Source organism: Psittacula echo, assembly GCF_963264785.1.
Source record: "Psittacula echo genome assembly, chromosome: 3".
Taxonomy (NCBI): domain Eukaryota; kingdom Metazoa; phylum Chordata; class Aves; order Psittaciformes; family Psittacidae; genus Psittacula; species Psittacula echo.
The window spans coordinates 59,777,373-60,354,088 of record NC_137736.1 but is presented as its reverse complement, the minus strand read 5'-3'; the positions used below and the strand labels follow the sequence as shown (position 1 = coordinate 60,354,088).

General features: G+C 41.4%; 5 protein-coding genes across 8 annotated transcripts; 3 read left to right on the top strand and 2 right to left on the bottom strand.

Moving 5' to 3' along the window:
• Positions 1-57,987: 57,987 nt before the first annotated feature.
• Positions 57,988-64,881, bottom strand: PDCL3 (phosducin like 3). The gene is made up of 6 exons (XM_080612913.1): positions 64,780-64,881; positions 63,207-63,336; positions 62,459-62,549; positions 61,658-61,801; positions 60,645-60,853; positions 57,988-58,377 (listed from the first exon to the last, which is right to left on the bottom strand). The coding sequence occupies exons 1-6, from the start codon at positions 64,783-64,785 to the stop codon at positions 58,235-58,237; spliced, it is 723 nt and encodes a 240-aa protein (XP_080469039.1). The 5' UTR covers positions 64,786-64,881; the 3' UTR covers positions 57,988-58,234.
• A 359-nt stretch (positions 64,882-65,240) lies between these two features.
• Positions 65,241-93,834, bottom strand: NMS (neuromedin S; the record flags this gene model as incomplete). Its single annotated transcript, XM_080613530.1, has 10 exons — positions 65,241-65,296; positions 66,209-66,290; positions 77,973-78,067; positions 87,608-87,638; positions 88,588-88,629; positions 89,074-89,109; positions 91,952-92,011; positions 93,115-93,165; positions 93,575-93,630; positions 93,762-93,834. The coding sequence occupies 10 exons, from the start codon at positions 93,832-93,834 to the stop codon at positions 65,241-65,243; spliced, it is 582 nt and encodes a 193-aa protein (XP_080469656.1).
• A 17,432-nt stretch (positions 93,835-111,266) lies between these two features.
• CHST10 (carbohydrate sulfotransferase 10) lies at positions 111,267-129,582 on the top strand. Of its 4 annotated transcripts, XM_080614183.1 has the most exons (9): positions 111,267-111,359; positions 113,474-113,563; positions 116,479-116,613; positions 119,390-119,487; positions 122,212-122,446; positions 125,118-125,223; positions 126,944-127,204; positions 127,754-127,913; positions 128,503-129,582. In XM_080614183.1, exons 3-8 carry the CDS (start codon positions 116,502-116,504, stop codon positions 127,884-127,886), a joined length of 945 nt encoding a protein of 314 aa, XP_080470309.1. In that variant the 5' UTR covers positions 111,267-111,359; positions 113,474-113,563; positions 116,479-116,501; the 3' UTR covers positions 127,887-127,913; positions 128,503-129,582. The 4 variants fall into 4 exon arrangements, with proteins under 4 accessions (XP_080470309.1, XP_080470308.1, XP_080470306.1 ...); XM_080614182.1 differs by having other exon boundaries at positions 127,754-129,582; XM_080614180.1 differs by lacking the exon at positions 128,503-129,582 and having other exon boundaries at positions 126,944-127,887.
• Positions 129,583-152,043: 22,461 nt separating this feature from the next.
• LONRF2 (LON peptidase N-terminal domain and ring finger 2) lies at positions 152,044-186,939 on the top strand (the record flags this gene model as incomplete). Its single annotated transcript, XM_080613883.1, has 12 exons — positions 152,044-152,824; positions 167,588-167,706; positions 170,796-170,918; positions 171,936-172,097; positions 172,582-172,807; positions 174,770-174,866; positions 175,269-175,383; positions 176,658-176,779; positions 177,631-177,789; positions 180,953-181,115; positions 183,043-183,192; positions 183,545-186,939. 12 exons carry the CDS (start codon positions 152,044-152,046, stop codon positions 183,701-183,703), a joined length of 2,376 nt encoding a protein of 791 aa, XP_080470009.1. The 3' UTR covers positions 183,704-186,939.
• A 62,573-nt stretch (positions 186,940-249,512) lies between these two features.
• On the top strand, positions 249,513-569,667 carry AFF3 (ALF transcription elongation factor 3; the record flags this gene model as incomplete). The annotated part of the gene is made up of 21 exons (XM_080612415.1): positions 249,513-249,565; positions 298,191-298,311; positions 303,137-303,940; positions 397,934-397,978; positions 439,484-439,570; positions 445,173-445,209; positions 451,393-451,444; positions 481,393-481,444; positions 495,901-495,941; positions 525,070-525,235; positions 534,181-535,242; positions 537,388-537,512; positions 540,812-541,013; positions 543,519-543,646; positions 556,230-556,293; positions 559,279-559,415; positions 561,159-561,230; positions 563,614-563,707; positions 567,803-567,852; positions 567,983-568,197; positions 569,546-569,667. 21 exons carry the CDS (start codon positions 249,513-249,515, stop codon positions 569,665-569,667), a joined length of 3,729 nt encoding a protein of 1,242 aa, XP_080468541.1.
• Positions 569,668-576,716: the final 7,049 nt, after the last annotated feature.

Here is a 576,716-nt window from a genome sequence, read left to right as displayed (position 1 = left end):
CAAGTGATGGAAATGCCTACAAAAGGAAAAAAAACCCTCCCACCCCTTAATGGGAGATGGAAACAAGAATGCCAAGCTCTCCATACCCAGCTTGCTTGGTCACTGCTGAGTTTGGGTGGCATTTTGAATGTACCAGGAAGGTTGGCTTACACCTGAGACTGTAACTATGCCCACACATCCTTGGGGAGCTTTGAAATAGCAGAGATAATGTCAGCCCGGTTACCATATGCTTTCAGTCTGCCTGGGCAATGATTGTATAATAATCCCTAACAGAAAACTGAAGACGAGATTTCAAGTGGCTGCCAGAAAACAGTTTTTCACTTGGAGTGGCAACTCTGAATAAGGAAGCATCTGGCACATTTGATCAGACAAAGAAAATTAGGTCACTCAGAAAAATATTTGATGCTCTTCCTGAGGAGCATAATACCAAAAAAGCATCTATCGAGAACGACAGCATTCTCCTCTTTGGCACTTTTTCTCATATTGTAATGTTTTGTATTGTTCTGAGTAACTGAACTATATTTAGTGTCTGTTAAATAGTATAATATAGATTATATAACCAATCATTTTCCTCCTGCCAGTAACAGCAGTTTAAGACCAAAGAGGGTTTTGTTGGTCATGGGTTTTAAAAAAGATTCAAGGACAAGCGCTTGAATGCAATTGACTGCTGGATGTTTTCTTCGAGGCCTTTTTAAAAAAATCACACAGAATGAAGTGTAAATGATCTTTTGTTTTATATTTTTCTTCTCTTGGTTTTAAACACATTCCATTTTTATCATTCCTGGACAGTCAGTGGAGTGAGTCTTCGCCAAAAAGGTCTCAAAGACAGAGGAGTACACTGCTAAAAGCCCCTTATCAGGGGAAAGGGGGAAGAGGGATTGCAGGGGAGTCACAGCAGGAGCTGAGCCTTCCAGGAAAGACAGAGTAAGGATCCAACCCTGCAAGGTGCAGAGTAACATTTCTGCTGACCATTCTTTCCTGGAAGGCATGCACCCTCCCTGTCCCAGGGAAATACCTTCTTCAAGGTGTCAAAATAGTTGGGAGAATAAGTACAAGCCAACACCAATATCAAGTGTTTGAAGTGCTCTGATTACTTCAGTGACAGGAAAACCCAGAAGCTGACATGTCCAGGTGATCACATTCATAACATAAAGGTGCGCAGTGAGAGAGGGGCTTGGCCATTGCTCAGTCCTGAGCCCTGGGTTATGTTTTGCACCAGCTGGCAGTTCAGCAGAGCAGCCCAATCATTTCAGGCAGCTGGCTAGAAGTAAGCTGGTGCTGAATCTAAAACTATTAATCAGCACCTGGGTGGCATGGCTTGTCATTGGTATGGGCTGGTTTCTGCTCCAGGAGACTGTGGAAAAACAGGAGTCCCAATGACAAGCCCTTGCTAGCTGGAGAGTCATCCTCATGTGTGGCTTACACTTTAATTGCTCATGGAAAAAACACGCATCCCTAGCAATCTTCCTCCATTTAGTTAATTTCCAAGAGCCTCTCCTCAAAGTAAGATTTAAAAGGAAAAGTATTGTTAATTAATCTTGATTTTTCCAGCTTCCAAAAACCAAGAATGGAAGTGATGACCAGAGTTTTCATACCCTACAAACTCCAATCTGATTTAATGAGTAAAGACTTTGTTGTTCCTACATTAATTCTTCCAGCTGGTAAATGAATCAGTTGGTAGTATTTTTATTTGACTGTAAAGAGGTCAGGTAACCAAAAAGAAGTTCCAGGCTACCGTCTTGGTCTAATTTATTATAGTGCAGTACTATGACTTGTTTAGTCACATCAAATCTTTGATTCTTTAAATACTATATAAAGAACAGAAGTGTTTACATGGTCTACATAAGAAGTGGTCTTGATTTTCAGAACATTTTAAAGACTGATGTGAATGTGGCCTCACTCCCTAGCATATTTAGTGTTACAAATTTTATCAGCAGATGAAAGAAACTTTAAGAAGGTAAAAAGCTTATCCAAGGCCAAATGGTACATTGATTCACAAGTGGAATTAGGCTTCAGGAGCTTTCTGGCACTTAAACACAATCTTAGTTCATTGGTCCTGCCCCTTTCCAGATTCTGTCATTCAGTTTTTAATTTAAAAAGGGCTTAACTGCCCTCGTAAATCATGAACACAAAAGTTTTGAGAGATTTATTTATTTCGACAGCCTCAGAACGGAGTTTTAGCCTGAAAAGGTGCTTCTGAGAGTATACAGATAAAATGCATCTGATGTAAGAGGTATCTGAACAAACGGGATGGTCACAGCTTGCCTGCATCCATCTCTTCCCCACCAGCCTGGAGAAGTTGCTTCACTATGTGCTGCTTTTTTGCCTCCTTAAGGCTAAGCACCCTGAATTTCCAATTCAGATGAATTATTTCACTTTCTCCTTCTGATTGTAAAGTTGTAAAGTGGGTAAACACCTACTTGCTTTGGTCTGTTCTGGGATCAGGTCTAGCCCACACCTAAGAGGATGAGTATTTCAGTGTACTGATATTTGGTACAAATTCTGTAGACAAAACCACATTTTTACCACTGGGGGTTGTAGATAGAGTAGGAGCTTTACTGATACTTGTATTTTGCTCATATTTATATCTTATCACAAGGATGTCCCTAACCAGGAATTTATACCAATGGCCATTACTGTTGCAAGCTTTGGACAGAATCCTCTTATTTTGCTGAACTTCCAGAGAATACATCACCAAAAGAAAATGCATTTTATTCCTTATTCAGTGTTTTCTTGGGAAAAAAAAAAAAAAGCCAAACAAAACCCACACTTCTGTTGCACAGAAATATTTTACTTCTTTCCTCTTTTGACCAGAAATCCACAAAAAATGTAAGTTCAGGGAGCAGATGTCAGCTAATCCCAAAGTCTGTGCTAAGAACACGATAGCAACTCACAGAGAGTTCAACAGAATCTAAATGTCTTGCTGGTTTTGGTGTAAGATTATGCTCTGAACAGTTAAGCCCCTGCATTTTAACTTGGGAGCTCAAAAGGGATAAATAACATTTCTGGAGCCAGGCAGCCAACAAACAGAATTTCTTAGCACAATGCAGTCTTGCTACGGGGGTTTTCTTGGGCATGTGTTTCCCATCAGGCTTTACTACATTGCTGTGTACATAGAGATTATCTTCAAGCAAAGGTGGTAATACTCAGCCAATGATACCCTGCAACTTATTCAAGTTGTAAGATGGATGAGGAAGGGTTAGTTGAGACAGTTGATTCATAGCTGATACTTATTAAGTAAGTTTAAGAATGTGACATCACTATTTGTGTAAGTATTCTTACTGTGGTAGGGTGTGTATGTGGCAGGAGGGGAGAGGAGCTGTCATCACGTAGATAAACCAGAGAACTCTAAATCATTAATAATGAATAATTCACTGTGCAGAGAAAAATAACAGTGTCAGGCAATGGAATAGTGCTAGATCAGTTGCATCATTTTCTTGTGTCTCCCATGAAATCTTTTTAACTTTGATTATACCCTGTCTTAACTATGAGATTTGCTTTCTGTAGGGATACTGAGCTCCAGGAGGATAGAAGGATGTGCCCAAATCCATTAGCTGGGTCAAATCTGATTATCACAGATAATTTGTGCATTTAATTTATGGGAAAGTGAAATGTGTCTCAAGGTAGGTGAATCCAGTTTGGTTTGTCAAAGGCAGACTAAAATAGCTTCTAAACAGAAAGAAAAAGGCCTTTTGCTAGTCCAAATCCCTGAAATGGAAGGGCAATATTAAAACCTTCATTCCAAACCAATTTCAACAGTAAAATTAAACAAAGCTGTTACAAACAGTAACCCCTCTCAATTTCCAGTGTTCAAAACCTGGAGTTTCCCTCTTGTCTGAAATGCTGAAAAGCCCACATAGAATCATAGAAATATAGATTAGTTAGGGTTCGAAAGGACCTTAAGACCATCTAGATGCCTCAGAACTCAAGGGAAAACTGGAATACGCTAATTTTTCATTCAGGACAATTACACAGGATGTTGTCTTACAAATTTAACTGTCTACTTTACTGATTTACGTAACTGTAAGTTAGGACAAGATTAAAACATTGACAATGAGTCATTTTGACACATAATCTGCAAATTACAAGTAATCTACAAATTACAAATAATCAAAGCATTTAATGTGTTCTATTTTGAAATGAAGGTCAAAACAGTAGTACTGAAATTGAAATTCCTGTAGCATTGGGTGAAAAAATCAATTATCTACCATCCCTAAACAGGTTTGATGAACTAATACAACCCTAGAGAAAAATATTTGGTTTGTTAAATCAGCATTTCCAGTTGGAAAACAGTTGTACTGTACTTTATAAGGTGTTTATATTGCTTGAATTTGGAGGTGAGATGACTGTTCATCAATTACTTCTTTACATTCTCTCTACATCGTATTAAAAGCAATCCAGCCAGATGTGAAAATGCTATAGAAACTTTCAGTGAAGGAAATCGACTAAATCAGTGTTTTGGTCAGAGAAGAAAACTCATTTCTTTATATAATCAGTTTCTTTAAGTGGCTTTTGTAGAGTAGATGTTTGTCGCCTTCTTCTCTTTGCTCGGGTAAATAATAAATTGAAAACCCCTCATAAAAATGTACACAGCTGTAATGACTGGAAATTTCATAACATTTGAGCACTCAGCATCATCAAATAGCTTTACAGAAAAATATCCTGTCCTCTTGGATAAGCAAAATCCAACACACATTCATAAATGTTCCTAAATTTAATATTCTGTGTATATATCAACTTCCTGAAAAATTATGTGGATCTGGCATTTTAGATGCAGAGTTTGTTTATGCACAAAGTGTATACATTTAAGTATTTGGACCCAGGTGCTTGGTGAGAGCAGGCTCAATCAATATATCTATGTGTTTGCCTCTGCTTCATTTTTCCACTGTAAGGTATTTGTTCCCTAGCATACAGATGTGCTGAAAGCATTCAAAAGGCAAGTGCAGCAATTCATAATAGAGGTTTTTGAGAAGAAATGAAAAAGGAAAATGAAAAACAGAAAATCGAAAAAGGGAGCAAGGGAAACGGAAGAAGGAAAAAGAAAAAAAGAAAATGAGGGCTTAAACCATGACAGCAAGGGAAATAAACATTACATATTTTTCCATATGCTATGTATGGAACTGCTGAAAAAACAAAGACATTGAGGGAAAAACTCCTTATGGGTTTTTGTTGTTGTTGTTGCTGTTACAAAGAAGACTAACACTAGAAATGTATTTAATCTCTTTTACCATGAAGTCCAACGATGTTCAGATGCTCTACTTCAGCTTGAGTCCAATTTTAATACCTGAGGCTAATTTCTGCCTCCTGACTTCTTTCTTTGTTCACAAACAAGTGGAAAGGCAGCTGGGCATGCTGTCATGCCAGGAGTCTCAGAAGGTATCAGCTCTTTCATTAATTACTTCTCTGTTCTCCCTCTGCTTTATGTTAAAAACAGCCTAGCTGAGTATGTAGAAGTTGCATAGGCTTCAGTGAACTGTCAGGTTACATCACATAAACAGAGGAGATCATGTTCAAACAATTGTAAAACTATTTTCTTGCCCGAAAGAGCACACCATGATGCCATTTAGCTGGAACCTGAAGCTATGGGTATCCTGCTGCGGTATCATGTGCAGCAAGTGCATGTGATTGTTCTCCTGAGGCATTTGTTACATGCATCTTGTTAACCCTAGTTCAAGTCAAAATAACTGCCTTCACTGCTGCTTGACCTATTTTAGCATAATTTAGCCCTGAATGCAGTGCATTTCAGTTGCAGTAGGTTATTCTGCTGCATTAATACCACAGGAACTTAAAATGGAACCGTGAGAGTTTGAAAATATCATTCTTATTAACTCAACAGTTTGGTTTCAGTAATTTTTGCTTCTTTCAGAACTAACCTAATACTTAAGCGTACATAAAACAACAAGTGATAATCAATCCCAGACTTAAAAAATTCTTTCCCTCGTAACAAACCAGGCTTTCACCAGGCTTTGGAAAAAGAAGTATATTTAAGAGTTCTCTAAGCCTTGTCAATAGCTGCATCTATAGCCCTTGTGAAATCGCTAAAAGTGCAATGACGATTTACTGCCATTTCTGCAACAGCTGGAATAGGGTTAGATTTGTTTAAGACTTGAGCACAAATGGCAAGATCCAGGCCACTTCCTTACCACCTGTGTTGTGAATGCCATTCAGGCACTTGTTCAGAAAGCTCAAAAATCCCAGTAGGCATCTCCTCTGTTGCTGTAGACTGGGTAGCACCTGGTACCAAAAGGTGATGGCACCCAGGTCCACGGCACACGCAGAGAGATCAGCATGAAGAACCGCAGCAGCAAGGGACACTGTCTGCATAAACATCCAGGGAAAGTCCCAGGTAACAAATTTTCCCCAGAACAAAGGTTTAAATCCACCAATTCTGGCTACATGGGCTTTCCACCAGGCTAAAGAGGAAACAGAGCAAACACAGTAGGAAAACTCTGTGCTGCATGAAGCTTGTGTATTGGCTGCTACATAAAAAGGGGGCAGAAAGATGGTCCCAGACTCATGCCCAAGACTGTTTCTGATTTTCCTTAGTAACAGCTGCATAACAAAAGCACGAAAGAAAGAGCAAGAACCTCCTAGCTGAGAGCCTATTGCACCTCCCTGCTCCTAGAAGACATACAATGAGGGAGAGTGGTTGTGCCTGCGAAGCCCAGTCCCTGTATGCCTGTTCAGCTCATCCCACCACCTCCTCAGGCTGGAAAAAGCATAAAGGCTTCTGATGAGCGCAAGTCACCATTGCACTGCTCAGAGAGAGGCACACGACAGCACTAATGCTTGGCAGTGCCTTTAAGGCAAAAGGGAACTGCATGATCTTGATCCTGCAAGACCCAAGGGGCTGGTTATTGGTCAAGAATCAGGCCCCCAAGCTATATAGAAGGGAATCTTCAGATCATCACTGGTGTCTCAGCAACTTGGTCCTCAGTAGAAAAGATTTCTGGAGTGCTCTTCTGCCCTGTTTACCCTCTCCGATGACAGAATCAAGTGCCTTGTTACCAAACTGAGCAGCCTGGGTACTTCTTCCGTGGCAGGCAACTGTTGCTGAGACATCACATAATCTCAGTCAGGCAGTAAAAATACAGCATCTGCATCATACACTAAAATCTGATTCTGGAAAGTTCTATTTAACTAGTAAAACTTCCGTAAACCTCGTCCCTGTTAGTGCATCGATCAGAATGGCCTTTGGGGGTTTTTCATGGATCACTGTTGTTTAAGTTTAGACACATGCTTGTAGACCTTGCTGGAATGGGGTCAGTGAATATAGCTCTTAGTCCTTGCTTCAGGAGTTGTACAGTAAGCTATCATGAGCTGAATATCATGGCCTCTGCTGACACTTCACGTGATGAGGCAAGATCCATTTCAGAAATTGTAAGGGTGATATATTCAGTGGCAGGGAGAGACAGGAGACAGAGTTAGCCAATACTGGGACTATTCTTTCCTTCCCTCAGGCTTGAATTAGCATGACATAATTCAAGGCTCAGGATTGCAGCCTTTTTGCAAGGGCTGTAAATTCCAGATTTTCACCTACAGTCTCCTGTGTGAGCTGTTTGACTGACAGAAATGCCTACAACACAGATTTCCAGGTGTAACCAAGGACTCACGGTCCAAATGCGCATCCTCAGAAGCGATAGTCCATTCCAGCCTGGGTTTGGAAGAGGGAGAAGGAGCCAGAGCGGTGCTCAGCAAACTGCGCAGCAGAAGGGCTCTGCAGCAACTTTATATGAAGTCGAACTTGACTTCACTTGTCAGCCTGCTCTGTGTGACTCACCGAAGGTGCTGAACAGACTAACGAGTGGGAGGAGGAAATGGGGGGAGAGGAAGAAAGGGAGACAGGCAGCTGAATGAAACTCAGAACACTGGTTTATGACAGAGACAAAAAAGGAGGCTGTTTTTTAGAAAGTTACACTAGTCCTTTTCCAGCTCTGATGTGAGTGGCATACAATCCATGAACTCTCAGATTTAAGAGGGGAAAAAAAGAATGAATCAGAACTTTGGGCTAAAACGACCTAATAAGCCTTTTAACCTGATGGTTATGATGGAGCTCCAGGGGTTTAATTTATTCAACTGTCACTTACTGTACATCGCAAGCACAACAGAGGACATGTTGAATTACAACCTTTATTTAGGGTTTGTTGCCATGATTTCATTTTGTACCAGCCTTCTGGGAGATATTTTTCATTTCCAGGCAGTTACCACTGCTAAAAGGAAAAGGGAAAACTTTTTTTTTTTTTTTTTTTATTATCTCCTAGGTTATTAAAAAGCAGGAATTTGAGTTTGCTGGGCTAGGTGTTGGGATGTCTTCCACCCTGTGATGGGAAGGAGATACCACAGCAGTGGTTTTTGTTACAGCATCAGAACTGAGGAACAGAAGCAACATCTCTCCTGTGAAGATACTGCGAAAGAGCAAGTAATCCTTAACACCAAACCAAATTTTTTACTGGCACTGAAGAGAGGATATTTCCCTCAGGGAATCGTGATTAGCACCAAGACACATGATGCCTTTAAAGGCCAAAAGTCATGGTTATTATTTTTCCTGGAGAGGCTCCCCATATCCTGACCATATCCTTCCCCCACCCCATCCTACTTTTAGTCTCTCCATGTCTCCTGGGAGCTGCTTCTCATCAGAGCCTCTGAATTTGCCAGACTCTGCAATGGTGTTGTGATGTACACAGTGAAAGATTTTGTTGAGATAATTATCTTCACTTGAGGACTAGGTTGCAATTTATATCCTGGTGTCCATAAATGAAAGACCACAGAGTCTGTGGTTTGGACACAAATATCCCTGTCCACCTGATGCCCCCAGATGAACCTGGGGAGTTTGGGGGCGGATATGCTGCTATAAGGCTCCTCCAGTGAGACTCCCGCGAGGCAGTCAGTAAGTATTGTAAAGTGGCTTTTCCATCCAAAGAAGGGCTGACGTGAAGGTACATCAAAGAAAATAATGAATGCCTCCTGCTCTGACCTACATATTTTGTTCTGAGAGACTCAACTACATCTGCTAGAACACTTGGAACAACTGTTATCCTTTAGAAATGAAAAATCATTTCTTTGGGGAATAACATGAGGTGGGGTGGGGAGAACCCTGTAGTGGCGTGCCGGGGCACAGAACATTTAAACTCTGCCGCATTGATTGTAGTTTATGATTGAATGCAGTCATTACTGAGTCTATATTTTTCTGTTTCAATGAAACCATCAGGCAGTGAGTCATGCTGTGCATGTAACCCGGAGGAAAGTGCAAAGAGGCTGCTGAGGAGCAGCAGTACAAAAATACCATTGGCATCTTTTCCCTAGGAGAGCAGGGCTCTGGACAATTTCCACGGTCTATTGCTGTTTTTCTATTACATGCATTCTCCGCTAAAATGTGTAATAGAATCGAGGACACAGTTGTGAGTAAAGAGTCTTCTCGCACATGCTGTTCCATAATTAAAGAACAGCTATAATAGAAATCCTTCTCTTTTTTTCCCTGTTTTTTTCTTTTTTTTTTTTTTCTTTTTTTGCATTAATGAGCTGTAATTCTTATAGGCATTAAAAGGGCCTGTGCTTTTCTTCTAATTTAGAGATTAAGAAATCTCACAGCAGATCAAGAGGAAGGCTGTAGTTTGAACTCTTCAGTGGAAGAAGATGCACTGTCATTAGCAACAAAACAATTTTAATTAGCCCATTCCTGGCTCTGCGATGATACATGCTGAATGGATAGAAGTTTTAAGAATAGGAGATGTTATCCTCTTGGTTTACTAAAGGGGCTTCAATTTCATAAAAATAAAAACCCTTCAAAATATTTTAATTTGTAGAGTTTAATTATGTGGGATTTATATTAGCTTTTTGTTGTTTGGGGGTTTTTTTCCACTGTATATACTAAGATCCAGTTTGGGAATTCCCTCCTTCTCCCTTAAATTTGGCTTCTTTCAGCCCCATTTGTGGATGGAGCTTATTTTTATTAAGCTAAAGAGAAGAAAGTCATCCTAATTAGCAATGCCTCATTGCATTAGAAATCAAGGTCTGCGGCTACCAACCTGTGGAGACACAGTGGGAAGACATGATTGCAGTTTGATTCAGCTGTACCAGGCACTGAGTAAAGGTTACGCACTCACAGACAGGCCACCGTCTTGGAGCACAAGCGAAGAACGCTGTCCTCACTGTACTGAGCAGGGTCGATCAGTGTGAGAGCAATGACAGCAGAGCCTTTCTTTTGCGGCTTCAAATCTCAGCTCTGTTGTATTAAAAAACACAGGATTTTTAAGGGTGTTTCTCACAAACCTCATCTCTGGGACATGACACATGCCAAAACCACCCCAGCAGCTAGCTGCATGCTGTAGCACAGTGGCTTGCCTTCTGCCTCAGCAGAGCCTGGAAGGATTTTAAAGAGAAAGGCTAATTGCAACACAGGGTAGCTGCATGACGGGGCTGGCCAACATATAAGTCTCAATTTCTCATCTCACTGCTTGCCAACTTATATCCAACCTAGTTAATGGAAAGCAGCTGTAGAGCTACTGTAATGGTGCCCAGAGATATTGTTTCTGTCTGGGTCTCTCACTCCATAACTTCCCAGTTGAGGGGATGTGCTAGAATCAGGCTGGGAAAAGGAAGATGAGGTTTGTTCGTGGTTTCATGGCCACAGTGGTTAACCCTCACACTTCCCTCCCACATTGCACTTCCAAATTACGCCCTTTATGGGAGAAGAGGGGGCTTGTTTTTTTACATCGGGTCATGTCATAGAGTGATTCACGCTGCAAAAGTACCACTGGGAGCACCTGTCTGCTGAGGTGTCTAGCAGGTAGGACCCTGAGAGCCAGCATGCCTGTTGTGTAGCCTGCTGTGGTGGCTCTGGTCCAGTCCTAGAGGCACTCTCAGGAGGAACAGATAGCGCTTGATGCCCTCAGGAGCCTGCACAGGTTGACACAGCCTCTTTAAGCATTTAATATCTTTTGAGCTATGATATGGTTTTCTGCCTCTTTTGGGAGACTAATTTTGTGCCTTTTTATTTTCTTTATTCTGGGGGACACTTTAGTCATCTGTTTTTCAAGTCCCTTTTGGTATCCTGGCACATATTTGTATGTACTCTGAGATGAACTGGTCAATTGGAGACTAAATGGACGCTGTAAGTCTAGCAGGGGTAGCGCTGCTGGTAATCTGCACGATTTACTTTGATGGGGGTCTTTTCCTTGTTATTGAGAAGGACACACTCAGATGCCCTCAGCAGAGGCTAAGTTTGGGTTTTCACCCTCTTCTTTAGCAGAGCAGTGCAAGGTGACATTTTGGCACATGGAGTGGGGTTAACCCAGACAATGTGACTTGGAAATAGAAGTAAACATGAAAAAACATTTGAAATTAAAAATCACTAAATGAGAAGCAGCTCAGCAGAAGGATTTCCTTCAAAAGAAGGATCTCCTTAATATCTGTGAATAAACACAGTCAGTCACCGCTAGCTGAGCAAAAGACCTTGACCCAGCAGCTATGCAGAAAAAGGGGACGGCATTTTGACAGCAACATCTTTCTAGGCTGTTGAATTCTGTGTTGCATGGAAACAGCATAAAACAGAAATATAAGGGCAGGACTTGGAGAAGTTGCTAAAAAAAATGAACTAAGAAATTGATCTTCTTGCTTTATGCTGGGGCATTTTACAGCTGTCACATGTGCTGTGGACCCCAGGGGTGACCCGGGCAGCCTCCCACTGCCATCAGCTTCCTCCCTGTCCAGGCTGGCAGTTAGAAACCTTGTTCTTCTGCAAGTAAACAGAGCAGATTTGAGCGAGTTGTCATTGTGATGGCGAGAACCCCAGAATATCAACAGAAAAGTAATTTTTTTCTCTCTGTGGAAGAGATTTTAAAGAGATTTTTGAAACTTACTGGGAGAATTCTTCCACCTTGAAGAAACGAATGAATGGTAATGGTAGTCTGCATGCTTACATGGACAGCTGTTATCTATCTTATTAGTCAGTGTTTGGATCTCAAAATCAAAATCTGAAATTCATCAATGTTTGCAACACCCTACAATGGCTTCACAAGAAATTAATACTTCAGACTGTAAGCATTCTGAAGCAGCTTTGGTATCTGCATTAAATTCCTGTTCAGAATTAGTTCTTTGAGAGCAGATTTCACAAACCTCTTTCCTTTGTTAAATGGCAATGTATCGTATCAAAACACAGGCATTTGGATCTAATTCACAGTAACAAGATTTTTCTTCATAAAAAAAACAGAGCACAGCCTTGGCCCACTCTGTGTTTCCTGCAGATGGGTTAGATGTTAGGGAGTAATTTCTAGCATCTTCTCTTTGCTTTCTTATTCTGTGTACCCTTTCCTGGCAAAGGCAATATAATGTGGTAGTCTTAAAGCCTTTCCAAAATACAGGCAAATGTTCTTATTTTTTCTTTTTCCTGAAGTTACATACTAAATTATAATGAGGGGCGATCAGAAATAATTCATAATCTCCAGACAACATTGTTATTTTTAATGCAAGGAAAAATATGTTCCTTCTATGTTACTTCCACACAGCCCTCCCAACTTGATGAGTAACTCTGATATTACACTAAAGCCGAACGCTCAGGAAAACTGAGCTGATTGGGAAAATATTCTGGAAAGTATACGCATGTGCCCCAGTATGATCATTTTGCTATTAGAATAGCATAATACACCCAAAGCTGAGATTTTCCACCTATACACCATCCATATGAGTCTGGATTTGTGTGCGTGAACGTATGTAGCCTTTTGGTCCCCTTTCAATGCTGAATTTGCTGATGAGTAGATAGATAATGACTACACCTACCTCCAGGTGCTTTAATACATATGCTACAGAGATATTTCAGTAAAGGAACATACCTGCAGAGGGCAATTTTCAAACACCTAACACAAACTGTGAGTTTTTGCAAGTTTACTCAGTGTTCTCAGCTATGAGAAGAGTGGCTGAAAACTGAACTAGCTACATGAGCAGATCACCAGTGAGGCTGAGAGAATGGCCTTCTAGAGATACTTTCCTGGGCCAAAAAAAGGCAACTGGGTCTTGCACCGTTGTGCACCAGCACATCAGTGATCATGCTAGTGATGGACTGAGCTCTTCCTTCCCACTCTTCCCAGATAGAAGTCAATGGCCTCTGTTGTATCTCTTCTCTGTCAGAGCAGCCCAGCATCAGATAGTGCTGCCCTGCAGCTGGCCACCACCTCCAGCCCCACCACCTCCAGCTCCTCTTATGTGCTCGTGGGGTATCAATTCTCTGAGTAGAAGCATTTTTTTTCCTTATAGCAGTGATGTGACATTTTCTGCAAGACATTTTTTGCATTTGAATGTTCCTCAGTGTTCTTCTAAAATGCATATTCATTTTCTTACCTCTTGAAAGAAAGGCTTGGCCCCTCTTCTTTATCACCTAGAAAGATTAAATTAGCTTCTCTGCTGATAGTAGGCAAGATATATTTCACATTCCAGAAGCAATCTGACTACAAGACCTGAACTGAGCAAGAGTAATTCAATTGACTTCACTGAAGCTGCACAAATTTACACCAACTATACATTAACCTTTTCTTGTGAAATATGTCAAGGAGTGACCTTGCAGTACCCAACTGACTGAATCGATCTTGGGCAACATCTCATCTTCAAAATGATGAAGAAATTGAGGAGCTCTTTTTTTTAATCTTTTTTTAATTTTTTTTTTTTTTTAAATTGGCTGAAACTGCATTTTCATTCCAGATGTCACGGAATAAGGATGAGGGCAGAATTAGACCAATGTCTTACATAATCCACATACTAACCAGAATTTATCCGTGATGGTCCTAAGATACAGGTGAATAAAACACAGTATTTTTCACAGTATCTTTCTTTCCTCTCCTTTCCTGTTCCCTTCTGTTCAGAATAATTCTCTTCAATGTTTGTTTGTTTCCACACAAAAAACTACTCTGTATACTTTATTGATATGAAATACCACAGAAGATAAAAGATTCATGTGTCTGCATAAAGACTATGAGGCTGTAAGAGAGATCTTTGCAATCTTTTCTTAAACTAACCATGTTTTCTTAATCTGTACAACTTTTGGCAGGAGAGCCAGTGTGACCACAGGGAGATCATCACACCAGAAGACCAGGATCCTGTTCTAGCCAGGCAAGGGAAAGCAAAAGTGAGCACAGGCAGTTTTCTAGATGGGGCACTGAATTTCCCCCAGTGAACTAGGGCTCAGGCCAAGCAACCCTGGCTATGTCATGCTGCCTGCAGTTTCTTTACCATCACTGTATAAATGCATATGTATAAGCTCTCTCAAATTGGATGTTGTTGCACTATCCAGGACTGCAGTGGCAAAGACCACAGCGAGAATGAAGCTTCCTGGACTTCCTATGCCAATGTCAAAAGGCCACTGTCAGGAGCATTCAGGAGAAGAGGGGAGAAGAATATATCTGGGTTTCTATATGCATGATGTATATACTGAAACCCTCCCAACAATTCAGCAAAACCTTACCTGATTTACTGTCCCTTCTCTGATGAAAAGTTGAACCAACATCCCATCTGTCCCTTTTACCTGGCAAATGCAATCAGAGCTCTTTACTTAAAGTAAATAACTGAATACATTTGCCTTAAGTTACCCTAGCTTTTTTTTAATCAGGGAAAGAAAGCACTTACAGCAATTAAAGCAAATATCAGCGTATAAAAATCAGCTTATAAATTAGTTTCTCTGCACTGTCAATTATTTCAAAAACATTTTTGACTGCTTAAATTAATTCCAATTTGAATTCAAGATGCACATTGCCACAGGGTGAAATTCAGGATACCATTTTTTTTCCTCACTGCTACCGAGTTTTACAGTCATATCTTTCTCTTTATTTTTTTCTACTTGTCTTGAGTCATCACTAATGAAAGTTCTAAATATAGGTATGACTAACAATGCAAACTTTAGAAACAGTATGTAAACTACCACAAGAAAAACAGATCAGAGAGTTATGCTCACCAGAAATTCAAACGACTGTTGCCAACCACTACATACAAGTAATGATTACTGCATTTTTCTCATTAGAAAGACAGCTGTCATGTAGCTTACGGTTTGGACAGAAAGAAATAAGTTAGCATATTGCTTAAGAGCTGTCTGCTATATCCTTACTGCATTTTGCCAGAAATATGCTAGAACATAAAATCCTTCATTCTGCAGAATAATAAATGTCATGTTTCCATTTCTCAGTGTCTTGTCAGATTGTTTAAGGTAATCAGGATAGAATAAGACAAGCACAATGAGCTCAGGACCTCAGACTTCAGAGCAGTGGTTTTGACATTGTCGAAGACAAGTGAGAAACTGAGCAAAGACTAAATGCCTGGTACTGTTACTGAACCCATCACAAGGGTATGGTTTGTATCTTTTAGCTGCAACTTGTGACAAGTAGCTACCAATAAAACCTGAGAACTGCACCTTCAAACAGCAACACCTAAAGTCTGTGGCAGACATATGGTCAGGACCAAAAGCAATTAGCTTGCATGCCCAAGTAGAGGCATCTAAATCAGACTGGCAACCAAGCACTCCTTTAAATGTTTTTTGCTGGAGGACCCAGTTCAACCACGAGTTATTTCTTAGTGAAATAATAATGCTGCTTTTACCTGTGGATGGGTAATGCAAAAGGAAACTCGCCACTGAGCCCCTTTTCCCCCAGGTATTCTTTGCTGCTGTTTTCCCCATGGTTAGTTTCATCTTCCCCAGTATCTGACAGTACAAATCATCTGAGTATCTGTTTTCAACCACTGATACATTTAAACAATGGTACATTTAAACATGTGTGAGTTATCTATGGTGAAGGACACTCCTGCACAGTCGCAAAACACAGTTTAACAGAAATAATCAGGGCTGATTATTTCTAGCATGCAGGGTAATAAAGTATTCTGTGTTATTAGATGCAACGCATTATCTCCAAATTGTGTCAAGAAGTAAAAACTAATGTGAAAATAACTTGACCCATGTCAAACAAGTGCTGATGCCAGATACAGTGAATTCAGTGATCCTGAATTTAAGACTTCTACCATCTTGTGTGTACTTCCACTGAAGTTTTCTGTTCCATCCTATCTTATTCTCACCGTATTCAGCACCCTAATATCTGAACCTATAACACTAGCTTTGAACAAATCTGTCAGATTGAGATGAGATACTCAGTGGGATTTTCAAAGGAGCTTATGTGTTTTTTTACCTTGGCGTTTCTAAAACTGCCACATTGATGAGAATGATTCCCCAAGTTTTGCTATACCATATGGTCCATGTGCTGTTAGGAGGCCATCTACTATGTTTCCTTGTTAGTCATTCAACTACATATTGTGTCCATCTGCAACTCTTATATGTAGTTTCACTGTAATTGCCCTTTTCAGAGTAGTGCATTTCATTCTGCTTTGTGCTGGCTTGTGGTAATGTTCTTTCCAAGACGTGGTTCACAATATACTTTTTAGTAGGTGCAGCTGTACCATGCTGAATGGCCCAGTGGATGCATACACAGAACGCACCTGTGATGTAAAGGAACAAGAGGACTGGTGTTCTGCCTAGGGATGAAAAGAGCACATTACTTTCCTTGCTCTTCTACCCTTGAACTCAACTTCAGCAAAGTATTTCAGCTATTCCAGAGACGCACAAGCTGGGCTTGTGCTACTCGTTCGTTACTGTCACTCCACCACACTTTGGAAGGTCTTGCTCAGCTCAGTGCCTCCTAAGAGGTTTAACAAAGTCTTCCTCAGCCACTACCTCACAGCATCTTCAAGACCCCTGCAAGCAGCAGCACGAGCATCATTCATGAGATGCTGGAGCTGTGAATGTGCTATTGTCATGGAGCCAGACAACTATAAAGCATGCACCATAGGCTCCGACCTGGGCAGAAGCAGCCAGTGTGAAGGTCGGACACTGCACTCTGGTGTTAGCAGAGTGAGCAGGAGGCATCTTTCCATCTGCCAGCGCCCTACAAATCCTCCAGCACAGTACTGTCTTTCAGGATAATTCGAGGCTGACACAATTTGTATTCCCTTAAAGACCTCCTTGCACATATTGCTCATTTAACCTTTAAAAAAGCTGGAAGAAAGTATGCCAATGGATTCTGCCTGATAAATATCTAAATTAAGTAAATTTCATGAAAAAATGTTGTATGTCATCTAATCTGTGGATGCTGTGACTATTATGGTTGGAGCTTTGAACCAGTTTCAGAATGCGTGAGGATCTCCTTACACAATTTGTACCAAATACATTTTTCCTTCTTCTTCTCAAGAGAAGGGTCGGGTTAGACTTCTGTTTTATTGCTCAACAACAATATTGAACTGAAATCTTGGAGAACTTTCTTGCATCTTGTTACTGCCAGGTGATGCTGGCTGGAAAACTGGTTTCTTTCTAAAGCCATTAAGTGGTTTTTGCCAGATAAACGATGGGGGAGGAAAGACAGAAATGTGCTAAGTTTCATCTGGGGAATCCTACTTCAGTGCACAGGAAATGAAAAGATCAATGCTTTTTTCTTTTCTTTTTTTTTTTTTTTTTTTTTTTCCCCAGCTTCTATTTTGGCCACATTACGCTGTTTGGGTGAAAACACCATCAGCCCCTTAGTTACTTTAGTGCACACCAGTGATAGCTACTCAGTCAGGAGCATAGTTTGATGAATTTAGCAAAATCTTGTTGGCTGACCTTTCCATGCTGGAGACATGATTTCATTTCTGTTGTCTGAAAATGAGCACCAACAAGACAAGTTATTTCCATGTCCCAGCTGGAATATTACAGTGCTAATGTGTTTCCAAATATTTCTTTATCTGTACAATGCTATTAATTTCAGGTCTATCTAAGAACAATAGCATTTCTTTGCTTTCTGCTTTCTTCATGTATCAGCAAAAAGCTTATTTTGCTCTGTTTTTTCCAGTCACTCTGCATGCTGCTAATGTCAAACAACAGAAAAAGTGCTTCTTGGAACAGTGAAGTAGGAAAGCTTCCATAGATGTATTTGCAGACCACTGCTAAGGCATATGCAGAAACTGGTTCAAGAACCAGTTCGCTAGTAGTATCTACAACGTGTAGGCTCCTGGAAAGACAAACTGAGTGCAGTACTGGTGATCCTAGTATGGTTGTTATTTTACTCACTGATATTGCTGCTGAGTTAGTTCTTCTGGTTTAATCATTCCTCTGATGTCATTAATCCTCAAATTTAAAAGCCCACTCCTACTATAAAGGGGTTTGCGATTTCTTTGGTTTTGTTTTGATGAAGGCAAAAGGGATGATTCAACAGATCACTCATGTAGAGAGTGACCAGGCAAAGCCACACCAACAGAGCTGATGTGGTGCACCTCAGGGGTGACCAGCACCTGGAAGATTAAAGGAGTAACAAGCAGCTACAAAAGGGCAGCACAGCTAACACACACCACCAACGGGAACAGTTTATCAGACTATACGTTTAAACTCACTGTCCTCTATAGAGGTATCAAAACCAACCACCACCGGACTGTTTCTCTAAAGCCTAGATTGATTTAAGGCAGGCTTCTCTGGTAAGACTTCAAGAGGTGGTAAGTGCCTAGGTGCTTTTGCTAGTATTCCTCTGCAATTGCACCCTTCAGCAAAGTGATTTATGAATCCCAAAGAAGTCCAGGAAGGATGTAAAAAATGTTCAGATAATTCAAAATATTCAAATCACTGGCCACCAGGTCACAGGTTAACTTCTATCAGAGTTTGAAAAATACTTTCATCTCATTTAATAATTCTCCTTTTGAAGACTTTTGAAACCTTCCTCTTATGCCACAGAACAGATTTGGTTTTAAGGAACACTTACAGTTTTATTGCTTATTGTTCAGATAGTCTGAGGCAGGGTACCAGTCCTGCTCCCAGTGAAGCCAGTGACACATGTATGACTGAACCAATGGAACAGATTCTTATAAGGTGACATACTACAGCTAATATGCAAATAGTTGTATAAAAACTTATGGTTTGGGCCAATGTCCTGTTAGTGACAAGGAGAGGGAACAAGGACAATGTTTGCCTTTCTAAGTCAAGCTCTCACGTCTCCATGGGTATGCTTATTTCAGAAACAATTCCTTTCTGCTTTTTTTCTGGTACCTGCTGTGCAGAGGTGAGCAATCTTTTTTTCATTTTCAGTTAAGGATTACTATAGCAGGTACAATATAGAAAACCAAAGGCATGGTAGATTGATTTCTATTTGGAAACGTATTTTTCACCTTTGCCCACAGTTTACTCTTGAGACCTTATTTCTTTACTTTTTCATAACATCCCTCAACTAAAAATAGCTTTACCTAGAAAAAAAATCTCAGCTGATTTCATGATCTCATGAGGCCGTGTTTTTCTCTCTTCCTCATACTAACATTGCCTTTCTTACCATTTCCCACAGTTCAGGCTTTTCCTGGGAATATTATGACCCTGCACATGGCCCTTTTGTCCACAGCTGTGCCCTTACCCAGACCCTTTGCCTCAGGAAGGCATTTCCAGGCAGGAGCTCCTGCTGGAGCTGGGACCTGGTTCTTCGTGGTCTTCAATACACAACCAAGAACAGGCTTTAGCGACAAGACCAAGCGGGGCTTTCTCAGATCTTGGGTCATCAGCACTGGGATCCCACCACACACCATCCTCCTCTGTCAGCGCAGCCCTGGTTGGTGCAGCATGAGAGCAAGAGTGGAGGGAAGGAGGCATCAGCCTGGAAGGACATCAGTCAGGGAGCAAAATCCCATGTTTGCTGGCATGTCCATGTGCTTCCCAGTTAGGCATGCAGGAAATCCCAATGCTGTGAGTACAACACATTTCCTTCTTCCAAATCTGATTCCATAGAGCAGTCCCATAGAAACTGAAGGGCCAATTTACAAGAATAAGCTCTAGCCATGTTAGTAACAGCTTTTAACACTGAGCTGTAATGAGGTCAACTCAAATTTGAATGTCTGTCACCCAAACTCTGACGGTCTGAATTTCCATAGAGACTGTCTTGCGTTCAGCAGAGCAGAACATTCAAGTGAATTAGACTAAAAATCACCATTCTTTAACATTAATTTGCACACATTTTCTTACAAAGCCTTCTCCCTCTTTGAATAAAAAGAAAAGAGATGACTGTTTTCCCCCTCAACATTCACACAAAGTCACCAAGCGAATTCCTTTGCACGCACATCTGTTGACAGAAATGGCAGGTGATCTGCACATCCTCATGCCTGCAAGATGCCTATCGTATTGCTCCCTTATAACCTGTGTGCTTTTCCGCTGAGCTGGACACCCAGCATTGTCACTCCTAAAATATTTGTGAGTGCTACAGGATTTTCTAGGGGAAAATTTCTTGGGGCAAGATTTAGTCAAATTTAATCCAAGTCACTTGGTGCAGCTCCATTTGTTAAGAATAGCTCCTGTGCTGAGAAGAGTGCGTTGCTATGTTTTGCCTCACAATGTTGCAGGACACAATAACAACAACATTAAACTCAATACCCTTAAGGGGCAGTTGTAGTCAAGGGTCACATTTTCCTTCATTCCAATTAACCTACTTGTCATATTGGATGGTAGATGCACTCCGCAAACTGCCCTCAAGTGCTTCTCATGCTCTTTTAGTAATAGAAAGTGGGGAGAAATAAAACAGTTCATGCTTTGCTGTTTGACTTGTCCTTGATATTTTATCTTATTGGGAAACCCACAAGAAATGAATACTGTTATAAAGATTTTAAAGGTCTGAAAGCATGAACAGGTTTCTGACTTGTGTTAGTATGCCTGAAACAGTGGTGCTTGGTGACAATGGTCCTGGGGAGAACAGAGACCGGGAACCTTTTCCCTCCAGATTTGTTCAACCTACCTGCTCCCATGCCAAATAAAAGGTCATGGTGGGTTGACCCTGGCTGGATGCCAGGATCCTACCAAAGCTGCTCTATCACTCCCCTTCTCAACTGGATAAGGGTGAGAAAATAAACCAAAAAGCTTCTGGGTTGAGATAAGGACAGGGAGAGATCATTCACCAACCACCATCACAGGCAAAACAGATCTGACTTGGGAAAAAAAGGATTTAATTTATTACCAACCCAATCAGAGTAGGATGATCAGAAATAAACCCAAGTCTTAAAAACTCCTTCCCTCCACCACTCTCTTCTTCCCAGACCTAACTCCAGCAGCACAGGACAGATGAGGAATGGGGGTTGTGGTCAGTTCATTACATGTAGTCACTGATGCTCCTTCCTCAGGGGAGGACTCCTCACACTCTTCCCTTGCTCCAGCATGGGGTTCTTTCCACAGCATTGCAGCAGGAACAGCAGCCTTATGTGAGCTCTTCATATACCCTGCTGTTTTCATTTCTCTCCTGTACATTTTTGTGTGGAGTTTTGCACTTTTAATATTTTTGTGCTACAGTTTTATTGTTAACTTTCTCTGCTTGAGTTAACTGAAACCTATAAAGCACCTGAAATGCCTCAGAGTCTTCCACTGCCAATAGTGAGAGAAGCTTTCTGCACCTCCTTATTTTTCTTGGAACATTTCGCTTGCAGATACAGAATAAAATGCATCTTTGCTTGGGTTTTTCCCCGTTTAAGCTCAGGTGAAGCTTTTTACTACTCCAGTAATCCATAAAAAGCAAAAAAATACCTAACCGAAACAGAACAAAACAAAACTTGAGACTGTGAGATGTTGGGATATCTCTCTGAAAGCGATCTCTCTGCTGCAGCCAGGAGATGCACTGATATTTCCAGACAGATGAGACCTGTGGTTTTTCACAGTCGTGAAACACGCTGTTCTCCTTGATGGCTCTGCAAGAAGTGGGATCTCTGCAAGCTTGGACAGCAGCAGCCTGCCATGCTTTTTCTTTTTCTTTCGCCCAAACTGCAGTTGAACTCTCCTCCTTGCTCCCTGCCAACATTCCTTTTCGCTGCGTCCCTGACTATCATCTGTTCTTCTATGCTGTGTGTATTCTTGATCTTAAATGCCAAAATCCAACACATAGGATTTTGTCTTGACTGTAGCCCAAGCCTGAAATAGCCCTTTACAGGAGCAAATTAGCAGCTAATAAGCAAAAGGATAAGAGGTTCCCCCCATCTTCACCTACAGATAGCTGATGGGACCTGTTAAACAGTGCAGAGATCTAGGCAGCCATGAGCACAGGAGCTTGCTGGGACGCACATCTACACATATATCCTTCCTACATGGTTTGAAGGTGACTTGGCATCATACTGGGGCAGCAGCAGCAGTCTGCTCTCCACAGCCATCTTCCATTCTTTGGCTGGGTGTGGGCAGAATGAATGCCCTTGCACCTTCTTCCCCCTCCTGATGGAGCAGGGTGGAGGGCTGCTGCCACATGAAGCTATCCTCTAATGAACTGCCAGCTGGCTGAAAAGGTTGCACATCATTTCCTTGGGGGAAAAAAGGGTGTTTAGCACTCCTGAAAGGTCACCAGGGAAAGCAGGAAGTCCTGCTTTGTCACCAATACATTTTCCTTCTCGGGCTTCATCTCGGGCACTGAGGCTCAGCTTCCCTTGAATATGAGAGCTGTGGAAAGGTACCTCGGTGTCGTGGTTTAAGCCCAAGTCGGCGACTCAGCCACACAGCCCGTTCGCTCACTCCCCGCCTTCCTCCCTCAGCTCCCGGAGGAATGGGGAGGAGAATTGAAAGAATACAACTCCCACGGGTTGAGATAAGAACAGTCCAGTAACTAAGGTATAACACAAACCACTACTGCTAGCACCAATAATAATAATGATAAGGGAAATAACAAGGAAGAGAATACAATCTCTCACCACCCACCGACTGATACCCAGCCCAACCGAGCAGTGATCTAACCCTTCTGGGTAACTGCCCCCAGTTCTATATCCTGGGCATGACATGCTGTGGTATGGAATACCTCTTTGGCTAGTTTGGGTCAGGTGTCCTGTGCCTGCTTCCTCCTGGCTTCCCTTCCTCCCTGGCAGAGCATGAGACTCAGAAAGTCCTTGGTCAGAGTAAATATGACTTAGCAACAACTAAAAACATCGGTTTTAATGTTAAAAACATTGGATTAGTGCTGTTCCCAGGCTGAGAGTCAAAAACACAGCACTGCACCAGCTACTAAGAAGGAGAAAAATGACTGCTACTGCTGAACCCAGGACACCTGGTTTAGCAAAGCACTTGTGCACATAAAGACATACACATGCTGGATTTTAAAAATGCTGCATTAAAGTGTGGTCTACTATCCATGCAGCTGACAGGGCTCCTTAGCTGGTTAACCTCCAAAAATGGCCACAGAAGAAAGGTCTGAGCTGGAAGTACTTTAACCTCCAAGAACTGGAATTTCAAAAGACTGAATTATTGTATAATAATAGAAACCATCTCCCTCTTAGGCAGAAATCTGGGAGCAATCAATATGGATCTGCCTTGCCAGTTGTTTCCACAGAGCACAGTGGTCTTGCTGTCTGCTTGTAAGCTGGATGAGGGAAAGGACCAGACAGAAGCTCATGTGAAGGGGAGATCCCACCAGTCAGACCTCAGCCCCAGCCCACCGCCACAGGGAAAATCCTCACAGCTGGGGGCCCAGCCGTGGATGTGTAGTCTCCTCATCAGGCTTGTGTCTTGAACCTATAGAGTTTATCTTGATATTCAGCTCTGCTTCCAAAGGAAATGTTAAGTTGCCTGAGTTTGTATGAGCACAGAATCCCAATATCTCTTCATTACAGGAATGTAATTGAGAAGGCAAAGTGACACCTATACAGATAATTTATTTCTATCATCACTTCCACAATTTTTTCTCCCCAGCAAAACTGTCTTGAGCATCTAGTTATTCTCTGACGGATAGAGTAATAATAGGAGTATTTTAGTTTTTTTAGCTTCTGTGCTATTCAAGATCAGAAGAGCTCACATCATAAAACATCATTAAAGTGTGAATTCAAGGTTGGGGAAGATGACGCCTTTACAAGACTAATGCAATTAATTCTGCTCGTTAACTACAGCCTCAGAATAAGTACGTAGAGTCTGATCTCACTTCTGCTGTGGAGAGTTAGGTCTGAAAAATTGTTCTTTTCCAGTGGATTTCCCAGCTATAAGGGAGTGTGGAAAACCTTGATATTACGTACCAATGAACACAAAGTTATTGAAGGAGGAACACTATATACTCTATATCTTTGGTGTGCAGTAACTTCTTGTAAAAGTAAGAAACCTAAACAATATAAATATCTTATATAAATAATATAAAATATGAAATATAAAAATATATTTAAATAAATATATAAATAATATAAAATAATATGTAAAATAATAAAATATTAAATAAATTCATTAATTGAAATGTATTACATTGAAAGGGAGGGTTGTCTTCTTTTGGGTTTTTTTGTTGGTGGTGGTTTGCTTTGCTTGGTTTTGGTTCTCACTTTTGATTGTTTGTTTGGGTTTTTTTGTTTGTTTTATTGTGTTTTGTTTTAATATAATCTTTCTCTCTTTGCCATCCATCTCAGCACTCGAATTCTGGAAAGCTGAAATTCTTTACAGTTTAACAGACCTAATTCCAACCTCAGTCCTTCTTGCTTTCTTTTCACAGAGGTATTCAGATATTCACAGAGTGGGACATTTTTAATATAAGGGAACTTTGATGCAAAAAACCAATTTATTTTTTCCAGCAGCTTTCAGTATTCCCTTTGCTATAGCCGAAGGTATAGCAGTAGTATCCTTGTAATCAGCCTCTTCTATTTGGTCCCGCAAGAAAGACTATGCTTGTGTTTGCCTGCGATCATTAAAAGAGAGTGTTTCTGTGAGAAAAAAAGAGAAGAGAAAACAAATAAACATCTGTCCTACAGATATACAGCCCTATTAGCCAGGCCCTGGGGTATTTCCCCTACTCCCTTCCCCTTTGTGCATGTTCACATGGCATTTATTTTCTCTCCAGTGATTACCCTCATTGTGTTTCCACACTCTGGCATGCATCTCCTTAGGACAAGGACTTCATCCTATGTGCTGAAAAGCATAATGTCACCACCATAAACTAGCCATTCTGCAAGCAGCCAAAGTGATGAAGCCTGCTTTCCTATGGACAGGAGGGAAAGGGTGAGAAGGGAAGAGAGGGAAGAGCAAGTCAAGAAGCTCTTAGGTCTGCCTAGCAATGGGGATGGGAGAGAAGGGTAGCTTTGGAAAACTGAACTCACAGAAAGATTTCAGGACTAACTTAGACTAGTAGCTAAAGCTAATGATCACCAGAAATTTGGTTTAGTGCAGTATATTTGGTATTCTCCCTTGCTTGCATCAAAAACATTGCCCTTGGTTTAATTTTTTTCCTTGTGTGAATGCATCTCTTTAATGCTTGTTTCATAGATTTTTGTTTGCATCTTATGGCCTTAAAGTCTATTAGAAATACAGCCTTAAGGCAAACTTTCTCACAGTAGTGCCTTACTTTGTTGTATGCTGCGGTACACGTAGTTGGCTCTGACAGCATTAGTTCTGCACTGGTACACTGTCAAACTGGCTGCAAGAAGTATTGTGAAAAAAAAAAACCAAACATCTGCTAGGGGAAAAAGTAATCCTTGTTTGGGTATTTATGTGACTATTTCAGCTCACTGCCCCCACTTCTTCCTTCCTTCTGAGCAGTACACGTTGCTCAGACTGCACGGATAACTTAAACAACTTCAACAGTGTCAAATTTATCTCCAATTTGGCTTTTACCCAATGTTTTGGAGCCTAAATGGGTCAGTCATAGAAGGGTACCAAACTGGGGCATGGGGAGTGCACCTCCGAAGGTAGGTCGGACGCTCCTTTTCTGTGGCATGAGAAAGACCATGCGATCTGTAGACTTCTTTCAAGCTTGAAAATGAATGCAGAGGCTTTACTTGCTGGGAAAAACAACATAAGAGGTGATATCCTGCTTATGCTTTATGGCTCTGAGGTGTTTGGGGCTGGCTTATAGGTTCGTCAAAGGTAAGGATAGCTGGCAGAACACTATCACCTCCAGAGAAGGAGATAGACCACTCAAAACACTCATGTTTTCCTGACACACCAGAGGATTTTCATTGCCTTTAGTCCCTCTTTTCCATTTAACAAGCAGTGAAGAGATATGATGTAACCATCATCATCCCAGAGTGGCTTACAAGCAACAAGCAGCTGTACATATAAACAAGTCCTTACATCTTGGCTGTGGGGCAGGGTAGGTGTGTGCAATGTAATATTCTTGCTACCTTTTCTCTTTTCTCCCTGGAAGGTGAATATTTATGCAGCAGGACTAGCAGGGAATACTTTGCATTTCTCATATATTCTTCTCTCTGGTCGCTGTAATGTTGCTCATTATTTCTTCTCACTTGACTGGAATTCTCCAGTTGGCAGAAATGTAATGAGAAATTCACTCTTGTGAGGACATTAGGTAAGAAAAAAAATATTGCTTTCAAAAGGATCTCATACATGAGATCCTGAAACCATGTTTGAGTAGCTTTTAATGTTTTGCCACATTGTTTATCCTTAGTGAAGTGTGAAACTGAAGCACATCAGTGCTGCCTAGGATTTAGTATGAGGCAGCTAAGACAATTTGTTAGTATTTGCTTCTTCTCGTACAGAACTTGTGTTTGTATATGGAAAACTACAGTGAACTTTTCACAATAGTGTAATTATTTAACTGTACTGACACCATGTTTGTCTTTTGAAAGAAGGAAATGCATTTCAAACTTATATAAAGACTGCCACCCTTGTCCCTGCTTTTACTATAATGCATTGCTTGTGTTGTGACACTGGCAAAATCCTCAGGTCTCTAAAGTCAATAGAAAATATAAGAAAAATAATTTACCTCTCTGTATTCCTCTCTCTTTAGAGTTACAAGTGTTTGCCTTAACAAAATGCTATTTAACATGCGTATCTGATGTATTTTTAGAAACACAACCAACAGCATTAGCTTAAGACTGCTCTTCCAATTTCTTGGTTTATTTTCTTGACTAAACTCAGGTATGAGGTTGGTATTGTAGCTAGAACTACGACTGAACACAGAAATATTTAGCCAATCTCTATTATGTTCCTGTAAGAGTAAAATAAAGAAAATCTGAAATAAATAAATAATGTTTGAATTTAATGGTAATTTTCTGCTTGCAGAAATGTATAGTTCTACCACAGTCTGGTTTCAGTTTTCAGTCCACTGGTTTACTTGGATCAAATACTGATGGGAAGCTTCAGGCCAACGATTCCATACTCACAAGGATCAGATTTTGGCTCCAATAACATCAGTGGGAATGTTGTCATTTAGCCTCACAGAATACAGGTTTCATGTAGCTTTACAAAACAGCATCTAGGCAATAACTGTGCTGTCTTTCCACCTGGTCTCTTGCTTCCTTTCCACCTTCCTCTCTATCAGCTGGTCTAAAAATCGTGAACCTGCCTCAGAAACCCTTTCTCACCAAGTTCCTTCAGTATCCCCTCTCAGCAAGAGGTTTCCACCTGGATAAATTACAGAAACATGCTTGGCTATGACCAGGAGACTAACCCACAAGTTCTTGCATTGACTCCAGAAACTAATTTCCAACAAATTGTCCGGAAGACAGCCTGCAGCTGTGGCTGTACATGAAATCAAAGTTTAAATGATGTTTGTAAAAGTGTTTGTGGCTCCTCATGCACCTCTTGGTCATGACAGGACTCATGTGCAGTCCAGCTTGTTTGCTGGGATATGTGCCTGCAGCAGCATTCATCTTCTGAGAACATCCTTGAAGGCACTGCAGCTATGGTGTTGGCTTCTAGAGCAGCTGCAACTGGAGTTTGCACTGAGAGATGTTTACACCAGCTACCTGTGGGTATTGAACTCAGCTGCTTGAGCCAGATGCTCTTTAGGCTCCTTGCATATCCAGAGACAGAGCTGTGCCTATGGTAAAAAGTAGTGTGGACCCACAGATATGGGTCTGTAGAGCAAAATAGTGTTGAGGCCCACATTTGAGCAGCATGGTCTAGTGGAAGGTGTCCCTGCCCATGGCAGCGGAGTTGGAACCGGATGATTTTTAAGGTCCCTTCCAACTCAAACTATCCTATGATTCTACGATTATATATGTTTTATCTCAGACTAGGCCTGATCAGTCCTGTGTGCTGAGCACACACACTCTGGCGGCTGTAGCACTTTGGGTACCCCCCTAGAATGCCTACCCCAGCTTGCTCTTACCTGGAAGAAAGTCACGAGCTGCTCTGCCATGAAAGTGTTGTAAGTGGGGACAATCAGGACAGTCCCTCCTAAAGTGCACTCCTGATCTGAACTGAAATACCAGAGACTGTGCCAAAAAAATGACTCACAGCATCTGTTCTGAGCTGCTCTCTGAAAGTCCACTTGCTAAAGAGGGATGTAAGGGAAACTATGCCTAAATGTCACTGGCCCAAGCTGGCATGAGCTGTCCTTCCTCTCTTCCCTTCCTTCCCTGCCCTGCCATTCCCCAAGTTACTTAGATCATTCTTCAGCTTTTTTGTAAACGAAGAAACAGTTTTAGTTACTGGTTTGAAAGCCTTCTCCTGTCATCCACAGTCTATATTTTGTGGTGCATATATCTGGCATCCAGCTTTTCCAAGTCACAGTGATATACTGTAATTAGGATGTACAGCCAAAGTTTGGGAATTAGGTTAAATAAAACTCACTTTTAGCTCTTGATTTTTCTGGCTAAGTTACGATGGGAAATCAAAATTTCCATTTCCTGATTTAGAAAAAAAAAAGACGATCAAGTAAGAGCTCAGAAGAAGAGTTTCTGAATTCTTTCTTTTTTTTCCTGTGGAAAATCAGAGGAGGAGTTGAGTATTTGGGGCACAAATACGGATTCGTTGTGTACTGTCCTCATTTTCCCATGCAAAGTGTGATTGGGAAGGAAAGCTCTGGTGGGCTCACATGCTAATTTTTCTCATTGCCTCTTTAACTTGCACAGATTTTTCAAATATTGACTAGGCTTTGAACTTGACCTACTTAAAAGACTGGATACGGTTTTCACTTAAACAAACACCCCTTCAGATCATGTCAGTATTATAAAGGGTCCTTGCAGCTACTGTGAATGTTGAGAATATCAGTATCTTAACACTCCTTTATACTACTAGACATATTGTGAGGGAAGTCAGCTGTTTTTCTCTGCTTCACATGGCTTTCAAGGCTTTCAGTTTTCTTCAGGAACCATTTATATCAACTGGTATGGAGTTGAATTTATTATCAAGTCTGGACCTGCCTGTATGCAGAATCCTCCAGATCAGGCCTTGCCTTGAGCCCTGCCTGAGGTGAGAAGCTCTTTCTGAAGGCGGGGTTGGAGGCTGAGGAGGCCACAATTCCCCTCCGTGTCCTCTCCTCATCTGCCAACATCAAACTCCCAACTCGTCTTTCTTCTGCAGCTCATGTCTCTTCTCAGCTGCCTGACGTTCAGCCTGCTTTATTTACTCCTCGTTGTTCAGGGAGGCATTTTGGGCTTTTCATTATATCATCTCCCCAGGTTTCTGATTATGCTCCATGGGCAAAGAAACAAAATACAATTCAAAGTTGGCCTGGTATGAAAACTCACAGGCATCTGCTGACAGAAAGAAAGAAAAATGAGGCAATGTTGTGGCTTGCATGGATTTTTTAAATGGAGACTTACATGCATTTTTTTATATACAAAATCTTTTTCCTTCTACACAGTTTCACAAGGAATACTTTTGCTGCCAAAAGTATCTCAGCTCACCTGAGAAGATGAAAATAAATTACCTTCGCAATCTAACCAAGTTTCTGTCTCCCTGGCAAAATCAAAGCATCTCAGTCTAAAAAGACAAGGAGAATAACAATAGTATAATAATAATAATAAAAGCAGTTTCTTTTGTCTAACCAAGACTTTCTGCAATGAAATGAAACATTATCTAGTGTGCTGGAGGACGAAGGGGACAGGAAGGGTGAAAGAGGGTAGAGCTTTATCCTCCACAAGTGGGAGTGGATGGCCTGTGGGCTGGAGTGTTGTGAAGGGAAGGAAACCCAGGGACCCAACAAGGGCTGGAGAAGCAGGACCTATTTGTCGGTTCCACTGCTGAGGAAAGTGGCAGGTGGGTGTCACTCAGCTCTGGCTCTCAGCTGGAGGGTGATGAAGGGCAAAGGAGGGTTGCACTGGAGCAGATAGGCAAATTTAGGTGGGAGCTGGGTCATGCTGATGAGTGACTGGAAGTAAAGGCAGAGCAGCTCTGCAAATGGGGATGGAGCTTTGTACCCCTGTTCTCTGTGGCTCCCAGCTCCTTCTCCCACCCAGCTCCTTCTCCCACCTGCTCAGCCCCAGTTCTTGTTCCCTCCAGCCCAATACACACCCAAAGGGATGCAGGGTCTCAGGGGTGCCCTGCTTGCCACCATGGCACATCAGCCAGCAGCAGCAGCAGGTTGCAGTGCTGCTCTGTCAGCGGGTGCTGCGGGTGCTTGCAGGGATACTTGTGTGCTGCATGGCCCTCCAGGGTGCCTGACAGCACCACCACCGTGCTGTCACAGCACGACCACCAGCCCCATGCCGCGACAGACACTTTGTGCGAAGAGCCTTCACCCATCAGCCCAGCGTTGCTTAATTCTTAAACTTATGTGTACTTTAACCAGATTCTTTTATTCAGCTGATGAAAAATATTCTGTTTGATGTTTTCACAGACAGCATCTTAAGGCGTTACTTCAATTTCTTCTCTAGCGCTGCCCTTTCCGAAGTCATTATTACTCATTAGGTATATTGTGCAGAAAGCAAAGTAGGTCATGGATGAAAAGCCCCATCTTAGTGAGAGGCACCAGTATTGCACAAAGCTATTTTCAACTTTCATGAGATAAAAAATGTTTTCTGTAGGATGAAAGCTGTCACTGCCAACTTACAAATGAATGCCAAGCATGTAAAAACTTTCATTTCGGATTCCCAGGCTTTCATATGTTAAACGCATTGTTTTAGAAATCCATCTCAAAGATAATTCCTTCTGCGTAACCCACACCTGCTGGCTCCCTAACAGGATACATGCTGAGTTAGGGGACAGGCACTCAGGTGGTTTAAATCACTGTTGGCTCGGTCAGGACTGGGCCATTTTCACTTCATGAGGATCCATCCTCAAGAGTCCCCAGATAGGGAGCAATAGAGGGGATGGTCCCAGGGTGGGTACCTGGGGGCTGGATGACAACTAGCTCCCTCACAGCCCCTGCCTATCTGTGCATGGAGCTGAAAGAGTGGATTGGCATCTGCAGTCCAGGATGACCTCTAAAGCCAAGATGACAACTCCAATAGCAGCACCTCAGCACAAGTAATTTTTCTGTCACTTATTTTGCATCATGACCCATTAGCTAAAAAGAAGCATTGATTTTTGCTTGATTGCTCCTCCAACTTTTATTTTCATGTTATTTGGAGATGTTAAATTAATACTTGGACTTTCTGGAGTGATTCTTAATCTCTTTATATCTGTGGGCAACCCTCTTCTGTCTCTCAGTTTAACAAAACACTCAGCAATGCTTCTTTTCATTCTATTTCCACAAGGACTTAAACACAGGACTTGAGTAAAAATTAGGCTGCACTCGTATATCCCTTCATCAACAGAATAAGACTGAAGAACTTTCAACTGCTAGAGAGGTAATTAATAAAATTATGCTTTCGAGTTATTACTGCATAAAATAAGTTGACATATATGGCAACAGTACTGCTGCTAAATTTGTTTTGTTGGTGTAATCAACTTGCTGTACTGATTAGAGGGGAGTTTATTAATCTTTTAGTTAAAAATCTGGATACTGCAGTAGCAAATTACTCTTATTTTTCTCTGGAAAACAATGGTTGTTTCAAACTAATATGTAAAATATGACAACATAGGGAAAGGTCTAAGTTTATTGCTATATTTAGAATAATCTAAATTGCATTTAAAGTAACAAGCGGTATACGTTTGCAGCCAGAGGTTTAAAGAAAGCAATCTTACAGCTAAAGGAAGTTATTCAGTAAACAGTTGGAACTAGGATTTGCTACAGAGACTAACCATTTTTTCAATCTGTGGTAAGTATAAACAAACATTTTCTGCTTTTCACTTTTTTCCAAGTAGCTCTGGTCAAGGACCAGATCATTTAAATTGAGTGCCAAATACTCACTTAAAACCCAAAAAACCCTAGTAAGTAAAAATAGTTTGAGAGAATGAAAACTACCAGTTCTAACATAATCAAAAGGCAGGCGACCATCATTAATTTAATTAGTCAAACAGAAATGTTACCTCCTCTGTTTAATAAATCTGTTTAGTTTCTTAAAGGGCTATGGCATGTTCACTTTGTCCCATATGTACAGCATATCTAAGTTAGGATTACTGAGATAATTCAAATAATAGAAAAATGTTGATTTCATGTATTTTAATTAATTCAAATATTCATTCAAATTTTAACTAAGAAGGAAACATCACCTAATAAATAAGAGATGCTTTGTCTGGAATTTCAAAATGAAGTAACTTAAAAATTAAGGATAAATGCTTGTAAACCAGAACTCCTTAGATCAATTCATGTGGATTTTGTTTACATTTAAGTCCTGCAAAAATAAATCTAAAGTCACTTCAATTATTGAGCACAGGCCTTTGTATGGGGAAATATTCTAGAAGTACACATTTAAAACAAGTGGCAAACAAGGACTAGCCATTATCTGTTAATGACTGAAATCATAATTAGAAGCAACTGCCTAAATCAGTTTGATTTAAATCAGCATCTGCAACCTGTAGCTATCCACTACTTTATCATACACCTCTTTCAAGACACACAAACCCAATTACCCACTATGCAATCTGATGGTAAGGATCATGCATGGGAACCAGGAGGCTCAGCATCTGTTCCTCCTCTTGCTGTAGACCCACTGTCAGTGCCAGGTGAATTATTTCACTTTTCAGTGAATCACAAAGCTGTCCTGATCAGGACAAGACATTTGGTTCCATGACCTTAGAAGACAGTCAGAATCACCTCGGTACAGAGTAGAGATGTGCTACACTGCTTTAATGCACGCAGTTATCTACTGTTGCTGCACACACCATGTGGTTGATTGTCTTACTTGTCATTTCAGAAAAGTTTGAGCTAAACCAGTCAGAACAGTATCTGGGATGTGTCTGTCTGTGCATTTTTTTTTATGATGCCACGTATGCATTCAGGTTTTCCAAGTGGCCCAGAAAAGGTATAATGCCAGCCAAAGGAAAAGTCAAACAAGAGCAAGGAAATTACCACATGGAAGAGAACTAAGAAATCTTAGCCCCGAATTTCTCTGCTTGCTTACATGTATTTTTTTTAAAGCCCTACTCACCAAAGGACTGTTTTGTTTGTCAGCTATTCCCTAGAGCTAATGTATCATGAGGGATTTCCAAGATGCAGCAGATTTCTTAACCACTGGCTCTGGATTTCCTTAAAGGGGCTTTTCGGGGAGGGGGGGAATCCAAAACTCTGATGAAAAAGAAAAAAAAAAAAAAGAGAGAGGTGGAAAATCTTGGTGCCAAACTAAAACAGTGGAAAACAAGAAACTCTGATTAATATAAGAATGGCAAAGTACCCTACCCAAGGGATGCAAAGGGGTCTATGCCACAAGAGGTACCTGCAGGGGTACCAGAATCTCAGCACGGCATCCTCCCCTGCCCTGTACCCAAGGGAACAGACTCATTTTCTGCTCCCAGCACATGTCCCTCATGGTGTACAAGAGGAAAGCTGCATTGCAGCTAAAGGTGCAATACTGCAAGTGGAAATTCCCAACATCATACCTATCACATCTTCTCAGAAAATGAAATGTAAAAAATACTTTGGCCTTTTAGGAGGACATAGAAAGATAACAAACATTTTAAGGGCTAAGTAAGTGACTTGGTCAGTAATAGAAATAAGGCCATATAGACTTCTGAGAATTATTTTCAGTTTACTTAGACACACAGAATTGTAATATATGTTGTTCTTCGAGTGTGAAAACCCCACCATTTATGTAATGTGATTTATGAGGTTCACACAATATGAGGGGATGAAGGCATTTCAGTCTCTGAGATGTCCTCAGATCTGTTCTTGGCTTGCAGTGCTTGAACTGCAATGCCTATTTAGAGGCAATGATGTGCACAGAGTGTGTCAAATGGACAAATGTGCTAAACCTCTTCTTTTTCAGCTGGTCGGGGTTTATTTCCCGTCAGGTTTGCATTAATGACCCAGTGACCTACTTTTCTGATCCACCTGGCAGAACTCTGCATCCCTGAAACCCAAGGCTCTGTCTGCTTCACAGATTTGTTTTGGTTAGGTTTTGTGACAGAAACCATTAGGAGAGTGACACTGCAGATAAAAATGAAACGTGCTCTACTGTTTGGTATCACAAGTGTATTTTTATTTAACTGTGTAAGTGTTATCCATCACAATAGAATTGTCTGCTTCTTTTTTTTTAATGGCTCTGTGTTTTATAAGGTTTTCTTCTCCCTCCCTCATATTACAATGAAAAATGTGCTGTGTAAATTTACCCAGTGATTTCTAACCAGCACTGTTTCTTTGCGTTCTGCAGACCAAGAGAAAAGGGAAGGAGCAGACATAATGGAACAGTGAGGAAAAAGCATCTCCTGCCTGTCTTAAATAATCTACTTTACAGAGAAGCTTAAATTGCTAGAAATAAAAAAAGCTCCTTGGCAGCTCAACAACTGCATATAAAACAAATCATATTTTTCAGTGAATCGTAAATGTCACCAGCTCAGATAACATTTATGCTTTCATAGAAATAGGAACTTAATTTTCCCCAGTTATATTATTAACTCACTTTGGTGAATCAGATCACCTACATTAAAACAGAAGCAGCCGGTGACTCAGAACAATGATGCGTTTAAAGATCAAGTGCAGCGATTGCAAGTACCAAGCTGCACGCAGATGGAACTGCTTCTTTGAACCACCAGATAAAGATTGATCTGTTAAAATCCTGCTAAAAATGGGCACCAAATGCTTGTTGTCAGAAGTGACTGACAGCCTGTGTCCCAAGCCGAAATGAGGTTGGGTTTGCCTATTTATTCAGTGGGTGCACAGCGTGACAGCACAGGAGGGAAGGAGAGCTGTGATGGGCTGTGATGTGATGAGCTGGTTGCCATTGCTTTACTGTCCTTTTAGAAATTCTCCTAGTTAGAAAGAAATAAATAAACCCCACTGTTATTGCAGTGTATTATTTAACGTTTCAACCTTTCTGGTTTGCTCCCTCTGGCTTGGTGCTTGTCTGGCCTCTCATCACCCAAGTACACAAACTCGTCATGACCATTTAGAAAGTCATCCTTGTACTATATAAAACCCAGTACCTTTATCCCAGTTTTTCATGTGAGGAGTTAAGATACAAGTAAAAGGAATGAGCAGCCCAAGGCTGCACAGAAAAATGCAGATTCAGCCCTGCACCATAACCATGACCCTCCTGTCCCTTCATCCCCACAAATGTAGGTAGAAACAGTCTTGCTGTGGTGTTGTGAAGCAAAATCAGATTGGCCATATTCAGCCTGGCAACAAGTATGACCCCTCCAGCTCTTTGTGTCTTGGGGTATAATTGAATTAAGCACAACACTCATGCAGCTCCAACGACGTCCAGAGCTCTACCAGGACTTGCTTGCTTTCTCCTATAGACACATCCTTAGGAGGAATATAGCTTGTGGGGCAAAGACTGGCCTTACAAAACACGATGAGCTCATTTCCCATATCATGAGCTCAAGTAGTCACTCAAAACACTGGAAAAATGTGGATATCTACCTCAGTCCTGGCAAGTAAGGGGCTGACAGTTGCATGTAAGATAGGTATTACTTGATTATAATTAAATTTCTGCTTGAATCATCCCCACTTCAGAGTAAAGAGATGCTGCTGGTGACACTGCCAATCCTTTCCATGCAAATATATATTTAATTTAAAGCAAAGGAGCCCAGAGACTGACACAAATACTTTGAAAATATGAGCTGCAAGTCTAACTCACACAAAAATATATGTGTGAATGATGATAGCATATCCTGCATGCCAGCAGAAGACTGGCTGATGGTAGTATTTCAGAATGATACCTAAATGAAAGGTTCTCTGTTAGTTTAGGGGTTGTGGCACCTAATTTGCATTTTCATGAATTAGTGGATTTCACCACGTGACAGAAACATTTTGAGACATTAATGAAAACAATGGAAAACATATGTCATTGTCAGATTCCAATCTGGAAAAAAAGTGATTATATTTTCTCACCATGTATATTCCAATCATTCCAGCTACATGTATATTCCATTCCATCCTAGCATCCCTTACTCTTGAAAGTAAGATGAATCACAGGGTAGACTGTACATCTATTTGGTTGCATTGATTTTTATAACATGATAAACAGTCTTTTTGCCAGTATGTTTTGCTCAAAAGGTGTTTATATTGCATTTATTAGACTTCAGAGCTGTCGAGTTTGGAGTTATCTTTTAAGGCAAGTCTGTAGGGGTTTATTTTTGTTTCTGATTTTAAAGGCTGCCTTGACATGTGGCTGATTTAAGTCTTTTTTTACCATGGTAATTTTGAGTAAAACAATATTCCAGGTATCCCTGGCTTCAATCATGGCTCTTCCAGAAACCCCAGAGTGACCACAATTGACCTCAGAAACATGGAGACACAAATGATGGCCTGATTTATTCATTTAACAGTATAGCACTAGACTCTGTGATCCAAGAAGCAGCCATTGAGATGTGGAATCGTTGAGTGCCTGTGAGCTGGCCCAGTTTGAGTGTTTATCTCTATTGAAGTGTCCTATGGCTTAAAAAAATTGCAGCCTAATACAAATTTCAGGTGTCTGAGACTCTTTTCAGCAATTTCTATTTGTTCCATCCATCTCAGTCCTTATTACTTGCCTTCATGATCTTTGGGTCAGCAATAGCTTCTTTTTCAGACTAAGCGTGTCTTGAGCTAAACCCTCAAATACACACTGGCATACACAGGTTCATAGATGTTCCTTCATAAAAAATTAAAATGTACTTGAAAAGTAGCAAATTCAAAGGTTGCATTTGGTTTAATGTTCTTTGAACCACAGAAAATGACATTTGCAAACAAGTGAATGTTTACTTCCCAAACGGGAGCTCCATCCTGCAGTCCTCTGAGGGCCTCAGTCCCCTCCTTTCACAGCCCTCAAACGGAAATGGAGGCACTCGACACATTGCAGCCTGGCTTGGCATTTTGCAGGCACAAGCACCTGGGCCTCTTTCTTTCTTCTTTGCCTTTTCTTTTGAATCTTCAGCCAAAGAGCTATCTATAATTTTTGTCACTTTCATTTCCAGTATGTCACCATGGATTATGAAAGGTAAGCCACCGTCTGCCCATTTAATGGAGTGCATCACTGTGGGTAATCGCCCTGGAATGTAAATCAGTTTACTGTTACCTGGGTACTGCTGGTACACATACAAAATGGAGAAGAGGTGGCTCTGGCAGGCCATAGGTTTGATATATGGTGGTGATTATCTATCAGACTGCCCTTATTTTAATAGCTGCGCTCAGACCAACACAGCAGTGTGACGCATTCATCTGTATGCATGAGAACAGGCCTGCCTGTATTTACAACATCATGCAGAAACATTCTCACAAGCAGGCTTTAAATGGAAGTTGCCTATCACATTCCTTTCTCTTCCCCAGAAGCATATCATGGTCTTTCTGGGATGTGGTGCAGCACACTGGCTGTAGGGGAGAAAAAGTCATTGTTTTGGCTGGGAGGAAGGTCAGCCTGGGTCATACACCTCCTTTCATAGCATAGGGTCCAGCTCCAATGGTCTGAAGGAGCTCATGGCAAAGAGCCTCAGGAGGCACAGCATAGTCCTGCTCATCCCTGCACATCACCTCCAACTTGGAAGAAAACCTTGCAGAAAGGAGCAAGATTCAAACTGAGCCCCAGCAGCAGCTATGGGGACAGGCTGGGGGCTGAAGAAAGCATGGGAAGGTGGCCCGGAGCAAAGGTGCTACAAGCTATGGGTACAGCAAACCTATGCTATCTCATGGGGCAACTGCTGTACAGTTGTGCTAAACCAAGCTCTTCAGAGAACCTGCTGACAAATTTCCACACAGTGCAGGAACTGCTGGCAATTAAATCCCTCCGTGCTCAGGACTGGTCACCCTTCTCTTTAGGAAGCAATGTGAGATCAGCACCGCATTTGGTGCGGCTTATCTGTCTGGCAATGCCGCCTCTGCTGTAGCTTTAAGTTAATTGTCACTGAAGGATCCAACATCCTTTAAATAAGCTTTTCTCTTACAGGCAGACTTTCTTCCATAGTCTGAGGAAAGCTCTGCCCTTGAATTGGAGGCATTTTTCTGGTAGTGTTCAATGGAAAAGTACTCGATGGATTACAGTAATGATGCAGGTTTGCCTTGCTTTTGTCCCCACGAAATATTTCAGCGGAATGTAGAGATACAGGATGTACTTTTCACAGTAAATGCTTGTGAAAAAGCAGACACAAGCATGTGCATATATACATAGACACAGCCAGCCACAGAGACACTGGCACCAAAAGATACTGAACTTTTTAATGAATATGTCAAAAATTAAACTTTTTGTATTAAAAAAAGCTGATAGCGTTTTAATGGTGGCACTCAGCACACTTAACACTGCTAACCATGTAGAGAAGTGTTTGCTACTGGAAACAAGAGCATTTCCAAGCAACAGATGCACAGCATGTTGTTTGTTTTAGCACAGAACCATACAAGACTTACAGGAAAGACCAGCACTGCCTGATGTGACTGACTCGTGTCTGGGTGACCAGTGATAACCATGAGACTGACCCTTAGTCACACTGAGCAAAGCCCCTGACGACAATGACCAAAACTCTTTCTTATTCCTGCAAGGCGCCAGTTCTTCAGGAGGTTGTTTATTCATCATGCTCAAGATGTAAAACTGTCATTTCATATCTGTTGCTTCCTAGATATGGTCCTCAGAGCCTGCCTGGGGGAAGGAAGTAAGGAAGTCCCAGGAAGGAGTGGAAGGAGGGGAACAGAACAAGGCTATATAGGTAACTAGTTTTTCTTTGTTGTTTTGGGGAGAATTCAAAAACTATCTCTTAAAGAAACCTGATTTGTCCTGGTTTCTCAGAGCAGTGTCCTGAATTGCTGATTTAATGGGCCTTTGCCAGGTTGAGAGGTGGTCTAAATAGTGCCTAACCAGGCCTCCAGTTATTTGCCATATGAAGTCCTTTGTTCCTAATGCATTATTGTTTTTAATTATGAGCCTTTATCTCATGCTACTGAGCAATGACTGATTAGTGGCATCTTTTCTTCAGGTGGGAAAATATTGTTCTCTTCACTTCCTCCCCCAAGTTTTCAAATTTCTCTTTTCTCTGCCAACAAAATCAGTCTTCAATAGTTCTGATTTTACTGCCAACATGAAAGAATTCAGAGACACTTTTCTGAATTATACTTGACAATTCATTCAAGTAGCCTCTTGAGCCCACAGAGGTATCTTTCACATTACCTGTTCGCACAGACACGCCCCCTACAATTGTACCTAAAGTTTGTGCATATTCGTTTCAGGCTCTTTTCCTTGAAATGCATAAAGTTAAAAGAAGAAACGTTCTTGACAGCTTATTGTGTAAATCCTTCTGACACAGTTTCCACATTTCTGTAGGAGATGAGAACTGATCAGCACAAAGTAGGTCAAGAACTCCTAAGAGACACAGTGACTGCCTTTGATTTTTCTACCTTGAAGTTCAAAGAGCATGAGTAAGTTCATTGAAAGAGGAAGAAATGAGTTATTTAAAGAAATAAGGATCTCGCTTTACATGTAGTGCCAGGAGAACTTGAGAAAGGGGAGGTCATGAATCAGGTGGTGTGTGCATGCACGTGCGTGTGCTGTATGTACTTTCCAAATATTGCTTTGAGAAACACTGTAATTAATTGACAATGAAGTCTTCCTAGCATTGCAAGCTGTTTTTTTAATAAGTTCAATGAGAAGGTTGTTACTATATACTATATCCGTATGCTATACCTCATATCAACCTGAATAGAGCAACTATTTCTTCAATTTATTTAGCCTAAAGACCACATGGACTAAAATTTAGAAAAGACAGCAGTTACCCATTCTCCTTCAGCTCGTGTGAACCGAAGGTAAGTAGAATTTCATCATGCATATTTATGTACATTTATATAGGAGCTGTACCCCACGAGCCACTTGGATTTAGGGCCAGGCATTGGTACCTAATCCTCTTTTGTTCACAGCACAGACATTGCCTACATGATTACAGTGTAAAGCAATAGGCACGTTAAAGAGAGTGATGATACATGATGGTGAGGAGTTAGAGGACTGGGACTTGCACTTAGGTTAGCTGTGAGAAGACTACACCCATCAAGAAGAATTGACATTTTTCACTGTCCTGTTCAAAAGACAGTGTTTAACGCTGTTCTGTTAATAAGAGATTAACTGGGGGACTCTCAGAGGCTTCGGTCTCAGCTGCCATGTAAACATTGCCCAATGCAAGTGTGCCAAGCTGAGTAATGAGGAAAGAGCTGCACTACCTCAAGGCTCTCCTGGCCACATTGTGCTGTCTCTGACCCTGGTTAGCTGGCATTTGGAAGAGACAAATCAGAGGAAAGTTAATGTGACAGATGGAGACAAATGCCAAGAAATGATGGAGATCTTATCTCAGAAACATTAGTGTGGTCAATTTGAAAGCTGTTACTTGGATAGATTCCTTTTATGAGCACTGAAAAATGTTCTGATTAAAGCTGTGTAGGTGGCTAAATTCTGTTCTGTATGGATGTATCACTATTAGAGATATTCCCTTTGTTTCGTATCAGTGAGAGACAGCAAGTAATTGCCTGCTGAATTAGAAATAACACAAATAAAAAATAAGAGTTAATAATTCCAATTTACCTTGGATTAACGTATTTTTGTTAAACACTGCACATTACTGCCATATGAAAAGTAGATTTCTCATCCTCCACACCACTGGCAAGATGTGTTGTAACATTACAATGTGCTCTTTCTCATTCATGTTTTCTCTGTCCAACTCTGAAAATAGTCATAAGACACCAGGAGGACATGCCTCTGGGGCTGTTCATGAATGAACTCCAGCTGTGCTTCACAGGAAATGAGAGCAGTCCACTATTCTCTTATTTCTCTCCTCCCATCCTGACGCTACGAGACTAGGTGGCCCAAGCAAGCCTCCTGCTCCAGAGGACTAACCTTGCATTTGGCCAGAAAGGGGTGGCCTTTGCAGTGGTTAGGTGATGGAGAAGTTGGATACAGGAGGAACAGGAACATTAGGGAATGGTCTCTCTCTCTTTTGGCTCAGAGTGGTGATGCCTGTTTCTCAGTGAGTCTTGGCTCTACCTCAGGGAATCCCTCTTGTCCTCCTGCTTTGTGCTGTGTCAATAAACCAGGCAGGTGTATTTGCTGTGTGGTAGCCATGGAGGAAACACATACACTTTGCTCTACAGACTTCTCAAGGACTATGGGGAAAGGTTTCTCTGAGGCATAGGACTGCTTTGCCTTTGTAAAACATCACCTATGGGCTATACCAGTACCTGTCGCAGTGCCCAGCTCTCTCTGAGCCCAGCACAGAGCATCTGGGCTTTCCTCGGTGACCTGAGAGCGCAACCTGTCCCATGGCACCAGCAGCCCTAGAGTTAACAGGCAGCATCTGTAAAACTTTAACACAAAAACTTGTTTACAAACACAAAAGCGCTGAACATGATGAGGATATTTTAAGAGGGACCTGAGCCATACAATTGTTGAATAGAGATAGGAATTAGGAGCAATGTTGCAGTAGCTGTGACTGTAAAAGAAGTAAGTAATGATTTATAGTGAGGTGATATTTCTTCCTAGACTGGCTAATGTAGTTGAAAGAAAAGCCCAGATGAGCCCCTGGGAGCAGAAGCCCTTCTTGTGGTTGCCAGGTTCTGTTTCAGACCTTGCTCGCAGCCCAGCAGCTAATCTACTCTTTCCTAACAGGATCGGCTGATGTAAGGAAAGACACTGCTTCTGCTAACAACCCTCATCTGGCTAAAGTGGAGAAATCAGATTTGCAGCTCTGGGATAGGCTGTTTGTGAATAGCTCTGATTTTTTTCTTCTGCTGTGCAGTGACCTCAGCCAACATGAAGTACATAGCTCTTGCTTGCTAACCTGTGAGTCTAATTGGTATTCTGTAAAAGTCCTCACAATGCCTTTTAGTTAAAGCAAATGTCAGAAAACACAAAGTCCTCTTTTCTTTGTGAAAATTCCTCCAAAGGGAATAAGGGAATTGCATGAACCCTGACTGCACAAACGATTCCTCTCAGCACAGGCTACACATCCAGGCACTTAATTTGGGTTTCTGAAAGCAGGGCTATGCAATACAAGCTTCAAGATGTTTACTTTCTTATGTCTTTTTTTGGCCAAGAAGAATGACTTAATTCCCAGGGTGGTCCAAGCTTTGTTTTGTGTTCCTGCAGGCCAGATGCCCATTTGGAAACTCCCCTCGAGAGCCATGTGGACACAGCACCTCTCCGAGTGGAGGGTTTGGCTGTGCACAAGCATGGTAGGAGGCACAAGGAACCACTGGACTTCACCCAGGGTGCTAACAGCTGCTCCTCACTGCCTGCCATCCCACCACGCAGTCACAGCAGAAGTAGAGCTAAGCCAGATGGAATCAGCCCACAGGCTGGATTTGGCCTCCAGTTGGAACTGTCTGACTTCATAGTTTGGAGCTAATTAAGCTAATGATTGATTATTAGGTGGCTTTTTTTTCTCTCTGATACCGTTTACCATTTTTAATCTGTGAAAAGCATTGCTGTTTTTACTCTGACGGCTGCTGGGAATCTCACCTAACTTTGGGCTCCTGTAAGTCAGGTGTTGAAGGCTGAAGTGGTCACCTGAAACCCCTTGTGTAGATGATGTAGGGAAATAGACATCTCCAGAGAGTGAGTAGTCTGATCTGCCTTTGCCATCTCTTCTGTTTTTCCTTCCGACTACAACGGGAGTAAAACTCTGGCTGGCTCAAGCTTGGATATTTTTACATTTAGATACATTAACTTAAAGCCTATGAACCCCCCACTCAGTAAGGCAGATTACCGAATTAACTAGAAACTATGACCAGCACTTTTCTCCAAAAACTATGCCCTAAGAAAGCTGATAAATCAGTAGGATAGTCACTCGAAAAGTCCTCCTGCCCTATGCGTGCAAAAATAAAGATGACAGTCTCTGGAGTATGGTGATTTTCTGGCCTGTTTCTGGGGCAGCCTAATTTCCTGTGCTCAAGAGCCTTCATTTTATAAGAAAGGGTACCACGTCTCCACCAGATTTTCCTTCTCCATCCTCTTTAAGTAATGAAAGCAGCACCCTTGGTGAGTGTGGGAATCCCTGTGGCCTGCATCCCCCAGGGTTGTCCATCAACTGCCAAGCAGCAATGCAGTGCACTCCAGCATTGGAGCTGCTCCTCCCAGCCTCCCAGTGCAAGTATGCCTCCAAAACCCAGCCATGCCTTGAAGCTGAACCCTTCACCTGGCAGCTTCTCTCCAGCTATTTCAATAGAAAAATTGGAGAGAAGCCCTGCTCACCTCGGTGCTTTTACTTCTTCCTCCTTGTCAAGAAAGCTTTCAGATGGTGGACAGGTATTGAATTTCTGTGTGCTTGAGCCACATGCAGTGCAAAGCAAGGTTAATAGATTTTTACAACCAGAGGGAGTATCCTGATCACCTCATCTGACCTCTGGCATCACACAAGCCAGAGACAGGAGGTGTAATTACACCACGTTTCTTGTTTCCAGCAGAAATGAGAGCACACAGCCTATACCTAATTGTCCTGCCAATCAGATTATCCCGTGAGTCCCAAAATTTTTGACCCTCAGTAATTTTCCTGAGGTGAGTTTATAATCACAGGGTGTCTGACCATGCAGCTTGCTACTTGTGCGGAAGAAGACTGATGTCTTCGGCTTCAGAAGAGGAAGAGAAGTAATCCGTGTGTAGCTACCTGCAAGGTGATTTTTTCATTTCCTTTTCTTTTCTTAACGTGCAAGGCAAAAAGCAAAAGGCAGGTGTAGCTGTCTCCATCCCTTACAGCTCTTTACAGCTGTTTACAGCTGAGCTATGCTTTCTCCGTATGAGTGAGACTGAAGGGCAGTGTTTCAGCTCCAGCCTAGCTGCAAGGCAATTAATAGAGGTTGTTTGCCCTCTGGCCTCTTGACTGATGATGTGTCTCCAAATGCATTTCCACACAGTTCCAGGCCACAAATACCCTCTAAGACAAACTCACAGACCTACTTTTAAAAATATGAGGAGGCAGCTCCCAGTCAGACTTCCTGACGATTTTTTTTCTGTCAGATATGTTACTAAAATGGCATTCTGGTGTAAGGAAACTTGGACCAGAGAGTATTTAGACACTATTGAAACTATTCCTTGGAGCTGGTCTCATGTAAGCTTCAGCATTAACGAGGGATCATCTCTATTTGCACCCGTTAGCCAGAAGCACGATCAGCAAGCAATTAAATTCTAACAAGCGCAAGGCTTGCAAGAGGACTCCCTGCACTCAGGCAAAGGTTGTTCAGGCTTAAACCCAACCAAACAGGGAGTGTAACTCTCCTTTTCCCCACCCAGCCACCTCCCCTGCCCCTAGTATGTATGGATTTTTTCCAGTTAATACTGTGGCATGTCTTTACCAATTGCTGTTTCATCAAGTCCTATGGAATGTGTAAATTCTCCCTCTGCCGGAGCGTAATCCTATTTGGCAAAGCATTACAAGGGTTGTACCAAGGGTGATTGAGAGGTCGCAGCAGAGAGGCAGGGAAGGAAGCTTGCCAGTATGTTTTTAACTGCACTGGCTAACTTGGCAATCTTCTTATCATCTCTTTCCATTTCCATCCTCTTACATACCCAGCTCAGCGCTCAGCCACCATTTAGAGCAGGTGTAATTCTCCTTCCTGGATTGCCTCAGTAATACTCCCTGAACCACCTTTGGCAGCGCCAGGCCCCCTGAAGAAGACAAGAGGGAAATCTGCCTTCCTCACTTGAATGATCTGGAGAGATGAGCTTTCCAGAGAGCAATACTGCTCCAAGTGCTCCTGGGTAAGTCAGTGGCTCCCTGCTGCCAGGTGCAGCCCAGTACTGAAATGCTGAAACATCTCCCCTTTACATTTTGTAACTTTTGTGTCACCTTCTAATGTTTTAAAATTGATATGCCAGATCTGACGAGGCTTAAAAGCATGATTTGAAAAGTTTATAAGGTGTAAAAAAGCATTGATAAAAACTTCATTCTTCTTCTAACTTGCCTCTTTACCAGTAGCTGAATTTCCAGGTGAATTACTTTCCTCTAAAATGCCATAACAGTCCCTTAAACTCCAAGGTCATCTGCTCCTTTCCTTTGCCCAAGAGGAAGAGTTGCTTAATTTGGTTTTGAAGACTCACAGTGGGGTCTATAATGTGTCTCTTCAGACAATCTTGTCCAGTGCTTCATTTTTCTTCCTGTTAGAAAGCTTTTTCATAATGCCTAACTAAAGTAATCTTTGCTGCAATTTGAACACATTATTTCTTTTGCTTTCTACCAGGGAGATGATGTTTTCCCTCATCTCTCAGCAGCAGTCTTTTGCATATTTGAGGAATATTATCATCCTCCCTTCGCCCAGCCTTAATCTTCTTTCTTTTAAGCAAAGTAGCCCCAATGCAGTCATTCTTCCTGGTAGGTCATGATTTCCAGCCCTCTGATCCTTCCTGCAGCTCACTTCCGGATTCATTCCAGTTGGTCTGCATCTGTCCAGGAATGTGGCACCCAGTGCTACACAAAGTACTCCAGCTGAGACATTATCTCTGCTGAGTGAAGCAGGGAAGATGGTGTATGAGTTTTCTGTGCTACATTTAGTAATTTCCAAAAGTAAAAGAGAATCTGCTTTTCTACAAAGAGCAATAACTGTCCCTTTGATCCTGATCTAAATAGGGGTTTTTACAAAAACAAAACAAAACAAAACAAAACAGGAAAGAGGAAAAAATAATGGAATCCAAAACTTATTTTGAACATGTCTAAGAAAAGAATACATTCTCATTCCTTGTGTCTAGTGCATAATGCACTAGATACTCCTGCATGAGCAGATGTTTGCTGAAACATACTGGCAGAAAAAGTTCAGGAAGTGAAAATAAGAAGGTTTCCCTGCTAGTGGGGAAAGAGGTCTTGCATTTTCCCAGTGATCTTGGGTAGAGAGCAATCTTTAGTCTCAGTTTTTGTGGCTCCCAAAATCACCACTGTTTTGGGGAACCCTGTGGTACAGCACACAGTAGCAAACTAAGCAGCACATCTAAGGTATTACTTACTTTTTGCGTTTTGTTTTTTTTAAAGGCTAGCTTAGGATCTAGCTTTTCTTCTTCTATGCTTGTATGTTTCTAATGATCCACACCAACAATGAGTCAACATACCCAAAGCTTAAGCAATGGTATTCAAATACAGCTGAGGTTTTACTGGAGACTCTTGGGATAGCAGCATAGAAAGGCGTTTCAGCTGGGGTGTAGTAAGGATGAAGTCCACCCCATATACCCAGTACTTGAGGGTCTTCACATAAAGCCTACATAACATTGGCCTCCCTGCCCATGGAGGCAACGCTGTAATGGTGCTGCCGTTGCTCTTGCGGTCACTCAGCCTCATGCATACAGGCAGAGCTGCTGAGCTTCCAGGTGGGCGAGCAGCCCCAGTCGACACCCCACCACACGCTTCCCTGCAGCATGGAGTGCGGGCACCCACAGCCAGGAGCAGCTTTTCTGCTGGCAGACTCCCGACATGGTCAGCCGGGAGCCCCGTGAGTCCCTATGTGGTGTGTGAATGTCACCCTTTAGCAGAGATTATTAGTAGGCTTTGTCTGACTGACAAGCACTTGGCGCTTCGCCTCGAATCTTCGAAGGCAGGCAGGCGAGGGGGCAAAGAGCACTAATAGAATTCTTCAATGTCATTTTAATAGGATCACTGGTATGTGATAGCTATTTTTTTGCCCCTCTTTATCTTTCTCTGTCCTCTGCTGGGCTCTGTGTTAATGCCCTCTGGTGATACTGAATTCTTTCCAAGTTTCTGAATTAAACAAAAATAATTAAATAAATAAATCCCACCAGCATTAATTATTGTTCCAGGAGGATATCTTCCCTTAAGGACGCAAGGTTTCTCTGAAGCCATCTGTCTGGATTTTCTTCCCTTGGGACACACAGAACAGTTAGCAACTCAGTATTTCCAAAAGGAAACTTGCAGCTCGTGTAGATAATATGAATGACCCAGTTGCCCTGGGAAGGGAAGCACCGTCTCGTGTGCAGTGTGTTCCATATGCTATCCATCCACCTTCCTCAGTTAATGAGGCTCAGACTTCTTCATGCTGGTCAAGATAAATATAAAGCTCCCTAGCCCTGAAATCACCGTAGTGAGGTTGCCATGGTAAAAAAGAAGAAAAAATGTTCAGTCCATCACAGACTGGGCTAAAACCTGATACAAAAAGAGACACTGGCATTGCATCAAGACACAGAAACATGCATGTGACATTCTCAGAATTGCCATCATCCAGATAAAGTTTGGATTTTTAAAAACATCCTGTTCTGTTAATTTTTCTAACAAGATACATTTGAGTTCCGTCTTATGGGAAGATATTCTGAGAACAGGCCTGTAACGCTGAAGGTTGCTAACCCAAGTATTGATGCTGAGCCATGACAGAAACAGAAATCCTTATCCACACCATTTGTATTAATGTTTTGTGACCTGGTCTGCAAAAAAAAAGGATATCTCATGCAAAATCTAGATCCCAATTCCACATTCCAGTTCCACTGTTGATAACCAGGCAGCTTAATTACCTCCCAGAGTGATTACGAGGCTGGGTTATTTAAGGTTTGAAAAGCCCTATGGAGGTTCTAACAGAATGTCAGTCACATACAGGAATAGAGATGTAAGGGGTGCTCTGCCCTTGGGCACAGGCAGTAAGCTCATATGGGCACTGCATTTACCTGAACACAGGATCCAGAAACCTCACAGAACAGCATTCAGCTTTGAAAACCACAGCATTAGATCCCAAGACTTGAGAGACCACAAATTCTCCTTGAGAAGCATCCACCCTGCCACTCTCATTATGAATGAGCATATTGGATGCTGTGTGCTCCAGTAGTTCTAAGCAGGTCCTCTTTGTCTGTATCTCAGTGTGTCCATCCAGAGTCCAGCTCCGATTTGTAAACTGTCCAGATTTATGTTGTTTTCCTCATCATCGTACCTAATGGTGAGATTGAGGAGGGTTTGGCCATAAGTTAATGGGAATCAACCAGGATAGTTTTGTAAACAAAGTATCAAAGCAATACTGTCCCATGCCAATGTGTCTTCAGGAAGAACAGAGGAAGGTGAACCTATGAAGATGAGCTGGATCACCACCTGTAACAGAGTTGGGACATGAGCCCTGAAGAAATACCAATTAGGGCTAAAATCCCTCCTAGCCTGCTCAATGAGTGATAATGAAAATCTCCTCAACCGATTATGCTCCACTGTTCATTCAGGTGGGGGATGTTTGACTCCTGGTTACACAGCAACACACAGGATTGTGCCTAGATGTGCCCTCGCCAAGCCTAGAAATTAGGTTTTGCTAGTGGAGATTTCAAGTCCTGTTTGTCTCCTAAGAGCCCTCTCCAGAGCACTCCCTCTCAAGAGAGCAGAGCTGCAGTGGGGAGAAGTGGTGGCGGCAGCTTGCAGCAACATCCTCGCATGTGGCTCAGCTACAGGGAGAATGACCGAGTGTTGCTGCTCTGCAGTAGTGGCTACTGAGGGGCCAGATGTCTGCAGGGGTCAGGAAGAGGCTCTCATGCCTCTTCCCAGGCTGTCTGTCTGCTGGCATGGCAGCAACCCACCCAGACTGGCACTTGCAATGCCAAGCCAGGGATTTTCCTGAGGCTGATCAGAAAACTGAAGGTCTGTGAAGGGACTCTCGCAGATTTGCATGATCAATTTGGATTAATGTTTTACCAATATTCTTTCAAACCAATACAGTCCAATACAAACTTTTTTGGGTTTTAAGTTTCTGGGTCTTTTTTAACACCACTGACATGTATTAGTGTTCAACTCCTTCACTCAATAGAGTTTTCTCAGTCTGCTCCTGATCCAGGGTGCCCTTTATTCTTTAAATCAGTCTCAATACTTAACCCATGAAGCCCACCCAGTAAAAGCCATCTATTTATGTAGGCATTTCTCCAAAAGAGAAGTAGACCAACCTAGAGAAATGCATGGACATGATCTTACACCAGACAGCGACAACTACAAAGAATTGGCACACTTCAGTCCTGTGAAGACTTTCACATCTTACTGGGATAGGACTGCTGTGCTACAAGACAGGCTGAGCCCATTCCTCAGCCTTTACTGGGTTTGGATCCGAATCCTCCCTGGAGACTGATTTGGATGTGATGTTTTTGTTGACAAGATACCTGGAGCCATGGTGGTGGATGAATCAGAAGAGCGTATGGCCAGCTATTGTGACCAACATGGTGACAGATTTATTCTTCATTAAAAAAAGTCTTGCAGAGTTAATGCTGTAGACACTATGTTTATGTGCAATTATAGAGTTGGGTCAGAACGCATGAAAAACAAGCTGCTACCTGTGCATTAGCTAAAGCTGTTAGAAACACGTGGGACAGGTTTACACATGCCTGCAGTGAGACATACTTGAGCATATAGCTGCCATGCTTATCTCACTCTATGTATTCATAGAGTCTTCAACCTGGCACTCAGCAGAATGAGCATCTCAAGTGCTGCCATGGATATTTCGCTGAAACCAGCGTTACACCTAAAAGTAGACAGACTGTAGCAAGCAAGGAAGGAAAGGTCCTTTTTGTGGAGAACATTGCCATCTTGTGCACAATTGTGTTTATTTTCTGCTTGGCATGCTTGTGAGAGGTGATACTGCAGAACTTTCTCATCCTTCCCATCTCTCCTGAAAACTCCAGGAAGCATGAAGCAGTGCTCAAGCCCTTTAATGGAGGAGTCTCCCTAAATAGCATCAGTTTGTTCCAGTCCTTAATCAATGATAACAAGATCTGAACTAGCAAAATTTTCCTTTTATCTTGCAAAATGCTTCATTAAGAACATTTAATGAAAAAAAGCCAGCTGAATCACAATGAAATTAGTAACATAGCGGAAAAACAGGGCTAAAAAAGTTTTACAGAAGTCTGTGATTCTTTAACAAATGGAAGAGCAGCATTCACTCACAAACTATCTGCAAATGCTGGCAGCCGTGCAGGCACACAGTAAGTGTGGCAACAGCAGAGAACTCCTGTACAGAAGTATAGGACTCCTATGCATATGTATAGACAAAACAGCTACCCTAGTGTAGCAATCGCCCTCAGAGAGTTTCATAGCTCACTGCAGTTATAAATTACAGAAACCTTGAAACACCTATATATGGTCATTAAACACAAATATGAACTTTCTTGGTGAGAAATATAAGGCTTAGTGAAGCTATGTTGTTTATGTAGGGAAAAGTTGGCACAGCCATAAAGACAGCATTTCCATGCCTCATCTGCAAGGACATCTCCCTAAAACGCAGAACAACATATACCACAGCAGTCTAGGAGTTTTCCTGCTGGAGTATGTGGAAAATCTGGCACCCCATCCCCCATGAAATCTAGGCCAATACCACAGGATTTCCACACTGTACTGCCTCCTTCCATACTTTTTTATCACCTGCAGGTGGGCAGCTGTGCTCCAGGTAAGTGCTTGTCTCACTGCCAGCAAACTCCAAGGTGACTCCAAAAAGTGGCTTCAAGCACTCCCTGGATTCTGGTGAACCTGAGTGTAGGTAGCCCCACCAGCCACTTGTCCTCAGCCAGGATCCCATCTGCACAGATCACCACATCATCACCAGGGCACGATGTGCTGTGGTTTGTACGTGTTCCCTGTTTGATGGAGTAATGGAGTAAAATCCACGAGCATTGACGGAGTGTGTGACTTGCTCCAAGGGGTCCTTTACACCAGAGGGGGAAAATTCATTGGCCTTTTGAGGAAGCCTTGATGGAAAAGGGAGAATAGTTGAGTCTACAGAAAACTCTCACTTTCCCTCTGCCTGCTTTCCAAGCCAGGTAATGTCTGTATCCAGCTGGGTGCCCAGACCACCAGGGCACTATCTGCATTTCAAAACAAGGTGTACAGAGCACAAGGCAGGGGATATAACAGGACCCAGTTTCTTGCATGACTTTCTAAGGAAATCCATGCAAACTTGGAATGACAGTTAGAGCAAATATCCCTGAATCTTTATCATAATACAGATTTTTCTTCCTCACCTCTACTCTTCTTCTCTGATGATGGGCAGACCTATCATTTAAGCCTGTTCATTAAGGCATAAAAGTTAATTTAAGCCTTATCATTAAGGGGCTCCTGTCTGAGCCCTTTTTTGCCTGCCTGCGCCTGTTGCCCTTCATCTCTTCTGCTGTCTCAAAGGCTCTCCCCCTCTCCCTCTTCTCAGGAGGGAAGGAAGACAAGAAACTTCCTCAAGCACTTCCAGGATCAGCACTTTGATCTGGACTTAGTTCACCCCATAGGGATCTGATTGACATGCAATTCCCCACCCCTATTAAGTTTGCTAAGTAGATGTAATCAGAGAGAAGGCACCTCAGTTAAAGAAGTTTGGGGACATTACCAGACATGAAAGCCTACTCTGCATTTTGCATATTGTTCTTATTTCACACAGTATCACAGTATGCTAGAGATTGGAAGGGACCTCAAAAGATCATCCAGTCCAATCCCCCTGCCGGAGCAGGAACACCTAGATGAGGTTACACAGAAATGTGTCCAGGCAGGTTTTGAATGTCTCCAGAGAAGGAGACTCCACAACCCCCCTGGGCAGCCGGTTCCAGTGTTCCGTCACCCTCACTGAGAAGAAGTTTCTTCTCAAGTTTAAGTGGAACTTCTTGTGTTCCAGTTTGTACCCATTACCCCTTGTCCTATCATTGTTTGCCACTGAGAAGAGCCTGGCTCCGTCCTCATGACACTCCCCCTTTATATATTTATATACACTAATAAGGTCACCCCGCAGTCTCTTCTTCTCCCAACTATAGAGACCCAGCTCCCTCAGCCTTTCCTCATAAGGGAGATGCTCCACTCCCTTAATCATCTCAGTTGCCCTGCGCTAGACTCTCTCCAGCAGGTCCCTGTCCTTCTTGAACTGAGGGGCCCAGAACTGGACACAATATTCCAGATGTGTTCTCACCAGGGCAGAGTAGAGGGGAAGGAGGACCCCTCTCGACCTACTGACCACCCCCCTTCTAATACACCCCAGGATGCCATTGGCCTTCTTGGCCACAAGGGCACAGTGTTGGCTCATGGTCATCCTGCTGTCCACTAGGACCCCCAGGTCCCTCTCCCCTACACTGCTCTCTAACAGGTCGTTCCCCAACCTATACTGGAACCTGGGGTTGTTCCTGCCCAGATGCAGGACTCTACACTTCCCCTTGTTGAATTTCATCAAGTTACTCCCTGCCCAGCTCTCCAGCCTGTCCAGGTCCCGCTGGATGGCAGCACAGCCTTCTGGCGTGTCAGCCACTCCTCCCAGCTTAGTGTCATCAGCAAACTTGCTGACAGTACACTCAATTCCCTCATCTAAATCATTGATGAATATATTAAATAATACTGGTCCCAGTACTGACCCTTGAGGCACTCCACTAGATACAGGCCTCCAACTAGACTCCGCTTCATAGACTAGAACTCTCTGGCTTCTCTCCTTCAGCCAGTTCACAATCCACCTCACCACCCGACCATCCAGTCCACACTTCCTCAGTTTAGTTATGAGGGTGCTGTGGGAGACTGTGTCAAATGCTTTGCTGAAGTCAAGGTAGACCACATCCACCGCTCTGCCATCATCCATCCACTGTGTTATTTCCTCATAAAAGGCTATGAGGTTGGTCAAGCATGACTTCCCCTTGGTAAAGCCATGTTGACTGCCCCTCATAACTCTCTTATCCTTGACATGCCTTAAGATGGCATCAAGGATAAGGTGTTCCATCACTTTCCCAGGGATGGAGGTGAGGCTGACCGGTATATAGTTACCCGGGTCCTCCTTCTTGCCCTTTTTGAAGACTGGAGTGACATTTGCTTTCCCCCAGTCCTCACTAAACTTTCCACCCTTTTACCACCAGCGCTTTTCTTGAAGAAAATGGGGCTTTGAGCAACCTGGTCTAGCGGAAGGTGTCCCTGCCCATGGTAGGGGGTTGGAACTAGGTAATCTTTAAAGTCCCTTCCAACCCAAACCATTCTGTGATTCTATGAAAACAGTCAATGTCTTGGTACTATGGCAGAGATCAGCCTTTGCAACTGTCTATTGCTGGTCTTCTCCTGCCTTGAAGATGGCCCTCACAATTGCTTCTCTTATCACCTGAGGCCAGGCACAACTAAACCACAGAAAGTGATAGTCAACTTGAAGGTTCAGGACATCCCTACTTTCATCTTTACATAACAGAAATAATCTGCATATGGGTAGATAATTAATAAAGCTTCCCAACACCCCCAGACAGTCTGTACCATTGCACAGAAGGATAAAACAGCACTCAGGCAAGAAGAAAAGTTCAATAGCTAGCCTTGCTGTCCTCCTTGTAAATGAAAGTATTCCTGTGGATATTTATGTGAGTGGATCAGGATAACACATGCCATAGCAGGCATCAGTCTCACTCTTGCGGTGGGCAAAAGCTCCCTGGAAAACCAAGACTTCCTCTCTCTAGTAAATACTGTAACTTTTGCCTGCACAGGAAGCATCTTTGGGTTTAAGTTATTCAATATACTGGAAGAAATATGACTTATTCTAGTAGATATATTGAACCAGATATATCACAAATATACATAATTACATTAATCTCATTAATTGTCCATTAATAACTGTTACGTGGAGTGCTCTGCCTTAGATCATATAATTCCTTGCTTATTTAACACCTGAAGTGTTAAATAGAAACAGCCTCAAAATTACTTGATATTTTTCCTGCTGTTTTTTATCAGACCTCAATTCCTTCAGTCATCTCTGTAAATTAAAATTAATAAGGCAAAGTCCTGAAAAATTCAGCATGGTGCTAAGTGATGGACGTTTTAACACGTTACATGAAAACGAGTCAACTCATTCATCAGTCTCCCACACAAGCCTACAGAAAGTCTCTTGCTTGCATTTTTTATTGGTTCTGCCGTCTTCAGAAGGGAACGAAGCCTCTTCCTGCATCATAACAGCCCTCTGCTAATAGATGGACCTAGAGAAGTTCAATATTTTTTATAATTCTGTGAAGAGCTAAATGCATCAATAAAATACTTTATGCCTCCTGCAAGCCTTTGATGACTGAATTAGCTAAATGAGATAGAAATGAGGACTGATTTATAATGGGCTGTAGCAAGAAACGAGTTCAGCCACCTTCCAAACAACTGACAGGCAATAGATTAGTTTTAGTAGTGTACCGATTTAAAAGAAACGAAGGGAAAGCATTCCCCTTTGATCTCAGTAAGAGCAGTTTCTTTAGACATGATTCGATCCAAACAAATATTCCTCAAGAGGTTCAGATAATGGTGCTTTTCTTACCCCCTTTACAAAACAAGAGGCAGTTCAAACTAAGTTACTGAACTTTCTATTAGAAGTCTCATTTTCTCTTGCTACACAGCCTATGAAGTAGGCAACTTCCCAAGACTTCCAGAGAATAACGAAAAATTTTTGTGAAGTTAAGATTACAATACAGGAATAAAAAGTACACCTTAACTTCAATGGGAATTGTTGTAGATCAGAGCTATCCTCTCTTCATGAACTCTATAAAGGTGTTAGTGTCCAGATGTCATGCTGATTTACAGCTTAATATCATGTGCTTATTCTATATTCCATTCGAGCACAGCTTTCTCATAATGAATCATCTCAACTAAGTTAAACTACTCCCAGCAGAGAAGCCAACCAAATAACCCACCTAGAGTGTGTTTGGGAAAGGAAGTGATGGGCCAGACCAGAAGAGGATGGAGGTGAGGCTGAGCTGAGCCTTGGGAAAGGAAGACCTGACCAAAACAGGTATGGCACAGCACGCGTATTCAAAGGACACTCCATTTCACCTTCTGTGATCACAGTCCTGCAGATACTTACACCTACATGCAGTCCCTGACCATGGTTGGATTAAGTACCTGGAGAATGCGCAGCTTACCTAGCCCCTTACGCGGCCTTGTCCTGCTTGCACAAGACCCGTCTCTCCCTCAGCATGCAAAGTGGATGTAAAAAGTTCAGCAGGGTTTCGTGGGTGCAGATTGTGAATGCAAACAGGTCCAGGTGAAGGAAAATCTGAGTGGTGACTTACCTGGATCAGGGCAGCCTGCTGTGAACCTAATATGGCTTCACACATAACCTGAGTAAGCAGTAGACTTCAGACCTGTACCATGAAGAAAAACCTTTTTATTATTAGTGGTTCACTTACATTTCACACAAAAAAACCTCCAGAATGACTGACTGCTAATGGCAAATCACCTGCTCCTGGCTATGGTTCAGGATTACTTCTCACACATACACATAACACCTGCTGGCACAGCTGCAGGGTGGGATGAGTCACAGATGCTTTCACAGTGTTACGCAGGACAGTAACTCATACAAGCCTCAGCACCATTTACAGGACCTCTGCCTCTGACTCCTCCCATGATAGCTGACTGAAAAACCCTTCTCATACCACTGAGAAGTGAGCACTGATCTGAGATTAGCTGTTGACCAGCTGCAAAAATATTAATAGTGCATTTAGCAACAGTGCCCCAATTCTTGGCAAATGAGAATTCACACTCTTCAATTATTTTCTCCTATTACATTGCCTCATTCTACTATGTATATTAATTGGCTATTTTGGTATGCTATTTAGCAGCTGGCTTCCTTTTAAGCTAAGGATCATTCCCCTTAACTGCATGCTTCCATAGCTTCTGCTCTGCCAAAAGGTTAAACTGATCTCATTATCCATTTCCTGCAGAGACCTAATTTCTACAAAAGGCCTTGAGCAAGGCAGTATGATTGGCAGGAAAGAACAGACTGCAAGAAGCTGTTTTCACATTTAGCCAAATACTGGTAAGAACAGACACCATTTGAAATGATGCTCCACATGGGTCCCAGCAGATGGGCAGAACATTTATCCTCTTCTGGTTTATGATTATTCTTGCATCAGCCCCTTTCAGCATGGCACCCCCCAACATGTCAACACATTAAGTAGCTAAGGACAGAAGATGGTACAAGTCAAACCATGAGGGTGGTGAGACACTGGAGCAGGTTACCCAGAGAGGTTGTGGCTGTCCCATCCCTAGCAGTGTTCAAGGCCAAGTTGGATGGGGCTTTGAGCAACCTGGGCTAGTGGAGGGTTTCCCTGCGCATGGCAGAGGATTTGAACTGGATGGTCTTTAAGGTCCCAGTCAAGCACTGGGACAACTTGAGGAGTCTTCATCCCTAGATGTTTCCAAGATCAGATCTCACACCAACCCCATGCAACTGCAGTGCTCATCATGCTTTGAGCTCCTCTCCTGCTGTGGTCCATGAATCATCGGTGGTCTAGAAGACAGTGAAAAGGCAGCTGCAAAGTCACTGCTACTCTGCCTCCATAGAGGTGCTGAAGTGGGAGATAGGGAGTAGTAGAAGAAAAAAAAAAAAAAAAAACAAAAACCAACCAACCAAACAAAAAACGTATCCAAAACATTGCCTACTTTTAAAATCAGATTTCAAATTGAAGTTGTCACAGTACGGTACAAGATGGATTGCAGATCCCACTTCCCCTCCCTAGGAGGTTTGATAAATTTTATATTAAAACCAAGTTGAATACGGCAGCTGCGCCTGCATTAGCAATACAGACAGCTCAACTGCACCAGATCTGGAGGGAAAGGCTGAGGGTGTGACATTCACTCTACACACATTTCACAGGGCCTTATTTCAGGTTAGCTTTAGCCTAGCTTTTGGGACTGACTTTACTTGGGGGTCTTCTAGATAGTTTCCTCCAAAAGGAACCCAGCCCACATGCTCAGAGGTCACCAAAGCACTGTTAAATGAGGACAGCCAAAAGAGAAACAAAATAAACAAATGCATGCTTCTATGGGGAGAAAGAGTTGTCATTTTCCTAGACTGTAAGAAGTTATAAGCACAGAAAAGCATCAGGTCTGACAGCATTTTGGGTAGTCCAGTGTCATGAGAAGCGTCATGCTATGTACAATACTATTCAAGATTTATCAGCTTGTATTCTGCTGCATTTGGCTTACTTGTACAATGTTAATATTTTGGGAAAAAAAAAAAAAAGGAGACTTAAGTCACTCAAAACACCTTCCAGATCTCAAAGAGGAAGCTCTCCATCAGGATTTTACAACTTCACCTGAAACTGAAGGTACACAGTTATTTGACCAATTTGACTGGGAAGACAGCGCAGGAAACATGTTTTAAAGTTGCTATGAACCAATACAACACTATCAAAAAATTGCTTATTCTTACATTCGATACCATCCACCTACAGATTCCATTAGCAACATAACTCAATGTCCTTAGGGCAGCCTTGTTAGCAAAAGCTCTTGGAGCTTGTTAGCCCAAGCGTAGACAAATTGAGAGTGTAGGTGGACATTAAATCCAACTCAAAAATAAGCAAGCAGCTCTGAGTGTCAGCAGATCTATAATTAAGGTGGTATTTCAGTTCATTCTCTTCTAAGGCTTCAATTATTATTACCTAGAAGATGGAAGGCTTTAATATAGAAAGACATCAGGTGTTCAAACATAATTTTCTCTCCCATTTGGCAATGGCACTACTGTAGCAACGCATGGACTTCTGATTTGTGGAAGAAGTCAGCAGTTTCACTCTTGAGCCATCTTGAATTTCTTTTCCCCAATAAGCAGATAAGATGGTGAAGGAAACTCAACCGCTATTAAAGGCAAAATACCGCTGCTAAATGAAAGCGTGTTCTGAACTCAGCAGGTCTTGGGAGATGCTGGCCATCACCAAGGCCTCTCTCAAGATGTCTGGAGTTCCAGCTCATGGCGTTGTGCTGGCCCTCCTGACAGCACACCTCTGCAAAGGACCACATGCAACCTTCAGTGACACCCACATCCTGCATCACCTTCCCTAGCTTTCCACACAGTCCAGGCTGTCAGACATATACACATGACAAACCAATACAAGGCCCAACTAAGTGCTATAACCAATTGTTTAAGGCCAGCTTATATTTCCTTTTTTTTTTTTAAGAAATCAGCAATGTACTAAGAAAATAATAACAAGAGACCTGTTTCGACTTAAGTCTGTATTTTAAAACTTTTGAGTCAGATTTACTTAGGCTTCTTAATACAAAATGTCTTTCACAATCTTAAGTGAATCTGCAGTAAGTTGGCCTTTTTAAAAAAAAAACCAAGATGAAAACTTTTTTAGTTTCTAGAAGTTTCTAGATAGGTGTTTGTCTTGAAATACTACTCTTCTGGGGCTTAGTGAGATCTTGATGAGTGTCTCCAGTGCTCTAGGTGGGAACACTGGCTTCAAGAGTACTGTATCAATCTTGATGCTGCCGCAGAAGTTAGTCATCCTCTGAGTCACTCTTGCTCCTGGCTGGGACACGCGCCCTGATTGAGGACATAAGCTGGTCCTGGATCTGCTTCCTGGGGTTCTCCTCAAGGTCAGTCTTGATGGCACCCGACTCTGAAATTTTCCACTCCAATTCTGCATAGAGGAGAACAAGAGAGCCATGAATGCAGGGAGCAAACTGGAAAAAGTCCACCCTTGCTTCCCTAGCTTTCTCTTACCACCATGAAAAGTAGGGCCCTATTCTATTCCTTCCCCTCCTCTTCCACACCCAGGCCCCAAGCCCCTGTCCTGCACCCACTCCAGCTGAGCCCTCCCTTCAGACAGTCACTACTGCTGGCACAGGTTTCAGCCCAGGGCACAGGGGTACTGCTCTGCAGCCCACCAGCAGCAATCCCAGTGCCTCCCTGCTACTTCTACAGCCAGGAGTGCAAAAGAGGTGATTGATACCAAGCAGCAGCTTTAGAGGCAACTCTCGTAGTGAAAGCAAATTCAGCTTTCTTCTAACCACATAAGGGCAGAAGACAGGTTTGCACATCTATCACCAGTGGAGGAGTACTGCTCATATATTACAGCTGTCTCCATCATATACAGAGTTCATCCCAATCAAAAGAGCCTGGAAATAGACCTGTGGAGGGGCAAACAAATGGTAGCAATTCCACTGACACATCAGAATTACAGGTATTTTTCAGGGATGTATTCTGTAAACGCAATTCACCCCTTTCCCACTACACCATGCCCTGCTTATTAGTTTCTTAGCAAGACAGAAAGAGAGACTCCACCATCAATAGCAGGCCTATTACTATGTAGGCCCAAATTGGATGGCTTCCCAGAAGCAGCAGAAAGTCAATACAACACACTCAGTTGAAAGCTCTCTCCTACTCCTGCTGCAAACCTATCATTAAATCTAATTTCCTTCAGAAACTACAGAGTAATGAATACAACCTCACGCTTTCTTTTACCTCTGGTGGAAGTCACCTGGGCTTCGGGGACAAGGAATGAAGAAAATTATTAATAAAAGAATGTGCAGAGTTCCAGTGCCCAGCTACCTGCGATGACCAAATTAAGCTGGCTCAGACATCCCCCAAAATCAACTATTTATGTACTAAAAATGGGAGAAGTAACTATAGGTTCTGCTACCACTGCTCACTTCAGTACATAATCAAGCAACCACTGTAGTCAGTTAGCTGTTCTCAAATCAGTGATCTCAGTGGTGAGCTTTTCCCCTTCTGACAGTGCCAGGCAGAGGAATATTTTCTACAGCACATGCTCAGAGTATCCCATAAACTTCAGAAGTTTAGTAAAAAAACAAAAAAAAAACAAAAAAAACCCCTCTTTGCATCCTATCCCAGTACAGACAGTGATATAATCCAGCAGGGACCCTGAAATGCTTCCTAACTGTTGCTCAATTTAGATAAAGATGTCCTTAAAGTCTGACCTTAAAAAAACCTTTAAGGCATCTGGACCAATATGCCTACTCAGAAAGCTGATGAGTATCCTTTCAACTGAAGTAAAAATCCAACAGGTTACGGAGTTGCACGTACTTTCCAAGAAGAATCTTTTTCACTGCTGACCTCTGCCTTCAAGCACTGCTGTAGGACACCATCCCCAACCAACCACCTCCAAACAGCAGCTTTTGCTGAAGAGCCACAGTGCTTCAAGACCTGCATTGCTGCCCTCAGCACCTCCTGAAGCACGTCATGCTGACAAGGCTGCACAGCCCAGCCTGCCTCCAGGCTACTGACATGGGCAAGGAGAAACGGGTCTATGGAAAACCACAACCTCCAGGAAAGGTAACAGCCTCTCCTCATGGAGCCCTGTGCCCCTGAACTACTGAGCCAGGAGCTTAACATGTTGCTATCTCCAGGAGATGGCAAGAGGAAAGGGAAGCAGCCCAATTTCAGGCTAGCAGCCCCATTCAGATAAAGGGACAGGCTCTCTCTAAAGGTTCACGAGGAGCAGAGCCTGCATGTCAGGAAAGTACAACAGATAAATACATGCTCTCAGGTTGAAACAAGGAGCACTACAACGCAGTAGGCAAGCACCAGTTATCAAGTGCACAGATTATTCAGCAACTGGAGGCAAGGGCAGTTATCCAGGTACAAGAGCCCCAAAGAATATGTGTGGGCACTATTTACTCTTTAATATATTCAGGAAAATCTGTTTCACCCAACATAGGATGTGAATACTTCCATACACATAAGATTAGTATTTGTATGTTGGCTTACTCAGCCACTCATTGCTTTTACAAGAAACCTTAATTGCACATTGTTGAGCCAGAAGGGTGCAGAAAAAAATCTAATAGAATTTTTAGTACCTCCCTTCTCCTCCTAAACCTCATTTCTCCCATTCCCAGCAAAGTAGTTTTGCTTTTCCTTTGGAAGATGGGAAATGCAGCCACTCACCATCCCTTGTCAGGTTCATGCCACCAAATACCAAAGGCCCAATGAACTGAGCTTTGATATCTCCCTCCAAGTAGACAAATATCGTAGGCAGGTTCTTATCAGGGTAGTTGGGAATGCAGGTGGTAGAGATAGCTTTGATGAATTTCACATCTCTGAACTTTCTTGCAAGCCCGCTCATATGTTGATTTATTAAGGCACAGAGTGGAATTCTGTGAACAGCAACACACATGTATGGAAAAAAGACAGTAATCAGCTCCAGAAGAAAGGTCAGAAATACCAGCTCAGTAAGCATCATTCATACAAAGACAAGTTACCAGGAGTAACTTCTGAATACCTTAGTTGTCCAGTATTCCAGTGTTCAAAGAAAATCAGAATCACTGGAGGTTTTGGTGGGTTTTTTGTTTTAAGATATTAGCAATGCAACCTTTCCCTCCACCATACAGATAAACTGATTTAAGAAGATATGATATTTAGAAATTGCATGAGCAAGGGCAAAATCAAAATAATATTTCCTGGAATAAAGTATGCAGATGACAATGAACACATGTTGGGCAATTAGAGATAATGAACAAAACCAAATACTTCTAACCCTTTCCAGAAAATTCTGGCAACTTTTAGGCAAGTTTCTCCATCATGCTAGCAGGACTGGAAACCTGGTTTACTCCATTTTTGTGCCTCTAGAAACCAGGCTAAGACACACAGCGATCCTTCTAAAGCACAGCCCTTCACACCTTAGCTGGAATAATTTCCAAAACCTGGATATTTCACTGCAGGAGCTATGTCTGTGGTAGTTGTACGGTACAAATCGTGCTGTGCTATACAGATGTACAAAAAAACCCCATTCTTCATGGTAACACCATTTTAGGGCTAAGTTTGGCAGTCTTGAGTCAACAGTAATGAAACTACTAATTCAATTTTTTATTTCTTGGAACTCCAGAATCAGTTCCTTAATCTCCACAGTACCACACATTTATTGACAGTGAGAGGTTTAAAGTTTAAAAACAAATTCTTACCCTTGCTTATAGAGGTGCAGGACTACCCATATATCTTTTCCAGCCTTTGTAACTTCTTGAATGTAATCTTTTCCCGAAATCTCCAAAACTTCCCCAAATTTGTTCTTCATTTGTGCTGCTCTCATTTCTGCTAGCCTTTGCTGCCTGAACAGCAATGAACAGGAAAGGGATCTTGAGAATAGATGTGTTTTTGACAGAACAACACTTACAGCAGCTGCTTGAAACCTATACTTCAGAGACACATTACAAACTTCTTCAAACCCCAGAGCAACAAAAGCAAGTTTACACAGACAACAGGTGCTCTTGTATTTGCATCACAGTCTTAAACTGCCAACATGCAGAACGAACAATTATGTTTCATTAAGTATCTTTTCCCATCATTTCTGCCCTCAGCAGACACTATACTAGCAAACTAAATAGCAAAAACCAGAGAGATGGTAGAGGTAAAGAGATAATGGAAAGCCAACACTGTAATTATGCAAATCTGCAGCACCTTAATCTCATTCATGCAAAAATTGAGAAGTCTTGGAGGCAATTTTCAAAGCTCTCAGAACCCCCAGCCATGCACTCAGCAGGTGCACATTATCTCTGCAAAAGTAGGTTGCAGATAAAGGACACTGAATTTAAATGCACTTATCCTGTTAAAGACATTTAGAAGCTCTACAAGACACCAGAAACACAACTCACTTTTTCCATCATCAGGCCTAACAACATCCTTCCCCTCTTCAGAAGTATTTAACAGCATATAAAAGAAAAAAACTCCAATTTTCACTAAAGACAAATTCTGCATGCTGCTCTGACCTGTACATTTCAATAGCTTTCTCATCTTCCTCATTAAATTCATCTTCATTCTCTTCCAGCTCTTCCAGAGTCATGTCCTCATAAGTCTTCACTAGAACGGAAGAAACATCAAATCAGCAAAAAACACATTCCAGGATTAAAAGCTCATCAGCTTTTATCAGTCCAACAGAATTTATTTACTTTAAGGACAGATCAACTATGAGAAATACAGCTTCTCTGAGGTATTAGTATTACAGGACTTTTAGAAAATACTATGCAATTTAAACATATAAGTGCAAAGGACTCTCATTTGAAGGCTGCCTGGACTAGCACATAAGTACCTGTGCTAACATTCAAGTTTGATGGCTGCAGCAAAGGCATACTTAACACACACAACAACACAGCAGGGATGCCTGAACAACGGGGGAAGGAGGAAGCATACAACAGGTAATGTCACAAGATACTTCCACTTGAACATTCACATGGCAGACTCTCTTCTTATTTCAGTTTTCAAACATCTACCTCTATAAAAATATGAAGCTGACATCAGGAACAAAGTTTTCTTGTGCTGAAAGAATCCATGTGTTCAGGAATGTATTTGTTTGACACTCTTAACAGATGACCACCCTATATGAGAAGAAGTTTTGGTATTCCTTACAGACTTGGAAAAGGACACATCATTTTACAGGCACATGAACATTACTGACGGCCATTTCTTGTACAAGCTTCCACCAGAAGCCGTTCCGAAACTTGTCCTCCTGCTGCTCACCAAGAGACTTCTGAAGGATGGCAAGCTGCTCCTCTTCCTCTGCACGCTCCCGTTCCTCCAAGTTTTCCTTTGGAGGAAGTATACCTTTCTTGCGCAGGATGTCATTCCACTCTGTGTCTTTATCTGGGTCCTAGAACAGAACAAGAAATAGACTATATGCATTCAAGGTGAACTTTACCACTTCCAGAACTTAACACAGGCAAGTTTTTCAAGAGACACAGCACAACACTAAACTGGTAACTGGACGGATGTCACCAGAAAGTCACAGTGTGCATTCTCCTGATGCTGAGGCTTCTTTGCAGCCCAGACCAACCCTGAATCACAGAATGCTTTTTAAATATAGGGGAGGGTGCAAATGCAGAAGAGTGACTTTATTGGATTTGATCCCACTCCCTGCACATACAAGAAGTCTCAGTGGGATATAAGAGTTTGAAGCATTGTAACCATTGTTGTAGCTCTCACAAGGTGAAAGAGAAGCAGAGAAAATAAGCTGGGCAACAGGGAAGCCGGCTGTCCACAGTGCTCACAAACAGAGCCTCAACGGAATGACAGGCCACCAAGTCAGCAGCAATTGCAACGGAAGTGCTGGTGGGAAGACACACAGGTGCCAGCCTTGCAGATGTAATTCTGGATATATAGCAATACTTCTTAGGAGATTCAAGGCTGTGTGACTACACAAGTGCTTAGAGGAAAACAAGCGCAGACTCTGCCAAACAAGCCCATTGCCAGGAAATCAAATCTAAATCTATGCCTAGACTGTTCCTGAAAGTTAAAGAGAGACTTCACTGTGGCATAGTTGTAATAATCCTCCAAATTAAGGCCAACAGGCACCCGTGTATTGTTGAAAAATCCAGTAGATGTTTTTTTCCAAGTTAGTTAGAAGCTTTATTTCTCCAATACATGAAAATTCACTGCTATGCAGTCACAGGGTGATTTCAGTTCCTTATAGTCTTGAACTAAGTTCACTTTAAAAACTGAATACACCACCTATTGCTTTGCTACGGCTTGTATCAACAGAACTCACACTAGGTCTGTTAAAGAGATTGCATCTTTTCTCTAGACCAAAACACAGTATTTCTGGAAGACTGGGAGAAAAAAAAATAAAGTAAAACATGAAAAAGTAGCACAGCAAATAGCACATGAGATTACTTTTCTTTTTTTGTCTCCGATTGTGGTCATTTCCCCTTGACACCGCAGCTACCATCGTTTATCAGCATACTAAAGCTGACCCTAAAACGCCCATCCACGTACCTACTACAGTAATAAAATAAATACGGTACTCGAAAAGACACACCAAACGACCACAAAACCAAGCCATGGAGCTGCATAACAAGGCCCCACAGGGCGGACACCTACACCCCCAGAGAGGGAGCCGAACCCGGGCTCCCCCCCACCCCGCCTGCCCCTGGGTGCTCCGCCGGTGCGGGCGGCCCATGGCTCCCGGCGAGCCCGAGGCCGCCCCAGCCCGCCCCAGCGGCCGTGACGAAGCACTGTGCCCGGCCCCAGCTCCTCGCCCGGGCGGGCTTCCTCTGCAGCACACGGACCGGGTGCTCTGAGTCCCCCGGCTGCTCACCTGCATCCTGCCGGCAGGGCCGGGGCCCGGTCAGCGGCAGCAACACCAGAGCTCGGCAGAGATGGGCCGGTCCCGGCGTGCGCGGCGCGGCCGGAGGAGGCGGTGCTCCCCATCGGGGCGGGCGCAGCTCCACAGTCTCTTCCCGCAACGCCTAATAAGGCAGGTCCCGGCTCCCGCGGACCCGGCATGGGCTGGGGGGAGCTGCTTCGGGGCGGAACGCCCTGCTTGAGCGGAGCAGTGGCACTCCGGCTACATGAATTCAGTGGATTCAGCTCTTGCTGTGGGTCTGTTTCTTTCCTCTTCTTCTCCCTTCCCACCGGCATTTCCCGTAGCCGCCAGTACCGAGATTTAGAAACGACGGGCCCCACCGCTACGTATCGGCACGGGTCCTGTCCCTGCTTCTGACGGGGATCCCCCTTCACGTTTCGTGAAGGGAGCCCCGGCGTGCACAGAAGCGTAATTTAGAACCGCTCTTTCTCGCCTGTCCTGGGCTCTCGCTGCTGCCCATCCTTCTCTCCTGCAGGCAGAAGGGTGTGAGTGCCCCATGAAGCAGCCAGGGCTGGCGGGTCCCGGTCCTCCGGCAGCTATGGTGGGCACTCACTGGTCTCTCGACCTTCAGGCAGCCGTCCATCCCTGCGTGCTTCCTGGACGGCGATGCTGGAGAGGTTTTCTGCATAGCTAGTTAGATATATTGGTTGGTATATTGTGTACCTGCAAGTGGTAGCTATAGTTACTGTATCTTGGGCCTGGGATGAAGTGACCTTCTTGAAACAATAAGGAACTCATGGACACAACCAGGTCCTGGGCATGTTTGAAAGATCAAAGGAGAACAGTTGGGATTGGTAATACTAAAGGTTATTTGACAGCTTGGCAAAGTGACTGTTCCATTACCTAACTTGGCAATGAAACTAACTTTAAAGGTGTCTTGAAGTGAACTGCCTTCATTATAATACTAAAAATCACACCCACAGATCAAAAAGACCTCTCCTCTGAGCATGCGGAGGGATTAGAAGGAATGACTAATCCTCTCTAAATATTATACATAGCAAATGTTACTTGTACATTCCAACCAACTATTGTAACTGGGAGTGTACTACCTTGTAACTGTTGTGTATAAATGTAACGAGAAGGCTGGTATTGGTGTGCTTCGTTTGTGGAACAGGCCACCCAGCACCCAGACCTGAATCGAAACAGTCTCTCTCCTGAGCATGTGGAATTGGCTTACTGCATGCCAAGCATGAATCTGCAGACACTGAGGAGTGGGTTAAGTGTGGTGACCCAAGTACATTTGGGATCAAGAGCCACTCCCTAAAAAGGGCACCTCTGTCTTCCCGAAGAATTGAGCAGACCTTGTGCTTTCCTCTCAGAGGAGAAACCTGCTTCCACCTCTTCCTCCTTTTATGCTCTAGCCAATGGACAGCACACTCACCCAGGAAGGCGTAGCCCAGCTCCGAGTCACCAGAAAAAGACCCCAACACAACCTGCCAGTAGGCCTTAAGACTCTGTTTGTTCTGGGCATGAGGAAAAATTGCTGTCTCCACCAAAGGCCTGAAGTGGAAATCCAGAAGCCCCATTATAACATCATGGACATCCCATTAACACCCATGTATCCTGAAGCACGCTAGGGCACATACCCTGGGCTAAGTCTGGCTTACTGAAAGGAAGGCACAGCCACCTTTTCTGCTTCTGAATTAAAATAAAAGAGTAGCTGCACTTTGAGAGGACACCAGTCCTTAGGGTGAGTATTTGGATGCGTGCACTCCTCTCCCAGGGCCCTAAGGTAGAGAAGCTTAGGACTCACCCAGCTTGGACTAGATGCTGATCCTTGTGGGAAAAGTGGCTGAGAACTTTAAATCAGAAAGGGCTATGGAGCCTTCCAGCAAGGCAGCCTGTGAGCTAAGGGCTTTGGCATCACAATTTTGGAGTCTTCTGCAGGTCCTCCAAAGTCTTTTGGCACTGACCTGCAGTTGTACCCAGCATGCAGAAATGAAGGCTTAGCTGTCGGTGCCAGTTTTGTGGTATGAATTATGAATGTTTTGTCAAAGCCTGGGCTTCCAGAGGGACCTGCTGGTTTAACAGTCATCTTCTGCGGCTGAAATACCACATGGCTTCTGGTTGGAACCTATTTTGAGCACTCGAAAGCAAACAGAAAAAGCAAGAGCAGAAAGCGTGCATTTATTTTCTATAAGGTGCTCAAAACCATTCATTTGCATTGACATTTTTGCCCATGTGAACTGAGAGGAACTAGCCAAGGACCCTTAGCACCGGAACCCTGCTGTTCCCACAAGAAACCCTGAGTCCCACCTAGGGCAGAGAGCTACCAGAAGAGGGTGCAGAAGCCCAGATCTTATGAGCAGCCGCATCACGTCACGTTGATGGGGCTCAGACGCAGCGTGAAGACTAGCTCTTTGTGCCCAGGACACACGTAAAGTAATACACACCTTCCCCTCTCCCACCCAAATAAAGATAAATTGTATTTGCAAAGCACATTTCCCCTATGTACTTTTATGTTTTAAATCAAGCTTCAGCAGGAAAGAGAGGACTGTTTTTACACATGGTGTACAGACATAAATACTTCAGCCAGAGTTGGTGAGAGCTGCTAATTGTCACAGTAAGACTGAAATATAGCTGTGTCTCAGCCCTTGGAAACAGCCTGACTTCCTCATCCCCCCAGAGAACTTGCATCGGGGTATCTTTAACACGTTCTTCCTTTCCCCTCAAATCAGGGATTAGGAGGAAGATAAATCACATGTGGTAACACCTCATTAATTGTCCAGGTGAACCACTGATGAGGAGAAAAAGCTGCTAATAAAGAGGTTCTGCTCCGGGTGTAGAGGGAATGATGTTAGGTGGTTTGCTTACCTTTGAGTGCAGGCTATAGCAAAGCATAGGCCAAAATAACAACTTTTTGAAGGTCGTGGGCTGTGTGAAAGGTTTGGATTTATTGTGGACTTTATGTTGTTTTGTAAGTTAACTGTACTAGTAGCACAGCATGTCTGTTGTGTGAGTAAGCAGAACACGAGAAGTATCATCTGATAATAAGGATAAGGAGTTATGGCTTGATTTGCTTCGCTTCTTTTATGGGCTGGGACTTTTTAGTTTTTCCCTTCCAAATTTTATTCTGATTTTTCTTAAATGTTTAAATCTCTTTTTAAAAGCCACACAAAAATTCCCAGATGTTAATTTAGTGATGGATGTTCTTGCATACTGCAAACAGCTGTGCTGGAAGCTAACTGTGCTGTTTACTTGTAGATTAAAAATGTTATTTGAGTATTTTTGCCAGACAAATTTTAAGAGTGCTCTGACTGGACTGAATTTCCTGAATCTTGAGTAAATAGATGGTAATTTTTATTCTTCACGTTGTGCTGTCTGAATCAATTTTAACTTTCCCTAGTGCAGAGCACCTCCAGTACTCTCATTACAGCCTGGGAATATCACTTGGGGGATTAATTTAGAACTTAGTATGAAAACTTCTTGGAGTATTTTGGGTGGAAGATGCTGTGGGCTGCAGGAACTCTCCAAAATGTATGCTGTAAAAAGGTTATAGTAGTTAAACTCCTAGCTCTGCTATTAATGAACTGTGCTGTGTGGCTGTCTTTTCTGAAGAAAAGAACAAGCTTTCTTCCTGATGTGGAAAAAGCAGAAACTGTAACTCACCTTGCTATTGTCTCCTCTTGCTATCAGTTAGCTGTAGCCCAAGTACCTGGCTAACTTGAAGACCTCCAACCCCTTGTGTCCTCACCTGTCAGCATGTCTGGATGTGGAAAGAAGCATGTAGTGGCTGGCAAATCTGGTGATGCATTGAAGAAATCCAAATTAGCCAGAGCTGGTCTGCAGTTCCCCATGGTCTCATCTACAGGCTCCTTAAAAGAGGGAACTATGCTGACAGGATTGGTACCTCACAGCTCTTATCCTGTGTGACCGTTGCTCAAGGTGAGGTTATGCCAAATAGTCCTTCCCAGCTCCTCCCTAAGAAAACTTCCAGAGATCCTATTCCTTCTCAGGAGAAAGGTGGTAGCCAGTGAAACTTGCTTTTCCTGGGCTGGCCTGTTCACTTATGGATGATGTGACTCAGTAGCACTAATCTGTATGTGTCTTTGCTTCTTTGTCAAGTGTTTTTTTTTTTTCCTTATAATTTTAATATACTTCTAAAGTTTGCAATAAAGTTTCTAGAATGCAACACTGTTGTCCTTTCTTTTCTCAGCTCCCTTTCCAGGGATGGTGGAACACAGAAAATATCAAAGAAGTCTGGCATACCACCCAAATAAGTTTTTCTAATATCAAGTACGTGTTTACTTTTTGAAAACATAATAGGTAACTGCTGTGATCTGGCAGAAAAGTCAAGACCCACGCTGCTGTTCATGTGAACATTTTTACATCACAGATTATTTAAAATCCAGTGCAATATTTGTGATGTTGGTAGAGGTGATTGTTTTGCTTCTGTCTATCAGTGCAGAAAAGCAAAAGTCTCCACATCCAAATGAGGCCCCTGGCCTCTGCTAAGTCATTAACAGTCTTCCCCCAGGAAAGTGCCCAGGGTTTCTCTGTTCACAGTGGGTGCTGGAGCTTGCTGTTGAAATGGAAACCAGGGATCTGCTGCAGCTGCATTAGTATCTCTCTGCCCCTGGGGCAGTGTCTCACAGATTTCATAGCATCTCGCACAGAGAAGAGCTGGCTAGGACCAGCTTCCTAAACTATAGCTGGAGCATGAACTTTTTTACTTGAAAGATATCTGCCTGTGCACTAATGGTAAAAGACTCAATCAAGGTAATAATTCTGTGCTATTTTAAGCATGGTGCTTACAGCACCCTTTGCTAATCTGGAGAACTGTGTGTCAATCATCATGCTGCTCCTGTGAGCCTGCTTTGCACCACACCAAACAGACTCTGCAAGGCACGGCCAGTGCTCAATCAGCTTCTAGAAGTGCCTTCACCTGCCATTTTCTGTGTGATGAAAGACAGAGTGAGCTGTGTGGTTCTGCCTGTACTTACACCCAAAGGAAAGAGTTTGTGGTGAAGCACTGGTCCAAGACAAAACTCAATTTTCAAAGTACTTTTTTTTATCACTACTGATCAAGAACAATCTCCTTTGCTTTCTCCTAGTTCAACCCACTATTAAATTAACCAGATAGTGCAGTGATCTGAAAACTCACCCTCCTAGTTTCAAAGTAACAAAGGGTAGACGTTTCCTAACCCAGCTGCTCAGCAAAACTTCTGTTGGGCCAGGGCTCAACTTCTCAACACTCATATATTAAATAAAAAATACTGTTCAGAGTGATTCTGGAGAAAAGAATGACTGCGTGGCCGATGGGGACAAGTCCTAGAAGAGAAAGAGCCCAGTGTCAGAGGCCCTGAACTTTCCCAAGCTCTGCAGCATGGTCACAGAGCAGCTTGACCACTGCTGGCAGCAGAAAGAGCAGTAGTACAGGTTGCTGGGTTTAATTCTTGATGACTGCAGCAAGGTGAGGTGTGCCCCCTTTCAGCTGTAATAAATTAGCAGCCAATCAGAAATACTGCAGTTCTCTGCAGTATCCTAATACTAATACAGCAAATATTAGGCTTATTTCCAGAGGAGATCAGCTTACAAGTTGCTGAGCTCTACAAGGAGTAGTGGTAATTTTTAATGCTCTCAAAGACAATAGTGAGTTGCTCTTGTGTTTGGTCCTTGATTGTTCTTCATTTTGAAGGGCTGAATCATTGCTCACCCAGGTGGCTTTAAGCAATGCAAGAATTGGTAAAGATACGGCTTGCACTGTTGAGTTTAAAGGCGGGGCAGTGCTTGTCAGAAAGTGTGGTTTGGGGTAGTAGTGGTGGTGTTGTTGAGGAAGAAGGTAAGCTAAGGGTCTATTCATGTGAGTTTTTAAGAAATTATAGCATGTTTTCTTTGTGTTAGGCAGCCATTGTTTGTCTCCAGGAGTTTTAGGGAGTTCTGTGTTTGGTGTAAGGCTGCTTAAAGAGCTTATTTATTTAGTCTTGTAGGATATTTTTAGAAGTTTTTGAGGCCTGTAAACATCTCCTGAAAGAGCTCTTTATGGTATTTTTAAGCACTTCAATTTGATATCTGATTTAGCTCCTCTCCTCTGGGTAGAGCTTCTCAGTACTTAAAAACAACTAATGTTTAAAACTCAAGACAATTCTGTATACAGATTTGGTTTTAAGTTTGTTGACCAGTTGCTTTGTGTTATGCATTGAAGAGTTATTGGTACTATTCATTACCAGAGACTTTGTGATGGGGTTTGTTAGGACGGATCCAGTACCATACAAGAAGATTGCACTTGTGTGTTTACAGTAGCCTGATGTGCAGTGTGCTGAGCAGAGCAATTTTGGTGTCTGATGTAAACCAAAGCTTCTCTTCTTCCCGTAAGTCTTGTTCCTGATTGTGGCCTGTTATCTTGCAGCTGTTGGTCCTTTCACCTCTGCAAGGCAAGATCCATTTGAAGTGGTTTCCAGTAGATGAAATTCTTCTCTGTTGTTCTTACTTCAGAGAGAGATACAAGTTTCTATGTCTGGCTCTCACAAGCCCATCATTGCAGAAACTGCTTAGGTTCTCATGAGGAGCAAGTTCAATAAAGCTTTCCTGAAGGGTTTCTGAATGCTTGCAAGTGTCTTGAAGCTTAGTTTTCTTAACCTTTCTCCTTAAGAGCAGCTCTTCCTTGTTACTGAATCAAAAGACTTTGCTCCTAAGTTCTTACTGTCTTGAAAAGTTCTGGAAATCTAGCAGATGGATGACCTGTTGATCTGACTGAGCTTGTAAGTGCCTCTTGGCTGGGAGCTTGCCATACTCTTCCCAAGCAGCACCCTGACCTGTTTGCTCCTTCAGACAAAGTATGAACAGCTAGCAAACTTTCTGAGATGGAAAACTGACTTGTAAAAGAATTAGGCAGTGAGTGAAATGAAGAGGAAGAAAGGACTACAGTTTTTGTGTCTGTTCAGTTTGGGGTTTTCTTAATTCTTTCTCTTTTTATCCTAGATTGATATCTGAATGGAGAAGAAAACCACAAAGTCCCATCCTGGGCCAAAGAAATCCAAATCAGCCAAAGCTAATCTGCAGTTCCCTGTGGGTCGCATCTACAGGCTCCTTAAAAGAGGGAACTATGCTGACAGGATTGGTATCGGCGCTGCTGTCTACCTGGCTGCAGTGCTGGAGTACCTGAGTGCTGAGATCCTGGAGCTGGCGGGGAAAGCTGCGTGGGAAAGCAAGAAAACCAGGATCCTGCCCAGACACATCCAGCTGGCTGTGAGAAACGATAATGAGCTGAACAGGCTCTTATGTTGTGTGACCATTGCTCAAGGAGGGGTGATACCTAGTATTCATCCTGAACTTATTTTCAAGATGACTGCTCTGGTTAAACCATCCCACCAACATGCCTAGTCACAGGAGTTCTAAGTGCCACCAGGCTCCTGACCTTGGGGTTAACCCTGCCTTTCCCCACAGCTCAGTTTTTCATGCTGGTTGGCCTTTTTGGTCAAAATTTCTGTGGGTGTCTACCTGTGTGTATGCCTGAAAAGCCACTAAAAGCAGGGTGGCTGGCTAGCTTTCCCTAGTTACATCCTTCAAATGAAAAAAGTCTATGTACATGAATAAATAGGTGTGGAAAGTATTTGTGTCCAACTTATTCCCTTCTATAGAATATTTGTTGCACCAAACAGAAGATTTATTTTTTTTTTTTGGCAGTGCAGTTTCTTAAGGAAACCTGCTTTATAGTCTTTAAAGCTTGTGTCTCTGTGTATGGCTGAAATCTCTTTATTCGATATATGCAGAAGTCTGCTTCATCTGATCACTTTAAACCTCCTCATGGGCACAGGTAACTAACTATTTTAAGTAGATGCACTGGAGAGACGACCTTATAATGGTGGTAAAGCTGATGAATTATCTTCTTTAAGATTTGGATATGTATGTAAGGCTGTGCTGTGGCTTTGGAGTGCCGCTGCACACTCTTTGGTCCAAAGATGGTGTTGGAATTGTCCTTTCAGTTTCTGGATTGATGTTGTACAATCCAAGGAGTCTTCTACACATAGTATATGAACCTTGTCAGTGCTTGAGCCTTAAAGAAACTAGAATCTACAGTCTTCTCTAGTTTCTTCTAGAAACTCTTCTTCCAAATATGTTTTCCACCTCTCTGATACTGAGAATCTCCTTAGCTGCTTTGAGGCTTGTTCCATTAGGATTCAGATCAAGGAAACGTGTTAAAATGCAACGCATAAAGTGGCCTTTTCCAGGACCTTCCTAAACCCTTCTGCCTATGCCATTTGAAAGGCTACTTAAGCACTGTTAGATTTGCACTCTGGATTGCAACATTATGGTGGACACACATGAGTATTAGTGTCTGCTGTGCTGTGGAAGACTTTAAAAGCTTCACCAGCATGATGCCATTCAAATTTAAAAGTTCAATACTTCTTGTATTCATTAGAATAATTGCATTATTAGGTGTTTGGATTATTCCATTTGTAACACAGAACAGGAAGCCCCTTGTGTCCACCATCTTCACATATATAAATCCAGCCAGGTAAAAAGGCTGTTTAAAGAACTGCTGAAGACTGACATTAGAAGCCCAAAGTTTTGGGAGCTTCTGTTTCGTATAATAATCTATATTGTGCTGCTGCTTTCTCTAGTGTAAGTCAAATATTCTGCTGTTTTTTCTGGTCTGAGAATTGAGACTTTTTGGAGAATGGGCTGCAGGGTGCTCATCTCTTTGTATAGGCAGGCTAGGGAATTTAAATGAAGAGGAAGAAGCCAGGAATGAGGTATTGTGGGACTGCAAGCAGAAGACTATGTATGTGAAACCTCTAGCAGGTGTGTAAGCTGCAAATATCTACTAGAGGCTAGACTAGAAGAAAACCAAGGGAGAACAGTGTTGGTGTCAGGTCAGTCTCAGTATAACTGGCTGTTATGAGCACTAGAGATAAGTGGCTTGTAGTGTGGACAGTAGAAAAATCTTGGTTTGAGGGCAGCCATTGCTACCTGTGTAAATGTGGCAACCTTTGGCTAGAGATCTAGAGGGCGAAATGCTGCTGCTGACCTGTACCACAAACCAAACTCTCAGTCTTGAAAGCAACGGTGGCTCCTTAGGGGGCTGCTGAATGTTTTCCTACAGCAGTTTCAATCAACATTGACCTTATGAGCTGTGGTTGAATCAAAACAGCCCCCTGTTCTCCTGTCAGGCTGACGGTTGTATCTCATGCTGTGTTGGCTCAGAGGCTTGCTCCTTGCCTGTTCGAACCAGCTGCCCACAGCATGGGTGCCTCTGCAGTAGCAGGGGCTTGCTCTTGCTGTGCTGTACCACTCAGGCTGCCCACAGCATCAATGTGAGCCAGGCTGCTGTGCTCGTATGAAAAGCTTTCATTTTCTTTTCTCTTTCTTTTGATTGTTAAAGTAAAACACCACCCTTCACGGTGGCGTTGGCACAACTTGAATATTTCCATGCTGGCAGGAGGAAGTGATCGAGGGTGGGATAATGGCTGGAGCTGCTGAAGAAGAGGCTGTTTTCAATGCTTCTGTGATATGGGCTGCAACTATGAACCCCCATGGATATTTAAAAGGTCTCTGTCTGGAATTAATGTGTATAACACCAAGTACATGAATTGAGACATGACCTATGGAGCATGAGGTTTCAGCAAACACTTGTGCTTATAAAAATCCTACCCCCCCACACACACAGAAAAAGGGGAAATTAATCTTTCTCCAAGTATCAGCAATTATGGAGAGGAGGCAAAGCTTGATGCTGGCATGTGTAAGAGCATACAACTATCTCAAAGAGCTGTGTGGCCTGTGCTGGGACAAACTAGCTAAGAGATGCTGCTGCCACCCAGGGTATAGGACTCTGCCTGAGACCTGATCAGAGGGAGAGCAGCCATTGGAGTGATGCTGGTTGGTCTCTGTGTCCTTGTTGCCGAAAAAACAGTTCAATACTTCTTTTATTCAACTCATCGAGCTTTAGTGGAAAGTTTATGTAGACTTAAGTGCGACTACAGGGTGCATCCTGCTACTCCAGAAGCAGCAAGTTTGGGAAGATGTGGTCTTTCACAGCTGAGTGCCCAGAAGATTCTCTGGGGCCTGCAGCTCACATTTGCCAAAATGCAAGGTGGGGAAGGCATCCCCTTCAGCAGTAGTTCATCCTCAATTACTTGGCAAAACTCAACAGATGAGAACCAACTAGAAGAACACTGGAACAAGGAGAGAACACTGGCTGGTCCAGGGAGAGCCACAGAGAAAGAGCATCCCTGGAGCATTCAAGAGTCCCAGCAGCTACTGTACAGCTCTGCTCTGTCTTTAGTAGAGCTGATCTACACACATATTGGTTCCATACAGAAATATGCCTTGCTGTGGCTCTCCAGTTCTCTACAGCTCTTCTGTTGTACTTCTAAATGTCGAACAACCAGAGCATTCATTCCTGCTTTTTTAGTTGTGAATTCTCAAGGCAATTGAAAATATAATGCCCAACATTAAGATATTAATTTTAGGAACTCATTAATTCTATTTCTCTCATGCAGCTGTGAAGCCTATTTTGTCTGTCTTTTGAAGATACGTTATGAATGCTTCAATGGGGAACTTTTAATCTTTGATTAAAAAAAGCCAGTCTCAGTTTAAATACACAATAAAACATACATTCAGTCTTCTAGCATATTCTCAGCCCTGTACACTGCTCTACCCCAAATAAATACCTGATAATATGTGAAACATATGGTTTGTGAAGGCTGTCCTAGCAGCTGGGTCAGATTCTGCTCCTGTTTTCACCGCTGTTACCAGCTTTACATCTCTCTGTCTCTCTTCCTCAGCTCTCCTTTGTGTCACAACTTACATACTTCCATGACTTCAGAGGACACATTGTTTGTTAACTAGCTAAAGTTATTGACTATTTTGAGGCTGATGGGTGTTTTAACTACTGGGAAATTATTGTTTTGTTTATGCAAGCAGCTGATTAGACTCCCAAACAAGGGGTTATGTGAAGGGAGTGCATGGAAGAGAATGGCACAACCATTTCCAGCTTTGCGATGAAAGTGAATTCTTTCCAGCTTGCTCCAACTATCCCAGTGCTGTGCATAGCATCTGTGAGAATATTTTTGCCAGCAGTGTCATGGTGGGGTTTCTTAATCATTCTAGCCTCCGACAAAAGAATTCATTTACACTCAACTGGCAACCATTTCAACATTAATTATGTCTGCAGCAACCTGGCAGCTGGGGACAGGAGTCAGTCATATACTTAGAAATGTGTAACCAACGAACCACCAAAATGTGCAAGCTGACCCTGGGTTATCTCTGTGCTCTGATCTCCCTTGAAAGCAGGGAATGGGGAACGTGGTCACTAGGCTGAGGTAGCTTTTAAATGCATTTGCCAAAGCGGCAGACTCAGAAAAAGCATTCACTGCCTCAACTTGCTAGTTGCTTCCTTTGTCAGAGTGCAAGCTCTCTACCTGCCAAGCCAAGGAAGGCACACACATGTTCTTAGGCATTGCCTGAGTGTCTGGGTGCCTCTTTTCTTCCTAAGCACCATAATTCATGCATCTTTCTACTCATGCCTCAGGTTCAGGAGGCTTTCATGGTTTCCTCAGGCTTGGTTTGGCTGCTATACTTTCATTTGAACTTACTCCTCCCAGGAGCTGCATTATGCCAGCACCTTGCTTTGTACTATGTCTTGAATCTAGGGTTCTGAACTCCCACCAATGGGAGTTCATTGACTCATGGCAAATGAAGGCACCATACAGAGCCAGCACAGCAGCAGAAAGAGGGAACCTGACTCTTACTCAGTGGTTAGGTGAATCAGCAGTGATACTGTTTCTTTTTTCCTTATTTTTTAATGTCTAGTCCAGATGTGATCTCAACCCATGAGTGCATTTCTAGGCATCATGCCATGCAGACTAAAAGGTAGAGTCAACAGGCTTACCTTGCAGAATGCAAAAGAAGTGCATTTAGTAACCTGAAAATAGCTGTCCTTCATCTAGGTCAGAGGAAAAACTTGAGTCTTTCTCCTTGTAGAATGCGTTGAATCCAGGGCACTAGTTAAGCTGGAGTTAATGGCAAAACAGTGAGGGGCCGTGTCGAGCTGTCACAGCACTTGGCCGACTTTCTCTTCTGAAACTCTGATAGCTCTGAGTTTCAAACATGCCCAGAAGACAGTGAAATTTTCTGCTTGAACTAAGAAACAGATTACTTTTTTGAGCTTCTCTATTCATTCAAACATCATGGAGTTGCTTGATGAGGCTTAAATCATACTCAGCTAGCTGAATTCACCAAGGAAGGAGCTTGCTGCAGTAAGGGAACTCAAACATGGCATATGCATCTGTTTAGGAAACATTAAGCATCTGTTACTTAGCCTGGCCCCTCTCCCCTCCCAAGTTTTAACTTCCTTATTTATTTCAGATTTACTTTTATTGATCTCCCCTGTTTGAGTCATTATAACACATCAGAAAATGTACCTGGGACCCAGCTTTTCCAGGGTACCTTATACATGTATGCTGCTCACTGCGACACCATTCAGTAGTAGACCTGGGAAGCCTGCCACAATGTGCTTCCTATTTCCCAGTCTGAGAGCTTCTTTCTGCATGTCATCACACAGGCCCGATTGTCACTGTGACTTAGGTTTTAAATGTGTTGGCATTGGTGGAGATACACTGGTGTGGAACTGTTTTGAGATGTGGACCATGGCCAACTTTTGGCTGAGAACTTCCCTTGTGCCCTCCTGATGGGCGTAAGGGGCATGTCTTCCATGACAAGACAATGGCAGCAATAATAAATCCTGGTAAAATAATATCAACTGAGTGCTTCACCGTCACTTAATAGTGCAAATTGAAGCATTCTTCTGAGAAATTCAAAGATGTGCACACTGGGACTCCTCACATCTTGTTTCTCTTTCAAGATCACTCTGTCTTCAGATAGGCCTAGTCTTCCTTCCTCTGAAATCATGGCAAAAGATCCAGAAACTGGTGAATCCATGTCTTCTAACACAGATTATAAATTCAGTACTAGTCTATGGTACAAATGAGAATGCAAGTTATTAAGATCTTAAGAAGGGATCTTCTTCCCCTTCAACCCCTTGTAACCCATCTCTTTTCCTCCATGGATCCATACATTTGTTTAAATAGTCATTTTTGTAATTTTTAAAAAAGTAAAATGACTTCCACATCCAGGAGGTTTTAACTTACTTTCACTACATTAAGAATCTACAGTACCTCTAAAAAAAACCCCTTTTCTGGTACCTGCTTCAAAGCAGGTTTCTCCTCAGAGCGTATTCCAAAGGAGGAAGGGCTGAAGAAGTTGCTGTTGGGAGAAATGGTGCTGAAGTGGTGAGGAGCTATGAAATGGGAGAAGGGAGATGAAAATGCTGTAAAAATAGCAAGAGCGGGATAGACAGGGAAAGAAAGAACAGTATAAATATCTGCAGGAAGTGAACGTAAAATTTATTGTGTGAAATGGCATTTCATGATAGAATAAAGCAAAAGAAAAAAAAAAAAGAAAATTCCCTTCATGGCAGGAATTACTGGGTGATGTTCTTTTGTTTATGCTATAAAGGTTGTCAAGCAAGACAAATGTCAGGATACTTTCTGGCCGTTCTGGCTCTGCATTTATACCTTCTGTCCCATTACGTACTCAACAGGACCACTGATATTTTCCAGACATACTCTTCCTTCCACAGCACTTGCTAAAAGTGAGCACAGCTCATTAAGTTTTGTACCAGCCTTGGCAGGGGCAACCAACAGATCAAATGTCTGCTGCTGAAGAGGAAGCAAACACAGTGATGACACTTCACTGCTGCCTTACAACACATCAGCAGAGGAAAAGAAGCATGGGGACAGAACAGCAGGAAAAGTTTCTTTCATTCCAAGTGTTACCAGTCTAAACAGGATGAATGCAGGACTGGGGTTTAGCACTGCAAAATGTACACTGAAGACTACATAAACAGTTTTTGGAGTAGGGCTAGTTTCTCTGGTAAATAATGATGCATTAGTGTAAGAAGATAACAATTTTTATTTGAAGATAAATTGAATATAAGGATAAAAATCTCTTACTTGACTATAAGGTAAACTGTGACAAATATTACTGGTCTATTACAGTAATTAATATTATTTACTCTAGACACAGGGATTGGGAACAAAATCAGACAAATACCTAAATCATCAGCATTTGGCTTCCTTGGAAGGTTAAAGTTTTATCCAGGCTGATAAATAGACACTCTTGAGGATTTTGAAGCTATTTCTGAACAGAAATTAACTGGGTATCATAACAAATCTTTGAGGCTAAGTAACCATACCCTTGTTTCACAAACAGGGAAGCTGAGTCAGGTGGAAAGGTCCTATCTTGGTAGCATACATGCTTAACTTCATATCCTTGGGTAAGCCTCTGCTAAACAAAGTGCTTGGTAAGTATGGAAATCATGCCCTTAGGTGGTTCACTGAAATGTAGTGGTACTGTTACAGATCAAGAGAGCTAGAACTAGAGCTCAGACATTCAATTTCCCATTTTATACACTCCCTACTCAGCTGCCTTTCTCCCTTCTGGTTTTGGTCTTCTTCCTAAAAAAGCGACATTTATGGCAGCACATAATTTGCTTGCTTATCCATCTGTCCTCACCTGTTAACTTCTGAATCTGTTGAGCGTTTCTAGGCAAATAAGATGCAGAGCTGAAACCACAAGCTGATTTCTAACAGTTATATGGAAACAGGTAACCCTGTAAAAGAAAGAGCTCCAGTGTGTGTCCTGACTGAAATAAGGGTCACAGCATAATCTTATGCTAATGAAATGGTAGCAAAAACTAACTTTAATTAAATACAAAATGGCAGATCTTCGTCAAAGTACAAATCTAATATAAATAACTTTGCTAGTTCTGTTGATCACGTAGTTGCTAATTTACTTTGGTAAAACAAGAGGTTAATTGCACAGTAGTTTTGCACATAGCTAGTTCTCGTATATCCCATGATACAGATTTCAGTTTAGTCTAGCCATGTGTAACTGAGGCTGGCACTGACTGAATTGTAAAGCAAAGCAATGAAAAATTTCAGAACATAGCACCTCTGGCACCTCTCTTGTTACTGATGCTGCAAAACATATTTATCTTGATGTAGCGTTACTTTCCTAACTCAATTGTGGCATGGTACAATTGTCAAGGAGAATGGATGTTTTCAATAACACCTATTAGAAAATGTGTGTACATGGTGCTCCACAATTCAATGAAGCTGTGGGCAGATGGGAGCATGGAGATGTAATGTTGCCTGGAAAAGCTCTTCTTCTTCTACCTGTCTAGAAGACTGATGTTTCTGATCAATATCTCAGTTGTGCAGAGAGCTTGCATTTCACTCTGTACTGAGATTTGGGGTTATAAGCTTGCCACCTTTGCTTGCTTTGTAAGGTGAGGAAATATCCCAACTTACGGCCTGGGAGAGCCTTGTCCAGGTGAGTGCAAGGGATGCGTAAGGTCCGCTGAACTCATTTGTTACCTGTGCTAGGAGCGGGACAAGCACAGCACATCAGCGGCTCCTGCACGGCCAAATTTGATATTGGCGTTGCCCTCTGCTGACCAGTCCAAATATTGCAATGCTAAACATCCTTGTCCCCTTGGAAGTCAAGTGTGTGCTCCACTGCATGTCACAAAACAGTGACTTTGGGTTATTTTAGATGATACACAGTCTGTGGATCTATACAGACTATACACAGCTGTGCAAATGAAGGAAAATACGTGGTATAAGACTACCAAGTTATTATCAAAGGCTATTTTTGGTGTTTATTTATGTAGCAGAGTCTCTGGTGTAGTCCCCAGACAGGCCACGCTGCCCAGCAGGGTAGGTGGCTGCAGCATGTCCCTTCACTCCAGGGTCGTCAGAGGAGACATGAGCTTGTTCCTATGCTGATTGAGGCTCCTGGATTTTGCTACCAGGTCACACTTTTTGCTAAGGGTCCCACAGGATTGCCAGTCCTTTTTGCTCTGAGGTCCATTCATGTGTGTTCTGCATTTTTGCCTTCTCCGTTGGAAGTTCTAGGCCATATTTAGGTCTTTTGCTGGTTGATGTTTAGATATCTATATTCCAGAAGCATATGTTTTTTGTGCACACATCTCCCCTTTGCAGTAATTCATTAGGTACTAGCTGAACTGCTCTGCAGAAACCCCAGGGCACAGAAGCTTTGTGTAAAGGTATTAAAAACTTTCTCCTTTGAAGTCTGCCATATGTTCTCCTTCAGACTTTCTCTACTGATCTTGCAGCAGATTTAAGGCTAATAGATAGATGGTGTTTGCTGTACAAGGTTCTTTGCCCCAGAGAAATGTCAAAAATATAGATGGTGAATCATAACCAGCTATAAGATCAGTCACATTTTTGTTTCTGCACTGTGGGAAAAGTAGATCCAGAGATGACTGGAGAAGGAGACTTGGCAGCTACTCCTAGTTGTTCAGTGAAGAAACCTATCAGGGTGATAGATGTATAGATTAAGGCAGTTTACAAAGTCCAGTCCAGTCAAACATATGCTTTTACCCTGCTTAATAATGTAGAGGGGTGGCAATTGTCTGGAACAGATAAGTGAAACAAATCTTCAAAGTGATCTCCAAGTAAGAATCCGCCTTGGCTGCCTGTAGAGACCCTCTGATCACTGCTCAACTCTAAGATCCCAGCAAAGAAATAAACATTTTGTTGCTGTGTTTAGAATAACAAGCAAGTCTGTCTTGAGGCTGGACTTCATTTGGCAGCCTCACGTGCACTAGGAAAATGCTAGAACAGGATGCTGGCAGCTTTTGGCCAGCCTGTCGAGCACTTACGTATCTTCTGCTCAACCGGCTATGTTAAGCAAATGGTTTTAAATCTCCAGCAGATAGATCTGCAATTTCTGCAGCTACTTCCTGAGAATTGTGAAAACCAGCAGTCAGCTAATGTGGGTTAGTTCCTAAATGGTATTTCATGTCATGCATTCATGACAGTTATTTCAGTGGCTGTCGATCAGCCCTTATTGCCAGTCATGTGAATTCTCTCACTGAATTTTCACAGGACTCCAGTTTGTGTGCAGTGTGAGTTTGCAGGTCGCAAATGGGCTTTTCCATTTTTTTTTTTCCCATAATCCACATGCTTCCTTTTCCATCCTGAGATGTTTTCTGTCATGTTACACAAACATTCCAGAAGTAAGGACAGTGTCCTTCCCAGGTCTGCCCTGCAGCTCCGGGAGTCTGGGTCCACTTGTCACAGCTGTTAGTGTGACAAGTGTTATCATGAGATAAAAGTATGCAAAGTATGTAAGTGCTGGGCTCTCTAAGATTATATCTTCACTTCTCCAGAAGCAGCCAGAGCAACTTCAAGCTGAAGTATGCTAGATATTCAATAAAACAACGGTGCTACTATTTCATTAAATGAAACGTAACTAGGAATAAACATTGCATCATGGTGTAACACTGAAGACAGAAAATGCTGCCGGCAGTTATTTTAGAGCTGGGACTTTTGTAACTTAGATTCCAAGTGAGGTGTTGGTACCCCTCGTGAATTTTTATGACCAAGAAAAGGTAACTCTGCCTATCAGTCAGTGCTTCTGATAGTCAGATTTAATGTGAATCTTTCCTCATTCTAAGCTTACCTCTCCTGGCAGTATCCACCCGTGGCCACGGTGGATACTGCCAGGAGAGGTGAGCTTAAAATGAAACATTTACTCATTCCCCTTTTCAAACTTTCCTTCTTGCTAACCAGCCCTACTTCATTTCAGGCACCAGCTTTCCTGAATGAAACCTCCACCTTTCCTCTCTGCTGGGCTTTCTCCTGTTGGTCCCCCTCTTTCTTCTCAAGTGCTACTCTCTACATAAAGTCTTCTGTACCATCAGCAGTGCAACACCTCCCATGTCATAGTCTCTACAGCTTCTCATTCATTCCACATCGTAATTTTGCATTCTCCCCAACACTGTGATATTTGTCTGTCTACAGCTAAACATCTCCTTTGCTGCAAAGCTTCAAGTCATTATTCTTCAGTATGTGTAATACCTGCCTGACATCCTCCATGAGCCGTACATATTTTTTCCACATGTATCTTTGCCAAGACCATCCTGAATGCTGACTCTGTCCTCCAGTGCTTGCCATCCCTCCCAGCTTGCTGTTGTCTGGGTATGTCTGTAAGTATGCTGTTCCCTGTGGCAGCTGAGCAGGGAATGAGTCTGTCTGAGGCGCTAGAGAAGGTCTGCTGGTTTTGGCTGGGATAAAGTTGATTTTCTCCATAGTGGATTTGTTTGGATTTGTGGATTTGTTTGGATGTCCACAGTTTGGATTTGTGCTGGAAATGGTGCTGGTGACACAGGGATGTTTCCATTATTGTTGAGCAGTGTCAAGGCCTTTTCTGCTCCTCACACCACCCCACCAGCAAGTAGGCTGGGGGTGCACAAGGAGCTGGGAGGGGACATAGCCAGGACAGCTGACCCCAACTGACTCAAGGGATATCCCACACCATATGGCATCATGCTCAGCATATACAGCTGGGGGAAGAAGGAAGGAAGATGTTCAGGGTGATGGCGTTTTTCTCCCCAAATAACCCTTATGCATGATGTAGCCCTGCTGTCCTGGAGATGGCTAAACACCTGCCTGCCCATGGGAAGTAGTGAATGAATTCCTTGCTCTGCTTGGCTTGTGCTCATGGCTTTTGCTATACCTATTAAACTGTCTCTATCTCAACCCACAAGTTTATTGAGGGGCAGTGAGTGAGCAGCTGTGTGGGGCTTAGTTGCTGGATGGAGTTAAACTATGTCAGAAGGTTTTCCTCTCATGCTTCCTGCTCTGGCTCTTCAGTGAGCAGTAGGTTGTAAGGCCAGGCAGCACTCGCTCCCCCACCAGCAAATACATTTCCAGGTCTCTTGCTGTGTGCTCTGCAGGGAAATGCCTTGCTAAGCCTGGCTTGAGCAGACCAGGCTTTTAACGCAGGAGATCCTGGGCAAGACTGAAGTGATTTTCGAGGAAAGCTAGATGGCACGAAGGTGTGTGCTCCTGGATATGCCTGTTTTCCCAAGAGCTGGCAGAGCTGTCTCTAATCACACGCTCTAAGCTGTGGCAACTGGTCTCAGGAGTCAATTAAGTGTTAGAAAAAATGTTCTCCTTTGCAGCTTAAATGTATTGCCTCTCAGTGTAATTGACTCTCTCTTCTTGCTCCTTTTTATTACAAGAGGATGGATAAGCATTGGATTTACTCTCCTAAGCACACTCATTGGTTGCATACCTTGTCATGTCACTTTTTATTTGCCTCTTCTCTTGCTGACAATGGAAACAGCTTTTACTTCCTTTTCTTGCAGATATTTTTTCTGTGCTTCGAATTGTTGTCTCCCCCTTGACCGTGCTCCTTGATTTCTGCTTTGGTTTTTGCAGTGGGATGTTCAGGATGAGTTTTGAGCCAGGGATGCCATTTACATTTCAATACTCTTAACCACTCCTATTCCACAGGTGACATTTGTCTTGCTCCAGGGAGCAAGGGTTTCTACTGAGCAGTGAACAAGAGCTCTCCTGTACCTTTTACAGAGGAGCCACAGTTACTACAGAAATACAGCTGAGGAACCTAAGCTGGGTCCTTACCTGCAAATTACCACCTTATTTTTATTTAACCTGCTTTTTATTTAACCAGTTTCAAGGACCAAATAGATGTTATTCATGAAACCTGTCATGGGTGGAGGAAGCCACTACTGATCAAGAGAGCACAGCATGATTTACCCATGGCACAGTATTGCTATGGGTTAACCATGGCCAAATAACAGCTCAGCCCCACACAGCCGTTCACTCATTCCCCCTCCCAACCAAGATGGGGGCGGAGAAGGAAGGGTAAACATGAGAAAACTCATTGGTTGAGATAAAGACAGTTTAATAGGTAAAGCGAAGCAGAAGAAGGAATTCATTGCTTTCCCTCAGCATGCAAATGTTCATCTCCAGCAAAGCAGGCCTCTGTCATGTTTAATGGTGACTTGGAAAACAAAAGCAGTGACTCCAAATGTTCCACTCTCTCCTGCTTTCACCAGCTTTATATGCTGAGCATGACATCATATGGTATGGACTATGACCCCTTGGGTCAGTTGGGGTCATCTGTCCCAGCTATGCCTCTTCCCAGCTCCTTGTACCCCATCAGTCTGCTCACTTGTGAGGTGGTGTAGGAAACAGAGAAGGACTTGACTCTGTGGGAGCACTACTCAGCAATAGCTAAAACATCCCTCTGTTATCAACAGTGTTTTGGTCACAGACCCATACAAGCTACTGTGAAGAAAATTAACTTCATCCTAGCCAAAATCAGTACAAATATTTATGCAGAGCTGAGTAAAACTTGATACTGCTCAGCTTAGCCTTTGAGGTGGAACAGGCCAGAAGTGCCAGGTTTCTCAGGATTTATTTTTAAAGACAGAGGTATTCTTATGCCTTCCTGCAGTTTGCATGCAGCTGTACCAGTGTAACTGAGATGGGATCATGCCGTGTACTAGGACTGAGGAATCAAGGAGAGAAAAGGAAAATAACAAAGGGCTTGAAGAAGCCAACACTGTGGGACTCCACGTTGAGGAATTCCAGCCTGGTGTGTATCTCCAGACCCTGGCTTTTACTATGCTTTTTTCTTAATAAGGAAGTAGCTGCTTTAAGTTATCTGGCCATATATGTCTTCACCTACCAGAACAGATCACCCCACCGCACATTGTGCAAGCACAATTGGCTGGACCACAGGTTTAAATGCATGATTTCAGTAAAAAGGGCAGATGTTCAGAATATCTCTCATAAGTGACTCATTTGTGCTTTATGATAGCCAGTAAGGCAAGGCTGAAAAACACACAGCATCTGACCAAATAGTGCCTATGTGTAACAGCAATACTTGCTTCCCTTCTTTCAAAGTACTTTGGATTCAGCAGTTATCACACTCAAGCCCTTAGTTACGAAAACCAAGAATCAAGTCATCAAAATATCGATGATGATTCTAACATCTCATCATGCTGTTTGGGATGCATATTGTGAAATGCCAAGGAAGTATATTATTTAGTCAAAAGGGCAAGCTGGTAATTCATGACCCCATTAGAGAAGATGCTACAAAATGTACTGTTGGATTGGAAAATGGCCAATATTCTGATGATTGATTTCCTTTGAATACAGTTGGAACCATGCAATGCTACACTATAGCCCAATGAGGTCTAGTACCCACTTCAATAAAAAAAGGACAACAATAATTAATGGTTGCAAATTTATTACATGGAACAGCAAAATCCAGGCAACTGAGTCACACAATAGACAATGAGAAATCTCTTTATGTAAATCAAGTCTTCGCACTGGTAAGTTGACCAATGAACTTCATATTCCATGGTATTCTGAAACACATGAACACATTTTATGTTGAGATGTTGGTCTGAATATGACTTAGGATTCAGTTCTGTATGCCTAGTCCTTCTCAAAGTTAGACATGAAATATCTTTAAGTTCTAGCAGAAGTTTGATGGATGAAAGTCTGAAAGTTCAGATAAGTGCCTAATCTGTTACTTGTACTCAAACATGAAACCTCCCTCTTCATACAGTTCTCTCTCCACCCTGTCCTAACTTCAATGTCCTTCTTTTAGAGTGTGGAGGCATAGTGTGCATCTTGCAGCCAGACTGGCCCAGGGGGCTGAGCTGTGGATAAAATTTACTGCTGTATGCAAGGCCAGGGCATGGTTAAAAAGTGGTAGCTTCTACACCAGCATTTCAGTGATATGCGGTTGATAGTCCAGCAATTCTGCTAACACCAGAGTACTCTGAATAAGGTACTTTCATGCAAGTTTAATCTAATTGGTTTTGAACTGTTTTGCCCCAAAACTCATGCTGCCAGTTACTCTAAACAGATCTGGGCAGCACTACCTCCCTCTGAAGGTTTCATAGCTATGAAATATCTGCTGCACACATGTGGACTTAACCACACAAGAATAGCTGCCCTGGCTCAAAGCAGAGATCCATCTAGCTCCTTATCTTCCTTTCATCCATGAGAAGCAATGGACACCCAGGGCACTGCCCAAGACAAGAGCAAACAAGTAGCAATGCTGATCTACAACACTACCAAGCCTTCGTTGGTTCCTTTCTTTCTGGAATGGTTTAATCCTGAATATCCAGCAAAGTTTCTCTTTCCTTGGGTTTCCTTTGCAGGGTTTTTTTTTTTTGTTTTTTTTTTTTTTTTTTTCTTTTTCTGTTCTTCTGTTCTGTTCCCCCAGAAAACCCCAACCCTTTCAATCAACCGCTGGAAGTAACTCTTACATTGCAAACAGAAAACAGTGATCGTTATTGCAAGATAAAAGGTTGGAAGATGAGAGACTGAAGGAGGGGACACGTGCATTGACTGTCTTGTCCATTTCCCATGAATACCTTTAATAGACACATTCAAAGATGGATATGCAAACGCTAGGTGATATTAGTTCTCGTCATCTTCCTTCCTTACATCCCCACTCCTACTCTTTCTAGTTAGTTTACCCCAAGGCAGGTCTTAATTCTAATGTGAGGATAACTCTTATCTGCAAGCAGAGATCTGTATTAATGGGATCTTGTGTAAGATTAGGCGACTGATAGCCTCTTGGAACAGAGTCTAGTTTTTGTGTTCCAAGTACAATTTATACCCTCTGGTTTTAAGCTTTATAACTGCTGTACCATTTCCATATTTTCACAGAGGAGGAAAGCTCCTCCTTACTGAACCTTAAAGAGAGAATAAAACAGTACTTGTCAAGAGCGTATACTGGAAGTCTCTGAGCATGAAAAAACAAGCATTTCTGCCCAAAAACCTCCTGGTGACAATATGAAACATTTGTGTGGGGGTCTAGGTTTGTAATAAGTTGCAGTAACTCCTTCTGTCATGAAGATCATTATTAATAAAAACCCAGAACAAGTTCTCGTCACTTTAGGATGCCTACTTACCACTGCTTTCGACAGTTCTTCCATTCCGAGGCTGAAAAATATAAAAATTATATGGTTGTGCAGAAGTATGAGATGCCAGATTTATAAGCACACCAAAATACATCTCGCGCCATGCAGACAGAGTACATAAGAAGGCTGCAGTAAGATTGCCTTTAAAGGGACAAGAGGTCAAATACCAGGGGATCTTTGCAGGGTGGGTTTTGCCTTTGAATTTGAGAAATATTCCTTCAGCCTCTGGCCAAATGGTTAAACATTCTGGATTTAACTACTCTCATTAAGGGTCTTGGTCCCAATTCACTGGGATACTATATGCAGGTGCCCAAGCAAGAGCATATAAATACCACCACTGAAAGCACCTGGCCAGACACACTTGAAGTAAGCCAAAATGTAAATTGCAGCTGAACTGGTACTCTGGTTACCTGCTATGACCTACTTGATAACTTTTTAGTTACTAAAAACTGATTTGGTGTTAATCAGTGTGTCAAACATGAACAAAAAATTAGACCATACCATAGTTCAGCAAGACAATGGGTGAAAAAAAACCACATGAAAGATATGATGATGTCCATAATATTGCTTTGGCTTTTCACCCTACTACAGTGTGCCGTCTCTTTCTGGCAAGACCTTTCAGACCAAGTGGACATTCAGCTCACACACATTTTATCTAACAAATTTAGGATCAGTGCACCTTGGAGATACAGGTCACATGCTACTTCTATCTTTGGATAATTTGGCTCAAGATTAAACATTTGCAGAGTCACGTCTTCAAATAAAAAAGTGCTTAATCCATTACTACCCCGGATCTCATTATCTTGTCATCTTTTAATGGAACCAGAGATTTATAAGCAAACAGCTCCCTAAGCTTTCAAACAAAGAATATTTGGCCTCTACTCAAAAGTGAAGAAAGAATTTGTGAAGGGAAACAGCTGTTCATCTACACTGTCTGTGATTCAGAATCTTTAAGTAAGAGTTTCAGATACCCTGAAAAGGAAAAAAGGCCGTCCCAGAGTCGCATGACTATCCTGCAAAATAAAACACAAACAATAACAAGGTACTTTAAACACAGTTCCATAGACCTGTTGACAAGTTTCAGTGTCATTCCATCAGAATATCAATAATTCAGGGGCTTTTTCGGCAGTATGTAAACAACAAGATGTTGTTAGTCCCTGATGTCCATTCATCTGGAATGCTGATTAAAAATTAATACCCAAAGGGCACTGTCAAGAACTACCCATTCTGCCTAGTGTATATATACTATATTACCATAATTAAAGGTTCAAGGGCTTTAGAAAATGTATAAAAGAAAGCTTTACACATATTGGATTGCTTTGCAGGGAAAAAGGTCAGCACAGCTCACTTCCCAACCATTGGAAAAAAAACATCAAGCTGACTTTAGAAAAAGCAGCACAAGAAACAGGCCATACTTTCCTGTGCACTGCTGCTCACTTGTCTTCACATTTACCTACCTTCTTTGCAAACTTTGCAGCAGCGATCTGTGATTCCTGCAAGTGGACAGTGAAAGTTAATCAAGATGCTGTAATTTCTTTGGTTGGTTACAGCAAATCCTCCATCAATGATGAGGTTGCTGCACTCCATGTGAAAAAGAGATAGTCTTACACTTATCACAGACAGATGTAAGAACAGTAACAGATACTTTGAAAGGTTGATTTTGAACCTTGCCTTCTCCAATGTTACCCTGTTCATTACAATCATTCAACATGCTTCCCTTGTTGTAGAACCAAGAACAGCCGTGCTCTGGCAGGTGAAGCAAAGCTCAACCTGGAGTAAATTCCACTCTTCTGGCTTGAACTCTACGCATAGCTCTTATCTTGTTAAAATGCGGTTGCTCTTCACTTTTCAGACTGCCCTTGTTTTTAACACAGGTATGATTGCTGGTTTTAAGCCTTCCCCTGCACCCTTTATTCTTCAGGAAACTGCTCATTTTTATTACTCAGTCTTACACCAAGGAATAGCATCTTTCCTCATGACTTAATGCGAGCATTCTGTGTCTAACCAAACCCTGAACTAGCAGTCTGGTAACTCAGCCACGTCGAGGAACCTTTGTGCCAATGGCACTGCTGCCGGCCTGCCTGCTCTCAGCTAGGATAGCTCTGTGTGCTGCAGTCCAGTTATATCAGTGAATTAGATTGAACAGTGAACAGATTTAGTTACCTGGAGCAGGCACATATAATGAGCAAGGACGTGAAAACAGGGGATGAGAACACAGGAAAAGCATATAGATGAAACTGGAGAGGAGAAATTATAAAAGACAAAATACACAAGCAACAATGAAAGAATCATGATTCAGAGTATAAGACAAGGATTTCTGTGATTCAAGCCTCAAGACAATAATTTATAGAGCAACTGACATCAATTTATAGGGCTATAAAATACAATGAAAGAAAAAAGTGCTCAATCAAGGTGCTTTAAAGGATGCAGAGGAGGAGACTAAAGCAAAGAGATAGTGTGAAATGCTAGTTTTGTTACAAGATTATTATTATATACCACGCAAAGATAGAGACTGACTCATGACTTAGGCTGCAGTTTCAAATATCCCAGCTAATTTAAACAGGTGAGAGTTTATATGGTAAAAACTCAGCTTCAAAACAGTGTGCCAGCTTGACTTTACGATGGAAACTTGAAACTCTTACAGAGATGATTGTGCTGCAGCCACATTTAGATAGCTCTTTTTTATTCTTTTGAAAGTGCCATCTGCAAGATTTACCCAAAGATTAGACATTGAAGTTAAATAGTCTATTAGTTCTCCCAAAAGATTTTAAATTCTCCAGATGGAATTCAAGTCCCATTAACACCCAAATTGCCATTGACTTTCCCTTTCTAGTTCTAAGGACTCATTTCTTCTCTTGAAACACCATCTATTTTCTCTACATAATCTATAACTTAATGAACCAAATTTGTTTTAAAAGATCCATATAAATATAGGATCATGTAGAAAGTTTAAGTCCAGCTGAAATCAGTAGGATTTCATAACTGTTTCTTTGGGTGCGCTACATATAGACACATGTCTACAGTGTCTTCTCAAGATTCCTTGTGGACTGAGAGAGAAAGTACAACTTCATGTAATAAGAGATTTAACCAGTTGGGTAAAACTTGCTATTTGACATAGTCCTTTTTCCATATTTCACACATACATTTGCTTTGCCACTTAATCATACCCCTAGAAATCATATTGCAGATATGGAGCTGATATTAGTCATATCTCTCAACAGAATACTGTACCAGTTTCAGCTCCCAGTCTTGAGGACACAGAGTGTGAATTTTTTGCCAAGTTAATAACTAAAATAGTAACCAGGAATAGGGCTCCATTTAAAGTTACCAGATGATTCTGAATGTCCCCTTACTAGCCAAGCTGCAGAAGCATAGGAAGCAATACTGAACTCAAAAAAATTTAGTAGACATTTAAGACTGAAATGCTGGATTTTTTTATACAATCAACTTCAGTATTGTAGAGTTTTATGGCTGCTTTAGGAAATCACACTGGCAAGAAGAGATATTGAAATACATGTCAAAATACTTTATTGTAGTCTTGAAGGCTCTGCTTGTGATTTGAAACAACAGAGGACTCAAACTCCACAAGTAAATTGGCCCTTTTAACATACCCAGGAGCTGAGTGAATTTTATGGGAAAGGCTCTTAATAAACTGGTGGTGATAAAAAAGTTATATAAAGCAGAACTGACATTGAGCTAGTTCCTAATATGTATGCACCAATGAGAAAGAGCTACACTCAGTAACTCCTCAACTTAATGTTTTGGATGAGAGTCAGAAGCACAAAAAAAACCCCCAAGCTCAAACAGAGTATTAGGGTCAATAAAGCAAGTCATATGCTTCCATGTTCTAGCAGGGGCATACTACACCTCATATTCCTCCTGGTCTAATGGAAGGTGTCCCTACCCATGGCAGTGGGGTTGGAATTAGGTGATCTTTAAGGTCCCTTCGAACCCAAACCATTCTATGATTCTATGTTTAGCATGATATTAAATATGCTGTTGATCCAATGTTATGCATATTTTTAACATATTTAACCCTGTATTAGTCAAAAGTGACAGGTTAAAATACTGACCCCAGGTGTAAGTGGATGTTTTGGTTCTTGAGCTCTGAAAAACAGCAATTTCATGCACAGTTTAGTAGAGCTGAGAATTACACGCGAGCTACTAACAAGAAGAAATGATCTTTTCTATACTATCTTACAGCTCCTAAACCATGACACTATTAGATTATACATTATTGTTTGGAGAGAAACGTCCAAAAGTCGGGTTTGGAGGGGTTGCTTTCTAAGGTTAAGAAGGGGGTGCTTTGAAATAAAAGAAACAAATTTACCTTACCTCATTTGTTTGCATGCTATTGAATATGGAATAACAGAGATCCAAAACAGTGCTGGAGATCTGCAAAACCAAACAGTATACAATACACTTATGGAGAAGATGTGGTGTAGTCCAATAAAGAACAGGCTTGATCCTGATCCCAACATGATTTAGATCAAACACAGTTCCACTAAAACCACTCTGAGCAGGGAAAGACTTATGATGCTACTATGAGCTGGAAATCTAGCATTTCGTATGAGAAGAATACACACAACCTATTAATGTTGTGAACAGTCTTGTGCTATAAAAACCTAAATGAGCCTCTTACACTTAAAATACATCTTTCTATGTTGTAAAAAAAGGTTTGGGTTCGGCATATTTAATCTACACACATTTTCTTTCACAACCATTTCAGACAATCAGTACTATAATCTTTAATCAATCATATACTGAAAAGTACTGTCCCATACTCACTGCCACAGGACAAGGATTGCCAATGCATGCAATACTATTAGACAGAAAACAACTACGGCTCCAAAGAAAGAAAATGTAAGATACCTGAATAACTGGTTCTGGGAACTATTTTCCACAAGCTCTGGTTTACAAAACTGAAAGACTTCAGGAATAAAAAATCAGCACAGAACGTTCAAAGTTTCCAGATCATTCCTGATCTTGCAGACTTTTCTCTTCCCTTTGAAAATGACCCTTGGGTTGGGCATCAAATGTAGCAGGAATGATCTTTCAAAGCTACTGAGGGTGTTTTTAAACCATTTGCAAGCTGTGGGCCAGAGACACCACAGCAGAAATGAGCTGTGAAAATTTCCTCTCCCTCCCCTGCCCTCAGAGCACCCTGGAAAAAACCCATCCACCCAGTACCACCAAGATGGGACCAGGCAGGACCCTGCCCATAACTCCTGCAGCACTGACTAGCACTACTTCTTGCTCCAGTGCTAGCTACTACTGTGATGGGAAGAAAAGCATTTTTTCCTTTGCCTAGGTCTGAGCTAGCTCTGTGGGGAGGAGAGCACACACACCAGCAAAGTCACTCTGCTTTCCAGAACCGCTGGCTCTCTGAAGGAGGCTCTTTCACCTGCAGACATCGATGCTAAGGGTTACACAGCGCAATTAGTATGTCCGGAAGGGAGAGTCCCAGCAGATCAAACACATTACCAAAGCCAATTTACCTGGGGTTGACTGGACAGTTCCATCCACTGACTGAAACACAATGCCAGCTGCTTTAAAAAAAGTAAAGACATTAACACTAGGTGTATCATACCTTGGGACATGCTTTTTAGCTCAGGGAGCCAGGACTGGGTGGTTATTAGCCTCCCCAGTTTTCGCTGACACAGGTATCCTATTCTGCACTCAGCTGCACATCCCACTGTGCCCGCACCTGTCTCAGCTCCTTCTGCAGGTAGCAAAGGTTTTCAGCCTCCCTACTCCCTTCATCAGCCACCCACCCTCCCCTCCTTCCCCAAGGGATTTCAGGATGCATTTCCAGCCCGTTGTTAATTCCCTACCTCATTTCCCTGCCGTGCGCTAGTCCCATTTCCCACCTCCCGCGGCCAGCCCGGGCTGGACGGTCTCTGTCCTACCCGTCCACCGCGCATCGCTTTCGGGCGAGAAAGGCAAAGATGGACCTACCTGGCTTTTGGGCAGGTCCGCGCCGTCCCAGGAGCGCGAAAAAGGCTGGGGGAACCCTGCAGGGACACGGCACGGGGGGGACACGGCTGAGCGGGGACGCCGCGGAGCCCAGCCCCGACGGCGCCCCTCGGGGTGAGGTTCGGGTGAAGTCTCTTATGTGTTCTCTCGGTGCCGGGGCGGGACGTACCTGAGCCCCGCGGGAGGGCGCAGAGGCAGCAAGCGGCGAGCAGCCAGGGCAGGGCGTACGGCGGAGAAGGCATGGCTGGGCAGCGGCAACCGAGCAGATGGACGGACCGACCCTTTATGGGTCCGCGTCGAGCCCGGGCCGCCGCAGAGCCAATGGGCGCCGGGGCGGCCCCGCGCACCGCTCCCGCCGCCGCGCCCCCGGACCGATGTGAGCGGGAAACCCTCGTCCGCGGGAGGTTGTAGGAGTCCGGCATCAATCACTCCGTCCTTTTGTAACCCCCCCCGTAAAAGCTGGTTTCCTAGAAGAGGTGACAGAAAGGAGGGAGGGAAAGAAGGGGCTGCGCGAGGAGAAGCGATGGAGCTGCTGAGATTTTCACTTCAAATGGAACATTAAGTTTTGTGGTAGGGCTTACTGAATGTTTGGATAATGTTTCTTCTTGTGGCAGCTTGGGAAATAAAGTTTGCCTTCTAATCTGATGGGATGTGAACTTTCATATCGAACAAGTCTCAGGGCATCTTCTTACATTTACCTTCATGTGAAATAAGGAAAGCCAAACACCTCTTGTTTCATTTCAAAGTGGGTATGGCAGTAAACAAATTTAATGGCTTTAAACTGAAAAAGGGTAGATTTTTCATAAAATAAAGAAATTCTTCATTATGAATGTGGTGAGGCCCTGGCACAAGGTTGCCCAGAGAAGCTGTGGCTGCCCCATCCCTGGCAGTGTTCAAGACCAGGTTGGACGGGGCTTTGAGCAACCTGGTCTAGTGGAAAGTGTCCCTGTGCATGGCAGTGGGTTGCAATTAGATGATCTTTAAGGTCCCTTCCAACCCAAGCAATTATGTGATTCTATGACATACAGCTGCTCATAACAGAAAGGTGATTCTCTATTCTCCCTATTTAATCATCTGGTTTTACTTTGGAAAATGTTTCCTAGTTTCCTCTGAGAGCAATGCTTTCTAATCAAAACTGAGACTGAGAAAGGCAAAGTCCTGTCAACCTCTTTTTTATAGCCTTTGGGCCTACTAAAGCAAATACATACCCAGTTGTCCAATGTCTCACATTCACAGTAGAGCTGTTTGAGAGGAAATGACTCTATGTGTGACGTAAGACACAAAAAGCTGCAGAAGGTATTATTGGCGCAGCAGCCCACCTTATCTCATAATGTCCCCCACTGGCTGCGCTGTGCATTAAAAGGATTGTGGCAGGACTGTTCCTGGTGGGAATACCTCAGCATCTCAGAGCAGTTGGAGAGGAGATGCCCCTGCTTTCTTGCAGAGAAGGAAAGGGGAGCCAGGCTTCGTGTGACCTCTTCAGTTCCACAGCTGTATGTCCCAAGTACGCAAAGAGGCACAGGAGCAGCTGAATGACCCCAGCACCATTAGTTCACATTTTGCTTCTTCCCCTGGGAGTGGCAGACGTCTTTGTCTCATCACAGCCCCTTGGTGCAATAATCTGAGTGAGGAGCTGTCAAGAGGTCAGGCATAGCTAGAGCAGGCACTCAGCTCTCAGCTTCTCATTCGTCTTGACTGGAAATGGGAATTTCAAGACAGGATAATGTTCAAAGATAATTCCCTCTGACTGTTTTTCACCCTATGTGTGAGCTAAAGCAAAATACAGTGAATTTTGTGACTATGGTTTCTCATAGCAAGTCCTCCCAACCTTTCAGTAATGCAGAGATACAGGGTTCCAGGAGGCCTGTACCTCTTTTCACAGTGGCCCTGCTTTCTGTCCAAGCCCATGCAATCCCAGAGTAAAAGGACTCTGTGCATTTGTTAAATGTTCTGAGAAAAGGAGGACGTCATTATATTTTTGATGGCAGCAAGAAGCAGGTTCCTGTTTGGTGTAGTTTCATTGAAGCCAACATGGTTGCAGAAATGTGAAAGCAGAGCCCCAGTACTGTGAGCTGTGCCTGTCAGAGGCAGGCAGTAAAATGCTAGAAAGTAAAGATACTCTAAAGGATTGCACATTTTCATATTAATTATCTTCCTTCTGTCTTTTGACACTTCACTTTAACCAAACTGAAAATTATTGCTCCCCAACAGTGTTTCTGTGTTCATGTTCATTGCAGATTTTACACCCAAACAACTCCCATGCCTCAGAAACACAGGATCTTAGAGAGCCACTCCAGATTCACTGTTTGTTACTATCTTTTTGAACACTAGCATGTTAGATACTAATACGTTTAAATCCTAAGTATTTGCTACAATTTTTAGTAGAATACTACTAAATGGTTACCAATTTGTTAGTAATATTCACTGCAACTGGCTTTCCCTACCTGGTAAGAAAGGCATAGTCTTCTGCTTTCTTTCTCAGGCTACTCAATACCTGCCTAAATTCCCACTTCTGTCCCACATAGCCTGTTAAATCATAGCCCTTTTCTAAGTATTTAAATATATCTGAGTTTAGAAGTGAAATTTTTTTGCAATAGCATAAGGAAAAGAGTGTGTGGTAATGTTGGGTAGGTAAAATCTACCTCTCCCTGGCATAAAATACTGGATGCTACCATCCTCCTTTTCACGCACAATAAAGGACCTTCTGCTTTACTTCACCCTTTTCCAGTGAGCACCCTAAATGCACTCTGTGCTTTCCCTCAGCACATTTTGCCTACGTGTTGGTCCTGCGAAGCCTGTGGCATTACTTGTTTGCTTCAAGTAAGGCTTACACTTAAAGACAAGATGAAAACTAACTCATACAAGTTCCACTAAAAGAATCAGTACAGCTTAATACCAAACTGAAAATAGTATTTTATCAGTGACTGTGCAGCATGAGGGAAGAATGGGAAAACTGTTTAAACTTTCTAATAGATGAGTGTGCCATATTAGGAACACATTCGCCTTCCTTCAATCAGAACTTTCTTAGCTCGTGTATGTTTCATTTCATAGGTGTTGGGTAAGGTGCAGCTCAATGGATATATCAGCACCAAGCCACGTTAATGAGCCATACTTTTATTGAACAAATTCAATTCCTGCTTCAAGATCCTGGGCTTCCTACATGCAGAAAGAGAAATAGGTTAAGTGTCCACAGTGATTCATAGAGTTAAAAATGAGGCTTCAGCTGGGGGTCAATGAGAAACAAGAGGATTTTTTATGGTGAGTCAAGAGGCTTGGCATATATTTAGCAACAGCAATATTGTGGCACACATAATTTTAGAACAAAACATGCTGTGATAGATAAATGAAGAATAAGAAGAAAATTTGGCTTCAACAGGCATAAAGGTGAAGGGCTGGCTCCCTTTTTGTAAATTATCTCTGCACAAAACCAGATCTTACCACAGACAGAGAGGACAGAGTCATCATCATGCAGTGCCTAAGTGCATCCCAACCAGCTGCTTCTGCTTGCATGTGCTTGGCAGTGCTTGGTATAAAGCCTTATCCTGTTCTGAGAGCTTTCTATACCTAACTCACAACCTGTTAGGAAAGATGAGAAAAGCTGTAGAAATTGGAGGGTATTTATCAAGCAAACCTGCCATAAAGCCTGCAGACATTTCCCAGTACTCGTCTTCTATTAAATATGATAGTGCTTATTTATGCTGAATACAAGGCTGTTTAATGTGGTTTTAGTAACATTCTTTTACCTTTCTTGCAGACAAGTGGTCCAAACAGAGAGAGATTGTCTCATTTTTGTTTTTACATGGGCAAGGCTCCACTCAGCACTCAGGGCTGTGAGCCCAAACTTTGCTTTACCAGCACACATCACACTTTTGTAAAATTGACATGGCATATAGTGTTGATTTGGTTGTCAGAACGTCAAAGAAGGACAGATAGTTACTTTCATGATTTTGTTTGTAGTTAGATTGCTACATTTTACAGCTATAAAGCCCTAGTCTTAAAGATGAGTAGGTCAGCAAGCAAATATTTCAAAGGGATCAGTACCCCCATAGGGTAGGAGTTCAAAGACAAGAAGCTAACCAAAAGCATCAAAACAGAGGATAGGTGCTAATGGGGAAGTTAGGGAACTAGATCAGGGATGTGAACATTTGCACTTTTTTGAATAGTTTCTTGGCTGATTTCTTGGATAAACATGATTTTATGTCTGCTATGTTCAGCCAGAGAAGTAGAAATTTCTCTGAAATGAAGCAATTTGCACTTACCAGGTTGTGCTGTATGGAAACAGTGCTGTGGCTATGGGCTATATTGGGCTGAAAAATCATTATAATTAATGCTCTTGAGGCATTTGAAGAGATCTTCATTCTGGAACTCTTGCTCAGCTTAATTTCATTTTGTGCTTCCCCAGCCAGACAGGGAAGCAGTATGTTCTTCTGCTTAGGCAACCGGTGGGATAACCCCATCAATGTCTGAGGCTGAGCTTTCATCGAAGATCTGTCCAGAATGATTTGTTCCTGGCTTCTTAGCTTGTGCTCTACCAGAAGTTTCCTGTTGGTCTCCCAGTCAAATAGTGGAGTGGCTGATACGTACTTCGCATCACCAGCTGATCAGATCTGATTTTAACAGCTGAATTATAATGCCAATACTCATTCATCCATGCCTCCTAAATTGGAATGATTTAATTTGTAGCTTTAATTTTATCTGAGTATAGTTATATGTAAATCAGAATTGTGTGTTTATAGAGGGATTACCACGGCCTATGGTAATGGATACCTTTCATTGATTACTAAAGGATATAGGCTAACATGAATATCATATGTCTCAGATTTCTGGCAAATACCAAATCCTAACTCTCCATTAGAATATGTGAAAAGATTACTTAAAATAAATGTCTCACCAAGAGCCAGCTACAGAGAGAACCAATCCCAGACCATTTTTACTACTCATCCAAGTTTCTTCAAACATCACTCACTCTAAACGCACCAGCCAGGGAGAAGACTATGTTAATCCATTTCAGTATCATAAGACCCACCAACCCTGTGTTGGTGATATTACTCATTATCTGCCTGACTTTAAAACCATACACAAAACCCAACCTATCTAGGAAGCTGAGTGTGTAAATAACTGGGAGCTCAAGCCTCTGGACGCTCCAAGTTATGCATCTGTCATGGAGTGAGAAGCAAGGAGTTTAACCCAAAGCTTCACTTCCCTTAGCCATATTTGGCAGCACTTGCTCCTGTCAGAGGCCTGAGCTAAGTGCCATTTAAAATGAGCAAGTACTCAAACATTGCCACTTATAATTATTGCTGAAGATATCTGTATTTTCCCTGTTAAGTATATTTGACTCATTTATACAAAAGCAATTAATTTTCTCTGTTTCAGGTCAAATGTATTTACACAGAATTTTACTGTCACTGAAAATGAACGAATTGCTTCCCTGACATGTTAAACTTCATTTTTATGAACTCTTGTATGTCTACTGACTTCTGACAGCTGTGAGACTTGAGCTAACTTTTATTCTGCCCTTTGGCTAAAGTGGTTATGCCTGGACACTCATCGGCCTGAATATTTTCTCACCTCATTAGATTATATCACTCCACAAAAGCTTTACTGTAGCAAAAAAGCAAAAGCTTTTCAGCTTTTAAAGCATTATACTGGCTTGAAAATATTGGAACTATAGGTTTCAGGGAAATGGCCACCCCTGAGTAGTAATCAGACCAGACTGGCAAACAACAATAAACTAGGAGCTGTTCATACTAAGTCTGTTTATACTATCTAGATTAGGATCCAAAACTGCCTGTCTGTAGTGATGCCTCCCCCATAGCCTCTACTGAGAAGTGCATTTTACCCTCAGTAGCTGTTCCTGTCTACAACTGAGTCCCAGAGCCCTTCGTGCAGCGCATACATGTCCCTTCCCTAAGGCAAATTGCAAAAGATCTGCCTGGTCTGCTTGTGAGCAGCTGGCCAGAAGAGCAACTGGCAAAAAAAAAAAAGCAGGCTTTCCTTTGGAGAGGACTCTCCATTTCACAGCAGAATGTCTTTTTCAAAGCTTTTAATCTCCTCCTCCAATAAATTTGAATGTAAGATTTGTTTTGCTTTGTTTTGAATTGTTCTTTCCCAAAGGTCTGTTTGCAGAAGCAGAGTGGCTTTTGTTATAGGCATAGAATTAAGGACTCATCTTACAGAATTTGGCTGTATTATCACTCTATTTACACATTATCTTCTCGAGTTTAGCTGTTCCATGGAGGCCAAACTCTAAACTGAGAGAGGTCTCCCTGCTCAGGGAAGGACTCCATGGAATGAGCCCTTCTGCTCATTTAGTCTCTGCTCTGGGGATTGCATATTGCTGAGCCCCTGCTGAGCCCAACAGGGACCAACATGTCCAGTCAAAGATCCAGACCCAGTGTTAGACATAAATGTCTAGGAAAAAAGTTCCCTTAATATAATACAGTGGCCAGACAACACAAGTGAGGGAGAATGATAGTGTGGCAGCAGGAATATAGTCATTTTGAAGCTCCTAGTCCCCCATCTACATTTACCTTCTCTTCTTCTATTTCCTGCCAGCAAAACACTGTGTGTGTGATTGCTTTTGTGGACCACCCTTGGCAAAATGGCTTGGTAAGACAGGAAATTCAGCGTGAACAGCATGCATGATGGAGCACCAGAAACTGAGTGGATATGCCTAAACTGGTGTTGCTGAGGAGGAAGATGACCATCAGTGGGGTTTAACAGCAACCAGGGAATTAGAGTCTTCTGAAACAAAGAAGGAGTGAGCTTGAAAAGAAGCACAAAAGATGCACTAACAGAGTGTAGTGCCCTGGTGATGGGAACAGAGTAGGGTTTGCAGTGCTTGGGTGGCTCTACCATACCACAGCACAGTGGCTCTACCCTGCCCAGCGCCGAGGGTGCAGCATCCATGTGGCCTGGGGGACACGGCAGGCACCCAGCAAGGGTGACCCAGTGGGTGCCGTGCAGATGCACAGCCAGAGCAAACACATCTGTCACTGCATGGGCAGGATTTGAACTTTGGGGAATTAGTTACAGAAAGGTGTTCAAAAACTTACAGGAGTTCAGCAAGAGTTTTTGAGTGTCTAGTCTTGTGGTTTATTTGTTGATATTGGTCTTGAACATATTATTACCATTATCACTATCATGGTCACTACCATTATTGTTATCAATATCAATTTCTGATTAATCATGTGCTATTAATAAATCAAGAAACCTCTTCAAACTTGATTTGGTTTAAGCTAGAGCAGTTTTTCCCTATGATAGTTATGCATCTGGATGTCCCTCAATGTTAGCAACATTGTACATGAAATGCTATAAGGTGAGCTTTCTTTTCTGTTTTACGGTAACACTTCTTGAGAATGCATTTGTCTGTCTTAAATGGCAACTGCTGCACTTTTTGCTTGTTCTGAAGTCTCCAAAATAAAGAATTACTCTAAAGCCAAAAAAGAAGGGGAGAAATGTGAGAGAGAATAAGCATGACTCAAGGGAAATAATGACAAGGAACAGAGGAGAGCTAGGTCTCTTGGAGTGACTATCCAAAGAGAAAACTAACGATACTCAGCAGAGAAGCAAGGTATCCTTCATACTCTGTCAAACGCAGTACCTGCTTATCTCAGCCCTACTACCAGAAACAGAGGCTGGAGCCTCTCCAGCACTCTTGTCTGCATGTAAGTGGAGAAGACAGACTTTTCTCCACAGTAGAATCTGCTGTAAGATACCACTCTTAAAAACAAGCAGAGTACTTAGGGTTTTTACCTGGAAAAAACCTTAATTGCTAAAGAAGGAGGAAAACCCTGAAGTCAGAGAGAAAACAGGCAACCACCTTCTCCTAAGTACATATTACTGGGGCGAGGTTTTAGCAGAGATGACAGAGGGAGACTGCATCTCATCAATTGTTAACATAAAACAATATGGCGTAATAACTGCTGAATCCTGTTCGGTTTATCACTGTTAACCTCAGAGATTTGAGATGGCTGGAGTTATCTGACTCTCATGAAGTCATATGAAACTGGAGATTATGTTGTGCTTATTTAGTTGGATGAATAATCCTGAGACGGGGAATTAACTGCATGCAATTAAAATTTTCCTTTTTCTTTCTGTTGACAAAGGTATCATATTCCTGGCCAGCAATGCAGTGCATAAAGAAGACAGTGTTTCATGGAAGAGTGAGGAGGGATGTAAAATTAAAAACCAGTTCATCTATGGTGAAATGCAGTAAGATATATGAGTACAGCATTAAAAAATACAATAAAGACTACATTAAAGATTCACAGTGCATAGCTAAATTTCAAAAACAAATTATAAAGAGTATATTGGATATATTTCCAAAATACAAGATATCAAATGTATTTTTTTTAATGTCCTCTGTTCTACCTGAGAAACATATCTGTGTATACAATTTCTGCTGGTTTTACATTAAAAAGAAATGACACATTCACTTTACAGTAAGCTTGAAAGGTTCTAGTCATTTGCTGAGATTTTGGCACATAACAATGATGTTGCTACAGTCCATGATCTTCCCTGCAGCTCTGAAAGGCAGGCTGAAGTAAATTCAGTATCAAACTACCATTAACAAGCATTTTTTAAAGCAGCTCTATTTTCACCATGGAATCAATAACGTGCTTCTCTTACCCAGTTGTAAAATGCTAGTGAAGAAAAGGGACTTTTCCTGAGTGAAAAATGAGTTGGATAAGGTGAAACTTGCGTGCGGTGGCTTAAGGTTAACCTCATACTGACTACAGTGTGACAATAAAACACAGAAAGAAGCTATCAAGCAGAGCTCCCCACCTTCTGTTTGGGGAAAACACAGCCAAAATTAATTTTCCCTATTCTAACTCCACCAACAATACTGAGAGAACAGCAGAAATTGATATGACCCAATAACTTCTGTCATAGGAGTGCATTTAACAGCAGTGCTAGGCACACTCTAGCACCATGAGTTATCCAATAGAATGTGTCCTAGTGCGTTGTTGTTTTACTGTTCCTGGAGAACGAAATAATCTGCCCTCTTTGCATTGGCTGAATTGACGAGTCACTGCTGCTCAGTGACAGGATTTCCTTAATGAAATCCTTGAGTGTTCAAGGAAGCTGTGTGTAAATTAGGAAATAAGGATGTCTCAACAAAGCACATGTTAGCTGCTCTGGTGTTTTTTTCAAACTGGGGAAAGCCTACCAGTTAAATGGTGCCAAAAATAAAAGGACAGAATGTCTAGAGGGAATTGAAAGTGGGTGGATGGATGGCAGCCTCCTTCTTTTCTGGGGATCCAACCTAAATTAAAGACAGTGTTGCTGGGGAAACGTGCTTAAATTGTGTGATGCTTCCAAATGCAGGGCTGGGGTGTCCATGCTAAAAAAAGAATTAGTTGTGATTCTCTGAGATTCTTATGAGCAGGGCCTGATGATGAATAGAGGACCTAGTAGTGCCCTGGAACAAGAGCTGACAGCATAAGAAATGGAAAGGTTTGGCTCCAAATAGTCAAAAAAGATTGTATTCAGTAAGAATTTATGATGTTAGATTGCAAGAGGAAGAATGGTTAATACAGCTGATCTGGGATATCCACAATATTTACAAAGTGACTGAGAACAGAATTTTGTCAGTAGGATATGTGCTCCAAGATGGTATCCTGGACCACTAAAACATCCACTTTTTGTGATCCACTTGGTTCATGTTTGAAAACCACATCTTTCTTTGGCTTGGTCATCATTGAATTAATTTCATAATTTTGAGATCAGGTGTAGATTTTACAGTTTAGAGCAACATCAGCTGAAAAAAACATATCCTGACACTTTTTTGCACAAACACATTAAAAAACAATGACTTCTCTTTTTTTTTTGAAGTACAAAACTCACACCATCAATATTGCCATTTATCAAACACTGATTGTAATAGCAACAGTGATGTCTTCATTTAACTGTGCTTCATAACTGAGTATTTTATAATACTTGTGAGAGACTGTGAACAGACTTCTTCTCATTAACCTGCTTTCATTTAAGTTAAATAGCTAGCAAGAAGATGTAAAATCATTCTCCCTTTTTACACGAAGAAATTCCTGAGGATAAGCCATGATGCTTCTCATGGTTTGACCTATCATGGCTGGTTTGATGAACAGTTGATGGTTGCGCAGTTCCAAAACATCAACTGCTCTTAGAATGAGCTGAATAAATAGAGACGTTGGTTGATGACCATCATTTATACTTGAGGAGATATCAAAGCTTTATATCAAATGCCGAAAGCATCTTTCTTACACCCTTCAGCCTTTTCCTTTTAGTGAGGCTGAAAGCTGTGTCATAAAGATTTCTGTATTTACCCAACCCCTCATATTTGCAGGGCTCTCCTTGGTGGCGGTTGCCATAACTGATTAAAATACACTCATTTTAAAAATGGAACCTTTCAAATAGACAATCTTGATTTCCATCAGAAACAGTCAGACATAAATAGCTCCCAAATTAGTCTTGGTTGAGGACCGTGCATCTGCAGGATCATGCAACAAGGTAAGGCACAGAGGCTGCACCATTCAGGAGGACACAGGCCCTGGGGTGTGACTCCCCAGGGTCAGAACACAGACTGTCCTTGCACTGCCTTGGCTTGGAGGACATGCCAAGAGCTGAGAAGTCCCAGCTCCCACAGACTTGCCTGTAGATTGATGCCTGTTGTTTTAGGATAACCCTTCTAAACTTACATCCCCTAGAACTTTTGACATGAACATTTTTCTCCTGCCTTCACAAGAATGGTGCTGTTCCTAGCTAATTATTGGGCTACTGGGATATGGGAAACTAATGTTCAAATTCCTCCTGATATCATGTCCCAAGAGCCAGCCTCAACCAGCAAATTATAAATTATTTAAAGCACTCAGTGTCCCCATGAAAGCTGTTGCACGTAATATAAATAACACTGATCCTACATGCATTCATCAGCAAATTGGACCTGGGTTCTGTGCCTCCTTCCATCTCTCTTTTTTTTTCTCACACTGCCATGACCCAAGTTACTTCCTCAATCTTTCTTCAGGTGTTTCTGCTTGTCCCAGAACTGGTCAGTTTTCTAACAAGGTAATAATAAAGCAGGAGAAAACAGCTCTCCCAAACCTTGCTACAGCAACACTACTGGTACCTGATCAGTCAGGAACTGTGTCTTCTGCTTAGCATGCTGTCCATATGTGTTTCTTTAACATTTGAGAGTGTGATCTCAAACACTGGCAAGGTAAATTATTGGCTCAGAGTAGCACAGCTGCCTCTACCCAATATTCCCTTTTGAGAATCAACAACAAAAAGGACCTAAAAACCAGCCTCACTTCTTTATCTGTGCTCAGAGCCGCTCTGGTGGTCTGTGTCTGAGCACTGCCGATCTTGCAACTCCTGGCTTAGCACAGCAGGGCATGTACAGCTTACCCTTGCTGGAGCCTAAGTCACAGATGCAACAGTGAGCACTGTACCTGCAGTGTCCCAGCAGTTTTGTCACCTGGAAATAGCCTGGAACCAATCTGCCCCTTGGTGGATGCAGCAAGTGAATTTAAGTCTCAGCTGCTTGCTTGCCAGTTTGACTCTGTTAGCCATAGAGAGAAATGAAAGAAAATCCAGCTGTCTGATGCAGGCCATGGAGAAAGGAGAGGGTTAAAAGAAGGTTACAGGTTACTTTGAAAAAGAAGTAACTTGTTTTGAATACTAGTTGAGTCAGTCAATCATTTCAATTTCTCTACTTTGGAAAACATTCATAACTGGGACTTAAAACTCAACTGTTATTTCTGATTTTTGTTTAAAGAATTGACTTATCTTGCTATATTGACATGATAATTTGCTTGTTGGCTGCACTTATTTTATGACCTATATAATTAATTTTGAATTATTAGGTTCAATTTTAACTGACATTGATTTGATAATTAAATGTAGTTCTTAGCTACTCTAGCCCAGTCCTGGCAACAAGTTCAGCTTATTGATGTTAATGAACCCCACAAAGCTGTTTTTCCTTTCAAACTACCACCTCAGATTACGTGTCTGAGAATATAAGGTAGTCCAGATGGTTCAGCTAATGACCTACTTACTTAACTCAGCCTAAACTTTTTGTTTCCTACTCAGAAGGCAATCAAATTGTGTAATGATACACAAAAATTCAACAATTTCCAAGGCACTTATGGTACGATAAAACTTGTTTCTACCCTGAAATAAAAATTTAACTTAATATTCAAATGAAAACAAGACTCATTTCCTGTTTATGGGTCTGATCTTGCCCCTACTATAGCCAGTCTGATTTACCTGAAGATATCAGCTCTAAGCAACACCCCCCCCTACACCTCTTCACATACCTCAGTCTTTCCTATATACCAGCTATTTCAGACATGCACTTTATAGGTCACTCCTTGCTAAAGTTATTTTAAATAAAAATAATCCAGGAAATGTGTAATGCTTCATGCATTATATTTAGACCATGCTAGCAAATCCTGCATCTGTATGCAGCTGTACAGCCCTGCATTCCTCAGCCTGAATTTTTTGATTGCCATAGTGTCTCTTAATGACTCTAGAGGCCTCTAGGTATTCTATGTGGTCTTATCTTGTGTAAACCAGATCCACATTTAAACCAGCTTGCTCAAGTTCCAGAAAGAGACAGAATCTGTTGATGAAGATCACACCCTCTGACTGGTTGCAAAACAAGGTACATGAATACAAGAGATCTCCTCTGGTGATCAGTCATGCCTCAGAAACGCAGCCATGAAGCAGATTGGTGAGTTCAGTAATAATGGCACTGCACTAAAAAAAGCATGTGTTCCTGCTAGTTTAATTAAGATTTTTTTTCCCAAGCACTTGATGCTTAACAGGTGACTTGTCTTAAGGTCAGCTCTTACAGAGGCAAAGCATGACTAGGAGGGCTACCAAGACTAATTCTGGTAACTGGCATTGTATTAGAATCATAGAATCATAGAATAGTTAGGGTTGGAAAGGACCTTAAGATCATCTAGTTCTAACCCCCCTACCATGGGCAGCGACACCTCATACTAAACCAGGTCACCCAAGGCTCTGTCCAACCTGACCTTGAACACCGCCAGGGATGAAGCATTCACAACTTCCCTGGGCAACCCATTCCAGCACCTCAACACCCTCACAGTAAAGAATTTCTTCCTTATAGCCAATCTAAACTTCCTCTGTTTACGTTCTCACCTGTTACCCCTTGTCCTATCACTACAGTCCCTAATGAATTGTCCATCTCCAGCATCCCTATAGCCCCCCTTCAGATACTGGAAGGCTGCTATGCATTAAAACTGGAATAACAGCAGAGATAAAAAATAAACATAGAGTAAGTTTAACAATATGTGCAAGCCTATGCTACTACTGAATAGGATGAGCTTGGAAGGTCAATGAAAATGTGGGTGCCTTCAGTGTGATTAAGCTGGATGTGTTGACATGCAAACTGCAGACTGGATGATTACTTATCTTGTCCAAGACAGGGGCTCATTTAAACATTTGGTATGTTTAAATGCTACTTAGAATTAACTCATGCCAAGGGCAGACAAGACAGCCGGCCACTGACAGATAATTTCTGTACTCTTGTAGCTCAGGTGGCCAGTGACACAACTGGTCTTCCTGACCGGCCAAGCTGCAGATATTGATCTTTTGCAAGTAAGGTTCTTCAGGGAGAAACATCAAACCTGAAATAAAGATATACAAGAGTTTATTAGGACATAAATTTTTTTTAATGGCATAAACACTGAACATGCTATTAAGATTAAATTTTGCAGTTTAGGCCCATGTCCTCAGAGAAAAATGGGTGCATCACTTGCATTTGTTTCACCAGTGTATCTCTGAGGAAGCTGCAGTCACTCTAGAACACCCCAGAGAGAGGAAGATGACATTTTACCAGCACAACTGTCCTTTATATTGCTCTGGCAGTGTAAAACTTTAGTATTAAAAAGAACCCAGACTCCAATGTTGGTTCTGCTGCCTATTTAAAACCCTAAACGCCACTACATTTTAGCATTATTAGTAGCAAGAATCCTGTTGGCTTGAACTAGCAACTGTATAATCCAACTGTATAGTTGCCTATGCAACACATTCTTCAACTTCATCAGACACTTTCAGGCCCAATTATGGCCAACAAAGCTTGTTAACTGTGCTTAGTCCGGAAAATTGGTTTCTTTTATACTTTATTAATTATTATACATGTCAGTAATAACATACTTGAAAAGTTAAAATACTTGAGCTGAGGCTAATAATCTGACAGGAATCTGTTCCACAGCTGGAGGCCACTTATTAATATATCTGTGTGTGGCTGCAACTGCGGTCGTCACTCTCAACCCTGAAGAAAGAAGCAACTTTCTAGCTTGTGCAAGATGCAGACTGGTGACAGCCACAGATTTCCAATGTGCTTCGCCAGAAAGGTAACTATCACTACTGCTGTTTCTACTTCATAGGCAGAGGAAAGTACAAACAAACATAGAGTCAGGCAGAGCTGCAATCAGAAACTTGGGTTTCTGATTACAGGATTTTGGCCACTGGTTCCCAGTGAAATACACGGTTCTGCTCCTTCACTGCTGGCTAGCAGTCGTCAGCGTAGCACTGAACACACGGTTGTTAAGCATTTGCAGTAGCTTGTTCTGCTCCCTAGGCTAACCACGGAGTCTGTACCAAAGACAGCACCCTTGGGCTTCCCTGGTCATGCTCCAGCATAGTACACTTTGGAAATCAGGTCTGGAAAAGTATGGATCACACATCCTCCTCTTAACGGGGAAGAGGGAGTGTTGCCTCTTGATCATTCATTGAGACATCTAACCTAGCACAGAGTTCTACTACCTGTGACTCAGGATTGGAAACATGCAAGTTACATGTGTGTGTGTCAGTGAGTCTCAGACTCAGGCTCCATATAGTGATGCAGACTATAAAATGAGAGTCTTGGAAGTAGTGAGGTATTTAAGTTAAGGTAGCCTGTTCTAATCTATATTTCTTCTCTGCTGTTCTAGAAGAGTCACTAGTTTAAACTTGCTTGTATCAGTGTTCGCTTGGACTCTAATAAATTTAAAATATAATTTTCAGCTGTGAAAGCATTTTAAACTCTACTTCCATTGGATTATTTTCATTAATTGGTAACCAGACACACAAACAGAAACTGCTACTCCAATTCTGTCTCTTCTGAATTTGTCCTGTCTTGAACTGTTGGCTCTGATCCTGTAGCAAGCGTCCCTCTGCTCCTCACAGACTTTATTAGGGTTCAAGTATTCTGTGGCAAAACAGATTCAAGGGACTGCACATTGTTTAGGTATTTACTTATTCACACAACTCCATAATTAGCAATTTTGTCTCATGTTCTTCACACAAGATCTCATAGGAAAAACAGAGTGCTGTGTAGCATGAACTGCAACAGTCCACTGCAGAGAGGGCCAATGCTGTGTAGCATTGACCACCTGGCTAAAGATTCAGGGATCATTCCCCAAAGCCTAAAAATCCACATTTTCTTCCATGTGTGGATTTCGGGACTCTTGATGCTCCCATCACTGAGCTCAAAATTACCTTGTTTGTGTGGGTCTTTCCAAGCACAGAACATACTTGGGAAGAAATGTAGAGATGGAAGGAGAGATGAAGGCTGGAAGGAAGGGCTGCTCATGCAGCATGCCTGTATGACTAGTTTGAGCTGATCAACATGTCTGCAGGGTGCTGCTTATTCTGATTCTTTGCCTGAAAGATGGCATTTCCCTGTGCCCCCCACTCAACTTACCAGCTCCCACTGGGAAAATCAAGTGACCACACACAAGAAGAGATACTACAGGACAGTTTTTGTGCTGGGCCAGGTAACAGGAGCACATCTTTCGGAGTCAAATGACATCCTTTGTGTTTGCATCACCTGGTTTCATAGTGGATGACACGTCTCCAGCGCTCTTGTATTCAATGAGCTTTAAAATGAGGTGGCTTTACTCTGGTAAAACACCTTCTCCAGGCACTGTCCAGAGGGCCCTGCTCCACCACTGGAGCTTTGCTCCTGCAGAGTTTAGTAAACACCACCTCAGCACTGTAACACACCCCTACAGCCAAGGAAATGTTTAAACAGCCGTTAAAAATAGACCCATCACCAGCACTAGTTTTGATGGGATTTGTGAGTACTGGAGTGCTGCAGATGTACAGAAATCCCATTTGCAGCCTTTTTTTTTTTTTTTTTTTTTTTTTTTTTTTTTTTTAAACATGAGCATTAGGGACCCATTAAAGATAATCTTAACAGTAAAAAAGCCCCAAACATACATCTATGTGCGTGAGTCCAGTGGGAATGCTGGCTGTGGGCCCCGCTGAGAATCATAGGTTGGAAAAGACCTTTCAGAGCATCAAGTCCAACCTTTAACGCAAGTCCATCACTAAACCATGCCACTAAGGGCCTCATCTACACGTTTTATTAACACTTCCAGGGACAGTTTTTTCACCACTTCCCTGGGCAGCCTGTTCCAGCGCCTGATCACCCTTTTGGTGAAGGAATTTTTCCTAATTTCTAAGCCTCCCCTGGCACATCCTGAGGCCATTACCACTTGTCCTATTGCTTGTTAACTGGAAGAAGAGACTGACCCCTACCTCACTACAACCTCCTTTCAGGTAGTTGTAGAGCGATAAGGTCCCCTCGAGCTTCCTTTTCTCCAGACTAAATACCCCCAGTTCCCTCAGCCGTTCCTCATACAACTTGTGTTCCAGCCCCTTCACCAGCTTCTTCGTTGTTCTTCTCTGGACCCACTCCAGCACCTCAATGTCTCTCTTGTAGCGAGGGGCCCAGAACTGAACACAGTATTCGAGATGCATCCTCACCAGTGTGAGTACAGGGGGATGATCACTGCCCTGGCCCTGCTGGCCACACTATTGCTGATACAGGCCAGGATGCTGTTGGTCATCTTGGCTGCCTGGGCACACACAGGCTCACGTTCAGTGGTGTCAATCAGCATTCCCAGGCCCTTTTCCACAGAGCAGCTTTCCAGCCACTCTTCCCCAAGCCTGTAGCATTGCACGGGGCTGTTGTGGCTCAAGCGCAGGACCTGGTACTTTGCCTTGCTGTTTACCGTTGGCCACAGCCCATCGACCTGTCCAGATCCCTCTGCAGAGGTCTCCTATCCTCCAGCAGATCAACACTCCCAGCAAACTTGGTGTTGCCAGCAGATTTATTGAAGGTGCACTCAGAACCCTCATCCAGATCATCAAATGAAAATATTAAACAACACTGGCCCTAATACCGAGAAACACTAGCCACCCTGTGGAAGCTGGGAGCCAAGGCGGCGGGGCGGCCGGGGCCTGGGTCTGCGGTGGAGGCTGAGGCCGACCAGAGGCAGCACCGCCCTTCTCGCCAGGGGTCCCGGCGGCTGAGATACCCCGCTCCCGCCGGGACGAGCAGCCAGCTCTCTATCCATCCCTCCCGCCTGCCTCCGAGCGGCCGGGTGCGCCGCTGCGCCTCCTTGGAGCGGAGCGGAACCGTCCCGGCTGCGGCCTCCACCTTTTTCACTTTCTCTGCAGCGGGGCTGGGGGCGCGACCGAGGCCGAAGCCAGTCCGCACCGGGAGGAAGTGGAGGCGGCAGCGGCGGCTGGGCCGGGGAGAGGCAGCCAGGGTTGAGCGGGGTTGGGGAGGAGCTGCCGCTGCCACCGCCCGCCCGCGGGCGGGGGGATGCAGCAGCAGCAGCGGCGGCGGCAGCAGCGGCGGCAGCGGCGGCAGCCGGGGCCGCTTGAGCGGGCCGGCCGCGCCGCCGAGTGAGGCGGGCCCCCAGCGGGAGCGGCGCCGCGCCGCTGGGGGCCGAGGCTGCGAGGGGCGGCACTGGAGGGACCGGTAAGCCGGGGAGAGGGCCCTGTGAGGGAGGCCCGCTAACGCGGGGCGGGGCCGGGCCGAGCCGAGCCGGGCCGGGCCGGGCCAGGCGGCAGGAACAGGCCTGCGCCCGGCGGCTCCGGGGAGAGGCTCCCCGGCGGATCGGGCAAAGAAGGCGGTGGTCGCCTGTTGTCTGTACCTGCCGGTGTGGGTGAGGGGGAGCCCACCCTTCCTCCTCCAGAACAGGAAAAGTTTACGCCTGTTCAGCCTAGGTACGCGCCGGAGCCCGGCTTGTGGGCTAGGGGTTGCGCTCTGTTTCTTCTCATCCCTTGCCGGTCAGACCACAGCCTTGTCCCGTCCTCTTGGCGGGGACCCCTCTGTTTTTACCCCCCGCCTTTGGGCAGCGCGTGAAGCCCCGATGCTGGGGAAGGAGGAGGCGCTGCCTTTGCCAGCTGCGAAAAGCATGGTGTGCTCTGTGGAGTTGGACCCGGTGTCTGTCGAACAGGACACGGGAGGCAGGGTCCCCTTCCCAGCCTAGGGGCCGTGGGGCTGGCACATACTGAGCCTGCCCGGGCTAGGGTGGTGGGTCCCGCGGCTGTGGCAGGCTCCGCTGCTCCCGTAGCTGGTTTTCTGCCCGGTGACAGGTGAATGGTGCGTGTTCGGGGAGGACTCCGCTCCCCAGCAGTAGCTCGAAGAGCCTAGGCGATAGGCCTGTTCATGCCTCCGGGGTGGCTGAGAGCCTTAGGAAAGAGCTAGCTTTCAGAAATGCGTGTTGTGATGTATGTTAACAACAGTCAGTAATGCCACACAACTTGCCTAAGGAGTGTGTGATAGATTTTAGTCCTTTTATTTTTTTTTTTTATAAGTGTAATAAATCGTGCAGATCTCTTAACCTTAAGGTGACACAAAGGAGGCCTTGATGAAAATGGATGAGGTAGACCAGATAACTGTTGTTTGGCCTTTGGTACCAGTTCCATTTCAAATTACATCATTAGTCATGTGCTGATGGGCAAGCAGTTGGTAGTTTGAGACTACCAGCGTGCTGCTGTCGTTCATGATGTGTGCAGGAACTGTCCTGCCCAGCAGCCTCTATCCAAGCAGCCTGAGCCGCAGAGCAGGAGGCTCTGTACTGAGTTTTAATGTTTTATGCACATCATTCACGTGAAGACAGCAGCCTTCTGTGAAGTACAGGTGTTTTTTTCCAGATAACAGGTTACTTAGAGGCCATGCTTTGTGTCCTGATCTTTGGTTTGTGTTTGTGTATGTGTTTGCAGTCCCATTTTACTTCTCATGCAAAAATGGCATCTGGCAGATCTAAGAGTTATGTGACTGTTTCTGGGGTAACTAGCCCTGGGAGAGAAAGAAAGAGGAATGGATGGAGAGAGAGGTTTGGAGGATCTTCTGCTCCTAAAAAACTGTAGAATTGCAATAAGAGGGAGAAGGAGTAACCTGAAAAATCCCTGCATAACATTTCATTGCGAGAAAACAGACTAAACCATCAACAGCTTTCTTGTTTTTTCTACTTGTAAAGAAAAAATGGTTTAGGCAAGAAGAAGTAAAAGGCACATTTGGAAACTGAAGGAAATAAATGGGTAAAAAAAAACCCCAGAAGCTAGTACATGTATTCATTAGAAAATAAGTAACAGGAGAGGCAACAGAAATGCAGTAAGATTGGAGATGTAACAGGAAGTGCAATTACCCTATGTAAAAACCTATGTGAAAACAATGAAAGTATTAAAGAAGAAGCTAGAGAAAGGGAAACAACATAGAATCGTAGAATCACAGAATAGTTAGGGTTGGAAAGGACCTTAAGATCATCTAGTTCCAACCCCCCTGCCATGGGCAGGGACACCTCACAATAAACATGTTATTTTAAAAATGTTACAGCATTTAAATAAACATAATGGTTAAGTTATTCCTGTATATAATTTAGACTGGTCCTACTTCTTGAGATAGGTTATAAGCTGCTGTTACAAGTGTAGTTTTGTTTAGGATGCTAGACGTGAGTAACAGTGCCAGCCAATGTAATTAGGTTACGACAGATCCTCTGACAAGACTCTCACATCGATGAGTATGGTTGAAGATTTGCTGTGTGCATAAAAAATAGTAGACAAAACTGCTTAATATTTTCCTCTCAGCTTCAATGTATTGAAGGTTAATAGTGATGGCTGTTACGGGTGGGACAGCGATTCTCTCCCCTTCTTGGTCTCAGAGTTCAAGTCTTTGAGGTGAGTAAATGCACTGCTCATAAGTGTCTTTGTCTGAAATATTGTTCTACCTCTGGAGCACAGGATCTAGCAACAGAGTCCTCTGTGTGCTAATTGTAATTCCCATGTCATTTAACAACTTCTTAGAAATCCAATACATAAATTACATAAGGGAATATAGATCAATAATCCTTTCTGAAGGGTGTACGTCCATCACCATTACAAAAGTGGGGAGACTAGCAGGGATGCTCCCACAGATGTTTGAGGCCATTTCTACCATTCTTTATGTGGAACAAATATACTGTGTTAGGCAGAAGGGTCTGGCCCAGATCACTGGATATATCTCGGAAAAGCCTGCAGCTGACGGTTAGAAAGAAGTTTTCCTCCTGCAGAATCTTCTCTGCAAGTTTTTGTCAGTCTACTGCCTTGAAGACAGGTTTGATTGTATTTTGAATGTTGAACAGTTCTCAGGGCTTTAGCAGAGCTACCTATAAAGTAAAAATGTCATTGCTGCATTTTGTGTCCTGTGAACTACTTAACTGGAAAGAGGTCAGTGTTCAGAATTCACACTGTATTACTTGCCCTTCCTGGATGACAGTTTTTGATGTTGAAGAATAACATGTCTTGGACATTGCATGCTCAGAGGCTAAGGAATTGCAGCAGAAAATGGGAGATGACAAACATCATCTTCATGGAGGTCACACCACCTGTAATTGTCCAAAATACAATTCATGTGTCTTTTTACCTAAATGCAGTGGGTTTAGAAGTACTTAAAAATGGAACCATAAAAGAAGGGGAAAAAAGGACCTCTCAGAAGCCAAGCTGAGAAATACTGCACTGAGAAAATAAAAATAACCTGAACACTGCCATCCTAGCTACAAATTATGAACTTTACATTTTATTTTTTTTTCCAGTTGGAGATAGTCTGTTCTTTTCCTTCTCTCACCCATTTTGCATAGATCCTTCGGGTCCCAAATCTGTTTTGAGCTGTCTGTCTGCTTTCACAGGCTTTCAGCATACCCTAAAGGTGTTTCACTTCTGTCAGCTACAGTGAAAACCCTTCCTGGAAACATTTGCATTGCTAGAAGGCGAAAGCTAGTTGGAAAATTGATCACCACCTGTAGCAGTACTATTGACGTTGCTGGTGGACATGCTGAAATAATGTCAAAACCAGGCTCAGTTCTGTTATTGAAGCTCTGTGGGAATGAAAAAGGTGGAATACTGGTAAATTACTGAGAAACTTCCTGCAAATTTTGCTTAGAAGTATTAACTAGTATGTTTTTATCATCTTAGCTGGGAATGAGGGCATCTGGTATTCCCTGGCAATTCACTCAAGTAGCTGTATGAAAAATGTGATCACAAACCATGTGGATGTAACTCCTATTGAAGTTGCATGTGGCTACTTTAGAGCTGAGTTTGATCCTATTGTTAGTTATGTGGGTGGTTTTGTTTTTTTGTTCTTCCCAAAGGCTACAAGCACAAATCTCACAGGATTGTTCAGAGGATCTCATCGTATGAGATTTTTGTGTTAGATCCTCTTTGGTTAAGCTTTCTGAAATTGTTTTATATGTATCCTCAAAAGGAAGCATTCACTTATATTTGAACTTTCCATTACCTGAGTTCATGCCCTCAGGTATCTTATCTCCAGCAGCAACTGAGATAATGGTGCTTTATTTTTGCAAGATAAATATTCAAGCCTGAGGAGTGTCAGTTTTTGGTAGGTAGGTAGTGATGTTTGCTCTTAGTTTTTATGTGGGTTTTTGTTTAGTGTTGTTTTTTTTTTAAGTTATGAAAGCTTCAGTTTTGCAGTGGAGCTTTCACAGATACTTGGTGTCAGCCCTGGTGCTTCCCTGGGTGCATTGCCCATCAAAAGTTGGAAATTCAGCAAAAGATGTAACTTAAAACTTTACATTTCTCTTAATAGCTGGGGACTTAAATATTTTTTACAGTTGGTTTTCTTATATTGCATCTCAACTTTTAACCGTAAAAAAAAATAGTTTGTTAGAATTACAGTTTCTAAAATCAAGCTAAGAAGTGGTTAGAGCACTCCAGCAAACTTACAAACTGTGAAGTAGGGCAGACACCATGTGTTTGTAATACTGTGCAGTATCCTTATCCTCACTCTGCTTGAATTCAGTCAGTACCTGTGGTTTCTTTGCACATTAAATCTGAGGTCTCAATCATTTGGATAACCCTTCCTGCACTCTTGGGAAAGTCCTGTCTTTAAGACTTATCTACAGGGGTACAGCTACAGGTAGTAGCTGTTGCAAGGAACCCCTTTTTACTATCTATGTGGACAGTGCTTAGCAAGATGTCAATAAAAGGATCTTTCAGAACCTGTGGTTGATACTTTGCTGGCTGTCAGGTTAAGCTTAGCTTTCTGGCTCAGTAGCTTCCAGCCTTTAATTCATGTGGGCAGTGTGGGGCAGGACTCTGCTACTTGTCATGAGCTGACTTGAGATAACCAAGGATACTGTTAATGTTACAGCTTGTCATTACAAGTTAATCTGCTGACTAGCTACCACAGAGAGGGGAGCATTTTTCATTCTCCCTTCCATTCCTGCAATAAGCCATCTCACAAAGTTTAATCACAAAGTAAACTACACTTTTAAAAAATCGGGGAGGTTCTGGTATGTCTCCCCAAGCAATCAGACAGTCAGTGAGTCCTATTGCCAGCACAAGGAGGAGACTGGGAATGTGTACGTAGGGGTGAAGGAGAAATGAAGCCTCCCTTTAATAGCGGCTGGCAGTTACACTGCCTCAGCCTTAACATGGGTTAAAAACCCAGCCAAAGGAGCAAAAAGTATGAAGTGAAATCTACTGCTATATTTTGTGACACACATGTGTATTAGAGTTTTGTCATTTTGGTTATGGAAAGTATTTTTCTAAACTGGAACAAAAATAATTAATGTGTCAATCTTTCCTTTTTCAAACAGGAAACAACTACTTTATATGGCTCATGTCTGACAACATGCACCACCAGTGGCTGCTGCTAGCTGCATGCTTTTGGGTGATATTTATGTTCATGGTTGCTAGCAAGTTTATCACATTGACTTTTAAAGACCCAGAGGGTAAGTTCAACTTTAATGTTTGATCTGAAATGGAAAATTGAATAGTGCTTGTCACAAATACTCCTTCTGTGCAAAGTAGTTCTGCTGTAGTACAGCTGTTTTGGTAGGATTGAGAACAGAACAACTAAATTTCTAGAAGTGACAGTGCTGATAGTTTCTGCTTTTCTTGGTAGAAGTCTGCAAAACTAACATCATGTCCTTTTTTTGGTGGTTGAGAACATGTTTGTCAGTACTGTTTTGTGAGGTCTGCTCTTTCAATACATTTGGTTTCAGTATCTTGATCTACTAGAAGTCACGTGCAGTACAACAGAGCACAATTACCCATATAAAGACAAAGGAGATTCAGAAAGAATTAAAAAGTTCATTTCACATGATAACTAGTTTCTGTCCTCTTGTGACTGCTTGTCCTGTGGCTGCAGTATTATGTAAAATTTGTGGAAAATTCTATTTCATTTGGCAGTGCACTTAGCCTGGCCACCTCTGCCCTGCTTCTTGCATTCAGTTTTATCCTCTGCTGTTTGACTGACAAACAGCTTATAGGCTTTTGCTTAGCTTAAGTAGCCCAGATGGTATTAAGCTGATGAGGAATTTAAGCCATTCGATGACACTACACAGCATGTTAACAGTTTTGTGTCTGCTGAGGAGCTACTGTTATAAAGCCATCCTACAGAGAGTTTAGGGTGAAGGTGATGATATCATGTCTAGTTGTAAGAGATCTATATTCTGCATCTTTCTAAGATGTGCAAAAAATGTGTAACTTCTGAAGCACTGACATCACTAGTGACATTGTTTCAGTGACTTGATAGTGGATAGATATATTAGGTGTACGTTTTTAAATAGCATACCTCTGTGTAAAGATTTATTCAGCAAGTCTTACAGATGAGAACTGTAGGGTAACTTAGCTTTCCTTGGTCCCAGTTGTTTTTGAGTCCTAGGACATCTGCAAATAAGCTGGTCTTATGTTAGGTAGTTAAATCTTCCAGTATTTCATTTGATGCCAACTCTTGTTTCCCAGCTGAAGTATCCTTTGAATGGGTTTTTTACATCAGAATTTGTCAGGAGGATTAAAAAGTAGTTAAAAAAAAAAAATTACTAGAGTACACCCTTTGCATTTACTGGCTTTTTATTACCTTGGCTTGCCAGCTTTTCTCTTTTGTCTATGCTGAAGCTTCCTTCCCCTTTGAATAGTTCTCTGAGCAGAAAATTGTGTAATTTCTTAAGCTTCAGTCTTGCAAAGACATGACTGTGGTTAAGTATATGTATGTGTTGGAGATACCAGTATTTGTACTGGGAGTCATGAAGGGAAGTAATTTGAATATACCAGCAGAAGCTTGGAGAAAGTCCAAATAGGATGGCCAGTCCTGGAGGAACTCTTCTAGACTTAATAAAATATGGCTTGTCAGAAATTGTCCTTACTTGGCTGTGTCTACTTAGCAGATAGAACAGAAGCAGCAGATGCTCAATGAATCAATGTTCTTTTGTTTAAGCCTTTTACTGGTGTCTTGGGTACATAAGCAATAGAAACTCCTTAATGAGAAGGAGCAAATTTCTGTTCATCTTTGGTAGCATCTGCAGGCATGCTTTTACATGGTGATAATGGTGGATACTTTAACTGGTCTTTTATTGAATCAGGTTACTTTGATTTTACAAAAGGATACTGTGAAGTAAGTCTGTGCACAATATTTACTGTATCTGATTGCTTAGTTGCTTATGTGGTTTCCAGCTTTAACTTGCTTTTCCATGCATGCACATTATTAAAATCCAGTGGAGGCAGAGTAGAGTACTCTCTTAAGAAAAGGACATAGGTAGTTTCCAGGTTTCTCGACTATAAAACACTAAGCCACTATGGATGCAAAGACAAAGACAAATTATTCATTGAAGAAACTGCATGAAGGGAAAAGTAGTCCAGTGTGGATGGAGATAAATTTTCAGGGAGAAGTCATGTTCTTTTTGCTTTGTGGTTAGGGAAGGCTGCTTCAAATTATTTTTGATCTTTCTGTACCAGGTAAAGCTATAGCTTTGTGGACTTTTCAGTTTTCCTATAGCATGCCAATTGCAAAAGGTGCAAAGGGTGCTGCAAGGATACACACTTTAACTTGGTCTCGAACTATTAGCTGTCATAAAATCATTAAAAAAGAGCAAGAGTATCAGCTGAGTTTTTTCTTTTGTTGCAGGAGTGTCTAAGGAATGCAGTCAGTCTAATAATAAAGGAAGAGAGGATCTTGTATTTATTGCTGGTTAGAGGTGTTTACGTAGAGCACCAAATAAATAAAAGATGGTCCTTAATGACACTTTTCTTCTGGTAATGTCTAAGAGTTTACAACAGAAGAAACCTATCTGCTAATATGAGGGGAGGGAGAAACCTGATAGATTTTTTTTTATTCACACATACTTTGGGAATTCTACTGAAAAACAAAAATGTCTTACTGTCAAACCCATATAGCTGTACTCAGTTGTCTACTAATCGTGATACTTGGATCTATGATTTCTATGTCTGTTTGCATAGTTTGTTTAAAAAAGACCAAAATAAAAGATAATGGACATGTTTCCTTGCTAAAACTCAACTGAAGTTCCATCCAAAATTCACACAGAGTACATCCTTTAAAATATTCATAGGTTGTCTCATGTCTTGTTTAGTACCTTCCAATTTGGAAACAAGTACAATGTTTTGTACACTTAATACAGAAAGTGATGTTCAGTTGTGTTAGCTGTAAAGTAGAAATTAGTTGCCTTTTCCCCACCTTCTTTAATGCTCTTGCGTCTCTTCCTACTTTAGGCTATGGTGCCAAGCAAGAGCCATTGATACTGACAGCTGTAACAAAAGTGGAGGAGGTACATGTGCCAGAAGAAGAACATTGGCCTGAAGAATTCCAGGTGCTTACAGTTGAGAATAAGGGTTACATGTATTAAAGAGTGGGAGAAAATAAGAGATTAAGTTCCTTTCTGTTGTTAAAGGGAATTTCTAGACAGGAATTATTTATTCAGACTGTTCTATTTAGATAGAGGCAACAGAATTCATTTTAGCTTCACAAAGATAGTTTGTTATGGTAACCTGCTGTCTTATTTAATCTGAATGATTCAACTTAATATGTTTCCATTTTTAGGAGAAAATCATTACAGTACTCCTTTATCAAGTCAGAACAGTCATTTTTGTTATCCTTTTTAATATAATGTCCGAGTTTTTGATTACCTGTATTCTGTATTGCCATAGCCATCAGGTTTGTGATTCTTGAGGGCAGACCTGTATCTTGTCTATTATCTGAGTTCGCTGCCCAATCCCTCTGATTCTTTTTATCAGTCTCCATTTCTTTTTAACGTTTTCTGCTCTGTGTGCTTCACATCTCTGCATTTTTCCAAAGTAGAGCATGAACACAATAGTATTCAATACCAGTTGATCCTTTAGATGCATAGTTCTGTGCTTTCAGCAGTAAAGCAGAACAAATGTGGTACTTGCTAAACTGCAAAGGAACTCTGAAATTCGCTTGTGCAAATGTTAATTTGAGACTAGTTGCACAGTAGGCTAAGGCCAATATTTTTCCACTGGTTACATAAGTCATCTTACGTTTAAAGTGGTTTTGTGATGCAGCATGAAAAGTAGGTTTCTGTATAAACACAACACTTTTTTGGTTTTGCTTGTACATAACCTGAAATACAAATTATACTCAAAATACTTGTGAGAGGCACTTTGTTTAGAGGAAGGCTAGCAGATCTGTGTAATGGGTATTAATATCTTCCTTTACTTGTATGGAAGAGGATAATAAGGTTTCGGGATCTATATCTATTCCCTCTTGACTTCCTGATAGCATGAAGCATGAAGCACTAATATTAATCCTGGTTGCATGCAAAAGAAATTGTTTCGACAGATAAACAATCTGTCAGACTGTTCAGATTTCGTTCTGACCAGGGGATATTGGAGAAGAGTAACATTTCTGTTACTCTTCTCCAATATCAAATTCAATCCAATTCAAAATTTCAAGCAGAATGAGGTTTTTTGGTTTTTTTTTTTTTTTTTTTTCCATATGGAGGACTGGGACAAAACATAAAATCATTCCTTTTTCATATTTAGCTTGGACACTGTACCTAAAATCATAGAACCATAGGATGGTTTGGGTTGGAAAAGACCTTAAAGATCATCTAGTTGCAACCCCCTGCCATAGGCAGCTACACCTTCCACTAGACCAGGTTGCTCAAAGCCCCATCCAGCTTGGCCTTGAACACTGCCAGGGTCGGGGTAGCCACAGCTTCTCTGGGCAACCTGTTCCAGTGCCTCACCACCCTCATAAGAAAAAATTTCTTCCTTATATCTAATCTAAACCTACCCTTTTTCGGTTTAAAACTGCTACCCGTTGTCCTTGTAAAAAGTCCGTCTCCAGATTTCTTGTAAGCCCTCTTTAGGTACTGCAAGGCTGCTAGAAGGTCTCCCTGGAGCCTTCTCTTCTTCAGACTGAATGAGCCCAACTCCCTCAGCCTTTCCTCATAGCAGAGGTGCTTGGGCTTTCTGACTGTTTTCATGGCCCTCGTCTGGACCCACTTTAACAAGTCCATGCCTTTCTTGTACTGAGGACCATAAAGTTGAACACAGTACTCCACGTGGGAGTCTCACAAGAGTGGATTAGAGGGGCAGAAGCATCTCCCTTGACCTGCTGTCCAGACTTCTTTTTTCTGCAGCCCTGGATACAATTGCCTTTCTGGGCTGCAGGGACGCATGGGCAGCACATACCCAATTTTTCATTCATCAGTATCTCCAAGTCCCTGTCTGCAGGGCTGCTCTCAATCAGTACTTTCTATAGTCAGTACTGTTGTTGCCAACCATGTAAGTCAGTTAGTGGAAGGGGGAAGATTTCTTGGTAGAAATGTAAAATTTTCCATTGCCTGTTAATCAGACAAGCTCCTTTTTCCTCTCTCCCCACTAATTGTGAGGCAGGGGTGGTTGTGGTTCATGTCAGTCTCAGAAGAATGAGACATATCAAACACTTCATCCATTTCTGGAGAGAGGAATTCTGCCTGCTTCTCTTATTTGCCATACTAAGCACTGATGCTTCTTGTGTGAATTTTTGTCCACTTGATTTTATTTCAGCTAGAATAAATGGAAACACTGAATGCCTGCAGGTGCTAGAAAACAACACAGAACTTTTATGCCAAATTCTTCTTTCCCAGCCAGATGGGTCAGCATCCCTAAGCCCCATCTCAGAGATTAAAGCTTAGTTCCTGATGAAATCCCTGTTCCAACCCCTTAGAAACTTTCTTGCTGGCTGTTGAAGCTTTGTGGGAATTCCACTATTTGATCAAGGCATATTTTGTCCACACAGATAAGACCCTGCTGCTCTGCAGCAGACTTAAATTGCATGGAAAAGCTCTTACTACTGTCTACTACTACATAATGACTTAGCAGTTGAACCAACATGCACAGCAGCAGCACAGGAAGGAAACTGCGTGCTACCCCTTAGTTAATATATAGCAATGTTTTAATTGTGAATCTGGGAGTCATTAAGATACACAGCTTGGGGGTTTTCATACTTTAGAATTTGATCTGAAAACTAAATTCTTGCACTTTTTTCTTTTTTTTTTTTTTCTCTTTCCCCTCTGCATTTCCTAAAGCCAACTGGAAAAACTTTTTCTGGAAATCTGATCCGCCAGCCCCTGGTTCATATGGAAAGACTTGAGCTTCTCAGGAATGTCTGCAGAGACACTGCATTGAGAGATCTCTCTCACACTGCAGTTTCCAAATTCGTCTTGGACCGAATATTTGTGTGTGACAAGCACAAGATCCTGTTTTGTCAGACGCCAAAAGTGGGCAACACTCAGTGGAAAAAAGTCTTGATCGTTTTAAATGGTACCTACTCTGCTGTGGGTGTGTGGATTTCTTTGAGGAGGAGGAGGAAAGAGCAGAATTAGTCCAAGCGGGACAACACAAAAATGGATTCTTTCTGCTTTTCTGTACACTGATACTTAATTTCAGCCTTTCATTCTTCACAGTTGCTGCTAATCCCTTCAAAACATCTCTTTTATAGAAAATACACCTGTTTTTTCTGTGAAAGTAAATATTGTTATTGCTTGGCTCAAAAGTGATTTGAGTCATGAAAGAGTACCCCTACTGGTGGGAGGTAGATTTGTTATCTTTGAAGAGGTGGCAGTATTTTATAGTATTTGAAACAAATAAACTACAAGGTATCACAATTGCATAAATAAAAATAATACAAAAATTCCAACTTGAGGCCAACTGACTTTTAACTAGGGGTGTTTGGCCACGAAGAAAGCCAGTTAGAACTTGGCAGCTGGTGTTGGTCTGTACTGCTGAAATCTTGTGTGTGTGCTATCATAGTGAGCCATCATAGGAGTTATAAAGATTCTGAGGTACTTAAGGCAATAGTTTGTTCAACAAAGGTATGTCATAAAAGACTGTAAAAGAAGGAGTAAAGGGACTAGTGTGTTTGAAAAACAATCTACAAGGTGAACACTGCCTGCCATCTTCTTCTCATAGCCAATAAAAATAACTCATTTCCTGCAGGTTTTCTACTGTACCCTTACCTGCACACATAAACTTAACGTGATCATATTTAACATAACACACCCTTGTCTGACATTAGACCACTGTGCCCGTCTGTTCGCCAAGGCTGTGAAGTTGCTACATATGTCAGGTCAGTTGAGGTCCTTCTGTGGTTTTGCAGGTGGCATGGCCTACCAAGATATGGGTGAAACCTGAACATTGTGGACCTAGCTTGCTTGTTAGAAGCACCTTGTGAACAGCCAGCTCTGCGCTTGTGTTTCTGTGTTTTCTTTACCTCGTGTGAACTAGTTTGCACATCCTGAAAGAAACAGTGACAAATTGGCAAAACAACTGTGTCCCTCAGCAAAATCTTTGTAGCAACAAGTATGTCTTTAAAAACCTTAATACTAGTTTCAATTTTGATGTATGGATGGGAGCTAAAAATCAAGCAAATATATGCACGCACATAGGCACACACATGGGACACATATGGGCATGTGTTTTAAATACCCATGAAAGCCACACACCAAGAAAGTACTAAATATGAAACTATACAAGTGCATTAGAAGTACTTGTTCCTATCAGAATTTAACAGAGATAACATGCAAAGAATAGCTGAGGACAGGCAGGGATGTACTGGCTGCACTGAGTGAGGATAACTCGTGTCTTACTAGCAGGAAATCTTTCACCTTGAGCTTCCTAGTTCTGGTATGTTGGATAATGATAGAAAATTGTTTTTGCATAAATATTGGTCTCTTCTGCCTTGAGCTGCCAGTGTACTAGTATCTGCTGATGAAGACTACCACTGCAGCTGACCTTTCTCTTCTTTGAATAGTTTCAGCAGGCAGGACAGATATGTGAGGGGGAATATTTTGCATCCAAATACCTAATTGGTATTTAGAGGTTCAGGATGGAAAAACATAGCTGTGGCACTATGGAGGCACTGTGGAGGAGCTAACTCTGCTATTGCTTGTACTGAATTTGTGCTCTGGATTCCAAGGATTCAGTTTCTGAGGCTGTCTAATCTGCCATCTGTTGTCTACAAGTAATTTTTTAAGAGTACAAAAAAATATAAACCCCTGAAATTAATAAAATGCAACCACCATCAGCCTCCTCCCCCCCGGCCCCGAAAAAAAAGACAGTTAGAAAACTGAGAAGCTGAGTGTTATGGATTATTCACTGCAGTTCTGGAAAAGAGAAAGCCTTAAAGGCTTTCACCCAAAGAGTTTGTTTTGAAGCATCCTGTTCTTGTTGCAGGTTGGCACTCTGGAATGATGCTATTGTGTGAAGGCTTATGCCTAAAGCCCAAGGGGTACACATCAGATATTTCTCAAGGTCATAAAAACTTCCAGGATCAGGATCTTAAAATAAGCACATCAGAATTTAGTGACATTATTTTTCTTGTCAGTTCATGTGCTTGCAGAAATAAACATCTGGGGACTTTCTATTGTTAATTTTAGTGCTTTTTAATCTGTGTCGTATTGTATGGTTGGAATTTTTGTTTCAGCACAGCATAGTTGTTAAATGAACTTTACGGATCCTGACAGTGAAGTGCTTCTGTGTTGAAGCAGTTCCAAAAGCAGCCCACAGCATTTACTTTTTGTTGGTGGTAGAAACAGCCAGAAAGCTGGTTCCTTCATTGGAGTTAATCCTCAAAGTCTTCCTCCATTTGTATGTGTGGGCAAAGGGAAAGAGAATGAATGGGGACAGTATGGTGGGGAGTTAAAGGCTTAGACATAGTTGCTAATGAAATCTGCATAATGTGCCTCTCTGAGAGTTTTGAGGCCATTTGGTCTTGGACCTTGATGTCACATACCCTAAGGAATTTTAACAGTTTTCAGCTTTGCAGTCAGAACCTCTCATCATTTAACAGTTTTAAACATAGTAACCATAAATGCTAAAAATACAGAAAAGAGAAAGATCAAACAAAAGCTGTCAGCCAAAGGCACACATGCTTGCTTGTACTCACTTTTTTCCCCTGAAGTATTCACTTGCTCACTTTCTCTGATTTGTCTAGGAGCATTTTCTTCCATAGAAGACATCCCAGAAAATATTGTACATGATCATGAGAAGAATGGCCTTCCACGCTTGTCCTCCTTCAGTGACTCTGAAATTAAAAAACGGTAAGAGGTAGCTTCCCAGGGGTGTGAGGGAATCAGTGTATAATAAGGAATCAAGAGTAGGGCTGAAGTCTACATCTGGAATTCTCAGTCTCAGTGTTTCTGCTCCACCATTTCTGTTACGGCCGCACAGATTTTGCTATGACAGCCTTCCTACTGGCTTTGAAGTAGAACACCAGCATAATTGCTGATACAGTTAAGTGAGCCAACCAGCTCCTTCTGGATATAGGGTTTATGCAGTTCAATGCATACCTAGATTTTGCATAGTTGACCTTCAGAAAGGAAGGTTTGTTTGGAAGGTCCACACTGATGCCCTGTGTAGTAAAGCTTACATGCGTACATGTAAGATTGTCATTGCAGGCAGATTTACTTATTGAGATGGAACTGGATAGGTTTAAAATGTTAGTGCTCCTTAGCCTGAGAGTATTGTCCATTTAGCTGAATCACATTATCTCCCTTTTTGGGTCCTTCTGGTTCTTCTCAAAGCAGAAAAAATACTCTGCAGTAAAACTTTCTAAATTACTTTGGATAGATTTTTGACTGTATCTGCTCTCATCTCTACTAGACCCTATGCCGTATATAATCCCTGCAAAGGGTGGCAGCATGGAGAGAATTGATATAAGATGACAGTGGGCACTTAAAAACTTGCACTTGCACAGTTATGGTGTGTACTGAGCCATTCTGAAGAGTCAGCCCCTTATACATGTGTCAGCTACCAGCAGAGCCTGATCCAAGGTTTGTGAACAGCCCTGCATAGAGAGTAGCTGTTCACCTGGGGGAACAGCCATAGCTTGGGAGTTTGAAGTTGAATGCCATTTTGGTTTGGGTTGTCGCAGTCAGCTCACCACAGTGTGCTGGAGATGCATAACATGGGTTTAGCTGGGAATTCTGACATTATCAGGGAATTTAGGTGTAGAGAGAGGGATAATGTGGATCTGTTGATCTAGTTTGCTGACCTCTAGCCCTGCCTGATGAGGAGTAAGTCAGGAGAACCTGAAACCTGATCCAAGTTCCTGTTGAGGCTAGAAAGAGTCCCTCTGCTTACATCAGTGAGGATCGGGCTCTAAATCTCCTTTCTCAGCTATTTACTGAAATAAACCTTGTTTTCAGTTTAGTCCTCCTGCAGATAATGTCTGATTACAGAATATTATATATTTCAGTATTAGAATAAAATGTGAAATTCTGTTAAAAACTGTGGTCTCATGAAAATGGTGTTCTCAGCCATTACTGAAAGCACACCAAAACATCATATAAAATGCCAGATTTTTATTTTTATTTACTTCAGCAGTGATTTGTCTAACTACCTGCCAGCAAAAAATGTAGCCCTCTATGCATTTAGCTGCACCAAGCTACTTCTTCCATGTCTTTGTGTATTTTGCTTCTTGAGCTTAATCACATGGAATTAAAAATATCTTTGACTTGGAGCTTTCAGCATCTTTCGTCTCCTGTTTATATGGATTGAGAGAAACTAAGCTTCTCCAGTTTGAATAAAATGTGAAAGCCAGAGCGATCTATTTCCACTTTGTACTGTATACAAAAACTATTAGTAAGAAGACAGAGATTGTATTTCTAGTCCTATTGATTCTAATATTGATAGACTGCAAGTGGTGTAAGATTCACATTGCTGTGTCTGTGCTCAGAGTTTATGTGCATTTTGTAAGTCTTTGTTAAATACACTTTAAACACTTCATTAGTTTCTTGTATTTTTCTTTCTTCTTTTTAGACTGAATTTATACTTCAAGTTTTTTATTGTTAGAGATCCATTTGAAAGACTTATTTCTGCATTCAAAGACAAGTTTGTGCACAACCCTCGGTTTGAACCTTGGTACCGGCATGAAATTGCTCCTGGCATCATTCGTAAATACAGAAAGAATCGCACAGAGACCAAAGGGCTGCAGTTTGAGGACTTCGTGCGCTATCTAGGAGATCCTAATCACCGATGGCTGGATGTTCAGTTTGGTGACCACATCATTCATTGGGTAACGTATGTGGAACTTTGTGCTCCCTGTGAAATCACATATAGCGTGATTGGACACCATGAAACCCTGGAGGACGATGCTCCATATATCTTGAAAGCAGCTGGCATAGACCATTTGGTATCATACCCCACAATTCCACCAGGCATAACAGTGTACAACAAAACAAAAGTAGAGCGGTATTTTTCGGGAATTAGCAAGAGAGACATAAGACGCCTCTACGCACGGTTTGAAGGTGATTTTAAACTCTTTGGTTATCAGGAGCCAGATTTCTTGCTTAACTGACGCCTGGGATAAGCTCTGAAGAAGTGTCTCATGGATTAATCTAAACCTACGTGAATACCAGCTGCAGCACTGACAGAGCTGAGAATCACCATTTGTTTTGTAGCTTTTTGATGTTGCTCCATTTTTCAGTGAAACGTTTGTCATATGAACAAGTAGGGGCTTACAGTTGTTGTTTACTGACCATGTTTTCAATACATGACATTGCAATGTTTTAGGAATTAAGTCTCTGTTATCTGAAATACAGAATTCTGTTTCTCCCCTCTTCCCTTCAGGAGGAAAGAGGGAGGACAAGTGGGCTATGATCTTCCCCTCCTTTTCCCAGACAGAATGCCTGTTTTAAAATGTTGTGAAGTATTTATAAGAAGATGGCAATTTCACTGTAGGTTAACTCTGACATGTGGGTGAACTTGATGATTCATACTCATGAGAAAGGTATGTTGTCTCCCATGAGTTTTGAAAATGAGAGGCCAGTACAGGACAAAAAAAATTGATTAAATGCTTGTCAAATAAATCATCTAGGTTCTGTCATGTGGCTGCTATAATAACAATAATGCTGATCTGATCCCATTGTTGTTTGTCACAAAATGAACCTAATTAGACAGAAGCTTTAGATGTGTTAAAAAAGGGGTTGGTTCCAGACCCCTTTGTATTTTTGTCAGGTGTTTACTGTACTTACTACTGATCTATTGAGCTTCATAATTTTACTTTAGATTTTATTTAAGATATTATTTAACTCCTGGCTGTGTAAGTTATCTGAGAACACAGATGCAAATGGAGCACAGAAGAATTATGAAACAGCTAGGGAAACCTTAAAGAAAAATAATTTCAAATAAAGTATTAATTGCATTTGTGGAAGCACATACATATAGAAATCACGAGATGCTCTCACACAATATAACTTATTTTGTCTTCTAACAGTAAAGATTACTAAAGAAGCCACAAAATCTGGATATCATATAAAAGATCTGCTAGAGTTACTTGGACTACTTTTTTCTTACATCCAACCTTGCTGTATGTTTAGTACCTCAGAGAACAGAAAATGTACTCCCCTTTGAAAATTCATCTCCCTGCTGGAAGGAGACAGGATGAATCCCTGATGTTTCCAGTGTTTCACTGCCATGGTGTCCCAGCTCAAAAATATCTAACATTTATGTTACCCATGGGGTGAGTTGGCTACTTGCCAGGAGTTTGAATGTCGCTTAAATCTGTGTACTTGTTTTATGCATTAAAAGAAAAAGGAAAATCAGAGCTGAATGGATGCAGCCATCATATTTGCCTGTGCTTGCATTGTGTCTTATAAAGAGCAGTCTCTTGTTTGAGTTCACCAGCAATAAAGATCAGTACGCTGCCACCTCATCCTGCAGGCCATGGGAGAGAGAGACCATGTATCTGAAATACAGGACTTGCTCTGTCACAGTGAGCATGTGAAGTGTGTTTTTTAAATCTTAGCCCCAAAAGATGAATTTTCAGGTCAGCATAATGTTGCTGGCTAGAAATGCTGATGGCCAGTGCTATGGAATCTACACTCAGATCCAGCCACACTATGGTTTTGATAGTTTCCTGTATCAACTCAAGGAAGCATCTTGCATTTGTGAAAAAGGACATGTGTGCCAAGCTGACGTGTGCTGCTACGCACAAAAAGGAAGCCCTGTTGTAGCTGGAAATGGTTTCAGAATGATCTGCACAGACTAATTTAAATAAGGGAGAATCATTGACTGGACATGGTTAAAAAGACAGTAATCCAGGGTGGCAAAGCTGGAAGGTGGAATTTTTTTCCTTTTTTTTAAAGAACAACAATTGCAGTGCCCTAAATTGTTAGTTCTTAACCAATGATAAAAAGATGTTAACTGCTTCAGGTTTTCCTGTGGTTTTCTTAACGTGGGAGCTTAGCAAAATGTACTGTTAAATGCATTTTGAAGCTAATGACCTGATTGATTACCTCTCTGCCAATTTAAAATGTAACAGTGAGTAATGTATAGTAAATTCAGGCCTTAAAGTTTAATTCTAATAAAGATAAAGCAGAACTGTTTTCCTCTGAAAACATAAGCTACTGATCACACAGAATGCCAATGTATGTTTTTATTTTTCTTGGTAAATTACTTCATGTATCGATTGCTTAAAAAATGCTGGTGGAAAATGCTACATAAATATTAAGTAATAGCATTTTATTCTCTAATAGCTTTCTCTGCATTGAGTTCTGTCAGGCATCTGACAGCAAATGTGAACAGTGCAATAGACTGGTATAGTCAGAGGTGTGTACTGCTCTCACAGCTCCGTGTTCCCTCACTTTTCAGGCTGGGACTGGAACTGGAACTCTCATTATAATTTCTTCAACTCGAATGCAAAATTTGTCCTTCCAGTGATACCCTCCTGAGCTATGTTTTCCTTCTAGAAGTGGGCTTCTTCCTCAGTGGCTTAAGTAATGATGGTGCAATTTTGCATGACTCTTGCAGAAACTTGGATACCATGAGAGCCCTTGGCAAGATATGGTAGGGTTCTCCTTATGTTGTTCCAGTGCAGGTAGGGTGGCCAGAGCATACTGTGCTGGAGAGGAGGCTCTTGCCCTGCTAGTTATGATAAATTAAGTGCTTGTGGTTTGTTTTAGTTTAATTGTACTATACAAGGCTTTTACAAATTTAGTCCCAGTGGCATGCATGAGCATCATTTGGCTGTTTGGATATCATTTGCATACCGCTTTCAAACTGCAGGTGATATTTATGTCATATTTTGGAAACTGCTGGCCCAGATTGTTATTTCTCTTTTCTTACTACTGTTACAGCTTCAGAAAGCAAAGTCACGCCCTTATTTTGTGCATCTCTGTCTCTTTATTGTCTCTCCTCAGCAGCTTTTGAATCCTTTGGCCTATTTTAACCACATTTTACAGAGGAACGTTGAGCTCTTAGGGGTGGTAAGTTGCTGTAATCTTCTTGAAAATAGGAGAAAAGATGTTCTTTGTACATCAGAGAATCCATGCTGTATGTTAGCTTTAGGGAAAGTCCAGACAGGAAACTGAGTTTTACTGTTTCTCCTCATCTTGGAGCTCCTTGTTTCTCACAGACTCCCTTCACTAGTGCTCCAAGTCTGGCCCCTGATCTCGGCAAGAAAGACAAAAATAATGAATTAAAATGTATCCATGGGTCTGTTCATGTTCCTTAGAAAATAAAGGACATTTTGGACAGCAGCTTGCAGGGTTTGGGGGGTTTTTTGAGGTATTGGCAGGATTTTTTTGTCTTCTGTGGGGTGAAAATGGGTCCAGAACTCACTTGCTTATGAACCAACTTTAAGGGCAATGCCTGTCCCCTTTTAACTTCAGCACACAGTGCATTATCACTGTTGTGCTTTCTGATGACATGCTATGAAGATGTTTTCCTGTAGTTAAAAATATGTGCGTGGTTTTTTTGTTTTGGGAACTGTTCCTTCAAAGAAGTAGCAATTCAGAATGTCCTGAAAATGCTGTTTTTAACAGGTAAGTATGTTGTTTTCCTATTCATGCTCAGACTGCCCTGTTTGTACAGAGGGTAACAGCCCCCTGCTGCTACCACTTGTCTCTGTCCTCCAATCAAGGAAGCCATCAGACAGCTCTGGCTTATGTGTCGCATTACTTTTTCTTTGAGGTGTTAATAACTTTGCTGGCTGGGAAAACCACCTTTGATCTTATCCGTGCTCCAGAAAGTTTGCTTCGAAAAGAGCGATTATATAAGGATAGCTTAAGCTTATTTTCTCAGATGAAAAAGGATGTCTTGTGCATCTGCTTGTATCTGATATCCCTTAATTGTCAAGAGAAGAAGGTGAATGATCTTTCTGCTTAATGGCCTTACCGTGATTTACACTAAGCCCCTGTCCTATTATTAAGGCAATGTGAAGGGACCTGGAAGGAGGGATGAATTCAGTGGATGCTTACTTCAACTGTGAGGCTGTAAAGGGAACTTGACACAGGAATTGGGTCCTGAAGATCTATCATGGTTAATGCTTGTTAACATGTCATCTGCAGAGGCTGGCGCAGTTTCTCTCAGGCCTGTGCTTGAGAGGATTTACACAAGGTAGAAAGAGGCTTGTGGGTGGTGGAAAATTCCCTTTCAGCCTAAGTTAGCTGTGCATGTTCCTGGGCCGCTGCTGTGGCTAAGGTTTTAGAAGGAAATGATCCTATTAGCAGCAAAGCCTGCAGTGCTGGGGCTGGTGAGCAGAGTGCCTCCCTCCTCGAGGAGGAGTGAGTTCAGCTGATGCTGATGTGTGCAGGCGACTTTCGTGCTGCCTTGTATCAATCTCTATTTTTGTGGTTATAATGCAATTGAGTGCAGCTGAGCTGTCATCTTGCTCTCCTCCGTGTGGCAATAGCCTGCGGTGCCTCATCTCATCGTCACCAGAGCAGGTTTGAAGGGCCTGGAGCCTGTTTTGCTATGCAGTAGATGTTTCCCTTAAGAAGCAAGCAGCATTAGGCCTGCAGCCATGCAGCTGGTGGCAACAGGTTGGTATAAGCACCAAAATGGTGCTGTTTGGGGCTAGGTACTGTAAAATCATAATTTTCCCTTTTAATCTAGGCAGGAGTGAAGGATTAAAAAGATGTGTGTTTGCTTTGAAAAGGAATCATGAAAAGGAGCTGTGCTCATAGAAATTCCAGACTGGTAACCCCAGGCAAGGCAAGCTCTGAGAGAGCAATGCTGGGAAAAAAGCCATGGGCAGTCCCTTTAAAGCCCTTGGGGATGCTGGACTCCATGTGGAAGGAAAGTTGCTGAAGCTTTATGGGAGATGTCAGAGGAGCAAGTATGCTCCCCCGTATGGTGTGTGTGTGCATGCCAGAACAACAGCTGCTGATGGGACAGGATGCTCATGGCAGGCTGAAAGCATGAAGCATCTGCTGTGGGTGTCTGTTTGAAACCATGGAAAGGGAAAAAAGGAAAGTGGAAAGGAAGTAATGAGAAAATAATCCTGAAGGTTACACACATGGAAATGTATTTCCCATCCTAACTGCCAGAAATACGTTGAACACCCTGGATGTACAAGTAATTCCTGAGCAGTTTGTGGGACAAAAGCAAATCTGCAAATAGGGTAAAAGTAGACCAGAGTGCATTTGTACATGCTCTGGAAAGCAATTTGGTTCTGAGAACCTAGCCAAGGCTCTCAATCGTGCCTAAATAAATGGATCTCATCTAGGAAAAATGTATAGCTATGCTGGAAATATACAAGGAGAAGAAAAAGCTCTTGTGGAATAAGGAGCTTCTTCAACAACCACATGTTACACACCTACTGTGATTCAAGAGGTAGGAATATTTTTTCTTGTAGATCTGTTTTTCCTCCTGTCTACACTCTCTGTTTTATTCACATTTTCTTTCGCACATCCTGAGCGATCTTTGGGTGATACACCATGGGATGATCCGTCATTCTTCTCCTATCAGGAGGGCGGAAGAGGCTGTGGGAAACACAAAATGTTCTCAATAAGCATGAGGAACACAAACAGAAAGTTGAGGGAGTTGTAATCAATCACAATAGACTTGTGGTGACTGTGAAACATAAAGATTGCATGAGCTACTCACTAGATTTTCCATGTGTTGGTCAGGAATTCACGTATGGAATTCTATTCTGTATTTGGCATCTTTGTTCTTACATTTTGAATGGCTTCCAGTAGGGCTTTACAGCAAGTAAAACTGGAAATCTGGCATAGCACAAAGTTTCATTTTGGATCCACCTATTTTGCTCTCATTCTACTTTAAGCATTTTGTAGAGTAAGACTCGACTCTGCACTTACTCAGTTTCCTAGTTTCTGACTGTTCTTTGCAATGCTGTACCGCTTGTACTTGTGAAAAGGCAGTGAGCAAGAGGACTCAGCAAACACTCTGGAGAAAACAGAGTCCAAAGTAAACCTTTACTTTTATGCCATTGTCTACTTCTTAAGCTTCTTTCATCTGCCAGTATTTGTTTTCCTTTGATTGTCTTTTCAGTCTAGCTCTTTGCTGTAAACCCCTGTTGGGATATATATTTATGATTAAAGTTACGGATTTAGAAACATGGGAGAGGAAAGGGATTAGGAACAGAGTTACAGCAAGAAAGAAAGAAAGAAGTAACACAAGGAAGGAACTTCCACACCCCCTTTCACAGTCCCACATGATTTGTTCCATTTTGCATAGTTGTCTTTAGCTGCTTTTAAGGACCTAGGTTCTTGGCCTTTAGGCTAAGGTCAAGAGTAGAATGTAGTGTGAGTGGGTTTCCCATTAGTGTCTCAGTTGCATGCATGCATGCACTTGCTGTCCTCTGGTGTAATCAGGATGGGTTTTTGTAGGCTTACCTTTGTCCTGTCGAGCATTACAGGACTGCATAACAAAGATGGAGCAGAGGTGTTATTTCCTTGTTTTCTAAGCAGTGGCAGTGTGTTGCTTTACTCCTCTTGGCTATAGACAGTATAAACATAACTTCATTTTTCTAGAAGCTGACCAGTGGTAAGTGTTAATCAGGTTTTAATCTCAGCACACTGTTTAAATGCATCTCCATGTGAGAGCAAGGTATTGCACTAAATTGTAATTGTTTTTTGTGGGTTTAGGGTTGACTTAATAGGTTATTGGAAATGCCTTTCTGATGGAAAACAACCTACTTGCATTGCTGCTATCTCCATGTAAGGGCCTGTTATATGATTGCTTGCCAGTCAGAGAAAAATCACTTCATTAGACAGTGATATACTTCTATTGTAATCCTCTTACTGATGGATTTGGAGCTGAAAATACAGCATGGTAGATTTGCTTTGTGCACTCCTCTCCTGTTCTGACGTAATACTGGCAGAGATTTCATACTTCTGTTATTTTGGGGTCTTTTTGCTGCAGCTTCTAGTTGGAACTCTTTCAGGTTTAAACATTTTGCATTGGAAAGTATGTAATGGGACTGCAGGTAGCCCAAGAGGACAATGTGAAGGTTTTCATGAAGATCTGTAAGCCAGCAGCGTGACACGGCTGTGAGAAAGCTACTGCCCAATTCTGCACGCATCTAGCAAAATACTTCCAATAGTGGACAATAAATATGACTACTGTGACTGTGGATAGGCCTTGCCTTGACTCCATTTCCAGTTCTTGTCAGCTGTGGCTGGGGGGATCTAGCGAAGATGCAGAGAGGGGCTGCTGGTGTTTGAGTGGAATGAAGAGCCCACCTCCCAGGCAGCGAGCAGAACTTGTTTAGCCTAAGAAGGGGGAGGTGTTATAATTGCTGTCTAAACTGGTACTGGGGGAAGTGAAGGAGTAGGAGAAGGAGAGAAGCCAGAAGACAAGGCAGTCACAAAGACGAACCAGTCTGAGCTGGCCAGGAGCCAGCTGAGACTGGAAACAGGGAGGAGGTTTCCTACCCTGAGGCTCTGCGTTGTCATTTCAGTGTATACAAAGGAAGCAAAATAATACTAGGCTGCTATGCCACTGTCTGTTGAAGCAGCAGAGGCCTTCACTTCATAGAATCATAGAATCGTTAAGGTTGGAAAAGACCTCTAGATCACTGAGTCCAACCATTAACCTAGCACTGCCAAATCTGCCACTAAACCGTGTCCTAAGTGCCACATCTACAGGTGTTTTAAATACCACCAGGACTGATGACTCCACCACTTCCCTGGGCAGCCTGGTCAAATGCCTGACAAGCGTTTCAGTGAAAAAATTCTTCCTTATAGCCAACCTAAACCTCCCCTGGCCTTTTCCTCTTGCTCTATTGCTGGTTACTTGGAAGAAGACACTGACTCCCACCTCACTCCATCCTCCTTTCAGGTAGTTGTAGAGAGCAATAAGGTCTCCCCTTAGCCTCCTTTTCTCCAGGCTAAACAACCCCAGTTCTCAGCTGATCCTTCAGGTCCGATCTATTCTCTCAGGCCAGTGGGCTGTGTCTGTCTGTAATGATGCGGAGGAGGGCTGGTGTGCGAGTGCTAGGTGATCCGACTGGAGGAGAAGGATCAGCAGAGGCAGGTGGAGCCAATTTCCACATACATCCTGCCAAGTCTTGTATGCCAAGAAATGTTGCCATCTCCTGCCTTCTGTTGTGGTTTAAGCACAGCCGGCAACTAAGTGCCACGCAGTCGTTCATGCACTCCCCACCTCCCCAGTGGGACGGAGAGAAGAATCAGAATAAACACGAAAACCCATGGCTTGGGATAAAGAACAGTTTAATAATTGAAATAAAAGTAAAATATGATACTAATAATACAATAATAATAAAAATAACAACAATAATAACAATAGGAAATATAGAGAAAGAGGAAGGAGTGAACAAGTGAGGCACCATACAATTGCTCACCACCCACTGACTGATACCCAACCTGACCCCAGCAGCGATTTGTCCCTTCCAGGTAACTCCCCCCAGTTTATGTACTGGGCATGATGTGCTGTGGTATGGAATACCCCTTTGGCTAGTTTGGGTCAGGTGTCCTGTCCCTGCTTCCTCCCAGCTTCTCGTGCCCCTCCTCACTAGCAGTGCATGAGACTGAAAAGTCCTCATTTAGAGTAAGCATTACTTAGCAACAACTAAACCATCACCCTGTTATCAACATTATTAACAGACTAAATCCAAAACACAGCACTGAAGCAGCTGCTAGGAGGAAAATTAACTCTATCCTAGCCAAACCCAGGATACCTCCTTACCTTACTTAGCTCATGTTAACTAAAGAAATGGTGGAAAAAATGTCAAATATTGTAAGGAGCCAGGTTTGTGGAGTTAACTTCCTGTTTTGTTGTTTAGAAAACTAACAGTGCTTCCCCTGCCTATGTTTGGGTTGGATGTCTGACACAAACAGAAGTGACTTGGTAGGAATCTAGACTTCTGCTCCAAATCCAGATACCCCATTTCTAGCTGACCATACTGACTCAACTGTCAGCATTGCATAGCGCACACAGATGTCTCTGTGGTGCCACTACTCAGGAGGACCTCTGCAAGGCATCATCACTCTGCCCATGCTGCTCAAACAGATATTGCTTCCTGCAAATGGGTCATGAAGCTTCAATCCACCTCTCCTTCTCCGTCCCTGAAGGGGAGAATAACAAGCACTTTCTGCAGAAGCAAGCTGCCATCGTCAGATGTGGATAAGCCATTGCTGGGGGATAACTTGTAATCAAAACTTCTCCTATGAGGCTGGGTGTACTGAAGATATTTGTAATATGTTTAGAGAAGGTGAAAAGTTCCTGGAGGAGACAGAGCAGGAATAAAATATCAATGGCTTTCTTATTAGCAGATACCTTTAAAAAGACAGTTGTGACCTCTGGGTTCAGTCATGCAGCGGGAACATAGCTTGTAGGCTGCCAGCGCTTACAGCTAACACAAGTAACACTGAATACTGCCAGGAGCTCTATTTGATGCATTATTTTCGTTTTGCTCTGACACGCAAATGATCAGAGGTGTATGTGTTTGCAATCAGTGCAGCAGCTTAATGTGCCAGACTGCAAGCGATAATTTCATTAGCCACCTGAAACTTTACCATGTACTTGAGGGCTTTCTTTGTAGTGTATCATTCTGAAACATATTGAGTCTGGTAGGCACTTCACTTGAGCTAAAGGCACAGAAAGATTTAGTGTAGTCTCTGCCCTACCTGAGAGTGCAGGCACGGCTGAGACACAGGGAACCTGGGTTTCATGGGATTACTTGAGTTTTCCTTTAACACCTGTGTTATTTGAGGTGCAAGTGTGACTGCATCCTAGAGCACCTCCTCTTCAACTTGGAGGAGCTTACAAGTGTTTAGGGCATTTGGCTGAGGTAGTTCCTTTAATGGGATGTAGAGCTGACAGTGACAGCTGCAATTAGGTTTCCAAAAATGCTTTCTTTATAAAACTTTGGCTTTGATTACTCCTAATTGTTTCTAATAGCTAAATGGTTATGCCACTTCTGAGAATACCATTTAAGAAAATTACTTAGTGTTGTGCCCTTGATGGAGAAGAAATCTTGGTGTGCTATGCTGATCTCTTGCAACGGGTAAAGGACTTTAAGCTCAGTGAGAAGGTGAAGTGTCTCTGCTATTTGAAATGTGCCTTTTGCTGTTTGTGTGATGAAACCACTGGGGAAATGACAAATCTTTGAAGAATTCAGGCCACACAAACTGGAAAAAGCCCCAGAGCTCAGTGGCTAAATTCTTCATAAAAAGTATGACCTGTCCCAGCCTGGAAATCATGATGAAGGCTCTTCCATCAATCACTGTTCCTCACTGCAACAGCCTGCTGTGGCCTCAGGTGCTAGATCTGAGTGTTGAGCCACTGGGGACTAGAGGGACAAGGATAATTTGGGAGGAATCTGGGATATAGGCAAGCATCAAGAGAGTGAATACTTCAGGGGAGCTTGGGATGGAAGAGATTAGGACTGAAATCCAACAGTGTGGGAGACAGAGCAGAAGAAAGGAGTTGACTGTGCAAGAAGACTTGCACTAAGAACCTGTGAAGGATGTCAGGGCTGACAGGACTTGCTTTGATTTTTGCCTTTTTGGTTTGGTTTTGGGGTCGGGTTTTTTTTGGGTTTTTTTTAGGGTTTGTTTTGTTTTGTTTTGTTTTGTTTTTTGCCTATGTCTAGAAATTGACAGTCAAAGAGTGCTGAATTTGGAACAGCTGGTACAAAAGGCTGGGAAATGCTGAAATTAGGGGCTTTCCCCTGCCCTTCTCACCCACACTTCTTAGCATAGGAGTTATTCTTGTTACACTGTCACATGCCATTTTTTTTTTCCCCCCACAGAACTCATATCTCATAAATTGTACTGGAGACATGGGGGCTCCTGACTTCAGCAGGGTCTTGAAGGAGAGTAAGGTGCCTGTGGTTCTGCTTCGTTAGCTCTTGCAGAAGATGGAAGATAGGTAGGTACTAAGAGAGGGGAGAACTGCATGAAGAAGAAAGATAATCTTACCATCCATCAGCAGTTGCCACAAGTTTTGCATGATGCTAATTACATCACCTAACCCTGACTTCTCACATGTGATGTCACTGGTTACAGGTTCCTCATTCTCTAACCGCAAGCTTTGGGGTATGACTTGCATGAGCCCTGTTTATTCACAGCTGCAACTGAAGTCAAGGCTGTAATCTGACTATACTATTAAATGAGGTTTTAAGTGCCTCAGCTGACACTCCAGAATGGGTAGGTATTTTTTCTTTAGGCTTTCTGTACTCCATATCCCCACTTATAAAGCAGGGTTAATCCTTCACCTCACAGGAGTTCTGGGAAAATAATTATTGGTTGGAAAACAATACAGGAATAAAAAAGATGGGGGTTTTCTCAGTCCTGCTCCTGGTAGTGTCATATAAACATGACCTGAAGGACAAAACGTAGCATGGAAAAGCTGCCCAGCCATGGAGGAGGAGAATCAGGCATATCACACAGAAGTGAGGGAATAAGTTAGGGAGCTGGGACTAGCAGGCACAGTTCCCTAGAGGCCACAGGGGCTGATATTAATGCTGGCTGTGAGGCTAGGAAATGAGGGACTGTCCAGTGCATGTCTTGAGACAAGCTTTATTGTGGGTCAGGAGTGGGCCTGTGAAACAAAGCTCAGGACTGGCCTCTCCTTTGATCCTCTGCTTCAAATGTGTTGCTCGTGGAGCACGAGAACCTGGTTCCTCAACTGAAAATGAGCACCTGATGTATCTTCCTGAAGGTAAATCCTCAGTGCCCTTGGCTTGCGTATCAGCTCCTGTTGGGCCCCATCATTTTCCAGTGGGGACTATAGGGGCAAGGATAGTCTGGGGGGAATCTGAGAAATAGGCATGGATAAGGAGACTGAACACTTCACGGAAATCTGGGAGGGAAGAGTAATAGTATGAATTAAGCCCTCTTTATAAATTCAAACCTATTTAGACCACTGTAACTTTATTGTTACTGAATATCTGACCATGACATTGCAGCCTCGACACTCAAGGTTTGTTTTTTCTACACCTGATTAACATTAAGCTGTCCGACACACTTGGCATGTCAGCAAGGCCCCTTGTGGGATTCCTCACACTCAGAACCCACTCTGAGTCACAAATGAAGCAACACTTGCTTAGCTGTACTCTTGACCTGCTTACTTTATTTTTCACCGGCACCTTCATACCCAGGCAATGTGATCTCCTGCTCACACGCTGTTTTCCAAGTAACATGTACTGGGTGTGACGTGCTGAGCAAGACACAAACAGCAATTTCACTTTGTCAGGAAGTTGCTCTGGTTTGGCAGCTCATGCTGTTGACACACTGGCAAGTTTTTAACCTGAGCACCACTGCTACAGACCCACTGGAGGACAGTACCTCTGGCACACCTGAACAGCACTGTGTGTGTGCTGTGCCTTTCAGAGGTACACGGTAAGTGTTCAACAGCTGCTACGCATTGCCTTGATTGAAGCTTGACACCCACATAGCAACTGGGGGGTTTGGTGTGTGGTAGGAATGCAATCCACTCTGTTAATAATCCTTTTACAGCTGCAGAAGCCGTAAGGTATTTGCGTGAAAGTAATGAAATGCGTATGGAGAAAATCCACAGAGAAACGGGTAATGGTTAGCTTCCGTCATTGTTGCTTATTTGGCCTATCATGGAGGCTTTTTATGGTTGTTTTATGGGTTGGGAGGGGGGCCAGGATCAGACTCTGGAAACAGAGTATTTTTTGTTAATTAAGAAAAATTATGTTTGAGTTCTAAATTAAAGCAGAATACCCTTAAGCTGCCCTGCTGTGAATGCTTTTATGCAGATCTTCTGGCAGCAAGTCAAGTGTTGTCACCACTCCTGTGCCTAGTATTTGTTATTTAGGCATGCACTCAGGAATTTCTGGTGAAGACAGGGCAATATTAATGCTGCTGTGCAAGCCTCGAGTGAAACTTCACCCAAACATGGGCAAACAACTCCAAGAGAGACTTTCCAACCAGAATGAGCTCAGTAAGGCGAGAAAAAAGTTGTGTTAGGGATCTGTGTCCTAGACTGATTTATAGGTTGTACAGAGACTCCGTAATCACCTCCTCTGACTTTCTACATCACACAGCCATTAAACAATACTCCTGAATGGACTCAATTTTGACCATGGGTACACACTTAGGAAAGGGGAGGTGGAAGGAATCTGACCTGTATTTACAAAGCTCATTAATGGAGAAGTCATCACAGCCCTTAATAAAATGTCTTAGTTTATATTACCTTCACAGGTAATTACCTTCCATTATCATCACAGTTAAATATTTATTATTTATTTCTTCCCTAAACTTTCTTAAGCTTCATCTGTTCAGACTTGGGATGTTTCAGTTCACTATAGCCAGGAGATAAAATGTAATGTCTGTTTTGGCATAAATGCTGGTGGAGGATCGTGCACCTTACAATAACAGTCATTAGAGGTAGGAAGAACTGGGACTGACTTGTACTAGTAGGGTTTCTGCCCTTCCTAATGTTCTCATATACGTCACTGCTTCTGTAACCCTCAATGGAATAAGGCTCTGCTCCTGGCATGCACTGCAAAAGCACTGTCAGCTTTTCAGATTCTTTGACTTGTATGTTAGTCCCATGGTATGTGTGTTCAAAAGGAATGGAAGGGGCTAAATGTAAATAAAATAAAACAAAATAAAATAAAATAAGATAGTTTTCTTTCTCAAACTCTGTTTCCAGAAATTTGCTATAAGAATCAAATTAGACTGTCTGAGCCTGGTATAGAAGAGAGAGGCATTAGGAGATCTTTTACTCCCGCATGGTGAAAATCTAAACCCCTGGCACAGTATCCAGAAGACACATAATTTTGCAGCTGTGTAGCAGCAGTGTGTCTTTCTATAGAACACCTGCATCTATTCATATTTAAGGGCATATTTTGACCTGACAAACCACAGATGCAAGAATTAGGTTTCCAGACACTCTGTTTTTCTTAGCAACCAATTTGAACTTCAGCCTGAAGTGAGCCAGCTGACTGCCCAGTGAGATATGGCACACCTTGGAACCCTGAATGTAGTTTTAAGTCATCAGTGACACCTGCCTGCATTACTCTACCTGGAGTGCTGGCACTGACTCCACGGCACATGAAATCTGCTGACCTTATTGAAGGATCAGGCTTGCTGCCCCACCTAGAAAAATAAGGAAGCTGAAAGACATCATCCAAATGACGTTTGTAGAGCATCTGAACCAAGCAGTCTGGAGAGAAGAGACTGCTAGAAGAGAGGACAGTGGTGTGGAGTCTGCTTACTAATTTAATAAAACCAGAATATAGATGTGTGTATGTCCTGTGTGTGCAGGGAGAATAAAGGTAGACTATGGAATAACATGTAATAAATGTGTAGATTACGTATTGTGCACAGGTTGCTTGAGAGTATGCTGGGAAAAGGCTTATTCATGTGGTTACATGTAAATTAATGGTCAGCTTTAGCAGTCAGCTGTGGCTATCCCTTAACAGGACTTTATAGGGACTACCATTTAAAATACATCTTACTATATGATGAGCTTCCCACAGCTCTTTAAAGTAAGTAACGTGTTTCTGTGACTGAGAAACGACAACATTTTTACTCATGCGCTTGCATGAGCAGAAGAATGAGCTTTCATTTATGAGCTTCACACACCTTTGAAAGCCGTATCTGGTTCTGCATGACCCTGCTAGCTCTTCAGAGTGCATTTTGCTGGAAAGCTTTAAGAGATCTCATTCTAAATATCTTGACAGAAGACATTCTTAATGTGGTTTTACTCATTCTAATTCCTGTTGCATTCATGAAAAAAAAAAACATTTTGAATGAAAATGGCTACAAACTCCCTCTGCATATTTTTGTACTCTTTCCATTTCCCAAAGGTTTGCTTGTATGCTAGCTAACACACAGCAACTGCAATTAATCACAGATGTGTTTTTCCCTTCTCGTCTTACTTCTTTCCAAATAATTAGATTTAATTGGGGAGATGGTGATTATTACACTGGCATTCACTTTCCAGCGCTCTTCTTTCACTCCTAGAGTGATTCACAAACTATCCATTCATCCATATGGATGCCAATACCTACATTTTGTTTGCACAGTCGTTTTGATAGACAGAGTAGCTTTCAGATTCTTCATTAAAGGGGCTGATCTAATCCTTTGAAGTTTTACTATTCGCTTCCTTAAAATGTGGATCAGTCTTAAAACAGATAGGCTCTTGGCTAATAACACCCAGTGAATCTGGGTGAAAATCCTGAATAAAGCAGCAGAAAGGATTATCTTTGATGCATCTAAGCCAACCTACACACAAAACACCTTATCTTCAGGTGCAAGCTCCCTAAAGTGATATTGGTTTTATTCAGTGGACGTAGGTTTAAAAAAATCAACCAACTCACCAAAAATAGACCCAAAACAAAGCAAGCATTTTTTATTTTCCTCCTCTTCTTCTAGTCTTCTCTTTCTAGTCCTGTAGTTGAATTCAGTATTTTTTGCTTAAAAATCCTCTCCACTCAGAATCTTGCTCATTTCTTCAATGCTAAAAGACATTCAAAAAGACATCTCAGCTGTTTGAAAGAGCCTTTTGTGTTTCATTCCCCATTGCACTCCTGCTGTGGAAGCTTAAAACCACTTGTCACCTTCAGCCTCTCCTTCTCCAGAGACTGCAGCCTCTCACCTCCTGCTTTCTCTCACCCTTTACCTTGTTCTTCCCCTCTGCTTCTCACCGGCCTGTACGGGAAATGTCACTTCTTGCAACTGTCACTCCACAGAGCTCTGCCCTTCCTGCCTGCCCCTTCACCTCCAAACACCATCCATGTGCTATCCAGAGCCACTGACTTTTATTTTCCTCTAATTCTGCTTTGGTCCACTCACAGTCTGTTTTTGTCCCCTACCCAACATGTTTTGCAGTTACATCCTGTCATCTGTGGAAGCTTTGCGACTGTCACCTCCCGATTCCCTTTCTTCCATGTCCTAATCCCTTCCATCCTGGGGCAGAAGGATGCTGTCTCTCAGAGCTTTCCTCTCTGGTGTGCCTCTGAGCAGTGTCAGCCCCAAACACAGCTTCAGCTATTATCTTCTTTCTTCTGTCAGCTAAAATAAGTCACTATGCATCCTCCTAACAGCCCTCGGTGAGTATACCTAGCCATGGCCAGAAGGCTAGCTCTTTTCTCACTTGATCACAACTATCCATATTGATATACTTCTTGTTACTCAGACCTGCAATCATGTTTTCTTTCTGTTGCCCTAACGTTCAGGTGTTGGGTAAATATTCCTATTCCCTCCTGCACTGTATTTTCCAGGCGAGATCTCGTGTCTCTTCACATTCCTGTATTTTTATTCCAGTCTCAGGTATGCTGTTCCCATATAACAAACAACCGCTCTTCATCTCTCGTCTCTTTTCTGGTGGTGCCCATTCACTAATCAATTGTTCAAACCTCCTTTCCTTCCTGATCATTACTTTCTTATGCCTCCTTCAGATCCTCTTACTGCCTCATCTCTTCTGTTTAAGTAGAAACCTCCCTCAGACTCCTCCATAGCTTTGTTCAGCCCTGCTTGCCAGGCATTTTGGCTTCTGAGGTAATGGTGAAGGACATTTCTCCAGTGGGGAATGTGGCCATAGTGCTGCCACCCTCCCTGATCCCTGGCACCAACAGAGGTCCTGCCTACGTCCTGGTGGCTGAGCATGGGGAGATGTGTGCAACTGTACCTCCTGGCTGGATGATACCATTCCAACGCTGTCATCCTTGCTGACTGTCATCCTTGCTGACTCCCACCATGTAATCTCACTCTTCATCTTAGGTTAACATCCTCCTTGGGCTGCAGGAGAGTCCCAGCACTTGGGTTGTCATTCCTGAGGCAGCAAACATCCAGTTTGCCTTTTTGGCTGAGCTGATCAGAGCCAGCTCCTTCTCCAAGTCCCCCAGTGACCATCCAGTGATCTTCCCTGAGTACATGTTTCCATGGAACGGCCCACTGAGTGGAAAAGCTGAAGGCTCTGACTCAGAAATAGCAATGCCCTGATTTGGACAGGCTGATGAAATTCATCCCCTCGGCCGCACCCCACTGACCTTTCCACTGAAGCAGCCTGCTCTGCTATGGCGACCCAAAATCAGCATTTAATCAAAATCTGAAAAACCATTGCACTCTTCTTCCAGTACTTGCCTCTGCCAGAAAAAAAAGACAAACACTCGTTGTTTAGGACGTAGGAGGTGGAAACTTGCCTTGTCCTGTCTGGTCTTGACTGGCAAAGGACAACAGATGTATTATTATTTTGCTATGTTCTCTGCAAATTTTGTCTTTCAACTTGCCTGTGTTTTGTGGGCTGCTAGAGGTTTAGGGCCAGGGATGTCATCGGGAGGTTTCTAATGCTTCAGCTGATGACAGCAATGAGGTTCCAGGTGCTGGGTGCACTGTGCGGGCCCATGCTGAACGCCTTACCAGGACCACTTGATAATTAAAACTGGATTTCTGTAGCATGGAATCCCAGAGTATTCCTTGAATGAAGACAACAATCAGTAATTTCCAGAGGGAACAAGACATTTTACTGCTTTCCACCTGTAGAAAACTGACTCGCTGTCAGCTCTTCACGATGTTTTTCCCATCTGACCCACATTTAATTTTGTAAGCATAACGTCTGGGAGTTTTGTGAAAATGTGTCATAGGCTGACTCAGTAAAGAAGCGATCAAAACAGGAGAAGAAAGTTTCTTACAGGCAAAACAATATCTCATGAATGCATCCTATTGATGTTACTTGCTTTTCTCTCATACTGGGTTGCAACCAACCAAGAATTTTAGAGTGGGGAAAGAAATTCGTACTGGAGGTCCAGCTTTGCCTTTGGTGAATCCCAGGCAGCACTCCCAACATGAAATCCCTCACACCATTATTAATGAGAGTAGTACCTGGGCCTCAGCACATGAACTGTGGGAAGCTGTGCCCACAGACGTGATGCTCGAGCATAGCACCAGGATGTCCTTCTCCTGGCTCCTAGGAAATGTGTTCCAGAGCACAGCCTCAGACAAGACTTGCTGTATTTCCAAGGCAGCCCATCTCCCTGAAAAATGTTTGTGCAGAAATTTTGACTGCAGTACCCCCTCCCGCTTGGTTGGCAAACAGATTCTGGGTATCCAGAGATGGATGGAGATCGGCCCCCAACAAGAGAACATCCCACTCCAGCCCTGTGCCTGATAAAGCCCTGATGGCGCCAGCAACAGAGAGAAACACAGGTTTTGCTACTTCTTCAGGCATGTGAACCAGCACAATGGAAAATATTTGTGATATTCTGAAAATCCAAGCTAATGCTTACCAAACAAGACTGAAAAATTCCCCGACTCTATGCTAGGAAATAGCAAAGCAACCAATGTGGAAAGAGGCCTCCTTTGAATGAGCTAACTGCGTCCACAGCTGCATGTGTCAGGAAGGCAGCCACTCCCCAGCCCACCAGGCACTACTGCTGGTGTCACCCTACTGGTCTGTGGCCCTCAGACTAGAAAATAGGTGCCGTCAGGAAAATTCACAAGTGGCCCGTGCCAACCGAGGAGAGAGGCTTGGTCACAACATAGAGAACTCCAAGAATAAATATTTACTCATGTGCATGAGGTGTCCCAGACAAACTGGGGCACCTGAATGTGGTTTCACACAGGGTTCTTATCCACTTCAAACATTCTGGTACATGATTTGACTAATCGCTAACACCCACGCTACTGATTACTAATCGTAGTAAAGCTTTGCAGAGCAACAGTATTCTTTCAGCACTCTTGCTGCTTGTCTATTGATCAAGGCATCCTGGAGCCAGTCTTGCTCGAGTTACTTGTCTTAGGCTAGACAACGCTGACAGGGTTTCAAAGACATGTTGGGGCAGGATGCTGGCAGTATCTTGGCTATGCTGTGGTATCCTTTATCCTTCATGGACAGCTACAAGCTTCTAAGAAGCAAAGTCCTTATTTTCCAGGACTGGGCTGTCCTTTAGTTTGCTTTACATAAGCATGAATAATACCAGTCTCCAGTAAAATTTCATTACCTCATTACATTCCAGTGTATATCGTATATATTAACCAAGCTAATACAATTCTGTACTATAAAGACTGATTGATATAATAGTTAGGGAAGGGGATTTTCTTAACAGGGCTTTTCTTGGAGCAAGGAGCCGCTTGCTCTGCACAGCAGCTATTGGAAAGGAATCCAGCAGTACACTTTAATTGGCTCCTTTTGCATCGTAGGATGTGTTAATGATTTGTTGGACAGTTATTAAGCTGTTTAATCTTCTAGTCAGCCCATGCAGGATGTAGCTAAGAATAATGTGTTTTGTACAAGATACATGTGTGTCACGCCGAAAAGACAAGATTCGACTCCCTGTTTGAGACCTTGCAAGGTGAGAACCTTCAGAAACATTCCCAGCTCCTGTGATTCACAGCAGCTGGGTTAATGTATTACAAGTCATCTGGGGGAAAAAATAATCTTCATTATGTTTAATATCAATAGATCTTAGCTAGCACCTTTCTCATCACTGGCACTGACCCTACAACTTGCAAAAATGATATTTCTGAAAAAGGGCTTTCTTAAAAAAAAAATTAAAAAAAGTTAATATTTCTGCTATTTCAGCTGGGGCACATTCATTAATGTGACAAAGACTTTAGTAGTAATAATCATACACTGACCTTTTCTTTGGAAAGCTGTAAAGCTTACAATAAATGGGGCAGTGATTAGGGAAGGAGAAAAGCAGTTCGAGTGCTGGCTGGAAGGACTACATACTGCACTCAGCCGTGGGTTTCCTTGCCAAAGTGCAAGGCATTTACAGCATGCCTTGGTAGATGGGTCGCTTAATTGTATAGCTCTCCTTTGCAGAGTGCTCAAGCTGATGCCCGAACTCAGGCTGAAGTCTCAGCCCCTCCACTCAGTTGCAGCTCAACCAAAGGAAGCTGTACTTCAAAAGGAAGTGAGTCCAGAGGAGGGCCATGAAGATGCTCAGAGGGGCTGAAGTAACTCTCCTGTGAAGACAGGCTGAGAGAGTTGGGGTGTTCAGCCTGGACAAGAGAAGGCTCTGGGAAGTCTTCCAGTACCTAAAGAGGGCCCAAAAAATCTGGAGAAGGACTTTTGACAAAGGCATGTAGTGACAGGACAAGGGGGAATGCTTTAAACTGAAAGAGGGTAGATTTAGATTAGATATTAGGATGAAGCTCTTCACTGTGAGGGTGGTGTGACACTGGCACAGGTTGCCCACAGGAGCTGTGGCTGCCCCATCCCTGGCAGCGTTCAAGGCCAGGTTGGACTAGGCTTTGAGCAACCTGGTCTAGGGGAAGGTGTCCCTGCCCATGGCAGACGGCTGGAATTAGATGATCTTTAAGGTCTCTTCCAACCCAAGCCATTCTGTGATTCTGCTTCTGAAATAATCTGTGTATCTGGAAAATCATATTCTGAAATTTCATCCACTAAATTGAGCACCTCAAGTTAGTGGCCACTCTGGATTTAATTCACCTATACCTCAGCTTCTCAGATGTTAAAGTTTCTACTATTATTTCTTTTGAATCATGCTCTTGTTGAAAATGTAAACGTGTATTTGTGAAGTATTACAATGCTGTACCCTGAATGTTATAGAAAAGTACACAGGGAAATTTCTAATTCTGCTACTGCAGCAAGGTATGACTAATACAAACCAAAAGGTGCAGGGGACTGCACAGTGACCAAGGAGAACATTACTGTTTGGGTGCCCATTAACTGAGTATCTTATTTCCTGTGGCATGCATCCTGTAGAGAAAATAGTATGTGATTAATTAAAATTGTATCAGGTTAACGCATGAAGGAGGCATTAAATAAGAATACACAGCCTTAATTATTCTGTATCCTAAATTTTGTGTCTTTGACTTTGCAGCCTCTGTAACATTTTAGTGTTGCACGTGTGTTCGCCTGTGCACTGATTATACCCTAATTACCTTGTTCTGAAGCAATAAAAGACAGATTTCCTCCACAAGGAGGAAAATCATCAAAACGAATGGGAGTTTAACACTTCAAACTACTTTGGAATAGAAAAGTGTTAGCAGAATTAAAAATGCCCTCCAAATATGTAAATGCTGTCATTGTAAAGTTGCTTCATCTCCTGCTTTTCCCTTCAAACTTCAAGTAAAATTCTGCCCTGGGGAAAACCCTGGGAAAGATGGGCCCAGAGAAGAAGTTGAAAATTAGGCTACAAACTTACAGGAAACCTCATGTCAACCCTGAAGTGGCTCACTTCTAACTCTTCCCTTGGAAAGTGGATGGACTTCTCCACGTTGCTTGAGTGAGTATGATGAAGCCACTCCTAAGCGGAAGCACGCTGTTAACAGGAAAATAATGCTACTAACTGGGATCACCTCTAACAACCTGCTACATAGCGCCTAATTTTGGGTGACAAGTTCTGTGGGCTTTTAAGATGATGAAGCCAGCAGAAGTTTCTCCATGGTTTACAAGGGGAGGCCCTTCATCTCCTGCAGTAGGCAACATTTCAATCCTAAGCTTCAATCCACTACCTACAGCTTTTCTTCTAATACAAATTATAAATCAACTATGGTGTTTCAGTGAGTTTTCAGATCCTTTATGAAAAATCCATTGTGCTTGTGGCTGTCACAATCAGTTGCTCTTAGTTTGTCCAACAAGAAGCCATAAGCCACATCATCACGTCACGGGGCACTGAACTTCTTGGCAGAAGCCTCCTATGTCACGTTTGTTGAGGCAGCCATACTACTGATAATTTAAGTGATAAGTATGAGCTTTTGAAGTATAGGTAATTAATAATTTTACTTTAGTTTCTTTCCCTTGTTTCTTAGGCTACCGTCTTTCCTGCAAAGTATTAACACTTCAGGGTGTCTCAAGTGGCAAGTCCACATTTTCACCATCCATCCAAATCCATGGCTTGGTGAATTCTTATCAATGTTGCAAAAGGGAGCTGTATCAGAGAGGCATTGTTGCTCAGACAGAGAAAGAGTAGATGCAAGCTCAGAGTAATGCCATGGCCAGACGTACAAATGAACCATGTTCTGGAGCAAGAAGACTTGCGAAAGAACATAGCCCCTGAAATAAGCATTAAGGAGAAGAGTGATGCAGGTGCTCAGATGCCAGTGGCAAGCAATTCTGTACACAGGAAGAAAGGAGAAGATGGCACACTGAGTCAGTTTGAACAGCAGTGAGGTAATTTTGTTCCCTTGCAAACAGATGTCTTGGAAAAAAATAAAGGCTGCATGCCAAGAGGCTATTGATCACGTTGCTAAATAAGGTATCACTCTCACTTTGCAGTAGGTTCTTCCAGAAACACCTGCTAAGCGTTGATGAGGAAAGGAATGCAGCCCTCCCAGCACGCTGGCACGGCATGGCACGACAAAAGTGCAGCAGCAAATGGAGGGTTTTAATACCACCACCTGAGCCAGTGCCCTCCGAGTGCCCATCAGAAGGGATGACTGGAGGCAAAGGGCAATTTTGGGCAAAGGGCAAAACGCAGCAATCCCAAGACACGTGTGGAAAAGTGGCATGGCAGGATGGACTCATCTACTCTTTCCTCCCACAGGAAAGCAGGGAGAGCTGCTGGGGAGTTCCAGCCAAAGAGCCGAGGGGAGTGGGATGGGAGCAATCAGCAGCAATGCTGCTGCTCTTTGCCAGAGTCCCAGGAACCACAGAGTAACGCTGGGGGGTGGCTCAAGCGGGTGAGTCTGCCTTTTCATCATCTGTCCAGATCCTGCGCTTGTCCTTCATATGGCAGAGCAGAACTGGCCACACTGCTTCTGTCCACTATGCTATGAATCGTGTCCCCAGGTGAGCTTGATAAAACAGCAGTGGGATTCAATCCCATCCTAATTCCAAGTGAAAATGTCAAGAGAGAGAACGATGAAAACGTGATGGGATGCTTTTCTGGATAGAAAACTTGAGTCAAGGAGGGTGGTGCAAGTGTTGGACCGGCGGACATCGCTCTAAGAGCCACTACTTAGAAACGTTACCAGTGCAAAATGGGTAAGTGCTAGAACACCACATTACTGTTTTGCAAAACAACTATACTTCTTGGGTGGGGCTTTGAGCAACCTGGTCTAGTAGAAGGTGTCCCTGCCTATGGCAGGGTGTTGAAACGAGATGAGATTTGAAGTCCCTTCCAACCCAAACCATTCTGTGATTCTATAATATCACGACATCATCTGCCTGCTTTGTTATTAATCTAGACATTCCTGGAGTTGGTCTTGCTACAGTTTCTTGTATATGATGCCAGACGGGGGGAAAAGGGGGTGTTCACCGAGGTGTCAGAGGGCTGAGGTGCTGATGTTACCTCAATAGTCCAGGGGTATCGCTTATCCTTCATGGATGGCTTTGGGGTTCTGAGAAACAAATGTCCTTGCACGAGCCCAGGCCCTCTGGTCATGCTTACTTCACCATCAATACCGATGATTACTTAGGCATGACTGTGCAGTATAGGATGTAAACTTTATGCACGTTAAGCGAGTTAAGACAATTTCATACTATTAAGAAAATTCATGCAATTTCATACCAAAAGACCAATTGGTACAATAGTCAAAGAATTAGTTTTTCCCAATGTGGGCTAAAAGGCCATTATTTGGGGACTTAAGGCCTAGCCGGAAAGTGGCAAAGACCAAAATACCCTCCGCTGTCCAGCTGCAATTCGAAAAGCAGCTGGAAATGAGTACCTCCTTGTCGGACTGGCAGACTCTCCACTCCTCTGAACGAACGGCTTGTTTACAGCTGTGTCTAAAATAAACCTTGCCTACTTCTTTTTTTTCACTCCTGTTATTCCTGCGGAGCGAGTTGGATTCCTCTGACTCACGCATGATTAACTAACTTCCAGCTGCATTATCTTTATTGCTGCTGCCGACGCACAAGCCAGCGCTCAGCACGACTTGCGGATCCCAAGCTGAGCTGGCAAGGCTGCCGCTTACAGAAAAGGGCTGGGTTTTTTTTTTTTCCTACGAGAGTTGTGGGGTTTGGGAAATTTTATTGCTATATTTATTTTTTTGCATTTTATTATTTTTCTATTTAAGAGGCAACACGTGCTCGCCTTCTCGGGGGCCGGGCAAACACAACCAAACAATAATCGACAATACGCCCCGACCCACCCCGTGCTACATGGAAGGGGAGTCCCGGTACCTGGAGGTGGTGGTGGGGAAAGCCGGCACCGGGGGTTGGGGAGCGGTAGTCTGGCAGCCCCGACGAGGAAGCGGCTAAGACCGGGCACCAGGAAACGGGAAGGAACAGGCTAAGCCCAGCAGGAGCCGCACAGCGGAACACATCCCCCCCACACTCCCGCCGGGAACCGCCGCCGGCGGTAGTGGGCCGGGCACACGTGCGGGCGGGACGGCGGGACGGCGGGGCGGCGGGCGGACACGTGCGCCGCTAGCACCTGGCGGCGGTAGCTGCCGCCGGGCGGGTCGGGAGCGACGGCGGGAGGCAGCTGCCTCTCGCTCCCTCCGCGGCACCGGCGCCACCGCCCCGGGGGAGGGCGATCAGAAGCGGCTTACACAACCGCCCGCCCCTTACATAAGCCGGGAGCCGGGCCCGAGGGGGCGGTGCGGGTCGACCCCCGCCCCTTTGGTCTCTTCCCCCCCCTTCCCCTCCCACCGCCAGCCTCGTCCCCCACTCCCGGGAGCCGCCCCCCTGCTGCAGCGATGTGACCCGCCCCCTCCTCCCTCCCTTCCGTCGCCGTCCCCTCCCAGGAAGGAGCCGGAGTCGGCAGCGCCGCGGGTCCGGCATGGAGTAGGGCGGCCCGGGGCCGGCGGCGCCGCGCGGGCATGGAGCTGGGCCCGGGGCCCTGCGCGCTGCCCCCCGCCGCCGGGACCGGGTCCGCTACCGGGGCCAGGTCCGTGGCGGCGGCGGGGGGACCGTGCGCCGAGATGCTGCAGGTGGCGGAGGAGGCCTTCCGCGGCGGCAACTTCGAGCTGGCGGCCGAGATCTACGGTTCGGAGCTGGCGGGGCTGCCGCAGCCCGAGCGGGGCCTGTGCCTCCGCCGCGCCGATGCTCTGGCGCGGGCCGGCCGCATGGCCGAGGCGCTGGACGCCTACGGCGCGGCGGCGAGGCTAGCGCGGCTGCGGCCCGAGGAGCTGCGGGAGCTGACCGAGAGCTTCGCCCTCAGCATTCGCGACAAGGAGCTGCGCCTCCCGCCATGGGGGAGCGGCGGCGGCGCCGGCGGCGGCGGGGCGGAGAGCGAAGGGCTGGGAGACCCGGCGTGCTGCCGCCCCCCGGAGCTGTTCGCCTGCCCGCTGTGCCGGCGGCTGCTGTGCGAGCCGGTGACCCTGCACTGCGGGCACACCCACTGCCGCCGCTGCGCCGAGCCCGGCGACTGCGGCCGCTGCCACCGCCCGCGCCGCCCCGGCGAGACGACCTCCGGCGCCTCGCCGCCATCCTCCGCCGGGGCCTCCTGCCCGCGGGTCAACGTGGTGCTGGGCAACCTGCTGCACAAGTGGTTCGGAGCCGAGAGCCGGGCGCGGCGGCTCCGCGCCGAGGGCGACGCGCTGCGGGAGCGCCAGGAGCTGCCGGCCGCCCTGGAGAAGTACAACCAGGCTCTGGAGATGGGTGAGCGCCGGCCGGGGGGAGGAGAAGGAGAGGAAGGGGGCGAGGTCCCCCTTCACCCGCAGCAGCCGGGCGGGGTGTGTGTTTGTGCGTGATTTGTAGTGAATGGTGGGAGAGGGCGCTGGGGGGAAGTTTAGAGAATGAACCTTCCCAGTGGGGCTTCCCCCCTCCTCCCCCCGGTGAATGGCTATTTTTGTTCTACTGTTATTTCTGTCCTTGCTCAGAAGGTGCCTGGCGTTGAGCTGCTTGCAGTCGATGACTCATTATGCAGTATTTCTAGAAAACCCGCTTTCCTATTTGCGGGAAAACACATCTTTTAGTAAAGGGTATGCAGGAACGGTTATGTTCACCACCACTGTGGGTTCGTGAAAGAAATTATAGTGTGGATCGCGATCGTTCACTTAAGTGCGGTTGCATCTTCGGCACAACGTTGCCTTTGAAAACGCTGAAGGAAATATCAATGAGTACAAAGGCTGAGAGAATTTCCTTTGTCTTACGCCGTGCAGACATAACTCGAGAGGTAAACCTGCATTTTGACTTGCAGAGATCGTTCGCCCGCCCTTTGAGGGTAGCCTCTTTATAGGCATGTAGTATTTCTGTGTGCAACGTATTCTCTGAAGAGCCTGGGTTTGAATAAAAATGGCACTGCCCGCCTTCCTCCTCTGCCAAACCGATGGCAGGCTTAGTTTATCAAAACTGGGTTGTTTTCAGCCTCTGCGCCGAGTAGTAGGTGGATCCTGCTCGCTCGGTTGTAGCCTTATAGTAATGGTTGTGTGTGTATGTGCGTGCTCCTGGCTTGTTTGCTCTGGAAGCGGTGGGGGTGGTACAACACCATGAATATCTGAAACGCCTAGAGCTGGGAAGAGCCAGGATCTCAGCAAATCCCCCGGGATCTGCCACTCCTCCAGCCTTGATCATGATAGATGTCTGGTTTAATTGAGGAGGAAGGGGGCAGAAAGCCTTGGTCGCTTTAGCAGAGGCGAAATCCTGTGGGTAAATCTTTTCAGAGGACAAATGTGGAGAAAACTGCCCCTCCTCTGTGGAAGGGCTCCTTCCCTGCTTGGAGTAAAATTGCTATCCTTGTTCCTCGTTTTTACAGCTAGGGAGAGATGGCTCTGATTTTTATTACTATTTTGCTGGCTGCTGTGGAAAAAAAACACGCAGTTACCCCAGTCCCTGATTCGCTTCCATTTTTTGCTGTGGTTGCATGATAGGCATCAGAGAGAGAATTTGGGATAGCAAACCTAATGCTGGCTGCAGAAACCATTACTTCTGCTATTTATTCCACTTTTCCAGCTAGATGTGGCAAGTTTTTAGTTAGCTGACTGTCCCTGTAAAACTATTATGTGGTTTAGCCAAAGTAATCTCTATTAAAGTAGGGCAGGATGGAGAGCCCAAGAAGGAAGGTGAAGCAGAGGGAGGGAGGGAGGCTTGATGTAGGTCAGTGGTGGATACAGCGGGTTTTCAGTTGTGAAGCCTCATAATGTTTTGGGTTCAAGGTCTCTGTCCTGGGGAAAGTAGCCTCTTGTCAATTAAGTAAGTGCTTGGCATGATTTTTAGAGAGCTCTATGTGCTTCTTGCTGTGCCTGCATGAGGTGAGAGGGAAGAGTGTATGTAGCGTGGTGCTTAGTGTTCTCGCACAGCCTGTCCTTCCCCTTCCTGTCCTTGGAGCACGTACCTCCAGCCCTGGCTGCTGTGCATCAGGGTCTTGAGATAACTCCTTCACCGTGTACTGATTTCTGTCTTTCCCAAGCACTTTCTGTGATTTCCCAAGTATGCTGGGAATCTCTTCATAAACCTCTCGCTCTGCCAGTGACTCTAAAATTGCTTAATAAGACATATATATATTTTTTTTAATTCTAATTAAAAATAATAGCAGATATCTCACTAGCTCTTGAAATCCTAAAACAACAGACCGAGATGTAACTTCCTGGTAGTGGATCCAAATTCCAGTTGCTGATGGGCAGCCCACCCCCCAGCTTTTCACCTTGTTTTCCTGTTTTGTGTGTGCTGATGCCATTTCTTACAGCTCGACCTGCTGTCTGAACTTCATGTTCTGAAATTCTTAACACGTGCTCATCAGGTACTGCCTTTTTGGCTTGCTGGAGTTGCCTTCTTGCTTCCCAGCCAAGTATTGCAGTAAATAAGGAGCCGGGGGGGGGGGGTAAGGAAGAAAAACATGTTTTCTAACCATTCAGTACTTCTTAAGTGTTAGCGTATGGACAACTTGAAATGCTTGTGAGCCACTGTAAGGTATTTAAGACTTCAGTGTGTTAGAAAATAAGTTCTTTTCTTAACCTCCACATGCTTATGTATTACTACTGATAGTCAAGGGCATGGGTATCCTTTGAGTTTCTTCTTAGAGACTGAATACACATGAATACATTGATTATACAATTGCTGTATAAAGTTAGGTAAAAAAATTCCAGGCTTCTTGGCAGGACACACGGTTCAGTGGAGTTTTTTTACTGGTATTTCTTGTGGAGTACTTTGCTGCTCCATCTGCCACAACTGGCTTTGTGTGATGTGTGTTCAGGTTTTCCAGTTACTTATCACTTCCTCATTCTGACTGAAACTTTGTCTTCTGATTTGCATTTACTTCTTGAGGTGCTTCAAGTACAAACTGTAAAAGGTTCCTGTCATGTAGTCAGTATACTTACTTTGAGCACAGTCTGGAATATCTGCTCCTAATTTCGGGTCTTAGAGGAGGTCTGCATGCCTTCAGGTTGTCAACTTTTTCCAGTTTTAACTAGTTAGTCCTGCAAAAGCTTACTCTTAACATGTATGTTCATCTTTTATCAGATCTGCGATACCACTGCTGCTCCTGTGTTAGCTCTCATAATGAGCCTGCTGTGAATTCAAGTGTGGTTGTGTGGGGTTTTTTCTGTTGTTCTTTTTAACAAAATCAATTTTACTATGTGGTCCTTCTAGTCCCTTTGAGATGTCCACAGCTTGGTGGTCTCTGCTGTTTTAAACAAAGTCACTGGCTGTTTTGCTGCTGTAGACATTGGAATAGATCCCTCGTTATTGCAAGGTATCTAATTACCACAGCTTCAAAGCAAGCACATGTCAGGCTGCTTGAAAGGAAGTGCTTGTTTCCAGCTGGATCGCTCTTTGTGCCAAGCTTTATGCTGCTCAGCCATCATAATATCAAGTGTTGTCCGAATCTTGCTCTCAGGGTTGTTTCCCTGAAACTTTGAGAGCTGGAGTGTGAGAGGTGGGCTTCTTCTTTGCCATCCCTTCTCTCCTAACTAGTCTACTGAGTATATGAGCTCTTAGGTCAATTAAACTGAATTATGTTATTATATATGCATGCAGGGTTGTTTTTTGTTTGGGTTTGGAGCTTTTTTATTTTTTAGGTTCTAGAGCTTTCTGCACCCCTTTTCCTCTCACCTGTTCTCTGATGGAGACGCTTTCTGGAGGGACTGTGCCAGGGAGGAGTACAGTTGCCTTTGTGTCTCCAGGCTTACAGACCCCTGAAGGCTGTGTGCCTAAAACTGAAGGAAGCTAGATTTCAGTGACAAATTAACGTGAGTGCGCTTTTGGGAGTATGTGGCTGTTCCTTCATCGGGAAGATGATGAATAGGGCTTTTTCCAAGTACCATGCATAACTTTGTACAGCCAAAGAGTGTATTGTGGCAGGGGTGGGAGCCCAACAACAATGTTCAGTCTTTGGGAACATTATTTATCAAAAAATATTGTCTTACGCTGTCCAAACAGGAGCACATTGTACACTTTGTGCTGGTGTGCTGGTTTTAAAGTTAATGCTGTACAGCTCTGAAGGAGACCCAGCTCTCCTGGGGGTGAGGGTGTGCTTGTGGGCAAACACACACAGTGTAGGAGGGCTTGGGTGGCAGCAGCTCATGCCTTCAGCCAACATTTTTTTGCGCCCTTTGTACCAAGCCTATTAGCATCCTGTGCCTTTCCTGTAAATAAGGCTGAAGATGCCTGCCCAGCGGTAAAAAAGCCCAGCCATGTGGTCCTCTTGCTGTTGCTGTTTTGTAATGTCGCTGGTTCCTAAGCTGTGTCGGCAGGTGTAGGTCTTGGATGGTCTCTCAAGCCTGCATATGGGGCTGCAGCCCTGCTGGGAAGGCCTATGTGCCTGCCAGGCCCTAATCCCTAAAGAGCTGCTTTGGATGGGGAGGGAGGGCCATGCCCTGGTTTCTGCAGTGCTATGAAGCAGGTGTTCACTTGCCTGGTGTGCAGTCATGTCTGGCTCCCAACAGAGTGGCACACATCGTATCTGGACACCAGCGTGCTAGAATGCCCCACTTCTGCATGAAGCGTGTTAGCTCTGGTGTGTAATTACCCACTGCTGCAAAGTCTGCCAAGTCTGAGAAGCATTGCTGTCTCTGGAGAACATTGGAAGCCACAGCAATCCCTTGGAGTGGTTGTGTTTACTTCTGGTGTGATGGGCTCTTTCTGAGCAGAAATAAGTTCTCCTAGGATGGGGGTAGCCAGTGCATGTAGCTGCGCAAATTGCCCAGCATTTTAATTTCTCTCCCCAAAGGATTCACAGTAAGCATGTAGGAGGTAATCCTCAGTTATATCAGAGTCTTAAAACCATAGTGGAGTTAAGGATAGATACATGTGCAAAGGGGGGCATTTATTGCAAAGTCCTCTACCTGTATCTCTGTTTCCAGTGGATAAAGAATGGTGCAGGAAAGGCCAAGGAGAGGAGACAAGTTTATGTGAAGCCTGATGTAGTGCCAGAGGTAGCATGCTGGAGGACAAGCAAGAGAGATACTCCATCTCTCATCTCCTTCGATGGAGAGCTGCACGCTGACCCCCTGCCCACGAGGTGGTGTTTGTGGTATTGCTAGAAACAAAATGTAGGTGCTTTCCTGAGATTTGATGGAAAGAGGGGGATGTGTCTCTTGGCCAGACCTTGAAGAAGGGTTTCTCCCCTCTCATCCCAGTGAATGTTCACCATAAATTGGCCTGATCCAAAAGAAAGCTTAATGTGGCCACTCAGCATTAATTTAGTGGTCAAGCGATTAACAGAAACTTACCTGATGTCTTCCAAATTCTCCTTTCAAAACAATTTAAGGAAGGTAGGGCAGGCCAGAAGGTTGTAGAATAGAGCCATAAAGAGAGCATCAAGCATGTGAGCATGAGGTCTCAGGCCAAAATAAACCTATTCTCAAGCAGACTGAGCCTCTTTGAACACTGTCATGCTGGTTCCTGCTCCCCAGCTTGCTCACTGGGCTGTTCTGGGTAGCGTGCTAGGAATTCACCTGGCCAGGGTCACCATACCCCCATCGCTTTCCTATGCCGAGCATTGAGTTTGCATGGTGGGGAGCTTGGTCCTGCCTCTCTGCTCCTGAGCATGTGGACACTGCTTTTGCTCAGGTAGCAAGTGGGATGTTGACCTCAGTATAGAGTGTCAGCAAACCATTGTGGCCTTCTTGTCCTGTCCTATCTCCTCTGTTAGGAGGAGATATAGACAGTTATTCATGTTGGTTTTCTTGGAAACAAATTCAATTACACAACTCTTGGTGTACTGGCTAGGTGGGTGAGTAGTTGATGTGCATCTTTGGCTTTTCCTTCCCTTCTACCTCCCCTCTATACTGGTAAGTCTAACAGGTTAAAAAAAACCCGCAACAACCCAAAACAAAGAAACCCCAACCAACTAGCAGTGTTGCACACAGAAAATAAGTGTGTCTTGCTGCATTCGTTGGTCTTCCATTTTATTAATTATGATGCTGTTTTCTAAGGACTTGGACTCCTTAGCAGTGTGCTTGGACTGAAGTTGTGTTTTTCAAAGAAAACCACTTGAGAGCATCTGCATGCACCTGTATATATGAATTATCATAGAACCACAGAATGGTTTGGGTTGGAAAGGGCCCTAAAGTTCATCCAGTTCCAATGCCCTGGCCATGGCCCGGGACACCTTCAACTAGACCAGGTTACTCAAGGCCCCATCCAACCTGGCCTTGAACACTGCCAGGGATGGGACAGCCACAGCTTCTCTGTGCAATGCTTTGTGTCTTCTTTTATACAGTATTTCAAGAAGATTGCTATTAGGAGATTAGGTCAGTTGTATTTTTCTGATGTGGTAATAAAGAGGTTGATAGAACCTTCCTTCCTCACAGGGTCTTGGGAACACTTTCCAGTTTTCGGTAGTAAAGAAGTAAGTCTTTGATGTTGTACCAGCCATAAGAGAAAAAGCCATGGTAGACAGATGTCGTAACTCCTAGAACAGTAAATGGTTCTGTCATTTTAAAAATTTATCTGAAGAATGTTTAATTTTGCAGCTCCTCAAGGAAAGTGTGACTTCCAAGTGAAGAATGAGAGGTGGTCTTTCTGAAATTACATGCTACAAAAAAAATAGATGTTTGCTGCTTAGAGGATTTGTGCTAAAAAAAGAAACTTTCCCATCCCTCTGTAAAAATCGCCTCTTGTAATCTGCTTAAAGGCTGTCTCCAAAACCTCTTTGTTCTGTTTTACATGAGCAGAAAAATGTGTAAAAGTAGAAGTCGGCGTTACTTGGAGACTGTTGCAATATTCTGAAGGTTATTTTTAAATTAAAAGTATTTTGCAGACTTGTGTCCATTCCCCCCGTTTTTTTTTTTTGTTTTGTTTTTTGGTTTTTTTTTTTTTTTTTTTTTTGGTGGGTTTTTTTTTTTTTTTTTTTTTTTTTTTTTACTGAGGTAGTGCTTGAAAAACAGTAGTAAATACTTCATATACAATACCACTGGAAAAGTGTCAAGTACTTTGGAGCAGGAGCTCATACTACTGATTTGCAAAGAGCTTACATTTGAAAGCTCACATCCTGTAGTTGGATCTGTGGAAGTTTTGCCTGCTTGCAGGGGATCTGCTGAAGGCAGAGGCTTTGCAGGGCTGCAAGGCTGGGGCCATGGTGACAGGGGGCTTACCCATCACAGGCATGCAGGGGAAGAGGCATCATGTTGTCCAGTAGGCAGTCTTTGAGTGTGGGGTTTTTTTTAAGTAGTTAGCATTGCTTATGTAACTTAGTTATGTACCACTTGAGATAGGGTGAGTATTTAAGCATTTACCCCCTGCTGTATGTAATGTGAATGTAATTTACTATAAATAATTGAACTACTTCAGCAATCCTAGAGAAAGAACTATACCTGCATAGCAGAAAGTCTGAAGAATTTCTGAGGTCTCTTCAAACAGCATGTTCTTTTTCTTTAGCTGTGAGAAAATATAACAGGATGTCTTGCCTTTGGAAGACATTTATAGAACCGACTTGTGCTTCCTAATCTTAGTAGGATACTGCACCACTCCTTTTCTCTTTTACAAATACATGAAGTGATCAGCACTATTTTGGGACAGAAGCAGTGAAGTAATAACTGAGAAACAAGAAGGTCCTTTTTGCAACTTGCAGAGTCAGAACTTTTGGGCTGAAATAAGCTTTACCTGGAAAAAGGGAAGGTTATAGAGACCTGAAGAGTAACTGGTAGAAAAAAGGAAACTAGGTTATCACTGGTAAAGTCATTGTGGTACAGTATCCAGCTGCAGGTTGATCTTATTAACTATGATCATAGCAGATCTGCGTAGCTGGTTCCACCTGGCTGAGAAGCACAGCAGCATGTCTTTGAGGTCTTACTGAATCACAGGTTCATGTGCACCTAGCACAGCTCCCTGTTTCTAGGGGGGGTCAGGGCCTTTCATTGGGTGCTTTGGAGATCAGAGAGGGGGTTGACCTCTTGAGGTATTTTGTTTTGTCTTGCTGGTTAGGTCTTGGTACTTCACTGTGTAGGCATTGTGCTTTGGGACAGTCTCTGTACCTGCGTTTGAGGGGATGCTTCGGTTCTGACTGAAGCTTTGGAGTGAAGCCTTAACTGAACCCCAGATTAAATGGTGGGAGAACTAGTAAGCACTGAAAAAGAGTCACACTTGTGTACTTAATGATTTTATTATACTAGAGCTGAGCAGCCACAGATGGACTTGAGATATGGCCCCTGAAGCAGTACACAGATGTCTAAAAGATAGGGTGGGAACTCAAAATATAGGGAGGGGGTGTTGATTTATTCATCTGGAAAAAGTAGAATGCATCTAGCAAAGCACTGCAAGATAGGATTTGGATGGGAGGGAGCAATGATCTAATACGTTACACTTAGCTCTAAACTGAGACATTCTTGAATTAAGGGTTTTGGCTGTACCGTGCCATTCATTACTTGATGGGCTTGTAAAGAAGATTATCGTTGGTTTTGTGGTTGTGGAAATACAAACTAAACCGTAGGTTAATGTAATCAGTCTGGCATGCTTCTGCCTTGCGAGGCTGTATGTACAACACACAAATGAGGGTGCAAAGTTAGCTGCACTTTCTTTGTAACAGCTCTTCTAGGTATCAGTGTAACTTCTCTTAGAGTGTTTCTTCTGAGTAATGATGGGAGTAGTGATTAACTGTGCTTAGTGGTGATGACAGTCCAGCTTTGAATAATGTATGAAACTTCACAGCTGAGGACTTCCTGAGCCTGAAATCAAAGTGCTTGGAATCTAAAGCATTTTGTCCAGCACACAGGAAAAAAAGTGTTCTTGAGTCTGGGATTTTGAACAGCAAAATACAGAGGCCTGGTGAAAAGTTAGTTAAGTCTTAAAATTGTATGTTCTTAAGAATAATCCAGCTAATCTGTCACCAGTGTGGGTTTTTTTTCAGTCGAAGTAATAGTACAAGGAAGTTTCTTCATGTCTCCCTGTGTTCCCCAGACCAGAGAGCCCCTAGGTAAGCATGCTGCAGGGGAAAGCAGTAAGTGGGTGGATGTCCTGTATCTTGCCTCCAAAGAGGAGATACCGTGTTTCATCACACTGGCTGTGGGCAGCATGAAGAAGGTCTTTGCACTTGCAAGCCAGCTTGCTGTCTGGTGGTGCCGGCTCCAAGCAGAGGATGGTGGTACCCTGCACTGCTGGTCCTCATCACTTCAGCCTATATCAAGAGCTCCTAAACTTGTACTCTGCTGTATCTGCCAGCTTTGGTCGCATGGTGAAAATAGGTGTTATATCTGCCTGCAGAGTGCTGTTTGCAAGTGTCTGTTTCGTAATAACAGTGGAAGGGTGCTTGACTGCAAGAGTGGGCCGAGGCATTTTTCCTGACATTCTCTGTGCACTAAAACCTTTTGCACACTTCCCCTGGGGTCGTTGGGTACTTAGTGTCATAGAATAGTTAGGGTTGGAAAGGACCTTAAGATCATAGAGTTCCAACCCCTCTGGCATGGGCAGGGACCCCTCACACTAAACCATGTCACTCAAGGCTCTGTCCAACCTGGCCTTGAACACCACCAGGAATGGAGCATACTTCACTTCCTGAAGGCTGCCAGTGATGTAAATGTAGGGAGTGAAAAGCCATGATATTCAGAAAATGCTACTTTTTCAGAAAAGTTAGTTATTAACCATAGAATCACAGAATGGTTTTGGTTGGAAGGGACCTCAAAGATCTCTAGTTCCACCTTCACTGGACACCTTGCACTAGACCTGGTTGCTCAAAACCCTGTCTAACCTGGCCTTGAACACTTCCAGGGATGGGGCATCCAACCTGTTCCAGTGCCTCACCACCCTCACAGTAAAGAATTTTTTCCTTGTATTTAACCTGAATCTTCCCTCTGTCAGTTTAAAGCCATTCCCCCTTGTCCTGTCACTGCATGTCCTTGTAAAAAGTCCCTCTCCCGATTTGTTCGGGTTCCAGGGATTGGGGCAGCCAGAAATCCAATTAAGGCAAACTGAAAAGTAAGGAAATGCGGTCTTGCTGATGGCAAGTATGCCATAATGTGCATTGATCCTTTTAAACAGTTCAGAAAGCGGGCCCTGGTTTTCAGGGTGGAATGAAGTTTTATTTGAATGTCCTGAATGTCTTTACCGCTTCTGCTGATTATTTCATCAAGTGGGCTCCTCTGTGCCACACCCCCCAACCAAACAGCTCCTGTGCATGGGCTTGTCATACTTGTGTGAAGGCTGGAGGAGAACACTAGCTTCCTATTCAGTTAATTACTGCATCTTGCTAATTTCCCACTGAAATGAAAATAAATGTTTATTTTTTAACCTTATGAAAAGGCTTTCAGTACTGAATTGTTCGTAACCTAATGTGTGATATAACAAAACAGGCCAAATTTCTTTCCTACTCTCTCAAGGGGCAGAAGTTTCTTTAAAATGTAAGGAAGATTTCCCCTGAAAACCTGTGTAGACTGACTCTTTCTAGCATGACACAATGGTGGTTTTTGTGATGATGCTGTTTCAGTACTGCTCATGCATCCAAGAAACATGCTTAAGATTGTTTTATTCAAATCTATTTCAATCTTTTCTGGGAAGAAACACCAGAAAAGGAGGATTAGGGAGTTCTGGCAACTTTAAGCTTGTTCTTTGTGTGCTAAGTTCCTGGAGTAAACCTCAGTGGTAGTTTATTACAGTAAAACTTTATCGTCATCTATGGTCATTTTGGCAAATTCTTTTAATTGATCTAAATGCCTTTCTGACACAAGGAGATTCTGGGGAGTCCTCTTCTCCTCTCAGCCTCACAAACTCAAGCAGCAGAGGTTTTTGGGTGTTTTTTATTAAAAACCAACAAAACCCCAACTTGAATGTTTGGGCATATCTGGAAAAGTAATTTTGGGTGTTAGCTTCTGCAGAAGTAACAGCACAATCTGACAAACATCTGCAGGGGAGTGCAAAGGTGGTGGTGTGAGCGGAAGGTTAAGGAGTTTGGAAAATCCTTGCTGGCAAGCACGCTCAAGGTAGGCAATACTTGGTGGTCCCAAGGAGGGTCCAGGAGGTAGAGAGCCACCAAGCCCCTTGGCTCTAGGCACTGTCTGTGCTGGGGTTTGATGCCCTGGGATTGTGGCTGGGAGGGAGGGAGCTGCGTGGGAGGACTCCCAGAACCAGCAGCTCTGAAGAAGCTTCTGTGTCCCGCCTGCCTGGAGCCACAGATCCTGGGAGCCTCAGCAGTGGATCTCTACTGCTGACAAGGGCATAAATTTCGCTGTGCAGCTGCAGGCTCCCAGAAGAGCTCGATTCCGGAAATGCCATTCAGGAAATACCACATGGTATTGTGGAAACAGTAAAATTTCTATGCTTTTCATTTTTAATTTGGCCTGAAATAATAAATCAGTTCATGAAATACCTTTTTTTTTTTTTTTTTTCTTTCTAACCTCCACAAGAAAGAATGGGTGCATTATTTTAAAACAAACTATCAGCTGTTGTGTGACTTTTTCCGCACATTACCTTGACAGTTCTTATAGTGTGCCAGCATATATAGCAGTGTTCTCTGTATGTCCTTGAGTCTTCCCCTTCCACCTTCTGTGATATCATTTTTTTTTTCACAGCACAAGAGGTAATGGCCACAAGCGGCACCAGGAGGGGTTTAAACTGGATATCAGGTACAATTTCTTCACCAAAAGGGTGATCAGGCTTTGGAACAGGCTGCCCAGGGCAGCGGTGGAATCACTGTACCTGAGAGTGTTCACAAACCGTGTAGTGAAGCCTTCAGTGACATGGTTTAGTGGTAGTCTTGGTAGTCCTGGGGTAACAGTTGGACTTGGTGATGTTAAAGGTATTTTCCAACCTAGTTGATTCTATGATATCATAGTGCTTATAGAAACCCTGTAGTTATTTGGGTTGTAGCTGGATATTAACTTTTTCTTCATACTTCTGTGCATACCGTAAATTAGAGTCATCCAGCTGATGCCACAGTTCACTGATAGAGAATATGAGGTGTCAGTCCACCTAGCCTTGCCCTGGGACCAGCCACAGACTATACTGGGATGGTCTCACAGGCAGCTGGAGGCTGGCAGGGATGAAGGGATGCATGAGCACAGAGCTGGTGAGCTTTCAGGCTGTGCTGCTGTGTCAGGGAGTGAGATGAGCTTGAATGGACACTGCTCCAGCTATGGCATCTTGTCTGGCTGCTTCATCTCACTACAGAAAACCTGTTATAGTATAGTCTCATAAACACTACTCTCTAGCAAAGCTGGTTTACGTTTTTCTGTTCTTAAATCTCTTTTCTCTCTGTTCACTAAATGTTTTTTTGACAGTTACTCATTAGATGGACCACACCTTATGCTTTCTGATTGAGACTCGCTGAGAAAGAAGTACAAGCCCTGAATATGTGCAGCTCTATCTAGTTTGCCTTGGGGTTGTTTTTTTTTCAGTAGCTTGTCCTTTTGCCTTTGGAAAAGAGCCTTTGAACTTTGCTTTGGGAGGATTTGCAGCCTCTGCTACACCATTGTTCACCGCTGTGGCTTTTTTTGGTTAAAGCTTTTGCAGTGGAGGCAAGATTCCCCCAGAAGAGCAGATGAAACTGTGCTCTCTGGTCTGCTGAATGTATGAACTGTGCTGAGCTGTGTATTGAAAAGTGCTAGGAAGCGTCAGCGTGGCTGAAATGGGCAGTAGAGAACAGAAGCAGGAAGCTAGCTTGCTTGCCCCCTAATCTTCTACTGTTTCCTTTTCCCCCTCGTGCCAAAAGATACTCCACCCAGCACTCTGCCTGGCTCCTGCAGCAAATACGATGGTGGAAATACAGAGTATGCATTAATATTTAACACAGAAGAGATTGCTTAAACGGTAGCTAAATTAAATAATATTTGAGCATCTTCTAAAAGTAAAAAAAAAAGCTTGCTTTTGAAGATGTTAGGTTGTTTTCAGTTTCATTTAACTTGCAGTCTTTTTAAGAGATCAGCTAGAAACGTGGATCACTGCAGAAGTCTACATGTGTAATAGTTAAAACAAGCCAACCGAACAAAAGAATGACAGAAACACCACAGTGTGAACTAGCTTTTGCAGAACTCCTTATTTTAGGTGCAGTCTCCAGCCATCACTGTTCGGGACCAGTGATGTGCCCAGTGGGGCAGCATTACCCCTGGTATGTCATTCTGCAATTAGTGTATCTGGCATCAGCCCATCCCAAAAGAGGCAGGAGTGCTTGCTGCTTCCTTCCTTCTCATCTCTTGTCCTGGCACTGGGTGTTTGCGTGGCAGTGCAGTGAGCCAGTTGAGGGGAAACTGATCCTCTTAAATCTTCTTATTTATTTGTTTTTATTGGATTAGCTTCCAGTCAATTGATTGCTTGCTCTGGTTCTCTGTGCAACCACGCGAGCCTGGTTTGCTGCACGAGCGCCGGCATCAACTCAGGGGAGGAGGCGGCAGGATGGAGATGTGATCTTAGGCCATCCCTCCTGGTAAGGGCTTGAACTTAATCCTTACTGGCACCTGCAGCAGTTATGTGCTTTGTCTGTGTGTCTATATACATGTGTGTGTATGCCCAGGCTTTGTATGGGCAATGTGCTCTTACTGGGGATGTGTTCAGGATGCTTGTGCTGAAGTGAGATGCAAACAGTGAAGGCAGAGCAGGCTGGAGAGAGCAGGGGAGGTATGGAGACAAGAGTCCTGCATAGGGACACGCAGGAGGTGACACCTGGAGGAAAAGTCTTGAGAGAGCTACCTTGGAGGTGAAGTTTAAGACCTGTAGAAATGAGGCGGTGCTGTCTCTCAGCACACCTTAGAGCCTTTCCAAAGCTTAATCCCAGTGACGACAGTTTTAACCAGCTCACATTTGGCTAAGGGTTACTGCACTTAGCTGTCACCACTGGACAGACAGCTTCTAGCCCTCTGGAGGCCTTTTCCAGCACACGGAAATCAAGAGTGAACAAGAGCAAATCACACCTGAATATCATCTCCTAAGATGAGATAACTTTAGCAACAAAGGCATAGCGTTGTTTGGGGCTTAGTGTGTTTCTACAAGGCTGCTGACAGCGTGCCACAGTGTCCTGGCCAAGCTGAGGAAGTAGGGATGGAGGCTGGACAACTGGCTTGACCACCAGGGGCATGGGGTGGTGGTTAATGGCTTGAGGGCTGCTGGGCGGATGGCTGCTAGTGGCATTGCTTAGGTGTTGGTAATGGTGTTGAACTATGTCAGCCATTCATTAGCAACCTTCGTGAGCGGGCAGAACATGTCAGCAAGTTTGTTCATGACGCCAGACGGGGAGGAAGAGGAGGTTTATGTGTGGAAGGGCAGGTGCTGACCAACAACCTGGAGGCATAGGTTGACCAATCTTGCCTACTTCAGCAAAGGCAGGTGTGTTTGGACAAAATAACGCTGTGCAACAGGATGGGCTGGGCTAGACAGCAGCCCTGTAGAAAATACTTGGGGGTCTAGGTCCTGATGGACAAGCTGAACACGGATCAGCCAAGGGTTTTTTTTTTTTAATTCTATGGAATTTTATGCAGGAAGAACATTTCCATCTTTAATGTGTTGTTGAGACCTTAGGGAGGGACTGGATAATAATGCTTGAGATGTTCATAATCTATGCAAACTGAATTGTACATGAATGTATGGGTACTGAGGCAATGTGTGTGATCATGTGTACCTGCCCTGAGGAGGGCAAAGGTACTCAAGGGGAATGTGCAGGCTGCATGCATTTTTCTTAATGAGTGGCTTACAGGAACATTTAATGGAAGTCCTGTGTTGGTGATTTCATTCAAGCAAAGCCGCACTGTGGGGAGAAACATTTCGGGCTTTTTTCTTTTTGCTTTCTGAAGTGTCCTGTAAGCAAGGTGAGGGAAAGAGCGGGTGGCATCCTGTGTGTGAGTATGAAATCTGTCCTGCTAGATGAAAAGTAGAGGTTACTGGCAGGCTGAGAGGAATACGTTTCAAAGAAGGAAGGAATTGCCTTTTTTTCCCATTACAGGAGAGGATAAATGCAACCATTGTAGAGTAATGCTTTTTAGGTTACTCTGGAAATTAGGTTACTGTATTTAACACCTCCTAACACTTCTTTTAATGGAGTTCCTTGCAACCATTTTTGTCTTCCAGCTCCTTGCAAGTGTTCACTAATAGCACAGCGAGCAGAACTCTGTACGTTGATGAAAAACTACCAGCAAGCTCTTCACGACGCAGATGTCCTCTGCCGAAACAAACCCCACTGGCCTGCGGTATGGTGCCTGCGTGTCATAAAAACCAAAATGAAAACTGCTTGTTCTTGAGGTTTTGTCTGTGGTGGGGACAGTGCTGCTGAGGGTGTTGTTGGAAGAATATTGTGGCATTATCAGGACTGGAAATGTCTACTGAAAGCTAAGTTCTTCCTAGGACAAGTCTGTGAGGTCCTTATCCTGTCTCCAGCTGGTGGGATTTCAGTGGTAATGTGGGTTTTTTTGTGCTGGTGCCCATTGATCTGTTAGGGCTAGGGCTGCAGCTTGGCAGAAGAATTGGGTCTGGCAGCCCAGTATGGCCCTGCGGGTCGCTGTGGGGTGATGTGCCCCAGGCAGTGGGTGGCTTTGACAGCTGCTGGCCAATGTGTCTTTCTGAGGAGCACTTCAGACTGTATGTCAGGATTATTTTTTTTCCCCATTTAATACTGAGGTCACCTCTGTAATTCCTGTGTGCATCATGGTGATTCATGAAGAGGGTTGGGAATTTTTTTCATAACGAAAGGAAGGAACACTGGTTTGTGAGCAGTCTGGAGCAAGCACCAGAAATGATGTTATGAGAGAGAAATGGAAGAAGCACGTGGTACTCATCCTAACTGCTGGTTGCCTGAGGCTAGACTGGGTGTCTGACAGCTTGCCCCACCTAGGATTACATCTCCAGTCAGTCCCTCACCCATCAGTATTAAAACTGCAGTACGGGTTTGACCAGCTAAAGCCTATGGGTGCTACCTGGAGAGGATAGCACAGGGAACTGGGGAAAGATTTTAGGCAGATTTTGGCTGCCTTGCAAAGCCTAAGGAGGGGTTGTAAGAACCCCTCAGCACGGGGGGCTGCAGCTACCTCCCTGCAGATGGGGTAAGCAGAGCAGTGCTGGCTGAAGCACCTAATTTCTGACAAGTCAGATACTTGTCTCTGAAGGCTTTCTGTCCAGAGTCATTTCTCATCAAGTCAGGAATCTATCTTGGGTGGCATTGGTTGGTTTTCTCTGCAGAGGGAAAAAGGTGAACTATGGACATTTAGATATTTTCTTGAAGTGTCTTCTCTTGTTTTTCCTTGAATCCATGGAAATGTGATGCCTGTTGGTTGTAGGTGAACAGAGATTTCATTAATCACATCGCTGAAGAATGCTAATTGTAAAGCAAATTTGTCATCATGACATAACCAGCAGTGTCACGGACGCATTTCACTTGCTGCGTGTGTGAGAAATTCCGTGTAAAGCGTGCTGATCCAGAATCCACATTCTCCAGGAATCCTGGGCGCCTGCTTTGTTTTGTATCCTGTGTCATCTCATCCAGTGGCAGAGATTATTAGTTCAAACATGTGCTGTGTAGCTAAAAAAAAAAAAAAAAAAGAAGACCATAAAATAAAACTCATCATGGGAGTAGCTGCTTAGACACCAGTTCCTTATCAATAACTTTTGGCTTACTAATAACTGTAATGGCTCGATGAGATACTGGTAAAGTTCTTGGGTCCACTGTAGTCATTACAGCAATAGACAAGTTAGTTTATTTTCGGTTGCTATGAAAACCAGGTCCTTGGAGTCTCTGAGGCACGGAGAAATTTCCAGATGTACTTTATGTGGCACATAGAAACAGATGCCCTCCTGCCTGGAGCTTACCCTCCAATCCACGTGAAAATAGGAAAGGGAAGGTGGCAGCAGTATTCTCTGAAGTGTAGGGGCCTCTAGTTCCTGGCCTGAACTTCTGCTGTTGGATCTTTAGGTATTTTTAGGTATCTTTAGGTCTCTGATTCTATGTTTTTGTCTGTAGATAGCCCAGCTCAGTTCTCCCTTTTCCTCGGATAAGGAAATTGCTCTTGTGGCCCCAGAAGATGAGGCCAGACAGTGTTTATAGCCTTCACAGTGCAGTGGAGTAATCTTGGCAGGCAAGTCGGGCATGTTAGGACTTGTCTTAAAAGGTTTTACAGAGGCTTTCCAAGCATCAAGATAAGAAGGTCAGGGTTGGGCCTCACAGTACTTTTTACTGCAGTCAGGAGAAGAAAATGTATCTCACCTTGAGAGGCTGGCGTGTACCGAGACGTCTTGTTTATGTTACCACATGACATACGTTAATTAAACTGTCCTACCCAGTGCTTGTTATTTGCTTTTGATACAAGCCTCCTTCTTTCTAACAGTAGAAAGGTAAAGATTTTACCAGACCTCATGTTGAAGGACTATACTGAAAGCATGAGGGAGGTACCTGCTCAGGAAGGCTGTGTGATACCGGATCTTTTGGAATTAGTATGAAGAATAGAGAAGTGTATCTGCTTATCTCTTAGACTAATGCACAGCCTAGAGATACACATGTGGATCAGAGGTGGACTTGCAGACCACATTTCAGTCTAACAAGCAAGAGGCAAATGTTTAAATGCACACTTAGTTTGTTTTAATTGTTAAGGTAGTAGTTTTCGTAGTTGCAGATTTTAACTGCAAATTTATATCCGTGGGGATAAAGTAGGACTTGCCTCCAAGCTGACTACCATACCTGTTGGCCATGTGCTACTCTAGGATGTGGGAGAGGTAGGATGAACTGAAAGGTTTTGGGTTAAGCATTGGTAAGTTGGCCTAAATTCATAATGTTGTTGGTCTTCTCTAGCCAAATAAAAGAGATGAAAAATCATCTCTGTCCTAGTGAGGAGAAGAGACAGTGCCTTGAAACATAAAATCTTTTGCCCCCTCAGCTCCCACCTCCAGCCTTGCCTCATGCCACTGCCTTTCCCATGCAGCTTCACTACTCAAGTTTGCCCTGGTATGTGAAACTGTTCCCTGGGGTATCCAGCCTGCTGGGATACGTAGTAGTCTCTGTCCCTGGGGAGACAAATACCCCTCTTCATTCTGCATCAGGTCCCCCCTAAGGAAAAGTTGTCTTAAGGAGTGGTGTCTTTGGCAGGGTGTGATGCAGCAGTGGGTTCCTGGGGCATCATCTTTCAGCAAAAGGAACTGACTCTCCTTCAGACACGTGTCAAAAGAGGTTGTTACCCAAAAAGCGTCTTATTCTTCAGGTGCAGAATAGCTGAACTTCCAAGTTTGTTTACTGGTGTCTTGCTGCCACTTCAGAAGCCATCTCTAGATCTGTATGTTTCCTTTGTGTGAACAGGGTCATTATGTGAAAGCAAAAGCTCTTTCTGGATTGGAAAGGACTGAGGAAGCATTGAAGGAGTTTCTCTATTGTGTTGCCTTAAATCCTGAATGGAGCTCAATGAAGAAAGAAGCCCAAAAGGTAAAAAATGTATTTACTGGCCACTTCTTGGTCATCATGCTGCTCTTACTCCTGCAGCCAAGTAGAATTCATGTTATTTTAAGTGATAGTAAACAGCCAAAGGATAATTTGATTTGGTAGGTTCTCCAGTGAACCTTAATTAACACTGCTGTGCAAGGCACCTTTCGGGTTTGGGTGGTGCCTCAACCAGGGGGAATGGATATTTGTGAATTCCACTGGAAATCTGTAGGTTTGTTGCTGCCATTTGTAGCTTACACTTGCAGTATGTCAACCAGATTTCAGCACATCTGGATTTCATAGGCTCGAGGCTGCTAATTTTAGTGCCCATCAGAAAACCACTTCTTAGTGTGAAGTGGCAGAGGGTTGAGAAGGAGGAACTGTGCTGCTCTGTCCTGGAAAAATCCTGCAGTCTCTGTAGCAGTTCGTCCCTTGTGGGAAGTTAAACACACTGAGTGCTAATCAGCCATCTTCTAGTTCTCTGTGACCATCTATACAGGCAACCTTTCATAAAAACAAATGGAGGTTTGGCAAGACACTTGGTGGGAACTGGTAAGAGGGGAAGCAGGCTCTTACACAGCTTTTAGTTAAGGGAGAAATCTGCTTGGGGATAGAGGAGATGGATGTAGGACATGAGGAAAGCTTAAACACATCTCTCAACTGGTTTTGATAGGAGAGAATGGTCTGAAGACTTGTGGAAGCAGGGATCTGAGGGTCAAGATGGAAACACGCAGAGGCAGGAGAAGGATGCAAAAATGAGCTGCCCTAGGTGCTCCTGAGGCAAAAGTCTTTGGAAAGGGAGGTGGGCACCAGAAGAGCACCTCGGGATGTGTCTGTGGTTATAGTAGGGACAGCCATTCAGGGTTCCTATGGGCATTGGGGAATGCAAGATGTCCTGGTTGTTGCAAGCTTCTTGGCTTGCAGAAGCTGTGAAGTTTGTGTATCTGTTTTCATGCAAACATAAATATCTGTGTCATAATTGTTACTATTTTTTCTTTTTTCCTCTCTCTAACTGACTAGATAATGTGTGAGATGTTTTTGCCAGCCTTTGAAAATGTGCATGATAGTCTAACAGCACCTTTCTCTAGTCGAACATCTTATACAAGATTGAAACCTGCATTTCTGAGTAGCATAAACACACAGTCAGCTGTGGAAGATAGCTCTGTTGCTGGGTCCTCAAAGGTAAAGTAAGATGTGTTCAACATAAAAATACCGATAGTAACACAAGGTTCTGTCTGATCTGTGTGACATTGTCTTTGTCTGCACTCACGTAGGCATGTACTTTCATGGTCAGCCTGTTTTCGCCATTGCTGTTGGATCTCTTGCTGGGATGTACTTCTTTGGAAGAATAAGAGAATTAAACTCTTGCTTCAGAAAACATGTGATGCCTTCATGTGGGGTCAATTATACTTGTGGGCATTTCTTTTCCACTCAGGATTTTAGTATGACAGGAGCATAATTTCTAGAGACAGGAGCTGTAGAGAGAGAAAAGTGGCCCTGTTTTATGCAACTAGAGATTGGCTGATGTTGATATGGACCTTTCTCCCTTGCTCATTGTAGGGACATTGACCTATTGGTGATGTATACAGCTAAAAAAAAACCGAACAAAAACAAAACCAAGGCAAAATTGTGTAATGCTGTATGTAACTGTTCTTAATTTTTTTAGGATACTGTGTTCAGGCTAACAAAAACCCCGTCCCAAGAATCTGATGTATTTAGAAGCACTGATTCTCCTGTTTCCCATCATGTTCTGGATCTCTATTTTGAAGACAACAAGAAGTCTTTGGGAGCTATTCTCTCCAGTTTACCTGGGGTTGGCTTAAAAAGAAAGCTGTCCAGTGATATGAGGGACTTACAAAGCTTGGATGTCCCCAGTAAGATTCCTAAAAAAGGTTTGTGTTGTGGCTTAGAAAAGGGATTTCTCTTGCACATACTGAAAAATGGTAAACTTTTCCTGCTCCCTTTTTGTTGGCGAAACATTCTCTACAGGGACTGGAAAAGTACTTTGTTGTCTAGTGTGTCTGTTTCTGCCATAACAGCCTATTTACCTTATTCCAGAGCAGTTTTAATTCATTAAATGAACACTGTATTTTATTTTCTCAGATGGTCCCTTTCCCGTCTGTAATCTGCTAACAGTTTAGTCTTTGTGTTGCTGGTGCCATTTCCATTTTCTGGGTCTCAGAGGTATAGCTGAACTTTATTGTCCTATATGAAGGAAAGATGCAGTGATGCAGTAAGCCTAGAAACTAATCTTTAGCTGGCATCAGAAACAGTCACATGCAACTTTACATGAAATTTTCCAAGCAAACAAAGGAGCCTTTTAAAGGGTAAAAGCCCCCAGGTTTTCTGTCACTTGATAGCTGTGCTTACAATTTGTATGCTTCTCAAGCTTCTAAGAAAGACCTCCAGAGTGGTTTTAGTACTCAGGATAAAAATGCTGAGGGCACTACACTGCACTGAGTAGTGAAGTAATTGGTTAAAATGGAGTTTGAAAATGCTGCTAATTGAAATAGTTTGAAAATGCTAGGTTTTTTTTCTCCTTAAAGGAAAAAATAAAACCAACCCACACCTTGATAAAACTGACTTCTGCCTGGCAATATGAAAAGTCTTCAAGTGCTTCTGTCTGTCTGCCACCTCTGCAAATGATCAATGTATGGCCAGTTTCTGATCATGTTGCTGTGAAGGGAAAAACCCTGTCTGTGAACTGCAGACTCAGTAAATAGATTGTGAAATCTGACCTGCTTGTATCTTCACAGCAAAGGCCAGAGATCGTGTTTTACCCATAACCATTAATTTCTGGTCTGTGCTAGATCCTTCTGCCATGTTGCTGTTTGCAGAATTAACACAGTTAGGTTCTCGCTATTACTAAATGCTAACATGTGAGATGTAGGTTAAAGATAGCGCTGTTTTTAGTTTGTAGGCCACACACCACCGGTACTCTCTCCCCTATCCCATCTGTGCTCGAGATAAACCAGATGCTGAGCATAAGTTATACTTTAACAAAACATCCTAGTGTTTTAGCTTAACATAAAAAGCTGAGCTTTTTTTAACGGTGAATAATTTGTTTAATGAAAAGGTTGTGGAGGCAGCATTCATGGCTCTGTTGGAACTCATTTCTGAGCAACAAAGATGTGGACTGTAAAAAAAGTTGCAGAATCTGCTTGTGTAAATGTTAACAGAAGCTCAAGCTGATAGCTCTTGAGCTTAAATGCTGCTGCTGCAAAGTTTGATGCAGGGATATATATACCTCCCCCAAAAACCTGGTGTTTTGCCTCCAGGTTTGCAGAGTACTGAGCTAGTGAAATCAGTATTAGCTAATGCAACTCAGTAGTCCTTAAACTTTAAACTGTCTGAAACTTAGGATTTGCACAGCAGCCTGGTCTAGAAGAATTTAAGCTTTTTTTTAGTACTTGTAAGAAAAATTACCCATGCTGAGAAATCCATAATAAACACTGATGAAATGGTTTGACTGTGTGTATACAAATTAAATTCTGGACTTAATGTACTTTGAAACATCTGGCCTGGCTGATGTGGGAGTGGTGATGGTGGTGGGAAAGCAATAGCAGAGTGTTTTAAAAAATAGACTTCAAAAAAAGCACCAACAAAAAAACTTTGGAGAAGCAAATCATGAGTATTCAGCCTACAGTGCTTTCTCTGGCCATAAACATCATTCTCTGCTCTCCAGAAGATTTCCTGCCAGAAACTCTGAAACTTGGATGGAAAATATGTTTGTTTTGAACAAAACTTCAAAAAAGAAAAGAGAGAAATTGGGTTCTTTATGGAAAACGAACTTAAACAGCATCTGAATTTGCAGTAATACTTAAATATTGACTATAATTGTCTTCTTTACTTAGATGCAGATGTTTTACCTGAAAACACCACCGTCACTTCAAATGAAGTACCAACAACTCTGGTGGATGCATCAGACTTTGAGTGTTCCCTCTGCATGAGGTAAAACTGCATTGACCTGGGATATTAAGCTTTGTAGCTTCTGAAAACAGTTTTCATGGTGTCAGAAGGGAAACTGGCCAGAGAATGTCTAAATCATTACTCTGTTCCTTTTTGCTGAACCTTTCAATCTGGTGAGTCTTTACACTGTAGTTTTGTCCGTTGTTTGTCACTTCTAAAAATGAAAACTGTTTTTATATATCCTTTTTATACTGTTTTATATATCCTTTATATCTAAGGATATATTTATATATCTAAGGATATAAAGGATATATCTATATACCTGTGCATTATACAAAAGCCGGAATGCAAGAGATAGCTAAGTCTAGTCACTTCTTTCTAGTTTGGGAATCTGCATTGTCTGTTGGGCAGCTTAGCTTTTCTGTTCCATGTTTTCATGTTCAGGTTGTTCTATGAACCTGTTACCACTCCCTGTGGACACACCTTTTGCCTCAAATGCCTTGAGCGTTGCCTTGACCATAATCCACATTGCCCACTCTGCAAAGAAAAGCTGTCAGAAGTAAGTATGTCCTTGCCCCAATTAACAAAGAATGCACAAAGCTGTGTTCTTCTTCAAGCATTTATGGGGGGGTTTTGTGTGCTCTACTTGCAAGCTGCATCAAAAGAAGTGTGTCCAGCAGGTGAAGGGGAGGTGATTCTCCCCCTCTGCTCTGGTGAGATCCCACCTGGAGTACTGCATTCAGCTCTGGGGTCTGCAGCACAGGAAAGACATGCACCTGTTGGAGCAGGTCCAGTGGAGGGACATGAAAATTATCAGAGAGCTGGTGCCCCTCTCTCCTATAAGGACAGGCTGAGAGAGTTGGTGGTGTTCAGCATGGAGAAGAGAAGGCTCTAGAGAGACCTTATTACAGGTTTTCAATACTTAAAGGGGCATAATAAGAAAGATGGGACAGACTTCTTAGCAGTGTTTGTGTGATAGCACACAGGATAATGGTTTTAAAATAAACAAAAGTAAATTTAGATACAGGGAAGAAACTTTTTTACAATCAGGGTGATTAAACACTGCAACATGTTGCCCAGGGAGGTGGTAAATGCACCATCCCTGGAAATATTCAAGATCAGGTTGGATGGGGCTTTGAGCAACCTGATCTAGTTGAAGGTGCTTCTGCTTATTGCAGTGGGTGTTGGACTAGATGACCTTTAAAGGTCCCTTCCAACCTGAACTATTCTGTTTCTGTGAAACCAGAACAACACAATAGTACCCACAGTATAAAGCTGTGCACAGACCTCATTTGCTTCAGAATATACTTTGTCATTCCTTGGAAGACAAGTGAGGTTTGCTGGTGCTTAAAAGAATAGACTTCTAGCATTGTGCCAGTCTTATGCCTGGGGAGTCCCAGCTGTAGCCTTGTTCATACCACATTTCCAGTTTGTATCTACCTGGGATGAACAAGGAATACTTACTCATTGGTTAGCACTTCTGTTCCAGCAGGAATAAGGTGTTTTGTACTTGGAGTACTTCTTAACAGTAGCCTGGCAGTTCTAGGTGAAAAGAATATATAGGTCTTCTGCAGAAGTGAGGAGGGAGTCTTTTGTTGCTGTTAATACAGCTTCTGCCAGAAAAAAGGGTACGGGGTTATAGTCAGATGGGCACTGGAGTGCAGTTATGATGAAACTTTGGGTGAAGTTTATCCTGAAGTGGAAGGCTTCAAAGGAGGAGGAATCAGTACAGTCCTGACTAATGTGCTGTTTTGCCTTAGGAAGGGGGTGGGTTGGAAGGAAAAGATGTTACCTGTCATCTTATCAGGCTTAAGAGTTGGTTATTCTTTGCAGTTTCTGGCAAGCAGAACTTACAAGAAGACCATCCTTACAGAAGAGCTGATCGTCCGTTACTTGCCAGAGGAATTATCTGAAAGGAAGAAAGTTTATGAGGAAGAAATGAAGGAATTGTCAAAGTAGGTGCTCTTTTTAGTACTGGCAGCTGTTAGAAAATTTATTTCTGAATCTAAATTACTGCTTCATTTGCTTATGAAAATGCACAGAATGAATGAATTTGTAAATGAACCTGCCAGATGTTTAATATTTTCAACATGTTTGTTGCAGATAAACTTGTAGCAATATGCTTGAATGGTAGAGAGGCACAACAGTATTCTTAAAATATAATTGCTTTTTTCTCTGAAACAGCATGAACGCTTATACAGTTATAATGAGGGTTTTCTGGCGGTAGAATTAAAATTATAAATGGGTTGTACTTCAGGTCAGGGGAAGTTCAAGGATCCAGTTTCGTCAGTGATTTGTGAATATTACACTACAACTCAACTAGAAAGGAAAAACATGCACGTAAGCTTGAAAAAAATTAACTTGGATTAGTGGGCTCCTGCAAAATTAAAGGGCTTTAACTGAGCTTGGGAATTTTCTTCCATCTTGTTTTGACCATGGTGAGTTCTTCGGTACTACATTACTGCTGTACTACAGTACTACATTTTGTTAACACCAAAATCTTGCCATGTGTATTTAAGCTAGATGTAGTGGTATGTACATATTTGAGAAATCTTCTGTAACATCCTGATTTTTCCTATATGAAAGTAGATTAGAGGGATTGTTTCCTTAATACATTAAACAGAAAGAGTCCTGAAACATGTTTGTCTTGTAAAAAAGACAAACCTTGACCAGATACAGGTTTATGAGGAATGAATCTAAGGAAACCACTGGAATCTCTGTTACATTTAAGGGTTTATGCTGAATAGGGCAGTACCCAGAAAATAGCTGAACTTTTTTTTTTCTTTTTGTAACAATTATCTTGCAGTTTGAATAAAGATGTTCCCATCTTCGTCTGTACCATGGCCTTCCCTACCATCCCTTGCCCACTCCATGTCTTTGAACCTCGTTACCGGCTAATGATAAGAAGATGCATGGAAACTGGTACCAAGCAATTTGGCATGTGCTTAGCTGATGAATTGAAAGGGTAAGGAGATGAGCGGAGGACATCCTATTGTTGCAGAGGCTGTTGTGATGCTCGTGGAGTACTACAGCACAGTATACTTGTCTCCCCAAACCTCTATGGTTCCTTCCAGTCCTAATACTAAGCTTGCTGGCTTTTTAGTTTTGTATCTTAAACATTCCTTTTGACACAAAGATGTATTTTATTTTTTTTATCGCTCCTCTGTTGGATAGCAGGAACACAACTCATCCTGCTGCTAAAGGCTCCAAAAATAGCACTTAATTGTCTGTGTGGTTGGAAAGCTTTTTATCTTGTTTATTCTAGTGAAAGCTGACTGTCTGGATAAAGTGGCATCTCTGTCTACTCAGTTTTAAAAAACCAAAAATAATATATTATATAAAAAAACACCCCAACCCCCCCAAAAAAAACCCCACCCACACAAAAAGAAACCCTCTCCAATAAAACCAAACCACAAAACCAAACAAACCCAAAACCAAGCAAACAAAAAAGCCCCTACCAGCCAAACCTGCCATAGCTTTTCTGAATGAGACAAAGTATACCCTTGGCTGAGAAGTCTGTTTTGCTGCTGAATGTTGAATTTTGATGTTTGTCTTTACTGCTGTGTTGCAATGTCTAAGCAGTGAGTGGGTTATACTGTCTTTCTATATGATCTTACCTTTAATTAATTTTTGTCAATTCTGACACTGCCGTGTTTCTAGCTCCCCATGCAGAGACTGATTAGATGACCATTAGGGATGCCTTCCAACCTAGACTGTTCTGTGATTCTGTGAAAACCCTCAGGTTTTTAAGTCCCAGAATCATAGGATCAGAATGATCGGTTTGGGTTGATCCTAGATGATTGGTTGATCCTAGAATGGTTTGGGTTGGAAGGGGCCTTAAAAATCAGGGGTTTTGTGTCAAGGGGGTAAGGAGATGCTCATGGGGACAAAAAGAGGTAGTCTTAAGAGAGATGCAGTAGATCTTCTGATGTCAGCAACTATGTTGGCATGATGCAGACTGTAGAATGGATGATGAGCATGGGAGTTTTTAAGACCACGTTAGACAGGCATCCTCAGGAGCTGCCTTTTTGTGGTTGATCACCGCTGGAATTGAGAGAAGGGCTGTCATAATGGGGATTGACAGGTGGCAGTAAGAATACAGGAGGTGCTACAGCTTTCAGTCAGCTCTGGCTGTGCTTCATGCCTGGTGGTGTGCTGTCAGTGCTGCACTCAGTGGAGTTCAGGCTCCAACAGCAGTGATGCTCCATAGTCCCTTCCAGGACTGTTAACCAGTTTTCTGGAAGCAATTGATTGTAAGAGTAACAACAAAATGACCCTAGGACATCAGTAATAACTCCCTTTACATCTGTGAAAGCTTGTGGAAGAGCCAGACTTCCTTAGATTCAGGTCCAAAACAGAGGGCCAAGGGGTTGCAATACCAAAACCACAAGAATTTGGTTTATTAAATAGTGTCGTAAAGGGTATTTTAAAATGCAGCCACTACAGTTAGGTTTTTATATTTTGTCTGGTTTGAGTTACCAAAATAATTGAACTTTTTAAGCATGGTAGCTTAAATACTGAAGCATAGGAAGCCTTCATCTGGAGACACCTGACAGGCGACTGTAGTTTCTTACACAAGTAAAGATGGTTATTTTGTTTATTCAAAATTGTGAAATCAACTGGGAATACAAAAAGTGGGGAAACTTGTTTTGCCTCATCTCCCAAGACATGGGTACATACTTCCCTTGAAAAACACAGTGACAAGACATGGTCAATTCGTTACCTTCCTCTGTTTTATTTCTCCATTTTAACTTAAAACTGGGAGAAGAAAATTAGCTTTTAATGTGTCAGTTCATTTTATGCGCATCTCCAGGTGCTTTCTTGTCTCTTTGATTAAAGTAACTTTCTATCCCAAAATTAACTTCTCAAAGAAAGATAAAAAGAAAAAAAAAAAAAAGCCACTTTTAGTTCTAGATTAATTTCTAAATTTGGTATGAATGTCACTAAAATCATTAATATAAAACAATTGTCATGTAGCTTTTTAAATAGTATTTAGTCTAATATTGCTATAATAAATTAGCTTTTTGTAATCCCACTGGTAGAGCACCAGGGCTTAGCTGTGTGCAGTTGTACTCTTCTTGCTCTTCCTCAGTTTGTTCTGCACAATGGCCAAGAGAGAACAGTTGTTCACATTGGTGAGCTTTTTTCCCCACCTTCCAAACCCGGGATTTCTGGTAGAGTAGGAACAGGGGTCATTTCCCCGCAAGCATGGCTTTTTTTTCATCATTCCAATCTAAGAAATGACCAAGCCCTGGTAAAACAAGCATTTCCGTGATGAAACATTATATCCTGTGGGGATTTGATATCTTGAGATAAGACTAGATACAGCGTATTGTCCTGCTTAGCAGTAAGCTGAGGTGCGGGGCTGCAAATGCTGACAAATCAACGTATTGTGGTGAAGTCGTTGTGCAGTCAGCCTCTCTAGTGAACTCAGTACAGCACAAATGTAGACTAGGTAAGCCTGATAATTTAAAGCAAGAACTTGTTTTATGCTTGTTTCCAGGGTGTGATTAAAACCTCTGCTTACTTTAAATATAATAGATAAAAATGTGTTTTTCTTGGTTTGTTTTAGTGGGGTGGGATTTTTTGTTTTGTGGTTTTGAGTTTGGATTTTGGTTTTGCCTTTTTTTTTTTTTTTTTTTTTTATCTGTTTTATTTAACTTAAAGGAACCAACAGCAAGAAGAATCTTGCTGCATAGAGGCCTTTTCCTTCTAAAGCCTTTAGTCTTCTTGCTTACACCTTGGCGTAGGGGTACTGCCCTCCTAGCCCTGCATTTGTTCCTGGACCTCCATATGGTGTCTCTACCCATCTTGTTTTCTTTGCAAAACAGGTGAATTTTCCACAACCAGCTGGCAACTCCCAGCATAAAACATGCTCCATTTATTTTTCTGGCCCTTCCCAACCCTCCCACCCCACAAATACGCTCTGAAATTGCTGCTGCCCTAGACCTCTCAGGGAAGGCAGAAAGGGTGGGGGTTGTGTGGCTTATGTGAATGAGCAGGAATGTATTTTCACCAAAATAGGATCCTCATTCAAATAAGAAGTGGTGACTTAGGCCCAGTATTTTTCCTGATGTCTATAAACACTTGTTGATGACTTCCACTTTTATGCCCTTCTGTCATTTCAGATTTGCAGATCATGGCTGTATATTAGAGATCAGGGACGTAAAGTTTTTTCCTGATGGACGCTCAGTTGTTGATACAGTTGGTGTCCGTCGTTTTAGGGTCTTAAGCCATGGCCAACGAGATGGATATAACACAGCAAACATCGAGTATCTTGAAGATAAAAAGGTGATCTATGGTGCAAAGTTATTCATACCCATGTATTGCTGGATTCACTTAAATAGCCTTTCCTTGTTGCATTTCAAGCTAGCTGTGCATTATTTTTAAACCAATATTATAACTACTGAAGCTCTATTTTGAAAAAACCATGGAACAAACTTTGTCTCTTCCTTCCCTTTCTTCCTTTCTACCCTTACTTCTGCTTGAAGTGTTAACACTCCCTTCATGGATCTCAAAGTAGGTGCTGAAGGCTCAGGTGCTGAGGTCTGTCATGATGTGTGGATGAGGTCAGAGTAACATACAAAACTGGTACAGACTTGAAACCCTTTTAAGAGCACATACCCCTGGTGGTAGAGAACTGACTGTTCTCTTCTTGCACTGAACAGACAGTTGGCAGACTTCATATGACCTCCAAGCTCTCATTTACAGAACAGATCCTCAAACAAAAGTGGGAGTCTGCTCTTAAAATGAGATCTTAGTGACATATAGTTAACCATGTCTGTACAAGCATCCACCAGAGCTGGCTGAGAGCAAAGAAATGCAGAGAGGGGAGTAGTTTTTAAAAACAAGTCCTCTTCACTTGCATCAAGTGAGGTGCTTGTGACGGGTGTTGTCCAAAGGGTGAATTTTTGGCCGTGCTTAATGATGACTTCCTGGATCATCTTCAGAGCATGTCTGTAAAACCCCGATCCCTCTTAATATTGAGTTCCGTAGTAATCTCCTGCCAGCTGATGAAGTCCAGTCTGGTCATATAGCTCTTCAGCATGCTCTCATAGTTGAAGTGCAAGTCCGTAAAGTCTTAATAGGGCTTTTCTAACCTGTGCAGGGTGATGCAGTTATTTGTTAGGGCACAAAAGGCAGATTGCATGGACATGCCTTCCACTGCAAAAGGTTGCAGTAGGTAGTCTGCCCAGAGTGAGGGCTCTGCTGTGAAGGGTGGTGAAACACAGGTAGCCAGGCATTGCTTTTGGATGGTGCCAGAGACCCACCTCTTCATAATTACAATGAGATCTACTTTGTCTCACTTGAGAGGTTGATGTCCATGTTCAGCACCCTATATTTGTGTTACATCGGATGGTGAGAAGTCTCAGTCCAAAGCTGCCTATTTTATCTGCTCTTAGATACCTACCTTAAGATGAGATTAATTGCCCTCTAGAGCTGGCTGTTCTCAGCTGTGAAGGGCATCCAGAGCAGTTATCTCAGATGTGCATCTGAGTAGCACAGGTGAATCACACCATTGTTATGTACAGATTATAGGGGGGAAAACCAAACCAACCAACCAAAAAAACACAGCTCACCAATTTGTAGTGGGTTTTTTGCTTATGCTTTTTTGTTTTCCCTGATAGCCAACAGGCTTCTGCAACTAAAATACTTTGCCTCAGTGAGGGTATTTTTTTGTTTTTTTAATTGCCATTCCTGGTATTGGGAAAGCATCCACTTCCCCTGCTTCCTGCCTGCTCGGGTGTCTGCCCTCCTCCTCCTCCTCTTAGTCTTTGGCTGCCCTTCCATGGCTTTAACACTTGTATAAAATACTGCTGGTCTCTGAGGGCTGTGCTCGGTGGCAGTAGTGTTTCTTCCATTTTGCCAGACAATATACCAATGTTCAGAGGTCCTTCTGTGACAGGGACTCGAGGTTTGTTGTTTGAGATGATTAATATGATACCCTAGGATTAGAGAGTAGATTTCTGCTCTGCCAGCGTTTAGGAATGGATATTAATAAGGCAGTAACTGCTTCAAGAAATGTCAGTTCACAATGCCATGGGGAGGGTAAAATGACTCCAGCATCGCAGGTTTGAAATCTGAGACTTGGGTACAGTTTGCTTAGATAAGGACATTTGAACAGCTGTAGTTACTGCATTATTTTTTTTTTCTGAGGGAGCATGGACTCCACGGTATCAATCATGTTTTATTCCATCTCCCTTCTTTTAACAATAAGGTTGAAGGACCAGAATATGAAGAACTTGTCCGCCTTCATGATTCAGTTTATGATCAAGCCGTTGCCTGGTTTACTTCTCTCAAAGACAATATGAAAGTGCAAATTCTCAATCATTTTGGGTCCATGCCAGGAAAAGAACCAGAGCCACAGGTAATAAAACCTTCCTACTTATGCAGCCTTATTCTACGCAGAATTTTTATACAAAACTATTTTCTGACAGGTTTTTGCTGTGGATTTTTTACATTCTAAACCCTTACTTACTCAAATTCGGTCTATTAGCATGAAGAATGGAAAACAGTATATCAGTGTAAGTTGATATCTGAAGAGATCAGTCTTAATAGTGTATATAGACAAGGAGAGCATCTGAAGTTAAGTGCTTAGTTGTTGTTTGAACTGTTTTGTGGTGACTTTCTTAGCAGATAGAGGGTGGGAAGGAAGGTGGTGTTCTTCATGAAGCAGTGACAGTGAATACATGATTGCATGTCTTTCCATCCTTTTGCAGAGCAACCCCAGTGGTCCTGCTTGGTACTGGTGGCTCTTGGCAGTGTTGCCTCTGGAAAACAGAGCTCAGCTGGCTATATTGGCTATGACCTCCCTTAAAGATCGTCTTATTGCCATCCGACGCGTATTGATATTTGTGACTCGCAAAAGACCCAGATAACATGGACTTCAGTTGTGAGTGGGCACCCAAAACGTCTCACAACAGGTCGTTCTGGGGAAGGGCAAAGGGGGAGGGGTTGTTTTTTGTTTTGTGGGGGTTTTTTTTGTTTTTTTTTTTTTTTTTTTTTTTAAAGATTCCTTCAAAAAGGAACAGCCCTTTCTGACTGCGTCCTGCATCCATCGATGGCATTGGTTTGATATCCTGGGTATTCACCAAACCTTGCACTCTCTCCTGTTGTCCTGGTGAAATCTGAGCCTCTACAAAGCTTTGCTACACTTAGAGCGTAGTTGATGGATGCGGATAATTGCTTCAGAGTACTGCGAATAGATTTGGTGTTTCTAGCCTGCAAGAGAGTTAAGTACTAGAGTAGCACCATTGGCCTGCATGCGTTTGGATTTTCATTTGGTAGGAAAAGGAAACTGGACAGTGGGTTGAAGAGGTGTTTCCTAGACTTTCTTGAAGGTACTGGATGGAAGAGGAGTTACGCTGCCTGGCAGAAGTATGCATGAAGACTGTAGCCTGCAGTATGCTCTGTTAGTGAATTGCTAGGCAGTCTGTCATACACCTGCATCTCTCTGTTCAGCAGATAACAGTCTGTGAGGAAAACAATATCAAGCCGTTCGTGGTCAAGGCATCTGAGGATATTTATTTGAAAGAATAATAGCTACTGAATAAGTACACTATTTAGTAGCCTTAGGTAATCCCTCATGTTGTGATTTATGTGTTGTAGCGGATTGAGTATGTACAAAACGTTTGGAAAGGTGTACTTTGGTTTATTTGAAAAGAAAAATCAAAGTAATCCTAGCTGGTCTTACTGCTAAATTCAAATCAGACCGGCTCCCTAAAGTAAGATGAATGCTGCTGTGAAATAATGATTTCACCCCAAGTATGAGGGAGGCATGCTGCAGCTTACTCTGAACATGTGCTCTGCGAGTGGGATCAGCAAGGATGAAATGCTGGGAGGTTTCCATCTCCCTCCTCCTGCAGTGTCATGCCAACTTCCCTTACATTGGAGTGATCTCTACTGAACGTGTTTCAAACCAAAAGTATTGTAGTTTAGTACCAGTTGCTGTATGTGATGGAAATCAGTCCACAATAACACCATGAAAAGAGGCACAAACTGAACCTATAAAGGCAAGTCTCAATGCAAGCTTAAGTCAGGTGTTAACCTTCATTTGTCTCTTTATTTTTTTAATGTATTGTTTTGTTAATATCTACCTTTGATAGCTATTAAATTGATTGCTTGTCAGTCAGATGATCAGCGTTTGCTCACTGCCAATGAAATAACTCACAGTGTTACCAATTCAATTGGCACGGTTTCCTATAAGTAGAACTGATATTACCAACAGGGAAAAAAGTTGACTTGAATCTCCATGTGCTGCAAGCATAGCAAGACCAATGTAAAGGCTTGTTCATGTGCAGAAGTCTGGGAAGAAGAAATGGCTGTTTACCTAAACGGTCAAAGTGCCTGATTTCTTTTTTGGTTATTTTGTCCTTATTTGTCAATGAAGATGTATTTAATTTTTTTTTTTTCCACTTTGCACATGAGTTCTGGAGGAAGACTGCATTGAAGTGCAGTGATTGAGATCTATTACCTGCTCTCTTTGGGTATTGTAGTTGTAACCTGTGTGGTCTGGGAAACAAATAATACAGATTTTTTTTCCTTTCAGCAAATGGCTACCACAAATGGTTTCTGTAACATACCCTGAATGTACTGTAACTGCCTCTATCTTGAACACGCCTTTTCTATTTAAATAGTTTGTAAGTATATTCTCTGAATTGTGAAGTGTGTTAACGTACAACCAATGATGTCATAACCTCTACAGTAGCCTTCTGCAAGTTTTGCTACCGTCACCAAAATACACAAAATACAAGTTGAATGCATTTCCTCCAGGATTTGAAAGTGATGAAGAGGAAGTCACTGAAGTATTAAGGAATTGTTGTATATATGGGGGAGGAAGTCAGTAGGCTTTCAGCCTACTGTCAGCTGAGCTACCGAAGGGTGGTTTCAGAACCTAATTCTCAGACTACAAGATGGACTGTATTTCATGTTACAATCCTTTCTGTTCAGCTTCCTGTTCTTCCCATGCCTTTCCATGCTGTGTGTTTCTTCTGGTGTCGCTCATCTTGCTCTTTTGTGTGTCTGGCCTAGTTTTGAGTATTACTAGTTTAGCTGCAAGGGGATGCTGATGGTGTTTGTGTATTGCTGGTCCCTGATCTTACCTGTGCTTAATTACATATAGGAGTGCGTTTAAGAAAAAAAAAACAAATCAAGGTGCTAGTTAGTGTCTTCTTGGCTTTGCCTGGGTAACTAATGTGAATATTATTCTTTGCAAAAGTGATTTTTCAAGATATCTACTTTTGAGGTACTTCTGAGAGGAAACCCTATGGAACAAGAGAGGTTGTTTACTGCTGTTCTGTAATGTGTAAAGACACAGTCTACATGGAAAGTGACATTGCTGTGTTCATGAAGGCCTGCATCGTTAATGGAATGATAGTTATTAAAGAGAAAGCTGAACAATAGAGGGATTTTTTTTTAGTCAAGGTTTAAAGCAGTTTGTGGTATACATTTCAGTGGCTGATGTTTTGGATAAATGGTAACATAGGAATTGTCTGTGTATGGATGCAAATAATCATTAGCAGCCTAAAGCTGACATTTCTTCCAAAACATGGAATGCTGATCAAATAGCAAAGCTTTAATAGGTAATAAAAAGGAAAAAAAAAAATCACCACTGCCCTGTGGTACTTGCTTTCTAAGGAAAAGTACCAATTTCATTGTTACCAAATTATCTCTGCCATATAATCTCTGCAGCATCCATTAGTACCTCATGGGAGAAGCTAGCTGTCTTGTTCCTCTCTGGAGGAAATGTCTATGTTATGGCTGATCTTGCTTAGATGTAACTTACCGCCAAGGTACATGTGGAAGCACTGGAGCTGAGCTCCTGAAAGAGATAGACAGGATTTGTTGCCTTTCTAGCTCATTACACTTTTCTTGCTTGCTGTCCAAGCAAGGATGCTGGGATATATGATGAGTCTTTTCACTGTGGTGAATGTGGCCCTTCTTTATACATCATAAAGAGGCCAAAAAGAAAAAAAAAAAAAATCCCTCTACCTCTACACCTGTTGTTCACCTGTAGAGCTTCAAGCTACAAAATTATATATATATTTTAACCTTTTTTTGTCTTTCAGAAGCATACTAATTGTTTGCCACTGAGGCCTTTTATCTACTGTATTTTAATATGTTCATTTGATAGTCATCGAGATCTCTTTGTACTTCTAACCTGTAGATCTTGTCATGTTTCTTACTGCTCCTTTTTCCTCGTTCTCCAGTCCACTTTTAAATTGATAAATAGAAAGCTGTACACTCTCTATTCCTGTTACATTTTACACTAGTGGAACTGGTATTTTGGTAGCGCCTTAATTTTGCAGTTGTGAAATGATTGTATCAACTCTTATCTGGGGCTTCTGACCAGATTTAAACGAGTAATGTAGATAAACTTGAAACCATTTTTTACTGTTTTAAAGCTAGTTATGAAATGGAGTGTGTACATATGTATAAATATAAATTATTAATCTGCACCTTTTTGTATCTAGTAAATACAGGAGTTCATGTTCTAACCACATTTGGCACTTCTTGTTGCATAAGCAAAGCCAAAACTTTTTTTAAAAACTGCAATGTTCATTTCATGTATATTTGCAATATTCATGGAAAAATGTATTTAATTTATGTGATATTTGGAATAAAACAGTTTGAATTTATAAGAGCGTGAGTTTGTGGGAAAGCTTTATTGCTCTATGAGAGTTGTAAGACCTAGACCTGTGCTAAATACGGTCTGAAATGTGCGGAAGATAAGGAGCCCTCAGCAGAGGTGGGATGGGGAGGATAGCCAGGAGTGGGATGCAGCAAAGATGGGAGAAGGTCATGCAGTGGGGTCTTCCTCTTGTACCTGCTTGGATTGTGGATTTTTTAGCCCAAAGTGTGACCTGACTGGCCCCAGGGCACACAGACTCTGAACAAATATGGTTATGGTTAAGAACATAGGGTGCTTGACTAAGCCCAGTGATATAAAGTGCGAGATGGAGGCGGTGTTTCACACTGAGGCCTTGGGCATGTCTGGCACTGGTTGTGGGATGGTGGGATGCTGGCCTGGCTCCAGTAGCAGCAAAATGCAGTTGTCAGAGGGCAAAGCTGAGCCAGATTGCAGAGCTCATCTCCCACCCCTCAGTTGTGTCTCACTGCCAGCTGAGTAAAACCACTCTGAATGCATTTTTTGTAGATACTAGCTTTGTGTTTTTCTTTTTTGTCTTGGGTTGACTTTGGCCTTTGTGCCGGTGTTCACTGAATGTCTGAGCAAACACGCAGCACTTAGAGGGCTGCTCTTTTAAGTTGTGAGTGTGTGTTGGAGTACACGTGTAAATGCTGCTTGAGATGCTTTGATACGTTAGACAGCAGTGTTCTTGAAACCACTCCTTTTGCTAAAGGAGGTGGGGAAAGATGACTGATCAGGCTTTCCCCTTTGTTATCCAGATCCTTGGGCTCCTTGAGACTTCGAGAGCAATGGAAGCAAAATAACTGCATGAAGTTAGTAAATATTAATAGGAATTTCTTCTCCCCATATCCTTCCCTAGGAGATGTTGAGCCCTGGAAAGGCAGCATGTCAGATTGTGCCTATTTCTCTGAGCCATAGTGATGCCTATCCTCGAGCACGGGAATCTCAGTGGTCTGTTGTTCTCTTTGAGTTGCTCTCTGCTTCATTAAGCTGGGAACTCAAAATAACACTGCTTAATTCTGTCCAGCAGCATTTAATTTGAAAGGCTGAGCACTTGCTGGAACCTGTTGGCTGCTGAGCCATAGAATAAGAGAAAATCTGGGCAAAAAAAAATCTGGGACTCTGTATGGGGTGGAAAAAAAATGTGAATCCATGCCAGTGCTTTCCTTGGTTCTTCTAATGAATGTGTATACTACACTTGCAACTAAGACAGACGTGTTTTCAATTGCATTTACGTTACATGGTAGGAACAAGTTTCTAAATCAAGATGAGTATCACTTGCTGACAACTTTTATAGCTCTGTTCTGCCATATGTGGGTTTCAGCCTTTTCTGCTAAATTTGGGACTTTGTGCATGCATGGAAGAAATGTCTTCTCTTTTAAATGTTGCTTACGTTTTATTCTCATAAACATCTGCTGTTCTTTTTGTGCAACAGCCATGTTGAATCCCTACTCCTGGGAGGACCTGGATTTTGAACACGGAAGCTGGTCCTGAGGCCAGGCCAATTGACCTCACCATAAACCAAGTCTGAGAAACAGCTCTGGTCTCCGTTCCCCTACCCAGTATATTCCAGAAGCAGAGCTGAAACTTCTCAAGTTGTACTCCCAGTGTCTCTGCAGACCTGAGGATGGTATCCTGAGGATACTATCCTGCCGGTGCCCAAGAACATAATTCTCTTTAACCTTAACAAAAGCCAAAAGGAAGCACCTCCATGTAGTCCCTTCAGCCTGTTAACCCATTCATGTTTACTGTGACATTAAATACTCCCATCCTCAATTCAGCTGATGAAGCCCATGGGAGGTGAACTGCTCATCGTGGCTGGGGTCTTTCCTGTGACTCCCAGGCCCTTCTCATCACGAGACGTTGTTCTTCCCTTCCTGATCTGCTGGTTTTATTTTCAAGGGGGAAAAGAGATAAAAGGTAAGAAATAAAAAGAACCCCATCCAGGAATATTTAGCTGGCTGGTGGCTCCAGTTGCCAGGTTTTTTGGCTGAAGCTGCCGCCAGAGAGCAGGTTCAGGCAGCAGGACCCTTCATGTAGTGTCAGAGCAGATCTGACAGGAAAGACACTTTCAAAGCAGGAGGGAGGAGTGTGTAACGTGGTGTTCTTCATCATAAAAGGCAAGATACCCAATCTGAGCCTAAGCTCAGTGCTGCCCTGGAGCAAATACCTCATGTTTTCTGCTCGTGACTGAGGCATCTCACAGTGCTGGCTGGCTGCCCTTGTTGGCTGACAGAAAGTGGACTTGCTGTGTGGCTCAGTAGTCGCGGTATGAGAAAATGCCCACGTGCTCCATGCCAGATTTATTTTCTTTTATCTGAAATTATTTGGCTTAGACAAAAGGAGGCAAGATCATCCGTTGCCTCAATGGAAGTCCACCTAGCAAGGGCCTTTGCCCCATTCCTTCTCTGTGAATGTTTTGCAGTGTTTGGGTAAGATTTCTCCCCATGAGGCTGCATAGAGATCTTAATGTGCCTCAAGCATGTCTTTTAGCAGTTCCCGTTAAACCACTAGTGATGTGTGTTACGGAAAACAGGTCCTACATCAAGATGTGTAATGCAGCTGTCAAGGTAAAGTTGGTTTCTTCAATACACGTGCATGCCAGCAGAACCTAAGCTACATCAGGGGCTTTGCTGAAGGGTGACTGTTCCTGACACCTTCAGGCAGCGGCCTTGGAGCTCTCCCTGTACTTACACTGTGCTGGAACATCTGGAAATGGTACTGTTCTCTACAGGCACATCAACGGGTGCTTGTTCATGTGAGGCACTCTAAGATAACTTCTATTCAAGTAAATCTGTGGGGTCTTATGTAGATGTAAGACCCAAAGGATGTACACCCAAAGCTTAACTGCCAATGGAGGTTGAGGTTCAAATGGAAGTACTTGTAAAAACCCAAACGTTACTTATCCAGACCCAGAAATCACTGTGTATGTGTGCCATGTGCATCGCCAACCCAGCCTCCTTCCCCTCCTCTTGGTTCTTTGTTTCCTTGGTCTCTGCTGGAAGTTGAATGCAGGAAGGCACATGGGGGAGCACCTGAACTTTGAGCACCATGCTTTGCAGTGGGACCAAAGTAATTCCAGAGGAATGGCTAATATGCAAGTATCCAGCCAGCTTTGCTTAAAGTGCACTGTCCCCAAAGCTTAAATGTACGTGTGGAAAGAGTGGAGGACACGGTTACTTTAGTTTCTGTTCTGTTTTGCTCACTGTTGTTATGAATCATCTCTCTGTCCCCACAGCAGGTGTAACTATAAAGCTCAGGATTAATCACATTCAGTCACATTGGCAGAGTAAATGCTCCATATAAACTGGATGATGTTCCAAGTGGCCTAATGTCTTCTCTCAACACAGACTAGTACCACACACTTGAAAAGCACAAGAAATGCTTGAATAGGAAAAATTAAAGTAATCTGGCAAGATATTTTCCCCAGATCCCTCAATTTGAGGCTTCTATATGTTCTGGAAAGCTTTTTCCTTTCCAAACTTATGGTTTGTGTGGGACTGTGAGGGAAGCTCTGACCTTTAGCAAGTAGTGCAGTATTGTCATGGCATTCATAAAAACAACCCATTCCTTCTTTAATCCTGCGATATTGTGACCTCAGTGCCATGGTGTGGCAACAAATTCCTCAAATTAATTGTGCGCAGACATATTTTTATTTCTCCTCATTCTTGCTTTTGTTGTGTTTCATCTAGTCTCAGAATTCCTACTATTTCTGGTATGTTTTCTCTTGCTAAAGAAAGCCAAATAAATCACACTTTCCTAAATTTAGGAATTATATAAAAATGTGCTCCTATTCTTTGTACACTTGAGTGTTTTGTTTGCTGCATAGATGCTGATGGGATTGCATTCAGAAGCTGTATGTCCAAATTGCAGGCTCCTCTTCTGCAGAGGTGCCTCCTTACCAGATGGTGCTTTCAAGCAAGTAATGTTCTTGTTTACTTTGCAGCAATTGAGCCTGCATAAGCATCAGCTTTGGCTAGGTCTTTTCAAATGCTGTCCGTACGTGCTAATTCTACAGCTCAGAGGCTTCTCGATTTTGTCTTTATGGGCAATAGCAGGTAATTCCTCTTGGAAGATGTGTGCCAAGACATCGGTAAGAGTTGATGTTCTTCCAGCGGTAAGGCAGCTTGGGTGTACATCTTTTTTCAGCAGAGAGATCAAGTCCCCTTTCAGGAGCCAGCTGCTGATTGCAGTTTGCTTTTCACTCAGCACTCTCTTCCTTCTGTGCTTAGTGCTGGGAAATCTCTTGGCACGGAGGAGTTAAATATTTCTGAGTTCTCACTTGAGTCATCTGTCTCTGCATCGGGAATGGGTTTGCTTGCAAGCACGTATGGGATTGGAGCCGGTCCTGGAACAGGATTGCGCAGCTCACGTCTGACATGTACCCAACTCAGGCAGAAACCACAGAACAGCCACTGCAAATGAAAACACACTGGGAGGGGAAGGGACCCACAGGACTCCAGGAGGATTTGCTAAGGACAGTTTATTGCTTTGCCTCCATTAGTTTGAGGTGGAGGAAGGAACACAGGGAAAGTGAGGCTGTTTTTGACTGCCTCCGTTCATAAACCGTGAGTGAGGTTGTTCTCTGGCACAGAACTGCTGTGTGTGTCCACAGTGCTAAACCCTCTTTCCGATCCAAAACGTGCAGCTTCACACAGATTACCTACTGGGAATGGTTCCTGCATTGTGCTGACTCCTGAACTGTGCCTGCAAATTTGCGGTTGAGGGGGCAACATTGTCTGGCAGGAACCAAAATCTTCCCTCAGCTCTGCTTTGTTTGTATAGACAGAGCCTTGAAGGGGTTTTTTAGGCAGTAAGTTTCACAATGAGGGACCCAGGGTGTGTGGGGGGTGAGGGAAGTGGTTTGGCTCTGACTGACTTTGGATGTGATGATGGTGATTGGCATAGGAAATCCTAGCAAGCATCTCCTAGGCAAGCATGTACATGAGGCTTTACAGTGCTCAGGCCTGGTCTCCCTAAATGGAGTGGAAGGTCCTGGTCTGCGAAGTGTGAGGAAAGGGGAAGGTGTGGAACATTGGAAAAGTGGCAATAAATTTTGAATGAAATCACACGGAAGTGTCCTAAAGGGGTTTGCCTGTTTGTCAGGTTTCTCAGTGAACGAAGATACAGGCCCAGGCTCCTGCATACAGGGTTGATGGTGACCAAACAGCCCAGAGGACACTGCACCAAAAAGAAGTGTAAGGCCACAAGTTTTCCAGCAGTAGCCAAAAAAGCCCAGGGGAGAACAGGGCAATACTACATCTCTCAGCCTCCAACACTGAAGAGACTTCCTGAGCCAGATATGATATCTCTGTGTTTCGGAGCCCTCAGTAGATCTCAGATCTGTTTTCTTATGGCACCTTTTCGAATCTGTGGAAACTTTCAGCATCCATAGCCTTGTTTCCTGAGGACATCCACAGGCTGGCTGGAGGGTGTGTGAAGGACCACTTTTTGTTTTGGAGTGGGATCTTACTAGCATCTGTTTGTGTTCCTTAGCCCTTGTATTAGAAGAGTAAAGGTAAAACATAGGCCGTTGGTCCATTTAGGGCTCAGGAGCGGGAGGACGGTCTAGTAAAGGTAGATTTTTGGAAGCAGTCATGGGCAGTTCACCTTAACAGCTCAGCATTTTTCTCCTTATACAGGAACTAAGGGGCACAAACAGGAAGCACCAGGAGCTGAACAAGAGAAAGGATTCTTTCTCCAAGCCCACAATCTACGTTTTCTTCCCATTTCTGTTGCGCTGCTGGTGCTGGCATAGAGCTTTATCAGACCAGAGAGTCTAGGCTCACTCACTCCATTACATCCCTCCTGTAATTCCTCATAATCAGGCTTCACCTGTATAATCCTGAATGACTCAGCATTATCAGGAGCAGAGGCATGTCCATGCACAAGGTCTGTGGTGGCTTCATGGAGGCCCAAGTGATCCAAGTAGCCAGGCAACCCCAAAGGTGGCTGGATAGATGATGTTTGCCAGAATAATTCGGAGATGTTTCTGCTGGTGGCAGAGTTTGCATGATGTGATAGAAGCGTATTTTTTCGCCTTTTTTTTTTCTATTCGATAGGCAATTTTACTATTCCCTCTGCCCACAGCTTTAGAAAGCCAAACAACCAGCAACGCAAAACAGATGGCACAGAGAAATCTGCCTGCAGCACCCGAACTGATGTAGGAAACGTTTCTGCTATCTGTGGGGGAAGTGGCCACAAAATACAGATGCTAATCAGACTAAACCCGTGCATCTCAATCCCCTTCAATTCACTGCTGGAAGGCTGCAGCTGCTGGTGTTATCAGGTAAGCACTGTAGGAATACTTGACTGTTACCCAGTATTTGGGAGCGTCAGAGGTGCTCCCAGGTCTTGGTCTGCATAGCGTGGCTTTGTTCTGGCCCAGAGCTGGACCATCTTGCCTGTTTTCCTGTTTCTCCTGCCCTTCCTCTGTATCCCATATTTCTGTCACCAGTTGCAAGCTGACACCTTTCTTCTCTCTCCCAGCCTCTCTAAAGCATGGCAGTGGGAAAGAGCTATTCACAGGACAAGGAAAAGGGAATTAATGCTGGAGACTTCCCAGCATGGTTTGACTGCTGTAAGTAGGACTGATTCTGCTGTGAGCTGGATGCTGTCACAGCTGGGTGGGAGGGCCGGCAGGAGGGACGTGGATGAGGTGCCTCACACCATGCTAGAGGGACCATGTGTCTTGCAGCTGGGGCTGCTGCCCTGATTCTTCCTCTGCTACAGGCATGCCTTTGGGGATAAGAAGGAAAGCTCAGCAGAACAACATCTGCTCAAAGTATCATTCATTATGTTGACTAACCTGATCTCTTTCTGCAACAGGGTGACCCACTTAGTGGAAGAGGGAAAGGCTGCGGATGTTGCGTATCTAGATTTTAGTAAAGACTTTGACACCATTTCCCACAGCATTCTCCTGGAGAAACTGGCTGCTCATGGCTTGGACAAGCATACCCTTTGCTTGATGAGAAACTGATTGGATGACCAATCCCAAAGAGTGGTTGCGAATGAAGTCAAATTCATTTGGCAGCTGGTCACAAGTGATGTTCCCCAGGGCTCAGAATTGGGTCCAGTTCTGTTTAATATCTTTATCATTGATCAAGACGAGGGGATTGAATGCATCCTCAATATGCTTGCAGATGATACCAAGCTGGGCAAGAATGTTGATCTGCTTGAGGGTAGGAAGGCTCTACAGAGGGATCTGGACAGGCTGGATCGATTGACCAAGGCCTGTTGTACAAGTTGCAACACAGCTGATTGCCAGGTCCTGCGCTTGGGTCACAACAGCCGCCGGCAAAGCTACAGGCTTGGGGAAGAGTGGCTGGAAAGCTGCTCGGTGGAAAAGTACCTGGGGGTTTTGATCAACAGCCAGCTGAACATGAGCCAGCTTGTGCCCAGGCAGCCGAGAGACCAACAGCATCCTGGCCCGTATCAGCTATAGTGTGGCCAGCAGGACCAAAGCAGTCATCATCCCCCTGTACTGGGCATAGGTGAGGTTGTACTGAGAGAACCAGGGAGGTTTGGCCTGAAGAAAAGGAGACTCAGGGTGGGGGGACATTATCACTCTCTACAACTGCCTGAAAGGAGGTTTTAGTGAGGTGGGTTTTGGTCTCTTCTTCCAGATAACAAGTGATAAAATGAGAGGAAATGGGCTCAAGCTGCACCAGGGGAGGTTTAAACTGGATATTAGGAAACATTTCTTCACTGAAAGGGTTTTCAGGTGTTGGAACAGGCTGCCCAGGGAAATGGTGGAGTCCCCAGCCCCGGAGGTATTTAAAAGACCTGTAGATGGCACATAGGGACATGGTTTGGTGGTGGACTTGGCAGTGCTACGTTAATGGTTGGACTGGATGATCTTTAAGATATTTTCTAAACTAAATGATTCTATGATTCATCAAAATGCTTTCCTTCTGAAATCTTCTAAGTCTAACAGCTCTTTGCTGAGTTTCCCTCCTTTTTTTCTCTCCCTACACCTTTTCTGTCTCCGTCTCTTTGCTGTACTCACAGGGAAAGCAGTTGGAGGGTAAGGAGGAGAGCAGGAGGAGTCTGAAAAAAAGCCAAAACCTGGGTGGTTTTGCTAAGCCACTGCGCTTCCCTGCTCGCTCCAGCCCCCGCTGAACAACACAGCAGGTCGTGGAGCTGCCTGTAGCAGAGCTGTTTGTAGCTGTAGTTACAGTGTGCTGATTTTGGCTGGGATAGAGTTAATTTTCTTCACAGTAGCTAATAGGAGGCTGTGTTTTGGATTTGTGCTGGAAACAGTGTTGATAACACAGGGATGTTTTTGTTATTGCTGAGCAGTAGCTTGTACAGAGCCAAAGCCTTTTCTGCTCCTCACCCTACACCACCAGCAAGTAGGCCGCGGGTGCGCAAGCAGCTGGGAGGGGGGAACAGCCGGGACAGCTGACCCCAACTAAACCAAGGGATAACCCATAACATATAGCATCATGCTCAGCATATACAGCTGGGAGAAGGAGAAAAGCGGGATGTTCAGAGTGACGGCGTTTGTCTTCCCAAACAACCCTTTACGTGTGATGTAGCCCTGCTGTTCTGGAGATGGCTGAACACCTGCCTGCTGATGGAAAGTGGTGAATGAATTCCTTGTTCTGCTTTCCCTGTGCTCATGGCTTTTGCTTTACCTATTAAACTGTCTTTATCTAAATCCACAAGTTTTCTCATTGTAACTTTTCTGATTCTCTTCCTCATCCTGCAGTGTGAGGGAGTGAGTGAGCAGCTGTGTGGTGCTTAGCTGCCAGCTAGAATTATACCACAACATGTGGCTATCACAGCAAGCCTTCATTTTGGTTACCACTGGTTACCCAGCTCCCCTCATTGCATATTATCTGACAGGAACACCAGCCTGACTTATCACCCTGTCTTCTCTCACCTCTGCTTAGCGCTTGGCTCTTGCATGGGCAAAAACCCTGCTACCTGTGCTGCTCTGAGCCAAGCCAAGGGCCTCACCTTGACCCTACCTTTGAACCACTCCCAGGCACTGGGGGAAAGAGCCTTACAGCAATTGTTCCCACCATGCTGCATTACACCAGGTCTGTTCCTGCCAATAACTTTATACGTTTGAGGGCTGTACACATGCAAATGTTTTTTCTTAGGTGCATCTGTGCAGTCAGTTATTGCCCGTATGTTCCATTTGTCTTGGGAGTTTTGGTGTAATATTTATACTTTGTGAAAATTCAGCTCTTTCTCCTCAGAGCCAGGAGTCCTAGGAGCAGCTTGGGAAGAGCTCTGCCTGCATCCTTGCATCCTGCTTGGCCACCAATGCAGAAACTTGGTCCCCAGTTGCTTCTGGAGAGAGACACTAAGGCTCCTTTTAATGCTTCATTTCTCTTGCCAGATTTTTTTTAGGTCAGAAGCCATGCCAGGGTGCAAGGCTCTGTGTGTGCCTCTGCTTTCAGCCACACCAGTAAGCACCCAGTGCTGGATGACTAAAACCGGCTTCATCTCCCTAGAGCTACTGGGAGGTAAATACATTATCCTGCCCTGTTCTGCAGCCTGCCAGAACTGAACCACAGCCAGCTACTGAGAGAGACTGTATTATGTTGCAATCACTACTTATTGTTGTGGTTAAAGTATACCCAGATTGTGTAAAACATGAAAGAATCCCTTCTGTCTTTCTAGAGGGCTGTGAGTGTTGTGGCCAGCAATGACAGCAACAGTGAGACTCCAGAAGGTCTCGCGGCTGGAGGAGCAATCCTTCCCACCGCAGAACGTCAAGCCACTTGGTGATTTCAGCAAGATTTCCCAGAGATACAGAAGTCTCAGTTCATGTAACTTTCATGAGAATTGGTGGCCAAGCAGAGGAGAGAGATGCCCTCGATTCCAGTTCTAGTTCCCTCTAAGGAAAAATCTGCATTTTAGACATTATTGATCAAGCAGAAGAAAAAAATACTGAGGAAGAGTAGGCTGGGATAGTTCTGAGAGCCCTGGGAATGACTTGTTTCAGTAGTAAATCTGCCATGTCATCTTGTTCCTTCACAGCATGACTAATCCCTGCGGCACACAGCAAGGGCCTGGCTGTTGCTCTGACCCAGCACTGGTCGTGGCAGGCGGCAGACTCCGGCAGTGAGTCTGAGCTTTTGGCATTTTCATCTTGTGCTCAGGCCACTTGGTGAGGCACTCAGATCTCCTCCCTGATCCTGCCGTCTCCTGTGTCTGCTCTCTTTCTTATTAGCAAAGATTGCACGGCAATTTTAAAGCTAAATAGGACAGCAAGAGCAGCACAAACCTTTTAACTGCTGGCAGCATCACCTGTTTTTTTGGCCTCGGTATCTATGAGTAAGCTGTCCCTTCTTGTCTCCTAGAGTCAGACAGACCTTTCTTACCTTCCTCTGCCCTAATTCTGCTGATTATTTTCCCTCTTTCGCTCCCACGGCAACCTTGTACAAGCCTGGATGGACTCCTTGTGTACCAGCAGGCCTTCCAGACATGAGAGCAGCAATTACATGTTGTACTGCTGTTTTCTCTCGGCAAACACGTTGTCTTTGGGGAAGGGGGGTGTCAATGTGAACAGAGCAGCCTTTGGCCTCTGGACTTGTGAGTGACTCAGCACTGCTTTTATCTTTGCAGGCTCCGAGGCAGCAGCCTGTCAATCCAGCCATTGCATCCCTCCTGCCCCCTCATCCAGGCTACAACAGTTTTTCCTTTACCCTTTTGCTAAGCAGTGGGGCACAGTGATGCTTCTCTGACAAATGAGCGTGGCCTGGGGTGCAGTGCCCTGCTGGTGGAGCAGTTTAGCCCAGAAATCATGGGGATGCTGTGTTCTAGCCTCTTTTCTCAAGGAGAACTTCACATCTTAGACATTGTCCAGGAGGACAATTATATTATGTGGTCATTGTAAGTGACCATCCATCACTTTAAAGAAAGGTAATTAAACATCTGAAGGCCAGAGACTTTGACTAATGACAAGAGGGCTCGACCAAAAGCTGCGGAGACGGTGACACTGGCTAGGTGAAATGCTGATCCCTGGCTGTGCTGCTGCCACGCTGTTGTTTCTGAAACCTGAGAGAGAGGTTTTGAGACCTGTGAAAATTTTGAAATTATCCTAAGTGATGATTGTCAAGAAGGAATTACAGAAAAAGAAAAACAAACAAGATGAAGAGTGGATTTTTTTTCCCTTCCTCCAGCATATGAAACGGCAATGGAATATGGTCTCCTGGTGTAGTGTAATGCTTTAAGTACTGTGTGTCCCAGTTTCACAATGCTCAATACAATGTGTACAAAAACAAACATGAGTGTGTTTGTGGTTAGGCTGTTTATCAGCTATCTACCTGCTTTACGGAAGATATATCTCTATATATGTGCTATTTTTACTGTGAAATGTATAAATAAAGGAAAGAAAAAACATTACCAGTCAGTTAAATTTAACAGGGTCCTGAAAAAAACCTACAGAAGACCATTTAACATCAGGAAGCTAAACTATTGCATTTTTTCCCAATGTCTTTTTAAAGGATGACATCTTTTTTGGGGGGGTGGGGTGTGGGGTGGTGGGCGATGTTATTTGTGTTAATAAGTAGCCCCTGGATAAAGAAAGCAACTACAGCATCATTTTGCAAAGCTTGCTGTGTCTCCTATCCTCTGCTATAAGCCCTCTGATTGTGTGATTATTGTATAGTGTTGGCATCATTCAGCCAGTGCTAATAACCGAAAAAGACGGCATATGCCAAAACTCCATTAACAAACGCTGATTCACATTTGAAATGACTGCTCATTTGAGCCAAGAATGTTCTCCTTTTTATTTGCTATTCATGAAACAGATTGCTTTTTCACGTAGATGTAAATTGTTGCTTATGTCTACCCCGTGATGTACATGGAAGGGGTACTTATTCTTTCTTTCATCACGCGGCATTCTGTCTGCGGTCCCTTCGTGCTTCTCACATTGTCTTGAGGCTTTGATCTTTCATGTACTGCAGACACCGACTGGTCAAAGAAAAGACTGCAAAAATTTATAGGCTCAGCGGTTGGTGTATGCTTTGCAGATTTTCCTTTCCATGTCCTCCAACCCAAATGTGATTGTGCAGAGTAACCATAACCTTCTTTAGTCCTCCTTTTGCTGGCAGGAGCAGGGCAGCTTCTTCTTCTGTCAAAGTAGCCCATCTCTTCATTTGATCCTCTTTCAGGTTTCTGTGTTGTTGTAGTATGTGTCTAGAAATACTCCACTATTTTATATTCTACTATATCCCCATCAGTATGGGACATATCTCTCTCATGACTGGATTCCAGTGACACTGTTGGGTCATAATTAGCTCACTCTTTCTTTCTCTCCTTTTATCATTTCCAGGTTTCAGTTCCTATCTTCCAGATAACTTTTAATTGCTAGGTCCCAAATATATTTTGCATGATTGATCGAGTTTCAGCCCCGTTCTGTTCAGTCCTGTGGGTCTTCAGGCCCAACATCCTTGTCCTCCTCTGTACCAGTGACTTTCAGCTTTGTGTAACACTCTCATGCTTATGTAAACCTCAGGAGTTAGTGAACAGAAAGCACTTCTCCCAACACTGCTCCTTGAGAAAAAACACTAGGCATATTTTCCCATCTCCAGCCACATAATTGCTTTTCAACTTGCCATCAGTGCTTCCCATAAGCCTTATGATTTGTTCATTCATCACTATCTCCTTGAGCTTTATTGCTAGGATCCCAAGTTGAACTGTGTCAAACCCAAATGAGACTAATTAATTAATTTCTTCGACCAAGGAGATGCAGCAGCCTGGTTGGTCTCTGTTGATTTCACCCCGTTTTTCATTTAACTCCAGGTCTTCAATTATTCTTTCATTTTAGGACTACTCTAAAGTTTTACACGTAGTGAAGGTCGGCTTGATAGGCTTGTAGGTATGTAAATAGTTCTTCTTCTCCTTAAATATTTTCATTACAGTGTTTTCAGAAGGTAACATTCCTAACTGGATAGATACATTAAAATAAAACCCCTCCACCATAAAAGAAAATAGTATGCATTCATTCCTTCAGGAGTAAGGTAGTTTGGTCTCTCTGCAGGTAAGTGAATAAAGATCCATGACCTTTTATTCTATGTTTTAAGTCTCCTTATCCATATTTAACCTCAGGCGGACATCAGCACCCTTATTGAAAATTACAACCTTACCTAGACTCTCTCTCCTTGGCCACTAGTTCATTTCTCTTCTGTTAATTTTATTTGTGAGGTTAAAGAAATATTTTTCTAGCTGTTGGCATACCTTTTGCAAGGTACACAGGTTTTGACAGCAGAGGTCTGACAAATCTTCCAGTGACAGTAAGATGTTGGTGTCCTGTGTTTATTAATTCCATTTTTCTGCTGCCACCCCCTTTACCAGAGGAGTGTAGATGAGACTCAGCTGCTTTGGTACAAACCTCAGGCTCTTAGCTTAGAACACTGATGGATGCTGCCTGCAAACCAGTCATCTGTCTAAAAGAAGCCATGGCATGAGGGTTAAACCAAAGTATAAAATGACACAGCATCCAGCTGGAAAGCAAGGAGAGATATGGTACAAAACACCCTGTGACATTAGTTCGTAGATATCTTTTGTGTCTGCAGTAACGACTGGTCTGAAAAGGTTTTGAAGTCAAAGAACAGATTTGTTAGCCCAGATGTGGTTATTACTGACTCATTAGAAACCAACTTCATGGTTAGTGGCATTTTTAATTCAGAAAGCACAAACAAGCTGCTTTTGCTCCAACAGGTGTAATGGCTTTGACTAGAAATACCAAAATCTGCTTCTGACTTCTGGATATGATAGAATGCTTAATTAACAAACCTAAGGCTCAACCATTTCTTTTTTAGAACACCTATCTTCTTCTAAAATAACAACGTAGTTGTGCTATTTTCCTTTCTAACTTAAAGATCTGGTACACTGCAATTAGGGGCCTAGTCATAGACTTAGCCAAGGGAGAAGGGGCTACCTTAAATTGGCTATTCTTTTATGAACAGTAACAAATGCATTAGAAATGCCAAAAGCAGATTCAAACTACAACCAGGATAAAAATAACTTGAGTCAGAAAAGATCTTAGAAATTTCCACAAGAGGTCACTGTTACCATTAGCAATAGATAAATAGACCTCATTTTAGACTTCAGAGCTGGGCATCATTTCTCCCCTTTGAGAAAACCTACGGTCATTCTTAACAAATATTCCCCACACAATATCTCCCTCATCTGCCTTACAAAATTAATCTGCTGAGATAACAATTTTTCATTCCTAAATTAGTCGTAGGAATCCTAGGTTTTAAAGATGCTGAGACAATCCCACATTTTCTTTATCAAAAAATGACCTTTGCAAATCAAGGCATTTTAATGAGAAGGATTTACAAGGACGTGCTCACAGTTCTGTTCGTGCTTTCTCAGGGTACTACAGCAAAAAATATAAATAAATAAGCATCGAAATTTGGTCTTTCTTAGGTTGTTGGAGGATGGTAACCTCACTGTTTTATGGGTTCCTTGTCCTAGCTGGGACCTTTTCTTAACTTAAAAGACACACAGACTGAGGAAAATGTGTGAAATTGCTACTTACAAGTAAAAACATCCATTAGACTATCAGATCTATAAATTCCATTAGGGAGAGGTTATATGAAATAGTAACCTGATACTCTGGCAGTAAAATCTAGTGGTAAAAAAGGGCTGGTTTTGAACTGGGACCTCCAGAATGCCATATTTTCAGTCACCCAGAAATATATAGGGACTGTCTGTAAATTCTTCTGTGCCAAACACAAGGAGAGAGTGGGATCCATGTAATTTGAGCATTCTCCTCTTTCAATAAAATTTCTTTCCATTAACTTGAAAGAATTGCCAAAAAGCAGCATATTTGAACGATTACCATGCATATAAGGGTGCCTTTCCTTTTTAGGTGCTCATATGAAATGGAAAAGAAAGGTAGGGAGGTCACTGTAATGTGCTGTAGATGGTAATTCATAGCAGTGGCGCTGCCTACTTAGTGTGATCACTTCAAAGTATTCTCCTGTCAAATGGAGGCAGTCATTCCTCACAAACAGCAGTCCGCTTCCTCAGAGGGAAACAGGATGGAAAGAACAGAGGGATATTACTTTAGGACAGATGCAGATCAAATGAAGCAGTGCTTTGACTCGGGCTTTCTGCCCAAATGACAGTGTAACTGCTGTGTTAATGGAAACCTTGGAGGTGGAATGAATATGGGCCCTTCTCTGGGCAGGCAATCACTGGACCAGAGTGATTCTATAATGTGATTGAGGTGCAGACAACAAGAGACAAAAATAGACTTCACTCTTTTTTTACAGCATCAATTGTGCGCCTGCAGAAAGTGCTTGAGTAAAATCTTCCACTTTGCTCCTTATTGCTCCTTAACCTCCAGGTAAGTTGGTCCAAGAGCATTTCTAGTCAACGCCTCTATTGACCTTCTCTACCTGAGCAAATTGGCTATAATAACTGCTGCAGAATACATCATCTCCCAATAGCTGCTTGGGAGTAGTTCCCACTAGGGCACGCTATTTGAAGAAAAGTCACAATATTTCCAGGGGGCTGTGATTATTCAGGAAAAATAATCTTTTTCAGGAAAGCAAAGCCACCTGGTGAGCTATTCCAGAGCAGCTATTGCAGCGTGTTTGTTTTGGAATAGCTATTCTGGTCCGAAAAGGCCAGAGGATTACCAGTTAAACTAATGTTCACATCCTCCCCCAGGCTGGCTGGGAGTATGCAACTGTGAACCTATTTAAACAATTACGTGGATAAAATACCCATCCAGGCACTGGGAAGTTTCAGTGGTACATGACTTTTCTTGCTCACAAAAGACGTGCTCAGTATGCAGGGTAAAATACTGACCAAATGTTGCAGTGCTTCGTGTAGTTTGGACCATCTCATAGCTAGAACTGGGTCCTCCCAACTGAAATACAACCGAGTCATCAGAGAAGGGAACAAGGCAATAGGTTTCTAAAGGACCATGCATTATGACCAAAATATCTCTCAGAGAAGCCTTTTTCATGTGACTATCTCAAATAGTTCAGGCAAAAATTTGTATTACTGGCATGTTTCAACCCATTATGCTTTGGTCCTTGGCTATAAAGTACAAGATTGCTTTTGTTATTGAAGTGAACAACTTCTATTTCTCCTTAGGTGTCTTAAAATCTTTAAACCTCCATTTTGGCAAGGATAATTGATATCTGTGACTTTTTCCCGTGACAAAAGCATTATTACGAACTGTGTCCACCACTATAATCACTTGACAGTGATATGAAGTACTGCTTTCTTGTGAACAATTTCTACAATTGCTGTAAAGCACAGCAGCTTTTGCGCCCAGGCATCAGAGGGGTAAATCTTGCAAGTGAGAGAGGAGCAGGGATAGCAGCAGAGCACAGAGCTGGAAATCCTTTTGTGGTGGTTTTCCTGTGGAAAGAGAAGAAATGTTCAGCTGAAACACAATTAAGTGAAAGACAAATGCTAAAACTGGTGCTTTGAAAAATGAATGTGAACTTTTCTAGGCCATCTGTTTCCTAAATCTGGGAGGCAATCCAATCTGGAAGCGTGTTCTCAAACACCTTTCATGGTCAGCAAGAGGTTTCTGCCACCCAAAGCTGAATTTTTTCTCAGGACTAGGTGCCCAGTAGTGCTCCTGAGCTAATCACATTACCTTAGATAATACCTGAGGGACAAGAGCTTGAGTGATTTTTTTTTTCTGATTCAGCTATAGTTACTGTAAGGAAGGGAAATCTGTGGGGTGCACTCAGATATACCTGGTCATTGAAATCCACATCTGTGACACAGTTTGATTCACAGTCACTGAATATTAGAAAGGCAACATTCATGATAGTGATCAATATACGTGCTGCATTTAATGATGGTGGTTCAGGTAATTAGGAAGGATGCCTAGAATGAAGCTGGCATCTGAAACCTGCAGGTTTCCCTTCAGAGAAAGGCATAAAGAAGTAAAGCAGGGGGAATTAGCAGATTTGTCTTTCAAGCGCTGTGGAAAGATCCTCTTTGCCAGTGGCAGAGGCTCTATCAATTGGAGGAGGAAAAGGATGCTGCCTTTGGACCACTTTGCTTTCTTAGCCCATAGAGCTTTGGATCATACCAAATGAGGCACGTTGGCAACAACACATGCACACACACCACAATAGCAGGTAAGGGCATTGTAGCCATGAGAATGAAAGCTTCTTCCATTCAGCCCTTGGGCAGGGCTTTATTTAAATGTTTCTAATTACCACAGTATGTTTAAATAGATACCCGGAGAAATCAACAGAGAGCAACAGACCTCCTCACTGCCTGGCAGGGCTGATGATGACAAGGGTCACATAATGGCTTAACATGATGCTACTTAAGCAATGTAATTATGGGGTTTATTTGGTGGAGCAAGAAGGTTTATCTCCTGCAGAAGGCATGAATGGGATTGCCAGATGCAGGTGCTGCTGGGTTACAAGATGCATTTTTTTATATTATACAGTTTTTACAGCCTTGTCCACTCGGGTGATTTTCATTTTCTAAATCCAGCACAGTCTGTCTCTTCAGTCTGTCTCAGTGGTGCCCCTGTATAAATAAGTCACTTTCCTCTAGTAGTTGGCAGCTCTCATTACAAATATTTTCTGCCAGCTGCTCTTGGAAGATTTCTTTATTTTAGCTCTTCACAACAAAATGGAGATTTCAGACACTCATCCCATGTTTTAACATAGTATGCCTCAAAGGAAGTGACTCAGTCTTTGTATACAGTCTTAGTCGACAGCAAAGTTTTCATGCAGGAACATAAAAAGGAGATTTATGTAACTAATATAACACTGAAAACAAACAAGCCCTCGAACCAAGTTCAAAGCACCAGGTTAACACATACCTTCTAAATAAATACGGTGCTTTCAGATTTGTCTAGAGCTCATGATCTAAATCTTAAGATGCTCAAATACTGGGGGGGGGGGGGGGGGGAAGGAGAAATTTCAGAGCCATTGGGGATTTTTTTGTAAGAACTCACAAATGCTGAGCTCTTGCCACATCTTCTGAAGGATTGTAAAAGGAGAGGTAGGGTGCTTATCCTTGAGGGAAGGGGGCAGGAGCCTCTGGGGAATTGTACAGCCATCAATGCAACACCAGTTCCTGCAAAAAACACTGAAGCAAATAATCAGACACCTGGAAGGGAGCAGGGAAGGAGTAGCTGTCAATGTGGACTTGTCAAACTGGTCTTATTTCCTTATGTGACAGAGTGACAGATCTTGCTGACAGAAGCAAATGCATGTCTGGTCACGGCGTCTCCCACAGAGCGCTCACAGGCAAGTGCAGAAAGTGTGTGGTCTAGACAGATCTACTGCACGGTGGGCAAAAAATGGGCTGGAAAACATTACTTGCAGAGTACCGGTGATTAGCTCATTATCGAAATGGACGTTTTGATCAAGAAGGGCTCAGTGGGAGGCCGCTGTGGCCCTGTGATTGCTCAGTGTCTTTGGCAGTGAAGCCAACAGTGCTGATGATGGACTCAAGAATGAGCCTGTCGCATTTACAGACAGCAGCAAGAGGTGAGCACCCTCTGCAGTGCTGGGGGCAGGCTTCAAATGGCTTGATATGTTTGAGATACATCCCCCCATAAAAGAAAAAGAAGAAATATGCAATTTAACAGGTAAATGTTCGAAGTACAAATGGCAAATGCCAGAGATGGGGCAGCTTGTCAAATAAAGCTATAAATTAAAAAGTCAAGAAACTGTAGTGGGTCAGAGGCTGAATGTGAATCTACTGTGTCATGCTGTAATAAAAAAGAGAAACCTCATATTCCTAAGTATATGCAAGAACACATAATGTTTTAGCTCTTCGGCACTGCATGGTCTCACATGGGAAGGCTATGTCAGGTTTGGGATGCTGCACTTGAAGAAAGGTGTGACTCAGCTGTAGACAACTCAGAAGAGTCCACTGGAAAAGGCAGAGCCAAGAAAACACAACCCATTAGCCAAATCCGAAAGAAATGTGTGCTGTTCATCCTTAGGAGGGACAGCTAATCTGCCCTTCATGCCCCCTGAGGAAGAGATAACTAGGACTGGACTAACGTTTCAGCAGAGATGGTGGAGGCTGGACACAACACCAGCCCTCGCTGTGGCAGGGACTGTTGGGAGAGACTGTCAGGCCTCATTACTGTTTCCTGAAGAAGAGCTGAGACAGGCATGTCTGGGGAGCAACCTGCACACAGCAGACCCCAAAGCGGGCCAGGGAGGTGGTAAGTGACCCTGCAAGGAAGGCAGCCTGCTCTGCTGGACTGACCCAGCAGCTGCCAGCACTCATGCATGGGCTTAAAGGCATCCACAGTTTCGTGGTGGTCAAGGTGGTCAACTTTCTTCCAAGCTGAGCTCTTACACGCTGCTTGCTCCCTCCATTAAGTGATGAGAGAAATAATGGAAAATGCTACTGAAAGGCCCCTGGGAGGTGGCTGAGGCCAAGGGACTGCAACCAGGTGCTGTGCTGTGCTGCCTCCTTGCATAAGTGTCTGTGCCTGAGTGCTTCTACCTTGAGATCTGTGCAACGATAATCTGTGTTTGGGTCAGCACATTTCTCCACAGTTCTGCAAGATTTGTCTGTGTGTTACTCAAAGAGCACAATTACAACAAGGTGTGTTTTTATGAAGTGCCAGTTAAAGTGTTGAGTGTTCAAACAATTAACTCTGGGAGGGAGAAACCAGTAAGTCATGGGCTGTGCGGAGTCCTGCACTTAGAAACCCTCAAAGATACATGGGTATATTGTGATGAGCTGAGGCGCAGGCCCTTAACATCTAACCTATCTTAAAATAAGCAGCCTCTTGCCTTGCTCCCTGTTCCTCCATCTAGTCAGAGGGCACATTGCAAGTTGGAACTAGATGATCTTAAGATCCTTTACAACCGTAACCATTTTATGATTCACCAAACATCTTAGGCTTTAAAAGACAGCAATGAAAAGAGCCTGCTACTATCCTCACCTCAAGAAGAAACAGCTTTCTGTCACTGGGGAGAACACGGGCTTGTGACAAACTACGGGAAAGGGCATCCTAATCTGCCTGCCAGCCTTTGAAAACAGCATCATGTCCTCCCTGCCGGCATGACCAAGGAACTGGTCCTCTTCATGTCTGCTGAGCATGAAGGCTGGCTGAAGGAACACAGAAAATCTGAAGTGATTCAGACAAGCATGACTCAGTCACACTGTTACAATAAGTTTATAATGCTGAGGAAGAAATTTAGTCTTGAACATATTTTAATTGACACACCAGATTATATACACTGAAAGAATATCTTTCAAAATAAAAGATGACAGACTTTCAACATCTGGTCTAATTCCCTGCAACTATGCTAGCAGATGTAAACTGTTATGTATTCTATTAGCAAATATCTTTACTTCTTTTTTCTAAGTATATGAATGCACTCGTATATATTTTTATTACAGCTATAATAATCTATCTTAATTTTATATATTCATGCTTGAATTTTGGATTTAAACAAAAACTGCTCATGGTGCACAAAATTCTGCTTGTAGAAATGGGCAGGACTTTTGCTAATTATGTGAGGCTAGGATTTTGCTCAATAAGATTATGCATGTCTCAGGAGTTTCCAGAAGCAGCATAAACCGTGAGACTGAAGCTGAAGTTGTGCTTATAGGCACCATAATTGCACCAGAAAAATTCCATGCTTTTTGTTGCTGAGCTTATTTGCATTTTTTCTGGAGCTGATTGAATGAGGACTGCTTGTGAGCCCTTATTTTGGCTGTCTCACAGCGATCAGAGGATGACAGAATGGAAGAGCTGTACCAGCTTCAGTCGCTACACCTTGTTCCACAAGCCCCCAGGCAGAGCTTGCATGGATCTGAGGGGGGGAGCCCCAGGGCTGGGAAGTGAAACCTGCCAAGGTGCTGTTTCAGCTGATTTTATTTTATTTTATTTCATTTAATTTCATTTTTTTATTTTTATTTTTTCCTGCCCCAAAAAGATGCCCAGCTTCTGCCGCCCCTGGACCTGCCATCTCTCTGCTTATGTGCACGCCTCAATCTTCGTCAGCCTCAAAATCTGACTTAGCAGACACAGACCATTTCTGGCTCGTTTTCACACCGGTAGCTCAGCTGGTAAATTCCAGGGACAGCAACTTCCAGCAAAGCAGTGGTGACAAGTACTTGGGGCTGGTGACCTTAGCCTCTAGAGCAGAAGCAGCCAGGACAGTACATTTCACATCCTTTGTTCCATTGGCCACTACAGCCAATGTAAAATCCCTGCTTATATTGACCATGCAGAATTAGTTTGATAGGGCATTGCTCAAAGCATCTAGCACACTTTGCAGACAAAGTGCATTAATGGAGTGGGAGGGGGAAACCAGCCTCCAAAACAGCAGTAGGCCATCAACAGATGCATCGTAGTGCTCATTCATCCAACATCAGCTTCTCCAAATATCTAAGTTAAAAAGCAGGCTTTGAAGCCAACCTGGGAGGTAAAAACTGAAGGAAATGAGAAATTTGCATCTTTTTTCATGCATTCAGTCAAAACTGCTCCTGCAAAAATACATAAAAGCCCCTAACCGTTATGGATTTGTATATGCAGATTTAGTTCTTCAGCTGCTTTATGGTAAGACACAGAAACTTGTCAACAGAAGCACTATCGCTATGTTCCATTAGCATGTATTTATTTACACAACTATCTGAAAACAACCACTTAAATAAATCACTGTTAGGGAAGTGGACTCCTTAAAGAGTATGTGGCCCATTCTCCCATAAAACACTAATTGTCACAGCACCACCTCTCCGATGAATCATCAGTAATGAGACACCATTATGGAAAGTATCAATTTTCAGTGCAACTCAGCCAGGCTGTACATGGTCAAATAATTATACCCAAGTACCTAACAAATAAAACTTTTCCATGAAAATACATTGTTCTCTGAGCAAAATCATTTTCTAAGAGGGCTCTGATTTTTTGCAATTTATATTATGAGCTAATAACACATCGATCTGTGTGTTGCTTATTGCTGTTCGGGAACATGGGTAGCTCTTTACTTACAACGAGACGAATTCTGTCAAAACCTGTCATGAAACACAGGTATGAGGTCATTTGGTACATCTGGGCTTCTTACCAGGAGAGAAGATTCACAAGGCCTTTAAAAGCAAGCATAATGTGATTTCATGATGTAGATATGCAAATAGAAATACTCTCTGTCTGATATTTCTAGTCACTTCTTGGTCACGTTCAGAGACAATGTATCTTTGTCATGAGGCAGACCAAACAGGTTCTTCAGAATTCCTGAAAGTCTTTATAGGATTTCCATGAGGAGCATAATTCCATACGCTGAGGGGGAGATGAGGCAGTTTAATACTGGTGCAGAATGAGGCAGGACTTTGATTCACATCTATGTTGCGTCTTCTACGGAAGTCGAGAGTCCCATCTCTGAAGCAGCTGCTGCCTATATCTCTGCCCTGACCATCTGCGACATTACAGACAATCAAGTCATTGACACAGCTCATTGCAGCCTCCAGCTTCATTTTAAGGGGGCAAAATGGTGCCTCTTGCTGCATAATGTCAAGAAGGAAACCTACCCAGCACTGCGCCACAGAATCCTCTCCGGGACGGAAGCAGGGGAGCAAGTAAGTCCATGTCTGCATGGGGCTCAGGAGGTGGCAGCCCCAGGTGATGGCACTTTTATAAAGCAGGTACCTTGGCAGCACATCAGGTAAGCTCCACTAGCACTGCAGCTGGCAGTGCTTTCCAGGTTGTGGACCTAGGCAGTGAGGGGAAAGGTAATGCTTCTGTTAAGCTAGGGAGCTTTTTACACTATGCAAAGCCTTGGTGTCAGGATGCACAATGCTGGGCAAAGATGCTATTCCATCAACAAATTCCAGAGGCTGACTTCCTCCTTTGTGCATTAATGAGGCAAAGCAGGTCCAGGTTGATATTCATGGTTAGTACTTATTGTGGAGGCTCTAGAAAAGAGAAGATACTACAGCTCTTCAGCAGACTAAGGGCCTGTTACAGAGAGATATTAAACAATGAACACATGGCATCAGTCAGTAGAGAGGATGGAATATTTCGTCCTCTCTGCTCCAGTTTCAATGCCTGGTTTAATTTTGAAATACATTCTTGCAGACGTCTGAATATGGGCTTCTCCTGCCTCCTGTGAGAACCACAGGTGCACACTCACATGCATCATAGTTCTGCATCTCTCATGCTTATAGATAGATTTCTCTGAAAAATCAATTTTCTGGGTTGCTCCATGTGTTCTCTGTCACTAGCTGGCAATTTTGGTGCCTTTTTGTGTTTTCAAGAGCACCTTCTGAGTGCCTGTGGGATGCGTATACAGAGCCATGCACTGCTTTTCTCTTGTAGTATCTACTTGAAGTAGCTTATTTTGGAGGTTTGAGCTTGTGAGGGCCAGTGTCTACCTGTGATGTGGTTGGAAACAAGTTAGCAGACCATTTATGTTTTTCTTGTGTTTCCTCAAGCAGCTGTCTCTTCCTGATCTTCTTGTGTGAACACTGGTTTTCCTGTGTTAATCAAATCTCCTTGCTCTGGTCTTTTTAGTTAAACATCTTTTTGCTTTCTTCTGCTATACACATCTGTGCCAAGGATACAGGTATATCATAAGAGGATAGATATTTAGTAGTTTTCCAGGCTGAATGGAAATTTAATGGGAGTGCTTCCTTCTTCACACTAAAAAATATAGACCTGGGAGTAGAATATTATCGGGTTTGACTTACCAAATTCATTTATTGTGGATTCAGGCAGATGGCACGACACGGGTGCTCATCCTCCAGCACATAGGGCTCTGAGCCCACAGGCAAGGCAGGCCCATAGCTCTCACCCAGGTCCTGTGCACGGGTGCTGCCTTTTGTGGCTCTTTAATTGCTCCTGCCACAATCCAGTGAGTAATTCAAAACCTCTGGTGGGCAGCTCTGCTTTTGGCAGCACGGGAGCCTTCTCTGATTCATGAAATACTTCTGGCTGTTGACTCCATGCATCAGGTTTCTCTCTGCAGAAACCCCAAGGCAGCAGGGGCTGTAGACTTTGTGGGTTGTTTTCTTTTTTAACCTTCATTTCTCACATAACTACCTCTTGTCAAGCTTGGGCTTGGTCCAGGAAGCGAGGCTTACCCCTACATTCTTAAAAAGCATCGTATATCTTCTTTCTGAATTATACACCCAAGTGAGCTATAAATGGAGAGTAACTGCCATACGCAAGAACAAAGGGGTTTGCTCAGCAGTGATAAATAATAAATTGCCTAGGAATAATGCATCCCCTACCTTGGGTTTTGTTTTGCTTTGGCTTAGCACAATTTCCACAAAATTTTGGTAATCACGCTGCCATTATCTTTTCATGACGGAGGCCCTAGGATCTTGTCCAGCCCACAGCAAGAGCCCTTTATGTACCTACTAATGTGTTGGTTCACAGACAGAGAGAGGCTGCTGATCTGAATAGTAATCAGATGCCAGCATACGCCGCCTCTCTATGAGAGCCGTGGACATTAATAATGTCTCTGGGGAGTGGCTGCAGCTGTAATAAAGAAAAGATATCTGCAGTGTTTGCACAGCTCTTCTCATTCATCCTGATATGTAGTGAAGTGTGATAATAAGGACTTTACAAAATCTAACTTGCAGTCTTGAGGGAGAGCATTCATCATGGGGGGAAAAGGAAGGCAGAAGCATTTGTTTCTGCTAGATATAGTTGAAACAGAGGTATTTTTAGAAGTGACCCTCTGGTTTTTGGAGGTTTGGTTGAGTTTTTTTGTTCATGAAATAACAGACACAACATGGCCATTTCTGAATATAACCTAAAGGGTTTTGATTTGGAGCTCTGACTCTGGAAAAATGTCACGTCACAGGCCTGCATGCACGCTGTAATCTTCCATCCACAGCAGCAGCTGTGATTAAAGCAAGCTCAGAAAAAAGGATTTCTTTTGCTCTGAATGCCCAGATACAATAAGGAATTAGGTACATGATGAAAAATTAAAGCTGGCTATCTGGTAGTTTTGGCAATATTATAGACCGGCTCCTGCAAATGCTTCTTGTTCTGGATCAGGCCCTTTGTGCCTCTTCCAAGACATCAGAAGCTAAGCATCCGACAGCATACATGGGTGAAGCACTCAGGACTTCCACAATCTTCTGGGGCTTCAAGAGCTGCTCACCTTCACAGAGCAAAGCAATGCCTCAGGTGCTCTCCTGAGAGCCACAGGGCTGTGCTCAGACACAGACCCCAGTGTTTCCCTCCCTGGGAAGCTCAGGCAACTGCCTGATCTATGGATCAGGTCATAGATCGGGTCTGGGTCTCAGTGTTAAACCACACCTTGCAAGGGTTAAGCAAACACAAAGAGAGACTCGAGGCATAACAAGGATGACTTTACATCATGTTTACAAACTAGTGTTTTCCTTTTGGTGGCTTTTGGCTGCTTAGCTTTTAATTTTTAACATTGCAGCAGCATACACTCATCTTCTTGCTCAAAGACGAGGGAGAATTCAGGCACACCAAAACAGAAGAATTTTGCCAGCTTGGTGGCTTACATCTCTGAGTTGCACAGCAGGTCTGTCTGAGCTCCATCATGGAGGAGAAGACACATCTCTTGAGTGGCAGCCTAAGGAGGTGGAGACAACAATACACCTCATGGTGCTTGGAGCACCGAAAAGTGCCTAAACGTCGGTTTCAGTGCAAAATCAGCCGTTTCTACCAGCAGTATCACTGGGAACCACTAAGAACCTGGGGCAGCTCTGTGGCTTCTATCACAGGGGGGTTTTTGGTGACAGTAAATGCAAGCTGGGAAAGTGCCTGTGGATGACAGAAGTGCCTCTGTAATTAAATACAGGAAAACTTACATGAACAAAAATGTAAACATGCAGTGTCAAAAAATGGAAAACAACGTCTCATAGCAGTGTTGCCAGCTCTTTTAAAAAGTTTCTGGCTGAGGCTTCAATAAAGAATCCCAGTTGCTGGAGTCTTTACATGATGGGAGAATGTCCTCCACTTCAAATAACAGTTGGACTGCTAATCCTTTGAGTGTAGATACCCTGAAATTATGACTTATGGACTCAGAAACTAAATAAAAAAAGAACCCTGCATTTATTAATTTTAAAACTCTTTTGACTTGTAATTCAACTGCTGCTTTCAAGGCCTGTGTTGCAGTTTAATGAACACTTCAGTTGTAGCTCATCTGTAGCTCATCTTACACACGATGAGCTTGGTGTACGATTTTTCTCCACATAGCAAATATATGACAGGCATAAGGGTAGGAGTAATCCCGCATGCGCATATTAATGCTTTCTTACATTTTCTGAAGACATCAGGAAAGCGGATGTCAAAAAAGAAAGTCCCCAAGTATAAAAATGTCAGTGGTTTCTTGTACGGGATGATTGTTTTGGGGTTTTCTTCATTTATGCAAGCTAAGATGTCGCACAGGGCACATCTTCAGCACAAGTCACCAGGCTGCCTTTGAGCCACCTCGGGCATAGTCTGGGGCAAGAAGAGATGCACAGAAAAGTCTGAGATGAAAACTGATGCTCTCATGAAACTGTGAGCTGCTCTGCTGGCCAACCTCCTGTCTGGAGGGCAGCAGCACTCTACCACAAATGCTTTTCTTCACTGTCAATGAGTAATTCAGTGAACAACACAATCCCTCGTCTGCAGGCTCATGTTTGAGTTGGTTCCAACTCCCAATTATCCAGGCTTGGCTTAATTCAGAAAGTATGTCTGAAGCGCTCCACCAGCAGCAGTAACAGCAACCGGGCAGCCAGGCTGGACGAGTGCTGTCCGTCGATAGCATGGCTGTGTGGCAGGGGCCTTCTCTCACTTTACGATGAGAAACATCGCTGTCCTCTCCACCACAAAGAGAGGTTTTGGAAGAAGCCCAGCAAAGGTTGGGAGGGCACAGATGGGAGGACCTTTAAGCCATGGCAAAGGGAGCTTTCAATGGGGTGTCACAGGCAGCGAGCATTAATGAAAAGCAGTAATTCACCCATCTGCCTTTGTTTTGTATTTCTCAGCTTCAGGGACAGTAACTACTCTAATTGCAGGAGAGGGTTTGCAGGTTATGTGGCAGAATGGCTGATATTTACTTACATTTACTTTTTCCAGTGGGTAGAGTGAAGGTGAGCAAACCTTGGAGCTCCCGTCGTCCTGCTTAAATCCAAGCAAATCAGAGTTCTCGTGCCAGTGTCTAACTCCAACCAAACACACCTGCACCTGCACGGGTCAGGCAGTCGCCTTTGTGCTTTCACAGCAGTGCAGGCATCTGTCAGTCCTCCAATATGTGCTTCAGGCCTGGCTTATATACGTCGAACTGATTAATTAATCTCTGTGCAGCAACTGGAAAATGTAAAGTGCTACATAAAAGATAAGTATTACTATTACTAAATCTGTACTCAATGAGTGTGACTTGACATAAAGTGACAGATTTTATCTTACTCATTGCTACTATCTGAAAGAGGCCATTGACAGCAAATTTCTGGGGCATAATTTATTCTATAGACGTAGTGGGATAAGTGGTGCATGGAAGCAACTTAAGCTGCATGCACCATGGGAGGTGCTTTGCCGACAGAATATGTGATGATTTTTTTTTCACACATTGCTCCACTACCTGTGACTCAGAGCTCAAATACAGGGGCATCAGATGGGTACGACGTGCTCCCTCGGGAAATTTGGACTAATAAATCAACCACAGCATATGGTTGCAGAACCTTCTGCAAGACGTGGAGGGTGGGGTGTTGCGGGAGCATGGCAGACTGCAATGGCAGAGGAGTGATTGGAAAGCAATGACATTCGGGGTGCTGATGAGGGGGTGCTGGAGAAAACGAGAGGAGTTGGGTATTGATTCTGGGGAGTTGCTTAACCCTCTCTGGCTGGGCGTTTCTTACAGTGTTAATCGGCTGGATGTAAAGAGCAAGGGTGGTTGGGATGGCAAGGTGAGAAGCAACATGACTGGTAAATACATATATGAACTAGTATTTACATCTCATGCATTTGTGAAGAGCCTAGTGCTATAGCGAGTTGATCCTGACTATTCCCTCTGAGCCCTATGGTAATATAAATATTTAATTATAATGATAATAATAGTAAAGAGTAGTTATTTTTATTAATAAGAGTGTGGAATATTTGTGACTTAATGGCTGCTATATACTTTCAATTGATTTGAATTTGTAATTGATTGAGTTTATTCGAGTTCAATTGACTGAGAACATAAAAAATCAGGCCTGTGCCTGTGCTGCTCCATCAGGAAAGTGGGTCAGAATCCTGCTCTGGATAAACACCCATCACTCCAAATGAAGTAAGGTCACCCTTTTCCAAATATCTGCTGTGTCTTATCTCTAAAGTTGTGCAAAACCGTTTTCAGCTGTGTTTAATTTGTCAGTATTCAAATAAGTGAAATACAAAACAATGGGTATACAACCTTGTTAGTTTTAATAGGAAGAAGTAAGAAGGGTGAGAATTCCTTTTGCTGACATCAAATTCCTTCAGATATCCAGGTATGCCCAAAACTGTCTGAAAGAGCCATGAGATGATGCTGCACAACCTGAACTCTTCCACTCCCTGCCTTTGCAGTGAAGTCTAGCAGATCAGTGTCTCAATTTCTTTGAATCTGGTCTTCTTTAAAAAAAAAAAAATGTGTTAGTGCCACTGGCTCCTTTTTTGCTTTTTTCAACTTTCCACATTTCTTGACATCTTTTTGCACAATAATGACTCAACTAACCCCAGTGCTCTCACACAAAGAAACTGCTCACATGAGCACAACCTCCGACTTCTGCCCTTGCCCTGGCTTTTCAGTCCCTGTAGCCACAACCTAAGAGCATGCACGTGTTTGACTGTTGTAATGTATCCTGGAGAGTGTAAATCCACCTGGTGAGTGGTTTAAAGCTTGCTTTCTTAGTAAGTCAGGTGATACAAGTCTCTGCTTAGGATCAAGATCCCTCCTGTAACAAATGCAGGGTTTTGTTTCAGCCTTCAAAACTTTCCCTAGAATTCTCTCTGGTCATTTCTGTTCCTCATCTTCCAGGGTTTCCCAAAGTTGTATAGAAAGCACCTCACTTTTGAAGGGGTCTAAGTTAATAAATGATAAATCCAGCCACTGTCAGGTAATGTGTCATAGCCTAAGGAAAAGAGAAAGGTCATGAGCAAGCCACAGACGCAAAATATGTGGTTTCCATGAAAAGCCTCAAATGCACCGAGAGAAGTTTTTCTCCTCGTGCCAAGCAAGGTTTCTGGACAAGTTCCCGAGCATCGCTTTCTTGTGGATCTCTTGCAAAGTCCCCAGACCTGCACTTAAAAAATTCAGCTGGCCTCTGAATTCACAGGAGAAACAAAATAAAGCAACTGTAAGGAGAAAGGGAAAGGAAAAGTCTCTGAAAAAATGTCTCTGTTTTTACTCTAATTCAAAGCTACCAAGGGTGTGAGGAAGTGCTGTGTAAAAGCAAGGAGAGGGGGTAGAGAGGGTGCCAAATGAAGGCAAATGCAGGGGATGGGCGAGGAAGAAGGGAATCTGTGCATCCAGCATCAGGCTGGCATGCCACTTCACATCGTATTCCACTTTTCTTTTTTTTTTTCCTCATGTTAGCTTATTTGGTTATCATCTTAGTTGTCAGCAGCACTGCCACATAGGATTTGTGTGGCAAAAACTGGTCATACTAGAGAAAACTGGAAAGAAATTCTATGTGTTTCAAAGTCAGCTCATGACTGGAAAACCTGGCATGCTGTGAATGGTAAACTCTGATGGAATCACTCTGGGGCCTTAGGTGATGAACACAGAAAAGGTGCTAGTTTAACCTGGTGAAGGCCAAAGGCAAGGCAGGACTTTAAGAAGATGCTAATCAGTGACCTTATTAGGCAAGGTCTTGAACTTGACCTTGAACTTTATAGAAAGCTCACTGACTGCATTTAGTTTTAGGTGAAACTTGTGGTATAAACCTCTCATTCCCTCAGCGAGAAACAGCAGATGTGTCTCCAAGCTTCTCAGCCACCAAGGTGGACTGAGTGCTATCCCCAGCTGGAGCTACACTTGGCCAGGCCACTCCTTCAGCAGGAGGAGATGGGGGAACATATGATGCAGAGGAAGAATGAAAGCCTGAACGAGGAGGGCTTGCTAGTCCTGGTTTTGCCAGTGAGAGGGGAAGGAGAAATTGGGTAAATTCTTTTGCTGGGCATTTCTTTTCAACTCTGGTTGCAAATCTCCATTTTCAGCCACTTCTCCCCCCTATCCCTGATGTGTCCACTTGTCCAGCGACGAGCTGGAGAGGCAGTGGGCTGTGGGGGATCACAGCAGGTTTGATGTCATTTGCAGCCTCCTGCCCTGAGCCTATACCTGCAGCTCGTTGCTGCCAACACTGCCTCCCATGATGGGGCAAAAGGGGAATGCTAAACTGTGCAAGTGACTTACTTGTTCTGCAGTCCTGCAGCCTTGCATCGCTTTAGATGCTGTTCAGGCATGCACACACACGAGGAATTTTCAGCTGTCTCAGCATCCCAGAAGATGTTTGGATTGTGGGTTTTTAAAAAATTATTATTTTGGAAAGCTGTTTTTCCACTTCTTATTTCTTTCTTTTTATAGTCACTCTGTGAGTACATCACTCTCTCAGTTTGCAATGGACTGTAGGTGCTGTAGAGGAGAGTTATTCACTTGGATTCAGTACCCAACTGTGCAATATAAAATTATTGAGTAGTCTTATTATTGAAATAACTCTTCGGTGTCTCTTACATTCTGATGTTGGACTTCTTCCATTTATTTCTGTATAGTCCAGCATTTGGAAGTAATTTGTGTCTTGGAACAGCAACCCGAAATTATTGGCTGGCATGAGTATAACGTAATGAGTGCTAGACATTTATAAGCTTCATGGGTTTGTCAGGAGAATATCAGCTTCCGCTCCTCACCCTATTACCAAAGGTGTTCTGGCTGACCCTACAATTGCCCTAGAGTTTTAGTCATCTTGAAGCTTTGATTTTAAAATCAATACAAGTTTCAATTATGTTTATATATCTTTAGCCATAATAGAAAGCAGTAGTCTCTGCATCCATCTGATGTTAGAGGCAATGTTATCTAATAGCTGACAGAGCAGACAGGAGGTCGGCTGGCTTGGGCATGCTCTGCTGAAATGGATTTTGAGACCCTGAACAGAGAGTTTAGCTTTTGTGCTTCTATTGTAGTCCATAAAATGGGTGAGGTAGGTATGAAGAGGATGGAGGAAGGAAGCAGAGAGAAAAAATCCTTCTTCTTGAAAAGCTTAATTTATTATTATTTGCACAAAACTCTATATGAAGTGTAGTTGCATACATGGCATACATGAATAGTTGCATACATGCATACATGGATGCTGCTACAACAGGCACTTGAAAGAGGGTCTATCTAGATGTGGAGTTTTGCACCATACTTGGAGACCTTTCTGATGGCAGATGAGAGAGGCAGGATCTCTTGTAATACATGCAGTACAGACATGTGCATGGATTTCTAATTCTTATTAAAAAGTTAGAGAAGCCATGACATGCGCTCAAATGCCTATTGAGTGCAATGTAGCTGAAGGATTCAAGCATGATATCGTGCTTTAGCTGGGCTGCTTCTGATGATATTGTGTGTTGTGTTGTGTTATGTTATATTCCTGCGCCCCAAAAAAGAAGCAAACAAGTGTGTACAAAATGTGATAATTTGTTCAGGTCTCCAGTATGGTTTATTCAAACTTAACAGATGTGTTTCACTTTCCAGAGAAAACTCCATTTCTTGTATTCACAGTCTGAAAGGTATTTTGAAGATACAACCAAGCCACTTGATGTTGAAAACACCTCTGTTATCAGGGAAACAGATTGGACGTTGCTTTGTTATAATTCTTTAAACATATAATAGTCATTGACTCAATAGCTATTGCCTTAACAGGGCTTTTCAGTAGTGTAGACAAACATTGCTAGTAAAGATTTGGCTTCCACATTGGGTTCTGTTTCATTTCCTGGACAGATGATGGCATTGTAGCCCTTCTGTATTCTGCAAACCCAGCCAAGGTACTCCCAGAGCGAGATCTTGATTTGATTGTGTTGTGCACGCTTTAGCAGCTTAAGATTTTGCCATTTGCTTTTCATGTCTTCAGTGAAACAGATGAATGCTATAATAGCAGTACTTTCTAAAAGGAAGACATGAAATTCCTACATTTATAATAAAAAAGTGTTGCCAACCTCATTGTAATTCAGACTTGAACTGTTCACCCTGTGCACGTCCAGAAACTCATTCTCTAATACTAGATGCAATGATCTCTGGAGGGAAGTTTTCCATCTGTTTCCTTATGATGTTAAGCTGTTAGTGCTGTTCATTATTTATTACATCTACTGGTGTATGTTAAGCTATGATTTTCTTCTTGTCTGGTATTAAGAATTTGACTTGGCTAGTGTAAAAAGAACCCTAGGATTTACATATTACAAATTGATATTTAGCGTATTTGGAGTGGGGGGAGATAGGGGACTGTAATTGCTCCCAAGTTGCTTTTGTGCTAGCAGATAATTTATATTTAATTCCGTGATACAGAGCTAAATTAACGACTTAAAATGGAGATAAATAGAGATGTGCTATATATAGGTGGAATCTGCCACCCATACTCGGATTGAAGAGCATCATCTCTGCTTGATTTCGGTAGGACTACTGCAGGGTAAGATGCTTCTCAAAATGAGCAAGGTAGGCAGGATTGGGCCCATCATAAATGCATATGACTATATATTTCACCTATATGAATGAAAGTGCGTATTTGAGAGAGAGGGCTTTTTAAAATACGAGTATGTGGTTACCAATGTGCTTATTAAGTGAAAGCTCCCATGCATACGGTTTATTCTCTGTTTTCTCACATCTTCTATTACTGGAAGACGCAGAGGACTTTGATTATTATGTTGTTCTATATAGAATAAATGACTAATTCTCTCTTTGGGGTGAGGACTGGTTCAGCATGATTCTCTGCTCCTTCACAGAAATTGTTACCTGTTTCTGGAAATAGAGTTCTTGTTGAGTTTATCCTAGTTCATCGCTAGTTGCATTAAATACTAACAACAGTTTAGGTGTCACAACATAGCTGGGGGGGATAGTGTTTGTGTTAGTATTTGCAATTATTCTATCAGGAACAGCTCTTTACGTACAGCATTTTGCTCACAGAAATACAAGATACACAATATGTAAGATTAGTATCTTATTACACTGTAATTAAAGTATCAGTTTGGGCTGTGAAACATTATCTAGAGCAGTCACTGAGGTTACTCTTAACAATACCAATTCTTTTTGAATAAATATATGTGTTTTGAAACTGCATAATGGGAAGTTTTAGCATATCATTCTCACATGTAGTATCTTTTGATGTGATGGAGAATTGTAGATGAACTGAAATGTTCGTTTTCCTGTCATGTAGCTGGTTCTTTATCATAATATAGATGTTATTAAGATACAATCTGTCTCTCCATATTGTAGTATTATAAAACTCAGAATTAGAAATACTTTAGCATTTCTGAAGAACAAAGCCTATGACTGTTTTAAGCAATATCAAAGTCAGACTACCTTCATTGGGGTGGGGGGAATGTGAAGGAAAGCACCAGTATTTGCCAAAGCGTAAGTTAATTCTTATCAGACAGGATGTTTACAATTACCAGGCAAAATAATCACCAAATGACAAAACAAATAAGCCTTCCTAGTGCTTTTTTAGCACTTCTATTAAGGTGTAGCAGAAATCACCTACATGGGAAGACTTCTTGATTGTACATCTGCTCTTGCAGCTCCTGAATCAGATGCTTACGTAGAGTGAATCAATACTGCTTTGACAAGCCAGTGGAGCTATATTGACCTACACCTTCTGAATTATATGTACAGGACACCAGATTGGTAAATATATAAGTACTATTAAGGTGTCCTGGGCACCAGAAAAATTATTGCTTTTGCACCAATTGAAGATCAGTTCTATAAAACTGCACCTGTTGGAGCCATTTTGGAGAGAAGATTTCGATGCAGTTATTGACAGATTGCAATCTATTTTCTCACAGTGGTATCGTCCAGCAGTCCTTGGAAAAGGACCTGGGAAAGCTTGGTTAGTCCTCATACAGCCATAAGGCTCTTCTGTAATCCTCAAAACCTACCCTCTGTGCTGAGGATCTGGAGATCATCTCTGTCGGATGTCTCTGACAGAGACGAGCTTCCCTTCCCTCTCTGGCATCACTTGCTTTCCAGATGGTTTTAAAGGGAAGTTGTGGTACTAAATGGAGAGGTGGATGGTGAAATCAATCAGTGGAAAGCCAGGAAATGTCAACACTGGGGCTACATATGCAGTCACTAACTAACCATCAGTAACTGTCGGAGTAAATCCTCATGGACTGTGAGCAAAGCATTGCAACCCTGATTAAATCATTGCAACTTGATTAAAATCTACAGCTTTAGTAGTTATTTTTCAAGCTAAGAATTCTGTGTTGAAAGAGTCACAGAAGCATTGTACATGTTTTGAGACAGAACGTTGCTGTGATGCTGCCCTAGTGTGTGAAACTGCCTGCTTGCAGGGTGAGCAGGCTCAGGCTTGGACCAAAAATGACTCTTTGGGGTCTTCCCAGGCTCCCATCACTGTGGGGAGCAAAGAGCAGGTGAAGAAGCAGCTGATTCTCCTTGCTTAAATGCCTGTGTTAGATGACATGAATCACAGCCTTTTTTTGTGTCTGGTTCTTTTTTATTCCATTAACTATATGGGGAAGGTCAGAATAACAGCTTAGAATAAGACACGGGAAGGTGATACCTCCTGCTGGATTTCAGTCCCACTGCTGCAGGAAAATCCTGAACCATGTCTACTCACACTCCACTCAGGCCAGCGCTGCTGAAACAAGATGGAGCTCGCAGCCTCTCTGCTCTCCATGCCGGGCTGCCAGCTGGATGCGAATTTCATACTGATCTCCCAGATGAAAGTCATGGCCGTTGCTGGTGCTCCTCCTAGTATATGTTATGGCCTTCCTGCACCATCATTTTGCAAGCAGCATCTCTTGTCTACCAAGTCAGCTGGCTTATAGCGGTGCAGTCATCTTCAGGTGTCCTTCCACTGCAGCTGTTTTCTCCCTAAGTTGGAAGCATCCTTTAGTCCAGTCTGGGTATTACCAAACCCTCCCAAGAGTAGGCAGCCCACCCATAGGTGCTCTCTGGTTGTGTTTCTCCATGCTCTCACATGAATATTTCAGTGGATAGTCATATATGACTATCTGGTTAGTGTTCAGGGGTGGTTCAAACATCTCTGGGCCAGGCATTCCCACATGTCCAAGCACTTAGGCAACAGCCATGTTTGTGTCACTTCAATCACAGACAGTTTCTGGAGCCCTTAAAATTAACCTTTGGTATTAAAGTGAATCAGGTTTTAGTTTGAATGTTTTCGGGGATTGGTTTCTTCTTAGTACATTTTGATAACCAGTTAAACAGACAACTGTAAGCAACTACAATTATTAGAATAAAAAAAATGATACCGTATGGTTTGTAAGCTTCTATTTCACAACAGATGTACATCTGTTGAGCCTCAATGAGTTTGCCTGAAAACCTTTTAGAACATTTGATGTCAGAAAATGACGTATAAAAGTGTGGAGGCTGCTTCCCTGCTGCTAACAGGGATTTACAACGTAACTTATGGCAATTCTGGCATGTTGCCTTGTGTTACACTAGATATGAAGCAATGTGACCCAAGCAGAAATTACATTATTTTGATATTGGCTTGGAAGGATCCTTAACTACAGATTTTAACTTTATTTTTACAGTCAGTTCTTCAGTATTTTGAGTTCACCCAACACGTTAGCTACCACAATCATGGACTCTTGCAAAATCCCACGTGCCAGACAAAGAGAGAATCAATGGGAAAGGATTCTAGCACTTACTATTTCACAAGTAAGTTGAATATATAGCTCAGAAAGCTCCCAAACAAGTAGGTAAGGTCCTTAATGAAGTCTAATAAAAATATAAGATTTTTAACCTTTACAGTTTGCAATGCTGCATGACATACTATTATTTCAGAGAACAGAGCACTTGCTGGCAGCAGCTTAAATGATCTAAAAGCACTTTGTTCAGCCCTCTGCAAAGGTGGAGCTAACTCCTGCAGCTAATTAAAGATCCAGCCATGTCACCACATTTGTAGACACTAGAGTGTCCTGACTTCCTCAGCCTGAAGATGCTCAATATGCTGTGAGTTCCTGGCCATGGTAAAAAGGAGTCGGGGGAGGAGGAAAGGGTTGGATGAGAGGGAATAACCAAGAATAGGACAGTGACAGCAGCTACACGAGATAGAGTGCTTCACCCACATACAGGCCAGGAAGGCTGAAGGAACTAGACAGGAAGTATATAAGACAATGCACCATTGAATGTTCACTTTTTGTTTCTTCAAAAAGACATCTGGGAAGATCAGAAATGAAAAACCTGAAAATGGAAGCCCCCAGCCCACCCTTTCCTCCTGCTGTTTTCTAGGCAGAGAGCATTGCAGAGTACAACCACTGGCTCTGCTCAGGCAAAAAGGTGTGGTAACTCTGTACTTCTTCATGGTGGTCTTAGGAGACACTTAATGCTAATGTGAGAAACCTGGATGACAGACTCCTTCAGAGCTTCTCAGGAAAGTACACTATAAGGACTAACAGTTCTGAATATGTCAGATATGTGCTTGTGTATATATAAAAAGGCCTATTTATTTTATCTTGTTAAATATGCTTTTAGCAGGTGGATTACACAGTAACATTCTGAAACTGCAACTAACATGGATGGCACTTAATGCCCTTATTTTCAGTCACTTACAACTTTCTGAGAAAAGCAGCTTTTGCACTGATTTATCACGCTCCACCTGGGACCAGACATGATCATTTTGTAGATGAAAGGGAAGTTTTATTAACTTCCATCCAGCCACTTTGCCAATTCGAAGTTGTCTGACTGAGAAAAAGCCTTTTTCACTTTTAAACCCAGCACATAAATTCTGGGGGCTGAAATAACTCCAGATTTGTTCAGTTTAAAAAAACCCCTCAAAACAGTTTCACCTGGGTTGAGTTGAGTCTTCAGCTTTCCCCTATCTGAAGAAGAAATGAAAAATTTAATAATAACAAAATTGCACCATATGTGTCCATGCTCGTGCATCTATGTGTGTGCATGTATGGACCAATCTCAAAACCAAATTTGCACAGGCAACATCTTCAGCACAGGTCCCAGGTACCGAAAAGATCATTAACACGTGCCAGTCTTTAATCTTCTCCAAATTGCCCCCACACAGAAAGTGCTTAAGTCTGTGCTAAACTGGAGTCTTCATAACTTAAAAGAAGGGAGATATTAATTATGAGGGTTGACAAATCTCCTTAGCTTTTTGACTGTTACCTGCACAGCGGTTGATAAAATGTTCAAGCTAATGGTGTAAAGAACTCAAATAATGGTACTGCAGACTGAGACTTTTATCCTGGGATTAATAAATTACAGGAGTCCGCAGTGAGTTGTGTTTGAAAGGATAGCAGCTGGATCCTTGAAAACAGATGGCCTTCCTTGTCTAAGTAGGCTTGATCTTGTCTAATCTTAAAAGCTAAGCAGGTTTGGGTCTGAAAGATCCACCAGAGAATATCTGATGCTGTAGATTGTTGCTTTTCTGAAGCAGCATTTACTTCTCATAATGTGATCTGAAATCTAATGAGAATTTATTGAAAATAAATAAATAAATGCAATAATTATAACTTCATTTTATGTTTTTCATATTATTCCTAGTAGCGTATTGTTGGAAATTTGCTCGGGATGTGTTCTCAGGATGACGGGATTTAAAACAAGCTTCCCATGCCTTAGTGCATGATGTTTTGTTCAAATGGCAAAAATTTACCAGCCTGTTGCTGTGACCTGCAGCATGAGTTTTGAGACAGATTGTTCGTGAACTAGAGAAAAATGGAAATTCTGAAAAACCCTATATCAGCTGCATTTACAGTATTTGTCCTTTTGTGACTAGCAGGTTTTGCTGCGGTTTTCTGACCATCATGATCACTTAACATCTATGCACATAGCAGTCCAGTTTGCAGCTACCTATTTGTACCCATAACAGAGCTGGGCAAGGCCACAGAAGGCTGCAAGGCTCTGCACAGCTCATTTACTGTGTGCCAAGGCAGTCAAGAGGGGGTGAGGTTCCTCCTCCAGCTCCGAAACTACTCTTGGGTGGCCAGACAAAATCACATGCAGTTGTCCGCAGGAACTCAGTTATTCAGCTTTTGAGGAGCAGATTTCTAGCTTAGTGTTTTGTATTTGCTTTTGTGGGAAAGTGGCAGTTACTGAGCCAATGTTACTTGATTTTCTAAAAGTCAGGCTCAGTAAAGATTTTGCTTTTGGCTTTGGAAAGAGCAGCATGAAACCCTAAGGCAACTGAGGAGAGTTTATAAGGAACCGCTGTAGATGGCTGCCGGTGAATGCTGACTGCTCACATGACAAACACTGGTGTTCAAGACTGATCAGATTAATTAGTCTGTCAGCATGGAAGGATCTGGTTTATAGCCACTTGATTATTTGTTATGGGGCTTTTTCTCTGAGCACTGTTAACCAAATACAAGTGCTTGAAAATTGCACTATTCATGAATCAAGTGAATATGAAGAGAATAATTGTCACTTCCTTAAAATGCAACAATGCAAAATGCTTTATATAAGCATCTAGCATTAGAAAAATGCTGTTCTTCTCTGGTAATTTATTTTATATTGTACTGTATGATAGTCAGAGTGGTAAAGATTTATATCAATTATCGCATTTCATTACACAGTAGCACAAAACATAACATTGTATAATAGTTTGCTTGCTCAAGAATAGGCAACTCTGTCTCAGACAGTAAACCCCCCCTCAGAAACCGACAGTTAAATTGCATCAAATATCTCATACTGCTGCAATCAAAAAAACATTTTTATAAAATCCAGTTGAGCAAAATTAATTACTTCGACATAAGTTAGGTTTCAGCAACAGAAAATTTTACAACCAGCCTAAAATCTCGTAAATGTTAATTTTATACACATCATAGAATTTCTGATGACAACATGAAACTTTTATCTTCTAATAGTTTCATACTAAATTCTTAAAAAACACAGCTTACAAGCAAGGGTAGTATATAAGTATTTATATAAATATATTTCCATATCCCCATAGTACGTGTGTGTATATAGATGCACACGCACAACTGCATGTGTGTGCGCACAATCCCTTTCCCATTGACTGCAGTGTCCCTTATAACCCATGTGCCCTGCAATGTCAGTTGAAATAATTTCTAAGAATTGCAGGTGTCTCTGCAGATGGTGATAACATTATACCAGCTAGTAATCGCTTGCAAGGCCTCATATTTGATTTGCATATACCTTTATTTTTGTATATGTTTTTGTTAATGTTTTCACTAAAAATTGGAATTCTTAAAAAAACTTAAAAATCACCTCTGAGGTGATGTTGGTCAATTTTGTTATTTTAATTTGATGAGTTAAAGGGGAAAATAATAAACAGTAAATACCCTGAAATCCTCTCCACTAAAGAATCTCTGAAAACTATAGATCATGTAGATTTCTGCAACAGAAACACTTTCATAAGTATTAAACCAACTACCAGATAACTCAAGTGACTGATGGAAGCTTGCACATTAATAGAATGGAAAAGTCATGAGTGGAATATCAAATATATTCCTCAAAAATAAAACTTTCAGGAATTTCCTTAATTTTTATCTTTATGGCAATAATCAGTAATACAGACCAAGTAACATTACAACTAGGTACTAAATTGTCATCTGATTACACAGCCAATTTATAAAGACAAACTCTAATAATAAAATCTTCATGTCTGCTCTATGTATAAATATGACAACAGTCTTTGTAGGAGCCACATGGAAAAAACAAATCATGGCTATGTGTTTTGCCTCAAAGAAAAAAAGCAGGTGATCTTACCGGCTCTGACAACAGCTGTGACTGAAGCACTTTGCATTTCTACAGTGCCTTTCACTCAGAATTTCAAGCGGAAAAAACCCAGCCCTGCTTAATGTATCCTCTCCTTGGGTGCTAAGTCTTGTTCCCCCTGTCTATGTTTGAGGAAATTTTTGAGTGCTTATTGGAAAATTTAAAGTCCTTTGGCTTTTGGAAATCCATCTTGAGCTGGACAAGCCTATATGTTCTCAGGTGTGAAGTTCCTGTGACTCCCTCCATTCCACACACACGAAATGGCATGTTAGCACTAAAAATCAGTCTTCATGAACTAAGAGAAAATTAAGAAATAAAGACCAATTTCAAGTCTAATCAAATTAGTAGGGGCAAGTAGTAAAAATAAATGCACTGCACCGCCCAATTATTTATTTTTATTAATTTTTGAGGCTTTTCCGGTGCAAACTTCATTCCCTTTGGAGACTGGTGGAAAAGAATTTCAGAGAGTTTCCCAAACCTTGCGAACATCTACTGGTCCATACACCTTCCTATGAGGTCATAACAAGTTCCAGCTCGTTAACAGCACCAGATCTTGCCGGAAAGAAGACGACTATGAGGAGGATGAAGAAGAGAGAGAGAAACAAGTAGTCTGAAGGGGCAGGTAGATTTATCAGCCCTGAATCCAGCTACCCAGATGTTGTTGCAAGCACTGTGCGGTACGGCATCAACAACTCCATTTGCTGCTTCCCCAAAGGGAGACCCTGATATACTCTTTTGTGCATTGGTGGAGTAAGCAAATATTAAAATTGACACATTCTAAGAGGGATTTCTCAGATGCACTAAATAAAACAAACAAAAAAACCCCAAAACCTGAAGCTTTGTCAGGTTGAATAAACCACCAGGGTGAAGGGAGCAAAGTGATAAAAACCTAGATCCAAGCTACAGAAACAGAGATGAAAACACTTTTTTAAAAAGAGAATGACGTGTTGGGTCAGCCAGCCAGTGTGTCTGAACTATGTTTTTGAATGAATGTGTGATCTTATAAAAACAGATTCCCTGATGGAAAAGTGGGGGGAAAAGCTATTAAACTCTCTAATGCAAAACAACTGTGAATGGCAACACCAATACCGGCATACTCATTTGATCATGGTTCAGTGTTTTGTTGTTTGTTTTGTTTTAATAGTTGATGTATAAATCAATGTTTTGAAAATCAGATTTGTACCTAAAGAAGACTGTTCCAAACCATAAGTAACATTGGAAAAAACATGCCTGATTTTGAATAACTGGCCTATCAAGTAGAATTGCGCTATTGTTCACTTACTTTAGAAAGGGAATCATATGTATATATGTATATGGTACATACATATGTATTATATATAAATGTGTATGTATATATTTGTGTATATATATACATACATATATAGTCTGCCCTATATGTTCCCATTCAACTCATATTTAAATATATATATGTATGCACCAGTTAATGGCTTAGTTGCAACTGGAAACTCTAAAACATTTCCTATAACTTTGGAAGATATTTACCAAATAGTAGGCAGGTGTAGCACAGAGCAGTTAGATTTTCATTGTCTCTTTCTGTATACTGCTAACTCATAGATTAATCATCTGCAAATACTTCAGTTTCATAAGAATGCACTTCAGAACTTAGCAAAACTTACATCATTATTTTTCTTTTTTGTTCATGGAACTCTATTGTAGCTCTTTGAGATCTAGATTTGGCTCGATGACTCCCTTCTCTGGCTAATTAACACTGGCTTCACCATTCTGCTTTAGGATTACAGTTGGCTCAATTTGCACAGTGAGCTTATGAATATACTCTTCTGTTAATTGTATGACTTCATTAAAAAACCTCTGTATTTAGCATTGTTTTCTTTTGTTAAAATGATAAGTAAATTTTGGGGATGTGTTCCAGTTAATCACTTAAGTGGGTTCACACCTTAAAATGCGTGTAAACCCCCACGGGCTTCTCCTATCTAGGTTATATTCATTGCTGTGATATTTACATGCTAAACAAATTTATTTCATAATTTTGCTTTCCCTTTCTGTCTTTCCTACTCACCTTCTTCCCCTTATATGTACTGGGTTTTCCTGTGCATTACTGGGGGCAAGCTCAATTCAACAAAGCATTTTGTTTGGAAACCAACTGAATTTGTTTGGTGATTTTGCTGGTGATGCTGTAGGTGTAGTACTCATCAGGTATCATGCAAGAAAAGGTCCTAGGGAGAGCTGCTGCCTTTTGCTGCACCACTCAACATGGCTGGAAAAGTAGGCAAGTTTTCAGGCTCTCTGAAGATCCCAGAGACCTTTGCCAACCTTTTTCAGTGATAACTCATGTTCAATAGAGGGATACCCTTTTTGTATGAGCCCTGTGGTTTTTAGCACTGGGATTGTTCTGGTACCTCTGGGTCAATTTGGCTGATTTGGGCCAGAAACTGGGATCTGGGCCACCAAGTGTCTGCAAGGAGGCAATACTTTGAGATGAGGTTAAGATGGGCCGGTGCTGTGGCAAAGGAGGCCTTTCTAGGCCTGGTTCTGCTCATGTTACTTGATCAAGCAATGATAATGAAGGAGATCTAACCCATAACACGATTTCAAAGGTGCTGAGAGACCTTTATATGTTGCTTTCACAGTGTTCCTTGAAGTTATTATTGGTTCCACCTACACTAATTCACTATCATGGAGCCTGACTCAGAAAAGAACTAGCACATGTTTCATCTGACACTATCCTCAAAATTAATCAAAATGAGTGAAAAATAGCTGAAGATGTTATTTTCTAAAGTCTACCTTCAGTTGGAAAAGGAAATTTCACTTTTTTTCTTTAAACTCAGTCTGGTATTTTGCCAGGTGTAAGTCTTAACTGTGTTAATTGAAGAAACAAAATGGATGACACTGCAATATCTGGGCACAAAAATTGCCAAGTGGAACAACCACATCCAGCAGTCTTTACATGGTCTTGATACAAAGGTCCTTGTTAAAATGTCAGTAAGGCGATTTTAAAAGAACCAACTGAGAGACTGGGTCAAGTTAAGGTATTTTGGCATCCACGAAATAGAACAGTGCTCTGAAAGCTCAGAAAAGGCTGTTGAAGCAAGATGTTGTGTAGGTGTGTTTGTGAAAGAGAGAAGCATGCAGAAAAGTGCCCAAGGAAGTCTCGCTTGCCTGGAACTGGAAGCAGATTTAAAACTGTGACAGACTCAGCAGGATCTCCGTATTCTCAATAAGACTGGAAAAATACTTGCAATGCTTACCAAGCCAAATTGACCTCTGTTGGTCAATTTGCGATGCTTACCAAAACAAATTGATCTTCTGGTCTCTCCTTGTGTCCACTTTATAAGACGTAAGTTTTACACCCTGACTTCACTGTTAGGATGCAGATATGCTTTATGATATTGGAAATTCTGATCAGCAAATGTAGCACACTTCTTTTCTCTGGCTGCAGAGAGTGGTCACAACCTTGTTGCCTATCCACAATGGCTAGAGATAGATTGTACCTGCTGCAGTGAAAACCAAATCAGGATCGAAGCAATTTATTGGTTTATTAAAAGCAGCAAATTAACCAGCAATCAGTGAACAATACTTCTGGGATCAATATTAGCAATGCAACAGATTAAACCACAGCATTAGACTCTCCCACATATGACATAGAGTATTTACATGACTTCAAGCACACCAGCAGCTCCTTTGAAACCAAGCCTATTGCTACATCAAAGCCACACAGAACTGCTTTTCCAAATTATTTGCTTTGTAGCTCATATAGATGAATTAATTTCTTGAAGTGTTATGACTTCCTAGTAACTCTGTCCATATTAAGAAGTTATATGGAGATGCCCAGAATTGAAACCCTTCAGCTGAATCCAGGTACAGGAGCAAAGCTTTTAGTGCTGTGACCAGGTCTCCCTACATTTCGCCTTGACATGTAATTCCTCTTCCCAGTTTCAGCCCATTTAAAATGTAGTGTGAGAAGCTAACATGAGCGAGGGTTGCCCTGTCAGAGAAGCTAATACAGAAACATCATTTACTGCTTTTGCTTTTCCTTGCAACAGCAACCTTTCAAAGATATTGACCTGTATAATTTCAAGTCCAAGCCACTTGCAGTTGCTGGGGTTTTGGGGAGAATGGAGAAGTTTTTTGGAGTTGGGGATAAGATTGCTTTGGAAATGAATGCTTCTGCAAAGCAATTGGCCAAGGGATATAAATGATACAGGGAAATCTTGAATGCATTTTCTTTCATTGTTTTCCCAACAAACCACATGGAATTGAATGACACATCTTCATTTCTTTCTGTCTTGGCATAAAACCTCTTTACCCTTCCTTTTTGCAGCTGCTTTCTTCTAGTGATGATGAATGTTGTACAAACAGTGCAAGCGTAATAAATTGGTTCTTAATTTTCTTCTAGCTGATCTTGGATTTGGCTGGTGGCTGTAAGTGAAGTAAATGTACTAGAAAAATAAATGGTAGGTTTTGAAAATAAGGATCTGATTGTCATAGCCAAATAGTCATTATGAGTGTTAATCACCAAAACTGAATTCCAGTGTATACTTAACTGCACACCTGTCTGACATCTGGAAAATTGAACTAATCCATTTTCTGAAAGGAACTCCAACTTGGAAATCACTTTTATGCTTGGCAGTGTTATGCCTACTATTGTTACAAATAGCCCTGAAGATGATTAGAATGGAAAGGAAATAAAGGCAATCTCCTTTGTTTTGTGGGCTGTGTATTTTGTGGGTTTGACAGCATGGGGTGAGAGTTATTTGCCTTGTTTTATCAGTACACATCTCATACGTGGCACCAAAAGGGCTCCTGCATTGCTTCCCAGGCTCTGCCAGTGGATAGTTACACAGCACAGCCTTTGTGCATTCCTCAAAGCAGAAAATATAGATTTTATCAAAATTATAAAAATACAAAGCCGTTTCTGTAGGGTTTTTAGCATTTAAAAATGTGTTACTTTTCCAACATTTTAAAGTAAATTAATTTCTAGGTAGTTTAAAACCATGAATTGTGGTTGCGGTTGTTACTACTTACTATAGTGATTACAGCAAAGCTTGCGCTGTACAACTTGGAGGCAATTTTCAAGAAGACCCTAAATAAGTTCAAAGTTCAGTGTCAACAGGGCTGTGTAGTCCATGTATCTTTCTTATTTTCTGTAGAAAGAACAAACATTTAGATATTTAAGTGTTAAATTATGACTTGTAATTGGTTATGGTTCAAAAAGAATCTTTGGAATACCTATGGTAAACCAAAAGCTGAATATCTACTTACAAATCACTTTTTCTTTTCACTTGCTCCTGATTTTTTTAAATATTGGCATATACGTTTCAGGCTTTGTTCTTCTGCAGTGGTGGTTCAGTCAGTCATACAGAATGTGCCCATTATGTCTGGCTGGTCTTGAAGATGTTGCAACATAAGATAGAGCTGTTATTGCTCATTTAAAAAAGAATTTGCCTAAATTTCCAGTGTAATGAAATTCCATAGAATGTTAACTAGCAAGAGAACAGAGGCTGGAAAGTTGGCCTTCGTTTGCAAACAGCAATTTCTTTGGGTGCCTCAATACAAGAAGGACATCAGCTATTAGAGTGTGTCCAGAAGAGAGTGACCAAGGTCTTGAGGGCAGGACTTAGGAATGTCTGAGGTTACTTGTTTTGTTCAGCTTGGAGAAGAGAAGGCTGAGGGGTGACCTAATCGCAGTACAGAACTTCCTCAAGGAGGGCAGCAGAGGAGGAGCTGCTGATCTCTTCTCTCTCAAGACCAGTGATAAAACCAGGGCAGGGGAAATGGAATGAATCTGTATCAGCGGATGTTTGGACTAGACATTAGGAAAGGGTTCTTCATGGAGAGGGAGGTCAGTCATTTGAACGGGCTCCCCACGGAAGTCACAACAGCACCAAACCTGTAAGAGTCCAAGGAGTGTCTGGATTGCCACTCTTAGTCGTACGGTTTAGTTTTAGGTAGTCTCTAAGCAGCAGAGAGTTGGAGTTGATGATCCTTATGGGTCCCTTTCAACTTGAGATATTCTATGATTCTATTACTTGAGAAGGTGAAAGTCAAGGGGATTGGCAGCAGGGCTGGGGAGAGGGAGCAACTGGGGATGGAGGAGCAAATCCCACTGTTTGGTGTGTTGCTCCATCCCTTCCAACTGCTCTGGTGGAAGCAGAGCAAACTGGGAAAGGCTTCATGCTGTGCCTTTGACAGGGTTGGAAACTCCTTTGGACGATTAAAATAACCAATTTGTTAGTGGCACTGTTTCAAAATCTTCAAAATCATCAGGTGAGTTTGTCTTCTTGAACAAAAAAGGGAGAACTACTCTCATCACTCAGATCTTCTCAGGCTCCTTGAGCCCACCAGCATTCAAATATAGGTTTCGCTGGCAAGCCGTAAAAGCGGTGCCCAAAACTCAACATGCCAGAGATTAAATGAACACATTCATCTTAATGTGAGTTCATCTTACACCAGCTACTTTTTATTTTTCATAACTTCTGTAAACAATACAGTATACCTTCTATCAATGGAAGTGGCAGTTATTATAGCACAATGTTGTATTTTCTTTCTTAAAAAAAATATCTAGAGTCCTATGGGCCAATGCATTTCTTCCATATGTCTCAGCAGTTTTGTCATAATAGCAGAAACTAAAAAAAAATTACACATTACAAAAATTGAATGCAGCAACTGATTTTTATTCTGGATTTTTTACTCCTCTAATAATATGTGATTGAAAGTTTGTGAGATGCTCAGTGTGGTTTATAAAACCCTGTCAAGCGCTTGTAACTTTGGCAAAGAAAGACTTCTTAATACAGAGTTTTTAATGTGAAATTACCATATTTTCTGTTAGCAAGAGAGGTCTTTTTCAGCAGCTAAAATTAACTGTTGAAAAACGTTGGAAATGTGCATGGTAATGAGTTCATTCCTGTCAAAATGAAATCATTAATATTAATTTTTACCCTCCTCTGAGTGACTCCTGCACCATTTTTCAAGTTAGAAGAGAAGTTAACAAATTTGCAAGACCGTTTCCTGCTATACAGGGTTAGCAGGTCTCCCACCACCAGCAAAAGACTATTTTAAGTCTTAATTTCTGCTTTGAAAACTTCTTACTTCAGTGTTTAACTTTTCCTCTGATAATTTACAGGCAAAACCATCAAAATTACTGTAAGCCTGTTTGTTTCCAAAACAGATAGGACGTACAGATCTCCAGATTGCCATAAGATGGTCTTCCAAGAGGTTTGGGTTTGTTTTTTTTTTACCAGCTAAGTAGAGCATTACATCTCAGTTCAGACTGTTCCCAAAGGACCTGTTCTCACTGAAGTCAATGGAAAAATTCCCATTGATTTCAACATGGCTGGATCAAGTCCAAAGTTCAGACATTTTGAAGAGGTCTCTGAGTACAGCAAAAAAATAGGAGGATTTAGAAGCTCTTGGTTCACTAGAAAATTCCAGGAGGTATTTAATTTATGCTGATTTAATTGCATTTATGTATATAACTAAATATAAGCATAAATGCAAATGTCTCCATCTAAAATTTCTATTTATTAAAAAAAACACAACACCCCACAGCCCACATTACAGCTGCACTTACCAAGCAGGCAGGTGACATGGAGTCTCAGTGACAGTACCTCTCTATAATAAGCAGATTTTGTTTCTGTGTTGAAATTACAATTTCAATTCCACAACGCATCACAAAACTTTTAAAAGATGGCATTAACAGCAGTAGCTTTTTAATTTAAAAATGTCCTAGTATTTTTAACTGGATGTACCTTGTTGCCTTTTGTTTTAATCTGGGGGGAAGGGGAAACGATCAACTTTTATCCTCATTTAATGCTAACTAAATATTCCTCAGCTACTGAAGTGACTTAATGACATGAGTATGTGGTCTTATCAAAGTCCCATTATTGTTCTGACAGTATCTCATTTGTATGCAAATCCACTAGCATGCAACTTATTCTTTGGCAAACGGTGCTAGCAAGCCAGCGAGCGTCGTTTTAATTATGTGCATGTCTCTGCGTAGTATATTTGTTACTGCATAGGAACATTATGCTGCTGTAACAGCTCAGTACCTTATATCATGCTTATGAACAGTGCTGCAGATCATCCTGCAATTTCTATCGTGAATGATAGACATGCTCTGTCAGTCTCTGTCACCCAAGGGTAATCGCAATACATAAGGCATCCTTTTAAATAAAATATTCATGGGGCACTTTTTTGTGATTTCCCATCTTTTTCATAATGATGCCAACTGGATATTTGTTCAGTTGGTGCCCTACCTTCTCTTAGTTTGTGTATTCTTGACCATAAGACACAAACCAAAGGCGATACCCCTGTGCACACATATGGTAAAGGACAGCTTCTGCTTAGTATATGTAGGCTAGTGTAAGAGGATGACTGGAGCCAGTAGATGTACAGTGGGGGAGGGCAATGGGGTGTGTATGTATACCTGATAGTGTGTATCTATCCAGAAATGAGGAGTCTCTGGTAGGTGATTTACAGGGACCCTTTCTGACACCCCTGAAAAGGTCTTCCTAGAAGATGTGTCCACTTGCAGTGGTTCTGCAGTGTCCAGGATGAGGCAGAATAGCCCCTCTCCTTGAGCACCTATAGGTCAACCCATCCTCTGTGCTTCATCCGTATTGCAAAATAAAGCTAGCTCTGCTTTGTGTAATGAAGCCAGCTTGATACTTGCAATACAATCCATGCTAGGGGAACGCTCTAGAGGCATGGATATTGTCAGAGTTGGAAAAAGGGTTTCAGAACTGTACAATTACAGAAAAACAGGACTGTGTCAACGTCCCAGCTTCAAGCCAGGAAATTTTTATTATGAATCTTCAGAGGAAAAAAAAAAAAAAGGTGAATCTATCAGGAGAAGCATAATGATGCAAAATCAGTCAGCAGAAATATAGAGGCAGAAAGAAAATGTAACATCATCCTTTGAATGTAGCCTCAGCTTATATGGTTAAATGTATGTGGATGTGACCCTATAGCACATCTACATGTGATGCTGCAGTTTGATCTATTTAGGAAGACAGGACTGAAGGAGCATTCTAGGTTGTTATCTCCAGTGCTCTGTAATTGCATACATCCCCGTATGTGTTTATGTACATCCCTGTGCACAAGAAGCATAAAATCTGCACACCTACAAAGTAACCTGCATCTAGAGAAACATTTTCCTGCAGCTGGGAAAGAGAAGCTCTAGTCAAACATGACCACAAAACTTCTGCAATCACGAATAAACATGACAAACTGATTTATGGCTGTTTTCCTTGCTGTGATTTGTTGACAGATTGTTCTTTATGCAAAAATTACCAAGGTTTAAATCCGTATCATATGGCCTCTAATTCGACTGACAATATGTTACCAATTAAATTCCGCTTAAGCTATCATCAACTAGTGAACCACAGACTGTGTTAAAGAGAATGACAGTCAGATAGCCAGGAAAATCATTTGTGACATGATTCTGAAGGCTAAAAGAGGAACATAGATTATAGATAAGGATAGCTTATAGGTAGGAGGGACAAAGGTTTATAGATACCTATATGAAAGACAAAAAAAGCTTTTTTTTTTTATTTTGTACTGAAAAGGAAACTGCTGCTGGTTTTGCATTTAATGCATGTCCTTTTGGAGAAATAGGATTCCTACCCTGGGTATCTGATACTCATGTTCTCATGTACAGCAGGAGAGGCATAGGAGGGTCACTGTGCAGTTGAAGAATACTAATGAAATTTTACCATTTGCATTTTCGTTTGATCTTAAATTAATCTTTGGCTCAATTTTGGCCCTTGCTCTTTCGCATTGCTGTTTTCATGTGTAGGGAGAGGACACATTTTCTGCCAGGCAAAAGAGTTGATCCCATGGGAAAAAAAGGTGTTTCTAAATGAGTTTCATTTCTCCAAGTAATTTTCTTCTTCACTAAAATGACAAAAGGGCCCAGTGCACAAAGTGACATTGAATGTCACAAAGAAGAATACAGGTCTTCACTCCAAATACTGACCTTGGCAGCACACAGCATTGGGCAGGGCATGATGCCTTCCTTTCCAGATTCACATAGGCAACCTCACCTGGAAAAGATGCATTTTAAATATCGCCCTGAGATAAAAACTGCTACACATCAAGGACTGTGAGAGCTAAAAGAAATAAATGTGCTTTTCTGAGCAGCCATTAGCTGGGTTTGTTCCAGGAGAGGTGATAACATCCTCAGAGCTAGAGCTCTGCGGTGTGAAGTGGGCTGACGTTGACTTACACAGTGGAGGTGGGCTGATTCCCTTTCTTGGTTTAAATGAGTTAGTGCCAAAGCACAGGGTTTAAACAGGATGGTGGGAGCTCCTCTGTAAATGCTGCATTGTATGGAGCTTCCAGCTGTGAATATTATCTGCCTCCTTATCTCAGCTTTAATGTTTCAGTTGTGTATTAAGTGTACGTGTGCTCCAGAGAATGGGTGGTAATCTTTGTTTAGAAAACAGAGCCTATCACTATTAACCCTAGTGAACTGAAAATTTACTCCTTTTCCCAACTCTATCATCATTGCAGTCATTATTTACTTAAGAGCTTTTTAATGTTTTGCTGTCTGTACTGATGACTGTGGTGTCCTAGGCAGGGACTAGGATTTGGGATCTCATTGGATCTCTAATGAATGCTTGAACTCCCCTTCCTTTCTGTACGTTGCAATGCAACATCATAAGCCAAAAAACCCCACTGAGAAGCAACTGAAATCATAACACTTTCAAAAATACAAACATCCCTTTTACCGAAGATTACAATGTAAATCAGGCATCTTTTATTTCTGTGTCAGTATAATAATTTAAAAAGAATTTGCACACAGTAACAGGCACCCTCTAAGGATAACAAATTAGGCATAATAAAATAGTTAGGAGAGAAATAAATAAGAAGGCATTTGGGGCAAATCCTCTTCTTTGCAGTCACAAAAATAAACAGTTTGGGGGATATATGCCCCTGCTTACAAAATGACAGCCAGTCCCAGAGAGGCTTAGAGATACCACTGATTCCCTTGTCCCAGCTCTCCTCCACAGAAAAGAAGGAGAGTTGCAGCAAGGTCTTTTGCGCTCATCTTGCATCGTGAGTTTGTGGTCATGAATGTGGAGAATCTTGCTGCCATCTTGCACCTGCCCATTATGGGATGGCTGTGCTTCCTCCACAGGTGGCTGGGAAGGGAAGACTCAAGCTAGAAAAGGCTGCCTCTCTGGTAGAAGAGTTAATATAATGGTTGCATATAAAATGATAGCTATGCATCTGTAATGTCTATAGACATTTCTGTGCCGTCATCAGCCCTTGTCTGTACAAGAAGTGCATTCATCCAAACTCAGTTGAACTACTTCATGTGTGCTCCTACATGAACTGAGACAATCCTTGTGCTACTCAATGTTAACTTCTTCAAACATCAACATTTTCTGTATGTAATGTTTTTGCCTGTTTTTTTAATCTTGCCTGTGTATCTACATGTGGTGCTGGAGAAAAAGGCAATCCTGCAACAGCAGGTGAAGCCTCTGCCGACAGCTCTGCTACAGTACAGTTGTCAGTGCTTTCTGCTGCTCTGCCATCTCATTCAGATTTTTCCAATTCAGATTATTTTATAGCTTGCTCTGGAGATCATGTGGGAATACAGACCACTTCTACTGAGGAAGATAGTCATGAGGGATGTCACACCAGGTACAATGATAGCTTTCTCTTCTCCATTTGCTCTTTAAGAAGCTGACACTGCAGTAGCCCTGTGAGCTTCAGGTTTTGGCAGCCTGACTCTACAGGGTCTGGCAGACTTCATGTTGCCTCTGGATTTCTGTGTCTGAACTTCTAAACTGCTGAGTGTGCAGAAGTAAGATCCAGGATCCTACTCCGCATATTCCCTTCTGACCCCCTCCGCCCCCCAGTTTTCCCTCCCACAGACAAGCTCAGCCTCAGATATAATATTCATTTATGGGGGAGAGAGGAGAGGAACAGTCACTTCACCTGAGCACAGACAGCATTTTATCATAGACAAGAAGAGAACAGGATGTAGTTGTTATACACCACTTCTTCTATAGAAGTGGTCTTCTATAGACCATGACAGCATGGTTTTTCATAAGCTGAATTGATGGTGGTCAGTATTACATATTTGAGAACACAAGATTGTCAGTATTCACTGTGATTACAGACAACTGATATAAACCCACCAAAACTTCATGCATGTCTTGCTGTTTTAGCAGCTTTTTTTCCTCCTTGCTTGATTTTTCAGATTAAGTTAGATTTGTTCAGAGGCTTAGTGATAGTGAATGCATGCACTGGTTAGACGTAACAAACAGCAGGCTGCATGGTATTTTGCAAGATTTCTCTTCTAGCTCTACCAGCAAACAACAGAGATAACCACTGCCTCCCAGATTTCCATACTGTTTCTTTCTGCAGCTGGCCCAATTTGCACTCAAACTAGTTGGGAAATTTCCACTGATTTTTTGTGGACTTTGGACCATCCCTTTTAAGAGAAAAAGGTTGATTTGTACCAAAATGGACAATTGCCTAATGACATCTAAGCTGCATGTGCACATTGAACGTAAGAAAGGTACAGGGAAAACAGAATCTGCACCATCTAAAATGGTGACACTATCTAGTCCCTAACCAGTGTGTCTGCTACATTTCCTAATTTATGCAGTGATTTAACATTACTGTGGGTCCAGCTCATTGAAGCAAATTTATATGCAGGATCACTATTTTAATCTTAGACTTAAAATAATTTTAATTAATAATAGCTTCCTTTTCAAGTCTGTCAACATATCTCCACCTCTTGGCTTTTTAAGAATTAAAGTAAATATCGAAATAAAAATATTAAGCTATTATCAGGCAACCAGAACAAATAAAACATCAGAATCCTCAAGTCTAGAGATGCGAAAAAAGGCTTAGACTTTTCAACTCTATCCTGTCTACTCAACACAAGTCTACCTGATTTCATCTTATTTAAGGCTTGCTAATTTAACTAAATATTGAAATGAAATAATGAAAATGCTATAACAGAGAATCTCATCCTTTATTTCTTTCAGTCTCTCAGTTGCAAGGTTTCTTTCTCAACCCGCAACCTCTAACAAATATCACCTTCATGACTTTGCCTGTGGCATTTATCCTGCTACTACTATAATTTTACTTCCTCTTTGCTCGAGACAGCTGCTCTACACAGGTAGCTCTTCTGCAACGTGGTAGGACATTATCAAAAAGCTTATTGCTGATGCTAATGGAGCTGGTCTTGCTGCTGACACAGAACATATGGCTTTACTGGATTTCAGATGCAAAACGCTGACCCCTTCTTTCAGGAGCAAGGAGCACTGTGCTGTGGAGGATGGAACTCAGCCACCTCACTGTAGAAGAGTGAGAGATGTATGGGCTATTTCACCCCCCTTGGCTCAGCAGGGAAAGTTAGCATCTCTACACTTCCCTCATCCAACATAAAAGAAATCAAACCAAATAAGTTGTGTTCAGAAACCACCATGCTGCTTCCAATAGGGTTAAAATTTCCTCAGCAGTGTACCTTTTAGAGGTTTGGATATTTTAATATTATTTGGATAAAAAATGAATAAAGGTAAGATGCGTTATTATTCTTTTTTTCTAAGGCTGTACTCACTTAGTGGTTAAACTTGAAAAGGGGATACTAGAAGCATCCTGAATTACAGTTTAAATGAGTTTAAAATTCCAGTTGCTTATAGCTTAAAAAAAAAGTGTCTTAAACCAAATGGTCTCAGTGGGGTGATGCATGGGCAAAATGTAAAATGACACATAATAAAATAAAGTAATTTTATTTGCAAACATGTTCGAAAGGCTGGTACAGAACGTAACAATCAAGCAGAAGCAGTCTGGCATTTCTCTTGGTGTTCTTTTACAGAATTATGTGACCCAAGAAAGAAAACATTAAGATGTTCTGATTTCACCCTATAGGACAGAAAAATACGCTTTGGTTAATGCTTACCATAATTCTATCTACTTGGCTCAGACAGTTATATTTTTATGAATCTTAAGTTACTTTCTGTCACCCTCTAGGCAACAATATAGAGTTATTACAGTATAAAGGAAAATGCTTCCTGTTGAGCTTATACTTGAACAAGTCTTAACCAAGTGGAAGCTCTTAATAAAAGGGTAAATAGTAAGGAATAAACAGGTAGAGTGAATAAAAAAGAACACGGGCTTTATGGATGCTCAGGTTGATGCTGTAGACCAGCGAAACACAGAAAACTCCAAGGTAAAGCCAATGTGCTACAAGCTACGTCAGAAATCTGAGGGAGTTAGAATTTTGTTAAGTGAATTTTGTGCTCATTAAGGGATTTGCACTGTCAGCATTATAAAGCAAAGTCCTCTCTTGCCCTCAAAAGCGGAACAGCACAGTGCAGCAATATTAATTCCATGGCCGTTCCCTTCTTGGCCTCTCCAATAAAATTATTACCCAGGGACCCAATTGTTCAGCACTGCTCAGTGAGTAACTCCTCACAAGGAACTGAGCTGAGATCACTGGCTCTTTTAACATGGCACATGGATCATAACACCCTATGCCACACTTGAAACACAGACAGCTTCCACCTTCAGTTCAAAGTAAAACATTATGAATTATTCTTGTTGCTTTCTTTAAGCTGGGCAGTGCTTTATGTCTCCCTCAAATGCCCACACAAATTGTTTCCTTCTGCTTTACATTTTTCTCCCATCATTTTTCCCCCTTGTTCAGTTATTTTGACTAGAATTTTATTTTGCACTGCATAAGAAATAGAGATCCACAAATACTAACCAGACTTCGGAAAAAATAGCAGTGTGTAGGTTTTCAAATTAGTTATATGAAGCACAAATCTAGTTGTACATAAAACAATGATGATGTTGAAAACACTGAACTTGTTCTTTCTGTGTATCTTAGCCGAAAGCCAGCTAGATACAGTTTTTATTGTACTGGAAACTCTTCATAATGAGTATACATGTATATTGCAAACCCTTTTCCCTATGGCCCCATGCGGCTTTTTAAGCCCAGTTATTAAACCTTTCTCAGCATTACCTTATCCTTTCGTCCAGACATCATTCAAAGGTACAGTTGACTTTCTAAATTACATCATATGTAAGTAGATTTATTTTTCCTTTTCTGCACATACAGTTTAATTTCCTTTTCCAATTTGCATGGGTGCACACTCATAAATTTTAAATATATTTAACCTCTTTTCAAAGGATCCTTTGAATTTCTCTAAGGTCCGTGCCCTTTAACTTGGATACACAATCTTTTGTACATAAAAAAACCCCACTAAGACATCTAGAAATATTGCTTTAAACACCTTACTGCCTTTCCAAAAGGCCTTCTTTTCCCCTCATGAAACAAAACATTTGGCTGAATGACACTCCCAGTAGCCCAGAAACAAGGGCTTCAGCTGAGAGATGTTTGCTGGGGCATTGCTGAGCACGCAGTTCATCATGCATCAAAATAGCAAGGGAAGGTTAGATGGGCCACCCTGGACCCAAACAGTGACACTGCAAGCCCAGGGACCAGCAATAGCCCACAGCAGCTGGAGGAAGGCAGAGGAAACACTTCAGTACTGTGGTGATAGACTGACTTGTACCCATGGCAAGTCCTCCCTCCCAAGCTGAGCACCTTTCCTCGGGTTTGGAGAAGAGCAGGTGCTGGGGGCTTGTATTCAAACTGGATAGTGGTAGCAACTTCCATGCCCAGTTTGAGTGACAGCAAGCAGACATCTGTTTCAGATGTCAAAGGAGATGACCTGAGGACCACAACAGGACAGGAATGTCAAGTTGGCCATACCCTCAATCCCAAAATCCCACTCCATGCCTTATAGCAGATCTTGGCTGATGATACCTAACTCCAGCTCACAACAGCACTGGAGACCCTTGGAAAGCACATGGAAGGCCCTGTGGTTGTTCAGCAAGGACCACCTGTCTCTCCTTGTTTTGCTTTGTAAATATAATTACCCCCAAACATATATATATATATATATATATATAGTATCACAATTTTCCTGCGATGGCCTTACTTGGGGATTTTCCATGCACTGCAAGCAGCAGCTTGAGGTAAGGAACATGCACAGCACAATCCCTGCCTGCCTCCACGCTGTGCCAGAGGCACGGATTGCACTGTGTACCACTGCCTTTGTTTCCAGCTTGTCTCTGCCTGCTCAACAAAGGCAGCAAGGCAGCAACCTAGGTCATGCGGAGGTTTTCTTCAGGGAGCAGCTGCTTCAGTGATGCTCTGAAAGGATGCAACCTTAAAACTGGTGCAGGCAGTGGAAATTATAATTATAGCATTTATTAAAGCCGTTTACAAGTCAGGAACATAAGATGAAGGGAAATATATAGTAATTGCTTAACCAAATCTGACACTGCTCACAAATTCAGACATCTTTGCAGGAAAGATGAAGGACAGGTTAAAGCCTTTCTCTTTCAGATCCAAGGAGCATCATGTGCTACTGGCAGCCGTGACCAGCTTGGGTCTCCATGCACTGCTCCCTTGGCCACTTTGTGAGATGACCCCTAACATCTGTTCGGGGGTGACTGGCAGGCATAGGCAATGGAGAGCTGTCACTGGGGACACCCTCTTTTCTGCCTCCCATGCCTGACCCCAACCTGCAGACCTCTCACTTGGCTCTGCTTTGGAGGATAGCATGTACCTGCCATGCTCATCGCCAGCGGGTCGTGCCCTCCCCATTGCTGAGAAAGCCACCATCCAGCAAAAGGGCTTTGTTCAATCCGGACCCCAGGGAAAGCCCACTCATAGAGTTGGGTTCAGTCCTTTTGTTTCCAGGTTAAAAACTTGACCTTCCCCTCCCCTGAGCCTGAAACAGCCCTCATAGCACTTCTGTTCAGCAATTACATTTTCTTTTTGAATCTTTCTTTGGGTCTCAGGTGACAAAAGGACTTTCATAATATAAATAGGTCTCAGAGCCTTTTGTGTGGGGAAAAATTATAGGAAAGGGAACAAGAAGAGGAAAAAAAACCCACTGTGTCTCTTTAATTGGCATAATTCCTTCAGCCTGGCTCATAATTCAAGATGGATCAATTCTGCAGCTGACATGATAGATGTTGTCATCAATACTCGGAAGCAGCTATTTATATTTCTTCGTTCGGGAACACAGCCATCTACCTAACTCCGTGGGGGTCCTATGTGTGAATTGAGAGCAATATGTGGCCAGTAGGCTAAGACTTGACTTAGACTTCCAGCCATGAAACTTATTAAAATAATAAATATTTTCATTATCCAGAGAATCCATTATAGTTCTCTGTTTTAACTATTGTTAATAATAATTTGGATTAATTGCCAAGTTAAATCATTAAAAATTAAATCCATATATTTTGCTTCTTTAAAAGAGTGATAGTTTGCAACCATTTGTGTGTTATGCATGTTAAGTGGGAGAGCAATGAAATATGTTGTGTTAACTTAACTTTGACAGCATCTGTATCCATGCCATATTACGCTCTGGTCTTATCAAATCTCAGAAGCTACAGTGTATAAATAGACTGTGATGATATTTGCAGGAGAGAAATCATTCACAATATTTTTGGCATCTTGTGTAGTGACTAGAGAAGAACCACCTAACGAATATAGCATGCAATAATGCAATAAAGGGGTGTATAAGAGCATAGAATCAAGGAGCATTTACACATGCTGAGTCAGAGTTAAGGTTAGGCAGACATAAATGAAACTTTCATTGTAAGACATTTCAAAGCAGATTGCAAATTTAAATGAATAAGGAAACCCAATTCAGAGCTCATTTTGCTCTCTGCTGAAGCAACACCAGCCATTGTGCTGGAACTTAGCACTGACTTAATGAAACATTATCAGGTTGAAGACATATAGATACAGGGGGAAAGTAAAGCTATTTAGAGAGTAAAATTTCTTAGAAAAGTACATTTTTACTATGTTATGAGTACTAAACTCTACGCTATGCAACTGCTCAAACAGCATGTTACTGAGCTCAATATAGGAAAAAAGTGGAACCAGGTAGCCTGTTATATACAGGTAGCTAGACTAGATAATCCAGTGGGTTTGCCTTGCTGTAAACTATGAGGTTATGAGGAAACCCTACATTTAAAACCCTTCACACTTAAGCCTATAAGTACCTAATTATATGGAGCAGGTTTTTTAAATTTAAATCATAGTGGAGAAGGTTTTTAAATTTAAATTTATTTAAATTTGAATTTAAATACCAAACCTGTTATATTCAGTAGACTACTTCAGAGACCCCTGGACAAACAAAACACATCTTAAAGCACTCAGGGGCTGCTTGTGCAACACCAACTCTAATTTAGGATCCCTTGTCCCTGCAGAGCCAGTGCCCAGCTGAAGTAGGTACTGCTCAGTATGGTGATGGATCGTTGAAGCAAGACTAAATAATACTACTTAGCTTTTTCATCCTGTGAAAGGTATTTGCGTCTGGGCTTTATGTAACCACTCATTGAGGAGAAAGCTGGTGACATGTAGCAGCCTCCGTTTTGTCCCCAAAACCTCAAGGTGCAACACGCACAATCTAATCCTGGACCACGCTGCGTATATACACAGCCGTGTGGCTGCCCCCTGAAACTGCTAAAAGCCACACCTGAAAACCCAGGGTCTGACCGTGTCCCACATCCTCAGCATTGGTGTGTCAGAAGTGGGGTAAGATGCAGAAAATCACATTCCTGAGACACACTGTACTGATGCTAAGGAATTCCCTACACTGGTCACCTCCAGAGCTCCTCTCCTGTTCTTTGAAAGTATTTTGCTGAGGTGTTAAAAATTAGCTGGGAATTCGTTTCTCCTTGGGTACATGTTTTAAAGGTGGGTTATACCAAAGAGATACTATGGTGATATTTTGTGTAGAGGATGTTGACTAAGAATGTAGTATTTCTCACCTCCCCCTTATTTTATGTTGCATTAAAATTATCTTTACTCTTCCTCAGCCAGTTGCTATGCCACACTCAAGACAGAGTCTGGGAAGTGGGAAATGTCAACTTTTAAGATGCTGTTCAGCTTTCTTGTTACATGCATTCTTTATATAATGGATTTCAATTACATATTGTTTCTAGGCCTTCAGCTCTTCTTAGAAAGTCTGCTTGACTGGGCACAGTTGCTTGCTTACTCTTAATGAAGAGCTGTTAACAAAGGAAAGAGCACAATGAGGGGGCAAGTAATGCCTACATGAATCATTAAAAATATATATACGCTGAACAGGATTATGTAGCACACGGCATATTTTTATTTATATTATGCCATACTTTCCTAAAAAGGCACACTTCACTACCTACAGGAGCTGAAAATATGTTGACAACTCACACAGCAAGGCGAGAACCAGTGGCTACGGGGAAGCCGTGGGTTGCAACAGGCAGCATGGAAGGAGTTCCTTCAGGCACGGGCCTGAACTTATTTTAAACAGTCTGAGTTAATTTACTGCGCATTACGGTTATGCTCATAGCACGCTCGGTGATAGATGGGACGTTTTTAGGTAAGAAAGCAGCAGGTGAGGTTACAATTCGATGGCTGACAAGTGGAAAGGATATGAGTGAGTGAGACTGTGTAACACAGAGGATGCTCCAGCCACAGGGACCAAACATGGTCCTATGCCAAGGAGTCAGCAGAGGAGCACAGCAAAACCACAAGCCTACCCATCTGGGCACATCACAGGGGAAGCAAAATCGGGGTGGAATTTTAACCTGTAAGTGAGGTCTCACTAACAAGGAGTTTCAAAAACATCATTAAGGCCGGAGGGAAGAAGGGGAAACTTCCAGCACTTGGCACCTAACCAGAGCAGTTTGAGATTTTCAATTGACATTAATTTCAATGCAATTAGTCTTGATGTTCTCTGCTCCGCATGAGAAGAGAATCATGGCCATGATAGGAAAGAAAAGAACACCACAATAATAATATACATGCAAGAAATGTAAAAATAAAATAAAATAATCTTGTGTGTTAAAACATATTAAAAACATAAAACATACTGCCTATGTCACTATCATTATGTATTACTGTTTGAAATTTCATTCACTCACTGCTGTTCATGCTGTTTACTTTTTCAGTTGATCTCAGTTTGGATGATGAATATAGCCCACTGAATTTCACTTCCAAGTTTCCACGCATTTGTGAGCTGCCACTTGTAAGCACAGCAGTCCAGCTCATGAGTTACAGAACTATCTATGGTCAGCTCCAGCACTGACCTACAGTCCCTAAAGACAGCCCTAAATTTAGTCCCTAAAGAAAGCCCAAGCCTCCCCTGCTGTATGTACCATTACAAGGGTGATTTAAGCACTTCTGCAAATCACCAGGTAAGCTGGGATGCAGGGAATGATCCAGGGCCATACTGCAATGTAGGTTGTGAAATCTCCCTTAAAATAAGAAGAGTGAGGCAGCACAGGCCGTGGCTTAAAAAAGGTCAGTGTAAAGATGCTGCCTTTCACACTTTAGTAATATATATATTGAGAATGTTACCTGCTTTGCAGGCTCAGCCTTCAGCCGTGCTAAGCTTCACCCCAGCGGACACAAAAGGCTGTTTTCAGGTGTATTTATGTGTCCATTAATACCAGACCAAGCCTGGCATCTGAACCGGCTTGATTTATATATTTTTATTTTTATTTTTTATTTTTCATTTTCATTATCATCTTCATTCCCTCTGGCTAGAGATTGCCTCAAGCCTTCCCAGCCTGGGGCACGTCCTTCTCCATCACACTGGGGAAAGTGAGAAGAAAGAGCTGGCCGCAGCTGCCCCCCGTGAGTCCCTCCGGGCTGAAGGTGTGCCACATCCAGAGGGTGGCGGGACTTCTGGCAGTAGGAGGCAGCACCACCTTGGCTGTGCAAAGGAACACAAGCAGCTCTGGAGTGGCTCGGGATTTTGACTTGCCGAAAGCTTGCATGCAGACGTACCGGATTTCAAACCTTTCCCTTGGAGCGTGCCTACCCTGCAGCCAAAGTTGTGGCTGCAGCTTGCGCGGCGTTACCAACCCTAAATTAAATTGAGCTAACTCGGGAATGAGTAAAATACAGTCACAACACCAGCCGAGAAGCCTGAGTAAATACTTGAACCTGTGCCAGGGCTGCATGCTCATTGGGGTACCACCAGTCAGCCTCAAGCCGGCTTGAGCTGGTCTCCCCAGAGCAAGGATCTTCCAGCGTGGGATCGTGCTGCGGAAATTCACATTGGCACTGTCATGTCAATAGCCCTCTCTTTCCATCACAATTTTGGACTTTTTTTCTCCCCGTCTGCAATGACATGGCACTTCTCTGGCAGCTATTCACTGCTTAGCTGAAAAGCCCTGATATTCTGGAAAGTATTTAATATGTGTTAACCTCTCTTAATGTGCTTCAGCAAGCACAAATCAGGAGAGCCTGCCGCCCCTGGCCAGCCAGGTATCGAACAGACAGTGCTTCACGCAGGCTGGACATCGCAAAAGCCGTCTCACTCTCTTCGGGTGGCAAGCACTGACGATTGGTACTTTTATTTTTAGCCAGAGATCACACATTTTTAAAGGCTTCATGGGCAACCCAGGGACCTTTAATCAGCTGTGCAGGTCTAGGTAGCCCTGTGTGTAGATGGATGGATGTAGATGGAGCCCATCGGAGCTGTGATTTGTGCAGGTGCAGCTTGGTGCAGATCCACATTTGACCCAGTCACAGACCCCCAAGTGCGGGACGGCAGCAAGGGCTCATGTTGGCACCCGGGGCTCCCCTGGGACCAGAGCAGTGGCCTGTCCCACCACAGACCTCCCCCAGTGTCTCCTCAGAGTTTCTCTGCCGAGCATCCCGCTGTTTTTACGACGCGTGAGGTGCTACCCAGGGGCATCCTTGGGGCCGAAGGGCAGCGAGCACTCGTGGAGGAAGAGGAAGAAGGAGGCGGGGGGGAGAACCCCAAACCCAACTTCGTCCGGGCAAGCCTCTCAGGGTGCAAGTTCCCACCAAGTCCCCCCAAGTCCCGTCCCTCTCCTCCAGCGCGTCCCCACCCCCGCACCGAGCGGGCCCTGCGCGGGTGCTGCGCGGACGCTGCGCGGGCGCAGCGTGCGCGGGGCGGGCGCTGCCTCGGCTGCACTCCCGGCGCGCAAGGGGGAGGGAGGAGGCGCGGGGGAGCGGGGCGGGAGCGAAGCGCGGCAGCGGCGGCGGCCGAGCTGAGCCGAGCCGCTTGCAAACGAGCGGGTTTTTTTGGGTTTGCTTTATTTTTAAGGGGGAAGCGGTCGGAAGGTGGCGGCGGGGGCCCGTCTCCGGCCGCGCGTGTGCGAAGGGGGTGCTCCGCGCTCTCGCCTTGCCCGCGGTGCAGTTAAGATGCGCCCCGGACGCCGTGCGGTTGCAGCGCGGCGACGCTGACATCGCTCACCATGGACAGCTTCGACTTAGCTCTCCTTCAGGAATGGGACCTGGACTCTCTGTGGTGAGTGGTGCCTCTGGTCCACCCCCCTGGCTCGGGAAGCAATCGGGGAGGGGGGCAGAATCTGCAGGGGGTGCTATAAACGGGGGGTGTGCAATAACTGAAGAGGGTGCAATAACTGGGGAATATGCAGTAATTGGGGTGAGTGCAATAATTGGGGTTTGTGTGCACTTACCTGGTGGGATGCGATAAATTGGGGTGGGGGCTAATAGTGGGTGTGCAATAAGGGGAGTGCAGTGGGTCGAGGGTGCAATAACTGGGGCGGCGGGTGCATTAACAAGAGAGGGTGCAATTACCCCGGGAGATGTCTCTTCTGCTACTTGGTCTCCCAGGAGGGGCAGAGGGAAGTGTGCCCCCCCCTTCCCATGGCTGCCAAGGGTGGGTCAGGGAGTTGGATGTGGTGTTTAGTTGGGGGGGGGGGGGTGTCTCCTGCATTCACATCTCTCCCCCCCCCCTCAATTGTCCCCTGTGCTCACCCGGGCTGCACTCCCGTAGCTCATCCCCCATCCCTTCTGCACGCCCCTTTCACACCCCGGTCTCGCCCCTTCTCGCAGCGCCGCAACTCCCTCCCGGGCCGCCTTTATTACCCTCCCCGACACCCCTCTCTGCTTTTCTCTCCTGCCCCCGTTTCCCCTCCTCATTGCCTCATTGCATGCCCTTGACCTCCCCCTGCGCACCCCCGTCCCTGCCCGCCCCGGCGGCGGGTGCGGGGCTGCCAGGGAGGAGAGGAAACAATTTCTAGAAATGTCATTAGCGGCTGGAGGTGGGAAGCGGTGCCCTTCCCCCGCACACCCTCCCCGAAGCCGCTGCCTCTGCCAAGTCCCGGAGTTGACTGCGGGAGGCAAGCCGCCCCCCCACCATCGGCCCTGCCCGGCCCCGGGGCGGCATGACCCCGTTGGAGCCGGCCGGGGTCCGCCAGGGGCCACACATACGCTGCGTGGCGGTGACCACAGGGGCTACGCGGTGTGCTCCTTGGGCAGCGCCGGGACCGTCGGTGCGACACCGCGCTGAGACGCGATCTCGGCGGATCCCCGCTGTGATCCTTCCCCAGCAGGGTGCTCGCCCCGTCGGGGCTGGGGTGCGCTCAGCTGCGGGTGCTGTGCTGCCATTAGCCCGGGCTGCGATGGCAGCTTGTGTCCGGCCGGTGAGACCGATAGTTTGGGGAGTTCAGAAGACTTTTGCCTGAAGTCAGTCAGCGGTATTAATTTTTTAATTATTTTTTTTTTGACCGTGTGAGGTGATCTATAGCTTCTGTCAGCAGGGTGCGCGTTCGACAGCGCCGGCTTATCTCTTCGGTGGCAGGTGTAACAAAATAAGCCGGACCAGTGCATCCCTCTTCTTACACAAGACCTCAGGATGATTAGAACAGCTTGCAGTGCATAATAGGGGTGCTTAGTAATGCATACATTGATAACATCCAGCCTAATAAAACTTTTATATTGCTGTGGGAACTTTAAAGAGCACATCTAATGGAAAATTAGTTACTACCCCATAAAACTTTTTAATTACAGTGTTTCTGTCTGTGACTCAAGTTAAGGTTATGTCCTCGTTTCAATTATAAATACCAATATTCAGTTTATAACCAAACCATAACGTTTCTTTCTGGCCTGATTTTAAGTTTTCAGTCCATATGCATGGTTTTACCATTAAATTACATGGTTTTTCTATTAAACAAGAGTGGGGGAAATAATACTTTCACACATTTGTATGCTTTTCCCTTTCTTTTTGAATGAAGACAAACTTTGGGGGAATTTTCTTTTTCCAGCAAAAGCATGCTGTTCATTAGTCAGTTCTGCAGACTGGCTATTGGAGTTAATATTGAATTTGAAAAGCTAACAAGGTAACTCTGGAAAGCTGGGGCTTTGGGCTGTGTCTGGTGATTGCTCCTTTTCATAACCTTTTTAGCATGCTTTTCCACTATTGTGGAGCCACTTGCAAATGATCGCTGTTGTCATAATGCTCCTGTACAGGTCCAGAAAGACATCAACCATTTCCCAGCTGAATTACCTGTTTAAAAGTATCTGTATTTGCCTTACAAGCAATCTTGTGGTTTTGTTGCTCTTGTTTGTTTTCCTTTATAGTTGTTGCAGTTTAGAAGGCAGGTTCAACAGAAGGGCTTCAAATAACGTGTTAAAAGCCAATGCATCGTGACAGGCTGGTGTTTGCTGCTAAACAGTCATCCCTGCGTGGGGGTTGAGCCCACAGATGTGCATAGCAGTGCCTACAGAGGGGATCACACCTACTTTAAGCAGAGCTTAGAGGGAGCAGGGGTTTTGCAGGTGTTTCCTGTTGAGAGTTTGCATCCTTTTGGGGCACTATGTTGGGCTGATCAGCTTTGGCATAGAGTATCTGAGATCACAGGCTGGAGGTTTATCATGAAGCAGCTGTTTTGGCAAAAGGCTCGGAATAGTCATTTTAATTTAAAAGTTGTATGAGCAGTATTAAATAAAAACTTAGTTTCTCACAGTGAAAGCTTCCAAAGTCTCCTGTGAAGGCCAATCGTGCCTCAGCTGTGGCAAAGGGCCCTGGGTCTGTGTCCCATCTTTTGCAGGGCTCATGTCTCCCACTGCCCTCCCACCACCCTGCCCGTTCACTGATGGGCAGGTTATGGATGTTCTCAAGAAACCCTATCCGAATACTGTGCTAAACTGACCAAAACAAAGCTGGTACTTCAACTTCAAGCTCCGAAGGCTTGTCAGGATACCTTCAAAGGAGTGCAGTTGTTGCCAAAAAGGGAAATAAAATACACCACATAGATAGAAAGCACTTCATGGCAAAGAGCAACACTTAAAGAAACTTAATTTTCTCTGCAGTGAGAATGAATGTTGTCCTTTATTCTTTTGAATGTAGTCATAATGGCAGTTTGCACACTTAATTTCTGACTGAAAATCCACTTTTCGAGGTATTTGGTGACCCTTTTGCTTAAAAGTGCAATAATTAAATATTAATGTGATATTCTAAAGTGCTTTTTTTTTTTTTCTTTTTCTTTTTTTTAATTTGGTATGTTCTTGGAAAATCAGAAGGGGTTCCCAGATAAACAGCAGCATGTTAATCAATTCTCATTGATTGTTACTTTTATCCTATTAATGAATTTACCCTCCAATTAATAGATGCTATGTCTTTTATTTTGCTGTAGCATAGAAAATGTAGTAATACATTGTGTCATGGCCTTAGGACAGTATTTAACTAGTAAACTGCAGTGGGAGAATATTGTTGGCTGTTTTCTACTGAACAGTAGTTTTTCCAGGTTGTATTGATGCCAATAACACTTCTGCTTCCCAGAAAACTACTATAATTCAAATGGTGAAAGCTGAGTACAAACTCAAACAGGAATTTTAAGAAAACATACCAGTCTGTGGCATAAACAGAACTCATGCCCATTTGGTAAGCTTTTTCTGGAACACTTTGGGATGATCAGCCCAACTTAACTCAAGGTGTTGTTACCGCTGACTAAGACAGTTATCCCAAACACATGGCACTAACGACTTTGAACCACAGCCTCATCTCCTGTTTTTCTTTCTCCATGCATTTATTTGTATGCTATATGTGTAGTTTTGCTTCTTTAGACTCAAGATGTGGATTCTCCAGTGCCTTATAGGTTTGCATTTGTTTGCACCAGACAAAAAAAGATGGAAAACCTCAGTTAGAAATGTTTTATATGCCTCTCATATAGCAGAAAACATATTCTACATGACAGAAAGCAGCAAATGAACAGACCAAAAGACTTAATTGGAGTGCCAGGACTAGTTCTGCACTGGAGGCACTCATGTTATTTGCCTTATTTCACAAATCTAGATCAAAATTCAGACAGGGTCTTAACTCTGCTTAGGCTTAGGCTTAGTGATAGGCCTGGTGAAGACCACTTAGTGAGGCTCTCCTCACATGCTCATGTTAGGTACATGAGTAGGCTGAGTTTTCCCCCATTCATTAAAAACAATTAGCAGATTGATTAAAGCACTTACTGTGTTGTACCAAACAAGAAAATAATTTTGAGTGTAAGATGTTTGTTAACCAAAACAAACCCATGTTGTTTAGGTAAAGGAAGCCAAGTAGCTATTGTTTTATTTGGTACTTGCCTAATACTTCTGCATTTTTCGAGTTAGCATCAGTTTTGTAGGGGTTGGATAACCATGTAAAAAATGTATAGCTGTATAGCTTCCAAGTTGAGATCAATATCAAATGCCACAGTGAAAGGTGGCCCAGCGTGTTTTACAGACCATGTATTGAATTATTAGTTCATTTGCTATCTTTGGGTCTGTTCCTGCTCCATTTGAAGTCAATGAGAGTTTTGTTTGGAAGTTGCTACTAACAAAAAGTGGCCAGACATCCAGCAGTCTTATAAATGAACCTCTTGTAACTTCTTGATCTCAGGTTGTCTAGCTTTTAGTCACTACATTTTATATTTGTCCAAGTCAAGATTTTTTCCTCATGTTGCGTAGTGTTTACTGAATATAATTTTAGAAAGCTAATTCTGCAGATGTTTCCTCAGTCAAAGCAGAATATCAAGATGCTAATTTTCAGATAACTCTAAGAAGCTACTTTGCAGGGAGCGGGCTCGCACCCACCATTCTCCCAGCAGGGCAAGCGTCTGGACCAGCTTACCCTTTTCACAGACAAAACACAGCAATGCTACCTTCCTCTCACAAAAAAATAACTTAGTGTCTTCTTTTATCTCCCATTTCCTTTACAACTCTGCTGCAGTCTGTGTCTTGGACTATGTTGTCCCTTATTTCTTTTCTTTTGTCTCTTGGCCTCTTTCTACCATTAATGCTTAAAACCCTATTTGTCTCCTTATTTCTATCTTTACGGTATTTCTTTCCTGTTCTGCCTTCCTCCCAGTGTCAACTCACAGTTACCACTTTTCTCTTGTTGAGATCCCATCTGAAAATTTGCTCTATCTGTGATGATTATAAGTTATGAGCAAACAATAACATGTGCAATAACTATAGCTTGTTCCCTTTTCCCACTTTCACAGCATGTTCTCTCTTCTTAATGCCTGGTTTTTAGGCTGGAAGCCCTTTGGGTCAGAAATTACTTTTATTGTTTGAGGTTTTTTTCTTGCAGCACTGAACAAACTGTATGTGCTAAACATTATAAATAATAAAAGCAAGATTTTCATGGTCATAATACTTTATAAACATCAGCTGAATAACAATATTTAAAAAATACATCTGCCGTGCCATGTCAGTGCTCATTTTCTGGATGTAATGTACCACATCCTCCTCATTTGGTTCAAGTCTCCACAGAGTCTGGAGGCTTTGCCAGTTTGTATCGGCTGAGGAGCTGGCCCCTCACCTCAGATGTGCAGTACTCAGGCACTTTTTCTTAATGAATAATTATTTTTTAAACTTCTGCTTTGTTTTGGTCTGATAAACAAAATTTTGATATACTAGTAGGACAGTGAATATGCTTTAATTTCTCTTCCTGTGGACTGGTTGAGCACTTGTGCCCAATTGTGTGATGCCAGAGAAGAGCACTTTGGGCTTTCCTCCTAACACTCAGCTTGTAGATTTGTGCTCCTCTGGGGATGTTTTCCACCAGAAGTTGAGGCAGAAACCTTGCTAGGTTATTGGAGATGGATTCAGAAGAGGGCATGAGGTGCATGTGGCATTTCCTATTCTATGTGTGTATTTTGAGGAAAATACCAGGTTTCTTAAAACTACTGGAAGAGAAATGTGGGCCATTAAGAAAAAAAATAATACTGACTGTGGGAACATCTTTTCATCCATATATTAGCAATAACATCACACTCAACTCCACACACTCTCATTAGAGAAAGCAACTGTTTAATTGCAAGGTTTTTAACCTCATATAACAAATTAATCCATTTGCATCTTATTTATGACTAGGAAACAACAAAGCGTGGATAAAAAGAGTTCCAGCAATTATTCACAGCGTATGTTCAGAGGTACCTTAACGTCTGGCTGTAACTTTATTAACAACAGGAGTAATAAAGTAAAATCAATAGAAATGAAGAAAAAATGATATTACATGCAGCTAGAAAACAGGGAGGTTAAATTCTGGGTGAGGTAGTGTCTGGTCTAACTGATCAAGTTGTAACTTTGAAGTGACATCCTCCCAAAATGAGATTTCAAAAAGATGGTATTTTCTAGGAAAACCATGTAAAGTTTCTTTTTATGTTTGGGCTGGTTAGCTGTAAGGCTAATTCCAGTGGAAAACCACAAATTCTTTTTTAAAAACTGAAAGTAGGAAAAGGGAAAACTGTAACCAAGCTTCCTTGGTTTGGATCAAAACTACCTCTTCCCTGCTGGGGACTGGGAATTACCATTTCAGTGCTGGTGCTAGGGGCTAGACTGCTGGCCCCTGCTCTGGCCAAACCCCCTACCTTCACATCATTACCAGCAGGGCTACTCGCTGGTCTTCTGTCTCTTAAAATCAATGTTAAGACACTGGTTATGCTTGCTGGTGATGCCTAAGGCCCTGGGAGACTGAAAATGGACACTTGTAGTTTAATATTGGGTAATAATCTATGTAATTTCTGGATAATTTATGGGTAACTACAAATTCATATTTAGGACAAAGAGTGAACGAACTGTAGCAACAGTTAAATGAACATGGTAGCAATTATTAATGTTCCATGCTAAACATTTTCTATGTCGTATCAAAGGTAAAAATGTGTAACTTGTGTTCCTGTCTTACAACTTGGTATCTCAGCTTTCCTGATACTTTAAGCAAACAAAAAGTAATGTTAATGACTTCAGTTGTCTGAGTTTTATCCTCTTAGGAAGATTTTAACCTGCATGCGTGTACCAAGGACCTGGATATAGATGTATCTTGGGAAATAGGACAGTAAGAATGCAATTTAAACTTATCCTCAGAGACCCTTTGTGTATTTTTTAAAAAATAAATTAGTTCCAATGCAGCAGTGGTGGTCTCAGCAGTCAGGAAACACTTAAAATTATGCAGAAGGGACCAGAAATCTTTGCTAAGAAGCTTTTTGTTGCTATGTTTTGTTTCTCAATAAAGATGATCCACAACTGTAAGTACTTAAAACTAAAAACAAGAGGGTTGTATCTGACAAAGCCACACAACTTCTTAATGTAACCCAGTCTTTCCGTGTAGTTGTTTTCGCATGCTTTGGAGCTAAGAAAGAGTCCTTTGTGGCTCAGCATGGTTTGACTGAATGGTAGGAGTGGACAAATAGAGGATGAAAGTGATGTCTTCTTACTCTGAGTATGTTTTGATTGCTTTGAGCTGTGATCATTTCTTATTGTATGCATCACTTGTGAAATCCATTAGGGAGAAACTGGTGGCCTTCCTAGTCCATGCATTGCCATGATAGTGCCAGGGCATTATGATGACCTGTGGTGGTATGAAAAATGTAAATATGACAGATGGATCAGGAGGAAGAAGCGTTGGCGTACTATGCATTGGCAGGGTTCAGATTCAAAAGCCATTCCAGCAGTGGTCTCTCATACACCTCCCTGCTTCTATTCTTGCTTGCTTTGCTTTGTTCACTGTGGAGGCTTTGGGAAGGAGGTTCTGATGTATGGGTGTTGGCAGATACCCTAAACCTTCTCTGTGTGGGTTTAGGTTTTGTGTCTACCTTCTAGTGATGCACGAAGAGAAAGTTCTTTCTGTCACTGACCACTTCAGATTGACCGGGGGGTTCATCTCTCAGGTCTGACAATTTTAAGAGGGAATGATATAATTTTGGTGGTTTTGTGCTCCTTTGTCTTAGAACAGCAAGTGCAGTAGATGGTTGAACCTCAGTCCAGAAATGAACACATTTTGTCGGAGATACTCTGGAGACAATTATATTGATTTGCATCCCATAGAAGACACTCTTATACATTTTTTGTTTCTGAAGTAGTCAGGGAGAGGATCTGTCATGTCATCAACTGTCTTTAGAGGGCAAAGTAACAATAAAAGCTAAGTGTGCATTTCTTCATTTGTGTTTGGCAAGGAGAGTGAAACATTTTCTGCAGGATGATGACCTTCAGTTAGCTAAATGTTGCCAGTTTAAAGAGCAATTGGTTTTTTAATTAATGTTACAATGTGCTTTGTTTGTGGTTAGGCCTGACTGTTAGGAATGTCTTAGTACAAAAGGTGATTGTGTACTTGTCCATTTACTCAGGCTCCCTGAAAGAAAACCACCATGATCCCAAATGATCTGAATTAGTATCACCATATTGCCTTGCGTGTTTGGGTATACCAGCATGACTGCAGCTAGCCTTTCACCATGCAGATAAGTCTAAAGGGCCACAGGTCCTTACATTTCTCCAAGACACTGCTGCCCTCTCAGATTAAAGGACCTTCTTCTAAGGAGTGAATCCCTTCAAAACACAGTCATATTCTATCATAGATGTGGCAAGAGGTTTGGTTGTTTTTGTCACTGCCACTGACTATGAAAATCTGTTCCAAACCCATAGCATTGGTAGCAAAAATGTATGTATTTCCAATACATGCAGCTTAATGTTTCCCTGGCCATTTAGTACGATTGATTCTGCAACATCTGGGTTAAAATGGTGTTGAGGTAACCCCGACAAAGGAAAGCATAGATAAATGCTCTTGGTGCTGGACCTGCAGTGGCTTTTGTTAGATCCAAGGAAAGTGTCTCTTTATGACACTCTTCAAGGCTTTGCCCTGCACAAGAACTTGTTAGCTTGCGTGCAAGGGTGCATGAACATGATTACATACTATGTGGTAGAAATGCAACCTTTTTTTTTTTTTTTGTTATTCTTAGAAGTATATAAGCAGCAATATCTTGAACTAATTACAGCTGATGTAAAGCACATTTAAGGAAACCCATTAGCGGAGAACTAGAACTAGAACAGATTAGCTATTCTTTAATGGCCTTGACTGTAGATCTTTCGATGCCTTGGTAGCTTTTCTAACACTCATTGCTCATCTGTCTTGACTAAATGACTGAGAAGCTTCTTTCAAGTCGCAGTCTGGTTGTAATGTGAAAAAATCGCTGTTTTCAGCTGAAAAAATGATTATCTGGAAAGGTAAACTCTACTGAGTTCTGTACTGTGTTGTTGAGATTTAAAGCATCATGTTACTGCTCAATGTGACTGTATAATAGAAAGTAATCTCTAATATGCTTCCTTGGAGCTATTAATTATTTACTTTCTTGAAATACAGATCATAGACAATTCTACATGACTTCCCTTCTTACAGACTTTCTTGTCTCTCTCTTTATTTTTGTATGCTTTGCAAATGCCTGTAAATTCATTTTCACCGAAAGGGGAATTAAGTAATTTAGACTATTGCAGCTGTTTCATAATTAATTAATTTCCTTTTAAAACAATCAAGCAGTGCCTATCCATTGTTCTGTGTGCTTTTCTGAGGCATGAAGATTCACAATATCAAAACAAGTTCCAGATGGACGTGCATACTTTATAATGAGTGAAAAAAAATCTGGTTTGGTCCAAAACCTGAAGAGTCCTCCCCCGATCAAACAGAAAGTATTATACTTAAGAACATTTTTCAAGTTTCGAGCCATTACTTTAAAAATTACTTAAAAATACCAACTCAGAATGTTTTATAGAGTGTTAATTTACAAATAGAACTGTAGAGTGAGACAAACAGTCATGTAGGACTATTTATTCATTTGTTTCCTCAAATACTCCTGGCATCTGTTAAAATATAACAAGACTTAGCACATTTCCCCATTTTTGGCACTCTGTTTTCTATGATAAAGAGAAATATTTGCAATGATAAATCATCTCTTTGCTAATAATAAATAACACATTCTCCTGAGGAAAAAAAAAATATGGTAAAATGAAATTAAAAATATATTGAGCAGAAGGAGAAATGATCAAAATGATGCACTAAGAAAGTCTGTATGTTCTTGTACTTATGTTCCTATAATAAATATTAGGGTTTGTGGAAGAACTTTTAACATGGCAGTTTGCAATAAGAATAGAAAGTCTTCTTTGAACACAAAAGACACTTATGTAAGAGGTTTATATTATGTAAACGTTGCTGTTATTGGTGATAGCCCATTATAAAGGAACACTTTATATTCAGAAAAGCATTTGAAAATAATGGGATAGATGCTGCAGTCTCTAGTCCTGACTTGGACAACTTTCTCTTTGAAGTCAATGGAAGTTTTGCCAGAATAAAGGTGGAAGAAATTAGCCCATTCATTATTATCTGAATTACATCAAGAGCTGACTGCTAAACAATAAAATCATGATTCATAACATAACGGCTTCACTTAGTTCTTTTGTAGTCTTAATATATCTCATTATATGGTACTTCTGTTCTTTTCCTCTCTATGCAGTATTCAAATTAATAACAACCACCTTTACATAACTGATGGTTAGACATGTTTTGCTTCCTTAGCAAGATCAAAGGGTTTTATATACCGTTTTTGGATAGATACCAAGAATGGAGTGATCAATCTCTTCTGTAACCATTAAGCACAGTGTAAATACCTCAGGGTACTAAATTAGACACAAGTGGTTTGCCAGATGCTGAGAGCATCACCAGTTGTCAAGAGCTTCCCAAGTCTGTGGGACAGTCCAGAATTTATTAGGGATTAGTGAAGGTCCAAGTTGTCACTCCACTGATTTGTGCTCATTCAGCTGCGCACTGCCGTAAGCAACGTGCATGATATGTGGAGATAAGGTTCAAGTGACAGATACTTCGCTCCCTTCCCCCCCCACCAGACACCTTTGGGTGGGAAGGAGGCAGGGATGGACAAGTGCACCAGTTCTCCTGTGCCCAGAGAGGAATGGAGGTTATAGTAAGTGAGCTAGCAAAATTAGAAGGGCATAAGAGAAGGAGACTGAAGAGAACAGCCCAAGAGAAGGGACTCCCAAAAGGCTTTAATACAAAGCTGGAGTTAACCCCTCACCAGGAAGCCATCTGCAGCCTTCAGGCTTTAAGAATTCTTTTTATCTAGAGATGTAATTGAAACAAGATGTGTAACAGCTGCAAGATGTCAGGTTTGTCAAAGTAACTAGAAAAATGAGTTCTGTGACACGCTCGCACACAGCAAAGTAATGTATAGTGAAACAAAAAAAAATAAAAGGGAGTAAATTATCATACGGGTTTAAAAGAGGAAGGAAAATAGTCAAATAATGAAAGTTTCAGTTAATTCTCAAGCATGGATGATTTCAAATTAAGCTACAATGAGAGTTTCCCAGAAGGGGAATCATCCGAACTCTACCTCAATAGAAACAGCAGTGAAACTTTCCACGTTCCCATCATAACCATAGTCTATCAATGGACTATGGTCCATAACCAGTGATGGACTAGAATGGCTAGGGCTCTGCAATGACTCTAGGAAAGGGTGGCAGCCATGTTATTTTACTGTTCTGCATGTTGCTGTTATTCAGGTGCATTACCATTGGACTTTGCATCTGTAGATAGGGACCCAGATTTGCTGCACTAGGTACTGTTCAGACACAGGACAAAGAGCTAGTCATTGGACCAAAAACTTTCTAGGCAAAGTGAAAGAAAAGAAAATGATGGATATAGGCAAAACTGGTCAGAAAGTAAAGACAGATCATTTTAATTATCCGAATAAACAGTGATCACAGCAAGCCACCAGCCTGACAGTGCTGCCAAATGCATGAGCATGGTGGGAAACCCCAAAACTTTCTTTTTAAGAACCTCAGAAAGAACAATGAAGTGATTTTGTGAGTGTTTATGCACAAAATCCTCCCAAGCATGAATAACAGCACAAGGATACCGTGAAGGTGTTGGTTGGGAACTTGGGGAATGAATTGCCCTAATGAGTCAAGAGAAGACTATACTCAGGCTTTTTGTAATAACTTTCCATAATGACTTTTCATAATGATAGGGGCAATCCACAAGTGGCTTTTATAGTGACAGAAGCAGGAATCAGTGAAGAGCTGTAAAGAAAAGGGGCCTATAGTCAAGTGCCTGGGAAATCTTTTTGCTGCAACATCTCAGCTACAGCTGGCTCTCACCTCTGAAGTCCAGTTGTGCAAACTGAGTTATGTGTAGCAGCAGAACAATGCCCTTGGCCAAAGATCTCAGTAGACGGGGAAGCTGAGTCTCGGTCAGTAATGCATGGTAGTTTAGAGCTACCATAATCCCAACATGTTAAAGTTCTGCAGGTTCCCTGATGTAGGGTGGTGTTTCAGTGCCCGGGAGCTATTCGTGGGAGAGTTGGAGCCTGGGGTCAAACAAGATCAAAGGCATTGAGTGCAACTGAGCACTCTCGATAACCTGACACAAAGAAATGCCACCTTCATGCACATGATACTGGAACCTGCAGAGTTTCCTAAAAAACTGCTACAGAATTGGGTTGAAGGTAACAGGTTCAGTGACTGGAACATCAGGGAAGCCAGGCACTTGTGTGTTGGAGGCACAGGACATTGTTCTGGAGGCAGAAAGCCACCGGCTGAGTGAATGAAGCTACCCCTGCTCTGGGTAGGGTCAGGAGGGATGGTACCTGAAGAAGTGTCTCAGGGGTGTGGGAGTGCTCCCTGGGGCCAGACCTGGAGATGCAGGTAACCTCTCTCTTGCCTGTGAGCCCTTCCACAATGAGAAGGATTCCTTGGGGTTCAGTGTGCTGAAATTCTGGTAACTATTGGGTATTCTTCAAGGCACTCCAGCACCTCATAAGAATATGTGTGGCACCAATGGGAACTAATTAAATATACCTGTTATAGTACTGCTGTGGAGTACTACTCCAGTACTGCTTCTTCTGATCAGAGCAAGTCTTGGACCCCACACATGGATGCCAGTCAAATATACCCTAATTCTCACTTTCAGAAATACCTTGGAAACATACTTCTCATTGAAAGACTTAAAGCAAATGGAATTCTGATTTTTTGAACAAATATGTAACTCAGGTGTTTTCCTTTCCTCAACTCATATTCACATGCAAAACCAGCTAATAAAATTTCAGTGGTGCTTATACTGTAATTTGTTTGGCAGAAGAAAAGTCATCTGTTAAAGCTGAAGTCATCATAACTCATTAGGTGCTAACTTATCTTGTTTTTGTTAGAGAAACAGGCTAGCTCTATTGAAATGCTGCTAGTTCACCCTTATCTGCTCACAGTTCCCTCTGGAGGATTGAAAAGTATAAACAAGTTTTCTCACAAATACACTCTAGGAGTATGCAAAAGTAGTCTATTTACTTTATCCCAGAAGTCTCTCTCTGCCTGCAGACAAGTACAGAACCAAAGTGAATCCAGAAGTTTGAGTATGGTTCCCATATTTCCTCCAAGGAAGTCTCAGGAGAAAAGGTGATTGCGTGCACTCACAGATGTCCCATGAACGTGCAGTAAATCCAACATTTTCTGAGCATGGTGCTGGCCTTGCTGCACCTGGTAATAAACCATGGCAATAAATCAGATGATCTGCACATGCATAATAAATCTGATGCACCTGAATGTAGGCTTACAGGATGGACATGTTGTGCACAGACTGGCCATTTTCCAGGTCTTCTGGATGTCAGGCTTGCACCATGACTGGCTTGCCTGGGAGTCCTTGCAAAACTGCTGACTTCCTCTTTTCATATCAGCATTTCCAGGGCATGTGCAAGGGGGTGGCACATATGGGATATTAAATCTTAAGCATTACTTTTCAGTGTGCCCATACTCATTCAAGCCACGATACCACCCTGAAATTATAAACAAACCCACACCCATAAAAGTGCTCTTTCTGTCAGCTTAGGCGTTCTTTTTGTGAATTACACCTCAAATTCTTACAAGTTCAGATCTATTCTCTAATTTATTTGCATGAAAGTTTTGTGCGCGTCAGGTGAATGCTCTTCTGGTCATTAGCATCCGGAGTACCCTCTCAGTTTCCATTAAAACATTTACTTTTGTAAGACAGCTTTAGTTTAAGAGCTGTGAATGCATGAGGACCTTCCTGCAAGTGATGTAAGTCAGGGTGTCTTAGGCAGGGATTGATTTGAGCCTGATAGTCCCACACTATGATTGCATATTGTCCTCCCTCCTCTGAAGGTGTTCACAAGTGGTGAACTTCAGGTCACAGTGGAGATACTAAAATAGGCCAATGGTTGGCCTCTGCCTGATAGGTCAACTGGCTTGGCACAAAATATCTTCACGTGGTGGAAAACAGGGTGGCCACATGCAAATTGCTTATTGGAAATTCTTCCTTGCCACTTGGCTATTTTAAGTAGGTGTATACACAAGAGTTTGATATTTTTATGGTTTTATAAATCAGGAGCAAGGCCTATTGAGAAATGGCAGCAAAGAATCACAAAACTGACTGCATCAGTGCTTCCTTTACCCCCACCTCTGCTTTTGTTTGAGAGGGTAAGGACCTCAGCTCTGTAAGAGCAGGTGACTGATTTTATAAAAATGAAAACATCTCCTTCTTTACTTTCTCTGGCAAATGAGCCTTCTTTACCATCATGATACGGGCTGCATAGAAATGAAGCTGGGGACTTCACTGGATTGTAAATTGCTGTACTTGTGTTTAAATAAGGAGTATATTCAGAGCAAAGATGCTAGCTTGATTTCAATAAACCACAAAGCATTTAAGACACTACTAGACCCTGTTGAGTTATAGTCTTGCATCTCCCTAGGACTTTCTCACATTGGTTTTCTGTGCCAATTCAGGACACTGCCTTTCAGCTAATTAGCAAATCTGAGCAAAGTTGGAGGGAATTCATGTTTTTCTTTGACTGGGCGACATGCTTATCAAGTCAGCTACCTCCAGTCTGATACAGCAGGCTGCCAACAGACTTGTCACAATTTATGAAGAGGGTTTGTGGTGGTGATGAAAAGTATAATGAAAACCACATCCACCAATTAAACACCTACATTTCCTTTTAGAGTCCAAACAATAGACAGCTTTCCTTTTGCAAAAGAGATTTCTCAAATCACATCAACTCATAAAAGAAATATAAATTAGTAAGGAAGCTTTGAGTAGATCTTTAATGAGTCTCTGGCACAATGACTTAGTGAGGCATGACACATTCATGAATATGATCTACTTGCAAACATTCAGCCTTCAGCAATCAAACAAAAGTAACGCAGCCAAATATGGAACATGTTCAGGTCAAGTCATTAGTATATGTGATATCATTCTTTTCCTGATAGGTAAAAAAGTACACCTGATGCCTTTCTCAGTGTGTGACACATGGTTTTAACACCAGAAAATTAGCACCAGTCATATTTTTACTCAAGTGAACTGGCACTGACCTCTTAATAATGGCAAGACATAAAAGAGGATCTTTGAAGATAACTGTGCACTTGTTAAGCAGAAATTAGAGGGTGAGATAGAGCCTGGATATGACACATTCAGCGGTACTGCAGCTAGAAAGGTAGCAACAGGAGCTTGGGGAGCTGTTTTCTCTGAAGAAAATCACTGGTATCAAAACATTTTATTCCAAGGACATAGAAGAACAGAACAGACACTTCAGAGAAAGGGTGTCAAAATTAATTTTGCATAATTTTACTGACAACATTCAAATTACCATGCAGTTGATATGGGCCAGATGCATTGGAAGACTACAAAAATACACTGGGTGATGATAAAAACAAATGATATTATTATTATTAATACTGGAGTTGTATTTACCTCAAGTAACGCTCTGTGATATTTGACACCATTTGTACTAAGCATTGCGTCAGTATGTCCCTAAGCAGTTCAGCAGTGTTCATAGGGAACAACATCTGAGTTGAACAACATCAGCTTTGTCCCTTGTTTTTTTCAGAAGGAAACCCCAACTGTGTTGTGCTCAGCATCATGTGAATATTGCTATGCTTCTCCTAGACCAAAGCCTATAGGGCTGCATGGTGCTAAATGTAAAGCCCCACTTTGGTCTCTGTTAGCTTGAGGATATCTGTCCCACTGTGCTGTGTACACCTGCTTTAAGCTTCCCAGAGGATGTGAGGCAGATGAACCTTTTCCTTGTGGTCCTGGGCACCTGACAGGCTTAAAAGGAGAGAGGTGGAACCAGACTTATTTGTGAGACTGTGCTTCCTAAACGTGAAAGTCAGTAGATTGCTCATTGTACAGCATAATTCATACAGTGATGCATCTAAACCTGAAGTCTGTAATCTAAGGTGTGTGATCACTGAGAAATTTAGTCAGGTAAGGCAAGAGACATAGTTTTATTGCTTATGGGGAGTACAAACTGAAGGATCACAGAAAAATCTTAGGTTTCCAGTGAAAAGAAAAAGCAAGCAGTTCTGGAAGGTCAAACACAAGCAAGTAATCCACAAAGGATGCTTGTTAGCAGGCTGGAGACATATCTAGGTTGGAAGCTGAATGTGATACTAATGTACTAGCTGCCTATCTATCTCAACCACTAAAAATCACTTTCATTATATCTGTCATTTAATATGCCTATCAGTTACCACACCAGCCAAAATTCCTCTGAGCTATTTGGAATCTGGATTTTGGTTTTGTTCATTGAACCAAGCAGTGCAAGTTTATGCCAGGAGATTAATTTAGCTGGTGGTGTGCCACCAAAGCAGATCCTTACTTCAGTCTTTACAGCTCTTAAGCAAGGTGTGACATAGTGGTTTATATGCACAGTTTAGGCAAGATAGCAAACCCCATGAATAAACCCCACACAACCCAACTAGGCCCCATGAGATCTTGTTGTTTTAGCACATTTAGACTTATCTCCAGCTTTCCTAATGCGTATGCCTAGAGGCAATTTGGGGATTAGCAGACTTGTTAACCCAGTACATAAGGGCGAGGAGAAGTCCAAGTTTGTGCTTTGGCCATATGCTGTCTGTACTGCTTGCATGTCACATATTATACAGGTTGGGATGACACCACCCAAGGAAGTCAGGACTACATTTTTCCAGCTGAATGTTTCAGCCACTTTACTCCTGGTTCCATGATCCCTCCATTCCCAGATCCATACAGGGATCAAGATCCAGGAAGGGTGGTGAAGGGCTTGTTGCCCAGAAGAGCCTTTGGCCTGATAAGTAGTGCATGTTCCTTGAGACTGAATCTATGGACGTGAAACCCATAATGAGGAGATACTTGGATCTGGGATTCCAATTTTCTTATGCTGGTGTTTTAACCACTGGGATAGCAAAACAGTGTGCTTGGCTGTGTCCTTTGGTTTTCTTTTCAGAGAAATGTGCCCCTGTTATCTGACCTAAATGCCCAAGAGGGCATATGGGTGGAACTCAGGCTCTGAATCCTGCTTTCACAGTGGAGAAGAAACACAGCAAAAAGTGTAAGTTCTCTTTGACATTCTCCTTTGGCAGGCGTAGGGTTTGGCTCCCAGCACAGCCTCTGGGCGTTGAGAAGCTGGCTGTTGAGTGCAGGCTTCTCCCCATCCTCAGTATGGGGAGCTTTGGCACCCAATGCAGAACTGTGAGATCCATTTTGGGATCTGGGGGCCTAACTCTGCACCCAGTTATGCAGCTTTTTCCTGTACACAAGTCTTTTAGAAGAAGGTTTAAGTCTTAATGAAATTACATTAAGTTAAATGTTATCCCACCAGATAAACTAAAGCCAGCTGCTTCACTCTAGTGAGGACTGGTAAACGTTATATCAGAGGACACAGGAACATTTGTCCTACCTCTTATTTTTGCAGAGAAAGCACGTTTGCCCAGAAAATATACCCAGTTTTGTCGTTAATGCCAAGATGCTCTAAAAAGACAGAAGATAATTCTCATCTAATCTAATCTAGTTAGAGCATTTCTACAGAGCCCATTACTGGTGTCTGGGTGACAAATGAAGGTCTGGATTGCACCTGCCAGGTATGTGCCTGGGGAAGAGGCATGTGCAGCTCATAAGGGAAAAGGCATGCATGTCCTCATGCTCTCATGCAGGAACTATCCTCTATTCAGCATTTTCTGGTGAGACATATAATAATTCCCAGTAGACAGCAGGTCGTATTTCTAAAAGAATATCAGTAACTATGGGCTTGCCTATATGTGAGCAAGTAAAATACATGAGGATGTAAATCGAGTAGCCTGCTGTACAGTCTGCAGGGTGCTGGCATTGGTATGTGGAAAATTACACACATATGTGCAGTTATTTAACTGAATTTGCTTGCATAGTTTAAAATACAGCTATTGTAATGCCCGTACCAAATTCTAGGCATTTTTTGTAAGAATGAGAAGTACTACTATATGGTAGATCAGTCAAAATTATTGGCTTCTATCCAGATTTTGCAGATATCCTTTATCTGTAATTGGCAACTTCTGTCATACTGCCCAACTTGGTGCAGACATGAGCATGATGCACAGCTTTTGGCGTTTGCTGTAGCAGATGATTTCCTTCCACAAAGAAGATAGGGACAAATAGGCATCCTGTTCTGTTCCTGTCAGCAAGAACATCTCTATCTGTTCCTGTTGCAGTCGCTTGTTCCTCAGGGCCACTCACACCAGCAACAGTGAGCAAACAGTATGAGATTTCACACCTAAGGCTTCATCTGTTCCTCTGCAACCACCTCTGGGCTATCACAGCAAAGTCTCTGGTCCAGCTTTCTGCTCCCTCTCTCTCTTTTCCATAAGCTCCATCAAACACAAAGGACTAGGACCAAATCTAGGAATAGGTTGTGCTGATCAGGTATGGCCGTAGGGAAAAAGGAGGATGTGGTGTACAGGGTTTCCCATATGTGACAGAGAGTGGGAATGTGATAGTGGGAAATGAGGTTGCTTAAGGCCAGGCCACCACATAGCTGGCTCTAAGAGGCTGGCAACCTGCCCTCCTTAAGGGAGATGCTGACAGCTCTTCACAGCAAGTGAGCTCAGCTCGTCTTCTGCTGTCCCTGACCATGCAGGAATAGCATGGTTACAGCAAGGGATTTATTCAGGGGAAGGAGAAAATAAGAAGGCTCCCCACACCCTCAGGATGCTGGTAAGCATCACTCATCTGACAACCAGAGAAAATGGGGGAGTGAAGGGGGATTCAGATTTTACACCTCATCTCTATTCTCCTCATGCTCAAGACAGGGATGAGAGGATGGTTGCCCATAGAAGGTTAGTTGCCGCGTATGTCTCTCAGCTATTTACCCTGGCAAAAATGAGAGTTTTATGAGGGTTGACTGGAGCTCAGTAAGAACCTTGCTTGTTGCTGCTGTGTTGCAGTGTGCCCCTCACCTCGCACCCCCAATATTCAGTATTTTCTCATCAGTGAGAAGCAGGCAGGGAGTTGGGCAGCAGCAGAGCTTAGTATTGTCAGAGGGTTTCTTACTGCAGCAATCTGTTTTTTGCTGGTTATGGCTGGTCTTTCTGAGGACAAAGCAAAATAGAGAATCTGGCTGTTAGCATGTATCCCCCCTAGACCCCTGCCTGCATTCACGGACGCCGGTTATTTCTGGAACTGGGTACAGTGCAACATGTATACATTAGCAAAATCAAGTCCTTATGCTGTTCAGGAAAATTTGGCTCTGAACAGTATAGCTAAAAAAGCTATCTGTCTGAGCTACTTAGAATACTGCACAGTTTTTGCCAGCTGAATAAAACCAATAGAATTTCTATGAACAGAAAGCTTTTGACAACAGTCTTTGAATTATGGGTGACAAGAACCATTCTCTTCATTTTTAACTTCTAACCCATGATGTATAACGTAACCCTCATTTGAGGATAAGAGGTTAGTATCTTATTGACTCGGCTTTAAATTGCATTTCATTGTATTAAGGAGCATCTGTCATTTTTATTTTTTTCTTTCCTGTGGAGCTAGATATACTGTAATGTATTAAAAATTTGACTTCCATGTAGCTGTAAGGCTTGACTTTTGAAAACATTCAGCTACTAAGCTGAGATGGTATTTAGTGAAAACATCCCAGAAAATTATGATTTTACAATTATCTTATTGGTAGTTTGAGTTTAATGTAGTTTTGCTGATAGCTATCTTTGTACTTAAGGATTGTAAATTAATTAGACATACTGCTTCATCTACTCAGGAGGCAGGAGAAGAGCTGAGCTAATAGCTATGGGAGTGCTGCACCAAATTGAGACTGAGGCTAAAATGGCATGATAGAGGGAGAGGTTAGTCCTCTCCCAAGGTTGTCACTCCTGGTCACATTTTGATGTGAATTTATTGGACTGAAAGAGGTTAAAGAGGTAATTCTGCACAAGAAGAGAGAAATTTCTAAAATAAAATGGAACTCATCAATAGTCCTGGTGTCCATAGGGAGTTGTCAGATTCCATAATATTAACCATGTAATTAACAGGATATATAAAGTGATGTGCTTTCAAATAATTTATATTTCAGATGCCTTTCAATCTGCTAATAATACCTCCTTTTTTCCCTCCAGTCTCCTGGAATCACTGCATTCCTTTTTTTTTTTTTTTTTTCCCCTTGTCTGTATAAAAACCCTTCACATCTATCAGATAGTTCTAACTAGTGCTCGTTCCCAAGGGTGACTTAATGGACAAAATATGGATAAATCCACGTGACAAATCCACTTTACAATATGGCAAAGCTGGCATTCTCTGCTTAAGTTCAGCTCACAAATAAACTTGTATGGAAACCGCATCGATGCAGAGTGCAGGTCGGTGCATATCGCTTTGTTGTGCCCTGGAAATGACCTCTCATACAGGTGGTGGAGATGCACTGACTTTTGCATCTCCCTTTCAGACAAGTCAAGGTGCGAGGGGTCATTTGCAGAGTACTTTGCAAGAGAGCGTGCATTTGTTATTGGCATTTGTGTTGCTTTTCAAACCTCATTTTCCATCTTCAGTGACTGGGCTTTGAATACTTACAGGATCTAGCTGACAATCATTAAAACTCAGTTGTTCTATTATTATATTATTTATTTTTATTATTATTGTTATTATTATTATTATTACTATTATTATTATATTGGTCATCTAGGTAGGAGAAAAAGGCTTCCCTCAGCCTTTTCGGAATTACCAAAAGTAGATCACAGTTCTGTGTCTTGTAACCCAGCAGCCCCACTGTATAAACTCTTTGCAGGTGATTGCATCTCCCTCATGCTCTTCTTCACTGACCTGGGGAGAAAACGCCAACAGCTGGGGTGGTTTCAGACCTATGCCTGAACTTATTGGTGCTCGCATGCTGATGGACAGCTGGCTGCCATCCACTGGCATGCATAAAGGACTGAGTTATTAGCACTGCGTAAACAGCTGCTGATTTTCAGTTGGACTTTTTTGAAACCTCTGTCAGATACGGTTGAAATTGGTTAGCAGGTTCAAAGTAACAGCCGGGGAATAGGGAGTAGATTGTGGGGAGGGTGCCACCGTTTGACGCTTTGCTTCCCAAGGAAGCCCCAGTGACCACACAATACACACCAACCTGTGCAACAGACTGGGGTTGAAAAGAAATAAAAAAACCCCCAGAAAAACAAGAAAAAAACCCAATTCTCCCCCCCCAAAAAAAAAACACCCACCAAAACCAAACCAAAACAAACAAAAAAAAAGTGCAGGTTGAGTGTCCGGTGTGGAGCCCAAAACACATGCAGGAAATTTCCTCCTGGAGTAAATGAGGTCTTTCAGGATAGGCAGTGGAGGAAGTAGCTGCAGTCGGTGAAGGGTGGTTGCTGTGCTTGCACTGGACCTGGTGCAGCATCTCGCACCAGAAGAATCCTGACCCATGGTATTCACAGCTAAAATGATATAAAACTACAAAAAGTTAAAGGGGAAAGGAGGGTGAAGCCTGGATCTCAGTCTGAGACAGGCCCACTTTCCCAGTGTTTATTCAGCCATCATGATGAGGGCCAAACCAAAATCTATACCCGCAAACCCCACATGTCTGAATGCAACATACTGGATTTATAAGCTGACTCATCTGCTGGATAATCTAATGATTACATTTCTCTGTGATTGAGGAGGAAAATGCCTGGTTAGTTACAGCATGTTGGCCTAAACATAGAGCCATGTAGGAGCATGTAGCTGCTTAGTGGTATCTGGAGGGTTTCAAGCTCGTTTGCCCTGTTATATATAAGTAGCACATGGAAAAAATACTATTTCCATGTTCACATACCATAATAAGAACATTTTTCTCATATATCCTTAATACTTGTAACTGATAAACTTACCATAATGGTAGTTTAGGCATATTCTAATAAATTGAGTGTACTTCTATCAAACACCAAAGAGCAATATTTTATAGTAACATTTACAGCTTATTAGAAATTGAAGCATTTTCTCCTCCCATGCCCTGGCCATACTATTGTGAAAATTCACTTCTACAACCACTTACAGCAACTGAAAAATAAAACATTTCCAGTCATTCTACAAGTTCATTTTATAATAATTTAAAACTGCCTGTTGCAACCAATAACTTTGGTTCTGGAAACCAGTACAGCAGTTATAAAGTCCTGGCATATAACTGCCCATGGAAAGCAGTGGTTTTATCACAGCCATGAACACGCAAGTGACCTGAGGCATAAAATTACTGCTCAAAAATAAAAGAGATTTATCTCCAGAAAATGCTCAGATACCTACTTATAACAATTACAACAATGATGATTTCACATCTGTTAGGCAGACAGTTTTAATCTGTAGAAGGTTAAGTATTTGACAGTTACTTGTTCTTACATACAGATTAGCTGCTTGAAGGTTTAACCTTTAGATGTACTTAAGCAACTATTCTTGAAAATTTATTGTGTAAAACCACCCAAATAAAAATGGTCTCGTCACTTGTAACTAAAGAATGCAGAAGATCTGGGATATATTTCCCTCCCTTCTGGCTTTGCTTCTTCCTTTGTGCCTGAAAATATTTACAAGCAGGCTGCTTTAATTTTGACAGACACCACTCCATAATTAGAGGATAAAAGGAGGATTCTGCAATTAAATGTGAGGAATCAGTTATTTTGACTCAATAAAGGAGTCTGCTGAAGAACATGACTATTCCTGCACATTGAAGTGCCCTGGAAAGCTGGGGAGGGGGAGAGGGAAATAGGAAATGAATCTTCACGTGGCCTTTGCACTTCCCCAGGAGTAGAGGCAGGGGAATTATTTACGTAGTAACAGAAAGAGCTCCAGATTTCTGTAGGTTTTTATTAATATTTCCTAAGTATCATAAAACATGGGATGTTTTAAACCTCTCCCATGGAAATGAATTAAATTAAAAACTATCATGTGGAACTCGGAATTATTATTTTTTTCTTTTAGGGCTGGCATTTACACAGCTACAGAGTTTCAGTGGGAGGGCCGTTCTCATTCACAGAAACATGGCTTCCCAGATCTCAGCTTTTCCTTGAATAGGTGTATCAGACTATCTCATTCTTCCTTTCATGCTTCTCATAGTCATAAATTTCTTGTTCTCCCGAAACGGCCAGAAATTGTATCCCCAAATGGTATCCAAATGGCCTTGGTGGCATTGCAGGGACAGTTTTTATGGAAAAGATCCACCTTCCTGAGCAAGGTTTGCAGTGTGTTAGGCACAAATATTAAATTGTTTCATGCTGCTCAGCCTGGAGAAGAAAAGACTGCGTACAGACCTCATAGCAGCCTTTCAGTATCTCAAGGGGGCTTATAAGGATGCTAGGGAGGGACTTCATTAGGGACTGTAGTGATAGGAGAAGGGGTAACGGGTTCAAACTTAAACAGGGGAAGTTTAGATTGGATATAAGGAAGAAATTCTTTACTGTGAGGGTGGTGAGGCACTGGAAGGGGTTGCCCAGGGAAGTTGTGAATGCTCCATCCCTGGTGGTGTTCAAGTCCAGGTTGGATGAAGCCTTGGGTGACATGGTTTAGTGTGGTGTCCCTGCCCATGGTAGGGGAGTTGGAACTAGATGATCTTAAGGTCCTTTCCAACCCTAACTATTCTGTGATTCTATATGTTTTTGGCTGGATGTGGAAGGAGCCAAACCGTTCTTGTGGAGAGTGCACGGTGTGGCATGACCAAGAGCAGGTTAGCTCAGTAGTGGGTGTGCACAAAGGCTCACATGCACTGCAGAGGGAACACTTGTGGTATATGTTCTCTAAGTGCTCCATATAGGAAGCGGTCATGGTGGCCATACAGCTCATAGAGTGGAAGCAAGTCCCAGCACACACACTGCACAGCACCTGTGTTGTGCTCTAGACCTGCTCCTCCCCTATCCTGCAACCTACACACTCTTGTAGACCTCATTTTGGTCATCAGCACTTGTTGAAACTGGCCTTTGCCTGTGCAAAACCATCTGTAAGGATGCATGCTGGAGGAACTGGAGGAAGAGGGGTTTTTTTAGTGTTATAGTGGCATTAACTGTTGTGGTTTTATGCCCCACTTATGTTGCATCATTGTAAATGGCACTGCAGTAGGTCCGTCAACCCCATAACACTGTAGACCATTTCAAACCCATTAAAATCTAATGGATATCTAGTGACTGCAAGTGTGCTGTGCACCAATTAGAATATTTAAACTGGGCAATAAAAAGGAGCTAATAAACTCAGCATAGAACATTAAAATATGATTCAAGGTAATGCACTTTTTTTCTGTAGGTATTTGAACAATAAGATAGTTTCTAAAGAAATTTAATCTGTTATCTTTTAAAGGCCAAGGAACATGCAGAATTATGCCTTCCTTCTCTATTTTCTCAAAATATTTTGCTGTATATTTAGCAACCTAGAAAGCCTTTTCCTTCTCTCATTATAATGAACTCTTTCAGAACTGATAGCTAGTGGAGTCATGTGCTTAACCATGGGTTTCATTCCATATATAGAGCAAGAAATTCACTGAAGGTACAGAATGCCAGTGGCATGAATATTTAATAGTTGCACTTTCAAATTTTTTTCATCCTTCTTTTTCTCTCTGGGTTTACCAAACACATCTGTCTGGTCTCTAAACCTGTATACAGGCATCTAAACCTAAAAAAAAAAACAACCCTTTTAGTTGCAATTCCGGAATTTTAAGATGAAAGTGAGGAATGCTCACCTTATTTGTTAACTGAAAAATAAATAAAACAATTAGATTCTTTGGGGTTTCTGGTGGCGTGCAGTATATTATATTTCAGTACAATGTAGGGGATGCAATTAGTGGGGAGCTACCAGACACACACTGGTATAAATAGGTAGAGCTCCACTGACTTCCATAGAATTAGACCAGCTGTTTGATGATAGCTATGACTGTGGCATACATCTTTACCAGAAATCATGAAATTCGTACATTAGGTGTAATTGTCACGTGTGGAAGCTATTATTTAGGTTAATTGAATTAATGAAAATAAATATTTATGTTTTAAGCAAAACAGTTTATGTTCTAATAAGATAACAGACACATTTTACACATCCTTTTCTTTGCTGGATTTTCTTCCCTACAGATAATGATCTTTCAATCTCTGTTCCATAAATATGCATGTCATGTTCAGGTTTCTATTTAATGCATGCATGAGTAAGTAGCGCTGAATTTGATTAACTTCATTAACAATAAATAATGAAGAATACTATTTTAACTATTTTAGACCAAACACTTACTCACCTGGCTAGTGTTACTTGCTTGAGTAACCTTCTACATCCTAATGGGATTGCACACAGGAGTAAAGTTACTCAGATATGTATGTGTAGGTTCAGTCTTTTATTATGTAGCAACCTTTAGAGCTTTTACTATCTGGCAAGCAATCATTTATATCCTTTTTAAAAAATATTTATGGCTTCTTTGACTAATTGCTTCTTACATGACTTAGAGCCTTTTGCATTGGTATCATTTGTTAAAACACATCCAGAAGCAGGCAGAGCAGAATCATTTTTCAACTTTTTAGTGTCATTTTTATAGACAAATAACACTTGTAAATGATGGATAATAGCCAGCAGAATGCTGTGTTGTATAAAATGAGCATGAATTATATTTGCTGGGAGATAGAAGGTTAACTTGTCCAGGAACTAATTGAGGGGCCTCATGGTAAATGCAAAGTGATGCATGCACGTTATAAACAAGACCTGAACTAGCTAAAAGGGGGATTTAGGTTAATTCAGTGTTTCATTTATTTTTTTCATGCTGCCTGGTGTTCTCTTAAAAATAAACCCCAAAAGCCCTAACGAATCCTAATGAGCCTGTAGAAATTCCAGAAGGAGAGACTGAGCAGGTGTGTTTAATAAGATGGGATGTCGACCTGTCACAGTCTTGGGGGTGGATCTTGTGGTCCTTCGAGTCCAGTGCAGGCTTGGTCACTTCCATTTGCAGTTTTGACCTGAATTTTTGTTTCTTGTCTCTTAAAATACTGCTTACTTGGCCAGTATTTGAAAAAGTCATTACATTTTTTTGTGTTCTGCAGTTTATAGTTTGTACTTATGCTGTATTTTATGGCAGAAATCAAAATAACTACCTTTCCTTTACCCAAGTAATATATGCAGTTGCATATTACAAACGTGTGCAACTGAATAATTTTTTTATAGGAGAGTTCTTGACAGATGCCAGTTAACATCAAGGGATACAAATGCTCAGTGCCGTGTGATGGCAGGATATACAAATCAATCTGGTTACAAATTTTTTCTGCATAAACAGTGCAAGACTGTGACCTAAGAGGACCCTGTGCTGCAAGTGTTTAAAGTGATGCACAGGAGGAGTTCCAGTCATTTAAATGGAATTATTCAAGTATTTTAAATGCGTGTGCTTATGCATTCAAAAAATGGGGCCACGTGAAATTAAATCAGTTTGGGCATGTCAGGTTCAATAGAGATATCTACTCTGTAGATATTCTTTTACTCAAAAAATCCAAATATTATGGTTACTTTCTTTCTTATTAAAAAGGCTGGATCCAGTTTGTCAGTGCTACCTCCCACTCTACAGGATGCTGCTGCAGAACAGAGGTAATAAACCTTCATTCTGACCACTGGTAGGATTCTTCAGCTCCCTTTTTTTGCAACTTGCTACTTGCAGGCTGTTTACCTACCTCATTGCGTTGATTTCTTCAGGTGTGAGAATAGATAAAGCTTTAGACCATCTAAACTGTTCTGATGATCTAAAGCTGGCTTTTGTCTCAAGTGTGGTCAGCATCTTCTCCATGATATGATTAAGCACGCCTCCAGTATAGCTGAAACAAAGGCATCATTCTTGTGTGACAGCTGCTGTAATGGGCTGAGTTTTCTTGCACTGGGGCACATGTAGGACCCACAATGCAGCAGGTCGGGTGACGGGGATGAGCCTTGTACCTGCTGTACTTGGTGGGGGATGAGCTGCATAGAGACCTCCGTGCCCACCCTAGCTGCAGGGCAGGCACCACTTCTATAAACTCAATCATCACAAGTCCTTCCTTAGGGACTCTGTGTGCTTTCTGAAGCTCAGCTCAAACAGGGAGTTTGGGATGACCTCGGGTATTTAATTCATGTTCCCGGAGAATTTTCCAGTACTTTGGTAGGGCTAGCTCGCCCTTGTGGGTCATTGTAAATACTTAACTTTGTATTTACACATCCTGTCTTTAATTTTTGCAATGGTTTCAATTTAACTTTTAAATAAATATTTAGGGTGGGGATAGAAATTAAACAGTTGAGCTTTTGCCAGGATCCTTTTTTTTGTCCTTTTTCAAAGGCACTCATGATACTCAGATGTAAAACTCCGGATAATATCCTTCCAGTTATGGCATCTGGCTTCTTGGCAGCCTCTTTGAGAAGTTGGCAGGCTTGGTGTTGCCTTTAAATCCAAAACTAGATCTCTGGTAATTTTTTTAAGATGCTTTCTCCTTCTGTTTGTCATTTTTGCTTGCCTTACCTTTGATTTGGAGGAATTCATGCATTATTGATCATTTGAGTCCATGGTGCTTGCCCAGTTTACCGTGCTAGCCAGAATCCTATGGTAAAGAGATTTGTTAATGGTTTAAAGATGGGCACATGTATCTATTTTAAAGTGGCTTCCAACTGTGTGCAAGAATGTTTTGTCTTGTTTTCTGACTCAATCAGGAATAAAGTCCACTGGACTAGGGTGGTCTGAATGCTATGTTTCAGTAGCTTCTTCATCACTACAGTAACACTCAGGTCTGTATTCTTGATTTATTTCAGAAGATAATGTAATAGTTTTAGCAAAAAAACCTGTTTGTGTAGGGAACTTTTGAATGCATCCATTTTTCAGAGATTTCCCCCCCTCCCCATTCTTTTTTTTAGCTTGCCATTTCTTTTGGCTTTCAGGATCCCTGTGGGGAGGTGAATCCAGCATGACACAGTTTCACCCCAATCTTGGAGAGAGAAGGGCTTTAGGTTTGTGATACCTCCTTTTCCTCCCAGGGAGAAATATTCCCATGCTGAGGTCAGTCCTAATTGAAGCCTTTTGCACAACAGCAGCAGGAGCAAGCACAAGGCAGGCTCCCTGGGCCGCAGCCGCACCTTTCAGAGTGTCAGATCACAGGCACGGCTTAATGGAGTTGTCGCTTATCCATCAGCCTTGAATTGAGGATGAGTGCATTTCCCTTTCACTTCTTGTGCCTGGGACGCTGGGTTAAAATATTACTACTTTCTACTAGGAGTAATAAAGAACATATGACTCTATCATATTTTATCTGGCTGTTTGCAGTGGTGGGTTTCCAGTGAATGCAATACCTTTGGATCATTCGTTTCCTCTTTTGGAAAAGGCAATCACATCTCAATCTTCATATTTTTAGGGGCAAGAGGAGGGGGAGAAGAAAAGCATAAATGCAGTGGACTATATTCAGCTGTTTCCCAGCTGTACCAGCAAAGCACAGTGCCTGGCTGGCCGGGCAGAGCTGGAACTGATGTGCTGCTTCCCATTAACTGAGCCTGAGTAAAATTACCTGGTGGATGTGGGCTAAAAGCAATCAAAAACCTCTGATCTGGGCCAGCATTGCAAGCATTGAAGACAATACCAGGCTTTTCTATGATTATTTTTGTGTCAAAATATGTTGTGATGGAGCAAAAATAATTAGACCAGGATGAATATTTGCTTGGGAAAGAAATATCATTGCTCTTAGTCCATTGTTGCACGTAAGAAAACCCCTTTCAGGGAATCCATAGTGAGCAAGCGTAAAAAAAGCCAGGCCATGGTTACAACAAGGTTTATTTCAGAGGGAAAATATTAGAATGAATCAATATTTAAAAAAATAAATAAAAATAAATAAAAATAATAAAAAATAAAAAAATAAAATTCTTTTATGAACTAAGATTCTTCTGAAGCCTGCTGAATTTAACACCTACAGGCCCCTTTTTAGAAGACTCACATCTGCTTTGCATGTATACCCTAGCACTCAGATTCATTGCTGTATATAATGTAATGACCATGCAGGTACAGGTATGGCCAACATTACAAGGCCAGGCTTGATGGGGTTTTGAGCAACCTGGTCTAGTGGAAGGTGTCCCTGCCCATGGCATGGGGTTTGGAGCTAGGTGATCTTTAAGGTCCCTTCCAATCAAAACTATTCCATGATTCCGTGTATTTCTGTCTTCAACAAAATAATGCAAACAGCATTATTTCAGTTCTAATTGATCATGCCTCTTCCCCGCTGTTGCAAAGAGAGTAGCTTGATTACAGAGTCAGTAACAACATACCATGGTCAACTTTTCCTTACAATGTCTCAGCAAAGATAATTAAGTCCATCTCATCAGTTTTTTATTTGGAAAATAACCCTCAACATGTATAGTAATCAAAGTTTTCAGAAAGCAGAGATAATCAAAGCCAAGACGCTTGAGGAAAGGCCAGAAGTTGCTTGTGTACGGGCTTGATTATGCTACAAAACACTAATTTCTCCCTTTAAATTATTGACTTTATAATAAAGGCATTGTTCAGAAATTTTGACTAATTGTATTCATTTTCAATTCCCATTTCTTTTAATTAGTTATGACTCAGACTTGATTTGTTATCCTACACTTCATTATTAAAGATAGTTAGCTATTAGAAATTGCCAGTGCATTTCATATAACCTCCCTTTCCCCGCACCTCACAGGTAAATAAAAGAGAAGGTGCTATTAATGAAAGGTCAGAGATGGGGTCCATTAAGTCAGCCTTCGTTATCAGCAGCCATGCAGGGTGGATGAAGGCAATGCCAGAAGAGGGGAGGCACTAAATGTGTAAAGTCAGTCTGTATACCTTGAAGAGTGTTAAACCCCTACATGAGCATTCTTGGTGCATCCTCACAGTGATCTTGCATCAGTACAGTTGATCCCTTTTCCTCTTGAAGGAAGGATAAGCTGCCTTAATATATGTTCATCTGACTGGGAACTGACTTCATTCCCTCAGTTGATTTGCCTTTGACTTTCCTAAGAACCCCTATGAAGACAAATCTTCAATTGCAGCAGTATTTCTCTCCTCTTAACCTAGAAAATAATTGCCTCAGCTGAGATATGTCTCTGTTAGCTTTTTTTAAATGCTGACTTTTTAATAGCAGCTTTTCCTGAATTACATCAGGCTTTCTATTTATACGCTGTTTTCTTTTCTGCGTTGCAGTAGATTAGGAGAAGGTAGGTCTGTGATCTTTGGCCACACAAGATACTGGCTTAATTCTTATTAGAAGTTTAGATTTTCATCATTCTTGTTACACTCCATGTGTTAAAGAGGAATTTAACCAGGAATGAATTTCCTTCCTGGTGGAAAGTATAAAATGCGGCCCAAGCAGTGAGAAGTGTGGTGATCTAAATTCATGTATTTGATCACAATAGATAGGATTGCTGATATGCTGAGCTCATGATTCCACAGGCAACGTTTGCTAATGTTTGGGAAGCTGTAGCCCTGTTGTAGCCACTTTGACAGCATCAGCTGCACTTTTGGTGTGTCACACAACTGCTATGCCCATGCGGTGACAGTATGATAGTATAAATTCATTAACCTTGATGGCTGAATGATGCAGAGCACCTTGAGATGTAGAACTCATTAGGGTTTCCCCCTGACTTGTACAATTTTATCTTCAGATTTATTTTTCAGAGTACAGAATTTTGTATAAATACTGAAATTATGTTATTTGAAAGCAACAGTATGTTGTGCTACCTGCCAATTTAATTTCCGTAGATTAGGAGCAGCAACTATCAATTAGAAACATAACTTTTCTGGGTTTTTGTGTTTGTTGTTTTTAATCCTCACTTCAGGTTTTGAACATAATACTAGGAATGAGCTTCAGGGAAGTAATTTGTGAAGTTTTTTTATGGTTCTTCTTTTTAATCTGTGAGAATGGATAGATAATACAACTTTCACTGGAAAAGCTACTCAAAGAGTCATACTTGTAAAGGATAAAGACATTAACTTTTTGTTCCTAAGAAGTGTAAGTTGTACTTGATTTGCAAATTTATAAAGCACTGTGTAATACATAAGACTAGCTCTAGATATCAGTGGATGAGTATCAGAGGTAGATTCATATTGTGCGGATAACTGAATGAGCTGAATGCTTATTTTGTGTTGATTCTGATTTTATGAATGCTAAAGACAGCTCTCCATGTCACTGGTTTAAAATCTTTGATTAAAACAGTTGGGCTCATTGTTCAAATAAAATGCCATTCTGGCAATCTGCAATTACTGAGTAAGCATTAGCAAAAATAGGAGAAAGCAGTGAGGTCACATAGAAAGTGATACCCAGTCACCATATGTATTTATTAGTGTCACCTATGAAATTTATGAGGCAAAGTAGTGCTGAAAGAATTTGCTGTCTTTCTAAGCAATGCTCATTTGAGGAATAGCCTAAGATAAATGGGTTTGGCTAATTGAATCATACACTTTCATAGTGCGCTACATATAAAACTAGACTTGGAAATAAATATAATTAAAGTAAACATGCCCTCCTAATTAGTAATTGTTTCTGCTGTTTTAAGCAAATTTCAGTGGCACAAAGAAGCTGTTCCAGTGTAAACCTAATAATCGAGGCTGTAATAACAGGTGTAAATTAACACAATAGAAAACATTTACAATGTAACAATCTAAATTAAAAATGACATTAACAAGTCTGATTTTTAAAAAGCTGTATAATTAACATTTATTCAACCCCTGACAAATTAGTGCAATACAAATACTGGATGATTTTATTTATAGCTTGTAACATTTTTCATGCTTTATTTTTGTTAAACAGTAAATGAAGCAAATGTGGTTCATTTTTCAATAGCATGTCATATAAGGGCACCAACAAAGGAAAGGCAAAGAAAAAGAAAAAGTGAAGATATTTACCCAAAGACATTCTTTTTGGAAGTGATATGCAGGAATACATAACAATATCACCCCAGTCAGTGTTCTTGGTTATGTATGCTTAGAAAAAAACCCATTGTGAATGGTTTCAGTTTGGTGGAATGCAAGTACAAACAGAATACTATCTATTGTACAATAAAATACTTTGATCCCCCCAAATACATCCTCAGATAAACATAATGTACTACTAAGTGCTTAGCATTGATGTTGTCTCTACAGTAAATATTGCCAATAGTATTTTCTTTTTATTATGGACCTAATAGAATGCCATGAACAAAAACATTCAAACCAGTGTAAAAAAAAAAAAAAAAAAATGTTTAAATTAATTTGTGACGAAAGATACAACGATTTTCACATTATAGAAAATGTCTCGTCAGATCCCAAAATAGATTATAATAAATCTGCACTATAGAGACATTTTGTTTTCCTCTTTATTCATTTTTTTCTAAACCTGTAAGAGTAAAAAAAGGTTTCCTTGGAGGGGTCAAAGGGAGTTGTAGTTTTTTTTCAGTTTGCTTATTGAAAGAAAATCAGCATTGTTTATTTTTTGTATGACGTCTTCTGATGTGTCAAAAATTGCAGCACACGGTAAGAGAATTCAAATATCACGACTTTGTATTCCAAAAGTTAATTTGTTAGACTGTATTCACCTCATAGTTGTAAATCCTGAGAGAAAGTGGAAAAGTATTCCATTTAGTGTACAGTCCTCAGAACTTAACTCCAAAGCTCAGCTTTTGAGGCAGTTAGCTTCTTGCCAACCATTGTTTTCAACCACATATCCTGGACATCTCCAAAGTCCATACTGATGAGAATCTTCTTGAGTTGGCTCTGTATGGCTGATGCTTAGTGTTTGGCCTTATATATATACAGTTGGGCATAATTAAGTTCTTTGTCCAGTCTTATGCAGAATAAATTCAAATAGCAGCCTTGACGTCTAGAGTTGTGCCACTTACATCCCCTGAAGATATCAGGAGTCTGAGTTTGGTGACTGAGGCCACAGTTGTGATGTTTCATCACAAAATGATCTTTCTCACTCCTTGCCTTTCCTGTTGTAAAAGAGGACTCAGATCAGGTCTTTTTGTGCACCACAGAGTTTGAGGGATCAAAAATAAATCTCTAATAGCAAATTTAAGCTGCCATGAGTAGCACCCCTTCTGGAATTTTTAATGTTAGAGATTGTTTTGAGCTCTTGATCACCAGTGCAAGATATTTTAGAAAAGCTCTATTTGTTTGGTTTTGGGGTTTGTTTTTCTTTCACATGTCCCTTTTCATGCCCCGCATGTCTCTGTAGCAGCTAAGCACACTGGATTTGGAGATGGTGGAAAAGACATTCCTGCTCTGTCACATCTTACAGATCAGTTTCTAAATTCAGTGACTGAAGAAAGGAAAAAAATTCTCTGTCCTTTAGCTCATATATTAAAAAAATAACAGCCAAAAATCTATTCCAAATGCTCCGCTGCATATAGCCCTTATTCCATCTGTTGGCTCTGAGGCAGGAGAAGCATGCCTAGGGCAGCCTGATAGGTAGGAGTCTAACCTTTATAGTTCATGTGAGTCCCTCAAGATAGTAGAGCAGCTGCATAGGAACTTCCATAGTTCCCTCACCAAGAAGTAATCAGTATTTGATGCATGTTCCTCTCAGAAAGGTATCTTCATTGTAGGGCAGAACTTGTCTTCGGTATGTGCTAACAGGCAGGTACTCATGGAGGAGGCGCATCCCATCCAATAGTTTCTGGAGGCTCTGTTGCTCATCTGGAAGAAGGGAAAAGCGTTGTTTAGTTTGGTGGATAAAGATATCCTTTTCTTATTTATTTTGTGCATTAAACCTTGCTGGGAGGGAACAAACTTAACAGTAGCTGTCTGCTGGTGGGGACAGGATCAGGGGGAGGATCAACCAACCTGTTCTGAAATAAAACAGCTATGAAGGAGGCTGTGGAGCCAGTCTCTTCCAGCCCTTCCTTTTTAAGCTAGATAGCATTTCTAAAATCATATCTAAATCTGCTCTGCTGCAAATTAAGTTGTGTGACCTAGCAGACAGAGAGCACAATTCATCACTGTCTGCTCTGCAACAAGTTTTTATAGGTGGGAAGATCATTATCACATGTCTCCCAGTCTTCTCTTTTTTAAACCAGACAAACTCAATTTGTCCTTTTTCATGCCTCACTCCTTTATCCATCCATCTCTTCTCCTCTGGGCTACACCACCTCTTTCCTATACCAGAGATTCCCCAGGCCAATGTGTGCATCTTCTCAGTGCCCAGCTGCCAGTCAGTTTGGGATGAAGTTTGTTACGGAAGATACAGAGACAACAGAAACAGAACGGAAGTAGGACCTGGAGGATAGGAGATGTTTTGTGTTGGGTTGTGGTTTGTAGCTTGGGTTGCTGAAATGGGACCCAAATGAGACCATGAATCATTCAGCTGGTTCTTCCACTGCAGGATACTTGCTGGGTCATATCAGGTTCAGGGAGCCTGCTGTCTTACACCTCCTCCCAAAAACTGATGTAGCTTTACACGCCTGTTGTATTTCAGCTGTAAGTTCTGTGTGGCTTTGAAGCTGCATCACGGAGAGATTGCTCCCCCTTACAAGCTTTCATCACTAGGCTATGCAATATGGTGGTTTCCATATTGGAAGTGGGAGGCTGTTGACTTTAGAAAGTGCTTTCCTCTTTGGCTTCAGACAATCAGATAACTTTTTTAGGGTCATACACTTTCACATGCATTTGAGCAGAGTAGGTTCATTAAGGGAGATGAAGTTATGGAATTTCTGTTTTGTTTCATTTGGCCCTGGGGAGACACATCAAGCAATATGTCTCTTCTTCTTTGTGTATATAGAATGAGATACGTCACAAGATGGTAAACCTAGGCTTTTAAATTGTTAAAGAACAGATTAATTTGAAATTAATAAGTTTAAATAATATTATCTTCAGCTTGATACCTGTATCTACCCAAGTAATCAATTCCTTTTAATTTAGTACATTATTCCTTTCATGGTTTCTTTTGTGAGATTTTAATAATGTTTTTGGGTTTTGTTTTTTGTGGGTTTTTTTTTTTTCCTTATGGTATGTCATTAGTATCAAATTAGGTAGGCTTGGTATTACTACATCAGTAATAGCAAATTGTTCTTCAGGATTTTGTAAAAGCTCAGAAATCTTTGACAAACCTTTGTCATTGAGTTACTAAGATACTAGTTTGGTTCACAGCAAAATAGAACATGGGTATTAAAATTATTTCACAATTTTCCAAGAAACAGTCCCAAATTTAAATCTGAACTAATTCACTGAGCTTGTTTTCTTTTATTTGTATTAAAAAACCCAAACAAATGAAACCAAACCAAACCAAAACCCAACCAAAAAAATCTCAGTGGAATACGTTTACATAAGCCTTTTGCTTTCCATTACCTGGAAGGAAATAATTCTCTACCATCTCCTTTTTTACTGAAAAGCTTTATCACTATTGCTGCTTAGGAAGTTTTAAGAAAGGCTAAATGTAGTAGCAGTTTTCTGGTTAGCACGGCATGCTAGCAGCAAAATATTCTCTTGCTAATAACAGCTTCTGTTTATTTTTTGCACTGGGGTATTCCAGTTACCAAGTGTGAACTATACTGTGCTTTGTTTGGATTCAAATAAAAATCAAGTTCACCGTCAGCAGTCTAGTTTCGTGCTCTCTCCCACCCTCATCCATGTAATTTTTCCCCACAGTAGGCCCATCCAGCAGGGTTGGGAGGGAACAGAAAGCAGCTCTTTCACCTTTCTGTTCAGCATTATTTCAGGTTTCTGCCAGCAAGTAACACCGATGGAGTAACGCCACCTTTCACTTGTCTTGCAGCCCACTTCAGGAACACCACCTCTCCGACATGCAGAGATGTGCCAGCTTTTGATGGGAAAAAAATGTGCTGTTAGATCTTCCAGAGTCACCCTGTGTCTTTAAAATGTTAAAAACCTTCCATGAGGTGCAAATGTTACATCTTAACAAGAATGTGGGTATCTACTGTGGGGGTTTTGATTGTCAACACTTTTAAGACTAGAGAGCCTGGGAGTATGTGAGAAGCTAAATCCAAACTGCACGGTTAGCGTTCTTGTGAGTGCTGGATTTTTAGCAATGTGAACATGAGTTTCACTGAACTTCATGGATAGTTGTAAGGGCAGAGCTTGCCTTGTCTTCAAAATCCTAACCATTCCAATCCTGTCCCATCCCCAAATGACTCTGGGATCATAGGCTGATAATCTGCCGATACAATGGGTTCCTCTGCATGGATTTGTTTTTTAAGTTCCATTGCAGAAAATTTCCATCACCATTTGTTGGCTTTTCTGAACTGGAAAATCAGAGGATTTTGTTGGGGTTTTTTTGTTTGTTTGTTTTGTTTGTTTGTTTGGTTTTTTTCCATGTGTGTTTAACTCCTTTTGGTTATATTTTACTATCTTAGGGAAACAGGAAAAAATGAAATTCTGGCGTTTTTTTTTATGCACAACCTGTCAGAGAAGGAATTTAGTCCTCCTGAGTTGTCCCCGAGAAAACAGCTTCAGTGGCCTTCCTTGGAAGACACGTAAATTTGATGTTCTTGAATGTTGGAATGAGAGAAGGTCAAACTGAAGTCCAGCCTATTGAAGCATTAAAAAAATTTGAGGGAAGAATGACCCAGAGATTTCTAAGCTTCCTAGCATAATAAAAGCAGATTTTGGCTGTGGAAGAGTTAAGTAGAAATGTTATTGACATCTCCCAGAACTGTGCTTTTAGAATAATACGGACAATTTAGATCCCTCCTCATGCTATTACAATATATAGAATTTAGATACCTCTTACCTCTGTCAGAATGAAACACTGAATAATTACACACCTTACACTATACAGGTAAATGATATCTTTATTTACTGTGACAGAATACGCATTTATGAACTCAGACTTCAAATAAAGTATACAGTAAAAAGAATACGTTTCTCTCATAAGCTTTTGTTGTTGCTAAAGCTAAAATTTGCTGAGAAAAGGTAATCTGGCTGAGGCAACTGCTAAAGAGTGAGGGGACAATGTATCCAGCTTCATCAGGTTGAACTGGACTTTCCCACTTCAGACAGAAACCAGACTGATCCCCTTCAGCAGACAGCATCTAGCACAGTCTGGCACAGTCTCTGCACAGGCATCTCTGGAATGGCTTCTGCATCTATCACAACCATTAAAGGTTCTGGGTAATCTTTTGTATCATTTCCTTCAGGTTTGGAAATATTTCAAGAATTTTTAACCTACTTTAAAGTGAAGCACTCAAACAGTAAAGCTGTTTCTGCAAGTTAAACTACAGGAGCTTATTGTGCACTTTGTTATGTTTCGGGGTTTGTATTCCTGACATGGTACATTTGGTTTGGATTTGTGGCACGGCTGTGTCACCACCGCTCTTCTTAAGCAGAAGCAGAGTGTCAAGAGAGGCACAAAAAACAACAACAACAAGAAGATATAGTTGTTTCAAATGTTTGGGGTTTTTTCCTATGCAGAGAGACAAAATACCTCACTTTCCATTGCATGTCACTTGAGGAAGAGAACACATGGGTGCTTCTCGGTACAGCTCTGACAGTGAGCAGCATGAGTTATGATGTAGTCATCTTTGTAGGCAGAAGGAATTGAGACTAGCATGTGTGGGAAGTTTACATGAATTACACCAGTCATGGGGTATAAAAGTTTTAACTTTTTCATCATTTTAACATGTATGTGCTTTTATTCGTGTATGAACATATATTACTGTTTTATGCTGGTATGCATGGTTTTGCTGGTTTTGGTTAACTTCTCTTCCTAATTTGGATTGCATATCCCTTGAGGCTACACATCAAAATATGACAGAGCCACACAGGGCAAGCAAGATGTAATGAATAAGAAACTGTGGTCATATGGTTTGTGTACAGTGCACTTTTCTTGTGCAGGTGCCAAGTATATTGTTATTTGGTCAAGCACAAACCTTGGGTCTAGTTCTCCGTTTTCAGAAAAAAGAACTGAGGAAAAATTTTCATTTTGCTGTAGTTTAATGGCTTTTAGAGAAGCTAGCTACCTGTATGGTACAATGAAATATGTATAGCTGGTAGTAGTTTCTTGTGTAATTAGAGTGAAACATCCCCTACATAAGCATTTTTTCACCATCTGAAGCTTAAAGTTATATATGAGCCACAACTTTCATAGGTTCTTGAACGCAGACTTCTTACAATGCTCCTTTTTGTTCTGTGAACTCAAGGTGTTTATGTAGGTGCTAGGTAGGTAGATAGATTAGATTTAGGCATATATATAGTTTTATGTAAAAAAATATATATTTATATGTAAATATATATATCTCATTCAACTTGCTATTGTTCTAGCTCAGTTGTGCAGAATGAAGATGGAACCTCATAATTCCCCATAATAATATTATTTTATGCTTACAGAATGTGATGCAAACAAACTATTGCTAAGAACAATCATGATTTCCTTGTATAGTATGCTGCATTTCAGCTGTTCATATAAACAAAAGCACAGATTTTAGTAAATTGATTATTTGGGCATTTACAGTGGCTAGGTTGTTTTGGTTTTTTAATCTGTTGTCATAGCGTTTAACTACTTAGGTTGCTCTGAATTTGTTTTTATCATGTAGACATGCTAACATACATCTGTTTAAAACTCTGTTCAACCTTACCTGTGTGTGGTGATAGTTTCCCTATAATATATAAAATGCTATAGCGAGGTCTCCATCTATCTATAAAATGTGAAAGAAAGATAAATTAAAACAGGGCATCTCAAAACATATCGATTCTATTTCATGTCTTTCTACAGAAAGCAAACTCAGTGACTGTATGCTGAATATCCCAAGAAATCTTTTCCTGTGAATAAGTAAAATCTGATGACTTATGCACTGACTTGTTAATAATTTTTTTCACAGTGGGGCTGTTGTGTGGTTTCTATAATGCTGTAAATCATGATTAAACACATAAAAAAGATTGTCACCCAAGATCCATTTTAAGCCAAGTGAAACATAATACAATATAAAATTTACATCATTTTCTTGATTAACCCTAATGAACCTTCGGTCATTATCCATTATTGTACGAGTAGATTGGAAATGTTGCTTTGTTAATAAAATATGTATAGACGTTTTCATGAGTCATAGATTTGATGGTTATTAACCGCTGACACATTCATGATGAAATACTGTACTTTGGCATTCCGTGAAAGTACAATACTACATAAGGCTGCAGGCCTGTGTCCTGTACTTCAGGGCTGTATTTTGGTGCCCTTTGGACATCACATAATTTTGAATGTTGATCTAAAATCAAGTGCACAGGATATAAATGTAGGCAAGAATTTTCACAACCCTTACATTTAGGTACTGAATCTCGGTGTGTCTTTCATTCACAATTCGTAGGGATTCTTAGTTGTACCAAAATCATTCAACAAATTAAAACTACTTGTCTTTGTCATCCATGGAAGTCTGTACAGTTTTGTTACTTTCGCTACTGTGGCAGGAATGTTTTCTAATAGAAACTGTTATCTCTAGGGCAAATTGCTCTTAGGTCTGACCTTAATGATTCATTACAATCTTTGCTTTTCCTAGTTTAAGTCAAGTTGCACCAGGATGAATTGCATGATAACATTTTCCTACCAGTTACAGAGCTTTCAATTTCTGTATGCTATGTGAAGTATACCTCAGTGTACTTCTCAGTCCTGCAATTAGCTGTGGGTAAATGGATCACTGTCGAGAGCCTCATGGAAAGAATTGGCTATTTAAGTTGCTAGAGAAAAATGGAAGCAAGGAAGTATTTTGGGGTTTGGTGTTTTTTGTTTTGGTTTTGTTTTGTTGGGTTGTTGGGGTTTTTTTTCCTGAAAAAGACATTATTTTTCAAGAAAGATGTCATAGAGGCAAAACACACTTTTTCACAATTTTCAGGCTACTTGTTTTAAATTGTTTTACTACTCAAACTAGCACTGGAAATCTATCGACTGAATTCCAGTTTTCAGCAAACTCATCAGTAAGAAGCTCAACAAACATTTTGAATAAAGTATTAAACACTTGCTGCAAGATGTCAAATAGATTTTTAAAAGGTCAGATTTTACAATGTTCAGAATATCTCTATAAATAATGCAGCAATAGGAGTAAATTCAGTTTATTGCAACATTTGGTCTGTAAACTCTGCAGGGTATACCCCAGGACTATATGAATTATTTGCCTATTATATGTGCAGTTCCTCTACAGAGATGAGCTGGATGTTTGTTCATAAAAAATGCTATCATTTTTTGACTAATTATGACTATAAGGAGCCTAAAGAAGAAGTTTCAAGGAAAAAAAAACACACTGGCTTGGCAGATGATAACTGGAACAGTTTCCCATGCAGAAGGATGCCATGGAAAGCAGAAATCATTGTAGAGAAAAACAGACAAGTGAGGCGTTGTGTCTGGTATCTCTGGCAGGGAAGCAACGTAAGGAGAAACTCGGTCAGATATAGACATTGCCGAGTTAGGTAAAGCCTTGTATAACAGCCTGGGGAATTTAGCAATGTTCAGTTAGGCAGAAAAAAAGATTCCTAAATTGATCTCCTCAGCTGTTGTATTTTTTGAATTACAACATAAAAGTAACATTAACAAAATCAAATGAAAGGGCTTCACTATGCTTTGGCTGGTTTGTGCTCTTCAGTCTTGATTTCTTTTTCTTTCCCCCTGAAAAATATGGATGAGGATACAAAAGGAATGATTTCCTCTGTCGCATCTACATTATCTGTTTCTTGACAGCTAAGATCTCCATTTCATTTCTGAAGGTTTTAAATACTGTTTTGGATTGTGAAGAAAAAGAAATACTTATTCCAGGTGTAAGATTATAAATAGTGGTGAATTTTTAACTTGTGAAGATACTTTCAAACAATACATTGTTAAAGCAGCACAAAATTAAAAGTAATAGTATTGTTGAGCTTCTAGCTTGGCTTATTATCATTATTAGATCTTCATCCATCTTTGGTATTTTTGCTAGCAATTTTAGGATTATAAAAAGAAAGCACCAGCACTTAATAGCAAAAAAAAAAAAAATACTAAGGCATTGATTATAAGATTACCCATTAATACTGAATGGTCAAATTTTTGATATCTACATATACTGTAGGTATGGACTAGTAGGCTTTTATGATATAATGAAGTTATTTTTCCTGAAACAAACCAACCAACAAATTTTGAATTATGTCTCAATTTCTCTCATAAAGCAAAACTTCACTGAGGGAGAAAAATGTGAAAACGTGCATGTTTTATCTGTCACTGGGCTGGAAGAGGTGCTCTTGTACAAGCAGGTGTTGAACTAAATTGGATTTTTTTGTAATGTTCCTTTGTTGTGATGTTTACAGCTCTGACTCAACAACCTAGATCCCAGTCTCAATTGCAGCCCTAGGTTTTCTCAGTATTTCAAAACATGTTTAAAATTCAGTCAGGTTGCATGCAAAGCATTCATATTCTGTGAATGTCAGGTGTGAGTGCGTATAATATAATAACTGCACCCACAATTAGTTTTTCCTTGCTTCCTTCCAGTTGCCCATTGTGAGCCCTCAGAAGACCTGCCTTGAGTGCTCGGATGCTGATTTTGCAGATAGGATATGTGTGTGTATATATGCGTGTATACATATGCATATATATGTATGTATGTACATATCTATATATGCATTTGTTTGGTGGATGCAATATATCTGCCCCTGAAAATATAGCTCCCCATTTTTGACTCAGAATTTCCAGGCAGATAATTAAAGCAATCTCACACCTTCCAGCCCACAGCTGCCACTGCGCAAGCGGCCGGCCCAGCTCAGCTCTCCCGATCATATTCATGTTTGGACGTTAGTGTTTCATGGCTAATACAAATCATAAACAGGCTGTAAAAGCTGAAGCGTCAATGAATCCTAGCTTTGAAATTGCTGGAAGCTAAAGTTTTAAAACTGATACTGCAAAGTGAAAAATGAAATTTAACCAGGCGTTTTGGTGAAGGAAAAATAATTTATTGGATGTAAGATGAAAAGCTGTGAGAGTAAACATCAATCTCATCTTAGACACATGTCATTGATTGATGTTTGCTCTGTGCTGCTGCCTGGAGGTAAACTCTTTGAAATAGCAAAGTAGGTACTTTATCTGTCTGTGGATAGGAGCACAGTTTGTTAAGTTACTGCTTTTTTGAGACCCTGCTACATCTTTATGTTCAATCAAAGTGAAAACAGTAAATCAGAGTAATTGCTTTACCCCACGGCATTCCTGTTTGTAAATGGGAAAAAATACTGTAAAAATCCTCAAATTAACTTCTGCTGTTTAAGCTAGATAAAGAGTCCAAAAAAATTGGTTGCAACCTGGGAAGGTATTTTACCGATTATGCCACTTGTTCATCAAAGGCAACCCGTTTGTTAAAATCGAACTAATAGTTCAAATGTCGTTAGGGAAAATATTTAATGCTCAAAAATGTAAGGTTGCCATGTCTAAGAGCTCTCCATAACCCATTAGTAATGAGATCCCAAACAGGCATCATTTATACTTAGCTGGAAATGGAACTCATACTAAGAAATTGGCCAGCAAAAACCATGGACACAGTGAGCTAGAAAACAGACATTAAATGATAGCACTTCTATGTTAAACACAGCAATTCAGCAAGCAAAATGACCTGAATTGTTGTAATTAAGTTGTCAAAATTAAGACTCTATTTTAAAAATATGTGGGGCTATTGGTTTTACAAGGTCCCAGGCTGGTTAGTCCTTTTGTGTTTTAAATTATTGCAGAATACAGGAATGACAGCGCATTTAAATTCAAAATCCAATTTCTATTCTGATTTCAGTTTCATAATCACTGTCCTGCATCAGGGTTGGACTGTTTTTTTATTGTGTTATGTAAGTTTTCCCCTTGAGTTACTCTATTTAGCTACTTTGTCATAAATGTGGTAATTCAGGGGAGAATTAGACCATTAAATATTTAAGAAAATGGCCTCACTTCAGCCTGGAATTTAGTATATCGAGTTCTGTGCCAGATTACACTTTGTGGGGAAATGTTGAGAATAATCAGTAAACCATTTTCAAATTTATTTTCTTGAAATATTGCCTGTTTTTCACAGTTTCGGAGCAGTTCCAACTACTTTGTTCATGATTCAAAAATGACCAGTTGCTAAAATTTAATTTCAAAGATATATGTGTCCTCACAGAAAACTTGTTCACAGGTCTAGTTTTATTCTTGAAACGCATGTATCTTTTAGTCGCCTATGGTGTGGGTTGTATTTTGAGGGTTTTTTTCTTGTTTGGTTGGTTGGTTTTTTAGAACGTGATCAGCTCTGTACAGTCCCAGGAGATATTCAAGAGCTGCACCTGGCAGCTTGGGGATGGTATCATTTCCATGACACTGGGAGTGGGAGTTGCGGTCTAACAGTTTTGTGTGGAGTCTCTTAATCTGATTATGGAAGAAGAATGGCCAGTCTGGGCACAAATAGGGAGGATGACAAAATCTGGGAAAGTAGCTCAGCCCTTGCAAATGGGATCTAGGTCTTCCCAAGCAAAGCTCTGCCAGAAGCCCACGAGAACTGTGGTTTTGCCAATTTAAGATACTGTGGCATGTTAGCATGAAGTGTCAGCTCCGCTCTTGTTATTAATATGTCTAGACGTCAGGTTCTGAATGTTTTGTGGGAGCATAGCTGCTGGGGTGAAGGAGATCAGCCTCCTGGGTCAAAAACATTAACTGCAAATAAACAAGCTACTCCTTCTAAATCTGTATCACAATATTGACATGTGTGAGTGGAAGGAAGGGGTGTGTGAGCGGGGGGTGGTGTTGCAAAGCCTTCACAATTCAGAAAATAATGAACTAAATCTTCGGACTGGAAAATGATATTGGAAGGTCTGGAAAGGCATAGGTGAGATTGCAGGTTACTGCAGACTATAATCAGTTCAGTAATTGTCACCAGATGTGTGTATACACGCAGTAATACTTTCCTCTGTCATGCTGGCAGGGCAGCCAGCGTCGTTATCCTCTTCCTTTGCAAGAAAATATGTTGATGCAATGCCAGAGGAGCACCAACGATCTAATCCTCAATTTACCTACTGTGCCTCATACAGACTCAAAGATGTTACAGGAATGGTGATCTTGTAGCAAAATAATGATATATTTCCTGAGTCTCCCCTTAGTGATGTGGCAATTTTGTGGTTTCTGAAAAGGTCAAGCATCATCATTAATGCACACCATACATCTGTGAAGGCATGTAATTCCTCAGTGAAGATGCAGTGCTTTAGTTTGGAGAAAAGGACACCTTCCTCTGAATATCACACTTGGGTGTTCTCTGAAAACTGAAGGACAGGAGAATAGGTTGGTGCATTGTCTCGAAGCAGTTCATCGTGAAGATTAGACCTTTTTATTTGAGTTGTTCCAAATAGTGATGTGTGCGGAGAGTAAATTGAGTCAGAAAGAGTGTGCTTTAAAAAAAAACAAACCACAAACAAGTAAGAAAAGGAGACTTTTCAACACTTCAGGCTTTTTATATGATTGCTTTCAGCCTAGCCCAAGACACCAAAACTCTTTGGACTTTGTAGGAGATTAAATCCAGTCCCAGATTTTTCAGGTAAGGTTATTGCTCTGCTCCTATGCTGTCCCCTGAGCCGTCTGTGTCTATTTCTAATTAAGGACTGAAGGAAACCGTTCCTTTTGGTGTCAGGAGTAATGCGAAGAAAGCTATATGCATTTCTGTCAGTACTGTGGGGAGGCTGGTGCTGCAGCCACCCTCTCATCAGGAACCAGCATGCCTAGGCTCTTGTCCTCCTGTGCTTTAACCTTAACCAGCAACTAAACCTCACACAGCTGCTCGCTCGCTTCCTTCCCCTGGTGGGCTAGGAGAGAGAATTGAAAGAATAAAAATGTGAAAACTCATGAGTTGAGATAAAGACAGATTAACAGGTAAAGCAAAAGCCACACATATAAGCAAAGAAAAACAAGGAATTCATTCACTTCTTCCCATTGCAGGCAGGTTTCAGCAGTCTCCAGGACAGCAGGGCTCTGTCACGAGTAACAGTTACTTGGGAAGACACATACCATACCTCCAAACGTCACCTTCTTCCTTCTTCATGCAACTTTATATGCCTAGCATAATGCCATATGGTATGGGATATTGCTCTGGTCAGTTGGGGTCAGCTGTCCCAGCTATGTCGTCTCCCAGCTGCTTATGCGTCCCCAGCCTACTCACTGGTGGTGTGGTGTGAGGAGCAGAGAAGGCCTTGACTCTGTGTAAGCCACTGCTCAGCATATAACAAAACCGTCCCTGTGTCAACACTGTTTCCAGCACAAATCCAAAACATAGCCTCAAACCAGCTACTCTGAAGAAAATGAACTCCATGCCAGCTGAATCTAATGCACTTCTTCAAGCTTGTCTCATGGGGACTTACACATATCTAGCACATGGCTAAAGACTGTGTACCCATCAAGGTAATCTTCCAAGAGACGCTACAACAGACTGAAATTTAATAAGCGTATCTACTCTGAAAACTTTGGCAATCCAGTGGTATTCTGATCTGTAAAATGTCTGAAAGTAAAATTATTCAAAATATCCTAAAAGAAGCAGAGAAAGTAGGGCTGCTGTGACTGAGTGGTAGTGATGGCGTGCTGAAAGAGCTTTGAGCCTGTGACATTATTCATTGGTATGTCCAGTATGTCTCTTGGCAGATCTTAGGGGTGAAATAAATCAGAGTGTGGTTTTAAAGCAGTGTGCTAAATTCAAGATAGTGTAATTTTTATAATACAACTTTTATTCATATATAACTTTTGCAAGTGTTTGACTTGTTACTCATGCTTCAGTTCATGTTCTTTAAGCATGAATTTGAAACAGATGCTGCATCCTAAAAATAAAAATATACTATTGAAAAACTATTTAATCTTTTTGGAGTCTGACCTGTATGAAACAAATATAAATGACACTGATTTTTGAGAGATGAATTCTTGCATGTTCTTTGGTTTCTAAGTCTTGCAAAACTGCTTCAACATTTACACTCATACTAAGGAAACTTATCATTAATAAACGGATGTGTGAATGTGCGTATACCATATATGAATACGTCACCCACATGTGCACTCCCCACATAAACCAGTGAGGAAAAAAATCTTGAGGTTTTCATGAACTTGTTCTTGATGTCTTAGCTATGGAAAAGACACACACTGTAAGTGATTAAAAAGGTACATACACTTTTGGGATTGTTTTAATTTACAAATTAAAAAAAAAAAGAAAGAAGAAAGCTATTAAAAATAATCATTTTCCATTAACTGCAGTGTTTGCAATAAAGACAATTATAGCAGTTGGCAGTATTCTCCTTGAACCAAAATAAATAAATACATTTGGTGACATACGTTCAAGGAGATGTGATTGTTGCAATGTTCATGCAAATAGGGAGCAGCCTTACAAATGTGAGAGATTTTGCCATCTGGTGTTACCACAGGAATACAACTCTCGACTTGTAGCTCTTTCTAACTTACTGCTTAGAGATGGCATATTAGAGATCGTCACACGTTTTTTCCATTTGCATAATCATTCTGAATTATTGCAGGTTGTGCATTGCATTACCAACAGTGAACTTCTCATTTGGGAAGGGGGTTCAGAGATCTGATGACTTATATGTCTTCATCAAATATGTCTCTACCAAATACATAAAGGGATTAAAATGTTCTTCCACTTTAGAAGTATCACACCAGTGCATTTTCAAGTTTGTATGAGGTCTGGTGAAGGATGTTGCTCTTGTTTACTTCCTAGAAACCAAGTAGAAATCATTATAATTAATCTCAGGGGAGCTGCCCATTTCTCTTTGTCTGCAGGCTGCATTTCTCTTTGTTTGCAGAGTCCAAATTTAAAGCATCCCAAAGAGTCAAGAGATTTCAGATAAGGAAACATGGCAACCCCCGAAAACCCTGACCAAACAATGGCTATTCAGCATGGCAGAAAGTCTACTGGAGACACGGAGATTGATGTTAGGAAGTCTTTTACCCTGACCTAACTGATGGGAGTACGCTCAGGTAGCATGATGTACTAGCTGAAGACCATTGCTCTCTTAGCAGTAAATGACAACTGCTCTTCCTCTGGCCTCTGCAGTGTGTGCAGCAGATGATCTCCACTCACTGGGACCCTACGGAGAGGTCTTTTCTATCCTCTTCCTGGAGAAAGGCATTTGCCACGGCCAAAACTCCACCCCTTCCATTGCCTTCTCATTACACCATTTTTCAAAGACAGGTGTTGGTGTAAATAACATGCATAACATGTGAATAACAAGATGGGATAAACCCCCAAAAAACTCAGCCTGTAATTGGAATAAACAGACTGGTTGTTGGAAGCGGCCTCCAACGTGCTGTACTGAAGCCCTGTGTTTCACAATAAACCCCCATGTTTAAAGGCCCTGCTTGGTATCTGGCATCTGCCTTTAGATGTCCTCCCACTTATCAGAAGGATGCTCCACAGTCCGGTTTGAGTTAGCAGCACAAACAAGTAAACAAGGTTTTGTGTTCTTTTGGTGACTGTTAAGGCATTGTTTTTAAATACTAATAGCGTCTAACATATCTTATGTATCTTCAGCTTTCTCAAGTCTTGAATTAGAATCAGATAGCTGTTGGCCTTTTGACTGCCTTGCCTGAGGCATACTAGGTAACGTCACATGGGTAGCTGATGCAACATATGTTTTACTATCTGAGAAGCTGGTTAGCAAGAGAACCTTTTTCTTATTAGCACATGGTGCACTTACATGACATTAATATATATTTCTACTTTACAGATTTACAGTGCCAGAAGAAAGACATTAGCTAAGCTAAGCAAAATAGGCAATCAGTGAACTCGTCATACTGTCCTGAAATAACACGTAGACCTGATTAGATACATTGGTTTCCTTTGTGAGGAGAATAAAATATAACAGACTGAAATGTGCAAACCTGTGTTGCGCTGTGTAAATTCATGGAAAGGATTCTCTGGTTTAGGTTGTCATGCATTAAACTAGAATTCTAGGGGAAAAAAAATAGGCTTTTTTTTATTTATTCTGGATGTCTATATTGGAGGCAAGCTAGTTAATTTCTGAAAATTAATACCACTGTGTAAAGCAGTGATTTTATTCTTTCTCCAGCTACACTGTACCATCCATACATACACTATCATGCCAGTATTCATTTATTCATGTTCTGACATTGTGATAGTGTCAAATCCATCAGAAAGAGGAATTGTTTCAGTAGTAGTTTCACGACTTGGCTGATTAACAGAGATCAGAAGAAGCAGCCTAACTGTGGAAACCACTACAGCATGTAGTTTTAACAGCTCTTTAGGGAGCTAGTTAATGAAAGAATCACTACAGAAACACATCCATGTGAAAAAAGGAGCATTCTCATACAACACTCAGAGGATATGTCATAAGTGGAAATATGTTCATAATTTCTATTTACTCATAGCTGTAATTACCATCTGCCTTAAGAGTACCTTCAGTCTTTCTCAAAGTTGCTTAGACTTTTCCTTTGTCACATTTCTGCACAGACTAGATCCTGCCCTGTGATTTCTTTCTTATTCTTCTGTAAGAATTTAATTATCTATTCTCTATGTGAAGAAAGTACCAGCATTCCCAGAGACCTGAGCCTCCCCAGCCTGCTTGGACTGGCATTCATCTGATTCATGTTCTTACTTCTTTTTGCCATCTGTCTTCAAACCAGAGTTCTTCACTTTTAAATTCATGCTGTTTTATATGTTGCCCAATAATTTTTAACTCTTAAAAAGCTATTCCTCTCTTTTGCTGCAGTGTCTATGAGCCAGATAGAAATGTGCTGCGAAGGAAAGAATGGGAAAGGAGAAATCAGGAGGCCCAGCAGGAGGATGGAGCATTTAACACGAGTTACTCCCTCTTCAGTGAACCATACAAGGTAGATGCTTCCCAGCTGGGTGGCTCTTTCTTTATTCATTTATTCCACAGTACAAACATGCAGCCTGCAGAAGGCATTGTCCAGGTTTCAGCACTCTCCCACAAGTGCTAACCTCACAAAATTCACAGAGAATGTTTATGGTTCATTGAGAACCGGATTTTGTGTGGGTGTGTATACAGATATATATATAAACACCTTAGAATGTTCAGCAGCACACGAGAATGAAATGAACTATAAATATCCTAACAATATTTGAGATGGAATTAAAACTAGGAGGTGAAGGTGATGGTGCCCTGGTTTTGCAACACTTTGAAAACAAGTGTGCTTAAGTTCTGTGTGAAGGTCAGCAATACAGTAAGCATTATGCTCTGGCCAGGGTTAAGACAGTGAAATATCTCGGCGTTCACCATTTTCAACCAAGCCTTTGTGAAAAGGTATCCTATGGGGGCTGCTCCCCTCCCCAGCTAACACAGTGCCTTTGCCTGCATGCATCAAAGCATCATCATGTATCCTGAGCTGTGTCCTTCCAGAAATGTCCAAGTTACTGTTAAAACCACCATGTTGTGAAACCCTTCCCTCCATGCAACATCACTTGTCTTCGATGTTTTGAGTGCTTTAGTGCCTCTTTTCAGGAGTCCTATTTGGGATTTGGCACTTGGCTTCTACACCAGACTTCCACGCTTCTGAGTTTCTGCCTGTGCTCCAGGGTCATCCTTTAGCTTGCTGTTCTTCTAGGTTGCTGTTTTTTTCTAGTCTCTAATAAAAAAGAAAGATCAACCACTTTCAAACCATATCCCTTAATGGAAGACAGCTCTGTATGCCATGAAGCTGACCTCCAGCTGCCCAAATTTCAGATTCATTACAAAGGCATTTAGAAACCATGGCAAATGTCTTGAACTCTTCAAGCCTTGACTTGAAAAAATCTACTTTGAGACTCGTTTAGGGCTAACCAGTGGAAAAAAGCCTGAAAAGCTTAAGTCAGATGGATCTTGTCATTTTGTGAGGACTCTGCTGCAATGGGGACTTAATAGTTTTCCATTTGGTAGGTCCAATCAAACAGACCTCTCAAAAAAGGGCCTGTCATTTTTCTGGGTCCCTGATACCGTCATGGCTGTGGTACCTCAATTGGTAATACTGAAACTCAAATCACTTTTAAGAGTGCTTTAGTTGCAATATTTTGTAAACTTTGATTATTACCTGCGTGCCAGTGTACTGACTGTCGTGGCACAGACTGCATGTATCATAGACATGTCGGTAGTTTCTGAGCAATGGTGTCTGAAGGCATTTCTATGCAACCACAGTATAATTCCATCAGCTTTAATAGGAGTGGATGAAAAATCATTACCGTCTCTAGGAGCGAAGTGGATATTGAATGTCATGTCTACACTGGCAGTGGACCGTTGGGCAGTCTGAACTTATCTAAACATTTATGAACCTTCAGTGCGGGGGTACAGAGCTGTGATGTGGACATTTTGATTTACCATGAAAAGAGGCTAACTGCAAAAGAGGAAACCTTTCTGCAAAAGCAAAACTGAAACACACTCTTACTGTCTTTAAAGATCATGTTCAGGTTTTGGGTTTTTCCAGAAGGGAATGAAGTTACAGCAGACATTCACTGCAAGACCTGATTAAATTCAGTGTTCCTCTGCGCAACTTGAGAAAGGGAGGTAAAGCCAAAGGATTTGCACGCTGAAGGCCATATCTGATAATCGAAGGCATACTGGAAATCTCTTAAATCTGATGTCCTCTCTCACCTTGACATGTATCACTACTCCTGTAACATCAGATTTTCTGAAAAATCCTGACTCTTTGGATTGCCCCATATCCTGTTCAAAGTATCCATAGCAACCCTTTATGAAGGATTACAGGAAATCTAGTATCTTTCACTTAAAATGTCTTTTAAAGGGGGTGGAAAAGTAGGGAATTAGGTCTGGATATTTTCTGGACAGAATATCTTGCCTCATTAACCGTATCAGTATTTTTAAGGAAGAAAAAAAATCTGATGGCCTTCCATGCTACCATCAGGTTTATTTTTAGAAGCGTTGGATCTTTCAGTCTTCAAATGCATGGATTCATCTTGCATTGCAGAAGAATATCAGAGCACTGTAAGTTAGAAATGTTTGCACAAAATGCTTTTCTTACTCACTCATTTTGTGATCATGTTTTCCTTAAATGAATGATCAAATAAGGCCAGCGATATTTCAGAGCAAATAATAGGACAAACTGTTACATCTGAAGTGTATAACTAGTTACCTCAGATTCTGTCTTGTTCCCATGAGGAGGTAGGTGAACTCTTCTGGATGAGATCAACTCAACACAAAATCTTCGCACCTCAAGTTGTCCCCAGTGTATCCAGAAGGAATAAACAACAACTGGTCGTCAGCATGTGCCATGGTACCAGATCAGTTTGCTGCTTGTGGTTATCTGAGATCTGTCAGTATGAGGTATCTCTGTGTAAGCTTCACATCACAACTATATAGAAGAGAATATGCTGACTTTTCTGAGCTGGTGGTAGTCTACAGATAATCTGCCATTAGGCTTTTATTTCCTCCCCTTCCAAATAGCAGCCTTCAGAAAGAATGGGCCTTCTGCTAGAGAAGTTGGACTTCCTAGGGGGAAAACTTGCACATAAATTCTTTTATGTTCATGGACCTGGGTGGAGAGCTGCCCTACAAACTGTCTGTGCTGTAGGAGACTTGTAGGGGGCACCATTCAATTTTGTAGTTCTTGTCACCATGCTTCCAGCAGGGAAAGAAACCTCATACACATGCTTGCTGAATCAAACTGGGTGCCCAAGGCAGATCTCCCTCCACAGAGGGAAACTGGAAAAAGATCTCTCTACAAGTTATCGACATGAGGTTGAGGATCCACCAGAATCATAGAATAGATCCACTGGATGAAATGAAATTTTTCTGTGCCTTCTGGAAAATAAGTCTGCTAGTTAAGGAGATGCCCAAGCATAGGAACCATTTCATTGATCCCAGGAGACACATGAGTTTATCTCCCACCTTCTTTGTTTTCAGATGTATGTGATGCTTCCCACTTTTGAAGCATTTTTAATGGTTTCTTCTTCAGGAAATCAATGTGATTCCTGTGAAGTGAAGGAACACCCTTTTTTAAAACCATTTGCTGCCTGTGAATTAATGTTTAGTATTTCTTTTCATAGCAAGTTATTGTCCTTGTGAAAACAACAGCTGTATACGCAGAAAGAAGATCAGGCTGTAGTGGTTAAGCCATCTTATTCCAAGTTTGCAAAGCAGTGTTGCGGGTGCAACACTTCTGAGCTTTTCTCTTTCTACTTCCCTTCAATATACATTATTGACATATATTTAACTCTGTTAGCATTGTAACAAATGCATATCAGAAAGCTAGCTGCAATGTGTTATATGTCCTTACAAGGTAGCGTCCTTGAAATTTAGGGTGGACAAGTTTCAAGCAAGACAGGTCTGCTTCTATTGTTTGACTTAGGAATGCTTCACCTGTAGTCCTCTGAAAGGTAGCATGTGGCAATCGTTGCACTCACTGATGGGGCATTTTCATTTGGATTCAATTTGGGTTCTTTTATACGAATCCCTAAAAAGAGAAGATTCTGAACTAGAGGAGTTTGCCTTGTGTTTTTGTTTGAGTGACTCAATTTTATTTGAAGGCTTAAACCCCCCCAAAATATACCAATTTTCCAGAGTAATTGATGTTGCTGCTGCATCTTTCATATTCTTCCTATAACTTTAAGGGAGTCTTCTCCACTCCCTTTACTCCCTTCTTTTTCCTTCTTTTTGTTTTCCTCTAAAACAGCAAGTCTTAAGATTAAAGCTTTGTCTTCTGAAGCCAATAGGAGTTTTCCTTTCCAGACCCCATGTCTGGAAGAGAGAAAGGAGAACACCACTGGCTCTCTTTATTGTCTTCCTCTGAAAACATAAAGCGAAAGACATCACACACCTGAATCTTGGCAGGGTTCAGAAAAATCTCTGCTGCATAAATACTAATGATACACCCTTTTGCTTACAGTGGCTTTTTAGAGCAAGAGTTTTCAATCTTTTCCAGTATGTTTTATGTACTTGTTTTATTTCTTTGTGGAGCTTTTGCCTTTTCATTCAGGACGGATGATTTTAAAGATAATGATTATTCTTAAAGGGACGGGAGGGTGGCTATATTCCCCCTGCTCCACATAGAAAGCGCTGAGCAATGTGAAGAATTTGGGGAATTCTGTTCACCTCTTTTTTTAAAAAAGGAGAGTACCCTGGAGACATCTTGACAGAGTATTTTCAAAGAAGGGACATAATCATCTGTAGTTTTCCCATTGTCCCATGGGCTGTCTTCAAATCACCTCAGAGTATTTGGTTGGCTTAGACTGGTAAGTTCATTCAGTACTTACACTGGATGTTGTGTGCTTTCCCAGATGCCATGTGAAAACTTCAGCAGGCAGAGAAGGAAATTGGCAATGCAGTGTTTTCATTCATGGCTGAAGGACAGCTTGCACTGGGTAGTAGGAAAAGTTTTATTGTGGTCAGATTTAAGCCAAACCATTCTATGTAGTTGCAATAATAAATTTTCTAGTTTCCAGGTAATATACTTTAACTACTGCATGATATCAGTGATAGATTTCTTTTTTTTATATACTCTAAGGCCCTTTATAGCTTTTCCAGTTCAGAGTAGATTTAAGATGTTGACAAGTGTCTTCAGAGACAAGAAGGATTTTCGATTTCATCCCTCAACACCGCTGCTGAATAAGGCAGTGCTACTTCAGTGAGGATTTGAGTAAAAGCAAAAAGGGAATTTTGGTTTTCTTACGTTGACTGTTGCAGAACACTCACTTTTTGTTTTGCAGACTAACAAGGGGGATGAGCTCTCAAATCGCATCCAGAATACACTGGGCAACTATGATGAAATGAAAGACTTGTTAACTGACCGATCAAACCAGAGCCACCTTGTTGGGGTTCCAAAATCTGGGATTCCTCAGATGTCTCTCCCCAAGCCTGATGAACATCTTATTGCAGACTCGAGACTGCCGCCTCCTCCTCCCATTTCCAGCACTACTTCTTCCACACCAGCAGTCCTATCTGCCCAGCAAAGCAAAAGCACCACAATGGGTTGGCAGAAGGCTGCGCACAGTGCCCCTTCAGGTGGCCAGCAGAGAGCAAGCAAGCATGGGCACCGGTCACTGGAGTCACACAAGGGTGACTTCAAACTTGCAAACCCAAAATCCAGTCTGGATAAACTAAAACGCTATGCATCGAGTCCCACTTCCTCTTCCTCCTCCTCCAATGCTTCCCAGCAAAGCTCACTGAAGGCCACACTAGGAGACAACGTCAACAGGTTGCAGCAGCCAGCAAAGCTCAATTGTAGCTCAGAAGGAGGAGCTCAAGCGCAAGAAAGGCCAGCAAAGCATGGTGGCGGCCACTGCGTCCAAAACTTCCCACCCTCTCTTGCTTCAAAGCCCAGTCTGGTTCAGCAGAAACCAACAGCTTATGTAAGGCCAATGGACGGTCAAGATCAGGCTCCTGATGAGTCTCCAAAGCTGAAGTTACAAGCAGAGACTACCAAGTCATATAGGGGAGTGCCTTCTAACAAGCCTGATTCAGCCAGGACCAAGTCAAAGATAGCAAAGTTCAACATTCCTAAGCAGGAAGGGGTAAGTGGTTTTATGCTTTCTGTGACTTACCTCTTTGGATGGACGGACAGTGCTTTACAACTGCAAATTGCATCTGTCTCTTTACACATTTTTAACATATTGGTTTGCATGTTGAATTTCTTTTTTAAACATTGACATAGCTTAATGCAAATAGCAGCCTCACGGTACTATAAAGGTATCTCAGCAATGAAATGCCCACTGTCTTCAGGATCACAAAACCTCCTTCAATAGCACATTTTCTATATCTAATAGCATATATTATTTCACTGAGTTTTTCCTGAGTGTCTACATATAAAGTCTGGATATTTTTAATTCCCTTTTTGTTTTGTTGCTAAGCAGGTGTATTAATTCTATCTGTTCATATTTCTTTAACTTCTTTCTCTTTGGCAATGATTAAATGAAATGCTTGTGATCAGAAGTAGTTCTGCCACCCTCATGATGCCAAAGTAGTTTTGCAATCTAAATAAATTGCTTAATATGAAATTTGTGGAGTAGATGAGAATATAGCAATGTGACTCTGCTTTTAGTTCATAGTACCTGTTTCTGTTTCAAACAAATTTCTGAAAAGATTGAAGTTTGCTTCTGAAGAACCACCATCTGCAGAAACTCAGTCATGCTACAAGTATGAGAACATGTCTGAAAAAGCCTCTAGATAACATTTCTGTTATCAGCAGTAGATATGAAAGATTTCTGTTTGGACTTACTTTATGTTAATTTACTTCACATTTCATTTATGCCAGTGGAACACCTTGCTTTATCACTTACATGGTCTTTGATTTCCTGTTTGATCCTTTTAGATGGGGAGGAAATGGTTGGTTTTGGCAGAATAAAAGGTGATTTTTAATTTTTTCTGGGGTGCATTCAGAAGCCTGTTTGCCAATGCAAAGTTAGTCACATCATCTCCTTGTGCAAATCAGTAGTGCTCCCATGACCTAATTTGTAGTAATAATAGGACTAAATGACTCTATTCGGCTGAATCACTGCAACTTTCTCAGAGCAGAGACAATGATTGTTTACTCTGATTTGACAACTGTGATGTGTCTTGAGATGTCTTTTGTCTTAACATTTTTGTTTCTGGCAATGTTAAAGGAGAGGAAAAATCCAATTTTGGTGGAGTTCTGTGGCCTCTTAATGTCTGTTTTTCAGAAATGGAGTTGAGTGTTGTATTCCTCCTTTGGTTGAGCTTGGGAAGAAAATCTCTCTGGAAGCAATTAATTCTCTTAGCAATTTTAGGTGTTATACCCATGTGGTTTTTCTCTATGGAAAAGTTCCATCAGTTCCAAACAACACATAGGTGACATGTTGTTCCTGAAAAGGGGTTGTTTTAGGCTCTTAAGCCAGATTTGATAAGCAATTTAGCATTCACAAACTGCTGTAATTGTGCAGATAGATCAGGTAATGGCAGATGCTAATATCCATTTAGCTATTATTACCTCTTTCTTGTGGTTCTATCTGCAAGTGGGAAGTATCATTACAACTAAAGATGCCTGTGGCAATTGTCGGGATCTTTCAGATTTTCCACCTTTACATGTATGCAGTACTCTAAGGACTAGTTTGGGAAGGAGTTTTGATAGGCAATCATTTGTTTGTCTGAAATTCAGGATTTACCATTTGCATTCCAAATTTGCCTACCTCAGGAAAGAAAACTTTCATTTGTTGTATGTAATCCATGCCAATGCATACGGCTAAATTTATACTACAGTTTCTAGACATGTAGTGCAAATGTTTTTGAGATTTCATTAAACCAGCTTGCTTAGATACTGATGGCAATGTAGGCTGTGGTAGGAGAGAGTGGACTGCAGAGTAGCTACTGAGGGGTTTACCAGCTTCTTACAGATTTTATGGGATGAAGTATTAATGAAACAGTATTTGATAACGTAATATAAACATTTAACTGAAGTTGAAGGAGGTGGACTAAAACTATTTTCTGGTAAATTAAAAAAGAGCCAAACAATGAAAAAAAAAAAAGATGGACAAATTACTCAGAAGAAAAATAGTAGGTACTATGGATGTTTGGGTTTGAAACTGGAGCTAATGAAAGACAATGTTTAGATCTCATGCTGGAGGACTGAGAGTCCTGGTGATAAAGTGCCCAGCTTTTTTTTCCTTCATCCTGACATTTCCTTTGTTCTAACATTTTCCATCTCCAGTGACAGAAGATGAAACTGGTAACCCACTGGTAGTGCTACAGGGATAAATATTGACCAAGACTGAAAGTTTTCTCAGTCAATGTTGCTTAATCCACCCTCCCTTTAATTTTCAATCATACTTCTTTTTATTTCAAAATGTTTTTCCATTCTTGTTATTTGTATCATGCATCTCTAAGTACAGTTTTGTAAGAATTTCCATGTGGGTTTTTTTTAATTTTCTGCTCTCAAACTTCTCCTTTGCATCAAATGCTCACTGTTGCCTATTAAGGACAGAAGTTTTACATTGCTCTCAGCAGAAAAGCTGTATGGTACTGTGAACGTTTGCAAGCAAATGGGGCCTCTCTTGTTCAGAGTGGGGCTAAAGGTGATGGCCAAGAACAACCTTGTATACATAGTGGCTGTGGGAAGAGTAGAGATGCCATACAGAATGATTATGAAGGAAAGCAGGCTGACAACAGTGTCTGGGAAGCTGTATGGAAATAAGAATGAGAATGGCAGAAAAGCTGCCTAACAGCAGCCAGGAGAATATGAGAAGCAGGAGAGGGACAGAGAGCTTGGGTATAGGGTATCTGGAGTGCAGGTGGTGGATTGAAGCTTTATGTCTGCTGAAATAAAAGGTGTGTGGCTGAAATGGGTTAGGTAGGGAAGTTAGTGTCTCTGGGGGTTAGTGTCGACAGCACTGTGAGGTGTTGCTGGCTCAGGGTCAGCTTGCTGTCTACCAGGATCCCCAGGTCCTTCCCTGAAGAGCTGACAGCCAGCCAGTCAGCCCCAGCTGACAGCAGTGAGAAATGACCATTTCCCCAACTCCATCAGATTTGAGGCACATGAAACGATGAGCACTTCTCTGTGTGTTTCAGTTTTATTTTGAACATCATGTGACTATAGGCAACTTCAAGTTCCACAGAGAAAACCAGGAAACAAGTGTATATTGTTATAAATCTCCTGATTTGCAAGTCCACCTACTAATGCATTCAAGCTGAGTCCTCTGATTCTATGCACTTGCATTTAGGTTATAGGAGTTTCCAGAGTCCACCAGTATAGCTAATATTGATGTGCTTTCATTTGTGTTTATCAGTTTGAAGGAACCATCAGTGGAAAAATAAATGCACAATGAAGCAAAGTTCAGCTTCCTGTAAAAATTGAAGAAGCAGGTGTCACACAAAGTGTGTGTCTCTTCAGTGGGATACAAAATCCTCTTCTGTACCTCCCTTGAGGTTTTCAGAGGAACAGGGCACAAAGTTGGCTGAGGTACAGTTATTATTCACTGGAAAGAAAATCACTTGAGTACAAATTATAGACCATTACATTTCAATACATGAAGAAGGTCGATTTTTAATGTAGTTCAATACCTCATTTAATGTTTTTAATCAGTTTTTGAAAGCCTTCAATGTCTTGACACAAACTGAAGCTTACTTTTTTTTTTAATTGTTTGAATGAGAATAACTTGCACAGACCTGTGTGTGGAAAGGTAGTGGTTACTCATTTGGGAATTTAACTCTTAGGAACCAGGTTCATCAGTGTTAATCAGAATCCATATCTAACCTCCTGGTTCTTCCAAACTTGTCATATTGCTCTTTAGAAATGATAGCTTGCCATCTCAAGTACTGCTGTTTCACATTTTGAACTACTTAGGAATTATATTGCTGTAGGTAAAACCCCGCTGTAGTGGATATAAGGGAGGAGAAGTTTGATACCATGGTATAAAGGAAAAGTGGCAGGAAAGTCAAGTGCTTTTCTTTTCAAAAATTTTGTTGAGTGAGCCAATAAGGAAAATGTAAGATGGCAAATCATGGTTTTTATATCTGAGTTCTGTTTTAGAATTTCATCTCATAGGCTGCATGCTGCTTTATTATCACATTGAAGTAGCCTTATGTATTGTCCTTTGCTTACTTCTCTAAGGGTTATGGAGCAAGGAAATTGAGGTTGTATTCACGAATGACTAGCAATCTAATGGTAAAAAGGATAGATTTGGTTCTGTTAAATTTGGTAACACATTTAGGTGACATTTACATAAGGTCATCATGAGGACATGTTCTTATTCCACTTCATGGAGTACTTACACAACATCCTCTGCAGCAGAAGTAACGTAAAATGTTGATTTTTTTTTTTTTTTCCTTTTTTGCCCTGGTCTTACTCGACAAATTCCTGTTTGCCTGGATAAGATATTCCCTGCAGTCATTCTTGTTCGAGTGGCTATTTATAGCTATCAGCATCTGGCACAAGCACTAGCAAGCATTCTTTAAATCTGCTAACTTTTTTCACTTATCATTTCTATCCCATATATTAATGGAAAGCAAAAAAAAACCCACAACTCTTCACTCCTTTTCTTTACTTCCTCTGAAAAAAAAACCCCAAAACAAACAACTCCCATTACTGACTTAGTGTCAGTAATTTGTTTAAAACCAGACTCTTTTAGGGAGAGCTTTGGTGTGTAAGCATGTATAAGTAGTTCCATTCCAGTTTAAAATTGAAGGTGGAAATTCATATGTAAAAAAACAAGTGCAGCTACATCTCATTTGACAACCAAAGCTCCAGTGTAAACTAAACTGGGAAGATGGTCATGCTCAGTGCATGCTGAATCTACAGGAAAATAGAGGGGACGCAGTGTCTCATGAGGAAGGAAAGTGGTTTAGAGGAAATCTGAGCCAAGTGCTGTTCCTCAGAAGCATGATGCCACCTTTCCATTGCTACAACAGAGCCTGTTGAACTGTTGCAGGACTAACACTTGCATCCAGATTTTAATTCTCTCCTTTCCAGGGTGTTCAGTTCTATCCCAAAAAGGCAGAAATGAGAATAGAAGAGCAGCTGAAGATGCTTTTAGATAAAAAGGAAGGGAGAGTTTGAATGCATTAACAAAAAGGTCCAGATTTCTTCTGGCACTGTTCTAGGACGTGCCCAAAGAGGCTGGAGATGTAAGCACAGAATTAAGTGCATTGATACTCCTTTATCATTTATCAGCTTTATTGAAGAACTGCAGTGCTTGAGAAGCCAGTTAGCAATCACAGCGCCTGAGTACTGTGAGTACTGTAAGTACTGTAAGTGCTGTAAGTGTGAGCCAGTTGTAGATGTTTTCTTTCCCAGATGTTCCTGGGAATGAGCTAGCAAGCTGCATTAACAAGAAGACACAGCTCAATTGATCCCTGTAATGGTACCACTGACCTTCCCCACAAATAAAGGATGTTTTCCCACGTTAAACAGGAAGAACTGGACAACAAGAGCAGTGTGGTGCAAAGATCCCTGCTAGTCATGGGTTATTCAGAACCTTCGAGTGTGTCTGTGGGAGGGCTGTGCATTACTGCCTGGTTTTATGTAGGAGAGTTCAACAAACTCAGCCTGCAAAGAAAGAGTGTATTAAGTAGAGTGGTGCTTGAACTGCTTTTAACAAATATAGCAGAGACCACAATGCACAAAGATGGATTTTTGGTATAGTTTGCACATTGTGACACAAGCCTCTGCCTTTCTCACATTCTGCAGTTGCCAAGGCACACTGTGACTGTATGTTCAAGCAGTTCCATTGAACACAGTGGGCCTAATCTCTCTGCTTATTCTTGCATGGCAGCTCTTGTAGAAGGAAAATACTGCTTAGACACCTTTACTTGACTTTTAGAGCTCTCTAGTTTTACTGTTTTTCTGCTCAGTGAAACAAGTTTCTTTTCCCTTTTGAATTAAATATCAAACTCTTTTTCTGGTAAAGCACTAGCTAAAGGTATCTATAGGTTTTGGAAAATAAAGAATTAATTTACATAAAGCCTAAAGTTTTCTATATGGACTGATTGCCATATGCTATATGCTATGTGTTTGTTGCTATAATGAAACCCTTGCTCCTCATTGTTTTGCCCTGGTAGGATGACTATCATCAGAGAAAAATCTCTTGAAACTGTACTTAGACTTATGATTGTCAAGGGACTTCTTTGATATATGCACCTGCCTTTTTGCAAATTTTCTCCTTTGTTCTTTTCTAACTATTGAAAAAAATATTTTGAACAGTTTTTCATAGTCTCTCTTAACTCAGGTCCTACCTTTATAAGACTGGTTTCTCCATCTTTTCTGAAGTTTGAATCATAACCACTTCTGGGGTAAGGAGATGTCAATGGTTGTAAGAATATGGTTCACTTTGAGAAAAGTGTATTCCTCTTGCCTTTTCCCCCCACCCACCCCCACGCTGGAGTGGATGGTTTGCTTTATGAATCAATCAGCTCTGGAGTTAATACAAACGTGCATGCATAAAAATGTCCACAATCTTGTATAATTGCTTCTTCAGTTCCTTTTGGTAAGCACTAAAGTTATTGATGAAGGAAATGAGATTTCTAGAACTACAAAAAGCAGGTTTTAATTGCACATTTTGTCTGATTTTTTTGAATCCGTAGTAGCTCTTATGATGATGATAACTGCATGTAATAAAAATCCTCCCTACCAGAAACAAAGTAGTCTAATAGACCTCCTTTGTGAAATGCGCCTCAGAAGATACATGGCATCGCTATCACTTTTCCACCTTTGGCCCCATTAACATGGATTGCTCCCAGGCCTGTAAGGGTATTCTGCAGCTGGAGAAAGCCGTCCTTTTCTGCATGTGGCTTCAGAAGCTGCTCTGTGGCACAGCACTCCTGCAAGCACAAGAAGTGTCCTCAGAGTGAGGTTTCAGCTGAGCACCTCTCCATCTGCTTCATGTCTCCTTAAACAAAGGGGTGCTTAGAAAGGGTTAGGGTCCAGACAGAGAACAAGGGTGGGCTTGCTGTGGAATTCAGATTACCAGTGAAATACTTAGACACATTCTGTCTCTCAGACCATATATTGCATAACACTAGAGCGTTGTATCAGTGTGCAGTCAGGTGTGGAGTCCAAGCCCTTGTTGCTCCTGCAGAGCACTTATTAACGCCAACTCACATACTCCTTTCCAATAATTATAGCAGGGTACAGCATTTCTGTCTGCTCTTTGTCTTCACAGCAATCTACAAGGGATCATGTAGGATGTAAAGATGGTTTGGGATATTTATTTTTTTTTTAATATCCATGAAAAATATTTTACTGCTTTATTCTGTAGTTTCCCCGGTCTCTCATGAATCAGAGTGACATGAAACTGTCACCATGGAACATACTCATGGGGGTCAGTTATGACTGATGAGCAAGGAAACCAAAGGAAAATACAACGAGCTTCACAGATCACTGTTAATTCCAGCTAAATAAATAAAGTACATGTGTCACTTGATGTAAAAGGTTAAAGAGGTCAGACCTCCAGTAATTGTTGTAAATGCGTCCAGCCAGGCCAGAAGCAGTTATATTCTTTATTGTTGGTCACATATTCACTTACAGTAAATGAAGACAAATATACCCTTAAATATCTACATGTAACATACTTTATTCACCCTGCACATCGTAAAGTTGTCATTTCCGTAGCACTTTTGAATATGGAAGATCTATCCCTGTGGTATCACAAAATAGCTTCCTAGAAAAGTAATTAACAGAAGGCTTTTTTTTTTTTAATATTTTTTTTTTTTTATTTTTCCCTTTTTTTTTTTTTAAGTTCAGAAAAGATAAATAACGGAGGCGTCTGATTTCCTGTCACTCTTGGTTAACTTTGTATGAAAATGGATAGCTTCCAAATTAAAGCAGGCACCGGTCTGTCTGGAGAAAAATGCATCTGTAAAGAAATGTGTACATTACATGTTCATGTAGCTCCAAATCTCTTAATTATATTTTGTATGTAACAATCCCGTGTTCTGAAATATGATACCTTTTTTACTTTTTGAGTTATAACCAGCATGCCAGAAAGGCTGAGGTTGCTTCTTACATGATTTAGGATAAGCATTTACTTTTCCAAATTCCCTCATACATGCCCCACTCTCTTCCCTCCCCTCCAGCATGTTTCTCTGAGCAATGAAGGCTCAGTGTGAGATGACTTAACACTACATTTTACTCAGAAGATAAATACACAAAAAGCATTCAGGCCAGTGAGCCATAGGGTCAGGAATATTGAGATCCAGCTTTTTGTTTCGGACCCAAAAATTGCTGTTCATATTCCTCTACATTTACTGCAGAGGCTTACTGGCTGTAAGGAAAACTTGTGTAGCTAGAAAGAGAGGAAAACCAAGAGTATTTCTTGTTGACTCTTATCACTAACACATGTTTAAGGTGAGATGGAATTCGAAACACTCACTCTGCTTTGTAACCAGCTTGAAATGAGATGTTGAAGATGGTAGGGTTTTTTTCTTGCACATGCTAGAGATTATTAATATTCACATACCAGAACATTAATCTATTGTTAATAAAATTTTGCATTTATTTAAATCTACTTGTACAACTGCATTCAGATGAAGAGGCAGGTATAGCTTTATGTGACTGTTACAACTTCTAGACCCGAAGTAGAAAAGCGGAAGACAGCTGAGAGATTGTTGACTACAAATGCAGTTAAAACTGATAATAATATATATATAGAATAGCTGTGATTTGGCAGTTATGCACTATTTTATAAGAGGCCTTCTCCAATCCAAAAAATCTCCAAAAATCTCAGGGACATCTGATACAAGAAAACGTATTAGCTTATAATTTCTGATTGTGTGGAAGTATCGATCCAGAGTGGAAGTATGCTGTCTAGAAAAAAGGCATGGGATAGATGACCAAGTGCAATGTGAAAAGGACAGTTTGAAAAATACCATAAGCAGATAATTAATGTCCTTCTTGCACCAAACTGTGAATGTTTAGTGTGCAGGAAAAGTTATACATAGGTGGAGAGGCCATAAGAATGAGCTTGTCACCGTAACAGTGGAGGAGTCTGAGAAAGGAATTACGTGGGAGCCTAACAAGAAAAAAAATGAAATTATGCTTTGAGAAACCCATCGAAAAGGAGGGGTTAGTCACGGTCTAAATTACTGTTCTCATGAGAGGACCATGCAACGTGAGATGGACAGTTTGAAAAATACCATAAGCAGCAGTCGTAATTTATGGTAAAGTCTGCTAGGCAAGATCTTTCAGGAGTTTAGAGATGGCTGAGCAGGTCCCAAAACTTAAGGGTTTTTGCTCCAGTGTGTTCCCATGAGGAAGCCTTGGGAGCACCATTCCGTCTCGTGTAGATCCTACTCCTAGATAGAAATGGATCGATGACCAGACAATACCTCTGACAAAGAAATGAAGAAGTTTTGTTCTCCCACAAGGACAACAACAGTGGCCATAGCCATCTTCACAGATGTGATGTCACTGATCTGGGAGGAAAACACATTATCCATCTCTCCCATAAACAGTATGGCAGTATGCACAAAGCTGAGCTTGGGTGTACGCATAGCTTCTGTGGGAGGTGGAAGAGGTGAAACCTCACACTCACACAGGATGTGTGGAGCTTCTGCCTCTAACAGAGCTGATATCTTCTGAAATACAGCAGGCCTCTCCCCCAGCCTCTCACTAGAGGGTTTATAGCTTCTGATAATCATAGAATCATAGAATAATGCATTCTTATCAATAAACCAAAGCCACTGTGTCTTTTACTACTGTAATCTCTTCCATTCAGGAGTTTCAAAGCTCTTCATAAGCATTAATGACAGCTCAGAAAAGAATATGTTAAATCTGGTTACATAGTTAGAGTTAGCTGAGGTGCAGGCAGATGGAGACACCTCTCTCAAAGATGCCACCAACAGCTACATCACAGACTAGGCGTGCTCCCCTCAGCCCCATTTGCCGGTAGTCGTGGCTAAGCAACCAGCTGGAAAATTATGTAGGAGGTTGGGGCAGAGGACAGGATGGTGCAGCCAGATCATGCACCTTATCCCATCCCCAGACTAAGGCTGAATACAGTCACGGCTGGCCACAGACTCAGAGGAAACACAGCCAGGGCAAATCAGTGTCAAAGCAGAGAACAAAACTGAAGAGACTGAGTCCCCAGTTCTGTGTTCTGTTGTCTCTGCTGCAGCTTGCCATGTAGCAGAGGGGACCATAACTTTGTGCTGGAAATGGAAGTTAACACTGAAGCATAAGTAAAGGCTTCTTGCTAAACCCAGAATTAATGTTTCCTGTTGTATTTCTTCCTATCATCTAGGTCACTTGAGGCAGAGACAGTTCCTGAGTGATTATGTCACTTGTGGTTTACCACTTCCACCTGAGTTACACACTGCACATGCTCCACTAGAAATTAATAGGAGTTTTGCCATTGCATTCAGTGGTAGCAAGATGAGGGTTTGACAGGGATGAATATTTTTCTACATTCTATGAACTTCCTTTGGTCAAGAAGATATTGCTTGAGGGAAGACAGTCTTTTTTCTTCGATCTTTGTTTTGTTCCAGAAAGGGAGATCTAATATTTGTGGTTGTCTTTTGATATCGCTATTATTTTTGAGAAAGTCAGCAGTAGTAATACAGAATAACAGTCGGTGATAGAAGGTGGTATTTGAATTCAGAAATGCTATGCTGCATCAATCTATTAACTTCAGCACGTATCTTTAAAGCATCAAAGGAGCTTCTTGACCAGTGTGAGGTGCTTGAGTCATTTTTAGTCTCTCATAACTGAAGTTTCTAGCTGTTCAGAATTAGTTTCCTTACCAACTTTTCAGTCCATAAATCTACTTGAGTGATTTCCTGGCAGTTGCACATTAGGAATTATGGCATATCCCTGCACATAACTTACAGAACTATCTCAATACACAGAGAGGGGACCATAAAACATCCGAATGGGGATTTCTCAGATATGCTAATTGCTGCTATATAAAGAGCACCGGCTGAAGAGCTGACACAGAGGAAGTTCAACTAAAAAGTACCTGCCACAAATCTTTGAAGGTCCACAGAGGAGTGAATCCTGCTGCTACTGCTTCATGGCAGAGCTCCATTGAGTAAAGCCTTTGTAGCTTAGTGAGCTCTGGCAGGGAGGACCAGAGGCTCCATGCAGGTCAGTGTCACAGCCAGGCAGGGGTAGGGGCAGGGGCAGGGGCAGGGGCAGCGCTCTGCAGCCTGCAAGAACTGTTCTGGCATCAGGGGCCACTGGGGTGTGCAGTGTACTGGTGTGGGAGCAATTCCCACCTTCTCAGCTTCTCACAGCCTGGGTGCGGTGCCCAGGCTGGAATCTCATCTGTCCTAAAATAGACCCAAATGCAAGTCTAATTTATTTCTCTTTAAATGGACTGGATCACATTTCCCGTTCCTATCTTCTCATCTATGAGCTTGGCTCCCAAAATAAAGCTACTGTTTTCCTTACACTGATTTTTTTGTGTATTCAGAGCATGGGCTAGTCGAACTAATGGACATCCGCTACTTCTTCTGTGAAGCTCAGGTTTGCCATTCAGTGACAGGAAGATATCATCCACGTAAATGATCCTCCAAATTTTTGGCAAAATTTGTAAATGTTGACATCCATGCCAAACTTTGAAAATGAGCTCCATATTTGTAAAACACTGCGGAAGAATTTACAGCTTAGAGGGGGAGATACAGTTCAGCAAATGTGTTGCAACCAGGTGTGAATTATACTCTTGCAGCTTTTTTAAATGACACACTTTATGCACTGACTACAGATAAGAATTTTTGCACAAGGTGAAATGGGGCTGGATCACTGAACTCATTTTAAGTAGGCCATTACACATCACTGAGTAATACTGATTTTTAGTCACTGCACTTGAACCCTGTGCCTTAGGTTGGCCTGGCAGACAGAAATCAAACGTAGCTGCTCTGGTGCTTCTACTGATAACACCTGTACACTTTTTTTCTTAAACAAGTTTTATGTACTATCTGAGAAATGCACAACTTATTAAAGATAGTAATTAATGTGGAAAAATGAAAACAAACAGTGATTATTCAATAATTTTAAGAAAGAATATTTTAAAAAATAAATCAACTAGACAAATCAAACAGTATAAAATTGAAACGCGCCTTTGCAGGCCCTGTGGGAAATTCAGCTAATGAACTGAAGAGTATCAGTTTCTAGACAGGCAAGAAAGTCTGCTTAATTTAAATAAATAAATTCAACTATTTGCCTCCTTATTTTAAAATCATGGTTTGGGGCATGATCGCGTAATATTAACAAAGTAACTTCAGTGCAGCCTGTGTGACTTGCAAGACCAAGCAAAATACAATTAACTTTAAAATGACAAGTTTGAATGCTAAAATAAACAAAATCTTCTGCCTTCCAGGTGTGACTACCTTTTAAACGTGATAATGTCACCCTGTGAGCCATTAAACTGTTATCAATGATCAGACTGTGCACTTTCTAATGATTACTGTGGAGTTGAAAAAGACTCTATAATGTTCCTTCAGTTTGTTCATCATTTTTATTTGATAATTGTCCTAAAAATCAATGACAGCTACTGAGTATAGAAATTTGATTGAACCAAGTATAAATATAGGCAGCAATTTAGGCTGTTCTTACTCAATAGGAAAATGTCTTCGGATAATAAGTGGATTCCTATCTAAATTCATGAGTTCTTTTATGACATTTTGGGTTAAGCCTGAAATAGATTAATCTTTTTCTGATAAAGTTGCATAAGCTGTGATTTCTCCGGTGACCACATTTAATTGGATATTAAATAAACTGCTTATCTTTACACCAACAGGTTTTATAATCTGGATTTCATAGATTAAGTAACAAGTAGTAGGCACACAAAAAATTATTGATTAAACTGTGATACTCTCAGATTAAAAATTAGACCGTCTTGATTTCGGTAGGCTTTTAAGATGCAGGACTGCAACTGAGGGTTAAATGGACAGGATATAGAGGGAAACTGCAGGATGGTGCCAAGAGCTGTGAGGACAGGTCTGTGTATTCTTCCTTACCCATATATTCTTCAGCAAATGTACAGCAGGATGGTTTCCTGTTGGGTTTGACAAGAAGCTTAAATTCCTGATAATGCTTTTGAAACTCTTGAGGTCAGGATTCATTATGCAAAGCGCTGTCCAAGCACACAGCGAGAGCTATCCTGTGATAGAGCCTATCAGCCCTGGAAAGGCAGAGGAAAGGTTAACAGAATCCTGGAAAGTAAATTAACCTATCTCACCTGAAGAATAGAGATAGGGACAATGCTGAGAAAAGTACCCAAATGGAAAGACATAGATGGTGTTTGGGAGATGGAAGTCTTAATAGGGTGAGCAAAGACCACACTCAGGAGGAAGAGGGAGATGATGAGAAGATGAGGTAAAGCTGAAAGCGTAGCCCAGCTATATGGGAAACATTCATTTGGTACTCCTCTTGCTGGAGAGGGTAGGGTGATAAAAGAGCTCCAAAAGGGCAGAAGATAGTTAGGGCTCACTGCTTTTCCTTTTAATGATAATGAAGGACACTCTTTGGAGCCAAAAGGACACTTTTATCCCAGAGAGGGGCAGGACATTTGAGGAATCCCTTTGGATGGCTTGGATGTGTGTATGAGATTGGTGGAAAGGAATACAGCAGCTGTGCAGAGTAAGACAGGAGGGAAACCTCCTGCGAGGAGGAGTGTGAGCCGGAGGCATTACAGAGGGAGGAAATAAATGAAGGCATTTGGGTTGAGTAAGCTGTGCTAAACCAAATGATGTGGAGCTCACGCTAATTGCCATTTTTTTCCCCACTGGTATGACATATTGTGAATGTGAGAACAAACTGATGCCTCACTATGTAATCAAGTCTACTTTTGACTTTCAGCGCATGGAGCTGGCAGCCCTCTGATAGCATTTTGTTGTTTTTCTCCTCACATACGGGACAAGAGAATTGCAGTAGTGCTCTGCAGCCAGCTCAGGAGCTTGGACAACCCTTTGTTGGGGGATTTATTTTGACTTTGGCAAGATCAGCCAGGAAGAGGTGCAGTGTAGGTTGGTTTTTTTTTTCCCCCATAAATAAAATTTACCCATTGCACAAAGCATGTAACTGTTCCAGAGCTAATGTCAGACTTGGAAATTGTAAATGCTCATGGAAGGCTTCCTACAGCAGGTTGGCAGGGGCTGGCAGTGCTACAGGTGCCATTGCTGAGCAGGCTGCAGTGACTCCTGGCTGCTCGCATTGTTTGGCTGAGATTCAAGGCGCAAGGTGTTAAAAAAACTGAGCATGTTACTGAAAGATAAAAACGGAAAGTAGTTCCACTGAGTAATGGGGACATGCATAATGGCCTTGTGCTAATTTCAGTCTGGGGTCACCGGGCCCTCTCTTTTTTGCATAGTTGAAATAGCTGTGTCCAGATGATAGAGATGTTGACAATTATCTTCTCCATCCTCCAGAGACCTAGAGAGACAAAAAGCTAAGCTTTTTCCTTTTACTCTCTCATTTTCTTTTATTCCTGGCTTGTCATGACTTCTGACATTGGCATGAAGCTATTTTCTAGAGGAATTTCCTTTGCCTTCTTGGCTTTTGGTAATGTAATCATTTTGTTAAGGATTTTTTCTTTGAAGCCTTATTTTTTTGTTAAGACTTTTTAGAGCAATGTTCTCTTTGCTGCCTCTCACAAAACTCAGCTAATAAATTAGCAGCCATTATTTCCACCTAGGCTTCAGAAAAATGGCAAATTACTTAAAGTTTTTTTCTGACTTGTTTTACCTCCAGTACAGTAAGCAATTCCAATAAAACACCAGGAAGGGGATGATGAGCTTCAAAGTTTTGTTACTTTTGGAGTCCAAGCGCTGGGTCGGGGGCTACATCAGCCCACAACCATGTACACTGGTTTCTGCAGCAAGAATGACAAGGGAAGTCTGTCAGCTGCCACAGGCTGCCCTCAGAGATAAGCTGGGATTCATCCTAGTGCCCAGCTGGGAATTCCCAGGGGTGCTTGCAACCTCTGCTGTTAATAAGCTGGTGTCATGCTCCCTTTGAAGTCTAGGCAGTGGTAAACTATCACGTGACCAGCTTGGAGACTCTGGGACTTTTCTTAGCAGAGCTGTATCTGTTTTTAAACTTGTGCAGAAACACAGAGCACATGGGTAAGCACATAGTGTACCCTTAGAGGCATGGTTTGTAAGAGCGCTGTTTGCATGTAAACTTCGTTTCTCCACTAGTAAGTAGACTTGTGGAGTTGTTCAAGGATGGGCAGATTTCTATGAATGTCTCTGCTCTGTCAGCATGGCAGTGCTGAGATTGAAAAGGCAGTATCTAGACTAGCTCAGAATGTTCGTGTGTTGCGTTTGTACATATAGCGGACAAATAAAGAAAAAACCTCTACAGTTATAAATTGGCCTCATGCCACCAACACTGGATATTTATCTCTTTACTTTACTTGCTTGTCTCTTATTAGATGCATAGAAGTCACCCAAGTAAATTCCCAGTGTCCATGCACCCTAACAGTAGTTTAATCTCCGGTTTAGCAGAGAGTCTCTGTAAAATTCATGTACACAGATACAGCATTTCTAAATTGCCAACACAACAGCAGAAGCTTAAGTGCAATTTTTATTCCAATAAAGACGTGATGAAATTATGCCTAATGGTCTGCAGACTGCACTTTTATCTGCACTTGCAATGCTCCCATTGACTTCAACTGCTGTTGTCAAGGTATTTCAGTACTACTGAGCTAAGGATCATTACCCTGTGCTATTACAATACATTAAACTAATGCTACCATTTTTCCATTATAACAACAATACCTGGCGACTGAAGGCTACCTCCAATCCAATAACTTGCAATCAAATATTTGTTTCAGATTTCAAAATGCTTGTAAATTATGAGGCTTGACAAAAATGTCCAGATTTGACTAGACCATACCTCCACCCTGGTCTTTAATTCTTTGCATAAGGACAAAACAAACTTTGGACTGATGATTAGTTTAGAGATATTAATATTTTTTAAGAACATGAAGATTTTAGTTTACAAGTAAGTTGAGTAAAGCTACGTTTGAACTAAGCTTTCATTGACTTTCATGCAAGGTCGGCACTGGAATAATGTATCTAGACTGTACATAGCCCAACTCCCAAAGCTTGTGTCCTTCAAAAACAAAACAATTCCCCGACTGCTGTTGATGCAGCATACACCAGAGAATACTCATACTAGCACCCTTGAGCTGAGCTTAGTTATCTGATTTCACATATTAAAAACAACGCACCAATTTTTCCAGTGTCCTGTTTGCTTTAATATAATGGAAAATACTGTGCTTAAGCACTGTGGGGAGATAGCTTTGCAGAGATTACTTTACTTGTTGCTAAGAAATTAATAATTTTAAATACATAAATACATAAATACATAACATGTTTGCTTTAATATAATGGAAAATACTGTGCTTAAGCACTGTGGGGAGATAGCTTTGCAGAGATTACTTTACTTGTTGCTAAGAAATTAATAATTTTAAATACATAAAGGAAAGCAAATTCACTGGTTATATAGCCTATTCTACACTTTTTATTGATTGCTACTTCTACTGCCTAAAAAAAAAAATAAGGGAACAACTGCAAAAGGCTTGAAGAGTTGACTGATATTACTTTTATGATAAGATGGGCCACCGACTAGTTGGAAAAAAAAGAAACCTGAGCTCCCTTAGAAACTCCTGCAAACTCATCTTAAAAATGTACACACAACATCTGCCAGACAAACAGGAATAAGAACTTGATAACCAAAACAGAATCCAGATGTGCACAAAAATAGGCTTCTTGTTGTTTCTCCTTTGTTACTGACACTGCACATCTACAGCTGACAGACATGCAAAATCATAGCTGATGCATATAGCGGGTCCTTTTGATATTGTTTACTCCCCAAAATCTTGGAGTTTGTTTTTACGAATTCATTGCCATTAAGATGTGAAAGGCCCTTCACTGTGTCTAAAGTATTTTGCACCTCTTTAAGAACTGGCTTTAAAGAACCATTCTTCAAGATGAAAATATTGTTATGAAAGAACAAATAATAAAGTTATGCACAGATCTGCAAAACCGTGTTTCTCAGGACATCAGGCCAACAAGTTTCATTGCAAAGGTATTTCATGGTTCAAACACAGGCCTAATTTTAAAATGCTGAAGAATTTTGCTTGTGGAACAGATTCAGCCTTGATTGCAGAAGTCCTAGTTTGGCCTCCTTTGTCTACACTTGCAAAGCTACAGGTACAGAATCACCTTCATGTGCACCTGTGCATCAAGTCTGATGCCCACTTATTTGAAGTGACAGATTATCAATGTGTAAGGTCTAGTACCTTGCACACCATTAATGGTGTTATAGATGTCTTCAGACATAACATTACCTGGACAATGTGGCACTTCTCATGTACCTTACTGAACAGGCAAGTAAAATAAGAAAGAAAAAGACTAACTGGTGCAGGATCAGTGTAGTGCAAGAGCACACTGAGTTGCGATGCTAGTTAGGTTCAGGAAGCCTGGGCTCCACTTCTGTTACTGATACCTTCTGGAGGGTATCTCCTGCTGCCTATGGAAGGTATGACCAGCTGTCTGTATTTCCGGAGAACAGCAACAGAAAGTGGTCTGCTGCTATCCTTGGAGCTACACAAATTGCTTAGTCAGTGTTGCCACACTGGATGAGCATGGTAGAGGCAGCTAGAAGGTTAAAGTCAATATCTTTTATTATCTGGAGGCCCCTACTGCAAAGCACAGACAAACCTTACATGGAAAAAAAAGCATGTGTATCATCACCACTCTGCTTTCCTGGCTGTGGAGCCTCCTCATTATTAGTGGTTATTTCATTTGAATTTTTTGCACACTGGTTTGCTGTTAAAATCCTGACATTTACCATTTGCAGATAGTTACATACTTCTGTGAAATAGCACTGATGATGCAGTGGCATTAATTACTTGCCTTATAAAGGTGTCCACTGTCTAGAAACCAGTTCTCAAGCAATAACCTTCTTTCGTAAGCATGAGAAGATGGGCATGCAAGTATCTACAGGAACACTTTACAAGTCCCAGCCCCTCCATGTAAAGGTGCATATCACTAAAATAAGCAGACCTTAAATCCCACCGCCTGTAACCAGCGTATCAGTTTCTGAAATGAATACCACAAGAGAAGGACTGAGGACATGGAGGTTTGAGTACCTGCAGTAAGAGCTGTGTTCATGGTTGTGTGATCAGACATGCATCTGTCTGAAAAAATAGCTGTGCTCCAACTTAATCATCTAGTTCTGCACAATACTTAAAATAAACAAATTAATTCTACAGAGGGATTTAAATTGAACAAATGTATTCACTAGGGAAAGCATAGTGGCATGACTGAATGGCTTAAAATACATCTAAAGTGAAACCGTTCCTCAGATTATCAGCAGATCTGCAGATTTGTTCTTTAAACAGTCTCTGGACCTTGATAATCACGTTCTTTCTTTAATTATCACAGACTTACAGACAGGCAACAATTCCAGAATGCTGCTATGAGAGTTTGCATAAAACCAGCTAGGTTATTTAGCTTTGAAATAGCTGTAGCTCAGAAGGATGTATCTTTGGAGTGAGGAGAAGAGAAGCTAGAGAATCATTCTCTGCTGTGAGAGAGGTCTCAAGATACTCCATGCAACTTCTGACGGACATGTTGCAGTTGTGAGGGTTTAGTGACTATTGCATTGGTAATCCCACCCTGCTTTCACAGGGCATGATGTTATGCTCTTTTTACTTTAAAAGGGTTGCATTTCTTCTCTACTAGATGATGCTAGGTGACCTTTTAAAATATGCGGATAAATGAAGCAGCAATAAATTTAGCGCATGTCATGATTAAAAGAAGTCACTCTCACATTTTATCTTCTTTTTAAAACATGTCATTTACAAATACAAGTGCTAGAGGACAGTTCGGAAAGTGATTGGAAATTGTATTTTATTGGACACAATGATAAATTTTGGTATTGGATTACGCGACTGAAATGTGGACTTATTAGGTATTAGTGTTGCATTATATTTCATATACTGACTGAATGAGTTTGATGAGTGAAGGCAGAGGATTAGCATGCAAACTACCCCCATTGTTTCATATTAAAAAGTGAATATTTAAGAGCTGAAAATGCAAATTTGTTTCAGTTACATGGCACACATTTTTCAGTATGCAAATGTGCCACATCTGTGTATTTGTTTTGCTATAGACACAACCAGCAAGAGTTTAGTGATGAAATCTGTTCTTAATTATGATAGCAGCTGTTGGAGCAGTAGCCATTTTTTTCCTCCTGATGTGAAGTTGCCTGATTTACTCATTTTTGTCTGCATTTGTCAGGGCTGCCAGTGCAGAGAGAGAATTCTTTGTGAGGGGTTGCAATTTGTTTTCTGTGCGAGAGCCAGTGAAAATTGACTAAATCTGCACAGCGGGGTAGTTTTATCTTTTCTTTTCCTGCATTGCAAGCTGTTGTACCTCTGCTCCAGCACAAGAGGCCTATAAAACTACCAAACAAATGAGAGAGCAGTTAAGTGTTCCAGCAAGTGTCTTAAGCAGCAGCTCATGTAAACGAACTATGCCTTAATAAAGTAGGAAAAAAAAGTCTGACATCGTAGCTGTTGGACAGATGGCATTAATATAATGTATTGATAAACACTTTGGAAGCTTATTTTTCCTTCCTCAATTACGTTTCCATATACGAGTCCAGTAGATTACTGAAGTTTGTAAATGCCAGACAGTTTAATACTCTATTTCCTCAATATTTTGATAATAGGAAGAAAGAGAAAGAGTGGGAAGATTATAAAAGGATGATAAAAAACCTGCTTTCTGAATACATGATCTCTTACAGTAATTTGTTAATGAGGCAATGCTGTTGCAAATCAACACAGAAAACGACCAAGAATGTTTCATAGCATAATGAAAAATTGGCCAAGAATTGCAGTGCAAATGAAAACAGAACAAAAAGGAGACATAAGTTATTGATACTAAAACTTCTATGCTAAGAGCCTACTGAATGAAACATTTGCAGTCCACAATCACTGACTAAGTCTGTTTCACACTGGATTGTTTCCACACCAATATTTTATGCCTTGTTTTTTTTTTTATTTTTTTATCTAGGCAACACTAAATTTAAGCACATTTCTGCCCTGCTCCTTTTTCAGTTAACTTTTTGATGCCTCATCTTGAATCACTGAAACCAATTCAGACTTGTCCCCAGAATGTAGTCAAAGTAGGTATAGGCCTTGAAAGAATGTGCAAAATTTGACATTATTGAGACAAACAAATTGCTTTTGCTTCCACAAACAGAAAGAGTTCAGTGGATTGTAGAACTCTTCACTTAAGAGGATTCTCCTTTTATCTTCTACAATTCAACTTTTCCTCTTTCACTTTTGACCTTTAAATCTTCCATTAAACTGAAAGAAGTGCGAGACCATGAGAAAATGGAGGGGTTCAGGTAAACTTTACCTTGCTTATAAAGGAAGGTTATCGCAAAGTTAAGCTATCTGAAGTAATAAATTTGTAAATATAAAATTAGTTGACTGGTGGATTGTTTCTCAGGAAGAATATTCTTAAATATAATAGGTATGGTCATATGGGGAATTAATGTATGGGCATGGGTAGGATGGAAAAGCTGTCAGGAAATCCTGCCCACAAGTAGTTGTTTACTTAAAAAGAAGAAAAAAAGAAGGAGGGAAAAAAAATAAAGGAGGGCATAAAAAGAGGATTGTACAGTGGATTCTGGTGAGCAAGTGTAATAGTATAAACACATAGTGGATAGGCAGTAAGTTACAGTGCTTTTTCCAGGTATGAGTAAAGTGTACTGCAGTAGGGCTCACCTTGGGGTACCACTGCCTCTCTGCTGCTAGTGCAACCGCCTTTGTGGTGGGTGACTGCTGGGTATTGTCACAGGAATAAATGGAACTTCTTACTATTTACAAATTCCTAGTTGGTTATACTTCTCTGAGTTTTCTGAGATGCCTGTGCATGGCCAGTTTTAGCCTTGTGAGCTGCATATATTGTTCCCATTAACCTGAATGTGAGAACACAGCCATGAATCTCTTTGGTTGCCTGTATTTTCCTTTAAGCATGACTTCCTTCAGAAAAGTACTTTGTCTCCTGCCAGGAATCCCAAGTGCTATTGCTACTGAAATATAAAAAGGATTTTGAGGGCTTCTTGTCTGTATCATGTTTCCATGTCATGTGCTTGTTTTCAAGAGAAGGAATGTTGGTTGGCCAGTCAGAGTCATAATGAAGTTACTGGAGAAGTGAGGAAGGTCTGGATTTTCCACTGAAGTTGCACTTACAATGTGTCTTTTCTCTGACTTTTTTATCGACCATTTTGTCTTCTGGGTGGACCTACCATTAGATGTTTCTAATACAGATGTGGTCATGTGAACTAGTGACTCAAGGCTCCCATTAAACTCAGCTGAAATAAATAAGCTATTTTTAGGTGCAGTTAATCTGACCTTCCTAAATGTCTGTTTAGAATAAGATAAATCTTTAAAAGTACGTAACCCTCTCCATCAACCAGAAAGTGAATATAAAGCAGTCAGCTTACACATAGATGTCTACAGTAAGTCAAATAAACTTTTGCTTTCCATGTCTCTTTTCTATTGCTGCTGTGCCAAGCATGTTGCATACCTAAATAATTACTGTAGTTTTGAATAGTAGTCACTGAGCCTGTAGCTGTGAATTGCATATTATTCACTTACTATATGTTTGGGGTTTTTTTTCTCTAAAAAAGAACCATTTACAAAAGGTTATAGGTTCTAGCAAGGTGTCTTCACACTTCAGTATCGTAATTACAGTAATAAATATACAGAAATGTTGCTCTGTATCATTATGTCACTGAAACTTTGCTGACACAGTAAATTGAAAATGGAATACAATGAATTATGACTTATGACTTCAGCATATGTTTCAGAGGGTACTTTAATAGAAGAGGTGCATGTGATACTAATTACACTGTGAAATCACACTATAATAATACTTCAAGTAATCACACTTCAAAGTGACAAAAATTTCTTAAAGGCATCTTCAAGGGAACGCCGTCTATTCCAACTTTCTATGCCTTTTCTTGTTACATAAAAAAGCATTTACTTTTGTGTTGGCAAATGTTTTCAAATTTATTCCATCTAAAAACAATGGTCTAATACTGCATTTGGATCAATGCATGGGGTTGTAAAGCCCTTGAGACAGCAAAATCTTTGATCCCCCTAGACGACTTGGTGTGAAAATAGGGGAAATGTGGTCTTCCCATTTATGCAGAGAAAAGATTTAAAGACATGTTACCTCCTGCTGTCCAGTAACTTACTGGCTGTCAGCCAAGATAAGAGAAAAAGGTGTGCTTTATTTAATACCCCAAAACCCAAATGGTTAAAAATTGTGTTCTGCCAGGAATTTGGAGAGAAAAACATGCCTGGTCCCTGGTGATCTGAGTAGCAGCTTGGTAACAGTCCCCCAGGGCTAGGGATGAGAAAGTGGGCCGTTTGCTGTACTCCTGCTTCTCCAACCCACGTTCCCACAACACATTTAAGGATAAAGGAGACAGCCCTGTGTCCCTGATGGAGGTGCACACAGAAACACCCTGGAACTTACCTCCAGCATCCCACTCTGTGTGGGATGTGCTAATTCTTACAATGTCAATTATCTTGTAAGCTCCATTGCCACTGCAAGATGTTTGTAGGGGTTTTTTTCCCCTGGTTAACATGATTTTTTTTTCCTCTGAGATGACTAGCACAACTACATGACTCCTGGAGCTACAGTTCAAAAAATAACAGATCATAGAAAAGTGCATAATGCATAAAATCTACATTGATGTAGCTTAAAAATTCAGAATACGGGGTTTGCTCTCAGTCATTTCTAGAAAAAGTGCATTATCTTTGTTGTATAGATAAAGACAAGAGGAGAAATCCTGGATCCATTGAAGGCAAAAGTACATTTCTCATAGCTTCAAGATTTCTTTTTTTGAAAGTTTGGTATATTTTTGATAAAGCTGTGTTAATTTTCTATTTGTGAACAGTAGATTCTCCAAAGCAGTTGATGCAGAGATTAACAGAACTAAATGCTTTTTCTGGAGAAAAAAAAAAAAAAGGTAAATGTTGAAATAGTTAATTTCAAAATTTCAAAGTCAAACATTTTAAGTTTTCAATGAAAAAAGAATTCCCTCATTTCAAATTTTTCCTTCATTTCTTACTTTTTCAAGGGATAAAATCAGAGCATTTGTTTCAAATGAAATAAATTGTTTTGATTGATGTAGTATAATTAATTTTCTCTTCCTTCTTTTCTTTTTGAAGAAACAACAAACTAAAAATATTCAGCTCAAAGAAGAACAGATTTCCTTACAATTTTCACTTAGCTACCAACCCAGAAAATCCATTATTTTCACATTTTTAATTCATAGTTAAGTCTTAGGAGCTATTTTGGCCTGTCACTTGATGGGCGTGTTGCATAAAATATCTTAAATATTTATGAATGTATCAAACTCTGACAAAACTAGCTTGACTATCAGATTTGTTTTTTGAAGTAAACTTTACAGATATAACTCTGCATAATGAAGAAAGTCTTTCTTAAACTGATGTCAAAAACATTTCATTGTAAAACATATGGTTTAAAAGCGGGGCAGGGGGAGGGAGCAAAAGGTATTTTTTGTCCTTCCTATCTTGGGTCACTGTAGGCTGAACTATACTAAATGTTTAATTCATGGCCAAGAAATATGTGATTTTTAGTAGGTTTCCCTGCTGGAGTACAGCTCTATGTGACTTAATTGGAAATTTAATTTAATTTAAATTGAAAAGTTTTTTTCATCTGTGAAGTATTCCCATCAGAAATCTAGGATATCTTGAAGAATTAAACTTTGTATCATTGCTAGACTCTTACTTGATTATTTCCCATCTATGTCCTCCCATAGTCATAAGTCTCTGTGTTTGAATTTTGCATTGTGTGTATCTGGTGAGACATTCACTTCTCTAATGCATCGATTTTTTTCCTAAAGAAAAGGTGACAATGAAAATAAATAATTAACAGAAGACTTGGAAAGTGGTTAATTTCTTCAGCATTTTCTGAGAAAGCGTAAACCCAGAATATAGGTGTTTTGTATAAAGAACAACCTAATACAAAAGGCCTCAACTTTGCCACTGGCATCTTTCCAGGAGCATCAGGAGAGTATTTGAGTTACACTGAGTGGAAGTACCTGCCTTTTGCTTTAATGTGGAGATACAGGCTGCAGAAGTCATCAGTTCTGGATTCCTCCAGCTGAATCAGAGTGGCTCCTCCTCTTACCAAGGTGAAGCATTGCTTCTTGGGGACAGTAGTCCTAAATGCCACATTGGCAGAGGAGACCTAAACCTATAGCTGTTGAAGACAAGAGGGATACAAGCTGCATGAAAGAAGTGTATGCCTTTGGTCACACTTAAGTAAGTCCTATGTTAAGCTTTAGGGGAAAACCAATGTTTAATCTTATTTAAGAAAAAAACTTAACAACTTCTATTTCAGTCAGCAGTGTCCTGTGGAATAAATAAACTAAATCAAGTCCTAGCATTCTGGCCTCACAAATTGCATCCATTGGTGCACTCTACGTATTGCTAAGCGAGTGGTGGAAAGGAAGAAGGAGAACAGGAAAAAGTGGTAGGGGCAGTTAAAACAAGCAAACAAACAAACGCACATGCTCCAGCTACCGCATTGCTGACCAGCCACATTCCCACTCAGACAGTTATTTCTGTTCTCACTGGCAGTCCAGCTGCAGATGCAAGGAAAATGTTGCTGACCATGTCAGTGATCTTGGTGGACTGACATCGATACTGGCAGCACTAGTAGTTAAATGATATTAACATTTGAAAGCTAAGCTGAGCTTTCTCTAAAATTGGGAAACTAAGTACTCATCTATAGGCATTGATATGACGTTCTTCTGTCAATTTGTCATCGCGCCCAGTGACCACTGCTGATGTGAAACTAAACTTTCTGAGGTTTTTGCAAAGAGCAACAAATGCCAAGAGGAAATGCTGAGGAATGTTTGTGGGATTGCTGATTTTGTGTTAATTTGGTAGCTTTTGCTGTTGCTTTAGTTACTCGTAAGCTATAGGCAATTTTGTGGGTCTAGCACAGCCTGAGACTTCCTTTTCTGTACTGAAGAAACTTGGCCCAAGGCATGCCACATCTGAAGTGGAAAGGAGCTCAGGGGCCTGATGAAATCAAAACCCACCAGACCCCACATAGTTTGAGGGTCTCATTTTGAAAGTCCTAGCTGAGACTTTAAAAATAATAATCCATTAAATCATTTTCCTAAGCATGGTGCACTGCAAAAACCAAAAAGGTGAGAAACAGATAGGTCAACATGAACTACAGATGGCCTTATTTTTATTTATGGTAAGGCCCCTTTATCTTGCTTTTTATCTCCATTATAAAGGAGCCCTGAAATTAGTGTAGAAATTGCAATTTAAAATCCATTACATTCCCTGTAAAGAGATTCGCTGTCAGGATGAAGAAGGAGAGGTATAGTTTAGTGATAATGAGAATCAGGCCCATTATTCCCAAGAAATTCATTTTGTTTGAGTGAGAGAAGGGGAACTTCTAGGTCATTTCAGTAGTGATTCTGTTCTGTAAACAATAAATAAAGGTGACTCTGTACCACTGGCAAATTTGATCTGTAATGCCTCACGCACAAATCAGATTGTTCAAATGAACCTTGATGGCTGCAGAGAAGCGTAAGAGAGACTGACAGGGAGTACTTGGTTTGCAGAAAATAAGTCTTTGTTCTGCAGCTGATTGACTTGCTCACCTTGCCTGTGTATCTGAGAAACGTATTTTACTGGTGGGTTTACACGCACCTACCCCTGTCCTTTAGTAAGCTTTTGTTACTAAGTGCATTTGACCCACAGTATTTGTATGTGGATATCCATAAACTTTGGGAAATACTGTACTTGGTTCAAAAGTGTGCTCTTCTAAACCACTTTGTAGTTGCCTCAAGTCCAGAGCACTTGCTGTCACTGGTAAAAATGATCATCAAGTTTACCAGTGTTTCGAGGGCTTTCCCTCTGTTCAGAAAACAGTAGTAAACTATATTTACTCACTTTTGTTCATGGCTTAAAGGTGGCTTAAGGGATTTAACTGAAGCAACTTATCAGATAAGGCCAAATGTGAACGGTATTATCTGAAATAATATTTTGAAAAACTGAGCTCGCAAAAGGAAGAAATTATTGCAGTGATTATTTTGGATTAGAATCTAGTAGATTACAATCATGAAATCTGGTGATAAAAATTAAATTTTCTTCTCCCATTCATGACATACTGGGGAAAATTACTGGAATTTTTACTTTACCTATTGCATATGCTTTACCTATTGCTAGCACTTATTAAAAAATATAATCTTTGTATACAGTAACCTAATCCAATGCTGATTATAATACTAGTAGAACATATTTCTGTTACTCTGCTTTTCGTGCTTTGCATATGTAGATCCAAACCCCCAGGTATACCTCTTGAAATTGTCTATTCTTTGCTTGCTTTTAATTCCATAAGGGGTGTTAATACAATTGGTTAGTGAACATAGAAAGTAGAACTTGCATTAATAGTTAGTAGATCAGTCTCTCGATCTCCCTGGAGGATTTTATCTTCCACCTACAGTAGTATGATGAGGTATATGACAAGGTTTTAGTTTAATTAATGTTTTAGGCTTCTCATCCCATAGATGTTGGATGGAGACGATGTGATCATATTGCTCCACTGTGTCAGAAGTGTTGAATAACACACTTATTCTTCTGCTTGGAAAGACTTAATAATGAGTTCACAAGTGTTAAATTAGAATTATTTCAATCTATTGTATAAAGTCAGGCACCAGTTAATTTCTCAGTGTTGGTTAGGGCAAACTGAAGAATAATCAGGTAACAATTACGAAGTCCTATACTAAATTGCTTCTTTACTCCAAGGCACTGCATCCCTATATCTAACAGGTTTTGAGGTTTTGTTTCTAAAGATTAGCCTTATAGATAGGAAACCCTATCCATATATGACACAATATATTTGACTAACTGTATCTCTCAACTGTAATGCATAAACATCCTTTCACCCCAAACCGCTGCTAAGGTTAAATTCCTTTTGGAATAATATTTAAATGCAATGCAGAAATGGTGGCTTCTGGAATTAATGAATGTTTCTGCTGGTTTGGCTGTCTCTTGTGTTCTGATTACAGGACTTGACGCAAGGCTCTCATTAAGAAAATGTCTCATTAATACACTGCTTCTAGAAGGGAAGAATCCTCAGCAGACATTCCTTCCCATTCAGCAGATCACAACACAAGGTCCCTGCCACAGCCATTTAAAAATGAAACAGAACCAAGAAACCTAATTAAAATAGTATCTGCAGAAGCTCTATGTGCCACCGAAGACCCATACGTGAAGTAATCATTTTCTGTAAAATGTTTCATAAATAGAAAACAAAAGAAGCATCTAGTTTCAGAGAAAAAAAAAATTCCAAAGGAGGGAACAAAATATTTATTTGTAATTAATAACTCATAAGACCCACCTCAATCAAAACTGCATTTAAATTAAGACAGAGAGAATAATATTGAGAAAGCATCTGGTTTTGCAAGATATATTGCCCCAGGTAATGTTTTGAAAAAACATTGAATGCTGCAAAATTGTCAAAAGCTATCTAGCAAGCCTGACAAGATCCAAACCCATGAATATACACATAAACAAGATCCAAAAAAAACCCCAAAGCGGATAAAATTTACCCTTCCCTGAGCAGTGTTGTGAGAAAGCCTTTTAAACATAATTTTAAACCTGTTTAATCCCCCTGCAAAAGTAGATGAGACTTGTGCTGGATTCAAGCAAGGGTAAAATCATCTAGTTTGAATTAGCAGTATTAGCAGCACTTCAGCAGAGAGAGGTGAGGGAAATTATCCTTTCAGAGCTTGTTTTAAGAAAGCTTGCACTCAATGAATAAGTAGCTTCTGTTAATAGGGCATCTATAAAAATCCCTCCTTTATCTGTGTTTGCATTCAGTTAGTACTAATGTAGAGATAAGCTGCACAACAGAGGACAAGGTTCACTTTCAAGAGTTGCCCATGTAGCTAATGACAAGAGATGATAGAAGTTCTGCCAGGGGATGAGCACAGGTGGAGGATGCTGAAAGGAGCAGGTTTAACTTCACTGAGCAATCAATATACAGCATCTGAAGGTCAAAGAAACCTGAGAGCGTTTGAAAAATATATAAGGTATGTCAAGAAACTTGAGGGGGTTGCAAACTGAACATCTTTCTTTGGGTCATTTTCTGGGCAGACATAGAGTTGATGTGAATTTTTTCGCAGTGTGTGTAAGAGTGTACTTTGGTAATGATAGGCCAGGTATGACAGTTGTTACCGCTTCTGAATAATGATACAGGTATACTGAATATGTTGCAACAAAGCAATTGTGGGTGGCTTATTGACTTGTTACATGGCAGCACTTGTTCTGTTCATTGCAATTGGTATGATTAGCTTGGCTTTTTAAGGAGTGATATAAATTCGCTGGCAGGAGAAGGTCTGGAAATATCCAAGCATTCCTCAAAAGCACAGCAGAAATCCCCATCTCAAGTCAGACTATGTGTACCTAGTTGAAGTACCAGACTTGTGTATCTGGTTGAAACTGGGTGAAACCACGAGTTTCCAGTTTGCAGTAAGTTTTGACAGTTCAAAGATTCGTTGTGCTCCTTTTCAGAACTCTGAAAACATGGTCCCTCCTCAGATAGCCTCTGAGCTGTAGCTGGGGCTTGAAATGTACATTATTAATTCAAGTTGCCTCTTTCTAGCTGCTGTGTATAAAACTGGCTCCATAGTTATTATCAAATATGAATGTACTTCTAACAGCATCCTCTTAAGTGAACTAATGTCATCTGAAACTTATGTCTGTGTCAGATACCCGTGGTTGAAAGACAAAATTTCACTGAGAGTCCTAATGCATATTATTTTGACTAGTGTTTTCCAGAAACGTTGCATGCTATAGATGAGCCAGATTCATCAATACCCTTCAGACCATCTGTTTCATTTCCTCATCACCTTTTCCACAGTACAGTGTGGTTTCTGCCCAGTTCCTTTCTTCCACTTCCTTTCTTCATGAAATGGAGACAATCTCCATGTATCAGACATTTGCTCTGTGTACAAAAGCAAGTGTTTTGGAGGATCATTTATCTGTAAAGTTCAGTGCCAGGAAAGGCAAATGTGCTTTGCATATATACAGTGTGTGTTATATACGGTTATTATTTAAAGTAAACCTGTAAAAGACTAATGTAAATACATGGCAAGGATTTTAAAAAGTTCAGCACTGTCCTCATTTCCCACTGACTCAAATGTGAGCAGAGGGATGTTACATTCAGCAAGAGTGAGCCTGAAAATCTCACCCATGGTTTGGGGTTTGGTTTTATTTTACTTTATTTTTATAGAAAAGGCTATATTGGAAATGGGAAAAGAGTCAGCATGTTCTGGTCTCTGTCAGACAATGCTTGCTGTCACTGAGTAGCAGAAATGGAGGATATTTAGGGGGTATAACAAAAATACCTTCCTTCCCATCAGGACTTTGATAAACAGCATGCATTCTGCTGTGTTTCTCTCACCGGGCATCCAGAAGCAGTAAAATGACACACACACACTCATTTTGTTTATATGACAAGTCTTATGTTTGGAAAAAAAACTGATAAATGAAATGCCACATCTACAGCAGTGCAGGAGATCTTATTTCTCTTCTGGCTGGAAAACGCTTATTGCACTGAAATCAGATAATTGTGCCTCCTTGTGTGTGTGCACATGTAAAGAGCTTGCGGTTGCTTGGGATGGCTGTGCACACCTGGGAGCTGTGTTGAGAAGGTGAAACTTCAGATATGCCAGAGTTGCCTGTTAACACCTCTTGGAACAATGTGAACAGGGGGGCACATACCAGCCTCGCCATCCTCCTGCTGCAGGAGGGGTGGTCTCACTTTGCTGTGAGCCATCCCCAGCAGCACCTTTGCCTGGCAGAGCAAACCCTGCTGGTCTCACCAGTTGCCATCTAGGCTGGAGAGTGTAAGTGACTGGGGACAGTTTCTCTGTAGCTGACTTGATACAGCATATACCTGCTGTCAGGTTTTGGACCCACCTTCCATCTTTGTGTCACCTCACAGTCAGTTGATTGCAGCCCCTGAGCTGCATGGAGCCCCAGAGCAGTTTGCATGTGGCTCCCAGGCTGGCAAATGTCCCATGGCCCACCAAGGCAGTGCAGGCAAGGGGAGCAGACTCCTTCTGGGTTACCCCACCACAGCCAGGTAGAGGGCAGGGGCCTCAGCCACACCAGTCCTACCTGCCTGGGGGCCAGGATCTCCTAACAGCTTCCTGAAGTGGGTGGTAGGTGCCTAGCAGGTCAATGAAGGGTTTTGTAGGTGGCCCAGATGATTGTCATTGAAGTTGATAGCACTGTCACAGCCTAATGAGCATTGCACTGAGCTCCTGCATTTCATTTAGGAAAGCTCTGGCTCCAGCTTTGGCACATGGTGTCTTAAGAGCAGTGCCTAGATGTTCTGCCATGTCATCTCACCACTTAACGGACCAAACCTTTCCTGCCAGAGGACATGGTCTCTTTTGCAAATGCTTGTCCTTCATTTGCCCAGCAAGCCCAACAGCTCATGCTTCCTCCTGATTCCCGTGACAGGGACTCTTCTTCACACAGAACCTCTCTGTGATCGTCTCATTTCTCATGCCATCTCCTTGACTTCCTGTAATCAGTTCATTTCAGAAGTTGGAAGTCTTTGCTTAGCAACTTTCTCAAAGGTCCACATCTCTGTTGCATAGAGCAAGATCATAGAACCGTAAAATCATAGAATAGTTAGGGTTGGAAAAGACCTTAAGATCATCTAGTTCCAGCCCTCCTGCCATGGGCAGGGGCACCCCACACTAAACCATGCCACCCAAGGCCTCATCCAACCTGACCTTGAACACTGCCAAGGATGGAGCATTCACAACCTCCCTGGGCAACCCATTCCAGTGCCTCATCACCCTCTCAGTAAAGAACTTCTTCCTTATATCCAATCTAAACTTCCCCTGTTTAAGTTTGAACCCGTTACCCCTTGTCCTGTCACTACAGTCCCTGATGAATAGTCCCTCCCCAGCATCCCTGTAGGCCCCCTTCAGATACTGGAAGGCTGCTATGAGGTCTCCACGCAGCCTTCTCTTCTCCAGGCTGAACAGCCCCAACTTTCTCAGCCTGTCTTCATACGGGAGGTGCTCCAGTCCCCTGATCATCCTCGTGGCCCTCCTCTGGACTTGTTCCAACAGTTCCATGTCCTTTTTATGTTGAGGACACCAGAACTGCACACAATACTCCAAGTGAGGTCTCTCGAGAGCAGAGTAGAGAGGCAGGATCACCTCCTTCGACCTGCTGGTCACGCTTCTTTTGATGCAGCCCAGGATATGGTTGGTTTCTGGGCTGCGAGCGCACACTGAAGCCGGCTCATGTTCATTTTCTCATCGACCAACACCCCCAAGTCCTTCTCCACAGGGCTGCTCTGAATCTCTTCTCTGCCCAACCTGTAGCCATGCCTGGGATTGCTCCAACCCAGGTGTAGGACCTTGCACTTGGCATGGTTGATGAGCATGATGAGGATGAAGAGCATGTATGCAGAACTGTTTTATTTTTGCATCTCAGTTGAGTCCCTTGTCTCTCCACACAGGCTTCATGTCTCTCTGGGGTGGTGGTGCCAGTGCTGTCCTCCTCACAGTCCTCTTGGAGAAGTCATTGTCCTCCAAGATGACACTTCTGAATTAGACAAAGCTATCTGCGTTTTCTGTTTTGCAGCCTTCTAATTTAGTGTCTTCACTGTCTATTGTTTTTATCATATAGAGAGAGGTCTATGCCATATTGTATGCATCTGACTGTGATGAAATCCTCCAGGCTTAGCCCTTCTGATACCTGTCTAATTATGAGCAGGCACATGTGGAGATGTACATTTTTCTTTTTTTTATCTCTATTTCTGCGTACCTCTTGCGTCAAGTGCAGTAGAAGATGGGTGAGGTTTTGTACTGAGAATGATCACAAGGTGTTACCTGTAGAAGTTTTGGAAGCTGACCCTGGAAAAAATACCTGAGGGGATGTGTTTGACTATACTCACTACACCTTGCTATCTGATTCACAGAAGCTTAAATTCATGCAGGTAGGTAATTTACTTGAGGAAAGGCATATTGGGTCAGTGAAAGGGGAAAGCAGAAATGCCAGGCAATTTATTTCTATACTGTACATGCTCTACAGAAGATCAGAAATGCAGTGATTTTTGTATTTCAGGAGCTTCAGCTGTCCCTCAACATTGGCTTCATGTTATCCAGGATCAGTGACATCAGCTCTTCTTTTGTTCAATCCATATCCAACAAGATAAGGCCCTTCCTGGGCAATGAGCTTGAGGCACCCCTTGGTGGAAGGACAGTAGCTCCATATATCCCACCTGTGCCGTCTCTCCAGAATACTGGGAAAGAACTGAGTGATTTTGACATTTTCTGCTTAGAAATGCTTCAGGCTAGGCCTTATCTTGAAGCTCTGTGAGTGCTTGGCCTGCCTGACAGCAGTCCACTAGATTCAAACTGGATAGCTCAGGCCCCCTTTTCCTTTGCTACAAGAGATTGCCTCCATGCCTCACCTCAAGCATTTCTCCCCCTCTCTATCCAGTCTCCACATCCTACTCACCCCATCAGACCCTGAACCTCTGTGGAGGCCAAACAGAACCCTCTGAATGTAGAAATCACGTGCAGTGACTATGCCCTCCTGACACCCCAAGAAATGCTTCGGGTGAAGAATGGAGACCTCCTCATGTAGCAAAGGAGGAGGATGCCTGAGCTATGAAGCTTGAAACTGGCCAACAATCATCAAAGAAGTAGAATCAGAGCTATTTATTGTAATGGTGTCATCTGACACGAGGAATGGAGCTGACTGATTGTGGTTATAGCATGAATGAAATTATTTTTGGCTTTTTTCAAGAGTGTGCTTATATTGTGTTACCTGCTACCTCACTTCTTCGTGTCTTTCTGCCTTCAATTTTTAAGTCTCAAATCCAGGTCTGCTTTTTGTTTGGGAAATGCCTGCTGTATTGAAATGCTCTTGAAGTAAACAAATGAAGAGAATGATAATGCCAGTATAGTGTAGACAAGTTGAGAAACAAAATTACTTATTCCTACGAAGAACATTAAGGTCTGAGTCAAATTTGGCTCTTTTTACACATAAGACAAGGGAGTAGAAGCTGCTTGGGTTTGTGGGAAGGAAGAAATTTGATTTTTCTGGACTTAGATTTACATTGGAAGGGAAAGCAAGGGAACTCTGCTCCTGATTATGCTGTAAATCAAATTAACTTTACACATCTGCTACGTCTTTCAAGTTTAGTGTTCTCTGAATTACTGCCTTCATGTTTACACTGTTAAAAGTCTAATGCATTAGTAAGCAGCAATCACCACAGCTTTGCCCTGCATTAGCAAAAAGCAAGGGGAAAAAAAAGAAAAACGCAACTCTTTACTAAGAAGGACTGTCAGGGATTACTGCATGTGCACGTTGTGACAAACCAAACAACCTCCAGGGTGCTTCTCTCCGCTGCTGCTCACTTCATGTTTTATCCATTAAATGAACATGACGATGGTATTTTTTCTTATTTCTTGACATCACTTTTACCACACTGGTGAAATTTAACATGCACTCATCTTGGCTCACTATAAGCAGCAACGTCACATATATTAGTTTTGAAGAAATAATTTTCTTGTTAATCATGGAATTAAAAAATCCTCCCTTGTTCATTGCATGGTTTTTTGAAGAGGAGAACTTGTATTCTGCAGGCTTAAATTTGAAGAAAGACAGATTGCAAGGCTTTGCTCACATTACCAGATTTTTATTATTGCCCTGTTTTTGTGGGACGTATACACATTTTAAACTTATTTCAATAATACAATTAGGTTAATCACATAGAGGAGTCAACTGTTAATATAGCACTTCTGTGATCTGTCACAGGGTCATTCAAAAAGAAGAGGAATTATTCAAGGAAATGGGTTTATTATAAATGTGTTGGGATTATGTTCAATAATGGTGTAGATGTTCCCTGGGAAAAAGCTTTCCCCTTCCTCTCTGTTGCATGTCACTCCTTATTTGCATTTTGAAAACATTTTCATTGTACTCTGTGGAGTTTCCTTACTTCTTCTTTTAAGAATATAACGTAGCTGAAAGTGATATTTGTCTCTAGTTTCCTGGGAAAAGAATCACAACTGCTACCAAAAGACAGAGAATTTCTGATTGTTGGTTTTTTCCATAAAACTAATTAAAAAATTGAGTATTGCCTGGCATGATAATCTTTGAGCTGCAGCTTCAGTTGGTTGTGGCAGGATGAGGGGGCATACATGCCCAGTCTGCCAGATGGAATTTGTATTAGCAGGAAATTCTGGTTTTGACAGGACTATCATAGTGTCCCACTGCTTGTCTTCCTTGGTATTGTACAGACTGCTATCTTCTTCAAAGACTGGCTCATTTCTTGTGATTCTGATATAGAAAACACATCAGACACAGCAAGAACTTCCCCGATCTTGAGGTGGATTTCCCCTGAAAATGATTTCGTTTGCTGCCTTTATCTTCAATAAATCTTGACAGTCAGATAGAACAATCCATTGCCACTCACATCTTGCTTTGTATAAAAGTTACCCTTAACCTAACAGGAGCCATTTGATCCTTTAAAACTGCAAGCTACCTTTGGTGAACTCCTGCTTTTCAAATACTGTGCTGTGGCTGCAAACAATTATTTTGCTCTTGTCATCACCATCACCATCCATTGTTCTTTTTTCCCCAGTGTACTTAATCTCCTATATCTAAATCCAGTCTTATATGTAAATAAACATAGGAAAATTCTCTTCATTTGGTTGTATATGATAATGTTTAATAAAAAACAAAAGTCAAGTGATAGATAAACACTTGGGAATGATACAGGTACACATTTAATCTGGGACTCATTTGCTAAAGGGAGAAAGGCTGCAATACCTTCCAGACCAGAACATTCTATAGAAATAGACCTTTGCTCAAGAATTATCTATATCCTAGAGGACAAACCAACATGATTTGGAAAAAAAAAAAAATAATCATGTTGTGGTGTTTCAATACATGTGGATATTATTAATGAGGAGATGTTGCCCATAGGTAGGGCTGGTTTTGTTGAGTTCTGTCCTGTGCACCTTTGTAAGGGGAGAAGAAGCTCTCTCATCCTTCCCTTAGCATCTGTCTCTCAGAGGTATGAAGCACCCTTATATTTTTGGTGTAAACCCAAAAGATCCTGGATTCAGAACTCCACACTCTGAGGACCAGGGGGGACCTGTTGTGTCATCCAGGGCTTAGCTTTTCTCTCCATGCACAGCTCCATGCTATGAACATCCACCGGTTCACATCCAGTGGGGTGAAATGTACTTCCATGCAGGTATCCCTGAAGTAATTTGAAATGTAAGATAACAAGGTGCCCTCGCAGATATGATACAGAATCTACGGTGTTCAGGCTCACCTCGAATGAGAGTTAGAAGGTGAGGGGACCTCATGGTCCTCAGCTAACACCAGACTAGTGACCGCTAGTGGTCAACTAGATACAGCAATAACTGGCCCAGAGATTGCAGCTCCCACCAGATATTTTTTTTTAGGTAGAAGTGTAATATATCCAAGAGGACTGTTCTGCTTTGAAACTAGGTGAACTACACGAACTTAAGCCATCTAACATTAAATATTTTATTCTGCGTTTCAGATATTTCAAACTCATTTTGCTTTATCACTCTGTCTTCCCACCATCAACAAAGAAAACACTCTAGATCCTGCAGCTGTTGAGTTCATAATTCACAACCTTGATTTGATTTAAATACAGGATTTGGGGATAGAGTTTGTATTTGTAATGTTGAAAACTATTTTCAAAATTAAGAATTAAAGCCTCAATTTGAATCAAAACTATGTCATTCTAGATTGAAGTAATTGAAGATTTGCTTTATAGGCAACTTCTTTGAAATTGTTCTTGTCTCTGGTTAGCTGGCAGAAAACATTTAAAAAGCCAAGTCTGTATCCAGTAAGAATAAAAGCTGGTAAAAATTTGCTTTTAAAACATTTCTCAATGAGAAATGGGGGGGTGTGCCTAACATTATCATCATTCTTCAGAATTCTTTGATTGATTCATTCGTTCTGGACTGAAAGAGTCAAAGGCTGAAAACTACAGGTATTATATGTGAATAGCTTAAATCTTTTTGCAAAAACTTTGCGAGCCATTCAAGTAGCAACACTGAGACAATAAAGCTTGCTTGGAATTTTGGATCATTAAATCAGTGTTCTTTATACAGAAATGTTGCTTGACTTGGCAGAGTCCCACACATTGATGGGAAAGAACTGCAGAATAGAGAAGTCCTTTTATTTAAAGCAAAAAATAACACTCCAGAAGCATGACTAGCAATATTATACTAAAAATAGTTGCTTTCTTTGACTTTTTAGTTGATTAATTGGTTATGTAACAGAAATATTTATAGCATAGGAGCAGCCCAACCTGATGTATACCCAGAAAGCATAGTATGACATGGAAAATCTGGGGAGAATGGCTGAAATAAATAAGACTTTACTTTCTTGTCATTTTAATGATATAATATAATCGGATTTAGCACTAAGGTCAAGAGACACAATCAAAACCAGGAACCTTTTAGCCCCTTCAGCTGGTTCTTGAGATGGCACATTTTTCTTTGAATGAATAAATGAATGAACTGTATATCCTGAAAGCAGAGATGGTTGGTAGATGCAAGTTTGATTGCCAATTGATTGCATCAATTAGTAAATTGAACAAAGCAATAACATCTCATAGTAATGACAATTTCTTAGATGTCAGTGTCTTTCCATCACAATTTCAACTGACTTTACTTTGCTACATTTTTTTCTTGTAGAACAAGTGAAGACTCCATATGCCAAATATGTTTCATGTCATGGCATCTCCACCAACTCACAATGATGTATTTCATCTGCCTTAAAAAATTGACTCCTTTTTAGTAGTCGTTTTATGTAAGAATGCCAACATTTTCTCAAAATGAGTGAAGCCACTAACTTATCAAGCTGTTGGCAACACATTAGCAGTAGAGAAGTAGAGCCTAAGAAATATATGAAATGTACTCTTTTTCCTTTTTCTAAAGTTTTCGACACTTATAATTTCCTTGATTAAGGGTAGGCTCAGGAAAATAAATTTTGTGCTCTGCATTTTATCTGCTTCCATTCCAACTTTTTTATTCTATGTGGACTGGAACAAAACTTTTCCAAATAAATAGAATATAGGAGATTAAATGAGAAAGATGGGAAATGAACAGCCAAATAACTAGTACATTTGGCTGCAGCCAAAGCAAAGGAAAGAAGGTAATGTATAGGGTGAATAGGGATTCCCAGAGTGAAAACACACAGAAATACTGTCTGCAGTGTGTTGTTGTCACTTGTCTTTGCAAAATGGACTCGTGCAATCTTCACCATTATTGCTGCTCTTTCTGGATGTGCCCTGTCATTAGCACTGCCCCAAACTCAAGAAGACTGTGTTTCATGTAAGTGCTCAACTTTTATTTTTCTTGAAGGCAAGCTGAAAGAACGAGCTCTTCACAAGGGAATGAAACACCTATCCTGCACCTTAAAAGTTAAAGTTAAAATAAAAAAGCATAAAGCTGTCTTTCAGGTACATCAACATTAGTGCTGTATTTTGGATCAGGACTTGCATCTGAAGTCAATCTCTTGGTCATCCCCACTTACTAGACTTCGGTTCACTTAGCAGAGCAGTGTTAGAGTGTGCAAACTAGATTTCTTTCAGATGAAAGTAAACCAAAAATTTATTCCAGAAATACACTTAATGCACTCCAGATCCCAGTGGGCACTCTGAGGAGCAGACTAAGCCCTAGTTTGGTCGAACACCCTGAGATGCAAGTAGGTAGGTCCTTGGCATGAACCATTTCAGTCTACTGATCCACTTCAGCCCCACTTGCTGATTAAATACTCTGCTTGGGCTGTCTTTCACTTACTGTGACCTTGATTCAACCAGCCTGTGTCTCTCCCCCAGTTCTGCCTGCTCTGAGGATCGTTCTTTCCTTCACTATTAAAAATCAGCAAAGCATGAGGAAGGAAGTGAAGTGATGTAGCTTCACACCAGCTGAAGATCTCAACTCTCCTGCTTTCACCTGCCAGCTCTGGCTTTCTCATGCTCAAAAGATTTTCAGAAAGAAAAGCTGACGAAAGAAGGATGACTTATTGGGACATACGCAGCAGCATTTTTATGACAGCTCCAGTCAGCTTCACTTCAAATTTACTTCAAGCACCAATGCACCTTTGGTTTGATTTTTGAATGGTAATGTTTACTCCTTATTAATAACAAGACTGCCTTATAGTAGACAATTTTGAACCAAATATGTCCAGTGCTCACACGTTTAAATAGTCACAAAAGAATTTTAACAGTTGCCTATAAATTTAATGGCTTCATAGCAATTATTATACAGAATAGTATATGTTTTTTATTACCCTTAGGTCCCTTTTTAATAGGAGTGCTGTGCTTTGTACAAGTCAATTATTTTTGATAGTTACTGTAATTAATGTTTAATTATATTTTATTAGCCTCATTTTGTTCAACTACCTTGGAACCAATCCAAGCATTTCTAAATGCTATACTTTGTGTGTGCATGTGTGCACACATCTGCATACTCTTCATACGTCCATGTATGCAGTCAGTGAGTGCATTATTCTCACAGAGAGGGAAATGTGAGACTCATCTCAGAAGACTACAGCAACGTGTGTGCTGTCCTCTTTTCCCATGGCTATCAATGATATCCCTCATGCTCATCTCACAACTGCAAGCCTATCTCCCAGTTTTCTCCTACACAGACACATATCTGATGTCTCCTGGTAGGTATTTCTCATAACATTAGAACTGTATTTTCAATGGCTTTCAGTAAGCACATGTATGAGTGACTTTTTCCCTCTTGTTCCTTTATTTTCACTTTCTCCTCTTTGTTGGCTTTCCGCCTCCTTCCCCTTTTATTTCTCTTTTCCTTGGGAATGAATTTTGCTGCTCTTTATTTCTGATCTCTATTCCTTCATTTTTCTTTCCTTTTCCCTAATCTTTCTCCCTTTTCTTTTCTGTCTTTCTTCCCCACTTCAAAGGTAGGAGGAAACCTCTGTCTTCCTCTGAAGTCACTCTCCTAACTCCCACTCTCGACCAGGTGTATACCCTGTCTCAAAAGTTATACAGCTCTAGCGTCTTATATTTTATTTCACTTTTTCTGAATGGGGTAGTGCTTCTGTCCTCCTCCCTCCCTTTCTCCATAGGGTTTTGTTTCCTTGTCAATGTTCCCTTCATGAATATGAAGTTTGTATTTAATTTGTTCTTTCAAAAATGCATACCTTTTAATTTATGAATTGTCATTGAATCTTTGTGCCCTTCATATGTGTCTCAGGTTTCCTGTGAAATGCAGATAGCACCAAAGAACTGATGACAAGTGCAGAATCGTTTGTTGTAATTTTTTGTCCTTAAAAGAAGACACCACCATTTGAATTGTGGTGACCAAGCATGGTTTCCCAGCAAGTTTGGGAGACTTGTGACCTTATGGATGATTCTCAAGTTCCAGAGAAGGTTCTAGAGTTAGGGAAAACCTGTTGGCTATGCACACATTATTATCTATTCTCCTTCTTGTTTGGTTTTTCCTAGTTTCTTTGGTTGATCTTTTTCCATTAGTGCAGCAGCTGTGACTGGTTTTTTTCTGAGTAAACATTTATGTTATGGAAGCATCCAGAGGCCTTAATCAGTCTTGGAGCTTCATAACCTGGGTATCATACATTCATAGAACAGAAAATTCCTTCACCTGGAGGAGTTTTGGAGCTTAAATGGCTGCAATGTGAGTTTCCCTCTGCCAGGTGTTTTCTGTTCCCTTTGGTGATGATTAAGTTCACCACAGTGAATTTGGTACACAAATCAGTGTAAGAGTCATCAATGGAGGAAGAGGCCTGTGTCATCTCACTCATTAGTTCCTCTTCATTGCTATAACCATGGTAAACCAGTCAGATTTTGGGGATGGATATTTTGCATGTTGAAAAATATCTGGTGTTTCCTAGCTATCTCTGCTGGTGATTCCTGCTTCATTCTACTTTGCTGTGAACATTTGCAATGCAGTGTGTAAACCTGGACAGAAACTCCACACACCAGCACAGAAGATGCTGCTACGGAGTTTGCTATTCAATAGAATCCTTCTCACACTGGTTTAATAAAGCTCATTTGGTATCAGTTATGACGAACACACTGGGAATAATAGAAAAGTTTATATACTGACCACACAGTAAAGAACATTTCAGAACTGCTGAAAGGAAAGCTGCTTTACACAGTATATTAGATAGAGCAATGGAAACTGCTGAAAACAATCTCTCCTGAAAGATTAGGAAAATATAAATAAAACATTATTTCCAGCAGTATAAAAAGCATTGACAAATGCCACAAAAAATGTATCCAGGAGAAATTGTGGATGGACTACAGGACCCATTAAAACGCTCTCAGAAGTGGGCAGGGAGCAGTCATGCTGTCCTACAGATGCTGCAGCAGGATGATAATGTTGAGACTTTTTGAAGATTTCTGTGATGGAGAGATCCTTGCCTTCCTTGGGGCAGAATGCTTTCTCTAGTACACATTATCAGATCAGACCAGGTATTTGCCCAATATATAAAAGTTCAGATTCTGCCCAATAAAGCAGAATGAGGCCTTAGATAAGTACCTCATTATTCATCTACTGCAAGGGCTTACAGTTTTTTGTTACAAGTCCATTGTGCCCTAAGTAACCCTTCCAAAAACACTTAATTGAACCCAATATGTTCCCATTAAAAACATGAACAAATCAGCATTTTCCATTGCTTATCATCAGAAGTTTACCAACCAGCTCTAATTGCCAAATCTAATTGCCAAATGCCAATAAGAATTTTTAGGGGGACTGAAAGTGAGCATTGCTTATCCACCCTTAACCCTTTGCCTGAACAAAGACTGCAGAAGGCACAAACAGCTTTGGCAAAGGCACTGCTGGTCCATTCTACCAAAAGCAACCCTCATAGCAGTCTGTTCAGAGATGCTCACCACCACATAAGGATGTGCAATGAAGCACTTGAGGGGGTTCTTCAGGCACATAGTGCTGTTCAGGAATTATTCAGCCAACTGAAATGGCCCTTCCCTCACTTCACTGTTCATGAGCGTGACATTGAACAAATTCTTACCATGCATCTAATTAAATGGGAGCTGAGCACTGTATCCCTCAGTGTTTTAACACTGAGTGTGGATTCTTCCGTGGCTAACTCACATCCAGCCAGCAATGGCTGTTTTGTAATGAGATTACAAGACCTGATAATAGCTCCCCAGTTATTACCTCTGTGCCAAGACATTTGTAACTGTAAAAGGTATTACCAATAGCAGAATGGAGAGTGCACTCCAAAACCTTCTAACTAGTAGACAGGAAGCAGCTTTACAGCTTGAGCAGATTTACTACTTCCCCCAAAGAAATATCTGTCTTCCAGAACAGAGAAAGAGAAATCACTGAAGAAAGCCCAGATGTGACAGTGTGCAGCCACTTTGCTCCTGTCAGCTCCAGTCCCATGCATCTGCTTTCAGGCTTGAAGCCATGCAACATCTATCAGATGAGCTGATACAGCACATGAAAAAACACCCATTCTAAAAAATACATGGGAATTCTGTAATTCGTGTTTCTCAGCAGAAGACACTAAAAAAAGACTGAAAACATTGATGTTTCCAGTGTGGTTGATACTAATCTTTAGAAGACTAAGGCAAATTCGAAGAGATCAGTAATTAGAAGAGATAGCACTTAAAAATAGCAAAAATATCAAGCCCTGTACAAACTATTTCTTAATCTTAGTAATAAATGTAGACTGTAAAATATTAACAAAGATAATGACTAACAGATTAGAATTTATTATGCAAGACTTGATTCACCATAACCAAGAGGGATTCATTAGAAATAAATTACAATGTACAGTAATAATAACAGACAATTATTGAACATAATAAATCTATGTAAAGAGAGGGATGAGTTAATGTCTGTCTTTGCCATTAGAGGAAGGAAAAATTTTTCAGATCATGTAAACTTGAGTCACTCTGCTTTTACTGTCCTCAGATTTTTCCAGCTACAACAAACAGGTCTATGTGAGAAAAGAGAGCCACGAATAAGCAGAAATGGACTCTTCTATCAAGGAGATGTAGAAAGAGGAATAAGCTCAAAATGCCCCTCTCTACTTTTCAGTTAATATTAAATCTTAAAAACTAGCCTTACTAACATAACAACCACTAAAAAATGGATTGGGCAAGGATAAAATAAATTACACTAGTGAATAGTGTATTGATATTTCTGTCACAACAACATATGCTATTTGTTAGTATTCTATTAAATTTAATATTTTTCTTTCTTTTTCAGTTCAGTTAGATGGTAAGAAGGGAAATTGTTGGAGGTTTTTACCACAGCTTTAATATTCAGATAATATTTTGGCATTATATTTCTAATATCTAAATTTTGATGTTAAGTGTTTTATTTAAAAAATTATTCTTTTATAGTGCTTCTGCATGTCAGAAATAACAGTTTTTGTTATCTGTGGCAAGATTTCGTCAATTCTACCTCCAGAAAATAATCTGCTTTGTAAATTGCTCAAATAGTAAGCAGTTCTTTCTAGGTTCTGTCTTCTTTATTCTGATTTTTCTCCTGCCTTTCAGTCCTGTACCATTCAGAACAAGAGCTGATCTCTGAAATGACCTGGTGATCATGTTAGGCCATTTATCATAATCCTAATAGAGAGACTTTTCTGGATGTTTGCCAGCTGGCTGTGTTGGGACTTGGCAAGCTGGATTTACTCATGAAGCTTCATGGGTCTTAGAATTGGTCATACTTTACATCCAGCTTACAGGTTACAGATAGGCGGACACTATGTTTGTCTTATGCTGGAGAGGACAGTTCCTGTTCCACTGACTGGCAACAAATAATATGTTCTTGTTATTTCTGTTATTACTGACAATAAACATCTTGCTTAAAGTTGCTTATTTAGACAATTGGCTTTCCTTCTGCATTTTCACTAAATACATATGCTCTTAAAAATGGTTGTGGGTTTTTTTATTGTTTTATTGTGGAGTTTTTGTTCTTCTTTTAGAAGCTAAATACTTTCATTTTAATGAGGCAGTTCAGAGTGGCTGGCAGATACTCACTATGCCTTAGAATGATTGACCTTAAGCAGGATGGAATATCCATAAATTTAAGATTTAAAAAATCCTAACTTCGAAAACAAGGCTCTTAATACTGTCTTGTGAATTTTAGGTCTAAATCTAAATTTCTGATCTCTCTAGCAAAATACAAGTAAAAGCTGAGAAAAGCTAATAAATCACTATCTGATCTGAACCAAGCTCCATTAGAAATAGGAATTTGTTACTTATAATGTACACCTCTTGGCTCTCATTAAAGCCTTGTAGAAATGATGCACTGTACTTGAAAACCATAGACTGGAAAATAAATACATTCGAGCTGCATTGCTGGGCCAGTGCTCTATATCCCAGTGGTAAACTTAGCCTATTAATGGCTAATGCTTTAAAGAAACACAAAAGCCCTAAGGCTAGACATGTATTGCGTTGTAGCTGCATAGTAGCTGCAAATATTAATCAAAGCTTTTGAACTTGTGAAGTACTGCATTGTCCTTGATCATCTGTAACTGAGTCTAGACCAACTTTTGACATGGTTTGGATAATTACTTCTGCCTGAAAATGTCTAGTATCTTCTCTAAAACAGCTTTATTCTCTACTAACTGCCTAAATAAAAAAGACATGCTTAACAAGACAAGCAGCAGTGTTAGGCACTGGATGCTGGGGTCCTGATTTTGCAAGCATGGTGTCCATGATCATCTGCTCATGGTCACTTCAGGAAGCCCCACAGATGTCCCCTCTACCCTCTTGCTCTTGTGTCTCCTTCCCCACTTTTGCAGTGAGCGAAGAGCCTCAGCACTGGACCTGTCTTTATGACTTTCTTCCCTTGTCTTCCTCTCATCCTTCCTGTGCAGTCTTCATCCAAAGATCCTTGTGACAGGGATTCCACTCTTCCTCCCTCCCTCCCTCCCTTCATGCTCCATATGAAGCACACAGTGCCAATGAATGCCATGCTGTCTCTTGAATGGCTCACTAGAGCCAAGAGCATCTATTAGTGCTCCTAGCTAAGATCTGGGCTTTAGGGACCAAGTGTTTCAGTCTTCCAGCTATCTGACATTATGCAGCATTCAGAGGATCAGCATACAGAACCTGGTATAGGGGGGATTTCCCAAGTTTTATCCATGTATCTTAACTTCTTTGCATAGCATAACTGCAGTGGAATCCTAATAAACTGTCTCTCACTTCCAGAGCTTCCTCAAGGGGAATACGTTTGCCACCTTGTGTGTCATGAGCGGCTGCAAGGCTCTTGTGAATTTAAGCTATAGTAATATGGAGAACTTGTGTTGCATCACTATGAAAAGAAATAGCTCTGGTGACGTGAAGTGATTCACCTTGGAGTGGCTGGAAGCTGGTTGAAGGCCATAGTATGCACCTTGGGAAAATAATTGCTCAAGCACTTGCTTTTTACAGTCTCTTCTTTGAGGAAGGAGGGAAACAAAAAGTCTTCTGTTTACTTTTCAAACTCCAGGAAGGTTGTCAGTCAATGTGACTTCTGTCAACTTCGAAAGACAAGCAAGCAGCCAAAGAGTTATTCTCCCACCTTGATCTATTTAGTCAGATTACAGACACAGGGTTCTTGCAAACCCTAGGCTTTTTGGGAGACATTGAGTTTGGCCTGGGTCTTTCATTGCCTGGTTTTGGCTTTCTCATTGATTGCTCTATTTAAATCTGATTTATGGGACTAAATAGTTGGTGGTGTTGCACTGTGTATTCAAAACACTGTAAAGTATTTCTTTTCAATTTTGTTACTGCTTACCTTCATCTGTATACAGCCGTTTAGCTCAGGATTTACAAATCTGCAGTGTAATTTGTTCACAGCTAATGCTATGCTTACTCCAAGTGAGAGCTGAGGAGCAGGAGCTGCAGATTGCTGTCAGAAGACACAGACCAGTATTTTCAATATTCTTTATATTAAGCGGTTTTACTTTTCTTATCCAGTGTTCTGTGGGAGAGTGGTTAGAGGGAATGGTGGAAGGGAACTATGAGGGAATATGGTGGAAGTTAAGCTTGGAAGGATCGCTTTTCCCTAGTTAAGAAGAGGCAGAGTTACATAATTTCACCACCTTGTTCTAAGTTCTTTTCCAAGATTTAATTGTTTAGATTATGTCATTTATTATGACATAATCAGACATGCACAGCAGCAGACATGCACAAGCAGACATGCACAGCAGCAGTGTGTTGAAGGTTCATGTGGATGTGACCTCTCTAGTCTCAAGATGAAGAATTGAACAGTAAAATGATCCACAAATTTCAGTTAAGTATATTCATTAGTAAAAAAGAGAAAATAATAAATATTCTTAATTATAAAGAAAAAGTAAGTAAAATCCCCAAAGAACTAAACTTACAGCCTGTGTGAGTGACTTGCAATTTTGCCTTTAAAGGAGGGGGGAAGAAATAAAGCTTATTGGGTTTTGGTTTGGGTTTTTTAGTTATAAATTAGTAAGAAGAAGCAAGGTAAACTAGCAAATATATATAACAACACATGGTTCTGCTCTATTCCAGATTTCTATGAACTGATTATGGAGCAGAGTAAAACCTATTTCACAACTCAGAGAATGCGAACAAATGGTTACTCAGAGCTATAAAATTAAATTTCAGTGATTTCTTCTCACATTTAAGCACTAGCATCAGCCTTGAGAATAAACATAATTATAAGAATTAATAAAATTAGTTGGGGGACACACCATCTTACTGAATGCTTTCACTGAGCAGAAATATCCTCAGCTGGTATAAATCGGAACGGCTCCATTGACGTCAAAGGCTCTGCAGCAGTCTGCACCAGCTGGGGAAGCAGTCTTGTGTGGCTAAGAGTGTTTTTCCCCAATCCAAACCTGCTGCTTTAAGAATTTTAGAAAGAACAGAAAAATGCCTCACGGTCTTGTGACAATTGCTTGTTACTGGTGGAGAAAATATTATACTCTGCGTGCCTCGGCACAGGCTGCCGGAACAGGAAGACACCTTCATTTGTGAGAATTATATCTGAGCACTTTGGACATTATTCAGTTTTACTGGGCTGTATTTACTTTAACTAGTTTTATTTATTTTCTTTCCATACAAGAATTTACTGCATGCACATAATACTTTCTCTCTTTTTTATGGTTGGATTTGCTTTATCATCTGATCTCACTCAAATTTGTTTTGAATGAAGTAACTGAGCTGTTACTTTATACATATTAGACACTGAAATGTAGGAATTGCCATTCTAGGCAAGACCAGCTGTCTCTCTGCTCCAGCATCCTTCCTCTGGCCTCAAGGCAAGCCACTGAGGTGCAAAATAACCTGCCTGGGGGAAGCGCTGCCTCCCCAGTCTCGAGGCTCCTAGCTGCTTTATATGCTGAAATGTGAAGCTTTAGGCTTCTCATTAAGAGAACTGTGTTTGCCAACTAAGGTAACGGAATGTGTTCTCGTTACCTATATAAAGGTCCGGTCCCTGTATAACCCTCTAAGCTCCAGGCTTTTCTCATTACTTTGTAACAGTGAATGCCACAGTTTAATTATATTTCACCTAAAAAAAGTTAAATCTGTCTTCAGTGTCATTATGTTAGTATTGGAAGAAAAGGCAAATGGCAGCATACAATTGACTCTTGCTGCAATAATCTGTGACCCATTCTTCCCTCAGCTAAGCCATTCAAATCTTTTCCATCTGTCTTCATCTGGAAGTCCACCCATGCCTCTTATAATTTTTACCAGTTATTTCAGCTCCTATTTTAACTTCATCCTCATTTGTTGTCTGTCCTAACTATAGGGCAGTTGTGTCCCTCAAGGCATGTCGCAGTCCCAATCTCCAAGTTATCAGGGGGATTTGTGGAGCATATTGTGGCTTCCTTTCTGCCTACATACCTGATTTTCCACTAGAAATCTAAGCACTAGATGGTGTTTAAAAATCAAAGCAAAGGGTGTTGCACAACCAAGCATTAACAGGTCTTCTTCAGCCAAGACACAACCATTGTTACCTCAGAGATGACAAGTTCTCACGTGACCCAGAGTTGGACATTAAGAACTAAACACTATTTCAAGAAAGGGCAGGTCACTGACATATGTCAAAGTTGTTCTGCTGACACTTCACAGGGCACATTTTGCTTGCCTGCCACTACAACATTGCAAAGCCAAAGTCCTTAATTACACTTTTCCTGGATGTACTGTTATATAGATTTTTTAGGGACTTTGATTTTTTTTTAAAGTAACATTTTGTTCTGAATTATGAGCAAGGCTGTAAGGAAACTTACAAATTATAATAAGGAAATTATTATAAAATAATATTCCTTATTATAAATAAGGAAACTTACACTTCCAATCTCAATTAAATTGTTGTTGGTTTATTCTTCGCATGAGCATGTGTCAGTGAGAGGAGCGGGACTAGCAAAGGTGGTCATGTCATTAGTTTTAAGGGAACTAGACTGATCCTGTACCTTTGTGAGATGTGTCCTCTTATCTGAAATTGAGCAAAACTGAATGTAGATTTCTGCTGTCATCTTGTTGTCTTCACAACACAGTTATATTTAGCAAGCGTACAGAAATTGGCGTGAACAAGCTAATGATAAGACACGTTCCATATGACACATATGACCCAAATGTAAAACTACAAGGAGATCGGTGTTAAAGCAGAACACAAACCAAAAAGTTTTAAACCTTTAAGATTACCTAGGCAACATAAAAACCATGAAATGACTTGCAGCAGTTGGGGAAAAGAAAACAACAAAACAAACCAAAATAACCATACAGAATAAAAGATGAGGATATGGCAGCATTATAGCCCTTTAGCCCATAAAGTATTTATGTATATTGGTTTTACTTGTAACCTTGTGAAAGAGAATAAATGTAAATATTTCCTTCTTTTTGATAAAAAGAAAAATAATGGAGTATTGCCTTAAATTTATAAGCAACTTTTCATCATGAAGGATCCCCAACTGACAGGGGAATTGAAATGCAATATCATACTTTGGAATGAACGTACTTCATGTTTTTGATAGCATTGTTCATTTATTTGAAACAAAAGCTTCTTAAGGCTCTATCTTTTCTACGTTCAATCTAAGTTTAACATTTTTGAAGCTAAATAGATAAATATATCCAGTTGAAGCTGATCCCTCTTCTAGTCTTGGTAACCAAACCAAAGCCCAGAGAAAGTCTGTTTGCTCAAACTAATGTGTCTTGGTAGAAGGGCCTCCCTGCATAGAAGAGACTGGCTGCACAGCAGAGATACTGCTATAGTCACAGAAGAGCTGTTTAAAATTACGATTCACTTATGCACCTGCCCTCTCTGAAATGCAGCCCTCTTACTCTAAAGCTAACAATATTGAAAAGGAAGATATTTTTGAGTGCTGGTTAAAGTGAACATCTCAATTTAATTCCACCTGTGACCAGGAGGGAGGAAGATTTCCTTCCCTGCTGCAGAAGGGCTTTGACAAGGCAGGGAGAGGTTGGCCCTGTGGCCAGGAAAGGACACAGGAGAGCTGGTGCCCCCAGCTTCCCCAGCAGTTTCCTGGCCTCCAGCAGCCTGGACGTGCATACTCACAACTGCAGCAAAGCTGTCTCTGGTGGAGACATTTAGGAGGGTTATGGCTGATGTCAGCTGACAGGTACAAAAGACTCTTCCTTTAGCAGTGGCAATGGCTGAATCATTAAGACTCCATTAGTGATGTAGGTGTCCTTGCTCATGAGATGGTCCCAAGCTAGTTTTTGAACAAGTGTAATTCTTCAGAAGTTCATTTTCTCACCCTGTCGTGGGCACTGATATTTATTAATATTTAGCAGTGTTTCAGCAAAGCCAATGTTTTCTAAACTGCATTTCTTCTTTTTTCCGCTTTCTCTTTGTTTTCCAATACTGTCAGCTCATGCCAACCTGTGCTCTATGGGTGTCTCAAGTTTTGTTTTAACCAGTATTAATACAGACAGGCTGTCAGCAGCCTCATTGTGTAAATACTCCATTAGTTCCCTAAGGGAGACTCTTGCTTTGAGCTACTTAGTGCTTGGTCTACTGGACGGCAACTGTAAGGAGGCCAGTGTCCCTAAGAAACAAGGTTAAACAAAACCCCACAGCTTGTCTTTTTCTTGTTTCTCCCCTTCTGCTTTGAGGAATGCAGAGTGCTCTGGTTGAGGGCTAGGAAATGGATCCCTTACATGAAAAAGCAGCAATTTCTATCACTGACGGCCATAAGGTTGACTTTGCCTGAGAGAAAGTTGAGAAATAGTTATTATGGATAATGGACCTTAGTTTGCATGTCAGAAGTGTACAGCGTCAGCAGGCTTCAAACATATCATGCCTTCTCAGCATCTCCCCCAGTCTTAACGGCAAAGCAGAAGCAGCTGTCAAGATTGCCAAGAAAATATATTGAAAAGGCAAACTGAAGAGATAAACACACACAAAGCTTTCTGCCGGACTGGAGCAGCACACCAACAGTAGGTACTAGCAGCCTAGCACTACGTTTCATGCCACACTGTTGTGCAAGCTCTCTGTTGCCTGCAGCAAATAAACTCTTAAAGCCATAACAGTGGAGAAAGTGACAGGGTGGATTAAAGAGCTGCAACAGCAAGCCAGTAATGGAAACATAGAAATGCTCATAGGGCACCAGACAGGACATCCAATAAGGCTGCAGCCAGCATCTGATGACAAAAAAAGATGTCTGGGACCTCTCTGAAAGTGTAGAATTATTGTCATAAAGTAGCATCCATACAGTGTTTCATGGGAAGCTCTAGTGAGCCATCATCCTCATGGGATGGTCCAGCTGAATCTTTCCATATTCTGGGTGCTGTTGAAAAGAAATCAAGCACTGACATTGAGATCATCACATGACAATGTGTGATTCTTGGGAATTACATCTATGACCACCAGTAGAACAGAAATTGGTGGGAGAAGTGTTGAGATATTCCTTAAAAACTTCAGAAAGCATCATATCGAATTTTTCAGTTTCCAATATCCCCAATTTTTCCTCCTGAGGGCTGCTCGCAATCCATTCTCAATCCATATGTGTGTATATACATAGGAAAAGCAAGACAAGGTGCTGCAACCTCTTCTTTTGATCCTTTCCCACACTCTATTTGTTAACTGTTTGTTGGAAAGGAAAGTGAAAACCAAGAGTCTTCACACCTGGATGAATGCCATGACTACCAAACCACCAAATTATTTTCTTGTCATTAAACAATGGGTTTGTTTTACTGGATGTCTTGTCATAAGAAGTTTCCTGAGTAAGCACCTACCTTTGCACTTGGACATAACAGAAAATTTCCATCACCTAAGAAAAGGCATTTAATATTTATGAGGATATAGTTAATGTTGGCATCTCTGTGTAACTCTATTCAGTCTATCTTTCAAAGTTCTGTTCAGTCCCAAACACAAATGTTCCCTTTCTGCCATACTCATGGCATCAATTCAGAGCTGAATTTGGGATTTTACAACAGTCAGGTGGATTATTTTTCTGAAGTACTTAAAACAAAGGAAAAGAAAAAAAGCAGAAGCAAAGTCCAGCATCCAGGAAGATGCACTGGAAGTGTCTCACTGACAGCTTCTTTTTCTGGGGTAGGTCAAGCATCACTGACAGTGCTGGTATCTACCCAGAGCTGGGCACATAAGTATCAAATCCAGGGAGGTCTATACTGGGATGGCATCAACCTCCTGGAAGGCATGCTTTTCCTGGAGACAAGAGGATCCTGCGCATGTTGGTGCCTACAAGCATGGTCTCAGGCATTTTTGGATATGCATAACAGCTTACAATTATTTTTTGATTGTCAGAGGAGTGAGTGTTAACTCCTGCTGGTGATGAGCAGACCTCTCCGGAGTATCTCGATTCCTTCCTTTCTCCCACCCCTACACAAGCTGCAATGCTCCCGAGGTCCTTTTAGCCCGTTGTTGTAGTGAATTAAAGGAAATCAATTCAGGAACTAACCATTAACTGATCTGTTTTGTTTAAAACTCGGAATGCTCAGTTCCACTGTCATCACAGTCAGCAGCAGCAGAAAAATTTCAAGAAAAGGCAGGGCCTTGATCAAGTTCTGTATGCTTTGCTTCAGTTCTTGAGCCAAATGAAAACATTATAATAAATATTTAAATAAAAATTGTTTAAGGATTAGCTGAAATTGAAGATTTTTTTCATCAGAATAAAAAATTAGGGGAATTGTTTCTAATGGAACAAAGCATATTGCTCCAACCCAAAGGTAAAATTTTGCTATAGAACACACTTGTGCGGAAAGCAAAGGCAGTGTTAAATTAGACAGATAAAATGAGATGAGGAAGAGATGGCACAGGTACTTTTACCTAAAAGCCTTTGATAGACTGTTCTGACCTCAACAGATATTACAGAGAGGACTGAAAAGGGTTTTCCACCCTGTCTTTTGACGCTGTTCTACTTTCTTGTTGCAAACTGGCCCGGGCATAGAGAACAGTGCCCAGGCATCCTGTGTCCTGAATGTATTCCTCATCAAGCAAGGAAGCTATTTACTTGCTCCCTTTCTTCTCGAATATTAAGTGTTCAGTGAAAAAAGTGGAACAGCTTTAGCAGGAGAAATTGCGTATGTCCCATCTCCACATTGCTGAGTGGGAGTTCAGCCTTGCTGTTACTTGGACCAGGATGGATCTAAATATAGCTTTCATGTCTTCTTGATGAGCAGCTGCTCAGCACATGCCATGCACAGCAGGGCCAGGCTCACTCAGTTACTTCTATGGGTGATACTCAATTTTTGCACCCTACTTAAGCATGCAGTGAACCAGTGACAAGAAGTGTGATGACCCAGGCTCAAATCCCTGCTTGCAATCAATCAAGTTCTCATATATACTGTGTGCTAAAAGTGGAGATAATAGTAAACAGATTGTTATCAACAGTCTTGTATATGTAGACCTGATTTTTTTTTTTTTCACTTAAAAATTTAGTGAGTTTATAAATAATTTTGTGGAGACCATAATTGAATTTTTCACTGCACTCAAATATTTCTACCCTAAAATTTTCAATCTCTTGTCTTGAGAATGTGACCCAGACTGCCTAGGACTTCACAGATCAGTTGTTGAATTTCTATGCAGAAACAGAATGAATAGCTATAAACCTTTGTGTGGTGTGATCCAAGCATGATGTTCCTGTCATTTCTCCCTGGTTCAGAAAGCAAGCCCAGGTTTTTATTCTTAAAGACTAAAAGCGTGCTGCTTAAGGTGATGAAATATATTAAACCTCCATTTCTATTGCTGTTCACTACCTCCAGATCCAAATCAGGCAATAGTTCAGAGGTTTTGTCCAGCAGCATGACCTGGACCTGTGGTCTCATAGGCAGCCCATAAAACTGAACAGGAATTTCAGCTACTGATGCAAGGATTTTGCAGTGTAATGGGGAAACCATTAACTAAATTTAGTATTGTATTAATTCCAGTACTACCAGTAGGTTTTAGCTACATTTAATCCAGAGTTGGAGTGACAACACTGTGTTTCAGGATGGCCACACATGTTGCTTTTTAATACCCGCTACTCATTAAATTGTATTTTAGAGAAAGTGATCTTTTATTCCCGTCTTTAAATATTTTACTGTAGTTATTTCGAAGCTTTAAGGGTCAACAGATGAGTGTCAACCCTCAAAATCATTCACAGGTCACTGTGTATTTGTCACACTTTTAGCTGAAAACTACATCAGGGAAAATACTGCAAATGTACCTAGAGACCACCTCTGACCATCAGAGTCACCAGTGACCACTGGAGCAGAAATTAAGAAGGAATTGCACCACCAGCAACATCAATAGCATATTTAGAAGAGAGTTTAGTACATCTTTTGCCCATTTCAAAATGATGCATTACTTTTATGACCAAGTAACTATTTTAAAACACTGTGACATCTGAGATTTAAATGCAGTTCAGAATGTGTGTGATACCAAAGGCAGTAAATGAGTGACTTTATCATGAAAAAGATTTTAAGGGAAGGCTATACAGGTCATGCAATTCCTCTCAGGAATTTTTAGATTCACTGTTATTTGTCTGTTTGGGGAGGAGGTGAAACTGAAAAACTGAATTGGAAATCTGATCCTCTAAACGCTGTTCGTTTTCCTAGTAAATAGTGACTTTTCCCCCACATATAAACTGGGTTGAAAAAGGCAATTTAAAAGTAAAAATTGAATTGTGGGTTTCTCAGCTGAAGAAGCCACTAATACAGGCATGTGTTGTGCTACTTCATGCATTGATTTTAATTTTCATCTTTTTAAGATTATTCCTCAAATGCTTTAAAGATGCAAATATTTGGGAAGGCAATGTAGAAAACATGTACAAGTTGAGGGTTTTTTTTATTTCTTAATTATAAATCAAGGCCTGTCTTCAGCTGAAACACTGTATTTTTTCTTAGGAGAACTACTGAGAGTACTTTGTCTTTGAAAATGTGAGAAAAATCTGCTAGGTGGAAGCATTGACTAAATGTCTAGAGCATAATCTCTTCCTTTAGAAATGGAGGTACTCAAGTATTAAAGGTTGTTCCTCTCCAAGAAATCTTAGGTTGTGAAATGTGATGGGATGCTCCTTTGTGCAGCTGTGCATGAGTTGAGTGTGGGGAGTGTCAATGCAACGCCACACAGGTGTCTCTGCTGGCCAGCACTGTGTGGTCCTCTTTTAGACACGGTCACCTTTATTGTTGGCAAGCTGCTCCTGCCTTTGTCTGCAGAGTTTCCTGACAACCGGGTCAATTGTGGGGTAGTTTCTAGCCAGCTGTGAACCAGTTTGAATCACTGACTTGTATTTGGGTGTATTAAGAGTACATGTCTATGTTTATAAGCTCTGTAAAGTTTTCACTGAAAATAAGGAAATAATGAAAATTTACATAGAAATAAATCCAGATAGCTGATACTGGCTTCAGAAATAAGGAAAATGAAATGTATGTGTGAAGCTGTCAGCATCATCTTGGTGAGCTCACTCGACCAAGGGTATCCTTTGTGTGCTTAAAGAGTAAACAGATTTGAAAAGGTCAAAATGTAAACAAATCACTTTCCATGCTAAATGCAAAATAGTTTTTATAAAAAACAATAGAAGTACTGGATTGAACAAGCAGTAAATTATTTATTCCCTTTGGACAACTAAACTTACTCTGAAAGAGAAAAGCTTCTATAAGAATTGATTGTGTACTAGCACATTATGATTGGAGCAATACCACACCGTAGTAGTTCTTCAGAGTTTTTATTTCTGTAATATTTTTATGTAATAGCCCAAACAATAAATAAAACCAGAAATTTCTTTGTACTCTTTGTGTGGTGGGATAATGCAGCACCCTTGTCAGCCAAGAAACTATGTAGTCTGTCATTTATTCTTATTATTGACTAATATAGTATCTGATGTGGGGATGTTAGTTCTTGAGAAATCCAGGCAGGAAATAACACGAAAGGCTGTTAATCCCTATTAAGAAGAATAACAGTGTCATGAAAAATACAAGGATGCTTTTCCATTATGGGTGTTAAATGATGGGGAATGCACCATCCCAAGGAGCTCTGGCTAACATCCTTCCTATCTGCGGGTTTCCGTGAAAGTGCATTTATGACCCTTTGCACAACATTTGTCATCGTGAACATAACCTTTCGAAGGTTTCCCTAGTTAGCTCCTCTTTCTCTCCCCCCTTCTAATACCTGGCTTGGGCCATGGTGCATCTGGTCCTTACCACAGCAGGTGGATGGAGGACAGGAGAGGTCTGTGTTTGCACACATCTAGTGCAAACACTGGCAGGATTACAGCCTCTGACTGTAGGGAGAGGATGACATCTGCACGGAGAAGCAAGCTGTGACCTTCTGCTTGGTTTTGTCACGGTCTCCAATTGCTGAGGAAGAGCGCCTGCATTTGAGACCAGTAGTTTAAATATCACAGTCTGATTATTAATTGCAGTGCGAGCACTAACCCTAAATCAAAATCTATAAAATGACAGCCATAAACTTTAGGATACAGATTTCACTGCTGACCTTTTGGTGATACCATGCCAACTAAAATTGTTAAGCTGCGCTTAGTATGCTACATGGCGTCTGAAGTTTGGATCTATCTCCAATACCTAACTTGCAAATGCTACTGCCGTGAATACCCTATCTGGATAAGAGACTGAAAATGTCTGTAACCTCAGAATAATTAAGGAAAGTAGTTAGAATAGGAAACTTGAATGCATAGTAAAATATCACTATGAGCATATTTTTTCAGGAAGTGATGTTTCAAGCAACAGATTATAGAAAATTATCTTTAATATTTTAGAGGTCAATCAAATTTGTATTTTCAGTCTATCACATTTTTACATTCTTCTGTGATTTTATATATCTAGAAAGTTGGCTTCTTGATGGATTTTGATTGTTGTATATTCCTACATTCCACTTAGTTTCCAACAGTTTAAAACTTTGGACTATAAATTTTTGCCTCATTGGAAGTATCTGAAAAAGTAAAGGATCTAAATTGTTAAACAAGAAAGTTATTTATTCTATTTTTAACAGGATCATTAAGCATAACTATTAATCAGAAGCATTACTGAAACAACTAGTAATGGTGTGGCAAGCCAGGAGTGTGACTCTTTGCTAATAATGTGTACTAATCCAAGTTACGAAGTGACATTTATGAACTGTATTTGGCATAATACATAAAACTCTAGCTAAATGTAGAACTATTGATCTTCACTTTTGCAGGCAAATACTTTTCCACAGGTCACAGTGGTTCTCAGCCTAAGTATTTAATAATGCCAGGTTGTTATATTGTTAAGTTAATAAATGGCAAGTTAAATATAATAGACTAATCATTTCCACTAATCAAAGTTTACTCCTCTATAATATGGAGAATACAGCATTTTTTATTTATACATTCCACTTTACATTTCTGGTAACTGTTGATTTATAGCATGGCTATTCAAGTTGATAGCAATATATTATGTCTAGACAGCACATCGCATGGAGAGGCCCATGTGTCTGGGAGTAGGGTCCAGAAGCCCTACCAACGCTGGCCAGCTGGCAATCCTACAGCCAGGGCTGTAATTTTGGGCTGTTCGCCTCCCCAGGTCTTTTGTCTCTAACTCTGGGTTGCAGATAAATGCACCTAGCTACTACTAATTCACTTGCTTGAACCCTGGTAATCTTCTCCAAGGCAAAGCTGCCTTGCTTGCTCCGTTAGCCTCTTTTCCCTTTACTCACTCCATCTCCAGCAGCAGCTCAATGGTGACAGCACTCACCTGAGAAAGGAAAAGGCCATATTACATTCAGTCCTTGGTCTGGAAGGTTTACAAGTCCATGTTATTTGCCTCCTAGATAGACACCACTAGCAGTGTCTGTCAGTTACCACTACTTCCCTGAGGGCAGGTGGCTCTGAATCTCTACCCACTGTGGTTTTTGACTCTTTAAAAAGCAGCTCTTCAGACTGATGGCACCTTAGCAGAGCATCCTCACCATGGAGGCACTGCCTTAAGGGAAGCATCGGTGCTCCTGAAGGTCATGTGTTCTGTGGTACCTAGCCAGGCAAGAAACAGCAGTCTGGGAAGCCCATTGCAGGGCTTTGCCCTGGGCTGCAGTGTATGCCCCATCTCCAGAGCATGAATGGGAAGGTGCCTGAGCCATTTCAATGCAACTGTGGTGCCCATACTGAGTGCTACCTATATCACGTTATAGACCAAGCCAGCATTTTCCCAGCTGGAGGACATCCATTTCCCCAGGGCAAGGGGCATAGAAGTGCTTGTGGTGGTGGTGGTACGAAGAGGGGACTAGAGCAACCCAGTTGTCCAGTTATAGTGCTTTGTTTTGGTTTATTGCACTTTGTTATGTTATGCATTTGTATGTTTTTTGTCCTACTGCTAATAGGCTTAATGGTACGCTCAGAAAATCATCATATAATTGGATTTAAAGTTAAAAATATATTTTTTCTGGTCTGTGCACTTCATAGTAATGAGTCTTTTTGTATCTAATATAGCCCAATAAAAGTAAAAAAGAACATAAAATCCAGTCACTGGGTATGTGTTACTTTATGGGTGGGAGGGAGAACAACACCAACACGAACTGTTGCAAATTCACTTACCTTAGTAAAACTAAAGTACAGTTAGTGCCCAGAACATCTGACATAAGGGCTGTAAAATCATCTTTGTCAAAAGCAAGTGAAGGACACTGAAATTTTGCATTTAATCTGAACCTCAACAGATCTTTCCAGAGTGGCTGTTTTTTTAATATAAATTAAAATAAATTAAAACTAATTAGCTGTGATACAGTGGAGAAAAATAGAAGGACTGGAAACAGATACAAAGAGTTAGGGTTATTCTATGCAGCCCACAATGTAATTATGCAGGCATAGCAGTCAGGTAGGAGGGAGCATATTCTGGGAGATGTAGGCAGGGCAGAGGTTACAGAGCACAGGGTAGGCAAAGGAGGAGATGCTTGCTCAAGAGATGCTGTGGCTCTGCCTGGGGCTCATGGAAGGATGGGTCATGCAGCTGACAGGTGAAGATCTGCTCCTGCCCATGAAGAGCTCACTGTCCTTCTTACTACCTGATGATTTACTTCCGTGTCTCATTGTACATTATATGACGGACACCAGGAAAACCCAGATTTTCAAACTGAAAATTGCATTGACAGGGAATGGGTAAATGCCTGTGAATACAGGAGGCCTACACCAAACTCCTGAATTCCAGTTACCAAATCACAGATTGCATTAAATCCACATCTGTCCCATTTGCTTGCATCACTGTTGACCGTCTGAGCCCAAATGTCGCCTATACAAGTGTCCCATTCAAAGCCCCTTGGACATAAAATGTGCATCAGGGTACCAGACCGTATTTATTCAGGCATAGGTGATATATGAAGGAAAGATGGCAAATGGCATCTGTGTTGAATCTGGCCCATGTTGAAGTCCTAGCATGTTGCCCTCAGGGTCTCAGCTCTCCTTGGTCTGTGTGGGACTGCTTTCTGCAAGCGCCTATGGGCAATATACCACCTGGCTCCACCGGTCCCACATGGTTCAGAAGGAAAGTCATACTTTTAGCAGTGTCTGAAGCAGGGGCATAGGAGGTTTATGGCCATGGACATGTTTGTGCTGTCTAATTTTTTGGCAATAGTTGGTGGGGACAATCTGTCTGAAGTGCACTTATCATGATAGAATAGAGCTTTTATGTCCGTAATGCATGACTATTATATTATAGTAACAGGCAAGACAAGGAAATAACAAATGGGAAGATAAGAGATTAGTATAGTCTTTAAAAAATGTCTATTATTATTCAAAACTGTATAACTGTCATTAATGAAGACAAACTGTATTATAAAAATACAGCATAATATTATCAGAATTAGGGAATCATGGCTTCTAGAGGCATAAATACCACCATTTTGGCATTTCAGCTGCAGTGTCAGTACATAGTTCTACTTGTTCCATAGAATGTGGAAAGCTAAATCAAAAATTACTGACACCTTCTGATTCAGCAATTTTTATAAGTAAAGATTAGACATACCTGAAAGCCTGTTTTAGGGGAATTGGAAATATGAAATAAAAAAGCCAATAGAGAGCAGGTAAAAGAAGAGAAAGAAGCAAAAGATACTCTAGACCTTAGAGAGGTGAAGGAAAAAGACCATGTCAGACAGAATAAGAAGGAAACCTGATTTTCAAATGTAGAAATCAATGCAGGCTAATTAGTTTAATATCTCGAATTGTAAAAAAGTAGGCAAAAGACCAATTTAGGACAGCAAAAATATTGATTGCACTTAAGATTTATGATGGTGGAATGAAATAATTTTTGCCTCTTCTAATCCACTCTCTTGGTGTATGACTTCTATTAATAATAGAAGTTATTGAGCATCACTATTTTAGTGATGCTGCTCAATGAATGTTGCCATTCATTTTGTAAGTTCGCAGTTATTAGTTGCAATGCACATTAAGCCAAAACTTACTATGTTATGTTAGGACGCTGGGTATTACTTAAGTTTTCAGTATTTCCAAGCTGTATCATTTGTTGTAATGTTCATAAGAGTGGTAGTGAATGGAGTTAAATCCAGTTGGAAGCCAGTCACAAGTGGTGTTCCTGAGGGCTCAATATTGGGGCCATTTCTGTTTAATAACTTCATCAGTGATCTGGACAAGGGAATTGAGTGCACCATCAGTATGTTTGCAGGCACCTCCAAGTTAGGCGAGACTGTTGATCTGCTCGAGGGTCAGAAGGCCCTGCAAAGGGTTTTGGATGGACTGGATCGAACTGCCAAGGCCAATCATATGAGGTTCCACAAGGCAAAGTGCCAGGTCCTGCACTTGGGTCGCAACAAGATCATGCAGATCTTGCAACTCTACAGGTTTGGGGGAGAGTGGCTGAAAAGCAGCTGAGCAGAAAAAGACCTGGGGATTTTGATCAACAGTGACTGAACATGGGCCAGCTTGTGCTCAGGCAGCCAAGAAGGACAACAGCATCCTGGCCTGTATCAGCAATAGTGTGGCCAGCAGGGCCAGGGCAAGTGATCATACCCCTGTACTCAGCACTGGTGAGGATGCATCTCGAATACTGTGTTAGTTCTGGGACCCTCACTAGCAGAGAGACATTGAGGTGCTGGAGCAGGTGCAAAGAAAAGCAACTGTCCTGGGTTCAGCAGCAGCAGTCACTTTTTCTCCTTAGTAGGTGGTGCAGTTTTGACTTTAGGCCTGGGAATAATACTGATAAAGCCGATGTTTTCAGTTGCTGGTCAGAGTGTTTACTCTGACCAAGGACTTTGTGAGTCTTATGCTCTGCCAGGGAGGAGGGGAAGCCAGGAGGAAGCAGAGACAGGACACCTGACCCAAACTAGACAAAGAGGTATTCCATACCACAGCACGTCATGCCCAGGATGTAGAACTGAGAGTCCCAGAAGGGCTGGATCTCTGCTGGGTGGGGGAGTTATCGGTCGGCAGGTGGTGAGGTGTTGTATTCTCTTCCCTTGTTATTTCCTTTATCATTATTGTTATTGGTGGTAGCAGTAGTGACTTGTGTTATACCTTAGTTACTGGACTGTTCTTATCTCAACCCGTGGGAGCTGCACTCTTTCGATTCTTCTCCCCATCCCTCCAGGAGTGGGGGAAAGAAAGGTGTGGGGGGGGGGGGAAGTAGACTGCGTAGTTCTAATTTACGGCCTGGGCTTAAACCATGACAGCAGCAAAGCTGGTGAAGGTTCTGGAGCACAGCTCCCATGAAGGGCGGCTGAGGGAACTGGGGGTGCTCAGTCTGAAGAAGAGAAGGCTCAGGGGGGACCTGCCTGAAAGGAGGATGGAGTGAGGTGGGGCTTGGTCTCTTCTCCCAAGTAACAAGTGATAGAACAAGAGCAAATGGCCTCAAGTTGCACCAGGGGAGGTTTAGATTGGCTATTAGGAAAAAATTCTTCACCAAAAGGGTTGTCAAGCATTGAAACAGGTTTCCCAGAGAGTTGGTGGAGTCACCAGTCCTGGAGGTATTTAAAAGACATGTAGCTGTGGCACTCAGGGACATGGTTTAGTGGTGGATTTGGAAGTGTTAGGGTAACGGTTAGCCTCAGTGGTCTTAAGGGTCTTTTCCAATCTAAATGATTCTGATTCTATGAATACCAGCCTGAATAAAATATGAAGCCAGTGAACATGGTTAAGGTATGATTATTATCCCGTTAACTCAAATTGACTTGCACACAGTTGGAAAGAGTGTTCAGCTGACCTGGTTAATGAGTAGTTCATGAACTGCCACTCTTCCAGAACGGAGAGGAGAAGAGGGTGTGCTTTGAACAGCTTAAATGCCTGAGCTGTCATTTCAGTGGCATCTGCTCAACTAATGTAAATGATTTGGAACACTTAGATTCATCAATAAAGTTAATTTCCTTTCTTCTCTGCCCATCTTCTAAACAGTCCAGACACACAGAGGAGCCTTAGCTAGAGGAGAGGCAGAGTTTCTCAGCTCCACAGCAATGCAGTTTATCAGGTATTGCCACCAGCAGAGAGATGCACCTAGAAGGCTGCAGGTTTACAAGCAGCTGGACCTGAAGATCCAGTGCCAGGTCAGGAACCTGCATGGTTGGCAAGGGGGGCAGCTTGTGTTTTGGACACACATGCTCCAGAAAAGACAAACTGTGATACTCAGGAGACCTTTTGAGCCTAGATTTGCATAGAGATGCTTTTCCTTTGTTGGCCAAAGTAAATTTCTGTGTAGGCTTCTGTAGCCTCTTCCCTTTGTGTGCAAAGCTGAGTCATAATGGTATCAGTAGACTTTCCTTTCCATCAAAGTCTTAGCAAATACACTTAAAACATGTATTTTAATAGTGTTTTGTATTAATACTGTTTTTTAACTACAGTTATTCACAATATTTATTTAATATGTGAGTGCCTTGCAATGTTGTACGGATTTGGTGGGGTTTGGAGTAATGATGGCCAGTAAGTCAGTAAGCCAGCTTGTCCTACGTTTTGCTGGCGATTGATTTTCTTACCTGTTTGAAGTTATTGCCCAAATCTTTCCACACAAAGAACCAACTCATTTCCCCTTTTCCACTGTGGTTTGTAAAGATGGGATTCATCTGATCAGGTGTAAATTTTCAATGTTGACATCTGAGCTAATTGTCTAGACTCTCCTCGCTGTCACAGGAGAGAAAAAGGGACTCATCGGTCTCAGTTCACTTAAGGCAGACAGCTAAAACAGGCCAAATGAGTGACACATTCTCAGTGCACTTTTCTCTCTGGTGACTTTCATGTGAATCATGATGATGTGAGTGTGGATGCTTCAATTTAAGTGAGTCTTTACCACCTGCAAGTGACATTCTGCAGGAGGAAGATAATTCCCCTTTAGCAAGGAGGGGGGCATGAATTGCAGGTATAAGGGACTGCAGCCCTTACTGAACAAAACTGGCTTTTGATGATTAATTTCCTGCTATTTGTTATATCCACCTTGGCTCCAGAAGAAGCATGCATTTCAAAATCATTTTTACATGCTGGGCTTCTGTTGGACTGTTTTGGGTTTGAGGAGGGAGCTGGTTTCCTTTTATTCTTACTCTTCTCTTGAAATATTTAACTCTGATTTGTTCAGCCAGAGTTTGTTGTGCGTCTGTTGCCCAAATGTTCATGTGCAAAGCATAGTAATCCTTGAAGTCATGGCACTGAATTTCATTGCTGTTTAAAGACCTTTTAGCAGATTCCTAGAATCAGCTTGGGACCGAGAGGAAATAGTGCTCTGAATATTCACGTTTTAACACAAGTTGTCATTCAGCAGAGTAACATCTGCTGCTTCTTTAATGTGCTGTTTTTTCCAGGAAACTGAATCAGTAACAGTTAAGTTTTATCTGGAATTTGTGCTGATATCATGATTCTTTGGATGGAACGGGGAGACTTTATCTAAATGGCCAAGAGCAATGAAGAGGTCTTCAGTTTCTGGAGGTATTATGAGGCAATTAAGCAGCCTTTATGATGCTACTAACTGAAAAAAACAGCACTAGTTATGTCAAAGAAAGAAAGAGACTAAATAAATTCTACCTCTGTGTGGCCAGTTGAGTGGGTCTAAGGACAGATTTCATCCTTGCTAGAGATCTCAGATGCTTGCCATGGGTTTTGCAGTCTGTGTACAAGAGCAAAATTCTGCTTTGTGCTGTTCTGCTGGTAGCCAGGGCCAGATCCTCGATGACCTACTTTGATTATTTGATCAAGCAATGTGAGTTATTCAGCAGCCTTCTGAAATAATTGATTCTTCTATTATTTGTGATATCAGAAATCAAGCTGACAATATAGGTGGTGTTCATGATTGTAACATAGCCAGACCAAGCTAAAAGAGAATATTTGGGGATTTTTGGTTTTTAACTGATGATGCTAAGTGGCTTCATTTGTTCATTGGAGGCGCATTTAAATTGGCTTAACCATATGTTCATTTTTCTTTTCATAATACTTTAATACTTGCAGGGGTGAAACCTCCCAAAGAACAATTCCCTTACGCTTCCAAAAATGATGTTAACCAGGCTTGCTTTACTCTTCCACTGTATAAAGCAAACGTATAAAGCAAATACATTTATCAAATGAAGAGAATACAAACACTGAAATATGATTACTTTTCTGATGGCTGTTGAATAGATACTGTATTTTAACACATAATAGAATACCAGACAGATTCATTATGATTATTGCTCACCATTACAATAAAGATAAACCTTTTCTAGGATCTGATCCGTCGAACATTTATACACCTGCCTAACTTTGCAGATGATTTCAGAGCAACTGATCCCAAGGGCATGTTTTCAGGACTGAGTCTTTAATGCCTGAACTCTCAAATAATATGTTGCTTAAATTGTAAGAAAGTGAACGAGTTGATTATTTTGTTTGTTTATTTCAGTTTTTAACACAGTTGCCAGCAAATAGAACAGATAAGTAAGAAGAGTCATGAGTTTTTGAAAGGTAAAGTAAACCAGAAATCATTGTGTTACCATTTGCGTCGATTCCTAGAAGTAACAGAGAAACTCAACTTACAAATCAGAAATTGTGAATGAATTCAGTAGATTTGTCAAATGACATGATTTAAAAATAACTGATGGGCATGGCATACGTCAAAACAACCCAGGCGAGGCAGCTTCACTGCCCCTGCTCCTTCCTCTGTGAGAGTCAGTAAAGACTTGCTATCTGCCTTGCTGGGGAGGGAGGTTTACCTCTCATTGCTGGGAGTGAGCAACCTCCCTCGACCCTGCCTGTGCCCTTACCACACCCTGCATCCCTCTGCCACTGTCCCAGGGCACATCTGCAGAGCTGTGCCCAGCAGTGGCTCTTTTCTCCCCCGGCAGCAGAATTTCTATCCTCTTTTGAGTCAGTTGTCTTCCCTGTCCTTTATGTTTTTGCTCAGAAACATGCTGCTTCTTCAAAGCTTTGCAACAACAAGCATTTGACAATCTGTTGGTGTTAAGCCAGGTTTATATCAAAGCGCAGTAGTGAAGTCGTATCTCATATAGCAGCTGTGGGACTGATTTTTCCTTTCAGAGGTGTGGCTTATTTGCCATCTTTCCCAAGCACATGATCTTCACAGAATGGCATCACAGAGAGAGAAGAGTTGTGTTATCAATTTCATGAGGCAAAACAGCATCCCAGGCCATACGAAGCATGTACTGTGTCATATATGAATCAATGGGCATTAAAAAATTTGGAAAGAAATAGATTTATACCACAAATATATCTGTACTGAACATATACCCTGATACTTGAAAAATGTTTGTATATCATACATGAATATTGTTGCTGGAACATGGAAAATCTTATAGCTCTACTGTTCGTTTCCAGTTACGGTTGGAAAATTAATGGTTTGCTGAAGCAAACAAATCACCACTTGGCAGCTGTTACTGGCAGGACAGATAGTAAAACACACATATGCTGTGCACAATATTTCTGTCTCCTTTTCTTTCTTCTGACTGAATGAAATAAAATACTTATAGGTGTTTCTGACCGATGTTAAGTTGCTCTTTGCTAGTCTCTAAACAGGATGAATATGTAGTAATTGGCTGTAGTTGGGTTTCTTTAACACCCGGACCTGGTCGATTGAGTAAGCTGAAGTTATATACATGGCCAGGTTCAGACACATGGACAGTTGTATTGAAGCATATTTCACCAGAAACAGTCATGATCAGTGCCTGAGAAGGACCCTAAAACTGGCTGATCCTCATTACTGAAAAATAGAATCATAGAATCATAGAATAGTTTGAGTTGAAAGGGACCTTCAAAGGTCATCTAGTCCAACCCCTCCTGAGTTCTTAAGCTGAGTTCATGTGCAGGAGATGGTCTGTAGCTGTGTCTCTGCAGGAAAACTGTACATGACAGTTGCCTGGTAGTCATCTCTGCTCTGCAAGGGGAGGTTGCCTGCAAACAGATGACTTGCCCCTCGGTAGCCAAAAGCAGTAGCTGTTCTCATTGGCTTTCATTAAGGCTCTGTCACTGTAAAAGCCTATTCAGTGAGTTAGGGTTTCTACCCTCACTTTTCAAAGCCAGAATTAAAATACAGAATTTGTTCGTGAACAACTCCCAGGATCTTCTCTTAGGTCTCTGAGGCAAATGGTATATGTCTAGTGGATCTAGAGGGTCATCTAAAGAGCTGGGTGGGTCATGGAGCCTGATGTCATCAGAAGAAACATGGATGTCTGCTGTCATTGCCCTGACCTGTCTGTGGCACAGCTATGTAAGATGTAGGATATGTAAGGGCTACCTTATTTTGCCTTTAGGCAGTAGGGCTAGAAGGACTCAGGGAGGCCATAAGGTCTGTCTTGCAAGACCAGGTTGCAGTGGTACTTCTCAGATGTCAATTGAGATGTCAAATCAGGGATGGTTTCATGGACATTAAAAAGCACAATCGTGAACTGTCAGTGTATTTCTTTCAATAGAAGTTTACACGCTAAACCAAAAGGAAACTTGCTTGTTTATTAAGTTTTGTCAGTTTTTGTTAGCTCTCCTTTTCTTCATGTCCTTCAGTTTCTTTCCATTAACTACCTAACATAATCCTTTTTTCCCATCAGCAGTTTTTATTTAGCTAGCTGTGCTTTTGTAGTCCTGCAGACTTTCAAAACCTCTGTGTCTCACCTCTTTTCTTTCGTAAGAAAGCACCTCTGCCTCTTGCAGTGGACTTCTGTGGCTGTTTCTGGTGAAGTTTTCATACAGTTTACTGTCCTCATTTCTTCTGCTCCCTGTCTCCCAGTCTGACCCCTTTAGCTGCAGTACCTTAGATGAGGAGCGCTTCTCAGAATGCTTGTTCTTCAGGGAGGGCAAGGAACTCACTGCCTTGCAAATTTTATTATGCTGCTTGAGGTAAAATCAAGACCTTGATTGTTTTGATCAGCCCTGTGCTTTTCCACTGGCAAAAGAGTGGTAGTCTCCTCAATATCATTCCGCTGTATTTCTTAGAGCCTCCTGTGGAGTCATGAACCCACCTTTTAAGAAAAAAAAAGAAAGAAATTACAAGAAGAGATTCATTCCAATCTCATCAGTGATATCTTCATTCAGACCCATGCAACCATTTCAAATTGCTCACAGTCGAAAACCTTCCGACTGTCCCTGTTTTGGTTTTTTGGTGGTTGGTTGCTTGGTTTTTGTCAGTTTATTTTGGGGGGCTGGTTTGTTTGTTTGGTTTTTGTGATGACTACAGGAAAAGCAGCTTTGCTTTTTGAACACCTACTGATCTCTCACTTTAGATGGGTCTAGGATGTCTTTCTTATCACTGTCTTTCTTACAACTGATACGTTGCATTGGATTCACTTCCCTTCACTTGCAGTGTCTAAAATTTGGATGTCCAAGTCTATCCTTGACTCCTTTTATAAGTAAAAGATGAAAATGAGTACCTCCAAAGGGCAATTCATCCAGTGTTTCTTAAGCACAGACCTTGGAAAATGAACGGCTCTCAGAGTCTGCTTCTTACCATTGACTGTGAGAGAGGGAGAGTGCCTAGCCGTGAGCTGAGGTGTCAAGTTTCTGAATACCTTAATTCAGATGGATAACACCCACCTATTACCTAGGTATCATATAAAAAAGGGTTATACACCTTTTCTGTCATTTTTCCTTGATGTCATTGCATTTTTCCTGTTGATTTACATATATAGCTTTACAAATTAGATTCATAATTTCTCACAATGACAGCACTTTCTTATGTCTTACACAAACCTCATATTTGTCTTAATATTCTCTTAACAGCTTAAATTCACATCATAATCACATTGTGGCAGGCTCTCCGTGACTTTTGCACTGTAATCTTTGTAATACCATTGTGACTTCTTGAAGTAGCTATTATCCTCCTCACAATTAAAGCTACATAAAGTCACTTCAGAGCATTCTCATTACTTATCAACTTGAATACCTCATCTGTTGCCAAATGTTTTATTTTTTAAATAGCAGAAAGCATCAGTAGAACTGTGGTTCAGATTCATTGCAAATAAAGGTTCTCCTCCCTTTTCTTTTCCCATCACGAATATTTCCTGTCTTGTGGAATATTCCAGTTTATATATGGTAACACTCATCCTAATTCACTGAGACACATCCAGAATTGTAAACGCTACGTTGTGCATCAATAGTGAAAAGACATATTTTGTTCTCCTTGTTAGTACTCAGAGCAGCATAAATATAATCCTTAATTTGCAGCTCAGTGGTGGCAGAGTAGATATTTTCACATTGTTCTCAAAATGTTCATATGCATAGTATTTCTTTCATGATAACATCTATTTATCAAAATTTATGCTGCTTTGACTTTTTGTAAAATAACAGCAAAGATAAATGGATCGATTGACCCCAAAAGCAGCTTATTTATCCCTTTAGTCACACTTCAGTGGCAAAATCAATACTCTTCTGAAATATCTGATATTACAGTGGTTCCAGTAAATACTGACATTCATGAGCTATGTGAAGGGGGAACAAAAATTTATTATCAACTTAGATTTTTAGTACCTTTATTGATTTTTCTGGGGATGCTTGAATTTTTATTTATCTGTGGCTAAGTAAGTGACCTTTGTTTCAAAAAAAAAACAAAAACCAAACAACAAAACCCCCCAAAAACAAAAACCAAAAGGAAAACCAAAAAGACTTAAGTTTAAACCCTGCAAAAAGTAAAAGGGGAAAGACCACACATCTAACAATGCCAGTGACAAGAAGCTTGGCAGAAGAGTGCATCTGGTTTTAAATGATGCATAGCACACCACTGTGTGCTCTTTTTCACACTAACTCTGCATTTGAAACATGTAATTTTTTTTTATACTGATACTGTTGACATCTACTTTGTGTGACAGCTAAGATGTTTCTTAGTCTTGTATTGCCAGTTATTCTGATACAAGGATGGAAGAGATGAGTGACCTGAGAGAAAATTAAAGTATACAACAGGTTACATACTTCACCCCATAAACAGATCTAACTCCTGCAAGCAGTAACAGGAATTACGTACACTTATGGAAGAAAATTTTCTCTCTCTTATCTCTGGAATCTTTGACCATATAAAAACTGAATTAGAAAGATAAGATTTAAGCAAGTTCCTGAGGGAAATGTGGAGTTCCCAGATTGGGGGATCTCACCCAAAGGGTGTCTGGACAAAGTACAGTGGATAGCAACTTACAGTTGTGCTAAATTGAGAGGAGCCCATGGTATCAAAATTTGTAAGGTAGGGAGTCCTAAACCAGTCTAGTGTCGGGAACAGATATGGTCACGAAAGTCAAAGTTCACCAGGCAGCAAGAAGGGTGGGTTCATCCCAGGTGGACAGGGAGGGACAGGAAGGGTCCATCAGGGATCTATTCCATGGCCATATCATGCTTATGTGCTCTGAGTTATAGGGTGTTTGTCCCAGGATTTGGCAAGGATGGACTAACAGACACTACATAGCTTGGAAGATTTCATGTGCCTCTGTTATCCTTTCTGGGGATGGACAAGGATGAAGAGGATAGGTGGAATGAAAGGGATAAGTGGAAAACACAAGGTATAAAGTAGCTTTCTTACTGGTTTGTATCCTAGCCACTTACTGAACAGCACCCATATCACTCACCTGTGCATAAAAAATCAGAATGTAAATTTGAAATGCATATGCAGGGGTGCCTGCTTCTGCATGCTTATATAAAACAGTGAAGTTCCTTAAGGAAGTTATCTTGGAAAATGAATGACCTTTTCAGTAGCAGAATATTTGAGACCTGAAAAAATTTGTAGGAACTGGTAAAAAAGAAGCCATAGTTTGAAGTTTGAAATGTTATTATTTCTTGACCTTTCTTTTTCTACCTGGGATAAATGTGCTCATTTTTGAACTGAACTACCTTAATGTTATTTCATCCACATCTAGATTTAAATCTTGAACACTCTTCACCAAACTTCACCAGAAAAATAACAGATAATTGAATGCTTTATCTTGGTTGTCAAGCCTTCAGCTGTTATTTTGTTCAATCCTTATCTCAAACAGGTTTATTCTGGCTTCCACTGTCATTGCTCATACAGAAACACAATCTGCCACCAGGAAGTACTAATGATATACATTTATGGTTCCTTGATGAAACTGTGCTTCAATACTCCTATTAAGAGAAACAAAAAAGGCTCAGTCGGCCTGTACATATTCAGGATGTAGATCAAAAGGTGTGAAAAGCCGGCACAAGCTCTAGCCATCAGTTGGTAAGTACTGCAATGAGTCTTCAGTAAAGCAGAGGTCTTCTGTGAATAAAATTCTCTCCAAGGGCTTTTCACTCTTTCCTGTTCCCTGGTACTGAAGTGTTTAGCAAGCTCATCTAACATACAAAAAAAATACATTTTCTATGTTTTTTTCCTTTCCTTTCTAGCTGCATCCCTTGATAATCACTAAATCATCCAGATAGAATTATCTCACTGTACATTTCCTCCTTCTTAACACCTGCCAAAGGATTAATTTTCTCTAGAGAAAAGGAGTTCCATAGCTTCATTACATTTATGTAACCCAGAAAATCACTTCCCTTCAAAAGAAATTAAAATATATTTCCAGAATTTGTATGAAAACCACTAAAGTTTTAAGTAAAAGTTCTAATCCGGATGAAAACTAAAATGCATGCTTGCATGGTTTTAAAGTTAGACATTGCACAAACTCCGTGTAGACCACAGGTTATTCATGACCTTCACTTCAGGGATATATAACATTAAAAACAAAACCAAACCACAAACCTATTTCGAGCTGTATAGGTATAATAGAACTGCCTTACAAAAAGAAAGATCTGGGAGCAGATAACTTTCCAGAAATTTCAAAAACACTGGGACAGTCATTGTAGCGTCCTGGAGCTATAAACAGGACAGTGTACATGAGGCTAACCTACAAGTATTCTCATGCTGAATCTAATATTGAAAAAAATGTTGCCACAGGACAAAAGAGAGAAAACAGACTAAAATCCATTCAGAATGGCTGCTAGATGATGGAGCTATACTTCCCAAATGTTGCAATGCTTGTTTTCCCAGAGGCCTTTCCTGGTCTGCAGCTCCTCCAAAGCACTGAAAAGTTCTGTCTTATTTGCCTGGCTTATATCGGTAATGTCATACATATAGTTTAAATGTGCTGAAAATGAAGTGTATTTTGAAAATCCTAAATAAAGTACTGCTGGAAAGTACTACATACATTGCAGATCTGGAATAAATTTTCTGACAGGAGCGTTCCTGACATTTTTCCTTCTACTTACGTCTTCTTTCTCAGAGTTCATGCCTGTAGACTGAATATTGGTTGCTTATTACCCCAAGACCAAAAGAAAATCTATTTACCCATAAGTTCAAACTTGGCTGAAGTTTTGAAACATGGGGCTGTTTATATATGAACAGATTTCTCTACTCACAGTTAAAATCAACATGTCTGACCAAGCAGAATCACATAATAATTAGTAACTGGAAGACTACCCAGTTTTACTTCGAACTAGCCCTGGACACAAAATTGTTTTGATTCTGGCTGCATGAACAGTGTTCCCCCTGCATTTTAGCTTGTCAGGTGATGAAAGGTTGTACTGGACCAAGTTGTTGTGTGTGCATCCTCTGCTAAATATAGGAAATACAAGGATGTTAACAGGCGCAGAGGGAGGGAGACTTAGAAAGAAGTCTCGCCATGTTTTTCATTTCTATCCCGTTCATTCTGTGGCAAGTGCCAGCATATGTGTCTGAAGCGCCTGCAAGGCTTCTTGCCATATGCCGGCCCATTTTAGTGATTTTCCCTGTATGTATTCGCATGTGTATTCATATGCATATATGCATGCACGTGCGAATGACATAAGGTCAGTGTTCGGTGCCAGATGCCGAAAGCAGTCAGCATGGAGGAGGGAGAGAATCATAACTTTGACTCCTTTGAACTCAAATTAAACGTGAAAATGAGTAGTTACTTGAAATGGATTTGTCAAAATAGCCAAAGGGAGTCTGGTCCTCATCACTCGTATTTGAGTGGCTTACGGACAACTAAATCCCTTGGCTCCTTTGAAAATCCCAGATTTAAAGGATATTTTTTAGAGCTAGCAACGAGACTCAGTGCCACTGACATACTTCTGAGAAACTGGCATCGTGAACCTTCAATCTGATTAGTTACACAGGTACTTGTGAAATTACTTTACACCAAAGCCTGAAAAAAATTTACTCGATGTATTCCAATGCTCAGAAAAATCATCACAGTAAGAAATGCATTGTGCCAACAGGAAAAAACCGAGTCAATATGCCCCTGCCTTCATATCTAGGCAATCTGCCTATCCAAGTATTTTCTGCAAATTTAGAATAAATTTTAAAGGTTTAAGGGCATGCAGTTGTATCATCATTTGAAGGCAGCCAAATTAATTCTTTCATGCAGTGCTTGAACCTAATGGAGATTGACTGCCCTGTTTTCCTATTGTAATGATGTGTACCAAGTTGAAAATGAAGATGTTGGAGGATAAAACATAGTGCTGTGACTGCTATTGATTAGCTGTCTTGTTTGCTTCATTGTTCAGGCTCTGTTGGCCTCTTGGGCAGAAGGACACCCAAGTATAACATCCCTGACATTTTCCTGAGAAGATGCATGCCTTAAAAGTGACAGCTTTACTTAAAAAATACAGTTTTGATGTATAAATGTGGTAGTCTGAGCTGAAAGGATTCTGATGGATTAGAGCAGACAAAGAGAAAGATTTCTGAAACATACCTCAGGTCAGCCTTGTATCGAGAGTAGGTTTAAAAGCAAGTGTCTTACATGATGATGACACTCCTAGTGTCTCTGCATTTCAGTGTTTGTGGGAATGAGCAAGAAAAGCTGAGTTTATCTTCAAAGACAGAGTGATTAGGTTATTCTGACTAATGTGTTCAGCTCTCATTAAAGGCTTTGTGTCGTCATGAGTTCCAGAAAGCTTGACTGTGTGCACTGAAGAAGAAAGTGGCCCTTGAACTAGCACATAATTTTATCAGAAAATACTGTCTGTATATTTAAAAGCCCACATATAGATTGTTTTTCACAGTCTTTGGGTAATAGGCTATTTAATATCATTTTGTTTATTCTCTTGCCTGTTTTTCATGCAAAATACTTGGTACAAGACTCATATGATTAAATTTGTAAAAACAATTACTTTTAATTGCATGCATATGACTTCTAATACACATGGATGTGTATATTCAAATATGGCTCTTGCTTATACAGAAAACAAATCGTCATTTACCTCCCTGTAAAGGTATTTAAAGGAGTCAACTACACTAAGTGATTTCATGCATCACCTTTAACAAAATGCATGAACACATGAGCATGACTTTAGGACTAGGTCACAGCCAACATTAGAAATGCCTCTGCTTTTATTGGTGTTATGTTAAAAAGGGCTTCATCTACTATCATGTCTGGGAGAAAATGGATGTGCTGAATGAATGACCTGTAGCTCAGCAGTGGTGGAGATATTAGTGACTCGGTCTGCTAATGACTCTGGCAAAACTATGCTTTTTATTAAACCCTGTAACCAGTTTGCAAAAACCTGGGCGATCTGTCAGGCAGTAAGGGGAAGCAGGCCAGGAAAAGAAATGAGTTTTCTGATGTGCTTCAGCTGGAGATATTCAAGCACCAACCTGATTCTTCCCTTCCTCTCATTTCATGCACTTGGAAGTGAGCCCAGATACTGCTTCTCTTTCATCCATGCTTTATATTGGGTCCTGACTTCATAAAGCATATGTAGCCCTGGTGATTGGTGTGTCTCAAATCCAGGCTCATGACCAGGTCTTCTCACTTTGCTCTTGCAAAACCTTCTCACAAAGACCACCTTCCATCTGGCTATGTCATCCTGGTTTTTGCTTAGCAGGTCAGATTTACATTTCTTCTTTTCCTTTTAAAATCCACTGAGAAGTCTGTTTCCACCCCCTTCTCCAGCCTTGTCCTAGACAGGCTGACTGGCCTGCTCCGGCAGGGACATTGCCCACCCTTCTCCTTGCCACCATGGACAAACGGGCATCTCTGCTCAAATGACCCACAAGATCACACCTCTTTTGTTATTCAGGATCTCTGAGGAATTTGTCTAGCCTATAGCATGAACCAGAGATGTTTATTCATTAAAAGGTAACTCTAAAAAAGCTCACAAATCTGAGCCACTCACTAGTCCACTCAGTTCTGTGACATGTTTTGTCCTGTCCATGCTGCTGTCCCCTGAGTCTTTTTAAATGGCAAGGTATTTTGGGAACAGAACCTGCTTCTTGTGTTCTGCTTCCTTACTTCTTCAGTTAGGACAAAATTAGCTGAAAATTAAGCTCTGAAAATTAAGAAGCAAAGTAGTAGCTCAATTTTGGCAATGGAAATCTTAACACCTTAATTACTTTCTCATTAGATTTACGCATTGTGATTTGATGTTTCATTGTATGGTCATGAACTATTACTCAAATAACACAGCATATATTTTTAGCTGAACTAAGAACTGTTAGATGCATATTTGTCATACCTTAAAAGCACGGCCATCCATATATATAACCATATGATTGGCTTATCTAAATATCTTCATTTGATACAGAGTAGATACAGTGAAGATGACATGTATAGACAGAAAACATTATAATTCTTTAAAAAATATATTATCATATATAATTTAGCACTGAATTAACTACGTGTACATTATTTGAAGCAGAACCTCTATTTTTAATCCTGTGAGCACCCATTTTGTTTCTAAAACTTAAAAGTACAGTATGAAAAGCAGCGAGGAGAAAGGAATCTGATACATCCAATGTCCGTTTGCATCCTGCAGCACTCTCAAAATATTTTTCTTCTTCAGCATTCACATTTCACCCATTTCTGCTGGGTTTTGCTTCTGACTCCTTTGTGCTCTACAAGGAGAAGGTTTATAACTTCCAGTATAGCAAAAACTGCTAAACTGCACATATAAAGATACTTTTTTTCTCACTCCCTCTCTTTTCTTCCCAGTGACTTCAAAAAGTCGTTTTTTGAGCCTGTACTACCTAGAAGACCCTTGAGTGGAAGGAAGAGCCATAGCTAATGCTGCCAGAGTCAGACTCACAAATAACTCCCATGCAGCAAGCAGCAGCAGATGGAACCAGCTGAGGAATAGGATGCATGTGCATATTTTACAGAGATGAGCTTAATTCTACAACTTCCTTCTTGTTTTGATCTTTTTGACTTCCATCATTGTTGTTATCATTGTCAGTGAGATGAATCCTGCAAAGATTTAGCCCCCTTCCTGACCCAATGCCATCAGCTTCCCATCCTGTCATTTCCTTAAAATGTTCTGTCTATGCCTGTCACAGCTGATCTTAGAGCACTGCTGAAGCCTAGAGTGATACAATGATTGCCAAACCCTCCACAGGGTCACTGTGTAGAAGTCCTTTTGTTAGACATCTATTGTCCACCCCTCAAATACCGGGGAAACAAGTGGAACTAAACCAGGATTGGCAGAGGTTGTGTAGGGGATCATTAACAAAACATTGGCTAACCTGACAAAATCAGTCTGGTTTTTTTCCTCCTCCTTAATTTGGAGCAGTTCATGAAAGTATTGAACTGCACCATGCCGTTCTGCTGCTATCCACAGGACAGTTCCTCAGTTCTGGTGTTTCGCTGCCACTGATGGTCTCTGGCTCATCACAGAAAGTATGACGCCTTCGAGTTTCACCTTGCCATTGAGCCATCAAAGACATGGTAGTGGCAACTACCACCGGAAGATAATCCAAGCCATCATCAGCCATTCCTTACTGTAGCTAGCACAAGTGGCATGCAGCCCCAAGGCAGAGGCTGTTTCATAGCCATAGACTCATTTTCTTGGTGCCTGAATTAGAAACAGCAAACATCATTTGAAATTCAAGCAACCAGCTTCTTGAATGGTTCCTCACTTCTGGAAGTGCAAGGTAAGAAGCGAAACAGTCCACTCTTTTTCAGGACCATACTTGGGTCCCAGATGACAGCAGTTATTCTGGGATATTTTTTAAATGGCTGCAGGTGCCAAGGAAGAGCACAGTTTACAAATTCTGTGTGGCAGTGATGGCTAACCTTCAGGTGGCCTCTTCATCCACTGCAGCAAGTACTGGGGCTTCAGTGATGCTGAAGAGAGCCAGGAATACTCAAGGGCAGATCAGTCCCATTAACTTTTCCTTTGTTGCTATTTCTGTTACGTTAAAAATCCAATGCAGACTGATAAAAAAGAAAAAAAACAATCTGCAATGCCTTGCCCTCTTCATTTCTAAGTATGCAATTAAAATTCAGAATGAGCTTCTAAATAGTCAATCTACAGTAGCTTTTTAACACTATGATGGAATATATAGAATTAGAATGAAGACTTTGCTATGCTTACTTTCTCTTTTCTGACTTCTTGGGTAGCCTAGAGTCTAACAAGAAGATATTCTGGAACCTCTATTTCTTCTTTGTGCTTCAGTTTTTGACAACTGGCTTGAGGGAGTCATTTACTGCAGTATATAGGATTCAAGGATCTGTGTTTCAACTGTGGTGTAAAAAAATGAGGTAATAATAGGTGCTTAAGTAAACCAGTGTTCATGAAAACGATAGTTAGTCAAAATGCAGGTAGTTTTCCTAGGTGTGTTTTGTACACACAAGCATGCAAAAGGTAGGCCTTTCATCTAGTAGCTCCTCTGTGTTTGAAGACTAGTTGAGCAAAGCATAAACTCATATAGTTTTTTTACATAGCTTTTGCATCATGCAACTATTTCCTACCAGTTGAATATATTTGAAGTATCTTCAAATATATTTTCAGCTTCAGCAACTTATTCTGCGAGCATAAAGTCTGTCCTTAATTTGTAAATTACTGTCTTCATTTGTAAACTACTATACTGTATGCATTTATTTTAATCAGTTACTACAGTTGTGAATACCAGTCTGATTTCTGATTCAGCACTCAAAGATAAATGATAGATGGTTTGTTAAGTTCTCTCAGCTAGGGTTCATGATGCTTAATTTTCTTAAGTGATAATATTTCATATCATAATCCTGATCTTTTTTTGCTTCTTTCTGCTTAGTGGAGTTTAACCTAATTACATGTGTGATCTCTTTAACAGTTGTAGTGTGGAGCTATCACTGAGCTTCCATAAATCACCACTTTAACTTTTTCAGGAGAAACCCTTTAAAAGGTCACCTGTCATTGAAGATATTCTAGCTAAAAGTTGTAACACTTAGATTCTCTTTAGGTCTTTAGGTTCTCTTAACTCAATTACACCAACGCATCACTCATTTCTCTCTGGGTTTGCAATAGACAAAGTATTGGTCTAGGGCCATTTTTTGGTTCCCTGGCAGCAAGACACTCTACGTGTACTTACCTCTTTCACAGCTGGATGGTTTCATTGTAACCCCTAGTGTCTCTCTCCAACATTTTGACCTCATAAAAGCATAATGTCACTGAACACTGAGGTTTTATGCAATTCATTCTGAAGATTGTGGCTTTTAAATCTTCTATATGCAGTTTAATAACAGTATTCTTGTCATCAAGCAAACTTTGCTCTCTGTTAATATTTCCATCTTCATTTTGCACACACACAAACATATATAGACACAAAGTAAGCTGAAGATGATTTATAGAAGCATTAGAGAAAGGTAAAGAGAAGGGAAAAGGCAGAGAACAAGGTAACTGAAGACTAATCATACCAAAACCAGACATGCTTCTGCTGCTTTTTTCCATTCCTGTTATATTTTTGTTTGGATTGGCTCCAAAGAAGCCCTGTTCCTTGTCACTCTTGTTGTTGTGCATGTGCTCATGCATAAATTCAGGTCAAATATGAAACCTCTTTTCTGCATTCCTGGTAAGAATGTGTAATGTCCTTATCAACAGATAACAAGAAATCTGAACTAATTTAGCTCATGACCCTGGGGTTTTTGTTTTTTGGTGGTTTTTTTTTCCCCCTGCCATTACCAAAACTGTGGTGTTTGATTAGTTGTTAATGTATTCAGCTCAGTAAATTAGAGCTGCTTGAAATTTCTACTAATCCTTTTCCATTGAGGGTTTCCCTGGACTAAGTGATGCTGAATAAAACAAAAACCACATGCACGCGCAGGTTTCTGAGATTTTTCCGGATCAAATATAATTTAAGGGGCACAACATTTTTAACTGATTTTTTTTTTTTTAATTACTGTACCAAAAGCACCAATGAATAAACAGTGTTTACTGCAAATATGCTTTGCTTGAACTTGGCTATTAAAGTATACAAGGGCTGAGGGGTTATTTTGCAATGAAAGAATGAACCAATATATAAGGATAAAAGTAGAAAAAAGGTTTAACACACAGCACAAAGATGTTTTTGAATGAATCAGTCTTTGCTATTTAATTTACATTTTGAGGGCTCATTAGGATGATGAATGACACTGCTGGAGAATAAAACATACTTCCTGAACAAAAGAAAATCTCTGTAGCCTAATAACATTTTATGCCAGCACTTACATTTGTCAGAAGTGGATGCTATTTATCCCTATGATTATTTAAAAATCATTTTTATTGTCCTTTGTGCTGTGTCCTCTTCTGGGAATTTTAATTCAGAGTTTGACACCTACTTATTAACTTCCATGAAGTATGCAGTACAGAAGCTTATACTATAAAAGAATTCTAACCAGCCATGTTTATATTGCCTGCAGCTGTATACAAATTAGCTGAGTTTAGATTCATTTCTCTTATAAATGGGAAAAAAAATTTGAGTTGTGTAACCTTTGCCACCTCAGCAAAGTAAATGTGAGTCGAGCATGGCTGGTCTGGGCATACCAGGAGACAGCAGTTAAGCCAAAAAAGCAAAGAGAAGGAATTTATGGTATTAATGCCATGAATTAGGAATCTCTATGAGTTGGAAACTTCCTATTTCATGTCTCCTGCTTCCTCCTTTGGAAGGATGAGGGTGAAACAGAAATGCTAACATTTCATACTTCAAGCCCATCCACTCCTTAATCAGTAAATAATGACTTGCTGTCTTGCCTTCTTCAGTGCTTATACATGCCTATACTCTAAAGTCAAAGGTATGCAAATACCAGAAAACAGACTTTCTCTTGGAAAATGTCAAAATATTTTGGTAAATTATACACTATCACAACAATTGCATCTCTATAGTTTATCTTAGAAGACACACTGCTTTTGTATCAAACATTAGAGTTTAAACCCTTATTGAGCACAAACTGTAATTCCACCTACATTCACTCTTCCTGCAATAGATTTGGTCAGCAGCAGTGATATCCGACCTTGAAGGTGAAACAAGTCAAAGATTTCATTTGCGTTGCTGGGGGAGTCCACCAGTTGCTCAGTTAGCTGTTTGTGAGATCATGTGAAACAAGATGACATACAGCTTTGCTTTGTTCATTGTGATATGAGGTGGGAATATCTGATCTTGTTTTCCTTCCCCTTTCCAAAGCCATCATCCATGGCTTGCATGGCATCCAACTGACAGTAAAACAGGTATCAGTATGCAGGAAAAATTATTTCCCTATATCTAATTCTACAGATCTCATGTTGTTTTTTCCACGAGCAAGGTGGTTCTCATCATCTGGAATGTGAGATCCCAATTTTAGTTATCTCTTTGATTTCTAAAGAAACTGCTAGTCAGCCTCAGCCACCAGTATATTCCGTAGCTTTTCACTATTTCATATTTTGTGGGCAAACAAATTATGGGAATGTTTTGTAACACAGTGACCTGACCGTGTCCAGGTAATGGGTGGACAGCCAGAAACATTTGGCTACTTTTCCTCCCAAAACATGCTAAAAGTATTTCTGGGCACCAATGGCAGACTGCTTTTTGGAAAGCTGATACTGAGTCCTTGTAGATCTCCTCTTGGAGGCACCCGATGGCCAGACCCAGTTGGTGTGAGTGAAATCCTTAGGGATACTGCTTCAGCGTTGTCATGGTTTAAGCCCAGCTGATAACTCAGAATCATGCAGCCGCTCGCTCACTCCCCCCAACCCGCCTTCCTCCCCCTGCTCCCGGAGGGATGGGGAGGAGAATCAAAAGAATACAACTCCCATGGGTTGAAATAAGAACAGTCCAGTAACTAAGGTATAATACAAACCACTACTGCTACCACCAATAATAATAATGATAAGGGAAATAACAAGGGAAGAGAATAGAGCCGCTCACCACCCACTGACCAATACCCAGCCCGATCTGAGCAGTGATCTAACCCTTTCAGGTAACTGCCCCCAGTTCTACATCCTGGGCATGACGTGCTGTGGTATGGAATACCTCTTTGGCTAGCTCGGGTCAGGTGTCCTGTCTCTGCTTCCTGCCGGCTTCCCCTCCTCCCTGGCAGAGCATAAGACTCAGAAAGTCCTTGGTCAGAGTGAACATTACTGAGCAACAACTAAAAACATCAGTGTTATCAGCTCTGTTCCCAGACTGAAAGTCAAAAACACAGCACTGCACCAGCTACTGAGAAGGAGAAAAATGACTGCTACTGCTGAACCCAGGACAAGCGTGCACCGCGCCCTGTCTCCTGTCTTGTGAAGGACCGCGCAAGTCTGTAGGCTTGATTTGGAAAAGCACAGGTCTTGTGGACAGCTCTTTTTGTTTTCAAAATACCTGGTTTAGATTTTTAAGGGACCTTTTTAGGGTTTGTTAGGACTTTTTCAGTTGGTACCCTAATTTTGTGGGGGAATTACATTCTGGCTAATTAAAATACTTCCAATCCTTTAGACTACAAAAAGTACTCTTGCCCATATAGAATTGTAGCCATATTCCGTATCTAAAGTTGTAAATGCCACTACATGTCTGGATGTACTATATTACATATGCATTGGTTTACATGCATGCTTCTGACCGTGTGCTTATAAAATGCTACACAAGCCTTCATGGTAATGTGCATGCATACAAGATGCAGATTATTTCAGACTGTTTTCAAGCAGGACATCCTCATTTAATCCTTTCCATCTGATCACATGGCAAGATATGCCACTTTCAAAAGTGACATCTTTTGTGTTGGTAGTGTTGATCGAGCTCTGGACTGTAATGAGACACAAATAATGGATGACTTTGGGTATGTTCATATGGCAGTCTCTGATATGGTTAGTGCTTGTACAGACTAAGGGGTCTGATGCACAGGTGGGCAGAGATGAAGAGCTCCTGCCTCTGCTGTAGAGATCCATCAACTATTTATGCAAATTGCCAGAATCAGTGCTAGTTTATTTTAATATGCCAGACAGTAAACTGTAGCAATTCAGCAGCTGCTATGCAAGCAGGGACTTCCAAGAGAGTATCGGTACAGAGAGATAATGATGGAAATGTAAGCTTGGCTTCTGTCTCATTCTTGCTGTTTTTTTCTTCTTTAGCTTAGAGGTAAAGATGTTCTGGGTGGCAAATGAAACAATATCACACTTCTGCAAAGGTAGTGGGAGGTTTTTCCATTTTGTAATTATTTTCTAGGAATCAATAATCCCATGGTTTTCTTGCATCTTGAGTTTATTTATAGAGTGATCAACAAGGTAGTTTGGGCTGCATGAGTGAGCGCTGTTACTCTACAAAGCTGAGACCTGTGAAGGTGACTTGTGCTGACGGGCTGCTGTGCCTATACAGTCTGCCTGGATTTTGTGTTACAGGCATTCAGCCCATAGCTGTTGCCTAATTTCCCATATGTAGATATTTAAAATCCTGTTGTGTTTATAGCATAAATCTATATAAAATTTAGATTAGGCAGGGACTGCTTTTTAATGTGGATTTTTCCACAAGCCCTACGGCAGAGACATCAGCGACCAGCCAGTTCCTGACTGCCAGGGCTGTGCAGTCACAGCACAGAAAAACAGCTAACAGTCTTTGCCTGCAACTGTTGCTAGAGTATCTTATTTCATAGCTGTATTTCTCCAGCAGAAAAAGGATCATGAAAAATAGAAGGTTTTGCCAAGAACATTTCATTCTGTTTCTCACAAAGTACCTGTTGCTGCAAAAGGTACAGGAGAATCCATGCTTTGGTGGGGCTTCCTTATCCTCTACCTGCCCCAATATTTAGCTGGGCTGCAGCTGACTTAGAGCTACATGTGCAAATAAAACATGCAGGAAATGCTGCTGGAAGTATGGTGGGGGAAAGGGAGCCAGAAAGCTGAAGGAAGCCCTTAAAATATGCATTCTGTTTCATCTTCTTCATTCCTCTCTGGTGTTATTATCTAATGTCCCTACATGCCAATGTGGGCCCACAGTTAAGAATCAAAGCCCAAGAGGAGCTTTGTTATTCTCTCGAAGAACAAGCAGCACCTGAAACCCTGAACCCTTCACCAAATAGTTAATTCTCAGCAGAATGAGCCACTCATCATTCCTTTCATAAACAAACAAATAAATAAAAGATACAAGGATTTGATCTGTTTAATACGCATTCTCTGAAAACCAGAGTGCAGACTAAACATAGTAATCTGATGATTACAAATTATGCAGTCCTATAAACAAAGCATGACAATTGATGACAATGTGGTATCATATACCATAAATGCAGAGCATCCTCTCTCATCCAAAACAAACAGTTTGGAGTATTTCAAACCCATAACAAATATATTTAATGCAGATCACTGTGAAACAATGTGTGTTTCTCTGTTTCTAATGCTGTATACAAAAGCCAGCCAAGAGCTTTTTGTGTTTTATGCATTATATTCATTTATGCTGCCAATTCTACTTACTCTTCCAGTATTCTGACTCAAAAAATCAAGATCTAATGTATTTCAAGCAACGCTTGATGCATGCATGTCTTAAAACTATAGGAGATGGTTTATAAAGTGAATTATGAGACTTCAGTATCCTTCCTGATTTTCAGATAGACCTTTAGCTCACTAGTTAAAGTGTTGATCACAACTTCTATATTGTATCAGTAGCTTGTTATGCAAGGCAAATCAGCTGCCATTGTTACCAATGCTGACAATCTCTTCGAGTAACCCATGATAGGTTTATTACATAGGAAGCTTTGATCCTCAGGACTCAACTAAGATATTCAAAGTTCTTATAAAGGTATCTTAGAGTCTGCAATACAAATTCAGATGTCTGCTGTCAAATGACTCCTATTCAGCAAACCTGTATGAGCCACCTTTGAAAGTGAAACAGCAAGATGACACCATTCATAGCTTGACTTTTGGAGAGGTCTTTGTGCTCCCCTGCCTTTCAGTACCTGACAACTCGTTCCAGGCTGTATCAAAGTTGCATAACAGAATTTGTAAAAAGCTACACAGAAGGGTTTAATGTGTTGAGAACAAATAACTTCTTTGTTGATATCCACTGCCAGATCAAAGAGATGGAGGGTAATAGGCCCAGGAGTGCATTACCTTCAGTTGCACCGGGGAACAAAAGAATAAAATAAAACTGCAAAAGGCAGCAGAGAACAATAAGAAAGGAAAATACTAACAAGTTTGAAGGATTCAACGTCCTGAAACATGAATAAAAGCCACAGACATAAATTCATCAAGATCACATAACAAAAGGTAAGCATGTGGCTTCTCATCTCAAAGGCTTTCAGCTGTACTCCTGTTTTCTGTATGTGTTGTTATAATTTGGGGTGCCACAAGAACTTCTAGTTTTAACAGGGACAGAGAGCTGGCTTTGACGCTTAAAAAATGCAGATTTGTTGTACTTGACCTAGATGGAAATGTCTGTGAGCTGTAGCAGTATTAGAGATTTTTCTCTCCATTTAGCTTCCATTTAAAATGAAATGGAGCTACATTGAACATTTCTTCCTCTAGAGACAAAATAACCCGCTTTTAAGTGGAGAACCGCCTCATCTGCTCAAAAAAACCCCACAAAAATAAAAAACGAAGAGGCAGCTCACCTTTTTGAGGCTTTCCAATGAAAGCTTTGGGAATCAAACCCAAACCAAACCTAAGGCCAACCTTAACTTTCTGAGAAAACTCACAAACCCCTCTCATGCAGCATAGTTCAGGTTTTGGCTTACAAAGCAGTAAAAATTAAACTCTACTATCACTGTCCATTTCTTCCTTATACTTCCTCCCATTGTACTGCGTGTTGCATATGCATAAATGTTGGTGCATATGGGATTTAGAAGCATTTTTTCTAGTAAGGCTCTTTGGAGACCAGTTCTCTATAGGCACCAGCTAGAGCTTTGCAGTCCATGTACCACTCATGCCCCTACAACACTGCTCTGTTATAGGGTGACTTGTTACTCATTTTCTATCTTATAAAGAAAACTGCTAACAGACACTAAAAAGTGGTTACTGCCTCTCAGGAGCATGGCCCATAGTCGTGGTCTGTACAGTTTTGTATTTGTGGGGTTTTCAAGTGATGCTCCTTTAGCCTTTAGCTGCGTGGGAGAGATCAATGCAAACAGCCTGGGAACTGTCAAATGCCTACTTTACTGGAAGGACAAGAAAACCCTTTCAAAGACAGAAAATCTGGAAAAGATAAGGCCAGTTTTTCTTTCTACTTTCTTTCTGTATTTTGCTGTTAGTTGTAACAGTGACAGTCAAAAAGAAAATCAGAAAGAATTGAGACTTTCAGATGCAATACTCCCTTTAAAAAGGGATAACGTGAGAATATATGGAAAGAAGAGAAAAAGGAAAGCCAAAAGAGAAACGGCTAAGATAAATTTAAGCCAGCCTTTTGTCCTCCAAGCCTGAGGGGCCAGTGTGGCTTCCACCAAAAAATGTGAGTTAGTAGCATAAAGCTACCTGGGAGTTACCTACAACTTTCCCTAAACCTGGGACATTATTTATTCCCCTGCTTCTAGTCTTATGCTTGCCCAAACAGGAGGGTGCTGGCACAGAGCCCACAGGAAAGCAGGGACAAGTGCTGGGCAGCTGAAACTTCTTGGGGCAAATGGTTTTACAGATGTGGAGATATGCTGACTTCTGGAAGTGAGTCCTTTGCAAGGCAGAACAGCAGTGCCTGGTTCCTGTCTAGCTGGCCAATGGGCTTTCTGTCCCTCATCAAAGAAGTCTGATATGGGTCTGTGGTGAATTGACTGGAAAATAAACCTTTCAGTAGGATTTGGGAAAGAGGGGACAGGAAAAATAAGGAAGGTATTTGTCTAATCTGCAACTTTATAGATTCTCTAAATGTATTGATTCACATATTAAGGCTACAGTTATTAAGATTTTACCTTTGCTTGGTTGGTTTAGGTGTTTTCGGGAATCTTTTGCAGAGGATTTTTTTGGTGTATATATACATATATATATATTTATGTACCTTGATGTATACATGGTGACATATACATTCTTAACTGGAAGGATCTTACATGTCAGATCCCTAAGACTTTGCAGCACTGACATTTTATTTGAAATTTTATGTGTCCTATTAAACCTTTAGAGAGTACTATTTTCAGTAGCTTTGTAGTGAGTCTGCTTCTGTCGGTCTGTCAGTGACCACAATATGGCTCGATTTTTCTTTTGACTTTCAGGAATGCTGAGAGCACAATAAAGCTCTGCCAAGATTTTTGTTGCAGCTTGGAGAATTGTGCTATTTATCAGCTTCCATGTGGATTTGAAAAGAATCCACCACAGCTAACCAGAAGCATCAATACATTGATTTAAAGATGAAGATGCATAGAATTATTCATCTTCATTGATAAAGCTTTGGTTATTGAGTAGCAAATTATATTCTTCACGGGGCAAATAGGTGTCCAGGTTATTGCCATGACCAGAATATTTTTTGCAGTCTTAGCAATGAGACTGAGCAGTCATTCTCAAGCCAATGCATATGATGCTCTGTTTCTTACATATATTAGACTTCTTTTTTTTTTTTTAACTCTCAATCCTGATCCATATTTTCCATGAAACAATTGTATTTTATGCAAATCAGGGAAAGTAGTGCAATGCAAGTGTCTCAGGCCAAAATTAATTCACTTTAAAGTCACTCTCCATGTCGTGGTTTAAGCCAGTCGGCAAGTCAGCCATGCAGTTTCTACTCCACCCCCCCCCCCCGCCCCGGAGGGATGGGGAGGAGAATTGAAAGAATGTAACTCCCACGGGTTGACATAAGAACAGTCCAGTAACTCAGGTATAACACAAATCACTACTGCTGCCACCAACAATAATAATGATAAGAGAAATAACAAGGGAAGAGAATACGATACCACCCACCAAAACGAGCCCGATTGAGCAGAAAGCGCCCTTCCAGGTAACTCCCAGTTACATTCCGGGCATGACGTGCTGTGGTATGGAATATCTCTTTGGCTAGTTTGGGTCAGGTGTCCTGTCTCTGCTTTCCGGCTTCCCCTCCTCCCTGGCAGAGCATGAGACTCACAAAGTCCTTGGTCAGGGTAAACAATTCTGACCAGCAACTGAAAACATCGGTTTTATCAGTACTATTCCCAGGCCAAAAATCAAAAACACAGCGCTGCACCAGCTACTAAGAAGGAGAAAAAGTGACTGCTGCTGCTGAACCCAGGACACTCCAGAACAGAAAGGAAATACGCATCAGCTGTGCCCAGGCAAGGCAGAAAAAATGGTTTCTCTCTGGATTTGCAAATAGGTTGTTTAACTCTGCTGGCTTTATCACCAGATGCTCACTGGTCTACCTATACTTCAGACCTGCTTCATCAAGGGTTCTTGATGATTGTTACCCTCACAAAAGCAGTGAAAGGATGAGATTTTTTTTTTCCTGGGGAAGAGACACAGTCAAAGCCAAAACTGTCACATGCTAGTGACATCCTTGGATTAGCAAAAGGCTTTAGCAGAAAGCAGAATGTTACTATGGTCTCCAGATCATGGGGGCTGTTAGCTGTTAAGTGTATCAGGTCTCAGTCTCTAAAATAGAGAAGGCAGCTTTCAGCAATAGGGATTAATGGGAGGTTGTTTCTCCCTAGGACACAGGGGTGTTTTTTTCAGATCTGTGTAGCAGCCTATTATGAGAAATAGTCTGGTATTACCTTCTGGGGATACAGGCTGCTGCTTAGTGTTTTGGGTTCTCAGCTGCCACATGAAGATCCTGTAATCCTTGTGAAAGCCAGACCCTCTTTGGCCCTAGTGTTTGGGTGGGGTATTGGATAGAGCACCATCTTTGTTATCCACCAGAAACCACCCTTGTTTCCTTTATCCAGTCCTCAGCTTTGTTAACAGGATGGTCACCCAGATTTTTAATAGCATTTCAATGTTAAAATCTTTCCTTTTGACTTAGTAGAGATATTGTTCAGATGATGATGTTTTATCAATATCGAATTCCTTGTGCCAGGCTCCATTTCTTATTCCTGCCACCACTGCCCAAAGGGTAAATTTTTCGCCATAAGCAGTTTCTAAATGAATGTAAGTAGGCTTTAAGGAACGCCTGATAGATGTGACTCTTTCCATCAGACACTCATGGACAGGGGCTTTCTTCCATCAGGGGCCTTTTGTGGGAGAGATTTCTGCGAAGTTGTGTACTGTAAAATCTCCCACCTGTAAGAAGTTTAACACTTTCTGAGCAATAGTTTGTAATCATATAACCTTTAGCTCAGTGGGAATGAATAGCAATCATCATTTATAAACAGTTCCTCTCATTATGCACCTATTTATGGCATCTTTTATAGCTTGCTAATTACAAGCACACAAAACAGAAATGTTTGGAGTTAAATAATGTAAACAGGGATGTAATTGATTTTCATGTTGAATAGTTTTATTGATTTATTGTTAATTAACATTTTTAAAGGATCTCTTGGCAAAATAATCCATTTAATTTATTGAATATTATACTAGCTGATGGTAAATTCATATTGAAATGTCACAAAAAGATTAACAGTTTTGTAATATTTGTTTTTCCATCTGTTGCTGCTATATGGATGTTATATGTTCTCCCCAAAGAAACGCAGACAATATATTGCATGCAATCAATTGGTCTCAGTCCAGGTTTTAGCGGACAAGGGTCCACATCACTGAAAATACCACATTCCAGTTGACACTAATTGGCCATCTGTGCAGCAGGGAGGACAGGCATCTAATGGGCAGAAAAGCTGATCTCTATTGCTCCCAGGGCAGCGTCTTTGGTCAGCTGCTGAAGGACTGTATGGGCTGAGCAGAGAAGCCCGTATCTTTGCTGAAATGCCTTTTCTGCTGCAAAACCAAAAGACTCTGGTGTCCATAAAGGAACCTTTCCAACAAATAGACCACTGTGTCGAGCAAGCAGTCACTTAATACTACAGAGCATGCATACAGTGCTGCAGAAAATGTAGTATGCTGAAGGCATTTCCAAAGGTCCCCACTGGCTTTTTCCAATTCTAGGGTGGGAAGAGGAGCTGTGGAGTCCATTCAGAGGGGTTTGACAGCATTTTGGTGCATGACAGTTACCTTCAGCTCCTGTTGACATCACTGAAAGCCAAGGTCACTTACTCAGCACCTCCCGGGACTGAGTATGTAACAAGGAGTAAAATTGCAAGTTGCAATCTTCATTATTACCATCCCATTATATTTTTCAAATGGGTAGCAAGAGAGTGTAATCACATCAGACCTTGTTTTTCATTAGTGAAGAAAAACATTAATACACTGTGACATGGTATTGATTTGATACAATCAATCTTTCCCAATAACAATAAAACCTTTATATTTTATTAATAAAACAATGCAGTTCTTCTCCATTACACCTCCTTTTTATTGTTCTGGGTCACAGTGTAATTCTGGCATGTTTGGATTTTTATTTTTATTAATATAATGTAAAAGCCTGTAAAATTGCTCCACTGATCTGCCAGTAGGTTCATTTTGAGTCTCCCAAGCATCTTTTATTACATGAAATATTACTAGTGCAGCTTCAGTCATTGATTGTTTGATGGCCCTTAGGATTGAAGAGGGGGGGGAGATTTCAGACAGGTTCTTGGCCTTTAGGTCTCTTGATAAATTTGTGGTGTGAACACTGAGACTTGGACTTGAACCATCTCATCACTTTGAGGATGACCTCTCCACACATGGCTGGACACTGCACTTCTAACCCCCCTCCAAAATGGGTTGTAGTTGCCTGACCTCTAGTGAAGCTCTCAGCAGCAATCCAAACAGTTGCTCTTCAGCATCACCTCACTTTCTGACTCTGGGCTTTCCGTATGTAGTTCAGGTCAGACACTAGGTAGACAGGAGGTGTTTCAAGCTCTGGGGCAGACCATGGGCATGCACTGAAGAAGTTGTGCTCTAATCTCATCTTGCTGCTATTTCAAAAAAACCCAAACGATAACCAAAAAACATAAACCAAACCCAACAATATGGTGAATGCCTTTACTTATACATCCACAGTAAATCCATCTTCAAGCCTGAACATCAGAGGCAGAATGCTTCAGGCCCCTCAGGTCTGCATATAGGGCCAGCACAGGCTAAGGCTTGTTGTACTCTGGATTATGGCTTTATAAACTCCTCTGCAGTCTTCCTTCCCTGAGGCTCTGCTCTCCAAAAAGCTGCTGTCCTCCGCCGGTTGTGAGGGAGCTGCTGAGCAGACTGTTCTGAGCCAGTATCACTCATCAAGAGCAAAATGTACTCTTGTGAGATTACCGTCTCCTTTCTGTTGTGCACAGCAAGTCTGTTGGGTCATTTGGCATTTCTCTCTATCTACAGATATTTTTGATTCATTTTCTTTGATTAGCCAGAACATCTCCCTGTTCTTAGTACAAGAGTGGGTCATCATGATATTCCAGTTGCACTGAGACCCTCAATTAGTATAGCCAGATACTTTCATTAAAGCAAAGCTGGATGACTTTCATCACTTGCTCTTTATTAATTTTTTTTTTCTTGAAATAAAATCTTTGTTAACCTTTCTCCTTTTCCCTTTTGAACCAAGAACAGTGTTGCAAGATCCCATGGTAGGAAAAATAATCCCACAATAAATATGAAGGCTCCATTTCAAAAGAGAATGGTCTTATTAAGGGTAACAGTTTATTAACAGTGACTGTAAATTAGATGGATTTAATAACTTTAATTAGTGCAACACTTTCTGACACAGAGCTTGAGGAGAATTCAGCTATTCATCCCTTCTCCCTCCTGCACACGTCTGTGTCCAAGGAAGCGCTAGCAATTCCTCGTAGTAAAAACGAAATGGCTCCTACTTGCAGAAATGGGAAGTGCAGGAGAAAACTACTGTGTCAACAGACCATGGCCACTGGCACTCCAAATTAGAAGTAAGGAATAAGCACAAGTGCAAAGTAAAGCTTTTAAGTATCAGGAACAACAGAAAATTAAGCCTCCTGAGCCATCTCTTCATTTCTCTTTCCTTGGTGTAACCCTATCTGCTTGCCTGCAGTCTTAGAGACAAGGAGTCTTCTGTGTTTAAGGGCTGTGAAGTACACAGTTTTTAACCAGGTTGAGGTCTAATCTTTTAACCAGCTCACCTTTCCTAAGGTGTAGAGTCTTACCTTTTCTCTCCAGAGCAGAGTGGGTTCAGCACAGCCATCCCATAAAGAGCCTTTTGGAGAATGTAGCACATATAAGGAAAACAACAAGTTAAGCTCTCAATGTCAAAAAATCTTTCCTGGGCATCTGCCAATGATCTCTCAAAAAAAATAACCTTTACCTGGCTGTATTTCCACAGAAACCCCAGAAGTCACCTGTCCGGTTTCAGGCACATCTCCCTGTTAAATCTCAGCATTTTATTTCACCACATGAAGGTGTTAAGACCTCTTCAGAGAAATGATTGAAGTGAAACTTTGTTGGGGGCAATGGCTCTTCATAACCCAACAGACAGAGGCCACAAGTATGAATAAGTAAAAAGTTAATGACTCAATACTTACTGTCTTCATACTGGAAGATCCTTTCTAGCAAATGGATTATGTAGATAATGTTATATATACATATGTGTGTGCGTGTGTGTGCGTATCTCCATACTTTCATGGTCTTGCCTCACAAAGAAGCATTTCTAACATGCCTTCAGATCAAGGTCCATCAATCTGGACTTTTTTCCCTTTTTAGCTTTTTTTTTTTTTTTTTTTTTAATCCTGTATTTAGGTTATTGTCTGCCAAGATTCACTGCCTGAAGCTTCACTTCTGGCCCTAGGAGAATCCCACAGCCCCACATTAAGGAATGTGGTGCAGTGCCTGTGCAACACAGGGAGGGGGAGACCTGGCCTGGCGGCAGAGATGGTACTTGAAGGGTGGAGATGTGGCAGCTGCTGCCATGCCACTGGTTGCAGATGACCGACAAGTGCAGATTCCATGTTCAAGTGCTGACAGAGCCAGCCTGACTCCCACTAAGTGGAAGAAGCTGAATACATACCTTGACCTTCTGGAGATCTTAATCATGCCTAATTTATACTGGAGAAAAAATCCAGTAACTTCTGGAGACTTTGTAAAGACACAGCACAGTCTAAATAATAACAGCACCAAAACCTCACACCATAAAAATCTCTTAGGCTAAAATGGAAATAGATACTTGCAGAATATTTTTCTTTCTTTCCTTAACACAAGGATTTGAAAGGAGATGATAGGCAATTCCTTTCTGAGAGGTTTCTTTATATATCTCTGTGTGAAGGCTCTTGGTAAGGGAAGAAAAAATAATGCACTGAAATAAAATATGTACAGATGTAGCTTTTTGAAACGACATCCCTTTTCTCAAGAATCTGATGTAGCCTTTAGTCAGTCTTGTTTCTTACAGTTCTCTGTGCTTTGCATGGTAATTAGCTGCTCGTGTTATCAGCCGCATGATGCTCCCGGCTATTTCTTCAGCAGCTACTGCCGTTATCCTTGGCGGCAGCTCCTCTCATCCTCCTGACAGACTGTGTGCCAGCCGCATGTGTGTGCAGATGTTTGGTGTTCTTCAGGCTGCGCTGACTGAGGAACTAAGGTAATGGGAACATCATTGGAGAGGGAAGAGACTGGAGCCCACTTCCTCCAGCAGCTCCCCGAGACTTGCCAGTATTTCACTCATGGTTCACTGAAGGTTCAGTGAGGCGAATTTGTTATGACAGATCACAAAATGCAAGGGGAGGCGAATGACCTGGGTTCATCAGTACCAGAATAAATAGAGGGTAGCACCTCCTTGGCTTAGTTGGAAACAGCAGCCTCAAAACCTTTATTTTGTTTTAATTGCTTAATATATTTTTAAAGTAATCGAAACATTTATTGCACAAGTATAGTGTGGCATGCAGGCTATTGAGAGGGTGGAGGGACTGCTTTGCACAGATTGCCAGCACCACCGACATCAGCCTCATGCAAGTGCTGCATCACGCAGCCAGTACCGATGCAATAGTGTCTGGATCAGGCTAGTCCACTGATGCAAATAGGATTTCAAGTGCTCTGTCCTATTTGTTGCCTGCAGATAATGAAAACGCTTCTTTTAATTCATATTTCAAGAAATATTTACCAGCTTTGATATCTTTTATAATTAAAATATGGCCATGAAGTTAAATTCAGGTTGCCAGATTCCCAGGCAGTGTGGGTTCCTCAATAATGTGAATAGAGATGAGGTGGAAAGGAGCTTTTAAAATGAGAATGGGAAGTCTTTTCCATACCAACATCTACAGACACTTTTCAGACATACTTTAGGTCCCACAGTTACACTCTGCCTTGTGCTATATGATATCATGACAAAAAAAAAATAACATGGTCCCAGGCCATATGAAATTGAAGTTGCTTGCTTTGTGTAGAGCATGGTCTCTTAAGTACCCCTCCCTTATTCTAGGAAGTTTAGTATCAACAGTAATGTAAGATTCTTAGAGGTATTCAAAGCAAAAATAAATGAAGAAATTTATACGTGGCACTCAAAAGATGAAGAAGAAAGAGGGAAGTATAGAAATTGAGGGGTTTTTCCAAATATGGTTTCAGTTTTGCATATCTCGTCTTTGGTTTTGTGTTTACAACTTTTTTTTTTCCTTTTGAAAGGCAGTGTAATGATTTGGGGAGAGACATGTGAAAAGTTTTTTTACTCCCTGCCCAGAGATATGATGTGCTAGGGAGAACAGCTAAAGTTTTAGTTCTGTGGTAATGAAAAGTGCCACTTCTTGATGATGAGTATTTGATGAGTGTTATTTCATTACACTTCAATGAGGGATATTAAATTTTGTAACAGAAGCTTGTTTCTAAACCCAAGTCTGAAATAGTTTATTGCCAAATTTACTTTCAGTAGTTTTATCTTCTCACAAGAACAGTGTCATTTCACTTTATGTTCAATGCATGGTATACAGCATGAGACGGTAGGTGATCTCATCCCTCCTTCTCTAAGATGGCAATGGATTAGCATAAAAAACTTGAGGTAAGGCAATAAAAATCATTGCTATGTAAACAAGGCATTCATGAGGAGGGATTTACACTCTCCATTGTTGTTACTGGGATACCAAGTCTTAGGCCAGGGTTTGGGGGAGAAAAGAGACAAAATGGAAGGAAACCCATGGAGAAGAGGTAAATTAAAATTAGCTAACATGGCTTTTGAAATTTTTAAATACCCAAAGATTGTTGCAGTGTTTCTCTCTGTCTTTTTAGCTTCACTGGCAACTTGAACTCTTGCACTTGCACCCTGATCCAGCAACAGGAAGGTTGCACGTAGTGTTGTACGGCTCCTCGGAGACAGGGCTGAAATCAGAACAGGGCTATCTGCTCAAGGCTGCAGCTTCTCTTCAGCATCTGTAGTTCAGATATGAGTAATTCTCCAACGACTGACTTTATAGCATCCTTAGTTCATTTCCCTTTGAAATCAGTGGTATAACTCCTGGTGAACTGTAAAGCCAATGGACTGTGTTGCACCAAAAAGAGTTAATGCGATTCATTTGTTTAGCAGTCAAGGGCCATATTCAGTGCAGATTTAGCAGGAGTGCTGACAATAAAGCACTTAGGACTTTCTATGAATTGGCATGAAATAACAGCCACAAAAAATTACGGAACATGAATTGTAACATTTTTGCATATGCATGGCTGTCATACTTCTGACCTTGGTTACATCTGGTAGGCTATAAGCAGCTGTGGATCCAGACCTCCTCAGTCACTCAGCTCAGGGTGGGGAGTGACAGTGAAAATATCCAGGAGCAGGACTTGCACAAACTATCAATTTTTGAAAATGCCTTGTGATTTTTTGGGTAACCAAATACAGATGTGGTGGAGAAGTCTGGTTTCGAGGTCAGAAGAGCTCAGCACTTTGGAAAATCAAATTGCTTTGATATTTCTCCAGGTGGTCACCTGAAAATTCAGCTTTTTTCTGAAAACGAGAGGCAAAGACCAAGCTCACCTCCCTGCTAGCTCTTTGGGGGCAGTAATTAATCATATTGGTTTTTTTTCCATCCCCTGCTTCCCATGTGGGAAGTCCTTAAGCCTCAGTCTTCTGCTTCTGAGTTAGTTTGTTTCCACAAAAGGAGGAAAACCTTTCTTTGAGGAATTGTCAGGGAATTCAGCATGAAGTAAATCCCAAGAAAACCTGCTTGATGCGTCAGCCACCTGTAACCTGTGGAGAGCTGCAGGAGACAGGCACACTGTCAGCACCAGTACCTCCATCCATGGTGTGCCCCCTCTTCCCTGTTGTGCTGGGTAGCCCAAATGAACTGTGGAGAGGGAGCAGACAGGAAATGGGGGCAAGGTATGGTGGACTGGTGTCTCACACTATCTCATCTTTGCTGCCAGAAGTTTGGGTCCTAATGAAAACGAAGCTGAGCGTCAGGTGAGGCACCAGCTGGACGGTTCCCATAGGGAGGTAGCCGATCTGCCAGATCTTTGATTTCCCCTCTCCAAAATGGCTCTGGAGTAAGCCATCCCATTCAGGAGAGCTGAATTCCTCTGTGCACTCAGTCCCACAACATACAGGTGGATTTAGGGTCAGTATTTGAGGAAATGGTAGCCTTCATAAGACTGCTGTGCTGCCTTATCCATGCTCAGTGTTGCTGCCTGCGTTGCAGTCTCTGCATCACTCCTGTAAGCATCACAGGTGCACTCACCCACCTTATACTGTCACATAGACAGTGGCACTGCAGTCTTTCCTGAACATAGGATGCAGAGAGATGTTATTTATTTAATGTAAATAAGTGCACATGTTGGATCTATGTACATGCAGTAACTGTTTTGCTTACACTTACTCATATGTAGTACAGCCAAAACAGCAGGAACTGCACCCAAAAGTGGTGCAAACAGAATTCTATGAATTTATACAAATATGTTGCATTCGTGTAAACACTGCAAATATTACATCTCTCTGTTGTGCTGATGGGGAATAATTTGAGAATTTTAAGCAGTGCAAGTTTTGAGATGCTGGAAGCACTTGGCCTCATTTTGAAAGTGTAGTTGAGGTTCTAATATATTTCATGTGACAACCATATCCTCAAACCTGCTCTTTGTTATTTCTTTTCGAAACAGAAACAAACGATTTTCTCATTTTGTTTACAGGACAGTGGAGCTGGGGATAACAGCTGCGTTGAAGAAATATTGCGGGTAGGAGTCCTTAACAAAAAAAAATACCCACTTTTTTTTTCCAGTTCCATTTTGTTTACTCTAAAAAGACAAGAGAATAACAAGGATATTGCAGTCACTGGTGTTAAAAGTATTAGTCTTTTAGGTTGTCATCTTTCTAAGGAAAAAGTAGGCAAAATTATTTCCTCATGAAAAATAATTGAAAAATCTCTGCAAACAACCTTTCAGAGGCTCTGGATTTCACTGGTGCTCTGTGCCAGTACGGCTGACCTTCATGCATGCAGAAGCAGATAATGGGATAAATTATAAACTGAAATGTACAATGATGTTTCAGGTTTACAAACCATGCAAAGTGCATGTTTCCATTAATCATGACTGTCAAAAATCTTAATTTTGAAGGGAGGTCTAGGAAGGTCATTTTCCACCTGGATTTAATTAGAATCCATTATGTAATGTCATTATGCCTATTATGTCCATTATATAATGACAATGTGCAAAATCCATAGTTATTTCCATATTTCATTATTATTTCTTTTCTCTTAGTAATTTCTAGTTTATTTTCATGAAGCAAATTAATATGCATCCAGACAGACCTTGGCTTAAATCAATTTAGGTATTGATTATTTTCTGAGGCAGACATATTTATAAACAATTAAACATTTCCATATATTTTAACTAGTGGTTTTTTTTCAGGGTTTTTTCTCAAAACTGATTATTCAATGATTCACAGTGCTTATAAATCCAAAAGAATAGTGATTGAAACACCAAACAAGGTAGATGGAATAGTAAAACTTCCCTATTACTGCGTGTGCTTCCACCTCTTGGATATCCACTACCCAAATATTTCAGACTGTTTATAAATTACAGGGCTATAAATATTTGGTTTGGAGATTAGTAGTGCATTAAGCCTGTTGTTTCTAAAGGCATTTCTCCATTCTCCCTGAATATGTTAAATACGGCTTTTAATTCTTTGTCCAGTTTAAGAGTTTATCGATGGGTGATGATGATGTATTGCTTCTGACTTCACTGGCAGAGCTTTTACTTAGCTAACATTTACAAAGTAGGCTTTTGTAGGGCTTAACTGCATATTCAAAAAGCCTTAGCCTGAGTCCCTGCTGTTCTGTTACAAATTAGTAGCAGATACCATGAATTCATGTGATGTAATGTGAGGCTTATGCACCCATTTTTTATGCAAGGCTTTTAGAAAGAAGAGTCAAAGAAGCTAGTCTTCCTGGCTTGTGCAGTTAGGCAAAAAATGTAGATGAGACATGGTTCCTTCCATGCAGAGGAACATGGATATGTAACGGACTGCAGCTGAGAAGAAAAATGCACTGTATGAGTAGGGATGGTAAGGTGCATCTCCAAACCAATGAACACAGTTGCTGCTGTCTTTTTTTTTTCCATTGAGAATATTCCTCAAGAAATATTTTTGCAAAGCTTCATGATGAAGCATTCAGGACATCCTTGGATGGGTAAGACTCTTTTTTTCCTGAGGATTCACAAATTCTTTCACTTTGATTAAAAACTGAATTAAACAACACACAGCTCAAAAGCCACCTTTTGCACCAGTGGCTCACTATGTGCTGAGGCTTAGCATGGCTAAAATAGAGACTGTAATGTTTTCATCCCCTGGCTGTCGTTCTCACATGAATCCTCAATCTTCATGGGTAACCTCTCAAATCTGCTCCTCCTCCTGATATACATCCTCGGCATCACCTTCTATTCTGAACTTCCTTTGTGTCCCTATGTCAGACTACATGGAAATCTTGCTGAATGTTACTCAATAGCATTTCTAGATGAAGCTCTTTATTAACAAAGGTATAAATCTCAAGTCCAAATTCTCATTGCACACCTTGGTTGCTGCAACATCCTTTCCTTGGTTTTGACAAATGCAGTGTTATCCACCTCCGTTCATGCTGCTGTGCAGATCGTTTTCCTAGCTTGACACCTTGCCCAAAGACATTTGTCTTTACATCTCACCACTGTCATCTCCTTCTCTATTGCATAAAATACAGCTATTTGTCTCTGATTTTAAGGCATCAAGTCTACCAGACCATGTTAACATCTCCCACTTGGGCTTACTCGGTGATGCCAACCTCCATGTCAAGGTTGCTAAGTTTTACATCAACTAACTACTTCCATGCTTAACATCAGATCTGGAAAGAGCTTTGAACACTTTCCAAGTCAGCTCCATACCTTCCTTCAGATCCTCTCTTAAGAACCTACTTTTTCACAAGGACTGTGGAAAGCCAGTAGTGAGGTCAGGGTAATACCACTTTCTTATGCTTGAACACTGCTGTTCCACTTGTCCTTTGTAGTGCCTGGTCAGGTCAGATATATCCATCTGCTCTCTTTTGTCCTGAAAAGTGAACTTCCTGTATCAGCGAACTGCTGTGTAGTACAAAAGCGGTGCTTGGGTACTCTCACAATACAAATCTGAATCAGCAGTGGTTGTTGTTACTGATAGTTAGTGAAAACAACAACAGTAATAATGTGCCATTGCTGCTCACTTTCGTAACTTCCTGGCATCCAGACTTTTCCAGCCCTTTCCGAGCCCAAAAAAAACCTGCAAATTAGTTTTAACACAAATTTTCTGTTTTTCTGAAACAGACTGTTTATAAGGAATGCCATTTCCGTGTTTTTGGTGGAGGTGCTGTTTGCATCATAAAGCCACAGTTTAGCTTCTTTTCAGGCAGAATATATGCAGTTCCCATACAGGTACCAGAAGGCAGACAATGAAAAGCCACAGGAGCTGCAATTCTTGTGTTCACCTAAGAAAAGATGGCACACTGAAATGTGTGGAAGGGCCACTGTACTGTAGGGAGATTCAGCAAAAGGAAGAAGATGCTTAAAATTTATCTCTTTAATGAATACTGCACCCTATTTTAGCTGTCTCTAGCACAACACGAAGAAGAAAACATCCTCTCTTTCTAGATAGGATAGGGTGCTCCCTGCATAAGTCAGGCTGTAGCTTTTCCAAGGGATAGGTACTGCCATGGCACGTCCGTGTTTCCCTGGTCAAGACCAAGGGCAGTAGAAAGTATGTCCAGGTCTGCTTCATTTGCTTCCCTGCATTTCCTTCCCTCAGCAGGTGAGAGGAGACAAGTGCTGGTTGGTGCACAGATCTTGTCATCCTCTGGTTTCAGGACATGGCCAGAGCTAACATCTGGACCTGGTCCGCAAAATCAGTTTAGGCATACCTCTACAATCACCAAATCTTATTTTGCATTAGCTCTGACGAGAATTTATAGTCTTTGTGCTGTTTGGTGCAATGCAGGGTGCCACGGCTCAAGTCTAGCCTTTTTTTGATGTTGTTTTACCAAATGTATCAGAGCTCTGTAGATTTTGTAAATTGATAGATCCTACTGTACAAAACTGCAACTTCCAGGGAAAGCCCCCAAGAGCTGAGACACAGAACTGCTTCCAGTCCTGAAGGAGGCTGATTAACAAGACAGAAACCCTGTCGAGATCGGAGTTGTTGTAAGGACTCCTGCTGAGTTTATAATCACTGCAGGAATCCTGAACCTTATCTAACCCCGTGCACTAATTTATAGCAACTTCTTCAAAGTGTAGTGACTTCTCTGTCCAGCTGCAGGCACACACGTTGAGGACAGAAAGACTTCTAAGAGAGCCTTCAATGTAAATAACTCCAGTAAGACCAAGTTATAGATGTAATGTCAAATCAAGAGAGAAAAGCATCTTTACTTGATGGTAGCTGTAAAGGACAATTCCTTCTAAGCTTCTGCATTGCTGGTGGAGGACATGGCAAAAAACTTTGAAGTGGAAAATAAGAGTTAAGACTACACAAATATCCTTTATTCCACCATGCCCAGAGCAGTTGCTGCCTGAGTTCCTGAGGCATGGCCAAAGCTGACCTAGTCACTTCCTCTCTAAAACACACACTTGCTAAGCAGGATTAGTAATTTTGGCTGATTTCTATTTGATGATTTTATTAGTGTGTACAACTGTGTATTTGGTTGTGAGTGGTGGGGTTCAGAGTAAACATTTATTTTACTGTAGTAGCTGCAAAACATGGGAGCAGCAGGAGTCCTGCCTCTCCACTAAGACAACTGTTGCAACCAATACCAGGTGTACTTCGAGAACATTTGCTATGGATTTCAGGAGAAAGGGAGCGTGTCAAGTGCAGACAGTTTTTGGTTTGTAAGATAAGTGGTTGGAGATTGGTCTGGCTATTCTTACACTCTTTGCTGCAATTTTCTAGAGTTATGGTAGCTTTGTTGAAAGGAAACCCACAAACAAGCTGAGCTTTTAATTATTGAAGATACTGCTTCTGAATTCCCTGGGTTTTTTGTGTTGACATGAGAGGTGTCATTCAACTGGGGAGAGACAGGCATAGTCTGAATGTTTGACTAGCAAACAGTATTTGGCTACAGGATGCAGAGGCAGCAGGAGGCTGATGGAGCAATGCGAATGCAAAGAAGGGGCTGGAGGAAAACTGAGCACGACCAGTTTACAGAGAAGAAGACATCTCTTTTGGGATGGCATGGAGCAGTGGGGAGACAAGATGGGGTATGGGATGGACGACAAATAAGTTTCTTTCAAGGAAATAAAAACAGATGGGGAGGCAGTGAAAGTACTGACTCTCTAGCTGTGAACATCCCTTCCAGTGAAGGACAACTTTGCTTGATGCCACTAGCCTCCTGCCCGGGGGTGAGCACCTCTAGGTGCCCTTGCAAATAGGTTGTGACACCCCATGGTCCCAGGACACCCATTTATGAGAACATGGCATTTTAGTTGTGATGGCTTTGATGAGTAATTTACTCAAATCTTTCTATTCTGTGAAACTGAAGTATGCGAAAAGCATAGTGCTTCTTCTTTGAGCATCATAAAAACCTGAATGAAAACAGAATCTAATTCTGTGTTTTTCTCCTTCCCCACTTGGGATCCCTTGGCTCATTAGCAGGCTTGCTAATTCTTTAGCGGAAAGCATTAAGGATCAACCCATCAAATATTCAGTGTTTTTTTTTCAAACCTGAACAGCCATATGTGCCGTGAGATCAGCTGCACTCCATCAGCTGATTGAATTAAAACAAGAGCAGAGGTACATTAGAAACTGTCTGCACAAGACAAATCCTGTGAAAACATGAAATCCTACCAAACACACTGTCACTGAGATTAAGCATCACAGTCAGTGGAGCACGTGTCAATACTTAGAGGGGAGAAAAATCAGTTTCTTAGAGGTAGGTTGTTAGTTCAACAACTGTGAACTGCTGCCTTGTAAATGTTAATGACTGCAAGATCCCACTGGCTGCAGTTAAGCTCCTGGTGGAGTTGGACATGTGAAGAATTACAGAACACAAATATGGTAATCAGCAGTATATTTCTAAACACTCCTCTTTCTTTCCAAAGCAGAGGGAAAAGCCTACAGGTCGAATGAAACCCACTTTGCTGCACAATGCTAGTGCAACAGCTACCTCTGTGCTAGCAGAGCATTTTATTGCAGCCTCACTGCTGGAAAGAAATTGCTAGGCAATTGGGAGGGAGGTGAGGAGGCCACCCTCAGCACGGCACCTTCTTGGGGAAATTTGAGTTGGCTTTTGTGACTGAGCCTGGTGAGAAACTCCTGGAAAAGTTTCAGGAGTAACACAACTACTTCAGGAGAAATAGGGGCAGTGGGGGAGAGGGAAGGAATGGAGACTTAGAAGCAGCCCCAGTCTGCTGACACTACATTTCTTGTTCGTTCTCATTGAATGCTGAAGTAGTCCAAAGGGTCAAAATCATATTAAAAATGTATCAGATGCGTAAAGTATCATTTGTTTTTTTGCAGTCTTTCAGAACTTTCACAGCATGGCTTAGCTTTTAGTATCCTAAATGTCAAAGCAATTAAAGCATTATTTTGGCTGATGTATACTGTTCATTGCATTTCTTCAGTATTATTCTTTTTGTCTTTCTTACTCAAATAAATGAAAAAGCATTCCCGAAAGTGTCTGGAAGACATGTTATTTCAACCAAGGAACTCAGTCCCAGCAATATTAAGACGTAGTTCAATCCATCTAATCCAACCTTCAATACTCACCTATTAATATTGCACTTCTTACCACACCATGACATCCAGCTCATTTGTACGGTATCTTTTCTACAGCAGTTGCTGTTTGCAGCAATTCACCTAGGTCTGCTTTCCTACCACCAGCCTGGGTACCACTGATTGTGTGGATGGCAGCACCATGGAACTTTAGCAAGCTTTGCTTGGAGCTTCTCCAGCTTCTCAGTGAGAATTAGAAGTCCATACGGTACCTTGTGCTGCTAGAGCAAAATTAGCAGCAGTACCAGAGATTGCTAAAGACATTTTGGCTTTGTCCATGTAAGCTGCAATGACTACAGAGGAGGCATACCTATGTACACTACCATCCCCTTGACTCCTCACACCTTGGCAGCTTTCAGGATACACAATCTGTATGTGGTGCCTTGGACTTTCTATGTGTGTCTGCTGCAGCCAGGCTCTCTTTACTACTTCTTTCTCAATACAGAAGATGGGGGAAGGTTGCCTTTCACAGCTTCTGGCCCTTTTGAGGCTTTCTCAGTTCATCAGTCTCTCTCCTTGTGATCTGTTATTTGTAAGCTCACCTGAGCAGAAACTGCTCCTGTTTTAGGCATCAAGCATGGCACATCTTTTTTATTGCCCACACTGTGGTTTTCAACTCTCAATAAACCTTCAAACCAGCTCATTAAACTCAGACATGTAAACATCATTTCCTGGCCCTTAACATGTAGAGAGATGTATGAGCACCATGTAAGATGGCACTAAAATAATATACTAACAGTGATAATGTCAACCAACCATTAATTAGTTATACATCGGCAGCCCCCCTGAATTGTCACAGTTGGATTTTTGCTGCTGTCCCTGCTGTTTTTGAAAATAGTGTCTCAAATGAGTTTGAGGGTTGAAGTATGCTGAGTATTTAGACTTGAACTTGAACAAATCTCAGTCTCAATGAAAATCTATTACCTTAAAAAGGCAAAAACTATAAATAGTTTAGTGGAAATAGGATATCAAGCTAGAAACTCTTATAGTGGGAATAAGACTTACAACAAATGACGCTCAGAGGTAATCTGCATTTCAGTCTTCCAGGTCCTGTTGAAGGACATGGAGGCATTTTCTGTGGCATTACCCCACCATGTGCTGGGGCACTGACATTTTCAAATACCGTAAAATCTGGTCTGGTTTCAACTGAACAGGGTTATACAGAGGAAAGAGACCCACATTCTTTTTAGAACATAAGTAGCGGATGTCCAAAGGCTTTGTGTTAGGAAAAGGCAGGCCAGTATAAAAGAGCTGGTGAAGCACTATCGTGCTAATATGGTGGAATTAATTTTCAAAATTGCTGTTTTGTAGTGAGTGTATACACCCTGTTATTTGACAAAGCAAGAGAGAATCCAGAATGAATTATCCAGCCTCTCTGCTATACAAAAATAATACAGTAAAATACTTAACTAATTTTTCCCTCTGTTCAGTGTTTCACAAAGCTGGAAAAGAGGCTCAATCACCATCTTGTTCCAACACAGAGAAATGATTCCTTGTTATTAATGGCAAAGGGCCAGATAGATCCTCATTTTGTATGTCCCTGACATAGCTCCTCTGAGGCAAACAGAATTACTCATATTAATACCAGAAAGGATCTGTGCTATCAGTCCTAATGAAAGAATAAAATTTGGGTAATAGCAGGTAACCACACTGCTGGGAGCCTGGGACTTGATGTCTTCAGCTGCTACCTTTAAAGAACAGCCTACTTTCTGCCTGCTTGGTAAGATTCACTCAAAACAAAGTAGAACCACAAAGGAGTTGTGACTTGAGATGACAGCATCCTCCAGTAAACTCTATGGCGACAGTGGTTTCTTCCTTGCTTAAATGGGCATTATGGAAGCAGACTTATCAGACAGTGCAGCTAGATATTGTTAGATGATATATTTGCCACCCAAGTTAACATTCCGATTTTCTTTGCTGTGTTTCCAGTGATGGCTGCAGAGTAAGGGAAGGAGAGACAGAGGGCTTCCCATAGTGTGCATGTGTTCTGGTCTACAGACTGCAGCTGTGGCTGCAGGGCCAGGCAGTCATTGCCCATTGTCCCCAACACCTAAGGACACAGACTTGGTTTGCCCTGTGAGCCCACAGGGTGACCGACCTACTGCCATCCCCACCTAAAGATGTATCTCTGAAAACCAGCATTATATTGAGTTGTGAGTCTTAGTGGCTGACATTAAACATGCACTTCCGCCACACGCCTTTACATGTCTCCTACACTAGTATTTTCAGTAGACATGTTCCTACATCTAGGAAATTCCTCTGTGGTACCTGAGTTTCCACAACTGGAGATGATCAATGTGAATTCTCCCATTCATGTCATGTTTTGATCTGGCCCAGGAAGCGTGAGCTTTCTGTTTATGTCTGAGTGTGGCAGCTTTCCTCATCTGGGAGATGAGACAAATATTCTCTTGTTAATCTTATTTAATTGTATTTAGGATCAACACACGAGTTAGCAGTTAGCTTCACTTAGTAGAAAGACTTGAAGGAAATTGTGGGAGAAGAGTATGCTATAAGGAAATTAAGTCGCTTTCAAGAATATTCCATTTCAATGTCTATACTAATAAGTAAAATGGGCTAATAACTGTTCTCTTACCCTGAAGCCAATCAGCATAGCATGGCTCGTGTCCAAAGAGCTAAACTCTTTTACAGCCACAAAGCAGAGTGCCTTCATCCATGCTGCCCAGTGAGAGAGCCCCTGGGCTTGCAGGAGTTTTCTGTGCAAGAGTTGGTCCCAGTCAAAACCATACTGGTGTCAGTGACATAACGATATGAACAATTGTGGCATAGCACTCAGGTATGTGGTCCTGTTGGTGTGTTAGGAGAGGTGTGATCTAACTTTTCTGTACAATTTGCTGGGCTTTGCCCTGCCTTGTGGAAAAGAACTTGGAGAATACAACGCTAGCCACAATGCAAACATTGTGATTGAAAATCTCTAGCATTTTTTATTCTGTATCTTTTGGCATCTTTCATCATTGGAGTTTGCTGGCTTTGAGACATATTGGGTTGGTTTTTTTCTTTGAAAATGTGAAAGTTAAAACCTGTTTTTGAAGGAAAGACAAGAATATACACAGTCATTTGTCTGCAGGACACAAAGTGCTGTTAATAGAATATTTTAAGAGAGACTGACTGAATACTGATCAAGTTTTCACCAATCAAAATGCCATAGTATCTGTCCTTTATGATTAGCACTAAATGCCATTTACTGCATATGGTGTGTTATGTCATTCTTAGAGTTATTTTGGATTTAGTAGCGCAGGAAGTAAAATGCTATCAGGTGTGCTTCAGAAGTATTTGGAAAAGACACAGTTATTTTGTGTACAAATTATTGATGTTGCCCTAAATGATGGGACTCTCAGTCCTACAAACAGTACCACAGTACAGGTTATAATGAGGATGGTGATAAAGCTTCATTTTTGCCAACAGAATTAATTAAAAATATATATTCTTTGCAATAATATTGACTACACTTAAAGTCAGCCAGACATTAAAGAGCTTAAATACAAACCTTAGTTAAAAAACATACAATTTTATATAGAAATTGCAAGCCTGTAGTTTTACCCATGGGGGGAAAAAAGTTATTCAGGGTAATGACAATAGCTTGGTGGGATAGTAAGTGGGCTTCTTGCAGTAAAAAAGCTTCTATCCAGCTGTGTGGGTTTTCCACAGGCTTTTTTTCATTAATATTATCAAGTTATTTGTTATATTCTCATGAATGGTGAATAAATACTGAGAAAATTCAGGACATTATTAATTTTCCTGGCATTGCATGTGCGCATATGTAATGGTTCATTATAGCCCTGAGTTTTCAACATATTCCAGTGTAAATGAGAAGAGCCCAATTAAAAAAAAATTGTAGACCCTGATCCAACCTTTGTTGACTTCAGGTCCTGATGTTGAATTGAGCACCAAAAGAGAAAATTATGACTATTAAATTGAATAAACATTTTCTTCATTTATGCGGGTGGCTTTTTTCTGTCAGTGAAAACTACTTTTTGCTAAAAATGCCAACCCTTAGAAACTTAATGAGTATTAATGAAAAGGTGGAATAATTTAACATGGACAAAAAAAGGGTAATTTTCCTTAGACATTTTGTTAGTACGAACTGAATCCTAAAAGGCCTGCTCTCCATGTGGTTTGTCAGAATAATTCTCATTAAAGTCGATAGGAACCAGGTATATATGCATCAATAGCAGAATAGACTACTAAATATAGTTACTGCCACGGCAGCTGGTTCCCTCTTGTTCATCAGATGAGGAAGCTGGAAGCTGCAGCAGCCTCACAGTGTAAGAACGACACTGCTTGAAAAAACATTTTTTCCTGGGAACAGGGGCATGAGCTCAATTTCACAATTCCAGGCACCTTAGAGTTTTTCCAAGTGGACAGTCTTCAGCTTGCTGGGTTTGGGCCCACCACACAGGGCCAACAAGCAAGTAAGCTTCCCTTAGCCTGAGCAGGCTACCCAAACTTACCATATGCATCATGTTTTCTAGGTTATGTAACTAACTACTGAAGTCATGCCCAAAAAAATAGATGGTTGGGGCTTTTCCCCACTAGCTGTAAGAACAGCATACATCTGTACACAAAACAATAGAAGATCTACACACTGTGCCTCATCTAAATTTCCCCATCATTTCATGCTGTCAGTCCTCAACTTCGTTGTATCTGAAGATGACATTTCCACCCTGTCTTCCAGGTTCAACCTGGCTTTCCCTTTCCCTTCCCTCCCGGGCAGAAGCCTCTTTCATCCTCTTTAGCGTCTCCCTGCTCAGAGAGCTGCCCCCAGGCTTTCTTCTCCTAAACAAGCTGCTTTTGTCTCTGGGCCATTGGAGTCTCACAGGAGTCACTTAGGCTCTGTGATTCTTTTAAGACCCAGGATTAGTATCCGGTATCTTTTTTCTCTTGTCTGCGATTTTCTGCCATCCCAATCTAGACCCCTGTGGAGAGGCAGGGGAAAACAAATGGCCCTTAACCTTCTGTTTTCCCTGGGTAAAATCTATTCAGGTGCTGATAATCTTTCCTCATCAACGTTTTCGTGGACAGACATTAACTTCTTTTCCTTGCCTTGTTAGCACATCAAATATAAAATAATATACAGCTAAAAACAGCCATAAGGAATTCATAAATTATACATATGCAGATTCCCCAAATCATCAAATATTCCCTTCACTAAAGGATGTTCCTTAACAGTTATTGTTTCTGTGGTGTATGTACCTTTCCATATCTTGTCATCTAAGCTTTCAGGGATTTTTTTTCATTCTTTCCTCTTTCATTTTTTGGTTCGTTTTTGGGGGGGGGGTTTTGTTTGTTTTTTGAATATCAGTGAGGGCTAATTTAAAACCAACAGGAGTCTGCTATTTTACGCCTCCCTCTATCCCTCTTTGCCAGCAGTAACCACACAGATTGGATGGACAGGTAAAGGGAGTTCTCAGTTGAAACACAGACCTGGGGTCTTTGGTTTTGGTGTCCCGTCTCTTGAACCCATGATGCCAGGGAAAGAGCCAGCTTGCTCAGGGATGCCTCTGGTTTAGGTATTCTCCCAGAACCCCTGGCAGCATTTCTGGCTGCAGCAGCTTGTGGATGTGCAAGGCTGTGAATCCAGCTCGAGAATGCCCTTCTCACACACTTTACTGGGCAAAATACAATTCAAAAGTCATGTGGCACAGAAAAAGCCATACCAGCTAAACAGAGTACCAGCAAGCTCAACACACAGAGAAATGGGCTGATCCACGAGGCATCTTGTGTAAGTGCCTGTATTTTGGCCAAAAGCCATTGGAGTGGTAATCATTGCAGAGTGTATCCTAGGAACCATGCAGGATTTGGGGCCAGCAAGAAGTATATAATTATGGTGGAACCATGATCTCATCCATGGTCCATTGCAATGTGTCCACAACTTTTGCACAAAAGATACCACTCTTTCTAAATTTTTAAGGTCATGTCTCATCTTACACATGAGTTTTCCTGCAGTAATGATAGAATCAAGTCTCACAAGTAAAGTCCTTGCTTTGCTTTTTGTGTGTCTTTAAAAAACAAAGCAAGGATTTTAAAGCATTGTTGGCTTGGCAGATGTGTTTTTATGAAGCTCATATCCCAAAATAAAAGCACTTTACAACTTAAAGTGTGTTAAAGTGTATGAAAGTGGAGCATTCTGTGAGACAAAGGGAAATTAAAGCTGAAACCAGCAGAGGTAGAAATGAAAATGTAGCTGATCACATGCCTATCCAACCTAACCATTCCTCTCCAGCTCACGTCCGCTGTCTCTTCTGTGCTCTGTTGCTGTTTCTGAATCCAGATGGCTGCAGGGTCAGTCCAGCCAAGCACTGTACTATTTTTCTGGTGTGCAACAAGTCAGACTCCTGTGTGAATCACCTTCATGCTGCTGCCTGCCCTCATCCACTGACTCCCATGAGAGCCTAACAGGAGCAGGCACCTAGCCCCCAGGTCAGTGTGAGAGGCAGCCAGTTTGAGCACTCGTTGAAAAACAGACACAGCACTGACAGCTAAACTAGCTCTGAGCAGGAGCAATGCATCAGCCTCCTGGCAGATCTAAAATGTGAAGCGTGTTATAAGGATCTGCAAAATGAAACACTTTGTTTAAGAACACTGTTGATCTGTCTGAGTCCATCTAAACTGGTGGTAGCAAAGTGGTACTTCTGATCTCACATGCCTGGTTGTGTCCTAACTCTACAGCAGGGCAACAGAACTGCATAAATCAGGCTGTGCAACTTTCCTGAAGCCTAGTTTCACCCCAAATCCCCTGGATGAATGGGTCGAAGGGAGTCTCAGTAGAGCTCTGCAAATTCTTGGATCTGGGTAGTGGGAGGACAAGGTGAGCAATGCATAGCACTACAGGTGAATTTAGACTAAGCCGGAAAGAAATCTTTATGTTCCAGAACTATCTGATATTTAAGTAATTTATCTCAAAATAGAATTAAGGTGCAAGAAAGCCTTTAAAATGCACAACTGCATTTCACTGCAAAATTACAGGGTTTCTTCTATGTGGAATAATGGATGTAAATTCCTTGCTAGCAAGACGACTATTTAAGGTCACATCTACCAAAATATATTTAAAGAAAGTTCAGACCTTTTGTGCCTGACACTTACATTCTGATGGTCTGTCTGGAGGCAAAGCTCCTCATTTTGATACGTAATGAATAAAATGCACAAGTAGAAGGAATCAAGATAATGAATTTGCAGGATAATTTTACTAATTATCTTGTTGCTGATCATAGAACCAAGGCTTTGCAAGTGAATACTACCGCAGCTATTAATATGCAATGCCTAAAGCTGTTCTTGTAACATTTATTACTCATCTTGCTGGTTCTACACAAGCTGATAGTTTTCTATTAAATTTGTAAAAGTGAAGTTGCTAACATGTTCCCTGTTCTAAACATGACATGTTAAATTATACAGGTTTAACAAAGTCTAAAGTAAATGAAAGCACTTAAAATAAAATGTTTTCTACTGCATGAATGTTATGTTATAAGTTGAGATGGAATTTATCTCACCTTGTTGTAATTATTTGAAGATAGGTATCTAAGTTATGAATATGAAGTTAATCTCCCTAGGTAGTCAGGTACAGAGGATGGGATAAACTGTACCACAGGCTACAGAGGTATCCCAGATGCTATGCTGAAATGGACAGTGGGGGTTTTTTATGACTAAAGCTAAGAGTGGTTACAGTTTGTTATTGGGAAATGGTATGTAGGAAACTTTTCAACAAGAAAAAAGCCAGAAATAAGTAATAGTACTGTGACGTTACTATTGGCCCACCAGCCATTTGGTTGTCCATACTTAGAGGAAGCTAGTTGAAGAATACAAGCATACAGTCTGTACTAATAACCTACCTTTGGAAACAGACCAAGAAGATAAAAAGGTGTCTGTAAAAGTAAGCCTTGATACCCAAACTGCAGCAATGAGACAGACAAGCTCAGGAGCCATAATAGGATGCTCAGTGTGGCTTTAGACGATGGAACAAATGTGGACAGAGATAAGTGTGGCTGAAAAATTATGAGGTTGAAAATACATACAAGAAAGACAAAACAAAGCACAATATTGGAAAAGTGACCAGTGGGAGAAGGCATGTGGATCCTGATTTCTACTTATGTCTTCTGCATCCCAGAAAACCAGTTGGAGGTCAATCTCCTCACTCACTAGAGCAGTGCAGAGTTGCCTCCCTGTGTCATTGACCTTTGCTGATGTTCTTTCTCCTCTGACAAAGTTTACATGTTTCCTGTTATTTACCCTATGTAGAAAAGTCGGGGGTGTTGGTTCATTACAATGCAAAAGGAAAACATAAGAGAAAATCTGGAGGCATTAGAAATGCAAAATTCCTTGGAGTAGGCCTAAAGGGGATGCCCTGGGAAAGTGACATGGCAGAGCCTGACCCTTAACCTCATTTCCTTGTCATCCTGGCTGGGCTCTGTAGACACCTTGTCTCTGACTTTTCTCAGTATTTGTTTAAGCAGACTTAGATCTCCAGCCTAGACTCCTTGGCACTGCCCATGTGATGGAGAGCACTGTAATAGGTATATAATTTTTGCTTAGAAAAGAATAAAAATCCTCCCCAGAAAATCTATTCGGGCTACTCCTGCAGCAAGCTAAGATACCATAAAGTTTTTGATAACTAAATCCATTTAGTGCTTCATCTCTCCACCTTAAATCATTTTCCTCTAATATTAGACAAAACTACAGCACAATAAAAAACAGTAATGGTCAGGCACTTGGCTTAATAAAAGAGTCTTTTCAATTGCTATTATAACATAGAAAAGAGGTCAGCCATTTCAGCATAGATCTTAAAGTTAGCTGGAATATTTGTAATATTAACAGAAGAATCAAAGCTGCTTCTCTGCCAACCGTGCTGCAAATAAGGATGCTGCAAGTAAGGACTTCAGAAGCCCCAGAGGACTTTGCTTTAATAAGCAAGTCATCTAAAAGCACTGCTGCAGACAACCAGAGGGTACAAAATAACCCAGACCAGAAATGATCTGACAGCAGAGAAACATTGGAAGGCAACAGGTTTGCTCTAGACAACTGGATAAAAACCAAGACACTTTTGATAAATAAGTATTTATCTTTGTGCCTTTTTGGTTTGTTTTTCATGGTTTGGTTGGGCTTTTTTCTCCCCTAAAAGTTAATCAGAAGCATTGAAAGCAGAAATGGAGTGTTATTTGCAGGTTTTGTTTTTGTTGTTGTAAGAAATTGAGAGGATACTGTGCTATAAATAAAAGCTTGTAAGTAAATTGCCAGCACATTAAAACCTGCCTAACAAGAGATTAAGATGGTCTGAAGTCAATGACTCAGATCATAAACAGTGCTGCCGTTGGCTGAAACGATTAATCACTGTGGTACAAAAGAAAAGAGGAAATTTGTTAAAAAACAAGCAAGGGGCAGGATGCTAACTCCAGGGGCACGCTGATTGGCTCTTTAATAATGTATAACGAAGCACATGCCAGATCAAAAGCAAATCATATGCAGCTGGTAGAAAATGAAATGGCATTAGCAGAGGATTTGTCTAGCTATGAAGCTATTTAGGAAACTGCTGTCTATTAATGTAATGTCTGTTAAAGATTTTCAAATTAATTTTTGCTCATAGAAACCCCATAAATAAAACATGTTATATGCATTTTAGATATATGCATGCACACATATGAGGATACCCATGTGTATGCATTTGCATTATAAATACCGCAAATATTTAGTCACAACTTTGCAAAATTACCAGGCCTTATTAGCAGCTATTCAGGCTAATTAAAACATCTTCACATTCTTATTTTAATTGTTACTCTGCGTGAGTGTGTGCTGAATAATTGTTACTTGGTTGTGCTATGGTACTATTTTTGCTGTGATGGAATTATACAAACGTGTGGCAGAGGAAGAGAGGGGCACTGATGTCACAGCCCTTTTCCTCACAAGTTACATGGTCAGCTTTTAAAATCTAAAGGTGACACATCTGTCTGCCGAGCTCCTTCAGCTTCAAAGCCAGGGAGAGATGCTTAAGAAGGGAGGTGCTTTTCCATCAGCATCCGCTTTCTGAGACGCTGATATGCCCATGGGTGGCTGAGGCTAGGCTTGTGCAGACGTCCGGAAGCACGTGCTTCTGCATCTAGGAGCAGCATTGACCCGTTTTTAATCCAGTGAAACCCTGAGGCACAGCCCCTGGCCTGAAACCCAGGGGCTGTCCCTTTCCAGTCTCATGGTCTAAACCTTAGGCTGGACCCTTCATTGTGCCTCCTGGGCTGCTGGCTTGGGCTTTTCTGTCTCACCAGAGGTTTGGCTTCAACAAGAGGGAGCAGCATTGTATGCTCTCCTGGACAGTAGGAGCCACCTGAGGCTGACAAAAGCCCTTGACGTCCCTGCTCTTGAGGTCAGCCCAAGTGGCCTCTCTGCCATCGTCACTCTCCAACACTTAGTGTTTGAAAGACAGCTTTACTCTGTGCTGTTTCACAATAACTGGTGCTGCTTTGCTGTCACACTGCTCCATTCTTGTCACTGCACAGCAGAAACCATCAGCTGATGTGAGCAGCATGCATGGGGAAAAGCAGAGCTCATGCAGACTGGCAGCCCATTGCCTTTCTGCAATTACCAACAACAGTTCATTTCTGTCACCACTTACTAAAAACATGGCATAGCTACTGAAATAAGTGAGCACTTAAGGGAAACCCAGACCTTTTATATCTGCCACTTATTTCCTGATTATCTTCCTGGAGGTCAGGCCCTTCATTTTGACACTTAATGAATAAAATGCCCACGTTGCAGGAAATGGGATAATGAATTGTGAAAAGACATAATCAGCAATGACTAAATAATTAAGGGAATTGAAATGTAGAGTCATGTGGGAATGTATTAATAATAACATGATTTTTCCATATGCTAAAAAATTCTGTCTGTTTTTAGAAAATCAGTAATCACACATGCTCTGTGGCAAAAAAAAAGCTAATGTAGACTAATAGGAACTGTAATTAGATGTTCTGCTTTTAAACAGCTGAATAAAAGATGAAATCATATAGAAAGTATATTTAGATACAAGCCAGAAAGTAAACTGATTATTATTCATAGTGCTGTTAATAGGAGCAGTAATTTATGCATCTAGTGGGAATCATGTTAGGCAATTAGGAAAGGGAGTCACACTTGACTTCCCTTTATGCATTTACATATTTATATATTTTTCTATATCTTGCCAATGTTTCCATCTTTCCAGTTACCTTTAATTGACATAACTGCTTGGAATAATACCGTTTACAGTAGAATTCTCTGATGGAGTTCAAAAGTTGGCCTTCACTTAAAGAAAACCACACAAGCTTCTCTTTGATCATATTTGTCTCCTGGCATTGGACTTCTGCAGGTCCCTGGTACTACATGAAGAATGGGACTTTTGAATTTCTCTCAGCACTTTAACTTCAACAGCTTGCAGCAGAAATTATCATGGCAGTTGGACAGAACTGTGCCCGCTTCTGCTCCCCTCTGTCTCTATTACCTTATTCCTGCTTACCAAGCACCCAAGTTCAATTGCTTAGTCTCTGCTCCTAACAAAACCTGGGATCCTCTAATTCATCACAGTCCCAGCACTGAAATCCCAGTGATCTGGATTTTGGTTTTGTCTGGTGGTGTTGTGTTTGTGGAATACACGATGCTTTGTATGTATTTAATACTTTCAACACTTCAATGCAAGAATGCTTTATGCTTTCTTTGTGCAACAACATAGTTATTGTTTTCATCTGACAGTGTCCTAGCATCTAATCATGTGTTAATGCAAAATCTCAGCCATCCCATAAAATGTGGGTCAGCTGGAAAGGGTCACATTGCCAGATACATTTGAACAGATGGGTGGGCTGAGGTACAGAGAGCTGTCGTGGTTTGCTCAAGGTAAAAAAGCAAGTCAGTAGCACAGCAAAGATTAAAATTCAAGGCATGAGATCAGAGAAGGATTAAATGCCATGTTCATCTGTTTCATTTCCAGACATATATAACATGTACCTCAGATAATCTGCAGGTATCACAGTCTGGAAATATTCAGAACATAACTCTCAAAAAGGAGAGTCAGGAAGACGACAGGGAAGGGACCTCCAGGTCCCTCAGGGAGGGGTGCACCAGTGGGTGGGAAGGGGACTTCTCAACAGGAACTATGCTGTTACTGGGTTGCAGGGGTGTGTTACAGCTAACCTGCCACCGTGAGTACTCAGGGACAGCACAAGGCGATAACCTGAACCAAGTGCTCACTTCCGCAGGTTTGGGTTGGAAGAGACCTTAAAGATCATCTAGTCCAACTCTCCTGATATGAGAAAGGATGTCTTCAACTAGATCGGGTTGCTCAAAGCCCTGTCCCGCCTGACCTTGAATGTTTCCAGGGATAGGTCATTTACAAACTCTTTGGGCAACCTGTTCCAGTGTTTCATCATTTCATTGTAAAAAGTTTCTCCCTTCTATCTAGTCTAAATCTACCCTCTTTTAGTTTAAAACAATTACCCCTTGTCCCATCACAACAGGCCCTACTAAAATGTCTGCCCCCATCTTCATAATAAGTCCCCTTTAAGGGGCTGCAATATGGTCTCCCTGGAGCCTTCTCTTCTAAAGACCAGCAGTCTCTTTTTACCTCTCTGTGTAACGCTTACCTGGGCAAAACTGCCCCATAAGCTAGACCCCAGTTATGGCCAGCTATGTCTGAGATGACTTCCCCACCAGACTTGTAACATGTTACCAACCCTAAATTTTGAATTATTATAGCCTGGTTTTACTTGCCATGGTTCTTCTGCTAAGGCTGTTCTTCTCATCACTTTGTTGAGCGCAATGTAGAGTCATGTGGGAATGTATGACTACATAGAGGAATATAGAGAAAGAGTACCAGAGCCTCCCCAGGGCTTGGGGCATTCCTCCCCACTCGCTCTGTCTCTCCGCAAGCCCTCCCAGAGACGAGGACCTTGTGTCTGGGCCCGGCCCTCTGGATGCAGGGCTTGTGTTTTGGCTGCAGACCATCTTTTGTAATTGGGCTGGCGAGTGCTGTGTCTGCTCTCGCTTGGGGCTGGGGCTGCCAGTGACAGCTGCTCCTTCACTACTGGGGCTACAGATGGCTCCACCAGCACCCAGCAGCTCGCCCTCCAATGGTCCTCACCTTCCCCCTTTCCTGCAGAATCGTCTTTACACTACTACTTTTAGTAGACGTTATTCAGTAATGACCCGCTCTTCATCACACCCTGCCTCCCTCTTCTATTCAAGAGCTGGGAAGCAGGGGGTACTCCATAAGCAATGTTGTATTAAGCTTCAAGCTACAGACAAAAGTGATTAAAAGCAGTAAATACATTCCCATGCATTGCAATAATGCTATTTTTTTATCAGACAGAGGATGATTTTAATTTGCCCCCCATGAGCATCCATGGTGCGCCTCCCTGGCCGGCCATCCTAGGCATTGCAAGGGGTCTGGGCTCATTGCGTTTGTTCTCCATCAAAGTGTGATATCTGGGGATGGATTCTGCAGGCTTAAAATAGAAACATTCTTGCTTGCTGCTGCTGATGTATCATTGGGTAATCATTAAATAAATTCAGTGTTTTACTGCATTAACAAAAACACATGATTGTTTAACAGAGTATATTACAGAAGATGGAGGCTTTAATGGTCTCTATGGATTTTTAGTTTGTAAGAGTACATTATGAAGCTGTCTTGGTAGGGTGCTGTTTTCATATGTGAAAGAAGTTACTGGCGTTATACATCATTTTTATATCTTGTTGCTAGGCAACATATCATAGTGCAGTTATTGCAAAGGTGTCTGCTTCCTCGTTAAAAATCTTCATGTTGCTCCTTAATTCTGCAAAATTAGCTCTGTTATTGATCTTATCCTGCTTCCTCAGATATCTATTGATTGCAGTTTCCTCCGTTAGGTTTTGGAGAAATATAAGGCTTTTTATTACCTGAATTTGGGGTTGAAACCTAAAGCATGTCCATTAAAGCTAATCTTTACTTTCCCCCTTCATTGTAATTTGTTTCCATGAAGGGAGCCATGCGTTTCCGTTCACTTGGGATTCAAAATCAGAAAAGTAATTTGAATGGTGGTATATTTAAGATACGGCCTGTGACAGCGAGGCTTAAAAAAACCAGCAACAACAAAAAGCAGGGGCTACCTAGGGTGTTGTGGGAAAGATCTAAAAATTCCCTTTAAAACTCATTTCTTCCTCCTTTCAAGATAATCTGCAGTTCCTGCTTCAGCATAGTGCTGTTGCAAACTCCTGCTATATTAGCATTTCCAAATCTGCAGGCAGTTTTCCCTCAGCTTGGGTCAGGCTGTGCAAGATTTGGGGCTTTACAGGACCGAGCTGACTTCATCACCTCACTTCATGCTCGCCTGGAGAAGTCAAATCCATTTCAGAAAAGCGCACTTGTTAATAACAGGCAGCATCACTCGCAAGGATCTTCCGCACAGCAAAATAACATTGTTTTTTCTGAGTGCCAGTGTTTATTCCCTTCATTGCCGCTCCTCCCAAGCTTCCTTGAGTTGGAGAGCTGTTTGCCGGGGCCATATGTGCTCCCCAGAGGCAGTGGTAGCTCTGGCATGTGTACCCCCAGATGCTTCTGCAGTCTCACACAGAGCCAGGGCATGTGGAGCGGCTGCCGGCACCAGGCAAGGGGGGAACCGGGGGCTTCCTCAGGCCTGCGTGTGCGGCAAATGGCGCTTTATTATCCTCATCCCTCATACCTTTGTTACCGGCATATTGTAATTCCTTTCATTAACCAGACTTAATGCAGTGGCTGTTGGTATAACTACTGTTCATTTTGGGGCAAATGGCACTATTGTAATATCAGATTTTAATTAAGCTGTTTTGGATAAAATCTGACATACTAAAAGCCTTTGTAAATGCTGTTCCTCAGTACACACCCACACAACAACAACCGGTAAATCAATTGGATTTCATCTAACCTCTCCTTTGGAAGACATAATTTGGCATGTGCTATCAGGGCAGTTGTTTCTAAAGGCATGAGCTCCAGAGGAGGGATTGAGTGAAAGAAACATGAAAGAAGTTCATTCTCTTCTTTTTTAAGCTGTAGAAGAGTTAAAAGTAGATATAAGACTTTGTTATGCTCTAAAGCCTGTTTTTTTAAAGGAATAATGTTCAAATAATTAATTTATAATGGGACTAATTAGTTCTGTGAAATTTTAATAGATGAAGTTGCAAATGAAAGAAAAGAAATTGCAGAGGCCAAAAGGTTTAACTTCACAATCAATCACGGGACTTTCCTAAAAAATGTCTAAAAATAATTTTGACAACCTTTTAAAACTGATAGTTACCTGCTCACTTTAAACAACTGCCTACATGCACATTTCACCCTTGGAACACACTGGGCTATTCCTTAATGGCCATGTAGCTTCATTTGCATCCTACCTGCTTCCCTGTAACTTGCAAGGGAAGACATAGGGCAGCCTCACACTACTTTTCTATTGCTTCTAAGTACACAATTTGCCCTTAACATTTGGGGCCTAGATTGTACAACAGATTAAGCCCTGTTCCTCCAACATAATTAGTGAAAACATTAATGTTGTTTCCCCTCTAACAATTCCTCTGCTCCACGTCACTCTTTGCCCCTGATAATAGCAAGTGATGAATATTCAGCCTGACCAGCTTGGTCTAATTCCTTTCCCCAACTCTGATCTCTCTGAGAGACACTGTTAAAATGGATGTGACTCGCTGTAGTCTCAGAAGTGTTACCAGTGTCCAGAGGAACCTTCCTTTCATTTCAGAGAAGAAACGAGTTTGGGAAATCAGCATCTCCTTTAGTATCTGTTTATCCATAGAGTCACGCTTTGTTTGATGGATTTGTCCAATAAACTCAGCTATCAGTCGGAATCAGCTTAACTGGATGATTGTTTAATTCATGGGAAATTTCTGCCACAGGTTGCTCAGCTGAATTGGCTCAGTTAATCACCTGTTGTTTCTCCGTGCAAAACACAGAGAATTCTCTCTTAATCCACCTTCAGATTAAAACATTAACTGAGACGATGCTATGGGACAACAAGAGCAATCTGTGAGCACCAAAAAGCCTGTTACTTCTTACCCATCAACTCCAGAACAAAATAGAAGATACCTCATCATCAAACGGATGAGCCTCCAACTCATGTACAGCATTGTGTGCAATATCTACATTGCTCATTATTTCACTGGTTTATAAAAAATTCAGCACTGATTTCTGAACAGACTATAGTTCCATTGGCTCTCGTTACTTCAGAAAGGCTATCCTTGCTGGTCAGCAAGCCAGATGTCCAGCAGGATTCCCCATCGCCCTTCTCTCCCAGCTACCAGAGTATCTATCCCCCCTAACGTGCAGGTGGTTGGCTTAGGAGATGAAGAGACAAGCACGAAATTGAAAACTTCCCAGTCCCGATTCCAGGACCGTTCAGGTGCTGACAGGCAACCTTAGCCTTGTGCTGTTACAACCACAAAACTCTTCACCTGGATCGTGGAGAGCAATGTTTTTTTCCATATTGTCAAGGAAACATATGGCTTTCAAGAAGATGCCTATTTCTGGCTGCCATAAACTGGCACGGTCTGTAAAATGCCCTACCCCATCAACTCAGCTTTTCAGGGCTCTGCAGGGATTTGTAGATGAAATAATCTCTGTGACCAGGAAGAGTCATGTTACCAACTCCTATTTGCTATGCACTTCATTAAAAAACCCTGGATGTTTTACTCCCATAAATTCTCTGCTTCTCCACTGACTCTCTGGATGCCCATAATTCTTAGAAAACTCAAGTAGGCAAGATCAGAATAATTTTGTTTCTCCAACATGATGAATCTGCCAGCCCTGCCTGTTGCCTTCCTGTGAATCTTAGTTTCCCAGAACAAGAGCCAAATTTGACACCTGGTGCCAGCCACCACCAGATAGTTCAAGGTTTTTTGGCCAACACTCTTCAAAACATCTTAATGCCAAGTGCAGAACCCTCTACAAAGCTGAATGTAAGAAGTGTAGGGACTGGATTGCTTCCCAGCAGCTCTCTGATCAGCTCAGTCAGAATATATCCATGAGCTTTGTTGTTGGAGCCCAGCGGCATGGTCGCATGATCTCTTATCATGATGGTTTTGGTCCTGATACTTTCATTTCAGTCTGAGTTGCCAGGGTTAAAAAAAGAAGGAACACTGAGCCAATCTGCAGCTTCAACCATGGGACACTTTTGCTGGCATACATTTTCCTACCTTGTGAAATATGGCGTTTCTTGGCCTTTGCTGGACTTGCCCCCAGTTTACTTATCAACTTTTGCTTAGGATACAGAGGTGTACAATGCCTTTGATCAGCCTGATGGTTAAATGTGCTCTGATACTTCTAGCGAAAAAAAGCCAAAATGGTAAACATGAGCAGTAGCAGGTGGGCTGCCAACATACTGTTACATAATCTTAGTGAGATTAAGACTATTTTGTTAGGCAAAATAAACTCATTGTTTCCTTGTATTGCTTCCTCTGTCTGCATCAGTCTTGAGTTTCATCTCATGTATTAGAACTGCTGGTGCTTTGGGGCAGGAACTGCTTTTTCAGTGTCTGTGTGGGGCACAGGAGTCTAGACCATATCTGGACGTTTTCACCTCCCATTCACAATTACCAGGTAGTTCCACTTCCCAAAGTGAGATTATTTGCAGAGACCTTGTGTTCCTAGCTGGGAGGGAGCCTTCATCTTGGCATTTCAACTTGGCTTACAACAGCCTGAAAGGAGACTTTCTTAGAGAACGGTGGAGACACCCAGAACCTGTTGGCTTGCCCACTCCTTGCCTCATCCTTTAAAGGAAAAAGTTTAGCCTCATCTGAAATTGTTTCCAAAGTTCAAAAGATTCTGAGAGGTCCCAAACCTTAGGTCCCTTTACTAAAAATTATGCAGCTGTAGCTTTGCTTCTCATGAGGCATTTGCCCGCACAGTTGTCTCTCTACCTTATCAGGCCATCCCAGCTTCAGGGTGGAGTTCCTCACAGACTTTTACTATGTCTTCTGAAGGTACAGAAGTGAATCTTTAAAACCTGTATATCTCAGGAAAAAAAAATATAGTTATTTCAGCACCCCATAGCATTCATTCTTCTGAGAGCTTTCAATAAAGCCCAGGCACAGGTAAGTTCAATACTGCAAATGTTGTGTTTAGATTATGTCACAACTTACAGATATCTTAAGACTTCTGCAAATATCACATCAATCTTCTACTCCAGCAGTTTAGCCTTCTACCCATTTTCTTCCCCAGAATCTCAAATCACTCACAACAAAGATGGTGAAATGTCATTCAATGTGTAAAGGAGTGGTACATTCAGGTAATACCCTCAAATTGCTGAGGTGTTCAGTCTGAAATGATTAGATTTTCAAATTACTCTCATGCGGACTTGTCCAGGTGAATTTTTTACTGTATTCCTTTTTCCCATGGGTTACTAAAGAGTATCCTCCAGACAAAGACCGTTCTCCGTTTGCAGAGGTACTCAGACCTGCTTCTTAATGCTTTGTTTACTCGTTAACTTTTCCAAGTCCTCAATTCCGCTTGGTAAATCAGAGACCAGTGCTGATAAAGGTGTCCCCCACTGTTCTTTGGGTAAACTTTCTCCTCCAACATCTGGATTTAAAATGCAGCTTGTTCGTTAGTAAGAATGGGGACCAGCTCTTGGAGGAAAGGAGCAGCTTCCTTGGCATTAACTGTGGTTTTTCACAAAGAGTTTTCCACACAGACTTCCTAATTCATCTCCTCTCCCTGCTGACTTGGAACCCAGTGGTCTGGCATACCTCACTGTTGAGGTACCAAGTGTTAAATGACCTCCCCATGACAACCTTACTGCAGGTGCTCCTGAAAGGGTCTGAATGGGAATGGTGCACCTGGAGGTGCCTCTAGTGTTTACCACTGTAGAGGAAAGCAGTGTCTCCTGCACCAGAAACTTGCCCCTGGAGCAAAATCTGTGTGGACAACCCCTCTTCAAGAACCCCAGTCAATGCCGGGTAAGTTACCTTCTTTTCCCCCTCCTTCTGTAATTAGACATCCCAATTATGTAGTTTAATCTAATTAAAGTAATGATGCAATTATGCAATAATTGATACATAATCGGCATGTAAAAACCTGTGTAAGTATTATTTAACCAACAGAGTAAATTCGAGATGAACCTGTTCAGTCTCTTAAAAGTATATAATTTCATCAGCAGTTTGAATAAGGGATTTTGCCTACTTGTGCATTTTTAAATCCTTACTGCCACTAGCAAAATTACTTTTTTTTTCCCTATTTGTGAGCATTCAGCTTTCATTGACTTCAATGAGAGCTGTCTCTGAGAACCCACAAACAGAAGTAAAGCTCAGTGCCTCTGGGAGACTCACCACAAGTATCTCATCCAAAGATGGCAAAGTGCTACAAAGCCATTTCAGGAACGCCCAGTACTGCATTGCCTGCTGTTAGAGGTGATTAAAAAAATCTAAATCTCATTGTCAATTGCAAGAGAAGAGAGCTGAGTGGTACCTGTACTGGTACTTTCTCAACAAAACTTACCGCTTAAGATCCTTCGTTTTTCCAAAATTAATTAAAATTGACTCCCTTATTATCCAAAATAACTGTGCAAAAAAATGCATATTACATATGCACCACACTTACAAATGTATAGACTAAGCCTTAGCTGTGGATCAACCCAAGGTCTCATGCACCAAAATCATGAGAATGTGCAGGTGGATGCATGAGTCTTTGCAATAATGGCACAAAAAGGAATCTAGTTTTCTAGTATTGGCTTATTTTTCTGAAATAGATAGACTGAGAAGCATATGTTTCATCGTATGAGGATGTTAGCTGTATCTGCAACAGCCAAAGACCCATGTTCTGAAATGACATCTGAGACCTGGGGGTTTGTCTGATAAGAAATGGGATTTCTTCTCATCCTTGGATAATACTTCCTGTACATACCCCCCATCCCCTCACTGTTGTGCAGTGAACTATTTACCCTATATGGTTTTTTTCCACCAGTGATGTGGCTGAACGTCAGCAATATCTTACCCTTGTTTTGGAAAGCACTGTGGAATCAAATGCATACACATTCATATAGCGCTCTATAATTAATCCAGCATGTCTGGATGTGTGAAGGAATGAGATTGGCTTGTCCCTTTCTTTGTCTCTGTTGCATAACTCTTGCTTTAAACTAGGTGTATTATCCTGTGAGATGTTATATAGCAAGTTTGTTCAAATTGCCCCAGTAGCTGTGTCTGTAAAACTATTCACAAGCAGAGAAGATTCAGAGGAAAATTTGAATGTTCGCTGATAAGCAGTCACTTGGGCTTTTTTGTTGGTTTTTGGATTTGGGTATGGGGGGTTTTTTTTTCACAATTTGCTACTGAGGATCTAGTTGTAAGTGTTATTACCCATGTGTGTGGAAGTATAGTTTTGATTTGATCCATATTCTCTTTAATGCCAGAATTGCTAAAAAAAAAAAAAATAAAAACCTTTTAAAATTTGGTTTCAAATTCAAGTATGATGGTTTTACTGTTATCTTTTAATTGTTAGTATTCATACTGCTAGTGGAAGTGTATAATCTTTTTCATGATAGACACTCAAAATATGTAAAATAAAAAAGCCTACGACTGAACAGTTGCTCGTTCATGGTGATATAAATTCTATTTTACATATGGAAGTAACTGAGAGCCTGCACATATGGTCCACAGTTTTCAAGCTTAAGAAGAACTCGCAGGTGCTTACCCTCTAAACACTGGTAAGGGTGATGTAGAGAGCATCTTCGTCTTCCAGTATTTTTCTTTCACGCACTTGGTTTCAAACTGAATGTAAGGGGACAGACTTGGCTGAGCAGCGTATGAAGGAAGTTTCCGGTGTCAGACTGAGCCTTAGTTCCTTTGACCCAGCAACAGAAAAAAAGCCATTCACATGCCTTTCTTGGGTGAAATTCTGTCATTGATGGGCTGGAGAACCTCAGTATATCCATTCAGTAACAGACTTCTGGAGACTGAAAGAAAGCAACTAAAAACTATGGGAAAATTCAGCAGGCACACTACTGCATTTAAAAAAACCCCGAACAAATCAACAAAAAAAACACCACCAAAACCAACACCACCACAACCCCCAAAACAACCAAACAAAATCAAAACCTATTTATATTCCATGGAAAAAAAATCAGCATTAAAAACTAGCGTACAATTATTTCATGGCTCTGCTTATATTTCTTACTAATAAAAGCGTCTGTAATGCAGCTCACAGGAAACATCGTTGTGTTAGTTTTCTACCAATCTTTCTCTTCATTGTTGTAGCAGCAAACTCACAAATATTTGGTGTAGGAACTTGAGCTGAATTTGCCAATAGTTTGGTAATTCTGATAGGCCAGGGGCTGCTGTCTTTGCTCAAGGTACAAAACCAGACAAAGTACAACTGATCTCAAATTGCTGAGCGTGATTTAAAGGAAAATCTTTGAAAGAAGTATAACTGCCTGAATTACTACTCTTTTATATGTTTTTAAATGAGAATGTAAAGGCCAAGGGCGTTTTTTCCTATTTAGTACTATTAAATCCATCATTAAATCTCTCACTGAACACTGGATGAATTTAATGGTGCCCTCAAGTGCCGATGCTGATGCTTGACTGTGTTAATATTGTTGTATATACAGATACAATAAATAACACTTAGCTAAGGTAGTATTAGCAACCTTATTGGGTATATCAATACAAATAGCTGTACTAATGAGATTAAGCATCAGAAACCAATGGTGATATGAATCTAGGCACTGGGGCTAAAATATGATAGGGATTCAACACTTTGAACCTGTCAATAAAAACAAATAGACTCTAGTAAAAGCTTTACTGCTAGTTGGTATTAAAGGATTAATCTGAAAGTACATTTTTTATCTTTTCTCATCTCACTTTATAACATGCTCTGTCTTAGAACCTCAGACTGTCTTGCACACAGATATTACAACTGCTTCTATTTGCTGAACAGTCAGCAAAACCCCTGGCAGGCTACTCTGCTTTGCCTTGCTGTAACCAGAGCTTCTTTTGATTGACATAATTCAGCACTGGGGATGGACCAGGTTTGTACCACTGGTATTACAGCTGATATTCTGGACACAGGGTTGCACTAGCTGAGTCACTTCTAGATCACTGTTTCTTGAATCAACGTACACTGGTTGGGTGCAATTGTCTTGTCATGCAGGTTATTTTAAGGCACCTAACAGAATTCCAGGATCCCATTTTTTCCCACAAAAAAGCATGAAATGTTCATGATTGCTGCTCTTTAAGCATTGTAGTAACCTCCAAATGTCTCCACTTCATTTTGAGGGTGTTCCTGATTTATAATTTCATTGCTGGTAGGGAAAAAAGCTCTATGTTGTGATCTTACTTCTGATAGGATTCTATGTATACTAAAGCTTTGAAGGATATATCCACTGCTTTGTTTTACTAAGAAACTTTTTCAAAGTGAAAAAAAAAAAAAGAGAACTGGCCTAAAGGACTACCTTTAATCAACAGGGTGAAATCCTTCCCTGGGTAGGAAAGTCACTGAAGTCTTAAGTGGGAATTAATTGATACACAGACATTATGTGGACCTTCTTAATGCAGTGAATTGCAGTTTGATGGTTCTTATGAAGAGAAATCAAAAGAAATTAACATTTCCTACCACAAAAAAACCTGTCATGACTTTTAATATTTAAAATTTTCAATTCTAAGGCAGCTGTTCCCAGTTCCCTGCTCTCTAAATAATAGGTGGCATAATTGAAAAGTGGTAATGGTATGTCCTGTTTCCGTTTTCTTTATGTATTACTTCATTTTTTTCCCACATGATTTCTATAAGCTAAAAAAATACCAAAACCAAAGCTATACATATCCTCATTTTTTTTAAATGACAGCAAAATATGTTAATTTTCCTGTAAAGTGGATAAGGAAATCATGCGTAGTTGAGAGCTTAAGAATAAACATGCATTTGTAACCATCTTACTTCCTTGCGTGCCTCTGTCATGATGCAGCCTGCAATTTCATAATCACCTACTGTTTGCTGGCAAACATCTTGAGGAATGTTTTAGAGAGTTGTAAAAACTTTTCTTAGCATCATTTTCCATAACATCCTATCTGTAAAACCAAGCTGTCTTTCTACTGAGAGTCTGGTACTACATCAGTGGAGAATACACGAAAGTGGTGAGGCAGCATGATACTCTAGTCCGTGTAGCCTTTCTGTGCATGTGAGTGTTTCATCAGTTCAAGTTTAATTTTTTCATAACCAGTCTACTTAGGAACTGTTCCTATTCATTTAATTTGGTTTTAACTAATTTAGATAAATCTAAATGTGTTTGGTTTTGGTTAAAGTGGTTTATTTTTTTAAACAGATGCAAATTTCTTATTCAGACAATGCCTACAACAATGAATAAGGTGCTAGTGTTGCTCTGGTTCTTAATGAAATATATGGTGTAATGGATGAAGCCAGAACATTTGCTTTAGGGAGACAGTTAAGGACTCGGTGTATATTTTCATTCCTTCTGCTATTTTTTTCCAAGTGGAGTCACAGAATGGCATTGTCACCCTTCATACCAGTTGTGCTGGGACAGGGATTTTCATAAGGGATTTTCTGACTCAAGGTTCTTTCAACCTTAATTCCAGTTTTATATATTTTACCTCATAATAATAGTACAGTACTTACAGAGATTACAAGGGTGCTGGGATGCTTAATTCAGGTTTGCAGAATACCTTGCAAATGAAAGCCAATGTGTACAATAAGAGCTAAATACTGTTTGAGGGCTTAAAGCAGGCAGAGCTTGAGACAATCATAGCTTTGAAGAACCCACTTAATATAAACATTAGATAAGTGTGAATTGCACAGCTAAAGATTGGTGTCCTTCACTTCTCTATGGGTGTATTTGCAGCTAGAGAGAAGTACAATTTAAAATCAGTTTTAACAAGAAAGCCAGGTTGCCTAAGGACAACTGGAGCAAAAAGGCTCTCCCTGCCTAAGACAGCTTCCCAAAGGCCAGCCCATGTGTACCAGGGAGAAGTGATAAGTGCTGTTTCATGCTCCTGGCAGTGGCTCTCAAGAACATGATGGTGAGCAGCAGTAGCCCGAGTGGGCTCCTTGCCTGTGTGTAAGGACCATGTAAGGGCTCCCAGAGGCACCATGCTGCTGGCAAGCCTAACATTTTTCTATGCAGCAGCAAGGGACTGGCCTCAAGCCCTCTCCCCACCCTTGCTACTCTTTTCAGGGTGCAGGTCTGCTGCAGCAGGAGCCTGTAACCTCTGAAGTGCTGGGACTGTGACTGTGCCCATTCTGCAAGCAGGGCCAGCGCCTCTGGTTGGCCCCATCGCAGGATTTCCCTCCTAAACACCCAAAACAACCTGCAGATGAATGCCAAAGAATAGCCTCCTTGTGCCTACTGATTTGTTGCTTTGACTCTGTGAAACAGACAAAAATTCTCATAACTGAAGCCCAGTGTGCTTTGCTTACCAAACCCTTTACTCTGTTGCAAAAACCCTGAATATGTGGTTTTGCCTCAATAAGCCACACAAAGACTGGAGCATAGCAGCGGGACTTAGGTCTTATCTCTTTCCAGGCTATATTTTTGCCTCTGTTCTCAACAATGAAACCTCCAGCCCTATTGCATCCAGTTTGCATTGGACAGGTTTCATGGCATTCATGGATGGGTGTCTCAGAAGTGCTTGAGGGACTTTAGATGAAGCGTTCATCTACTGGGACTTCTCTACTAAAGTTTTCAGCTATTTAGAGGATTCTTTCAGCACCTATTTTCTTCCTCTCTTCCTTATCCCCTATGCTTTTGACACACATTTTGGGAAAAAATCCTTCAAATATCAACACCAGAAGATGTCAAAAAGAAAAGGAAATCACTTCACCCATCTAAAATACTGCCAGATGATCTTGTCCACAAAAGTTTCTGTCAATTCAGAGATCATTAAAAATTCACAAGTTCAAGGTGCAGTAGTAGTTTTGAGGAGATTCAACTACATGTTTTATCCCTGGTAGAAGATAAAATAGCCTAGATAGAGAACCTCTACCAATGCACTGTGCAAGCTTCGGTTTTGTGTGAATTTATATTTTACTGCCAATTAAGTCCCGAAGATATTCAGTAATTTATGTAAGAGGGACTATCCTCCTTGTGTCCACTTGTGCTGGTATTTTTACCACTGTAGAAGTCAACAAAACCTGATGCTCCTGGTAACTTCTGAACAAAATCACAGCCTAAGTATGCACAGTGCCATGTACATGCTACAACATAGTGCTCCTTCCAGAAACATTACAGTCCACATATATAAATAAGAGTTGGACTACACATAACTAAAAGGAAGTGCTATGAAGTCACTTTTCCAAGTGCAGCAGGATCTGGCCAGCCTTTTACATTGCAGAGCCTTGGAGATGGCCCACCAGCCTTTGGCTGTAGCACCAAGCCCCACTTTGCCACCTTGCTAGATTTTTTTCCAGTGTGGGTGGCTGATTCTCTGGGAAAATCCAGGTTGTTTCCCTGGGGAGCCCTGAAGGGAGGAGAAGGAAGTTTGTGCCTGGCTCCCATTTCTGGCCAGGGCTCATTCACCTTGCCCTGAGGTGAGAGGTTGGTAGTATGGAAACCCTCTTTCCTCTACACCTACCAGGAGGAAGGAATGTGTATTACTGAAGACAACAGGAGGCAAAGAGGCACCTTGAGCAGTGGCTGTGCCTACGTGGACTTGCTGTTCTGCACACCACAGTCCCAACTTGGGCAGATGCCTTCATCATATTGACCCCTCAAATCCCCAAGGCATCTGGACCTTATACAGTCAAAAGCAGCAGGGGACAACTATGAGCAATAGATTACTGATACATAGGAAAGAACAAACTTTTGGTTTTATCTTTTCTAAAATACAGCGGAGCAACCCTTTCTCTTAATCACTGCCTTTGTGATCAGTACCTGGCATTCACATGTGAGTACAAATGGTTCACATGTTTTCTTGATTTATAAAGCCTGTATTGAGAGCTGTAAATGCTAAGGATTTTGATGAGTTGAGAAAGAAACTCTAGAACAAAGAACAAGAAGCCATCCTGGGTACATTTTAAGTGTGAGTCTGAATGGTGCATTTTATCACTCAGTCTGACTAGCGTTCTGAGCTGTGTAGCAAGCCAGATAACTGCAGCCACTCTCCCCTGGTTTGAGCTCGTTATCTTGTATTTGGCTGAAGCATATAATTCAGAAAAGCATCATTTCTTTATCTTAAGACTTCAAGAGATGAAGATGGGCATTTCTGTAGCACTGCATTCCAGCAGTGAGCTGCCAGATCATAAGTTGGGGTTTTTTTCCTAATTTCAGTTTTCTTTTATGTCCTTCTATACTTTGGCTCATGATGCAAGAATTTAGTGGGTTTCATCTTTTTTCTGTTATTGTGACATTTTCCGCTAACACCTATTTGGAAATTTTGTATACGTGGACTTTTACTAAGCACGAATAACCTTGATGTTTCCAGTCATCTCTTGTGAACCCTGTTGAAGGTATTGAGTATAGGATCTACCTTTTACCTTGGGACACTTGACAGTTGGCTACAAATAACTTTTTCTAAAAGTCAAGATAGAGAGGTTTTTCCCCTATAAAGGTACTTACCCAAATCAAGCATGGTAGCTGTTAGTCTAACAGGTCTGATCTCTGTAAATACCTGTGATCTTTTCTTGTTCCTTTTTCACCCTCTCAGAATTCCCAGCATTTTTAAAGAAATGTGGTCAAAGAAACGGGCTATTCCAGCATTGGTCTCACCAATTTTACTGTACTACTTGCTTCTCCATTTTCAAATAAACAAAGATGGAACGAGCTCCTTGGGCAAGAGCATGTGATGTTGGGAGATTATTTTCAGTTGCTCCTTCTCTGGTGATCTGTAACTCCTTTCTGGGTCCAGTGTCCCAGTCTACCAGGTATATACGGTATTCTTCATTTGTGAACGTGAGTTTGTCTGTGTTCAACTCCATACCTCTGTACTCTTAGCTGAACTGGTCTCTGTCAGCTTCAGCCATCAGATAGTGCCACTGTGCTACTTCTAGAATACAAATCATCAAGATTTAACATCTTTCTGTCAATTCAGATCTAGGAGGCATACGACACAACCTTGAGAACAGATGGTTGAATTCACATACGCTGAAGCATGCAGTGCTACACTGATTTCTTAATCTCATTCAGAATAAATGGCTTGTATATGAACAGATTCCCCAAGTTGTCAGAGCATCATAAACAAAATTGTTCACTAATTGCAGTCAGCCACATCCTTGCTAGGTTGTCTGGGAAGGATTTACAGGATGCTTTGCCTTGAAGAACCTCTGTGCTACAGCAGAGGAATGGGAAGAAGACTCCCTGCCTTGATGCTCAGCTGTACAGTCTGAGGTCCCGGTCTGGAGCGATTTTTCACCTGCAAATTGAGCATATTTCATCTAATATCATTAAGAAAACACAGGTGAAACACATTTCATCTGATGTCATTAAGTGCGATGGAACTATGCTTTATAGAGCCACACTTGACAGAAATTTAACTTCTAATACTTTAATTCCCACTTTTGTCTTTCAATAGTCTTTTTCTTACCCTCTCTATCATCTTTTCACACTCACCAAGAAGTTTGTTGTAGTAGGACAGAATAGAAGCTTTCTTTCTTCTTGTTATGGTTGGCAGCTTTCATAGGTATGTTAGCTGAAAGGCTTTCTGGTGGTACCTTAAACCTTAACTCAGCACAAGGTATTTAATTCATGTAATGTCTGCCCATACCTTGTGCACAGAGTACACAGGCACTACTGTTTTACCCAGAAGTTCATGAAGCTTGAAATACTTGATCAGTTGGCTGAACAAGCTGAGCTAAATTTATAAGTTCATACCCAGCGGTGAATCTCTGCTGCGGATGAGCAAAAGAGGTCTCTGTGTGAGCCCTCGGGTTCCCAGGAACCAAGTAAGGCTTTACGGTGCCTTCAGCCCTCTTAAACTGGCTTCAGGAGTATGAAAGACTGGGACTAAGAACAATTAGGCCAACTGATGACCTGCTATTTCATGTTCTGTCCTGGGAGTGAACCAGGACCACTAATGCACCTATCAGAAAGCTTCCAACATTCCACAAAATAAGAAACTTGAAAAATGTGTCTAGCTTCAAAAATTTTTTTTTTCCCCTCAGTTCTTGCTTGGATGACCTCCTCATGTTTAGCAGTGTATTTTTGTCTGGAGTAAAGGGATGTTTATATTAGAACATTACATTCATTTGTGGCAAAGATATTTTCGCATTGCTAAATATTTACTGTGATGGTATTTTTGTCTTCTCCAAACCACAGATGTTTTTCTTAGTAAATACATCTGGTTTTTAGCTTTGGACCTTTCTTGTTGTCTGCTCCTTTGTGCATATTAATGCAGTCTCCATCAAAAGCACGGTAAGTCCCTGACCAGTGTCCTGATCTTTATTTTCAATAGCCTTTGGTTTAACTTCTTGAAACATTTCCAGAGCAACGCTGAGGCCACTACCATTGCTTTGTTAGCATTCTGCAGAATTAACATGCTTGTTACAATCCCTGAAAATGTCGACTATGTGCACTTTTTCATTATTATCTGAAATCATGCAGAGATCTAGACCTTGAGGTATCCTAGGTCTTTTCCTTTCCTCTTTCTCCTCCCCCCACTCCCAAGAGGCAGCTATTCATCTTCATTAGCTACTTATGTTAGCTTGCTGCCAACTGAGAGTAGAAAACTAGCTGCATCAGTCTTGCATGGCAATTCAGGAATTTGAATCTACAGTCCTTGGGTGCAGGAGGTTAATGCACTAAAAAAGATTGTACCTTGATTAACCACATCATCTGAGCTTGCCCAGGCAAGGCTGGTTTTCAGACAGTTTGTCATATCATATGGCCCAATGCATTCATCTGAAAACATAGCTTCTTAGCTGAGGGCAGTTATTCATCATTTAGAATAAAGGAGATAAAGGAGAAATTTTGTCTTTTTTTTTTTTTCAGTGAAGAATATTTAAAAGTTTTTAAGGAAACCCTCTAAATTATGTTTATGCTTTACCTCTAAAGGAACATATTCTTCCTTTCCTGACATAAATGAATCTTTTTGCCTTAAACTCTGATACGAGAGAGCATGGCATGGGCTGTACCCTAATCAACATTCGCTATTAGAATCAAACTACATTTCTCTTGGGTATACATAGCTTCTTCTGGACTTATAGGCTCATTTAGTCCCCTGAAAATGAATAAAAATTTGCAAGAGTCTTTGTTAAGGAATTATAATCATACAGTGAAGGACCTAAATAAGTCAGTTTGATAAGTAAGCAGCCCTCTTTTTCATTTTTCTGTCCTAGATTGCTGAACCTTGACTAAATGTTGCCGGTTGTTTGCAGGATGGTTCCATTAAAGCAGAGATAATGTATTCCAAACAGAAACTTATTGCACTGGAATTTATGATTTGCTGTAAAGTGAATTGAGCCACAGATCACACTGCAAATGTTCACGATTTGGAATAGTTTCGTTCTGTAGATACCAAATACCTGGACTTTTGATGTGAACACAATCTTTAATGTTGCAGTCTGCAAAATCTCTGACCTTCTTCCTTTCCAAAAGCCTAATTTCTCTTTTTGTCTTTCTCTCTCCCCAGCCCACAGAGGCATGCACACACACAGAGTCCAGTTTCTATCAGACAATTTCAGCTGATGCCCATCCATGCAGGTCTGAAGAAACAAACACAGCACAAATGACACAGTCACAAGCTACACAATTACCTTTATTTCTTTGCTTGGAACAAAAAAATTCCTTGACAAGCACTCTCCCCCTGGACTGTCATGTATCTTTGGATGTTATACCAATGAAACCTTTTGAAAGGAATTCATATTACAGAAAGCAACAGGGCATTCGAAGGGTCTTGGGACTGGTGCCAAAGAGGAGTTGTGGTAGAATGCATTTTGCAGCAGATTGCTATGAAAAAAGTGACTCCTTGAAATCATCTTAGCAGAAACAGGAAGATGGAAGAACTGCTGACTGAGATTCAGTGCTGAACTGGCACCCAGCTCGGCGTAAACGGTGTCCTTACAGCTATTTCAGCTCCACAACAAGGAGCTTAGTAGTTGCCTTATTTCATGCTTCAGTTAGTGGGTGGGTGAAACCACATTTGTCACTTAAGTTTAGCAAGCATTTTGCATCATAAGTGACATAAATACAAACTGTAAATTAAAACCTGGCCAAAGAACTGGATGGAAAGGAAGTAAAACAGGAAAAAACAGAAGCAAGAAGATAGATAGGAAGATATTTTGTTGGGCGGAGGTGGTTCTGAATAACGTGTTACCAGAAGGATAATGTCAAAATAAAAGATGCTGAAATAGAAAGAGGAAAATTATCAAGTTCTCAAAGGATACTACAGGGCTTAGGAGGAAGAAGAAATAGAGTTAAGTAGATGAAGTTTGGATAAGTGACATGATAAAGAAAAAAGAGCAAACTTCTTTATCTTTCTATTTTACAGGTGTATATTTAATGTTTGGGTTAGAAAAGTTGCAGCAATAGCAGATACTAGAGGAATCAACTTAAAAAAAGAAATTTGCTTTTCAGATCATGGGAGCTTTATCATAGTGAAATGCTGTCAGCTTCAACATGATCTCCAAAACTTCACTGTCAGACTCTTTACTTTGGATATTTGACACTAAAATCGTAGCCATGTTGTCAGCTAGCGGCAGTGTAGCTTCACTGAACCGAACGGGATCTTTGCCAGCTGACAGCAGTTAAAGAGAGAGTCTCCTGTATTAAAAAAAAAAAAAAAAAAAAAAAAAAAAACACAGAAAGAAAAATAAAAAATTCTATTTTATGAAGACAGAGGAGTAAAGGAATTAGACACTCTCAAACTGTGTCCTGTGATCACAGTCTTGGAAAGCTCTGCGTTAGCTTTGTGTTGCCTTGACTTCCAGCTGAATAAATATATCTAATACTTCCCTAAAATGTGCATTTTAGTGTAGGTAACTACAAAGAGAGAGCCTCTGTGGTCCTTGTGAGCTAACCAGCAGAGTATTTGTAAAGGAAAATTGTGTCTCACTAATCTCCTGTAATTCCTGCGACATGTTGTAGAGCAGGGGATGAAGTTGAGCCAGCTAAAATAATTTTCCAAAGGTGTTTGACAGGGTCCTTTATGAGATGCTGCAAACATTTCTTAAATCATCATATGTGGAGAGACAAAATATTATGAAACAAAAATTAACTAGGTGAGCACAAGCAAAGAGGAGGATTAAACAATTTTCTTAATGGGCCGATGACAAGTTCTCTTTTTGGCAGCAAATGAACAGCAAGATAATACATGTGGCTAGACTTCAAATCTAGATGTTACTGGTCTCCCTACTCTGTATTAAATATAATTTTTCTGAATGAGTTCAACCATTCCCGGTATCACGGTGCCACACAGCACGATTGATGGCACTAGATAAATAGCATTGCCTTAAGTCTGGAATGAATACTATTATTTACCTCTGCATGGTACTTTTCCTGAAAAATTACCTACAAGCTAGGGTTAAAAGCCCCAAAGAAAACCCTGCCAAGCAGTCATTAATCCACAAGAAATGTCTTGTTACTTAATTGTTGCTGCGGAAACTGAATTTGGAGCAAAGATACACAATACTATAGATTTCTTTACTTGAAGGTTTTCCCCTTCAGTAAGAAGAAAAGCCAACTTGGCACACTGACTAAGATTAACTAGGCCTGGGCCTTTATAGCTTGTAAAACTGGACCTTTACATATAACTGCTGAAAACTGATTTACCACAGGTGGCGACAAGTTGTAGAGTTGTAGAGTTACAATACACGTGTGAATGAGATGTGCCATCACCACCACCACCACCACAAAGATGACAGTGTGAAACAATATCCCTGTAATTCTCACAAAGAGAAAAGTAGGGGAGTGGTTTAAAAAAGAGGGGGTGTCAGAGCCACCTCTCAGTCTTCAGCAGGAGGAGGATGGCAATCGTCATCATCTCAGACAAGCTGTCCTGCAGTTGGGCATATGTGCTTATCCATACGTATTTTTAAGCACTCTACTTAGGGCTTTCTTCTTTGATCTAGAAATATTTGTCTTCCCCACTTCTGACCCCAAATGGCTTCTCAGTGCTTCCTTTAATTTACATTGTTCAGGACTTTGAGGTTAAACTTGATGTAAGTTTGGAGAAAGATCTGAATTGGTTTTGAATTAGACTATTATCTTGTAATGGCTGGAACATTTTCTAGTGCCAGCTGTTTCAGACATATTTTTTTGTCTGATTTATTCTAAAAAAAAACCCAAAAAAACAAAAAAAAAATCCCTGCTTTTTTCTCTTTATAATTTCAAGAAACTTCTGTGTCAATTAATGCTCTAACACCAATTTGAAGGTGCTGTGGATCTTAAGTACATTCAAATTTCCATCAGTCCATTTGAAACATTGTTTTCAGTCCAGTGGATGCCCTGTGCCGATACTGCCAATCCCAAACTCCGAAAACGGTCAAGTTAGCTGAGCAGAAAAGAGAAATTGTGCTTGAAAGCTTATTTTAACAATAAAAGTTGAGTCCTTTCTATTTAGTTAGATAGATAGTTGCCTTTTTTGCTTACATTTTCAAACATTTCACACCATGTAGTAAAAAAAGATCTTGATATATTCATATGTCACCACTAGTACTTTTAATCTGTCTCAAATATCTTCAGATAAAGTCTAAAATCACAAGATTTGGTACACAGGAACATGCTCTGAATTTGTTTCTTCTTGACCTTGCAAAGTGTTGGCACTTCCCGCACACCTATTTCCTTTCTCCTGATTTTTGATGTTCTGTTCTTGGCAGCCAGAAGGAGACTGTGCACATAGTTTAATATTCATCTTTTAAAAATATTTTACTATATTTAAATCAGCACTCTTCAGTGTTGACAACCTATAGTTTTCTGATTTTTTTTTCTTAATTTGATTTCTTTTTATAGTTTTTTAAATTCCAAATGGTAGTGATAATTACACCACCAGATCACAACTCAAAATACTGTTCTAGTAAATTCCCATTCAAATATTCATGGTAATGTCAATTATTAACCCTGGCAAGCATCAGTGGTCTTACTAAGTATTTGTGTCAGAAAGGCTTACAAGCAATTTAAATTATGTAGAAAGCTTTATTATATACTACAACTCAAAGTAAAAAGGGGGAAGAGAAGCTGCTGAAAAAAAAAAAAAAAAAAAAAGACCATTAAGGGCATTTTTCATTGAAGTGTGGATGAGAAATAATCTTGGGGAAAAGAGAAATGAAACATTTTGACATGTCAAAAAAAAGGTCACCCTTATTTTTAATCAGCCCTCTGGTCCTTTCCCTGGATGAAGGCGTCATTGCCAGACTTGGGCAGGCAAGGTGGGAGGGAAAAGCTTTGCTGCTGTAACAGATTGGTTTCTGCATGGCATATAGCAGACCTCTCAAGATAGTTCTCTGAAGGTGACAGTGGGGGTCAGCCAGTGTATAACCTGGAGGAGCTGCTTCTTGGGCAAATGGAAATCAGAAGTACCGAACAGCATATTTCACAAGCAGGATTAACTTTAAGTCAAAACCACCAGACGTTACAAATCTAGCTGCCCCAATTCTTCAGTTGACAGGGACAACGTGTAAAGCATTGCCCTTCAGAAGAAAGGGACACGTAGCTCATTCCCATGCACATTTTGGGCTCAGCACCTCAATTTGTAGGGAAAAACACTTTGTGTGGAAGTGGGGTTTTACCAGTGGAAACATCTGAAGGCTACATGTGCAATGTCCCATTTTCTAGAAAGTAAGCAAATGGTCCTGTAAGGGAAAAGCAGAGAAAAGCAGGTGATAAAGCAATACATTTTTAGATCACAGCCTTAGGATTAAATGTCCACATTGCAAATCTCCTTTTCATCAATTTATTGTCATAACCCTTTACTGCTGGAATATTTCTTAATATATAAATCCTTAATCTTTTGAAAAACAATAGCGAGTGTGCCAGGTACTTGAAGCAGAAAACAATCTGGTTGCCTGTGCTTTTGTTGCCTGAGTCTAAAAACTTACTCTATATTAAAAAATGCTGTATACTGCTATTGCTGGCACTTATCAGATAAGGAAGTCATAAGATGAACAATCTGCCTTAAAGAACTGAAAAGCAAAGCAATTCTGATACTGAAACTGCAAACCAGATGATGCTCTGATTAGAGGCATGCACATAGATTAGAGACATATATCATGTAACTTTTTAGCCTCAAATAAAATAAAAGAATGCAGTTTTTATTAGGAAATAAAATGTTTATCAAGAATGCTTTAAAGGTGACATTTATTACTAATAGACTGTGTTGAAAGGGCTTATCCTTTCATTGGCAGATGATCCTTTCTCTGGCAGAACAGCCAGAGACTTCCCTCTATGTAAAAAACGTCCCAGCACAGTCTGTGCTGGGTCAGGAAGCATTTCCGTCAGCACTTATGAAGGATGGGCAAGAGACTCACCTGCACCTTTTTTCAAGCAATGAATGAGTCATGGAAATATAACTCCAGTATTATTTTGGGACTGATCATGGATCTTAGCACAACTTCTTGGAATATCAATGAGAAACAATCCCACAGTCAGCTAATGTATCAAACTCCAGCACAGCATCTGCCAGGCAAACTCTTGATAGTGTCAGCGAGCCCCCTGCTTAGGCAGGATGTTATTTGCTCTTCAACTCTTGACTCTTCAGGGTTGTCACGCTCCACACTGCTTCTCATATTAATTGTGTTAAGTTACTGTGTACCGAATATTATGGCTGTTGGTGCTGAACATGCCAAAAAACATGTCTATCCTTTAACAGCCTGCACTAGAGAGGAATATGAAGCCTCCCTCTTAACAAACTTCTTGTCTGAAGGGTTTTATTTAACACCTTCCCAAACGCAGCCTTGCTTTGGAGACCAATTCATTCAGGCTTGAATTATAACAGTACTGAGCATGTGCCTACCTGCTACCTGAAGCAGTTTCAAGGATGACTGCACATAAGTCAGGTCAAACTACGTATGTCTTTTAGCTATTAAAAAGTGTCCTTCTAAACAATACAGGGAGGGTGTCCTGCAAGGCACAGACACGTTGCAGTTAGGAGCTCATTCAACTCCTTTACAGTGATAAAGGCAATTCTAGGAATTAACTTTTGAGTAAGTGTTTATCATTCTGACCTTGACTATGAAATCTATTTTGTGATTAGTCCATAGTGTGTAACTCATTACTTGATCACAAACTGAAATTTCTTTTCCCATACTATGAAAAAAAGTTCTTCTGTTAGTTTCACCATCCAGAATACATTGCATGATTAAAATATGGTTGCAGATTGTCAGAGAAATCAAACTTCTTGCACTTAAGATGCATTAACTATTCAGGAAAATGAAATGGTGCTTAAGAACTGCTCTCAAGAGTCTGTGAGAAAAATCAATGAAGCTCATGTATTGTCTAGATTATATGTAAACTGGGCATTTCCTAGAAGCTGCAGTAACTCAAATATTCCACTACCCAGGCACTCTTGCTGCTGATACACTATCATTGTCTTCCATTTCATTGACTTTCTAAACACATTTTCTGTATGATATTGTTTTTCAGGAGATGACCCATTCATGGCCTGCTCCACTGTCAGCTATTCACACACCAGGAAAGGCAGAACAAAGCAAATTTTCCTTCCCAAACAAGGTAAGCCATGCCACATTATGTAGAACCATGCCTACTGCCCCTCAAAATATGCCCTAAATGAGCCCTGACTAAGCATGTAGGGTCTCTGGGCTGAGCTAGATACCGTGCCGATTGACCTTCTCCATGTGTATGCCATGTGTGTGCCAGTATCCCCTGCTTTTTCCTACTTACAACCTCTGCAGAGCTACATGATCTTGTTTGCACATCTTGTTTGCTGCTGGCAGCAGCACTGATGCTGGCGTGTTGGTCACAGATTCCTCACTGCAAAGCAAAGCTACACATGTCTCTAGTGAGGTGTACAGATGCGGTGCCTTTTGCAGGCATCTGCTGAAGCTCCTGACTGATATACCTCAGGGTGCATACAGCTGCTGCAGGTCAAAAGGCTTCTGCTTGCATCCATTGCTTTTGCTTTTTATGGCTTCACTAGCCAAGATTTTTGTTGAAACCACTGAGGTCTGAGGTGGGCTTTACTAATACGCTGGCCTCTGCAGTCAGAGGCTGAGGAGTGGGCATATCCTTTGCCACCCACCTGGCTTCAAGGGCAGCATTGCTATAAAGGCAGGCAGCCCAGTGCCATGATGCCCAAAGTGGCCACAGACGTATTTGCCAGGGAAGTATTTGGCTCCACAATGGACCAAGGTCCTGCTGGTGGTCCCTTGAAACCAGCTACACTGTTGTATGTGTGTCCCAGGGAGGATGCAGCATGGCATGGTAAAGCTCATCGGCAAGAGCTTGGGGAAACCACAGTATTTATACTTGGTGAGTCAGGAGGGAATGAAATCAGCTATCCCATGCAACAGCCAATAAAAATTTCTCATTGTATCATCATATACTGTTTGTATGCCATAAGCTCCACTATGTTTCATGTATTTCATATAGTTCATAAGTTGAAGCTTGAAATAAGATATTGATGCTGTTTGCAGCCTTTCATCTGCTAAAGCAAGTTCCTTTGGTAACTTTTAAGTCCATTCTACAAAATTTAGTTCAGGGAATAATTATAAACACGAAGCCAAGAAACTGTCAAGATTTGCCTACACTAAAACAGCTTTTCCGTGGATGAGGGTGTCATGATTTTGAAATACCAGGGTTGTAAACCAAAACATCTCTGGCATGTTATGAAAGAAAAAGAAGGAAATAAGTCATTGACTATTTGCTCACTAAAGGCAGACAGCTGATTGAAGGTGATAGGTGGGCTAGATGCTTGTTACGTTAGAGTAAGTCTGGTAGGAGATAGATGGATCAGCAGTTTACAGTAAAGTGCTCAGATATGGATGACAAAACCCAAGTGGTGCTTGCAGCTTTGCCATTTCTGCCATAATTATCACCACATAATGTGCTTACGTGGCACGAGTGCAGATGTGCATGGTCAAGGTGTGCACCTGTCAGTGTATCTTTGTGGCTGTCATGAATGTACTTCCCCTCAACTAAATGTACCGTGATAAATATAGGAATAGGAGAACCACAGACCATAGGGCAAAGATGTGTGGATAATGGTTGATATTGACTTTCTCATCTTCTCTCTGCCTGTTCATCCATCTCTCTGGGAAATATGTTAATAGTTTCAACTGCAGGGCCATCTCAGAGTTCCACCATGCATTTTTAAAGAGCCTTTCCTGGGTGGTTTCTTCTTCTCTTAGCAGAGTAGATTTTCCATTTTATTTAAGTTTAGGATGGACAAGATGTCATATTGCATAATATATGAGCATACTTTTGTTCATAAAATAACATCACAGCTTTATTGTGGCCTGGGTGGTCTACACGGTCAGAAATTAGAGTGCTTTTTGTGAAATGGGGAAGAAGTACCTAACAAAACTCACCAGAGTTCTGAAAAAAAATCCTGCATCACTGGCCATAGACCATGTTACTTTTAAACAGGACCTCTATTTTAAACTATTTTAGAACAATTAAAAGCTACTTTTGTGGCTTAGTCTGAATCTGTACAGTTGCAGTCATTAGAAGGCATCTGCTTTTAAGCTCCAAAATGCAAAGACTGGTTTCCTAGTTTTTCAAATGTTTTTGAAACATTCGTAAGCTTTTTATTGCTATTCACAAAGTGTGGTGTAAAATCATTATTGGGTCTCGTAGGGAATGTCTCCATAACTCTTAGAAAGCTTACCCACAGGTAAGCTATGTAGCTGTCCCACCTTGTTAAAACCTAAGGACTGCACCAAACTGTTGTGGATCACACATTATTCAGATAAATGAGCCTGTCAGTTAAGCAGTGGCCAAGGACAGCAAAGAGGCTAAAAGGCTAAAAGGCTAAATTCAGGGCATCTACTTCATCTCTTAGTTCCAAGCGATGCATGGTACTGTGAATTCAATTTCAGTGTTGAGAGATCAGTTCAGTTCATTTGCAATGACTCTTCCAGCCAAAGAAGTAAGTAGGCTGCAATCCTTTTTAACAGAAGCCAGTTTCCAGGTGTAAAGATACTCATCATTTTGGGAACGAGAAAGAGAGCAGCTTGTAAGACTCCTGCTCTGCTGCAAGGATGCAAATCATCCTTACTTTTCTGTTTATGAAAACTGATTGTCACCATCATTAGTTCCCATATATGCCACACTGCTTTTAACCTGCAACTCAAGTAATTAGTGATCTGACAGCTTGAAACTTGAAATTTATTAATTAGGCTATTAAAGTCGCAAAGGCCACAGCAACTACAGCTATACTGGTTTTGAAATCATTCTAGTAATAAAAGCTAAATAACTTAGGTTTATATTTCACAAATAGAAGAGAACTGCATATTTGAAACTGCGTGTGTGGATGTGTCCATCTAAATAAGTATATGCTTGGTGGATGAGGAGGATATATGTGCATATGCTGTACCTGTATATGAAATCAGACCTCATTAACGTGAGAGATCTGTATTAATGCACAAGAATGGAAGGAAAGTCTGTGTCAGGTTTGACACAGTACCCAGTAGGCAGTACCCAGTAGGTTTCCCAGCACAGTGCTGCTGGGAGAGCACATTTAGGGAACTGTCCTTTGTGTGATAGAGGGCATAAAGTTACATTTTCTTTCTCTTTGGAATTAATTTGTGCTCTTGAATTTACTGGGAAGGGGCAATGGCAGTCTCTTTATTTCTTGTTTTTCAAAGCTTAAGGATAATTGAATCAGTGTGTGATGTGACAGGCTGCGTGTGCTTTTTTTTCTCCCATCTCTGTCACACTTTGTTACTTACAAATGATCAGGCATTTTTTGATTGTAATTTTATTAAAAACATCTTAATAAATAAACTTTAAATGAATAATTAAATTTGGCAAATAAGAGTTCACATGATGCTTGTGTGAATGAGCTTTCATGTGCAGGCATTAATTCTCAACCCTCACGCAGGAAAAATAGTTTTTAATTCTGATGCCTGCTTTTCCCTCTGTCTTCATTTTTACTGTAATTTCATGTCTTGAAAGTTTGATCAGGTGTTTGATTTCTAGTTATGTGTATGTGATATTATGGGATCAGCCATCATTTTATTATTTGAGAATTAATTATCCACTCCAGGAGAACTGGTGTCTTGTCACAAAGCTACTGGGTGATTATTCTCAGCTGAAGCTAAGTTATCACAGTGATTTTATTCTTTATGTGCTCTGTTCATTTACTTTTTCTTTTCTTACTGATTTTAACAAGCTGGAACAAATACAGTAGACAATAATCTCCAGAAGTGAAGACTTCTCTTTTGTTTTTTAAGTTACGTTAAGTCGTACTTTTTCCTACCTCAGTTGGAGCATTCTCTATTTACTATGATATTTTTGTATTAGCCTTTGTTATTAAGAATAATATGTTGAGAATCAAGACATTTATTTTAAGGAATCAATCTGTTAAAATGAAAAGAGAAAATGTTATAGCTCGTATGCTTTGCTGTTGTCAAATTTGAAACTATGCAGAGTCAATGCCAGAGGTAAGATACTGTGCTAGGCAGTTAAAGGGGATGATGCATCCTTCCTGAGGTTGATGAAAATGTAAAAGAGTGAGCAAGATCCTTGTTTAGCAGTTTCAAACACATTTACAAACCCGAGGGTATTTCCATCAGAATGATTGTATTCCCCCAAACTTCTCTAGGCACATAAATTCACTATTCTGGAGACTGAACATGCTCTAATAGCCTACTTTCATTGGCAGCATGATTGGCTACTAGAATAGCATTTAAATTCAAGTGTACGTGTCACTGCATCACCACTGCAAGCTGATCCTGACTTCTTAAGATTATATTCAGTCACCAGAAAAAAACAGACTTTAATATCCCTTCATCAGCAGCATTCGCAAAATGCTGAGGCAATTTGTCAAAAGTAGAGAATTTCAAATTATTGACAAATTATTACTGCCGTGTGAAACACAGTACAGATTTTTTCATACTCTAGTTGAAGATAGAAATTCCTAGAGCTTGCCCAAAAATGTGATGTCTCGCATTTCAGGTGCACAAGATGGCAGTGAATTGCAGTTGTGTATTATAGCATAAAAATTACAGATCAAAGCTATGCAGTCTGGAGAGCTTTGACTTCAGAGCAAATGATGCAGATTGAGGGGATTTGGCTAGGCAAGCCCTTAAAACCCCCAGTGACTGCGGTCCAGCCAACTTCCATTTAGAGCTGCAAAGAAACTCTTGGGGTTCCAAACCCCTGTGACATGCTTCAGAGTGACTCAGCAGCAAAATCCCAGCTCAGCCAAGCCGGAGCATCCTTGAGCTCTCTGGGGACTTGCAGTTCCTTTCCTGATGAGCTGTGCATTTGGCTCATCACTCAGCCTCTGTGGACCAGGGATCTGGTCCACTGCCCGATTCGTCACTGAAAATGATCGTGTGCGCTGCTGTGGGTGCCTGGCCTCTCCAAGCAGACTTTACTGCAGTTGTAATTGCAGCACACATATGAGGTTCTATTCCTGTGTGTGTCCGAGTTATTTAGAATCAGAGTTACATACAGGATACCTTCCCTGCTGTCATCCATAGCAGTGGGTTTCTTTTTATTTCATTTAAGTAGATTTTTGTTACAGTTTATATTTGCATTTCCCTTCTATTTGTAAACTTCTTTTATATATTTATGAATGCAAACAAATGCGGTGAGTAAAATATATGAACATCTGCGTGTGAGGAAAAAATGATTTGATTTATTGCACCATATTCATAGATACTGTGCATGTGATACAAGGTTGACCTTGTAATCTTGGGGACCCAGAACTAAAGTCTGTATTTCCATTCTCCAGTGTTGTCAATATCAACATGTGAAGAGGAAAGACCAGCTGTGCTACTACCTCAGGAATCCAATGGTCCATGAAAAAATATTGGTCTTCCCTCTGCCTTCTCATCTAAACTTGTAGAAGATAATAGATGAGTTTTGGCTGATCAATAAACGAATAGTGAGCAGGAGAGTTGTAATAGCTATACAAGGAATTGCACCATTAAAGGATTGTAGTGAAATAAGTTTACAAGCCTTAGAATTAATGGATTTTTCAAAGAAATATTGGTTTTATTCTTGTAATTGAAAATTACTTTGAAACTGAATGAACAATTAACAATGCTGTTTGTATTGTTAAGGTAATGTTCAAGCAAGTATTGCAGATAAAAATTGCTGTAAAAATAACACACTGTACCTTTCTTTTCTATTATTACCGTAGGAGTCACAACAGGGATCTACAGGACACAGCAATACAAGTAAGTACCAACACATTTTTTGGCTGCTTTGGGTGAAGGGGATGGCAATGGCTATGAAATACAAGTGGCTGATAGGGTAAGGAACCAATAGGAGACTTGGGACAGTGTAGAGACTCAGCAGGCTTTACTCAGGTATGGCCAAATGTGGAGAACTGAACTGAAGAGTGACCCTCAAAATGTCAGGTCTTCTGGTGGACTGAGAAGAACAAAAAGGATTCATTTCTTTATCACCATTTCATTATGTAGATGAGAAAGACTGAAAGGCCAAAAGAGTGGCTTTTTTAGACAGCCAGAAAAGAGCTGACCTAGTTGTATGGCCAGATCCAGACTGCCATAAAATTCTGCAAGAAGACTTGTTACCATTTTTCTTTCATTGAAAATGGTATATTTTGTGCTTATAAGCGACATAAATCCTTCCAAACTAACACCAGATAATGTCTTAAAGACCATATGGCCATGGGTCTTTTCGGCTAGCAGTGTGGGCAGGGAAATGGTATGTGCTTGTGTGGCTTCTGGTTGGGGCTTTTCAGTGGCCTCCAATTTACAAATCATGGTGCAGATCAGCAGCACTTTAGTTACATTTAGTTATGTTAAAAAACTTAGCAGCTATATTGAAAGATTGAATTGTTCTGCTAAACATAATATTAATCCTCTCCCCTGACACCTCTGACTGTTGTTAGTGTTGTCATGCATATTAAAAATACATGATCCTACCCTGCTCTCAAAATAAAATCATCTCTACCAAAAGAACTATTTTGCTATCTTCCTGACCTGTCAGCCAGCACAGAGCCTGGTTTGCAAATTACAGGGCTGTGACTGAAGATGAAAAATGCCCTGAGCTGGTAGGTAGGGCTTTGAGAGTGGCTGGTCACCCACTGCGTGAGGGAGAAGACATCCAGAGAGACAAGGCTAGGAGATGTAGGCTATTAAAATGATGTGGCTCTTTGCTGGGGAAAGGTCAGCCTGCGGAAGAAAATGTTGTGAAGAAACATGCAGTGGTGTCACTTAATTGCTGGCATCAGTCTGATGTTGCTGTGAGTCCAGCACTAAGGAAATAATAAAAGGCAAGGGGAGTGAGTTCTGTCAGGAAATAATGAATACAGTAATGAGAGAAGGAATCACAAAAGGGCCATAATAGAGAGGGCTATGCAAACACACACAGAGTCACAAGCATGACCAACACACCAGCTGAGCTGAGGGCTTTGTGATGACATCAGAGGCCACAGTGTTTGGCCAGCTTTGGTCTTAGTTTCATTCTGAGTATATCCTTCTTTCAACACTTGAATGTGACAGGTTATTCTGCAGCTCTAATGAAACCTGCTTTCCTGTGGGTTAGGAAATCAGTCCTACCTTCTCACAGCTTTCCTCCAGTCCTTACTCAAGTGGTCTCCAACCTCAGCTTACTTCCAGTTCCCCCATCTGCCTTCCCACACCACAGTGTCTCCACTTTCTTCTTGACTTCTCATTCATCCTGCTCAGCAAAATCAGTATATATTTGCAGCTGGGCTGGAGCTGCATTTGGTGCTGCCTTGATGATGGCAACCAAACCAAAGGACAGCTGAACCCATGCAGAAATGTTTTCTTCATTGGTGGCAAAAGTTAAGGTTGCTTGCAGACACCAGACACTTCTAATGTTGAAGAGGGAATTTGACTACCTCTGAGACCAGCATCCACGAGGATTCATATAGAGGAGCTGGAGTAAGAATCGAATAAGACACAGTTAGAATGAGACATAGACCTTACCTTAGAAGTGGTGGATTGTCCCTGGGTGGGCTTCAGGTGCCCAGCAAAGCTTCTCTATCACTCTCCTTCTCAACTGGACATGGGAGAGAAAATAAAATGAAAGGCTCATGGGTCAAGATAAGGACAGGGAGAGACCACTCATCAATTACTGTCACTGTCAAAACAGGCTTGACTTGGGGAAATTAGTTTAATTTACAGCCAAGCAAATCAGAGTAGGATAATGAGAAAACAAAAACAATTCTTAAAACACTTTTACCCCATCCCTCTCTTCTTCTCAGGCACAACTTCACTTCCGAATTCTTTAACTTCTCCCACCCAGCAGTGCAGGGGCATGGGGAATGGGGGTTGTGGTCAGTTCATCACACGTTGTCTCTGCTGCTCCTTCCTCCTTAAGGGAGGACTCCTCACACTCTCCCCCTGCTCCAGCGTAGGTGCATCCCTTGGGTGCAGTCCTTCAGGAACAGACTGCTCCAGGGTGAGTCCCTTCCACAGAGTCACCAACCCTGCCAGCCAACCTGCTCCAGTGTGGGCTCCTCTCTCCATGGGGCCACCCATCCTGCCAGGAGCCTGCTCCAGCACAGGCTTCCCATGGATAGCAACCTCCTTCAGGCATTCCCCTGCTCCAGCATCGGGTCCTCCATGGGCTGCAAAAGGATAGATATGTCCTCACCATGGACTCCCATGGACTGCAGGGGCACAACCTGCCTCACCATGGGCTGCGCCATGGGCTGCAGAGGAATCTCTGCTCTGGTGCCTGGAGCACTTCCTGCCCTCCTTCTGCACTGACCTGATGTCTGCAGGGCTGCTTCTCTCACGGCTTCTCACTCCTCTCTCCAACTGCAGTTGCTGGGGTGGATCTTTTTTTTTGCTTCTTAAATATGTTATCCCAGAGGCGCCTTGGCCAGCAGCGGGTCCATCTTGGAGCCATCTGGCATTGGCTGTATCAGATACAGGTGAAGCTTCAGGCAGCTTCTCACTGCTGTCAATAGGGGCACCCCTATAGTCCCTTCCCCCTGCTACCAAAACCTTGCCACACAAACCCAATGCAGGATGTGAGAACTGCTGGAAAATTACTCTATGTGGGAAATAAATCTAGTGGTCTATGTACTGCATGATACAAATGCGCATCTTCAAGGTCCCAATTTGCTAGTTTAGCTAGCTGTTATTTCCCATTGCACAATGCCTTCTTTGGAGTGGCTCTTGAGCCTGTCGTTTACAATGGTTTTACTCCAGCTGGAAACATTGTCTTTCTCATGGGTAACATTTGCATTTCTCTCTCATCCTTCCCTCACAAGGAAATCCAACCCGTAACGGCTGAAGTGATACTGCTTTGTCACAATAAATATTATTTATCCCTGTCACCCAGAAAGGGAAACCTGGCCTGCTTACGTTGAGTGATTCACCCAAATTCCAGCTCAGAGGAGAGAACTCCTTCTCTGACCACCCACTATTCGGTGGGGAAATCCCACAAAAGTTCATTTGAAATTTACTTTGAAATGAAAGAAATCTGGACACGTTTCCTCTGGTTGTATCTAAAAAGATTGGAAAGGGAGCTGTGTGAGGTGAGGTAGAAACTAGCAAAGAACTCCCAGCTCTATGGCTAAGGATCTGAGGACTGATTGTTTCTACCGTATGTTTCTGGAGGCGTGCATATGCACACACACACACCAGCACACACCAACACACACGTTTAAAGAGACATACACAGTGTGTCTTACACACTTACACAAGACTTACACAGCACATGAAATAAAGTGTGCTAAGAGCAGTCCGGTAATGAGGTGGGCAGCAAATTGTTTGTCAATTCTCAAAACACTGAAAAAAACCCCAAAGGATGACACAAATTTGCCCACAAGAAGAAGCCAGAGCTAGAAAGGATTTAGCAATTTGGCAAATGCCAGCCTCCCACAATGGTACCTGCATGCATTTGGCAGATTACATGGAACATGGAAAGCAAATCTTAGTCTGGCCAAGAATGAGTGTGAAAAATGCAAGTTGTTCTGACAGGTAGTTCCCTTTTACATATGCTTATCCAAAAATCTTATCTGTAGTGTACCTGTGACATTCAGCTATGCTTAGTCTGTACACATTTTAAGAATTTCTATGATTCAGTCAAGTGAGAACAAAGTCGGTAAGAACTGATAAAGCATTAATGGCCAGATTTTCTACTCTGATAGGCCAGACTGCTGCGTTTTTGCCATCTGTATGGGCTTCGTCCTCTCTCTCCACACAGAAGTATGTTAAGTGACGATTAGCATAAAAGCAGCTGCAAATGCTTACTGTAGGGTAATTCATTAATATCCAGTTTGGCTAAATCACAGAGATTCCCTTTTCTCCTTACAGTACTTAGGCTGTTTCCCTTGTTGCTGCATTAACATACATTGCTGAAAGTAGAACTGATGTGAACTCTGCTGGCAAAGCACTCAGGAATCCATATTCCCTCTCACACTCAAACAAACCAGTGTTCATGGTAATAATTCATCACTTATAAAAAGCCTAAGTTACGAATAGAAAATCTTTGAATATATGCCAACTGTTACTGTTGGTTTCTTGTTCCAAATTACCATAATGCAGATGAGCTCCAGGGCTCCAGGCACCCTAAGGCTGACTAACATGTACTGTAGCAACAGCTTTCCAGCCAGCAAATTCATCTGAATATACTTTCTGAGGTCCTTGCTAACAGTGCAAAGTGACTAGAGATTATGTATTCTGTCCCGTGTGGATGCCCCACTTGTGCCTAAATTTAGGTGCCTTTAGGTGTCCTACTACAGTAAGTGATTAACTTCCCTAGAGGTCCACAGAGAAGCATCAGTGGTTTTGAAGTCATCCAGAGCTTACCCCATCCTGTTCACTAATGTTTAGGCACCTAAGTTGGGTGCTTTCCAGAGGCCCTTCCAGAGGGGAGGATGAGATCTAAAAGCACCATGCCAAGGTGTTTGTAGTGTACAGAACCTCATCTATAACACACCCATTTACAGAAGGTCATTGTCTAGAGTAAGTTCTTGAGCTTGCTTCTGTACAGCAGTAGAATGACATTGGTAGCAAACCCCTCCTTCTTCTGAAGGCAACAGCAAGTTTTCCAGAGGCACTCCAATGCTGTGTGGAAACTGAGGATGAGGACTTTGTCAGCAGCAAATGGACTTTACATAACGCTTGTGTGCGTGGAGTAGATTGAGGGCTGACCCAAAACCCATTCAACTCAAGTCAATGAGCAGAAAATCAGATAACACCAAAACAGGCTGACTAAAATAAACACTAGTCATTTTTTTTTAAGAAGGCACAGGTGGATTTTGGTTTAGTAAAGCTTATTAAAAAGTAATGGAGAAAAACACATCCATCAGTAAACCAGTCACACTCAACCTCTGTGCCTCCTTGTCTGCCAGGCAGCATAAACTCATGTGTAGGCAGCTATTAGCATCCAGTGACACACAAGGGGAGCAGCAGCCGCACAGTCACTAGGTCTAGAATTTAAGTTCAAGGTGATTCAAGTGGAGTGGCATACCCTATACATCCATGCTAGAGCTAAATAAAAACCTTGCACTGAAGGGCACTGGTTACTCAAAAAGCAATAATTACAGCAAACGACATAAGCCTTACATTTCTGGAGGGGAGGGAGAAAGAGGGAGAAGGACTTGGCTTGATTTAGCAGAAGCAGTACCATCCCATCAGCTAGCAGCCTGCTCCCCCAGTGTCTGTGCTACGTAACTAAGTTCTGTTGGGAAGATATATGGGTTTGGACCTAAGAAGGAAATCATCACAAGCCAACATGCTATGCTGGGACCCATGCAAGTCATAAGGAGATGTGAAAAGGCATCCCTTGGGCCTCTGACCTTCTGATGTGGATACCTGACTTCTCCTGGGGGTTGAGTGCTTAAGCCAAAATATGGCAAAGAGAGCTTCCCCAGCCCCCACTTTACAGGAGCTGAAGATCAGATCCTTAATTTGTTAAAATGAGTGTGAATAAAAACATACATTGGCAGAATTGTGTCCTAATCAATACCTTACTAGCTCCTGCTGATGCTGTTTTGCTTTTTATGAAATAATTACTGTTCCTGGAGCAGGGTTTTAGAGCATTGTGCATGCTGGATGTGGTTCACTCAATAGCAGAGCTGCAGGGCCCTAGAGAAATCTTTTCCATTGCTCCAAGGTCTGCTGTCCCTGGTTAAAGCTTGTGTCCTCTAAGCAGTTGTTCTTGTGGAATTTCCTTGCCTGACATTTCCAGAGTACATGTGGCAGTGACAAGAAAAGTCAAGTCAGGGTTGATTCCCTGCTTGCAAATGCTCCAGCAGTGCCCCTGCAGCCCTGCGATTGCCTCAGCAGCAGTCTGCATGTGTGGCAAGAGTGGTCAGTGTTAGCTATGAATAAAGCGCTGATGTGTCACATCTGAGCAGTTTCCATATTGACCCATTTCTGATGTCATTTTCTTCTTCTCTTTCAAAGGGAAAAGTGATGTAGAGCCAAAGAGTCCAGAGAAAAGCGCAACCCATACATCGTAAGTCACTTTTGTGTTTAAGATTGGAGAAGGCAGCTGTGTTTTTATCATATTAGTTGGGCAAAATAGAATTTGTTTTCATTAAAATAAAGCTCTTTCATTGATGTTTTTCTTAAAATGTCTTTTTAGATAATGACTAAACATTAATTATTCCTAGAACTACTGCATGATAGTAAGTCAGAGATCTTTGCAAGTGAAATGGCTCCATATCACACTGAATAGATATGAGATTATTTTTGTGGGTGTGTGAGGCTGGCCTTTACAACCTGACTTCAACATTACCTTAATGCTGCTGGAGTTTGTCACACTTGCTAAAAAACATCGTGTCACATATGCCTTTGATGTACTGATGTAATTTTAAAAGACTGCAGTCTGCAGCTTCACCTCTGAATTACTTGAAATCCAATTACAGTTATCTCTGGTCTCTCACGATTTTGTTGATGTTTTTGAATTAACAAAAGAAGTAGAGAAATAGATAGGAACAGGCACTTGTAATATATCAGTGTTCACCTTCACTCTAGTGCAACAATAGAAGCTTTTACCATTTTTAACTCTAGTATACAAAGGACTGAATTGTTTTGCCAACAGAAACCAGTCTATGAAACAGATGGGCTGCAAGCTGAAAAAAAAGAAAAAAGCATCATTCTCCCAAACTGAGCTAGATAAGTGAATTCCTTTAACAACTACCAGGCAGGAGCATTATGAATTTCTGCAAAACCATTCACCTGTTTAATCCCATTTGAGGGAGGGAAATTCTTGTAACAGTCAGTCATGTGAATTTTAGAGTGCATCTTGCCTATAATTCATGTTTTCTGATTCCTGTTATTTAAATTCAGAGCATTATATCATGTAAATCTCGCAAGGTGTCACCATTTGTTAGATGGCCAAAAGTAGTCACAGAAGGAGGTATAATAATGGTGATTTATTGTGGGATGTTTTGATTTCTGCTGCAAATACGCATTAAAAATCTTCTGGAAATGAGTCTAGAAAAAGATCTGACATGGTATAAGAAATGGCTTGTCCTGCAGATTGTGTTGTGGAATGTAATTACAGTATGTGAGCATATTTAGCCAAACTTATTAAATGAATTAAGCATTAGCAGCCTTATGCTTTCTGATAGTATGATTGCTGGGAATGGTTAATAGAATGATTCCAATAATTACCATTTTTAAAAATAATATTGCAATAAAGACCAAAAGAAGAAGTGTTTTAATGCCATCTGGAGGTATTTGGGAGAAATGAACACATTTATTTTTGCCGATATTTAGCAATATGTAAAACATAAGGTATCCTCCAGAGTGGTTTTTTTCTAGTTAAATAGTATTTTATTGATGAGGGAAGTTCTTTCCTTTCCTTTATTCTCCTCCTTTGGATACACCACTATATGTTTATGGTTTTTGTTTGAGAGTATAGAATGTGTCATGTCGCATGCTGTATTAGATACAGCACACTTCAGAATCTGGTTAGGTGTGAAAAGTTCTTTGACTAACAAGAGGTCTTAGTACAGCCTTCTGAAACTGTGCTGTCTAGTAGATATAGTATATTCATAAAGCTTATATTTAAATTGTTACTATATATTACTATACAGTAGATATTGGTTCCCAGAGCAAATTTTAGACAAGACTGGTTACCACTGCATTCAAGAAGCAGAAGCCCCTCTAGTTAGAAAAATTGTGTGGAAAGGGAAGGAGGAGAGAAAGGAGAAGAGGAAACAAAGGGAACTAGCAAATGCTGTGCCAAAAGAGGAGGAAGAAAATGAGAGGTATACATCTAAGAAGGAGGAAAAGGAACTGCAAATGCCATATCGTCAGAAAGAGATAAAAAACTGAGAGTGGTGGAAGAGAAAGCCAGAGATCAAACACAGCAAATGAGAAAGAAGGGAGATAGGAGCAAAAGCTATTAGTAAACTAAAACGTGTGTTGTTGAATAGAGGGCTGGCTACCTGAGTGTTACAGTGAAGTAAATTAACTCATGTTGGTGTGTTATCCCACTGATATCCCAGTTCTCTTTCTGCTACCTTCTGTTGTCCTTCCGTGTGTTTCTTCTCTTTTCCACCTTCTTCAAGAACAGTCTTTTATTCCTGGTTCTCGGGCAGTCGTGTATACAGACTGTTTCTGTTCTTTTGGGGACACAGCAGCTGGGAGCTAGTGCAGCTGTGAGAGGGGCAGGTGTATGAGGGGACACAAACAATGCCAGGGGATCCCATAGGTAAAAAGACTGCACCCTCTTGCAAGATGTTGATCCCCTGAGAGTGTTGGAGTCTGGTTGGCATCCCCTGGCAGGGGTGCTAAAAAAGGGGGACATTGTTGGAGCAGAGGTGACATGTTAGGGCCTGACTAGAAGAAAACATGGATTAGTTTCACTGTGAATCAGTGTTTCCTTGTGAAAATGGAACAAACAGCAACAAAAAGTCCACAAAGTAAGTCGTGTTTGCCTAGATAAAGATAACGGAAAAGACAGGGAGGAGCAAATTAATGTTTCTTTCTTGCAAATGTCTTTTTTATTTTCCTCAGGCATGTTACAAGCCACACACCCAAGCCAAGCATATATGACTCAGTGGCAGTTAATTCATCCCTGGTGCAGATTTACTACCTCCATGCAAACATTATTCATGCAGCTTCAAAGGACAGGTTGATTACCCTCCTGAATCAGGCAGTGAGGCATTTGTGGACTAAGCATTTACATGAAGTCTCCCCTCAAGACATTCCTCCTGCCTTGTCCACCGGGCTCGGTACCCTTAAAACCAGATAGAACCCTGTGACCTGGAAACCTGGAGCCAAAGATGCTGCCCATAACCTCTGAGAGTATAAAAACCTAGAGTGCAGGACATGTGGTGGTCTATTCAGAGGGGTTTGGGTACAGTAAATGCATCATTCTGAATTGCGTTATGCACAGGGGTTTTTTCCTGTATGCATTAACTCCCTGGATACACTCAGTATGACATAGCTCTCCACTGATAATAATATTAAACATTAAGAAACTGGTATGTATTAAATGATAAACATTAATTGATATAACATCCTAATGAGGCAGATAAATAAGGGCAGTTATTACAATGCTACAGATAACTGAGATAGATGTAGAAGGAGAATGATGCAAAAGTTGGGAGGAAGTCTGAGAAGAGTCCTTTTGCACGATATTCCTATGGTGTTCACTGTCTCAGCATGCACAATAATCATCTGAGCTGGCACTGAAGTATTGCAATAAAAGGTGAAAACAATACAAAGGTGTTAAGATGTCTGGAGTCTTCCACAGTTGATTCATGTTCCTTGTAATTGAATGCTTTTAGAGTCATAAGAATTCTGGATTTGAAGGGGGGTTTTGTTGTACTCAATATATATACAGCTCTCTATGGGTCATGTGGTTACAGCTTCACTGAGCATTTCTGAACTTTTAGGGCTATTCAGAAATATCCAGTAACGTTTTGTTCTTTTGGTTTTTGTGATAAAAAGTTCAATTTTCAATGATCAGAAAACTTTCACAGATTTTGTTTAAAACACTTGATTTTCACTAAAATCCTTTCTCCCCTTGGCTTTACCAGTTAAAGTCTGGAGGGCTTCATTAAGGAGTGGTAAAGGGATGAAGGAAAAGTACTCGTTGGTTCTTTAATGTTTTCAGATACAGAATTTTAGTCTTCATTTGGCAAAACTGGATACTTTCAGTAGACTGTGTAACACTGCGATTAGAACTTTTAATTTTATAGAACGTCTATGCAAGGAAAAGTGAATGTGCACATGTTTCAGAGGACCTTGCAGTGCCATAGAAACTCATCTCTGAGCTAGGGGTCTGCAATCTTCCATCCTCCCACCTACAAAATATGACAATGATTAAAAAATGGCACAAATACACAAAGCACACGGCAAGACTCCCGCTCTCGAGATGACTTTCAACGTACTGCCTGTTGTGATGTTCTTCAGTACCTTTTGTGTTTGTAAATGATTTCCAGTTCAGACTACCCAAGGTTAATCATGCCTGACTGTGATTCACTGCTATGCATTTACCCCGACATTTCTAGTGCACTTACTTAATGATATCAGGGCTGGCACTAGATACCTTGGTGCTGTCTCTTTATTATCCCTCCCACAATTGCTCCCATGCTGAGCTGCTCCAGATTTTTCCCTCCCTTTTTACAAGAGAATTAACCAAGGTTGAGGGAGGCTTTTATAATTTATGGCAGTTATGCAAGTTTTGTCCTCTGCTAACACTCTCTGAGAATTGCAGCCATCTCAGTTTATGTGTTTGCTTGTTTGCTTTTGCCAGGCAGAAATAGATGTTGGCTCGTTTTCTTCCCTGCACTGGTCCCCAGCATCACTTGGAGAATAGTTTGCTCAGGGGGATCTTCATTAACAGCACTAAATTCAGCAGCTTCCAAGCTGCCCATTTGCAGACATTAGTGCTACGGTCTCTTGCCCATCCAGCAGCTGCTCATCGTTCTCATCACCCTGATTCTCCTTGAGGAAGGAAATAGAAAATAAGTACTCGGAGCAACATCACTCTTGTTCTTGCCTGTATTGGCATGAGTATTGCCAACTGGTTTCTTGCTTTCTCTTCCTCACTTCTGTCTTGCCCCTTGAATCTTCAGTGACTCATGGATAGTTACTCAATAGCCAGAAACTCCTGCTGGTTTCCCCTTCCACAGATGGGAAAACTGAGGCAGTGGGGTTATAAGGTGCCTCCACAGAACAGAGAGAACCAATCTCAAATACAGGAGACAGCTCAAGCACATGCTGACAACTCACCATCCAGTTCTTAGCCCCCAGGGATCTTGGCCTTTCACATCTGGCTGACATGTGGTCTTGACCTTAAGTCTCTGAGGCAGCAACTGCAACCTGATTGTGCATCGGAGTTGGAAGAGGAGCCTTAATCCCACCTCACGTCACTGAAAGGCCTTCTGCAACTTACTTAAAGTTAGCCTTGGCTTTCCCCCATCTAAAATAATAATTAGACCACCATGAAGACTACCTAATTAATATTTGTATAAAGTGTTGAAAAATATAATGTTCTGTAAAAATGGCCAGGGATTATTTGCCCAGAACAGTAAAGGAAATGAGTGGCAGTTTAAGTTCTTAAAGACATACTTGGGTAGAAAACAGTAAATGTCCTGAGGAGTGCCAGGTGGAGAGAGAAAGGGAGAGCAGGAGCTGCTGCCTCTCCCAAGCACCAGTAGAGCTGGTGACCACAGGCAGCTTCTGCCCCATCCTCCCCCCAGAGTTTCAGTCTTGGGACAGGGGTCACCCAATTTAAGTTAGAAGGATTTGGGTTTTGTCTTGCTGAACTAGAGGGAGGGATGACAAACACGAAAGGGGCAAAGCATGCAAGCTGCTGAGGAAGAAAAAACCTCCAGCGGTACATTTTTTATATCCTTCTGTTTGTTTGCCAAAAGGACCATGATGGGTTAAGTCAATTGAATCTGAAAGTACCTAACAGATGGGTCTGGAGGACAATGGAAAGGGTGAAATCCATACAGCTGTGGATGTTGGTTTTAAAAAAAGGCTGCCCAAAGTTTTATGGGGTGTAATTCACTGTTAGCTTTCAGACTAAGATACCAGGGCAACTTCCAAGTCTTCCATATCTTCAGCTGTGGGCATTTTAGATGACAAGGACATCTGCAGCAGACACATTGGCCAGTGATTTGGTGACAAATGTTTAGTAACTCTATGGGCTCTATTGAGCACCATCATGAGCATATCAACCTGGTCATCACAGATTACCCTCTTCTGTCAAGAAGCACAACTTCCAGGGGGTGGTAGACAATATGAAATTAGATCCTTTAGGTTAATTTTTGAGATATATTGTTTCTGAAAACACCAATCCACCAATGGCTTTTAATGTATGTCTGTGATGTTTCAGAGAGAAGTCTTGCAGTCCATGCTAAAAAAAAAGGAGAAATAAAAAACCCCAAACACCTTACTATGATGAATGAAGGCAATGTTTTGCAGAGCGATGGAGGTCTTGAAAACTGTAGAAGTGAAAGTCTGGTGTTTATCCATGAACCAAGTCGCTGGCAGCAGAAGAAGGCTGGCTTCATTGCACTATTCCACCTGTTTACTTGAGCCTCAGCTTGCAGAGCTAACCCCTAATACTGCCAGACTGTCACTCTCCTCAGCCAGTCCAGCAGGAACAGCTAAAATTTTAAAACACACTCTTCAGCTCTCAAATTCCCATGAAAAAGTTCTTTTTACTGCTCTCTCCCCTACATAATTACCCTCAGTCCCTGTATGGAGAGTTTCTCTACGGATTAAATATATAGACCTTTAAAAAATACAATTCCACTATAACTTCCCACTCCATAACCAAAGTGATTTCACCTGTGGGATGCATCAGAGACACTGCAGTATTGTCACAATGCTGATGTGAGCCTTGCCTGCCAATTCCTAACCTTTTCTGAGCATAGATTTTTTGGATGTGCAGTGTACAGTGTTGCTGATAGTTCACAAAAAGCTATTGTAAGTTGATACTAACTAATCTATTCTCTTCAAATGATATAAAGATATTTTCTTGGAAGACATTTGCTCACACAGGTCTTGTCTGATTCTACCTTGGAGGTTCAGCAAAGCTGAGAAGGAAGAATGAATTTGCATTATTAATGGAGGGGGTTTTTTTGCCATGTAAAATTATAGATACATGGCAGTCGAACACGATACAAGTGAAAAAATTTTAAATAACATATAAAGCCATATAAAAAGATTTTAAAAACATCATGTCCAGGAAAGCAGATGAGATGGGCTTATTTTTTGGTTTAGAAAGAAAATACCTGGAAGCCCAATCTGACCTTAATTGCATCTGTGGTTTTCCTGGTACAAAATTTAGCTTCTGTTGAGTACGAGTCAGCCTTTATCTGAGATGTCAACAGGAACAGGGGAAGATGAATGCTAAATAAAAGCACCAGTGAGGTCTGGGGAAGTTTTGTGATTGACTTTCGTGGGGTGAGATATTGGCCTTTGCTGTTCTATTTTTAAATGCTAGCCCTCTCTTTTACCAGATACAGCCAATAGCTTGAGATAACCACCCCTATAGCTGCAGGGCTCAGTGCAGTTTTATATATAAAGTCCCTTTGAACCAGGCCCTCTTGTTTAGCACCTTCACCTTTACCATATACTTGTACTCTGCACACTGGAGACAAAAATAATTAGCCCTGGGAAGCTGCCCTTTTTTTGATGCCACCCTTGGCTCAAAGCTGAAGGAGAAAGTGGTTTAATGCAAGAGAAACCCTCACTTCAAAACAGCAACATTTGCTTGGTTGGAAAACTCGCTATAATGTTGGGCATTATTTCTAATTTTGTACCAAGTCAAAAATGCTTCTGTAACACTGGTGTTCATCTAACATCACTTAGAATAAAGCTGACCAATTTAACTGGCTAAAATATCGTCATGCTTGAGGAAATGTTTTCCTGTATTGCACCAAAAGCATATTATTTTTCTCTCAGGCACTGTTTTCCTTGGACTTTGTCGTTTGTAAGGGACTAATTGGGAATTTTTAATGTATTATATGTTAGCTCTGAATACAGCGGTTAAAGAGAGGATGCCAGGAAAATCAGGAGATGTGAATACCTGGAAAGAAGTGAATTTCATCGGAAATGCCACCAGGAAGGCAAGCACCGTTGACCTGTGCTTTTTCTCTGAAGAAAATGATAAATGGAAGCGCTGCGTCTCGCACGCTGGAGTAGCAATGTGCGTGGTGGTGTTTTTGCTGGGCTAAAATTCCTGGTTGCCAGGGTAACATGTTTTGGAAATCCTCTACCCTGGGCAAAAGCCGCTGCAACTTGAAACCCACTGGGGTCGATGCTTGGCAGGGGCATCACCACTGCTGGGTGAGGAGGGCTGCTGGCTTCACCAAGGGATTTTAAGCAGGGAAGCAAAGTAAAATGGGTCCAAAAGAAGAGAAAGGCAATCGGGAGCGTTTGATACTTCCAGGCTCTCAAGCCGATTTTTTTTCCCACACCATCAGCATGTCCCATCAGCCAAAGGGTGGGGGGTTACCTCATCCTGGGGCTGAATCCATCGGTGATGGAAAGCCGAGAGGTGTGTGCGTGCCTGGAGTGAGTGGGAGAGGAGGAGGGCGAGAGGGGGAGAAAAGAGAGATACAGGGTTCTGGACACCTGCCAAGAAAAATAACTAACATTTTGCAAAAGAGAAATCCTAAGACTGAGGTCATAGTGTGGAAAAAGTCTGTTTCACAGACTCTTGAGCCTGAACTCAGGCCAAGTTTTTTTATGTTTTCAGGGGTTTTTTGGGTTTTTTGTTTTCTGGGTTTTTTTTAAATGCAGGCATCCTATTAACATTTGAACACTAAAGCTCGTCCAGGAATGGAAAGATTTTGGAATCTGAAGTGCCTTAGTGTTCTACTTTGTTGGTACACAGATATATTTTTTTAATAACAAGAAAGTGAGGTTTTGAATTGGAAGCTGCCTCATTTTGCTTTTTACTTATTTTACAACTATGAAGACCAAATTAAGGGACTTTATAGAAATGCCTGTTTCTCCCACAGAGTGACCAACTCAAACAAAAAACCAGACTTTTCAAGCTTGGAGGACAACTTTTTATTTGCCATGCAAAATACAAAAAGACACTGAAACCTGAAATGATGATAAATTTTCCTGTGTGGAAAAGTCCTACTGTTCAGCCATGAATAGCTGTGTTTTTTAAAACCTTTATAGTAGGAAGCTGGCAGCTTCATGACAATTTACTTTTCATACCTAACTAAACAAATTATTGAAGTTCTTCTGCCTTAACCTCTGGATTTGGATTAAATGTCAGAGTGTGGATGCTTTTTAACTGAGAGGAAAAAATAACTCTTTGGATTTGTTAGGATGTTATTGCAAGCAAGTTTTCTGGTGTTTGATTTGCTAAGCTACAACTGGAGTCTGCCTTCCTCAGGGTAAGAATATTTCCACATTATCATTTCACCTGCCGTATTTTAAGAGGGAGAGTATTATATCTCGGTGTGTATCTCGGCTTTGTACCTTCTGTTCTTTGTTTAGCATGCAGACAAGCTTCATCTCCCAAAAGAGATGTGGGATATGTTCATTGGCAATTTAGAATTGATGATAGATTTGACAAGCAAGCAAGGTGTCACACCAGAGCTATCAAAGCTGGAGATGAATCAGGACAAAGGTTTGGATGAGGTATATTGTTCCTGAGATTCAAAAGAGTTATACTTACAGATCATTCCAAAATCAAGGCAACTGTACCACTGACTTAGAAAGATAAAAGCTAAGTTTTTCTGAGAAAAGAAAAAAAACAACAAAAAAACATGGTTTGATTGGCCCACAGACCTTTTACGGCAAAATAGTGCAATTACAGCTGTCATTTCTGCATGCTGATTTTTATTAGTTCTGTAAGATATTTTGTCAGGATTCATTTGTGCTGATTCCCCCTTTCAATGCATAAACTGTAAGCAATTGTAGGTAAAGAAAAGGAATCTCTTGACATATTTCTTCAGGGATACACTCCAGGATATACACTAGATCAGGCATACTAAATTAAAACAGAACTGATCTGTCATTTGATAAACATGTGGACTTACTGTGTATTTAACTGTATCAGAATTTAGAGCAATTATGGGTGAAAATCCTGTACCTTTGCCATCAGATTTCCTACTACCAAAACAAAGCAGACAAATGAGCACAAATAATCTCTTTAAAGTATTTAAAAGCATGATACAAAGAATGAGCAAATTACCCTTTTGTACTTTGTTTGCTGATCAATTTTTGTACCATTTATAATGGCTAAAGTTGGGGGGGGCGGAGGGGCGGGCTTGGGGGGGACTGTCTGTCCTGAAGTCCCCTAGGGAGATGAGGCAGGCAACCCAGACATGCAACCTACCTTGATGTAGTTCAGATGGAGGCCCAGTACATCAAAGAGTGAGGAAAAGGTCTGGGATTGGGAACCCCAGAACATCACAGAACATAACTTCAGAAAAAATTTGTCATCGCTCTGGTCTGTACTGGTTTTAACTGTTGGACTTAAGAAAAAATTCTTGTGGCTGCTCATGTAAAATCCACATGTTTTTTCCATAACTTATACAGTAACCGTAATATGAGACACAAACTTTAATACTTGCAATCACTGTAAGCAGATTCTGTAGACTTCTGTGGAGAAAGGATGAAGCTTTTTGCCACAAATTGTTAAAAAAACCAGGGCTCTTCCTCTGCCACAGGGTCAGGTTTTGATCTTGCAAATAATTATAGACAAGCATGATGCTTTCCAGCAGGACTTCTTTTAGCATCATTGTTTGAAAGACCAAGAGTTCCCATACCTAGAGTCGTGTTCATGCTGTGCTACCCATCTCCAGTTCACTTAAAAACATTTCCCCATGAGCTGCATGCTTTACTGGGGGCAGTCTCAGTAGAGCAGGGTGACTTACATATGTCGAAATATTGGCCTGCTACAGAGTGACTGCATGTGGAAAGGCCAAGGGAGAAAAAAAGAGGAACCTGTGTTTGTCAGGGCAGAGATCTGCTTCTTCTCCCCATCCCTCACAGGTGCCACTAGCATGCTATTGCATCCCACAGCGCAGTAATCCTGATGCAGTGCTGGTGAGTGAGCAATCCAGCACTGAGGCCAGGAGACAGAAGGTCTCTCAAGAGGGGTGTCCTTTCCTCCTCTGAAGAAATTTGTATTCAAGAGAAAGAAACTTCTCCCTGAGCCTTTCCATAGGTTTCATTTCTATGTAAGAATTGTTGACTGATACCACTCTTCAGCGAGCATGCTAATGTAAGGAGCCCTGCAGCACCCACAGCAGCCTCCTTGATTGATGCTGAGTAGCCAGAAATCAGGAAACAAATTTCACCTCTGAAGCCTGGAATAAAGAGAGAAAGACGAAGGTTAAAGATACAGTAACAGAAGACTTGTCATCCAGATAGGATTTTAGGAGTTTCATTGTTACATGTAATACATAAAACTAAATGGATACAAAGACATACATACTATGTAAACAATGAGAGATGTGCACAAAGCTGGATGGTGAAGGTTAGTTTGGTAGAAAGACCTAAAATATTGATAATATTCCCATCTTGCATGTATTTTCTTAAGGCAATAATAGGTGGGTGTCTTAATAACCATCATCTCCAGGCATTACGGAAAGATTATAAAAAGCAACGGCCCTCCTTTTAAAATTATTTTGATTTAGTTTTCTCTAGCAGAAGTGGCCAAGTAGCCATGATCCCATTTGTCTCAGTGACATTGCAGAGCTATGAATTCACTATGAGTAGAACAACTCTTTCTGTGCCCTGAAGAACATAAAAGCCTCGGTGCATAGCTGGAAAGCAAATACCTCTTGCTCAGGCCACTTACGTTTTTCTACTTGAGAAAAATTAGAATTTCATCTCATTTCTTTGCATGAACTTGTCACCCACTCAAGAGTTTTATCAAAATAAATCTCTAGTTCTTTTCAAAGAACATCTTCCGTATGAGTTGCATTAGCTTTAAAGACTCACCAAGAACAGAGTGGTCCAGGCTGGCACTCTTGGTTTCCAACAGAGAAGCAACTTCATGAATCTTATACTGCAATTCTGCAACTCAGTTAATTAAGTATTTGATGTCCTAAGAAGCTGCTGCCTCCCAAAGCCAAGGAGAGGGAGCCTCCAGGCCCCGCTCCCATCTTTGGCCACCAGACACAGTGACGTTCGGAGACTTTCCACCCATCACACTGTTACACAACTCTTCCTCTCTCCCCAGCACACAGAGTTTTCATTAAATAGCATGAAAAATTAACCCCACTGTTGTTGGAATGCAGCCGGGTAATATGTGGCCTCATTTGCTGCTACAGGAGAACATGTGTTTGCTGCTTTGGTAGTGGGGGCTCTGTGGATGGGCATAGGGGAGCTTGGTAGCACAAACCCTGGGGAACATCTCTGCAGACCCACATCCCTGTTCACTCTCCAGGTATCCTTGCACAGGGTGATTTCTGATTTCTCCTTCCTTGTCTTGTCTCGTTATCTGCTATCCATCCTATGCCATCCACTAGCCCTTCTTCTTTTCTTCCCTTCCTTTTTCTTGCTGCACCCTTTCTGCTGCTCTCTTACTTTCCCATCCCTGGTTTTGCTGGGTTCGTCACCTGTAGCCTCGTTTCTTCTCCCTTTTCACCTCAGCTGGCCCTTCCCTTCTCCACTTTACCCCACAAAACATGTCCCCATGTCTCCTGAGAAAAAGCAGAAAAGAAATAAAGAGATGCAAGTAACAAGGAATACACTGATATATCCATAGCAGCTTGGGTTCCTGGATTACTGGATGTGTCTTGTCACCTGTTGCTTTCTCCTTTGTCCCTTGATTCCTCCATCATGTTATCTTTGCTTCATTATAAGTCACTGGGCTTTGTCAGGTGCCCAGTTATTGCTCCAATCTTCCTTTGGGGCACATAGTTTTCCATTACTTCTGTTTTAAGAATGAGAAAGAGAAAGAGAGAGATTAATATGGAGAAAAGTTTTACTTAACTGCAAAATGCTTTCCTTTTATAACTTTCAGCATGATTGGCAGATAGGTTTATTTAATCAAATTGCCTTTTCTGTCAGTGTATTATTTAATGAGGGAGTTCTTTTTTTTGATTGCATAGGAAATGTGGAAGCATTTGAGAATTTCTGATGTGCTATTTACTCATCCATTATGTTGGGAATCAGTTTAATTTCAATGTCAGCAGTGGAATTAATAATCATAACAGTTATCTGTCACAGAATGATCTATTTGGGGATTTTCTCTGCGAAGCAGGATATATCCTCCACCCTTTCACCAGAGAAGGAAGTTTTAAAAAATAAGTCAAATTTGAACATGTTTTTGTTTTGATTATCCCTTCCAGGCTGGTAGTAAAGGACATATTTTCACTTTAATTCACTGTTGAGTCACTGATACGATATCCTTTCCTAGTGTAAATTATCCCTCCTTTTATTCCACTCTGAGTTTCTCGAACACTTCCATCAAGGATAGATGCCCCATTAAAGTGCACTTTCTGTCCCTTCCTGGAAATCAAAAAGGCAGTTCTAGCTTTCCAGAGATAATGCAAAATCCACTTTTGGCAGTCATATTAATTTGGGCTGATTCTGTTCTGGTTTTGGTGTGGCACTTCACCTTCAGACAAACAGGCTTCTCATGTGAAAGAGGGGGAGCTCCTGAGCGGATGGGTGGACAGACATGAGGGAGGTAAATGAGGCCCCAAGTCTGGTTGTGCTCCCTTTGGGTTTCCTTCAGTTCTGCGGTTCTGTGCAGCCCCACATAAATAAATAACTGATAAATGAATGAAACCTTTCAGCTGATATATTTGATAAGTACCAAGACATTTTATATGACTCCAAAGTAAAGGCAGTAACTGTTAAATGAATTGCTTTTTAAATAAAACACATTGAAGAAATTTTTAAATCCTTCATCGTTCCTTAAAATGGTTTAGTGCCTCATTAATTCTTGATTAGCCTGATTGTTAAGAGGCCCTTATTATGTGGTAGTAAGGTGTAGGAAATTACCTCTAGGACTATAGTCATGTCACACAGACCTGTTATAGTTAGCACCTCATCAGGTGCTGAGACCAAGTGCCATCGGTGTAAATTAGGGGTTCACTGCCTGGTGGTGGGGCTTGTGATGGTGGTCCTGTGTGATGGGGAATTTGCTGAGATTATGTGAGTCCTCTGGTGCAGAAGAGTGGAGAAGTCCTGACAAAATAAAACTCTCTCGGCAACCTCCCGTCCTTCAAGGGCTCCCTGTCTTTGGCAGAGCATGGAAACTGCTATGAAACAGTGGGATAAAATTACTTTGCAATTACATTCATTTAAGTCTTTTCAAATATGCCTGAAGCTCACACAGATGAAAGTCCACTCTTTGCTATGTGATTTGTCAGGCAGAAAGTGCCATAAGAGATATTTGGTGACAGTCCAGCAGAATATCCCCAAAATAATGACCTCCTCAGGTCATTAGTATTTCTTTTGAACACACAACCCCCCTCAAAACCTGCTAGCAGTGTTGGTAAAGTTAATCATTATTACCCTTTTACAAACAAGAAAATGAGCCTTAGGGGCTTTTTTTATTGTGATTCAATGCAACATTAATCAGCATTCTGAAGAAGAGACATATTTGAAGGTCCCAGGCTGAATATATTTATTCTTCAGTGTGTATAATGCTTTTTTTTCTCTCCAAAATCTCTCTGAGCTTGATGCTCTAATGCTCACAGTATGCAGCTCCCATTCATTACCTATACAGGGAGCTAATGCGATACGGCAGCGTCACTATCTTTGAAGAGCACCAAAGATGCTAATAATTAAAAGCATAAAGCGCACTCTCGCTAGTACTTTCCTCTTATTCCTTCCTGGGTTTCAATCTTCGCACAGCAGATGAGGCACAGTCCTTGGAGGATGGAGAGCAGCTTGGCAGCAGTGTGGCTGCTGTCACACTGCCAGCATGCAAGGGTGATGCCCTGCGGGGTATGCCAGCGCCTGCTCGCCTACTTCTTCATGCTGTTGGGTTTCGGAGAGCATTCACACCTCAGGAGTGGCGTCAGAGCAAAGCTGCAGGAGAGCCCCACTCCTGAGATGATCATGTTGTCCCTCAACCTTCGAAACAGGGCTACTGCCTGGGTTTCAGTCCTAAATACCCACGTTCCTGGTTAAATAGCTGGGCAGTTATTTCAGTGTGCTTTCATCCAGGTCTGCAACCTTTTCAAGCCCCCGGTGTGGTTGCCAGTTGCCCTTTGGGTCATGTGCAACTGTGTTCTTTGCCCCAGCCCCGAGCACTGCCCCAGCATTGCTTGGGGATGGACCCCAAGCTGCAAGTGTCTGGAGAAGGGCATGTCTTCATTTAACCCTTCATCAAGCCTCAGAGCTAGGGCCACAGGGAAAAATCTCTGTACTTGGTATTTCAGCTGCTTCAGAAGCTAAAGTACCCCCAAGACCCATGCAGGGCAACTGTTGCCAGCCATTGGCAGTGCTCACCCTCATTCCCAAGCCACCAGACCTCAGAGCAGCCCAAAGGGCATGCGCAAGCCTCCAAGCCAATTTTCACCCACTCCTTGCCGCTGTGATGAAGAACACCCCTTAGCACTCGGCTTTGGCTGACTGTGGCTGTGCCTGCTTGCCTGCCCAGTCACAGAGCCGTACTGGTGCTGAGATGGGGGCAGATCTGACCCCCACACAGAACAGTGTGCCAGCAGCAGATCCGCTCCCTAGCAGACAAGAGATCAGGCACCATCATCCCAGCTGTGGCTGGCATTCCATACCCAGCCTCGGTGGCCCCAAGCAGGATGCAGAAAGCATCTATCTGCTGCTGCTTCATACATCTGCTGAAATGTATTTTTTAATCTCTCATGATAATAGCTAGCAGAGTTGTCATGACTTTTACAAAGATGGTGGAAAAATGCCACCAAAACCCAAGTATTTAAAGGGTACTTTTGAGTGCAGTTTCAGATCTCACGAGAACAAATGGAAGGAGCAATTACAGCCCAAAGCAAAAACTGTTAGGAATTAATAACACGAGCGTAGCAGTAAAGAACATCAAGAGTTAACAGTCCCAGTGTGACAAAAGTTTATTTAATCCTACTCTAAACAAGCACTATAACAAATCCTTGTTAGGAATGAATGATCTCTCACATGTAGCTTAAAATAATCAAATTTTGATTTAAAATACCAAAATAGGTCAAATGTTATGGGCTCTTCTAGAAGAAATTCAAATTGTCCAGTCCAATTTCATTTTTTATTTGTAACATTTTACAGATGAACAAATACATTCTTGACGTAAAACGCGCTTGCCCCATTCCAGGCAGGGATGTGTATTTGCCAGAGAATTACAGACTCTCAAATGCTGACATATTCTGCTGCAGTAGCTCTGCTGTGCTCTGATAGAAGAGACATTGTTGCATATAGAAAGATACTGTTTTGGCACCACTTCACTTTCCCACCTTGTTTTTGGCCTTCTTTCTTCAAATTTCCTCTTAGCACAGGCTTCGAAGGCAAAGTAGCGGCTGAAGAGCATAAGATGTTGGGTTATAAGTACGTCTAAGGCAATGCTGATCTGTTCCCAGTCGGCACCTGGAGTTTCCTTCCCCATTTCTGGATCTGATTGAACAGGGTGGCTTCAGGAAAAAAAGTCAATCTTTTTGCCTTGGTTTCCTCTTACCAACTGAATAAGGATAACCGTGGGTTTGTTTACTTTTAACCTCTTAGGGTGCTGGGAAATGTACCTACACAGAGCTCTCTCACTAGAAAATAGCATGACAGAATACAGACAAGTAGTAAATTGGTACCTGTCTTGATAGGATGTGTCCTATTTCATACTAGTTAATGATCCTGGTAATAGGAGAGTAGATCCTTGTGCTTTGGTGTTCAGCTAGAAGGAATAGTTGGACAAAGTATCAACAAGAAGATTCTGGCAGACCTTTTGTTCACTCCTCATTGTTCCCTGGCAGTGCTTTAAATCACATATAAACTTCAAGCATGAGACATTTATGCAAATATTCAGTGAGGACTGTTTGCTGCATCTTCGGAATGGTAAAACCTTTCCTGCTATTAGTGTGAGGATAGTAGTATACTGAAAAATACAGCATGATTTCTTTAGACTAATAAAGACTGCTGGAGATAGTCCAAAGATTTATAGAACTTCTGGAAAGTTATTTACATATTTTAAAGGTCTTTATTGTCAGTCTCCTATACTTAGCCCATTTTATTCAGTATTTTCATCAGCCGTCTCTGCTGTCTTCAGTGCACTAAAAATATTTAAGTGCCTGATAAACCATGTAGATCTGAAGTATTTTCTCTTATCAGTAAAAAATCATTTGCCTTGAAGATAATATAGTGGACTAAATTGATTGCTGATGAAACTGATTTTACCAGAGTGACACTGATGATGAAGCCAACCCAATGCATTTAGTTTAGGAGATCCACTTCTGACTATTAACATTGTTACTACTAAATTTTATACTTTAGAAGTCACATGTCATCCCTGGTATATATCTTTTTTAACGCATATTGCATAATATAGGCACAATATTTGCTTGCAAATTATTTGCAGTTGTACTAAATAAACATGTTATTATGTGTAGGGCTTATTCTTACTTAAATATCAGGTAATTACCCACTGCTTTGTCAATATTAAGTACTGCATATTTGATTTCCATACCCAAAAGTACGTCTGAAATAATGAATAAGCACTGTTTTGATTAGATTTGATCTGACATCAAGTAATAACAAATTAAATAATGCCATTTTTTTGAAGGTGGAGGCCATAGATAGATCCCTAGGAGGCTATGTAGAATTCAGTGCCCGGGAACTCAGTATCAGATAATTGTAAATTCCAAACACACAAACCAACCAAACAGTTCTATAAATCTCAGATTTGAGCAAGTGGTGGTCTAAATTTCAATTTATTTTGGGGAAATAAAATAAAGAAAAAAAAAAAGAGGCAACTCCTTAAATTTCAGTCATGTAAAACTCTGAGGATCCATTTCCTGCACACTTGGTTCATACCAACACTTGTTCACAACACCACTATGGTATAGAATTTTTGGATGGCAGTCTGACAGCTGATGACAGAAAAAAAAAATCACAGAAAGCTTAAATTGACAGCCAATGGGTGGGAAAGTGAAATAAGACAGTACGTTTGTGGATGCACACAAAACTCACACCAAGGCTAGTTTCAGTAATTCACCAAATGAAGTTGAATTAACTTCTGAATCAGCATGGGTAATTGATTTTTTTATATTTTTTTTATTTTTGACAGAATTAAAAAATCATATGGGTCAACTAAAACCATAAAAGAAATGTGGCGGTCATTTTCTCAGTGAAATGAAAAAAATACATTCAGGGCTAATTGTTTCAGTTAGGTTACCTCACCCCAGAAAGTGCTTGGGAAGCCTTGCTACGGCACTAGATAGAAACATATTTAAAAAAAAATGTTTTTGAAAGAAGAAAATGAAAGCTTTTCCTTAATGTTGAACTTAATAATCTTACATAGAAATTAAACATTTTTAGTTATTTAGGGAAAAGCAAATCTCAAAATCTAGCAGTTCACAAGCATTTTGGCCAGTCCTCACACTGTTCTTGATGGCTGAACTGTTAGAAAATTCCACTGAGCTCTAAATCCCTCACACAAGGCTCTAGTTAGAGCCACACTCGAGCTTTTGTGAAAAATGATTGCCGACATTTTTCTCAAGATGATTCAACATTTCCAAAGATTTAGGATGGCAGAGAGCATCATCAGACACCATTTAAACTTCCAAATTATTATTTTTTACAAGGTGGTTGTGGTAGTTAGCAGCTGGGTGGTAGAATTTGGCAATCAGAATACAATTGTGTCTAATTCATTTTTATACACGACTCCTATTAGTTAAAAAAGGATATTTCTTTGCAAGCTACATTACAGCTCTGACATACGATTTTTGAATATGACTTTGTCTCAGAAACTGCCAGCATGGTACTGCTGGCATGCCAAGCTTGTGTCCAGAAGGAAATTTAAGAGCAGTGATAAAATGAAAGGTGAAAATAGAAGCCCTTCTTGCAAACAGGGGTTTGTAATAGATATTCTGACACAATATGAATGATGAGGGGTAGAAAATTCATAACGGTGTGCAGAAGTGCAACACACACTCTGTGCGTAGAAGGCTGACCTATAATTCATAAGATAGTGTGTGTTGAGTGAGTTATGAGAGTTGTTCCCTGGTGTATATTTAAAAAGAGACATTAGAAAGGAGATACAGTGTGGTTTACTGTTTGAGAGCTAACTTCATATTTTTGTCCAAAAAGTGTCTTTCCAGAAAAAAATACATTCCTTTTTTTTTTTGTTGGTGGTGGTGGTGGTGGTGGTTTTTTTGTTTGTTTTAATACCTATATATATATATATATTGCAGTCCAGGTGGTGTATTTCTGCACAGCATGTGCAGGATCTCAATGCTGGGAGAAAGGCCCTTCCCCTCTCAAAGAGAAGCCCTCAGTTAATTACTTCAGCTGTTGCAATGTCCAAAGGAGATTATTTCTTAAGGAAGAGGAATTTCCCATTTTGACTCCTAGAAAGGGTTATCTCAAACGAAAACAAGCAGGCCAGAAGTGCTTGCTGCCATCAGACCCCAGGGCAGCTGAGGGTCTGTGCCAGGAAGCCCACAGACAACTCAAGCACACACTTTGACTGGAGCTGCACAATGCAATTCAAATTAATGGGATCCCTCATGAGCAACCACCTCTTCAGTGCAGCTCCACACGAAGCAAAGGAAAATCTGACCACTGCAGGTTGCACGTTTTTCTTCCCCAAGCAGTGAAGTCCATGGCCACATGTTTGCCCCATGTGCCAGCACCTATCTCCAGCTCCCATGTTCCTACAGCATCTCTGCCCCGAGCCATGGCACCACCTGAGCAGCCCGCTCCCTCCCTGAGCCCATCCACAAGAAAACCTGACAACTCCTCCTGTATTTTGGTGGGTCTGTTATCAATTCAGAGATGTCTGCCATGCGGGGTTATCTTATGCCCTTTCAGCATCTTGGGGTCACACCAAAAGCAGGGAGAATATTATAACTAATGCACCATCTCCTAATAAGTTTGTTAAGATGGTGAGCTTAATAAAAATGCTGGAAACACCCTGGCCATGGAGGTAGCTCCTTCGGAAGCAGCACTGCCTCTTTCTTGGAGGCTAGCACATGAGGTGCTGTTCTTCATAATGAGCAGCAGTCCATTTTCCCCATGGGGCAGAATGCTGCCTGGCATTTTGGCCAAAAGCTTTGGTTTCCTTTTGTAGTCTGCCTTATAAAGAAAAATAAAATGTGTTTTTCCCTATGCCTAGCTTGGCTGGACATGAAAGGCACTGAGAAACCTGCTCATGGGAGAGGTTTAAGCCCATTCCTGCAGAAATTTGAGGGCTGGAAATTTTGACAAAAATCACAGCATCCCCTACATATTTAATGCACAGAACCCTACAGCTCGCTTCTCAGAATCAGCCTGGCTATACATGAGCTTTTGGGTCTTTCTGCCCCTTGTTTCCTTTTTCTTTTCTTCCTCTTGCCGCACATTGAATTAATTATTTGACAGTATATTCTGACATTGTATTATTTCAACAATAGCAGAATGTAATGGCATGTAATTAGGGGCCGGAACATAATAATGGTAGGAAGATGATTTTGGCAATGAGATTTTCTTTAATTAAAATTTCATTACTGAAAAAGTGTTGTGCTATTGCCCTTTCCAGTGTGTGAGCAAGTGTCTGTGGGTGAAAGGGATGACTCCCCAGGGATGGATAGTGTGGTTTGCCGCCCCTTGTGCCCTGGTTGTGTACTCTGTGCTCTTCTATACCGTGAGAACCTGTGAGTGCACAATACATTTTAAAGTCTCCTGAAAGTGTTGATTTTACAGTGCAAGGCAGATTGTTTTTGTTTAGGGGGTGTCTGTCAAAGACCTGGGGTTGTGAGGAGTCTTCTTCACCATGGACCTGTCAATTTGCTATATTTTATCCTCGCAGCCCATATCTCTAAATGAAATGGTATGCTCCCTTTCACAGTAGCCAACTGGGTTCTTGTCTGTTTATTTGCTTGTTTTCATCATTTTTTCTCCATCTAGTCAAATAAACCTGTAAATTCGGTGTGTATACTATGGAACCAAGTCCAAAACTATACTGTCTCCTTCCTGACAGGGCTGACAGAGAGTATAATCACTTGTATTGTCCAGAGTACTGTTTACATAGAGGAGCAATAAATACCTGTTGAAATTTTTACTGGAGGCCTCCCAGATGGATGGTTCATTTATTATTACAGACAGGGTTTCATTTACTTAGTTATTAAAAGAAGCAGGTTGCTACAGCCCATTTATAACTATATTAAAACTAAATGAAGCTACAAGTATTGCAGACCGGACTGAGTAAAATACATATAGTGGCTTTCCAGGAAATGGCTAAGAAAAGTATTTAAAAGGAAATGCTGAAAACTTCGGGGGTCCTGGTATGTCTTTCACAACCATGCTTCTACTGGCTGGAGCTTGGGAGATTATGGAGGAAGTATAGTTCCCATATGTTCTTGTCCTGCAGCTCAGTGCCATACATACGTACTCTGTAGTAGCCTCTCTGCATCTGCCTGTCAGCCATGTGACATTGGGAGGCACTGAATTAGCATGTTCATACCCTCCTCTAGCCTTTATTGACACAGAGTGCTTCAACTGAGGATATATAATCATCTTTTCTTTATCCCAGAGCCAGAATATCATTGAATATCAACCCCAGTTACAGGAGGGGATGGAGCGGCTCCATCAGCACCAATCTATAAAACAAAGGCAAATTCATCAGGTGGATACCAGAGGTCTTAGTTTTGAAGGTATCACCAGAGATCCAGCGTAGTCAGCCATGAAATTAAGATGGAGGTTGTGGATGGTCATTGTGGCACTTTTTTAGCACGGAGGACATTTCACCAGACATACTCACCCTGCTGAATAAAGATAAATTGCTTACTGGATGTGAAGCAGATTGTTGCCTGGACACTAGAGCATGATTTTATTTTGTCCAAGCTAGACAAATAAAGGAGAGTCCCAGTAAGGAAAGGCTGGTGTCTCAAAGTGGAAGAAATTGTTGTCCAGAAATCGATGGGGTAAAAAAACCTAGAAATAAGGAAGTTTGGAATTTTTTAAGAAGAGCTTGTTAGGTTAGCAAAAGACTGCATTTTCACAATAAAGGAAAAACCTAACTTTGCTGAAAACTATCTCAGCTTCAGTGGTGAAGTAAAAGTAGCATTTAGGAATGAAAAAGCAATCTGTACAATAGAGATTAAATATAAAATACATGCAATATGAAAGGGAAGATAGCAATCAATCTAAAAGAGATAAAATACTGAAGATAGATAAAAAGAATAGAGTATACCAGGGGAAAGTTACAAGGACAGTGAGATCAAGGGTTTTCTTAAGGTATATAAAGAACAACAATAAAGACATTCCATCAGTAGTGCCTTATTAGCTGGAATATTAAAGCCATTAATAATATTATAGTCAGTAAATATTTTTTAATATTAGAAAAAGCAGGGTGCCTTCCTAGTAGACAGGCAGGAAGCTGAACCGTGTCTAGAGACAATAAAATATTTAAGATCAGTTACCCGCGATACAAGTATCCATAAAACTCAAATCTTCCATGCTACCATGTATCCATGAAGGCCACTGGTTAGTAAAATCTGAGGGTCATTTGTGGTGTACCTTGAAATGTGAGATAAATGCTCTGAGATAGCTAATTCACCACACCAAAAGGCTAAGAAGGAATGTAATGTAAAGCACCAAAAGGCTAAGAAGGAAAGTTTAAGTTTCAACCAAGACTGGTTTTCTGCCACCCCCTACTGCACATAAAGTTTGGGGGAAGCCCAAGTAGGGTTCCCTTAATACCACTAAGGGACTTAAGGATAAGAACATAGTTATGTTGTTATTTATGTTTTACTTTCAAGGAAACAAATGTAAGTTTTTATTTAACCAAAGCTGATTTCATTCTGTGAGGAGCTGGCAACTAGGATGTGGTAGGAAATTATATTAACCAACGGTAAAACTATGTAGAGGATGACAGCAAAAGAAACAGTGAGGATGGAGCAGGTTATCAGATAGTCTGAATGATTTAATAATCCAGCTTCACTTAAACATGGAGACTTGACAGAAACCAACACACAGTTGTATATCCCAGAACAAGGAATGTCCTCCTGACTCCATTTTTAAGTGGGGAATCTACCCTGGGAAGCTGCAACTGTGAAAGCACTGGAGAGATGGATATACAAGACACTTCTCATTTTGGTGTAGCAAAGCAACCTCTAGCCTGAACAATCTCATTTTCCTTGCCCAACCAGCGAGACAGATATAAACCACCGCAGACTTGGGTATGAGCGTTGCTAAATGAGCAGTCAGCGTTATACAGGTGATTACAGTCATCTACAAGGGAGTGCAAGAATAAAAATGTCTGGGACAATGACTCCAGCATGAGGACAGATGCTTGTAATGCTGGGGATTAGGCAGAAAGAGGCTATTTGAAAGGAAATAATCACTGAGCACAGAATCAGATGCTGCACCTTCAGTGGGCAGACTTGGCAGTGGCAGTCCTCTCTCAGACACATTAGATTGCTCAAGATTTCTGCCACAACGGCTGACACTCAAGGCGATAGTGCAGTTCATGCACTCATTTCATTTCACATTTGAAATTAATATTTTGTAGGTGGCAGCCTACAATTGCTAGGAGATCAGGGAAGAGAGCATCAGTAAATAAATAACTGCTAATCACACCCAGAGAGCCTGGGAGGAGCAGGGGCAGAGAGGCAAGAAATGCTTTGGAAAATCGTGAGTGGCATATTTAAAACTTTTATTCCCCAAATGTGTTTCCTCCTATCACACAGAGCATGATTAGCCATGAAACTCTGGTAATTCCTCAGAGTGATTGGACTACTTAGGCGGGTGCTTAAGGTGTGAGCTGCCAGTATGTTGCTCATCACCCTTCCCTCTCTGTGAGGGGGACACTGCATGCATTTTTAGGTGACTTCCTTGCACAAGAATTGAGCTTACATGGGTTCATTTACCTGCTTTTCTGAAGAATGTCTCCCATTTTTAAGCAGATAGTCTGGGTCCTTCTGTCCAAGCATCTTTCTCGGGAAGCGCTGTGGACTTTGAGGCATTTTCTTGCCACCTTGTCAAGGGGTTAGGAAATTTAGGGTATAATTCAATTGCATTTGTTTTCCCTTTCTTTAAAGGGGGACACATTATCAGGGCAAACACAGTTGCTCATCAGGGCAGCTGCTGCAGTGGAAACCTTATTTCAACTTCTGTTCGTAGGAGAGAGTGATGGCTGTATCACTCGGAGAGGAATGCCTTGCATTTCTAATGAGACCGTCAGTGTAATGGGAATTTAGCAGAGCATTTAGCCAGTTTAAATGATTTTGGAGAGCCATGTAGACCAGCTTAGACGGATTCAAGCCAAGGACAGAAAACTTTTCCTTCAGAGCATCTATTTTTTATTGAATTGCTAATTCTATTTGTATAGACTGAGTCCGTTTTTCAGGCATTTAAATTCGATACTCTGGAATTAAATCTCACATTGATATATATGCTTCATTCCAGCATTAAGTACATTAATATTTCACCAGCCTGATTTTACTGGCTTTCTCCCTCTGTTTTTAATTAGATTTGATGGTATTCTATATAATCGTGTTTTCCTACATGTTTCTGTGTAGCAGAATTTGCACAAGCTGTTTGTGGAGGGGGGTTTACAACTTAAACATCATATATTCAAAGTGAATTCTAGATGCTGCAAGCAGTGCTTGCAGAGGTCTTACAAGCCTGTTGAAAGCTCTATTACAGCATTTATAAAATATCCTCTTGATCTAGTTGTTTACCTCAATCCATAAGCTTTTGACTTTATTTCGTATAAAACACAAATAAATACTACAGTTTTCAGATAATATAAATGCATGAGCTTTTTTAAATTGAAGCATTTGCATCAGTTATAGCACTAAAGTGAAAAACAATTTCAGCAATCAGAACCTAATTAATTAAAAATTACTACTGTATGAAACAGCTACTCGCATATTTAGGATTAGTAAACAAAGCTATTTGAAATACCTGTTTTGGCTGTAGGTAAATAGCAAACATAACTGGCCATCTGTTATGTGCAAGTAACCAAGGCAATAGCAACAACGTTAGTTTCCCTTTTTTCTTTTTTTATGAGAAAGGAAACGTGTTCATCTGTTTCTTATGAATTCTTCATACTTCTTAGCAGGCAGATTTTCCCTTGCGTTTCTCTTTTAGAAAACAACCAAAGACAGCCAGAAACCAAAGGTACATTTGTCTTACTGGCGCTTAAGTCATATTATGTACGTGAGCACTCCTAGCTGAAATAATCCCAGTAACATAAGGGCACAGCCTGGATAGGAACAGCAGATTCCCACCTGGCATTCTCTCTCATTTTGCTGGGAACAAGAGTTAAAGGTCTTGCAGTGTTGTGCCTCCAGGAAGGTTTTGTTTTGGTTTTCTACAACATGAAGTAATGCTTTTCTTCTCCTACATCAGCGCATCAGTTGTGACTTGAAACATCTGGAGACAGCCTGAGAACCTTCTAGCATACTGCTACTTAGAATAATAACCTACTTTCTTTCTGGGCTTCTGGTAATATTGAAATTAATGTCCAGGTCTTGAAAGGTCACTGTGCATTTATGGGAAGGAAAATAAAATGTCAATATTGTCCATTAAAAAATAAGATCATTTTCCAAAACTAGTCTCATTCACCAAAACCAAGTGAAACATTGTGGTGGCATAAACTCGAAAGAACGCTTAGTTATCTGATTTTCATATTTCATCACAACTCTTTGCTTTGTAGGGTTCCTCTTCAACTAAAATCAAAGCATTTTTCCACTACTGAAGTTCCTTTCCTACATAATGAGCAGAAATTACAAAAGTCCGTAACAAACATAGTATTCTGATTGAGATGCTGCCTAGCATTAAAATAGAACAATATACTTGATCAGATTAACACATTCATGAGATCTTTCACAAATTGCAAAGATGGTGACTTCTGAATTTATTTAAATGACAATTGCAACATACATATATTTGCGCCCCGGGCTTGCAAACCATTGCCATATTCTCTCCTAAAGCACTAGTGTTAATGAGTTAATTACTATCAATATTTCCTTCTTTCCCATCTCGAATTTTTTTTCATTTTAATTATCAAAATTATCATGAAGACCATATCTCATATAGTAGCTTAGACCACCAGAGGGATGCGAGGAGGGGTTTCTCCCTCATTTTCATAACCTCTCTTGAAAATCTTCAGGGCTTCTTCTCTTGTCATTTGATTTATTTGCCAGAAGAGAATCTCTCTAATCACAAAACAAAACCACAGAGGCATTTTTTTGAAAGTTTTATGCCTCTGTAAGTAATGCAGGGGGGAATTTGCTGGGAAAGGGGAGAAGGAGGATAGAATTCATTAGACCAAGGAATGTGAAACGTACCAGAGGTTAAAGTAAAAAGCAAGGTGTTAAGTCTGTTGCTTCTTTCATGTGCACCACCACCTGTGAAGATTTGTGGGTCTGTGTCTTCATCCTGTATAAAAATCGGTAGGGCCAAGCTGGAAGGGTCTCAGACTGGCTCCAGATATTAAAAGTTGCAACTGATTCCCAACTGGCTATTGAAGACCATCTCCGCTAGACACCATGCCATCCACAATCCACATCCAAATCCACAACCCTTACCCAGTAGCTCCTTCTCCTGCAGCTCTTTCAAATCCCAAAATCTTTGATCTGAGCCCTAGCCCTACCCTCACCCTTGAAAGCTGATGTTGCTTCCCAGAGGGGAAACTACACGTCTTCTTGCTATCCCCTGGACTTTGGTGGGTGCTGTACATGATCCTTGCTTGGGACTTGACTTTCCAGGAAGAACAAATCAGGAAAAAAGAAAGACAGATGAAAGAGTGAAGTTGCAAGTCTCAACCTGACCATTCCCTTTGAGCAAGGTAGTTCCTGGGAAGCCTGTAATACCCTCCCTTCCAAAACCCTGGGTACTTTTGACCAGGAGCATCTTCCAGATGTGTGACATGTTGGGGTGAGCAGGGCCACTCTTCAATGCCCCCCATGGTCACCCCACCTCAGTAGCCTGCTGTACAAATACAGTGAGCAGCCCCCACATAAAACAGGTCAGGCTTTCTGATGAGCTATGTAGGAGATTTGGACATTCAGTCACATTGAAATTGGCAGATGTTGGATATCAATGCCCTCCAGAAGACTTGTAACCCCTCACCCTCTTCCTTTCCCATTGTAAATAAGTGGCCCAGCACCCCAGGCTGCAACCCCTTAATTGGCTACTGGAGAAGGAAACCAGGTGGCTTGCTGAGGCATTTCTCAATATCCCAAACTCATCTTCATTTCCTTCCATTTTGTCTCTACCTCTCATGTTCTTTGCAGAGAAAGGAACAAATGCATTAATTAGAGTTCAGTGAGCGGTCCCATCCAAGCATCCCACCCCTCACTGCCTCCGCAACCTCGCGGAGACTTCACTAAAAATGTGTAATTAGGTTCTGCAAAGTGACTGCCTGACCGTATGTGCTCTTTTCAAGTGCAGAAGCCCTTATGTGGCAGTGTGTGCTTTTCAGAGCTGCATCAAGTACCATTTCCTTTTTCTAGCTTTTGTTTACAAAGTTATATTTACTTATCTTCTTACCAGTGCCCAAGCACATCAAAGCCAAGTCCATTCCAAAAAAACCTAAAGCCCATGAATGATGTCACTTACTTACAATTTTGCATATTCTGAAAAAGGTGTTAAGAAAATAGCTATAGATAGGCTGTGTTGAAAAGGCTGTATTTGCACATGCCCTTATGTATGTGTACATCTGTTCATCCTTGTACCAGTTTGCCAGAATATGTAAAGAAATTCCATCCCGAACATTGGTTGATTTAAATATGACCTGAAGTTCTGTGCTAACATAGGGTGTACCAAAGCTCCTTCTGTGCTGAATCTGTGCCAAAGTGCTTCTCAGATAAATTACAAATTAATGTAATGCCTCTCTTTAGCTTAAAGTGTTTTTCTTCTCTTTTGCCTATTTTCAAGTGGGGTCTGCTGGTCTAGATACGGACTTATTTTTTTAATCATCCTTGTGATGGTGGAAATGAGTTGTTGAGGAGAAGCATTCCTCAAAAGCATCCAGACTTAAAGCTGATCTAGCTTACTGCAAACTGGAGTCCCTATAACACAAATACCCCCTTGTCACCCAGGCCACGTTTCAGCCTGGGCTGTGAGAGCTGCCTAGTGTTCAGTGAGTCTCCTAGTCCAGGACTGCTGGCAGGTGAAGCTGAAGCCATCAGCGGCAGTGTGTCCTGCTCTGGCTGTAGCTTTGTAGATCAGGGCTCAGGGCCTAAGCTGACAATGAAATCAGGAAGACTTTTAGGCGTGGAGGCTACCCCTGCACAGCTCCCAACTTTACAAGGTAGACCTCTACACTGGCAAGCTGTCTTAACCTGATGCCTGATCCTTACGACAAATACATGGATCAAGCAGGCCAGATCCCACTCAAAGGAAAAAAAGCAAGCAAGCAAGCATTTTATCATGACCTGCTTTTTCCTATCCCCAGCATTAGGAGATAGTCTGTACTCTGACGGTAGTTCCAAAAGGGGCCATGAGCCCCAGGCAGGCAGTGCTTTTCTTGGAGAGCAGTGCTTCTGAAATGAGAAACAGACAGGAAAAATAAAGACAGGCTAAAACATGCAAGCAAGGAGAGGTTGATAGACCATCTCTCTCTGCCTGAATCACAATGAGGGCAGATTTCATCACATTTAATCATGTAGTGGCCAGTTCCAGATCTGAGATTTCTATTTTCAAGCACTATTTTCTCAGGGATGCCCTGAACAGATCAAACTTTTTCAGTTTGAGCAATTGTAAGATTGTTTGGCTCCCTGGGATCCAAAGCCAATGCGGATCTTGCAGTGTTTACAGGAAGCTTTGCTTCTCTGACATATTTTAGCTCCTAGGAGTTATATCCTGTCATTCATACCTGTCCCATTTGCTCACTTCTCAGCAGGGCTTGTTAGCTTGGATGGTGGCTGCATTGATAGAGCCGCTGAGTTTTTGCTGACTCGGGAGATGACAGAGAAAGCTTTTTCCTGCCTGTGGACATATTTCCAGATAAAACATGAGCAAGTCTTGCTTTGAGATTGTTAAGTTCCCCTAACTCAATGGGTGTCTTATATATTTGAGGTGTCTGCATTGCAATGCGATATGTTTGTTTTACAGAGGAAAAATCTTGGCACAAGTAGAAGGAAATGTGGGGGAATAGCAAGACAAGAGTCTTTAAGAGATGAACTAGTGGGAATTTCTGCTCTGACCTCAAATCCTGTTCCTACACACCTACATTCCCCAAAAGGTGCTGCGGGGAAACAGGGAAGCAGCTGTGATGGCAGCAACAGGCAGGCACTGTGCGTATAGTGAGGAGCTGAAGAGAGGATGGTTACACTCTGTGCTCTTTTAAGACACAGCACACCGTGTAACCCATGTAAGTGTCACGCTTTTCAGGCATACTCTTGGAAGACCTAGGCACAAGTGCAAGGAGGTGGTTTGAAATTACTACATATGTCTTCCTGAGATATTTACACTCCAGGGACCACCCACGTCATAGGATATGTTTGAGTTGCTCACCAAGCTTTCTGCTGGAGTCAAGATGAAATTGCAGATTCTCTTTTCCCACAAAGCAAGAAAAAATAGCAACTTTCTGAAATATTACTACTACTACAGAGGCGTTTTTTAAAAATAGGTGCCATTCTTGAAGACCTTTTGAGCTCTGGGGGAAATCTTTCCACCTCTTCAACTCCTTTCACTGCTGGTTACTTAACCCCAGCTTGTAAAAAAAGAAAGCCTGGAGGTGAAAACAAACTCCTCTTTCTTGTGAGCCAGTTTAAGCAAGTTGAGGAAAGGATATGGGAAGGGAGGATGAAATCCCCATTAGGGAAGAAGCCTTATTTTTTACGTTTATGTGACAGTGAAATCCTTGTGGATTCTTCTGTGCACTGAGACAATATATTTTAGTTTTAATTGTTTCAGTCAACGTCAATTTTACATCAAACATGCAATAAAGTAAAAATGGCCTTTGGGAAACATCATTGAATCCTATTTTGAGCTGCAGTACTGCCAGTGTAAATATCTACTTCTGTTTTGTAAGCTGAAAGCCAAAAGGAGCAAAATTTTCCTTTCAGAGACTACTGACCTGTCAGCATCAAAAATATTATTTTTAGCATATAAAAATTGTTTTTCAGTGATTGTAATAACAAGAATCTTTGCAAAATCCATTATTACTCTAGTAAACATTTTCCCTTGGGCAGTAATAGTAGGAAATGAATTAAGAAGTTGGTTGATAGCAACTGGATAAGAAAAAATTATGAAGTATCACAGCTACAGTTTCTGGGATAAAATATATTTTCTTTTTCTTTAAATTATTAAGTGTTTACAGTAGCCCAGAGGTAAACATCAAATCTGAAGCATTTTGGCAAATTATAATTTATTCTACTGCTTGCTTTCCAGAATGCTAGAAGATGACCTCAAGTTAAGCAGCGATGAAGAAGAGAATGACCAGGTAAGAGCCATTCAACTAACATGTCACTTGTAGCATGTTTCATGTGGAAACTGAGCTACTGCAAATATTTTGCTAATGCTTTTCAAAACATACATAAAGGTTATCAAAATACATGGCAGTACTGTAACTGGAGTAACAGATGTTGCTGCTCAGCGCCAGCCCATGTGTGCTAACTGCTGGATTGGTGGGGAACAGTCTGCAGTGCTCTTGATTTATTACCTTGATGTGACCCAGAAGGTTTTTGTATCAGCCTCCTCCTGATTTGATTTCGTTTTGTTCTAAAGAGCAGCCAAGGAAGGGAGAATCATGAATTCTGGGTTAAGGGTTCAGGCCAGACTTTACAGTCATGAGCTGGCCCCAAGGATTAGCAGCTGGGCTACTTTCCTCTTACCTGCCTAGAGCCTTGCCAGCATCCCCCCAGTCCTCACCTCTCCCCTGAGCTTCTTCAGTCCTGTCTCTGTGTGGCCCATGTGTGCTGAGAAAGCTGAAGACAGCTGAGAGAAAGCCTTAGCTGTGCATTTGATTCACTCCATAACACAGCAATTAGGGCACTTGCCTGGGTTTTAATGACACCAAACTACTTGGCTGGGAGCAGATATGTCAGCCAAATATTCCGTGTGTTGAGAGATCTGGGTTTGTTGCTGAGGGAAGGTGTCTCCCAATGTTTTTTTTCTAAATACTACGATCTCACTAGAATAGAGCTGGACCTTGACTCTCCAATGGCCAGCTGAGTGCCTCATTTCCAAGCAGAGTTATGCCATACTCTCTTCTTTTCAGAGTACTGTCAGAGGTGATTGGGTTGGGGATGAGAGGGAAGTAGCCTCTTCCCTTTCTCTTGCACTGAAATGCATGTCCTGTGGTTTCAACAGAGCATATGAAGGAAGTACTGCCCCTGGTTGCATCTCACAGAGGGATCCAGACTTGGATGTAACAGGGTTTTAAATATGATTATTTCAGTGAGGGGTCACTGGAGCTATCTAGCCTTCTGAAATTCAGGATCTTAGACAAATAATTCTAGGTATGTAGGCATGAAGCTCTTCCAGGGTTTTCTTTAACTCTTGTTATTAGAAGTCTCTATTTTACAATATATTCCAAACAACAGGTAAATCAAAACCTTTTAATATTTATACTACACCATTATTTCATCTATTCTGAGCAAAGATTCTTGGTGTTAAGAAGATTCAGGACATAAATACAATTATTTACATATTTATACAATTTCTTTTTGTTTAATGTATTTCATCCTGAGATGCTTCACATTTAATTACTCTTCCTGCTTGTCTAGATAGTTTAAAATAGAGTGCATAGACAGCGTAGGGCAAACTAAAGTGAGGGACAGAAAGGATGTCTGAAGAATAGCAATAGCACACCAAAAGGGAGGAGCTAGGGATCAGGAGAGATGGCTTGTCCTTCAGGTTGGAAAGGAGATGGATGCGAGTATGAAACAGTCTGGCAGAGCCAGAGAGCTGAAACTCAGGTTTGCTTCATAGCAGGCAGAAAACAACATGTGAAAATGTTTATCATGTGGGAGATAAAATAACATTAGTAGGTTTAAGTGGAGAAGGGATCATGGAAAAGGGCTTATGGTTGGGCATACACACGTGGTACCTTCAGTTTAGTGTTAGCACTTACAACTGTTAACATCTTTCATGCACTTGACTTGTTCAGTATTATGTGTGCTATGCAAGGTCTTCACTGAGTCAGCAGTTTTAAAGTACAGCTGATATAGCCTCAGTCTTTCACCCCAGTGCTCAAACAAGCTTAGCAGAGCCAAGACAGAGTTTGCTACACGCGCAGCAAAGAGCAGAGCTGAGATCCCATTACTCACTTCTAATCATCACAGGTCCTAGCCTGATCAACCATCGGCAATTACTTTGTGATTTGGTCCCTGTTCCTAGTCACTTTATTTTCTACCTTGACTGCACAGATAAAAATCTCCTGGAAGCACAGGCTGGCTCCTGCTGTATGAAATGCTTTGTAGAACCTCAGCTGAGATGGGAAGGTTTGCCTAACAAGCAATCCTAAATAAATATGCCTGCTGGATAAACAAAACACTATATTTCCATCTTCCTAGTAGGAAATAGGTCCCAAAAACAGAATAACACAGGTCCTCTCTGCCAATAAATGCACAGATTATAACATGGACCTGTGCTAAATATCAGTGGGAGAACCCATGTCATTTTACTTCTGAATTCAGAGGCTCTCTAATCTCAGATCTCTTCCTAAGCTTGAGAACAGGAAAGAAAGAAACCAAAGATGAAGGGACAGGAACAGTACATGAGTGATTCCTAGATATTTCTTATGTAATTAACTGACCTTTGAGCAATCAAACTCATTTAGGTAATCCAATCTCTCAAAGAGCTGAAGGTGATCTGTATGAGAACTGCAAAACTTTTCATTTTGCTAATTTCTGAACTGGGAATTCTAGGGGAAAGAGTCTGAAAAGTTTGGAGGAAATTTTGTTTTCCTGTTGGAAATTACCAAGCAGCAACAGGAAAGTTTCTGAAGTGGTGCAAAGGGGGACAGGTGCCTCTGTGCTTTCAGAGCTGGAATCTGGAGGGCTGTAACTGACCCAGGGAATGTGAGCCATAGATGAAGGCCAGATGCAAGACAGAGGCATGATTAAGAGCTCTGGGACCACAGCGCACAAGGCATTCCCATCCCTTCCCTCCACACTGACAATTAAGGTAGTGAGATTCACAGATCCAGGAGAGGCAAAACAGGCTGGGTTTGAGCTGAGTGTGTGTGTGCCCACAGTAATTACATTATCCACACATATTAGTCTCTTAATTTTAATTACATAACTGTATTTTTCTTCTTTAATGAGCATAGTTTATCCATTTAAACTCATCGTTTCAATTTTACAGGCAGTGATCATAAGATCAAATATGCAGAAGAAAAATTTCCTGTTGGCATATTTTACATCATACAGATTGAAGAAAATGTACTTTTTAATCCCCAATCAATATCTGCAGAGCATGCAATTAACAGATACCAAGGTAGTTAACACAAATCTGCAAGTTAAAGAGCCAATTCATTTTGATTTATAACACATAGAGTAATATTTTCATCATCGTCTCTCCCAGAAAGCATCTGAAGCTTTGTAGCATGAAGATGTCAAAATTGTACTTAAGATTGTTCGGAGTACTGAAGTGTAGTGGTTATTGCCTTTTGGTTCCTTGAAGTGTGGCATAGCACATGAAACAGTCCCCATTTTAATACCCTGCTCTTCTCTGTAGAGGTCACTGGATAACTTAAATCAGCCTTGGGTGAAATATTAAAAGGAGATTGTCAATTGTAATATGATCAATTCTCTTTTTACCCCCCTACTTGTCCTTTTACAACATGAAAATTTTGTAATAGAAAGTAGTTCTTTTAAGGAGAAAAAGATCCTTGGCATCATTTGTGCAATTCATGTCAATCAATAGCCAAATAAATTAACTGACTGGTAGGCATACATGGAATAATAATCTAACATATTTTTGCAACCCAAGTCTGCTTCCTTGTACGCATTTTTTCTGTGCGGGATCAGGTTGGTTGCCACTGAAGTTTTGTGGCTGTGAAAATTTATTACCCACAGAGTCAATCTACATTCTGGCTGCCAAGTCTGAATAAATAGAGTCATTGTGCTTGTCTGGAATATGTAACCAAAGTTCATCGAGTCAGCTTGACTTTCACATCCCATGGGATTCATAAAAGCCAACACCCTGGTATGTGCTCTTGATTCCTGCCAAAATTTTTGTAAAATTGTATAAACAGAAGTTGAAGAAGCAATAAGAACGCACTCTCAGGGACATGGCTCTGCACTCCAGACCCTGCTGTATCTTGAAAAGAAAGTCCCAACTTTAATACTTTTTGTTTGTTCTAAATAATTGTATGACTATCTCCCTGCAGCAGTAGGTAAATGCAGGGGTTGAAGACACCCTCCATGCACAGTGCACGGGGAGACAGTGAACAGTCCCCTTGGGTTCATTAATTTTGCTCATGCGCCCTGCACCAAAGGAAGAGGGAAGGCAGCGTTTGCCTGCAAGTGGCTGCCTGCCTTAAGAAGGGACAGGGACGGGCTGGCCCTGCAGGGTCTGAGTGGTGTGAGTGAAACCAGTCCCTCTGCAGGCAAGCCAAGACAAACAGAAAGCCATGTCCCTTCACAGGCGACCCTGGGGGAAGAACAGCCTCGAGAAAGTTCACTAGGAACAGCTTCAGTGTGATAAAATAATAGTCTCAGCGTCCTGGTCTGGCTCACCACCCAAAGTTCCACAGGGTGACAGCAGCCCACCCAGCCTGTGTCTTCCCAGGGGTCCTGGGGCTGCCACCCACTCATAGCAACCTGGGGACTGCCAGGGTGGGCTGCTGGCCCTGGGGGACCTGTGCATGCTCCATCGCTGAGATAGAAAATTTGATGACAATTCGAGTTATAAACATACCTCCATAGATGTGTTATGTTTCCTTCCCATCGTGTATGTGCTTAGGGATGCCATGGCTCAGCACTGGAAATGCATATTTCTGGCAGGACTCTCTGCAATGTCCAGCCAAATCCACCCCACTGTTGCAACAGAACAAAAGTTCATCTACATAGCAAATGGCAGTGTGGCCAGGTCCCTAAGTAAATAGCATTAGGAAATTATTTCATTTTTTTAGTCATAAAATCATGTTTTGTTTCCTCAATGATAGCCAGAAACAAGTGGGAAAGGATGTATGTAAAGACAATCGTTTTAATAAGGTGTAGGACTTTTCCCTCTTACTTTTGGATATGGACTGACAACAAATAAAAAGATATAAATTATCCTGAAATGAATGGTCATGCATCCACCTTCTTCCAGAAGGAATAATTTCTAGCAGAGGCGCTATAAGCACTACTTCAGCATATGAAATGCAGAATATTCCAGCTAATCTGAATCCATCTGTAATGAATTTTGAAGTAAATTGAAAAAGGGGCAAAGTGGCTATGAGCTTTCTTTGCAGAAGACCTCCTCTGTTAGGACAGTGCTTTTTGAAGTCAAAGATCAGCCAAGCAGAGAGCAGAGTCATGTACATCTAGAGAGAAAATTTATATTGGGCAAATTATAACTCTCCGTTGCATAGCCCTGTTGATCATGAGAACTATTTTTAGGCAGTGCTAATTGCATTCACATATGCTGTGTCCAAATATTTTAGCCACATTAAGTAATTTTCATGTTGTGCCCCCTTTTATTCACCTCTTCATCAGCGCAATACGTGATGCTTCATGCTTGATCAGAAGGAAAAATGAATGAAAAAGGAGATGAGAACACTCAGCCCTGAAAAAAAACCACAAAGCCCACAAATTAATTTCTCTCTCAAAAAATACCCTGATAAACTTGGAGAGAAAAAGAAAAATCTTTCTGATGAGAAGTTTCTCACTCTGCTGAGCATAGTAAACTTATTTCATGAAGCCTGGCCACGTGAAGTCTGACTGCAATCAAAACTGCACAAAGCAGAGATAAGCAGAAGTGGAAAAATTAAGTTTTGGGTTAAAGAATGGCTGGAACCTCAGGTGGTTTTGTACTTAATCCAAATGCTCTGCTTAGCCCTGTGTCTCTATAACATGAGTGCATTTTTAGACTGGAGGAATAGCCACTGTAACCGCCTTACTTAACTCAGGCTGAGTCTATTATTTCCCGTGTATTAAAGAAGCAATCCTTTTGGTATTCAACTTAACTAAAATCCAGAGTAAGATTTAAGCCAGCTGAGTCAAGCTTTTGTTGTGGTTTGCCAGCTCTGATTTTAAAATCTCTGTGACATCTAAATTTGCACTTCCACAAGGCATGCAAGAAGACCAAGATTGCCTCACTGAAACTGTCAGATGAAACAAAATAAGAGCTCAGTCTTGTCCTGCCAAACTTGGCTCACATCACTGCCTATCTTACAAAATCAGATTCAATGTCTGGCAGGGAGATCAAGGTCTAAATTTGAATGCCACCACCATGAATGACAGTGAAAAAGGTTAGAGATCAGCTTGGCTGTTGGACATGCACAAAATGTGGGGAAATTCAAACACGGCACTCTGATCCCCATGTTCCTGAATAGCAAACCTCTAAAAATAGTCTGGAAAATAACATTGAAGTACAAGTGCATCTTCCTTGTCTCTTCAGATGGATGCTGGGACTAAGCTAAGCTTTAGCTCTAGTAAATCTCCAAAGCCTGCCTTTTTCCACTCGTATCACCTTTTTCCAAGCCTAACAGTTTTTATTGCTATAACTTCCTTAACCCCATCTTATTGAAATCTTTGATTAGTATTTTTTTTCCCCTTGTGAACTGGAATTACTGTATGAATGTCTGCTTTGACTGTCATGGGAACATATCCCAGTGCAGTCAATTCACCAGTGTTGGCTAATTTGGGGCATAAAGAAGGATTAGGTTCCATATCTCCAGGCTGGCGTTCCCTTGTCCCTGTCTGTCGTGAACCCTTCAGCCCATGCACCTCTGCTCCAGCTGCAGAGCGCCCTCACTGAAGCCAGACACTGTGCCTGAGCCTCCACCCCACTCGTGTGGCCACAATGAGTCTTTTTGCCTTCAGGAAAATTCATTCCAGTGTGCCTGTAAGAGAACAGTTAAATAACCAGGAGTCACAAATAATTTAGAGCACAAATTACTGTCATTTGTAACATTGCAGCTATTAGAAGCTGTAAGAAGAGAACATACCCCTCTTGTGTATCTCTCACACGTTTGCACACACACAAACACAGACTCCCAGGCTCTCTAGGAGCTGCCTGTTGCTCTCTGCAAGGCAGAAGATCAAGCTCACTCTTCTCCCCTTGGCAGTTCAGCTCGGGCTGGTGTGGTGTCAGCATGAAAAGCTGTGTGAAGGAGATGTTGTGCATAGAGATGGATGACAGCAGAAACAGAGAAAGAGGCAGCTGAGAGCATGTCAGGAAACGAAAGGAACATGAAAAGGGAAAGGGATTAGGGAATAAGAAAGGAAATTAATGAAGAAAAGAAATTGGGGGGGGGGGGGAGGGCTTTATAAAGGAAATAGCAACTGTATTAGAACATGATGAGAAATAAGGAAAAGAGCCAGCAGCCAATCCATCAAAACTAGCGTTTAAGAAATACGAACTGTGAAACCATTGCTACAATTTCTCCTTCACCTAGGATGAAATCTCTTTCCTCTGAAGTCAGCAGGAGTTTAGCCACTGATTTCAATCAGCCTAGGATGTTATCCCCGTCTTCTTTTGTATTTCCTAGCACAGTCGAAGCAGACACTTGTGTAGTAGCAAAATCATCATAGTCAACATAGCACCTCCCTAGGCAGACTTACCACTATTTGGGGAATTTAGACTTGTATTTCCCCTATTTTCACATATACAGGATTTGGGGACAATTTTACTTTAAGTTCAGAGCCTTTTGCCTTCCCAATAAGTCTTGTAAAGCCTGTGGCACAACACTGAAAATTTTGTAAGCAGCCCTGTAATCAAGTTACCTTTTCTTGAATAAGGAGGCTACTTCCTTGGAGACAGAGGAGGTGACCCCAGCCTTGCTTGCAATGACTGAGACCTTTCTCCAGTGTCATTGGAAAGTAACCATTTTATTAATGTTAAGTGCCACGGATTTTGCTTCTGCTCATCTCCACTGAAAAAGATGAAAGTTAACTCATCTGTGTTGAAACTCTGCGTGACTGTTGGGGCCAGACTGCAGGAAAAATCTGAACAGATGCAGGACAGAAGACTCAACATTTACAGATCTATAAAATTCTCTGTATGGTTAATACCCATGCTGATTATACAGTAATTTGGAGATCCAAATCACTTAACAAGTATTAACTACTTAATACAATGCCCCTGAGAGGTATTTAGGTAGAGCTAAGCAAGAATTATTATCTCTGTAGAACTGACAGGGAGACTGAGACTGAGATGTGGCTTGTTTGAAGCCACATGGCAAGTCAGTTACAAAGCCAGGATTAGCACTTGAGTCTTTCACTCGCAGGTGCCATGTTCAAGTCACTAGGCTGTGCTGCTCCTGAAGATTAATAAGGATTAATAGGCAAAGCAGAGGAGAAAGAACAATGTACGCCAGAAGTACAATAATAAAACTCCAGGGTGAAAAATGAATACTGAGGTGTTGAAAGGCCTGGAGAAATCATGAAATCCAGAAAGAGTTTTATAGTTTCTCAAAAGATGTGGCTCTGATGATAACCAACTCCAAGAGGGGAAGGAAGGGAGACCCTTTCAAGTCTTACAGCCTGTAAATTTTAAATAAATACCAACTGGACGGTGAAAATCAGATTCATACATTTATAGTGCAAATTTACAGAGAAACACTCAAGCTGCACTTTACAAGTGATTCTAAATCCCTCAGACAGCCACTCTGGAAGGCAATCCTCAAACAAAGCCCCTAGAAACAGTGAGTACAGAATAATGCAGTGAGAGAAGGCACTTTAGGAATCATCTGTGACAAATTCTCTGACCTGAGCTCCTCGGGCAACTTCTTGTGGCCACAAGACACTCACAGGCATTTAAACAGGGCATGTCTGTAGATGCGAGAGGGTTTCATTACTTCTGTTTTGAGCCCTCATGAGAGCACCATTGCAACACTGCAGCTCTACACTCTTCAAGGAGAACACTGAAAACTGAAGAGGTTTTCAAGACGAAGGTGAAGGATGCCTAACACATTTGGAAAACATGCCTTAGGGTGAAAGATATCCACCCGATGAACTGAGCCTGTCAGAAGCTGTGCTGGTGACTGGCTGGATCACAGTCTATAAACACCTGCACAGGGAGAGGAGCTGAGAGGCTAGAAAGCAGCTCTTTCTCACAGGCAAAGGTATAATTTCCAGCAGAAGAAGGTGCCTATAAACAGAGCCGGACTAAACTCACATCTTAACACATAAAGTGAAAAATCGTGCGTGTGGTTGGACTGAGCTGGGTTCACCATAAGTGGATTATCCACAAGTTGTGCTCCAGGTCCACAACAGCTCCCGGATCTGAAGCAGGAGAAAAGCTCTGGAGAGTCCTGTGGCCCAAGTTATGGCATGAAGTCAGGCTGCGCCTTTCACAAAATTTTCTTCCTGGCTTCACTAGTTCAGGAATAAATTGCATTTAATCTAAAGACAAACAAGACCTTAGGAAATTAAAACAGAATCAACATGGAAGATGTATGAAGAGCGAAACGTGAAAGAAGACATATAGAAGTATTTGCTCTGGTCTGGTTCCCAAATGGCAGTATATAGTAATGACATCTTTCTTTAACCCTGGCTTGGAAACAGTGCATCTACAGCTCACTAACCGCAGTCCAGTACAAGGTGGCATCCAGCAGCCTGGGTGGTTGCTAATATGGGAGATGCTGACTTAGGGCATAAATGGCTCACTGCATAGTTCCAAGGCAGCACCTACCACCTGAGGAAGACAAACAAGCTGCTATGGAAGCAGTGCAGTTTAGTCGTGCACAGGTAGTACATGTTGTTAAACTGTCACCAAAGAAATGGTTCGAATTCTCACCTTGTGTACACCTGTGCCACCTCAGGGAAGTCTCTGGTGTAACTTGTGTAACTCCATACAATTGCTGCAACAGAGCTCTCTCATGATAACAGTGATTAATCCACAGGACAGGAAAGATGGAAAGCAAAATGCCTGAATCTGCCAAGGGCAAATTTATTGGCTTTTATTTGCCAAAGCATGTCATGGCTGAGGTACAGGAAAACGCATCCATAGTCAGCCTGCAGTGCCTCCAAGACACTCTTCTGAGCCCAGCAGAACATTCTTTGGTAGTTCTCAATTGCGTCTCAATTGCAATCCAAAAATGCCTGCAAGCCCAGCAGTTTATGAAGCAATTATTTTCCAAACAGATTAAAAAAAAAAAAATAAGAGGGATTTCTGGGGACACTCTTAGTGCTCCTGTACCTCCAGCTCAATAGCTGTATTCAACCCGTTCTGCTCACTGCTCAGTCCCAATTACAATGAGCTAGCTCGCTGCTTAGTCCCAATTACAATGAAAGTATTTAATTTCCTCTTTGATTTCCCTTCCACAACAGATTGCAACTTGTGACACTTCAAGTAATTTTGGTAGCTCATTTAACACACACTGAAACCTGAATATCTGCTGATTATGTTCCCAGGCTCTGGCTCATTGCAATAAAGGATGGAGAAAGGAGATGCAATCTCTTGAGATTGAGAACCTGACCATGATTACTGCTGGCTGAAAACTTGCTTTGTCCCAGTAGTCTTGGGGTACACCTAGAATCTTTCATGAATGATTAATGAACTATAGGCAGATCAATGAAACTGTGCCCTAAATGTTTCTGTAACCAACTCAGGTGGGGGTCAAAGAAGTCTAACCAGATGGTATCCTGTAATTTGCCAACTCTTGATGTAGTGAAACAGAGTAATTCATCTCATTTACTGTGGCTGGTTTCTCTAGCTCAAGTACCTGAGTCAACTAAATGATTGTTTTTTTCCCTTTCCTGCTTCCTACTCAGCATTAAAGTTATTATGTGGTGAGTTGGCCTCCAATATCCGTGTTTGTATTGAGGAGAACCTTCCTCCATCAGTAACTCCACTGATTCCATGAACTGAAAATTCAGGATTATACTCATTGCTGGTGAACACACTCAATAATTTATCAAGAGACTATTAAGCTTCCCATAAAGCCCTTTTTAGTGGTAAGTCTCAGAGATCTTTAAATTCTGTCAGCAATATCAAACTTTAAAATTATTTCTTATCCCATATTTCTATAACCAGTGTAGTCACTTACTTCCAGAAATAATAAAGGCTGTAGAACCATATTCTCATCTTCCTTGGTGGATGATGAGTTGGCCTCAGTAAAGTTGTTAACGATGTAAAATAAAATGCAAATTAAATAGCACAATCAAAATCAAGCTATTAAAAAAATAGTCATGCAGGCAGTATATGATACTAAGTACCACCCTTTTGCTTATGTTGTTACATAGATAACACCAGCATATTAGAAACATAATAAATCACAGAAAGCTGTTTCTATAGCCAGGAGTTTCTCAAACAATAGGTCATGACCCTCCATGGGTATTCATGAATGAGTTTGAATGGGGGCACAAAAAACTGTTAGTGAGAAGCAAGGGCAGATATTTCCCCCGAAGTGGAGCAGCCCAGTCCTGTAGCAGGGGAACAGGAAAGCAGACTGTAATTAGTGGTTGCAAGTATTTATACTTGCTAGGGAACTGCTAACTACCTTTAATTACAACAGCTCACTTTCTCCCGGAGAGGGGTGCAATATAGGCTAGAATTAAAATTGCCGGATAGTTGCTAACTGCCTTTCATTGCAGGCAATAGATCTGTTTCTCCAGGGAGGAAGAATAAACTTGTGACTGGATCTTATTCCCCCGTCATTTGGAAATGAGGCCATTACTAACTCAGGGGGTCACACAAATATGCAGTCAGACGTGGCTGTATTTTGAAGCAGTGTAAGAAAGAAATCAATAGCCTCACTTACAGAATGTGCAACTACCAAGCAAAGACGGAGGTGCCCCATGCAAAGGACATTTATTAAAGAACTTAAAATGAGAGGCTAATTGAAAAAGTATGATCTCACTGAAATGCACTTGTCCATTTCTCTCTGCTGCCCTGCCTGTCATTTGAACCCACTTTCTTGCCCATAAGGTGTCACCTTTTCAAAGTTGTCAGCAACTGGATGTACCAGGATGGAAACTGATCGAGACTGCAGTCCAACACCACATGGTTAGCACCTTAAACAGGTCAAGATGAGAGTCCCGTCCTCTTCCCCCCTGCCTGGACCTTTTATTGAGACTGGAAAAAAAAAGTATCCAGCTCTTTTCTCTCTCTCAAAATGAGGGATTTTGGGGAAATACAAGAGTGATACATACCCCATGTCCCCATGTTGAGGGCTTTTAGTGTCATCAGAGTCCATGTTTGCTTTCTTGTGGTCTCTTGTAAGGTCCATATGGCCTGTGGCTACAGAGCAGCCTGTTTCCTTCAGCCTTCTGGCTATGGCAGCCACCATGTACGTTGCTCCAGGAGTGCTCTACAGCTGCCCAGAATGGAGTAAGAGTGATGTCAGGTGAAAGTGACCTTGCAGGTGGACACACCCTTATCTCAGCAGCAAAAGTCTCCACTGCATACAGCCCACATGATCCCATTCCTATTCTCACACCACATCCTGCAATGCGACAACCTCTCCCTGGGGAAGCAGCTCAGAAGAGGGATCCAGGTTACAAATTACCTGGGGGGAAAGAGAGAAAGGAAGAGAGAGAAGGAAGGAAGGGAGGGAAGGAAGGAAGGAAGGAAGGAAGGAAGGAAGGAAGGAAGGAAGGAAGGAAGGAAGGAAGGAAGGAAGGAAGGAAGGAAGGAAGGAAGGAAGGAAGGAAGGAAAAAGAAAATAAATAAAAAAGAAGGAAAAGCGTTGTTTTTCAGGTGGATCAGTTTTCCAACCTGTTGCATTGAACGACCACATGAACACTTGTGGTGGCCTGAGCCAAGAGTGGGAAACATTAGAAGTGGCTTTAACAGCACTGCCACGTAGTGGCTGACTGTGAGTGAAATACTAGTCCTAGATCCTGGCAGGAGAAAAGGCGAGGTGACCTGAATGGTGTCTAAACAACTTGGCCATGTAAAAGGGCTCTCATAGTGAGAGGAGGCTCCGGCGTTTTGCAGGCAAAGGCTTAACACAGCACAAGCCTCATCATCAAAGCTGGGCAGCTTGAAACTCAACGTGGAAACAGCTTCCTGTTAGTGAGGGTGATTAGGCAGGGAGGATATGAACCTGCAGTGGCCCAGGGCATTAAAGAAGACATTTAAGCCATAAGACATTCTTAAACCTAAGGCTTGGGTCTCTGTGGGATGAAATTGTCATAATGAGCTCTCATCCTTGCAGAGGAGGGAGTAAAAATGGTGCCAGCCCATTGGACTGAAGAATGGCTGCTCCAAATAAATCCTGCCCTGTACCAGTGGCCGAGGTGACATGGACGGCATTTTACCCAAAGACCATGCAAACAGGATGACCTACTGAAGAAAGTAAAAAATACCAAACTCCAAATATTATTTTTCTGACACTAAAACCAGCATGTCTGTGCTGTGGGCATACTCTTACTGAGCTGCTGGGAATTTCCCAGCCCTTCCAACAGGTTCTCTGCCTGCTGTAAAAGTCACCAATAAGGTAAACCCCTCCTGCAAGCTGTGCCACTTGTCTTCTTATAATTTGGTGTCTGATACATTGCAAATTACTTCTTCTCAGGGAACTCAGAAGGCACAAGTTCCTGCTTCAAGTAGAGACTCTTCCCAAAGCATTCCTTCACTCCTGACAGACCTACAGAGATCCACTCAGGGGATCTTTTCACACCTTTCTGCAAAATGCTCCGTAACTACAACCACAAGTCAGTTTCTAGCAAGCTTTTCTTTGCAGCCTGTCAGCAGCTTTTTGACTAGCCAGAAGGGTTACCTCCATGCTCTCTGGTGCTGAGCAGGATGCCTGCAAGCCATGCAGCTTGTTCAGGAATAGGAGATACAGCCCCCAGCAGGGAGAATGGTTTCAAAACATTATTTACTGGAAACTGCAAAGACAAAACCTCTGTTTAATTCCCTGCCCCTTCACTGACTCTCCGTACTGCTTATCTTTGTGTCACTTCTGTGCCAGGTGAGACACAGCCTCGACAGATACAGCTGGGAAGGGGATGCTCTGGGCAGCTTCAAGTGGAATGGAGGCTTTAAAATAGATTTTCAAGCCATTATGGATTTCATCTTTGCTTAGCAGCCGGTTGCTGTGCTGAAGCCATGAATCACATCGCTTGAAGTGATTGAAGGAGGGGAAAGAATAATAATCATAAAGTGGCAAACTAGCTCAGGGATAGGCTTGGCAGTCCTATTAAACTTGAGAGGCTACAATTTCTATTCCCAGACCTGCCGGTTAACACAAGAACAAGTACCATGCTTCCCCACCCCATCCAAAGAGTTGTACTAGGCAAAACCTGAGGAGCAAACCAGCAACAGGTCAATGCTGTACTGTGTAGTCAAAAGTTGCCAGCAGAGTAACATGGCAGCGCTCATGAAACGTCTGCAGCAGCTCTGGCAAGCTTTGCAAAATTTGTAATTATAGCTAAGGGCTTCATCGCAAAAGGAACCAAAATATGTGATGTTTGTTTCTGTGGAAGAATGGGAGGAGACTAATGGTAAAGGAAAGGGAGTGGGAGTGCTGAAGCGGGGAGACGGGAAGGCAGGGAATGAAACCCTGCCGAGTTTTCAGGGACCCGCAGAAAAAATCATCTAAATAGAGTAGTTCAGACCTCAAATACCGTGCGGTGCTTTGACAATCTTCTAGTTTATGGTGTACTTAACAAAGTGCTCTTACATTTAGTAGGCTGGAATGTCCATTTGACTATAGACTCTCTGCTACTTTGCTCGTACTTTAACATTTTGGACACGTGACAAAAATGTGTGTAACGCATTTTTTAAAGTGTTGATTGTGCTCGTAATTTTCTAGTCAGAATATAAAATAAACATCTCTGCCCTTTCTTCCAGCAGGCAGCACAGAGATCTGCTCTCCGCGTTCTATCTGACAGGTACATTTTGTCATTTTTATGAACTATAAATTGCTTTATGAAACGTTGAGCCCTATTTATTGTGGCATATAACTCATAATCGGATTTTGTCCCCAAAGTATCTGTGAACTGAGATGTTAAACATTTTGCATGCTTGGATTTGTCATGCATGTGTAGAGTTTATTACTGCAAAAATCACAGTCTTGTTGTATTTCATACAGAGTATGCAGAATCCCTTGTTGTGATACCAAACGAGAGATAAGAAACTTACTGGAGAGGGCATGAATGATGCAGTAAATTCTAAGCTTTAGAGTTTGCTGAGATATATCTGAGCTCATTTTTCAGCAATAAGTACTTCATTTATTCTGAGATGTTCTCTTTCGACTTTTTCCAAATCCTTTCCCTGGGAATTACTCTTTTTTTGATGAGATCCTCTGTACGTTTTATACACAAAAACAATCCCTTTTTTAATCCTAAGTTTTGAGTGATTGGTGTTCTGGAGGAATTTAATTCATTTTCTTTTTCACTTTTTCTAGAACTGTAGCAGTGCTCCAGGCAGATAAGCAGGGGACCAAATCCTTAGACAGTGTTCAGGTTTTACTCAGGTCTTTTTCAAGCAAAAATCCATTAACTTCATTGGGAAGCTTGCCCAAGTGAGGAATTCGGGATTTTGGCCATAGTAAATGTTATGGTTGGGCCCATAGGTCTGCACAGGTATTTACCTTAAATGACTTCAATGAAAGAGGATTGATTGAAATATAAGGTAGCTTTCTAAGACGGTCTTGATTTCTTTTCCAGTTTTGGGCACGGGGCGGCGGGGGGGGGGGGGGGGGAAGGGGGAGGAGAGACTGTACATTTTAGTGCCTGTGAAAAAGGACTAGCAGATTTACATTTATCCACAAATGAGGTACTGTGTCATGCAGGCTGACACAGAGTAAATTTCCCCATGCCTTGTTGGCAGCCCCCTCTGCTCCGCCTGGCCCCCCGCCCCCCGCCTCCCTGGGAATAAGTGGTAATTGACTCTGGAAGCCAGCTCAGGCCAGGATTTCTCCAGAGCAGAGCCTGTCACTTAGGCTGAATTATATGTTGTGCATGGATGAATAACATTTCTCTCTGCTTGGAAGCTAAGACCGCCAAAATTATCGACCTTTCTCCCCCCCTAAGTTTACAAACACTGTTTTGTTTAGAATTTTCTCCCCCCTTAAGGAATAAAATTCCCGAGTGAAATGTATGGGATGTGGGTGAAATCGCTGGCACGGTTGTAGGGCACACAAGTATATGCTGGGACGAATGCAAAATGAAAGAGGTGTCTGAGTCATCATTATGCCCCTCTCCCTGGAGGGGTACCAGCTTGCCCCCGAGGCAAAGCAGCTTTTGCACTTGGTGGGGACAATACCGTGACCAAAGGAAATGTGGGGTGTTTTTTCTCAGCATCCTTGCCCGGGGCTGAATGAGGAACATTCCTTCAGAAGTGCCCCTGGAGGTAGTTAATGAGTCCCAAACCCCGCAGCGTGCTGCCTCCCCTAGAAAAGAAAAGGGGCAGTGATGGATAGATGCTGCCTAACTCATCAGGGCTGGTGAGGGAGCTGGGCACAGACTGCCCTCATCCTCAGGGCAAAAGGGCTTAAATGTTGCCCATCAAACTTCAGATTTATTATTTATGACCATGTGTTCCCCTCCCTGCCCCTGAAAGCCGGCGTGGGGACTGCAGCTTTCTCACCTTCTCTGCAAACCCCTCTTTGGCTGCCAGGGCACCCTCTGGAGGGGTGCTGGGACGGCTGCGGGTGCACCCTGCAGGGTTGCCTCCTGTAACCTTGCTGCAGCGAGCAAACGGGAGGGCAGGGGTCCGAAAACCCACACTGTGATGGCATCTTCTGTCTAGTCTTGGCTAAAGTGAGGATGCCTGTGATATTGCTGCTCATTATTTGTGTCCCTGTAGCAGCTAAGAGCTCCCAGTCACACACCAGCACTTCCCAGCACCAAAGGAGGTGGCAGCTTAAATAAAGCTCTCAGTAATTTTGTCTTCTTTTTTTTTCCCAATATTTTCCAGCAGTTCTTGTCACAATTTTTGCTTTCAGATTCTGTTTAAAAGGTAAGCTAGCTAAACTGAAAGAGGGAGAGAAAAAAAGAGGTTTTAAACCTGTAGCCATTGATTTCTTCAGTGTATTGCACTCAGTCTTGTTTTCAGAATGACACAGTAACCCCCAGCAGATTTATGTGCAAACACAAAGATTAGTGACCCAGAAGCTTGACTGAAACAGCTTTTTTGCTTCCAGAAGACAGGTTGCTCTGCACATGCACTGACTATTTTGTCAGGAAAGATGCACTGTCTCCATTAGCTTTTCATTCTCTCATGAAAAACCCTCGGTGTTTGTACAGCACAGCTTGGTTTTAATTTTATTGTGCTCTTCAGCAAAGTGGTCTAACTGTACAGATTGCTCAGTTTCTGGGACAAAGAGCAAGGACTTAACTCATATACCTCTAATGGCATAGTGCTAGCATACCTTCAATTGACTCTCACAGCCGCTGCCTGAATAGCTTTCAAATGAAGAAAAATGTCTATAACTAAAATATTCAGTGTGTTCTGTTGTTATTTAACAGTAAGCGGTGTGGTTAAGTCAGGTCTTAAACCTGTTTAATCCCACTGAGCTAAATAGATTTTATTATTGATTCCCATGGTCCCAGAACTCTGACCTTAAGGCTAAAAAAGCTAATTTTTTGCAGCCTGTTCCGCTAACCCAGAAGCATTTGCTTGCTGGATACATTTGCAATGGAGAATGTCCAGCTGTAAATTACAGCTGTTTGTAATCATACCCAAACACAACACTCATTATTATTCTTTTGTTCTTTTTAGGCTGAAAAGCCCACCATGAGGGAGACCGCACAGTACTTAATCCACACATTAAATTTACTCGCAGCTCATATTCATGTGCAAGATAAGATTTTCCATGAAATAAAGATTTACTGTGGTCCTAAGGCACTTTTATTCCCCTAGCTGCTTTTATTTCTCTGTGCTGTAGTGTAGGCCAAGTGGGTCTGCTGAAGAGTTTTGACCATTTAGAGGAAAGCGTTGTACCACCACTGAATTTCCTCTCTCGTTGTAATGGGGGAAAGATATCTCATTCACTGCAGTGCTTGGGTGGTACTTAAGAAACAAGCTTAATTCACTGTTGTGATCTAGTCTCCTTTCTGTGTACTTATGCTGAAGGATGCAGGCAGACCCTGCTAAGCTCTGCCTGTATGAACCTCAGTGCAGGTGTGTAGGGCAGGGGCAGAGCTGAACCCACTCATCCCCACAGCCGTACAGCTGTGCTGGCAAGCCTGCCCATCCCAGCTGATGAGTCCTGTAAAGACTTCATCTTCCTAGCTTACCATCACCACTTGGGGAATATATACATGTCATCCAGACCTGAACTTTAAGTGCAGGCTATGATAAAGCTGCTTGATTTACCACCTTGTGCTGTTAGTAGAGAAGATGTCTCAACACTAACATCCATTTGGCAGTTGTCCTGGGTTCAGCTGTAACAGTTATTTTTCTCCTTCTTAGCAGCTGGTGCAGTGCTGTGTTTTCGACTTTAGTCTGAGAACAATGCTGATAACACTCCTAATGTTTTTAGTTGTTGCTAAGTAGTGCTTGCCCCAATCAAGGACTTTTCAGTCTCTCATGCTCTGCCGTTGAGGAGGGGCACAAGAAGTTGGGAGGAAGCAGGGACAGGACACCTGACCCAAACTAGCCAAAAAGGTATTCCATACCATAGCACGTCATGCCCAGGATAGAAACTGGGGGCAGTTACCCAGAAGGGCTAGATCACTGCTCGGGTTGGGCTGGGTATCTGTCGGTGGGTGGTGAGCAGCTGTAGTCTCTTCCCTTGTTATTCCCCATATCATTATTATTATTGATGGTAGCAGTAGTGATTTGTGTTATACCTTAGTTACTGGCCTGCTGTTATCTCAACCCATGGGAGTTACATTCTTTTGATTCTCCTCCCTATCCCTCTGGGGGGTGGGGAGGTCAGTGAAAGAGCACCTGTGAGGCTCTGAGTTACTGTCTGGGCTTAAACCACAACAGCAGTGTAGACAAGCTCTGGTTTTGATGGTTGATGAGCTACACAGCCTGTCTGAGCTTCAGTCCACCTTCCTGTTGGGAAGAAGGGATAGTACTTTGCATTTCCATGTAACCAAGCCTTGTCCGTGCATGACTGATAACTGTTAGGATATCAAAATACAGGCTGTGGCAGGCATGAGCTGTTTTACCCTCATGGAACTGGCCAGTTGCACTCAAGGTCCTAAAGGGCAAAGGAATTTTCCCCTTGTCCACTGGAGTGGTGATAGGATTGCGGAGCTGAGTGGCAGTTCATGAGAAGCAGTGGAACCCCACATCTGTGGGGAGAGAGATGTTTGCAAGCAGAGGTGGTGCTGCACCATTCCTCATGGATGCATGCACATACTTAGCACTGAGCTGCAAGGAAAATCAAACAGAAAAGGTTGGCCTGGGACAACCCAGTGCCTCTCCCTGATATTGTGATAAGGTGCAGGATCAATGTTTAGTCCAGTGGGATCTGTAGCATGGCTCTTCTCCTTCAGACAAAGTCACATCGAGATACACCATTTGAGTTAGGAGGCCTGAGGAGGGACTGACTGTAATGTATTAAGACAACAATAAGAGCCAATTTAGACTTTTAATAGATCACTTAAAGCAGGGAAGGCAGCTGTCCAAGCAGCCTTAAAACTTTCAGTGAACAGAGCCAAAGATTTCTGGTTCTCAAGTATCTGCTTGAGCTGTGATTAAGTGAAGCTGTTAAACTTGTGATACCCTAAAGTAAGTAAGTAGTACAGTGGCAGCTAGCAAAAATACCCATGTGCTTTCTGTCACTCACACACTTATGTTTGTGTTGGACTGATCTTTTTGATAACATCGCCTTTTACACCGTGAGAGTCCTCCACATGAGAAGCTACTTGGTCAGCTTATCAGCGGAGTGACTCAGCTGGCTGGCTGGCTGGAAAGGCTTCATGTGACAGGTCTGTGTAATCAGTGACAGCCAAGGGGAAGCCTTGGCTTGGCACAGCTGATCTGGGTCCCAGCAGAGAATGACGGAACTGAGATCATGGTATCCACAGGAGTCAAAAGGTTGGCTGGAGAAGAGTATACACGCATGGTGTTCCCTTCCACAGCAACAAACACATGGCTTTCACAGCTTTAGCACATTGCTTAAACTTCCTGGGTTATCTCTGAGAGGAAAAATAGAATACCTCCAACAGGGGATATGGATTTATCAATTGCACCTTACATGAAAGCGTGGCAGTTGGGAAATGCTGGTGTCCCACAGCTGCAGCCCTCCCGCATGGTACTGTTGCTGGAAATGGTCTTGAGTTTCTCAGCCCTCCTAGTTACAGAACTTGAGGGAGGAAGAGTGATGGTACGTATTGCATATAGGATACTATTTCCATTATTGGAGACTGTTGTGAATTAGCAAAACAAAGAGCCTGTGTAGAAGGCTTGGAGTGAAAAGGAATATACATCTCTGTAAAACTGGGATTCCATTTCACTTTATTTAATTTGTGAGCAAGATCTGTAGCTCTCATTTGTTTGCTGTTGGATGTTTTCCTGTATCTTGGCTGTTGCTAGTGTTTGTTTAGAATTGTTCTACCATAGCACTGGAGACATGATTTGGATGTGTTCAATGCAGAGTGAGGAGGTGGAGCAGAGCTGTCCCTTGGAATTGTAACAATTCTGAGCCCTAGCTAGTGATGCTAAATACCGAAATTCCTTTGGTGTTTAGTGAAAGTAAAAGAAAACTTATCATATATTTTTTCTTCAAGGAAGTAACAGCCAAATATTTCCCACCTCACTATGGGCAACCCCATGCATCCTCAATTGCTCCCCAAAGATATCTGTGGGGAGGTGATCAATTCTAGTTCCCAGAAACATTTGCATTTTGAAAAATATCTATCTGCTAAAAGAGAGGTCTGACTGGTAATTTCTCATGTATCTTCTTTGGCTTGCTAGGTCTTTTAGGAATCAGTGTGTGGATAATTGCAGAATTAATGTGGAGGGGAAAAGAGACAAGGTGCTGGTCTGTGGTCTTTCATATATTTGTAAGGAGAAAACAGGTCCCATTGCTGGCTGACAGCACGAAGAATATGCAAAGTGCTATTGGGAAGAAAAGTGTATATGTGTGCAGCATATGAAGTGCTTCAGCATACGATTAACCTCACTGGGTATGTAGTAAATAGTAGATAACTGTGATCAAAAAAGTATTCATGTGATTCATCAAACTGAGCAACTGTGCATTTTGCAGTGAAGCAGGAGGTCAATCCTGAAATCTAGGGCAAGTAGAGCAATAGGAAATTGCAGGGACTAAGAAGTTAATCATACCGTTGGACTGCTTCCATCTGGTTTTGAAAGACAGAGTCAGTACAGTGCTAGTGAGGATGCTTCACGGCAACAGATCAGGAATTAATTTTTTCAGCAAATCTTCAGCTATCATTTGCGGTAACACAGCCTTATAAAAATGTAATTTAATTTCTCAAGAATAAATCACGTAGGACAAGAAGTGTGAGAGTGTTTTTTAATGTGTGTATCTGAGGGGAGGTGGGGAAAGAGTGAGTTTGGCAGAAACAGCGAAAATCCAAGAGGAAACAAACATTAATGATATGAAACCTGGAAGGCATAAATGGCCATCCGGTTAAATTGTGCAGGTAATTGTCTTTGAAAAATCAGTTTGCAGTTGGGAAACTTCGAAGTTTTTATGATCCTTGGAGGCATAATCTTGTTTAACGTGTCTGTCCATCTTCATCAGCATGGGTCAGAGGAGCACTGACTTAAAGTATTGTTGAACTGATGCTCTGAACATCACTCCCATATATCATGAGCACATAGCTATGGGCAGTGAATTTGTCAATGAATTCTGTTTTCCTTATTATTTATATTATTTGTGATATTTCAGTGAAACTTGAACATTCTGCTCCCTTTGGGCAGAAACAGAGCCCCTAGGCAATGAACATGTTTGTCGTAAAACAGGGAATTTTAACCTTGATAGCAACTCCAGGAGCTAAAACCTGCTTCATTGGAAGAAGTAGGAGGACAGTTAGATGATAACATCATGCTTTTCTTACTTCATCAGTGGGATAAGAGAATAGGGAAACCTATACTATGAATGATGTATTGTGCTATTTTTAGCACTATGCTTCAAAAAAGAAATGTTATAAATACGTTTGTATCTATTTCCTGGCAGGCTGATGAAAGAGAGCTCAGGTTTACCCAGCACCAATAGCAGGAAACCAGGGATCCCACAAATCACCACACTTTCATTATCACCTTATTTTAAGGAAAGCTGAAAATTCATAGCAAGCAGCAGCACCTCAGCCTGCTCCAGTTACATGGTGTTAGGTTGAGACTTTTGACCCTTATGTGTTTGTGAATCATGTCGTAGCTGTAGCTCAGAGAGTCTCCAGAGCGGGTGCAGCAACCAAAAGGAGAATTTTTAGTTCCCTTTCAGTGAGGCAGTAGTCCATGAAGCAGATGGAAGGAGATCCCCCCTCCAAGCTTTAATCACTCAGTAATCAGCCAGGCACAACAGGGTTTTCTGGCATCAGCTCTGTGAATGACACACTCACCCCAGTTGTTTTTGCCTGCCTTCTTGCAAAGGTGGTTTAGAAAACACAGCTGAGCTTCTGGGTTTGCTTTTGTCACTGGTAAGGCTGTCTGCCTTCTGCCCTCTGTATTTTCTAATTTTAGTTTCAACAGTGTTTTCTCCTTGCACTTGGTTTTGTTCTGACCCTGATAACAATAAAGGTAAGGGCAGTCCTGGTTTGCTCAGGGGAGAGCAGGCATATTCTGCGGGAGGCCAGTCTCATGAAAGAGCTGTGCTTGCACCCAGGATGGGCAAGGGACTCCTCGGTACGGCATCTCAGTGAGCCCCCACTGGGGACAACACACAGTCTGTTTCTTGCCTGGCCCTTTGAGGGGTGAAGAGGACACTACACAGAAGCAGAACTGTGGCCAGATCCTTTGCAGGTATGAAAAAAGTGAGTGCGTACAAAGAAAAAGGTGCCCTGCAATTTCCCCATGGGGATTAGTGCATGGCTGAATCAAGCCTGCGATGCTCCTGCAAGGATATCACATTGTCATGATCTTAGATATTCTGCTCACCCGTGCAGTCCCATCCAGATGTCTCCTTTTTTTCACAACTGCCTCGATTCTTATGTAGGTTGCAAGAAAATTTTTATCCTTTCCGCTCCTCTTGGAGAAGAGTTGGATTTCTTCTGCCACTGAGGAAGGGTTCACACTGTTCTAGGTTACTTGCATTTCAGTGAAGGAAAATGTGTGATCTTTGAACAGCCTGGGTTTCCTCCCAGAGTAAAAACTGGAACATTTGTGAAATATAACAGAGCTCCTAGGGTGGAAGAGCAGTTTCCCGCTTTGCTATTTCACACAAGCTAGTGTGAAGGTATAGCAGCAGTCCAGTAGGGTCCTATAGCCTGGTGTGATCCACTGAATCTCATACAGATGCTTTACCTCGAAAAATATCACAACTGAAAGGTTTCAGGCGTGTTTGGTAGTACCTCTAGAGAAGTCGTTGGCTAAGGAAACCTTGGGAAGAACTCACATCCAGAACTTTCTGAGAAAAGGATCAGATTCACAGAACTATTTTTGTCTCCTCCCGGACTCCTTTGGCAATGCTGTCATCTTCCTTATAAGAAAGAACCAGTGCATGCTGGGTGATACATGCAGGTCATCTCATGGCTACCCATGATTTTGTATCTAAGTCTCCTGAGGACCACCACCTGTACTTGTAACCAATGTCCTATTGAAAAGTCTGTGAAGCGGATACTCTTCCAGAGTACCATTACAGACCACCATCAGTCTTACTCTCAGAATCCTCGGGATCCTAGGGGTTGCAAAAGTCTCATCCCATCCAAGGAGTTGTTTTTTTCCTTCCTCCTGTAAAACAAACAAACAAAAAATCCAAACAAAACCTCCTTTCTTTCTGTGTAGTGCATTGAAATCTAGATACACGTTTGGAGAATTTCTATGCCCTGCAGAGCTTCCTAAGTAGGGACTTGAACCTGCATTCCTAATATACCCAGAAGTCAAATTAAAATTATTGGGAGTTTTTGGTTAGCAAGGAATGTTATACCTAGCTGTAGGTCTTGAGCTGGTTAAAGAGGAATACTTCTTCCATGCATGTGAAAAGTCTTTCATGCAGACATCGGGAGAAGGAGGTATGTTTATACACTTTTCAGCCAATGCTGACAAACTGGCTTTGCATGCAAACCTTCTGGTTTACCCAAGCAGTTTGTGGCAGCAGGGAGCATTTTTTCATGGTAAATCTGAAAAGCAAATAGAAAAATGACAAGGTTCTGGTTTAGCTTCATTGAGAGATGTTTTTCTGCATGAAATAAAACCTTAAATTGTATAATTGTTTTTAACAGTCTGAGTCCCACAGTAGTTCTCTTTGTGGTTCATCAATGGCTCTGATAGTGTACACTAGCAATGATTCTTCACTGATTTTGGTAGCAGTATCCCAGTTTTCAAGTGCTGTGGATTTGACCTCAACACTTTGGAAATATTTCCAGCTTTTAAAAATCACATCACTACCTATTTGTGCTTCCAAATGTTGCACAAGTAAATTATTTTCAAGAGAAGGACTCATCATACAGTTCAGACATCAGAATTCGGTTATGGTTCCACTTCCACTCAGCCTATCTACCAGCTCCCTTGACCCCCTGGCTGACAACCTGATGAGTAGGACTGCAAGGAAGGTACTCGGGCTCCTGAACTGTTGGAGCGTTTTTGATGCAAACCAAGTCTCCAAAATCTCAAATGGTTCATTTTCCAAAGCAGTGAGGTTTTTTGCTCAGTTAGCATTTTCAGGAGGTCTGTCTGGCGACATTTTCTCTACAAATTATCAGAACAAAAGCTTTCTGCTTTATTTTTCATTATTATTGCTTTCTTTTGGGGTTCTGGTTTCCTGAGAAAAATCAGAATTTGAGAGCTTTGTTCTAAACTGGAATGATGTAAAATTTCAAAATCCTCCCCAGAATGGGAGACCTTCCTTCTCTCAAGAACTCTATTTATAGTAAGCTGCCCTTTTTGCTGTCAGAGAGGGGCCAGATCATATTATGACCGTGTGCTCTCATGTGTTTTTAACTTAGATGAAAAATTAGGTCTGGATTGAAACGAGGTGTAAAGAGTCTAAGTTCAGATATTACATTTTTATAACCTGAAAATGACATAACTTTAAAAGGCAGAAATAAATGGAAATTACTTAAATCAAATTAGGTATTTTTCCATGGGGTGTGATTTAAATGTGACACATGCTATCTTTAATATAGTCTGCAATCTTTTGGCATTTTAGCAAAATAAAGAAAATCATTTATTTTAAAGGTAGGCAGTTTATGCCTAATGAAATTTACTTTGAATACCACTGTGTCTTCTGTATTAGATTGCTATAAAGATTTTAAAGGTCTTTTTCATTCTTGGCTAAGGCGCAAAACTTTTCTTCATACTGGGGGGCTTCTTCACACAGAAGAGAAAAAGCCCTTCTCTGCGGAAATCTAGCAGCCAAATAATTCACAAATAGCTCTTACTTATTATTCACTGGCACAATCAAGCACAACTGAACATAAAAGAACAAACGAGTTTGTCAAATAGAAAAATGGGGAAGCAGGGTTAAAGGATCCCATGATTCCGAATTACACAACAGATAAAAGTCACTCCAGAAAAGTCATAGAGATCTGCCAAGTAAATTTCTTCCTTCGCAGTCACCCTTTAAGACACTTTAATATGCTTTTGCAAGGATCTGCTCTGGCCTTGGCGTCGTGCGTACCAGGGGAGGTCTGTGTTGCTTCATACCTGGGCTGCTAATGGTGCAGACATTGCATTGGCAGCTAAAGCCTGATTCCCAACAGCCCTATGAGATTTTGCTTCCCATTCCCATCTTCCTTTTCTTTCTTCCTACAGCCCATTTAAAGAGAAAAGCGGAAAACAGAAACTCTGTCACAGGCATCTCCCACCACTCAGCCCTAGAGCTCCATGATTATGGCTCTCCAAGTTTTCCAGGGGAACCTTGTCACAGAGCCTCTGTTGCTGGCTCTCTGGCTTCACCTCACAGAACCTTCATGTCTTGCCTGACCAATCTGCCCTTTCCCCACTCTTCAAAGCTGCCCTGAGCCTACTGGGGTGCCCGGAGCCATTCCCAGGACCCCCATCTCCCACCAGCCTCCTCCAGCTGCCCCATCTCAGGGCCACGCAGCAGGAGGCAAGCCCCACTGGAAGCCGCGCTGCCTTGCAGTTTCATAATTGAAGCCTGGCAGAGGCTTCCCCAGCACCAGCCACTGCTGAAATGTTGGTGTGGCCCCCATCATTGGAAGGGATCAACAGCTTTTCCTGCTGTGCAGGAGAAACAGGGGTGGCAGGGGGCCAGCACATTGTCTGGTTTATCAGCCGCATCAGTGTATGCCTTTTGCCAACACGTGGTGGGACATATCCCAGCTGGGCAGCAGTGAGGGGCCACCAATGCCACCCACCCAGCCAGGGCTGCCCCTCAGCTGCTGGCCCCACGGCCAGACATGGGGCATTTATGCCTGCACCTTGAGTCTTCCCCATTCAGTTCCCCACAGTAGCCATCACTCTTCCCTGCTAATAATGCCCTCAAATACCGATTTCCTGAAGCCACTTCTTTTAAGGTCGTGATGTCCCTTTTTCTAAAACTTAATAAGCTTGATACCAACCATGGGGAGTGAGAGTGGGTTTGTAAATATTTGTATCTTCAGTATTATTCCTTTGATAGCCGACACTAAGACAATATTTCCTACATTAAAAGGGCTCTTGGGGAAAGTTTAGGAACTCTGGCCAGGCAGAAATAGTTGCCTGGAGGAAGAGGAAAAACCTTGGAGAATTACCAGACTCTTTTTTTAAATTTTGAGACAAATGGACTTTTCAAACTTTGCCCTGAAAAGAGATCTGGTCATGACCTACTATAAATCTCATATGGCCATTTAAAGCCTCACAGTGCTCTGGTTAAACAGCATTGCACCAGACAAAACCTCCAGGGCATGGGGACATTGCTGCGGTTTTTCCCTTTCAAGCTTGTATATTGTCCCCATAACATATTGCCAATGTTCACAGGACCAAATGAGACTGTGGCCTTTCTTTAATGTACTCAGAGCTCTTGTGTCGAAAGCCTGTGAGGTCAACAGGAAAACGTGGAATGAAATCTCAGCCGAGTGTCGGTCTTTCCCAGGCTTCCTGGCAATTTCCAACTTCTTGCTCTATTGTTTTCATTTAATAAGATAGAGCTTGTCCCGCACTCAATAAAAAAAAAATAGCTAAAAGAGCTAGGACTGTGAAAATGAGCAGTTTTGTAAAAGCCTGGCAGATCTGGCAGATTCCCACTCTGCTGAACCTAATAACAAGCACACTCATTTTTCCAGTTGGAAACTTTTCCATGTAACCCTTCTCATGCAAACACCTCCCAGGACTTGTGAGAATACAGAAAAAAGTGTTAGGCTTCTGATGTGAAATCTGTAGCCTACGGTTTTGAAATAGGGATGTTGAAAGGTGGAGCTCTCGAAGAACCTAATATGGGGCTCCTCCAGCTGTCAAATCATCTTCAGCTTTCCTCCTCCTCCTCCTCCTCCTGAGGGAGGGATTCACAGCACAGCACCCACAGCACAGCACCTCTCTCTGTTAAAGCTGAAGAAGACAGCAACAACTGCAAAGTCATTTAAGGGCCAAACCAGAGAACTGTTTGGGAAGACAGCAAAACCTAAACACTCCTCTGAGGTTACCACTCTCTAATTGATACAGAGACGTACTGTGACCTCTAGTTCAACTTCTCTTTTTGTGCTGTTTTCTGTATTAGCATGTTATCTGCTTGTCAGCTGCCACCAAATTTTAACCTCAGACTGCTGATATTTTCTGAGTATTGTGTAAAAATGAATGTATTTTCCTAAATAATTATAAGGGATTTAGTGCTGGTGAAAAGTGCCAGGTTGACACCTGATTATCCAGGAATTTCTCCTTTGTGTTGCAAGCATATCTGCCCCCCTCCTGGAGCCTTGCATTATTCCCATGCGGTTTTTTTTATGTGTGCATACAAAGGGCACTGTTAAAGCAGATGAGTGGTTTAACATTTGATGGAGTTAGCTAATCTGAGACAACACCACATTATTTTCTATGAAATGCATGTCATTCCTTACTTCCATTTGGTCAAAATGTAGCATTAACCATTTATTAGGATTACAAGAGCCATGACAAATTTCTGCCATTGTCCAGTGTATGTTGCTGTTCTCCTCTGCCTGTGTAAGGTCTCCCACATTGGTTAGACCAGGCAATTACTGCAGATTTGCCCTACCCAAATTATTAGGGTTGTTTTTTACGGCCAAAAGTCTGGTATCACTATGGAACAGCAGTAAATTGGGGATCTGGTTTGCATTGTTCGTATGTCAGTAATTTACATCAGCCTTTTAAATACATTACTGCAAACTCTATGAATACCTTCTTTGGTTAAAGAGGGAACGTATGGCAAATGAATTCCCGCTGCGTCACATAGAGGAGTCATACTACTGTGTCACAACACACTCCTTGGCTGCTTTGGAGCTGAGATCTGCAGGGATACTGTGCACCAGTGTTCAGCTGCTGAACTGGGAGGGTAGCTTGAAAGGACTGGTAACTGCAAACTCCAGAACTGCATGGACCTACCAGTCACTTCTCCAATCAATCTAATAGCTACAGGGATGAAGGAAGTGGTGGTCTGGCCAGTGTAAAAGGGAATGTGTGTTCCCAGATCATGAAGGGAAGGTAAAATTTGGAAGGAGGAAAGATGAGTTTCTGTGAGGAAATTCTATGCTACTTTTTACTAAGGCCATGCATTGCCTGAAAGAATAGATTTTACAACACTGTTTTCAGGTTGTGATAGGCAACAGTTTGAGTGAGTCAAATCTTAGTTTCTGTGAATGTTTGGGGCATTCAAAGGCACTTTCTGCACCTGTGCTGAAAAAAATAATTACCCTCAAAAGTCTCACTTTTCTCTTTTTTTGAGAGGTGACACCCAGCTCACATGGCAACTCCAATTCTAAGATTAACAACACATGTTTCCAAAGCTGAGATGTAAACAGGGTTTGCTTAGTTATGAAATAATTGCCTTAAGTTTGTCTTGCACCTGGTAAAGAACTTGTTAAAGGCAGTATTGCAACCTTGAGGGGTTTTTTAGCTTAACTGCTAACTAAGACAGCATTTTAATAGCTTTTAATCTTGATGCCGTCTTTTGGGGGGCAGAGTTTTTTATTTGGTTGCAGGGCCACATGGCTGGGGAGTATCTTACTTAAGTTACATACATCTTTAGTTGACATGACTTATGTTACTATTTGACTGAATAAGCCAGCCCTGTAAATGAAAAAAAAGCAAACAAATGTAAAACACATCACGATATTAGCAGAACCACAACAAGCTAATTGATGATGGACAATACAGTCATTAAATCAAGGTCACAATCAAGATCTGAACCAGTAAATCAGAGCTTTGAGTTATCAAACAGACACATTCAATGCAGAAGGTAATCAGCTTTAAATTATAAGCTTGACATGAGATGGAACTACATCCAGTTTTCCACCAGGAAAAACTGAAGAGAAGCCAGATCATGTTTCAACCAAGCTCCTCACAAAGGTTCAAGTCAACACAAGGCAATCAAAGACTACATTCTTCAGTCCTTGTCAGTGGTGCGTGGAGGACTGGTGCTGTCATGGTTCAGCCCATGGAAGTACACCCATCAGAGCAAACTCATTAGGGATACACAGTTTAGCATTTCCTTCTCATGCCACATGATTATCAAGTATGATTAGTCTTCTGCTCTTATCCTCTCCTGGCCATCAAACTCAAATCAGAGGTCACTCTGAAAATCATATGCTGTTGCAGCTTTTAAATTATTGATGTAATATTTATGAAAATACTCTTTGAAGAATTACGAGGTAAGAACTGTGAATAACTTTGGGAATAATTTACCAGCAGTAAATGACAGATTTAAGAATCTGGCATTTGCTTCTAGGCTTGGAAACAATTAGTAAGGACTTTCTGTTTTTCTTTGCCAAACGGCTATGTGCTCATGCACGTGTGAAATAAAGAGGGATCCTTCCCTTAAAGGAAAATAAACTGTTGGGATTTGTCCTTTCTTCCCAAGGATCTTTATTTCACATGGGTGGTGGCTGCCAGCACAATGAAAGAACAGCTTAGGCCAACATAATGACAGAACTTGAAAATGTGACCAGAAAAGTAGCAATGCTTCTCAGAGCTCCGTTCTTTTTCCTGAATAGATGGAGCCTGGCTTTCTGGATGTGGTCAGTACATCCTGGTATCTAGACTGTAGATCACTGCTGAATATACCCATGGCCTTGCAGGCAGGAACTACAGCCTGAGGTGTGACCCAGAAGTCTCTTGTGCAGTTCATGTCCCAGCAATTAATGACAACATTCCCCAGCAGGGAAAGCACTTAAAACCCACATTCAGCAGGAGCCACCTCCTTGGGAATAGCTAATAACCTTGTCAGCATATAGTCTCTCCATGCTTTTTCTAGTAATGGTCACTTCTTTACCCTAAGTTAGGAAGCTAATATGAATCTGCTCACATCTTGCCGTGATGACTTTTGATCTAAGACCATAGCTGACATTTGTGCTTTTTATCAGATAAATTCCAATAATCGTTAAACGAAGTTTTTTCAGGTCTCCTTCAAATCTGGTCCAGTGTATCTCACAGCTCTTATTCTTATGCCACTCTAGCTATGCCGTTTCATCCTGTAAAATTAGGGATGGCAATATGAATAATTATTTGCTGTGTTGCTACAGCATCTGACTTATACTTATTTCCAGTTGGCTATATTGCCTTTCTTTGTATCTAAACTCATGCTGTCTAACCCTGGAGAGCACAGAACAAGTCTGCGAAGTTTTAGTCCATGAGATCATCCCAGTAATTTTTTACTGCAGGCACTGTCTGTCTAAATTTATTTCCCCATGTTAAATAATTGCGATATTGTTTCTTTAAAACCCTTGACAACAAAAATCAAAACAACCATAAATAATCCACTGACATATGGAAGTGTTTTGGGAAAGAAAGTAAATTGCTGAGACTCCTTAAAAATGGAAATCTACCAAGGAAACCCCAGCAGTCTCTTTGACAGTCTGCTGTAAGACTTTTCACTCGCTTTGATGTTGTTTGTAATTTATGCTCCTCAGAGGCTCATAGATGAAGGAAATCATCTATTTTAATAATGTGAAACCTTCTTCTGGCCACCCGAGATGGGAATTCCTGCTCTGTTTCCTGTGCCTCTCTGGAAGGGCCAAAGTGGGAAGGAGGGCTGAAAAATTGCATGGCTGTTAGTGATCAGAGCCGTGGCATCACCTACCATTCCAAAATGTCTGCCCAAACATTACTTGTCTCTCACTGATAAGGCTACGTGTTTAGGAAAGCTGTCTTCCTAAGCTCACTCTCCACAGTAGTGTTATTTCAGTATGTTAGTAATTCATAAGGATAGGTTATATGGTGACAATTATAGTACAAAAGCAATTACTGAAATAGTCCCTTTAATTCAAAATTATTTTAATTACTAGTGATACCTGTCTCTTTTTTTCTCATTTCTGTGCTAAGTCTCTTTGTGATTCAAAAATTGCCACTAGGCTATCACCTTTGGTAATTGCCATTCTCTGAGCTGAGTGAACAAAGGAAAAATTAAACTAGAGTGTGTCAGGCAGGCAGAATAGGAAATATATGATCCTGCAGGAAAGCTACTCTCTTCCTAATTACCCTGCAATTGCCAGGTTCCAAATGTAATTTATGAGCAGCATAGATAGAATGGCCACATTAGTCCATTATTTCATGATAATCTTTTCTACTCTTGATTTCAGAAAGGAAGGATTTTGCAGCTCTCGGTGCATTGGCACTGTCAGCAGTTCCTCTGGGCAGTGATGCTATACATCTGCACTTGAAAGATACTCCCCCAAAAATGTAAAGCAGTCACCTAACAGCAAGGTATTATAGAAGGAGGGAGGTACTGTAAGGTACACTTAAATAAATAAAGCATGACCTGGTGGGCTTCCTCAGACACTGTTGACCACATTTGGAAACAGATCCGCAAATGTTTGAAGGAGAAAGACGTTTTCCAGCCTGCTGCTGCACCTTCCACTTGCTGTGAAATACACCAAATGCAGCAAGTGAACCTCATAATACCCCCAGGGTCCATTTTACGCTGAGATTGGAGCAGCCTATAAAAGGATGGAGCAGTGGGTAAAGCTGCCAACATGCGTTATGCAGCCGGCATGTGGTTTCAGCTGTAGAGCTGGTGTCCAAGGCCAAGTCTATACTTCAGTCAAGTTGGGACAGTGACTTATGTAGCCATCGGAGTGAGTTTCAAACACACAGCTAGGGGACACTCGTGGCCAGACAGAGCTCAGGAACAGTCCAGTGCCAACTCAGTTATTCTTGGGTTCGCTTCAGTGGGATCCAGTACTTCAGATGTGTCTCACCAGGACTGAGCAGAGAGGAAGGATCACCTCCCTCCACCTGGTGGCAGCACTCCTCTTACTGCAGCCTAGGGTGCTGTTGACTGTCGTTGCCACGACGAAGCATTGCTAGCTCATGGTGAACTTGGTGTCCATCAGGACCCTCAGGGCTTTGTCTGCAAAACTGCTTTCCAGGCAGTTGATCCCCTTGGCTGGTGCATGGTGTCTCACCCAAGTGTTACAAGCCCAGGCCACAGAAGTCCAAAAATTCTGTCTAGTGGTGCGCGGAGGCACCTTGCTGGGCAGATCTGCATCGTTCACCTACTTCACATGTTTCAGTCACCAGCCCCACAGACCACAGAAAAGCTGGCTCTGCAAGCTTCCTCTCCTTCCCACCTCCTACGATTCTTCTCCACCCTCTTTTTTTGTCTGCCTTATGTCCCAGTTCTTCATTCAGTTTTTTTCACCATTGAAATCTTTCCAGTTAAACTAAGAGAAATGAATGCTTACATTTAAACTACCATAGCGTTTTGTGGTCAACATCCCTATAAAGCTAGTTTTGTCAAGAAAGTTTATACCTTTTATCAACAAATAAAACCAGAATCAATTTTGGTTGTCTGCAAACCCAGGAGGATAGCAATGCTTTGTTTCACATTTGAGCTGGTTTTGAAGTATTTCATCACAACTGTGAGATGACAAAGTTAAGATGGGATTCAGGTACCTTAACACAGGCATCTAAATTCACTTGAGAAGCCCTAAGATTCACAAGACATCTTTAAGGGCCTGAGAGGTTCTTATGGCAAACGCAGCTAAGTACTGCTGAGATGGAGCACAGGCAATGTATGGTGGCATAGAGGTAAGTAAATGTTATCTCTATCCACTAAAAAAAAAGGAAGGCAATGCAAGGGGGAAAGAGAAGGATAAGGGGGAAAGGAAGAGGCAAAGGGGAAAGCCAAAAAGTGAAAGACGAAATGCCAAGTGCAAAGGCAAAGGGGAAAATTATCTTGCTTGATTCTGCATATGATGTGCAAGCCTTGGAGCCGACTGTCTGAAAATCAGTGCCTCTGAGGTCTACACAAAGCCCATAAATATCTTTCTGTGGTGGAATCTACATCCGTAAGAAAGTGCTTGTCCCTTCCCTGAAAAAGCATTTGGTTATATTGCTTGGGAGTTTCACTCCTAAGTATTCTCTTTCAGTTCCCTGCACAGAATGTGAACAGAGTGCTCCTAGGAATGGGACATGCCTGCCCTGATTCATTCTTCTGTGGTTTTGTTTTTACATTGCCCCTTAGGAACTGGCTATTTTTAATGACTTTTATGATTAATAAAACTGTCTGAAGGCCTGCTGGGGTCTTCAAGCTAGTTATCAACAGAGTCATCTAGCTCTTTCCTCTAATGTCTAAGCTAATGGCAGAAACCAAACACTTGATCTTTCTTTCCAAGCTGAGGCTTGTCTAGCAGAGTTTCAGGGTCATGTCAGGATGGTAAAAAACCCTCAAAGAGTTACTTCCTTGCTACAGTGACTATGGAAAACCATATTCTCCTGGAAATCTGCCTGTCTCATCTTCTCTGCAAAGCTCTTGTGCAGAATCTTCTGCCTTTCCCTGGCTGTTTTCCAGCTGCAGGCAGGTGACCTGATACACTCTTAAGGAAATACTGAATGTGCACCCTCTCAGCTGGGCGCTGAACTCCTAGCAGCAGCACATGTTGACTCCTACACCTTTAACAGCCTCCCTGCTGGATCACACTGCTAAACATACGTTCATGGTCTGAAGAGGTCCACCACTTCATGCAGCACATCATCCTGGACCATGCAGGACCTTTTGAGAGGGTTTTTTGAGATCCTACTGTACAACCGGAGTGTCAGAAAGGGACTATTAGCCTGAGGGCAAAGAGAAGAAGCCAGCACAGCTCGTTGTGGCACTGGGAGGGAGAAGCACCACCAGTGAGCAATATTTCTCCCTGCTCCCATGCTCTCTCCCTATTATCACGTGTGCATTTCCTTTCTGCCTCCCTGGAAGAAGCAGGGAGAACAGAAGATACATTGTAGAACAGGCATAGGCACCTAGGCATGCTTTATTGATACAGTAAATTGATAAGAAACCTAAAAAGGTGCATGGCAGTTAAGGAACAGCAAAACATACAAGATATGGATTGAAAGGTATATTGGAAGATATAAGTTTAACTACATCAGGACACAGCATGGTGTGACAATTTTTTTTATTAAAATTTCATACAGTTCTAGTGCTTTTCCTACTAGTTGGCAGCACATTTCACAGAAATAAAGGATTGATAACATCCTGCAGGAGGGTGCAGCTGGGGAGCCACTCAGTCCAGGCATATTGGTACCACGTTCTAGATTAATAAAGCAAATAAAATTATATTTGCTTCACAATTTATTTTTGCCTCCCCTCATCATCTGTGTGTGCATGAACAAACCAAGTTTGCTTTCCATGGATAGCATCTAACGAAAGGATGCAATTCACATTTGATTTTTCTTTTGAATTGTGAAGGGCAATTTATATAACTCTTTCTTACCATATATTTATATATTTGAGCTTATCATATTTATTCGTTGTTATTCACAGACCCCATTATATCTGAGGAAGGCACAGTAGGTTACTAGTACGGGCTGCTCTCTATCTTAAAATCCTTCATCAAGTATCTGCACACTGTGTTGCTGGGTTACAGTTGGTCGAATCCTGATACCCTTACTAGACAGACCAATCCTGCTCTTCAGGAGCACTTCTAGGTACTCCAATCCAAGCTGTAAAGTGTGATGCTTCTAAGCCAGAATAAGGGGTCAAGAATCTGAGCCTAGTCAGAACGGGAGTAATTTTTTTCCCCGTGGCTCAGATCCCTGAGAAGATAAGGCTGCAGCACAGGCAAATATTCAACAGCTAAAAATTGGGTTTAAACATCCTTTGTTTCGATCTAGAATGTCAATAAGAGATAAACAGCATGTCCTAGGCAACTCTTTCTAAAAACATATTAAAATAGTCAGGGATGTTGCTGGAAACCAGGCTGTACTTACATCAGAATGGAGAACATAAGAACCTTTTACAAGTCTTCAAGTAATCTCAAACTAATTAGCTTTTACCATCCTCTCTGCCAGAATTCCGGGCTTTATTAGCTGTTCTGCTTGCCATTCCTGAGACTGTCTAATGTCTTCTGTAGAGCAACTATGCATTTTTTCCAGGCATTTGTCATTTCTTGAAACATATAAAAGAGAGCACTTGAATTCAACTAACAGACCATCTAAATGCTGCTCTGCATAGCAAATGATATGTGCTGACAAGGAGTAGAAGTCAAATTTTCTTTATATCGTACTTTATGGCGAGCAAACCTACTTAAAACAAGCTCCTTCTCAAGGCAGCATATTGATTAGAGCTGACAGGCCGAAAAGACCTTTGGGAGACAACAGAATATGGCTTGAGTCAAAGAGTAACACTAAAGCTGGCAGCAGCAACATTAAGAGTCAGTAAAACCTGAGAGAGTTTGTCTCACGCTGAAATTTATTGCACCCATTTGGACAGCCATTATGGTAGTTAGTAATTTTATCTGCACAAGTTCATCCGTATTTGGACTCTTAGAGCTTGGCAAAAGGTCTTGCAAGGCAGAACCATACCCAAGGCCCTGATGACTGAGGCAAAAGACTGCCATGCTGAAGTGAGGCACAAATGTGTCTGAAAATTACAAAAGCCTGTCCATTTAGATGGCCAGCCACAACATGAGTTATATTAACAGTAACTCTGAAATAAGATGATGGTACGCCAGTGCAGACAGGGATTTTTCTGGTCTGCACTGCAGTGGTTGTCTCTTCTGTGGCTTCATGAAGCTGTCACTCACAAGCAAAACTCGCTGTTTGCTTGGATAGAGGTACATCTATACTTCATGTTCTAGGAAATAAATGAGACAAGAAAAGCAATACCCAGGCTAATATCCAGAGAAGTGATACCAAATTCTCCTGATGAGACCTTTTGAAGAGAGCGGATTAATGCTACTCTACAGAACATTTTGCATTGCTCCTTTGCCTTACCTAGTTTCTGAAACTACCATGAATAATGTTCCATATCATCAGTGATGACCTGTTCCAGTGCTTAACTACCTTTATCTTTGCAGCATCTCTCCCTTGCTTCCCATACAGCTCACAATGCATATGTGGGGTGCATATGAAGGAAAAAAACACCAAAGCCATTTCCCTTGGTGTCATCAAACATGCCATCCTTTCCAGGAGGACCTCAAATGCAGTGTTGTCTGATTGAATCTTCTTAACAACTGCACCTACTTACAATTTATTTCTGTCCCCCAGCTCCTCCCAAAAAAAGTCTCTGTAGAAATGGTTTCCTGATTCCACACTGAAGGCAGCAGGGTGACTGTTCACAGACCATTCTCAAAGCTGTTAATCATTCTCCAGGCTGTTGGTCCAAGGGCATGTTCCAAGGACAGTATAAGACACATAGGCTGTGCCTGTTACTTTTTCCTTTTAAGTCACTGTACTTCAAGCCATTAAGAAACCAACTGTACTACCAAGGTAAGAAGACTCTATAACTCCTCTTCTACTAAAGAGTTAACTTTCCTGGACCAAAGAATCTCTCTGCTCCTATTCAGCCGACGCAAGGACAACGAGAAACACACTGAGGAAGTCAGAGTTGCTTTATTTTTTCTTGTGAGCAGGTCGAATAAAACACTGCTGATGCTCCATTTATCTGGAGCGACAAGCGAACACTTGGCAGCAGTGGAAAGCATACACTGGAATCTGGCACCATGCTCCTAGCACAGCTGTCAGCCTGCTAACTAATCACTTCATGCCCATACTAATGCTGCTCCAGGTCTATTGGACACTCTCATCTCAGATACCCCACACACAGTCTTCCTGGTAGAGCTATTTATACAGAGATGTCACTATTTATTGTTATGCAGCATTTTATTTTTGAGGGGTTTTGTAGCCAAGGTATTTTTCAATGCTTTTCTCTTTCCTATCATATTTCTTTAAGGTGGGAGCTGTGATTCTGCTGCGTCCAGTATCAACCAGGCCTTAGGGCCTCTTGCCAGAGTGAATTTTCTTGAGGGTTTTGTGTGTGTGTATGTGTATGAGCTTCATAGCTTGTTTTTCTAAAAAGCCTTTCCTAACAATTTGTTTTAATTTGTCGACTATTCTGGCAATTAAGCTGCAATTACACAAGGCACACCTGACTCTCTGAAGAGACCAGATTTACCTTAGGTTTGCATTATCAGATGATACTGGTAGTCTTGTCAGCACAAACTATTTAAGCAACTCCCAAGGACAGTGTTAAAATATAGGTGGAGTCTATGAACTCTGTTCTTGGCAGCTGTGCTTTATTAGTTGTGCTGTGGAAAGGTGGTGCGGCTAAGGTAATGCAGTGCTTTCACAGAAGCATTATATATTGTGACAAGCTGCACAACCTCCAGGACTCTCACTCATCGTGACTCCTATTTCATACCTTATCCATTACAGGAATGAGGTATGAAAACATTTCTCTGTTTCCTAAAGACATTAACAGACTCCTGGGAAATCGTTTACCTGGAGAAAGGGAAGTGCCCAGCCTCATTTTTTTGCGTTCAGGCCCGAACAGACAACCATGGCAGGGCTAGCAGCCTTTTTTGTTAGTGAGTGATAGGTTTTGGCAACCAGTAACTGTAAAGGACTGAGACAGTTAATTGGTTTCACGCTCTTGGTTAGCAAAGGTACAAAACCATAAATTAGAGTTACTTCTGTACTGTGTTCAGAACAAGGATATCCAAGTGCTTTTTGAAGAACAACAAAGGACATCTCCTAACACACTGAAGGTAGGCAAGTTCAGTCACCCACATGTATGACTAGGATAGTGACCAGAGCCATGAAAGGGTCAGCTGCTTTGGTAATTCAGTCTCAACATGGCAGACCTGAAAATACAGCAGAAGCTCCTTATACTCTCATTTGTATGTTAAGTACAAAACCAACCTTCATATTTTAAACTATGGAGGTATCTGTCTGTCCTCAAGCTGGCGTGTATTCCAGAGTTTATGGTATCATCTCTCTTTCCTCAGCATGATTCTGGCCTGAAACGAGTGGATGACATCCACATTCATTCTGTAGGCTATCCTTATGGTGCTATTACTTGGCATTCATTCTACAGTTGCCTCAGAAAATACCTCCATATGTTCTATTACAACATTGGGATGGCCTGATCTGCAAGTCCAGATAGATCCCCATGGTAAGCATGCTTCAGATGTCTTCACTGAAACAGAACTTGAAAAATACACAGGGGCAGCATCAAGAAGTGGGCATTTCCATTACCTCTGTGATTCATTCACAATTATCCACACAGGAATTCCCTGCTGGGTGCATGGGAGCCATACGGTATCTTCAGTGCCAGGCAACAGAGATAATTATACAGATCTTGGCACAATGCTCTCAGTTTGTGCTTTGAGGAAGCACCATGTGGAATTTGCTTCTCCCAACAAAGGGATAAAAACTTTTCTGTGAAAGACCTTCATTGGGTTTTAGATTGGCTTGAAGGGAAGAAGGAAGTCGTATTTCAGGTACTTTAATCTGGAATAAAAGTAGAGCTCTGCCAACAGAACTCCTTTAAACTGTGGAATATGTTTTCATCACTGAGCATGAAATATCATTTCAAAGCTTGGTCAGATTTACTGTTTGATTTAAATCACTGTAGCCTAATTGAAATCAATGGAGCTATGACAGTTTATACCAGCCAAGAGACTGGTGTCTGTTTCAGAGTATTGTTTTCCCACAATTGGCCTTGATCTTCCAGACAGCGATAGATTTTTCAGATATTTCAAATACTGCAAGCATTCATACAGCCTTTCTTAGGGTTTTCTCAAAAATTTGTGACATTTTATATTAATCCAGATCACCTTCTCCATGCTTACCTCTCAATGCTGACAATGCGATTTGTTTATTCAAGTCAACTCTTCTCTTTCCCATGGGGAAAGCGAGCCTTTGGGGAGTCAGGGCCACTCGACAGTTGCACACTGCTTGGTGTATGGTGCTGTAGGGTAAGATTTTGAAGAAAAATAATATAGATGATCACAACTATGCAAAGGATACTGGCCAAATTTTTCAGCATAACAGGGATTTTTCTCTTTTGAATCCATTTAACATTATTACCAAATACTAGCAGTTTGGTAAAGAGCTGTGCCTGTTTTGCTTGTGCCTTAACCAGGCATCCATGCTGACCATCTTTGAAACTCTGAGACTGAATTCCTGCGATTCAGCATATGCTTAGCTGCCTGGGAACTTCCTGTGGCCATGAATGCTGTGATTTATTAACATAGAAAGTAGTGCAGCTGTAAGCAACAGCTTAATATAAAGCACAGAGCAGGACCCAGGTCCAGCGTGATTAACCTCAGGAGGTCTCCTGAGGACCACTGAGGCAGCCTGATTTGGGAATCCATCTCCACCAACTGAACAGCAAACACCTGCACTTTCCTGCACAAGTGTTTAAACCACCTTGGTGTTGTTCAGAGCTGCTGTTTTCCATGCAGTCTGATGGTGCTAATAATTGGTCCCACCACAACTAACCTTTCAGGCTTCTCCAGGTGTTGAGATGGCTCCACCTCTCGACTTGGATCACAAATTAGTCTGAGTGGGGAAGAAGTATAAATTTCCTCAAATTACTGTGTTTCTGAATCTGCATATCTGAGAAAAAGTGAGGTTACAAGGCATCTAGCAGTTTTTCAGAGATGGGTGACTTGTCCCCTAGACAATGCAGGAAAATATGTTGTTGGAGGCTTGCACAGTGTTTAGGTGCCCAAGTTCCATGTAGGCAGGATGATGGGAGATATCTGATCAGAAACTTCAGATGGTGTGTTGGTTGTTAGTTGATCTTATTAATGAACTTCTGGCAACTTAACACGGTATTTACTCTCTCAAGTCAGACAGTGAGTGTCCTGATGAAGGGCTTTAAAGAAAAGTGGTTCTTACCCAAATTGTGGTTTAATTGCTTAAAATAAAGCTAACGTTTCTATGATGTAGTAATTAATTCTGGGGCATAAGCCAGTAGCAAAATATGCACGAATGTTGTGTGCCACGGTCATTAAAATGTAAATTGCTCTTTTATTTGACTTCATGATCTTGCTTACATACTTTAGAAAAAGCAGTCCAAAATGGAAGTCAACAATTTAAAATAATGGTTGTTTTCTAATAAGAATGCATGAAAAAACATAACTATTTTCACTCTGGTCACTATAATATAAGGAGTATTCTTATCAGAATACGCTATATTTAAAAATGGAAAAGGTAAAAGGATGACAGGAGATTTCAACAGTATCAGCATAAACGAGAAAATATTGTACTGTTAAATTTTTGTAGTATATTGGCTACCATTACAGCAGCAAACATAGATTTCCAGATGTTTGTGAAGAGTCCAACAGTTGTATTTTATATCTATGGCTGTAGTAACAATTTCTATTCAGCAGCCTAGAAAAACGTTTCATGTCACAACAGGAAAGAAATATTACATTTGGATTTTTTTATTTCCCCATCCTCTATATAGCAATTCTGAATACTTCAGTCAATGCCAGACAAAAATAATGGTTTAAAAATTAAAACCACAGCCACTAAGGGCAGGACATAAATGTGCAGATGTTTTGTGATGTTGAAGAACTTTTCAGGCAACAGTCGCAATGCTGTTGTGGAAAGCACTGGAAATCCATCAGAGTCAGGCACTGTCAAAAGCATTCCCTGAGCTCCACTGTCAGAAAAGACAGTTACCTTTTCATACTCCCATAAAAAAAATAAAAAGTCAAAACCTACTCACAATGGCCTTTATACGGCTCTCACTATTTTATTAGCAAGGGATTGACTGTAATCTGTTAATACAAGTGAGCAACTTATATCTAGAGTTTGCTGGGCAACCTGTACAAGAGGAAAACAGCATTGTCCCAAAGCAGTGCACAAAATATCAATTTTCCTTCCCTGGGAAGGAAAAATTTTACAAGCTTATAAGCTGTTTCTCTTTCAGGCATCTCTGTGCCTTCATGTTGTTATACAAATGGCTGCCTGAAAATCTCATATTTACCATACCTGCCTGACTAGACAAAGAGACATCATGAATAACAACAAAAATAGCAGAGGGCAAGTTTTTAAAGGCACTCATTGTAACTGGTAAATTTAATGCCTGTGCGTGATGACAGACCTCCCGCCTCCCAAGAGCTGGCAGGCACTTCTGCTAACATTCATGTAGCACCAAGCCATCTTGCCAGAGCATGAGCTTTTACTGTTGCCTCTCTCTCTCTACTGCCTGATCGCAACAAGGATGGAAATAAAGGTCAAAAAGTATAAACTGATGTCAGTTCCTCCTCTCCTCTTTATTTTACCTGCTTTAATTAGTAAGGTGAGATCACAGGTGAGGTTTTCTGCACTGCCTGGCTTCACTGTGCCTCAAAGGGTACAGAAAGCTCCCCAACAGCAGCATGATTCTCCAAGCAAACAGAAACTTTCTGGAGCGAGAAAGCCACGGACAGCTGTGCAGCTTCCTAGCAAAAGGCAAAGGGGATGCTCTAAGTAAAGGTAATGCAGTAGGAGTACTGGCTTGTGCCAAACAGGTGGTCCAGTGGGAAAGATTGGCATATGTTAGGGGAGGCAGGGGTAGGGCCAGGAAGCGTGTGGCCATGGGGAATCGTGGATTTGAACCTGCATCTCTGATGGCCTGGTCTCTTTTCAAAGCCCCAGAAGTTGCCTGTTATGTGTGACTTGTGGCAGGTGTCAGGTACCAGTTTTCCAGAATGAAATGCACCATTAGCAGGTAAAGACAATTCATTAGGTGCAACATAGCAGAACTATAATTAATTATTAGTTATTATTTCTCACAAAATGCATCTCCAAGATCACATTGCATTAGCCACAATATTGGACTGATGGAGCATAAACAAGGATAATGATAAACACCAATGAATGGGAGTTGGGAAGAGATGGTTATTAGGGTACTGGTGTGTTTCATGGGGGGTTTATTTAACAGTCTCATTAATGATCTGGAAAAGGAAGTGAATAACCATTTAATTAAGTTTGCATTTGATACTAAATTAGAAGTTGCTGCAGACACCTCCGAGGGCAAAGAAATAAATCAAAAGAGCTGGAAGCATGTGCAATAAAGAAGAAAATGAGATCTGGTATGAGGAAAAAAAGCAAGCTAAATCTCTCTGGAAGCAATTAATCTAAAAAGTAGCTATTGGTGGAAGAATTCTGGTGAAAAGAGTGTTGAAAGAGATGTAGGAGTGTTAATGGACTATATATTCCATCACAGCCTGGGTATATGTTTACAGAAGCAACGCATCAAGGAGCAGGAAGGTAATAGCCCGTCATTGTAGGGCTCTAGTGAGAACCCATCTATAATGCTGCACTCTCTTTTGGGCATCCTGTTATCACAGAGATATAGACAAATTGGAATGAGTTCAGAAAAGAGCCATAAAAATGATCCCATATCCCTGGAGATAATGACTTATGAAGAAAGATCAGAAGAAGTGAATATGTAAGGCCTTGTCTGAAAGATGACTGAAGTAGGGCAGGAAAACAGTCTGCAAATATGTGAAAGCAAAAAGGGAGGAGAACAATTTGTCACAGTAACTATTAGTAATAGGATGAAATAATAAGTAACAATAAATATAAAAAGGGCAACTTCAGGTCGAATGTAGGGAGAAATTTCTGACAGTGGAATTTGGGTTAGTTTGCAGAAAAGTTTCCCGGGGTAAAAGTAAAAGCTGCATTCAAGTTACTTAAAATCAAATTGGGCAACTCGCTAGGAAATGCACCCTGCTGTAGGGAACAATCTTCCATTGCCTGGGGAATAAGCTGGATGACTTAATAGGACATTTCACGCTCAAGTCTTTATGACTGTTATATTTTCAATATGCATGGTCAACTATTTCAGGAAAGTATACATTTCTTCTGCTGTCAGGCCTGATAATACGAAGACTCTCATGCAAGCATAACTTTTAAGAAGGCGAGTAGCTCTGCTGACAGCACTGCACTACTGACATGCACAAGAAGCACAAGACAGCTCTTCAGGTTTTCTCAGGATCAGAGCCTTAGGTCTTGCAGTTGTCAATATCAAGATGGTATATACAGGTAACCATGTCGTTTACGGGTAGGTGAAGAAGTGTGCAGAAAAAAAGATGAGGGTTGGAAACTCCAGTGAGGATGTATTACTACTGCTATTATCATTATTGCTATTATTACTTATAAATGAATGGTATTGTGGAGTTCAGCTCAGTTTCTTAACTGTTCACCTTTTCCATCTCCTGCTTTTACCTCTTTGCAGAGTGTTCATTAGGCAGTGTAAGACTGCTTCCTATGCTGGATTTTAACTTTTAGTATTTTTAATATATCCTAAAATGTCTGTTGAATGAGAAAAGAGAAGCTGAAGTGAAAACTTGACTCTCCCTCAAATGAAGAAGAAATGGCAGAGGTTGTGGGTTTACATGGATAGGAGGGTAACCCCATATTTCCCCCCCAGTTCTAATAGTGTGGTGTTGAACTCATTTCACCCTTCATTAGCATCAGAGACAAACGCACAAGCAGTCAGATAAGTATGCTCCCTAAAACACCATGGTTTTACATGTGGGGTTTTTATGTTCTTGTTTTCTTCTCTTCCCTCCCCCCTCCACAATGCGCTGTGTGGGGGGCTGGCAGCCTGGTGGTGCCGCAGTCCAACGCCCGAGCCTCGGGACTCTCCAGCAAGGGCTCAAGCAGCAGCAGCTCCAGTGAATCCGAGACCAGCTCAGAGTCCGACTCAGAGAGCGAAAGCAGCTCCAGTGAGAGTGACGGCAGCAAGCCCTCCCATTACTCCAGTCCAGAGGTAAGGGCATCTGCTCTTTATCATTTAGGGCAGCAACCCGTTATTACACCCGCTCAGACCTTTTTCCAGCCAAGCCAACACACAGAGGCTGTGGGGAGTAGCACAAAAAAAAATGGAAGAGAAAAGCCCAGGGATCCTCCTCCTGACATGCTGTGAAATGCAAGTGGCAGGGAATCCTGGGGCAGATTAAGGCATTTGAAACAAAGATGAAGCAAGAAATAACGCTGTGATATTTTCCTCAAATTGGAGATGAGTGGAGAGCCTTGCAAGGCTCACAGCTTGCTTGAGTTTTATGCAACTCTGTCTCAATAGCAATGACTTGCTTAGTGAGGAAGTCCTGATGGGGGCTCCTAGCACTGCAAGGGAACTAAAGGCTCCTCTACACAGGGAAGTTATTATAAAATCAGTTTGAGGGTGGATTTTTAAAGCAAAACAGTTGTTTTTCACTCACACACTTCCCTCACCTCACTTTCTAAGTGAATTATTCTCTGTTACTGCTGCCTTTGTGTGATTTATTTTAATCCACCTCCAAAACAGACTAAACTGAATTACTCATGGTGCAAAACATTAAGGCCAACTTTTCCTCTGGAAAGCTAGCACTGAAAATTTCCACATGTAGACAAGCCCTAGCCAAATTACAATTAAGCTGGCAGTGCTATGCCACCTTCTGCTTTTACCTCTGCACCGGGCTCAACAGACATGACAAGGCTGCTTTCTCTGCTCTTCTTTTCTATCAGGAATGATATTTTTACATGCTTCGGTCAATGCACACATTTAGTATAAAACCATGAACTCCACAGCCACATCACACACATTAATGTATGTAAAAATATTCAGAAATCTAGAAGCAAGATTGTAAATGCATATAAAATACAGTCAGTGTATTTGCCTGTTCCACATAAAGCATCCAATCACCAGACTCCTTCCTTCAAAACTATGCCTTGCTTATTCTCTCACCCTGAAAAATTATACTGAATAACCAGCAAGCCTTTCCTCATTTTTTCTCATTTTTTGGGAGCCCATGTTTCCTATCAGGCAAAATGCAGCACTCGCAGAAACATCCTTAGTATATTTTTCTCAGGTTCTGTCACTTTTGTTCCTTATTTAACACTTATCTTACTTTCTGCCTTTCCTTCACAGTACTTTCAGATCCATTTCCAGTTAATTTTCCTCTTACTATGTCTCCTTCCTAAATCTCTCTCTCTGGTTCTCTTTCCTTTTGTCTCTATTCTTTTCCTTCCAGTGCCTTTTCCTTGTTGCCCTTGCTGTGCTACCCCATTATGAGCTCTCTCATCCGACCTGTTAAGACCTTGTCTCTCTCTGCCTAGCTCCCTGCTGGAATTAGCACAGAGATCTTAAGCACAGTTTCTCTTCTCCCTGCGGGATCTCAGAAGGTGGAAGAAAAGGGACAAAGAGAAGAAAGAGAAGGAACCATTGTGAGGAGAAGGAAATATGAGATAAAAAGAGGAGAAGCATAGTACCCAGGAAGGGAGGAGTGTTTACAATCTAGGCAGATACCTGTGCTGCTTATACCTGAGAGCAGTCATTCCTCAGGGAATGCAGGAAGTTAATTAACTGAGGCAGGTCATGCATTTCATAAAGTCAAGCAGGGACTGAAAGTCATGGAAATGTGGATAAAGTGCCTCCTCTTCATCATTTTATACATATCCTCTCGAGATCTGTGGAACTACTTTTGTACATAGCCTGAATTATCAGTGATCATTGTCACGAAACAGCTGCACTGTTCCAACAGACTGCTTGTCTCTTTGCATTATATTTGTGTGGTTTGCCTTCTAGGATATGCTGCATGAAACTCGCTTATACAAAAATGTAAACGGCTCAAAAAATGTGATGGCTGCAGTGGTTTTTATAGGTCGTGCCTTGATGGGATATGGAAGAGGCCACACATGGATAGGGTCGGGGTGCTCCAGGGAAGCAGGATACCTGTGCTTTCCCCAAGGGCCAGTGCTTTCCCAGGTCCATCATACGACTGATGGCACCAGTTCAAAATATGCTGATGTGATGGAAGTCCTGTCTGCTTTGCATTAATGCTTTAACTATGCACCCAGTAAAGCTGTCTTTCTAAAGTACATGCCATGTTCTCACCCAGTAAATGGACAGAGATAGGTCCTTGGAAGCTCTTTAAAGAAAGGCTCTCTCCACCTAACTTTAAGTAGTGGAGTCAATTTCAGTCCTAGTTTTAAAATTGAATTAGTCTATTGGATAAGACAGAAAAAGCAAACACATCTTTGCTTTTGCTTTAGCATAAACTGATGATTTTGGGTATGAAGAACTTGAGTACTCCAGTACAGTGCTGGCCAGGAAATCCATATTTCCAGGTAGGGAGAAACTTAATCCAGAAATCTGCAGACCATTATGAGGACCTGATTCTTATTACTTTTTTTCCATAATCTGAAATATTATATGCATATCCTCAAAGGTTTTTATTTCTAGGACAGTGTGTCTTCTGCATTTCAGGATATATAGAAATTCAATTTCTTCTGTTTCATTTCTTCTGTAATTTTTTCCTCATCTCATTTTCAGATCTTTGAGTTGTTATCAGGTGTCTAAATGCAGTTGCCTAGAGTGTAAAAGCAGCTCATTGTAAAGCATACATATAAAATAGATTAGATGAATTGCACCCTAAAAGTGTCTGTTTCTTTCCATTGACTATTTAGAGGCTGTGGTGTCTAGCTCAGCTGTCTACACTTTATGTCTGCAGTAAACTAAGAATAATGGCAGAGCTAGAGCAGGAGACAACATTCAGGCTGGTTTCAGTGATGTGGACAAATTAAGGTGCCTGAGACATTAATGTGAGTAGTTACAGGTTTGTGGACTGCCAAGCCTGAAATTATGAACGAGGGACTGAGGTTTCTATCTCCTGTTTTTTCGCTGTAGTCATGAATTCTTTGCATGACTGTAATTAACGTCATAAATGAGGACTCTGGAAAACAATGACAACTTGTCCTTGCAATTATTTTGGATAGTAGAAAAAAACCTTAGGTGTCAAGTCCATAGAAGGAGCTACATTTCAAAAGATAAGAGTTTGGTTTGTTTGTTCTTTGTTCCATTGAATTATCCAGCAGACCTTTTATAAGGCTGAATCTGGTTAGGTTACTTGGAATTCCCACTATGCAGGGTGGACTAGAGGGGAGAATGGGAAGGAAGGAAGCGGAGATGCCATCGCATGGGACAAAGCATCAGTAGCTAGTCAGCAGTAACAAGGCTAGAAGAGAGAGATGTCCTGTCCTGGGCCCCACCAGCCCCACGCATCAGATGCAATGTCTTCTATAGCTTCTGCTGTAGTGAGTAGTTTACAGCTATGAAAGGTTTTTCCTCTTCTGCAAGAATTCACATATGCTTTTTGTCCATGCTTATTCCGTCATCACAGGATAATCATTTTCATCCCAAGTCCCCATGTTGTGACTGACCAGGTCTAAGCTGAAGTGTTTTGTATGGTTATGTTCTTCCCCATCCTCCTCTGCCATTAACAGAAAGCCACCTCCTGACCACTGTGCATCAAGTTCTTCAAGTGCCTGGACATCAGTACCAATGGCTAAAGAGCCATTTCCTGTTGTCCTGGTTCAGCAGCAGTAGTCAGTTTTTCTCCTTCTTAGTAGCTGGTGCAGTGCTGTGGTTTTGACTTTAGGCCTGGGGACAGCGCTGATAAAACCAATGTTTTCAGTTGCTGGTCAGAATGTTTACCCTGACCAAGGACTTTGTGAGTCTCATGCTCTGCCAGGGAGGAGGGGAAGCTGGAAGGAAGCAGGGACAGGACACCTGACCCAAACTAGCCGAAGAGGTATTCCATACCATAGCACGTCATGCCCAGGATGTAGAACTGAGAGTTCCCGGAAGGGCTGGATCACTGCGGGGTGCGGGTGAGGTACCGGTTGGTGAGCGGTTGTATTCTCTTCCTTGTTATTTCCCTTATCATTATTATTATTGGTGGTAGCAGTAGTGGTTTGTGTTATACCTTAGTTATTAAACTGTTCTTATCTCAACCCGTGGGAGCTGCATTCTTTCGCTTCTCCTCCCCGTCCCTCCAGGAGCGGAGGGAAGAAAGGTGGGGGGGGAAGTAGATGGCGTGGTTCTAATTTACGGCCTGGGCTTAAACCACGACACCTGTGAATTCCTGCTGTTCCCTCAGGTGCTCTGTGGCATTGGCTCTCTTCTCCTTAGCTTGGAAAATAGGAAGAATGTGTATAGCAGACTAGCTAACTGGTGAGCATCCTTCTGCCACCTCACTGGCCGTACCTCATTGATAGATTTCAGTCGGAAGGCGGGGAAAGAAGAGTTGTAGTTTTACAGCTGAAGGGTAGGAGAGGTATGTTTTATATATCTATCTGTCTTGTTTTCCAGAAAGTTTTTGCTTCCCATCTTAAGTATAGCCATGATTCAATTTTGTCCTGGGTTCAGCTGTAACAGTTATTTTTCTCCTTCTTAGCAGCTGGTGCAGTGCTGTGTTTTCGACTTTAGTCTGAGAACAATGCTGATAACACACCTGATGTTTTCGGTTGTTGCTAAGTAGTGCTTGCCCTGGTCAAGGACTTTTCAGTCTCATGCTCTGCCGGTGAGAAGGGGCACAAGAAGTTGGGAGGAAGCAGAGACAGGACACCTGACCCAAACTAGCCAAAGGGGTATTCCATACCACAGCACATCATGCCCAGTATAGAAACTGGGGGCAGTTACCTGGAAGGGCTAGATCAGTGCTCAGGTCGGGCTGGGTATCGGTTGGCAGGTGGTGAGCAGTTGTATTGTGCATCACTTGTGTTTATTATTTTCTTTTTTCTTTTCCCCTTTTAATTTTATATTCTCTTCCCTTGTTATTTCCCTTATCATTATTATTATTGGTGGTACCAGTAGTGGTTTGTGTTATACCTTGGTTACTGGACTGTTCTTATCTCAGCCCATGGGACTTACATTCTTTTGATTCTCCTTCCCATCCCTCTGGGAGCAATGCGGGGGAGGGAAGAAGGGGAAAGTGAGTGAGCAGCTGCATGGTTCTGAGTTTGCATCTAGGCTTAAACCACAACAGATTTCTTGACTGGCACACTCAGAAGAAAGGAGAATTTTACCACTAGACCAACTGTGGATACTATCTTTACCTTTGCAAATAAGACTCATGGTCTTTAGCCGACCTGTGGACTACTTTTGCCAATGACTACACACTAAACTCTCCCTTCCCTCCAGAAAACTCTCTGTGGCAGGGACCACCTCTTGCAGTATACGTGTGCTGTGCTTAGCACATGGGAATCCCCAGTTCTAATTTGATAAAGCACTAACAACAAGTGCTAATAGTAGCAATAAAGTAGTAGTAGTAATAATAATCATCATCATTATCTTCTTCATTGTAATCTATGCCTTAAATACAATGAAAAGGTACCACATTTGTATGGGGATTGGCCTGAATGAAATCTTTGCTATCAAGGCAGCACAAGCAAGTTATCGTAAGGGTAAATTAGTATGTGGATTTACAATAGGCGGAGTATACTGCAGGGATGGTAGATAGCTCAGTCTCACCCCACAGCAGGCTAAAAACATGCACATATTACAGGCTGCCTAATTCGCCTGTGAAAGTGGTGTCATGCTTTAAGTTTGCAATGGTATTTGCTACACCTTAGGTCCCTCTTTGTAATAGCAAGCAACCCCATTAACTCATTAACATTAAGTTGCTTAACAGCCCTTTATCCCAGAAAGTGTTTCTGGATAATATTTTGACAAAGGTTTCTTTTGGATGCATGCCACTAGTGCTTCTGGTTGCACTCGTGGCCTTGAAGATATCTGAGATATATAGATGTGCTGTGTAGGAGTAATCCCACCTAAATTTTGACACTTTCAGTGTAGATACCTACATCTGCTCATCACTTCAGCCTCCCCTTTACAGTCGGTGGATAGGAATAGACGTTTTTAGGGCCCAGCTCATCTGGCCTATTTCAGATGTCTATTTCAAGAGGGATTTTTTCACACCCTAGAAGACTAGTCCACTGACTGGAGAAGGAACTCATTGACTAGCTGAGATATAGGTGTCTATGTTGTACAGATGAATCCACCCACAATTTTTAAGGAAGTGTATCACATCCTTCTGTTTCTCGATGAAGCCTGGCACATGTGTACGTCTGTGGTACATTGGTCCCTGAAACTATCTTTGTCTTGTAAAGTTTCTTGATTTGGGTTTTCATGCCAAATCCACATTTCATTGCAAGTCAGCTTTATCACAGACTGTTATTCCTATTACTGCTGCCCATCTGGGAATCACCAGCTTTACCTCAATTCAAAACTGCCTGGTTCTCTACAAGGACTTGAGGGCAGCATACACAAAAACCAAGGGACAGAGAACATTCTGTTATCTGACCATTCTGTATGTATATATTTATATGTATTTCCATCCTTACATGCAGCTGAAAACTTCCCACTTTGAGCAAACTAACTCGTCTTCCATAGAACGGTATGTGATGTGCTGGGGGGGGTGTGTGATGCAGACTGCAGAATTAAAGGTTTTATTTTTCTCCCACAAATAATTGCAGTTAGGCATGTAAAGTGGACTGGTGAAAACTTTCAAGTGAATTTTACCAATCCCTTTTTTTATCAGGCCTGCTCTTCACTTTTGGCTGTCACGATTCATTCTCTTTCAAGGTGCCTTATTTTTTAAGTGATTTCTAAGTACAGTACTTTTCAGTTAGAGCAATCAATTGCATATATTACTTCCAAAAGTGAATTGGCATCACCCATGCACACTGACAAAACTGTACCAGGGCCCAAAAATATTAAAAAAAGTTTTAAAATTCTGATTTTTTTTAAATTTAGATTCTTTTAATTTACCTGGTGGACTGCAGGCTTTTCACTTTCAGCAGATGAATCTTAAAGGGTTTTTTTTTTTTAGGACACACGTTGCAAGGTTTTATTCAGAAGCCATAAGGATTTGATTTTTTATTTAAATAAACCCCAGAAATGCATCTAAGCCCATGATTCTGAGAGCCAAGGCTTTAAGAAAAAATAATGAGTGTCCTGAAACTCCTGACAAAATTAGTAAATCTGGCAACATTGTTGATCCTTTTTATTAGACTTCACAGCTGGCTTATAGGTTGGTGAGACTGTAGTTACTCTGCCCAAATAGCAGATATATCATTCTAGGAAAGTACTGTGTTGCCAAGTTATGACACTGTAGCACTTAATCACTGTTTTCTGCTGGTTTACTGTAATCCCTTGAAATCCATATTCTGTGAACTACTGCTTTCTAGAATTACAAGGTACATAGAGAGACAGAATGGGATTTAACAGGAAAGCTGGAAGTTTTTTTGAACTATATTCACTCTGACCTATACGTACGGACAGTGGTATATTTTTCCCCACATGCTTCTGATGTATGTCCTTTTCTTAAATACACCTGAACAGTGGAAATACTTCCATGTATAGTGAACTTTTAACTATATATCTATTAAATTCAGTATGTGTACAATGAATGGCACCAAACAAATCTATCTGTATTTTCAGCAGCAATCAAAAAAAATGTTGTTTATTTTAGATAAAGAGTTAAGAGTTGTAAAAATATATCTTCATCCAAGAGAAATACTACCCATCCATTTTCAAGATTTACAGCTCAGGGAAGAAATTCCTCATTTAAGATATTAGGGAGTATGCTGAAGAAAAAACAAATACAAGGCAATCCAGCAAACTTCCCATAGGTATTGGCTTGCTCAGTAATAAGTGAATTAGACACTTCTGCTAGAAGAAATATTTGTATCATATGAACGCCAATGTCTAACTGTTTTGCTTATTTTAGGAGCCTTTGCTCCATGTAGAGTGAATGCAACCCTCAGTGGGTGATTCTGGAGACACCCTTGGCTGCTCAGGAAACGTGTGTTGCCCACAGGTGCCTCCTTTAAATAAGGAGTAAAGTAAAAGACTCTTTCAAGTTAGTGTGTGGATATTCTCTCGTGAGCAAACTTTCTTCCAGAGTATTGATGGTTTCCATGTTAGACTCATGACACACTTTTTGATTATTCATGTGCAGTAACCTAATGGATCAGATTTTGGTTCCAGGTAAGGAAATTAGGAGACTTTTCACATTGGCTACTGTGGGGCTAGGTTATGGCTGGCCATCTACTCCATCATTTGTTTCTTTTGGGTTTTTTTGCCTTTCCCCTTCATTTTATTACATTCAAATTACTGATTGCAGGAAGCACTAGAAAACACTTGCACGTTGTTCTGAAATAACATTGTTTGAGCTGTGGTTACATTTGAAATGATGATTATCCCACTTATTCGCTGTCCAAACACCATTATGTTTTAGATGCTCTCTTATAACTTCATCCTGTTGTGACAGGAGCAAAGAGAAAATCTAGCAGCCACACAATACTCACAAAATGTGTACTTGACAGTACCACCACACAACAAATGTTTGTGGGATCTCACCAGATTATAACAGCAATACCAGACAGATGACATGAATTATCTGGTTAGCCCTTCAACTCCCCACTACATGCCTCTTTGTGTGCTTTTTAAGTACTTCATGTATTTATTGCTATGGCCCAGGACACAAAATACATATCCATAGCTGTCCTACAAGCTATCCTCCCTTAGCCTTAGCTGTACCCCTGCCTTGTATTCCTCCCTTCCTTTTGCCATTACATTTTCTTCTATTTGGAAACTTGAGAGCATTTCCCAGTAAAGCTGATGCCAGTAGCACTGCATGATTCATCCTTAGAAATGATGAATCACAGAAGCTGTCCTCCTTCCCAACCTCATTCTGAAACTAAAAATACTCCTTCTTGCACGGTATGCCCCATGTGTCCTACTCCAGGGCCCATGCCAGGGGGTTGCTGTGTTTTGGGGATGGCTCTTTGACCAGAGGAGACCCAGTGTTTTGGTGTCCCTGAGGGAGTCCCGGGACGAGGGCAGCAGGGTCTCAGCACTAAGCTCATTGCCATCTGTTTCCCTTTCAGCCCGAGCCACCCTCATCCAACAAGTGGCAGCTGGACAAGTGGCTGAATAAAGTCACCCCACACAAAGCGCCCATCCTGACCCCCCATGATGGCCCAGCACTGGAGGCCCATCCTTACTACGGCCGTGTGAAGGCAGAGCAGCAGGAAAGCGAGAAGACCCCAGCCACCGGCCCAGCCGAGCACCGCAGTGGGGAGGTCCGTGCCACCACCACCACCACCACCGCCACCACCACCACCGGGGACGGACCGCGGCCCAGGACCGCCAACAAAGCACCGGGCAGCAAGGGCAGCCGGCAGAAGTCACCCCCCGCGGCCGACGGTGGGCCTCCAAGGCGGGCGGCGGGGAAGAAGGCACCACGGCGGGCCGAGAGGACCTCTGCCGGGGACGGCCCCCACTGCCCCAGCACAGAGGAGCCCCCCGGGAGCCACAGCTTTGTGGAGAGCACTGCCGGCGAGGCACCGAGGGCCCGGCCTAGCAGCAGTAGCACCAACAGCAGTGGCTGCAGAGCGGGGCACCGCCGGGAGCCCCGCCTGGCTGCAACCAGCGAGAAGCGCCGGGCCCGGGGGCCAAGCAAAACGGCGCCCAAGTCCAAGGAGTTCATCGAGACCGAGTCTTCATCCTCATCATCCTCCTCTGACTCAGGCTCTGAGTCAGAGCGGGAGGAGCGCCCACTGCCCAAGGTGCCCGTGGCGGCCGGGTCCGAGCCGCGCACCAAGGACACGGGGACCAGCGCCGCCAGCAAACCCCACGGTGGCTGCAGTGCCTTTGGCTCCATTAATGCCAGGACTAGTAGTGAAATAGCAAAGGAGCTGGAGGACCAGTTTTACACCCTGGTTCCTTTCGGTAGGAATGAGCTCCTGTCTCCTCTGAAAGACAGTGATGAGGTAAAGTCACTGTGGGTCAACATTGACTTGGCTCTTTTGTCCAGGATTCCAGAGCGTTTGCCTGAAGAGCCGCTGGCCATGAGCGCCGGAGCAAACCAGGCGGCCAGCCTCCCGCAGGGTAGTAGTGCTGACCCCCCCGCAGAGAAGGGTTTACCGAAATCTAGAAGGAAACGCAAGGTGAGCTTCAAGGGGAACCAATAGGGGTGGGTGGGGGAGCCTCCAGCAAGTTGGAGGCAAGCATCGTCTATGCCCACATCCAGTGCTCAATGGTGAGGCTGTCTCCAGGCTGGCACTTCAGAGCTGGGATTGGCCCCCGCTCACCACATAGGAACTGGCCAAGCTGCTCGGAAGATGCTATCCCAGGAGGTGATAAAACTCCTGGCCACAAGGGATCACAGCCCCTTGGAGATGGTGTTTGCTGCTGGCACACGGCTTTCCACACCTTAGTGGATGCACTGCATCTTTACTAGTATAGTTTTCTCTCCTGAGGCTTCTCTCCAAAACTGAGCATTTGAAGTGGTGGAAAGCCCATTCCACCCCATGGCTGCAGCTGTCCACTGAGGAGGCCTTCATGTCCATTGTACTGATCTGACTGCAAAAGTCACTCTGAACTGGCATCACCATTTGCCCGATTTCTGGGCAGTTTTTACTGTCACCCTCTGAGCTACAATACATGTGCAAATTGATCTGTATACTTTTAGGGCTGTTTATTTTAAGCAGTGTTTTCCTTTTTTATCTTTTTTTCTCATTTTTGGATTCTTTTCTTAGTATCTGAAAGGTGGCAACTCTGTTCTGGCCACCTGTAGAGCCATAACAGAGAGCTCTGATAAGCTTTGAGATGTGTTTGTTCGCATTTTCTTTAGGAAGTAGCATGGAAGTAATTGCACAATACAAAATGATGGGAAACAGGTCAAGAAGGAGTGGCAAAAGCAAAATATTTCTGTTTCAGGCCATAAGAGATGCCAGTGTGATAGTGCCAGGTTGGACACCCAGAAGGACATGGGAGGACAAGATAGAAGAGCAAAATAAAAGCAGTCATTCTAGAAATTTTTAATCTGCCTTCCTGTGGCACATACTATCTTTTACTCTTCTGTCTTAAAGCACTGCTTTTGGTGGTGGTTTAAGTGATATAATAAATACAAAACATTCCTGGAGTACCACGAGCTGGTGACCCTCAATGGGACAGCTGCTATGCACAGCTATGTGGTCCGTCTTTCCAAAAGACTTCATGAATAAGACTAATAAGAACAGATTATCAGGCATAGCTGCAAAATTGAAAAGAGATCCTTATCATTTCCACCTCTGTCATGATCTCAAGAAGAAGGGTAAATTGGAGACAGAGGAGGATGGTTAAGCTCTGAGGTATAAGATCTTCACTCCTGTGGAGTGTAAACCACAATGTTAATCCTGTAGCAGCGGCCACAGTGGCAGTGGATAACACAGAAAATGTTGTTGCCATGCAGCAACGCAATACATACAGCAGAAACAACAAATCACAAGTAAAACTCAGGCACCACTGCAAACTGGGGAAGTGTTAGAAGTGGAACAGGATGTGAACTTTGCAGGAGATTGGGAAAGCAGAGCCTTTGGGAGCTTATGATGGAATTTTTAAGGACATAACATGAAATTAAATAATGGCAGGAAACATTGGCTATGTTCGTACCAGTAAGTCAGATAGGGACAGGATACAGTCCCAAGCCATGGCACACAGTCACTGGCTTAGTGTAACATGCTTGCTAACATGGTTTTGTCCTGGGTTACTTTCTGTTCTTCCAGACAGTAACAGGACATTGCTCAGGATCAGACTAAGGTGCCTTCCCAAAAGGCAATCTGAATGTGGCATACCCTGGCTTGAAGGAGGAGCAAGATGAATGCATGGGTGCCAGCTGTGCTATGCCAGTTGGCCTCAAGACCAGTTGCAGATCTGTTGCATTTACTAGTATGAGCATAGTCATATCATAGTCATATTCCTGATATCAAGGAACAGAGAGAGACAAAAGAGGTATAAGTTTGAGGCAAGAGTGCACAGGAGACGGGCAGAGAGGAAAATATAAAGAAAAAAAATCCCAAGGTGCAAGTGGGGAAGTGGTGGAAACAATTCAGGTTTTACATTCTGCTCCTTTATTCACACACTACCTCTTCAGATTTGACTTTTTCAAGACATGGACCAATCATCTCTGAACCATGTTAGTTATATGATCAAAGAAAGTGTCATCATTCATACCAGTATACTAGAACATACCAGCCCCTGACTTGTTGAAATACTTTTGGATCTGTAGGAAATCCAAAACCTACAAGATTATTATTTTTCTCTTCATTCAGTGTGAGAATGAGGAAGAGTGCAGAGACATCAAGAAGGTTCACTTAGAGCGAGAGAGTTCTTCACGATTAGCTGCCTCTGCCCACAGCATCGCAACAGCAAATCACTGCAATATGAATGAAAATAGGTAAGCATTTTCCTTCTTATTTACCACTAAGTCATACAACTAGTTGCAGTTTAATGCTGTGTGTTATTTTTTCATTTAATAGGATTTATTTTTTAATTATCACATTTTATGTTGAAAAATTATCCACTACATTCTCATTTCTTCTGGTTTAATGAACAAGTTAGCAGTTCCTGACACATTTATATACTTGCATTTTTTCCTGTTGCACAGAGAAGCTGTGAGTTCAAGTGTAAGGTTCACTGAATGAGTAATTATAGCTATAGCCGTGCGGCTGTCCTAGGTATACTCACAAACACTGTGTTGCAGGTACCAATTCACATACCATCTATAGCCTTTTCTTTCCTTACAACATTGTGAGCTTCAAACTTAAAAGTTTGGCTGTATAAACACAATTATCGATAAATTCTATGGAGAAGATTGAGAAAAATGTTCATAACAATGACGGCAATACTCAATTCCAGAATATATTTGAGATACAATATTTTTGAGATTACAAGTAATCTATTCAGTGTAATTAATAAATATTTTAGGACAAGGAACTCAGACTTTAAAAACAATGAGATTTTTAAAGAATGCAAGATATGAAACAAATAATGAATATTTAGCATCTGGTGGCATGGTTTATGCACACAGACCCCTGTCAATGTCAGATCAACCATACAGTGTTTCTCTGGAGGCTTCCAGCAATCAGACTTAGACATGCACCTTTTCAGAGTTCAGCTGCATGCTGCCTAGTACATGCTAGTCACCATATTAAAAAATATAATAATAATTTTCTGGTAGTATCATGGTATCTCTTGGGGTGAAACTGCTAAACTTAAATAGTTGTATTTACTGTAGTAGGCTTTCCTATTGTACACCTCACTGATGGATTTGAGCAAGTCTTGTCATTAATTCTGGAAGAAATCATGGAGAACACTAAGATATATATAGTGCTTATTTAAAAATTTGCATTCAGTTTCTTTGTCCTGACATGCCACGTATGTTTCATAAAGTGAAAACAATACACAGAACAGTTTGCTTTATTGTAGGTGATTGCATGCAGGCATGCCATTCCCGTTACCACAGTGTCATATGTTTTACGTCGCATTCATTTTCAGAGAATAGCATGGCTGTTACAGATTGCTGTGTCACAGGGTTAATTCTGTGCTTCCTGGAAGCGGGACAATAATTTGTGTTTTACTTGACATTATTTTCAGTACTCCTGGTAGCAACTGTACATTAAAGAAACAAAGAGGAAGGTCTTAAATGCGTATTTGTCTCCTAAGTCTTCCCTGATCTGCCCTGCTTCCAAGATGTTTCCGTGGTTTATGCTACTGTAGGACATGATACCAAATGCTAATATTCCCACAGCTGAGGATGAGCTACTGAGGCTGTAGCTAAACCAGTGGTGTAGATATCAGGACCGGTTATGCCACCATAGCTGGTGGAGGGACTCATGTAAATTCACACAAGGAACTTGTTTGAAAACAGAATTCCTTTTTTTTTTTTTTTTTTTTTGGCCAGGTTACAGCAGAGCCACACACAGTTTTGTCAGCACAGCTGAGGGGTGATAACAAAGAGAGGAGCAAAACCACCTTCAGACACAAGCATTTTCTTGTGGAATTACAATCTGAGGGGCAGACTATGCAGGGTCCGATTTGAAGTAAAGACCACAATGTCAGGTAGAGATACCCCAAATATCTCATACCTACGTTGGATGCCACTATCTGCCCAGTCCAAGCAGGTAACAGCCTACTGCAGGTTGTTCTGCATGGCTTCTGAGTACTGGATAATTGTCCTGCTGCAGTTTGACTGCCCAGAATACATTTAGGTGGGCCTACGCAATGTGCTGACGGCCATGTAGGTCTGCATCACAAATAGGAATTGCAGCTACTGCTCACAAGCTCTGGGCCAAGTTTTTGAGGCTGGGTACGCTTCCAAAGAGCTATGGCTTCTCTTGGATGCTTTAGGCCTGCATTTTGACAGTGATGTATAAACATGGCTAGCCAAGGTGGAGGTTTCTGTTTGAAAAAAGGAAAAGAAATGACAGCATCAGCCTGCACATTCAAAATAGTGCTAAAGATCTTATTTTTCTTAGGGGGAGAAGAAGGGTACAGTTGTCCATCTTACACACCCTGATTCTTGCTTTCGTAAACAGCATTCGTCATTAAAAGCCAAACAGTTCATGTTGTGTTTTGAAGGTACTACACTGCAGGAAACACGACAGGTTCTGAATTACAACTCATAGCCTTTTTCACAGCTAGTTTTAAAGACTTGCCAGATAAATGGACAAATCTATGATAAGAGCACGTTTAATTAGCTCTGTTCCCTGAAATTATGTGCAGAAATGAAGTATAGTTTGTATCATATTCTTTTTTTGTGATTCTATTAAGCGTATATTGTCTGATACAGTAACTATAAAGAAGTGAGAATTGTCCATAAAATGTAATAGGCTGAATAAAGGGGAATGTGACAAGGAAAGGGTTTGTGTCAAAATAGTCTGTCTGACCTTAATCACAAGTTTAGTCTTAATGCAAACTGTCTCCTTAAAGAAAACTTTTATTTCTGTGTGTTGCTTTAACATTTTCAGCTAAATATTTTCTTCAGATTAGTGCATCTGAAGTTTATTTCTGGCATATTTTTACAGTCTTTCTGACTTCTCATCCAAAGCTTCCCCCAAATAAATGAAAGCTGAAAATACTGTGTTACAGCTTTCTACTTTAGAAGGCAGAGCAGCTCACATTTCACTGTCTACTGTTTGCATATGTTTCCTTTTGTCTGCACTACCAGCCTATCTTTCTTTGTCTTCAAAATCTGTAATAGATTAGTATAAATACTGCTACCAAAGGCTGGACATTGAACACAAAGACAAGCCAGTCATCTTTAAACACATCTCCTGTTTTAGTTCACATATGGTTTTATTGCCATGACTTATAAATTGTCACCTGTAATGGTGAAATAGGACTCCATAACCTGAACTTACACGTCAGAACCTAATCTTCGTCTCCAGCTATCCCTTAAGAAATGGTGAGCAAGTGGCCATTTATCTCTGGGTTGGTTTTTTTCTTTTTCCAAGTACTCTGATACAGACTTTATATTAACTCCAGAATTACAATTTCCCTTGAAGGGAAAGAGGAGAAACATGATACAAATTTGTAAATGAACTCTTGCTCCCAATACTATAAGCTTGTTTCCAGATACGAATAGACTTTATCCTGCCAGCAGGTTTTAAATTCGAAGTTTTGGTAATATATAAAACATTTACCTTTCTCAAAGCCAGCTTTGTGACACTCCATTACTGTAATTTCCATTTCCAGCTTGGCAATACCAATAAATAAAAATGAGAAAATGCTTCGGTCACCCGTCTCTCCCCTCTCTGATGCATCAAAACACAAATACTCCAACGATGATTTAACTTCCTCCAGCAGACCTAATGGCAGCAGTCTATTACCTTCCATCTCCTCCAGCAAAAAACATAAGAGTGAAATCCAGTCGCAGCCACATCCTGGAGACTTCAATGTAAGTTTATGCTGTTGTTCTCAATATAAAGCCTAGCTGTATATTTTTCACTTTGTATTGCAGTCTGTGATAGTTTTGCAGAATGTTATGCAAAAAAAAAAAAAAAAGGAATAATGAATATTGTATTATAAGTTCAGTTTTCCTGGTTTCAAGTTTAGCAAGGCACAGAAAAAAAGAAAGACGTCAGGCTGTAAAGCAGGCAAACAACAGAGGCTACAGAAACAAAAGGTAAAAGCTAATGGTCCAAAACGAATGGCTTTAGGTCTCCAGAGTATTGCTTGGGCATGATGCAAGCCCTCTACGTCCAAAAGTGTGGTTCACAAGGCCTCTACTGTATAAGGCCTCTACTCAGCCACTCCTAAACATGAGTGTGCCTGCAGACGAGTTACTACATCTTACAACCAGCTTTCTCAGACACTTTTACTTACACTTGACATTGGTGAACATCTTAGCACCACCCTCACAACTCAGCTCTATCAGAGCCCAAGTATTCAGATTCTTATCAGAGAGTCTTGCTTATGCTAAATGTGTCCAGAGAGCTTTTCCAGGTAAGACGATGTTACTACGCTGCTTGGTAGCCACTGCCTTCAGAAAACAGAGAGAAAGGGATAGATGCTGCCCCCATTTATGTATGGGTTCTGTAATTAGGATGCCGGAGCAAAGAGCCTGTTAGCTCTTCTGATTGAGAGAATTCACGTCTCCCTCTCATCTCTCAAAATCATACCCTACCCTCCAGCCTATGGGATACTGCCGGTAGAATATTAAGGGCAGAATATTGTCATATTCTCCCTTGAAGCCATTCTGCTGTGTGTGAAATACCTAGAAGAAGCAATTTGGGTACCATCATACTGATGTCCACTGCTGGAGCATCTAGTCAAGCCATTAGGGCAGTCTGCTGCTTTTTAGAAAGGCCCACAATCCTGTCCTTGCTACAAAAGCCATTTATATATTTTATGCTGGATCTATTTATTGTATTTGCTCATTGAGACATAAGAGGCTTCAAAAGCAACTTAGCACCTAAGCAACTTTTAGGAAAACAAACTACCTGAGTTGTAGGAGTGGTCTCTTCCAGCCACTTTTGCTGTGGGAATAACTGGCCCCACAGTATATTTTAAGTATATATACTTAAATATATTTATTTTTTGAAAGTGGAGGGGGAAGTAGTAATGGTAGTCTTAATTTTGGACACTTGTTAAAAAACAAGTTATCATAAAATATGTTTTTCAAGAATATCTTTTGTACTTTTGGTAAATGGAATTAAAATTAACTACATTAAAATATTCCAATATAAAGCATTTTAACATGTCATAGTTGATACTATATTTTTTTATGGATTAAACGTAAGGTTTTAAACATTTAACTTCTAAAACATAAGTTTAGAGGTTTATAACCCAGTCAGAATTATAATGATATGAGCCTTCACTGGGTATCTTAAAAACAATTTAAATTTCTTCACAGGCAAATATGCTGGAAATCAAAAGTAAAGGGTGATTGCTTTATGATCCACACCCTTAGCAAATGCATTTCACTGAGATTTTCTGCATACCCTAGCAATGCACCATTTGGTCAACATTTTAACAACCTTTGCAATAGAATTCTTATGTATCTGGTTATTCATCTGAAAACTTTAACCTGCTGAACTGCTCTGGATGGGAGATGAGAGCTCATGAACTGTAAATGTTAAAGCTAGCTTTGTTTTATCTCATCTTCCCATCTGACGTCTAGCTGGTGGTCCAGTGATCTCTTCTGTCAGAGATCGCAAGCCAGGGAGTGGCTTTTTTGTCTATTTCCCCACTGCATCTCTGTCTGTCACATGGTGTTTTCTCAGTGGTTATCAACCAAAAACAATCTGCACCCCCCTGGTCTGCACTGTATCAGTGTCTAGTAGCCCACACATCAGGTCATTTAGTAGGACAAAGGGCTCATGAGGCCACATGAAAAACACAGCTGCAGCTGAGGGAATGTGTGAGACTCTACCATAAGATTTGCTTCTGCTGGGCACAGGGTAGTGGTCTTTCAAGCTGATCAGGGATCCAAAGCAGAAAGAAACTGGGACCATGGGCTACAAATTCATACAGCATGGGCACATCAGCAGGGCAGCATGAAACAAGTCAAACAAGTGAGCCTTGCTCCCCCAGGGAAAGGTACAATGCTAGTTTGGAAGCTGAGGATTGGAGATATAACTTGATCTTCAAAATGGTCACAACAGAGCTATTCTTTAATGATTCCTGTTTTCAGAGTGTTTTGATAGTTACCAATATTTCTGCTCTATTCCTTCTGTATATCACATTGAAACTCAAGCCCTTTACAAAGTGCTCTGAGCAATATCTGTGAATTTGTGGCTATCAGTGACAAGACTGATGTTGTACGTACCCCCTGCTAAAATCGTAGGAAAACTAACTGCCAATTTACAACACAATGCAAAGACGATCTGTTGTTTATTAGTTGCTTTTTTTGAAGTTAGTAGCCAGTTCCTCAATGTCTTCTCTGCTGTTTGCTGTCTAGAAAGCAGTTCACATCAATTCAGAAAATGCTCTTCTCTGCAATAAGCCACAGTCTCAAACAGAGCCTTGGTCACCTCTGTCCAGCACACCCAGGGACTGCAGGAGGACAAAGCTTACCTTTGATGATATGTAAGTACAGATGACTTTAAAAAAATAAAACAATGTCATTTTCTGCATCTAAAGAGAGAAAAATACATTTTGCCCAGCAGGAACTGAGACTTCACCAGGGTGTCATAGTAATACTGTACCCTGAGAAATGAATGAGACATTCTATGTAAACTCATTTTTCATCATAAATTAAGCTTTTAATCATTAGGAAGCAGTGAGGACTGGCTGCTCCCTAAAGGGCAGGGACCAAGGAGTCAAGGAGCAGAACACGACTGGCAGGGCAGAGACTGTGCCAGCCAGGGGTCCAGTTCCACAACACCCAAGCAAGGTGAGCAGGACAGGCCCAAGAGTGGAATCAGCTTCAGCCAAGCACCTAGATCCTCAGGCAAGTCCATGGTGATGAGGCAGATCCAAGGTCAGGCGAGATGTCAGGTCAGGATGAGGTCCTGTGAGGGTCAGGCACAACCTAGTGACTGTCAGACACTCGTAGTGACAAGGCAGATTTGAGGTCTAGCCAGGAAGACAGTGCTCAGAGTCCAGATCCATGGGGGCCATGGCCAGGCACAAGCATGGCTGTGAAAGAGCTAAAGACAGACACACATTTTACAATGAGTTGGGCAGGGAGTGAAGGCACAGACCTGAACTTAAATGGATTTCTTTAGCCCATGGGCAGAGGGGGGAGGCCCCACATGAGGTGGGTTAGGGCCATTAAGGCTTTATTAGTACCCTCAAGGCTCTTGCATTAACTATGCACACATCAGACTGCTAATATATGCAGAACCATAGCAGGGTGGGATGAGAGGGTCACCCTTTTGCACCATTTGGAGTAAGGGGAGAGGACATATGGGAGCCTTGCATTCCTGAGCCTTGACTGCTGCTGCTGTCGTTGCTACTGCTGCTCAGAGAAAGGTAGCACAAAGGCAAGGAGAGTAGGAAAGAGCAGTGGTTAGTATGAGTACCTGGAGAGATACCTGGCCCACCTCCACTACATCCTTCAAACATCCCCCGATCTCCTCCTCTGAAAATAATTTAAGCTTGTAATTGTCTTTTTTTTCTTTTTGGCAAATTAAAATTGCTGGTTTGTTTCCCAAGGTCATTTAGGATGTGGTATTATTTAGATGAGGTATAAAGGTGAAACTGAAATTTGAAATCCTAGATTCTTTTTGTCTTGTTATGTTCTGGCCTGATTTTTTTTCTGCCTGGTGTAGAAGAGGTTCTGTTTAAGCTATGCTTCAGACTGCCTGGAGCTCCATAAGCTGTGTGACCTTGACATACCTTTCACACTCCCAGACTTTCACCCACAACATGTCTAACTCTTTTATACCAAAGGAAAACCCAAGGTAACAGCTTTGTTTCCTCAGCAACTGCTTTCTACCAGCACTGGGATTTAACAATAATAATAATAATAACAACAACAACACTTACCTGGTCTCAGGGACAACTTGAGGGACAGCAGCCTCTCATATAGAGAATTCCAAGTTCTCATATAGAGAATCCAAGTTTCCTAATATAAGGTATAAAAGAATTCCCATAGACTTCAAAAGGATGTAATTGTTTTGTATGTCAAAAAAAGAAGGTTGGTGAGATTAATTTCTGTGTGTATTTATGGCAGTCATAACGAGATATAAGTTTAATATATTTTTCTGCCCCTTTTTGAGAAAACTCTCTCCCATGTATTCATTCTTATTTTCCCTCCTTATCCACCTCCCTCCATGTTTTAAACTCTTTCAGTACATGTGTTCAACCATCTCCATTGAGGAAATTTGAAACTGTTTAGAAGAGCTACCTAACTCTTCCTATCTCTTAAAATACTTTATCATCTGTGATTTACTTGCAACTGTTCAATTTTTCTGCAGTTTAAACATATACATACAAACCAGAAAGGTATCAGTGTGCCTGATAAAAGTAAAAATTGTAGGATATGCTCATCTGTTTGGATTAGAAAAAAATCACAGTCAGAAACAGCTACAACAAAACTATTGTATCTTCTTTTAATTTTCCTTCAAGATGCTGACAAAGATAGGAACTGGTTTGTTTCGTTTTTTCCCCTAGAATACTGTCATAGGAAAACTACTTTTTTCACCATCTCTATCTTCTAAGAGTCTTTTATCCCTTGCTTTCTCCATTAGTGATGCATGTGATTTCTCTGGCAGGCATCTTCAAGAAAACTATTTCACCTTTGCAGAGAGAGATACAATTAAACTGTTCATGTAGAGTGCCTTTCATGTAGGATGTCCCCAAGCAACTTCTGGCCTATTGAAAAAAGCAATCTAAAAAGCCAAGAAGATAAAACACAGAACCAAATATGTCTTAATTTGCCCTTAAAAAACCAGAAATGGTTAAATGCCTATTGTGCTAACTAGAGGAGAGAGATTTTAATGTACTACAATAGTCATCCACAATCTGTATCTAGGAAACACCACCAGAATACCAGCTATTCTAGACGTTGATTCTGAAATTACTGTGCAGAAAAATCACTGAAATGTAGCAGATTAGACTGGCTGCAAATGTTAAATGTCAACAAATTTGACTCACATGTTAGAAGGATCAAATTAAACATGGCAGCCAATGTCTTTCAAATTCATGTAATACCCCAGCAGAGGATTTGAAGAAATGTAATACAGTAGGTCTAAAATGATGTAGTAATCCTAATGGCAGCATTTGTCCAAAATGATGCCTATGAAGTGTTTCATTTTATAATCCATGAAGTTCTGAATTACTGTAATCCAGACACGGCTTTAGACTCTTCATTTTAATCAGACTCTAAAGTTTCTAAGACACTAAATCCCTTATATTTGATTTAAAACAATAACAATTTTTTTGACCAATCAGTGTCTTCTTGCTTTATTCTCAATTTATTTTCTCCAGGTCATTGACAACAGCTGTCACTAGCAATAAACTGGAACACAAGTAGGTCAATAAAAGTATAACTTGATTGGCAGAGTGCTGCATACACATACCTTGCAATATAAAAGTAAATATAGATTCAAAAGGCAGGCAAAATTCTACTTCCCCTTGTTTGCCACTGTTTACTGCCTGCTCTAAATATACTTTGAGGTACCCAGCATGCCACATGTACAAAGTGACATCAATGCTGTTTCCAGTATTAATTCTTAACAAGAATTCCTGGATTGTAGGCCATTTCTGACTCCATGAGGAGAACATTTTCAAGGCTACGTAATAATGCTTCAAGCCAAATTCAGTCTTGATGTAGTTTCATTGAATGACAGAATTCCCAATAACTGCATTTAGGAACAAAGTCTGTTGTCCTTGAAGTGATAAGCACAGACATTCTGTGAGTGCCCAAGGGCACAGTCCCACACCCTCTTCAAAATACTGCATGTGTGGTACAAAGGAAGAGCAGAGTGTACCCAGCTTCTCAGTTTTCCTTATGGCTAAATCAGAACCTGTTCCTCAGATTATTTTCTCGCTTGCATTGTGTTTCAAACTTGGAGTGTGGTTTTTCTTCATTTAAATTTATCTTCCTTTTTTTTCTGGCCTTACATGAGCAAGATAACCCATCTTTTTCAGCTTTTTTTTTTTAATTAGTATTTTGTTGGGTTTTTTTTTTCATTCTTATGGATTTAGAGGCTACACACACCCACCAGCTTTACATTGTCCACAGGAAATATCCTGATGTGAGACAGAATTTCTGGTTTGTTTGTCAACCAATAAACCACATACCTGGAAAATATTCAACCTGTAAATGTGTTATGCCTAGAGCTCAAAAAGATAACTTCTTAGCATATCTCTTTTATTTGGCTTGATCCCAAAGTCTCTCATTTTCAGTCTTCTCTTCCTCATTCTTCTGTCTCAGAGTGGAAAGGAAAAAGTGTTCTTGGGCTGTGCCTCCCATACAACATCTGGAAGTCATCTCACTTTGCATTGCTCAAAATGCCTCAAGGTTTCCTAGTCTTCTAAAATATTTAGAGACTTTTCTAGTGCTGAGCACATCCTCAGGAGCAGAGATAAGGAAAAGAGCTTGGCTCCTCTTTTTTCTGATCAGTAATATAAAAAATCACTGATCAGATAGACCAACAACTACTACACTAAATTTCTCACAAATTCGTGTGCTTAGTTTGGACTGCTCCCAGATTATTGGCATTGGGGGGTTTCAAGACTTCATTTGACCATCCTATTCTTCCTCTCCTTCCCTTCTTACTTGTGGCACTAAATTTTTTCATGTGTACACTGCCCGTAAGAAAATAACATTAGACTATGAGCAGACACTGCTTCCCATGATTAGATAATTAAGCTGCTTGTTCTCTGCAAGACCATCTACCCCCTTTCTTTTTAGGGACATTTTATGAGAGCTTGGTACGGTGGGAAATAGGTGCTTAATCAGATGTAGCAGATTCTCACAGGGCAAAGGATTTATAACCACTAGTCCCTGTGGTCAGAACTGTGGACCTCATTTCAACTTATAAGCTACATCCATATGCCTCTTCTCTCTTCCTATGGGTAAGTGGTCTGGGACTGCTTATGTTATAGGATGAAGCTGTCTTCACTCCCCACAACAACGAACACTGTCTGCCTCCTGAGAATAGTCCCTGGAATGTACTATCCCCCAGCTGTACCCAGGCATTGTCTGGGACCGAGCTCAAAACTATGCCAGGGAGATTTGCAATTAAACAGCATGGATGATCAAACTACAGAGCTGGTATGCTTGCCCTGCTTATTTCACTTGCACAGACAGCCAAGTAATGTTTTTATTGACAGGCTCAGATGTGAAATATCCTCTGATAATTTTGCCACTCAGGAAAGAGGATTTGTTTGTATCAATTGATTTTGATGTGCCTTTTCCTTACTATACAGTTTGACTGGAAAATATCTTTAGTCCACAATGAATCATAACAGTGAGCAGGACAAGGGTCTTATAATCAGGCTCAGCAAACTCTCCTCCAGGGCCCAACAGCAGAGAGAACAGTCTCTCCCAGTCTTTCCTCACCTGTGCAACTGGTGAGCAATGAGCAGATTCCTACAGCACGTGATGACTATCCTCCAAACACTACAGCTCTTTGACTAGTCTAGGTCTTATCCTGAATATGAGGAAGTCTCATCTAAACCCCCATGGTGTTTACCATTCTACCATACCTTTAGTTCTTGACAGAGCTTGTTTTCCTCAGTTTTGGTGTCAAATCTTGGTTTCTCCTCAAAGAGCTAAAAGTCTATTCTAGTGTAATTCATGGTTTGTCTTCTCGTTCTGGATCACAGAGCAGTGTGGGTTTTCATCACCCTTGATGCCAGGATTCACAGGTATGGTGCATAAGAGATATTCTAATGACTGCAGCTTAATTCCTAAATCAGCTTTGCTGTCCTTGTGGCAGTGAAAGATATCTTTACATGTATTTGAAGAATGTGCTTCAAGTCAATTTTTCACAATAAAATTACCCAGAAGTGTCTCTTTTGGACTAGAAGGCTCACTGTAATGACCTTAGGCGCAAAGGCTGTGATCCCCCAACGAAACCTGGAACCTCGGCTGATAATTCCTTCAACATATAAAGAATGTTTTCATCTTCACTGATAATGAATCACACTAGCAAATGTGGGGCTATGATGACTTAACACACACGAGGAATATGAATTTCCAAAACCCGTATTGGTTTCTTTCCTCATCTTCTAGTGCCTGATTGTGATTTCTTTCAAATCCTATGATTACTAGAGTTTCTTGGACAGGCATTGAAGGACAGGAGCCCTGGATAGAGTCTTTGTTTCAGGATTCCCAGCTCCTTTCAGTGGAAATACCCCATTCATTGACTTAGGTTTCACATGTACTCTCACTCAACAGTTTCACCCACACTTTGGCTTCTCACTCATCAGAGCTGGGAACATCAGAGCTGGCTGCCACATAGTCCCTCTCCCAGAACAATCTTTCTGACTTTTGTTTTCAGCTGTCTCTTGAGAATTCAAGGTGTAGTTCCATGGTATTGTAAAACAATATAGATTTGGGCTGCTGTGGTCCTGCCATCTCTCCCTAGGTCTGATTGTGAAGACTTTTACCCAACCTTCAACTGAAATTAGTTGACAGAATATCTCTTTAATGTGCATTGAAAGAGACACAACTAATTTATCTACTGGGATGTAATATTTTCTCCCTCGCTCCAGAAGCTCAAGTCCCTATTGTTAATACTTCTTTCATTCCTATCTCTTTGCTTGTACACTTTGCCCTTGCATGTTTTAGCCTAGATATTGATTTCACATGGTTATCTTTAAGTCATGAATCTGGGCCATGCCAAGGAATTTGTAGTAGACTTTGACTCTTTCTCATGGTCTCTTGTATTTTCACTGCATTGATGGTTAGTCTGCAGGATTTTGCATTTTTGCCAACATAGGAATCCCCACTTATTTTATCCTTCTCCGTTTCATTTAAATTAGGTGGCAGGCTTTAATTTTGCTGCTATTTTTTGCAACAGTAACTGCCTGTCTAGGTATCTGTACTATTCATCTATTCATCTGATCTAAGCTATTGACCTTGTTATACTAAGCCCTGTGCGATAATAGTTGCATAGTTGTGTGATTGACTAAATTTTTCTTACATTTGGCCAAGACTCCAATCAGATCCTTTGTTCCTGTCTTTCTGAAATGCCTATAGCACTATCATTTAAATGAGTCACAAATATTCTGTCTACCCTCTCCACTTGTATGCTCCTCTGCTGAACTTCCCAGATCTGCTTGGGTCTGCCATAGTGAGCATGAGAGTTCCATAACTGGGTACCCACCTTGTACAGGAGGCCACGATACATCAGGGCAGAACACTATTTTGTATAGCAAAACCTGCTCAGCTGTATCCTTTCCCCCCAAGATGACCACCCTTATCTGTAACCCATCATGTCAGACCTGCTCCTGACACTTGTCCTAGTATGAAAGAACAAAAAACCCCTTTACATGGTTTTCTTGCTCTTACAGGATTTTCTTACAGGGCCTACTGGCACAGCTTCATAACTAGATATGGGCTAACCATGGCTATGACAGTTTCTTCTGATTTCCCCTTAGCTCTGATCAGATTCTGAAGTCACCCATTTTGCTGTTCTATTCCTTTCCAGCACACCCACTTTTTAGGGTCTAGATTACTAAAGTTGTGAAGCTGGTCCTATATTTAGAATTATGATTTAAGCTGCTTTTATTACATGCAATTGTTGTACACTGAGGAAGTACTAGTTTGGTTTTTTATAACACTTCAGCATCATTATCTCTGAAGGGTATTAAAATATGCACTTGGCTACATTTATGATGTTTAATTGAACTTTTATTAGTCTTTTTTAATGTATCCTCATAAAGCACCATGCCACAGTAAGAAATAATGTATAAGTGGTAGATTATGTAAATGAAGCAGAAAATGCTGTAGTTTAGTATTTAGTTCATATAAAATATAAAAATTAGATGAAAAATGTGGTTTTGAATGCACTTATAATTAAAATTGTATATTGGAATCTAAGCTACACCATACTCTGTAAATACCAGCGGTTGCTCTGAGTTCCAAGAAGATTATGTTGCAGTAGATGCTGATAAATTACTGTATGAAGTAAGGCTTTTATTGATTCACTCTGATTCTCTTCCCCTTTTTTTACTGCATGAGTTTACATTTTTGCAATTATCTGCTAAACTGGAGTAAATTAAATTCAGAGAAGGCAACAAAAGACAAAGGTGGCAGAGATATGCTGTAATGGCATAGAGCTAAATAGGAGGAGAGAAACACATGCAAGTATTTCACCTGGGTAATGGTAACACCACTCTTAGGAGCTCAACAGCCTGGAAATTCTGAAAGGCTGCTTCTGGAAGGGGAGTAATTACGATGCCCATAGCTATCTCACCTCATGCTGGGATCCTGCACAACATAACAAGCGATGGCAATGCTGTCTTTCCTGCTGGTTTTCTACAAGCTCTCAGAGAAAGTGGTGGCAAGGAGAGTGAGAGAAATTCTGGACAGTAACAGATTGTTTGATAAATTTCATCCTGGATTCAGGCACAGCCATGCTACTGAGGCTGCCCTTGTCAAAGTCATAAATGGTTTGAATGCTGCTGCTGAAAAGGAAGCCTGGCCTTGTTTGTACTATCAGATCTAGCCATGGGGGGGTATTTTGTAAAAGGCTGGATTCTGTTGCAGTGCCTAGGTGACTGGCTAGTGTTGACTGAGAATGTATTGAAATGGTTCCAGCGGTACTTGATTGCTTTCCCCAATCAACATAGTAGGGTAAATTCTCTTCGAGAGCAGCCAGTTTCACATAATGACACTTGATCCCAGGGAGAATTCACCAGCGACCTGACTTAGTTGGCACTGAAGCTTTGCGCTCTTTCTCTTGCCTTTCAGAGAGATATATGAGATGCATTAGAGCAGTGTATTAGAACTCCTTTTTGGCTTTGTTGAAGAGGACTATATTTCTAAAAGTACCAACAATCAGATATTCAGAAGCAAAAGACTTTCTTGTGCAGTCTCGATTATTAATAGAGATAAAACACTTGTTTGTACCTGTTAATTTGAAGACAGAATTCTTTTTAGGGTTGTTTTTTTTTAAAGAGGCCTGAATTCTGTTTGTAAATCTGGGGTGAGAATGCTGACACCAATGGATACATACAGCTGTAAATAACTTAAGGGGAAAATCTGACTCAACTGTCTGAAAACCAGAAGCCACTGAATAACTTTCCACAGGACTTCGGTTTACATTCATGACCAGTAAGCCTAATAAAGAGACATCTGTGCTTCTTCTGCTACTCACATACACTCCAGTTCAACCAGTAGTCTGGTACCATTTTAATCCTGTAGAATTTTCCTTTCTTCTCTTGCTTCTCGGGCTGTAGTGAGGCTGAAATCTGCAAAGTATTCTCAAACCTTAGACCAAAGACCTGAAACGGGGATTAGCCACAGATCTTTCTGTATCTTGTCAGTGGGAAAACAGATTTGCTTCTTCCCAAGATGCCTCTCATCAAAAACATCTAATATCTGAAATTAGCATCCAATGACATTACCTGCAAATTCTTCAGTGTGAGATGATCACCAATGTAACTGAAAAGTTACAGAGGAAATTCGGATGAACCTTCACATTTGTAAGATATGGGTTCTTAGTCACTACAACTCAAGGGTATGTAAAATCAAATTATAATTAACAAGCTTTTGTGATCTTCATAGATAGAAAATGTGCAGTATGCAAAAGAGCTATCCTGAGTAATTAATTTATGCATCAGCTTTCTCATATGTCTTCCTATGTCCATGAGCTGAAGTAACCTGCTATCGTCAAGGAGACTATAGAAGGGGGAGGGTGGTGTCTGGTTTTTTTCACTTCATGACATAATTTAAATTAGTATACTGGATTTAAGGAGTCAAATCATGTGCAAGTGCAGTGGAAACCTAAACAAAACTGAATTTGAAACCTTTCGGCCTTATTAAAAAATCAGAAAACAATCAAATCCAAGCACATCCTTATTTTCTTACTAAAACAATATAAGAAATATATGCAAAGTACATAACATACATTAAATCTATAGGACATTTCAGCTTTCCATTTTCACCCAACATGCACATTAGAAATCTAAATAGGAAATTTATTAGCATGTAGTGATACATTGAAGAATAGCATTTCACAGATGGCATAAAGAGATCAGAATTTGATTTGGTATGCTTATTAACACCATTGAACAAGCTCAGTTTAAGAAACTAGAAGAAAACATACCTTATCCATTTTTTCCCAATGAATCTTAATTTCTGTTAGGCATCCCCTGACTTGTCAATCAATCTTGTATTTTTCCTATGGAAATACCTAAACATTCACATTGAGAATACATATGCTTTGCTTTAAAATGACCTTTTAATAGTTTCTTTTTTATATTTGGCTTCCCAAAGAAACAATTGGACTTAGTACAAACTGATGACTTCAGGTTTTGCACATTGCATTATGGTTAACCGCTGCATGGCAGGGCTTTCAAAGCAGGCTTCTTGATTCAGTAATGTGCATACCTCTTGCTAATACCCTCATTGCTAATCATAACTTGGGAGAATAAATCCTGTTACAAGTTGAAAACAATTTTACAATTAACTCATAAATAAGTAGACCATAATTACATTGTGTTATCTCACTTTGTTTTTACAGCCTCATACTATGCTTCGAACAAGAAAATTAGACGTACAGTGCCGGGTGATATATGGGAGGGAATGTTGCAAAGGACAGATTTTAATGACCTGAGTTTGAAAGGATCATGTAAAGGTTCAGCACTTAGATTATTTCAGAGAGAGATAAGACCACTGTTTTGTTTATTTCCTCTGCTCTGTTTTGCTTTTTGGCACTTCATAGTAAACCATCTTGCCCATGTCATTGTACAAGACAGACAGGACTTAAAAATTTCGTAAGAGTTCTTTCAACAGTTCTGAAAACATAGCCATTTTTCTATGCCAAGCTAACACTGTTTCAATGTCTAATATTTCATAATTGACCAAGACCAAATCCAGATGGTTCATGCTATTAAGATAACATTAGCATCTTGCTGGGCACAGGAAGTATTTGCAGCTGCAGGAGGTTATGAGATACAGGGACACAAACTTGTCGTCCGACCCCTTTCTGACCTACTGGGTAGAGTAAACTGGGGAGAAAATCCACTCTGAGGGAGAACAATATTTTAAAGAAAGTTGGAGCAAGGAACTGTCATTCAAAATTATCCAGACTTTGAATTTTATTTTCATCTAGTGATACTTAGCCTTCCATCTCTTCAAAATAAGGTTGACTAACCTTCTGTGATGCAGTTAAATGTCCTTGAAATTGTGTGCACGTAAGCAGAAGGAAACAGACTAAGTAAACACACTGCCAAATATTCATAGTAGCTCTTATGGTGCTGTGTTTTGGGCTTGTGACCAAAACAGTATTGATAACAGAGGGATGTTGCACTTATTGCTGAGCAGTGCTTACACAGAGCTGAGGCCTTTTCTGCTCCTCATGCCATTCTACCAGCAAAGTAGGCTGGAGGTGCACAAGAAGCTGGGAGGGGACAGAGCTAGGACAGCTGGCCCCAACTGACCCAAGGGATATTCTATAAAATATGGTATCATGCACAGCATAAAAAAGCTGGGGAAAGGAGAAAAGAGGGATGTTTGAAGTGATGGCGTTTGTCTTCCCAGGTCATTGTTAACTGTGATGGAGCCCTGCTGTCCTGGAGATAGCTGAACACCTGCCTGTCCATGGGAAGCAGTGAAGAATTCCTTGTTCTACTTTGCTTTACTTATTAGTTTGTCCCATGAGTTTCCTCATTTTTACTCTTCTGATTCTCTTCTCCATCCTAGTGGAAGGAAGTGAGCATGCATCTGTGTGGGGTTGAGCTGACAGCCAGGGTTAACCTACAGCAAATTTCTGAGTGGCAGTAATACCACATAATTTACCACACCAAGCACTTAAAAGCATGAATGGTAAAAGCATCAGAATTCATACTCAAGACTACTCAGGAATCTCTCTTTTTCATTAGATAAGGGCAAAGGAATGACACTAACCAATACTAAGAAAACTTTTGCAAGGCAATACTTCCTTGTCTGAGAGAAATGAGGATATGGCAGTAGGCACAGTATAAGCTGAGAAGAAACAGGACATGTGATTCTGTGTTTTAGCTGAGTAGAAAAAGAAGGTTGCCACCTCCTGTATATATGAGTCTGGAAGAATGTGTAGGGTCAGGAAATGTGAAGACTTTTATAATAGGCAACAACTGAAGGTGCAAGGTTATGGCCTGACAAATGGCAAATGGCTATTTTCCACAGTGACTGGGAAAAGTGCAAGAGGGAAAGCTTGTGGAAGAGATGAAGAAATTTGCTTCAACCATGAGGAGCTCACTGAGATGGTGACTGAACATTGCCAAGGAGACATCTGTTTGTGTTTTCAGTTTGGATGCAAGTGGATAGGTCTTGATCAGAATTGGATTTGTGAATTTCAGCACAGACAGAGCAGTTGAATTGGTACCTTGGAATCAGTAGGTCAGTTAGGCAGTAGGTAGGTTAAGGAAGAGATGGAGATACGTTTGAGGAGAAATCAGTGGAGACCTTGGCATGAGCAACACCAGTGGAATTGCAGCAGGTGGCCCAGCACCAAGCTGGAAATGAACTTCATGCAGGAAAAGTAAACAGCACTCTCAGCATGCTTACAGATAAAAGGGAGAAGGAGGGCGAGATGGTAGTTGCGAAGGCAAGAGGGTTCAGTGTGTGTTTTCAGAATGGAGAGATTAAACACTTGTTTTGAGAGATGGGAGAAACAAAGGCAAATAACAGTGTAAAGAGAGGAGCGGAAAAAGAGGTAAGCAAGCACCAGGGGATGGAATAACTTGTTCCGCTTAATGCTTGTATCCGTTTTACAGATCAAAACTGCACTAATTTGGGAAGCAGTTTATATAATCCATAAAAATGCATTTTATTAGCTTTTTTTTTTGCTTTGAATCACTGACTTCTAAAGAATGAGAACAGCCATAAATGCTATTGTCTCCACAGGCAGCAATTTGGAAACAGAAGATGCATGGTTACATGATAAGTGTATTTTCTTCATAAAAAATATTTGAAAATCAGGTTTAAAATAAGAAGAAAATAACTTTAAAATATTCTGCACTTCAGAAAATAATAAAATGTCTTCTTATTTTCCTCTGGTAGGCCACGCAATGCAGATTACTTTATGCAGGAAGCTAAACGGAAGAAGCATAAAGCAGATGCAATGGTGAGAACATTTTCTTTCCAGTTATTTTGCTCCAAATTATTTTCGTAAAGCTGTTTCTTCATCAGTGCAGTATTGCTGGGGTAATTATAAAATCTATTATAAGGATGGCTAGGCTTGTTAAATTAAGAAATGTTTATACAATCAAATGTTCATAGCCCAATAAACTATGACTTAACAAATAATGACTTTCTGAGATAAAGGCCTGGATAAATAAAACTTCCCTTGCTTTAATTAGTAACTGTAGCAATGGAGGCTGCGTATGGGAAGCTCATACCTGTTTCCGCAGTTTAACTAGCTGGCTAGGTGCTATAATTGTATCCCGAAATTTGGTCTGGTGACTGAGGTATTTTTACTTCTTTCAGAGAGCTTTGGCACTTCAGTGTCAAAAGAATCCTGGCTACATAGCAGACATTTCCCAACATAATCAGAAGCACACAGGGAATCTGTATAACCCTAGAGGAACACCTTGCACACAAAGGACTGTTGCAATAGATTCTTGGCCCTGGCTTTGACCTGTCTAAAATTGTAGCTGGTAGGAAAAAGGGGAATCTGAGATTATATGGAGCACTAAAGAGATGCTTCTCTTTTGAAACAAATGGAGAGGGACTTTTTACGAGAGCATGTGATAGGATAAGGGGGAATGGCTTTAAAGTGAAAGAGGAGAGATTTAGATCAGATATTAGGAAGAAATTCTTCACTATGAGGGTGGTGAGACCCTGGCACAGTTTGCTCAAAGAAATTGTGGCTGCCCCATCCCTGGCAGTGTTCAAGGCCAGGTTGGACAGGGCTTTGAGCAACCTGCTCTAGTGGAAGTTGTCCCTGCGCATGGCAGGGGGGTTGGAACTACATGATCTTCAAGGTCCCTTCCAACCCAAACCCTTCTGTGATTCTGTGATTCTATGACAAAGGGATGCAACAAAGTACACAGTGCTCCAGGAGAGCTCCCTTTGCCATCTCTCAGGTTTCTCCCAGGCTACATTTGTCCAGGGCTACAAGTAAGTTAGCAAAGCCGTAAAAACATTCAGCCTCTGGGATGGCAGATGCAATATATGGAGTGGGACCCTGCATTAATATGACTATCATCTTCCAGGTGGTGGTAGATTTGCTGTCAGACAGCCACTTTGTTGTCACAGCAGCAGGAAAGAAGCAGCTCAGAACCTCTGCTTCTTCACCTCTTTTCCTCAGATGTGCAGAATGTAAAAAGGCCAAGGCAGCAGAAGCAGGCCTTTAATTTAGGACACTAAGTTCTACACTCTACCTGAGTTTATTAGCACGAATTTCCATGGTTTATTCAGTTCCATACTACTCTAAAATGAGTCAAATCAGAAAATATTGTGGAGAAGTACAAATGGTGCATTTTAGTGTGTTGCTTTAAACAGAATGGAAAGGATCACTTAATATGCAAAGGAAATTCTTAGCCTGAAGAGAAATGTTTTTATGGTAGACTCCCAGAAACAGGAGGTGCAAGCATTATTCTCTACTCTGCCACAAGTTTCCTGCATGAAAGTCTCTTAGGCACAGTTTAAATAGTCTCCCTTCAGTATTAGGTGATTGAAACACCCTTCACACTCAGCTTCTCTACACAGTGGACCAGCACTTTACTTACAATGAGAATCTCCCTTTGCAGGTACTTCCTTTCCCTCCTTGACTCTGTAGGGATCCTAGAGGAAAAGCCGTATTGTCAATGTGCCTCCGGGCACTTCGAATCACTTTGCTGTGTCTGATACTTCCTACTTTGGCACTGCAGTACCTAACATAGGCACTTAGAGTGCACAGGCTGAAAATTACTCTAAGCCTCTCTGCTCCTTAGTCCCCCGTCTGTGAAATTGGGATAATAGCACTTCCACCTGCACAAGAGCGTCAGGGAGAGAAATATAATAAAAAGTTTGTGAAGTTCTCCGGTATGATCGCAATGGGAGTCATATAAGAACCTAAAATAGAATGAAGCCAGTGTGCCATTCTGAAGTTGCTATTTAAAATCTTTATCCCTTGGAAAAGAATAAGGTCCATTAACCTTTCACTGTGTGCATCAGATTTCAACCAAATGCATCCAGTCCATTAATGGGCTTTATGTACCGCAGGAGTTCTGACAGAAGGAAAAAGAAGGCAGGACAGAGAGGTATTAGTATGATTCATCTCTATCCACATAAAAAATGAAATTCTGATAGCAGATTAAGTGGTATGTAAGTGTACATATACGAACATTGTGTGCACATTTACATACACACCATCATTGAGGACTTATATGCATGTACATCCATAAAAGTACACAAATACACACAAACAGAGTTAAAGAAGTAATGAAAATAAAGAAATGGAGCAGGATGGCATAAATACAGAAGGAGGAAAATAAACAAATGGGGCAGGACGACATAAATAAAGAAGGAGGATGGCATAAGAAGCTGCAGGTGCAAAGCAGTCCCTGAAAGAGGAGGAGGATTTAGAAAGCAAAATCCTGAGAGTGTGGTCAAGCAGGGCTGACAATGGCAGGGATAAAAAAGACATGAGAACAGAGATAAGCCTTTGAGTAAGAGTTAGTAGTATTTAAGTATTTAATTCTCATTCTCTTAGTTCAAGATAATCACCTTTCTTTGTTGACTGATGATGAAAAACTACATTTTCAAAGATGTGTGAAATGCTTTTTAATGAAAGCTGAAACAAAAAGCCTGATGATGGAATTTTCAGCACTGGAAAAGCCTTGACAAACATCTGTCAGGAATGTCTTAGGCAGAGTTGATCCTTTGTTAGGCACAAGAGTGTGGGCATAATAACATCTTGTAGCCTTTTCCAGTTCTACTTTCTGTATCTTATGATTTTCACTGATGCATCATGTGTGATGGATTTTAAGTTTCTCATAGCAAAATTTGTGAATCTGAAGATATACCAACTTGTGTCAAGTTTACAATTCATGTTGTGAAAATGCCATAATGTAACCATATCTTGATGATTACACTATTTCTCTGTGTCCTTGTTTTTTCCCTCTAGGTGGAAAAGTTTGGAAAGGCACTGAATTATGCAGAAGCAGCACTATCATTTATTGAGTGTGGAAATGCAATGGAACAAGGCCCAATGGAATCTAAATCCCCTTATACAATGTATTCAGAAACAGTTGAACTCATCAGGTAGGAAGGGAGTAGGTTACTCTGTTTGTGCAAACATGCTCATCTACATTATCACATACTTCCTTAGATACAGGAAGAGGTGAGAAGTGAGATCCTCCCAAGTGGGATGTAATGTGTATGTATTATTTGTGATTGATATTAAATCAGGAAAGCATGTATAGTGAAAACCAAAACAAAACCAAACACTCAAATGAACACAAAAGCTTTTCATATTACTTAGGTTGCAAATTATTTCAAAAGCTTCATGATACAAGTTTTGCTACTCAAAAGGGAAAAATAATAATATATAATACCAAAACATTCTCATGGAATGGTAGTTTGCAAAATGTTGCAAACATGTTTAAGACTGCAGTTGAAAGATTACCTGAACAGTGATAGGAAATTGGACGCTCAAGGTTCATTTGGTACATATGCTCCTGCTGAAGCCAGTGGAGTCCCAAAAGCTGTCCAGCTCACACTAAAGCTACCCCTACACTTAGTCACTGTCACGACTCTTCAAACACAACAGTAGAACTGAGTCCCACCCACAGTTCCTATGAAGCAAATTTGTCTCCTAAGTCTATTTCTCCATTATAGCTGATACTAAATAGAACATTATTGACAGTGTCAGTAGAGAAAACAAAGGTCAAAATCATCCCAGCAGCTGAGTGACCCTCTCCACAAGATAACAAACCCAGCCACAGTAGTCGAGAAGGCTGCACTGTCAGGCCAGCTTTCTGACTGGAAGGTTATTAAACAAAATCAATTTTTTTTTTCAGTAAGAGAATAGCACACCCCATCTCTGCAATTCTTTCCTTCTTTCTATTTTCAAAAGGCAGAAAGCTCTTTCTTTCTCTGCCCCTTCTTTTCTCGTGATAGTAAATATATGGTCCTAACTCTGGAAACTAATTTTGTTTGCAGATCCATAGCTTCAATAATGTGTGTAGCTGTGGTTGTGTTGTAGTGTGATTTGCTGTTGATGTCACTTGCTGCAGCTCAGAAAAATAAGTGCTTTGCTAGGTATTCCTGTTGAAACAAGATGTTCATACCAACTCTTTGCAAAGATATTGAAAGTAAAGATAAGAAAAAACACAAGCAGCTAATTGTGGGGGACAGGTATTTTTCTGGAAGTGAGCCCAGAAGTGCTGTGTGTTGTCCTAACCTTGTCCATTGTTCAGGTATTCAGCTGGAAGCTGAGATTTCCAGAAACTAATTTGTGATTGCATAGCACATACGCTATTGGAACAGCAGTACTACCTCTGTGGATGTTTAATATTTATAGAATTTGAATGTAATGTCATATAAGCAAAAATAGCTCTGAGCCACATGTTCCCCTCTGCTGCTCTCTGCTTGGAGGAGCAAATCTGGTAGACACACACAGAACTGGCAGGGTGAGGGCAGCACCAGCTTCAAGGCAGGCTGTCTGCATTCAAACGCTGTGAAAACCTTTCTGCATGAACTCAGTGTAACTGGGTCTCCACAGCAGCAGAGGTTTTTTTGGTAGGACAGCATCACCTCACCAGCTAGGCTCCACTCTGCACTGATGGATGTTCAAGGGAGTTACTGCTTTTAAAGAGCAGAGGGAGGCACTGCTAATGGCAAAATATCTCTGCAACATGAGCAGAAAAAGCACATGCATATCTGGTAACTTGAGCAAATATGTACAAGGGAGCAGATTAAATGACAGTGGGCAGCTTAGCTCTCTGATCAGTAGTATAAAGCTGTCTCAGTTAACTCACATTGCCTTTTTTCCTTTTGTTTAAGGTATGCAGTAAGACTAAAAACCCACTCAGGCCCCAACGCCACACCAGAAGACAAACAGCTGGCAGCATTATGGTTAGTAAATCAAGATTTCCTCAAAAGGCTTCTTTTCTGCAGTGAGCCAGTTCTTGAATATCTCTGATTTTCATGCTGGACACAGCCAGATAGGATTATGTTGTCTATTGAAATTAAAAGAATACTTTCTGCTCTGGGAAGGTCCAGCCTGTATCAAGTCTGTATGCTGTCTCTGTAAATAAGCAATTCATACTTATTGACTGTGACAGGTCAGCTATGGTATGTCAGCATAATTAATTTTTAAATGCCTGATGGTTTGTTGTTTTTATGAGTGATGCATTTTTGTACCAATAGCTCGGTCATTTCTTGTGTGACTGACATTTTAGGCTCAATAATCATAAATTATGTTTATATTATATGAAGGGAGATACAGTGATGGTGTTAATTAAGCCTTTTGGCTTACCCTCTAAATAGAGATTTCTAGATATATAAGCACACACCTTAGATGCTATAGGATGGTTGCTGATTGCTAGCAAAATACTAAAATGTTATTAAAATCAAATTTTAATTTAATATCTATGTGGTTAATACATAAAATACCTATTACATGGTTACTGATTCTCAGTAAGTGGACATTAACAATCAGCAAGTGTGTTTTTAACATCTATTAACCATCTGTTAAAAATCCAAATCAAGTACATCTTTAGCCTCCATAAATAAGGGCTCCTAATTGATCGTTTGTATTTGAAAGAATAAAATATTCAGAGATGCATTTATTTTTTAAATGCCCTTTCTTTGTCACTGGTTTGCTGTGCTGTTGGGAGGAGCACAGAATGTGCTAATGGCAATTGCTTTAAAGACACTTAGGTGGGAAAATTACTAAAGAATGGTAAAAAATAATATAAAGCCGTGTTACAAAAGGTTGCTGAGAGCTGCCGGAGCGCCTCGGTACGTGCAGAGCCACATCCAAATTCACGGAGCCGCTGCATCTGTTTCAGCAGAAAGGTCAGCGAGGGAGAAAGCAGACGGTGCCTTCGCTGGGCGATGAATAGCAGTCTTAACTCACCGTCTGCCAGGCAGCAGATGAGCTGACACCATTTGCATATGTGCTGTACCTGTGAAGGTGACAGAGTGAGAGTTACGGTGGTGGCTGCGAGGCCACCGCATCCACTGGCAGCTCTCAGGCTGCCAGACTGCGCCGCTTCTCCTAGGGAGAGACTGCCCTCCAGCGGCCAAAGGCAGAAATTCACCTTCTGCCGTCAGGGCAGGAGGCTGAGAAAAACCCTGCCTGGGATTTTTTCCAAGAGCAATTTTGCTAATTCGATGGGTTTGCTGAGGTTTGGGCAGCTCCTGGGCACGGGAAGGTGGATTTTTCTCTGAGCTTCCAAACTCAAGGCACCTTCTGGTGCGTCAGGTTAACTCCGAAACTAAATACAACTTTCAAAATAAATCCTCCGCTGCCAAAGGAAAACCAAAATATGTCAGATATTTGCTGCGAAAGAAAGCTGTGTTACTGTGGGACAATCCCACACTCGTCGATCAAAAAGCTTGCTGGGAAGAGGTGGTGGTGATTCTTGATTCAGAAAATAGACCAGTATACCTAAAGCCAATAGCGAAGAAAAGTGTTTGTGTGTCCTGAATGCTGATTATCAGTTATAGTGATGTATAATTATAGTTAATAGCTATTACTCTCATTTAATTACATAGCATTAAAGGTGTGTGGCACTCTGCAGACTAACGAGGTGCACAGGGGCAAGATAGCTCCAGTACAGCACGTTGAGTTTTTCAGCCCACTGCTGCTTTCCTCTGGGGAACAAATCCAGCAGGTGGCCTAGGAATAGCTTCCAGGCTCCAACACAGTCTCCATTCTGGTTTCCCACAGAGGAGCTTGGCCAGTGAAATCTGGGCAGGTCCAAGGTTTCGCTGTTTCCCGGCTATCTCCAGCTGCTGGAAGAGACTGGGGGGTGTACACAAAATACACCCATTATAACTCTAGTTCATTTTACAAGCTCCAGGCTATTGTAATAAACTCCCAGGAGAAGATACCCAAAAAGGCTGCCTCTGCACTTACAAAAAAGAATTTTTTTAAAATGCATATGTTGGGTTCCAGGCCTGTAATGACCTTTTCACAGGAGAGGCCTTTGGTTAAGTGTGCAGACTTAAAAGTCAAGGCCTGGGAACCCAAGCCTGCAAACCCTTCTGAGAACAGTTTGTTTAGTACCTTACTGGTAGCCTTTGTCAATGTGACCTGTCCTGGCTGTAATACCTAGCCTTGCTCCTGAATCCATGGCAAAGTGTGAAGTACTGTAAACAAATGGTGATAAAATTCATAAACAAAGAGCTGTCAGCATTCCACTTCATGTTAGCTTGAGACTTTAAGATAATTAATTGGGGTTTCTGTTCAGGGGGCATGCTTTACCTTCTGCTCTTCCTTTTGTTTTAGTTACCGCTGCCTGGCCCTTCTGTACTGGAGGATGTTTCGACTCAAGAAAGACCATGCAGTCAAGTATTCGAAAGCGCTTATTGAGTATTTCAAGGTATATTCTTTATGGCATGTTTTTAAATCAGTGTGCCATTATAGGAAATATGGCATCTTACTTCAACAGTGTGCTGGGCTTAGTTCTTCCCCTGTGAAGTCAATGGAGTTTTACCATAGACTCCCACGGCAATGCCTGATGTCTATTCAGTTCTGTTGTCTTCACAAGGGCCCCTCTTTGCAAAATACACACTGTGTCCCTTCCTGAGGATGAGCATCATTGTACTAACAAACAAGTATTTTCAGATTATTCTTGGTTGACTACCTAGTGCCATCCAGCTCCGTTATGATTAGGTTTACAGATTTGCCTCCAAGAATCCCCTCCGGTATTACACTTCCCACTAGACCTGTGAGTTGAAGACTTTGATCTGGATCAGTCCTCAGCTGCAGGGCTTCCACTTAGCAGAACTGATAAGTAGGAGAGTGCAGTGGGACATGTTCTTACTCGTGGAACTGGCAAATGGCCCACACTGACTTCAGTGGGAGTTGTACAAAAGCATCAGAGGGCAGCCAAACCACCTGCCATGTACTTGACATGACACTGCTGGCTCCCCCTTCCTGCTTTTGCTTTGCCTGCTACTGCTTCTGTTTTCTACTCTGCCAAGTCCAAATCCTGGTTATTTTCAGTAAGACAAGAAGTCACTTAAAATATTTTAACACATTGTATTTGGCAGGCAACTTTTCCCTGGAAAGTATCTCAAGAACAAAACTTTTCAGGTAGAGTTCACCTACCAGTTAGTCCATCCAGCACTCCATCTACAAACACAAAATTAGCCTTTATCTTTCTAAATAATAAAAAAAATAGTAATATGAACATGCAAGTGCTTTCAGGCAACCTGTTATGGAGGACCTTCTGAGCAGCCATTTGTCTTTGAACAAAGGGATCATCTCTTGGGGTTTTATTACAGAGAGAGGTACCTTGAAATGAAAAGCATCCATCCTTTGAGATTTTGTTAATAAAAAAAATTCAAATACAAGCACAAATGCTCATGACCAGATTCTGAACACATGAAGACAGTGAAGAAAATTGACAGATCTATTATTGTGAAACTGAAATTGAAGTCACTGTAATTGCTTCCAAAAATTTAGCAATATATAATTCAACAAGTTATGTTTCTCTAACAATGACTTGATTTCAGGGGAAAGAAATATGTGCCTATTACAGTACTTTATTCTCCTTTACCAGTTCAGAGAATACCTGCGTTAAGAACAGGATGGTCAGGCTCTCAACCATGTAAAATGTCTCATACTAGCAGGCAGAAACTGTTTCACAGCAAACACAAAATGGACTTACACTTTGCTATAGCCAAGATGAGCTTGTTTTTTTGCAGAGCTCCTGCTGATATAATGATAGTGCAGTTTCACATTAGAAAGTATTCTCACCTTTGAAAGTAAAAATGGGAAAAAAAAATCCATTTGCTATAATTTTCAGTGGAAAACAAGCCAATTCTCCACTCATTTCATATTTGGTATCTAAAAGCTTTCTAAACCAAGTGATATGAAATGCTGACTGCATTAACAACTTCCACATGTATTATCAATCAAAGAAAGATTTTAAGCCTTGTCACACACATTTGCAGGGAAAATTATACACAGTTTTCTTTTAGAACAGAAAAAAAAATTATTTAAATCTCCTTTTAAGTGTTTTATTTCCATTATAAAAAAAAAAAAAAATAGATAATGCAGTGGAGAATTAAAAAGAAGCCACAGATGTTCTGGGTCCAGACATATTAGAGAGCATAAAGAAACCAAGAGACAGCAGTAAGCAAAGTGGGGTAAGAGATGGTACCTTACAACATTACACTCTTTAGAATCCTTACCCCAGCCTTCTGGTGCAGAACTGAGAGGAAGCTGGAGCAATGTACCTAAAACATGAGAAAAGAGGTGTGGTAAGTTGTACAGTAAGGCAGAGGCTGGTTTATATTTACAGCTGAAGTATCCTTGACTCCACTTTGATTTTTGTACTTTTGTGCCTCCAACTCTGCAAATAAATAACATATACTTGGTTTCCATTACACTAGAAAGACAAAGGCCAGTAGTTATTCTGTTAGAGGAGCAAATGCTGAGGATTCCCAGGTTGGTTTTATTTAGGATGGTAAATGAGAACTTTTCTTTTTCACACCTTAACCCTTCCTGCCAAGAAAATAGAAAAGAAAAAGGAAAACCCATTGAAGGAAGAACCCCTGTGGGACACTTTAAAGGTTATTTTTCATACCACTTACCTGGGATGGAGAAGGCCCAGTGTCAAAATGCAGGGAGAATGCCAGGGTACACACAGCACTGATGTGATCCCTGCTAAAATGCAGCCAATGCCAGTGTGCACATGAACAGTGTAGGAACACAAGCAGCAGTTCAGAGGACACATCAAAACTGAGAAAACAAACTTTTAGAAGAGGTGCTAAGGAGTTGTGTTGAGCTTACTGCAAAACAGGTTAAGAGAGGGTGTGATCATTGTGTATAGGGAAATACAGCTGATAATACCAGGCAACGTGCAGTTTTGCTGTCATTGGATCAACAAAATCCAAAAGCTAGCACTGAAGGTAAGAAAATTCAATCCTAAAACCCTGAAACAGAATCTGTTTTTCTAGCTGTGAGGCCTACTAAACATTAGAGCAGGACACAGGAGGACAAGAAAGATAAATAGTGTCTTAAGATTTCTATATGACTAGCTATCCTTTTCAAAAAGAATAAAATAGAATAAATTCTAAATGTCATTTAGCTTCTCTTAAAAGTTCCATGATTGGTGGGAAAGGGAAATTGCAGACTGAGTGTCCTGAGGGATTACTCCTGGCCTTGAAATCTCTGAAGCTCTGAAGCCCCTGGTATATCGCTTTTTCCTTACTAAGCCATGGATGGGACACAAGAGTTTTTGTAGTGCTGTTAATCCTTGTAGCTCCTGCAGCTTGCAACGCCTGCAGTCTTGCATTTAAACAAATATCAAAACAGTTCTCAAGGTACAGAACTTCACTTGCTCTCCAGTCAAGAAGAGAAATACCAGTCAAGAAGGAAAGGAAGCACACAATTATCTGCATGTATGGTTTCAGGGGAGAGTGTGAGGAGGTCACTTTCCTCTGCAGAATCAAAGACTGGCCATTCCTGAATATGAGGCTATGGATGGGATGGACTAGAAAAGTTTTGTTTCTTAGACTTCTGTTTTCTATATCCTTCTTTCTCAGAGGCCCAGGATTAAATCGGTCACTGCATTTGGGAGAAGAGAAGAGTTTTCCCACAGGTCAAATGGGCAGGAACCAGCCAGAAAATTCCCACCAGCTCCTGCACACTAACTACTAAAATAATTTTAGTTATTCAGTTCCCATTATTGCAGACATCTGAATTTCTGCTCTGTAAATGTAGTGCTTGTACAAGGTAGTCTCTCCCCAAGCAATGACATTCTTTAGTCTAAGCACACTGTACCAGTGAGAGTCTTAATGACTGCAGGTACACAAGAGATTGCACTAAATCTAATGTCCCCTATGGGGGGCTTGTTGTCTTCAGCTAGAAAAAATAGCAGTGTACAAAGGCAGTCTCTTTGACACTGTGAATGCTGCTGTATTCAGACAAAGAGGAACAGCTCCAAGAGGAGCAATCGTGAGAAAGATTCTTGAGCCTGATGGTTAAAACACCCACCTGAGCTGAAGAAGTCTCAGATTCACATCCCTGCAGTCAGCCAGGCAGTCCTGCACAGTCTTGCAGGTCCTAGGGGAATGACATTTGTTTTTGAGAACAGGAGAGTAGGAGGAAATCCTTCTGGCTTTCTCTATCCCAAGAAATTCCAGCCTAAACCTCACAAAAAGTCCTAGCAGCACTTTCTTCTGAACTCCCAGGATTTCTGTGAAAAGCCCCTGTTTTAACTAACATGTTTTCTTAATCAGTCCCCATGCCAGGGTGTTTAATAGACTGTGATCTGAGTCTGTGCTGCAGCACTGCTTCATCATAACAGCAAACCAGGCTGAGTTGGTTTATTGCATCATGAGACTTAAATACTTGTACTTGCACAATTTTTTCTTTCATTTCTTTACTTTTATACTGTTTAATGTAATTCATTTCATAGTCTTATATAAATTACCTGCCTTCTGAATTACTTTTTCCTTTACAGAATTCATCAAAAGCTGCCCAGAACCCATCTCCTTGGGGTGCCAGTGGAAAGTAAGTCGCACAGAAACATACATCAGCTTGGCAGTCAGAAATAATATTTTGTTACCTACAGTATGTTCTGATATTCTCATGGTTTTAATCCCAACACCTTTTAAGTAACTGTATTAATGTCTGTTTCCAGGAGCACAGGAACACCATCACCCATGTCCCCTAGCCCTTCTCCAGTCAGCTCTGTAGGATCCCAGGGGAGCACAGGAGCCCCTTCCCCATCTCCTATCATCAGCATACCACAGCGCATTCATCAGATGGCTGCCAACCATGTCAGCATCACCAACAGCATCCTGCACAGCTATGACTACTGGGAGATGGCTGACAACCTGGCCAAGGAAAACAGAGGTGAGCGAGTTAAGGCTATGGACTATTCTAGAAGACTGTCACATGATTTTGATCAGGAAAGTAATTATTTTGATAGGAATCCTGTCTGCAAAGTAAGACTGCAGAGGTGACTTTTTTCTTCAGTCTGCTCATGTTTGGTCAAAACAGCCCAAAAAGGCAATTTTGATAGCTGTCTCGCTATCTCACTAGGGTTTTTTTTATTTGGCTGGCCAGGACTGGTGACAGACAGGTCACAGCCATAGCTGTGGGTAGCATTCACTGCCCTCTGTGCCATTCTGGAGAGAGAGGTTTGTGGCAGGCAAGGCAGTTTCCTTCCTCCCAGAGTTGTGGAGCTGGATGGGATGTGTTTAGCCATACAAAAAGTAGGAACACACTTCCCTTCTGCAGGAGGAGTGAACAGCCCCTAACCCTCCCCCCGTCCAAGCAGACACAGATGGGAACGAGGCACCTCATTCCCTCTTAACAGCAAACTTCTCTCAGTTGAACTGGTTTCCATGAGCAAATGCCTCAGCATCTGATTTGATGGCAAAGTATTGCTTGGTTTTCAGGCTAAATTATGTATTTAAGTCAGGGGCGTCACCAGGATTCAAATCCAAATGAAGACACCTAAATGTAGGTGTGTTTATATGAGTTGGAGCAGGCAGGCTAATCTCTCATTGCAGTTGATGCAGCTTTGTTCAATACAGTCAGCAGAGTTCAGAGGGCTGCCCAATTCACCCTGAAAGAGAGACTGGAATACAATTCAGTTTTTAACCATAGCTGCCAAATGCCATTATTTGAGGTATCCTTACCTACACTCCCACTGCTGAAGTCTCCTGTGTAAGATTTGTCTGTCCAGGTTGTATCAACTGCCTGAGAGCATCTCAAAGGGCATAATACATGCCTCTAAGTAGGCAACTGAAATAAGCCCCTAGTGGCTAGTTGGCCAATTTATTCTTTAGGCTAGGCTGACCATGTTGCACAGGCCTCTATTACTCTGCTGTCGTAGCTTAAATATCTAGCATATGTATAGACAGACTTTTGTGTGTAGACTTTTTGATTTAGTTGTCCTTAATCTACAAATAAATCTTGCCCAGCATCTGTTTGCTTTATCAAGACTCAGTGGAAATTAATGAAAAGCAAAGCCGAAGAGCTCACTGCTAGGCTCTTTAAAAAGAAAATTGTTGTGCATCAGCCTGTAACATCATGAACCACAGGGCTTTAAAATTAATCTTGCCAGCACTAAACTTTCATTCCTATGAAATGTTCAGCTTGGCTCAATTTGCAAGAGAATAAAATCTATTAAAGGGTGACAAGTAGCAAATGCAGTTTCACTCTTCTGATGCTGAATCTTTTTTTCCCCCTGTAGATTTTTTTAACGACTTGGATGCATTGATGGGACCTATCACCTTGCACAGCAGTATGGAGCATTTAGTTCAGTACACTCAACAAGGACTTCACTGGGTGCGGAATAGTGCTCACTTGTCATAATGACTGTGTGTCATTCACATGGACAGTATACCTTTCATGGATAATTCAGTTATTCTGGACACTGTGCTACAGAAATAGTCAACCACAGCATTGATCCAAACAAAGGTGACTCTTTCTTCAATACTGAGTAAAATTTTTCTGAGTGTAGACATGTATGTGTGCATACGTACAATATACAATGATGTCTCTTCAGAATGAATTGTTCTGTATTGCTCTCCAAACATTTTCATACACTAGAAATACTAGAAAGAACTGATCTTAATGCACAAAGCATACCCTTTCTATTCTTGTATTGAAAAACTCAGAAACCAAAATCTCATGAGTTGATTAAACCAAGTGCAATAAGCACAGATCCCTATTCAGGAAAGCTCTCAATAGATTCCTAACTTTAAGCTTGCACTGAAATCCCGTTGACTTCAGCAGAGCTTAAGCACATAAACAAGGGCTTTCCTGAACTGGAATGAGTGAGGGCAAATCACAGACATAGAGAAATTATACTGCGAGCGCGGACACGTCACAGCAGCTTCAATATTAATGTGTCATTTCCCTGTTACTTCTCCACTAGGGCACACAGTGGAGTTGTGTAGCTTGCATTAAGTTGGAGAAAGATGGCATTCTCTCATGTGCAATAAGTTTCAACAAATTGCATGCGTTTCTTTATCTCCTGTCTTTTTAAATAACTTTACTTCTTGTTCAGATCCTCACCAACAGTATAACCTACAGGATCAAGTAAAAAGCCTGAAAACACTGACAGCAAAAGCTTTGAAGAGATGGTGGAAAATTGCATTGTTACTGACAATAAATAGATAAATGAAAAAATATGGCAAACTGCAATCCACTTAGTAAAGAAAATGTGTTAATTTAGCTGCATACACTCAGAGAGACAGAGAGATATCTACAACAGTTGTTGTCTTTGCATGGGAAGGCTTCATCCCACAGATTTTTACTTTCATACCTTTCTTCATCTAGCAGAAGCTTGCAGCATTTTCTTCTAGGCTGTATGAGAGCATTACATGCAATTTCCTTTATCTGGGAAGCTGAGTTTGGTGCTCGTCAGGCTAAAAACTGTTTCCTATCATAATCCTCTCACTCTTCATGCATAATCCTCAACTAGGCTTTAATGTTTCTTGATTTATGGGATGTTTTCAGTTCCTGTTGACAGGCTGTGTTTTTCATGCCAGAATTAATCCCACAATAATTGGAGTTTAATTTGGGTCAGCTGAGGTCAAGGCCAGTTCATCTCAACTGTGCTTGCATTCAGTGCATTTTTGTTCATTTTCAGAGGTTTTCACAGATTTAGTTTTCTGTACTTTAAAAAATAAATTCTGTAAATTAAAAACAATATACATTTTTTGCAATCAGATTTGCAGCCTTTACTCAGTTGAGCAGCTCCGGTGACTTTCAATGGTCTGTTCTTGTCCAAGTCACTGGTTGGACCCTTTGATCGTTGTTTCCTAATCTAATTTACTTATATATTAAGGAAATGTGGGTACAAAAGACTCTCTCAATAGAAGATACAATTGATCGCTGATTGATCAGTCCTTGCTGTCTTTTTTTTCTTCCCCCATTTTTGAAGAGCTGCATTTTCAGAAAAAAAGTACCAAACCCTGCAGCACGTTTTCTAAGCTAAATGTCTTTGGTAACAGGCTGGCTGTACCTTGTGGTAAAGAGCAGGCTTGAGAGCACATTGTGCCCCATGTACCATAACTCCAGCTACTGCTTACTCAGAGCACTCACCCCCATTCTTTGAAGCAGCTCAGCAGGTAGCTACTAGGAACTGCTCTGCCCCAAGCCAGGCTGGGCTGATATTTATATGTCCACTGGTGCTCAGATACTTCCCCCTAATTGAAGCACTGAGCTCAGGCCGTGGCCACCTCTTAGCACAGATCCGAGTGTTACAGTGTCTGGCTTTAAGAGTGAACACGGACCTGCCTTTAAATAACAAAACAAAGATCCCCCAAGTCCTGTCACTCTGAACTCTGGCTGTTACCCACTCCAAAAAGAACACAATTCGTTTGGTCACAACTACCATGGAGAACTTGATCAGTGCCTTTCAGTTTATCACTTGCCTGATCTCCAGCTGTGGAAGTCTCTAGGGATTTACTACACTAGCAGCAACAGATTCCATCAGCTGCTTCAATACCATATGAAGGTACTTTGGGATTTCTCTTCACATCAGGAAAGTGAAATTCCAGTTAGATTAGCTTCTGTTTTCTTTGACGGTGCCTATGATGTTTATCTTCAGATAAGTTTGCGGGGTTGGGAGCCCTTACTGCTATTTAATGTTGAGAAATTTTAGAAGTGACATATATTACTTGCCTTAAATGGAGTTTAGTTTTATTGCACATGTGGCATTTGAGTTGCAAATATGGAACTTTGAAGCATGTTTATTTTACTAAGATTGGGATATTTTTCTTAAATCACAATGAACTCTTTGTATGGATGTAATATGTCAAGAAACTTCAGAGAAATGCAAGAATTAATGCTGTCCTGTTGTAACATTTCCAAGTACTAAGGATCTCTTGTAGATGATTGTTTTTTCTTGTACATTGCTCTTACATTGAATTATTACAGCTAAAATGTCCATTGTTTCCGTGGAAAAACACACTGGGTTTTAGTTTTTGTGCTGGCATCATCTGTGTTATCTGATGAGCACACTGAGCCTTAACTTCTGGTGGTATATATAACAGGATGAAACAGCAGCCATTTAAACCAACTAGACATATAAATGGATTAGAGGTTTTGGCCTTCTCTCCATAGGGTTTCCTGCGGCTATACTATTTTGGTGAGGTTACTTAGAATACTTTTTTGTGCAAACTACTTTCTGTATATGGTTGCTGCCATTTATATGACTGAATGTAGCATGGTGACACAGAATACTTAATTTCATCTTTTTAGGGCCTGGTCTAGAGAAGTGCATGTGGCTTTTAGGTCTGGTCCAGTTAAGCATATGCTCTACCTTAAGAAGCTGAATAGTCTTAGGCACTTCACCATGAGTCAAAAGTGTTCTGTGTGTCCTGGATGTGACCACGGGTGACTATCATTCTTTGGAGTTCCATGAAAGACAATGGCTTGTTCAAATCTGTTGTTAGAAGCCCAGGAACATGCAGGCTTCGTTACACCATAGCAATGTTCAGGTTCATTATGGGAAAGTAAGAAGTCATTCTGGACAAATCCAGAGGGATTATGCCTAAAGGAAGAGGTTTGCTTACAAACAGAAGCAAACAGAAGTGCTGGTAAGCAATGGGAATGGATTCAAAAGAACCATGTATTGCAAGTGGATGCAACAAATACAGAGCAGGCTATAGCATCCTCACAGACAGCAAGACCATATCGATCCCTTGACCCTAATCATTTATAGTATACCATGATTGACAGGTAAGAACAAAGCATATGTAGAGGTTCAAGTGCAGATAAAAGCCAAGCATAGTACTCCCTGTCACATGGCAGGATACCCCCACCCCTGGTATGCCTATTTCTTTTATCCAAATATCACAGGGCTCCAAAGGAAGAGATTATAGTGAACAGATGACTTTAGGTAAAAGAGATTAAGAAGATCAAGCCCTAAGTGTAGATACAAACACATATGTATATACTGTAAATCTAAATAGTGATAAAAGTCACTCAGCATGAAGGATATTACTAGTGCCTACCACTGATCATCAAGTACTCATCACTGAGGAGCCATATCACCTCAGAAGTGCAGTAGCTGTTATCGAAATAATTTGTGTGGCTAATTAATTTATAAGAAATGCACCTTTGTGACTATGCCACAGTATTTCTTTTGTAATACAAATATTCAACCATTTTTCATGGCTACTGATTCAAATCTACATCAATGAAATGCCAGGATATCTTTTTTTCCCTAGTTGAGGACATATTTACTTAGACCTGGCTAATCTGTGCTTAGTTTATCTACCCAAGGGATTTTAGTAGTCACCAGCCTTAATGCATGTACAGTACATTCTATTCACTGACTTAGTTGTAGGTTTTGATCCAAATGAAATTGGAATTTGTGAAATTACTTGAGTTAATGGCATCTGCCTCAGACATCCTGCAGATGTGACCTTAAATGATTCATGATTTTAAGCAGGAAAGGTTGAATTTTATGTAAATAATAGTAGATGAATCCCTTGATCTTTTTACAAGAAGATTATTTTAAAAAAATTAAAAGATTGACAAAGCAATAGGTTTTTTAACTCTCCTAAATTTTCTGGAGGGTCATGGGTTCATGGTAAAAGCTATATTAAGAACATCTTCTGCGATACGCCTTGCCTTTATATAATCCTCTTAATGCTTAATACATCAGAAAAAGATGTTTCTTTTTCACAGCAATAGCAACGTTTCCCTCCCCCATTCAGGGAGACTCCTCAAACTAAAGAATAAATCTCCTGGCACAATAGAAATATAAACAATGCCTGAAGAATATGGACTTGTTAAGATAACAATAGAAGTTTGGCTGGAGCAGACCTAACATGCCTCTCATTTAGTATCTTTTTGTTAGCATTTACATCACATATTTGAACTCATTGTGTTTGAAACTAGAGAATTAGTCTGATTTTCATGTCTTAAAAAGGCCTTGTAGGTCTGATCACGACCATAATTATAATTGTTACATTAGCTTATGTGCTGTGCACCAGCAGCTGGGAAGGCATGTAACTGTAGATAATTTTGTCAGAATGCATGCAGGAAAGCATTTGGATGATCTTATATCTAGTCTCTCTTGGAACCCAGAGAACAATGTCTTTCACCCTGTATTGTTAGCATGAAAATTTGGCTACTTCAGTGTCTCTCATAAAGCTGTCATTTGCCCTCAAGAAGTCAAAAGCTCCATTTCCAGCATCACAGGAACATAACAGCAGAATGGCCATGCTGTAAATTGTTCTTAAGGTTAATTAACATCTGGGAAAGGCAGTTTAGGCCCTGGTTCTTCTTACCTTACTAAAGCTCCATAGAGGAAAACCACTAAGATTTGGAGCATCCAAGGCTCAGTTGTTCTTCCAGAAGACTATAGGTTTCCTCAGTGATGCAGGTGGCATTCAGCTAGGGCTGTCTATTCAAGTAATTCATCTGCCTCCACTTGCCGTCTGGTTCTATTGCTCCTGGTAGCCTGCAAGTATGCCTGCACTTTTAGGGGTGTTTCCTACTCCAGCAGCCCAAGCTACCTTTCAAATAGAGTGCTGGAGCATGGAGCAAATAACCCACAGGTTGCATAAAGGTCCTTGCTTTCCCCTACAAAACCAGCAGCAAATACAGCAAGGCTCCCTCTTTTCTTCGATCTCTGTAGCTTGAATCCTAGTCTTATCCCTGCTGCCCTTTTAGAAGGGTCCAAGGAAAACAGCAGAATGATGAAAAAATGGGGATTTCTTCTGTCACAAGGCACATATTCCTTTTTCGGTGTACATATAGAGAACAGCATGGATCATAAGGCACTCAGGTCTCATGTTTCTCATATGAACTAACACAGGGATGCTTAACACTTATCTGCCTCATAGGGCTTTAGAAGAATTAATTAATGTTTGCAAATCACTTTGTATCCTCAGAAGGAAAGTGCTGTAGAAGAGCTATGGGAAAAACTGCTAAGTACACTGGATGAATTTCACCCCTGAGTCCAGAGCTACAAGACCCTCAAAATCCTTAAACACCATGTAAGCTCTTATTGTAAGCACCACAGTATATAAAACTTGTGCTTAGCACTAAGGGGAGTCACAGTCTAGGTGAAACTGCCATTCCCAGAGAATAGCTTTGATCCTGGTAGAGAGCAAGAATCACTGTAGTATATGGGACAAACAGCACAGGTTAACTAGGTGCTGTGTAGCCATCCTACAGATATAGCTACACAGCACTTCAATCTTTTTTATGTCTTTGAGCCACTTTGTATTCCTGTGAAAGGAATTTGCTTCCCCAGTTGTACCAAGTGTGTTTCTCATAACAGCCTCAGAAGTATCCAAATAATTTGTTATTCCACATCCCGTTTCAAATAACTTTAAATCAATGGATTTAATTTTCTTTTAGAATGGCACATTGCAAAGAGGACCAGTCGCCTAATGAAACTAAGAAAATGTCTCTCTCGTAGCAAAATATGTGTCTAAGTGTGATGCATGTTACCAGTAACTGAGTTGGGAAGTCAGTATGTTGGGAACACAGTGTTCAGGGAGTTACCTTCCAAAATCACACCATCATTAGCCAGCATCCCTGGTCAAACTCCCAGCTCTGTTCTGACACCTTACCTCTAGCAATCAATAGAGCACCAAGGACTGACCACCAGTCAAACCAAAATGTTTCTACTGCTGTTCATGTTATTCAGGCAATACTAACAAATCCTTCTTTCCTTAGCACTAGTTATCCTTTTCTCCACTTGGCATTCTTAGATATGGAATTCTCACCCTTATAATCCGTATCGATATTGAGGCTTCGCCCAACTCCGATGCAGGACCTTGCACTTAGCCTTGTTGAACTTCTTGAGGTTCACATGGGTCCTTTCCTCAAGTGTCTCTGGACATCAAGGCCCTTTGGCAATTTGCCTTCACTCATGACAAACAAGTCCATCTTCCATTTGCTAAGGTGCAGTATGGGAAGATGGGGATTTCTGGCTTTCCTCAGCAAATAACACATAGCTAACGAATGTCATGATCAACGCAGTAATTAATTTTTTACCTCCTCAGCCTTTCATTTTGCCTTCCTGGTCCCACAGCCAGCTCTTCCTGCAATTTTAGACATTTTCTTCCTCAAACCCATCTCCCAGCCTGTGCTTGTGACATACAGGATAAATTAGAGCTGAAATTCTTCACTGGAAAAGAGATGGAGGGCAGCACAGAGCTGCTCTGAGCAGCTCAGGATCTTTCTGTTTTCTTTTCATTTCCACCCCACCTGTGGGACTGGCATCTACCTTCTCCCATTAGTCCTAGCAGTAGAGTTCAGTTCCCTCCTCAGAAGAGATAGGGAGTGCTGATGACTCCATCCACAACTTCCACCCAAACTCTTCTCTGCATTGGAAGGTGGATGGGAGAGATCAGTAACCTGGGGAGTGAAAGCCTTTAGAGCTAGTG

What these genes read in the sequence shown, in the direction of transcription:
- PDCL3 (XM_080612913.1), bottom strand. An exon ending in CTGCACCTCTATAAGCAAGG is followed by an intron (nt 60,854 to 61,657) that starts GTAAGAATTTGT and finishes TGCTGTTCACAG; the next exon opens with AATTCCACTCTGTGCCTTAA. An exon ending in CATGAACCTGACAAGGGATG is followed by an intron (nt 58,378 to 60,644) that starts GTGAGTGGCTGC and finishes TCCTCTATGCAG; the next exon opens with AATTGGAGTGGAAAATTTCA.
- CHST10 (XM_080614180.1), top strand. Translation starts at nt 116,502, where the DNA reads ATGTCTGACAACATGCACCACCAGTGGCTGCTGCTAGCTGCATGCTTT. An exon ending in ATTGGCCTGAAGAATTCCAG is followed by an intron (nt 119,488 to 122,211) that starts GTGCTTACAGTT and finishes CATTTCCTAAAG; the next exon opens with CCAACTGGAAAAACTTTTTC. An exon ending in GACTCTGAAATTAAAAAACG is followed by an intron (nt 125,224 to 126,943) that starts GTAAGAGGTAGC and finishes TCTTCTTTTTAG; the next exon opens with ACTGAATTTATACTTCAAGT.